Source organism: Candoia aspera, chromosome 5 (assembly GCF_035149785.1).
Source record: "Candoia aspera isolate rCanAsp1 chromosome 5, rCanAsp1.hap2, whole genome shotgun sequence".
NCBI lineage: Eukaryota > Metazoa > Chordata > Lepidosauria > Squamata > Boidae > Candoia > Candoia aspera.
This window is the reverse complement of record NC_086157.1, coordinates 55,644,731-56,221,446: the sequence shown is the minus strand read 5'-3', so window position 1 is coordinate 56,221,446 and position 576,716 is coordinate 55,644,731. Positions and strand designations below refer to the sequence as shown.

The 576,716-nt window shown below is 38.6% G+C and overlaps 5 protein-coding genes across 17 annotated transcripts; 2 read left to right on the top strand and 3 right to left on the bottom strand.

Moving 5' to 3' along the window:
• The first annotated feature begins 177,029 nt into the window (after nucleotides 1-177,029).
• On the top strand, nucleotides 177,030-360,075 carry CASK (calcium/calmodulin dependent serine protein kinase). Of its 6 annotated transcripts, XM_063305254.1 has the most exons (27): nucleotides 177,030-177,788; nucleotides 230,145-230,257; nucleotides 246,934-247,039; nucleotides 259,558-259,635; nucleotides 270,572-270,644; nucleotides 279,329-279,431; nucleotides 281,003-281,178; nucleotides 288,057-288,179; nucleotides 290,305-290,388; nucleotides 299,067-299,166; nucleotides 308,888-309,009; nucleotides 310,954-311,031; nucleotides 314,271-314,351; nucleotides 316,119-316,307; nucleotides 317,100-317,178; nucleotides 319,843-319,928; nucleotides 321,204-321,272; nucleotides 323,861-323,884; nucleotides 328,434-328,502; nucleotides 329,756-329,791; nucleotides 332,957-333,153; nucleotides 336,213-336,328; nucleotides 349,937-350,017; nucleotides 350,103-350,183; nucleotides 354,874-355,076; nucleotides 355,324-355,407; nucleotides 358,077-360,075. In XM_063305254.1, the coding sequence occupies exons 1-27, from the start codon at nucleotides 177,730-177,732 to the stop codon at nucleotides 358,251-358,253; spliced, it is 2,787 nt and encodes a 928-aa protein (XP_063161324.1). In that variant the 5' UTR covers nucleotides 177,030-177,729; the 3' UTR covers nucleotides 358,254-360,075. The 6 variants fall into 6 exon arrangements, with proteins under 6 accessions (XP_063161324.1, XP_063161325.1, XP_063161326.1 ...); XM_063305255.1 differs by lacking the exon at nucleotides 323,861-323,884 and having other exon boundaries at nucleotides 177,031-177,788; XM_063305256.1 differs by lacking the exon at nucleotides 329,756-329,791 and having other exon boundaries at nucleotides 177,031-177,788.
• Nucleotides 360,076-377,376: 17,301 nt separating this feature from the next.
• Nucleotides 377,377-384,140, bottom strand: NYX (nyctalopin). The gene is made up of 2 exons (XM_063304692.1): nucleotides 384,119-384,140; nucleotides 377,377-378,770 (listed from the first exon to the last, which is right to left on the bottom strand). Exons 1-2 carry the CDS (start codon nucleotides 384,138-384,140, stop codon nucleotides 377,377-377,379), a joined length of 1,416 nt encoding a protein of 471 aa, XP_063160762.1.
• A 17,587-nt stretch (nucleotides 384,141-401,727) lies between these two features.
• DDX3X (DEAD-box helicase 3 X-linked) lies at nucleotides 401,728-419,696 on the bottom strand. 6 transcript variants are annotated; one of them, XM_063305245.1, is made up of 19 exons: nucleotides 419,519-419,696; nucleotides 417,949-418,006; nucleotides 417,147-417,197; nucleotides 414,670-414,732; nucleotides 412,628-412,759; nucleotides 411,644-411,767; nucleotides 410,468-410,632; nucleotides 410,287-410,386; nucleotides 409,180-409,315; nucleotides 408,669-408,754; nucleotides 408,164-408,262; nucleotides 407,913-408,073; nucleotides 407,642-407,786; nucleotides 407,238-407,382; nucleotides 406,212-406,393; nucleotides 406,006-406,123; nucleotides 405,136-405,292; nucleotides 404,363-404,502; nucleotides 401,728-404,223 (listed from the first exon to the last, which is right to left on the bottom strand). In XM_063305245.1, the coding sequence occupies exons 1-19, from the start codon at nucleotides 419,561-419,563 to the stop codon at nucleotides 404,144-404,146; spliced, it is 2,187 nt and encodes a 728-aa protein (XP_063161315.1). In that variant the 5' UTR covers nucleotides 419,564-419,696; the 3' UTR covers nucleotides 401,728-404,143. The 6 variants fall into 6 exon arrangements, with proteins under 6 accessions (XP_063161315.1, XP_063161316.1, XP_063161319.1 ...); XM_063305246.1 differs by having other exon boundaries at nucleotides 417,147-417,194; XM_063305249.1 differs by lacking the exon at nucleotides 414,670-414,732 and having other exon boundaries at nucleotides 417,147-417,194.
• Nucleotides 419,697-444,830: 25,134 nt separating this feature from the next.
• RPL8 (ribosomal protein L8) lies at nucleotides 444,831-448,875 on the top strand. Its single transcript, XM_063305244.1, has 5 exons — nucleotides 444,831-444,998; nucleotides 445,524-445,665; nucleotides 445,999-446,217; nucleotides 447,391-447,506; nucleotides 448,668-448,875. Exons 1-5 carry the CDS (start codon nucleotides 444,834-444,836, stop codon nucleotides 448,824-448,826), a joined length of 801 nt encoding a protein of 266 aa, XP_063161314.1. The 5' UTR covers nucleotides 444,831-444,833; the 3' UTR covers nucleotides 448,827-448,875.
• A 12,637-nt stretch (nucleotides 448,876-461,512) lies between these two features.
• USP9X (ubiquitin specific peptidase 9 X-linked) lies at nucleotides 461,513-574,102 on the bottom strand. 3 transcript variants are annotated; one of them, XM_063305242.1, is made up of 46 exons: nucleotides 573,332-574,102; nucleotides 570,175-570,233; nucleotides 548,748-549,001; nucleotides 547,058-547,203; nucleotides 546,116-546,195; nucleotides 545,269-545,381; nucleotides 543,848-544,066; nucleotides 542,569-542,684; nucleotides 534,374-534,625; nucleotides 534,142-534,280; nucleotides 531,911-532,063; nucleotides 527,479-527,583; nucleotides 526,217-526,423; nucleotides 525,627-525,763; nucleotides 523,878-524,011; nucleotides 523,339-523,426; nucleotides 521,739-522,081; nucleotides 518,282-518,377; nucleotides 517,515-517,726; nucleotides 516,776-517,016; nucleotides 516,432-516,581; nucleotides 516,221-516,341; nucleotides 515,654-515,784; nucleotides 514,776-515,054; nucleotides 513,142-513,267; nucleotides 512,022-512,147; nucleotides 509,294-509,460; nucleotides 503,642-503,750; nucleotides 500,747-500,893; nucleotides 500,418-500,564; nucleotides 499,451-499,673; nucleotides 498,391-498,608; nucleotides 494,725-494,915; nucleotides 491,934-492,107; nucleotides 491,084-491,225; nucleotides 489,973-490,723; nucleotides 489,215-489,338; nucleotides 485,344-485,569; nucleotides 484,669-484,798; nucleotides 473,726-473,911; nucleotides 472,201-472,421; nucleotides 470,967-471,055; nucleotides 467,178-467,334; nucleotides 466,661-466,873; nucleotides 464,929-465,024; nucleotides 461,513-463,268 (listed from the first exon to the last, which is right to left on the bottom strand). In XM_063305242.1, the coding sequence occupies exons 3-46, from the start codon at nucleotides 548,841-548,843 to the stop codon at nucleotides 463,134-463,136; spliced, it is 7,656 nt and encodes a 2,551-aa protein (XP_063161312.1). In that variant the 5' UTR covers nucleotides 548,844-549,001; nucleotides 570,175-570,233; nucleotides 573,332-574,102; the 3' UTR covers nucleotides 461,513-463,133. The 3 variants fall into 3 exon arrangements, with proteins under 3 accessions (XP_063161312.1, XP_063161313.1, XP_063161311.1); XM_063305243.1 differs by lacking the exon at nucleotides 570,175-570,233; XM_063305241.1 differs by lacking the exon at nucleotides 573,332-574,102 and having other exon boundaries at nucleotides 570,175-570,258.
• Between the last annotated feature and the right edge of the window lie 2,614 nt (nucleotides 574,103-576,716).

Genomic DNA, 576,716 nt, shown 5'->3' with positions numbered 1-576,716 from the left:
AAATCAATGTTAAATGTTAAGAAAGCCAAGATAATATCAACCTGTAAAGCAATGACAGACTTGACATTGTCATGAAATAGAAGGATATTTCAGTGACAACAAAGATAACTTATTTAAAGCAATGGTCTTTGCTAGGATAATGTACAGCTGTGAAAGCTAGATATTGAAGATAAATGCCTTCAAATTATGAATTTGGAGATGATTATTAAGAGTACCATGGAATGCAAGAAGAACCAATCACTCAGTTCTGTACCAAATCAGTTCTGTACCAAACAAGCATATGATACAGGAGAAAAAAATTAGTATGCTTGAATAAGTGGACGGAACTAAACAAAAGAAAAGATAAAAGAGAAGGCAGATAGACAAGATTAAAGAATTACTGGAATATACTTGGAAGAGCTATGAGTTATTAAAGACACATCAACAAATGAATTAAACCAACATTGTATTAGTGTAGCCTTACATATTTGCATTAGTAAAATTTGTGTTTGAAGGAAATTAGTGAATACAGAAAAACACACTTCGTTAGCTGCCTGCAGAATCAGCCACAGGACAGATTCAAGCAGTCTTGAAAGCCCCCTGTCTCCTCACATTAACTATTGCTTTCACACTACAAAGTTAAACAAATAAAAATAGTTGTGTAACTAACTAGAACAAGGCTGGCAGGCATGCAACTATGGACAGCCTTCTTCTTGTGTCTGGTTATGTCCTTAACTGAATCTTTCCTCTCAATCTTCTTCTCCTACATCAACCCATCCAGTCTAAAACAGCAGCAGCAGGGAAATGGCTGGTCCCGATAGTTGACCTGGCACCCCAATCACAAGCCGAAAGTAATACTTCATTGCAATGCTTGGAGGAGTCAGAAAAGTGGGCCTCAGTGGCACCTGCAGCAAGCTGCAATGATATAAAAATGATGGTATGGTATTATGTACTTCCATCCCAATGTGTGATGCAAGAATGTAAATGATAGTATTTGCATCATGATGGATGTTTGTCACTTGTTCCCGTTGCTTCCCCCATGAGGATGCCCATGATATATTTTGCTTTATGTTTGAAACAAATTTTCAAAGTACAGGTTTTTTCACAAACAATGCAGATGTAAATCCCACTGATTCTAGTGGAAGAATTAAACATATACTTAAATATCTCCCATTGTAAAAAAATTGTAACTAAATTGCTGGTCTTAAGCCCACCATGAGCAGTTCAAGCCAGTCTTTGAAGATGCATTAATACAGTTGCTAAAATCCCACAGAATTGTAACTGATCAATGGAACTCCAATGTACGTTTCCTTATGATGAAAACGTACATTGGTGGGAGTGGGTGGAAGAGGTAAGAAAGTAGTTTGCAAAAATTATTGAAGAAGACATTCAAGACATAAGATTTCATGAGTCACAAGGACAGAACAATTATACAAACTGTGGCAGTTCAAATTTGAGATTGCCCAATGAAGCTAAATGACAACAGCAAAATTTAAGAAAAACAGGAAACATTTCTTTGAAAGTTAGCCTCAATGCCACAGGATATTTTGAGTTACAGTAGATCTGGGCAAATTTAATCAGTTTCGATTTCTCTTACTATCCTTTCCCCCTTATCTTAAGTAAGGATCCGATTTCCACATTCTGATCATCCAATTCTCAGAAATAATGAATAATAATATATAATATTCAGGATCTTTGGAGGCCATCACCAATAATGTAATCCATCCTGCTTTGTCACTCTGAACTGAAGTAGCTTCAGTTTAAAAACATACAGTATGCTTACAGAAGCTTTTGAGCCAGTTATGTCAATGGAAAGTTGTTTTTTTTGAGTCAACATTTTACAATATGATTTATTGAAGACAAGCTTGAATACTTGGCTCCATCTCCATGCCCTGAAAAGTCTTCCTTTAATGGGGCTGCTTTGCTGCTCCAAATATCTCCAATGATTAAAAGAGTGATGGCATTCCCATGCACAGAAGTTTGACAACAGTATGGTACATTATATAACCAAGGAGCAGATGACATTCTTCAGAAGAACTGAACTATAGAAAGACCTTTGGTTAAAGATCATTTAGCTGTAATTTCTTTTTCCTTTCCATATTTTGATTATTTTAGTTACTTATTTCCACTGAAGCCTGACTTTTAAGGCTCATGATGCAGTGATGTTCTGTAGAGAACTGTTGATAGCAACAAGGAAAAGCAGCAGTGATTGTTTCTCTACTATTCAGCAAACACTTCAGTTGTGACAGGGAAACCTGGTTCTACTGTTACAACCCATTCTTTCTTTCTTACAGAACAGATATTCTGAATTGATACCTCACTTAAGTGATTTATTTATAATTGGAAGCCATCTTTTATTTGTTGTCTGCTGTGGCCATCAAATGAAAGCATTAAGTGAAAAATGTAATATTGTGAAGCTGCTTTTAGAGCAAATAAGAACAACTTTCTAGAGGAAATGCACACAGAATATAAACAGACTCAGGTGATTCACTGTCCTGGCAGCAGACAATCAACCTGAATATTTCTGGTCAAGAAGGTTTCTCCTCTGCTGCTATCATCTAAATTAAAGTTCAGGGGGGCTTGGCTCATTGTGGAATGGATGTAAAAGAGAAAGAATAAGCAAATTTTGCTTCAAGATTCCTTTGTAGGATCATCAATAACATATTTATTTATCTATTTAAAATATTCATATCCTGATTTTTGAATAATAGATCCTTAAGTTATCTTAGAATATATTATAAAATTATATACACATTTACATAAATTCCAGGCTGCCACAATCCGGCAGCCTGTCTGATGTATAAATGCCAGATTATGTTCACCTCCTGTCTGTGTTCCTGTGCAATAGGAACTGAAGAAAAATGGTCTTTCAAGCAGGGGTGAGAGAGGAGCAAATCCCCTGTAGTTGCATCTTTCATGGACAATAGGGAGAGCCATCTGACCTTATCTATTGACTTGCAGAGGATACAGTCTCCCAGCATGCCTCTGCACAGCCATTGGCCTTGCACCTTGTTTCTTCTTCTCCAGGCGGCTGCTGCTGCAGCAGCAGCAGCAGCATGAATGTTCCCACTGCTTTCATTCCACCCTCCCATGTTGCTGGCCAGCACTCCCTCTACTTGGCCAACCAAAGGCGTAAAAATAAGTCAGCCAGCCTATGTCCCACATTCACCTCAACTCTTTCCTTGCCATATTTGCTTTTCACACGAGGAAGAAAATTATTTAAAAAGTGGCTTCAAAGTAGCTGTGAGGACAGGGCTATGGTGGCAACATGCCACAGTATCTTGGCTGCAGGGAAAAGAAGGAAAAGGCCAGAGCAGGGAAGCAGGAGAAGTAGGCATCTCCAACTGGAGAAGAGCTAGAGCAGAACTGATTATTAACCGATGCAGGTTCCCAAATTGCACACAAGACCCATGAACTGAGCTGAGTTCTCAGTTACAGTTATCTTGTTTTGTTTTGTTTTGTTTTTGAATAGTTTGCATTGCAAGACCAGACCAGCCCCCATCCTGTTGAGTTTTCGGAGAGCCATAAAAGCTTGGCTTTTTAAGAAAACCCTGGGAGGGGATCACGTATAAGTAGGGATTCCCCCATCCTGGATGATGTTTGATGATGATTGTTCCTTGGTGGCCATAGACTTCTTTATCATTTTGTTACAGTTTTTGTTACTATAAGTTGGGTTATTTTATTATATTCATTTACTATTTTAATCTTCTTACTGTAAGAAAGGAATAGCTGCTCAGAGTCCTGCTGGATTAGTCAATAAGTAAGTAAAGGGACCCGCGGGTGGCAAGATTTATCTCTCTGTGTGTGGCAGAGGCTGTTAGCCCCAGCCACAGCCTCCCTACTTTTCTCTCTCATATTTGATATAGATAGTTCACGTCTGTTTGGTACTTTGCTCTGTTAAAATTCAGGTCAACAGTTTATTATGGCCTAAATTCTTTGTAATTCTATAGTATGGATTCCCATTCCCTTCCGCATGATAGAGCGTGCATATTATTCATTTTAATGGGTATTTTCTTTTAAAGATAGAATCATTTAGGTCACTTTGTGGCATAGAAAGTTCTAGTGAGGGCATATGCCCATCATTTTGGCACAAATCTAATTAACTCAAGAGGGGCTTTCTTTTTTTCTGTCTAATTACTGAGACTATGATAGATAGAATAATAGCTGCAAGTACATTAAGCACTGAGGAGGTTAAGTCTGAACAAAATTATGAGGCTCATTATGAACATAGTAGGATTATTAGTGTAACCCTTCTACAGTCCTTTGAAGTTTATTGGAAAGAATCCACAGCAGCACAGATCATGCTTTCCGTAGAGCAAAGGCAGCAGTGCATGCTTCATGCTGCCATGGTGTCAACCCTGGTCCAGAATTAATAGTTTTATAACAGTACAGAATAATATGGATGGGGCGGGGGAATAGTCCATTCATTTTGCTTTCCTTATTTTGTTTTTTTTAATAAAGCCATAGCTACTTGATAGGGATTTCCAACTTGGAATCTGATTGTTAGGATTTGCCTGGAGCACTTCTAAGAGGTAGCAAAATACAATATCCAGGTCAACTTCTATAATGTCAGCTTTTAACATAAGAAAAAAAGGACGGGCAAACAAGCTTTTGGTACTTTCAGAATGAACTAAGCATATTCTTTCCTATTGCTTACTGATTCTAGTTCCATTACCTAGTGTTTGGGACAGATCTGGGGTCTAATAAAACAGCATTCTTGACTGACGAGACACATATGTTCAAGCAAATGCAAATACAGCTCTCCTTCTGATTTCCCAGCTGAACCTGCAGAAGTTGGAGGGATGGTAGGAGGGACCAGCATGCACACTCACATCTTCTACTCATTCTGCTGAGCACTTGCCTTCTTTTCCCAGCAGATGACAGGTGGGTACATGCTGGTTCCTTCCATTATTGTCTCCAATCCATATATTGCTTATGCGCCATTGTGTATATGTCAGAGGAACTGAGTTCTTTGAGGTTCAAACACCATTTTGCTTTTTTAGATGGTTTGAGTAAATCACATGGTTCATAGTTTAGCATATTCATTCCCACAGGGCCTAGCCAAATAATTTGGGAAGCTTAAATGGCTGAAAGAAAGTGTAAGGGAATGGGGGGTGGCAGAGCCACAACTGGGGGGGCAAGTGGGGCATGTGCCCAGGGCGCCATGCTGGAGGGGCACCAAAATGACAAAATAGTATTTGTATACTGAATGGAGGGGGCACGGAATCCATGTTTGCCCTGGGTGACACAGACCCTAGTTGCAGACCTGGGGTGTGGGGGTGGTATGACAGGTAGCTGGAATTTGTCACTTTCCCAGATTTTTCTAAAAATGAACCATTCATTGAAAATGGTATAATAATCTATAATAAGATTTTCATATTCAGTCATTTCTACATCAGCTAAGAGCTCAGTGTGTCAGCTCTTTCCAGCCGTTCAGCACCTCAAAGGATTAGGCATACTGAACCCTTAATTTCTTCATTTATTTCACTCATAATCTGTTAAATTTGAATGACATCAATTTTCTAGTGCAATCTATCAGCACATATAACATATAACATTTGCAAAAAAAAAATTTCCTTGAATGTTAATTCATTAAAAATGTTATAATTTGATTTTGTAACTAGCTCCATGAGGTATAATAATGCTAAAGTATTTTAGAAAATGTTTTGTAGGGATTTGAATTTTTTTCAAAGTAGAATACATCATCTAGCAGAAAAACAAAACAGGCAACCAGGATACATGCTCCTAGACACTTTACTAGCCAGATCTGACCAAAGATAACAGATACCCAAAGACAAATGATGAATGGACCAACAACAATAAGGAAAGTTTGTGATACTATAAAGATGAATAAAGATAAATCCCCTGGCCCAGATGGACAATTGGCCTCTTATTTTAAACATTTTGAAGATGAGTTTTTACTACCTTTGCAAAAAATGATGAATTCCGTTTTAGATAATGGAAAGATACCAGATACCAGGGGCAAAGACACCACTAATTCCCAAAGAAGGACAAGATTCAACTTTATCAAAAAATTATAGACCAATATCATTACTGAACAATGATTATAAAATATTCATGACAATTTTAGCTGAAAGGCTGAAAACTGTTCTACAAGATTTTATCCATGAAGACCAATGTGGTTTTTTACCTAAGAGACTTGGAGCAACGTAATGAAAAACAAGCTGCTTTAATATTCCATGATGCAGAGAAAGTTTTTGACAATTTAAATTGGACTTTTCTGTGTAAAAAATTTGGAAGATATGGATTTTGGAGATAACTTCATTACATGGGTGAAATTGATATATACTTCACAACTGGCACAAATAATTGTGAATGGGGAACTAACCAAGCCCTGTGAAATACTGAAATGGACTTTTTGCTAAAAATGGATAAAAATGAATTAGTGATTTCAGGATTTATTGTTTAAAAAGGTTTGTTTATGGGAAGAAGAGAACCATGATTTGTAATTTGGGAGGGTGGAGATGATAATTACTGTGTTTATAACTTCTGCAAAGAAGACCAGAAGTCACTTCTTTAGATACTTTTTTTTCTCTTTTATTATCTTTCAATTTTTAAAAATTCTTTTGTTTCCTTCTCTTTTCTCTTTTTCTTTTTATGTTTCTGTAGTTTTTTAAGCTTATGTAAAATCACATAATGGAAGTTTTGACAAATTGTTAAATATACCAACACAAATCCAGATCTACAAGATATTAACTGCTGGTAAAAGTGATGAAAAATGTTGCCTACAATTTATTGAAAGAACATTTTTATTCCTAAACCAGGCTTGCTGGTTTCTAAATGTCTCCTTCAATAAATCTTTTTGAAAAACACATACACAGACTAGCCCTTGGTAGAGGTAGAAGAAATCCATTGCCATGGGAACTGCAAAGCATCTCTTTAACCCCCTCATTGGGTAATGGGGAGTGCAGAAAGGATGCATGCAACCTTGTTAATGAGTCCTGTAGGTACAAGGTCACATGGAAACCTCTTAATGAAATCTAAAGGACTTCAAGCCCACCTACAGTAGAACACAGAGGTCTGTAATATATATTATAAGCATATTACTCTGACTTCCTGCTTCTGAACCACAGCCTTCCGTCAAAGAAATCAATGGGTGATATATATTTTAATTAACTGAGCCCCACAGCCACCCTTTGGAGAAGATGCTATTTATTACTGAGAAAACCGGGACCCAAAAAAGTTCTCTGACTAACTCAAAGTCACACAGCAGGCTTACAGAAAGCCCATGGTAGAAAACTAATATTTCTTAGCATGACAACTTACGTCCAAAATTCATTCACCAGTGACAATGAGAGAACCCATTTTGTCACAAACTATTGCAAGCACTTCACTCAACTTACAAGTTTGCCAGCAATTTGTGTGCTTGCAGCAAAACAAAAGAATGTAAGAGATTACAATATCAGATCAAAACTTTTATCTCATCCAGATTTCAGCTTCCATAATCACCAATCAGATGCCTACAAGAGTACAGTAAGAAGGAAATTAACATATTAGCCCCCTCTTGTTTGTGATCCCAGCAACTAATATTGCAAGGCCCATCCTGGGGGCAATGGCAATGGATTCCAGTCATGATTACATATTATTGATCGGGACTAAGTGCACGAGTCACTTAGTGACAGTCTTTGTTTATTTGCATTTAAATTAATAATTTCTAAATTTACACCTTCATATAAACTAGCAGATGAAAATTATTTGCAAATTGGCATCTTATTATGTAAGCCCCCCCACTTTTTTTCCCCCAAAAGTTAGTGACCACAACAAATCAAACCTTTAACCTCTCTCATAGACAGCAGTTCTCCAAGATCTCAAATACTGGCCCTGCTCATTTGCAAGAAGATAGGTCTTATCCCTACAATCTAAACTTTTTTAAAAAATGAGGGCTATATTTTTGTAATGTTATAATGAAAGAGACTATATGGCTTGGCAAATAATGTGCAATATTAAATGAAAACAAGCAGAGTTTGGAAGAAATTATGAGGTTTGGTCTTCGATAAATATTTGGTGATGCTGAAGCCTCCATATAAACTTATCAATAAAACAGATGTAAATGTGAAATTGGAAAGGCATAAAATCATGGTTAAACTACACATTAAGTACAGTATATATGCAGCATGTGGTGACCTTCAGGTTTTTTTACTTATTAATTTAGAGCAGGAATGGGGAACACACCCAGCCTATAAGGCTTTGGGGTGACTGGAGAATCCATTTCTCATATCCCATTGGAATTCACTGGTGTATTTTCCACTGACATGTGGAGACAATATATCAATTTTTGTGATAAACAAAAAAGTAATGTTAAAATTAATAGTAGAGTTCACTTTGGGGCAGGTTTTTATCACTAGTCTTATATTCCATGCAAAGCTAATTTTGGGGGTAAAACATTATGTTGTCAATAGGGTAAAGGTAGGATTAAGGTTAAGCTTCTTTGCAATCCATAGTTAAATTTAAGGGTAAGGTTAGCTTTCACTGAGTTTTTATCAACTGTAGTAGTTTTAATTGTGCTTTAGTAAAATAAAGTTTGCTGAATTTTAAATGCAGAGAAAATGTGCAAAAATAGTATGGTAAAGTTCTGTGGTAGGAAAATTCTAGTGACAGTAGGATGAATGTAGGGTTAGTGTTAGGCTTCCTTAAGTTCTAATTTTAAATTTAAGGACAGGGTTAACTTTGGGGCGAGTTTTTATGTGTAGTAGTAGTTATATGTAGATATTATGGTAGGGATTGCCTGCCAAGTAACTTTTAGGATAAAAAAATTATATTGATAGTAGAATCAGGGTCAGCTCTCTTGATTTCTAAGGTTACATTTTTGGGTAGATTTAGAATTTGGGCCAGTTTTTATGCTTAGACTTACATTGGTATTAGAATAAGGATTGCCTGCCATGGTAACTTCTATGCTAGGTGTCCTGTTCAGAGTATGAGACAGCCAGGCAGAATTACAAAAGGAAGTTCTTTATTGACATCCAATTATTTACAACAGAAAAGAGTCCTTATTAATAGGCAATATAATTCAATCAAGTCCACCCAGGCAGCGGAGGAACACAGGGCAAGGCTGCCAGATCAAGAGTAGCAGGAGATTATGGCAACACCGCAAGACAGAACTCAGCTAACTCTCTCAGTGAATCAGCAAGACCGGGTGTGACTAGAGTGAGTGGCAAGGCGGTAGCTTGAGGTTTGATTGCAGGACGCGGCACGGAGGTGAGGCTAGGCTCAGCGACAGAGGCTAGGCAAGACTCTGCTGGAGCGACAAGACAAGGCTTGGAACTGGAGGCAAGGCTGGACTTGGTTGGATCGGCAAGACAAGGCTTGGAATGAGAGGCAAGACTGGGCTTGACTGGAATGATGAGACAAGACTCGGAACTGAATGCAAGACTGGACTCAGCTGGATCAGGATGCAAAGGAGGTAGGTCCGCGTCAGTAGAGAGAGCTGGCACTGATTCCGTGTCGGCTACAGGCAAGGCTCCATTTCCTGGAGAGGATTCTCTTGTCGAAGCTGTTAGCACAGTAGAACGGTTGTCTCCAGCAGTTTGCTCTTGGCACTGGTGCCTTTTTATGAGATCCTTTTCACGCCATTTCTCTTCTGTAGCCAATTGGCCCCCCTTTTGCTTCACACACTTCTCTGCTCTCCTTTCTTGTGCACTAATTGGAGGCTTCAAACTTCCCTCTGGATTCTGCCCAATCAGCATCTCTGAATTCTCCCACTCTGCTGAGTCACTACTAGTTTCTATTGCCCCAGCTCTTTCCCGATAAGTTTTGTCTTCCCCTTCTGGCTCAAGAAAAGTTTCGTTTCCAGAGTCAAGGTCAGACTCAAACCTCACAGTAGGAAATATCTATTACCAGTAGGGTGATTAGAATTAAAACTCCTGAGGCTATGATTAAATTTCTAGTTGGGTTAGCTTTGGGGCAAGTTTTTGTGCTAAGATGTAGTTTTACATTTGATTTATGGTAGGATCTCCTACCTGGGTAACTTCTTATTGTCAAGTTAGGGTGAGGGTCTGCTTCCTTAATGTCTTTTATTAAATTTTATCAGTAGGAATAGCTTTTGGAAAACTTTTTCTGGTAAGTCATAGTATAATATTTGCATTGCGGTAGGAATTGCCAACCAAGGTAACTTCTAAGGCAGAAAATGTCGATTTCCACTTTTAAGGAAACCTTTTACATTTAAGGATGGTACCAGCTCTTGGGTTTTTATAAATAGCGGTATCCTTACTTTCAGGTTACGATAAATATTGGTTCCCAGGGCAACCTTTTAGTGTAAAAAACTTTCTAGATGATATTCTTAAGGTAGGGCTGGGTTAGGCTTCCTTAACATCTATGGTTAAACGTCACAGTAAAATAAGCTTTTGGTTAAACTTTTATGATTAGTGGTAGTCTTACATTAGTATTATGATAGGGATTGCCTTGTAGGATCACTTCTGGTTTAGGGTTAAGATTAGGGTTTCTATTTTCCATTTTCGCTAGGATTAAGATAGGGTTACTGCTTGCCAAGATAACTCTAGGACAGGAGTTTCTATTCTTTCTATTACCAATCAGGTGAATGCAGGGTTAGGGTTAAGCCTATGGTTAAATTTAAGGGGTAGAGTTAGCTTTTGGGTGAATTTTGATAGGCAGTGATAGGCTTATATTTGTATAATGATACTAATTGCCTGCCAGGGTACTTCTAGGGTAGAAAGTTTCCATTTCCAGCCACATGAAAGTAGGGTTAGGGTTAGGCTTCCTTAAGTTCTAAGATTATATTTAAGGTTAGGCTTAGCTTTTGCACAAATTTTTAAATATAGTAGTCATCTCAGGTACATATCAGGGTAGATATTTCTTGACAGGGTAACTGTTAGTATAAAAAAATTCTCTGGGCAGTATGGACAACTTAGGGTTTGAATTAGGCTTCCTTGAAGCCTGTCATTCAATTTGGTACGAGGGTTAACTTTATAGATAGTTTCTATGGTTAGTGTTAGTCTTACCTTTATGTTGTGTAGGTATTGCTTACCAGGGTAACCTTTATGGTAAAATATTTTGATTGGCATTAGAATGAAAGTCACATAAGGTTAGCCTTCCTCAAGGGCCTTGGTTTAGTTCAGTGTGACAGTTAGCTTTAGGACAGTATCAAAACTTTAGTTAACTAGCTTTATGGCAGTACTAAACCTCAAGTAAGTTTTTTAAGTTTTTAATTTTTACAAATCTTTAATAAGTTTTTCAATTTTAAAGCTCTTTGGCAACTTTTTTAGCCCAGATATATCAATTAGGATTTGGGCAAACATACTTAGCATCACTTGAAAAAAACAGGAGAGTAGCTGCCTTCCCTCAGTGTTATCTGCAGAGAACTCTGATACTAAATCCAAGTTTTATTCACTGGAAACAAAACAGACTTTCCAAATGGGAATGGGAACAGACAGTCACTGGCCCTTTGCTGGCACTGAGATATTTTGGGCATCGGACATTTATCAATGCTTAAATCTGGAAATGGGATGGGATGCTGGTGGCCTGACATTTTAGCCAGATGAATATATGAGAGAGAGAGAGAAGCAAGAAAGGAAGCAGTGTTCCTGTAGGATAGAAAAAGGCACCTTCGTTTATATTATAATGTAATAATTGAATGTACTATATTGTTGTATCCCTTTTTTTAATCCTATGTCTCTACTGCTAGTGTCCACAGTTATCCTCTGAGTGGAATACTTATTCTAAAAAATAATGGGCAGAATCAAAACTAATATTTTAATATGATTAATATGATTACTCTTTGTGTATTTAACAATTTTCTCTTTGAAAGGACAATGGGTGACAACTTTTGCAGGAGTTCCAAGGGCCAATTTCAGGGTCCTGGTGAGCTACATTCGGCCCTTGGGCTACAAACTTCACTGCTGATCTAGAGTTCAAGAAATATCATTATCCAGAAAGGAAATCATGGGAGAAAGTTGTGATGTAATTTTTCTTTATACATTTTTAATTGTGTATTCAGTTTAATGTTTGTTGGTTTGGTCCTGGACAATAAAACAATAAATAATAATACATGCTAGAGATTTTATGTTCATAGCAGTTTCTCAGAAACTCAGTAATATTCACACAAAAGATAAAGTCTTTAACAAGTTCAGCTCAGTTCTGGGTAACTACTCAGATATTTCCATGGCAGCAAAAGGAAGGGGTTTGCCTTTTCTTCTGGGGTCTTTGTTTGACTTCCCTTATAGCTTTAGGATTTCCTGAGGATCTCCCAGCCCAGTACTAGCAATTAAGTAGTAAAAGTTCGCATTCATCTGGGCTATTTCCTCTTGTTCTGAATCAGGAATGGAGAAGACTTAGGTGATGAGAGACCATTCCTTTTCAGGGAAGCTGCAGGCAGTAGTAAGCCAGGCAAAGTGAGCAGATCAGAATTTTTTATTTAGTTGTGTTAGGGGATGGAAATTATTTCTTTAAATTGTGTTAAGCTTGGAAATAGATGCTGCTGTGGGCTGGCACTGTTCTGTGAAGCCTGCTAGTATCCTATTTAATTTTAAATTGAAAGAAGCTTTAAGAAATAGGTTCAGTGAGGAGCTTGACAGGCACCAAGGGAAGCATCTGTGGGTATGTTGGTGCCCATGGACCCTGGGCTGGCTATGTCTGCAAAACATGTTTGCTTCCTCTTTATATTATCTTTCTGATTTTTTCTACCCCATAGTTCAAAAAGCTAATTAAATTCAAATCCCAGATGTTTTTGTTGTCCTGCAAATTTTCCTTGCTTAGTCTTTTCTTGTTACATGGTTAGCTGAAGGAAGGCAAAAGAAAAACAAATTGAACTTGCATCACTGATGATTCGGAGGATAATTTAAAGAACCATTCTATCCTGGCTTGCATTGCAGGGCTGATATGCACATTCTTGCAGCCTCTTTTGCTATTTCAGTTTATACTGGTAGGGGCAGCAGCACCATGCCTGGGAGTTATATAGACACAGATTCAGTTGTCCAACCTTCAGATTTCTGCCTGCCTACACTTTAGAATCAATCAATTGTTCCCCCTTATGCCAGCTTAGCTATGATACTGAGTGTCTAACATGTCACTGTAACTTTATTACAATGTCTTCATTCTATTTTAGCTTGAAGTTACTGCAGCATAAAAGTGTTCAATAATGATGCTATCCTAAGCCAGCTGATATAAGTGAATAGAATTATGATATACTATCTATATCATTCATCAAACAAATGTATTTTATTGGGGTTACAACTCTAGCATTCATAAACCAAAGTACTGGATAAAACATATTTAATCTTACAAAAGGGACATGGCATTTCGCACAATTGTTATGCTAAACAGTAGATCAATGTGTAGTTGAGAAATAAATCACCAAAGAGCATGTAAACTGTGATTCTATATATATAACAGAAAACCAGAAAAAAACCAGTATTCCATCATTTTGTATAACTCAGGCACTGAACTTTTAATTGTGCTTTCCTAAAAAAAGTTTGCTGAACTTTTAAATGCAGACCACAAATAACAACTTTTCTTTTAACAGGTATATTGATGTGTTGTAGTCAGTTACTAGTTGCATTTCAGCCCACTATACATAATACTATAAACACACATTTGTCTTTTCAATCCACTTTCCCAAATCCATTTGATTAGGCAAGGGAAGCATATTTGTTGGGAAAATGTGCAAAAGGTTATTATCGGCATTCCAGTCTCCAATAATAGAAACATATCCTGCAAAGCATCCTAGAAATTATCCCTAAAATCAAGCCTAGATGGTTGAAATCTTGGCAAAGATATGCAACACAATGCTAAATGTTTAAAAAGTTAGGTAATAGATACTAAATAAATAATGAACAGGAAGACTCTCAGAACCATCCTCATAATGTATCTGGAAGGTAATCAATTTTCTTAAGGGGCTTAATGCATTACATGCCCTGCACAAGGTGGAACCTGGTCGTGCATTTCAAATTAAGATGTATCTAAGGTCAAGCCTCAGATATAGTATTTTTTTCATTCATCCTGCATTGCTGCACCATTTGGCAGTCTGCCATCATCAGCCAGTCACTCTGAAGCAACATAGAGAATGCAGTACTTGTTCTTGAGTGACCTTTATCTCTTGGTATTAATAAGGCATAGAGTTTTTAGGCTTTTTAAAAACTATTCCTCCCGTCCCCTACATTAGTCTTCATCAAAAGTTCATCACAGACCTGTTCATCAGCCATACATCAGAAGTGTCACTGCAAGATAGATCTAAGGTTTGTGAAAAACTAAATATTCTGAGTGTCACTCAAAATAGTCATACAGGATCTAAGCACAGTATGAGATGTTGCCAGAGAATTTTCTGTTGTTTAAGGAGAGGTAGTTAGTGGCAGAACCAATGCTTCCTGCTACAAGCTAAGAAGCAGCTAGCCAACCAAAGAAAGTGATCTCATGGGTACTAACCAACCATTCTGGGCCATCAATGCAAAGGCTCAAAGTGTATGGTGATTGCTCAGCAGCCATCAAACAAATGCACATAAAACAGACTTTTTTGGTGGCCACCCTGATGCTGTGGAACACTCTATGCCCTTGATGTAGCCTTCCTGACATAACTTCAAAAACATCCAAAAAGGATCTGCTTCCAATGTCTTTTGGAGCAGACGTGACTGGCTAGGATATTGCTTTATCTTGTGTAGTATTGATTTTATGTTGCCATTATGTTTACTGATACTTTGATATTATTTATGATTTCTGTGCTTGTTTTATTTTGATTGCTGTGAACTGTCCAGAATCCTTGATGTGGGTGACATAGAAATTATATGTCTGTCTGTCTGTCTGCCTGTCTCTCTCTATCTGAAATGCTAGTAATTTATTTTATTCCCATTATGTGAAATGCATATTTTCCAGTTAGAAATGCATATTTTGATATGATTGCACAATAAGGAAAGCCCTGGCCACATACTGTATCTGGAAGGGGGACCTACTGAATTCCATGCAACTAGTTTGCATGGATTGTAACCAAAGTGTAAATAATTCTCACTAGTCCTACCAGTTCGGGAAAGGTTACAGTTGGCACACTAGTCAAAATTGAGCAAAACTTCACTCCGTACCGCAGCCACCACCTTCAAACCCAGTGACAGCTGGGAGTGAAACAGCTGCCTTTACTGGTGGAATGAGAGGCAGTTTGGTGTAGTGAAATAGGCTCTGGACTAGAAACCAGGAGACTGTGAGTTCCAGTCTTCTCTGAGGCATGACACCCAGCTGAGCCAGTCACTCTCTTTCAGCCCAACCTACCTCACAGTCTTGCTGAGGAGAAAATAGGAAGTGGGAGCATTATATATGCTGTTTTGAGTTATACAAATAGAAGATAGGATATACATCTAATAACACAGAAATAAAAAATGCAACCACATCCAAAACAAACTTCATCTCAATTTCAGAGTCTAGTTTTTTCCATACCAACAGAACCTCCATCTTATTGGGATGTAATTTCAGCATGTTTTCTTTCCAGCTCTGAGTGAATCCCTTCAGTGTCTGTTTCTTGACCTGGCCTACCTCAAAGGGCTGATACCTCCCTCTCACCAGTACCCATTCTGAAGTACAAATCAAGAGGAATCCAATCAATTCTAAGAATGATGACAACTGCTCACCGATTTGTTTTGCAAATGGGTCTGAAAGTGGACCCTACTCCATGTTCAGTCCAATTCATTTCAAGAATTCCTCCATTTGCATTCTAACCCTTTGCCAATCAAATCATCACTCTTAACTCCCTAGTATACACTTAAAGCAATCAAGTTCCTACATACTTGACATAGAGACATAGAGATTCTACTAAAAGAGACATTTATAACTGGTGCTCAGTTTTACAGCCAGCCAGTGCAACCAAGCAAATAATGAAGGCAGTGTGAGGATATCAAGAAGAATACATAATAATGGGAGCTTTGCTTTATATGGAAAGTTAATATTGGACAGTAGAAAATGGAGGATAAGTGAAAAGATTATGGCAATCATAGTAAAATTATGGCAGTCATCAGCAATAGGAAAAGCCCCACAAACATTTGCTAAATTTTCTGAAATGATGGAATAAGACAGCTAAATAAACATCAATATCCACAATGTGGCTATAAGAAAGCTTATATACTGGCTGTTAAAATACATTGCATGATTATACTGCTATCACTTTAGAAGCAAAAAATTGCCATACATATAACAGTACCAAGTGCTGTTGCTCAAACTATGGACTTCAAAAATACAACTCACTGAAGTCACAAACCCTGGAGAGTTAGCTTCTCTTGGAGCTTCTAAGCTTTATTGTTCATCCCCTAGTGGGTTTTCTCTTCATCTCAAGCTTGACTAGGTCCATTATGATAGCAATATACAGAAAGCCTTAAAGACTAACATGCAAAATTGCACAGCTTAAGCTCTCCAGAAATTCAAAGTTTTCCATGTGTGGGAGCCAAAATAGACTGCTGAGTTGTAAGGAAATATTGAGCCACTGATCCCTGAATTATAATCTCATGGACATTCTGATTGGAAAAGGACTGGATATGATCTAGTGAAAACCAGGCAAGTGGCTTATTGATAAGAGGTGAGATATAGGAAGGAGAGGGCTGGTTGGTTTGTTTTTAAATACTAGAGAAGGTGTTAAATTACTGAAGTTGTTTATACTTATCTGGAGGAAGGATGGACTCCTTTCTTTACATTTTTTTTCTTTTTTATTATTTTATCTTTTCCTTTTTTCTTTATTTTTCACATTTTTCTTAGTTTGAATTAGTCTTTTATTTTTGTGTTTGTAAACTTTAATACAATTATTAAAAAAACAGGCAAGTGGCGATGACTGCCTAATGTTATCACATAGTAAAATTAAGCTGCCTCCTGTTGCCTTAACATTTGGGAACAGATGGTCAGAGACCACTATCAGCTTTTACACTGCTATCATTCCTGTAAAAGAGAGAGACCCATCTACAATTCAGGGCTTTTCTTTGCAGTTCACTAACCATGGGATGAAGTTATCTCACTAACCATTGTTAAAGGATATATCTGTATAAGGTTGCCTTCATCTCATTCCCAGCCCTCCATATTTAGTTATTCCACTGCTAAAGTGCTATTTTTCCTCATCTCCCAATACAACCGACTAGGATGCCTCCTCCATGATACTGATAATAATGCAGCCAAGAGGTGGGATCTGCCAGCTCCACTGGCCACTTTAGGCTGTTACAGGCATGCCCCCCTTCTCTCAGCATTCTTTCCACCATTTTAGCTCAGATCAGTGGTATCCACAGGACAGACAAGGCGGAAGAATGACGACAGCACCACTGCACCATCATGATTCAGTTCCACCACTTTTATACCTGCATTTGTGACACTGCATGCACGCCTGCACAACAGTGGCAGCTGAAGGAGGCACAGCTTGTGGTGTAGCACAATCATTTAGAAGAAAGCAACAAGCTTCTGCAAACGTCCATGGCTTGGACTGCAAGAGGGAATGGACACATATCTTCCACAGACAAGCTTCCAGGCTGCTACCCTTGTCATCCAGTTTTCATTAGAAGTGAGGAATAATATTTTTCAACATAGATCTTACAAATCAGCATTTCCCAGTTATAGGGGAATATGACAGATTAACCACACAGACACACACTGCTTCTCTTAAAGCCTTTTTAATACACATCCAACTGTCTTTTCAAAGCCCATTGGACATATGTCACAAAGGCTGGCAAGAGAAAGTTGGGGGAGCTCATCTTAGCCAGCAGAGTTCCAGTTGCGTGGCTTACTCCAGGAATTTGGAGGACTTGCAATCAAGTAGCAACATTCACCCTCCTTCTCTGGCTAACTCTCCAAGCAAGAAGTAGGGAAAATAGAAGCAGAGAGAAATGGGCTTACTTCTTCCTGAAAAAGCTACCAAACCCTCAATATAATTGGGTGCTGCACATAATCTGCAGGGGATTGGTGCTGCCTGCTAGAGCATCCTTGATATAGCAGGAAGAACTATCACTGCCACCAATGCTCTCTGCAGATTGAACACTGTAGCACCTGAACCACACGGGTGTGAGTTCTGCCTGGCAAAGCAGTGTTTGATCAACAGAAAGGTCTTTGTGCTAGGCAACCCCCTACAGCTATTGATCAATTAGCTTAAGACCAGATTTTGACAGTTGGTCTAAACTCTCAGTCAAACCTACCTCCTCCCTTGGGGAAATCAATTCATGTTTTTCCCCCCACCAGTAGGTGATTGCAGAGGGATCCACTAATTGCTTTCATGAAGTTGTTCTGCATTAAATCTGTGAAGATAGCACCAGTCTGGAACAACCCCAAGCTCCCTCTGAAACTCTTGTTGCTGAGGCAAAATATGCTGGCTTACTACGAGGGACTGGAAGAAAAAACATGCTAACATGGCCATGAGGAAGAACAGTGAGACACTAATAATGTTTTTGATCATCTGTTCCAAAATAGTTCCTCTGTGGTAGGTAGACAAAGGAAAGGAGTCTTCTAAAGCAACCTTCAATAAAGAGCTTTCACAGAAAAGTAGAGACAACATCAATTGTCTCCTGCCTGTTTTTACAATTTTCAGAAACAACCTAAACTTATTTTCAATGTTATACATAAATTACTGCACTATGTACATATCTCCCAACAATTCTTCATATAACATTTGCTGCCACTGATTTTGGCAATCTAAATGGGAGATATAAAAAGACTTACAGATTTGTTTCAAAGAACTTGCTACTGGTTGCATAGGAGAAGTACTCTCTTCTAGGATCTCCTACCATCATGAAAGGCTGATATAACTTGCTGCTTTTCACTCTTATTTGCATATTTAAAGCCATATGAAAATATATTTGATCTACAGCAGAAAAACCTCCGTAACTGATCTTTACATAAAAGATGAACCAGGGAAATACTACTCAGTCAATTCTTATAGAATTTTCCATGAGCAATCGCCAGCATTCCTACACTATTATAGTGTTTCCTTTATTTGTAATCCTCCTGCCTTTCTCCACCATTTCTTCTATTTTTCATTTAAAAATAAATAAATAAATAAATAAATAAAAGGAGGAAAAGACAGAATAGCTGCACAATAATCTTTGATCAATACCACTAAAAGCCCTCTATCTGGAAGCAACTTTATCTTATGACAAAGTGGATAGTAGTATTATGTTGGGCTGTTTACAGAACTTGACACAGAGCATTTCTGCACTACCATTTTATAGTCTCATCCAGCCATTACTGTGGCAATATATCAGTAATGAAGGCAGGCTTGATACCATTGTAGCAATGGCTGGGCGACACTATGAATCCCTAGTGGGTGCATAGAACTTCAGAAAGTTCAAGAGCATGCTCTGGCTATTCTCAACAAATAATTGCCATGGAGGGTGTGGCCCATTACAAAACACCAACTTCTCAGAAGGAAAACTGCTGAGATTGCTTACCACCACTCCTCTGACTTTGCAGGATGCTCTCTGCCAGCTTAGCTGACAGATGCCCTTTCTGTAGAAAGGTGAATGCATTTCCAGTCATGGCTCTAAGCTGCAGACACCTATCCTTTGCATTTTCTAAGAACATTTGAGGGGTCTTACAGGGCTCAGAGGCATTACTGGAAACACAGAGGCTGGTGTTTTGCTTTATAGTGTTATTAGCTTTCTGTTTTTTAATTAAAAGAATCTTTTTTAAAAAGTCACATGGAGCATGAAGTCTGGGAGGTGCCAAGAAAAATACCGCTGGGCATGTTGAAACCCAAGGGGTCCCATGTTTGGGCCCAGGATACAGTTAATAATCAGAAACACTTCAGTATAAAATAAGAATATAAGACTTTCCCATTTCTATTTCTGCTTCAGACTGCAGGAGGAAACTATAGATTCCTTACGTTTCTTGCTGTGCAAACTGGGAAAACTGGTAAACTTCCACAACATAATAAGCTAATGTGTGGTTGACTAGTTGGTTTACTGACACTTCTCCATTAGAAGGAATATTCCTGTTCTTTATTGGCTTTATTCTTACAGTATATGAGTGTTTTTTCCATTTTAATTTGTAGAAGCACAACCCTAGGGGGTGTCCAAGAGCTTAAACAGCTGTTCCACCTATCAAAGATAAATCTATACTTTTCTGGGCCATAAAAATTGCCAACCTAAGACACATGTTGCCAGTTTTTCAACCGCTATATCTCTGCCAAATCTCATCCAGTCTGCATCACATTTGGACTATACACTGCTGTTTCTGTCTGCTTGAAGTGTACTACCTTGCCATATGTTGCAATAGCACAGGATTTTAGGAGAACAGAATTGTCAACAAGTAATGGTCAAACATCAAACATCTGTCTTATCTTATATAAGAGTACATACCGGCACCCTCATAATAAGCACAAGCCCTTCTTCCATCACCTAACTGGCTTTCAGAAGGTTCTTTATCATAGTAGGTCTCTTTCTTTTTCTGCTGATTTTTGTTTTTAATCTTGTTTTTTTTTTAATTCCTCTCTTTTTCCAAGTAGCTTGGAGTCCAGTGTACTTTATATTTCTTTTCTCATTGTGTCCTCATAACAACCTTGTAGATTAAATTGAAGAAATAATGTCTGATGCAGTGAAGAATTGTTGTTTATTCATTTAGTCACTTCCGACTCTTCGTGACTTCATGGACCAGCCCACGCCAGAGCTTCCTGTCAGTCGTCAACACCCCCAGCTCCCCCAGGCATGAGTCCGTCACCTCTAGAATATCATCCATCCACCTTGCCCTTGGTCGGCCCCTCTTCCTTTTGCCCTCCACTCTCCCTAGCATCAGCATCTTCTCCAGGGTGTCCTGTCTTCTCATTATGTGGCCAAAGTATTTCAGTCTTGCCTTTAATATCATTCCCTCAAGTGAGCAGTCTGGCTTTATTTCCTGGAGGATGGACTGGTTTGATCTTCTGGCAGTCCAAGGCACTCTCCGAATTTTCCTCCAACACCACAGTTCAAAAGCATCTATCTTCCTTCTATCAGCCTTCTTTATGGTCCAGCTCTCGCAGCCATATGTTACTATGGGGAACACCATTGCTTTAACTATGTGGACCTTTGTCGTCAGTGTGCATGGAGAAGAATGGAGAAATCTTTTTTTTCCTCCCTAGTTTTAATCTAACCACTCCACTCCCTTGGCTATTTTACTTCTATTTCTTCTATAATAACTTTAGAATCTTCTCTATATTGTGAATTTTCTTGTACCCTGCTTTGCAAAACCCAAACTGAAAAGCAGATTAAAACAACTAAATATTTCTATGAGTCCAAGGCATTTTAATGCCAATCCTATTAAATGAGTGGGGTGGGAAGCTCAGACATTTATTTCTGAAGAATTACTTTTCAGATTGATTCAGTGGAATAACAAATATCTCCATCTTGCTCCTCTGTTCTTTTGCCATCTCAGGCTAGCTATGTATAATGCTGTGATGGTGCCTTTGAATCAGTCCTGACTCCTGGAAGCTGCCTGGACAAGTCCCTGCAGTTTTCTTGGCAACATTTTTGGAAGTGGTTTGCCATTGCCTCCTTCCTAGGGCTGAGAAAGGGAGTGACTGGCCCAAGGTCACCCAGAAGGCTTTGAGTCTAAGTTAGGACTAGAACCCATGATCTCCTGGTTTCTACTCCAGGGCCTTTAACCACTGCCCCAAACTGGCTCTCATGTATAACATACTAGGCTAAAATGTCATTAGCTAGTACTCTGCCTCAGGCTGTTACACAATATCAAGTCATTTGTCTAGATTATAGTTCATTTAGTGCAAACCCAGAAAATTGGACTAATTCAGTAAGAATAGGTAACCATGTTACTGAACACATCATATTATCCTATATTAAATTGCAATTAAATTAATTTTCCCCCAAGATATGATTCCACATGCTATGCAAACTTGCAGTTATTTGATTTTGTTGATGCTTATAAAGCTGGGCAAGATATGTTTCTTTCAGATTATTTTTAATATTCCTACCACACCCCAAATTCAATTTAATGTTTTAAGAGTATTCCTAGACATCTGAGTAAATCCTCTGTCTTCTATTCATGTATGTCCTTTCAGTGTCTAGTGATTTCAAGCTGATCTGTACTGAACTTTATTTGTGTTGAAAATATACTGCCCAATTAAGAAAACCAGCATAAAATGTTTTAGTCTATAACTGAAAGAAATGTGAATCTCTTTCAGGCATTTTAAATCATTTAAATGGATACAGCAATACAATCTAAACACAACTAAAACTAGTGTCATTTTTCCTTCTCTCTGACTCTTGCCATTCCTTTTTCCATTTCCTTTTGTATTTTCCTTTAAGTTGCCCCATGAGACTTTTCACTCAAGAGCTAGATAGAAATGTTGCATTATTTTTAACATGAGTATAATCCAGCCAAATTTAGGCATTTTCAAAGCCCACATTTTATAATGGGAGAATTAACTCCACTTAATCTTGTCCATAATGACCAACTGTATGTGATGAAGTCCTAATTCTTTGTTTTAAAGGAGTGAATTAAGTGGAAAGAGAAAGAAAATTTAACCATCTCCTCTTTAGTTTTATATCACACCATACCTGCTTTATCTCACTGGGTTCATAATTACCTTCTGCAGTTCTGTATAGATGAAAATGACCTGAGAGAACACTGTAGTTTTCAATTCCCACTCTCGTTTATTTCCTTTTGGGAGTTACAAATGTCTTTTTATCCTTGTAAACATCAGCATGTAATCCCACAGGGGACACAGCACTATGTTGGGAACAAATTAAAGCAGAAAATGGGAAGTATCTTCCTCTATTCCTTCATGCAGAACCTGCTGCTTTTTTTTAAACAAAAAGAAAAATATTGAGAGTTCTTTGCATCCATAGCTAATGCTTGATTCTGGCCTGAGGTTCATGGACATTTAAATATGGGTGTAATTCTAAGACGATCAATGTTAAAAAGTAGTCCTTGAAATGGATGCTCTACAGTAGAAGCAACAAAGCTAACTGTGAGAATAGTCTGCCAGAAAGATTGTTGCTGTTTTCTTGCCAAAAAAAAAACAACCCTGATATCCTGACCTCATGCATTTACATTTGTTTGAAACAAGTAAATTTCCTCCCAACATGTGCTAGCTGCAAACTTAAAATCACATACTATCCAAAGAAGATGAGGAAAAACACTAATGGATTTTAGTGAAATTGCTGTTTAATGAAGAGCAATTTCACATCTGGGTAACCAGAAACAATTAGAAGTTCATCTCACACTGACTAAAACAAATGTTGTTGTTTTTAAATCAAATCCACAAAGCTAGTTTCAGGGGTTTGCCAGCATTCCAGAAAAGCTTTCCTATCCAATGTTGTGTAAAACTGTGTACAATTGCTGCTCAGCATAGTTTCTAATGGCATTTAAAAAGACTCAGTGGTGGACCAGGTGTCAGAGGTTTGTTGGTTAGTTTATCCAAAGTATCTTAAGGATATACCAGGGAAGGACCTGAGGTCAATACAACACTCCAGATCTAAATATCAACATTTAAAGGGCTTTTTCTGCTTGCTACTAGCTTGTTATATTTTAATGGATTTTTGTAATATGATGTATTGGGCGGTGTCCCTTGATACGATTCCCTAGAGCGATATTTCTACCATTTTCAGAAATTGGGCTTCCTTTCTTTATTGCAAACTTGGATTCTGCTAATGCATTGCAAGTCATTGCACAAGCTGCTTTGAATGTTTCTGTATGGGTCTTTCCAAAAATCACAGCATTCATTCCATAATTCATTAACATTTATAGTACTGAGATATTTCTTCTGATGGCTGTTCTGTTAGCATTTGCCCAACCACAAGTGGAATGGTGCCAAGTTTTGTATATTTTCTACTAGAATTAATTTGTGTACAACCCGCTGTTTTATTTTGTACTGCATTACTTGCCACCTTGAATTTTCTTCCCCCACTCTTTAGGAAGGCAAATTATAGATGTTGAAAATTAAGGGGGGAAATGTAGTAAGCCTAATATGGCTGCCATTTGGTTAAATAATCTTTGTAACATATCATTAAAATAATCTAGTAATTTTAATAACATAACATTAATTTTATTTATATTGTATTTATTTGAATTTCCAACTCTTATTTTAGCTAAGTCTTCTTTCAGAAAATAGCATATCTCCCTCCAAGCAACTGCAACAAACATAATGAAGGGGCAGGACTGAAGAGGGAGGCTAATAGAAAAATGGCTGGGAATTAATTTAAATTTCCAGGGTCAGATGAATCGCATCTCAAGTTATTGAAGAAATTTGCTGAACTCCAGGATATCTGAAGTAAAAGCACCAGCCAGCTGGAAGAGGGAAAATGATCCTATCTTCAAAAAGGGGGAAATGGAGGATCCAGACCAGTCAGTTGAGGCAAATCATAAAGTGATTAATCAGGAAACTAGAAATTTGGTCCTATGAAGAGAGTTTGAGAAGAATGGGGGAGGAGAAGGCTTGAATAGCATTTCTCAACTAACTGAAAAGATGACACACAGAGGAAATTCTCTATCACCCTAGAATACAGGATGTAGCCTAATGAATTTAAGCTATAGGATTCCACTGAATAGTAGAACAGATGTTTGAAAATTAAAATCAGTTCAACAGTGAAATCAATTGCTAGGAAATTGGAGGCTGGACAGTTGTCAGCTGGGAATACTTTCATATGAGTTCCTGTTTGGCAGAAGGTTGAACTCAGTAGTTTAAATGGCCCTTTCTAATTCTGTTGTGATTCTATATTTCTACAAGTTAATATTGTACAATTTATGCCAGAATAGTGATATGAAACCCAAAAAGAAAACTATACACACACACACACACACACACACACACACACAGAAAGAAAGGCAGTTCAACAGCCAAGTTTATCAACAACATTTAAACTTATTGTTTAAGTGCTTAATCAATGCATTGTTTTTTAATGTCAAAATCAAGAGATCTTTATACATTTTAGCATAACTTCCTGTTATAAAAAAGGCTATATTGTATAGCCTGTTAACTTTCTTCTTTTGTTTTAATCTATGCATTATTCCTTTAAAGATGAAATATGCACTGTTTGATTCTGTTTATTGGAGTATGTTAGTGTATTTTCATGTTTAAATTATTAGAATTATTTCTTTTTATATAAATTTTATTAAAAGTTTTAAAGAGGAGATAAAAACTAACAAACACTAATACAGAATAAAAAACAAAGAGAAAGAGAGAGAAATTGACAAAAGTGCAGGGAAAAAAAGAGATAAAAAGAAATAGAAAGAAAAAGTTTCCAATTTCTTCTGCACCTTTGTGGCTCTCATCTATAAAAGAAGCATTTTATAGATGAGAAATGATACAATCAGTAAACATAGTTAACTTATTGTGATATACTAGAATTTTCTCAAGGCGATTGTAAAATAAAACCAAGGGAAGATTTGATAACAGAAGGATATACTTGTCAAAGGTTTTCCTTTGTTCAATTATCAGAAAGGTTTAAAGTGGATAAAAGATTTTATGGTTTTGAACCATGTAAGACTGAATTTGAAACAGAATTATGTACAAATGATGACCATGTTAGAATTATTTCTAGTTGAACAAATTTTTAACTGTTAAATCAACTAATATTAATATTTAAGGTCAGTTCAACATTACAAATTTGGCAGCATAAGTTGTAAGTTATTAAGCTGCTCATTTCTCGCTCTGTTATACACAAGCACAATGCAATTACATATACAGTAAGCACCCTTTTAGCTCTTTTACAGTGGTTTCTTTAACACAGTATCCTTTTATATCAGAATAAGGAAATGTGCTTTAATACTGGCTAAAAAGCCAGGATGAGAAATGTCTAATTATTGGCTGTTGCTTGGCTGTTCTTTCTGGGTATATTTGGTAGAATTCTTCTAACAGAATAAAAGCCCAATAGATATTTATGGTGCTATTCCAAGAATCTATTTAGTTCCTGGAGACTCAGCCATGCTGTTGCAGCAGATTCCGAAAGCTTAAACCTGAGCTAGCCAAAGCAAAACAAAACTCTGCCACACAGGCAGTTCAGAGCCTATATATCAGAGGACTGGTGTGGCGGGGAAAGGCTAACCTATAGTACATCTCCATAGCATAGCCTCAATCTGTGGTCCCATGGATTTTTTTTTTTTTGGTAGAAAAAAGAAAATCAGGGGTTACACTCATCGAATCCCTATGTTATCACAGGTAACATTCACAAACTACACTTGATGTAACTATCATGCCTTGTGACATCCCATGCAGAGCTGAGCAAATAGAATATATAATTTTTCTGGTTTTCCTCAAGCAAAGAAATAATTTCTTATTGGTAGGTCTTTCTCTTAGCAAGGGCAGAAATATCACTACAACCAAAAACCAAAAGGAGAATTTCCCTCGGGATATATTTGAAGTGAAGAAACCCAAGCAGGCTGCATATTGTACTGCTGGAAATTAGAACTGTATGATAGATGCAGTTTACATTTATACATCCTCATGGCTACCACATAACTAAGTGCAAGAACATCACCCCTGAGAATTTCTGCAATTTTCTTCTCTTTTGAAATGATTCTAAAGCAAATTCTCTTTCATCAAACTGAGTAAGAAACAGTAGGGGAAAAAATCATGTTAACTTCACTGTCTACAACTAATACTATACACAGCAAGCAATAAGCAATTTCTTGTAACATGGCCCTCCAGATGCATGGACACAAAACCCCGGAATTCTCAATAATGACCATTCTGGCTCAGGAATCCTGAATTATAATCCATGTATCTTGGTGATGCCCATTATTGGAGGAGTGTGTTATAATACAGGGCATCGATCTGAGAAGTATGTAATTTGGCCCTGGGAAAGGGAAGTTCCTGCAGCATGAGAAACTGGGACTGTTATACTGAAAATCACATACTCTTTCTGCACTATTTAAAGAGCATCCCATGCTGCATGTCAACATCATCTCCTCTAGGAAAGCAGAAACCCAGTGGTAGAACACAGGCTTTGCTTGCAGAAGGTCCCAAGTTCAGTCCCTGGCATCTTCAGGTAGGTTTGGAAAAAGTCTTGAATTCTTGCCTAAAACTCTATAGATTTGTGTCTAATCACTATCAACAGTGCTGGGCTAGATAAACCAATGTCCAACTCAATATGAGGCAGCTTTTTAGAATGTTAGTGCGTTTATTTTAGCTCACTTATGCAGAACTACAAGAACCCTATTTAGATTGGTGCTTGTTGAAAGTTATTAGAAGTTGTCACCTAAAAACAAATTTTATTCTTGAATTCAGGTCAGGTATCTGTGCAAAGCAGTTCCATCTGATTCCTCAAATGACCTACTGCATTTCCAAGATCCTATTATGGGACGCAGAACTCTGCAGTTATTTTTATAATTTCTTCCAGTCTACTCTACTGTATTCTGTTAATTTTCTGTGGGTCTTTACTTTTGTGAGCCACTCAGAGTTGGCTAGAGTGGGATGGCATCAAAATTGGATAAATAAATAAATAAATAAATGGCTCTATTCATATAGATTATAATCTGAGTGGTATATTTAGGCTAGCTATTATTACCACCAGAGTTACCAGTTTGTATGACTTCTGCAAATATATTTATTGAGACCTAAATAGTAATATTAAAACCATCAACTATAAATGTCAATACCTGATGGCCCTATGAAATTTATGTGTTATGAACATTTAAACTCAGACATAGTATTCTGAAAGTCCACATACAATGCTGAACCTCACCAAAAATACAAACTCTAGGAGCAAAAGGCTGCCAGCTGCACAATTAAATGCTCATGTATAGAAACACTTGTTTTCACGGGGAAAAAAATCAGATAGGCTATCACAAGAGCAGTCACCTGAATATTAGACTGTGCTTTGTTAGAAAATTTCCCCACCCTTATCAAAAAGAAGCAATTATATCCTTGAGTTTATGATTAAGAACCGAGAGCTTGGGACAAGAGCAGATTAAGAAATGTTAAACTCCAAACCATTTCCTCACTTTCGTTTTCCTACTGTGCAATCTTCTATAGATAAACTACAATATTACCACTGATGGGATTGGGGAAAAAGAGGAATAATAATTTCTTCACAATCTTATGTCCTAGGTGGCTTGGGGCCCAGATAATAAGAGTAAGGATACTGAAAAAAGGTTGGAGAGAAACAAATCATCCTGGACTCAGGAAGGTAGGGGGAGTTACTAAATAAATTCTTCATGCCTATCTGCCACATTTGTACAAAAGGGTAGTGATCATGTATCCCCTTTTGTTTTTATCACATGGTTTCTTGAGCATTAACAGATGCTGCTTATGAACCAAAGAGAAATATTTTCAGAACGTTGGCCCAAACAATGTTACAGTATTCTCCTTTTATTTCCCTTCCCCTGACTTCATTTACTTTCTCTGCCCTAACACAGTCTCAAAGCAGCTTTATTTCCAGTCTTAGGAGTTTACTATGATAAAATCTGAGAACCTCAAAATGAGAATAGTTTAATCAGGAATTACAGAAAGCTTAAACTACAGTTCTGAGGAGACTGGCTGAATTCAAAGAGTCCAACTGTATTCAAAGCAACTAGCTTCCAGTTAAATACGCAGAGATGGTATGGTAATTAAGACTGTGGGATATTCTGAAATACTCCTGAGAACTAATGATCAAAGACACTAGCTAGAACTAGAGATGTCACTAAGTTTCAGATTTCCTAGCTGAGAAATACAAAGTTCAGCAACTTATGACATTCAAGTCAAGCATGAGGCAATCCCAAAATTAATTTCCACCTGGAATCATGACTGGCTCCAGTTCTGGGTGGGTTGTCAGCAAAGTGCTCTCTCGTTAGATTTTCTTTGTTTGACTTAGCAATGGTAATGCTGAATAACATCAGCCATGCTCCAAAGAAGATGCCATTTAGGAAAGATTATGAGAAATGAAATGGTATTTCTCCAAATGTAGACAGTCAGTACTCAAACTGGGGTACCATTTAAGAAGGAGGAAACAGATCGATCAGCTCTGTTGTTCTCTTACTGCAATCTGACAACAGGCATTCTTGGAAAAAAAAATTGTACATGAACAAAGTGATTCTAATGTTTAACTATTCTATTCTTAGTGCAGTTAACACTTGGACAAGAGCTATAAAAGTTACATCAAACGATAATTTTAATATTTCAGAACAATGAGAAAATATAGAAGTTCCTGAGTCTTGGAGGAAAAGAAACTTCTGATTCTGAAAGCCTTCAAAAGTTAGAGATCTTCAACTTCTGCTTCCATGAATTCTTTCAAATTTATAATAAGAGAACAAGAGATTAAAAGATCTTTGGGATATGAGCATTCCAGAGACATCAGCATCACCTATGGAGATATTAAAGAGACCCTCTGTTTGCACTTGTGAAGGACCTACACAGAGATAATTTAGCAACTTATTGACTATGTGGGACGCGGTGGCGCTGCGGGTTAAACCGCTGAGCTGTCGATCGGAAGGTCGGCGGTTCGAAACCGCGCGGCGGGGTGAGCTCCCGTTGCTCGTCCCAGCTCCTGCTCACCTAGCAGTTCGAAAACATGCAAATGTGAGTAGATCAATAGGTACCGCTTCGGCGGGAAGGTAACGGCGTTCCGTGAGTCATGCCGGCCACATGACCACGGACGGGTCCTTAGGGACAACGCCGGCTCCAAGGCTTAGAAACGGAGATGAGCACCGCCCCCTAGAGTCGGACACGACTGGACTTTACGTCAAGGGAAACCTTTACCTTTACTATTGACTATGTTGATCTCCTTCCTTGCATTCTAGGTATCCCCTGGAAGAGCCTTCAGCTGCTATGGCAAAAATACAGAGATAGTTGTAAAAGGGGAAAGAAGTGACAGATGTTAAACTCTAAAAATCAGAAATTCATCTGGGTCAGCTCTTTCCTTCTGATTGCAAAGCTGTTCAATTTGCCTAGAACAGCAACAAACCTGATTTAGCCATTACCGATCTTGCTCCTCCTCATAATCCCCTACTGTGCTGAGCAATTGAATAAGTGAGCTGAGCAGAACTCTGCAACTGACCTGGAATATTACACATATACAATACAATTCATCTCTTTCAACTCTCTGTGATTTGCATTGTTACAAAACGTACACTGGAGTACAGCCAATATAATTAAAACCAAAGTAAATGTATCTGCAGTGAGACTTTTCAATTGCTAACAACTTCATCTCTTCAGTGATGCCTGGTGTATTTTGAAGAATCCTCAAATGTGAAAATGGCTCCCTACTGCAGTGAAACAATTTGAGGTTCTGTGCTATATATATTCAGAGTTACAGAAAGGACAAGCTAAATCTTATCATGCATAACACATACAGATCATGTGTGTATCCAGATCATATTCAGGTAGTCCTTGGTTAATGACCACTCGTTCAGCTACCATTTGAAGTTATGACAGCACTGAACCAGTGGTATTTATGACTAGTCCTCAAAGTTCTGGCCGTCCCAGCACCCCCGCAGTCACAGGATTGCGATCTGGGCACTTGGCAACCAGCTCACATTTACAATGGTTGCAGCATCCCACAGTCACATGATCGCCATTTGTGACCTTCCCTGCCAGCTTCTCACAAGCAGAGTCAATAGGGAAGCCGGCAGGGAAGGTCACAAGTCACTTGGTTAAGTCTCCTGCACCCAGCAGCAGCCACCCCATGCCTCGCTGCTCTCACACTGCACTGGACTCTCACACACCCTTGCACTCCCTCCCCCACCCTGCAGCAGCCACTTACCTGTCTGCTGGCCTGCTTGCAAGCCACCTGGGACTTGCAACTTCTTGCCAGCTTCCCCACTGATTTTGGTTGTGGGAAGCTGGCAGGAAGTTTGTTTGTTTGATTTCTATAGCCGTCCATCTCTACAAGTTGCAAGGAGGTCCTTGCTTAGCGACCAGCAAACCTCATTTAATGACAGCAACAGGGACTGCCAGGATTGCCATCGCTAAGCGATGCAGTCACGTGATGTCACCTTTTACGTCCACATCACTTAAAGATGGAAATTCTGATCCCAATTACCATTGTTAACCAAGGACTACCTGTACAGTTATTCTCTTTTAACCTAAATTCCAAGGATACGTCCCCCATTGCTGATAGCAAGAACACAGTTTTGCCATTATTACTAACAACGGGGAAACTGTGGTCTCCTCTGCATGGAGAGCACTGGCAATCTAACAAAGAATTAGTATCTATTGTCCTGACAAGCAGGAACCACGCCAAGATGAGGAATAAGTCTCTAGTGTTTTACTACTGCTACAGTAGACAGAAAATCCTACCAAACTGAAGAAGCGTGGGAAAACCCAGACAGATAAACCCCAAAAGTCAAGGCAAGTCTGTTCTGTGTCTCTTTGAATGGCTGCTCAAATTCTCTCTACTACGCATGCATTTTCCCCCCTGGATAGGGGCCCCCCTCCTGCTCACCATCAGTGCTCATGACATCTATATGTGGAAGTATGTATAGATGGATAAGATAGGAAAGTATTGTATCATGGATAAACATTATTCCTACCCACTGAGCTCAGAGGTTTCCAGAGCAGTGCTATAGGTACTTGAGTCAAAAAGACATTACTTGATACAAAGATAATTCTTTGATTCAAAAAGAGTGATCAGTCCTGGCCTAGACATAGATCTTATAAGTGAGATGTATACTTCTAAATAAATAAAATTATATGCAGGTAGAAAACAAAATGCTAGGCAGAAGTGATATAGCATAACCTTTATGGTTTACCAATTTTCTATGCATAGGGTTGTTATACTGATATTTTTCAAAATATTGTTATGAAGTTGGAGTTTGAACTGTATAACTTCATCCAATTTTCTTCCAACTATGATCCTATAGTTCTAAGATTGAGATCTGAAGAGAAATGGGTCAGACAGGTTGCATAGATGAAATATTTCTTGATTATTAGCTTAATTATGGGCAATTAATAGTTAACTGATTGCTCTCAATAATCAGCAAATCTGTGATTAGATAATACCTTTCTCCCCATTCTCCCCTCCAGCTGAGGAGGGGAGTCCCTCCAGTCTAACCTCTTAAAAAAGAGATTGCAATTTTAGGCAGATTGAGAGAAGGGACATGAAGTTGAGTTGAGGACTCTAAAAACTGTATTTGGATTGATAGAACAAAAATATAGGGTATAAATTTAAAAATAAAAAAAACATACATTTAAAAAACGTAAGATGAGCTGATAGCTATTCCTGTAGAACTTAATTGGAATAGTGAATTTTGTACTGCCTATTAGAATGCTTAAACTACATCCCTGCTTAATTGCTATATTTGTAAAAAAACAAACAAATGAAGCCCAATAAATGCACACCCTTACACCTCTCTTCTAAAAGGTTTGGTGTGTGCAATGCAAAGAGCTGCTATGTTTGCAAATGAAGAGCTGTTTGTTTAGACTAAGTCTACATCTCTTTTTGTGTTTTACATAGATTTTATAGTTGTAGTATTGCCTGTATAATATTGGTATCTTAACCATAGCCCTACCTCCTAATTTGTGTTAAATGTGCAGCATGCCCACTAATCAATGATTAGTAGAATCAACTATCAAAAGTGTCCTTTGAGAGATTGTGTCATCCTAGAAGTTTACAAAAGCTTACAATGTAAGAAGCTCACAAAACTTTATCATTCATGAATGTGGAGTTTGCATTTATCCAGATGGCAATTTCCTGCCCACCTGGTCCCACCTTTCACCCCAGCTGACAATGTACAGTATGTTTGTGAAAGCACATGAAAAAAATATGCCAACAAATTATGCCAGAATTTAGTTTTGCATTGTATCAAGAAAATGAAGATCCTGGCATTTTATCAACTTAGAGTAGTTTAATATCCAAGAAGCAAACAAGGATAGAAAATATTTCAGAACAATGAATACTGCTTTCAAGTCCTGTCAACATAGTAAAATGTCAGTTGCTTTGCAAAATATAATGTTTTAAATAAATATACTTTAGTTGCTGTAGAACATCCTAATTAAGGCAAAGCTGCTGATCAATTACTTCTGTTCACAGCTGAAAACCCTGAGGGACGCATGGGCTTTACATGGCCAGTTATACAGATGAATGGACATTGTTTGAAATCTTTGCTAATAAGGCTATTGCCATCACCCTAAGGCAACTGTGGTTAAGATACTGTACACAGTGCCTTTGTAAATCCAGTCTTGGAAGTATCATTTGAGTTATTACAGTAATCAAGATCAATATGCATAACCTTGGAGATTGGAACTAACTTTGTTGTTGTTCATTCGTTCAGTCGCTTCTGACTCTTCGTGACTTCATGGACCAGCCCACGCCAGAGCTTCCTGTCGGTGATCAACACCCCCAGCTCCCCCAGGGACGAATCCATCACCTCTAGAATATCATCCATCCACCTTGCCCTTGGTCGGCCCCTCTTCCTTTTGCCCTCCACTCTCCAGGGTGTCCTGTCTTCTCATTATGTGGCCAAAGTATTTCAGTTTTGCCTTTACTATCATTCCCTCAAGTGAGCAGTCTGGCTTTATTTCCTGGAGGATGGACTGGTTTGATTTTCTTGCAGTCCAAGGCACTCGCAGAATTTTCCTCCAACACCACATTCAAAAGCATCGATCTTCCTTCGCTCAGCCTTCCTTATGGTCCAGCCATATGTTACTACGGGGAACACCATTGCTTTAACTATGCGGACCTTTGTTGTCAGTGTGATGTCTCTGCTCTTCACTATTTTATTGAGATTTGTCATTGCTCTTCTCCCAAGGATTAAGCGTCTTCTGATTTTCTGACTGCAGTCAGCATCTGCAGTAATCTTTGCACCTAGAAATACAAAGTCTTTCACTGCTTCTACATTTTCTCCCTCTATCTCCCAGTTATCAATCAAGCTGGTTGCCATAATCCTGGTTTTTTTTGAGGTTTAGCTGCAAGCCAGCTTTTGCACTTTCTTCTTTCACCTTCATCATAAGGCTCCTCAGTTCCTCTTCGCTTTCAGCCATCAAAGTGGTATCATCTGCATATCTGAGATTGTTAATGTTTCTTCCAGCGATTTTAACTCCAGCCTTGGATTCCTCAAGCCCAGCATGTCGCATGATGTGTTCTGCGTACAAGTTGAATAGGTAGGGTGAGAGTATACAGCCCTGCCGTACTCCTTTCCCAATATTAAACCAGTCCGTTGTTCCGTGGTCTGTTCTTACCGTTGCTACTTGGTCATTATACAGATTCTTCAGGAGGCATACAAGATGACTTGGTATCCTCGTACCACTAAGAACTTGCCACAATTTGTTATGGTCCACACAGTCAAAGACTTTAGAATAGTCAATAAAACAGAAATAGATGTTTTTCTGAAACTCCCTGGCTTTTTCCATTATCCAGCGGATATTGGCAATTTGGTCCCTAGTTCCTCTGCCTTTTCTAAACCCAGCTTGTACCTCTGGCAATTCTCGCTCCATGAATTGCTGAAGTCTGCCTTGCAGGATCTTGAGCATTACCTTACTGGCATGTGAAATGAGTGCCACTGTTCGATATTTTGAACATTCTTTAGTGTTTCCCTTTTTTGGTATGGGGATATAAGTTGATTTTTTTCTAGTCTGATGGCCATTCTTGTGTTTTCCAGATTTGCTGGCATATAGCATGCATTACCTTGACAGCATCATCTTGCAAGATTTTGAACAGTTCAGCTGGGATGCCATCGTCTCCTGCTGCCTTGTTATTAGCAATGCTTCTTAAGGCCCATTCAACCTCACTCTTCAGGATGTCTGGCTCTAGCTCACTGACCACACCGTCAAAGCTAACCCCAATATTGTTATCCTTCCTATACAGGTATTCTGTATATTCTTACCACCTTTTCTTGATCTCTTCTTCTTCTGTTAGGTCCTTGCCATCTTTGTTTTTGATCATACCCATTTTTGCCTGGAATTTACCTCCGATGTTTCTAATTTTCTGGAAGAGGTCTCTTGTCTTTCCTATTCTATTGTCTTCTTCCACTTCCGCGCATTGCTTGTTTAAAAATAATTCCTTATCTCTTCTGGCTAATCTCTGGAATTTTGCATTTAATTGGGCATATCTCTCCCTATCACTGTTGCCTTTTGCTTTCCTTCTTTCTTGGGCTACTTCTAGTGTCTCAGCAGACAGCCATTTTGCCTTCTTGGTTTTCTCTTTCTCTGGGATGTATTTTGTTGCCGCCTCCTGAACAATGTTGTGAACTTCTGTCCATAGTTCTTCCGGGACCCTATCTACTAAGTCCAGTCCCTTAAATTGATTCTTCACCTCCACTTCATATTCCTTAGGAATATTAATGAGCTCATATCTAGCTGATCTGTGGGTCTTCCCTAATCTCTTGAGTCTGATCCTAAATTGTGCAATAAGAAGTTCGTGATCGGAACTACAGTCAGCTCCAGGTCTTGTTTTACTGACTGTATAGATGTCCACCACCTTTGGCTGCAAAGGATGTAGTCAATCTGATTTCGGTGTTGTCCATCTGGTGAAGTCCATGTATAAAGCCATCTCTTAGGTTGTTGGAAGAGAGTGTTTGTTATGCAGAGTGAGTTGTCTTGGCAAAATTCTATCAGCCTATGTCCTGCTTTGTTTTGTTGTCCCAGGTCATGCTTACCTGTAATTCGAGGTGTCATTTGACTGCCCACCTTAGCATTCCAGTCTCCTGTGATGAAAATAACATCTCTTTTAGGCGTGTTGCCCAGTAGGTGCTGCAGATCCTCATGGAACTGCTCTACTTCAGCTTCTTCAGCATCTGTGGTTGGATCTGTGATATATTTGGATCACTGTGATGTTAGATGGCTTGCCCTGAATTCTAATTGAGATCATTCTATCGTTTTTGGGATTGTATCCAAGCACTGCTTTAGCTACTTTACTATTAATTATGAAGGCTACTCCATTTCTTCTGTGGTCCTCTTGTCCACAGTAGTAGATCTGGTGGTCATTTGATGTGAAGTGGCCCATTCCAGTCCATTTCAGTTCACTGACGCCCAGAATCTATCTTTAATCTTGACATCTCACCAATAACCACATCCAATTTGCCCTGGCTCATAGATCTTACATTCCAGGTTCCAATGGTGTGTTGATCCTTAGAACATCGGATTCGCCGTTCACCACCAGCACCGTCGGCCGCTAGCCATCCTTTCGGCTTTGAGCTAGCTGCGTCATCACATCTGGGGCTAGTTGAACTCATCCTCTGTTCCTCCCCAGTAGCATTTTGACCATCTTCCGACCTGGGGGTCTCATCTTCCGATAGTATACTGACATATCTCTGGTTGTACTGATCCATTTAGTTTTCACAGCAAGAATACTGGGGTGGGTTGCCATTACCTTCCCCAGGGATCGCATTTAGGCTGACCTCTCTGTCATGACCTTCCCGTCTTGGGTGGCCCTTCACAGTTTAGCTCATGGCATCATTGAGGTGCTCAAGATCCAGCACCATGACAAGGTAACGATCCTTTGCTGAAGGGAACTAACTTACACAATCCAATTTGTAGCCCAAGTTACTTTGGAAGTTTTTCCCTTCATTGTTCAAAATACATGTTTTGACCTTTACAATGTAATCTTCATTCAGTTGGCAACATTCATGCCTTTATTGAAATAATTCCGTTTTTTAAAAAATGCTTACCACTTTCTCTAGTTCACTAGCAAAAGCTAGAAGAGAGGGATAGAATGATCCATCCTCTATGGATGGAATTATGCCAATGCTTTCAAGGCATCTGCTTGTCAGGAAAAGATGTGGAGGGAGTGGCAAAACAGCCCCAGGAAAGCCATTCCAATCACAGCATCCCCAAGCTGTCTTTTGATTTCAGTTCCTACTGAAGTGGTGATTATGGCAAGAGCGTTCACCACTGAGTATCTATTATATAAACATGTTTACAGAAACAGGCTCAAAACGTAAAAGTAGTACATAATAGTCCCCCTTCTAAAATAAAAAATCAAAAGCACTGAACCACATTTATATATTTTCCTTAGAATCCCATTGGGTGGCAATCATCTGTCAGTTTTTGAGTTAATATTTCACACATGATTATTTTTCTTCCAAAAAAGGAAGAACAGGTGCCACACTGTGGGCCCAGTCACAGTGGAAGCTACCTATGCCATCAAAGAGACAACCTTAAGCCATTACTCCTAGTTGTTATTTAGTGTCATTCAGGCAAAGCTGTTCAAAGTTGGGTGGTCTCCACTATCTTTCCCATCCCTCCTTATTAGTTTAGCCCAGTCCTTGACACTCTGTTTTATATGTATGTAAGCAAGTATGTACAGTATATATGTATACACACATGCACATACAAATGTACCACTAAAAATATTTCTGAACTTATTAAGCAGAAAGAACCAAGAGGGAAAGAGAGGCTTCTAAGTCTAGTTCCATTCCAAGTAGACTCTTGGCTTTTAAAATCTTAACTGGTCTAGATCTGGGTCAGAGAAGGTGCCTCCTTCTCTGACCCAACACAAATTTAATTTCCAATTAAGAACTTTGGAAGCCTCTCTAGGGAGTCTTTTTCCCATCAAAAATGAGTCACAAGATCTTTTGTTTTCCCCAAATTATTGAACAATTTTCCATAGCAGGCAAAGTCTATCTTGTTCTCTTATACTTTAACAGCATCTGATGGCCTTCATAGATTCTAGTTCTTCCCCTTATCTCGTAATGGACTCCTTTCTGCTTTATGTGTTTGAGGCACTGGCTCACTTTTTAAACTGAAGCTTTATTTTATTTTTGTGCTTTATATTTACGTTGAGTATTCTTTCTTTTGTTTACTGTGTTTTGTTTACCCTAAAGCAAATGCATATACACACACTAGAAGATAGATATGACATATACAAAGAAGAAGCAACCAAACAATAGTTTAGTTCTTGTTATTCCTATTAAATTATGCTCTTTATTCCAGATTTCTCAATATAGAAAAGAGGAGTCAGATAAACATATTTCCTTAGATCAGTAGCCTCTTCTTATCCAGGTGTTTGCTCATGCTGGTGCCCTTTTTAAAATTCTCCTCTCCTGTTCTATCAGAGGCAAAGCACAGGTGCAGAGTTTTCTTATATCAGTCCTTAAACAATTAGGTTATGTGAGAACTTTGCTCTTTGGTGATCTACAGCAAAGAGATTAAAAGATGAAGGATCTTACTAAGAGAGTCCAATAATTTATATAGTCTTGAGAACAGTAACATTTTTTTTGGAATTACACTCTAACAGTCTGAGTGGAAAAGCACTGTGTCGCAGTTCTGTATAGCCCACAAAGTATTAATTTGTTTGGGGGAAAAAATTCAATACTAGCTGCTAGCCAGGTTGCTATGGAAACAGGGCTTATTTCCAGGGTTAACAGCTTTCAAAGCACTGTTACATCATATCAACTCTCTAACTGGCTGAGATATCTGTCCTAAACTTCTTTTTAACAATGAACGTATTGCTTCATGCAGAGGATGCAAAGACTAATGCCCTCCATTTCATGTAAGCACAGTGTACAATAAAACCATTGATGGACTTGAGTTTAATCATTTAATCCTTACTTCATCTCCTGTTAAAACTTTCTTGGTTTCCTGCTTCAGAAAAAGTTTTGAAATTGGACTTGTTGGATAAGTAATCTTTCCAACCATTTGCTGTAAGTTTGGATGCTCTAAACATCCCCAGACCTTCCTTCTTAAAGAAAGCTACCTCACTCATTTAATGGGAAATGGGTGAGTCACTTCCATTTAACTGCTACTTTCTATTTACAGAACCATTGCTTCCATTTAGGTGAATGGTTGGATCTTACAGGATGGGGACTTACAGTCTGCATTAGGACAACAGTTTCAAATCAATAACTCAGAACCAATTTATTTGTATTTTACTGGCGTGAGCAAATAATCTAGTCTTCTGAATGATGAAAACATGTTTCATACTGAAACTAATTCAAAACAATGTTGATTGGAGAAACATATTTTGGACATTGATTTGTAAAGTTACTTAGCTTCAGGAATTTTGCTTTAAAAGCTCAGCCAAGATGTCCCATAATTTATTCAAGTCTCCTTCACTGCTTTAGCTGTAATCTCTTTCATGTGGTCTGAAATTATTATGTTAAGACTGGTTATTGTCATTATGGAACTTGTGCTTTAACTGAATATGTGTTTTAAAACAGAACAACAATCAAGTCAGTGTAGTTAGTAAATTAAGACTATGATTTGCATTTATAGTCGTTGACAGGGAAATTAATTACATCAGATCTGTTTCTCCACTTTTCAGATCTCAGGATCAGGATAAAAAAAAGTTAAAGCTAGCAGCCTTAAAATAAGGGAGGAAGGGAAGGGCATACTGCTTGTTAATCTTCAAAAGATATGTAGTACATCTTGTCTCTATGAGTATGGTTCTTATTTGACAAGGGTGTAAAATCTATGGCCATCCAAGTCCACATGTGCTCTGCATGGCATCACATGTAGCTCGAGGCTCTTCCAAAAATGTGCTACTGAACTGTAAAGTTTAATGTGATTGGAAGGGGTGGGGTGTTACTGAATCTATATTACTTTACTAATCATTTTAATAAAGAATATTAAAACCAGCATTTGTCTTGGATTCATGCATTACTTTGCCATAGCACCATCCCCAGCATGCCATTCCAAGGCCATGTGTGGCCTTGAGCCCCATGAAAGTGATGCTGCTGTAATATAAGATACAAAAATGTTAGAGACCTTATTGACCTGCTTTGAAATATGCCTTATTTAACAGAAGGCCAGGCCAGAACACCCACTGTTCTCCATTGTACTCATCCTTACAGTGTCATGTTTTCAGAGAAGAAAGACAATTATCTATAACTAAGCATTTTGAGTAACGTACTCACCTTGGTGTTATAGCTAAAAGAAAGCAATGCAAACATCTCAAATCCAAGAAGAGCTGCAGCATGAACAGATCATTCTGTTTATTTTAATTTTATATTCTTTGTAAGACTGTTATAGAGAGAGAAGTTTTAAAATAATCACTCCAATTAAGGAACACTGGAACTGAAAGCTGGGGTTAAGTACCGGCGAGTTTTGCAGCTTTGATGTAACACATTTATTATGGTCAATGCTAGTATAATGGACTGAAATAAAGGTAGTGCATTATAATAAAGACACTTTTCTTGTTTCAAAATGTTACTTATACATACATATACATAAACAAAGGCTTTCCAGGAAGCTAACAAAACAATAGAATAATATATGAAATTAAACTAATGAACTCTAAAACCAGCAAATATGGGTAAGGATGAGGGATGCAGGAAATTACCAATTCAAAAACATCTGAAGGACCACTGACTGACTTTCCTACATGGATTATCCTAAAACAGTAGAGAGCCAAGAAAAGGGCCTCTAAAAAAGATCTGAATATCTGGAGAGGTACATGTATCAAAAGCAGATTCCTTATATAATCTGGCCCCAATTTGTTTAGGGATTTAAAGATTACAACCAGTACTTTGAAATGGCTGGCAAACAGATCAGAAATAAGAGCAGCTGACAAAGCATAAGCTGTTATGATCATATGATCTATCTGCTGTTAGACAACTTGCTGCCCTAGTTTGGACCAATTTAAGCATCCAGGAAAATTTCAAAGGCAACCACAGGTAGTCAATTTAGTGCTGATCAAAATATAGCTAATTGTGAGAAAGCTACTTCTATGCAGATAATATGACTACAAAAGTGGTAAGATTATTTTTTTTGGACCACCTTATCAAAAGCCATTTCACTTTCTAATGATAATGTTGGATCCCTGGATCTTAAATCAGTTGAAATACCACTCAGTTAGAAACACAAAGTGCCTTACATTAATACCTCTCTTTTATCTGGACTGAGGAACAATCATATTTTCTTGTACAGAGAAAGAAATGAGCTATAATGATCTTGAATGCAGATCCATTTATATGTTATAATTGGTTCAGAGTGGTTCTAAGGGGATGAGAACCAGATTTGGAAATTAAGAACAGTCCTCCTGAAATGCTCACCATGCTTTCTCTTTTGGAGACAGAAGACACTTCATACTGTCGCCTTTTTAACCGATCCCAGGGTTTTTCTAATCACCACTGACTCTGATCCATTAAGACCACTGTATGATTTAATCAGAACTCCTTCCAGCTGACCAGTAGGAGACAACAGAAATTAACATCCAGCCAGCACCATGCTCCCATCCAGGTCACTACTTCACGTTATGCCTATTTATTCAGATGGTGAATTCTACTTTACCAGAGTGATTGTGAGAGGCTTCTCCTCCCTTTGATTCAAAAGGCAAACAATAAGATAGTGTGGCATATCACTGGGAACAGGGAGAGCCCAGGAGCTGAGAGGTGGGATGTGGCAAGAGCTCCTGCCAACAGCAACTGTCCACTCCAAAGCTGTAATCGGCACAGTAATTTGATTGTGGTACAGCAGAGCCAGCAGTTAAATGTTTCTGCTGATCAACAAAGACGTCTCTGAGTGATTGTGCTGGTGAAAAACTGATTTGTGAATAGCACAAATGCTATTCATAGAAGGGCTCAGGTTACAGCATCTAGTTAATTAGTCAACCTAGCAGCTAGAACAAAATGAAGCCTAAAACAAAGAGAAGACCAGGTTGTTCTTTGACTGGAGGTATATTGGGATGAGAGTCACTGCTCCACCAGACTAAAGCAAACCCGTGCCCTTCTAGGTATAGAAGCACTGTAAAACATATTCCCCAACATCCAGCTAAAGCACCTATCCAAAAAGGTAACATGATTGGCGGTATCAGAGATTAGAGAGACAGATTTAGCAACCAAGTCACACTGCCTTTGTCATCTCTCAGTGGAAATTACACCTGCTTAGAAACACCAGATCTCAGGGCTGGCCAAAGACACTTTGCCATCTGAGTGAAAGGAGCAAATACATTCTCCACCATCACCACCAAGCTAAAGTTGGCCAGGTTGTTTTATCTCCTGGGACAGAAAATTTCACAAGTTCCTGTCACCCGTTCTGCCTCTCAAAATATTATAAATTAAGCACCCAAGGAGTTCATCACATCCCAGATCAGCAGTCTGTAAAAGATATTATTTTTATTAATATTTATTAGCAATGTGTAATTCTTTTATAGTGTGATATATATATATATATATATATATATATAGTTAGTTAGTTAGTTAGTTAGTTAGTTAGTTAGTTTAGTTAGTTAGGAACAACAATTCCACTGTGGTTTGTTAGTTTTTGATAGGATGCCCCCACTGGCTCTTTATTTTTCTTCCCAGACAAACAAAAGGGGTGGCAGGGGGAGATCCATGAAGCCAGGGAAATAAAAAATATATGGCTTTTCATTGCTAGGGATAGAAATAATATCATCACAGTCAAGGGAGATTCAACTAATTCAAGGGTTTAGAATATAATTAATATTAAAATAAAGAAACTAGAGTAATGTGCTTGCCTCTTTATGAAAAGAAATGATATTAGCAATTACAAATGGAACTGCAACAAAATGGGACTATGTGGAAAACTGTTTCAAGGTACTTGGATCCTCCATCCAACAGTTGGCATTCTTGACCATTATATACACTCAACCTTCATCGGGATGTGAGTGAGCTTCCCTTTCCCCTAAAGATTTGTTGAGCTAGTGACAGTGATTCTGGAAAAAGCTTGCCAATAGTGCTCCCTCATTAGTATCGTTATGGCTAAATAAACATTGACACTCAACTCTGAACTTCTGAAATAGAAAAATGATAAGAGTAAATGTTTCCTGGGAATCTGGTTTTATTGGCCCTATGTGTACCAGGCCCACGACATTTACCTCTCAACATCTGACCATCTGGAAACATTACAAACTCAAAAGTAATATATCACATAAAAACACTGCTCTGGTTACTAGAAGCTATTGTAGCCTGAAGCATTGACAGTAAGAAAATAACCATTCTTCATTGCCTTTCTGTTACAACAAATCACATTTAAACAGATTCTCTTAGTCTGATTTACTATTACTACTCTTAGTGCTGATCCATGCTATTTTAATTACCAACAAATAGATCAAAAAGTTCCCCCATCCATAATAGGACTATCTGGTCCCTTGCCCCATAGGATTGCTTGAAGCAGGTTATCTCACCTTCCTGTGTGGTAGAGCGAAGCCAACTCTGGATTTATAGATGGGAAATCAAAGTGTCCAAAATGCTACGTGTAAGAATCTATCATCAACTGAAATATAAACTGAGACTATTTTCTCTTGTTGGTGATAATACTGTTTATAGTCAAAGCATAAGCATTCTAAATCTGGATGTACTGTACTTCTCTCCCGGGGAGAGGGAAAAAGAGAGAGAAAAGAAAATACGATCAAGCAATGATCAGCAAAACAGCTGAATCCAAAACCAATGTTTGATAGAAAAATATATTGATTCACAAATGACTGCAAACCTAGGCCTGGAGAATAATGAAAATACTATCATGAAAGCACACTGAAACTGAAAAAAGAGATGCTAAAGTTATAATTGCATTCCTCAATTGTCCTTTTATAACATTAAATGGAATTCAGTTTTTTGGAATGCACAAAAATACTCACCTTTTTCATTTGTTCTATTAGTACATCTCTGGTGTGCACACAAAACATTAAGCAAACAGCAATGCAACTCTATACTGTTCCTAAAACATATATATTATCAGCTTCCCAAGGCAAAAAACACAGCAGATGGCAGCACCTACATGACCTTGGCTATTCTCATTAAAAAAAAAAAGCTAAGCAAAGTTGGATCCAATTAATACTTGTATGGAGAAAACAGAGCTGTAGAACAAACTGGGAAGTTAAAAAAATGGCAGAAGGCAAACAAGGTAAACCTTTCCATATTGCTGCCCAGAAAACAACAGAGATGGGTCCATGGAGTGATCAGAAACTTATCTCGGTTTGGAGGAGACTTCAGTTTTACTCAAAAGCAACCCTCCCCCTCAAACAAACAAGGAATATCTTCACACTAATCAGGTATATTGGGGGGAGAGCAAAACCACTATTATTTCAACACGTTGCATAATCTTCACAGTCCTGCAACTTGGTTTAAGTGTATAGGAAATTATATGCAAATGTGGCAAACACAGGAAAATATTAATCCACTGACCTGGATTGTAGGATAGCAACCTGGGACTGCAAACTTTAATATTTTCTGCAAAAGATCTTTGTTTGGGTAAGCAGATTGGAATTCAGGAAAATTGAACCCTTTTATAATAATAAAGATACATGTAGTAATGTAGATAGTGTTCTGTCTAATTGAGCCATTAATACAGAACCATATACAAATGAAGCTTGTGTTTTATTTTGTTATTTTTGGAAAAGTGCTTTCTGCTCTCAAGTACAGAAAAATTGAGGGAATTAAAGTATTAAACTTGCAAGAGTTTCAGCACTACTGAGGGAACTTCTAATAATACTGAAAGCCTGTATGTGGAATGTGAATTCCATAGTTCTAGTTTACCTTTTCTTCCAAAAAAACCTCAGACCCAAACAGATAGCAAAATATGAGTTGCTGCTATCTTGTTGCATATATGAAAAGTTGTCATGCGTCTGACACAGTCAATAAAATTCCTGGCTCTGTTATCCTTAAGAATATACAGTAGGTAGTCCTCATTTAGCAACTGCCTCATTTAGTGACTGTTTGCAGTTATGACAGTGATGAAAAAATAACTTTGCGACCAATCCTCACATTTACAACCTTCGCAGGTCTGTAAAGCAAAGGAAAGCTGAAGTACGTTCATAAGCACAGTCACAGTTTCACTTAGCAACCACTTCACTTAATGACCTAGTTGCCTCCCAATTATGGTCATTAAACAAGAACTACCTGTACTTGGGCCAATCAGCCTTTGCCTCCCAGCAAACTAGACATTATGTAAGATGGGAGGAAGCAGACAGAGGAGGCATGGTATGGAAAATCTAGAACTACCTTTCTGCTTTTGCCACCTAAAACTGCAGATCAGGAAGCTAGCATACAATAATTCAGGGTCTTGTTTTCCAGTTCTGTCCCATTGTCCAAACCAGAAAAATGCATCTAAGCCTAAAAATTAGTTCTTTTACTCCCCAGACACAATCCAAAAACTCTCACCTGATGTTGCAATAATCCAAGACACTGATGTGGACCTCATTAGCCTCTTGGATAAGAGGCTTTTTTTAAGGTTTTGCATAAATAAAATATAAAGAGGTTGAAAGAGAGAAATTCCCTATAATTAAAGGAAGTGGTTTCCATGAAGGTATAAATTGGGCTGCGCTTCAGTGTTCTGGCTTTTTGCATGCAGCATGTGAATTATGTAGCAATCAGCATCTGATGCATACTTGCTAACAGGAGGTGAAATAAATGAGTGGGCAGTTTAACCACACAACAAGCCACTTTCCTTTGGAAAATAGTAGATAAATAGGTCAGGCTGGCTTTTTGTCATTAAGTAGGTCATGCTCGTTATCTCTAGCCAATAATATTTTGAAAACATTCAGCAGGCTGATCTGTATCAATTTGAAATATACTATATGTTCAAATGTTGTCATATGATTACATGTCTTTTATATACAGTAACTGCAGCATCAGGTTTTATATATCCTTGTTTATAAATTGGGCATAAGCCTATGGACTCATGATTGAGATGGATATCCTGGTATGGTTTTGTTACATATCTAATAGTGATAGAGAATGTCAAGGGGCAGAAGGAGGTCCTAGGATCAAACACACACAATTCAGCATGCAAAACCCTTGTGAAGCAGTTCATTTTTATATATATATATATATGTAACATTTGAAGATAGAAAAGGCTGGTTTTCCTTCAGCCATGCAAGGCTAAAAATGCAAGTCGAATTCAGCTAAAGCAAATAGATCCCCCTCCTCCTGCTTCTGACTTCAGAAAAGAGGGGAATGCACTAAATTAATTTATGGCCTAATTTGCTCTACCCTACTGAGATTAACTGTTTCACTGCTGGCAACAGAGTCATGCCTATTGCTATGTATATAACTATAACTACATTTGCCCATAAAGTTAATCAAGAGTGTTCATTAGGCTTAGCTGGCAATCTCCCACGCTAGGAGGACACTGATCTTCTTATCTTCAGATTCTCTTCTCCCTTGGAAAATACTGTATGTGAGAAGTAGATTGGTCTCTCAGTGTGTTAACTTCTCCTCCTGCATAGTGACTCCGATACATACTACATAATGATGATACAGTATAGTGATGATACTGAATCCCAAACCTACAGATGACCTCACCCAGTGGCTTCATGAGGGGAGAGACCTGCAGCATCCCACATAAGAGGGACATGGAAGACAACCCTACTTCCTCCCTGCCAACATTGATTGGGACCAACGATGAAGGAAGGACAAGAACCACTGTAAAACAATGCCTTTAAATCCCAACCCCTGCAGCCGGTCCAAAAGGATACCATGATTGATATCAAAGGCCACTGGGAGATCAAGGAGCACTAGAATGGATACACCACCCCCATCCCGCTCCACCACAGGTCATCAACAAATGTGACTGAGGCTGTCTCAGTACTGAATCCCAGCTTCAAACCCAACTGAAAGGGGGCCTAGAGAATCTATTTCCTCTAGAGTTGTATGCAGCTGCAGCTGACCACCTTCTCAAAAACTTTCCCCCAAAAGGAAAGGTTAGAGACAGAATGGCAGTTATCTAAAATCATGAGCCAAGGACACCTCTTGAGGAGGAGGTGTACCACCACCTCTTTTGAGGCCAAAGGCATAACTTTTCTCTCAACATAGCCAGCACCATAGCATGGACCCAACCACAGGTCACCTCCCTGGCTGTTAACAACAATCTGTAACTGATGGTGAAAAATCAATTGAAATTGAAGTAATCCACTACTCTCAGACCAGCCAGTTAACAACAATAAACTAGGGACTGAACTAACAGAGCAGAGAACCCTATCCACTTCTTTAGCTGTCACTGACACAAACTCATCCCAGATGTGATGGCTGGAACATTCATGCATTCATTCAATTACGACTCATAAGCTTCTGCTTACAAATCTATTTTAATGAAGCATAGCGTTCAGTACAGAGAAAAAGTCGCAAATGAAATTTCCTGCGTGTTTCTACATTTTAAAATCACAGTAACTTCAATTTCCCTCCCACTGTCCCCTTAGGCATGTGCCTACTCCTTCTCATACCAGCAGATGGCTGTAACGGTTCTTCGCAGATGACCTTATGCGAAGAGCAGCTAGACCAAACAAGATGATTCACACTCCAACCATGCTCCCCCTCCCTGCTGGTCGACTCGCAGGTTGACATGGGTTGCTGCAAGATGGATGCAAGTCCGATACGATGTTCTGGGAACATTTGATCGGGGAGCATGACATACCACCCACCTGGAAAAAATGATAGACTGGAGATTAATTTATACAAAAGAATACTAAAACAGTTAGGGTAAGTGGATGGGGACATTAGTTAAGGTGCAGGTTTATCAGGGTATTTGTTATGAAATTTTTTAGTTAAAGCAACCATGAACTCCTGAGCTGCCCCAGACTCATTGCCACTAGGTGGCATTTTGAAATCCCCAAGCACTAATAGCCTTGGGGTCTCTATTGCCAGCCCAATGATAGAATCCAGCAGATCAGGCAAGGAAATCACTGGATATCAGGTGGGAGGAGAACACCAGCAGCAATTTCATGTGTTTTCATAAGCTCAACTTCAACCAGAGCACCTCACATCCAGTTATTTATGGATAACTGAAAAGCCTGTATTGACTCACAGATGACAACAGCCACCTCTCCTCCTCTTTCCTGAAGTCTCAGCTGGTGCAGAACCTGAAATCCAGGTGGGGACAACTCCAAGTAGTTTTAGCCTTCCTTAGGAATTAATTTCATAGCCTGGTCTACCCAGTGGGGCTGACATCAATCTTGCAAGTCTGATTGTGCGGCACCTTCTAGAATAAGGCAATGGCAAGGCACTTCTGTAATACAGCCAAGAAAATTACATACATGCAGTCACCAGGAGTCAAAGTTGACCAGAGGGCATCTTTACCTTTGTAATTGAGAGAAATGGCTCAAAAACATCCCTGAGCAAATTAAATCTTTGTTGAATTTAAACAGAGGTTTTGATCAGCAGGTGGAGGATTTTGAGAAATACATCTTGTAAACTACCTTTTCATTGCTATCACCATCCTAAGGACAGTGCTACAAATCTTGTCCATTAAAGGCTAATTTTTTAAAAAGAAAAAGCATTCCACGTCAATCTTCCTGAGAGTCATGTAGGTTGAAGGTAATAGGGGTTGTATGCATCTGAATGGCAGCAGATGGTGAACAATGATCACATCCCCAACAGGCCATCAAGACAGTTCCAAAACTGGATGGAAAGAGGAAAATATAGATAGGAAAACTTTTGGCATGGTTTCACACTTACTACCAAAGCAGAAACATGGTTGCAGACTAAGTTACCTTTAGTTCCAGGCTTAGGTTTTAATTGTTTGGTTAATGAACCAGATTGTTTTCAATGGCTTTGTTCAGTTCTTACTGCAGCAGAAATTCAAGTTTTCCAGCAACTACATGAACTTTGGAATATTAATTCAAGTTCTAAATACAAAAATTTTTGCAAAGTTCATTTTTAGTTGAAGATATATAGCTGATCTTTGAGTCAACATTCCTGTAAATTAGTTGACACACTTCAATGAAATCTATTTTTTAATATTCTTTTCTAAAGTATGCCTTTGTTATTCAAAAATTCACTGTTTTTGTTTATGGCAGTTATGTCTTCTCTGTGGCATTATAACTCAAACATTTTTATATTTTACATAACATTTTCAGGAAAGAAAACCTTTAAATTTTTTGTTGGCAGCCTAACTTAGATATTTCAAGGCTCCAGTACTTCCTTATCTCTTAATACTCTAGCTTGAACAATGCAGGCATTTTCTTCCTGGCTGATTTTTTGTCCATTTCATTTCTATTGAGGTTTGAATATTATCCCATTAGAGGAAGAATTTTTAGACTGTGCAACATGATGAAAACAGTGAAAATTTAGAGAAAATTGGAGAAAAGAACCAATAAAATGTGTCATTAATGTTCCCTTTATGAAATGTTAGAAATACCTTTGGAAAGGGCTGGTATTGTTGACTTCATTAAAGTACCTTTTAAAAATGCAACTATGTATTTAATATCAAGTGAGTGTGTAATCACATTTATTTAAATATGATTTCATCTATGCAGCTTTTCTGAATTAAATTAGTTAGGAGTTATTGACATAGCATCTGCAGCATCTTGCTGCTGTCATCAGAATGTCAAAAGCTGTGTCACACTACAAGCTTCACTCCTTTGTGATATGCATACAACACTACGATGCACTTACCAAAAGGGCAGGGCTTCCATTCTATTCCTTTCCATACACAATGCTGCTTTTGTCGGTCTGACACATCACACACTTCCACCTTGCCCTTGCCATCCCAGCAGATGTCACTTGTCTTTAAGTCAGACTGAATTCCTGGTAAATTTTTGGACAAATATCTGCCATCCTGACCTGTTTCCAGCAAAAATCTGTAAATCTGCCAAGGACATTCCAGGGACTGCCTTGATCTTACCTGTGTATCTTAATCATTTTCTTTCTTTCCTACCCCTCTCAACTTTGCCAAGCTTAGTTGTTTTTTCTAGTCCATCATCCACTCACATTTCATGTTTAAAGTACGGGAGTTTCTGCTAGCTGATCAACACCACAAGGGAGCAATCAGCCTTTATTTAGTTCTTCTTGCAGTCCATGGGACTGTTACTGCCAGCTATTTGCACTATTTGAAGGCAACTGTTTTTTTTCTGTTGCTGTTCTTCAATGTCCAGCTTTTATAGCAATATGTTACCACTGAAAAAAGTTGCTTTAACTAAGCTCATCTTTGTTGTCATTGAAATGTCCTTCTTCAAGATCTAAGTATGGCATTGTTTCTCTCTAGGATTAATCTTCTTTATTCATCTGGCACACTATTCATCTTTGTTTTTCTTGAGCCAAATAAAATAAATCAACCACCTTCTCTTTTATACTGTCAACTATCACTGTGTGTTGTGGTTGACATTTTCTTAGCCTTTTTAATATTTATCAATAATCCAGATTTTTCATTTCCCATTTTTATTTTCATAATGACCTCTTCTAAGTTGGCTTTATTTTGGGTTAATAAAGTGGTATCATCTGCCTTTCTCTAATCATTGATGATTGTTGATGATGGGGGGGGGGGCAGGGAGGCAAATGATATGTGTGATGATGTCATCATGCAGATTCTGTGATTTGTGGATTTCCATCAGTCATTGTGATATAGTTATATAATTGCAGCATTAGCATAATGCATTTGTATAATGATCTCATTGCCCATGTATTATCATTTTGGTTTTGCAGTTTGTTATGGATGCCATGGTTGGCTATATTCTTCTTTGTAGGATTTTAAGCAAAACTTTCCTTGTTTGCAATGGCTAAGTAATGTGTACTTTCTCTTGTATCTCTCTTTTTCAGTAGGGATATGCTGATCTTTTCCAGTTTCTGAGCCTCACAGTCTTGTGTTGGCATACAGCCAATAACACTTTAGTTGTCTCTTCCCTTGCATCTTTAAACATTTCAAAAGATATTTCACCTGTGCCTGCTTTCTTATTTGATAGTTGGACACTTGCCTGTCATATTTCACTTTCCAGTGTAGTTGACTCCTGCATATATGTACATAATTTCTTTCTACAAATGCTATTATTATTTTATAGTCCCATTTCTAAGAATTGCCTGGTACTTCCATCTTCCATCTTTCCCGGGCTACCATGACCACCTGATTTAAAGCCAACTTTTTCTTTTTTGAACTTTTGGATATTTTTTTACCCCTTTGATTTTTGACAGTGTCTTTTATCTCTTCCCATAGTTTCTCAGGGTTTTTTTTTCACATAAGAAATGTAATGCATGTTGTACACATCAAATCTTGCTAGCACACCTACTCTCTTTAATTCTCTAAATTTAATCATAATGTTAACTCTAATAATTCATGGTTGGTTACACCTCCTGCATCCTGAAGTGTCCTGGTTAACACTTTTCCATTGTGTGTTTCCTTCACTTGTATGCAAAAGTTTAGACATCCCTGGTTGTATTGCGTGTTTCAATGAATCTCTAAAGAAACAGAAACTGGCAAACTCTACTTGGACAAAATTAAATACAACATCGTGTTGCAAATGTGAATGCATACTTACTATTTATGTGCAGCTGCTTATGGATTCAAAATAAGAAAACAGTGAGTATGAATGATGCAGAAGTTTGGACATACTTTCACTTAGTAACATCTACTTTGGCAAAAAGAACAGCTTATAAATGTTTCCTGTATTCAAATGAGAATCCTTCCATTTTTGCTTTTGGATTTTTTCCCCCAACTCTTCTTTGCAGAACTCTTTTAGTTTAGAAATGTTCTCAGGTCTCCTTGTACTCACTGCATATTTCAGATCTCCCCATAGATTTTCAGTAATATTCATATTTGGAAACTATTCCAAAAACTTTATCTTTCTTTTCTGTAAGTACTTCATGGTGGATTTGGAGGTATGTTTTAGATGGTTATCTTGCTGAAATATTCAATTTCTTCACTGATTATGGGACTTAAACTTCTAGAATATGTTGATATTTAGCTGGATCCATTCTTCTTTCTACCCTCACAGTATTTCCTATACCACTGACTGCCACACAATCCCAAAACATAATAGAGGCATCCCTGTAATTAACAATGCTTTCCGGGAGGCCATCAGGGTTGGGGCCATCTGTACCTCTGCAAGGAGCCTGTTCCATAAGGCAGGTGCCACGATAGAAAAGTCACCAACATCTGCTCCATGCTGATTGGGGATCACAGGAGATATATTGCAATACCTCTGGTATCAAGCATTTGCTTATATATACCTTGCAAACACAAAAATATTTAATCAAACAACATCAGTATTTGTATAAATGTTTCTGCATAGTTTCACTTTGTAAGGTTGAACTGTAAGAGTGATAGCTGTATTAGTCCTTGTTTAACCCAAGAAGCTCTCAATGCATCTTAATTTTCTAGTGTTGTGAGACACCTAATGAAATCTGGCTGCTGCAGCTGAGTCACCTTAATGATCACTTAAAGATTAACACTATGGAACAGAATAATTACAACCTACCTGATGAGAATTTTAAAACTGGGTCAATGAAGCCTGATCTATCATCTACCTATCTACCTATCTAGTGTCATGTTCACTGTTTCAATGTGCACTGTACATCGTAACGTTTCACATGCCATGGTGCTGACGCACGTTTCTGTTGGGAGGGAGCTGCTGTGAAACCTTGTGCCAAGCTCTGTATCTATGTTCATTTCAATGGCATGTGTTTGGGTTATGTGCTCTGCTCAAGGACTTTTCCCGCGGACCATCAGAAGCCGTCAGGAGCACCTGGGATTGTGAGCCTGGGAAGATTCTACAGGGGGAGGGATCTCGTTTGTACCGAGGGGTTTTTAGTTTGCATTTGGCATGCTTTTTCCATTCTCAGCTTTCTTTGTGAACCTGTATACTATTCTTTAATAAATCAGATATCTTTGTGATCCTGCTTATGAGTCTGATGGTGTTTAGAATAGGCAATCATTACATAAAGCTGAGAATCACCAAAGTTGTACCGTTAGCTCCTACCAAGATTAGTTTCTTGTGAGGGAAAACAGTTAACGATGGCCAAATCAAAATCCACGACCGGGAGACTGGAGGAGCCGACTGGCTTGAATTCTGAGTCAATTGTCAGGAGCGGAGAACTGAGCCTCACCCCAGAACCTTCAGGTTTATGGCCAGATTCGAGTTCCAGCCCTGAGGGAGAGGAATCCAAAGATGGGAAAGCACCAGAGCAACCAGCACCCAATGAATCGCCCTCAGAGTTGATCACCTGGGATGAAATGGGAGAACCCCAGCCAGGGATGTCCCGGGCATCCTGGAAGTATCGGGTCCCGCTGACCCCAAACGTCATGATATTAGAAGGGAGACAGCCTAACGCGTGAGGGAGGGAGGAATCTCAAACCCCTGAAAGCCTAAGAGTGGTAGAGGCCAAATTAGAATCAATGGAGTACATGCTAAAAGTCCTGTCTCTGTCATGGGTGGGGCAGCCGAGGCGTGAAGGAGAGTCCAGCTCCACGCAATCATCCTCCATCCCCTCACCCGAACCACCGGTGGAGCGGGGCCAGAGACAGCGCTGGGATGAATCTCCACCCTGCAGAGCTAGTCCATCAGTGTCCTCACCCCGAGACGGGAGAACTACTGTAACCTGGGGCCCAACCACTCAAGCAGCTGCTAATTCAGCTCCAACAGGAGTGGGGGTGAAAGACTTTTCTGTCAAGTTTGACGGGGATCCAACTAAGTTGTCTTTCTTTCTCACTAATGCTAAAAGTTATATGAAACAGTTTGGACCATGCTTCCCTTCCGAAGAGGCTAAAATAACTGCCATTGCCACCAAGCTGAAGGGACGAGTGGCTGACTGGTATGTTCAATTAAGTGAGGCTAGCTCCCCTGAGCTTGAGGATTTCGAGCAATTCATTTGGGCGTTAAAGCTGCATTTTGAGGATCCTCTAGCCAAGGCAAGGGCTAAAAAGGCACTGAAGGATCTTACCCAGGGCCAACTGTCTGTAGCTGATTATGCCCTGAAGTTTAAGGCTTTAGCTGGGAAAATCCCCGACTGGTCTCAGTCAACCTTAATACAACGATTTAAAGAGGGACTCAACAGGGACGTCCTGCGGTGGGCGTTGTGTAGAGACGACCCAGAGACATTGTATGAATGGATCTGTCTGGCCAGCAAGGCTGAGCATGCCCAGCATACCTACATGCAAACCAAACAACCTGAAAAGCAACCAGCCACCATGAGGGGACCCCGAAGTGCCGCAACTGCTACCCGGCCAGGCTATAGAGCCTGGGAAGAGGAGACAGATCAGCACTATGCAAAGGGTCAGTGTCTCCGATGTGGAAAGGAAGGGCACCAAGCAGTTGATTGCCCAAAAGCCAAGTCTGGAGACTGAGCGGGCAAACTGCTGGCCAAATCACCACCCTCATCGCAGCGGATGACGGCAGCCAAGGGGGCAGCCGACGCTGAAGAAGTACCCTACTTCTCAGGAGAGACTGAAGACGTCTCTAAGGAGCTGGTGGGAAACGCCAGCCACCTGCCATGAAAAGCACCTGCGGGCAGGTGGAGGAGGATGGGCGCGAAGATGCTATGGTGAGTGCTGACTGTCCCACTCTAGCAGTGAAAGTGAAATTGGGCTCCCGCACAAAGACTACAGAGGTCTGGGCTTTAGTTGACTCTGGGTGTTCCAGGTGTCTGATCCACCCTGATCTGGTTGCTGCTTTGGACCTGCCTAGCTTTCCCCTCCAGCAGCCTTTCATCTTCACACAGTTGGATGGCTCAACGGCGGGGGGGGGGGGCGGTGACCCATTTCACTGGAACTGTCACAATGCAAATGGGCAGCCACCGTGAGACTAAAATTTATAGTAGCACCCATTGGCAACCCCTTAGTAATTCTGGGAATTCCCTGGTTGACTTATTGAAGCCCCCATATAAATTGGGAACACAGAACTCTGACTTTTAAGGGTGGGTTTTACCAAGCCCCTACCGCGGAGAGGGCTTCAAGCACGGAGGTTGGAAGGGCTGCAATTGCCATGCCGCACCCTAGTTTGGCACGTTTAGAGGGCTTGCCCGATCAATACCAAGATTTTGCAGATGTTTTTGGAGAAATGGAAGCAGATCAGCTACCCCCTCATCAGAAAACTGATTGTGCCATAGAGTTGGTTCCTAACGCTCAATTGCCCAAGCCAAAAATTTATCCAATGACTCAGAAGGAGCTTGGGGCATTACGGGACTTTATCAACAAAAATCTGTCAAGAGGGTTTATTGAACCTACAAATTCCCCAGTTGGGGCCCCTGTGCTATTCCAGGAAAAGAAGGATGGCACGCTTAGACTCTGTACGGACTATCAGGGGTTAAATTCCATCTCGATCTGCAACAAATATCCTCTACCACTAATGAAAGACATGTTAGCCCATTTGTCAAAGGGCAAGATTTTCTCCAAGCTCGACCTTCGTGAAGCCTATTTTCACATCTGCATATGAGCTGGGGACGAGTGGAAAACTGCTTTTAATTGCCCATTGGGGTCATTTCAGTACAAAGTCCTCCCTTTTGGGTTAGCAGGGGCACCCAGAGTCTTCATGCAATTGATTAATGAAGTATTACATGATCATTTGTTTAAAGGGGTCCTGGTTTATTTGGACAATGCTCATTTACACTGAATCTGAGGAGGAACACGAACGCCTTCTCAAACAGGTGTTAAGTAAGCTTAGAAATGCCAAGCTTTATGCCAAGCTTTCCAAATGTGAATTTCACAAAACCCAACTTGACTATCTAGGCTATAGGGTATCTGACAAAGGCATTGAGATGGGCCTTGAAAAAATTCAGGCGATTTTAAATTGGGAACGTCCCCACACCCAGAGGCAACTACAAAGTTTCCTAGGTTTCAGTAATTATTATCGGCAGTTTATCCAGGGATTTGCTGAGATTGCTTTGCCCCTTACTGACTTGCTACGTACCAAGGGTTTGGGAGAGACACGCGAGGTGAAAAACCCTGGGGCAGTGCTGAATTGGACGCCTGAATGCCAGGCGGCATTTGAGAAGTTAAAAACCCTCTTCACTGCTGAGTCTATTTTACAGCACCCCGATCCTGAACGTCCCTTTGTGGTCCAAGTTGATGCTTCTGACTCCTCAATTGGGGCTATATTGTTACAGAGGGATTCTGAAAATCACTTTAAACCCTGTGCTTATTTGTCTAGAAAATTTTCTGAAACTGAACACCAGTGACATGTTTGGGAAAAAGAGGCTTTTGCTGTAAAAGCCACTTTGGAAGCCTGGCGTCACCTTCTGGAAGGCGCTAAATGCCCTTTCGAGGTTTGGACTGATCACAGGAATTTGGAAGCCCTCCGCACCCCCTGGCGTCTCAGTCCTAAACAAATTCGCTGGGCTCAATTTTTCAATCGCTTTAACTTCCAGTTAAAATTTATTCTGGGAAAGAAAAACTTTCTGGCCGATGCTTTGTCATGTTTACCTCAGGACTCTGACCACATGGCAGATATAGTGGGGACTGTTCTTACTGAACCACAACTGGGCTTGGTTGCCGTCACCTGGAGCCAGACCCATACACAGGCAACCCTGCCCCCAGCCCCGTCTGGGAGGTGAAAAATGCAAGTCCCTTGTCAGTTACAGAAGGACTTTCTCCAGGCACTGAAATCTGACACCTGGTTGCTAGCTAATAGAGACAATGTTTCTTTTGAAGATGGTCTGGCGTGCGTGGAACACCACCTTTATGTGCCTGAAACTTTGAGGACTGATGTTTTGCAGCATTCCCATGATGACAAGCTTGCTGGACACTTTGGTTTTGTCAAAACCTTGCATTTGGTTCACTGTCAATTTTGGTGGCCAACCTTAAGGCGTGATGTAAAGGACTATGTTGCTTCCTGTCCTGTTTGTGCCATGTCAAAGCAAAAAGGGGGTAAATCGCAGGGGCTTCTGCAGCCAATGGCCAGCCCATCCCGTCCCTGGGACGAGATTTCTATGGATTTTATTGTGGACTTACCCCCCAGTCAGAAGAAAACTGTAATTTGGGTTGTAAAAGATTTTTTCTCCAAACAAGCCCATTTCATTCCATGTGCGTCCATCCCGTCAGCCCCGCAATTGGCCCACCTATTTCTCATCCACATCTACCATCTCCACGATAGCCCCTCCCATTTGGTCAGCGACCGCGGGACACAGTTCACTTCCCAGTTTTGGAAATCATTTTTAAAATTGATTGGCACCAAACAGGCGTTGTCCATATCGTCACATCCTGAGACTGACGGATCTACGGAGGTTTTGAACTCTGCCCTCGAACAATTCCTTAGAGCATACATAAATTACCATCAGGACAATTGGGTGGACTTGTTGCCCTTTGCTGAGGTGGCTTACAACAATGCTGTCCATCAGAGCACTGGGCAAACCCCTTTTCGTGTGGTTTCTGGTCACGACTTTGTTCCCATCCCTGAGCTGCCACAAGCCCCTCCCCAGTCCTGTTCTGCCTCTGACTGGGCTGTTAAGCTGGCTGATTCCTGGCCAGTGATTCAACAGGCTTTGGCTGATGCCCAGGCTGCTTACAAGTTTCAAGCTGATAAACGTCGTTCTTTGCAACACAATTTCAAAATTGGGGATCAGGTTTATCTTTCTACCAAATTCATCAAGTCCCCACAGCCCTGGAAGAAGCTTGCTCCCAAGTTCATTGGTCCTTTCCCTATTGTTGGTCTTATCAATCCAGTTACTGTTAAGTTGGACCTGCCTCACAATTTGAAACACTTGCACCCTGTTTTCCATTGCAGCCTGCTCAAGCCTGTCCACCGCTCTTCCCGCTGGCATCCCCAACCTCCTCCTCCTCCTCCGATCATGATTGACGGGCAACAGCACTTTGAAGTCAAGAAGGTCGTTGATTCTCGCAAGCTTCGAGGTGCCCTCCAGTACCTGATCCACTGGAAACACTTTCCTCATCCTGAATGGGTTCCTGCTCGCCACGTTAATGCTCCTGATTTAGTTAACCGTTTCCATTTGGCTTACCCATTGAAACCTTCCACTTAATGCTTTCTTTCTTTTGGGGGGCAGTATGTCATGTTCACTGTTTCAATGTGCACTGTACATCGTAACGTTTCACATGCCATGGTGCTGATGCACGTTTCTGTTGGGAGGGAGCTGCTGTGAAACCTTGTGCCAAGCTCTGTATCTATGTTCATTTCAATGGAATGTGTTTGGGTTATGTGCTCTGCTCAAGGACTTTTCCCGCAGACCATCAGAAGCCGTTAGGAGCACCTGGGATTGTGAGCCTGGGAAGATTCTACGGGGGGAGGGATCTCGTTTGTACCGAGGGTTTTTTAGTTTGCATTTGGTGCATTTTTTCCATTCTCAGCTTTCTTTGTGAACCTGCATACTATTCTTTAATAAATCAGATATCTTTGTGATCCTGCTTATGAGTCTGATGGTGTTTAGAATAGGCAATCATTACATCTAGTCTCCTGATCATAATATTGTGTGAATGCATCAAGGCATATTTTGCACATTATAATTATTTTTATAAGTGGTCCAGATACCTTTCAAAATAAAGGAAGAATTTGGTTATGGGCTCATTGGCCCAGGTGGGTAGGTCTGATAGGTATTGAACCCCAACAATCTCTAAAAATCACAGTTCTCCAGATCTGCTATAGTCTTGAGAACTGCCACCATACCATTTGTGTGCAAATGTACCCAACAGGAAAAGAATTACGTCCCACATTTCCAGGTAGCTGTGTCAGATAATCTCACAATGGTTTCAGCATTTTTGTTTGTTTTTTCTTTGTATTCTGAATAGGACAGTATGTCCTGACTAGGTGAGTTTCAGAGTGTTCAGCCTTGGGGTATAGAAATAAACTTCGTTTAGAAACTAAAAGTTCATTACTGATTTTCAGAATGAAGCTTCCCTATCCTGTAGTGAATAAGGATTGCATATTTATGAGAGGAAATAGGACTGGTTAACAAGGTCTGCAATCTTGGAATGATCAATAAACATGCTAAGGGAGTGATCAAACTTGACTCTGTTAAAGACACGAACTTTGGTGATTTCTTCCTGCCTGTGTGAGATCATCTTTCTGAATAACTATAGCCCCATAAAATGGTTGAACATAGCTGACATTTTTGCTAACCAGCTACATGTGTCCTGCAAGATAAAGTATACAATTAAAGAAGGAGCTGAGACACACCAGTGTGTGGTTAAGCTAGCAACCTACTGTCAGGCTTCCTTCCCTTTGCTCGCCTGCCATTAAGCACTGCTACATGTTTCCGTCTGCTACACACATCAGCAGAGAGTTGACTTTTACCCAACTTGAGGGGTCCAACATGCAGGGGGATCACATGCAATTTTACACTGAAACAGTGGAGAGGAGGATTGGAACTCATAAAGAGACTTTGAGATTCCTATTGGCCCTGATAGCACATCAATCCATAATATTGGGGCTAGTGTGGCTCAAGCAAAGAAATCCTAAGGTGGACTGGGCTATGGGGCAATTGCTATTTACAGATGGAGCATACAGTGGTTGGCTGGAACCTGAGCCACCTCCAGACTTAGAAACAATGGCTGGTGCGCCAGAACTGCCGAAGTCTGACCTAGTCCCAGGGGAACCCTAGATCCCACTGCAATATAAAGATCTAGAGGCAGTATTTGGAGAAGCCGAGTCCGATCAGCTTCTGCCCCATTGCAGATCGGATTGTGCTATTGAATTGGACCCAAGGGCTTCCCTCCCTAAACCAAAGATTTATTCCATGACTCTTAAAGAGAAGGCAGCTGTCATGCGCTGCCTACCTCCGAGTAACACACAGACACTGATTCCGTTGAAGCAGGCTCTGGTTTATTCGTAGTGTAGATAGAGTAGTAGAAAAAAGCTGAGAGTGACAGGAGCGCGCCGGTGCGGGGTTTAAATACCCCGCGCCGGTCCGCGCCCCCTCACTCGCGGTTACGTCACCCCCCCCCTTTGTCCAACATGCTGTCTTGCCGGTAGGTGAGGGGTTGCGAGGCCCCGCTGGCGCTCCGGGATCGCCCATCATCGGTTTCCCTATTCCTCTGGTGATTGCTGTCAGCTGGGCGATCTCCGTTGCGCTAGCGCTAACAGCTTGGGTGTGCCTCGCGATCCGCTTAGCCATTGTATCTTGTTCTTTAGTCTTTGTAAGTTGATGGCTACTTATCTTGAGCCCCTTCCCCTGTTTCCTTGTTATTGTCATGTGTGCCATTGCGCTGATGTCTTCAGCTCAACGGCACTCATGACATACTGCCCCCTGTCCGAATAGTGCCCCCCCCCCGGCTTTCCGGTTTTTTACCAGGAGAGCTGTCAAAATGTTTTTTGTTTTTTTTTTTTAATTTCCCGCCGGAGTGTTTTCGCCCCTCCCTTTGTTCCGCCCTCTCCCACGTGTCCCTCTAGGGTGTGTTCTTAGTGCGCATGCCCCGGTCACACCCTGGGCGTGCGCATGCTCCGGCCACACCCTGTTTGTTTGGCTCAGTTCGACGAGGAGAGAGGCGTGGCTGGTCGGGTGCTTATCAGCTCCAGGTAGGGCCCTTATTTTTATTCTAAGTGCGTCGCCTTTGTTATGTGTGCTCCTGGGCGTTGCCCCCAGGATGCACTGTTGACTTGATTGCCACTCCCCCGTGGGCCCGGGGCGGGGGGAGGGTGCTGGCGACCGCTTGTCACTGCCTCGTGGGCCCGGGGTGGGGGGGGTGAGTCCCGGGGGGGGGAGGTTCACCCAAGTCGCAGGCTTGGGGGGGCCCTTTCCCTTGGGGCACGGTAGGCGGGGGGGCCCGCGGGGGAGTGGTTATGCAGGTGTCGGTTTGCTAGTCTTGCTTTAGGCTTGTCGGGGTATGCCCGGTGAAAAGCCCGGGTCAGGTCAGGCGCGTTAACGTTGTGCGCCGCCACCCATTCTGGGTGGGGGAAGTGTTTCCACCTGACCAAATAGTGTAAAGTTCCCCGTTGCCTGCGGGAGTCGAGTATGTCCCTTACGTCAAAGTGATGTTGGCCGTCGATCATCACCGGTGAGGGCAGTGGCATGCTTGGGTGCCATCGGGAGGTGGTTGCCGGTTTCAGGAGGCTGGTGTGGAATACCGGGTGGAGTCTCCGTAGGTTGTGTGGCAGGTCCAAGCGTATTGCCACCGGGTTCACTATCTGCGTGACTCGGAACGGCCCGATGTACTTAGGCCCCAGTTTTTTCGAGGGTTGGGGCGACTTTAGGAATTTGGTGGATAGGTAGACCATATCCCCCGCCTGGAACGTCGGTTGTTGGCGCCGGTGCTTGTCGGCCTGCTCTTTGTAGGCCGCCTGTGCTTCCTTCAGCGCTGCCGTGATTATTGGCCACGATTCCGCAATCTTCCGTCCCCAGTCGCTAGCGTCCACCTGGGGTTCCGGGGGTTGTGGTAGCTCCGGTATGGGGACAAAGTCGCGCCCCGAGACTACCTCGAACGGAGTTTTCCCCGTGCTCGTGTGAACGGCGTTGTTGTATGCGACTTCGGCGAACGGGAGCAGTTCGGCCCAGTCGTCTTGATGGTAGTTGGTGTATGAGCGTATGAATTGTTCTAGGGTGGCATTGAGGACCTCTGTGGCTCCGTCCGTCTGGGGGTGCCAGGCAGTGGATAGGGCCTGTTGGGTCCCTGTCAGCTTTAGGAAGGCCCGCCAGAATTTAGAAGTGAATTGTGTGCCCCTGTCGGTCACCACACATGCAGGACATCCGGATGAGGAAGAGTTTGGCTAGGTGTTGTGCGGACGGGACCGATGTGCAGGGGATGAAGTGGGCCTGTTTCGAAAAATAGTCTTTCACCACCCAAATGGCCGTTTTCTTCTGGCTGGGTGGGAGGTCCACTATAAAATCCATGGAGATTTCCTCCCATGGGCGGGAGGGTTCTGCCACCTGTTGTAAAAGCCCCGCGGGTTTGCCTGGTGCCCGTTTGGCTCTGGCGCACGTTGGGCAGGACGCTACGTAAGCTTTCACGTCCCGTCTTAGCGCGGGCCACCAGAATTGACGCCTTGTTAGGTGCAGGGTCTTGAGGAACCCAAAGTGTCCCGCTTGCTTGGTGTCGTGGGATCTATGCAAGATCGCTTGGTGTTGCGAGTCCGGGACATAGATTCTGCCTTCCCCCCATGCCAGGTCCTGTGCCATCGTTACCTTGTCGGGGTTTGCCAGGAACCAGGGGTCGGTTTTGAGGGCGGCGGCGAGGTCCGTGCGTATCCCCCCTGGTAGTTGCGGTTGGCGTCGTCTGGTCACAGGTTGTCCCGCCGTCGGCTGCGCCGTAGAGTCGAGCTGCCTCCGAGCGCCGCTCCGGGTGGTTACGGCCATCCCCAGTTGAGAAGCGGATAGGACCGTCCCAATGGTGTCTGGGGCGGGCTCTTCGTCTTGGGGCAGTCGGGAAAGGGCATCAGCCAGGAAGTTCTTTTTACCCGGCATGAACTTCAGCTGGAAGTTGAAGCGGCTGAAGAATTGGGCCCATTGGACCTGTTTTGGGCTGAGGCGTCTGGGCGTTCAGAGGGCCTCGAGGTTCCGGTGGTCGGTCCAGACCTCGAATGGTTGGGTGGCTCCTTCGAGTAGGTGTCTCCATGTTTCCAGCGCCGATTTTACCGCGAAGGCTTCCTTCTCCCAGACGTGCCATCGCCTTTCTGTCTCGGAGAATTTCCTCGACAGGTAGGCGCATGGTTTAAGGAGTCCTGTGGGGTCCTTTTGGAGTAGGATGGCCCCCAGGGAGAAGTCTGAGGCATTGGCTTGGACCACGAACGGCCGTTCTGGGTCCGGGTGCGCGAGGATTGGCTCTGTGGTGAACAGCGCTTTCAACTTATTGAATGCGGTCTGGCACGCGGGAGTCCAATTCAATACTGTGCCCGGGTTCTTGGCGCATCGGGTGTCCCCCACCCCTTTGGTTTTGAGGAGGTCCGTTAGGGGGAGGGCTATCTCTGCGAACCCCCGGGCGAATGATCTGTAAAAATTCGCGAAGCCGAGGAAGCTCTGGAGTTGGCGTCTGTTGCGGGGGCGTTCCCAGTTCAGCACCGCCTCGACTTTTGCAGGGTCCATTTCTATGCCGTCTCCGGAGATCCGGTACCCCAGGTAGTCTAGGCGCGCTTTATGGAATTCGCACTTTGCGGGTTTGGCATAGAGCTGCGCCCTTCTGAGCTTATCGAGGACTTGTCTGACTAGGGTCACATGTTCCTCGTGCGTTTTAGTGTAGATCAGGACGTCGTCTATGTAGACGAGGACCCCTTTGAACAGGTGTTCATGCAGGACCTCATTGATGAGCTGCATAAACACCCCCGGGGCCCCCGCGAGTCCGAACGGCAGCACTTTGTACTGGAAGGCGCCTAGGGGGCAGTTGAACGCAGTCTTCCATTTGTCCCCCTCCCTGATTCGGATGCGGTAGTACGCCTCGCGAAGGTCCAGCTTGGAGAAGACCTTGCCCGTGGACAGGTGGGCGAGCATATCTTTCACCAGGGGTAAGGGGTATTTGTTGGACAGGGAAGCCGCGTTTAGGCCCCGGTAGTCGGTGCAGAGCCATAGGGTGCCGTCTTTCTTCTCCCGGAATAAGACGGGGGCTCCGACCGGTGAGCATGCTGGCTCTATGAATCCCCTCTCTAGGTTTTTATCAATGAACTCCCGGAGGGTTGCCATCTCCTTCGGGGTCATCGAGTAGATCTTCGGTCTAGGTAAGGGGACGTCGGGCAGCAGGTCAATCCGACAGTCCGTCTTGCGGTGGGGGGGTAGTTGGTCAGCTTCCGCCTCTCCGAAGACCTCGGAGAAGTCGGCGTATTGTTCCGGTAGGTCTGCTATGGTAGCTGCGTTGTCCTATGTAGTCGCCTCTGCTCGTCCCACAGTGGGGTTGGTTCTGCCCGCCGGAACTGGCGCCCGGTACTCGCCGTCGCCAAATGTGAAGGTGCGGGTCTCCCAGTCGATGCGCGGGTTGTTTGTCGTGAGCCATGGCATTCCCAAGACTGCAATGGGACGTCCGATGTGGGTGACAACGAATGATGTGCGTTCAGTGTGAGTGCCCATTTGCAGGGTGACCGGCTCGGTCTGCATCGTGGCTGGTTTCCCTCTCGCTGTTGAGCCGTCCAGCTGGTGGAATGCCAGCGGCGTGGGGAGGGGGGAGCAGCGGAGATCGAGTTTGGCGACTAAGTCGGGGTGGATGAGGTTTTTCGAGCACCCCGAGTCCACTAGTGCCGCGGCCGTGGTGGCTCCGTTGCCGGCAGAGAGTTTGATTGCCGCCATTATAACGGAGCTTTCGCCATTCCGTCGAGGTGGTCCGCACTGCTGTCCCACCGCCTGCCTCGCAACGTGTTTCAGGGCAGGCGGGGAGCGTTTCCCGCCGGCTGGTCTGGGTCTACGGCGTCCTCTTCCCCCCAGTAGGCGTCCCAGCCTTCCTCTGGTGTCGCTGTGGCTCCGGTCATTCGGCGGTGAGGGGGTGGCGGCGGGTTATGTGGTTTTAGGCTAGTTTTCGGGGCGGGTTTAGGCACACTGGCCGGCGGTCGGTTGGCGAAGCAATCTGCCGTCTTGTGCCCCAGTTTTCCACACCTCCCGCAGGGCCCGCGATTAAATTTCTTCCTTGGGTATGTGGGACCGGCCGTCCCCACGTGTGGTGCGGGTACCTTTTGGCAGGTGTTGGTCATGTCTTCCATAGTTGTCATGAGGAAGGTGCGGTGCGCATGTTCTGCTTTCCCCGCGAGGTGGATCCACCCGTGTAGAGTCTCTGGGTCGTCGCGGTAGAGGGCCCATTGAAGTACGTCGCGGTTGAGCCCCCTTTTGAACATTTCCAGCAGGGTGGTCTCGGACCAGTCGTTGACCTTCCCCGCGAGGGCTTTGAACTCGAGGGCGTAGTCCGGGACAGTGCGTGCGCCCTGTTTAAGTCTTTGGAGTGCGCTTTTCGCCCTCACTTTGGCTGGTGGGTCCTCAAAGTAGCTCTTCATCTCGTTGATGAAGGCGGGGAAGTTGGCGAGGGCGGGGGAGCTGGACTCGTACAGTTGGACGTACCAGTCCGCCGCCCGGTCTTGTAGTTTGATCGCCACGGCTGCGATCTTGTCCGCTTCGGAGTCATAGAAGTGTCCGTGCCTCCCCATGAACTCCCTGGCGTTCGTGATGAAGAACGACAGTTTCGCGGGGTTCCCATCAAAGAAGATGGGGAAGTCCTTTGGGGCCCGGGCGTTTTGTGAGCCCCTTCCTCTCGCTTCCCGGCCTGTGGCGTCGTCCGCCTGGGCCGTTTGTTGTCCGTCATCTGGCCCGTGTGAGTTCGGTGCCTCACTCGGGGTGTGGACCTGTGCGGGGACATCGTTGGGCGGCGCGGGGGACATCAACGACTGAAGCATGGTCTGGAGTTCCTTCAGTTGGGTCTCCATGGCCGCGAGTCTAGCTTGTGCGTCCCCGTCCGCGATCCGCGCCGCCGCTGGGGCCGGTTCCATCGGTGTGTCGGCGGGGGTGGGTCGCCGGTGGGGTTCAGGCCCTCCCGACCGTTGGTCCGCTTCCTCTGCCGTCGGCTGAGTTGCTTCTTCGTCCTCCCCCGTGCTTACCGCCGTTGGGCTGCCGCTCCACGCCCGTGGCTGGGGTGCGATGTGGGGCGCGGGGTTCTCCGCTGGTCTCAGGAGGTATGTTGCTCCCTCCCATGGCCGGGTTGCCTCCATCGCCATCTCCCCTTGGGGTTGGAGCTGAGGCTCGGGTTGGGCCGGGTGGGCGTCCATGGCTCCGGGAGTCCGCGGTGCCTCTGGCCTCGATCGGTCCTCCTCTGCTTCTTGCCGTGCGGCTCGCCCCCCTTGTCCGCGTCGCGCCGGCCTCATGGTTCCTGGTCTTCTCGCCGTCTACTCCTCCCGTGGCTCGTTGTTGTCCGGTGGGGCTCGGCGAGGCTGAGTTTATGACTCTCAGCTTTATGTCATGCGCTGCCTACCTCCGAGTAACACACAGACACTGATTCCGTTGAAGCAGGCTCTGGTTTATTCGTAGTGTAGATACAGTAGTAGAAAAAAGCTGAGAGTGACAGAAGCGCGCCGGTGCGGGGTTTAAATACCCCGCGCCGGTCCGCGCCCCCTCACTCACGGTTACGTCACCCCCCCCTTTGTCCAACATGCTGTCTTGCCGGTAGGTGAGGGGTTGCGAGGCCCCGCTGGCGCTCCGGGATCGCCCATCATCGGTTTCCCTATTCCTCCGGTGATTGCTGTCAGCTGGGCGATCTCCGTTGTGCTAGCGCTAACAGCTTGGGTGTGCCTCGCGATCCGCTTAGCCATTGTATCTTGTTCTTTAGTCTTTGTAAGTTGATGGCTACTTATCTTGAGCCCCTTCCCCTGTTTCCTTGTTATTGTCATGTGTGCCATTGCGCTGATGTCTTCAGCTCAACGGCACTCATGACAGCAGCCTTACGAGAGTTCATTGACAAAAATTTGAAGCGAGGTTTCATCAGACCTGCCAATTCTCCTCTTGGCACCCCTGAGTTGTTCCACACTAAGAAATATGGATCTTTACAACTCTGTACGGACTATAGAGGTCTCAATGCTAATAGTACATGTAATAAATACCCCCTCACTGTCACACCTACACAGGCACACTCGGACATATGCTTTATGGGACAAGCATAGGAGATGGTGTAATATGGCAAGGGACAAGGAAGCACAAGAAAGGACAGACCTGCTTACTTGGAGGATGGTCCATTGTATGTGCCAATTTTCTGATTCAGTCAGAAGGAAACATATTTTATCTTCTCACTTACCAGCTCACAGATAAGCTCTCCATTGCCATAAGAGAAGTCCAGGACTTCATTGAGGGTAGGCACAAATGCAACAAGAGAAAAAGAATTTTAAAAGGTCTATGCAGTGATTACAGTCTCATAATGCATCTACCCCTGAATAACTTAACCACAGTTTATTTAATTAACCCATATTTTGGGATTCACAGTATGCACTGAACTATGACCTAGATGGATTTGCACAGTATGCTAGCTTAAAATCTGGTTGTCTAATTTGTGGTACTGGGTCTTAGGTGAACACAGCAGGATCTCAAAGGCATAGCCTGTTGTGCTGACAAATAATTCTTCCAGTTTTAGTCACACACTACTGCTGCTCTGCCAAGTCATAATGAAGTAGGGTAATTAATCACTTGTATTCTTTGCATGTACATGTGTGTTTGTTACAGATGGTTAACTTAATGGCAGGGGTGGGAGCTTTTTAGGAAAAAAGGTCATCAGAAAGAAAGAACATTTTGTGCTAAATTTTGTGGGGCAAATAGCTCAAGGAGACTATGCTGCTTAGCTGTGAACATTATGTTACAAACTATTCATAAAATTAAACCAACAATGCTATTTCTTTTATAGATATAAAAACAAGCTAAGAAGTGAGACAGATTTTTCAAGATGTGGCCATTACATTGGCTTAGTGCAGTGAAAGTGGGTATTATAACTTGGCTATGCTCAATTTAATATATTAAGTATATGTGCTTTGCTTTCCAACTCAAGTTGAAAAGTCAAAATGTGGGACTTATATCAAAGTTAAAACAAAATAAAACCAATAGGACATGAACTGGAGTAGCTGAGTACGTAGTGCTATTGTTATTCAGTGTACCTTGCTTCTAAGGGATGAGAAGTTCAAGGGTTCATTTATTTATCCATGTTCAATTTCTTTCAGAGAAAGTCATGAGAGACTGATGGCATTTCCATGACATTAAGTTTATTTAAACCTAGATGTAGCCTAATCATGCCACGATTATTCACAGCATTAGCACTCTAGCAGAATCCTGTTCTTCACCAGATTTCTAGGGTACTAGTATTGTAGAATGCAAACCATATACAGCAGACTAATGAAGAGGACTAATCAGAATAGAACTAGCACCATTCCAAACCACCAACCAATACTTCCCAAGAACCTCCAATCAGCAATCAACCACATAGAAATCCAAATTTCACACACAAATATTGCAAGGTAATACCCACTTCTGAGCCCTTGCACTGAGGAAGCCTTGCTGGAAAGCAAGGTGAAACATCTTTTTAAAAGATGATTTATAAATCAATCTCCCTAAGCCTGGTGAACTCCAAATAAAGTAAGTGCAAATCCAAGGGTTTACCAAGTTGCACAAATTATTGCCCATGCTGCTGCAGTCTGGACCAGCTGCAACTTCCAACTAGTTGTCAAGGGCATCCCCACATACAGCACATTGCAGTAATTCACACACAAGGTAAATAAGGCAGGAATGACAATGAGAAGGGATTCCTTTTCCAGGAAAGATTGCAATTGGCACACTAGATGCATCTGGACAAATGCTCTCCCATTCACAGCTGCCATCTAATCTTTGAAAAGGAGCTATGATCCCAGGAAGATCCTCAAATTGTGCACCAGTCATGTCTGGGGAAATGTAACCCCATTCAGAACTAATGAAGGATAATCCATGGGATCAGGAGAGTCAGAAACGCACAGCCATTCAGACTGGTCAGGGTTAAGTTTAAGCCTCTTCCTCCCCATCCAGACACCAACAGCCTTCAGGCACTGGGACAAGACCTCAGCAGCATCACTTGGCAGGTCCTGATTCAGTATACAACTGGATATCATCAGCACATATGATACTTTACTCTTTGGTGATAGATGATCTCACCCAGCAGCTTCATGTAGATGTTAAACAGAAGGGGCAAGAGTGTCAAGCCCTGTGGCACCCCACAAGTCAAGGGTCTCAGGCTTACCTCCCCCCCATCAACATTCTTATCACCACAATGTAATCCCTAATACATGTATTCAGTTGGATTTACTCTTTATCCTCCAATAATGCTGTAGGTATCTCTTCTGTCTTTCGGTCCTTTTCTGTTCTTGGAAAAATAGGAAGCCACTCAGGATCAACAAACAGAGAGAGCCCATATAGGAGCAATCTGATCTAAGACCCTTGACATTCACCCAATACAGGCAGCCATTATAGCCCACCAGATTTCCAGGAACACACCCAAGCTCCCTAGAACCCATCAGGGTCCATTAGTCACCCAGCTTTCCATGGGGAGGGCCAGCACTGGCCATCTGAAAAGCAGTCAGGCAGTGACATGACCATGACAGGGGACTAACTGTAACATCCTTTATCTTCAGATTACATTGCAACAGCCCCAAGACAAGCAACAACAACAACAACAACAACAACAACAGATCTAATGTGTAATCGCCAGTATGAGTCAGGACCCCAATAATCTGGAATAGATCCATGGTTGCCATGGTGTCCATGAACTCCTGAGCTGATCAAACTCCATGTCACATAAGAGCAGGTTAAAGTCTCCAAAAACTAACTTCCTTGGAGATTCCACCATACCACCATCCAACAACAAAATGAAGCAGCTCAGGCATGTCACTGAGCAGCAGGACCCCAACTGATCCTTAGAACCTAACTTCAGCCATAGGGCCTCACATCCAGTTATCTGCAGCACAGTGCAGGTAACTTTCAGATGCCTTTGCAGGTCAGGTCTTGAGAAGAATAGCCTCAGCACAGTCATACTGAAAGCATTTCCAGATAAGGATTTTGTATCTGTTGGAAAGCAGCTCTGGACTTCTGTGTTCTCATAACATCAGCAGTGTTGTGATGCTGAGCTGATCTATTGCCAGCTCTGTAGCAGTGAAGTATGAGAAAGGAAAATGCTAATCTGTCCTGAGCATGTTTTTGGACATTAGAGCAAGCAGTAGAGATTCAGTGTTATTGGTGAAGACTAATTTGAATTGTTACTTAATTCAAACAAGAGACAAAATACATAATAACCTTTTTTTTCTCCACAGTTTTGTATCTATGTTCCCCCTTCCCCTCAACCTGGGGCAGAACAAAAGAAACTGAATTAGTATTTGGTAATTAGCTCAGTCCTAGGAAACTAAAATTTCTAGGATTCTTGGGTGGGAAGGAGCCTTGATTTATAAAGCTGTTATGAAAACCATTGTAAGCTTACAGCATTTAGTTGGCTGGGAAATGAGGCCAAATGTAACTCCCTGTTTCATCAGTACATGGTTTATATATTACCTATTATGTACTTACAATATAACCATGAACCTATAAATATTACTTTGCACTGAATTTGGAGAATCAAAGCGTAGTAGTTAGAGTACTGAACTGGTCTGAGTTAGCTCTTCCATTAATACAAGTGACATAGCTGACTCAGGCAGTTGATCTTGGATGAAATGACAATATAGATTCAATAGTTATTTAATATAGCATTAATAACTTACCTGGCCTTAGTTATTATGCCCTTGTTTATGGGAATGAGGCTGCTACTTGATGCTCCATCTTAGGCATTAACATACCTTGAGCCAACTCAGAGCATGGTTTAAATCCTGAAGGTAATATTATTATATCTCACCTACACTAAAACAATCAGTTCTATGGTTCTTTCCTGTATGGTGGATTACAGCACCATCACAATGCTCCTTGATTTCAAAATGTATGGCTCTTCCAAGTGACGCCATTAACCTCCAAGAAATACCAGCATATTGATATGTTCTTCCTCCTGTTAAACCCCTGTCATGGTCACGTGCTCCATTTGGTGGCTTCATTCCAGAATCTAGACACTCCACAATGATTTTCCTTTCTTGGAAGCAGCCGCTCCATCCTGTCAGGTCTAACAATTCATTCAGGCTCTGAGGCAACATCCTCCCAACCAACCACTAAGGTGAGCTGTGATCATCTAGCTAGGCTTTTAAGGCAACTGTTTGTTCATCTAGTCATTTGAACATTCTTTCTCCCTCCCACTCAGCAGACCCTGTTAGATTGTACTCTTCTCTCCCTCTCTTTCAGTTACCCAGTTAGCATCTTGATGGTTTGTTTTTGTGTTTACAGCAGATGGGGGAGAAGCAAACTGCTAGCAAGTTTTTACATTTCTTTCTCTCTACTGAAAAAGGGTGTAATAGAACAGGAAAAGGGTTCAGAAGAGGCAACCAAAATGATTAGGGGGTTCAAACACCTTCGTTTTGAGAATAGACACTGATATCCAAAAATTGGAAACAACTTCTTGACTTTAGGTTAGCAGGGCAAAAAAGAGGACGCAGACAAATTCCTGTTTATCTTATTCCAGGGAGGGTAGCCAAATTGATTATTCACTGTTGGGGACAGAATGAAATGTACAAGAATAAGTTTAAAATAACAAATTGAGTCTGGAGATTACAGCTAGAAAGGAGAATAAATATGTTATCGGTCTGATGAGTTAGATTCTGAATGGGAGGAGCAGGGCTTGACAGATTCTGATGTTTTATATCAGGAGCCAGTGGGATCTCATACATCTGCAGATGAGGCTCAGAAAGATCAGGACCTGTTGGAGGATAATCCTGCAAGTCTGGGGCAGTTAGGATATCATCCTGTGGCAGAAGCATAGCAGCGTCACCTGACTTAGAGGAAAAAGATTCTCAGCCCTCAAAGATTCAAAAAGATCAAAGGAGTAAATAAAGATGTTCAATGAGGTTCCTCAAAAGAAAAAAGCATTACTCAGGAAAATGAGTTAGTGATAAGAATGGTATAGAGTAAAGCATTATTCTTGGTTTGCAAACATGATAGTTATGAAAAGCTGTTATGATAGTTGTAGAAGAAGTGAACTAATGAACCAAAGAAATAGAAACTAAATTAGAGGGTAGAAGGCTGGAGATCTTAAACATTCCCTCCCAGTAGGAATCTGAATTATGGCTATGGTCTTCACACCTTGACACTGCTTTGAGGTAGCAGCTTAATAGGTACTAGAAGTAGGAACCATCTTACAAGGGCATCTCATCCCTATATTTGAGAGATATAGGGTTCTCACAACCTGTACTTATTTTATGGAGATTAAAAGATCAAATAAAAAAGTATTTCTAGAAAGCCATTTCCCAGCCATATAGCATAGAGTGTCTGACCAGAGGATTCGGCCCTTCCTTCTCTTGAGAGATAACAAATCTCACAAGAGATTAACAAAATCAAACTTTATTTATTAAAAAAAGTAATAACATAGTTTAGCTTTCAATATTAAAGTGTAAAAGCAGTATCAGACAAAATAACTTTCAGAATTGTTTAACTTATCGGGGGGAAACAGCTAGTAACTTAAGTAAACAAAAGAAAAATCCCAAAAGAAAATATAGATGGGAAATAGTACTTTTTAGATATTCCTTCAGTATGCATAAATCCTGGAATTACTTTACTTGTTCAAAGACAAAAGAAACACTTAGGTTTTAACATAACACAGAAACACAAATTAAGAAGTTACTACAGATTCCTGGCTAAAACATATAAAAATAGAATCCACTTGAAGCAAAGATCCAGCTTATTCTGTCTGGACTTCTTTTTGACTTCAGGTTCCCAAACCTACTCTTTCCCAACTCTTTCTCAGCCCTGTGACTTCTGCCCTCTAACCTCTTGTTTAAAATGACCAACATTATTCTGTATCCAGCTGAGGAAGGGACTGCAATAATATGGCCCTGTTACTTGACTGGAAGCATGCATATCTCCCTTGGGGGATGTGCAGCGACAGTCTGGCATGAGGGGCTGCTCTCAATTGTGAAAATGTTTATTGTGAATGTCTGGTAATGAGGCTACATTCACAACAGTTCCAAATGCATCTTCATCCTTGCAGTCACATACTGAAATCCAGGAGGAAGAAAGTGAGCAGAAGAAAAAAAGTTGTAGCAGGAAAGCAGTGAATGGGGAAAGGATTAAACAATTCACACACTGCCTGCTGGCTTACTAAAAACTGTTCTTTCCTGTACCAGTTTTTCTGCAGTAAAAGCAGCTGCTGAATTTAAAGACACACTTTTGCAAAATGTAATTTGATTCATAGGCTGAGCTGAATAGATAATTGCCCATGATGACAAGCAAAGATATTCTGAATTGGAAATAAAAGGGGGGCTCTTTCTATAAAGGCTTGTCTAAAAGCATATGATTGCCTAAGTTCTGCACTCTAAGAAGAGGAATGCAAATTGATTCTAGTTGGCAGAAAAGTAATTCTCCCTATCTTACAGTTACATAAAAAAGAGCAGGTTCAATCTGAGTCTGAGGTGCTCCTTCCAAATATGCCCTCTTATAGACTCAAACACCACTGTTTCCTCCTGTTCCTTTCTCTTCCTTGCTGCTGGCACCACATCCTCTTCCTCTTCAAGCACTGTTCTTTCCTTGTCCTCTTCCTCCAATTGCCAACACCTCCTTGGTGGCCAGCATCCACAGGAAGTACCATAGCAGTCAGTCACCTGCCATGGCAGAAGCCATGTTAAGAAGAAAATGAAGTATTTGAAATGTAAGTGACAAACTGCTGAAATAATCAAATACTGCCTGTTCCATGGCCCTCATCGATAACCATCCACACAGCATATAATGGATTCAAATGTATGTTGCAGATATGTGTAGGAATTATTTCCTTCCTGCTGGGTGCTGCTGGTCCTGCAGCAGCAATTTTTACTGGCTGGCCAGTACAGCAGCATGTTATCACAGGGGCTAATTTGGCATCCCTTTTGGATTGATGGAGCCCCAGCTCAATGTCCCATTGCAGCCAAGCATAAAAGGTTAAGGTCCTCATCCTAACTGGTTATTAGTACATTTCTGTAAAGCGCTAGACAATTAAAAATAGATACCATTTTAGGTGTGCACAGGCTAATTGTTTCAAATTCCTTATGTCTAAAGAAAAGGATGATGTAATGACTGCCTATTCAATTCACTCACATCATCTGTCTCTCTGCCTGGTACAAAGTAATAGTAGCCCCGTCCTGTTCAGCAACACATGTAAGGACCAACATGGCATGGAGACTTGTTACAATGTTTCAGGATCATTGGAAAAGGAACCATGATAGTCATCATCCAGTTTTGTTGAGAAGGTGGTCAGACAGCAGTTGCAGAGGATCTTAGAGGAAACAGATTATCTGGAATCTTTCCAGTTGGGTTTCAGGCCAGGATACAGCACAGAGACAGAATTGGTCATGTTTGTCAATGACCTTTGGCAGAGCTGGAATGGAAATGGTGCATCCATCCTTGTGCTCCTTGATCTTTCAGTGGCTTTTGGTACTCTTAACCCCAGTATCCTCCTGGATTAGCTGTGGGGGCTGGGAGTGGGAGGCACTGTACTGCAGTGATTGGCCTCCTTCCTCAGTGGTTGGTCCCAGTTGGTATTGACAGGAGTGAATAAATCGCATCCACAGACCTCATTTGTGGGGTACCTTATCATTCACTGCTTTCATCCCTCCTGTTTAATGCCTACATGAATCTGCTGGGTGAGATAATCCATCAGTTTGGGGTTTGGTATCATCAGCATGTAGATGATAACCAATTGTACATCTTAAACTCAGGCTGTGGAGGTGAAGCTGTTAATACGTTGACGCAGTGTTTGAAGACTGTTCAGGTCTGGATGACACAGCTATCCAAAATGCAACAGTGCAGGTAGTAACTGGCCCTTCTCATTATGTCCATATGTCAGTGCTGCTACATGACTTGCATTGGTTGCCAGTTGGCTTCTGGGTATAATTCAAAGTGCTGGTCATCACCTATAAAGCCCTTCATAGCATAGGGCCTGGCTGTTTGAGTGACACCTGTATTATATTAATTTTTAAATTATCTATTTGAATATTGTAAGCTGCCCAGAGTCTTTTCAGTGTCGGGCAGCCTTAAAAAGCCAGTAAATAAATAAACATCAACATAGCTTGCATATAGGTTTATTTATTTGATAATATTTATCAATCAGTCAGTCAAATGTCAATACCACTTTGATCATAAAACTCTCAAAGGTGTTACCACAGCTTTAGAGAGACAACTAATTAATTAAGGAAAAATATTAAAATGGAGATACAATGTAGTACTGATCTACAGTTACAACTTCCTGGAGGCCTATGACCTTTTTCTGTCTTTAATCTCAATATTTGCTGCCTGAGACAGATTATGAATTCCTAAGGTTAGGGAAAGGCCTCTCTCACATCTCTACTGAGTTGATCCACTGATACAACATAACGAAGTTCTTGTCTGCATGTGTACAAGAATAATCCTATGACAACAAGGCATCACCGTTTCTTTTTGTAAAAGAGAAATTCTTTTAAAAATGGACTCAACCAATGGAATGTTGATTGAATAAATAAATGTTCTGCATATTGCAAGGAATGTTTGGACTTTCTAAAGAATGATCTTTTGATATGTAACAAGTTTGAACAAATAGCCAAATAAAGAGCAAATAATGTTCACAATATTATAAAGGCTCAGAAGATGGCATTTCTTTTTCCTGTTCAATTTTGTCATGACATGGTCTTACATGACTTAGGTGACTAATTTCCTGATAATAGATCTGAAAAGTTAGTTTATAAACAAAAGAATGGCCTGAGTGGAGTTGGGAAGAGAGAAGGGGGGGAAATATTATGGACCAAGACATCCAGGATAACAGTAAGCTGCTTTAAGTTAATGGTTTCCCTTCCCTGCAGCCATTAGCAATAAATCTAAAGTATCAAGATAGGGATGATCCATAGCATAATGTCAGCAACTGAGCAATATGAGCCATATCCAGTGCTGTAAAAAGATAAAGCAGTAACCTTTTTAAGCATATCTTTAAAAACGATGCATTCAAACTTATCTAACCTAATATAACTCAGATGTGTTAGGTGCACAACTGCCCTCTAGACAGTAGGGCTTTTGGGTAAACTTGCTGGGAATTCTAGTAGTAATAGTTGAAACCTATCTGGAGGGTAAATGTTCAGAAAGATTTATTAAAAAGAAAAAAAACTTCTGGATATTTATTGTAATATATCTATTACAATGTCTAAGAATACTTAGTTCTCATAATACAACTCATTCTGTACATTGTGTAGACAATCATAATAAATAAACAGTAATAATTACACTTTCGTTTTTATTTTTATAGAAGGTGAAATTTTCTATACAAAATTTCACACACCAGACATTAGTTAACTGTGATTATACAGAGATGCTTTTCTTTATTCTGTGTGCAGAATATAATATTTATGTATCATATAATTTATTTTATGAATATTCCTTAATTGTATTTTTAATGTTTTGAGAAGGTGACAGTGATTAATACTCTTTAGATAAGGCTGAAAATTGTTTTGGGGAATTTGCTTCTATTTTTTTTCTTACAAATACGACATAATTGGTATACACATATGGGAACCCGCATTCTTTAGGGTAATAAATGAAGCATTAAAAGAAATTCATTTTTGCATGTAAAAATCTACCAGCTTTATTTGTGTTTTATTGACTGACAATGCAACTTTATACAAACTTATGAAAAAGTAAGTATCATTGTGCTTAATTCCAGGTAAATACATGTAGGATCATAGCCTACAAATTTTTAAACTTTTTTCAGTTAAAAAAAGAACTCCCCATTGGGATATATTATAGTAAGTAACGCTTTTTCTGTGTGACAGGGAACAAAATTAATTTTGAAAAGGTCAGATGTTAAAAGTAGGAGATTGCATTTAATGCCAGTCATTTTACCACTACCAAACGCTTTCCTGAGGCACATAACCCTGTTATATGTTTATTCCTGCACCGATGCAATAAATGTGATTTAGAAAGGAACAACACCTACATGCAGAAAAATCCTAGAAAGACAGGGAGAAAAACAAGAACCTACAACTTTTCCTTCTTTCTATTCTCTTAAGGAGAAACTAATCTTCCCTTTCTAATTGAAACCTTCAGTTAATAAACAGCCTAATTACTTGTCTGAATGCTGTTAGGAGAAAAGGTCAGGACTCTCAGGGACACCAAGGCTGCTGAGAAATAAGAACAAAATAACCGGGCCTACAGCTTCACTGCAGAGGATGACATGAGATGCTGGTTTGGCTTCTCCATCTCTCCCCTCAACAGCACAGGTTTTGTGCCTGTAATACCTTTATTATCAGGCAGAAAATCGTTCCAATTTCTCTTTGTTCTTCCTCCTTCCATTGGGTAGCATTACAAACATTCCAGTAAATGAAACAGTGGCCATGCTTTCTGTATCAGCCAGCAGGTTGAAGTTTTGTTCTTATAATAATAAGCCCTACACATTTGTGCAGATCAGTAGTCAGCAATAGCTAGTGCTACTCTTCACGTGCAACAACAAATGCATTTATTATGGCTCTGATTTACATTTTAATGCATTTTTGTGCCTTTTGAGAGGATCAGAGGATATAGTCTTAATCCAAAAACTGCCTCACATTTTCCTATTATAGTTATTCATATCTGGAAAAATGAAGTCAACTGAAGATAATCTTTGCACAAAATGTGCAAGCTATATGAACAATATATTATTAGACTTTGATTCTTCCCTTTATTCACTGACTTCAAGGAGCTGTACTTGATTATTTCCTTCCCTGCTCAGTTTCTACCAGCAAATGTTCAGGTGGGAAGTTAGGCTCAGAGGAAGTGACCAGTTAGGGCTCATCGACACATCCCCCTAACTGCAGCTTTTACAACCCAATTTTTTTTAAATTCCATGACCTCCAGATGTTGCCTTAATTTCCTACATAGTATACAGTGGATCCTGTTTAGCTGTTCCTGTTTTAAAGTATTGCTTTCTTTCTTTTTCTGACATAATGTTTGCCATGGATACAATCTAGCATGCTTCACTGACCATGTAGTTGCTGACACAGCCTGAGTCTAATCTGCCCAAATCCTCTTAGCCAGCTTAGCCTGCTTTGGGTATGGCCCCTTCCCTCCAATTCCTGGGACCTGCCCCCCATGGCAGTTTTAGCTTGGTTGCAGGAAGGACTAGACACCTGGCTTCCTTGGAGACATCTGCCCACGTAATTTTTGCCCAGCTCCTATTAGCACTATGAATTATTTTATAGAATTGGCATGAAAAAGACACAAAGAGAGCTGAGTTGCTCACTTTGAGAAAGGAAGCTTTCACATAAAATTCATGTTTCAGCAACTGCTTTTTCATTCATTAAAAGCATGCTATTTCTTGACTTAAACAACTATACGAATCACTAAAACCCTAAGAAAGTAGGATAGCTGATTATTGTTTCTATAATGGTATGTGGGAATGATCTTGGGAGACAGGGGGAAGAGCCACAGCCAGGGGAATGGTCATATAAAGGGTAGCTGAGCCCCCAGAAGGAATGTGGGTGTAGCAAACATCTCAGAAGGTATGTAATGATTGCCTATCCTAATATACTCAGACTCACAAGCAGGAGCTTAATAAATCTGGTTTATTAAAGAATAGCATGCAAATACAAAGAAAGCTGAGAATGAGCAAAAGCACACCAAATACAAACTAAAAACCCTCGGTGCAAACGTAATCCCTCCCCTCACCCAACTGTTTCAAATTCCCCACCCCAGGTGCTGGTAACGAGTTCTGATGTTCTCCTGGGAAGAAAACCTTGAACACACTAGATAACCCAAACACATTCCATTCCACTGAAGACAGATAACAAACCCAGTAGAAGGAGTCCTCACACCCCTCCCAAACAGAACACGCGTCAGCAACTTGATATGCGAAACGTTACGATGTACAATGCACATTGAAACGGTGATCATGACACTTGGGCTGTAAAGGTGATGGGGGACAAATGTACTTTCAGACTTGCAAGACTGATGTCAGCCTTCCCAGGTAGACCAGACAGGAAGCACACCCAGATGAACTAATTCTACTTTATTGTAAGGTTACATTAACAGAATCTTGCAAGTCTGAAAGTACATTTCTCCCCTCTCTCAAAGAGGCCGTCTCTTAGTGTAGCCATACTAGACAAGTTCTGTCTAGTCTCCAACTTACCCTTTGGGAGAAAATTGTTGAGAGGATGCTGGGGAATCAGCTACAGAAGATCCTAGTATAAACTGATTATCTGGATCCCTTTCAATGAGGGTTCATGTATGGTATGGAAATGGCATTAATTGCTCTGGTGGATGTCCTGTAATGGGACCTGAATCAGGAATGGGTATCCTCCCTGGTCCTATTAAACCCCTCAGCAGCATTTGAATCCATTGATATGGTGCTCTTCTGAACCTTCTGCAAGAGTCTGCAGTTGGGGCATCACTTTTTTATAGAGGTTCTGCTCCCACCTGACTGGGTGATTCCCATGGGTAGTCATGGGGGAAGAAGGATCAGAATATTACCAGGCTTGGTTCTATCCTGTATGTTCTTTGATATCTATGTAAAACCACTGGGAGAGATCATCCATCAATGTGTAATGAGGTATTATCAGTATGCTGATGATACCCAACTGTGTATCTCTATTCCAGGATGGCCATTATGTGGAGCTATCACAGACTGGATGAGAAGGAACAATCTCAGACTAATCCTGAGAACACAGAGCTGCTGTTTGTTCGTATATTTCTCAATTTCCCTGAAATACCTGCTTCAGGTACCATTTTCAACAGGTTCAAGTAACTTGGTAATCCTTTTAGATTCACAGATCTTGCTAGAACAGAAGATGGAAGCCATGCATGGGAACCCTCTGCCGAGTTTTGGCTGGTGAATCAGTTATGACCCTACCTGGACCAGGATGCATTGACAACAATAATTCATGCCAATATCACCATATGAAGACAACTTTGAATGTATAGCTACTATAGAATGCAAGGACCAGCCTTCTGGTGGGTAGGCACTGCTATTGCAAGATAACACCAATTCTTCAGTCACCACTCAGATTGCCAGTTAGCAATTGGCTTCTGTGTCGAAAACCTAAGCCCCACCAAGAGAGAAGCAGTAAGTCCATCTTGTCCCAAGAACATTGGTATGCTTTCATGGACTCAGGCATGATATTTATCAGTTATGGTAAGTTTTAAGTAAATTTAAAAATGCAATGATACTGAGATGACTTTTACTGCTGTAGCTATAAAACACAAATAAAAATTTCCCCTAAAGAAATATATGGTAATGATTTTGACGTAGTAGTAAAAAGCGAACAGCCTGCACTTGCATTTCACTGACTAGTATCTGAATCAGCATACCTCTCCTTATAGTGGGTATTACAATAGTGGGATATTACTATCTCTCAGTCAAAAGAAAATAAACCTTATCCTGAAGAAATATCATGCAGTGAAATGATTGTTTGTCTAAATCAAAAGAAAATAAATGTAATATAATGAATATAATTCAGTGAGGTGTGTGTTACATTTGAGCTCACAGCTACCAGCACATCACAAGTCTTCTTCAATACTTTACACCACCCATCAAAAGGAAGTACCAGAAATAAGGGGTCTTTCCCAGCACCCCTCTTGTTCTTTTGCATTGTTACAACCATAGTCAACAAACCAATCTGCTTAAATGCTTTCAAGTGGAAACTGGTTTTCTGCCCTTCTTTCCCACTCCCCATTCTCTTGGGAAGGTGAGTCATCACCCACACAGAGTATTTCTACACACCACAAATGGTTCATAAATACTTTCTCAGTGGTTGAGAAATTCTGAGATAAGCCACAAATGGCAGTGTTCATACATTATAGTGAGCTACAAACAATGGTTTATAAACCTCTCCCTCCCAGGGGATTACTACCTTAATGTGGTGGGAGATCCCTGTAGTTTGAATGATCTTGAAAGTGATGGCAACAAGAGTGGAAATACCTAGTCTTTGCCAGTAATGTTTAAAGGGGAGGACAGAAGCTTAGCATAATCTACAGTGGGATGAAGACATGTGGATGAAGGCATGTATGAAGGAAGCCAACCCATCTTTAAGAAGGAAGTCCAGAATCAAACCTGTCACTATAATGATCAGATCTTAAAAGTGCAGGTTGGATATTTCTGGATCTTATATTGCCTTTGCTCAAGCCAGATGCACATGTGCATCTAAATAAAATACTGCTCACATGGAGTTTATAGGTGCAAGCCAAATGCTTCCTGTAACAAATAGAAAAGATAAATGAAATGAAGCACTGATTCAGTCCAGAAAATAACTAACAGTCTCTTAGTATGTTAATGTCCTCTCATTATAGTATAATCCTGTAGTGAGGAGAAAGTTAGAACTATAACCTTCTTTCCAGCTACATCAGAGGAAATCAACATAATTTGGTTAACAAGCCACACTTATGTGTGAACAAATTGCAGCTTAGTGCAAAGCTGGCAGTTCAATTATAAAATACGTCAAGGCCTTGTAGAAGTGATTGCAGCCCCACATTGAACAAAGTTACCACAAGCAAGAATGACTAAGCAGGCAATTTTAGCTCTATTTTTAAGTGCTAAATAGCATTGTATTCAGACTGTGTGGCATATTTATTTACCTGCACTGCAAACGCTGCACAAAACACTATAGCTGCACTTAGCCACCACATCACTAACTTTCCCATCTATATACGATTAGTCAGTGGCAAAAGGCCATAGCCATCTATGGCAAGGGAGCAAGTCATGAAACATGTGTTGCGATGTCACGACACAAATTCTGTCCCATACATACTTGCATGTGACATCACGAACAAGTACAATGGGCGGAGTTTACATCACAGTGCAAATCCTGTCAATTTGTTGTGGTAATTAGGAGCATATGCCTACGGCCACAACTTATTTATGTCTCCTCTACACTTAGAAACTTTGATTATCTGAAGGGCTCTTGACGTTGCTGCAGCCACTAAAGGAAATGTTATAATGAGTTATTTTCAGTGCCCAGCATATAATATGCATATAATAATCATACTAACTAAAATCCACAGACACTTAGGGCTGATCCTCACAGTCTGATAAACACAGCATGAAGACACTCTACTAACCATTGTTAGAGGACATTCCTCTGGATACAGCCTTTCTCTCATTTCTGCCTCACCACAGAGGCCTATCAGTGACAATCAGTGAGAGTTGGGAATTGCCCAGCTCCCCTTGGCCATTACAGACACACATACCCCTCCCTCCCATTGCTGGGCACTGTCCTCCATGGCCATTGGGCTATGAGAAATTGGGCACTAGGCTTGTGCAGAGGCATCTGCCAGAATAATGCCTGCCCAACGCTTCACAAAGGGCTTTTCAAGCTTAATGGGGGCTCATTGTATACAGACGTTCTTAGAGACATATGTTTAGTAGTCTTTTGACAGAGCAGTAGATCTGTTTAAAAAACAAGACCAGCATTTTCTTCAAAGAAGATCCATTTTACAAGAAAGAGAGCTGGGCTCTGCCAGCTGTTTGTTGGTCCCAAATGAGTGCAATACAGATTTTTGGTTGCTTTTGCTGACAAGAGTGTTTTGCTCTTGTTTTGCAGCTGTGCTTTTATACTTTTGTCACCTTGCAGTGCCAACATTCTGCCTATTCCAATGCCATTTTGTATACTTCATGGCCAATGCTATCAGAACTGCCGTTCCTTGGCAGCTCTTACCAATCTGGGATATTTAAGAGCCAGGTGAAATGGCTAAGAATTCTGCCAGTGTCCCATTCCAGCCTGAGTTTCAGTTCACAGGCTCAGCAGAGGAGCACAAGGTAAGGCAAAGGGAGTGCCCCCACTGTTCCTAGCAACCCCTCCACCATGCCTGTGACCTGCACTTGGGCTAGTTCTAAGCCCAGGTCTATTGGTTTTCTGGAAAAGCAGTAAACCATGTCCAAATATAGTTTGGCTGACATGCTGGAAAGGCAGATGACAGGCCCAGGAAGGAGAGAGCTCCTCAATACTGCATACTAGCTCTCCCCACGTCCACCCACCACCCTGTCAGCCAAGTTATTTTTAGACACTGTAGACCAGTGTTTCTCAACCTCACCATCTTTAAGAACTTTAGCAACTTTCTTCAGCTCCCAGAATTCCCCAGCCAGCATTGGGGAACCAAAGTTGCTGAGGTTGAGAAACACTGCTGTAGACCCAAGTTCAGAAACAGCTTCAGTTGCAGGTTACCATCATGAAGCACCAGTGACCTATCACTTGGGCAGTTGGAAAAATAGCTAAAGTCTCCATCTCAGGGACCCAGACACATTAAGTAGAGTGATTGGTGGTGGTTTTTCCCATCAGATAACAGTGCTGGGTGGGGGAGGCAAATGGACCCAGATAAATCCACCAGTCACTGCAATTGACCTGCAATAAAGCTGTAAGCGCAGGACCATTTGCAAGCCTCATTACAGAGGCAGACTAAAACTCATCCATTGGATGATGCAAATTAGGCCAGCTTTCTTTTCTGCTGACTCAAGGACTACAGGAATGCACATTAATGTAGCCAGGAAGAAAAGCCCTTATCCTCTAATTTAATGGATTTAAAGATATGGTGCATATGAATTAAAATTACTCTGCTGTTACTGTAACACTGGTTTAGAACTGGCATGACTGACTAATCTAAAACTCTAAAATATAATTTAAATTGCTGAAGTAAATCTTGCTGATATATGATTGAAAACTGCAGGATATTGTTAAAGATAATGCAAACTGCTTCCTGACTCCATTTAGCCTCAGTGAGGCCTTTTTCCAGCATAAATTTATGTAACTCTGGGTATGGTGGGTATGTGTGTGAAAAAAATTAGTTTAAGTTTTCATTTCTGTTAGTCTGCTTAACAAGTGCATGATTTAAATAATTAATTGCCTCATTCTGGAATCGTAAATGTATTGCCTATATCATGAGATTTGAATTGAACTATTGGACAAATTAGCAGAGAAGGTACTGTAAACACCTTGCGTTCCAACTTAGCATATGTGTAGTCAAGTAAGATTCACCTCATCAAAAGAGGCTTCCTTCAAAATGTCCTAGATTAAATCTTTAATTTGTAATGTTGAAACCTGTAAATGATGATGATGTGATATATCTGAACAGTTTGATGATATACTCTGGCTTTTTAACATTCCAATATAATAAAATAGTTTAATAAAAGAACAAAGTGCTAAATTAAATCCCAGACACCAACAGTAATAGCTTGAAGTGTAACCTGGAAGGAACTCATATTATAGAACAGGGATCAAGAAAAAGACTCAAGATGATCACAGTTAATACATTTACACCATCTGCTCTTTTTTGGGAAGATGTAAACAGAAGAACTATTCTGCTGCCAGCAATGTTGTCAACTGAGGTATTGTGTTGGAATCCCTAAAAGATCTGAGAGGGGCTTTTAATGTATTTCCTCTTGTGTGCTCACATTCATGGTGCCAATTTTTAGCAAAACACTTAGAAAAGCCTTTCGCATTCCCACAGATTAAGACAGCTGAAGATGAAGTTCAGCACAACCAGAAGACAAGAAGAATGAAAAAGCTTGCTTAGTATCACCAAATGCAGTTGTGTAAGACCAGTAACATCATTGTAGGTATCTTGGAAACTATTATTTTACAATAGTATAGAGCTCAACAGAGAGTCTTTGACCAAAAGTTTCCACATAAGGATCCCAAAGGAAATGTTCCAGAACTGGGAAGGTGGCCATGACTTAAATAACTAACAATTCTAAAATTTGCTTTATGGTTGTAGATCAGGCATTCAGAATGTTTCCAAGATGCAACTCCCTCAATCCCTTCCAACTAATGAGAAGAAAACAAATGGCATCATTGCATAAATATAGGTTACCATTTTACCATGTTTAGCACATCTGCACCTAACATGTAATAAAGAAACATTTATTATAAATGGCGGGTGAGTTAAAGTCAGAGTGTTTCCTCAGAGATTATCATAGATGTCAGATTATAAATAGTATAAAGAGACAGGAGGAGAGAAGGGAGGGAAATTTAAGCACCTTAAAGACTAATTCATTTATCATGGTGTAAGCTAACTGATGAAATGGGTTGTAGCATTAGAAACTTATGACATAGACTAAAATTGTTAGGCTTTAAGCAGCTATGAGACTTGCTTTGTGCAACACACAGATTATTCATTCTGGCAGCAATGATGTAATTGTAATTGTAATCTGATACATCTGAAGAGTAACAGGTTGGGGATGCTACTGTGATTTGCAAGAAATAACCCTTGCTTTTGGAACAGTAGAACTGAAAACAATTCCAGTAAGCCAATTAAAATAACAGTAGTAACTTGTCAATACAGAACCATATTCCTCTGCAGTGCATAAATATAGTAAAGGTAAAGTAGGCTGTTGCCTTGGGGCCCACAGGGACAGGACACCTGCCAGGCTCCCCACCCCCGCGCAGCTCACTTCTTGCCCTGCACCTTCAATAAACCTGATTGAGTGAGTAGGGCTATCATAACTGGTTTGCAAAAATCCAGATGACCATTAGATGAGTTCACAGAATAGAGAGATGAACCTCTACTGATTGATTGGCAAGATCAGCTTGGGGCCCAGAGTGTTTTACTCAAGCCCCTGTTTGTCTGTTTATTATCATTCTAGGGATGCATGATAGATCATTGCAAATAGAACAATGGGAGTTCCTATAAATATCTTATCAATAAATATATAACTTCAGTAGAAACAACAACAGTGCAATGTATGGATGCAAACTCTAAATAGCCAGACATATTTGGCAAGTGTTGGGTACAGACTATTACTAATACTATTAAGGTAATGAGAAATCATCTAATTGTTTTTAAGGCTTTCAAGCTTTAGTGGGCCATATGGTCTTCATCCCTTAACTGTTCCTGTGCCAGAAAGCACAGGATACTTTGAAATATAAATAGTTTTGAACACAGTAGAAGTAGGGGATGAGGAGTTTACAGTAAATGCTGCTAAGGAAAATCTGTCAAAAGATTGACATACAAACGTTTACAGGTCTGACAGGATGACATAATTTGCCCTACATATCATTCTTTAAAACTAACCTCAACTAGCCCAGTTCCTATGGTACATTTCATGTATCAGTTCAAGAAAACAAATACAATTGGTTTGTTCAATAAAGAGATTAACATTAGAATAGCTGATTCTGAGTTCTAATCCTTTTTTAGATTCACACATACTATATATTCTTTAGTCGCCTTACTTATTTTCAGTTCATGGAGGCTGGCATTTCTTGATTTGATATATCACCTTTTGTCGCAGTAATTACAGATCTATCAATAACTTGCGTAAGAGCAAAATGGATGTATGAATGGATCCAACAGTGACTAGGAGCTATATGCTGAAGGACATCTTATGTTGGGTTTCACACAACAGGATTGTTACCAATACTGAGGCTTTGAGATGAAATATATTACTAAACTGAAATATATAAATAAATATATAAATAAAAACACAGATTCATTCCAAACATTTCCTTCAAGAAAGGGAGAAATGTCCACATCGGTGATCAGTTCATGCAGATGTTACTGACATTCAATGTTTGTGGTAATACAAAGGATGGCTACTGGTATCTGTCTGTCTTTAAACACAAACATTTACACCCAGCTTCTGACACACTGGCTCTTGATAGTACTAACACTTTCCTTTCTCCCAGCACAATGACATATACCCAAGGTTCTGTTTGTACAGGAGTATCTCTTTAGCAGCAGGGAGATGAAAGATGAAGACAATAAATAGATGGGATGTTTTATTAAAGAACCACAATGCCCCTCCTCCACCTCCATCTTCCTCAAAGCTTGCTCAGAAGTTCCATATGTTTCAGTACCTGAGCTGAATGCTGGGATCTTTGAGCTATGCTGGCCTTCCGCTTCATAATTCCCAGTCAGCGTAGAACTCACTCAATAAACATTTGTGCAGAAAATGTCACACTGTATTCATAAATCCAAATTGGTATACACAGAATGGTGCTGTAAAAGCAACCTCCTGATCGATAGCCCACTCCCAAATGTATTTCCTTGAAAATACGGTTCTCTATTTTGTTAGGACTTTGTTTTTATCTGACTGCTGGCAATTAACTGAGGCATTCTGATCCCTGAACATTCAGCAGATTTCAACACCCATGGTACAAAGGGCATAAGGAAGAAGAGTACTGCCTATGCAAGCTGCCAGAACTTTAAACTCTTTCCTACCCATTCTGAATTCAATACTTGTAATTAATTTTACTGTTTCCAAGTATTACAAAATGCAAGTGCACAGTGTAGCTATATAAATCCTGGAACGAAGAAAAATATTTTTATTTTTTTTTAAAAAATGAAATTTATATTTTAAACAAATGAGAAGACCTTGGACTGTATAATTGGATTACACAACAAAATTGTAATGGGGGAGATGGGCGGTGTGGGGGAGATGGGCAGTGATAAAAATATGATAAATAAATAAAAATAAATAAATAAAATTCTAAATCATGCTTTAGTACAGGAGTATACAACCCTGCCAACAGTGCAACCCCACAAAACCTTCTAAAATTTGCCCCTGAGTTATAATTTGAAATTTTACTGTAAGACCAACTGTAGCTGTCACTCCCTCTGCCCCAACTATAAATCCCTGATTTAGCATTATTTAAATGAGCATGGATAGATTATTTATATAAATAAATTTGGACTCACTTAAAATGATCGCATTTTATTACTACAATTCACAAGAATGTTGTTTTTAAGCGATTACTTATTACAACAAGCCAAAATCAAACTATTGCTTTCAATTCTGTCTTGTTCCCTAAAGCATATTTTTAAATACACCAGTTGCCAAACCAGATAGAACAATAAACTTTACTTCCTACCAACTTCTTCTCCATGCCTGAGGAGGTGTGCTTGCACTGAAAATTCAAATGGGTTTGTTCACACAGCAACAATTTTATTCATTCATTCATTCATTCATTTGTTTATTTTTAGCCATCTCTTGAATACTGTGTGCTGCTTAGAAAATAATTCTATTGAGAGAGAGAAGCAAGAGAACTATTTCCCATTGATATGTCTTTGTGCATTCACCAGCAGGTGACTGCCTCTGTGCTATAATCTGACTTTTTCTGCATTTGCCTCAGAGAGCAGGTGATCTCCTAAACAAAATTACAAGAGACATGTTCTTCAAGAGAGAGGACCCTTTATTTCATGATAGTAAGAAGCTGTTACTTGACTTATCAACTAGTACGCATTTAGTTTCTCCCTTGAGTTATTCATAAAGCAACGTCTTTTGAGTCTCTTCTTTCGTTAATTTGTTTACTTACTTATTCATTTGTATGCCATCCAAAGGCTCTGAGCAGCTAACAATCCTGAGATAAAATAACACCCACAAAGGAAGGGAAAAGGAAAAAAGAATCCCACAATATAAAAACCAGATAATACAACAGTCATGTGCTCGTGAACCAATCTTCAATCATAGTATATCCTCAACCTGTGCCAGATGAAACAAACATGTCTTGGCAACTTAAAGTACTTAAAGTACAAGAGTGACAGAGCTGACTGATCACTGCAGAGATGGAGTTCCAAAGTGTGAAAAAGCCCACTTTTTCCTATTGAAAAAGCCCTCTTCCAATTGGTCTCACAAAGACAGGAGCTGGAAGGTGTTGCCTCACAATCCAAGAATTAGTACAATTGGTACACAAGATGCAATTGTGCAAAAGCCTTCCTAGATGCAGCTGCCATCTGCTTATCAAGCAGGATCTGTGAATCTAGGAGGACATCTAAATTGTGAACCTCCTCTGAACAGCAGCATACAATTCCGTTCAGAGTCAGAGATGGTACCTCTCTGGAGTTAATAGGCCGACAAACCCAAAGCCACTCCATCTTGGAGAGACTCGGTCTGTGTCTATTCCTTCTCATTCAGACACAGATGTCCTCCAGGCACTGGATGAGCACTTCTATCCCATTATCTCTTTGGCCCAGGGCAAACATTCATAAATAAATATCACCAGCATATTAATGATAGAGAACCCCGTGCTGAGTTTTCAAAGCTGACATGTCTAACATATGACTGGAAGTCTCAAGAAGAAACATTCATTATTCTTTCATGTCATATTTTTATTTCAAGGTCATATAACAATGGAAGTATTATATCATTTCAGCACTTCAGCTAATCTGTTCTGTTTTGGTACCAGAGGTGCAGAAATCAAGAAGCATATGCATTTTTACCTTCTCCCTCCAAAAAAACACTTTAAAGGAATTATTAATCCTTCAGGTTAAGCAGAAAGTCCTGGAGCAAGTTGTTTTATTTAAATAAACAGAAACTGCTCCACTGGATGAGCTGAGTCTTCCCCGTTTCATTCCTTTTTTGCAAGCATCAGAATCTCTTGATTTCACATTGTTGATTGCGCTGCAGTAGTGGTGTGTTTTAAGAGTACATTATTTAATGATTATTAGCATTGTGTCTTTTCAATTTTTTTTTACTTGCAATAGCGAAACACAGAAAACTACAACGGTAACATTTTTTAAAAAAAAATACATAGTAGTTATCTGAGGGGGAAAAAAATCTTGTTATTTTAAAGTGATTAAAGTAAACATGACCAAAAAGGGAGAAAAAAGGCTAATTAACCAAAGTGTGGGGGGGAGAGATTAATGTAATAACCATTGGTACTAATGTAAAACTAATTCAGTCCGTAAGCTTATCATTAAATCTAAACCATGTAGAAATCTTCTGCTTCCCCTTTTCATTTCTAGAACACAAAAGACTTCAAAAACAGGCAAGCAACATATCTTAAATTCCTTACCATCGGGAAGATAAGTTTCTTACCATTTACATTTACATTACATAAAATTGCCATGCCCCAGGCACAAATTCCATTTTTGGAATATAATTCAACATCACATTAAGGGTTTTTGTTCTTGGGAAATCTCTTCCATTTCAGTATCTCCCAAGAAATTACAAAAGTCCCCAATTTATATGACCAAGTATAAAAATCATAAAATTGATAATTAATAGATATGCCTCAGTAATTAACTGTCTATCATTGACCTGAATTCCAGATATAAAATGTAATTATTTTTGTTGTTTCAAATGATAAGCCAATAACTTTCCAGCTTTCTCTCCTGATTCCTAGTAGTTGTCAGGGTCAGGCTCGCTTCGCAATAAGACACGGACTCACTTAATGGGTATTAAGGATTTCCGGTTTATTGGAATTGTAGCTGACAGAACGAAAAACAGGAACGGGGGGTGTGGTGTGGAGGTGCCCATTTTATACCCTCTTGTATGGCCCCGGGCTCCTCCACCCTCTATTGTCCCAATCCCTCTTGATGGGACCCTTGATTGCTGCATGGGTGTTTTCCCGGTGTCTTCTCTTGTCCTCTCGATTCTGGTGTGTCCTCCAGGGCACCAGGTGCGGCTTATCTCTGCTCATCCGATGTCCTTCTTTTCAGCTGTATATGGGTCCATGGGTGTGGGTGCTTTGGGTGCTTGTTTTAATCCCTGGTTTAATTATCTTCTTCCTCTATTTCTTGATGATCATGATCTACGTTGTGAGGCTCTTTGTGCCTTGCAACGAGGTCATGACAGTAGTGCTGATTAATACATTTCAGGGAATATTCCATTTGTTCTGAGCATGGTAGCCCAATTTACATTTTGCTACTATAAATGCTCAGTATGATTACTCTGTAGGGTTTCTGGCATACAACAAAAGTGAATCCTTAACTGTCTTTTCCAACTGTATAATTATAGTCTCTAACTCTTTTTTGCTCAGGCAAACGCAATAATAGATCCCCAGATGGATGCCTTAAATACAGCCCAAAGGATGTGTGTGTTCATTTTTTCCACAAAAGAATATTGTGGAAGAGAAACATTCAGTTATCATCCAGAATTGGTTGATTTGTAATTTTTGATCTTCAGAATTAGAGTCTTTGGAGCATGGTCTCAGATTGCAGTGGGTCCTATTGAGGAGTCCATGACTCACTCCACAAAAATAGAAAATAAAATGAACAATAATCTACTCTAAAACAATTTTGATGTCCATATGAAAGACGTATATTCTCTAAACTTTGTACCTAAAATGCCAAATATCTATTTAATTAAATTCTAGTGTAACTGAATTTACGTTTCCATCCATGGCACTGGAGTGTGGTAAATAAAGGCAACCACCTCAGCAGTCATGAAAACTGGAAGTAATCTCAAAAATCTGTTGGTGCAGATTCTCAAGTCTAATAAATCTCTCTAACTATTGTGAGTTAAGCATAGGCCCAACTCCCTTGTGATTCTTGGGCAGGGGTCCATATTCCATCAGCCATAGTTCTACACAGTAATCAGAGAAGATGGTGGGTAGACAAATGCTGGTCCCTTCTTATAACTCTATGTTGTATTTATATTTTGCATGATATATAGATATAGATACACAGAGAGAGGGGAAGAGAGAGAGAATGAGAGAGAGACACACACAGAGAGAGAGAGAGAGAGAGAGAGAGAGCATTTAAGTCATTGTTGACTCCTGGCAACTGCCTGGATTAGTCCCTTTAGTTTTCTTGGCAAGATTTTCAAAAGTCGTTTGCCCCTGCCTGCTTCCTAGGGCTGAGAGAGAGTGCTGGCCCATGTTCACCCAGCTGGCTTCGTGCCCAAGACAGGACTAGAACTCATGGTTTCCTGGTTTCTAGCCTGGTGCCTTAACCACTACAGCAAACTGTAGTCATTGAAGTATATGCATATGCATATGCATATGCATACAGTACGTACAGTATATGTATTTGTGCAACAAGACTTATATGGCATGTTGTCTGCCAAAAAGAGGCAAGCAGAACTTTTATTGTGATATAAAGGGACAAGAATCTTACCCTCAAATATGCGTATTATTTATGCATTTTCTCATGCTGATCATATATTTAAAAAGCTATCAGTTAATTTATTAGTTTATTTGATTTACTCACACCACATTCAAAAGACTCTCAGCAGGTTACAATCTCATCAAATTACACCAAAGTGTCCACAGTAAAAGATCGTAATCAAATAAGAAATAAAAAATAGCAATAACAATTAAAACTATCATATAATACAAAAGCTTGAAAATCAGAATGGACTGAAAATTACAACTAGTAAGTGGATGATGATAAACATAGTTCAAAAGTTCTCCTGCATAATCTCTGTGGATTTTCAGTTCTGGGAGGAGAAATTGCCCCATTTGTTCTTTACAAGCAGGAATATATGCATCATCCAACAAGATAAAGCGGTGTTCCTCAACCTTGGCAACTTTAAGACATGTGGACTGAAGATGGCTGGCTGGGGAATTCTCAGAGTTGAAGTCCACATGTCTTAAAGTTGCCAAGGTTGAGGAACACAGAGATGAAGTAACTACTTTCTTCAACATTGTATTCTTGGCCTTACAGAATTCAAAATCACTACACACTTTAAATGATTGCCCTTTAAAGATGCAATCTGTATTTTGTTTTGGTTTTTTAATTATACAACCAAACAAGCCAGGTTCCTTATCCTCTTAGCTTCCTGCCAATAGAAATCACTGTTCCAGGATTTGCTGTTTCCTCAAGGGCATTCAGTCATTAGTAGCACTCATAATCTATCTGCTTTTCATTCCTATTTTCCTCCCCTTTCTTTGTGAAAGAAGAGAAATCCCATTACACAGGATTTCACTTTGATTTTTGCCATTAGCTGAGAGAATCAGATTACAGTTTACAGGGAGAGGAAGGAAGCACATCTTGTTCAGATTCTACCTCCGCCCCCTTCTGATCCAGTGCAGGAAAGGAATTGGCAATCTAATTTACATGTGTATTTAGATGGCAATACCCCACATGCATATTATTATAGGCTGAAAATCAGTGTGGTTATTGGCTTCTAATTCTAAATTCAGGTTTCTTTCCTAGTAGGATTATGCCAGCTATGAGGGCATGTTATTTTTTTCTGCAGCTGCTGCCCAAGAAATAGCTGCCAAGCCCAGCACTTTTTCTGGGACAGTAAAGATGCCACAGACATACCAGTATTTCTTTCTAGTCACCTGAGGCATTCTCATCTTGATTATCAGACCTATCCTAACCACATGATTGAAAAAGGACAGCTATTGCACCATCCCAAAAGTCTTTTGTTCAATGTGTAGTGTTGTGTATTTCCAGGTGTGTGCGGATGGGATCCAAGTTCTCAAGTTTGTTTTTGTTGATTTCTTTTTTCTGGCCTGTATTGCAGTGCTACTAGATTATCAGCAGGTTGTCAAATGCAGCCATCTGCTCCAGCTTAGCCACCCTGAGCGTATATATGAAGAATGCCAAAAATGTGATATTTCTTTTTGATCACTAACTTTATTCAAAAGCTAGCTATGAGCATTGGCTGAACTGGCCATATGCTGAGCATGCCAATCTAGTACTGTAGGTTGCTGATTGCGCATAAAACGGGGTCACGCGTCTTTCTGGAAAGCAACCATATTTATGTACATATACCCCAATCCATAACTGTCACAATTCCACCACTGCAGTTGATGCTTGAGTGTCCATGCAGTTAGCAAATACAAAACAGATTTGTAACTTCTTTTCATTCATTCATTCATTTTCCATCTATTCATTTTCATTGACCAAGTTATATTCCTTCATCTCGATGAAACAGAAGCAACAAACAAGTTCATGTCATCTTCAGAGGCTCATTTGAGAGAGACTAAATGGGGGCCTTTGAAGATTTAGCACTGTGCCATAACTACCACAAAGAATGCTGCATCTCCTCTCTAATGATAGCTTGATTTGGCAATACTGTTAGAAGAACAAGCAGTCCTCTTTTCAGAATGTTCTTTATCCAAAGCACTATACTAGAGGGGAAAGATCAGGTATTATGTAGCATTCATAAAGTTTAACAACCTATTACAGGGTGTCGCTTTTAAGTAGCTCATAAACATTTATTGAGAAATAGCAATCTTGTTCAGGGAACAAACAGAATGAGACTGAAGCTTTGTGAAAGTGCACTTCCTGTAGGCCATTCCTTCTTCCTCTCTGCCTTTCACATGTGCACTCAAAATATGCTTGGGGGATTTAGGAGACCCTCCAGAGCAAATTTTGAGATACTAACTACAGAGAAGAGGAAAGGAAGGGAAGAAATCCAATAATGCAAAATTGGATGTTTACATCAGATATTTATATTCCCAAAGCAGATTTGCCATTTCTCAGTAGATATCCCCTTCCAGATAAAACTGCTTCCGCCACTGGGCTTCACTGTTACATTTTGTCATTGTTCATTATAATCATGGATCTATTTCATTTGAAATTTGTTTTCTTTTTTAATATAGTTTTTTTCCAATTGCTTCTATATCGCAAAAGCAATGTTTTTACTCAGTAAAACTAAACTGTATAACCAACAAAAACTGCTCCATCAACTCTTTGACCCTACATGTATATTATACTTCACATATCGCCTTTCATTTTTTCCTCTACTTTCTATATTCAACATGGAAATAATGTTGCAGAGGGTATAAAAAGAGAATTATGTGCCCTTATATGTAGCGTATTGATTCCATTAATTACACACTGCTCTGTACATGGTTCAACTCAATTTATTTGCTTATTTGTTACAGAAATACAAGCTGCTATAAATTTATTTCAAATTAGTCAGATTTTATTTTTTTTTAAATCAAAGAATTACAACATACCAATTATTTATTTATATTTTAATCTGGTATAATTGTTTTTCTTTTCTCAGAATTTTTTTTTAATTCGGTTGCTGTAAATTTTCAATGTCTGCAAAATAATTACTGGTATCTTCTCTGAAGCATATATTATAATTTAAAACAAAAGAAAAGAGTGGGTCAAGCATGAAATTTCTTTTTTTTAATTAACCTGTACCTCTTCTATTTAAATATTTAACAAGACTTTTATATACAAAGGACATAATAAATATGCAGTAATAGGGCATAGTGGAAGCTCTGAAGTGTGTTTAAGCAACCACATCTCTCAGCCCACTCTATCTCACAATGTTATTTATATGGGGATAGCACTGGAAAGGGGTTATAATTTATTTTACCTTGAGCTCTTAAAGCAAAAAGCAGGACATAAGTCTAACAAGCAATAAGAAAAGTACCAAACCACTTTCTCCTTATCCCCATTGGCTCTTCTCTTCTTACTTACTCCAAACCAAATTCATTGATACAGAGAACATTTATGGTTTTTTTCTTTCATCCAGATTAAAATAAATAAACGTAACTAAACCAAATAGAAGTATGTATGTATGTATGTATGTATGTATTTGTTTGTTTGTTTGTTTGTTTGTTTATGGATTCAACTCCTGAGTTCTAACAATGTTAGTATGCCCCATACATTTGGGTATACTGTAGCTGCTTCCAAATCAGAAACCAACATCCTCTGTCTCATGAATGACACTTTTCTTGGAAGACTCTCCAAAACTGAGATGTCGTTTAGCCAGATTGCTGTGAATAAAAAAACTTTCCCACAATAAGTAAATGAAAGGCTGCTCATTTCATTGACTCAGATTCACACAGAATGACTTAGCACGTGAAGAAGTTCCATTGAAGTTTTCTTTGCATGGCTAAGATTTTTCTAACACCCCCTTTTACCTTTTGTCTGTATGTATACATAAATGGATTTTCTGTGTCCTTACTATGGCCAAAAGACTGATACTTCAGCATTGGAAAGATAAATGTATGGCCCCATTTATTCAATGGATTGAAGACGGGACTGCATTTGCAACTTATGAGCGGATTGGCTATAGACGTAGATTTTGTATGGGTGAGTGTAATGAAATATGGGACTTATTTATACAAAATACAGTAGGTTTACACACACATACACACACACACATATATATACACACAGTATATATAAATGTATTAGAAATATATATGCATTTGAATAATATTTACATTATATAAATATAGAGAGAGATTTATAACTATAACAATATATTATGACAAGTTTTTTTCCTTTGTTATATTTCTTCACTTTTTTGTAAGAGCAGTTTTTTATGTTCTTTTCCTTGATAGTGTATGTATCTTAATACTATTATTTTTGTGTTTTTTGTTTTTTTGTTTTTTTCTGTTATTAATTTAAAAGCAATAAAAAAACCCTTTTGTCTGTGTGTATTACAATTATCTATACTTGACAGATGTGGGGGAAGGGGGGTGGAGAAGCAGCAAACAGTTATTAATAAAAAAGGTTAAAAGCTCCTTTACATCCAACACAAGTTTGTTTTTTATAGGACCTGGTTTTTTGCAAGATTCAAAATAGTATTCTGCTTTCCTAGTAAAAGTGGAAAAAACAACATCTCATGCAGGTCTGTTATCCTACCATACTTACAGTACTTTCATCCCAATAACAAGTTCATGATTCAGCTGTCATACATTTGCATATTCATATGATCCTGTCACCCCACTATTTAAAGATTATAATATTACAAAAAAACCTGGACATCTCTAGGACAGCATTACATACATACATACATACAAAATTACAAGACATCCTTCCTTATACACTTACACTGATTGTCTCCAAGCTGAAAATCACACCAGCTAGTAATTCAAATAATATGGAAAACACCTATCTATAGAAGAATTATCTGAGTGTGAGGGAAATGACAGTGCAATTAATTCATCCAGTCTTTTAGTATATGTTTTTGGAAGGAGAAATACTGAAACCAGTTAAAATACCCACCCAGTTCATATACATACATTGCACTGTGTTCCTGTAGCATACAAGTTTAATTATTATCATTATTTCAAACCATAGTATGTTTAATCATGGTTTATTAATAACAATATTCTATACAAACCATGTACAAACAAACAAATCACATTATGACTTAGAGAATGCCATAAAATTATACATTCGATTCAGGGCATTTTTCTCCTGGTTCCTGCTTTCCACTGGCTCTACTCAATAGCCTTGAGCAACTATCAGGATGCTAGTTTAGAAGAGGAGATACCAAATAAATCTTGAAGTTCATGCTGTGAAGACCACCCAAACCAAATAATATATGCAGACCATTGAAGCTCCCTTAGCCTGACTGTCTGAGAATTGGTACATTCTGCACCAAATATTTCATGCTTATTTATGACCTCATGCCAGAGGCACCTATGAATCCATCTGGAAATAAGGGAACACCAATGAAATACAAATCTCCAGATAAAAAGGTGTCTTATACAAAGAGCTCCACTTCACAGGGGCAGGATAGAAGTTAAGATCACTATTAGGATAATAAAATTCAGACTGCCTTTGAAACTTGGAGCAAGCACTCTGCTTGCTGGGAACTGTCCTAGATGCTGCAGGTAGAGATCTTCAATTGTTCTGTGCTTGGCCATGAGATGAATGCTGCCCTTCCTGGGAAATGAATAGATTGTTCTTGAGCAATTGTTGAGTAAACAAATTTCATCCACCCAGACATTCTTCACTGTGGACCCACAAGGATAGGACACTACTTTTTTTCTTTTTACTGACAGATTTTTATTGATAGATTTCTAGAATCACTTCCAAACTCCTGGAACGTGGGCGTGTTGGGGGGTACCTTTTCTCTGCCTCTAAGTCACTGAGGTTGCAATTCTACGCACACTTATTCTGAATAAGTCTTGGGAGTCAGTGGAACCTACTTCTGATCACTTGCATAGGACTGAGTTCAAGGGTTAATAAAAAGTCTTGTTTCTCTAGCCATTGAGGGACAGATTTTGACAGAGTGTGTTTAGCCCCTTCCTATTCTAAGCAGAAACCACTTTTCTTCAGGTCCACCCCTTGATGCATGCCACTGTATCAGGGACAACTTCAGCAAACTGCAGTGTTTCCCAAATGACAGCACATAATAACATTATCATGCAATTTATTCATTTACTCATTTACTCATTTATTTTCTATCCCGCCTTTATTATTTTTATAAATAATTCAAGATGGCAAACATACCTAATATTCCTTCCTCCTCCTATTTTTCCCACAACAACCATCCTGTGAGGTGACTTGGGCTGAGAGAGAGTGACTGGCTCAAGGTCACCCAGCTTTCATTCCTAAGGCAGGACTAGAACTCACAGTCTCCTGGTTTCTAGCCCATTGCATCCCATTGTCTGATCTAAGTTTGTAAGTTCTGGCATTTGCACGAATGCTTCATCATACATGTTTTCTCATTTCCCCCCTTGCCCCCACTGGTGCCAAAGCATTACAACACACTTGAACATTTTTGTCCGGAACAGCCACAAGGATTAGCATCACAATCCATGACATTCTGGATTATAGGAGCTAAAATCTAATATGTGTAGTTTGGGGGAAGATTGATCTAATTCATCTTTCTCGGTTGATTCATAGTTATATGCCCTATATACTATTAGGAATCCATGTTGTATTGATGACAATTTAGGGGAAAATTAGGGGTCTAATTTTTACTTCTCACTCTTTTTCAATCAAGAGGGTGATAGATTCTTAACTGCAGTGCTTGGATGATGATGGTGATGATGATGATTCATGACTTGATTAGTTCCAGAAACAGCATGTAAATTTCTAGATGTTTGTTATAATGGAAAATCTTTTCTAATTTTTAGCTAAGAAGGAGTTAAGGAAAAGATATTTTTTAAAAAAATCTATTAATGTCTTATTATTAGAATTATGGACTCTCCATATATAAAGTATATTTATTTTTTTAGGGAATCCCTGGTCTAAGATTCAGCTACATATGTCAAATGGAAACAATAGAATATGTTGGAGGAGGCATCTAGTCTGACAGGAGGAAAAAAAATCCACATCAGTACTTCAGCCCCACAGAATCTAGTTCGTCGATGCAAGTCTACTATTACTGTAAACAAAGATTTTGTCAAAGCAGTGGAAAATCTAGGGCAACCTTTGTAAGACCTATTTTCTCTTGTAGAAGAGAGAGCACTGGAGACTTATGATGATTTTACAAAAATTAATTAAGCTGCAAATGTGCGTTTTAGGCAGGTATTATAGGGTGGACAGGGAAAACATGAAATTTTAATCTCACAGCCAGATCTGATGATACTCTGACATAATTGGTCTCAAACAAACTCATCTTTGAATGTTTTTTTGTTTTGTTTTGTTTTGTTTTTTGGTGTTCAAAATGCTGCTGTTTATACCATTCTGGGCTTTCCTTACTTTATCTCATTTCTTTTTATTGTCAGTCATAACTTTGGTTGGACATTCATGAGAGCTATCTCTATAAATTTCTGGTATTGACCACGCTCTGCATAGGTACATATCTGGTTATATGAATGACCTGTTGGTGGTTCATGGGTTTGTGTGGTTGTTCTATTTATTGGGCCATGGTTGGTTGGTTGTTCCACAAGATACAGTAGGTTAGTTGTCCTAGAATAGCCAAACACAGTGTTTTTTTCTCACCTGGCCTTGGTTCTTTTGAAGTGACTCTGCCCAGAATTATGATTAAACTCAGATCTTTAAAGTTTTAAAAAGCACAAAATACTGTTTCTTAGGCTCCCATGAGGCTGTTTAAAAAATTATTTGAAGGTATAGATATTGATGGTGTTATTATTTCAAGGTCAATGGTATTCAAAAGAGTTGAAAGGCTCCAAGAAAAATACCTTATATGGAGGATAACAATTTATGGATTAAAATCATTTGGGGATTAGGGTTAGGGTTGATATAATCAAATTGTATAATCAGACTATATAATCCATCTGAAAACAAATTAGAGAAACGAAGCCAATGTTCTATTTTCATTTCTCAGTCTAGTTCTCACAGATGATTCATATATAGGAAATGTTTGTATTAAAATAATAAAACTAATATATTGTATATATCAGCTTATATTATATATATATATTCCCAGATGTGTTGGACTACAGTACATCTTTATGTTGACAGGGATGATGTGATATGAGTTGTAATTCAACACATCTAGAAGACATCAGGTTGAGAAAAGTTAGAATATCTTGCTTTTTCCAATTATTACAGTATCAAATCTTCTCTAATGTATATGATTAAAATATCTTTTTGGAGGTCATTTAATCTTGCTTTGAAGATATGAAGATATTTCCCCCAGTTGTCTCTTCCAAAGGTTAATTACTTTCATTGTTACATATGTGCCTTCCTTTTAATTTTAATATGTCTGTATTACATTCAATTAAAGCTGAACTGAATATTCTTTGACAGACATTTCTGCTGCAGTTTTCTAAAACATTTCTTAAAAGACACCCTCAAACATACCTTTTCACATAATTTTGTGGATGTTACTTTGTGCTTGCATATTTAGACATTTGCTAGGTATCTACTCTATATATACAAAGTCATCTTTGTATTCCTTTTTTGGAATGTTAAACAATATATTGAATTTTGGGAATAACATTAATGGCTGAACAATTATTAAAATTTAGAAAATATTGTGCAGCCTTTATTTCATTTTCAGTAATACATTATCCATCTGGAAGGAAGCCAAACAGAATTCAATGGGACTTGAATGTTCCAGCTGCATTAGGTCACATGACCAGGGAGAGTATCTCTACTGCATCAGAGCACCTGAATTTTCTTTTTTTTACTATGTACTTATTTTTATTTTTATTTCTATTTTTTCTCTTTTCTTTCTTTTCTGCACCTTCTATTCTTTCTTTTTATTCTTCTCTTTTTTCAGTTTGTATTAGTTTTTACTGTTGTAGTTATAATCTAATAAAATTACTATAAAAAACAGAAAGAAAGAATAGTAGAACTAAGTAGTTGTGAAATATTCATTGGCTTACATAAATATAGATAACATCAACAATAGGCTATCCAGTGATTGGGAAATTTAGAGTGCAGTAAAGCTAAGGATCCTGGTTGTGTCAGATTGTAAGAGTAGATAGAATTAGTTTGATATTCATTTTGTGAGGGTTAGTTTGATATTCATTTTGTGAGCATGGAAAACTCAGCGATGGATCCAGGTAAGAGGGTTTGTTGTTTGTATATCCCTTTTAATTATTAAGACATCGGCTGGTTTCTTTTGTATGTCCAGCGTAACATCTTTTTCCATGTCAATCTCAATCTTTTCAGGTAGAACTTGTTCCTGTTTCATAACATATTTTAGACAAAGTCTAGAGGCAAACACCATTAAAATTAACTTCTGGGTCCATTGTTCAAAAATATCTGTCAATATATCCAATGTTAAAATATTTTGCTTCATTCTGTAATTGTAAATTGAGTTTAAGTATTCTCTTTTAATCTTTAGTTTCCTGTAATGTAGTGTCCAATTTTTAAAAACTTATTTAAAAAAAAATCAGAATAAAAGCATTTCCATGGGAAGGATTCCTTATAATTAATTCCAAAATCTTATTTTAAATTTATCTGGATGCTTAGTCTATCTGTAGCTTTCTAAAATCAAAGGTTTAATCCCCCTTTTGCTGTTTATTCAAAAAAAATTTTTTTTAAGTTTTTAAACTTGTAGTTAAAACTTCCACTAAGGATTGAAGGAAACTCACCTGGTGCTGTACAACTTGTCAATCCAAAGGTTCCTAGTAGCTGAAAAGCAGTTAACAAGCAATTTCCAAAATGAGTAGAAAAGGAAGTATGCAAATGTAATGTCCTTTCAAAAGCAGTAACAGTGTTTTGAGCAAGGTGGTTATTCCCTCATCTCCCAGAGTCCTAAACCCACTGGAGATCGCTATCTTGTGGTCTCCTCATGAGAAGCAGCTGTCTGGAGCACTTGTGGGCAATCCCAAGTCCTCTCCCTTTCCGGAGAGGAACTGTCGAACAGCCAGTCCACTCGCTGTCTCTTCATTCCACTGCAGTTGTCAGCTCTGCTTTTCACGGAGCTGTCTTAAGTCTGCCATTTCTTCCCCAGAATTCCTACTATTCTTTCTTTCTGGCATGCCATACATTCTGTTCATGTCTTCTGGAATTCCATCTGTTGTTGTATTCTTCCTTATCCATAGGATCTCAGTTCCCTTTTAATGTTTCATATATCTGGGAACATGAAAATAATAGTGACCTGCAACAGCAAAAATGCTGTGCTAGAGTATTCAAGTAGAAGGCTAAGAGGGCAGGATACTGTTATTGGTTAGAGGACTGATTGGCCAAGAGATCACTAACCAGTCCCCTGCAACTCTGTAATTCTTAAGCTCAATTTTAACTGTGCCCACCCTGAGACAACGCCTGTTAAAATCTGGTGAAAGGGCAACTATGTACAACGGTTGTGTTGTCAAGGTTAGCAGAGGGTCAAAATATGCAAATTTAACAACCTGATAAATTGTACTTGATTTAGAAGTAATACAGATTCCAAAGAACTGAAACATTTTTTTAAAAAAACCGTTTTCACAGATTCCTCAGCAGAGTAGATTAGAACCAGGATTTTGAGCATCCACAGATACCCAACTAACCACACCAGAACCACAACAAACTACTGGAAGCATAACAAACTTCCTTACTCTATACCACTGCTAGGTAACATGAATGCAGTGCTGATAAAGTAGAACTGCATCCTGAGTGACCATGTTATAATATATTCTAAGGTACGAAGGAATAATAAATTCTTAATTTTTCCATTCTTGTCTCTCCTATTCTACCAGTCAGAGACCGAGAGAGTCTAGACCAGAAATCTATGACCACCTTCCCCACTCCTCTTCTATGGTTGCTTCTCGTTAATCGGTATTTAAGGCATGCAGGCTATGATTCAGGAGGTTGTAAACAACTATCAATATTCATAGACACTGATAGTTTGATTACCCATGAACCTGTTGGTCCCCTTTTAAAACTATTGAAATTGGTTGCCATTACTACAACTGCTGGCAGTAAATCCCACAGTTTAACTATGTGTTCAATAAACAAATATTTCCTTTTCTCAGTCCTGCTTCTCCCCATGCTTAATTCTAACAGATGACTTTCAGTTCCAGTATTGTGGAAGCAGCAGCTCTATTTCCCATTCCCAATATTGCAAGTATGGAATGCCCCCTTTTTTTTTTTTTTACAGCAGCTGCACGGGGAGAGGGCATTTTCATCAAGCTGTCCACTACAGCTCAAACCTCTCTGTCCTGATCAGTCACTGACAGTTCAGATCTCATTAATATGTAGGTGAAGTTTGGATGTATTTATACTGTGCCAGCATACATCACTTTATGCTTATTTATATTAAATTGCATTTTGAATCCCATTAACTCAGTTTGGAGAGGTCTTTTTGAAACTCTGCAAAATTCTTCTTTTTTTTTTTTAGTTTATTACCCTTAACAGGTAGGTATCATCAGCAAACTGGCTACTTCACTTCTCAGCCCTATGTCCAGGCTATTTATTTGCAAGTTTAAAAGTAGTACTATTCCCTGAGGAACCTCCTAATGCATATCTTACCAGTGTGAGAATTGCTCATTTATTTCTAGTCTGTTTCCTGTTTTTTAACCATCTGCCAGTCCATGAGAGCACTAGCTCTTTTATCCCAAGATAGCTGAGATTGCTTAGGAGCTTGGGGGGGGGGGGGGGCGGATCGATATTCTCAAACACTTTTTGAAAGTTCAAGCATACAACATCTATGATATCTATTGGATCACCCTAGTCAACATATACCAACAAAAGAGCAGCATGTAAGCCTACCAGGCAATGGGAAAAAGCAAGGAAAAATCTGTACATTGCTATAATAATTTCTGCATTCTTGATACCAAAAGCAGGCTGTTGAGATTCCCCTTACATAGTGTAAAAAGGTCAATTTGGTACAAAAATCTATTTGTGACAAATTCAGGTTTGTCTTTCATGAGGTATGCTGCATGTATGGTTTACTCCCAAGCCAGCTAAGGTCAGAAGAATTGTGCTTACTTACTCAACTTTTCAAAGACATGAGTTTTGTCTCCAGATAGATGTAACATGCTGAGTCCTCATGGATGAGATTATAGGTTTGAACTATCAAAAATGTCCTTCACTGAAGTAGATTTACTTCCTCAGACACCACATAAAAGTCCATTACGTCTGCATCTGTGTGTCTGTACTTTCTCTAGGCGTGTTTTCACTGACTATTCTGCCCAGGAATTTTTCTTGTAACATTCATCAATATTCTGAAGCACATCTAAAGTGCACCTTAGTTCTCTTTCTATAAAATTTGAAAAGAGAGTCTGCAGTTTCCCCCACAAACACCACAAGAGAAAAGGCCATGTGAGAGACCATGCATCCTCTGGAAACAGAAAAAAAGAATCATCTTAGAAATCCAGCTTTAGCATGTTTGCATACTTTAAAGCACTCTGAAATATGTAGGGAACATTAGAACTGAATGCAAGACTGTATACATGGCAGTCTTTGCATATCAAATTGCTCTAAAGAAACCTGAAAATCCTGTGTTTTAGAGGTAGACCAAGAGCTGTATAACTCCAAATAATCAGGTCTATGCAAATTCTATTTCTTTTTTTATCTCTGTTATTTCAATTTAACCTAAAAGGCTAGACCCAAATCAGAAGGTTCCTGTTCATTATCTAAAAAAAAAGACTGTTCAGACTACAGAAGCCATTAACAGAGGTGCATTGGCAAATTTTCAGGGGAGATGCTAGCATAGCCTTTTCCACCCCAGTGCCCTCCCATATAGTATGACTCCTAGGATTCCCATTCAGCACAAAAGTCCGCCTGCAGACACCCAAAATCTTGGAGGCACCAGATCAGACCATAGTAGTGCCTAGAACAATGTTGCTCAAATATGTATATATGTTTGTGTTTTGGAATGGGTGCTGAACTAGAGGAATCTTGGTCACATCCAGCTGGCCATTTCTATTCACAAACAAGGATCATTTAATCCCAATTAGTTATCTATTAACATGTTAAAATTCCTTAGTTGGCACCCTTGCCTTGAAAAATATAAAAACCACATGGATGGAGCTTGGAAATGTATTAAGAAGAGCTGAAGAATCTGAAGGAAAAGCAAGTCACAGCAAACTGTTCTTTTTGTTGGGGCAAAGGGAAGTACTGGTTATACCCAAATCCTTCTCTGGAATGAGAACGGCTTTGCAGAGCACTTTAGAGAGTCTGGTATTATATTTCTGAATGATCACACTTAACAATAGATTCATTTATTCATTTTATTTTGCCATGATATCTATTAGCAAAAGATAGCCATAAAGAAATGCTTTAATTTTATCTTGCAATAAAATTAGTGTTAAAAAGTATGAAAATCAATTATTAACAGCTTAGTTTAGAAAGGAAAAATCTCTCATTAAAATGTATTTTTGTACCAAGGTGTCCTTATATACTTATCAAGCTTAGCTACTAGAGAAATTCTGAAATTCCCAGGCTCAGTGAAGCCAAACAAGCTTCTTAAGATATTGAACTTTCAAACTCATTTCTTTCACTTTCTCCTTCCCTTCCTTGTCTGTTGTTCCCAAGTTGCAATCACGTCACTACCAAAAACTAACCTTTCTGCATTGAAAACCTCTCACCACCCTAGTACCCTGCACTAATTCTCTCAATATCTATCAGAATCAAACCAAGCTTTTAGATTTATTTCTTCCTTTGTATGCTTGAATAGACTAATGCTTGAACCACATGTCTGAAACAATCCTCCTTCTAAGCAGATACTCACCAAACCATCACTACTGTCATAAATGTTTGGGTCTCTGAGTCCAGTCTCTTTTTCTGTACTGTCTTGCCCTATCCTCACCACCCATTCATGTCACTTATCAGAAATTTCCCCCAAATCTCATTCATTCAGAATTATTTTCCCCCAAAGTTATCCTTGGTTCTTCTATTATCACCATTCACTTATATCTATCAACAACTTATAAATTCCTACTTTTATAGTGTATGCATCCACAACAATGTAGATATACCAGTTCATGCTTTCTTACATATATTTTAGCCCATTCACTTATTATTAAATCTACACTGCCATTTCCTTGCATATATTCATCAGCTCCATTCCACAAAATCCAACCACCTTCACTTAGATCTAATACTGTACATCCTTCTCTTAGCTTCGCAGCTATGTATGTATGTATTTTTTTTCATTCATTTCAATTATTAGTTATCTTTACCATTTACTCCTGTTATGCTTCAAATCATAATTTTTCATATGCCATTGTTGTTACCTGATGGGCCCATAAATATTGACTTTGGGTGCTCTTCATGGTTTTGGTCATATGGATTTCATATGAAACTTTTTTGGTAAGTGTTATTGGCTGGAAATGTCACCTCTTTTAAAAATCTGACAAGTTTACATGATTTGTCAGGAGAAGGGTCCCCTGTTTTAGAAAAGAACACAAGATGATACTTCATGCCATACTTAAGACCATTGATTCATTAGCTCAGTATTGGCTACACTGGCTGGTAGCTACTGTCCAAGATTCCAAATTAGAGTTTTTCCTCATCCCATTGGAAAGGCCAGGGATTATACTTGGGGCTCCAGCATACAAAGTAGAGTCTCTTCCCATGAGTTCCTTTCCTTTCCTTCTTGTTGAAAACATTGATGAGTATTCTGTGTAGAATAGCAATGGAGACTGTGGGGACTGTCTGTTGCAGTGAGGACAGGAAAAGAGACACACGGTTTGTTTTTTCTATGCATAGTATAGGTTTTATTTAAAGGGAACTAAGCCCTAAAACCATTATGCAACTTTCCTTGAAAATAGAGATCTTTACCTACCTTTTCCAAATATATTCTAGGCTCTACACATTTTTTGGTGAAGAATGATGGGTGCCTGCTGAATTTATTGCTATCATTTGAGCCATAGTAGAATCTGCTTTGACAGATGTGTCATTTTGATCAGAAAGAAATCTATGATGAATCATTTACATCTGTACTTCTAGGCAGCAGTCAAGGAGACATGTAATTTAATGCAAACCTGGTTCAGCAGTTGGCGCGAAGTTATAGAACTTCTGCATCAGTGAAACTGCATGGGCATTAGCGTAAGAAAAATACGACAGAATAGAGAAATGTGAAAAAAGGAAACAAAAAGTTAATCCAATTAAGAATTACTATTTACATTTCTTATTACAATGTTCAGAAATATATTTATTGTGACTTATCCTAAAGACATGACCATTATTTGACAAATATGGCAGGCCCTAAGCAAAACTTGACTACAGCAAGTATATTTTCTGGAAAATAAGCTGATAGGAGATAATACTGTACATTTAGCATTATTTGGTTTTACCGAGCACATTAACTGGAGAAAGGCAGTAAGTTCTCAGAAGGGATTTGTGTAGTAAAAGCATCATAATAATATATGAAAAATTGTTTCCCCTTTCCTGCACTAAACAAGTACAATTGCTCTGAGTATGGGATTTGATGGAATATGCTTTCAGGCAAGCTAATGGAAAGGGATTCCTGGACCCCATAGCAAAAGCCTTCCTCTGATTAAAAAAGTGAGGTTAGACAGGGAATTTGGTGGACCATGCTTAATTATGGTACCTCCAAATGGGATTACACAGATTACTGGCCTAAACACATTTCTTGCTTAAGCTCTGGCGAGCCCTCTTACAACCACAAACTCTTGGCTAAAGCCAGAGGCTCAAAGCCTATATTTCAAGACCTTCTTTCTGTCAGATTGAAAGTTGAGAGTATCATCCCCACTGAAAAGAATAATAATTTTAATCAGAATTTTAAAATGTACAGCCAAGCTTGTGCATCCAGTGATCCACATGTCACACTGCATTTGAGAGTCGCTAATAGACTGCTTGAGAGCCACTTTGGTGTAGTGGTTAAAACACCAGGCTATAAACTAGGAGACCATGAGCTAGTCCCACCTTGGGCATGAAGCCAGCTGGGTAACCTTGGGCCAGTCATTTTTTCTCAGCCCTAGGAAGGAGGCAATGGCAAACCACTTCCAAAAAACCTTGCCAAGAAAACTGCAGGGACTTGTCCAGGCAGTCTCTGAGAATCAGACATGACTGAATGAATTAAAAAAAATTTAAAAAACAGACTGCTTATAACTTTTTTGGAAAAGTAGTCTGGGCCTTCTCCAATATTTTACTCTAAGGTAATTCTATAAAAGGAAGCTCAGAGGGAAACTAACAGACCTGTAGCTGACCTAAAAAATATACTGTAGGTGGGTGTAGACAAATAATAAGAAGGGAAATTGGTCTTTTAAAGATAATTTAAAATGTGAGCAGAGAAAGTTTAGAGAAGTGAGCCCCTATTTCCCTATCTAAAGGCCTGGAAATTAGATGAATAAGCAATAAGAAAGGAACATTTCCTCACTAGATCTCCCATTATTATGCAGACCTATTAATTGGGCACCCAAATGTATTGAATTCTGGAGGGGGTATTTTTAAAAAATCAGAGCTTCCATTACTAATGATTACATACATAATAAGTACATCAGAAATCACAACAGTTCCTGCTAACAGCTTAACTTCTGCGTATGTATAAGGACAGATCCATGGACATCTGCACATTATTTTAGTGTGTTATTTTGAACTGGATTGGATTTCCCTTCAGGCTGTTTTGAAGTATCACTGAACTGCATATTACTTTAGGATGGTTAATCTGTGTCAAAAAGATAGAAGATAAACTGAGGTTAATGGAGATTCATAAGGGAAACCTTTACCTTTACCTATAAAGGAGTTAGCCCTATACTGAATATAATGTAAATCACATCTGTGTAAAAATGTATATGGATGGAGCATACAGGATGATCTTTTAGGGGAAAATGGTGGTATAGCAGGAGTAGGCAATCTACTACCTTCATGGCAGTTGGAACTGGGGCCCCAAATACATATCCCAGTCAACCTGCTAATTACCTGATCAGCAGGATGTAGTGACTGGTTTCACGGGAGGAAAGGAAAATGGCTAATTTTCCCATTTCTCCCCCAAACCATACTTAAATGCCCACAATAGGAAACCAGTGATTGCAAGCAAGTCACCAGCAATGACAGAAGTCATACATGTTCGGGAGAGATTGAGAGGAGAGATAGTGTGGTCTGTAGTCAGTACCTATGCATATGTATAACATCTGACTCCTGGACCAGCACCCAGTCAGTTCTCAGATATATATAATCTAGCAACAATTATTTATGTAGTATATGACTAATGTTTGTAGATCCAATAGTGCCTCAGTGTTCCTTATTGTGGTTTACAATTGTTCTTCTCATATAGAATTCGCATGGCCTTACCTCATGCTATACCTTCATTAATGTGGCATTTTCCCATGGAATCAGCTCTTTATTCATCCAGAGCTCCATCTCTCACCTCTGTTCTCCAGAGAAACCAGCTTGGTTGTCTTTAACACACTTCCAAAGAATGTAGCTCTCCATAACTCTGGAGAACAGCTTTCCATTTTTCCAACATTTGCTTTTCTCTGTTCCCCTGGCCCCCACCCCAGAGATCAGTTCTTTGTGGGGCTCCTATCAGCCTCCACATTTAGCTTACTCTTATCATTTTCTACATTACATCTTTCCTGACCTCTCTTAGACAAAACTTTTGAAACACAAAGATGAGGAAAATTCCTGTTGGGCTTTTCCTTCCTGCCTTCCTGAGACTAGGATTCCAAAATGCCTTAGCTTTTGTTCTCTCTAGCCAAAAGGGAAGTCATCTCCCTTGACTCCTACCCAATGCTAAGGCATGCTTTTACTCAGATAGAAAAGGGTTGATTTTCTGTCTGATAAATTTGTATTTTAGCAGCAGGTAGGAGGAGTTCCTGCCTGCATGGACTACATGCAGCAGTTTCCCGAATGAATGGCAGATATCCCCTCTCTATATCACATAAAATAATAATTTAAAACACACAGTAAGAAGTATAATGATACTGATAGAGAATCACTTAAGGGAGAAACAAGATGGTTATGCTGTGGATACTAAGTTTCAAATGCAAGAGTAAAAAGCCAAACCTTCACTGTTCCTGAAAGACAAAAAATGTCGATGCCAACCTGCTCTGAAGGAAAGGCATTCCAAAGCATCACAGAGGGGCTTGTCCCACATCCCCACATATCTTCCAGTTATGGGAAAGCTGGGAGGGAGGCTTTCTCCCTCAAGTTATTTTGACTCTAAACTGCTAAATCTTAAACTCCAGCCAATAGCCCTGTAATTTTTTAGGACCAGTGTTACATGTTCTCTGAAGAGTGTTCTGGAGCATAGCCTTACTGCTGCTTTCTGCAATAGTTGCAGTTTCCAAATCACCTTCAAGAGCAGGTTCACAAAGATTTACATGTTGCAGAACTCCAAATAGGTTAGCAGAGCACAGACTGCTGTGGCATGCCATTTCTGTCCTGAAAAGCTTGCAGCCACTCAGTTGGGCATAGTTGGCTGAATGATATCCAGGCCATCAGTTCCACTTGGCCCCTGAGCAACACAGATGAATTCAGTAGCACACTACAGAGTATGATGCCATCTAGAGTCAGAGACCTACCCAATTCACAAACTGTGAATGACCAAGCCACAGGGCTTCTTTCTTGTAGAAATTCAGTTAAATGTATTAGTCCTTATCTAACCATCTGGAGCCAAATCTGGAGGTGGAAGCAGAATCACTGAAGAACAGACCCAGACCCAGATAGACAGTACATAATACCAAGACTGATAGTACCAAAAGCCACAGAGACCTCCAGCTTGGTCTGTCAGTTTCTGATGTACACCTTCTTTTCTTTCAATGGAAAAATCCTTGTCTTTCTCATCAGCTAACTGTGGCCATTCACTGCTTTGAACTTGCATTTGTGGCAAATATGTATTAGAGTGTCTTCAAGCAGGATGACAAACAAAAAAATTGTTTTCACAGTTCGGAGCTCATGTACGTTCATCTTCTTTTCTTATTTCACTTTTTGTTATGGAATGTTTAACAGATCCTGGAAACATGGAGGTTGGGGTGACATCATTACAGGAGGAAGCAAAGTGTTATGGAAAAGATCCCTTCTCCAAGGGTGGGGGGAAATGTAAGAAAGAGATTTAGATTAACCTCTTCTTAATTATTTCAAGATTTGGCTATATTACCCTACTAGCAATAAAGACCATTGCAGAAATCCAAGTGGTTCTTGTTTCCTGAGTTTGCTAGCCTCAAAGGACTTGACACATTTTTCTTTCTTAGGGCACCCCCGGTAGGGCTTCCTCATACTTTTGACACAATATATGGCATAACTTTGTTTCTGGCTTCCTCTTACTCTAATATTTCAAACTGTTTAAATATTTTATGCCTCTATGTTTATTCTTGCTGCTATTTGTCTATAATATTGTATAACAAAATGTTGCCAATCATCTCATTCAAAATAGCATTTTGAGTAACAAACAAGCTTCAAACAAGAATTGGCCAGTCTGCTCTGTTCAAATTTCTCCTCACCCCCATTCCACCCCACATGAAAGGACAAAGCACCTGGAAGTTCTCTTGGGCAAGCTTCCTGAAATGAATGTGGACTACAAAATCATTGCAGCAATGTTTTTCAGAGCTCTAATATTTTTCAAAAAGTTTAGCTTTTCCATTTGCCAGAATCAATTCTGGATCTCTGAGATTGCACTCATAGAGAATGTTGGTGAAGCGTCAACATGGCAATAATATTATGAACCCCATAATCCCCTCAATATAGTATATTATTCAGAAAAATACTGACTGCTGAGCTATTCTCCCTCTTGTATAACATCAGTCATTATTCAGTCTCTGCCTTTTAGTATACTGTTCTTGCCAATTTTGAAAAGGAATATCAAACATGTGCCAATTTAGAATGTAGCTTTGTGTATTAATGTATTACTGCAATGATAAGTTCTTGATCACCAATGATGAGAAATGACATTGGAGGGCCTTAGTATCTCCCACCTGAACTCTGTCAATTTCTGCTGATGTTATAAAGTAGAAAATTGGCACATCAGCAGACCTCCTTTTATAATCCCTTGAAACATTGTTCTGGAATCCAGCTAAAGTTGCTATTTACTTCCCTGTAAAAGATTGCTGATCTATTATCAAGGGTGGTATTATCCAGCAAAGGGATTTGCTAACTGGCTTACTTCACCAACAGACAAAAATGGGAAGCTCTTCTTTGCAATTAGCCCCCCTCCCCTTTACCTTTTAGCTCTATTTTGCTGCAATGTAACTTTTGTAAGATTAAATTAGGACATACTACATTTGTAATAGAACAATCCTTATTGATTATATGCAGGGAACCAAATATACAAGTAATATAGAATTAAATTCTTTAGAAGAATTTTGGCTGACTAGCACATATCTTTCACTACCCTTCAATAGCGGGTGGAAGATGGGCTTTTCCAGCTATTTTGCCTTTTTTTTTTCATTCCACTTCTGAAAAAGTGCCCACAATAACCAACATCAGCAAAAAATGAAAGGAACTACAGCATATTCTTATCCAACTCTGACATGGGGTGCTAATGATCCCTCATCTAAGGGACCAATCAGGCCCATAGCTCATTAAATGACCAACAATCTTGCATTAATTGTTCCTGGCCCATCAGTTTCTTTTGTCCTGGGGCAGCTTGAGTGGCTGCTTGAGAGAGGCTCATGGCAAAAAAAAAATCTGCTGTCCTATGCTTAAATCTGTTGTGCTGCTTTTTGTGTAAGAAATAGAAGTGGAAGAAATCTGTGTTCTAGTGAATATTACCTCTTTCCTGATCTCTGCTTCCTCCTCAAGACTAAATCTGTATGGTAGAATAGAGACACCATATTCTACCAACTTCTATCCTCAGATCCCAAAGCTAAATATCAGAAAAAACTAGGTAACCTGATGAAATAATTTCCTAACGACATGCAAGACCATATCTACATGAAGACCCCTAGGAGCCCAAACAGGCATCTTCTGCCTACTTCTCAAAATACACAAACCAGGCAATCCAGACTGCCCCATTATATCAAGCACTGAAACCATCACAACAGGAATCTGTCCAGGTTTCATGGACTGTGTATTCAGACATTATGCCACCAGCACTCCCAGCTATGTAAGATAACTACAAACTTCCAAAAGAAACTGGAATCTGTGAAGAATCTCCCTAACGATGTTATTTATTTATTATTTATGTTAATGGATGTTGAAGCACTATACACCATCATCATATAACATATGCCTGCAATTCAGTGAAACAGCCATGGGCACATGCTTGGCTGAACATTATGCCAACATCTTCATGGCTGAACTAGACAATACTTTTTCAGCTCTTCCCCTCTTATATCCCTCCTTTACTTATGATTCTCAAGGTTCATTCATTTTCATCATCTGGATCCAAAGAAAAGACTTTTTCATCAAATTCCATCATGACTTTAACAACTTCAACTATCCCCTGATCAACTTCAGCCTTGACCTATCTACTGAAAACGTCCACTACAACAACTATATAATGGACCCATGAATACCACATTATACAGGAAACCTAAAGATTGCCATGCATACATACTGTATATGCTTTCAGCTTCAATCTAGAACATGCCACAAAATTATCATCTATAGGCACATTTTATACTACAACTGCATTTGTTCTGATCCACTTGACAGTGGCCATTCAGATTCAGCAGTATTTGCTTCCACTATTGTTTTGTCCCCAGTTTGATACCCTACAACAGAAATGAACAATTGGAGGCCACAGGATCACATATGCTCCCACATACTGATTTTCAGTGTACTAGAAAGCTTCATTGAGTTAAATTTTTTAAAATGACAAAAGATTAAACAGATTATATTCAGTTAAATTTAAATATAAATCAAATCAACTTTACTTTTTGTTCTGGCCTCACTGACTAGTTTTTGGAATGAATTCCCCAACTCAGAAAAAGTTTCATACACTGCCCTAGAGTTCACATTCCCAACTGGCATGATCAGTGGCTGTGTTGGAGCCAGCTTGAGGAACATTTCTATAAGGGTTTCATAGGAGGAAAGAACAGTACCTGCATTACAAGCAGACTATACAGATTTTAGAAAGTGTGTTTTGCTATGATGAATGCTAAAAAAAAAGCACCCTTTTGAAGTTGCTTTGCAGAGCGACGTGGTCCCTCACTTCCAGGAGCAAAGTGAAGAAGCCACATTGGTTCACCTGCCATGACCTTGCAATCACTGGACAAGCTGCACTGCACATCTGATCTGCCATAGGCCTATTCACAAGAGCCGTTCTTCCCCAGCTATTCTAGTAAATCAAAGCTACATCCATGTGATTTTTAAAAGAATACAGAATGTTAATTAAACAAGAGACTGTAACATTGTTAGAGTCAAATTGTAGTCTTGATTAAATGAAACCAACGAGGTTTTTCACAGCATTTCATATAAACTGACAAATTATCTGTCAGGAGTAAAAATCAATGAATTCACAAGCAATTTTAAAGGGACAGTTTGCAAACTGTTGCTATGGAAGAAAGATCAACATGGATTGGTCACTGGGGTCACAATAGTATTGCTAAACTTTCTGGAATTTTAGTTGGCATTCCCTACATAACTTGTATAGGGAGGTAAGCATAACAATTTTCAAAGATGTTTTGCTTGGAACAAAGCATAATTCAAAACATCCAAAAGCAAACAGCATCACAGGGCTGCATGTCAGCATTTTAAAATGGAGATGAATCAGTACATTTAATAAACAAACTTCTGCATATTCATGTTGACATAACACATATCCACATGCAGAAGACTTAAGCCCACATTTGTCCTATCCATCCACATGATGGAGAACAATGAGGTAAGAACAATATAAGCCAAATATGCCATTCCTTATAGCACTAAACTGAACTGATGAGAGCAGATTTATTCGAAGTATAACAAATCATGATTGGGCACTATTTGTCTGGCCACTGCTCAGAATTTTTAATTCAGAGGTGAATGTCCCATTCACAAGCTCCCTTGCTGCTAATTGGTTCCTACTGATCATAGTAACCTATAAGGACATCCAAGTCAGCTTCAGGCTCAATAGCAACTTTCTGTTGCTATTACTCCATTTCCACAAATAGTATTCTTCAAATGCTACATTCCAGTCATGGCACTCATCTAACCAATCTCCATTATACCTATTAAATCATATGGGCTTTCCCATACTAAGAGTTCATGATTCTTTCCCCCTTATTCTGAGATTTAGTGTAGGCTACAACAGCCATGAACTTCATAAGCCACTATTCTTCTTGATTTTTATTGAGTGATCTAATGTGCTGTTTAAACCAATACTGTCAGCACCTTCTACAGTTTACAAGCCCAACACCCAGAAGATCAAGCTGTTTGTAGCAATCCTTGTAAGGTACAACCTATCTTCTGACAGTTATATTAATTACAGTAATCCCATTCAAACCCTAACACTATTGTTAAGACCACACAAAAGTAGTCCCATGTTCATGTCCAGAGTCCAACCCCATATTCACTTTCTACTATTCTTTGCAGATTAATATCCCTAAATTACACTAATCATAACAAGTATATATTGCAGTCTTTGAAAAATAAAACTTGGGCATGAGAAGAATGTCTTGCTATTGGTGTTTCTCAGGTATCCAATAAAGAGTCTCAAGAATCCTATTTTGCAAGGACATTTCTGTTTGGCAGACAGAAATATAGTTTTACCTCAATATTTTTCTTATATCAGTCTATTTTTTGTGCCAAATTAAAAGTCTCAAGAAGTTAACAATTAGTCCATTTTCTAATTGATTTTTAAAAGGGGAACATTTTTTGCATCAATATCCAAAAGGGTAACCATATTAATCTCTTGCTGCAACATTGTTATTTTTAAATTATTAATATGTACTTTTTATTCTTTTTTGCAAATGAAGTGACTAGAGTTTTCTTGGTACCCAGTATAATGTGAAGTTAGTTTTGGGATGCTTCATATTATTTGTGCACCATTTTATCTGCCTTAATATTCCTATTTCTATACTTTCATGCTAAACCATATGACTCTACTTAGAAGCTGAACCCCAGTAACACACTAATAACTTGCAACACTAGGATATTCAGATAAAAGTGCATGTCAGAGGTCTAGAGAAGCCAAGCCTCTCTTTGCATAATTAACCTAATCTTTTATGCAACAATGCTGCATTCTGCTATGCCATACGAAATAAAATAAAACCTAATCTGCTTATACTGTATATAGTGCACCATGTTACTGTTATTATTTTGGCAAAGCAATGTCCAAACAATTAAATTTGCATGCCACATTGCTGTTTGTCACATTATATCTGTTGCCATTTTATTTTGTTTGCCTCACATTACCTCTTATATGTCGCTGTGCTGCTCTTTGTAAGTTTATCACATTCATGCACAAAGCAAAATGCAGAAACAGTTAAGGAACAAGTGCAGACTGGGACACTTACAAGAAGATTTGCTTCTAAGTTGACAATTAGAAGTTTCAGCCTGCTTCTTGGAACGCACTGATAGATTTGACAGAGTAGTATACTGTACATATCTATAGTCTTCCTGATCAGATTACTTCCAGCTAAACATTTGTCCATCTCATCTATGCTTCCAGACTTTTTAGATCCATTTATGGTTATGGAAACCCATTTATGTAATTTTTGAAGATAGCTGTCTGAAATAACTTCTTTGCTGATTCATATACTGACCACTATATAAGCCATTCTGGGCAAACTTGATAGGAAAAATACTACAATGTGGAAATAAATGTTACAGTGTGGGAAAATTAAAATTTTTACTACTATATAAGAACCAGATGTTCCACTCCAAAATATCTGTGGTCAGAGATTTCTGGAAGAAGACAGCTGACAGAATAAAAAAAATCACCATATTATAGCTTATTCAAAAATGAGAATTCATGATGTGTTTATATCAGGATAATTCACTAGCTATTTTAACATGCATTTTGCAAAATATATTATCTTTCTTTTCACTGAACTCTCTTACCATCAGTCTAAAGTGGCTTTCAGTGGGGTAGGGTTGGGCAACCAACAAATCATAAGCATAGTATCATTTCCCTGATTTACTCAGCTGGCCACTGTTATTAAGTAGCTTTCAATCCCAAGTTTCAAACAAAGGAAATAAAAATGCACACTTCATTTCTGCAGTGCTAAGAGATATTGGAACTGTGGAATGTGCCCAGAAAAATGGGAATCCCTCATGAGAAACATATATACAGGTCAGGAAGCCACAGTACAGACAGAACATGATGAAACAGACTGGCTCAAGGTAAGCAAAGGACTGCGACAAAGCTGTAAACTCTCCCCTTATTTATTCAACCTATATGCTGAACTTAAGGGAAGTTGGATTGGAAGAAAATGAGCGTGGTTTTAAAATTGGAGGATGAAACATCAATTACTTACACCATGCTGATAACGCTACCCTAGAGCCAAACATGCAAAGGATATGCAACCTCTAGTAATAAAAATCAAGGGGCGAATTTAAAAAATTGGACTAAAATTAAATATAAAGACCAAACTAATGCCAACAGGTAGAACAACTAGCCTTAGAATTGATAATGAAGATATTAAAGTGGTGGATAGCTTCTGCCTTTTATGATCAACCATCAACAGTTAAAGAATAAACAATAGCTGCAAACTAGCACTTAGTAGAGCAGCCATGAAGGCCTTGGAAAGAGTTTCTCTTTGAATGAGATAGGTGGTGATGAAATTTGAAATATAAATAAATATAATAAATAACAAATGTTATTCAAATGCCATAATGTGGCAAAGATCAGAATCATGCAAGCTGTGACACTCTATGGAAGTGAAAGTTGAACTTTGAAGAAGCAGGATAGTATTGATGCTTTTGACTTTAGTGTTGGAGAAGATTCTTGAAAATACCATGGACCATCAAGAAAACAAACAAATAGATTGTCAAACAAATCAATCCAGAGCTTCACTTGAGGCACAAATGACCAGGATCAAACTATCCTATGTTGGATACATTATGCAATGTGTACCTAGCATTCTGGAGAAGGTTCTAATACTGGGAAAGGTGGAAGGAAAGAGAAGAGAATGGCTAGCAGCAAAGTGGATGGACTCAGTTACAGGGGCAATGACTACACCATTAGAAGAACTGAAGGTTAGGGGCAGATCATCATGGAGAAAATCTCTGTGGTCACTAAGAGTTGACAACAACTTGACAGCACATAATCAACAGATATTGGTGAGTTGCAATGCTTCTATTGAGTGCCCACAATATAACCTCCAAATGTGGCCCAAAAACATTAGAGATCCCTGCATTCCAAAATCAAGAATATTACAACTTGAGTCATCTATTTGAAACCTCTGCTTCTGTTGGCTTGTTTATTATTTTTAATGAGGTTGTAAAGCCTATTAATTCAAAGTGATTTACCTTTATTTTATTTTGTAGCAAATTCACAGAAATATAATAATACAAAATATATTAATATAAGACAGCCTGTTTGATGTAATGGTTAAGCACCAGGCTAGAAACCAGGAGACTCTGAGTTCTAGTCATGCATTGGGCACAATGCCAGCTTGGTGACACTGCACCAGTCACTCTCTCTTAGTCCTAGGAAGCAGGCAAGGGCAAACCACTTCCAAAAATGCTGCCAAGAAAACTGCAGGGACTAACTAGTCTAGGCAATCACCAGAAGTCAAGACTAAATCAAAGGCACCAAAATAATATTAAAAGACCTAATATTCTAAAAGGTCAGAATGAGAACTGTTTTGAGCCTCCTTCTAAACTAAATTCTTTACCTGCAAAAGAAATTTGTTCCACAATATAAACCTTGCCATGTGTTGCTTGACTAAACATGTACAGGATTGTCCTGGAAATCTGTTTTTGACTCAGCTTGTGTTTTGTTTTGTCTGCAGTGATTCATGGAATCTTTTTTTCATTATGCCACTTATTTTTACTTAAATAAAATACTTTATGTCTAGGATCCATTTCTAATCTTAGAAGTCTATGTACAAAAAAGCAATAATACACTACAATGGAGGTCAGTGAAGTGTGTAGTGAGTTGTATGACTGATATTAAGCAGTATACTATTTTCTCTGTTGCTTTTCTTCCACTTAAAATGGAATTGCTGCCTTTGGGGCTGATGACAGCCCATACTTGGGCTTTTTTTTAGTTATTCTTATCTTCTAAAATATAGGTATGAAATGCTTTGCATAGAAACTAAAAAAGCTGCAGCAAGGAACACTCTTGTTTCTTAAACGTCATCCCCCTCCTTCATTGGAACTTCCTCCTCGATTTAGTGGAATTCATATTAAACAAAATACTGTTCTTTCTGGTCAGGGAGCAGCAGAAAGGAAAGGAAACAGAGCAAAGAAAGGGAACTGTAAAATGGAAAATGACTTCAACTCTTACTTAAATCAGATAAGATTAATTTAGAGTACTGATAATAATAAGACCTGTCTATGATGGCATCTTAAGCCTCCTGCTGTTCTGATTTACATGCTGGGCATACACTGTATATACCAGCTAACTGGCAGAGGGGACTAATGTAGCAACAACCGACACAAATCAGTAAACACAGGTCATGCAGACATAGTGTTTTAAGGTCTTTAACAGTCTTCTGCATCACATTGGTGTATATTACGAAAATAAATTGTTTCATCTCCAATGAACTGGGGCTTCCTTCAGTGTCAGTTCTGTTGGGACCAAACATTGTGGATTATTAAACAGGCTTATGCATTCAGGAAGTCCAAAACTGAAACTGTAATTAAAAATATTTGAGGGAAATAGAAGATAAGGCAATCACATACTGTAATCACTTAATATTCAGTAATCACTAACAGGGAGACCTTAAATTAATGTGTAAAGGCTAACCCAGGGATTCAGCTAACATATCTTTAAAATACTAAGTAGTGATCATACAATATAATACAACAATTGATCCATTAAATAAACTCCTAGGAGAAAAGGCAAGCAAAGAGAAAGATCAGAGAAAAGAAAGGCTGGCAGAAGAATCAAGGGACATTTAGTATCAGCTGGGAATTCAGTGCATTCAATTCTGTGAGGAAAAGACAGAAATCAAGTTCAAAGGAAGTCAAGGAAACAGTGATTTGAATAAGCCTTTCAGAGCATACACACATTTCATCTAGAGACAAAGGAAGCAGAGACATTTTTAAAAGTTAAAGGCTAAATATATTGTAAGGCTTCTCAATAGGCAACAGGGTGAGAGGACCAGAATATGGTTTCCTCCTGGCATGAACAAAGGTTTGCAAAAAAAGTCAAAGGAGGATTGTTTCAGCTTCTTCAAAAGCACCTGCCCAAGAAGAATTCATGGTTCAGAGACATTCCTACCAGATGCCCTCCTGATAGGATTTTCATAGTTTTATCAGGATCCAATCATCTTTGCACATTCTTATAGTCAGCTAGTTCTTGGGGACAGTAGGCCAGCCATGTGGTCAGGCTTCACCCAACAAGCAGGACTGAAACCAATTAGATAAGCTCACAAGAATCCAAGAATTTCTGATGAGCAATCTTTATTGATGAAATACTAGAAAGATATAACAAAACAATTCTAGTGCCTGCTATATTTCAAGAGCAAGCTCTATATATTGAAATAATATTTCAATTTGAGTATTTCAGAATCTTACAGCCTCTCTTTCTCATCCCTGCCCTAGATTCAGCGGTCTCTTTTGCATAGGAGGGCTGGTTTACATCTGACCTTTGTTTTTGCAATGATCAGATTTGCTATTATGTTGTTTTTAACTGACTGTATGAGAACTGCCTCTCACATACAGTTCACATTAATATTATTTAAGGGAGCCAGTTTGGTGTAGTGGTTAAGGCATCAGGCTAGAGACTGGGAGACTGTGAGTTCTAGTCCCACCTTAGGCTGGGTGACTTTGGGCCTGTCGCTCTTTCTCAGCTCTAGGAAGAAGGCAATGGCAAACCACTTCTGATAAACCTTGCCAAAAAAACTGCAGAGAGTTGTCCAGGCAGTCTCCAAGAATCAGACACAATTGAATGGATTAAAGAAAATTATTTAATTCCCTAATAATAGCTGCTGAGCAGGAAATCATGGACAGGGTTCTGAAGGCACTGTATTTCTATGCCAAGATATGATTCCTTTGCAATCCAACCAGATATGACTGCCAGATTCCTAATGTATGAAGCTGCCAGCTTTCTTATATAGGAGAGCTGCTTGCTACAGACCACATTTTGGCATCATTTCTTGACCAAAGTATTGAAGCTGTGCAAACTTTGAACCAAATTGTGGTGCTAATTTGGGGGAGGGGATAGCAGTGCAATAGGCCATTAGTTCTTCTTTCAAGCAACCTTTTTAGTAAATGTACAACTGTTAGTCTTTACTAACCTACTTGAGCTAGCAGATGAGAGATAGATGTAGTGTTATGCTAGACATGCAGAAAGAGCTTCTTTCCTCTAGTGGCCTGCTTGACTCTAAGCTAAGTACAATGAAGAAACAGTGTCCCATTCTTCCTTTACCATACTATTTCCTTACATGAGGCAATTCCTGATTGCCTCTGTTAACGAGGTGGGTTCTTCAATACCAAACTGCTTTCAAGCCAGCCTTCATTATAGACTGCATTATTACAAGAGTATAAATGGTGTATCTATCCTTCCCCATCACCGAATCTTCTTATCACCTTACACTTTCTTGAGAGAAAATCTACAAAAAAGGAAGTATCAATTTCAGAATAAATGTATTCATTATTAAAGATGGATTTGTTTATTGCCAAAGAATTACAATTTCTTCAGCACAGAGTTTGGACTTGGCAGAGAAATAAAAGCTATGTCCCTACACATACTTTCCTGGGAATAAGCTCCACTGAACTCAATAGGGCTTACTTCTGAGCTGACATGTTCAGGACTGTACAGTTAAATTATGTTCAGTCCTAGCACAAGGTACAAATAAATAAATAAATAAAACAAAACTCTGCATCCTTTCCCAAATTCATTTTCTCCTGATCAGCTGAATTTCAACTTTCCCATATTTCCCAGATAGAATTGTTTTAATTTTGTAGAGTTGTAATTCAACTTATCTGAAGGATACCAGGTTTATGTCTTTTCCAATTTTATAAGGAAGAAATAAAATGGTCTATACTGTTCAGAGTTCTGGAAAGCGTTTGGCCCAAGAGATCAGAAAAAAAAAACCACACCAGGCATTTCTATAAAAATAAGTGTATTTATAAAAAGCATAAAACATAAATAGTTCTCATAATCAGAGCTGGATAGGCACAAAAGCTTTACAAGCTCATACATTCACACGCGCAGAGCTTGCCTGGAAGGGAGGCTGCAAAAAACAAAACTGAAATTTCTTGTGGCAAGTCCAGGCAAATTCTTCTAGGCAATCAGCAGCTTTGTCTTATATGGTCATCCTTTTCACACACCCCAACCTGAGGACAATTAAGTTTGACCTGTTCACCCTGCTGATGCTTAAGAAAGTATTCAATTACCATGGTTACTTCTTCGCAGCTAAAATTTCTTGCAGAAAACACCACATACCAACATATACAATTTTCCCTCTTTTATTAACAAGTTTAAGACTTCATTCAAATTTATTGAATGAAGGTTTTGTATTGTCCTTTGTTCAGAAGAAATATTTGGCTCAAATAAAGAGGTTGTTGTTGTTATTGTTGTTGTTTGTCTGATATAGTGACATAAAGTCCCTACTAAGCTAACATGCTACATAGGGGATATATCTAAGAGACAGGAGCTCTCTATGTATGTGCGTATTCATGCCAAGAGACAGGAGTTTAATTTCAAAGTACAAAAGTTTGATCTTTACTGGTTTGGAGCCAATATACAGTATGTGTAACTTTGAGCACTGACTCTTGCAAACCTTTTACCAACCCAGTATTATGTAAGTTTCTTAGATGTTTTTACTACCAGAACCTGGTTGGGGGGGGGGGGTACCAGTATTGGATTTTGAAAAGCATCTGTCTGAATGTACATTAATGCAAATTAGTAATCCAGTTCTTTAATAAATGATGACATCAACAGTCAAGCTTTGCATAAGCCTTCACGTCATCAACATACAAGCATATGTTTTCTGATAGTCTGATGCCAATTTCTGAGTTCTGTTTAAAACTTATGCACACAGACATGGAAATGTATTTCCTGGGTGATACCACAGAGAACAAAGGACAATACAAAACCTGTCTGATCAGTGGGTAATCCCAGGCTTACACTGGATCCTGTTTTGTTAAGCAATAGAAATACAAGATATTTGAAAAGAAGCAAGAGTTTGCAAGAGAAGACAGACCCCAAAATGGGTTTGCTGCTATAATCCATCTCTCCACAGTTTTCCATGCTGGTTGTTGGAAATGGTTGGGTGGGAAGAACTAGAAATCAGATGTATATATCTATCCTTAACAACATATATGACTGCCAAAGCTCAGAAGACTTTTGCCAGTTAATTTGGAGAGTTCAAATCAATATTAGAGTTCAGTCCTGATTTAGTTATATTAGACCCCGGTTCTACTGAAGCAAGATCCAGAGAAGAAAACGGCTGAATCCAGTCTGGGTACAATATGCTGAGAGTGACGCACAGGCAAAGGAAGGTGGGAAGGTAATATTAACTGCACTGGTGAGAAATTCTTGGAGTTGTAAACCCAATAGAGCTAGACAGCATGAGACAGAAGAAGGCTGATTTACAACATAAATGGTGCTGCTGTTTGAGAAATATTACTATACAGTATATTTTGCCTACATTAATGATGATGTTGAGTATCTCAGGTTCCACATTGAAGGTCTGTTGTGGCTTTATGTGAAAACATCCCTAAATCTAGACCATCGATTTGCTTCTTGCCCCCTCAAAAGGCTCATCCAACATTCCCATCTGAAATCCAACAGATGTTCTACTGTGGACTCCAAAATCCAAATTGTGAGTTCCTACATATCTGTTAATGTTGCAGTAGCATGCCTCTACAGTGTCTGTTGTTATTACATTGATTTTTTTTTATTTAGTCTCCTAAGTCAGTTTGTAATAGGCAATAAATGGTATGCTAAGCTGATATAAAAGCTGGTAAAATGGCATAGAAAATAATAATAGCAGATCATAAAGCAATAAAACAGATAAAATATGACATATAAATAGTAAACCAAATATTAAGAAGTCATAAAGGTATATAGATAATAATAGCATTGCACATATTAGTAAAACAGATGAAATAATCCATTAAAATAAAAATGACATTAACATAGCAGTGGCAGCTAGAACAATTTATGGACTCAAATCAGTCAGAAATAAAGTAGAGTAGAAAGGCATTTGTGTTCACATGAGTATTAAAAAGGAAGAGGCCAACATATTTCCCTGGATAGACTATTCCAGAGATGTTGTACCACCACAAAGAAGGCCCAAATGATTGTGATCTTGTTTTGTTCAACAAGAAATACAAACTGAAGTACTGGACATTAACTGATCATTCTGATGGGACAAAGAAGCCATTCTATGAGACATTTAGCTATTTTAAAAATTTAGTCAATGTTTATAGTGCGTAGGTTACACTATTATTTCAATCGGCCAGCTGTAACCGTATTTTTCAAAATATATTTTGCTGATTGATGACCAAAACAAAAAGAGTTGACTCTATGAGATGATACTCACTAAAAATCTTTAGTGATATTGATCAATTCACTTCAGATATTGTAAAATAATATTCAGATATATAACAGGAGTTCAGCGTTTGGAATAATTAAGGTAATGTAATTGCTGAAGCCATCATTACTGTACCATTTCGGCAATAGTTCTTTTTTAATAGATGCATAAAAATATTAGTTTGCAAAATTTCTTTTTGTAATATTTTAATGATCTGAAGAATAACAAGAGTTATTCTTAGAAAATTAATGCACTGATAAATATTTTTAAAACCTTGGAACATCTGGCATATTTGTTTCTATTTGGCTAGCTATGTTTTACAGCAAAGAACTCTAATTCCATCCACATTTTTTCACAGAGAACAGGCTGGAAATCACAGGGGGGAGGGGGGAGAATGAATATGGAAAGAGAAATGTAAATACTAAGAATACAGAAAGAATTATTCCATTGAATCAGCTCACAGCTCCTTGATCCTTTATGTCATTGGTGCTGGGTAAAACAGCTTCCAGACCAATAAGTAGGACTGATTCAGAACTGGTCAATTTAGTTTGGACAGAAGAGAAAGCAAATGAGTAAATAGTTAAGTCAACTACTGTTGTCTACATCTTTTGATCAACTATTCACATTAATACATGTTGTCTAATGAACTTTCCTGGGGAAAATCTACTTATGTTGTCACTAACAGTCAACACTAACTTGATGCCACATAATCAATCCATTAATTAATCAGTCTAATGTATTTAGGTTTTATCTAACAAGAGTAATTTTTATTGGCTTTAAGTTTTCAAATTCTCTACAATGATCTGCTGGCTCATACCCTGCCTGGTGTTTTACATTTAAGCAATTCTTTTAATTGAAAAAAATGGGAATAGACATTCAACAAAGCAAAACCCCAGCCTCCAACATCATCTTTATTTCCAAGAAGGCATCTGGGACCCACAAATCAATATCATAGGTTTCCTTAGAAAATAAAAAGCAGCCCAGTGCTTTGTTTGAATGTGTGCCCACATGCAGGGCTGCAACAATCCACTGTACAAGCTATATGCTGCACAAGGGTGCTGTATGAGGTAGGGTGCCAGTAGCAAGGTAAAAAAAGGAAGAAAATAATGATATGCAAGTGTGCATGTGTGTGGCTAGAATACTTTAAAACTTTGTTTTTACACACAAGGGCATCTTGTATGTCAACAGCCCCCTTGCCCACACACCTAGAAAAAGGACAAAGGTGCAAAGCAGAAGGAGAGATCATCCTGTGGAAAGAAAGACTAAAGAGCATGGCAGGTACCATTATGAGAAACTGATGCTTGTACTCAATTAGGTGTCCCCATGGCAGCCATTTTGTCACATAAATGGTGGTCACAAAATCTCCTTCCAGCAATCATTTTACAAAAGTATTCTCCATGTGTGTTCAAAATTCCAAAAGTATCTACCATCCCTCCAGGTTGGGAACCCCTGACCTAGGCTGAGTTTTGATTAAATCAGATTTTAATCTTGTGAATGTTATTTCATATTAATTTCTCTCAACTTTTAATTAATGAGCCTGAATCTTAAGCTTATCCCTTAGCATGTGAGGGAAGGGGGAGGGAAGGCATGTGAAAAGTTTTGATCTACTGTAATTTAAATAAATAAGTACACAAAGCAGTCTCAACATAAGGATCTAAAAATAATTGTCCTTGATAACTGAGTTTAATGTACAGATATAAGAATTGAGAGTTTTTTATACACATAATTTCTTTGATTGCTTTTGGCTATAACTTGAGGCTATTTTATTTTAGATTTTTACAGAATTATTTTGAAGGAGAATTGCCCATTTTTTAAAAGAAAATATTGTTATATTATGTTGCAATGCATTTAGTGGGGTTGGGTGGGGCATTGTTTATGTATTTCAGGTCCTGTCCACCTCCTGCAAGAAACAAAATCAACTCTATGTCTATGAATTGTGGACAGACATTGCTTTGGTTATTGATCCATTTTCTACACTATTTCTGATGTTTATATATTGAGTAAGGCTGTGCAGATCTTCAAAAGGAGCACTTTAATGAGGTGCTTTGCATGGCCAAAACTTCTTCTGATATTTCCAGGAAGCTTCTGCACCCAGAGAGAAGCCTTATTGGGCTTTTGGAATCACCGGTCAAGTCTCAAGTCAAGAAAAAGTGCCTTGTTAAAGGAAATTGTGTCTCCTCTTTGCCTTGGTGGAGAGATTTGGGTTGTCTCTGCAGTACAAAATGCTTCACCAAGGCAATCTAGTGCATGTTGCCCTGTCTTTTACACTGACATTATAGGCTGGTTAAGATGGCTGAACTAGGCTCAAAAGTCTTAGAGCCAAAAGACTGATTAGTTTTAATACGCTTTATGAAGGGTTACCTTGTAGACAAAAAACTGCAGCCAGTGCAAAATACTACCTCTAAGATGTTAAAAGAGACAACCTACCAAGATTATCCTCTGCTTTAAAGAATCTGCTCTGGCTGTTAATACGCTACCAAGCTAAATTAAGGTTTACATATGAAACCTTATATGGCACAGGAGCTGGATTTCTGACTGCCCCCTTGTTAGTGCTGCACTTGCCTGGGATTCATTATCTAGTGAATCTAAAGGATGTATTCTTCACAGAGCAGCCATACTAATTGTGACGTTTTTCTCATTTCTCTGTAACAGTTGGTGGCAAGCCTTATAAACTTTCAGCAACAGCTAACAACCTTCACATAAGGCTTTTGAGTGCATTTGTGCTGACTCCTGCATTCCACTCTTTTCTTCTGAATAGTTGTAAGTTGATGTAACTTTTTAGGGTTTTATTATTTTGTAACCCTCGGGGGATGGGGGGGTCATTTTATAATGGGAAATGAGATAACAAATTATTCACAAGCATACATACATGTTCTTAGTCTGACCTCTCCTCAGAGCATTGCGCATATCCTTCCTTAACTTATCTTTGAATGGAAAACTAGTTCCTCCACAAGTTGTTACCTAATATCTATATTCAGTAGAAGAATTATTATGTGGTCTATGCTAGTCTGTGACCAAAATAAAGTGGTGGTGGTGGTGGTGGTGTTGCTGCTGCCGCTGCTGCTGTTATGAGGTCAGGGTTCAAATGAGTGGAAGTTTAGCACCTTCTGACACCCCCATACCATTACAGCTCTCTTGGTTGTTTAAATACAGCACTTCCACCCTTACACAATTCTCATTTTTCAGAACTGACTGCCATACTGGAAAATACTATGCAGAGGAGGCTAATGCTATGAGTGTTGGCCATAAAACCACTGGTTAACTAGGATTCACACCCAAATAATCCTGTTCAAAGGCTGGAGCCATCATTTTTTCCTTTCCCAAGGGCCTCCTATTCTGAGACTGTGCAGCTTCATTCCACCTGCTCTGATATTTGCTTTTAATTCTTTGTGCCTTCCAGCACAAAGTGTGTTCTTTGCTTTCTCTGCATCCTCACCTCCCACATTTCCCCTACAAACCTGAGTAATAGAATTTCTATGCTAATTTATATAATGGCAGAGTCTTGAATGCTGCCAGCAGAAGCAGCAGGCTAAATCAGATGTACATTTCATTTCTAAAAAAACCCAAAGGCCATTGGAAATACCAAGTATGTAATCTCTTGTCAAGAACCAGAATTGGGCAAAAAGGGATTATACCATTAATGGATTTTGCTATGAGATATGAGGAAAATACTGCTATGGTCATACCACTTCTCTGAGCAGAGTGAAGCTCTAGAGATTCTAACCGAGGTCTGATTTCCTTTGGAAGGCAGTTATTAGAAGCTTCTTCAAATATTTATTGGTTCAGAAATATCTGTACAGAAGCGGAGCATAAACAGAAGCACCCTAACTCAAAGTCTAAACAAAGGCCACACTTCGTGACTTACATAAGCTTTAGCAAGCTGCAACTTGTTCCTTTGATTTTTTTCCTACGAACACCTTGCTTAGTAAGAAGAAAATGAATGGCTATTGACATGAAATGAGTAATTACATATAAAGCCTATGAGATATATAAGATACGTTCTCAATTAATAAAATATGATGATGTATGCCCTTCAGGCTACTTGTCCAGAATTATTTTTAGCTGTGCAACCTGAGAAGATGGATAGGATTCATAGAGTTCCATGATATTATACATCAGCTTGACTATTGACCACACTTGTGTACAAAGACAGGATGTAGACTCAAGGGTGAGATGCTGGAATTTGTGAACTTATCTTTATGTGAGGGGTTTATTTCATTCTGCCTAAAATGAATTTTATCCTCTGTTAAAAGGTCATCCTTGGATCCTGCTGTTCTGAATTATAATTAACCAGTATTGAGTATTCCTTTTTGGGGATATTATTACATAATTTCAAGAATTCCTAGACCAAGGGTACACAGTCTTTTATACACTTACACAAGAGTCCGATGCCAGAGGATGCTAATAGATGGGGAAAGGGAGAATGTGGGGAGTATTCAATGCAGAAAATAGGCAAGTCCAAAATCCAATCCATTTTTTCCCCATAATCTAGTTTACCATTTCTCCATTTATCTCTTCTCATTACTAAAGTTAATTTAAGTCAGTGAAAATCTGCCAGTTAAATAGGGGCTGTTCAATTCTTTAAAAAGAAAATGACAAAATAATATTGAATGCAGAGGTTGGAATCTTACATCCAATTATCTAGCAATCTGTTCCATCTTCTTTCTTCTTAGCAGCCATGTATGAATAGGAAAGTACTGTTAATTACATTTACCCAGGATTGAATATATTCAGGGTTGGGATGTAAGAGAATCTCATTCAGAAGTATAGATAAAAAAGAAGATGTAATTTATAAGACACTGTAAATTTGAAAATACATATATAATTCAAGGAAGAAGAGTGGGAGATGAAAACTTTTACCTGGTAAAAAATAAATACAGTGAATTCACATCCTGCACCAGTCTGGTATAATATCATCATACACAGAATTTCATTGGCATGTTATTCTGAATTAACATACTGTACAAAGAAACAAGCTAAACAGATACATGAGAATTGCAGCTCACAAACTCATGGGGCTGGTCCATGAAGTCACGAAGAGTCGGAAGCGACTAAACGAATAAAAATAGTTAACCATACTTTCCATTACCAGTCCCAGGATGGTCTGATTTCTTTTTGACAAAAACAATTAAGAATTCAAAAACATTGAACCATCTTGCCTAAACTCAAACCTTGTGGAAGATTCTGATCCACATAAATATAGGAGTTTGCTGGGGGGGGTGTTGAAATTTGTATTTGTTTCTTCATCTTATTTTATATATATATTATATTATATTATATTATATACAAAAGAGAAAGAAAAATAATACAAAAGTGTACTTATCTTATGCTGCAAACAAACAAGTCTTTTCTTATATATGAATTTGATTAGATTTAAAGCAAAGATAAAAACTACAAAAAAGGAAAAAAACTACAAAAAGAAAAAACTAAAAAGGTGTGAAAACACAAGAAAAAAAAATAAAGATTACATAAAGAGGTGACTTCTGACTTTTAACAAGAATATACAGCAATTTCCATAATCAGTCTCTTACTCTATATCAGACCAAAATCACATTATTTCTATGAATCATTCCATTAGCACATTATAAAAATCACTAAATACAATTGCTCCTTCCCCTTATATTAATAGAAAAAGAAATATATAAACCTCCTAATCAACTGCCCCCCCCCACAAAAAAGCATTTGTTTAATTATTTCCTTCCTACCACTATTCTATACATTTCTGTCCACTATAATAAAAATCAAACTAAAAAACATATAAATTGTCTGCTCTTATAATTAATAAGACTGAAATTATAACAATCTTAATTCTATTAAACCTAAAACCAGCATTTATTGTTTATACCTTATCAATCTTAACTCAAATCATTAAAAAAGAGTATGAAGTCAAACAAGCCTTAAAAGCAATCCAGATAAACATTCTCAAATCCTTACCCCACTTCAAAATAAACCAAAGCATTCACATATCTCTACAATAAACAGGAGGCATTTTTCACAGAAATCAAAGAGCCTAACTGCCCCCCTAAAAACTCCAACTTCTCAGCAAAAAAAACTCCCATAAAAAAACCCTCTTCTTTCCCATAACTTTCCATCAGAAAAACAATTCCATTTATGATTTGCAATTAGAACTGTCCATTTAACTCCTTCAGTTCCACAATCTGGTCATCGTCAGCAAAAGACTCGACCTCACTATCAGTAGAAACATTTCTATTGTTGTTAGGTTCCTCAACTTCTTCCACGACATCCCAGCCAGATGACACATTTTAAAGTTGATATTTTCTACAATGTCCTGAATATCTTGCAAAATAGCTTGACAGGAATCGAAAAAGATCTTTTAAAAGACTGTTTAAGCTCACAATGGAACTCTGAGAAAGTCTGCTTAAATCCTCCATGTTACAGGCAGTAGATTATGGTGCCCCCTAGTTACTTGACTAGTGAAAGTAGGAGTTAATGAGTTAATGGAAAATTTCTGAAAGATGTTGACACAAGTGAAAGTATGCTAACAGGCAGCTCCCAGAGAAAGTGGCAACAGAAAGCTGAAGATTCAAAACAGCAGATTCAATGTGGAGGATAATATTAAATTCGTCAAATTCAATACAAAAATAATAACAGGGAGACAATTATTTATTCTCAATCCTCAATCCTTAGTATTTGAATGGGAAATAAGCCAAAACTTAAAAAGATTTTTTAAAGATTAATCCCAAAAATAATAAGCATCAAGAGAGATCACTTCTCCTTGCTGTAAAAAGCCTCTCTTAGGGTACATAAACTTAAGAAATATATAAATTGGGTGATTTAGAAATGGGGTGGCTCAACTTAGTGTCTCTTTAAGGCTACCGCGTGGTTTGGAAATGGTTACATCCCAGCCTCCAGGCAGCTCTTACCAGACTGGCACAAACACTGTTTGTGATTCTCTGGCTGCAAGTCGCTGTTCTGGAGGACAGATGGGATGATTCTTTATTCATGAAGACGCCTGCCTGAGCCCAAAAACCCACCGTGTTGTCAGTTCTGTCCGTGGAACCCATGGATACAGCTGTTCAGTCAGCCATGTCCCCACCAGAAGTCGCAAACAAAACAAGTTTTATATATAGATTCATCACATGGCATAATAGACAATTAAATGATCCACATTTAAATCAGTTCATTTAACAAGGGAAAAAAAACAAAAATCAGGCAGTGAAACTAGTATATGCAAATGAGATTTTTAGTAACAAAATGTGTATCCAGATTAGAAAGAGAGGTGAGTTTTTGAGATCATTGTATCATTTTGCAAAAATGACTGTTCTTTCAGCCATTCCTCCCCTCCCACAAGGATATCCATTTTCATTGTCCTATTAATTTTCAAAACCTTGACATATAATTCAAAGGAACATGAGTCTTCCAGAACAAAGGTAACATGGGAATTAATTTCTGTCCACAAATGAGCTACTATAACATGTTCCATCTTTTAAGCCCTATGCAGCACAGCACTAGGAAATATCAGGCAACACCTTGTCATAATAGAATCTGCCTGTCCGATCTGGATGTCTAAAGAGGGCCCATGCTCCTCATGAGGTTGTGGGGTGTAACAGGCTTTCTCAGTAGTAGATTCCACACTCTGATGCACTTTCTCACAAGGCGTACGAATGCCCCTTACCTTGCTTGCATTTTGCTGATAGGTTAAATCATCTTGCTCGACTGTGCCTTTGGCCTTCAGTTGTTTCTTAGTGCCTTGTATGTGTTACACTTTTTTCTTTGCTTTTTGTGTTATATGTTTCATCTTGTGATTACCCACCCAGAGTCTTAAGGCTGAGGCAGGATATGTATACTGGAAATAATTAATTAATAATCCAAGTTGCATTTTGAGCACCTCAACAATTAGCTGAACCTCTCAATCTCTTACTAAAAGGACTCATAAGTGTCAGGTTAAATTTTGTGTTTATTTAATCAAAATTACAATATAAATCTGTAGAAATATGACATACAGTTGCCAAAAGATTTTCCACTGATGTCCACTTATTCCATGTTGCCCTATATTTTTGAACATCCAATTTAGTATATTCTAACAACCATTTAAAAATTATAACTTTGTTATTTTGAAAGTAATTGTCCTAACAGCCAGGAACCACGCTGAGACAAGGAGCAGGTCTCTAGTGTTTTATTGCTGCTACATAACAGAGAATCCTAACAAACTGAAGAAGCGTGGGAAAAACCCAGACATATAAACCCCAAAGACTAAGGCGGGCCCGATCTGTGTCTCTTTGAATGGCTACCTAATTCCTCAGTACTACGCATGCGCTTTACAGCCTGGATGGGAGCCCCCTGCTCGCCATCCTCACTCATGACAGTAATGGATTAAATCCCCTAGTGCTGAAGGAGTTTATGTAGCAACTGAGGTCTGACTGTGTATAGCAGTCATCAAAATACATGACTGATAACATTGCCACTCTTTTTTGGCAAATTACATTTTCAGCTCCTCAAATATACTATATACTATAGAACAGTGTTTCCCCTTGGCAACTTTCAAATGTGTGGACTTCAACTCCCAGAATTCTGGGAGCTGAAGTCCACACATCTGAAAGTTGCCAAGGTTGAGAAATGCTGCTACAGAACAACACTGCTATAGATTACATGGAGGAACTATCTTCACCCATGTCCACCTAATCTTACTCATGTGCCTATCTATCACAGCTACTAGGCTGTGGTCCTGAGGGATACAGCCTCCTTGGTGGTGCAACCCCTCCCCTGTGTAAAACTTGCTTCAGGGTTCCCGTCAATCCGATTTTTATAGGCCCTCAATTCTTATTTATTTACCTTAGCCTATAATTGAATTAAGATCCTACTGAAGCTACTGGATATACAGTACTGTTCGATTGTGACTGGTTTGATTTTATCAGTGTTCATTATTTGTCATGAGTAAGGATGGCAAGCAGGGGGCTCCCATCCAGACTGTTAAGCGCATGCGTAGCACTGAGGAATTAGGTAGCCATTCAAAGAGACACAGATCGGGACCGCCTTAACCTTTGGGGTTTATATGGCTGGGTTTTTCCCACGCTTCTTCAGTTTGTTAGGATCCTGTTATGTACAAGCAATAAAACATTAGAGACCAGTTCCTTGTCTCAGCGTGTTTCCTGGCAGTTAGGACATTATTATTCCCATTATTCTTTTTTGCTAGTCAGTTTATGTTTTGCCCTGACTATGGAAAGTTTATCCTGAAGAGTAGCTGATATATCTTTTAAATAAATAATACAAAAATATTGTCCATATTTTTAAGATACCGGATACCTCTTGAAAATCTCTTATACTGCCTTGACACACAATGATATTTGAACAGCTCACAAGAAGATTAAAAGATTAAACAAAAGACTACAGCAATAAAAACCTAATACCAGCAGATAATAGATATTTCTAAGAGCAGTAGTAATTCAAATCCCAACTATGCCTGCAATCTACAAATTGTAACAAAAGCATAATAATTACAGATGATTACGTTTAGAATTATAATTTATACAACATTGAACCATCAGCCAGAAACCTGGATAGACAAGATGACCTGTGATTACCAGGTGTTAAATGTGCCCTTTTCTTGAAAATAAAAATATTAGAAGTATGTTTTCATTTGTACAATGCTATACAATAACTTTACTTAATTGTAATATTTTCATTCTGAATTCTTAATCTTAAAAATTAAGGATCAAACACAGAAGAATTCATGAAATCATGACATTTCAAAATATACACACACACACACACATGAGACTGCAGTTGCAGAGTGAGGGGAGGAGTCCTAGATTGCTTTGGAAGCATTTTCCAAAATATCTGAGCAATCATGAGAAGCAAGAAAAATTAGATTAAAAGGCCATGGCATTTCAACCCCAGTTTCTCAATCTTAATACAGTATATCACATTTTATTTGTATATATGATTGCAAGAAATAATACCCCAAATAACAAGCATGTTTATTTGGCAGAAAATCCTACTATGTTCAATAAAAGTTTCTAATAGATGTATTTAAGTGCATTTAGATTTACCGAGCTTTTGAAATTCATCTTATGGTTCCAGCTAATTTCCATGTCCAGGGGTAGGAGATGAATACAGGGGAAAAGCGAGAGAGCAGGGAAACAGAAATTTTGTTTCAATACTGCACTTTGTGCCAGATCAATCCATGTTTATTTGGAAATACTTCCATTGATTAAAAGGAGATGCTCACACATAATGCTGCAGAGGATTGCAGTCTTAGAATACTGGAGTACTATATGTGCATGCCCAGAGATACATATACTTTCCATACGTCCCTGTTATATCAGGCAGATCAAAATATTAATTAAGTTGAGTTCTTTACTAAGTACACATCTGATGATGAATAGCAACAAACTATAATATCCACATTTCAAAAATCACTTTTGTGGACTGTTGATGTCATGAGTAAGGATGGCGAGCAGGGGGCTCCCATCCAGGCTGTAAAGCGCATGCGTAGTACTGAGGAATTAGGTAGCCATTCAAAGAGACACAGATCGGGCCCGCCTTAGCCTTTGGGGTTTATATGTCTGGGTTTTTCCCACGCTTCTTCAGTTTGTTAGGATTTTCTGTTATGTAGCAGTAATAAAACACTAGAGACCTATTCCTTGTCTCAGCGTGGTTCCTGGCTGTTAGGACAGTTGAGTCTTTTTGCTGTTTGAACTACTGAAAAGCATCATAGTGACTGGAAGGGTTGATTGTTAATGGGGGTTCGGTGTGACTGTGTATTTTTTGTCTGAGCTGCTGGATTCTGTGACTGGGCTGATGATATAGTCCCCAAAGCTTTAGTGTTCAGGGATTTCAATTTTCTTCCTAGTGGCATTGAGTCTGGAGTGGCTCAGGAGTTTGTGTCCTCTGTGGCAACAATGGACCTGTCTCAAGTCATTGATGGCTGCACATTAGATCTGGTTTTTGTCTTGGGGCAGTTCTAATATGACCTGGTTGTGGAGGACATTAACATCAGTCTGTTGCCATGGACAGTTCACCCTCTGATTGCCTCCTGACTCACTGGTGACACTGCAGAGATATAGGGCCTGCCAGATCAGTCCATCCAAGGTGATTGATGGGCCTACTGGGGTTCCAGAGAAAGTGGGGTTTTTCCTGAGGACTTGGGGGTGGGCTCAAATGAGGCCTTAGTTGCTGCCTAGTGTAGGCAGCTGGACTGTATCTCTCCTATTTGGCCTCTCCTGTGCACTGATCCTGGGGTGTACCTTGGTTTACTGAAGAGCCCCAGGCAATGAAGCACCAGAAGAGCACTGTTGGAGGAAGACTTGGAACACTCTGACTGAACATGGGTAAGAGCTCATATTAGAGATTACATCATGGCAATAAGGGTGGAAAAATGTCAATATTTCTCCACTCTTATTGTATCTAGGATAGCAATCTAGTAGCCCTGTTTAGAGTGACCCAGTCCCTGCTGGGCAGGGAGGGGACCCAGAATCATCTACAAGGCCACTGAGGGAATATTCTGGCTATCTTGTGGATAGTCGCTCAGATCCACTCCAACTTATACTTATTTTTATCTTCTATTTGTATTTGGCAATTTGTATTTGTATTTTTGTATGTTCACCGTTTTAATGTTAGTTTTATTGTAAACCACCCAGGGTCCCCCTTTTGGGGGGAGATGGGCAGTGATAAAATTCGAAAAATAAAAAATAAAATAAAATAAAATAAAAACTTGGACTCTGACTAGGTAGGTCCAGCTGAGGTCCCTGGAGCCCAGACTTGTGGTGTGATCTGGGATGAGTTTGAGCTGGTGACTCCTGAGAAAAAGGGCAAGGTTCTTTGCTTGCAGTTCAGTGACCTGTTTACAAGACCCAAGACCCTCCTGGGTTGTGAAAGCAGACAGAAAGGTGACCTATGATTTGATCCATCTGTGGTGTCATTGTCTTTAAGGGAGGGGATGGTACCTCCTGTTTTGAAGAGACCATCCTTGGAACCAACAATTTTACATAACTATCATCCCATCTCCAACCTTCCCTTTTTAGTGGTTAGTCTGCAGCTGCAGAGAACCCTAGAGGAAGATTATCTAGCCCATTTCAGTTGGGTTTCAGGCTAGGATTTAGTACAGAGACAGTCTTGGTATGCATGTAGATGACCTGTAGTGAAACTGGGATGGAGATGTTACATCCATCCTTGTGCTCCTTGATGTCTCAGCAGTTTTCAATACTGTTGACCACGGTACCTTTCTGGACCACCTCCGGGGGCTGGAAATTTTACAGTGGTTCTCGCCCTTCCTCTGGGGATGGTTTCAGTTAGCATTTGTTGGAGGAAGTGGTCATTCCCTAGGCCCCTATTTTGTAGGGTGCTGCAGGACTCGATTCTTACTCCTACTGTTTAACATCTTCAACCCCAAGCAGGCCAAATGGGGCTGTTAAGATCCTGTCCCAGTTGCTAGAAGCTGTGTGGTTTCAAATGGGGAAGAACTATCTCCAACTGAATTCTACCAAGACTAAGTGATTGTGGATGTTAGGGCCATTTAGATCTGAGGATATTCCATCCTTAACCTTGCATAGGGTAGCACATCCCCATTCAAGAGTTATGTACATCTTGGGGGTCTTTCTGGACTCCCAGCTCCTGCTCAATAAGCAGGTGGCAGCTGTACCCAGAAAAGCCTTTGCACAGCTTCACCTGGTGCACCAATTGTGCCCTTTCCTAGATTGGGAGATCCTTCAGACAATCACTCAAGCCTCTAGTCACCTCATGACTCAATTACTGCAACATGCTGTACATGGGGCTACCCTTGAAGACTATCCAAAAGCTTCAAATGCTCCAGAATGCAAGGTCTTAAAGATCTGGGACTTCTCCCAGCCATTGGGCTAGGGTGGTTGAAGCCCCTTTGTGGGTAGATGACATGTTTATGTTGTTGACTGGTTCTGCCAGCATTATTGTTATATGCTTCTTGTGTATTTGCTGTTTGTTTTTATTCTGTAAGCTGAGTCTATTGGATTTGGGCAGTACCTAAGCTAAATAAAATAAATAAACAATGCCTCCTAACTGGTGAGAAGTGAGCAATAGTATGTTATCTTGCAATGTTGTCTTGAGTTTAGAGATTGCAGCTTGCATAGAAAATATGAGCATACTCACCCTCTACGGAAGGACAGGTATAGGAAAAGGAGACCACCTGCCCCTTTTCCCTCCCCTGTGCTTTGCTAGGGCTTCTCCCAACTAGAAATTGAAGCTGGCCCTTTAAAAGAAAGCTCAGCTGCCTCTGAAGGAAATACTGTTGATGTAGTAGGAGCCAATTGCAAGAAGAGAGAAGTTGTTGATGTAGTAGGAGCCAATTGCAAGAAGTACCGTTACCAACTGAGGCCCAGCTACAGTGAAAGCATTGTCATCCAGATAGAAGAAACAGAAGTGTTTATTATCTTAGGGGATGCAGAAGAATCCCAGAATTCGATAGCAGGTTTAGGACAAGTGGTGGTGATGGGAAACAGTGTGATAGCTACAGGCAGTAGGAGGTATGAATGGAGACACAATAGAGAGTAAGCCTGAGTGACTATTTGACTAGGGAAAGTTATTTTACATGAAAATTTGGGGCAATAATGGCCCCAGGACACAGCACAGCTGGGACAAAGGGGACTTACTGCAGCTAAGGTGAATTGAGCCAGAAGACAGGAATTACGTTGGCATCCCAGAGACTGACTGAGCTTCAGTCAGGGACTCATAGTAAATGCAAAAATTACAGGAAAAAATTGGTTAAATGTATCTGGGAATGAGTTTGGCAGAATTCTGATAAAAAGGATACAGTGAGCAAAATGTGTGAAGTATGTACAGTGTAACTTTGTACTGGGTAAGAGGTGTGCAAACCATTTTTTGTACTCTTCAGGTTACTGAGATATATAGATATAGATATGCGTAGATATATACAGTATATATATATGTGTTTGTGTATGTGTGAGAAAAAAGTTTATTGCATGTGTTGGTTTAGCAAAAGTGTATGATAATATGAATATGTGTATAATAAGTATATGATAATATGAGTCCATATGAATTATGGAATATTTTGGAACATTTTGCATGAATATGGAACTGAAGGTTGGTTGCTGAATGCAATAAAAGCAGTTTATGATGACAGTAAGCATATTTAAAGTAAATAGAGAGCAGTCAAAGATGTGTGATATCCACATATTTGTTTAATATATTTATGGATACATATATAAAGAATGTTTGTGGTAACATCAGAAGTGTGTTGGTCAGGGATGTGAATGTGTGTGTCCTTTTGTAAACAAATGATACTATAAGGTTCTCTTGGAAACCTTGGAAACCTTACAGATAAATAGGCATTCGAGGATACAAGAACTGCTGGCAAGTAGGTTTATTCTAGAAAAATTAATGAAGCCATTACAACATAATTCCAATTGCTATCTATAAAACATAATCCCAGGTTATAAAGATTCTAATTCTTGCATATATTTCTCCTATCCACACAATGCAACGGGCTAGAAGCCATCTCTTGGGTGACAGGAACTGTTTCCATATGCTTCTTTTTTAATACAACAGACCAGGCCTGAGATCGTATGAGAACTTGCTCTCAGAGATACCGTGTTTGCTGGCTGAGAATCCAAATAACTTTCAGTAAATGGTGGACTGTATGGTGTAAAGTACAGTATGGAACTGAACAGTCATATATCAAACACCAAATTAGCTATATTTGACAGGGGAAATAGAGTGAATTATTTCAAGTTATACACAAATAGTGAAAGATTAAAGTAAGTAGATGAATTTCTGTACCTTGATAGAACGTTTACTAAAGATGGGAAAATGGATGGAGAAATGTTAAGACATGCAAATGCAAGTAAAAAAATAGTGGGTAGCATGTGGCCATGGCAAGGAATGAAAATTTATTAAAAGAAGCAAAAATTACTGTAAAAGTGCCTGCTTCTAGTATTTTGTTATAGGGAGATGAGCATTGGGTATTTCACAATAAAGACAAATGTAGGTTGAATACGGTAGGAATGGTTTACTTGTGCAACAAAGTAAGAAGAGATTGGGTCAAAAATGGATGCTGCTGAAATGGGGACTGAATACAAAAGTGAGCGACCAGTACAAAAAAAAAAGTTCATTGAAGTGGTTTAGAAGAATGAATGAGAAATATATGAATGAATATTTGAATGAATGACAACTATATGAAAGAAGACTGGTGGGCTGAGAAGAAGGGGAAGATTGAGAAAGCTGTGATTTGATAGATTTGATTAGATCCTCAAAAAGAGAGGTGGGAAGGCTGAAGAATGAAAATTTCTTTCATTATTGTTTTTGCTAATAATAGTCATAGCTATAAGGTATGATACCATAATTCTATCATTTTGCCTTTATTCATGTTTCTAGCTGTGCAGCTTCTACAAAAAATTAAGCATCTTTGAGACCCTGTAAACTTTTGTTTTGCCTGAGTATGAAAACTAAATTTGTTCACCTTTTCTACCATTTAGTTACTAGTTGGCCTTCTGTTTATATAATGAAATATAACTGCACAGCAATAAAAAATGGCAGCAAAGAAATGTGAGAAAAGGAGGCTAACAATAATTTATTCTTAGAAGATGAACCATTTTGTGTAGCGAGTTTTCTAAATGTCATATCATTACCTGGCATTATAAACTAGGCTGAGGTTTCAAATAAACAGGGAACTGAGAGACTCTCCTTTCATTCATGGTTTTCTATCATGGTATTCTGTCCCAGAAGAGAGTAGCACATTCTGGGCAGGAAATCCATGGTCATTCTCAGCAGAATGAGCTGGGGGTGGGTGTCCCAAAGCAGTACAGTTTGGGTTTATATTAGAATTCTAAATAGTTAAATGGCTATCGTGACTGCCATTTTGTGACAGTGCCCATGCTATGCTCTCAAAATTTCAAATATGCCCAGTTTTGAGGCTGAAGACCCCTGCATTATAGGCAGCACAATTCATAGGGTAATTTTTCTTTTAGCTGTACTTCTTAAATTCTAGAAGTGAATTCTCCTAGGAAAAAATCATCTGTTAAGAGGATAAAGAGAGTGCACAAGTTCAGCATCCTTCACCTTGTTACACTTTTAGTTCAGGTCTCTTTATCCTACTTATCATAACACACACTTTGTAAGGGATTGGGACACATCATATCTTAAGGAAAAAAGAGTGCTGCAATTTACATAATTGTTGGCATTTCACACATTTAAATGAGTTCTTGAAGCTTAACTCACTCACTTAGAAGCAAGTTCTATTGTTTTCCACAGAAAATACTTGAAATAAAGGTAACAAGGAGTATGGATTTCCAAGCTCAGAAAATGACTATTACTTCAAAGGAAACATATAACAAACATTGTAATAGAATATCTATCTTTTCTTAAAATCCACACCACACCCTGCCCCCATATGCTTCTGTAAGGAGTCTTCTAACTGAAATGTCACTAAAGAACAAAGCAAGATATCTGTAAATGGTTATGTTTGCACCTGATTGTGTTTTATGCGTGCTGTATAATAGAAGCTTTAATGTGTCTAGGAAACTGAAATCTTTGAGATCATTGTAAAGCTGTCTGCTTAGATTAATGCCCAAGTACAAACAACAAAATTAGAAACCAGACATCTGCTACAACTAGACTACAGTTACATAATACTCCTTTCCAGTCTCAGTGGCTAGAAATATGATCATGGAAAAAATAATTCATACTGGTAGTAAAAAAACATGCATGGGGTGAGAATTTATTCTTTCAAATCATCGTATCTTACAGATCCCTATTTATGGCATCCCTGCAAGCTGGGGCTTTTCATAACCTATAAGCTTATGTGAAAATGAGATATCTGCAAGACAACTAGATTAAAAACAATTTAAAAGAGAGCTAAGTTTGTTCATGTTTACAGAGGCCCTGTAACAGGAGTTCTACTAGGCCTAACCAAAGATCAGTAATGTTTCTATTTAATGTTCATTTGTTCCATTGATTAGAGATGCAAGCAGAGGTATTGGAAGTCACACAAAAAACTTCTGTGAGATGTGCCAACAAGCCAGATGCCAGTCCTAAAAGAAGCTCCAAAGTTTGGCAGCGGGCCTGCCTGAAAGAATGAGATACATTGGTGACAATTTAAGGAAATGAAGCCTGGCATTACCAAAATGTTGTCTATATCTATATGTATAGGTACACAGAAAGAGAGAGAGAATGTGTGTGTCAGTCTCTTATTTCAGTATTTGAAGTGTGTCACTGTTTTCCCACTCAGTCATCTTTGTTCAAGATGAAGCAAACCAGCTCCTTTACTATCTCTTCACTGGCCTGCTTTCTTGACTATCCCTATTGCCCTTGTCTGAGCCTATTTAATTTTTTCTGATTGGCAAGCCAGTTGTGTGCCCTAGATAAAAGACAATTAAATGGCTCACAGAATATTCATCAATAGTTCTACCTTCTTGCAATTCTGCATCAGTGAATGAAGTGGTACACCGTTCAGCCCTTGGTAGGATTAACAGGTATCTGTACAGGCAGAAGAGGACATGGACAATTGGAAAGGAGGACAAATGGGGGAAAAGGAGGACATACTAACTGTTTAACTTTCTTGGCATCTGCAACAAAAATTACAGTGAAAAACTGCCAAAACCAAAACATACTTAGGTCTACATGAATATGGAATTGCTTTTTCCAGCATCAGAAAGACTGGTTTTTCAATCACAGGAACTGGCTAGAGCCAATTAGGAAGCAAAAGCATGTAACTGATTAAGGACTTGTCAGTTTCAGGAAGTATGCAAACCATGAGGCTACTAATCAACTAATTAAGGTCAGAGTGGAGCTTGTTAACTTGCAGTTAGCACTTATTAGGGAAGTGCTGTGCCATGAAGAAAAGCAGCTCAGGAAGAGAAAGAAAAAGCCAGAAAATGTTGATTTTAAGGCTATGCTGGCCTGATGGAGAACATGAGGACAAAAAGGAGGACATGCCCTCCTTTTCCCAGTAACCCTAGCCCTTGGCCCTGTATCCTTCAACAAGTTTATTAAATACTTGAATGAAGCGATAGGTGAAATGCCTATCAAATTTGCAAATGATACAAAATTGGGTTGGATGCTTGTTCCTTCCTAGATCTTGGATAGAGTTAAATTATTCTTTCCAGTATTATTTGTCCTCACACAAATCACCTGGAAGGGACAACTACCCTTAATAAACATTTGATTCTTGTTCCTGGCTAACAGTATATTTCTGGACTGCCCATAGTTCAGCCCAATCCAATCTGCTGGCTTTTTCTTCAGAACTGCATTTGTTGCAAAATACATCCCAGGATGTTTTCAGCCACAAACATAAATATATCATGAGCATTACAGGTCATGAATGCAGAGTTCTGTCCATTCATCCTCAGTGTTGTTCCTTAAGATATCATAGGGTCCCTGCTCAGGCTCCCAGGTTAACACTCACTTAGAACAGTGTTTTTCAACCTTAGCAACTCTAAGATATGTAGACTTCAACTCCCAGAATTCCCCAGCCAGCAAATCCCTGTTTGCTATTCACATACCAGTGAGCTTGTCAGGCCCCATCTGAATACATTATCTTCCTTCGAAAATGAACAAGCTGATGAACCTATGAACTCACAAAACAAGAAAACAAGCCCCAGTACCAGTAGAGAAAGAACAGCAAGCCCCACTGCTGTCAGTCCTGACATAAAGGAGTCTAACCTAGAATTGGAAGGAAGGGACCTCGGGCTTTAGGAACACTGGTGGCAGCATGTGGAAAGCCAGAAGATAGCAAAGCAAAGGAACAGTCACATGCATGGATAGCAGTTCCTGATAGGAACAGATTCCAATAAATCAAGTATTCCTGGATGTGAAGTAAAGGGACTTTGGATAATTAAGGCCTCCAAATCTGAGATAACCCTCCTTGAAGCCATGTGTCCATCTTTTTTAGCCCCTCACAGCTGCAGCCTTTAATTTCTCAGAACACACAATACAAACGACTAAAATGTAATTAGCCCATTCTCTTTGCACATGTCTTCCTATATTAGATATCTCAGTAGTTTTTGACCCTGCTACTACAGAAGAGTGTGTTGGAGAGACAAGCTATCCTTATCAGTCTGGATTTTCAGGAGAAGCGCTACAGCTTCAGATCTTGAAATACCACTAGAAACCTTGGAACACTTTGCAAAATCCTAATAAGAAACATGTACTTGGTTTCATCTCAAAGAACAAATTGTTGTGCAAGGATACACAGTAGGAAGCCTGCATTTATGAAAGGCACAATATTTTGACAGCAAAATATAGCAACATGTCTAACAGACTTATGAGAGACAAAACCAGAACAACCAACTCTGTCCCATGTGATGGGTCAGAATGACTTAACCTAAAGACAAGATGTCTTTTATATAATTGTTGCTTTTTAAATATTTTTGCCATCTCAGAGTCTTTTACAACATGTCTCCCTTTTTTACTCATACTAACATTTACTAACAATTAATTCTGAGCAGAGCAAGTATTCCTTCAAAATTGAGATGACTGTGGTTCCTTAATATATTTAGTCTATTTTCATTTCCATTATAATTTTTTTAAAGTAGGTTATTTCTGTAACATTTGAAAATGTTCCTGTGATGCCTTTGGGGTTAATTCCTGGAGTTTGAATAGGCTGCAATTTTACTGCAATTTTTAAACATTAAGTCATATGGATTTTATTTGTATTTTTATTGTTGGTTACTCTGAGAATTATTATTTTTACCATCCATCATACTAAAGAAGGCAGAGCATTTCTTAAAAGCAATCTATTAAATATAAAATGGAGATATTCCCACCCACATCCCCAAAATCATGACACCTCAAGGTAAGCTGTCAAGGTATACCATGATATCTCAAAAATCAGTAAAAACACACCTGAAAACAATATTTGATTTCTGAGAACTATAATTAGGGAAATGCTACATTTAAACTATCTGAATCATTTATTATACATGTGTGTGTGTGTGTGTATCAGTATCTCTAAATATATATTTGTAAGAAGTACTTTTGATTTTGATTTTATTTTCCAAAAATTCAGGATACTTCTGTTCAGTACTTCTCAGAGGTGTCTTTTTGTGATAAACTGTCCTTCATGAAATGTAGGTGATAGACAAATAGATGTAGAATACACATAACGATAATACTTAGAACAGTGGATAGATGAAAAAATGGATGCATGGACAGTCAAATAGATACTGCATACTAATACCCATACAAGTGCAGGAAATCAGGAACAGATAGCTATACATATTATTACCATCTTCCAAGCAATCTATAGAGAGAAAAATGGCATGGTTAGCATTCAGATAAGATTGGAAACACACCCAACATAAAACATCATGCCAACATTTGGAAAAATACTCTTAATTAAATGATTATCAAATCTCAATTCAAGAGGGTTTTAAAAATCTACATCTATTAATAAAGGTCTATAGGAGAGTGTAGATGTTTTGGATGCTTGAAAATGAACATTTAAGACACTCATTTTTAATGGATTTTCACTAAAACTCAAAATTGGGAATGTATTTCAGACCAGTAAATATAACTCTAAGAAAAGCTTTTGGATTTTCCAAGCACAAAGGATTTGTGGAAATGGTTACTTTTTAATGGGTCATTGCTAGAATTCAACAGGGGAGAATGCCAAATACCGCTAATGCAAAATTGCAAGAAGGTAGATGATTTTTAAACCCTTTGAGTATTTGATTAACAAAAAATATCTGTCTCCAAATGAATCAGACATTTAGTCAGGAAACTATCTCCTGAGGGAGCTAAAGCTAATTTACTAGTAAAATGAAGAAATCAAAGACAAGCTAGTATATTTCCAAGTACATGCAGTTTCTGCTTTGGTAGACCTGTTGCAAGTTGTGTCATTTGAAAACCCAAATCTGTGCAGCAGTATAAGACATTGAGTGGAATTCTGATGCATTTCTTGTTGACTGATTATTGCAGAATTTGCAACTATTATAATTAGTAACAGCTGGACTCACTGGAGCTTAATAAACTCCAATTAACAAAAAGTAGCTGCAACTTTTTTTATTCCCTCTGGATCAAGAAGGAAAAGTGAACACTTTTTTTGCCATTCTTTCCTTGGGTAGTCATGTATACTTAACCATGAAGCAATCTACATAAGATCCTGAGTTATACCTTCTGCAAATAATATGGAGCGCTCTTTCAGCCAACATGATAGAGACATAGGATTTCTTTAACAACCCAGTGTGAACAATTTACCCCAAAATGGAGTAAAAAGTCTGACAAACATAGGGTAGAAATCCTTATATTAGTGAAGCCCAGATAGAGGCTACAGCTCATCATCGACAAATTTTTTAGAAGAAATCTGATATCAAAATCTAAGCTGCTCATTTCTGAATGAAATTGAACAGCCTTCCCAACCCTCATATTCCTTAAATGTTCTGGGACAGCAATTCCCAAAATTTCCTGCCAATTTTGTTATGACTGAGCAGCTTAATTTTGACTAACATTTGGTCAGATAAAATCAGATAAAATCATTATTACATTTATTTGTTAAATTGGCATCCTATCTTTCTATCCTTTTGACACTCCAGTCAGTTTACAACAATGTACAATTATAAAATATGAAAATAATATCAATGCAATTAGAATCAGTGGTAAAATTAAAATCAGTATCATTACAATTAATATATGCAATAATTAAAGGCTTGATGGAAGAGAAGTTTCTGGAGAATGGATGCCACTGAAGGTCTTCCTATTGAAGATCATTGCCTTCCTGTTTTTTCATTGAATGTTGTTTTTAACTTATACACTGCCCAGAGCCATTGTGAGTTAGATGACCTACAGTATAAGTATGATTTGTAAATAAATAAATAACAAGGCAAGTTCATAGCAAGAGATGCAGCCTCACAGCTAGACTGATGCCATTTAGGGTTTAAAAGTCAATAGTAGCACCTTAAACTGAATCCAGTAAATAACTGGCAACCAACATAAATCTTTCAGTATGGGCATCCTGTGATCCCCGTACCTTGTACCATTAGCAACCTAGCTGCTGCATTTTATACTAACTGTAATTTCCAGAAACTGTTCGAGGGCAAAGCCAAGTAAAGCACATTGTGGTAATCAAGATGGGATGCAACCCAGGTTGATAACTGTTGCTAAGTCTGATTGACTTAGAATGGATCTCAGTTAGCACACTAGTTATAGTTGAGATAACTGTCAACAACAAATTCAGTGACAATGAGGGATCAAGGAGCAGCTTTGAGTCACATATTTGACCATGACCCCACTGCTCCAGGGTAGCATACATTTTACACCAAGGGAGTAAATAATGCAACCCAGAGGGGCTCCCAGCTGGGTAAGTCTTCAACAGTCCTGCTCCTGCAAAGAGAGCTGCAGGGCAGTGGTCACATTCTCAGGTTCCTCTCAATACTTAATAATACACACACACACTTAGGGCAATTCCACACTGCAGCCTATGCTGCTTGTCTCCCATGCTGCTCCCAGCTGTTTTTTAAGCCAATTTAATTTCAGTCTGGATTGTAGTGGGTTTGTCATAGGGCTGTGCCATGCTTGGCCTGGACTACGGCCACAAGATCTGATTGGTTGTTGCCCTGCTCATTGCTCTTCGCATCTATGCATTGACTGGCTCCTGGGTGGACCAGCCTGCCTTTTCCTTTTAGGAACTGTTCCTACCTTTTTTCTTAAATTTGGTCAACTCAAGGTGGCAAACATACCTCCTGCCTATTTTCCCCCACAACAACCACCCTAATCCCCATGACTTGATTTTGCTTTCCCAAATGTTTTTACCCATGTATGCTTTCACCCCATGTCCCACATTATCTCCTTTGACACTAACACGGACCCTTTCTCTTTTTTTACTCTTACACTTCCATGGTTGCTCAGAGGCTACAAAAATCAAAACAATAGAGAACAGGTTGTACTTTCACTCCTACAGTTCCTTGTTGCTCCATGGAAACTTCGTAGCAAAGAAGAACAATAGATTCAGCTTCACAGAAACAAAGTAACAACTTTCCTACATTGCAAGTGTATGTGTGTTTTAAAGGAAAGTTTTTCAGCACTTTGGGGAGGGGTGAGAAAGCAAGGGGTGCATGCTTCACTCTGCCTGGACAGAAACTGAACATGGTAGATGCTCTCTGGGAGATGAAAGGGTTGAATGGAGCATGGGCTTCTGCGGCTGAGGTTCCTTCATTGTCTTAACAGGCCATTAACCACAAGATTATTTTAAAACAGCAACTGCCAGCCAACAGAGAACATAGAAACCTATGGCAGCAACCACTACTGGAATGGGGAGGGGACATCAGGCAGCGCAGCTGTATGAGCTAGGGCTGCCACTAGACGAGAATGAACTGCTGGAGACCATCTACTCTGAAGGGTTTGAACAGATGTGGTCCAAAAACGGCAGTCTCAAAACAAAGCTAGAGAACACAGGTGTAGAATACATCTGCAAAGTGCTGGAAGTGGTAGAAGGACGACATCATCCATTCCTGCACTAAGGAAGCAGTGGTTGGCCCATACTGGTGATAAGCAGAAAGTGCAGATTTATTCTTAGAGAAAATTCTCAGCAAATTATAAAATAATCAAGAACCTCAGAAACTAAATATAATAACAAGGTATCATTGGATTCTTAATCAATTAAGTAAGAGTTCCCATACTAATTTGTTTTGCATATGAAACCATCCCTTTTCCTTTGTTTGTGGTGGTGAAGTGCTGTATACAATTGCTCTGTATCAAAGAATTGGTGCCCTCTCATTTAGAAGAGTTTATAACAGCAGCAGCCAAAAATAAAATGGTGATTTGAATGTTGTAGCATCATTACTGTACTGTGACTTGTTACGTTTTGGAAACAAATGTGGAATCTACTTGCTGAGCTAATAGAGGTCAGGCTGTGTCAGATATGTACATATGAATGCTAAAGGTGAAAACACACGGTTAGCCTGCTTAAACGAGTCACATTCATAATACTCCCATCATGTTCAGGATCATTCACCTTATTTTCAGCAATGAAAAAAGAATCTAAATTTCCTTCCAGCAAGATTTGTAACGGTTGCCTATTCTAAAACACTATCAGACTCATGAGCAGGAATTCAAAGATATCTGATTTATTAAAGAATAGTATGCAGGATCACAGAGAAAGCTGAGAATGATAAAAGCGCGCCAAATGCAAACTAAAAAACCCTCGGTACAAATGAGATCCCTCCCCCCGTAGAATCTTCCCAGGCTCACAATCCCAGGTGCTCCTAATGGCTTCTGATGGTCTGCGGGAAAAGTCCTTGAACAGAGCACATAACCCAAACACATTCCATTGAAATGAACATAGATACAGAGCTTGGCACAAGGTTTCACAGCAGCTCCCTCCCAACAGAAACGCGCGTCAGCGCCATGGCATGTGAAACGTTACGATGTACAGTGCACATTGAAACAGTGAACATGACAAGATTTCACTGATGGAACACTTCCTTATACAGTGTGTATTCTCCCTGTGTGCCTGAATAGTGGTTTATTTGTATTTGTTATCGTCATATTTCTTAGTTTAACATACAAAGAGAGTGTGTTGAGTTTTATCCTCAGTGAATTCACTGCTGATCTAACAAAGTATATATGAAGAAATGTCATTTTAAGATGACATATATGGGAGGAAATGCCACTATAATTTTCTTTGTGGACAATACTTCTAAGTGGTCTTTCATTTGCTGGTTGTCTGTATATACTGATTTCTTTTATACTTATTTTAAGTTTTATACACTACTTTCAATTTACTGATAACAGAATTTATTTTGATAACCAAATTTCTTAGAACAGTATACATGTTTTAATAACATAACCAAAGTTTTGAAAATGTTACATTAGAAATTCCAGATGGATTATGTGGGATTTTGTTTAAATATCATACAAATTAAAGACACAAAAAGTTGCATGTTAGAGTTTTTGTTTTGTTTTGTTCTGTTCTGATGATTCAGTGGCAGGAATTAGTTTCTAACTGATATTTAATTATTTTTACATTTCTATTCAAGTATGAAAGGACTATTTAGTTATAAAAATGAAAGCATTAGCATGCGTTATTTATATTTCATTGGGATGACTGCAACATACTCCTTTCACCATTGGCACTAGATAGGCACAACCATACCCATTAAACCGCCATCTCTCAACATGTGCATATGTGGAGACGATGATATAAGGAGCTGTATGCAAGGTTCAATGAACTGGATCCAGAAAGCCTGAAATGGAAGCTGTAGTAAAAGTCCACATTACATTTAATAGAAACAAGATGGCAAGTGTCAGATTAGATAAAGTTTTGCAGCAGGAGCAGAGGATTGCTGCTACTTCATTAAAAAATATATGAGCAAATCGAAGCCTGTAGAATGATGCAGCTTTTAAAAATTTTATTAAATTAAGAAATTTCTGTACATGTCTGCAAGACATCAAAATTGAACATTACATAATCTGCAAGGTTTACTTGTGGCATGACATGCAAATATCAACTTGACAAATATTTAGAGATGCAACAGTATGTGGGGACAATACAGTAGAAGGATGTGAAGGAACAAATTATATGCTGTGGCCCTGATTTTGCTGACTGTTTTCCAGCAGCAGATTAAGATATATTCTCATGCCAGATATCATAAGGCTTTATGTATTTCAGCAGCGTTCCATAAATTATATATTCATGACATCAGTTTATAACCTGAAGTACTTAGCTGTTGTGGATTTGTTATTTATATATATGTGTAGATGCTTTTAAATAATATTCTAATAAATGTAACTATTTAAATCTCCCAGTGCAGTTGTTTCTTCATGATTCCCACCATCACTATACAAACACACAGACACAGAAAACAGCAGCATTTCTTTTTCTTACCTTTTATTCAGACCACTGATAAAGCATAGTAAAAGCAGTTTCATTTCTTCCATCTTAAGTTTTGCAAGTACAATTTACAGCTTCCCATTGCTCTGCTTACTACCCCCGTTTTCCTCTTCATAAAAAAATACTGCTTCAAAAGTACAGGTGAGAACATTTTTATTTTGAATACCAACATTCGGTTCTGGTCAACTCTAAGCAGGTGTGTGTGTGCATGTTATCCTATCAGTTTAACGTATGTGTGCTCTATTGTAATTCTATCCCTACCTATTCTTCCTAATTTTAGAGTTTAAAAAGGACTTACAAGTATTAATGGCATGGTTTCGTCTTTCTCAGTCAGATGAACTGGTAGCTAGGCTTAACCTAGCTGGTGGTACTGAAGTAGAACCTTTTATCTTCTTTCTTCTGTCATCTTCAATGCCATCAAGGGTCCTCCTCAAGGAGTAGATAAAGTGCCATGCTGATCCTTTTTCTCTTCAGTACTCTTCTCCAGACTGCACTTTCAAATGCTTCGTGGACCACTCACAAATGAGCTTTCAGCAATGCCAACTCTGCCTAATCCATGTTAGGATCACTAGCCACCCTTTCTTTGGATTAAAAACAATAATCTGTCTTCAATAGCCACTAAAGCTAAGTCCATATTAGCCATTTCAACTCCAGCTCTCACCTCCATTTGAAGTTTCTTCTTCCCGGAGTTCTCCCTCAAAGTCTGGGTGTGTTTGTTTTTAAGTTTCCCCTTTGCTACTCCATATCTGTTATTCCTTCTCCTAGGAGAATAATTTCCTATCAGAATCTAAACAAATGCCTACTATCAGTTCCTTATGAGCAAAGCAAGTAAACTCTATTTCTTTGAATATCTGCATGTGTGCTTGGATATGTGACAGGCTCATCACAGTGGTGGATGCCTTACATTGATTTGATGGATGAAAGTCATTCTCCTTTATTTCAACCAGCAGAAGTAAAAATCTATGCTTGTAAAGGACATTCATTTAAATTATGAATTCTGGAATTCTATTTTACAATGTAACCTGATATGACAATGATCAAAGGTTACCAAAAGCAGAGAGAATGCAAGGGTTTTTTTTTTTAAGTCATATTTATTGTTGAGTCATATTATTTTTAAGGACTTTCAGAAAACTCTTGCTATTTCTGATGGACAGTCTTGACCTTCATAAGAATATCCAGTGGTAAATAAAAAATGGCAAATGAATTACACAGATAAATTTAGATATACATATCCCTGTTTCACAAATGTAGATCTACAATCATTACAAAGAATAGGCATAACTGTTACTATCTGTCTGTCTGTCTGTCTGTCTGTCTAACAAATTTGTATGGCTGCCCATCTCACAAAAAAGGTGACTCTGGGTGGTGCACAACACAATTAAAAAACCAATAAATATATAACAATATTCAGTATAAAAACTATAAAAAGCACAAGAAAAACAGAGAATGATGTTAGTCACAGTAAGGGAGCCATCACAAGATCTCCCTGGTCTGTGACCCCCCAGGCCTGATGGCATAGTCAGGTCTTGAGGAACTTGCGGAATATTAAGAGGGATGGCACTAACTTCACTTCTGGGGGGAGAAGATTTCATAAGGCGGGTACCACAGCAGAGAAGGCCCACCTCCTGGGACTCACCAAATGTAGTTCCCTGACAGACGGGACCTGCAGCATGCCTTCTCTGCCAGATCTGATGGAATGGGCAGATATAATCAGGGAGAGGCAGTCCCTCAGATAGCCCAGCCCCATGCCATGAAGGGCTTTAAAGGTTAAAACCAGCACCTTGATTGGACCCAGAAGCAAACTGGCAACCAATGCAGCTTCGGAACAGAAGTACATATAATATGTGCCATTCTAGGGCACAGATAACTGCCTGTGCTGCTGCATTTTTCACCAGCTGAAGCTTCTGGATATTCTTCAAGGGCAGCCCCAAATACAGTGCATTACAGAAGTCCAATCGCAAGGTGACTAGGGCATGAGTGACTGTCAGCAGATCCAGGAATGGGCTCAACTGGTACACAATACGAAGCTGTGCTAAGGCCTTCCTAGACACGACTGCCACCTGCTCTTTGAGCAGGAGTGGTGAGTCCAGGAGGATCCCCAGATTGCCCACCGGGTCTCTCTGGGGCAGTGCCACCCCATCCAGCACCAGGTATGACATAGTCCTAGAACCAGAAGGCCCCAAAACCCAAATCCATTCAGTCTTGCCAGGGTTCAGCTGAAAGACATCCATAGCCTCCAGGCACTGAGATAAGACATTCACAGCATCGCTTAATTCGCCAGGAGCAGAAATGTATAATTGGGTATCATCAGGTACCATACTGATGATACCTCACCCCATGGTGATGAATGAACTCACCCAGCAGCCTCATATAGATGTTAAATAGGAGAGGGGAGAGCACCGAACCCTGCAGCACCCCACATAATAGGAGCTGAGGGCAGGATCTCTCCTCACCAACCACCACCAACTGGAATCAACCCCAGTCCCAATGCTCTGAGCTGATCCAGAAGAACACCATGATCAGTATCAAAAGCCACAGAGAGGTCAAGCAGGGCAAGGTTGGATGCACAACACCCATCCCGCCCTCACCAGAGATCATCCAAAAGCATGACCAATGCTGTTTCCATCCCATACCCGGGTCTGAATCCCAACTGAAAGAGATCCTAATAATCTGCTTCTTCCAAGGTCCTCTGAAGCTGCTGTGCAACCACCTTCTCAATCACCTTCCCTAAAACGGGGAGGTTAGATACTGGACAAAAATTGTCCAGTATAGTGGGTTCCAGCAATGGCTTCTTGGGGAGGGGGCAAACCAAAGCCTCTTCAAGAGGCAAAGGAACCCCCCCCCCCCACTCAAGGAAGAATTAACCATCACTAGAACTGACTCACATGACATCCACCAGGCTGCTTTAACTGGCCAGGAGGAGCATGGATCTAAAAAGCAGGTGGCTGAACTCACAGCCCTAAGGATCTTGCCCACTTCCTCAGGACCAACAGGATCAAACCATTTCCAGATAACAGGGTAAGACTCCTCCCTAGGCATCTCCTTTGGATCTCCAGCAAGGCCAGCATCCAACTGAGAATGAATCCAAGTGACTTTGTCTAACAGATGCTGCGCAAATTCCACACCCCTGCAAGAGTTTCTCTGAGCTCCCCTTACCCAGGACACAATAAGAGCAGAGAAGGAATGACACTTTGCTGCCCTTACTGCTACTAGGTAGACCTTAATAGCAGCTCTAACCTGTGTTTGATTGAGTTCATCCCTCATTGAGCACCAGCCACACTCTAGAGGTTTCTTCTCCTGCTTCATCTCCATCAGCTCCTCCGTACACCACGGGGAGTGCCGGGATCCCTGAGGTGGGAGAGGTTGCATGGGTGCGATCCAACCCACAGCCTCAGCACCCCCTTATTCCAAGTAGTGACCAAGGCTTTGGACAGACCATGCAGCAGACCAGAAGGAACCCCCAGTTTCCTCTGGAACCCATTCTAGATCCATTAGTTGCCAGGGATGGACCAATCTAATGGGTCCAGCCTCCCTGCAGTGGACAGTGGCACTACAGAATCCCATGGTAATCAGGGCATGATCTGACCATAACCAGGGGGACACCAAAAGCTCCCCAATTCAGATCACATAGCCACTGCTCTGACAGGAACACCAGATCTGGTGTATGCCACTGCCCATATCAGACTCTGGATGATCTGGGATAGGACCATGGCTGCCATGGTGGCCATGAACTCCCGAGCCACCTCAGACTCCACTGCTAGAGAAGGCCAATTGAAGTCCCCTAAAACCTCAAGTTTGGGGAGCTCCACTGCCAACCCAGAAATAGACTTAAGGAGCTCAGGTAGGGAGGTTGCTGTGCAGCAGGGAGGTTGGTACAACAGCAGCAATCCCAACTGACCCCTAGAGCCCAACTTAATGAACAGGGTCTCAATCCGGTGACTTGTGGTGTAGCACCCCTAAAGGATGTTAAGAGATTCCAGACGACAATCACCACACCTCCACCCCTTCCCCAGGCTCTTGGCTGATGCCACAGCCAGCTGAGGATATCTCTAAAAAGGCTATCCCCCCTTCCAGACCCAGCCAGGCTGAGATACATGCCAGATCAGCCTTCTCATCAATGATTAGATCACTAATGAGGGAGGCCTTATTACAGACTGACCTGGCATTCAAAAGCAGCAGCCAAAAGCCAGGGCCTCTGAAGATCTGCTGATAGGGTACCAGGACTAAGACCGAGGAGCTGGAACATGAATCCAGTACAAAACAATGGTCCTGCATTCTCTAAGAATGGCCTGTTCCCCATCTCCCACCATATCTCTCCATGCCTGTCACCACCATAATGCTTTGGCCTGCCCCTATCCCCTCAATGGCAGCCCCATACCCATACCCAGGCCCCTCAATTCCCAAGATTGGGAACCTTCCACTGTCCTCACCAACCATCCCTGGGAGGGGGAGCCTGGCACCCTGAGGCACTTTACCTTCACCAGCTCCCAGCACCATCAGGGTACTCAGCAACCACCTCCCCACTCCACTACAACACACCCACACACACTAACATTCACAGGGACCCCTCCCCTGCTGCTCCCACCAGTAGGTAGAGGGTTCCCTTCCCACTTATCCCCCCCCCAATTCCTCCTCTCACCCAAAGGAATCAAAACACACACACACACCCACACATACACACAAACACCCTGGCATTCACAGGACCCCTCCCTTGCTACTCCCCCTAGCTAGAAGACGGTTCCCTTCTCATTCACCCCAACCAATTCCTCCTCTGGCTCTCACCAAGAGGAAGAAGGTAGTGCTCAGTTCAAAGTGGGAAACCCACAGTCCAGCACTCAGGCACTCAATCGTCAGATGGAAGCCCAGTTTTTCTTCTTCCTCAAGGGCACCAGAAGGGAGGGCAAAAGGCCTACACAGGTGTGGGGGGGTCCATAGCAGCCTGCCACTCCATTGCAACCCCCCACCCCCCACCCAGCCACTGCTCACATCTCCTTTTGGAGGAAGAAAGATAGAGAAACCTTATTTTGTTAGTATTTTATATATTTAAATATAGCAATAAATGCAAGAAAGGATTACAATACAGATCCATATTAATGACAGATTTTATTCCTCAGGTTTTGTAAAGCTACCCTAATTTTAGAAAACTATAAAAACTAAAAAGAAAAAAAATGATTACAGGACCTTTCATATCAGCATTCTGAAACACTTTGAGATCGTCATCAGACCTGACTGATCTCACAGTGTTATCAATTTTCAGGAGCTCAGCTAATTTATTTCTGATTGCTCCGGTTTACTTGAAACAGTGATAAAGGTGGTGTTTGGCTCTGCAGACCTTGTGGCTGGTGTATTTTTCCCATTGCTAGGAAATGTATCATTCCACCAACAAAGTCCTGGGCTTAAGCCAACCATTATTCTCCCCACATGGATGTTCTTTCCCCATAGATATTTAAAGTTCTTTCCTGGAGCCTTTTTGTTAAAAGTTTACCCTTCTCCTCCAATCCAGTTACTGTAACAACATCCAACTCTTGTAACAGTTATTAGGAAAAATGCCTCCCATAAAAATTGCCCACCTGCTATCATTTTACCTTCACAACTTAAAAGACCAAGGTGGGTAGATGGTCTTTGGGAAATTTATTTTTCTGTTTGCATTTTTTACCAGCAACCTTTCCATGTATAACCTCTGCTTGTAGCAACCTCTTCAACATTTTTGCAAAATTACCAGACAAAAATCCATTACATCACAGTGTGCTAAAACATTCAGAGTTTGGCTAAAACATACACATTTCTATCGAGGAAAGACATGCTTCCTCCTTCAGAAGACCTCAGAAATACAGAAAGAGAAGTTATGAACCTATATTTTTCACAGATCTCCGTATTACACAGCAAGCATACTATTAAGAATCATACTCGTCAGACTCAAAAGCATGTGTAATTGTAAGGATGGAATACTCAGTTGCAATGGCTAGTTGCAACTGGATGCTCCAGCCTTACACAGAGCTGAAGAAGAAGACTGATGGGGAACAAGCGAATGCATTTGGAGCCGGAGGCATGAGCAGCCATTAACTGTCAGAACGAACAGAACAAGCTGTCACCACAGAGGAGAGCCATCAACGAAGAAGAGAGGAAGGGGCAGGACAGAAGCAGAAGGTGGGAGGCTTAAAAGAGAAGGCAGTAGGCCCCATTCGTGGCTTTAACAGAGTTTGATACTTTCCCAATAAAGAACTACGCTTATTTATGTATTTATTTATTTATTTATTTATTTATTTTTCAGATTTCTATCACTGCCCATCTCTCCTGAAAAGGGGACTCTAGTGGCTTATCTCTAGTGGCTTGTGCTGTGAGTTGCTGGATTTGGGGCATAAAGATCAAGAACCTCACAGTAATTCAGCATTCCCTCCCTGCAATAGCTAATGTCTATGGGACATTCAAAAGCAATATATAAGCACAAAACATATTGCCACTCATGTTCCTAGCAAGTGGTATCAAAAGTAACAAAGAATCTTCTTTGTTACTAGATATACTTTATAATATCATGACTAATAGCCATTGGTGCCATCATCATCCATGAATTGGTCTTTAAATTCCTTTAAAGATGTTCAAATTGATGGTCATGATTAATTTTTGTGGAAGTGAATTCCACAGCTTAAGCCTACATCACTAGATGACTCCAGGGTTCTAATATTTTGAAAATGGGATAAAAACATTTACCTTCTTGTCAGACTTCTCTCACCATATTGTACCAGAACCAGTTAAAAAGGCACACAAGAATCCAGAAATTTCTGGTTGGTAATTTTATTGTAGAAAAGCTAAACAGCCACTATAAAATAATTCCAGCAACTGATGCATACCAAATGCAAGTCCTAGTATTAAAATGCTTGTGCCTCCTACCCAAGGTATGCAACAGGTAGGACAGCCCTCTTTTGGTCAGGAAGCCCTGTTTCTCTCTCTTGTTTTGGTAATAGATGCTCACTTTCAGCCAAGCCAATTTCAAATTCTTTGGTGAAAAAGGTGTGATATAAGAATTAGATAATGTTGCAAAGGATGCTGTTGATGGTCCAGGTTTATATAGTAATTCTATGTAACTATACAGGGCTTAGAGCAGAGTTTTAAGTCATCTCTATTTAATATCTATTCTGAGTAAAAATTTACACTTACCTTTAAAAGATCATGGTGCTTTATGATACCTTTAAAAGATCATGATGGTCACAGCCTGGCTTATAAAGGTAATTTTGTGATATAATGTGTAATTGTTATCTACGAAAACAATAAAGATCTCAACAAAATATGTAAAAATTCACTGAATCTGTTCCTGTTGGCTTGGTTGATATTTTTTAGGAACAGTCAGCTGAATGCAATTGATTCATATAGCCACTAAAGTGAATGATTACAGCGGCAATAAAATGTCCACAGACAGCATGTAAATCATTACATCTGGGAGACAGATGCTTTTGATTGTGGAAAAAAGATAATTGAAAATTCAACATTCTCCCCTTGCCCCAATACCTCTTCTAAATTTTATTATGGAAATGTATCTGAGGTAGCACTTCACTGGAAAGTATTCTAGCTATTTCAGTATACCTTCTCCTGCCCAGTTCATGTTAAATTTTCTCCATTTGTCATATAACTGTAATACAAAGAAACTAGGTTTTTGTGTGTGGAATGGGGTTTTGTAGCAGAATTGCCTTATGGGTATAAAGGTAAAGATACATCCCCAGTAATGGGTTATTGAAAAGGAGGACACAAAGTGCACCCTAGCTTGCTACTGAGTTGCTTTCTCCCTCTCTCCAAGTCATACATTTAAACTTGAAGGTTGGCTTTTCACACTACATTAAGGCAAAATTTGCTTTCTTTGTGACTTAGTGTTTTATGTGAACTCAGTCAACACATCAAAGGAAAGCAATGAAGTTTAGTGTGGCATTTGAACAGAGATCTGCAATGTAGACAGAGTTGCCTTGTTCCTGAAGAGTAAGGAGAAAAAAAAAAATTCTGAGCACAATTAGGAACCAATTTAATAAAGGAAAGCTGGAAGTGCCCCACTTCTTGTCTTCCTGAGCACCATTTATTCTCGCTTCTAAATGTAAATAATTATTTATGCAAGCAGCTCAGGGCTTCTAAAATGGAGTAGTCTATCAAATAAACTAACAAGTAAATTTATCACTTCACCATTAAGAGCAGAAAACCATTTATTTGAATGAACATCTCAGTGACAAATTATTGTAAGTCACTGGCATCTAAAGGTGTTTGCTTGAGAATTTATAGATAATTTAAATGTGAAACTATATACACAATCACTGAAATACTCCTATTATTAAAATGAGCTGCTGTATATTGGATTATTGGATTATCACTATTTTAACACTGATAACTTATAGCCTGGAAAGAGTTATGGACATGACAGATTAAAAGAAAACAGAGATGGTGGATATCCACAGGAAAATATTCCAGAACTTATATAATGAGTTTATATATGACAAAATATTGGAATCCAAGGGAAGATGGTAAAGCCATTAGGTACCTCTTTTGACAGAATAAGACCTCTTCCTAAATGTCAAGTCTGAAATTCTAATATACAGTACATGTGAGACTGATGGAAGGACTTTCTTGTCAAAGAAAATGCAGTCTAACAGCACCTGACTCTTATAGCAAGGTACCACCATTGGTAATGCTTTATTAATACTCTTATTTGCAAAGAATTGAATCAATAGAGATGCACAATGAAAATAATTCTGATATTCAATCCAATATTGCTATTGTCAAGGTGAAGACATTTTTAGTAGGCAATCCTGACAACAGAAAATTCTGAATAACCAGTTGAAAGCAGAATCTGTCATCTCTTTCTAACACTCCAGGCAACTTTTGCAGAAGATCTTTGAAATAAATTAGTAAATATTCTAAACAATATGAAATTAGTTATTAATTTACTTTCTTGTCACAAGTCTTTGTATTAAACTTCATAATCCACTGTATTCTAACATAATGCAATTTTGAGATAGTATTAATGTGTATTAGAAGTTTCAAAATTTAGTCTGTTTCATTTTAATTGACTACTGGGCAGCAGGTTAATCAAGATGTTGTGCAGTAAATAGAAAGGAATAGAAGAAATAAAGAATGAGACTGATATCCATTCAAATTTATTTTACTAGAATGTATTACTTTTCAGAATGTATGAGTGTAGAGATTGTATAAAATACACCATATATAATATACTAAACTAAAAATTGTTGAGTTTGAAATACGGGATGTTGAGTGCCTAGGTACCACTGTATTATTATTGTGTTATTGTTATTTTTTGTTACTATTTTGTTGTTTTTTTCTCCTATGTTAATCTCCCAGAGTTCTGAATGCAAGTTGGGCAGCCATATAAATTGATATCATCATCTAGTTGGAAATACAGGTAGTCCTCACTTAGTGACCACAATTGGGACTGACAACTCCATAGCTAAGCACCACAGTTGCTAAACGGAAAATCATGTGACCATGACAGACTTACACCACTTCCTATTCAGTCATTAAGTGAATTACCATGGTTGTTAAATGAAACATCACTGCGACTACGATTTTACTTCCATGTTCTCCATTAACTCCACTTGTCACAAGCTGGTTGAGAAGCACACAAATGATGTCATGTGACTGCAGGATGCTGTGACAGTCGTAAATGCATGCTGATTGTGAAGTGCCTGAATGATGGTGTGACCACAGGACACTGCAATGATCATAAATGTGAGGATTGGTAACAAAGCTGTTTTTTTTTTAACCCAGTTGTAACTTTGAACAGTTGCTAAACTAGGCAATCAGTAAGTGAGGATGACCTGTAACGGTTCTGACCTTAACAGAAGTGTTCCAAGCTCAAATTTGAAACAGCAGCACTTTTGCTCAAAAAACTTTCAGGATGGCTAATATTACTGGAACACTTCTGAGAACTTGAATCAACATTTGGAGCCCAGAATATTTGGAATTCAAACATTTGGCACAGTTCTAGTGAAGATGGTTGCTATTCAGATCTGTGAAAAACTAGATAGCATTTTATGAGAGTTTTTGTAGGAGAGTTTAGGAAAGAACAGTCTTTCTTGGACTATTTGCCTCAATGAGGCTTATGAACTCATTTGACAGAGAAAGCCCCCAGAAGAGTAACCTGCAAAGAAGTCCATATAATCTGTTCAGCTGCAAATCAGAGGGAAATCGTTATTTTCATGACAACATGTCATTACTGCACTTTGACTGGATTCAGACAAGATGCTTAATCACATAGCTAGGTTAATAAAATGTAATCTGCTAGGCTTTACTTAACAGTATTATGTATTAATATGACAGTATAGTTCATACAACATGCTAAGACAATGACAGATTCTCCACCATGCACTAAACTGCAAACAAGACTTGTTTTAGTCTAACCTAGTACAGGATGTGAACTCAGCCATAACATTTCACAATGTATAACTGCTTTTGAAAATTTCCATTACAAAACTGAAAGAGATCTGTTGGACCAACTAGTAAATTATTCTATTTGATGCAGGAAATCCACAGCTAGAGCCCATCCAGCAGATGCCAGTCCAGACTGTAAAAGACTTCCAGGAGAGATACCTCACCTCTCCAACCACATTTAAGTAATTGACTTCATTGTCAATTTACCATTACATTCTGTCAACCCTGTGAGGTGGGCCAGGTCAGGAAGCAGACTCCACAAAGGCTATTGGAATTCTACCTTATTGATGCAGGTTATAATTACAGAATTTTGAAAGTCTGACAGAGATTCTGTCTCACCCTCTTACACCAAAGAAAATCAAGGTGGTGTCCTGACTACCAGGAAACACACTGAGACAATGACTTGGTCTCTAATATTTATTACTAGTACTTAACAAGAATCCTAACAAACTGAGGAAGCGTGGGAAAAACCCCGCCATATAAACCCCAAAGGTTAAGGCGGTCCCGATCTGTGTCTCTTTGAATAGCTGAACAGTTCCTCAGTGCTACGCATGCGCTTGACAGTCTGGGTGGGAGCCCCCTGCTCGCCATCCTTACTCATGACATCACCCTCCCCTCCAGATTGATATTCCATTTCAGCCCCCTCCCCTCCAGAGTCTTGATAAGATATGTTGTCTGCTTGTAAAGTCCCATGGGAACTGGGCAAAGAAGGCAATTCTTCAAAGGACAACTCCTCCACGGACGAAGCAGTGCTGCCCTCCCAATCCGATAACGCCTCCGAGCCAGGTGGCTGCTGCTGAAAAACATCTAGAGAGTTAGCAGGGTCAGCCCCCCTCCCCCCTGGGAAATGCAAGCCCAAGGTTGAGGGCTGTGGTTCACCCGGCTCCTCTGTAACTGGAGTCGAGGCTTCAGGCGGGGGCGGGGGGAAATACACACTCACAAACTCCTCAGCTTGGCCTTCTTCGGCCTGCTCAGGCGAAAGAGGAATCTCGGGTAAAATGCGAGGCTTGGGTTTGTGAGGGAAAAGCTGATGGAATCGATGAACCAGTGCTGGAGCATGTACATCTCTGGCATTCTCCCACGTGCGCTCCTCCTCAGGGTACCCTTTCCAGTGTATGAAATATTGGATGCCCCTTCCCCTCCTCCTAGAATCCAGAATCTCCTCCACTTCATACTCTTCCTCTCCCTCCACAATTACTGGAGGTGGGGGGGGGGGGTAGTTGCGATCGCAAGTTACTTGGGGGAGGGTCTTTGGCTAGCAAGGCTCTGTGAAACACTGGATGGATCTTCATGGATGGTGGGAGCTGTAAACGATAAGCTACTGGATTTATCTGCTGCACCACAGTGAAAGGGCCGACAAACTTAGAGTCCAATTTCTTGGAGGGTCTGGTAGAGATCAAAAACTTGGTAGAGAGCCACACTTTGTCTCCTACTGCAATCGCTGGCCCCTCCTGCCTGTGAGCGTCTGCCGCCCTTTTGTAAGCACTCTTTGCCCTGTTCAGCTGCTCCTTTAACAACTCCTGTGCGGCTTGTTGCTCTTTAAGAAAATCAGCTGCGGCTGGAACAGTTCCCTGCTGGGAGGAGGTGGGCAACACCTGAGGGTTAACCCCGTAGAGCGCTTGGAACGGAGACATCTGGGTAGATGACTGCACAGAGTTGTTATAAGTGAATTCTGCCATGGGCAACAGGGCTGGCCAATTGTCTTGCCGATACGTGGTGTAACACCTGAGATACTGCTGTAACCACTGGTTAATTTTTTCGGCCTGCCCATTACTGGCAGGGTGATGCGCTGATGACAGGTGGATCTGGACCCCTAATGACTGGAAAAGGGCCCTCCAGAACCTGGAAGTGAACTGTGGGCCTCTGTCACTCACCAAGTGATTCACCATGCCTCTATACCTAAAAACGTGGTCTATGAACAACTGCGCTGTGGCTGGTGCAGATGGGAGGCCCTTGCAAGGAATAAAATGTGCCATCTTTATGAAAAGGTCCACCACCACCAGTATGGAAGTCAGGCCCTGGACCGGGGGTAAATCAGTGATGAAATCCATGGAGATCGTATCCCAAGGCCTACTGGGGGTGGGTAGGGGCTGCAAGAGTCCTGTGGGCTTCCCTGGGAGAGGCTTGGCTCGTCTGCAGGTGTGACAAGAAGCAACGTAGCCCTTAATGTCTGCAACCATCTTAGGCCACCAGTAGTCTCTCAGAGCTCTATGGAGAGTTTTGAAAACGCCTCCGTGGCCTGCCGTTTGGTGGTCATGACACAGTCTCAGTACTTCTTCCCTCAATGAAGGGGGAATATACAATCGCCCACTATGCCAGAGGATTCCTGCCTCCACATTGAATGGGGAGGCAGTGTCTTGCGGGGCCCTCTGGAGGTCATCCATCCTGGCCCTGGCATACGCGTCCTGTTGCTGCTGAGCTCTGGCTCTTGAAAATAGGTCCTCTGCTTGGCTGCCTGCTGCTAAACTCTCTGTTTGGCTCCCCCTCATCGGCTGATCAAAGTTGTGAGGTTGTAATATAGCAGCCTGTACTTCCTGGTGAGTGGGGGGTTTTGCCTGAAAGAATCGAGACAGGGCGTCTGCCAAGCAGTTTTGCGCCCCGGGCACATAAGAAATAACAAAATTGAAACAGGAGAAAAACTGGCTCCATCTGATCTGGCGTGGGGTGAGGGATCTGGTGTTCTGTAGAAGCTGTAAATTCTTGTGATCGGTGCAAACTTTCACAGGAAAGGTCGCCCCTTCTAGCCAGTGCCTCCACTCTTGGAATGCTGCTTTAATTGCCAGCAACTCTCTGTTAAAAACATCATAGTTTCTCTCTGCTGGTGAGAGTAGGCGTGAAAAAAAAGCACAAGGAAGCAATGTATTCTCTGCCTTGTTTGTATATTGCAATAACACTGCCCCAATGGCAACATCTGAAGCATCTGAGTACATTATGAATGGCTTCGTGGGGTCAGGGTGCCTTAAGAGCGGTTGGGAAGCAAAAAGCTGCTTCAACTCCTGGAACGCTGCTTGCTCCCTCTCCTCCCATACGAATTTTGAGCCTTTCTTCAAGAGCTGTGTGAATGGTCTGGTCCGATCACTATAGGCCCGGACAAAACAACGATAAAAATTACAGAATCCTAACCATTTTTGTATATCTTTAACATTTCGGGGAGGTGGCCAAGAGAGAATTGCCTGGACCTTAGCAGGATCCATGGATATGCCTTCTGTGGATACTATATAGCCCAGGAAATGTACTTCAGTTAAATCAAAGGCACACTTCTCTAGCTTGGCGAACAGCCTGTTCTCTCTCAGTCTTTGCAAAACATTACGTACATGGGTTACGTGAGTTGTGGCATCCTCAGAGAAAATTAATATGTCATCTAGATAAACGACCATGTACTTGTCTAGTAAATCAGCAAAAACGTGATTCATAAATCTGGAAAATATGGCTCCTGCATTAGACAAGCCAAAGGGCATAACAAGGTACTCAAATTTGCCAAACCTGGTGTCGAAGGCAGTCAGGTATTCGTGCCCCTCTTTCACCCGGATCAGATTGTACGCACTCCTGAGATCCAACCTGGTAAACATGCGTGCCTTCTGTAAGCGATCTAGCAGCTCCGAGATTAAGGGCAGAGGATAGGATTCTCTCTTTGTTGGTTTATTTAAAAAACTGAAGTCGTGGACCACTCTCATGGGTGTCTCCTGGGTTGCAGGTGCCAACGGGTCGGGCTTCTTTGGTACGAAGAAGGTAGGAGCAGACGCTGGGGACGTAGATGGTCAGATGAACCCCTTTTGGAGATTGGAGTCCAAGTAATCCTTTAAGGTGGCTAACTCCTTGGGGGACATGGGATATTGTTTCCTTGCTGGAATCTTGGCTCCTGGTAACAACTCAATGGTGCAGTCACAGTCCCTATGGGGGGTAGTGCTGTGGCCTCTTGTTCGCTGAAAACGTCTGCAAAATCTGCATACTTGGCTGGCAAGTGGACCCCCCCTGCTACTGTGACTGCGTTGGTTGCTGGAGAGTGTGGAGCGGCTTGACTCTTGTGGTGCTGGCATTCCTTAGCTGGGAAGGAGATTGCTCCTGTAGTCCAGTTCATCAACAGGTTGTGGATCCTCAGCCAAGGCGTGCCTAGGATTACCGGCACATTTAGCGCTGCAGTAACATAAAGCTGGATCTACTCAGTGTGGTCTCCCACTGTCAGCTGCACCGGTTCTGTGAGCCTTCTAATTGGCCCTGCCTTGAGGGGCTGGCCGTCAATGGTCTCCACTTCTATGGGGCATGGTAATTCTCTGGTCGGTATGTTGCAGTCTTGTACGGTCTGCGCATCAATAAAATTTGTTGAAGCTCCAGAATCCACGAGGGCCTCTAGCTTGACCTGGTGCTCTGGGTTGACTTGGACTTTTACGGGTAAGTAGTAAAAGTCTTGCCTGGAATCTTCGGAATGAGCCCTCCTTAATTGATTTACGGTCTCCCTGCTGAGCTCTTGGGAGGGAGACCAACGGAGTTTCCCTGATTGGAAACAGAGGCGGGGATGGGTCCTGTTTCAGCTGCTTGCCCTGGGGGTCTTACTGGAGCTGCTTGGCCTCTCACTGGGCAAGCTCTCACCATGTGCCCCTGGGCTCCGCAGTAGAAACACAGGGCTCTCTCTCTCCTTCTCTGCCTCTCAGTCTCGGAAATCAGTCTCCTGCTTGCCCCAATCTGCATTGGCTCCTCTCGTGCTGAGTGAGAGGCTGCTACAGAGGGAGCTGGAAATCCTGAAAACGCTCGGAGGGTCTTGCTTCTCCCCAGCTGCATCTGCCTAAGCTCCTCTAGCCTGGCATCTATGACCACCGATAGCTGATATAGGGCTTCTAACGTAGCTGGTGTTCCCTGGCGCACCAATTCATTCTTAATCTCATCATCCAGCCCCTGTTTGAATTGGTCTTTTAATGCACTCTCATTCCAGTCCAGATCTCCTGCTAACAACTTGAAATCAGCAATGTAGAGTCCCACCCTCTTGTTACCTTGCTTGAGCCTCCGAATCTCCCGGCTGGCCATGGCCTCTCTGATGGGGTCGTCAAAGTGTGCTCGGAAGCCTGCCAAAAAGTTCTGGTAGTCGTTGAGAATCGGGTCGTTGTTCTCCACCATGGGAATAGCCCATTTGGCAGCTGGTCCCTTCAGCAGGCCTAGGATGAAGGTGACTCTGGTTCTGTCTGTGGGAAACTCTGCGGGTCTGCTGTCGAAGAACATAGTACACTGTGTGAGAAAGATTCTCAGCTGTTCTGCTTCTCCTCCAAATTTCTCTGGTAGACTGCCCTGGGATCTCAACATTACTGGTGGGGCTGCTGCTGCTGCTGCTGCTGGTTGTGGGTTAATCGGAGCTGGTTGTTGTAACTGCTGTAGCATGGCAGCTTGTAATGTGTTGATCTGGAGATCTACTTGTTGCTGGTGTTGTTGTAAGGCTGCTGCCAATTGCTGGATGGTGAGGCGCATTTCTTGGTTTTCTGAAGACATTTCTAAACGTATCTGCTTAATTGCTTGTTCCTCCCTCTTTCGATGGGAGTAGGAGCTTGTTAGGATTGATGTCCTGACTACCAGGAAACACACTGAGACAATGACTTGGTCTCTAATATTTATTACTAGTACTTAACAAGAATCCTAACAAACTGAGGAAGCATGGGAAAACCCCCGCCATATAAACCCCAAAGGTTAAGGCGGTCCCGATCTGTGTCTCTTTGAATGGCTGAACAATTCCTCAGTGCTACGCATGCGCTTGACAGTCTGGGTGGGAGCCCCCTGCTCGCCATCCTTACTCATGACAGGTGGGATGGTTTTGAGTTTCTTTCTCACTCACTCCTACTTTCCAGGCCTAAGCTGGTATTTACCTAACAGCTATTGAATTCTTTCTTCAAGACCTTCTCCACACTCTTCTGTACTTTCAAGACATAATCAACATATTTTTCAAAATGCATCTTCCTGTAGCTCCACAAGACCTAGTTTAGCACAGCAAAGAGTTAGTATTGTTCTTCTTCTTGAGGCCTTCCACAAGAGGCTTTGATGCCATTGCTGAATCAGTATTGTATCCTAGTGTTCCCATGACAGTGTTCTCTTTGTGCAACTAAGCTGATATTCTTCTAGCTCAACTGTAAGAAAGCTCAAATCACAATAATGCTGGATCTCTGTGGGGCTTGGGGCAGCCATTTTCCCATTTTATCTCTTCCAGCTGCCAACCACATGAACCTGGAGCATTCAAATAGATTTTACAGATGGCCTTATAAATAAACCTGATGTTAATACTTTCAGTTAGTTTCAGATTCTGTATTTTAAAAAATGCTTTTCCCTGTGTAGTAAGTTTATTGTTGTAACCACAAGTCATAACAATGGGACACAGCATAAAATACAGTAAAACAATGAAGCAAAAAATACAGTAAAACAACAAAGCAATAAAATAAAATAGAATAATAAACAGAGTCTTAGATAACAAGAGGTCAAAACAAGATAAGGCCAGAACTACAATTAAGAACTTTCTGAGTTTAAATGATGACAAAACAAAAGTAGCAATCTGATTACTAACAGCTGGAAACACATCTACAAAAAGATAATTCAGCCTCATTGTAAATGGGGCAGTGGAGGGCTTAGAGAATAATGTCTTCTACTTGACCAGCACCACAGGGACAAAGATCCTGTTCAACAGGCCACTTACAAAATCTCCCTTCAAAATAGGCATTGTCTGCAAGCAAAGGGATGTAAAAGCCTTTCTCGGCGGGGGTGCTGCTAATATTAACCAGATACTGGGAGAGGCTTCTATGTTTTTCAAAGTGATGAAACCAAGATGAAAATGTGGATGTCTATACTGTAATAGCATTGTTATTGGCATCCCTTTCAAAAAGCCTATCCCTAATATTTTCTCTGTTCCAAGAGCTGAGTTCTCCTAAGAAAATAGGGAATACATTTGTAGAATAGGTGACAAAAGTTTGCCCCACTGATTCCCAGCTGTGTAATGCAGAAAAGGAACTTTGGCGAAGTGGGGTTCTTGAAAGCTTTCTTAGATTCTTATAATGATCCAGCAGTGCAAGATGTATTCTGATGGTGATGGACGATAACCCTATCTCCATCCTCAGGTAAGCAGCAGAGGTGCTCTGAGGGAGTCCCAAAATCTTCCTTATAAACGTTGTTTTGGATTGCTTCCAGTTGGCAATAACCATCTCATCCCACGTCCGGATCTCAGCCCCATACAGCATCTGGGCTACCACCTTATTTGGAATATTTTAAATGCAAGGCTACCAGCTGCTCTCCTTTGGAGTAGGAACCTTCAGAATAGCCCCCACTGTGCATTGGGCAGTTGCTAGAATGGTGGTTAAATAAGTTTTTTCCATACAAGGGATTTATGAAAGGTGATGCCTAGATATTTAAAAGAGGTGCATTGCTCTATTTGGTGGGCACTGACTGTCCATCTATGTTTAACATTGCTTCTATCAAAAAGCACTACCTTTGTTCTATCATAATTTATTTTCAGTTTTTCCTTTCACAATAATCAACTAATCTGGCCAATAATCTTCTAAAGCCAATCTTGGTACAGGAAATAAGAGCCATGTTATCGGTATACATTAAAACTGAAATTTCCCATCCACTAAGGGAGGGGAAGGAGAAGCTTTGTGACTCATGGCCATTACAATATCGTTAACATAAAAGTTAAATAAGAAGGGAGCAAGTAAACAGCCCTGTTTGCCTTCTCTCTCCAGAGAGATAGGATCTGAGAGAGACCTTTGTAGGCCCATTCTTACTCTGGCCTTGATATCAGTACATAAGTCAATTGTTAGTGAAGGAGCGAAGACTGAACTGAGAGGGGAATTCATAAAAACCCTCAGATTATCAGTCTATCCCACAAGAGGTACATTATATAGACAAGCAAAACAAATCTTTTAGGTAAGGAAAGGGGGTAAGAGTGCTAAGTGTATCTATTGCCCCTAGTGGTCAATAGTTTATAGCTGCAAAAAGCCTGTGCAGGCAAAACTAAGTTCTAGCATTGTTGTTGTAATATCCTAGATCGTGTCCTCAGCAAAAATTGCACGAAGACGAGGAAAAACCTTACTTTAAAACTGGAATAGCTAAATATGATTTTAAGCTGTGTTCACTATGAACTGGAGAAGAGACAAAAGTAACAACATGAGGATGTAATTTCAGCACGTTCATCCCAGGTAGAGAAACAGAAGGATGAATTCATAAATAACTATTAAACAAGGAACACTTTTGATTGTAAAATACATTACACTGTAAACAATATCAAAGCATAGCTTCTATTGATTTTAAAAGTCTTGGACTGTACTTTTAATCTATCAAATATTCTAAAACAGCCTGGTAATTTTAAGGAAAAAATAAAATGTTACAGAATTCCTCTTACAGCTCATTTTGTTTGTTGATCCTCAAACAGCTTCATGCAAAGTGTTTGGACTATTTTTGTTTCAACTGTAGTGTGATCTCTTGGTTTTCACTTTAAAGGCTTAGGAATATGCCTGTATTCAAAACAGATGTTATCAACAAATGGTGGATTTTGTATGCTGTACTGGGAATAAACCTTTTACATCATAGAATTTTGCAAGTATCTTTGGGGGGGAAACCTTTTATGCTAAAGAATCTAGCAGTCTTAAGGTATGGCATCTAAATCTGACTTAAATTTTTTGTTTAACACCTAAAGTACTGCAGGGCAAAATTTCCATTCAGTAGGATCTGGTTTTACAATCCTACTTTGTATAAATCAAGATTAATGAATATGTACAGTATGTGCATAAAGTTATTCCAAAGGCCACACTCATATGTATTATGGATCTGGCAGAGCACTTGTATATACAGAGAACTGATGATAATTTGGGGAACAGAGTATGTGTTAATTGCTGAATCTGCTCAGGTAACCATTGCAGTGGTAATAGACAATGTCCTGCGGGCGGTGGGTGTAGAGTTGTGACAAGTAGCATTTTGATAAATCACGGATTTTTATTTACTTAATCAAAGTTATGGGCTACCTCAATCAGAGTCACAAGTTTAGGAGGCTATGTCCTGGTTGGTAGCTATTTGTGAATGGGCAAGCCTCTCCCTAGCAGCCAGTTTGTGAGAGTATTCACATGTTCTCAATGTTCAAATATGCTTAACAAATCATAAAGGTGGAGGCTACTATGCTAATGAACGCACAGCTCAGAATTCAGTTTGGCACATTTGACTTTATTTTGTAATTCTAAAGTAAAACAATAGCACTATAAAAAGGGACTTTCTTGAAGAGGTCCCAGTCTTCCATTTTTTCTCAGTGCTTGAATAACATTTGTTCTTATTACATATGAAGAGTCACAGTGGCAGCTTAAGGTTTTAAAGACTGCATTCTTAAGGTTGTGGGATATTCTTACAGTAGCTATTTCAAAATTCCAATTAAGTGTTTCATTATAAAATCAGAGGCTTCAACAGAACAGGTGGAACCTGGGAGGAGTGACTGTCCTAAAAGTGTAGGTGGATAGAGTCAGGTTCCTCCCTTACTGTGAAGCTGTGAGAAAACTTGAGTTCCTTGCCAAACCTGATTTTGTTAGGAAAATTGGCTTCCTTTGTACCAAATCATAAGCTACTAGAGAAGCATCCAGACTTCACAGAGAACATTAAGTGGACAGTCTCATCAGGAATAAAGGACATGGGAGAAGACTACATGGCTCAGAAGAAGTATTTTAAGAAGTGAGTTCTTAAAATACCCTTTCCTCAAACACTTTGTTGTTGTTTTTGTTGTCTTTGCATTTTTGAAAAAGGTTTGCATGTTTTACTTTTAGCATTTAATAAGGCTGTGCTTCACAAAGTGAGCTAGTAAAGTAACATACACCCTTCTCAAAGCACTAAGATGGTTGCATTTGGCTCAGCATTATTCTGAGACCTTCCCTAGGTTGTCTGCACATGCATGCACAGATACACTTCTGCAAGGACTCCCAGAAAAGCAGAGTGATTATGCACACACACACATGAAGATACAACTTGAGAAACCCTGCAGCAGTTCAGCCTTCTGGTTATTTCACTACCTTAAGGAGGGGTGCTTTGTGTGCATGTGCCAATGCTTTGTGAAGCACCTTTTTGGAAGATTTGTTCAGTCCATAGTATTTAAATTGTTTTTGTGTGCATTAGTACTAGCAAAAAATCCATGAATTTCAAGGCAGTGAATATCACACAAACTATCCTTTGATTAAATACATGCCATCTATTGTGATACATATATGAGTCCAGGGCATTAACACGCTGACAATGTTATTTTGTTTTCAAAAGTTATTAATAAAAATTTACAAGGAAGAATTATAGAATGGTCCAGATTTAGTCTAGTCCAACATTCCTAGGTATATTCAATACTTAGTGAACTTCCATTGTTCTATTGGGGAATGATTCCAGTAGCTTATTTATATAGGAATAAAGAATAAGAATACTGTTGGAGATAAAGGATCTGACAGTGTTATTCCAGAATAACACCGTCAGATCCTTTATCTCCAACAGTAGCTAATCAGATTGGTTAATAATTAACAGCTAGTATTGGTATAGCCACAGATAACTAAAATATTGATAGTGATGGTAAATATGAGAAGAATGACTTACCTTACTGAAGAATAAAGTGTTGGTTCAAAGCAGTGTAACTGGAATAATTCTTAAAGAGAAACTGACAGGGCAAGTGAAGCAGAATCAGTGGCTATTCTGTTTTTAAAGATCTCTTAGAACTCCATGTCAAATAGTTCTTGGATAACTGAATACTATATGCATGCCAATTTTCATCCCAATACCAGCTGGATACATCCCAATATTATCCCATTTTTGGACCAGTGGTGATTTATTATTCTGAACATTACAAACATCAACCCAACAAGCACCATACTATGTACCTTCTATAACAAGATGTAAATTATCTCAGGTTGTGGAATAAAGCATAATTTCCTGGCTAGAAAATATCTATCTATCTATCTATCTATCTATCTATCTATCTATCTATCTATCTATCTATCTATCTATCTATCTATCTATCTAGAAATGGACAATCCAGTTACTTTAAATACTATAAAAAGAACATTCATTGCTTGGGTTTGGACAGAGCACTGAACCAAAAAGTAGCCAACCATATTTCAGGCCACAGTTATATGACCCCAGCTCATAAATTTAGTTCACAGTTAAGTGTGTTGTGCAAATCAAAAATTGTGATTGGACAAAACATGGTTAAGCCTGGATGAGGATGCCATATTAATAATATTGTAGAGCACCAACAGTTGCCAGCATTGAACCTATCAATTTTTACATGCATGTCAAGAACTATAAACTGCATGCCAGCTCAAATGACACTCTCCACATACCACTTAGAATATTAGTCCTTTCTACTAGAATCCTGTTTCCACTCAGATCATATATTTCAGAGGCAACACAAGTGTTTTTATTTGCATGTACTTTCACTGGCTATGGATGAAAGGCAACTAGTTCAGATGCTTCTATTTTGTTTGCTTTATTTCATTTTTTATTTTTGAAAAATGGTATTTCACCGATTCATTTCTCATTTAGATTCTACCTTTCCATGTGAACAGTTTTGTTTGTGAGTGTGTGTGCAGCATTCAAATACGCTATATTACTACTTGTATTCTGATGTGGTACAGTCAAATAAAAGGAATGCCATGAGCTTTATTTTCTCAATATTCAAATCAATACTGCAACAGACGAGATAACACAGAAATTATGAGAAAAGTTAAAGCTATTTATTTAATAACATAATCTGCAAAGAACAAAAATCCCATCAAAGATTATTATGCCTCTAGTAGAAATTTTATGAGAACTCCTACAGAGCAGTTCAAAGTTGTTCAAAGTTCAGGCATTCCTAGCCAATACTAGAAGCTTAGGGTAGCATGTTTCCTGGAAATATTTTCTGTTCTATAACAATGTTAAGCTGAGTTGGTAATACGAAAAACACACTTTAAGGAAGTGGTTTGCACATTACATTAAACCATGGTTCAACTGGCCAGATTCAGCTCTGCTAAGCCATAAGAAATCCCACAGATGTTTGGAGCAGCTTTAAGGGCTCCAACTCTAATAACAAAAGACTCTGACACCAAACTGTAGCATTCCTGTTATCTGCTTTGCATGTCATCTTCCATACAGGGATGGGGAGGGGGTGAATGAATGTTATGGCTAATAGCAATTTGGGTGCAATTTAGAGTAAGAAATTGTCATAATAGATGCAATGTCCTTCTAAGTACACGTTAGAACAACTCTTTTAAGTTTTAAAAAAGTACTAGACAACCCATGACCTGTTGGGTCATCCTTCTTTTCACATATAATATAGGCTGGTGCCATTTCCCCTCCCCTCATGACCCTCAGAAGAGCCCTGGTGAAGCCTCCTCCTCCTCAGCTGACCTGCAGAACTGCCTGCCACTTTGCTGGGGGGAAGGGGAACAAAGGGAGCCGTGGACTGCGAGGAAAACTGCACCCGCACTCTCCATCCTGGTGTGTCTGCAAGGGCCCCCTTCCTCCAGGAAGGAAGAGAGCTCACCTGTCAACTGTCAGAGCCCCCCAGCCAGTCCTGTCTCACCAGCAGGCATCCGAGTCGCTCCCTCATCCTTCTCTTGATGCCTATTGCTGGTTCCAAAGTAACCAATTGCCACTTGTTCGTTGAGACTTGCCACCAGCTGATTGGGTGCAGGGCCAGAGAGAGTTGGGAAAGAGGGCAAGGATACACCCATCCCATCTTCCCTTGTGCAACACAACCTATGGGTTTCTAGGAAGCATAGTCTGAAATCACAATCACATGACTGTGGTTAACTGTGGCTAACTGCGGCAATGCTGTGGTGGCCACAACTTTCTGAATAGAACTGATGTGAAGATCCTTGAAATTTCAATTCCATTGGAGTCATGGGTCCTGGATTTTGGACACATTCTTTAAGTTAGCTCACTTGAGGTACCTTGCTTCAAAAATTGTTGCTCTATGATGCACCATTTTGGCCAACTGAAGGTTACAGACAGACAAACAGACAGAGAATTTTAGTAGTATATAGATAGATACTCTCACCAGTCTCTTATGTAACCTGGATTTGTTCTGTGCCTTTTTACTAGAGAAATTGTGCAGCTATTCTGCCCATCTACTGCCTCCATATAAAATCTCCAAAAACACAAGCATCTATAATGTGTCTGGTATAAATGCACCACAAACATAATATGACTTATTAGATTTGATCCTATTTTTACAGATTCAAAATGAATTATAATAAACATAAAATCCAAGTTAAATATTACAAGATTAAAACTAAAGATCTTATCCAAAAAAAAGTGAGGATGAGGAATAGAAAAGGAGAAAGACACAGGGATGTATATATGTGTGTGTGTGTGTGTGTGCGTGTGTGTGTGTACATCACACATACATGCCCATTATGCTAAGTATTCTTTTTTGGGGGGAAGCAATATTATGCAGTATACTGAAAAGGAGTAAGAAATAGTAAGTCAATGAAATTAAGGACATGATATAATAAAAAGGAAACAGAGCTAAATCTTGATTACACCAATACCATTCACTGTATCTCTCCATACCTTTCTATCCTTCCAAAGTATCGTTCCTTTCACCATGTCCACATATCACTTCACACATTGCCTTTCGGACTTTAAACTTCTCACCTTTCTTTTTTAGGGTATCTTCATCCAACAATGACTTTCTTGGGTTCTCTGCAAATCATTCAGGTTCTTAGCCTTAGAACTGACATGATCTGAATATAAAATAGCACATACATTCACATCCCAAACATACCTCTAACATTACTACATGCATTCTTTAATAATTATCCATAAATACATTAAACAATCAAGAGGACATTACATATCCTTGTCTTACTCCCGGCTCAACGTAGAATAATTCACTGGGTGTTTCATTATGTTCTACTTCCATCATATATGGCTCTTACCACATTCAGCAGCAAAACTTCAACACCATATTCACACAAAACATTCCACAATTCAAACCTATTCATCTTATATTTGGTCTGTAAATCAATACATACTTTCTCATTCATATATTTTTCAATGACCTGCTAAAGGGGAAAAATTATACACCCTGCCTTGCATAAAGCTGCACTGCACTAACCAAGTTTTGTCTGTTGTCATCCCTTGCACACTTTCAATCAGAATTCAGCCAAAGATCTCTCCAAATTCACTTACACTGATACCTCTGAAGTTAGGCATTCTCTTTAGCTACTTTTCCTTTGTATAGTGGTACAATGACAGCATTTTTTCTCAATTGTCACAAATGCACAGGTGTTTGATAAGTCACACAGCCATTTCCATAAGTAAACCACATCCTAGGTGCTCTTGGATTGCGGCAGATTATAAGCACTGAAAAACAAACAAATAAATAAATAAATGCTTCAATGTTTTTCCAGTTACATCATTTATACTGTACCTGCAGCCTTATCATTTTTCAATATTCGCTCAACATTTATAACTTCCTTTTCATCAATTTTTTTGTGTACTAAGATTTATAATATTTGTTTCAATTCTACTCTTCAACATATCACTAACATTTCCATGTTGTTGTTATTAGTCGTTGTCATTTCCATACAAATGTCTAAAATACTCTTTCCAGCATTCCTCCAGTTCAGTTTCAGTCTAAATAATTTTATTACCTTTATTTTTAAACTGTGTTCACTCTGTTGGAGACACTTTGCTTAGCCCACTTCAATCACCTACAAAACAACTTGATCTATCATCAAAAATTGTCTGCATTTTCTCTACATCATTTAATCATAACTGTTCCTTGCTCTTTGTAACTATTATACAATATATTTATCTCATCCTGATTTTTGCAGCCATCATTCATTTCTGTTCTCAGCCACAACCTCTTTCACTTCATCATTTCGCTAAGCATCCTTTTTTCATAATCCCCATTAGTGTAACTGCACATGCTTCTGTGACTCTCTGTAATTCAATTCTTTTCATTCTGTTCCAAGAAGATTCTATATCCTCTTTATGTCCACTTCTCCTTTTTTATGTTGGAAGATTACTCTGGTAATATTTTTACATACAGGACTAGTACTTGCTTTTCCTTCCATCATTTTCCACAGGATCTGACCAGTTTCCAATCTGCTATATCCTTTTCTCATACTTTCATTGACATACACCATGATCTATTTTTCTTTTCTTTCATTTGTTAATTTATGCACTTTACCATTTACTCCTCTTACATTCTAAGTCATCTCCCATACACTATGGTCATCACTAGATAGACCATAGATATTGGACCTCAGCTGCCCATAAAGCTTCACATAACACTTCTTAAGCAGTAGTAAGTACAGAATAGGTTACAAGGTTTTATGGTTCCCAGGCCACCTGCAACATTTCCTGCTAAATAATGACAGTATCAGTTTGTTTTGCCAGATTTCAGCCAGTATGCCACAAATACAACTAGAGATCAGTTTTACCATCAGAATGTTGATGCTCTTCTTTGAAAGCTAGGAGGTCTAAACTAGAAATTATTTTCCAAGACAAAATAAAATTGCCCAGATCTAGGATTTGGATTTGAAGACAAAAAGGTGCTACAGAATGGGCATGGGCATACACATTGCATTTGCTGGTTCATCCTGTATCCCCACCAACTAGGAGATATATGCAGTGAACTGATACATGCTTAGAATCCAAAAAGGGAACCTATGATGTCGAAATTAAAGAAACAGAAATATTGCTGTTACAGGAGTGGACCTAATTGAAGACCACTTGGGTAATGGTGGCCTTGTATACTCCCCTTCCTTGGATAAAACAAATGATTCATTGTTGTTTGGGTTGGCAAAATACAAATATACCACTTTTAATACATGTAACTTGTATATCACAGGGTTTCCTAAACTTTATGGAACAACAGCTGCCCATTGTGGGCATAATTGATTTTTTTATGTGACTTTCTCTGTTGCTTGCAACTCCCAGAATGTCCTGACCCACATCTGTGAGAACCCAGGCTTAAAATACAGCATAGATCCAGTCTTTATGGAGCATAGCTGTTTATTTGGCAAACAATGACATAATAAACTAATTAAATATGTGGAACATTCCCAGTGTCTCTGAATTATCTTCTCCCTCACTATTCTTTCTTATATCTTTTGTAGGAAGCTCTGATTAGATTTCTATATTGCCAAAAGCCATTTTGTGGCTTGTTTGCTATTGTGGACTGCAAATAATGACATATGGGTTTAGAGTGCTTTGTGAATCTAGCCAATTCAATCAATCGTAACTAAATCATGGCTTAATGCATGAATCTAGACTAAGCATGCAACACATATTTTTTTCTTTTATTTAGCTTTAGTTCTGTTATGATAATAGAAGTTGTCTTACTAGATTAGTCCATCCAGACCAGCATTATCAAAGTAATCTGAATAACATTTTTCTCTGATCCTTGAATTCTAACTATAAATTTTGGTGGTCATAGGGTCTTTTCAACACATACTATGTGATCAGCCATTAGGTATACGCTTTCTTGAATCAAGCTTGATTTCTGGTGGATACAGTGTGGACGTGTTCATGTTGCTTTTGTGCAACAATACAGAATAAGTTTGTCTGCCTCCCCACCCTTCTTCCCTATAGCCATTAGAATTGATAATGAAGATATAGAAGTGGTAGATAGCTTCTGCCTTATAGGGTCAACCATCAACAGTACAAGAACTTGCAGTCAAGAAATACACCACAGACTAGCACTTGGTAGAGAAGCCATGAAGACCTTGGAAAAGATGCTCAGATGCCATGATGTGTCTATTGCTGCAAAGATCAGAATACTGCAAGCCATGGTATTCCCTGTGACACTCTATGGAAGTGAAAGTTCCATAAAAGACTTCAAAAGAAAGACTTCAAAGAAGCAGGATAGGAAGAGTACTAATGCTTTTGAGCATTAGTGTTGGAGAAGACTCCTGAGAATACTTTGGAGAGCTAAGAAAACAAACCAATGGATCCTTGAACAAATCAACCCAGAGTTTTCACTCAAGGCACAATTGAACAGGCTCAAATTATCCTACTTTGGACACATTATGTGAAGACCTAGCTCTCTGGTGCAGGCTCTAATGCTGGGAAAGGTGGAAGGAAAGAGAAGAGGATGATCAGCAGCACAGTGGATGGACTCAGTTACAGTGGTGATGGGTACACCATTGGAAGACTAGGTTAGGGACAGACTGTCATGGAGAAAATCTATCTATCTGGTCACTTAAGAGTCAACAACTTGATGGCAGATAATCAATCAATCAATCAATCAATCACCTATAGCAAAGGGATTTCCAGTCCAGAAGTAGGTGCTCCAAACTGGAATAGGACAGTGAATGGATAAACCAGAATTTCTACTTGTATTAATAGCAGATTTTCCACTTTCCTAACTGCACATTCCTGTCGGTTCAGCAATGCAATTTCACTATTTTTAAAATATTAGATTCTTACTCAAATTGAGTAACACTAAAATTCAGTGGGAAAACGTACGACAATAGAAAAGAATTAAACAGAACAACTTGCAATAATCAGGAATTTTGGTGATAAAGGAACAGCTTACTATGTTAATTTTCCTTTCGTAACTTCCTTTAGATTCTCGCGTAAGCAAACGGACTTGTTGCTTACACAAAAGCTACAGCCAACTATCCTTTTAAAAAACACACCCAAAAGCACTGTGACGGACCTCTGCTCTTTCTTCCTAAGCATTACCACCCGATGTTCAATACACACGAAGAAACCGCACTCGCTTTTTCCTTATTTTGAGGACACCACTTCAGTCTCGAAGGCTTGCCTCGAAAAGTACTACGAGAAAAAGTCACCCATTTCAAAACAGCCAGCAGAATTCTCCGCTCCTTTTCCCCCTACTGCTCTATGACGTCAAAGTATCTGAGTCTGCGCAGAACAATCGCTTTTCGCCTCCTTACCCCGAAAGCGTATTTTCTGAGCTACTTGTGGGAGTGGCTTTGTGCAGAAGGAAAAGAGGGAGGAGGAAAAGTGGGTGAGAGAACCCCCCTCGCCCTCTGTACCGAAGGGTGCGCGTGCTTGCTCTGGGCGGTTGCGTGACTGATTAGAAAGGTGGCGACGGGGACAGGGACAGCGCGCGCGCGCCCTTCGTTAAACGACTTACCGCTGTCGTTGTTGGCGCGTGGTCGGAGCCGCGCCTGCCTCTCCCTTCCCTTCCCCTCCCGCGCGCTCTTGTTCTGTACCCTTCGTGTGTGAGTGTGCACCAGTGGGGGAGGGGAGCGAATGAGGCGTCTCAGCTCTCCGCCGGTTCATTTTTGTATCCATCCCTTCCATGGTCCCTGCTCCACCCCTCTGGCTGGATAGCCTTTGCCTGCTTCATTTAATCTCCGGGGCCCTAGGGAAGAAAAAAGGGTCGCGACGGAGGGGGTGGGAAAAAGGTGACGACCTGGCGGCGGTAGCAGGCGGCGGCAGCGGAGAGAGAGGGAGGCACGCGGGGAGGCTGAGGCCCAGAGGAGAAAGGAACAGGGAGCGGCGGCAGCTGCTGAAATTTTCGGCGTAGCCATTGGAACCTCCGGGACGGATTTGGGCTGTTCGGTGTAAAAGGACGGGATTTAACGCGGTGTGCTAACTGACGGCGGCGGCGTGCTGTGCGGGGAGCGCGGAGGGGATCCTGCCCGCACCCCCTCCCGCCTCGGCCGCCTGCGAGGATAATTCTCCCCCATCTGGACCATGGCCGACGACGACGTGCTGTTCGAGGACGTGTATGAGCTGTGCGAGGTGATCGGCAAGTAAGTGGCGGGGGGAAGGCAAATGGGCCGGGAAGGGGGAGAGACGGAGGCGACCAAAGCAGCAATCGGCTGCAAAGCCTCCTCCCTGACGGGAGGGAGGGAAGAGGTGGGGAAGAGATGCTCGACTCTTTTCCCACCTGAGTTGCGCTGCCGCCGTGTCTCATCCGAGGAAGGGAAGAGAAGGGCCAGTTCCACGGCGCTGGAATGGAATGATATGACGAGGGAATCATCGTGGCGCCCACGCGATTTCACACGATAGGAGAGGTGACCTGATAGTTTTTTTTCTCTCCTTGCCTATTCTTTCATTCGCCGCAGTTAAATGTTCCTTAGGGTGGTCTGGTTTTGCAGAAAATCTGGTTTTGCTCTACCTTAACGTTTGTGCAAATTTACATGACAACTTGCCTACCCAGAGGGTAGACAAGGAAAGATGGGACAGGGTCCTTTGCCCTGCATTTTTTTGTAGTGTCTCTGTAATGCCAGATACTTTCCTATGCCTTGCTACATAATATCCATCTCATTGGCGAGGAATTGACACACAGGTAATGGTCAGGTTCTTCCTAGTTCTCTCTCAGAATAATGACTGCAGGAGATGTTGGCCTTCTAAGGCTCATTATGCAACTTTTAAAATTAATGTTCAGAGTTTGCCCAAAAGTGAAGTTGCAACAGTTGCTAAAATGCCTCTGCTGCCTATTTTGAATGTCCAGTTTGATAGGTTGTTTGAAAATGGCAGCTTAAGTTTTCTCTGTTTATTATCTGTTATTCTAGTACTGGGAAAATGAAATTAATTATGCAAGTGCAAGAATATAGAAGCTCAGGGGGTTTTCCCCACATACCTGCTTGTTGATTTGGTGAGCTTGTTCTTGTGTTATATTTTTGAGAAATCATGTCAGTAAAAATAAAAGTTAAATGGAGATGCACAAGAATAACTTCCCTTATTGGAGATCGCTGAATATGTTTTACAACTTAGATGGTTTTGTTCCTGTTATGATTTGGTAAAGTAAGTTCTAGTTTACTTTATGTTCTGTTTTTACTATAATTGTTTAGATTCAAAGATTTAGTGTGAAAAAATAATACCTTTTTTAGCATGAATTTTGTATAGGCTTATTTTCATAAAAGTCTTGTGCCTTTGCTTCATATAGTTGGGTGTATTTAATGTTGTAACACCTTTTGCCAAACACTTAGTCTTTGCCTTATACAATATAGGGATAGTGTCTCAACTTTAATTTTTAACAACTTTCTCTGTGAGAAGAAAAACTCATGGCAATTTAGCAGAAGCCTAGAATTTTCAGTAAGACATTCATGCATTTTTTTCATAATTCTGACATTCTTTTTTTCTTTGCAAAATAAACTATATAAATAATATATAGAATGTGTGGCAAATAATATATTTTTTCCAAAATGTCCTTTTTGCCTGGGTATAATGTTCAGATCATGATAGTACATACCTGGGAACATACAACACTTGACCTTACAGACTCAAAGATTAATTTGTGAAAATTTCCTATCCTGCCTGCCATTACTTAAGGAGGAATCAAATTAAATTGACCTGGAACAGGGTATTTCAGTGGTAGCCCCTCAATTTTGGAAGAAACAAGTTATTTCTTTAGGCTTTTTTTATTCTGCCAAGCTTTTTTCATATTTGTTATTTCTGGTTCTCTATATGCTGAATTAATTAATGCATCACTGTGAAACATTATGTAGTGAGGTACAAATGGGATGAATGAAGAAATCTTAGATTCAATATTGAGTAAACCATGAACTCCTTAGGAGACCTTAAAATAATCAGAGATTATATTCATACAACACATTCAAGAATATATTTGGCTGTGTCATCTATACCCAAACTGTGAGTAAGAATGTGGTTTAAAAATTCCTCCTCAGTAGCATTTTGTAATTGTGGCTTGTTTTAGACTACTCATGGTCTCACATGTCATGTCAACCTGGATTAAGAGCTAGTTTATGGTAACTATCCATGAATTCTCCAGGAAAATAATATGGGATGCAGCCACAAAATAGAGTGCTTTGAAAAGAAAGCTCAGTTGTTCCATTTTTTTTTACTCTATTCCATACATGGGACGTGGGGATTACTTTAGACGGAGTGGGGGAGGATTCTGATCAAGATCCAGCTATCATCAACTATCATCAACATTTGTTTCTAGACTGGGATTTGTGTCATGAGTAAGGATGGCGAGCAGGGGGCTCCCATCCAGACTGTTAAGCGCATGCGTAGCACTGAGGAATTGGGCAGCCATTCAAAGAGACACAGATCGGGACCGCCTTAACCTTTGGGGTTTATATGGCTGGGTTTTTCCCACGCTTCTTCAGTTTGTTAGGATTCCTGTTATGTACAAGCAATAAAACATTAGAGACCAGTTCCTTGTCTCAGCGTGGTTCCTGGCTGTTAGGACAATTTGGATGCATGAAATGATGATAGTTGTTTCAGTAGAAAAGGTAAAAAAGTGCTTTTGGAGAATTTCTGTGCAACCTCATGGTAGGTGAGTTTTGAGATGTCTCAAGGCTCTGTCTTGGTTCCCTTGACCCTCTTTTAAATAAGTGGAATTTATTATCATTTATTAAGCATAGGTAAATAAATCTATAGGTTTGGGCTAAAATAACATTGTGACTCATGGGTTTTTTTGTTTCTATCTTCTAATTCCAGGGTTACAATGGAAATCCTGAATAGGAGTCTGAGCAGTTTTGGGGTGGGAGAGAGCAAACAAGTTGTTTCATCAATGAAAGAGACAAATTCTATAAATGAAATGGTAAATCTGATCAGAAGTATACTACTGATTCCAATTAAGGTTGCACATCTTGTAAACAGCCAGAACATAATTTGGGAGTAACTAGTCTTGTTGCTTACCATGGAATCACAAATAATGTCAATGGCCTGAAGTTCTAGATAATGCTGTTCTGTAGGAGACAGAAACCATTGGGTAAAAAAAAATCACTGATTTTTAAGCCCCCACCCCTACGTGGGAATGGTATAGCAGTTTCCCTAGTCACTTTTCAACATCTTTAATGCACTTTATGTTATGGTACTATTTATCACTGTTACTGATAAGTCTTATAGTAATAACATACAAAGTCTAAAATAACATTTCAACACTTGTTAAAACAACTATGTCCTTAAACAAGTTAAATGGAAATTACTTTTATGTAAATTATTAGGGTTACCAACCTTCATATTCTGACCCTAAGTGACATTTTTAAAAAGTATTGTTAATTCTAGTAGAACTCCTATGTATTTTTAACATGCAATTATCATAGATAATAAACATTATTAGATTCAGATGACTATCTGAATATCTGCTTTGGAAGTATAAAGAGAAATATAGTTCCCTGTGGAAAACTTCAAGGTTTTACATTGCTGGATATTAGGAGTCTGTGCAAAATGTTTTTAAACTGAACTTATTTGAATTTGAAACATTTTATTTTGAGTGCAAAATGAGCTGTTTTGATCACTTTGGAACTGATTTGAGCTCAAAACAGAGGGAGACATATTTATTCATGTAATAGTGGTCATAAAATATTTGTAATACACTGTGAATATCTGCCTAATTGGTACTTCATAATTTGCTTGTAGTAGTAATTTTTTAAAAAAATATATTTTATTTTTGATACCTTTGAGTCAATGTTGACTCCTGGTGACTGCCTGGCAGTTTTCTTGGCAAGATTTTCAGAAGTGGTTGGCTCTCAATAACCAATTAGGAATTAAAAATATAAACAGTTTAACTTTTTTTCTGATTTGGATTTATCACCTGCCATAATTTATTTTGCATACTTATTTATATATCTTCCTGGAAAATATTTCAGTGCAATACTTTCAGATGTAGAATTTGGCTTGATATATTGTTTTACCTTGTAAATAACTTTCTAGTACTAGAATAATACTTTCATTTAAGTGATGAGCCATGCTTTTAACCATTTAGTGTAGCTTAAGATGGTAGAATTTTCCCTCTGATATATCATTTTAGTGGTAATTAATAGAATAATCTGGGAGTTTATAGTTATGCTCATACTCTGTTTAATGTTAGTAAATGCTCATTCAGTACTAGAACTAGAGGAATTTTTATTTCATGTAGTTAGCCACTTCATATTAAAGAACATTGACTAATTATGTGCCACCAAGTTAGTGTTGACTATTAGCATTCATATAGATAGATCTTCATCATGATGATCTGCCCCAACATGCCCCTTCAAATCTTCCAACAGTGTATCCATTGCTGCTGTAATTGAATCCATCCACCTTGCTTTTTCCTCCCATATATCCCAGCAATATAGACCAGAGAGCTAGTTTTTAAATAATGTGTCCAAAATATGATAATTTGAGCCTGGTCATTTGTGCCTCAAGTGAGAACTCTGTATTGATTTGTTCTATAATCCATTTGTTTATTTATATTTATCCATGGTGTCAGGAGACTTCTGAAACGCTAAAGCTCAAAAGCATCAGTACTCCTTCTGTGTAGCTTCTTCAAAGTTCATCTTTCACTTCTATAAAATATCACAAGAAAAAACATGATTTTTGCAAGTTTTTGCGTAATTTTGATCTTTGCAGGTATAGACATGTCATAGTATCTGACTATATTTTCCAAGGCCTTTGTTGCTTCCCTACCAAGTGCTAGTCTGAGGTATATTTGATGGCTAGTTCTGTTACTGTTATAGTCGATCCTAAAAGGGAGAAGCTATCCACCACTTCAGTATCTTCATTGTTAGTTCTAAGGGTAGTTGTTGTATCTATTGTCATTAGTTTGGTCTTTAGATTTAATCATAATCCCATTTTTTCACTATGCTCCTTGACTTTTATTACTAAAGCTTCTAGATCATTTGCATTTTCGGCAGAGTAGTGTTATCAGCATAGTGCAGGTTATTAATGTTTCTTCTTCCAAGTTTAAAAACTCACTCATCTTTTTCCAAGCTAGCCTCCTAAGTATATATTCAACATACATTGAATTAATGAGAGTAAACAGGGTAGCCTCACTCCTTTGCCAACTTCATTGGAAGAGTTTTTAAATGTATTACAGTTTCTGTGGTTAAGCCTTTTTTCCTTCAAAGGAAAAAGTATGGCTCTTGCATTTTACACCCATGTTCATACTTAAGCTTTATCAAGCTTGTATCCCACCATAGTCACAGGACTCTTAGCTTTAGAGCTAGGAGTCTTGTTGGCTAAACAATTCTTTTACCTTAAAAGAATCAATTAATGTAATCTTACAGCATCACAGTCTGGGATTTTTGTGTTTGATCTATATTCTGAAACTGGAAACTAAAGCCGTTTGCTGTATACTTTATCTCCAACCATTTGTTAATAATCTGCCCAGAAAGATTGCAAAGCTGCTGGTGTATAGGTCTTGCATAGCTGGACTTTCAGGTTAATTCAGAAATGTAGCCAGAGGATCTTATTTGAGTACAGTTTGCAAAGTGTGAAAGATGAAGATTTAAATTTTAACATTTAAAAGATGGAGATTAAATTTTAGCATTGTTAGTATTAAATAGGTTTGTGTTAGAATTTTTCAGGTTATGACTTTTGTTAAGCCAGAATGATAAATGTAGTACAGGTAGTCTTCATTTAACGACCGCAGTTGGGACTGAAAACTTGGTCATTGAGTGAAGCAGTCGCTAAGTGAAACCCCAACTGTGTTTATGATCTTATGTCAGCTTTCCTTTGCTGTGCAGACCTGAGAAGGTCATAAATGCGAGGATTGGTCACAAAATTACTTTTTTATCACCATAACTGCAAACACTCGCTATATGAGGCAGTCACATACAAGGGCAACCTGTATTCTGACTTACCTATTTTTATACATAACACAATACACTTAGCTTTCAATATGGTGAGGGTAGTATTCAAGATGAGGCTCCTGAGAAACAGGTAAGGGGTGTCAGGTATTTTGGTGAAACTCTAAGCTTTGAAGAAGTATAAAAATATTATTTAAAAGGATTTTTCCAAAGTTTGAAGAGGTATTAAAATATAATTAAAAGGACTTTTGAAATAAAACATAAAACCATATATTGTCCCTAACTAATACACATTTCTGGGTTTCATGTGGATCCATGGGGACTGCATGTGTATGCATATGAAGGAATTTGTTGATGTGCCTTTTCTTTTAGTTTAAAATGCAACCAGTTATTGTAGTTTTGTATATAATCTCATGGCACATTGACTGATCTGGTGAGTGTTATCACAATTATGCCTTAGAGAACTATAAATCCATCTATTCATAGAAAGTAGTTTTATATCTAATAGTGGATACCTGCCATTGATAGCATTAGTCCTACAATTACAACTGTACCTAAAGCATTTTCTGATACTGGTGTTAAAGTAGGTAATCTAGTCTTCCATGTTAGAAGTGTGCATTAAATTGAAATGTGTTGTTTTGAACAAGCCACCATGGTCTGGATATTATGCCAAACTGTTAAGAATTAGCTCTGGTTTGGCAGAAAGCTTTGCTTGTTGCTTTATTTCAGCCAACACAAAATCGAGAGGGATCCTAGAATGACTTTGCAGAATGAGTAAGACAAATTGAGGATTGGGTACTAGAAAAGGCTTTATTTCCTTTACATTCTGGTTTTATGACTGGTAGTTGTACCTTTGATAATTGTTTTACTTTATGTCATCTTATTGGAAAATATGCAGTAAAAAGGAGCCAATTGTTCACAACCTTTATAAGTCTTGGCACAGGTTTTGATTCAATTAATAGAGATCCAGTTTGGAGGAAACTTGTGGTATTGGATATGGAGCCCAGACTTCTCTATTTAACCAAGGCTATATATACAAACACTTGTTTAAGAGTACAGACAGGAATGAATGGTGTTTTGACTGAGAAAATTAACACCTTTCATGGGGTTAGACAGGGTTGTATTTTGGCTCCTATCCTGTTTAATTTGCATATAAATGATATCCCAAGATATCTCTAGTCAACCAATTTATATATGCTCAAAGTCAGACATAACTGTAAGCATCTTATTTTATGTTAATGACAGTTTGTTATCTTACTCCCATGTAGGGATGAAAAGATAGCTGCACCAAGTTAGTTCTTATTGTGAACTTATCTCCCTGAATATTAATAAGACCAAATCTAAGATGATTGTCTTTGAGAAGAGCTAGATATAAATGGAGATTGGATGGGGAACCAATAGATCAGATTAAATCATACCTGTACTTAGGTGTGGTCTTTTCAGAATCAGGTTCCTAGATTCCAAATATTAATCAGCTAATTCTAATTGTCTAATGTACCTTAGTTGATTAGCCATCCTAGAACTTTAACCCCCACTCTTAAGGTCTATAGTGCAAAAATTGTTCTGATCTTAGCACATAGAACAGAATTATGGGGTTTTATGCATGTTCCTATACTGAAACAAATTCGGTGTTTAGTGGTTAAGGCAATGGGCTAGAAACCAGGAGACTGAGAGTTCTAGTCCCACCTTAGGCACGAAAGCCGGCTGGGTGACCTTGGGCCAGTCCCCCTCTCTCAGCCCAATTCACCTCACAGGGTTGTTGTTGTGGGGAAAATAGGAGGAGGAAGGAGTATTAGGTATGTTCACTGCCTTGAGTTATTTATAAAAAATAATAAAGGCAGGATAAAAAATAAATCATCATCATCATCATCATCTTGAGTGTGGATAAATCCACACCGGTCTCTGCAGCTAGGGCCAAGCTGGGAATATTTTCCATACAAGCTATCTTATAATTAAGATATGTAACTGTTGGTTGAAGACCCAATCAGCAGAAGCAGACTCCCTAAATTGTGCTTGAAAGAACAGCCTGGTTATGCCTCTGAACATACTTGAGCTTCCCAAATCACCAAAACCACCTTACAGTATGGAATTTCAATGCAGTTCCTAGTACAGGCAGGCCCTAATACTAAGAAAATTGTCAAGCAAAGGATTTATGATGTTGCTGCCCAAGAGAATATTACATCGCTTAAATGTGCTAAATCTTTGAAATGGATGACTAAACACAAATTTCTGTTTCATATGGAAAAAGTATTTAACAATCCGTTATGTCCCAACACCATAGATGAGGTTTTACCAGAGCACATTTGAACAACTCAAATCTATGGTTAAGCTTGGGAGATTTTATAGAGTTCTTTATCAGGAAAGATTGTGCATATGAGGTGCAAATGCCATTGAAGATATTACTCATATTAATATTACTTGAATGTCAATTTTATGCTGTAATAATAACACTTTATTGATTAGCCATGAGGCCATATCAGAATAGAGAATACAGAACAATAAAAACACCATTTGTAACAAAATAGAGAAAAAGGCAAAATTAAAGGAAATACAAATCATATTTCTGAATCACCCCTACAATTTACCCCAATCATATCCACATATGCAGTTCTCAGTTCTACTGTTTTCCACATGTAAAGAGCCATGTTATATGTAATTTTCTATTTTCTATTTTATTACAGTCCTAAGACCAGATACGTGTTATATGTAATATTTTGGTTCTGAGCACACATGAAATATGTTTTTTTTAATGTATGGATCCCAATAGGCTGTTTGTGTAATGTGTGATCCAAGATAATTTTCTTTCTTTCTTATACAATTGGCATTCAAATACTACATGGGCTATGTCCTCTGGAGCTCCACTAATACATATATGTTCTTTGTAAGGAACTTGGTTAAACCTTCCATATTTAACCATTGTGTCCAGCTGCTCAAATCTCGCTTGAGTAAATACCTCCCTAAGATGCTTGGGCATTTCTGTATTTAAATATTTGCAGTATGGAAAGTGTATTTATAGCAGTTCATCCATTTCAATGTGCCAACCTTACTGAAGGTAGCTATATCTCTCTGGCCTTCTATATACAAAATTCTTTCTGGAACAGTCTTTTTAACTTGTTTTCCAGAGACAGCTGGACAAGAAACAGAGAGACCAGAACTCCTAATATAGTTTACAAGTTGTACAATCCAAGAGGTCTCTGAGATTTAGTCTGTTGTATCAGACACAATTTTGGTTCCATAGCATTGATTTTGCACCAGGAATTGTATGTCTGATTTTAGACAAAGAACAATGTATATGAATTCCCAGTTCAGCTCTAACTGCAGCATCTGAGGTCCTTTTATCCACACCCCAAATCCTCCTCAGATGCTGAGATTGTGTTTGTTCTAGTAATGTTACATCTTTTAAACTTCAGCTGCACTTAAGAGTTTGTGAGCCCTTTTGAATTTTCAATATTTCTGCATAAATATGACCTAACACGTGATCTGTTCTCCACACAAGTTCTAAAACTAGGTAAAGAGAACCCAATTAAACAAATGAGTCAAAAACATTATACTTGTTCATTGAATTTATTGAGGAAAATGATCCAAAGCTACACATTATGTGAAAGTTCACAAGTATGTGAACCTCTAACCACCCAGAGTCCCTCCTTGTGGGGGGAGATGGGAGGTGATAAAAATTTGATAGATAAATAAATAAATAATCGGTTCATTTGAAGCGGAAGTTAGAGTCAGATGTTTCAGTGGGATGATAATCAGGTGGGAGGTATTGCCTTATTTAAAGAATAGAATTTTGGGTATTCACTATCAAGGTCTGATCTTCACAATACAGGTATGTGGAAGCGTGTCATGGTTTGAAGAAAGGAGATTTCCAAGGACCTCCGAAAAACAGTTGTTGAGGCTCAACAGGCTGGAAGAGGTTACAAAACTATTTCCAAAGAATTTGGCCTCCACCAGTCCACTGTCAGGCAGATTGTGTAAAATGCAGGCAATTTAACATCGTTGTTACCCTCCCCAGGAGCGGTTGACCAACCAAGATCACACCAAGAGTAAGGCGTGTAATATTCGGGGGGGTCTCAAAGATCCCCAGGGTAACATCTAATGAACTAAATGCCTGTCTTGCATTTGGCGAATGTCAGTGTTCATGAGAACACCATCAGGAGAACAATGAACAACAATGGTGTGCATGTCCAGGTTGCAAAGGGAGAGCTACTGCTCTCTGAAAAGAACATTATTACCCATCTACAGTTTGCAAAAGACCACATGGATAAGCCAGAAAGCTATTGGAAGAATGTTCTGTGGATGGATGAAACCAAAATAGAACTTTTTGGCTTGAATGAAAAGCATTATGTTTGGCGAAAGGCAAACATTTCATTCCAGCTTAAGACCCTTATCCCATCTGTAAAACGTGGTGGCAATATCATGGTTTGGGCCTACTTTGCTCCTCTGGACCGGGATGGCTTGCCATCATTGATGGAACTATGAATTATGAATTGTACCAGCCAATTCTACAGGAAAATGCTAGGGGATCTGTCCATGAACTGAAGCTGAAAAGAACGTGGGTCATTCAGCAAGACAGTGACCCAAAACACACAAGTTGTACAACCAAAGAATGGTTAAAGCAGAAGAAAGTTAATGTTTTGGAATGGCCCAGTCAAAGACCTGACCATAATCCTACAGAAATGTTGTGGAAGGACCTGAAGCAGGCAGTTCATGTGAGGAAGCCCACCAACATCCCTGAGTTGAAGCTGTTCTGTAAGGAGGAATGGGCTAAAATTCCTCCAAGCCGATGTGCAGGGCTGATCCACAGTTACCGGAAATGTTTAGTTGCAGTTATTGCTGCCTGCGGGGTGGGGTGGGGGCATACCAGTTACTGAAAGCAAAGGTTCAGATACATTTGCCTAAACAAGGGCTATCTGTATATACACATTTATCATTCAGGCTTGACAAAAATCATAACTTGGGAAATTCTAACACATACCTATTTAATATTAATAGTGTTTAAATTTAAATCTCCATCTTTTAAATGTTAAAATTTAAGTCTTCATACTTTTGCCACACAAAAATATGTAGCTTTAGATCATTTTCCTCAGTAAATCAATGAACAAGTATAATGTTTTTGACTCATTTGTTTAACTGGGTTCTCTTTATCTAATTTTAGGACTTGTAAAGTCCTAGGTCATAATTACGCAGAAATATTGAAAATTCAACAGCGTTCACAAACTTTTAAGCACCACTGTAGGAGCTTGGGGGGGGTAACTTTGGCTTTGTATAAATGCTGTAGAAAGGACTGATCAATTGGAATCCCACTTAAAATTTAAGAACTTTTGGAAGACTAAGGTTAAATTGTCCCATTTACTGCAGGGAACCAGCTTGTTGGTAATTAGAAGGACCACTTCTTTTATATATAAAATAATGTAGAAAAGGAAAGATTACTTAGCTCAAATTGGAGTTGACTGTACAGGCAATGAAAAGATTTTACCTTTATTGATACTGATTACAGTTTTAATTGTATTTCCTTTCTTCATTGGTATTTTATTGTTGGATGATATGGTCAAAAGACTAATCAATGAAGTGTTTATGTATGTATTCTTAATGTCTTTAAATTACAGTTAGAAAATGACAATTGGAATTTCAGCAGTAAGTTTTTTATAGCTGCTTTTTTTCTATTTGAGTCACCAGTTGTACTATAGAGTGATCTACCATTTTGTCTTTGGCAATATGTTGCTAATGAAGCAAAACATCTGATTCAGAAGGCTTACTTTAATGTTCCTGTATGCTCTTGATTTTAGACTGATGAGAATTCACTCGCATGGAATATATTCAGAGTTCTACATATAATTAAACGTGTTACAATACTGTGTTTCCTTGAAACAATATGAGGTCTTTTCTGTTCATGTCTAGTTTCTCCTGTAAGTCATACTAATTAGTTCTGTACAGTATGAAAATGAAGCCTATTTTGCAGCCTAACAAGAAGCAAGAAGTTGCTCTTATTGTAGTTATTGTTCAGTAACCTTCCCTTTTGTAAGTTTGTTCAAGTAGAAGAGTCAGATGAATGTAGTGCTTTTCAAGCAGTCAGAACATGTAACATTATCTTGGAGCTCCTAATATAATTTGTGAGATCAACCAATATTATCCCCACATTATATATGAAAATGGTTTGCACAAGTTTATGGTGAACCTGTTTGCATGAGGAGATTTGAATTCGAGACTTCTTAGCTCTTTCTGGGCCACTATTTCATACCACACTAACATGTACAAATCATAATGCTTTATAGTGAAATTTTGTCTTCAGATGCCAGGTAAGATTAACTCAAGATAACACAAGTTAAAATACTGAAAATTTATATTTCCATCCATATTGGCAGGCAGTATAAGTGGGAGTAAAGAGGAAGGTATTGAACTATATTAGTCCAGTGTATATTTTGATATTTTGTGCAGATGGAATTTAGAATTATTCATACAATTTGGATGAATGAAAAAAATATACAGTATCTTTTCTAGAAAGAGAAATATTGTCTGTTGAGCTTTCCTCAGCATGCTTGTATTATGTGGTCCCATAGGATTGTCATGTTAGGTAACTTTAGAAGGTGGACTGACCAGTTGAATAAGGTAGCTTCTTGTAGGCTTAAGTATGTGTATGTGTGGAAAATGGAACAATATTGTACCACAAATATCTAAAGTAGAGTTGAGCTCTGCTCTTAGTAATTGTCAGAGTTCATGCCAGGAAAAGCTATAAATCTCCCTTCTCCAAAAGCTTAACACCACATTCTGGACTCAATAGCAGCAGAAACTTTACAGACTTGACACAGATAGAAAAGTTTCTCTAGTGCAAATACAGAAAAAGTCAGCAAACCTACTGTGGAACACAGTCTGTTTATATGTGTGAATGTATCATCCCCAGGATTTAAATCCTAGGTTTTTTTCCTTCTCCTTTTGAGTCAATGGATTTTTGGCCATTCTTTTTCTAGTCTTGAAGGTTGGGGGTAGGTGTTCTGTATTTACCTAACAATTCTGCTTGAGTTCTGACTTACTGCTTCCTACCTCACCAGTTTTGGTCCTTATGCTGCCTCCCTTTCTGTTTTCTTCTTCTCTTCCCTCTTTGTACTTGGAAGTGCCAGATGGTACTCTCCCTCACTTTCTCAATTTGAGGGAGAGAGAAGGGCTTGTGCTCCTCCTTCTGTTTTCATTTCTTCTTTGGCTGGAACTGGCAGTTCTGGTCCTTCAAACCTCCTACCTATATCTCCTCCTGCTTGAGACTCTCCGGCAGGAAAGATGTTTCAATTTCTTCTTCATCTGCAGTTGAAAAGGTTTAACTTCCACTTTCAGGCCTTTTTACCACCCTGCTTCCTCCAGCCAGTAACTTTACTGGGAACTCTCACCTTTCTACAACTTTCCCTTTCAGTTTCAGGTGGGACAATTTATCTCTGTCTCAGTAGTACAGATACCTCTCCTCTGATTTCTTCAATATCTGCACCAAAGCCAGAACACATGGCCAGTTATGTGGTTTGGAGTTATGAGGATATTGTAAATCGAACTGTCATAGGAGGTGAGGGATATCTTCTGCTGCCTTCCATGGACGTACTGTTCCTAGGTAGTCCTTCAGTGAATCAGCTATTGCAATCTGTTCAGGAGTCCAAAATACGTTCAGCTACAATTGTTTCCCTCCTGAAATCCCAATTTTAGGACAGATGTGCCTCCTAGGAGCAGGAGAAAATTATGGAAAACTAGAAGTATCTTCACAAGGGACGCGGTGGCGCTGCGGGTTAAACCGCTGAGCTGTTGATCGGAAGGTCGGCGGTTCGAAACCGCGTGGCAGGGTGAGCTCCCGTTGCTCGTCCCAGCTCCTGCACACCAAGCAGTTCGAAAACATGCAAATGTGAGTAGATTAATTGGTACCGCTTCGGCGGGAAGGTAACGGCGTTCCGTGAGTCATGCTGGCCACATGACCCGGAAGTGTCTATGACAACGCCGGCTCCAAGGCTTAGAAATGGAGATGAGCACCGCCCCCTAGAGTCGGACACGACTGGACTTTACGTCAAGGGAAACCTTTACCTTTTTAGAAGTATCTTCATTGTGGGTGGAAACTGTAGACAAAGCAATGGGATTGTTCTGTACAACTGTAGGAAATGATCCAATAAACTTCCAGATTTTTAGAAAGTCATGTGGAAGAGTAAATGTGGTAGAAACCCAGATGTGGTTTCCTACATCAGCGATTGGTCCTCCCAGCAGATTATCATTTTGATTGTATGGAGTGCTGACCGGCTTGCACTTCCTGGAGAAATGAGAGGCTCCTGGATGGCAGGGGGGGCAGAAAGCATTTGATGATAAGCACAGGTGGTAACCCTTGGTGGCCTAAAAAGGTGACATCTAAGTAGAAGCAAGAACTAAGTTGTTATACTCAAAGTTAGCCATAGATTTAAAAAATCAGGCCAATTGCTTTACTAGTCATTCACATAGCAACGAAGGTATTATTCTAAGGTGACATTCCTCCCCCCCCCCCGCCATTTCTTTATCTGACTATAAGTGATGGCATCAGGTAGAGCTTAACTTTCACTAACTGTAATAAAGCTTTCCAAAAATGTGCTATGAATTGTGTGCCTTTGTCAGAAATGAGAAGATTGGGCAAGCTGTGGTTTTGGAAAACCTGTTGAATAAATAAACAAGCTGTCTGGAGTGCATCTGTATACATTTTCTTGTGCAAATAGTGGAACACTATAACTTCCAGATGCATAGGTTCAATTTTCAGTCTTTGATGAGTGGGCAGGAGAAAGGAGAGAACAATAAAATAGTTGTTTCTTCATTTTCTGTCTGCTATCTCAAATCTTCTATCAATATCCAAGCAGACCTGGATTAAAGAAGACAAAATATCTGGGTAAAGAATGAGTTTGTCCTGTATTTCAGCATATAGTCCCTCTTTATGCTGGCCACTTAAGCATATTTTATTTCGTCCCACATCCTGAACTAGCAACTGAAAGTTAGCAGTTGTGATGGAATGTAGATCTATTCTAGGAATAGGGAAGGGATGAACAAACCATTAAGGGAGATGTATTTTTTAAAAATGACTCAATCCTGGGAAAGAAGAAAGCATGAAACTTAAAATAACCTTACCTTGATTTTATTTGGTATAAGATGTAGTAGAGGGAAATTCTGACAGGCCTTCAAGATTTGGCTATTATACCCTACAACAGTATAGAGGACTTCTGAAATCCATGCTATTCCTTCCTTACTTCAAAGGGCTGACAGCAGTATACTCCCATCCAAAGTATATACCTTGCTAGAGGCAGTGGATCTCACAGTGATGGTCATTTGTTTTTCTGATGACCTAAGTTAGCTTTTAGAAGTATTACAAAAATAGGTGTAATCATTCAGGTCTGGGCTGATCTGCAAGAGAAGTGGGGACTCCCCATTTTGCAGCTTTCTATGTCATTAGGCTGATTATATATTAGGGCTGCTGACTGTAACAGATTCTGCTACACTTTCTGGACCAGGTGAGTTAACTGGCCACTTAAAGCACAACTTTAGTTTTGATATTGGAGCAAATCATTGGTGACTAGATCCACAGCCATTGTTTAATCTTGGGGTCAGAGCCTGTGTTACTGTCCTGTAGTGTTTGGAGTATAAGTAAGCAGGACTTGCTGACAGACTCCAGGTCAGAAACTGCTTAAATCTGGCCTTTCCAGAATCTTAACCCCTCATTCAGGATGAAGCTTCACAGACTCAATACAGCTAGGCAAGTTGCTTTATTTTGACAAGAAAAAAGTCATGAATATACACAATAGATTTTATGGCTGAAATGAAGGGGATGGATGGATGAAACACACACACACACAGCCCACCATTTAAATCGTAGGGTTTTTTCCTCCTGCTTTTTCAGGTCATCAGATATTTAGCTGTTCTTTTTCTGGCTTTAAGCATTGGGGATGTCTGTTCCATGTTTACATATTGATTCTGTGTGGGCTGAGAATCACTGTTTCACCATCTTGCCAGTTTCAGCTCTTTGAGTGACCCTATGGAAACATTCATGTTGTTTTCTTGGCAGTAATATGGAAGTGGTTTTCTATTGCCTTCTTGCAGGTTGTAGCCTAGTCTACATTCCTTGGATTTCTTGGTGGTCTCTTTTCCAAGTACTTACCTCTTCTTTTTTTTAACATCAAAGTTAATAGGTGATGTCACCTGTGAAACTGTTCAGAAACTGAAACTTCATACTGTTTTAATTAAATATGAGAAGCTGTAATGCTACAAAACAAAGCACTATCCCCTATTATCAGCTATATTTCTAGGTCCAAAGAAAATGTAATAAATGTGCAACTTCAACCAATGCTTTGTCTGGAAATGTACCTATCTACTGAGAGAAATGAAGAGAGTAAAGTAGAGAGTAACTTGCAGGTGATGGGCTAGAGATCACAGCTAGCATTCTGGTAAACTGGAGCTTTATAACTAATTGTGTCCTTGATGGCAACCATTACTAAATGAGCAATACCCCTTCCCATTGCCAGTTTGTAAGAGCACCCACAATTCTCAAAATTTGAAATGGGCCCACCAGTTCAAAAAGGTTGAGAACCTCCAGGCTAGTCACTGCCCTTGTTGAATCCAGATCTAATAGGCAAATCGGCTTGAGAACTCCGGTTTTACAGTGAGAGTCTTTCTTTGAAATTTGAAATTCTTTTGTCAAATGTATTACAAATACTTCTCTTGCCCACTTAAAATATCTAATTTGAGTCTAATTAGACTTTTGATATTGCTCTGATTGGTTTGAAGGTATAAGCTAAAGAAGATCTGTAAGACAACTTGGTTGTTTACTACTTTAAGAAAATATGTTTAAATAGCCAAACAAACAAACAACCACAAAAGTGAAACACTGTAAAGATTTATTTTATATCTGTGTGATACAGATTTACTATCTCTTGTAATGGTGGACCTCCTACTACTGCTTTAGCGATGGATTTTCATTCCTTTTATATAATATGTAGGACTGAGCACTTCACATTTGAACCAGAAAAGATGCTTTGGAGTCCAGGGGGATGCTCATATAGCTCCTGTTATCAGCTCCTTAAAGTAACTATGTCTCTCCCAAAATCATATGGCTGTCCTCCACTGCTACAGCACAATTCCAGGAAAAACGTGTGTTTAGTTTAAAACGCTGCCAACAGGTGCTGCCTGCACATTCATGGATGTTCCAGAGCCCTATTTTCTCTTTGAATCTGAAGTGCTGCACAGCCCTAATAATATGTCAACTAAGCAGAAATGTTATGTTTTTTATGAAATACCAAGAAAAACTAATGTAATTACTATTCTATAAACGATGCCCCATTTTTTCACTTCATGTAATTTAAGATGGGAAAGACTGCAGAAGTACTTTAGAGCAGTTTTACAATAATATGGCAAGTGAAAAGTTTGAAGAGGTTTCTCAACCACCAAAAAATTACTTCAGTGTAACAGATGAGAGCCTGAAGATAGAATCAAGTATAATCCATTTTTGTAAGAGAGGTGTCCAATACATTAGAGACTGTTGTATTCATAAAAGGACTCCTGTGAATGAAAAACATTAACATTTTTGGATTTTCCTTGGGGAAGATTGTGATACAACTAAAATACTAAAGCTAAAATAATCTGTGCTCTAGTTGTGAGCTTTTTAGACATAACTGGCTTGGCATTGCACACTTGTCTGATCTGATGTTGCTAGGGTTAAATTCTTCGTCAGTGTACTGCTTAAATTGATGCACAACTCATACAAAAAAGATTAATGGATCAGGGAATGGGCAAAGGATGACAGTTGCAGTCCTATCCACAACTGTTGCATGGGACCAGGTTATTTGCAGGACCACCTTTCCTAAGGACATCTGCCTGTCCTATCAGATCAGATAAGGAGGACACACTCCTAGTCCCCTTCCCTTAAATGTTGCCATCTCACGGGACCTAGGAAGCATGCCTTTTCCATGGTAATCCCTGTCCTGTGTAATAATACCCTTCTCCCTGAAATTTGGCAGGCCCTTTTAACCTTCTGAAAAACATTCAAGACCTGGCTCTTCCGCCAAGCACTAAGGTAGAGTGAGCTCGGTTTAGCTATGGTGTCAGGTTTTTTCTTTCGGTTTTAATCTCTTTGGTTTTAATATCTTGGTTTCAGAAAAATGAATAATTCTGAGATTGGCAGGAGGAAAAGAAACCTCTTCGAAGTCTGTGGGAAGCAGGAATGCTAAAATAGTTAATTAAAGACTGACAGTTCAGTGGACATGATGACTTGTTTGGCAATAGAATGAAGAAAATTCAGAAGGGAGAAGGAATTATGTGGAATGAAGTGGCTAGAAATCTGTACAGAACAATTCATATTATAGCTATTGGAGATATGTCATATATGCATTAAGAAGACTCACAATTGGCAATGCCGCATAAGAGCTATCAGTTACTCCTTAAAAATAATAATTAGAAAAAATTGTAAAGGGAAAAGTCTTTCTAAATAGATGCCCTCTGTATGTCTACTTTGGCACTGCTATTACAGGACTTAATAATTTCTTGCAGCATCAGCAGTTTATGCATCTTGTCTTTGAAAGTAATATATGCCATTATTTGTCATACATTGTCTTCAGCCAATTCAGCCCCCTCCCCCAAAATGGGCCATCAGCAGTGATACTTAAGTGAGAGCCACTTTGATATAGTGGTCATTCAGGCATCAGGCTAGAAACCAAGAGAACTTGAGTTCTTGTCCTGCTTTAGGCATGAAGCCAGTTGGTTGACCTTGGAGCAGTCACTTTTTCTCAGCCCTAGGAAGAAGCAGTGGTGAACCACTTCTGAAAATCTTGCTAAGGAAACTGAAGGGAGTAGTCCAGACAGTCACCAGAAGTCAACTGGGGTTTTTTGGTACTCAAAGGTACCAAAAAACCCCAAATGATACTCAAATACCAGACAGGAAAGCAGGGTGTTCCATCACTGGAAGTTTCCACAAAAATATTGGACAACCATTTGTTTAGGATGGTATAAGGATTCTTGCACTGGGCAGGGGGTAGAACTAGAAGACCTCCAGGGGTAGAACTAGAAGACCTCCAAGGTCCCTTCCTACCTTATGATTCTATTGTACAAGTTTGGTCTGCACTCAGAACAAAATTGCCCCATTTTACAGAATAACACATCTGAAACACTCATTTTTAATTTAGACATGGATAACTGTGATGCAAGAAACATATGGCATATCTTGCTTCTTAAGTTGTATAGGAAAGGACTGGGATTTCTGAAACAATTTATACTGGTAAAGAAGGGGATGGGGCAACTGGATATCAAGTCTCTGGGACAGTTAATAACAATATACACTGTACACTTGAACCCTTTAATGAAATTTGTAAGCCAGGTGAATTACGCAAAGTTTCAGGAAGTGACCTTCATGTAATCAGAGGTACCTATTCCAAGAGTTTGCTTTGGAATTGAAAACAGATAACTGGGATTATACCTTGTAAGGCATAGTGCAGATGGAATTGTGAATGGGATTTGCATGAGTGTCTCAGACAGAAGGAGATGATATTTTGATAAACATGTGAGTCCATTATTTTTTAAAAAAAATAATTAAAGGAAGATGGCTTGAACCAAAGAGAGAGGTAGTGAATATGAATTTTTTAAAAACTTGATATTCCCCAAGGTGTCAGTATGCAAATTCTACCTATATATACAGAGGTAGTCCTTGACTTATGACCATTCATTCAGTGACAGTTCAAAGTTACAATGGCACTGAATGAGCGGTACGACCAGTCCTTGGAGTTCCAGCCATTGCAGCATCCCTGCTGTCACGTAATGGCAATTTCCAACATTCCCTGCCGGCTTCCCACAAGCAAAGACAGTGGGGAGGAAGCAAATCAGAAATCACAGTCCTGTGAAGTACTCACTTAACGACAGCAACCTGGACTGCCAGAATTACTGCAGCTAAGAGGCACAGGCATGTGATGTCACACTTTATGACTACTTCGCTTAGCAACAGCAATTCTGCTCCCAATTGCCGTCGTAAGCCGAGGACTACCGGTAGTCCTCGGCCTACAGTGACAGTTGGGACTGGAATTGCCATTGCTAAACAATGTGTTGGTTAAGTGCAATGTCACGTGACTGCATTGCTTAGCAATGGCAATTCTTGCAGTCCCGGTTGCCATTGTTAAGCAAGGACCATGTGGGTCATTAAGCAAGGACCTCATTACCACGAGTTCCAACTCCCTGCCAGCTTCCCCATTGACTTTGCTTGTGGGAAGCTGGCATGGAATCTTGGAAATTGCAATCACTTGACTTCAAGGATGCTGTGACAGCCGCAACTACAAGGACCATTGTAAGTACCATTTGTTCAGCATCATCGTAACTTTGAACAGTTGCTGAACTAATGGTTGTAACCCAATTTTTTCAGCCACTTTCCCCTTTGCTTGCTTTAAATCACTCTGTTTTACAATGTTCAGTGCATCACTTAAGTTTCATTCCTACACTTTCAAGGCAGGTGATTGCTCTTGATAATCCGCTGAAGTGAGATCCTGTATAGGCTAAGTTTCCAGCCAAGGTTTCAGAAAAGGAATCTTGCACAATCTTGGTGGAGGAAGAGTCACAACAGTCACATTTTTTGATTATCTGCTGCAAGGAAGCATAATTTGTGAAATAATACATAGCCGCATCCAGCCAGGTTCCACAACAGGTCGGGGAGGGAGAGCCAAAGTAGGAGCAATTTCTTTGAACTTTTGTACTTGAAGTGGAGCTTTAATGAACATTTTTTTCCCATTCGAAATTATCTTATCTACATCAGGATAGCTGCTTCGAATCTCTTCGGCCACTCTGTGTAAACCATGTGCAAGGCATGTGATATGGATGATTTTTGGATAAAGAAGTTTAAGTCCCTTTGCTGCTTTAGTCATGTATGGAGTGGCATCTGTTACAAAGAGAATATTTCCCCTTTTTACACCAGCCAGCCAGAGTAGTTTCATAGAATTGTCAAAGAGCATAGCAATAGTGGAATTGTTTACTTTTTGTAGAGTTTCACATGTTAGAAGAAATACTTTACCAGGCTGGTCGCATTTCATAGTGCCAATAATAACATTGGCTACATATCTTCTGTTTACATCACTTGTTTCATCTATTGAAACCCATATCTTATTGTTGTCAACAGCAGATCTTATCTTTGCTAACACATCTTCATAGCAGGCAGAGATGTAATTTTTCCTTGCAGTTGATTCATTTGGAATCGGGTGACTGGTGTACTTCTTAAAAAAATGCCTGAGGCTACCACCACCTAATTTCCTTAAGGGAATATTTGAAGTAACCATCATTGTACAGAGATCCTTACAAAATTCTGACTGGGTATTTGATGAACCTGCAGTTGAAGAAGAAGCTCTCTTAAAAAGGAGACGTTGCCTGTTCTCAGTGAAGGTAAATCTTGCTAAACAACTCTTGTATTTTGCATTGTCACAATGTTGAATATTAAAACACTTTTGGGCTGATACCTTAACTTCACACAATTTACAAAACAAAATATCACCATCGCTATTGAAAATCTGCTCCCCAAATTCTTGAACAAGACACCGTAATTTCACACTTGCTGAACATCTACTTTTAGGCATGTTGAAATCAGATTGCAGCTCTCACCAACTCAAACACACACACCTGAGTTGGGAAGCAAATGAGAAAAAGAAAAAAAATTGGCAAATTCTCACTCTTTTTTTCAGGCCTGGTCAGGGGAGAAGCCTCTGCCTGCTGAAGTCATTTTAAAAAAGGTTGCTCTCCCTCTCTTACGCGTACACACACAGAGAGAGAGAGAGAGAGAGAGAGAGACCTCAGTTGGAGGGCAAATCAGAAAAAGAAAAAACAGGCAAATTCTCACCTTTTTTTCAGGCCTGATCAGGGGAAAAGCCTTTGTTCCCATCTCCCTCCCTCCATCTCTCTCTCTGTCTCTCAGTCTCATACACACACACACACACCCCTCTCCCTGAGTTGGGGAGCGAATAAGAAAAAGAAAAAAACAGGCAAATTCTCACTTTCTTTGCTGGCTTGAACTTGCTGGCTTATCAGGAGGGTTGCCAATGACCAAAATATGGCCAGAATATGACATTTTTTACAAAATTAAGCAGAAATATGACATAACACCTTTAAAAAGTCAAAATACGACTTTTCAGGCAAAATAAAAAGCATCTAATTCTCACCAGATTACTCTAAAACATGTTTTAACTTACTTATAAATTCAAATAAAGGTTCCAGAAAAAATATGACATGTCATAGAAATCCTCGCCCTACTGATGACTATATAAGTATTCTGTACTACTTCCAAGGAGAGGTAGTATGGAGGAATTCAGGGAGAGAAACTTAGAGGTGTCTTTGTACTGAGTAGCATTGGTTGGAAGTCTTCTGAGAAGCTAGGACCTTAGGAAAGATACTGTCTGACTGAAGCCCAGGTCCCAAAAACCCTGGGAGAACTGGACCCACTATGGTAAAGTTAACAGGATTTCTAAAACTTTATACTTCTCAGTGCTGCTTGAAGATTTCCTTTCAACCTCCCTCCCAAGTTCTATAGTATTATTTTTGTTCCTCAGATCTCTCCCTCAATCTCTTTGTCTATTTGCTCAGGTTAATGATTGAGAGCTTTGGTGTGCACAGTTCAGCATCATGCAACTTGGTGCATCGAAACTATTCTCTCAAATCCTTACTTTGTTGACTTTTATTAAAATAAAATATCTGTTATATTTTAATCCAGTATGGCATGTTTTCTTGAGTATCATGTACTTGAAATTTTTTGGGGCCTAGTAATTTTGTTTAAAGGGGAAATTTAAGCCATTGATTTAAAATCCTATTCTGGAGAAGGGGGATTTCCTGTTACGCTCCACTCAGAGTTCATGTGAGGGGAAGCATCCCCCCCTTTTGTTTTTACATTTTTACATGCAGCAATCACCAGACTATCAGGAGTTTACCATGGTAAGTGCAAACAAAATTAAATACCAAAAGTTAAAACATCATAGTAGGATTAAAAAAAACAAATAATAAAATCAGAGGTACAGATTATTCAACCTAGAGATCGTCATTCATTATAGACCCTCTGGAATGACTACATTTTCAACATTGTAGAAGCCAGTATTGCAGGGGCCAGCCTAATTTCTAAAGGAAGGCTGTTCCATAGTGCAGGAGTTACCACAGAAAAGCAGTACCTATAAGCATCCATGCTATATATCTCATGGAAATAGAGGATTGCTGCAGTTTCTCCCAGGATGCCTGGGTTGGGTAGGTCAATTTTAGCTGAAGAAAGTGATCCTGTAGGTACCTCAGTGCCAAGCAGTATAGGGCTTTATAGGTAACAACCAACATTTTGAGTTGTACTCAGAAGCTGATAAGGAGCCATTATCAATGGTTGTAATGTGCTCATTGCTTTGAGAGCCAGGCAAGAAACAAGTCACTGTATTGTGGACTACTTGAAGATTCCAGTTGGTCTTCAAAGGCAGTCCCATTCAAGAACAGATGGTGTGGCAGAATTGCTACTGCCTAAGTGGGACTAGATCTGGAGGAAAAGCCAGATCTAGATGCCATGAAACTCAGAGGGTGTGTTGGGATGGAGTTGTATTGTTCTGTAGTGTCCCCAGTATTTCTGGATATAGGAAAATTCATAAGATGGCTTCCTTTGTTGGAATGGATTCATTCCTATCATTTCTATGCTACTTTATTCCCAAAATAGCTTCTTGTCAGTTACTAGCATAAAACTAGCAGTTCTAAGGCACTGATTAATTTCTAAAAGTTTAAATAATTTGGGGCTGCTTACACTGCATTTTTTCTTATATTTTCTCTAGTTTTAGTTCTTGAAGAACTTACAAAGGTTAAGTATTTCGTAAAAATAAAACAAGAGCTCATTATTTTGATCTTTGAAAAGCAGAGATTCTTTTAGTATTTCTTGGGACTAGCAGATTAAAATGTTTTTCACTTCAAATGTCTTGCTTTTAAATAAGCTTACAGTCAAGTATATTTATTTGCTTCCATTTCTACTGTCATTGCTGTTACAATCCTCTAATAATGGGAAAAACAATTTTGTATGACAAAATAATATATATAGTTGTGATACAATTGGTACTGAATACTTTTTAAATCTGGGGCTGTTTTAGCTTTTAAATATCTATGAAACAGTTGGCTTCTGCATAGCATCTGGACCATAAAACATCCTCTTAAAACTGAGGCTATTGAACTTTGTTACCTAATCCTGTTTTGTTTACAGTGAACTTTCAAATCAGAACACACTGGTTTTGTTTAATTTGTGGCAATCTGGAATATCTTTATTCAGTTAAAAACATTCTGTCTGCTCAGGGATTAGATTCAGTCCCCAGATATCTGCAGTAGGTATTACTGAGTGAAGGACAGAGTACCTTACTTTCTCCCTATTCCCAATAGACCAAATTCAAATCCCCCTTTGGATATCCTAAATGTGTTATTTTAAGCTGAATGTATTGCTACAAGTATTGCATGTGTGTGATATATTTACTACAAATATTAATGAGAAAAATATACAAAGAGGGCATTTTCTCCTTTTAGTTTCATTTTGGCACCAAAAATTATTTCCTTTTTTCACGCAGACTCTTAGGTCTTGGTACTCATAGCATGGACTTAAATCACCATTTATATAAACTATGATTTTAGTATTACAGCCACTTAGTATGCCTGTTTTATAAGACTGACGGGATGTTTTATGCATCAGACTTATTTATTTAGGCCACCCATCTCATATACATGACTCTGGGCAGCTCGCAATTAAAACAGAGTTAAAAACAACAAAAATAACATAAAAATAGCAGCTGAGAAGACTTACTGTATTAAAGTTTCAAAATACAGTTAAAATACAAAGTATAGAAAAGCTTGAGGAAAGAACTAAAAGAAACTAAAAAGTGCAAGAATAGCTTAAGAAAAGATACAAAGAAAGTGACTTCTGACCTTCTTCAACACAGATATATATGCATATTATGATACCTTAATCTCTTTACTCTAAACAAACAACAATTTAATAATCAAAACCCAAAATCAAAACTTCATTTTTTTTCAGTTACAAGCAAATAGTCCAGAAGTGGATTCCATGTAGAAACAGATCCAGTCACAGTATTTCTCTTATCAATGCTGTCAATTTTGCCATCTGCGCCAGCTCCAGTAATTTCACCATCCATTCTTCCATTGTGGGAATTTGTGCATCTTTCCATCTTAGCGCATATAAAAATCTTGCTGCTGTTATCATATACAGGAACAAAGTTCCAAATTTTCTTTCAAGTTGTTGGTCCATCAAGCCCAGAAGAAAAAGTTCTGGTTTCAATTGTATATTCACTTTAAGGATCTTTTGAATAATGATACATATTTGCTCCCAATATTTCTTGACCTTCCTACAAGTCCACCAAAGGTGATAAAAAGTTCTTTCACCTTGGGAGCATTTCCAACACACATTTGATAACCCTTTGTACATCTTTGACAACTTATCAGGTGTTAAATACCAGTGATACATCATTTTATAAAAATTCTCTTTCAAATTATAGTTCAGTGTGAATTTCAAACCTTTGTTCCACACATTCTCCCATTGGTCACGCATAATATTATATCCAAACGTTTTGTCCATTTAATCATACAGTCTTTAACATATTCATCTTCCAAATTCATTTGCAATAATATCTTATACATCTTAGTAATAACATGTTCACCATTACACTGCATGCACAATTATTAGGCAAGTTGTATTTTTGAGGATGAATTTCATTATTGAACAACTACAGTGCTCTCGGTCAATCCAAAATGTTAATAAACCTCAAACCTGAATATTTAAGAAAGTAAAAGTGAGGTTTTGGCTTTCTTAGGAGCATATCTGTGTGTGCACAATTATTGGGCAACTATTAGTGTGCAGAATTATTATGCAACTAAATGAAAAACAAAAATTCCCCCATCTCACTCGTTTATTTTCATCTGTTAAAGTGAGAATAATAAACAACTCAAAATTTACAAATAAACATTTCTGACATTTCAAACAACAAATCAGTGACCAATATAGCCACCCTTCTTTGCAATAACAGTCATAAGCCTTCCATTCATGGAGTCTGTCAGTTTCTTGATCTGTTGACGATCAACTTTTTGTGCAGCAGCAACCACAGCCTCCCAGATACTGTTCAGAGAGGTGTACTGTTTTCCTTCACCATAAATCTCCCATTTGAGAAGGGCCCACAAGTTCTCAATAGGGTTTAGGTCAGGTGAGGAAGGGGGCCATGTCATCATTCTTTCATCTTTGAGGCATTTCCTGGCTAGCCACGCAGTGGAGTACTTGGATGCATGCAGGAGCATTGTCCTGCATAAACATCATGGTCTTCTTGAAAGATGCAGACTTCTTCCTGTACCACTGCTTGAAGAAATTGTCTTCTAAAAACTGGCAGTAGGTTTGGGAGTTGATTTTGAGTCCATCTTCAACCTGAAAAGGTCCAACTAGCTCATCTTTAATCATACCAGCCCATACCAGTACCCCACCTCCACCTTGCAGGCATCTGAGTCGAAGTGGAGCTCTGTGCCTGTTCCTGATCCAGCCACGGGCCCATCCATCTGGTCCGTCAAGAGTCACTCTCATCTCATCAGTCCATAAAACCTTTGAGAAATCTGTCTTCAGATATTCCTTGGCCCAGTCTTGCCGTTTCAACTTGTGTGTCTTGTTCAGTGGTGATCGAGTTTCAGCCTTCCTTACCTTAGCCATGTCTCTGAGCACTGAACACCTTGTACCTCTGGGCACTCCAGGTAGGTTGAAGTTCTGGAATATGACAGCACTGGAGGATAATGGGTTCCTGGTAGCTTCACGTTTGATTCTTCTCAAATCTTTGGCAGTTAATTTGCGTCTTTTTTTCTCAACACATTTCTTGTGACCCTGTTGACTATTTGCAACAAAATGTTTGATGGTTCTGTGGTCACGCCCCAATATCTTAGCAATTTCAAGAGTGCTGCATCCCTCTGAAAGACTTTTTACAATTTTTGACTTTTCAGAGTCGGTTAAATCTCTTTTTTGGCCCATTTTGCCTGAGGAAAAGAAGCTGCCTAATAATTATGCACACCTTGATATAGGGTGTTGATCTCCTTAGGCCACAGCCTCCCTCATTACACAAATACACATCATCTGATATGCTTATATCCAATAAGCATTCAGGTTTATACAGCTTGGAGGTGAAAATATGCATAAAAATGATATGGTCAAAATACTCACTTGCCTAATAATTGTGCACACAGTGTAGTACATAAATCCACTTCAAGTTGAGTTTTTTCATTTACAAAATTATAAGTCTTTTTACCCACTTTAAATTGTTCTGTCAATTGTGCAGAAGTGGATCAATGTCAAATATGACCTTCCAATTCTAATTGTTCCCTTGTTTTCAAGTTGGGTTCCCCTTCCACAAGAACTTGGATTCTCAAAATGAGTACTGTATACATAAATTAGGTTTAGGTAAAAGAAGTATTCATGCACAGAATATAAAGTTGCAAAAAGAGGTGCATTATCTCTGTCACGCTAAGTTAATGTTTGCATTTGGGTTTGTATGTTTGAGTATTCCTGTTTTTCTCATAAGTTGTAGGATTGCTAGCCTGATATTCTGGTATCATGTTGTGTAGTATAGCAGACTGAGCAGCTGCTGTTATATAATGGGAATAAAGAAATACCCAGCGTGCTATCTTTAGATAAAAATTCATGTATATTTACATTTATTAGTTTTTATTACTTTAATTTAAGGGAGGGGAGAACTAAAACTTTACAAAAACAAGAGAAAAAAGGGATATAAATTACATATAAAGTATACTGTGGAGCCCAGTTTTTAGGCACAATATTAAACCTTCACCTTATGGAATAATGAGTCTTTCCATTACATTGGCAGAGACTGAGTTCATAAACATTCAGTGAATACATATCAATCCAAGATAGTAAATTTTAAACATATTATGGATACATATATACTCATTATATTCCCTTTCAGTGTAAGTTATGCAATTATGCAAAGTTCAGGCAAAGAATAAGAAGACATGGTAAAGAAATTAAAGGCAGGAAATAAGAAAAAAGAAAACAAACTCTTAACAAAATATAGCTTGTGCTAACACCATTCACCATTTATCTCTATATAATTTTCCTATTCTGGTAAATCATTCTTGCTTCAACAATACTCATACATGATGTGTTGCCTTTCTTTAAACACAAAATAAAGTGAGCAGAAGCATACACTTATACACAATCATATTTTATCTTTCCACAAACATTTCTTCATTTCAAGAGACTAAATATTATTCCCTACCTTTCTGCTAGCATTTTCATGTCTTAAAATTTCTCCACCCATTTCCCCATGTTTATTAAACATTCTACCAAAGTACCCATTTGTCTAATTTGTTGTTTATGTGTGAGTTGCATTTCTGTGTAAGTTCTCTCCCTTTTCCTTGTAAAACACAACTACCCTATTCTTTTGTCCATGGATTTGTCCATACTTCTCATTGTATCATAAGGGCTATCTGGCATTTGCTATAAATCATCTAGATAACCAACCATAGAGCAATCTCTACATGCAAAATTACAGTGCATTCACATTTCTTACCATCACATTCTTAATGATATCACAGACATTTATCTGTACATGCATTAAATAATTAAGGAGACATCATACATCATTATCTTATTGCCTGCTTAATGTTTAACCATTCCTTCATCATTCCATTTACTCTCCCACATACTTTGTTTCCATCATATACCAATTTTACTACATTCAGCAACCAAATTCAGCTCCATATTAGTGCAAAATACCGTAATTCAAGCATATGTACTTCATCATAGGCTTTTTCTAAAAGTTTCATCCAAAAGAAAATTGGGCAAACTGCCTTACAATATTTCAGCTTATATGTCATTACTGTCTTCTGAATGTGTAGAGATGTAAACATCCTGCAGAGACAAATTATACCTACCACTCTTCAGTTCATAAAACTTACTCAAGGATAGACATGTGTTGGGTTTCTAATTCATTCTCAGCTAGCATCATAGACATGGAGGTAGCAGCTCCGAATTATAGAGATCATGTAAGACTAAATAGATGAACTTCCAGGTCACAATGAACTATTATTATTACAACAGGATATTAAACTGAAGTATTACCAGAAACTGAAGAGATTCTTCCAAATCAATTTAACCCTGATGTTTCCTTATTTGCAGTCTGAGAGTCTAGTAAAGCTTGCATGAGTTTTGTTTATCTCTCTGACATCCAGTATAAAAAAAGCCATACAAAAAACAGTGGGGTATATTACTGAATGGTTTGAAACAATTAGAATCAAGGCATAAACATAATTCAATCTTCAATTTAGAACTAAAATAAAAGCAATATAGAATCAAATAGTTTTATTGGAAGTAAAGAGACTTATAAGGAGGCAAATTTTATAAAGCAAGAATAATTTGAAAAAGCAATAAGTGAAATAAATTGTAAGCCTGCCAATTGTGTAAGGGACAGGCTAAAAGAACTTATTTGGAGTGGAGTCAAACATGTTTTTACAACAGAAGAGATGATAAAACCATTTGTGAAATATTATTTCAGATTATATAGTAAAGACAGCTGACATGGAAAAGATTGAAGAATATTTTAATAATATATTACTTTAAAAAATTATAGATCAACAAAAAAAAGTTCTTAATCAACCTTGAAATAAAGATGAGAGCAAAGATGCTATTAAAAAGCTGAAATTGAATAAAGCTGCAGGACCTGAGAGTATCTCTGCAATATACTGTAAGACACTCCAAGAAATTTTAGTAAAACCTCTAATTCAAATAATGAATGAAATTCAAGAACATGAAGGACTTTCTTCACCATAGAAAAAAAACCTTTCTCTCTTTGATTTAAGTATGTGAGAGGATGAAATACTAATGGCAGCTTCTTCCTTCTCCTACAAATTCAGTTGTGTGGAAAGGAGTGTAGAGGAATGCAGCAGCAAAGTTGGGGAGAGAGGAAGTTGTGCAGGTTATGTCGGGAAACTCTTAGAAGACAGATTTAAGCATGTTGTTTTGTTCTTTATTTGTATTAAGTGTGAACTAAGAAGTGTTTTTAAACTGCTTAGTCCAATGATCTTCAGCCCAAATTGAAGAAATAAATTTATGCAGTATGTTATCTGTAGGAAGCTAGTGTTGCAAATTAGCATCTTAAATTAATTTTCAGAAGAAATACAGGAACAAAGTTTAGTATTACAGTATTCTTAGGCAAATGGAAAAGTCTGACAATTGGATGTTGAATTAGTTATGGTGAGAAAGGATAAACAGGGAGATGCAAAGATGTTTTGAAAGCTGTAAGAGGAAAAAACTTACTTTGGGTTGCAACAAGATGTTTATGGTTTGTAAATAAGCTGTTTGTAGTTAATATAAAAAATATTACTGCCATGCATATTTGTCAGTCTTACTAGGTAGACCAGACAGGAAACACGGCCAGATGAGCTAATTCTACTTTATTGTAAAGCTACATTAACAGAATCTTACAAGTCTGAAAATACTTTTCTCCTCCCATTCCCTTTACAGGCTCAAAACTAGGGAGGGTCTCTGCTGAGCCTCTTGCCCTGCCCACATTCCTGCTGTGGGCTCAGCTGCCTTTTATCTGACCATTCCTTTGGCTGCATCTCTTTGCCCTGACTACCAAGGTCATTCCCTCATACCATTACATCACCCCCCCTCAGACTCAGCCTCCCCGCCCAAGTTCACAGGGGAAACTGATCTGGGGCTATGAGAATGAAATGCAGCTGTGTTGCTCCCCTCTTCTGCTAGTAACTCCCCAAGATCACACAGGTCTTGCAACTCAGCTACACCTGTAGACGTGGCTGTCACTCCCCAATCAGGAAGCTGCCCCCCCCCCCATGTCCTGTATGCCTGTGGTAGATTTCGGCAGTGCCGCTGGTTCACAGGAAGGAGGGAGCACGTTCCAAGAAGGGGAAGGAGATAAGCGGAAGCATAGGCCAGAGGGCAGTTTTGGGAAAACCAAGAGATTCAGAATAGCCCCACCCTAGAGCTTTCCTAAGTTATTTCCCCTTAGGTTAGGTAGGTAGGTAGGTAAAGTTGCTTTAGCCTGGCAAGATTCTGTCTATACGGTGTTAGCAAATGAAGAACTGAAGTTTGGATGGACTGGTTCTTGGTTGTTCTTGGGCTGAGCCTGACAATGTCTGATGTGGAAGGCTTTGGGTCACTTTTCCTGCCCTCTACTTGGTCTTCTGTTATCCCCAAGGCACCCTCCACCCCATAGAAAAACACCTCCATTTTGGTCAGCACCAAACTCCTGCAAGGCCAGTAATTGCTGAGGATAGGGCTTCTTAGGGTATTGATCATGAAAGTGGTGCACCAATAGTGGCACCACTTAGATGTGCACATCTGTTGCTGCCTTTCATGACCTCTTCAACTCTGTGTAGCCTTTCCAGTGGAACATGTATTCAATCCACTTCCCTCTGTGTCTAGAGTCTAGCACTGCCTGCACCTCATACTCTTCCTTCCTGTTTACCAGTATGGTAACCGTCACTGATGCTGGCAATTGCAACTGAAATGTTACTGGGTTTATTTGTTTAATTACTGGGAAGGGACCAATAAATTTTGAGTCAAATTTCTTAGAAGGCCTCAAGGAAGTAAAAAAAATTGTAGAAAGATATACCAAATTCCCTTCTGCAATTTTAGCTCCCTCTTCTCTGCATGCGTCTGCAGCATTTTTGTATGTGGCCTTTGCTAGTTCTAGCTTCTCCTTTAAAAGGCTTCGGGCTGCTTACCTCTCATGCAGGAAATATGTGGCATGAGGAATGGTGCTTTCTTGTGTGGTTCTTGGCAAGACTCATAGGTGGAATCCGTATGTTGCCTGAAATGGGGACATACTAATAGAGGAGTGTGCTGCATTGTTGTAAGCAAATTCAGCAAGAAGTATGAGATCAGTCCATTTGTCTTGCTGATATGAAATATAGCATCTTTTTGCTGCAACAGTTGATTAATCTTCTCAGATCCTCCTTTGGACTGCAGATGATATGCGGAAGACAAATTAATTTTAATATTTAATAAGCGTAAGAGGGCCTTCCAAAATTTGGAAGTGAACTGACTTCTTCGGTCTGAAATCACATGATTTGCCAATCCTCTATATCTAAAGATGTCCAAAAAGAGTTGAGCTGTTTCCTGGGCTTCTGGGAGGCCCTTGCAAGGAATAAAATGTGCCAGTTTGGTAAATAAATCCATTACCACCAGATACTACTACTATCCCTGCATTGAGTGAAGATTGGTGATAAAATCTAGAAAAACAGTGTCCCAGGACTGTGACAGGGTCTCTAATGGCTGCAATAACCCAGCTATCTTACCAGGAATTGGTTTTGCTCTACAACAGACATGACAAGAGGAAACATAACCTGTAATGTTTGTTCAGACGTTTATGCAGCCACCAGAACTCTGAGAACTCTATGTTGGGTTTTAAACATCCCCTCGTGTCCTGCTGTTTTGTTGTGGTGGCACAGCTGTAGTGCTTCTTCCCTTGGGGAAGAAAAATATATAAACGTCCATTGTGCACCAGCTGCCCTCCTATTTCTGTGAAAAGTGCAAAATTACCTTGGTGGTCTCCCTGGAGGTCATCCCATTCGGGCCCTGGTGAATGTATTTTGCTGTTGCTGTGCCCTAATCTGATCTTCTAGATCAACAGCTTGTCTTCCTGCTCCCAGCTTTTCAGGTTGGTCTGATTTAAAGTTGCATGGCTGGAGCGTTGTTGTGGTGGAAGGTGACTGAGGCACATCGTGCTGTGGCTTACATGAGACTGGAAGTTTGTTTTGGGAGCCTGGAATGTAGAAGATGTAAAAATCAAAGTGGGAGAAAAATTGTGCCTGCCTAATTTGCTGAGAGGTGAGAGATTTTGCATCTGCAGAACCTCTAAATTCTTACAGTCTGTACGGATTTGTATAGGGTGGGCTTCTCCTTCCAGCAGGTGTCTCCATTGCTGGAAGGCAGTTTTACCGCCAGCAGCTCCTTATTGAAAATACCTTTTCTGCATCATTGAGCACTCTGGAGTAAAAGGCACATAGTAGTAGATCTCCCCCCCCCCTTCCTTCTCTGCTTAGAGCAGGACTTCTATTTCTCCTACTGCCACATCTGAAGCATCCATCTGTCTGCACAACAAAAGGGTGGGAGGGGGCAGGGTGGTAGAGGAGAGGCTGAGAAGCAAAGAGTTCTTTTAACTCTTGAAACACTGCTTGCTCTTGAGTTGACCAGGAGAATTGCTGACTCTTTCTGAGGAGCTGGGTCAGCGGTTTTACACGGTCAGCAAGATTAGGGGTGAATTCCTAATTGGGGGAGGGGTGTGTGCCATGATAGAATAGACTGTGCCTTTGCTGGATCCACCTGTATGCCTTCTACTGAGATTCTGTAGCCCAAATAATCTAATTGAGGCAGGTCAAATGTACATTTTTCTAGCTTGGCAAAGAGCTTGTTGTCCCATAGTTTTTGCAATACATTTCTAACATAGGTGACATGCAAGGAGGGATCTTTGGACTAAACCAAGATGTCATCTAAGCGTACCACCATGTACTTGTCTAAAATGTCTGAAAATATTTTGTTGATGAATTTAGAAAAAACAGCCCCACAGTTTACCAGGCTGAAAGGCATCACTGTGTATTTGAACTTGCCGTATCTTGTATCAAAGGTTGTCAAATATCCATGTCCTTCTTTCATTCTGATTAGGTTGTAAGCATTATTCAAGTCTAGTTTTGTAAAGCCTTTTGTAGTCAGTCTACAATAAGGCTTTACAAAACTAGATCCGAAATAAGTGGAAGTGGATAATGGTTATTAATTGTCACTCTGTTCAGGTCTTTGTAGTCATGAACAGTACACATGGGTGCTCCCTCCTTTCCTTTCACAATGGCTGCTATATCTCCTTGTTTTGGGGGCACAAAAAGTTGGTGCCGATGCTAGTGAGTTGGAAGGGTGAATGAACCCTTTTTTGACATTGGCATCCAAATATTCCTTGAGAATGGCTAACTTGCGAGTAGACGTGGAATATTGTTTCTTTGCTGGGATTTGGGCTCCTGGCTTCAAATTGATGCTGCAATCACATGCTCAATGGAGGGGGGAGTGGTAATGCAGCTGCCTCTTCTTCCCCAAACACATCTGCAAAGTCTGAGTATTTTTCTGGTAGTGCCAATCCTCTCTCATTCTGCACTGGAGTGGTGGTGGTGGGACTTGTCCTGCTCTTAGTGGCTGTCCCATCAATCATCTCAACTATCATTGGGCTTTCTAGAGTTTGAGTAGGCAACTTTAGTTTCTGTATTATATCTACATCTATGAAATTAGTGGTTGCCCCCAAGTCTGCAAGAGCAGGGAGTTCCACATTCTGCCTGGAATCTAGAGTAACAGTAACAGGAGTAATTAGGCATGCTTGTCTATTGTCGGCATTCTGAGCTGTCCTTAAATGCTTGAGGGCCCCCCTTCAGAGCTCCTGGAAGGGGGGCTGGAGAAGTCTCCCTAGTGTGCTGTTTTGAAGCAAGCTGGGCACTTGTTCTCTATGTGCTCTGTTGATTTACAAGTTCTGCATTTCGTTGCTGTGTCAGACACTTGAGCTTTCACCAGACATGATCTGGCTATGTGCCCAGGAGGGCACAGTAAAAGCACAGTCTCTGATCACTTCTTCACTTCTCTCCTAATGATAGGGATCTCATGGTTCCTCCAATTTTCATGGATTCTTCTGCACTGTATTCCAAGGAGGCTATGGGGAAAGACATATGCTGTAGGTTCTTTTCCCTTTACCGTTCCTTCCCTGCCTTAACTCCTCCAGTCAAGTGTCCATTATTACACAACATTGATACAGCTCTTCCAGGTTATTTGAGGTTCCTTGCCTCACCAGCTTATCTCTCAGATCTTCGGTCAGCCCTTCTCTGAACTGGTCAATCAGCACTAAGTCATTCCACCCTATATCTTCAGCAAGTAACTTAAAGTCTGAAATATATGATCTTACTCTCCACTGTCCCTGCTTGAGCTTTCGGATCTCTCGACTAGCAGTGATGCATTTTATGGGATTCCCAATGTGTCCTCTGAGTTTATGCATGAAGTCCTGATAGTTGTCCAGCACCAGATTGTTGCCCTCAGTATTGCCCACTTGGCTGCTGCTTCCTTCAGCAAACTTAGCACAAAGGTCACTTTGGTGTGATCAGTGGGAAACTCCACTCATAAACATTGAGCTATGAATGTCCAGAATTGATCCTGGTCCCCTCCGAACTTCCCTGGCAAGCTCCCATTGGAACGCAAGCACATTGGCTGAGCCGCATGTTATTGTGCTGCCACGGGTTGAGGCAAATTCTGTCCCAGCAGTTGCATAAGTTGTATCATTGGCGTTCTGTAAGTTGGTCATCTCTGCATCTACCTGCTGCTGGTGTTGCAACAATGCTGCTGCTAGATGCTCACCAGATAACAGAGTCCCCTGGGGATTGGAGGCTATTCTCAAAATTCCTCTCTTTGGAAGAGAGTATGAGACTTGCAAGATTGATGTCAGCCTTACTAGGTAGACCAGATAGGAAATGCGGCCAGATGAGCTAATTTTACTTCATTGTAAAGCTACTGTACATTAACAAAATCTTGCAAGTCTGAAAGTACTTCTTTCTTCCTGTCCCCTTTACAACCCAAAAACTAAGGAGGGTCTCTTCTGAGCCTCTTGCCCCACCCACATTACTGCTGCAGGCTCTGCTGCCTTTTATCTGACTGTTCCCTTGGTTGTGTTTCTTTGCCCTGTCTCCCAAGGTCATTCCCACATATCATTACAATATTGTATGTTGTACGCTCTTCATTTATTTGATTTATCTTTCAAAGTTTAAACTTTTTTTTAAAGTTGTGGTGTCTGCTTAATAACCAAAAGTCAACAACCGCCCAGAGTCCCCCATGAGGTAGAGTTGGGCAGTGAATAAATTTATAAATAAATAAATAAAAATAAATAGATACTGATGCATCCAGCAAATTTTTCCATAGTATCACTTTATGTATAGAGATCCTAGCATTTGAAGATTTTATCAGTAGGGGCACTCCTTATCTTTCTGAATTAAAATACCTGCTGGATCCATATGGATTCCAAGGACCCTTGGGGAATTTCCTAGCAATCTGGTGTGTGGTCTAGTCAAGCACCTGCTTGATCTGATTCTGAAATATGTAAGAAACCAGAGTGCTTGACAAGATTGCCCCTTAGCAGGTCCTCCCTGTGCAATGATCCTGGGGAGCCCTTGGATTAACTGAAGAGCTCCAGGAGATGAAATGGTAGAAGGACACGAGATATCTTGATGGGAGTGCTAGTGCCACCCCTCTCAAAAGGGCCCTCCCTGAATCCAGTTATTGACTACTATTGTCCAGTCTGTAGTCTTCTATTTTTAGGGAAGGTTCTTGAGAGAAACGTGGTGTGCCAAATACAGTTCACATTACAGGAAGTTTATCTAGACCCATTTCAATCATGGCCCAGATAGAAACCACCCTGGTCATCCTAATGGGTTACCTGCATTAGAACATGGTTGGGGAGTGTACCTACCGGCTTCCCTGATTCTTTTAGACCCCTTTGTGGCCTTCCACACCATTGCTCATAGTATCCTTCCATACTACCTGCAAGACTTGAAAATCATCATTTTGCAGTGGTACCACTCAGAAACAAACACTTTATTAGTAGTGATGGTTTGTCCAGGTGGTTAACTACTTATGGTTTTGGCAGGGTTTCTCTTTCTCTTGTATTATTTAACACCTACAGGAGAGGTCATCTGTTTGTTCAAGTTGCAGTATCACCAGTATACTGATGTTATCCAATTGTACATGTCCACCTCACTGTGATAATGAGATGGTGAAAGTCCTGTCCTGATGTCTGTAATCTGTTAGAGTCTTCATGAGGTTGAATCTCTGTAAGATGGAGGTTCTGTTTGTTCAGAAACCACCTAACACTTTGCAGGCTCCAGTGATAACTCTGGATATAGAGGTAGTTCTCCTAAGGGGGCAGATCTGTGACTTGATGGTCCTCCCAAACTGATAGCTACTGCTAGATAGGCAGGTAGAGGTCATGGCTAAAGTAGTTTTTGCCCAGCTTTGGCTGGGGTGCCAGTTGCACATGATGCCCCTATTATCTTATGAATCAACTATTGCAGTATGCTTTACACCAAGTTGCTTTTGAAACTATGCAGAAGCTGCAGTTGCCACAGAATGCAGCCATCCAGTTTTAGTAGGTGAGAGCTACCAGACTCCTACAACATGTGTACTGTGGGTGCATCTTTCTCCTTTGTCATGGTCACATCACACCCTGGTGTCCTTGAGATTCTCTTAGGCTGCCCCCCTCTGCAGGGAGGCAGGTCCCATTCGATTGGTCTGCCCCCGGCGACTGATGGACCTGGCAGGGTTTCAGAGGGAGCTGGGGGTTATCCCCAAGGATCTGCTGCATGGTCTACTGGAGGCCCTGGCTGCCACCTGGAATAGGGAGGCAGCCGAGGCCTTGGACTGGATCATGCCTGTGTGGCCTCTCTTGCCCATTCGAACCTGACACTCCCCGTGGTTTACAGAGGAGCTGAGGGTTCTGAAGGGGGTTAAGAGATGCCTAGAGTGCCACTGGAGGAAGACAAAGACTGAATCCGACCAAACAAAAGCTAGAGCCGTGGTTAAGGCCTAACTTGTGGCGGTAAGAGCAGCGAAACATCAGTATTTCTCCGCTCTTATTACATCCGTGGAATGCCGCCTGGCGGTCCTGTTTAAGATTACCCAATCCCTGTTGGGGAGAGGGGATTCGGAACTCCATCTCCAGGGCTGTGCTGAGGAATTTTCTGTGCATCTGCAGGATAAAATTGCTCGGATACATTCCAAGTTGGACTCTGAGCATGAGGCAGAGTCTGAGGAGATACCCAGGGAACATACTTACTGGGAACAGTTTGATCCTGTTGAAGCCAAGGAAGTGGACAGGATCCTTCAGTCTGTAAATGCCACCATGTAATGGTTGCCTATCCTAAAATACTCTCAGACTCACAAACAAGAGCTTAACAAAATCTGGTTTATTTAAGAATAGTATGCAAGTACAAAGAAAGCTGAGAATGAGAAAAGCATGCCAAATGCAAACTAAAAAACCCTCGGTACAAACGAGATCCCTCCCCCAGGCTCACAATCCCAGGTGCTCCTAACGGCTCCTGATGGTGTGGTGGAAAAGTCCTTGAGCTGAGCACATAACCCAAACACATTCCATTAAAATGAACACAGATACAGAGCTTGGCACCAGGTCAGCAACATGGCATGTGAAACGTTACAATGTACAGTGCACATTGGAACAGTGAACATGACATACCGCCCCACCCAAAAAAATTCTAAGCAGAAGGCTTCAAAGAGTAAGCTAAGTGGAAACGGTTTACTAAATCAGGAGCATTGACGTGGTGAGCAGGCACCCAGTCAGGGTGGGGAAAGTGTTTCCAGCGGATAAGATATTGGAGAGTGCCTCGAAGCTTGCGAGAATCAACAACCTCCTTGACTTCAAAGTGTTGTTGCCCGTCAATCATGATAGGAGCAGGAGGAGGAGGCTGGGGATGCCAGTGTGAAGACTGATGGACAGGCTTGAGTAAGCTGCAATGAAAAACAGGGTGCAAGCATTTCAAATTGTGAGGCAAATCCAACTTGACAGTAACCAGGTTAACAAGACCAACAATGGGGAAAGGACCAATTAATTTGGGAGCCAGTTTTTTGGAGGGTTGTGGGGACTTTATGAACTTGGTAGAAAGGTAAACCTGATCCCCAATTTTGAAATCGTGTTGCACAGACCGGTGTTTATCGGCTTGGAACTTGTAAGCAGCCTGGGCATCAGCCAAAGCCTGTTTAATTACCGGCCAGGAATCGGCAAGCTGAACAGCCCAGTCAGAGGCAGAACAAGACGGGGGAGGGACTTGTGGTAGCTCAGGGATGGGAACAAAGTCGTGCCCAGAAACTATACGAAAAGGGGTCTGTCCAGTGCTCTGATGGACAGCATTGTTGTAAGCCACCTCAGCGAAGGGCAACAAATCAACCCAATTGTCTTGATGGTAATTTATGTAGGCTCTAAGGAATTGTTCAAGTGTAGAGTTCAAAACCTCTGTAGATCCATCAGTCTGGGGATGCGAAGATGTGGACAACGCCTGTTTGATGCCAATCAATTTTAAAAATGACTTCCAGAACTGGGAAGTGAACTGTGTCCCGCGGTCAGTCACCAAACGGGAGGGGCAACCATGGAGACGGCAGATGTGGGGCTGATGGGATGGAAGCACACAGAATGAAATGGGCTTGCTTGGAGAAAAAATCCTTTACAACCCAGATGACAGTTTTTTTCTGACTGGGTGGTAGGTCTACGATAAAATCCATAGAGATCTCCTCCCAGGGACGGGATGGGCTGGCCACTGGCTGCAGAAGTACCTGTGGTTTTCCCCCTTTATGTTTTGACATGGCACAAACAGGACAGGAAGCAACATAGTCTTTCACGTCACGCCTTAAGGTTGGCCACCAAAATTGACGCCTAACCAAATGCAAGGTTTTGACGAAACCAAAGTGTCCAGCAAGTTTGTCATCATGGGAACGCTGCAAAACATCAGCCCTCAAAGCTTCAGGCACATAAAGGCAGTGTTCCCACCCACGCCAGACCATTTTCAAAAGAAACATTGTCTCTATTAGCTAGCAACCAAGTGTCAGATTTCAGTGCCTGGAGAAAGTCTTTTTTGTAATAGACAAGGAACCTGCATTTTCTGCTTCCCAGCCGGGGCTGGGGGCAGGGTTGCTTGAGCATGGGTCTGGCTCCGGGTGACGGCAACCAAGCCCAGTTGTGGTTCAGTGAGAACAGTCCCCACTATATCTGACAGGTGTTCAGAGTCCTGAGGGAGACGTGACAAAGCATCGGCCAGAAAGTTTTTCTTCCCCAGAATAAACTTTAATTGGAACTTAAAGCAACTGAAAAATTGAGCCCAGCGAATTTGTTTAGGACTGAGACGCTGGGGGGTGCGGAGGGCTTCTAAATTCCTGTGATCAGTCCAAACTTCGAAAGGGCATTTAGCACCTTCCAGGAGGTGATGCCAGGCTTCCAAAGCAGCTTTTACAGCAAAAGCCTCTTTTTCCCAAACATGCCACCGGCGTTCAGTTTCAGAAAATTTTCTGGACAGATACACGCAGGGTTTTAGGTGATTGTCGGAATCCCTTTGTAATAATATAGCCCCAGTTGAAAAGTCAGAAACATCAACTTGGACTACAAAGGGGCGTTCAGGATCTGGGTGCTGTAAAATAGGCTCAGCAGTGAAGAGGGTTTTTAACCTCTCAAATGCTGTCTGGCATTCCAGTGTCCAATTCAGCACTGCCCCAGGATTTTTTACCTTGCGTGTCTCCCCCAAACCTTTGGTGTGTAGCAAGTCAGTGAGCGGTAGAGCAATTTCAGCAAACTCCTGGATAAAGTGGCGATAATAGTTACTAAACCCCAAAAAACTTTGTAGTTGCCCCTGGGTGCGGGGGCGTTCCCAATTTAAAATCGCCTGATTTTTTTCAGGATCCATCTCAATGCCCTTGTCAGATACCCTATAGCCTATATAGTCAAGACGTGCTTTGTGAAATTCACATTTAGAAAGCTTTGCATAGAGTTTAGCATCTCTAAGCTTGCTTAACACCTGTTTGAGGAGGCGTTCATGCTCCTTGGTTTCAGTGTAAATGAGAACATTGTCTAAGTAAATCAGGACCCCTTTAAACAAATGATCATGTAATACTTCATTAATCAATTGCATGAAGACTCCGGGTGCCCCTGCTAACCCAAAAGGGAGGACTTTGTACTGAAATGACCCCAATGGGCAATTAAAAGCAGTTTTCCACTCGTCCCCTGCTCATATGAGGATGCGAAAATAAGCTTCACGAAGGTCGAGTTTGGAGAAAATTTTACCCGTTGACAAATGGGCTAACATGTCTTTCATTAGATGCAGGGGATATTTGTTGCAGACCGAGATGGAATTTAACCCCCGATAGTCCGTACAGAGTCTAAGTGTGCCATCCTTTTCCTGGAAAAGGACAGGGGCCCCAACTGGGGAATTTGCAGGTTCAATAAACCCTCTTGACAGATTTTTGTCGATAAAGTCCCGCAATGCTGCTAGCTCCTTCTGGGTCATTGGATAGATTTTCGGCTTGGGCAATTGAGCGCTGGGGACCAACTCTATTGCACAGTCAGTCTTTCGATGAGGGGGCAGCTGGTCCGCTTCCACTTCCCCAAAGACGTCTGCAAAATCTCGGTATAGGTCGGGCAAGCCTTCTAAGTGTGGTAAGCTGGGGCATGGCGTGGCGATCGCAGCTCTCCCCACTCCCACACGTAAAGGTCTCTCCGCTGTAGGAGCTTGGTAAAGCTCATCCTTAAAAGTGACAGTCCGGTGCTCCCAATTTATATATGGGCTGCGCCAAGTTAACCAGGGAATTCCCAGAACTACCATGGGATTGCCCACAGGCGCCATGATAAAGCCTCCTTGTGGCTGCCCATTTGCATCGCTACATTTCCAGTGAAATGAGTTGCCGGACCCCCACCCGCTGTTGACCCGTCTAGCTGGTTGAAGATCAAAGGCTGCTTTAGAGGAAAGCTAGGCAAGTCCAATGCAGCAACCAGATCAGGGTGGATGAGACACCTTGAACACCCAGAGTCAACGAGAGCCCAGACTTCCGTAGTCCTAGTGCGGGAGCCCAACTTCACTTTCACTGCTAGAGTGGGACAGTCAGCACTCACCATAGCGTCTTCACGCCCATCCTCCTCCCCTGCCCGCAGGCGCTTTTCAGGGCAGGTGGCTGGCGTTTCCTGCCGGCTCTGTAGAGGCAACCTCAGCCTCTCCTGAGAAATCTCTTCTTCAACGTCAGTAACCCCCTTGGCCGCTGTCATCCATCGCGATGGGGGGGGCGATTTGTTCAGCGCTTTAGTCGCTCGATCTCCAGCCCTGGTTTTTGGGCAGTCTGCAGCTCGATGTCCGACCTTTCCACATCAGATACACTGGCCTCGCGTGTAGTGTCGCTGCCACTCCTCGTCCTACATTCGGTAGCCTGATGGGGTAGCTGTTGCCCCAGTTCGGGGTCCTCACATCGCGGTTGGTGGTCTCTCGTGCCTTCTGGCTTGCACGTAGGTGCGTTGAGCATGCTCTGCCTTCCCGGCCAGACAGATCCAGTCGTGCGATGACTCTGGGTCATCTCTGCAGAGCGCCCATTTTAAAACGTCCTGATTGAGTCCGTCTTTGAACCTTTCTACTAAGGTTGACTGAGACCAATCGGGGACCTTGCCTGCCAAGGCTTTAAATTCCATGGCATAGTTGGCTACCGACCTGGGGCCCTGGATGAGATCCTTTAGTGCCTCTTTGGCTCTTGTCTTGGCCAGAGGATCCTCAAAATGCAGCTTTAATGCCAACAAGAAGTCTTCGAAGGACTCGAGCTCAGGGGCGTCAGCCTCCGTTAATTGGACATACCAGTCCGCCACTCTGCCTTTTAGCTTAGTGGCCACTGCCATTATCTTAGTCTTTTCGGAAGGGAAGCATGGCCTGAATTGTTCCATGTAGGTCTTTGCATTAGTTAGGAAAAAGGTTAGTTTGGTGGGATCCCCATCAAATTTGACAGAAAAGTCCTTCACCGCCCCTCCTGCTGGAGCGGAGCCGGCGGCAGGTCAAGTGGTGGGACCCCAGATCACAGTAGTGGTTCCTGTTCGGGGCAGAGATCCATCCCGGAGTCGTCTGTGGCCCCGCTCAGCCGGCGGTTCAGGGGGGAGGATGGGTGATGGTTGCGTGAAGCTAGGGCTTCCATTGGATCTCGCCTGGCCGCCCATCGCCAAAGACAGGTTTTTTAGCAGATACTCCACCGATTCCATTTTCGCCTCCAGTACTCTCAGCCTCTCAGGGGTTTGAGATTCCTCCCTCTGTCGCACGCTAGGTTGCCTCCCCGTTGCTACCGTGGTAGATTCCACCTCTGGGGTCAGTGAGAATGGGATGGAGGCAGTGCTACAACTGGTCCAGAATGCAGCCTTGTGGGTAATTCTAGGTGCCCCAAGGGTGGCATGTGTAACACCTTTACTGCGCGAGCTGCACTGAGTGCCAGTTTGCTTCCAGGTCCAGTTCAAGGTGTTGGTTATGACCTTTAAAGCCCTACATGGCATGGGACCAGGCTACCTGAGGGACCATCTCATCCCCATCACATCGACCCATCCCATCCAGGCATGCAGAGAGAGCATGCTAACGATCCCATCTGTTAAAGAGTTCCATCTGGCGGGGTTACAGAAGCGTGCCTTCTCTGCTGTAGTGCCTACCCTCTGGAACATTCTCCCCCAGAGCTGAGGCAGATCTCCTTGCTCCTGGATTTCTGCAAAAAATTAAAAACCTGGCTTTGCCATCATGCTTGGGGCGGGAAAGAGAATAGTTCCTCTTGGGGATGGCTAGCCCCTTAGAACTGCCCTGTTTCGCTCACGGACAGAGAGAGAATTTTAGCCATCTGGCCTCTATTCCATTTTAATATATTTATATTTTATTGCTTATTGACATTATTATGTAGTATTTCTATAATATAGTGGTTGAATGTTTTTATTGTGAACCGCCCAGAGTCCCTCTTTGTGTGGGAGATGGACAATAATAAATTTGATAAATAAATAAATAATTGGCTAGAACCATTATATAAGCAAAGAGGGGTGAAACATTCCTTAAATCCCAGGAAATAATATAGTATTATAGTATCAGAGGCTTCTCCCTGACTCATTGGGCTGTAAGAGAGAGGGGAGGTAAAACAAATCAGGGTTGACAGATTCTGTTATTATAGCCTATCTCAATAAAGTATAGTTCAATTCTTCCAGTAGACTCTACTGATCTCGTCTGCCCCAAAGCTGACAGCTGCCCTTGAACAACATTCAGAAACTGCAGTCGGTACAGAATTTGGCAGGCAGTGATTGTGTTCCGATATACTCAGGTGACCTCTCCCCCCCTCCCTGCTTTGGGAACTGCATTTGTTACCACTTGACTTCTGGGTACAATTCAAGGTACTGATTCTTACCTTTAAAGCCTTATATGGGTCTGGGCCTGATTACTGGAAGAAGTGTCTTCTTCCCTATTCATCTGCTCCTCCAACTTGATCAGAGCAAATACCCTCCAGGTCCCATCCCTTTGGAATTGTCACCTGTTAGGGCCTCAGAAGTGAGCATTTTTGGGACTTTCGGGGACAACCACAGGGAACAAGGAACCGGCATATGGATTAGCGCCTCAAAATTCCTCCCAAGAGAAAGGGGAGGACCTGGAATTGCATAAGTGCTCCACACAGATGCTCCCTGCAAGGAGACCATAAAACAGTGGTCTCCAGCAGGTTTTAGAGGTCTTGGGAGCCAAGGGAAAGGCAGCTTCACCCAAGCCACGGTTCAGAGCCTTCAACAGATGCTGGGTTTGCCCACTTCTCTTTTTAATCACTTGAAGAAAGTGGTTGTTAACTACTTTTTGGAAATTAAGAACCTTCAGAATGACAAGTTTCATCACACTGGTGATTCTCCTTCAATCCTTAGCAAAAAAAAGTTATATGTAAGTTAACCTGAAAACAATTTTTTTTAAAAAATTCTAAAATAAACAGCAAAAGGGTGATTAGAACATTAATTTTGGAAAGTTTTAGAGACTAAGGGGTCAGATGGATTGGAAATAAGATTTTGAAACTAATTATAAGAATCCTTCCTGTGGGTTGTTTAAAATCCTATTTAAAATATATGAAAATTTTGAATCTAAGTGTAAGAAATCCTCCCATGGGTGAATGTTGTGGATTAGAGAAAAACATGATAAGAGGAGACTTTGAAGGCTGGACACTAGAGGCAACCAGAAAAAGCTAAAGATTATAATTAAAGGGGAAGAGACCCTAATACAGAATGGAGAAAAATATTTTAACTTTGGAAGAATTCAAGGATATTTGGCAACAATGCACTCAGAAATTTCTCTTAAATTTGTCTGCTACCATAAAAATGTGTTTAAAAGAGGAGAGAGGAGGATACAACTGAGAACCAGGCTGTTTTGGATATGGATTTAAGAATGACAAGATACAAGACCGATATGGAAAAAGATGTTACACAGGACTTACAGATGAAACCGGCTGATTTCTCAATAACTAAAAGGTATACACAAATAATAAATCAGAAGACTGACTTGGACAACTTTCTTATCTTGGACTTAGAAAAGAGATGTGTTATAGTGATAAAGGAGTTCTCAAGAAAAGACAAAATGAAAAGAAATCAGCTTTTGGGACACTATTTAAAGGGAATAAACATCAAGATTTTAAAAGCAAAAAGAAGGAATATAAAGTTGGCTTTTTCAATCAAGGTTAAAAATATACAGTAGACTCACAGTTAACCAGAACTCAAGCAACTGTCACACAAGCAAGCAGCAGAAAAATCGAACTGAGATTCTCAAGCAACCAGCAAAAAAATCTGTATCTCTCTGCTACCATCTAGTGGGTATTAGGGTTTAATAGTAACTCTCAAGCAACCAGAAACTACATTTATCCCGCATCTACCAATTCCCATGGGTGCTGGTCAACTGAGAGTCTACTGTATATGATGTTCCTTACAGTAGCTCTTAATGGGTGTTTCTTGACCAGGACTGAATGACAAGGCTTTAAAAATTTGTTTATAGATGAGGAAATAAGATTTTTTTGTTAAAATATAGATGTTATTTCTGGAACACGTTAACTTGAGAAGGAGTTTCTGAGAGGAGATGAAGAGAAAATGATAAGAAATTGTCTTGTGGGATACTATATTATTTGAAGGGATTAAAGATTAAGATTTTTAATATGTTGCTGTTTCTGGTAGCTCTTAATGGATTGTTTTTACTAAGTTGGAATGATGAGGTTTTAAGATTTGTTTGGAGATAAGAAATAAGATATGGGCAGATGATTTTTTGTGGTTATATTTTGAGAGAAAATGAAAACTTGCTGTGTTAAAAGTAAAGAAATATGAAACTGATTTATTTGACTAAGGATATATATATATATATATATATATATATATATATACACACACATACATACACATACATACATACACATACACACACACATACATACATACATACACACACACATACACATACATATATATATATATATATATAAAATTATTATTTCTGGTAACTCTTAATGGCTTTTGTTGATTAAATTGAATGACAAGGCTTTATGATTTGTATAGGTAAGAGATGAGATATGGGAAGAAGAGATTTTTGGTTGAAATGTTAGAGAAGGTGATAAGTTGCTGAAATTGTTTGTACTTGTCTTGATAAAGGGGGAAGTCATTTCTTTATATATCTTTTTTCTCTTTTTTTCTTTTCCTTTTTTTCTCTGCACTTTTCAATGTTTTTTACTTTCTATATTTTTCTTTGTAGTTTTTTATCTTTGTATTTGTAAACTGTAATAAAAATTATTATTAAAAAAAAAGAAGTGGGCATTTTCAGTAGCTGTCTCCACACTTTGGAAATCACTCCCTACAGCAATTTAGACAGCTCTGTCCCTCCTGGGCTTTAGGAGTTTTGAAGACTTACCTGTTCTGTCTGGCACAGAAAGTGGGTATGTTGTAATTTGAAGATGGGGTCACAGGAGCATGGTATTTTTAGTTTTTGGTGGTTATTTTCCCTATTTTTCTTAATGTTTATGTTTATTGGGGATTTTCTGGGGCTGTTATTTTATATGTTGACATTGTTAGCTACCTAGACCCTTCAAAAATGAACAGCATGCAAGCAAAATAAATAAATAAATAAATCCTGATATCTATAATTAAACCATGTGTCTTTTCCCCCCAGAAATGTAGGAAAAAACAAATGTTGAAACTAGAAAAAACAAATATAGACACAAACTAATTAAATGCATACTTTATTTCTTATGTTTAGATCCTGCCTTTCATCCATTATAAAATTAATAGTGTACATGTGGTATTCTAGCAGTTTTATATCCAAACACTACCCAGAAATATGACCTGAACCAGCCAGTTCAGTCAGGCAAATACAAGTTTTAAGGGTTTATTGTCTTACTGACTTAGAAAGTTCAAAGAGCCCAAAGCTTGCCTTGTAATATGAGGTGTCGCAATCTGCTATCAGGAAAAAGGTAGAGCCATATGAGATGTCCATAACAGCCCGTGATCTGAGCATCAGAGAATTCCACAGGCTAGTCTAGTGCAATACAAGACAATGAACAAGAGCAATAGGACACAGGTCTAGAGTTGTTTCCAACAGGGGACAAAGACTTGGAAGCTGCTCTTTCATTGCCCCCAGTGCTGGCATGACTTGATTAGGGGCATTGCCCTCTCCTTTCAAGGAGACTGCGAATTGCTTTTGCTCAGTTCTTTCTAGCTGTCAGTGTGTTTGAGGCCTAGATACATGCCAGAACCTGGCCGCTCATTACCTGAACTGGGTCTCACCTGCTCAGCTCGTTACTCTTGAAGCTGCCACAGTTGCCTTGTTGTCTGCTGACTCTGGAAGCTGATAGACAGTCTTGTCTGCCTTCAGTGTCTGACTCGGAGGATTCAGATCAGAGTGTAACAAAATAATTTCATACAGACTCCATATTAAGGGCTAGCAGCATCTCTGAATGTATAGCCAAACTTTACACCAATATGAAATTTATATTCTTCAATAGTGTACGATCATTCTAATATTGGAGGGTTTTTTACATGCAGTGATAGAATTTTTTTATTTTCTATCCTGCCTTTATTTTTATAAATAACTCAAGGTGGCAAACATACCTAATACTCCTTCCTCCTCCTATTTTCCCCACAACAGCAACCCTGTGAGGTGAGTTGGGCTGAGAGATAGTGACTGGTCCAAGGTCACCCAGCTGGCTTTCATGCCTAAGGCAGGACTAGAACTCACAGTCTCCTGGTTTCTAGCCCGTTGTCTTAACCACTAGACCAAATTTGAAGAAATCATTTAGGGTTAGGTGGGTAAATGGCCCACTATCAAACTATTACTCATATTACAGATTTTGAATTAAAAAATGGCTCTAAAATCATTTTATTCATTTTAGAAGAGAAACTATTTCCTAGATTTTTTTTTCTTAGTGCCCTTACCAATTTCCCTAGCATCCTCAAGGAAAGGAATCAGGGCAAGTGGCAGGCTCCAGAAAGGCATTTTGCATATGATTTAACAATTCCAGATGTTGTGAGTAAATCACAGTTGGTTATTCATGTCATAATTCTATTACATCCAAAATATCTTTTTCTTGAGTCACACTGTTAAGTTTTTATCAGTTTTAGGTACATTTGAATAATAGAATCATGGAGTTGGAAGAGATGACAAATCTTGCAAGATTTGCTAAAGCTTTTTGGACAGATAGCTATCTAGGTTTTGTTTGAAGACTGCCAGTACAGGGGAACATGCTTCATGTGTAAACCTGTTCCATTTGCTGACAGCTCATACAATCAGGAAGTTACTCCTGATGCATAGCCTGAATCTACTTCCTTATAGTTAACTATTGATTCTAGTCCTGCTTTCTGGGATAATGGAAACTGTCCCTCCTGCTATATATGACAAACTTTTAGATGTCCAGATACTACTATCACTATATCATACCTCCCTTCAATTTTCCTTCCACAGGCTAAACATACCCAGTTTATTCAGTCATTCCACATGCCATCTTGGTTGCCCTCTTCTGAATTCACCCAGTTTGGCAGACCTCCTTTTTAGACTTTAGTGCCCACAAATGGACACAGTATTCCAAGAGACTCCCTCACAAAGGCAGAAGAAAGTGGGACAATTACTTCCTGTGATCTGGACTCTATGCCCCTGTTAATACATCCCAAAGTAGCATTTGCTTTTTAGTAGCTACATCATGCTGTTGGTTCATGTTCAACTTTGTAATCTCCTAGAATACAAGATTCTTTTCACATTTGCTAGTTTTAAGTCAGGTTTCCTTATCCCACATATGTCCCTTACATTCTTTCTCCCCAAAGCCACAATTTACATCTTTCCCTGTTAAATTTCATCCTGTTCATTTTAGCCTAGTGTTCAAGCCCTTCTAGACCTTTTTTTAACCTTCTGTTTCTTTTCTAAGGTATTAGCTAATCATTCTAGTTTTGTATCATAATCATCCTTTCAGTCCCTTCATCCAGATCATTAATAAAATCATTGAACAGAACAGGCCTTAGACAGAGCCTTATGACACTCCACTCAATACTATTCTCAGGGTTGATGTACAGTCAGTTATTCAGCCAATTTTGAATTAACAATTGTATCATCTAGCCCATATTTTATTATTTCTTAATCAAATAGTAATTGGCACCGAAAAAGAAAAGAACTAAACAAAGCATACAAGATTGTAAGGAAAAAAAGGAGAAAGGGCACCACTGACCCCCCAAAAATCAAAAGTTGTTCATAATTGCCATATATCATGAGAATTAACAAGATTAGGTCTATTGTGATTAATATAATAATCAGCCCAGGTTTGATAAAACTGTATTCTTGCCTCTGAAGATTCATTATTCTAAATTTAGTAATTTTTTCTAATAGGACAATTGAAAAAGTGTATTAATCCACAAATTGTTAAATTTTCAAGAAATTTCCAATGCTACACAATTAACTTCATTGCTAAAAACAAGTATAGTCAGCTCCTTATTTGTAAGTGTAGCATTGGAGCATATAAATAAGTGTTAACAGCTCTAGCTCAGGGGAGCATTTGACCCTTTCATTTTTAGTAATAACAATTTCACTAAAAATGTCTACCAAAAGGGTATTACTTTATCACATGACTACCACTTATGGTAACATACAGTCCCTTTTGTGTATATTCCCTCCAGCATATTTTATTTATTTATTTATCATATTTATATAGCCGCCCATTACACAAAAGTGACTCATTTTAAAGAACGATTGTGTAAAATATATGTGCTGATCTAGCTTAAGTGCCACAGATGTAGCACCTTCCACTGCAACCCTTGGATAGAGGCAGAAAGGAGATCTCCTGATTTCCATTGTGGTTTCCATTTTGATTCAACTATTGTGTTGGCTAAATCAGTTTCCCAAGCATCCTTTAGACCAATAGGGGGATCAAATTTGCAATAGTAGTGTATAAATCCTTAATATTATTCCTTTCAATTGTGCCAAATATTTTAGTGTTATCAAAGATAGTATATGGGTAAGATATGTGGTTCCTGATTCTTCTTTATCCAGTGTAATGTTAAGTGATGGCAGAAGAACCAAGATAGCCAGCAGCTAGTACATTGTTCACTTTCATTCTTATTATTTTGCCTGGTATTACTATAAAAACCATTTATCCTGCAGAAGTTAAAATTTCTCAATAATTTTAATTCAGTTAATCATATTGATTTCCATCCCCCAAAAAGGTAATTAGAGCTCCTAGAGGGGAGATGCCATTTATTAATACTGGATACTTCTTTTTCCAGATCTGAAACATTGTCTCAGTAAAGACAAGATTAGTTTTGCTTTTATTGATAAAGACATTAATTTTTGAAAAACTATTTGGCTGAAAAAATATATAATTTTTAAAATTATAGGATTCTAACATAACCTCTGAATAAGTCCACTGCTTAGTCCAATCTTCTAGTATAAATTGAATTAAATGGTCAATTATGCTACTTGATAATACATTTTTAAATTTGGGACTCCCCAACCTCCCTATTTCTGCAGCCAATAAAAAATTCTTCTATTGATTTATTATTTCTTAGCATAATTTCATTCTGCTTCTGCCATACTATTAATATTCTATCTGGAATTTCCAATGGGTGGGATTGAAATAAGAAATTAAGTTTTGAATGACCTTCATTTTAATGGCTGCTATCATGCCTCAAATATTCAAATGTTATTTAGTCCAGCTTTTTATTTCTTTATTTTTTTCTTATACTGGGCTAAGCATGTTACTTTTAAAACATTTTTTATTATTCTTGGTGGTGTTAATCCATAAGTATTTCAAGAATTTGTAAGCACTGGGAAATCCTTGAACATCAGGTGTTTGTCGGAAGCTGTCTGTGAAGGTCACAAATAGCGATCATGTGACTGCAGGACGCTGTGACCATCATAAATGCATGCCGATTGCCAAGCACCCAAATCCCAATCACATGACCATTGGGATGCTGCAACAGCTGCTAGTTTGAGGACAGGTCGCAAATCTCCTTTTCCAGAACCCTCGTAACTTCAAGCGGTCACTGAACAAGCAGTAAGGGAGGACTACCTAATGAATCTTTTTTCTTTATCTTTGTTTAGGTTATTTGCCAACAATCTTGAGTTGTTTTTAGCAAATTCATAGTACTTTTGCTGTAAAAATAACAGTTGAGTAGAAATTATATCTCTAAAGCATTATTCTCTGTAAATATGAGATGATCCAATTCTATTGTATTTTTAGTAAATTCTTAATGAGAGTCAGTTTGGTGTAGTAGTTAAAGGCACCAGCCTAGAAACCAGGAGACTTTGAGATCTAGTCCCGCCTTAGGCACAAAGCCAGCTGGGTGACCTTTGGGCAGTCATTCTCTCTCAGCCTTAGGAAGATGTCAGTGGCAAACCATTTCTGAAAATCTTGCCAAGAGAACTGCAGGGACTAGTCCAAGCAGTCACAAAGGGTAAACACTGATTTGAAGGCACAAAAACAATAAATATTCCTTCTTATCAGAATGTTATACATTTATAATTTGCAACCATCTCTTTTTTTTTTTTATCCTATTCATCCAACTTATACATTCCCTTGTTACAACTGTTTTCATGATATCCCACTTCGTTGTTAAAGAGGTTTGTGTTACGTCATTTTCTTGAAAAAAAAATCTTAAAGTTTAAATTATTTGTTGTTTGCTGATACATTACAAAGCAGTGTAGGATTAAATGCCAATTATATGGGTTTCTCATCTGTTTTAAAAGCAAAGACCAGAGGTTCGCGATAAGTATAAGTGCAATTTCCCCATGTAAAACATCTTTAAAAGTTTTAGGTGTCCAAATATAATCTATTATTGAATGAGTTTAATGTCCACCTAAGTAAAAAGTAAAACCATTTATTAAAGAGTTTATAATTTCCCACACATCTACAAGATTGCACCTATGTATTAAATTTTGGAATTTCTTCAGAATTCCAGCTTGTTTTTTTAGTTTTTAAAGGGGCTAGGTTAGTTCCTGTAGATAATTTCACTGATCGCTGAACCACTGCTTTATTTATATGGCAATCCCAGCAGAAATGTCTTCTGACTGCATATGCATGCTCAGAAGATGCAGTGAGCCTTTGAGACGACATAGCATCTTGATAGTTTGAGCAACATGTTCCAGAAGATATTTCATTCCCTTCCTGGAGTGCCCTCTGAGTGATTCACACAGCCTGATTATACTGTGCAAAGCCTTCCTATGAAAATTTTTTAAAGAGAGATACTTTGCAGCTTGGAAAAATAAAAATGTAATTCCAAATGTAGAGAACTGTGATTTTAAACTTGGTAGCAATACTGATAGTAAAGTTTCATATGTATAGTCTAAAAGCTAGTAAGATAACATTGGTAACAGAACATTTTACCTTCTTATAATCCGTTCCAGTAGTTCCCAAAATAAAAGTTTAACAAAACATAACAAAATGATTTTGTAACACTTTATACCTCTTAAAATGCCAGTTCAATGAAAATTAAATTGAAAATGAAAAATAATAAAGTTGTATGTGAAAAAAGGGGGGGTCTGAACTTTTAAATTAATAAGTGGTGTTTTTCTTTCTAGGGGTCCATTCAGTGTTGTGCGGCGATGTATCAACAGAGAAACTGGGCAACAGTTTGCTGTAAAGATTGTCGATGTAGCAAAATTCACTTCAAGTCCAGGCTTAAGTACTGAAGGTAAAAATCAGTTGTTACTATGAAGTATTTTATTTTCCCTTACTATCTTTCTGATAAATATGTCCCAAATTTTTACTGGAATTTTTTTACCCCAAGAAAATGCTCTGTTTGAGAAGTATCTCAGTTATGGGTATTTTCTGTTAGTGTTGACGAACAAAAAGAAAATGAAAATGATCAATACTGTTAGCTATAGCCCATTATATATATTATTTCACTCAGATTATTTAACAAGGAAATCAAAGGAGTAAACTGTTTTGGACAAATTGGAGAATATTTTACTAAAGAATTATATTTAATACCTTTTCACAGCTGTAGCAATCTTATATTAGTTTAAAGCTGCAGCTAAGCTCTGCCTTTTTTGTTGCAATAAAATACTGAGCATCTAGTTTTTCAAAGAAATATCATTAGAGACATTACCTTGTTTGTTGCTGACCCATACTCTGCATTAAAGGTACCTGGTACTGCATGCATCTGCATTTTGAACCAGCTGTAGCTTCCAGGTGGTCTTCAAGGGCAGCCCTACGGAGAGCATATTGCAATAATCCAGTGATGAGGTTACCACAGCATGAGTAACTTTATGAAAGGTGTCTGAATTGAGGAAGAGGTGCAACTAGTGCACCAGATGAACCTGTGCCAAGGCCCTCCTGGTTAGAGTGGCCATCTGCACTTCAAGCATTAGCTGCACACCCCCAGGTTGCATGCCCATCAAATGGGGAAGTGCAGCCCCATCCAAGACCAATGATGGTAATGTCCCCAACTCCAGGGGGCCAAACAGCCACGCAATCTTGTCAGGATTGAGCCAAAGTCTTATCTGCCCCATCCAGACCTGAACAGCCTCCAGACCCTCAACAGCTTCATCTGCACAGCTTGGGGTTGTGATTTAAGCTGGATATCATCAGCATACTGATGATACCAAACCCCTAACTGATGGATGAACTCACCCAGTGGTTTCATGTAGATGTTAAACAGGAGAGAGGAGACAGTCAAGCCCTGAGGCACACTGAGACACGCTGAAAGCTGTGGATGCAATTTCTCACCCTCATCAATACTGACTGAAACCACCTGCTGAGGAATGAGGTAAACCACTGCAGCACAGTGCCTCCCACTCCTAATCCCCACAGAAGAAGAATACTGTGGTCAACACCAGTGAAAGTCCCTGAGAGGTCAAGGATCACTAGGATGGATACACCACCCCCATCCCAGTTCAGCCAAAGATCATCGACAGCTGACTGCTGTATCTGAACTGTACTCCAGTCTGAAACTAAAGTAAAATGTGATCAGAGAATCCCTTTCTTCCAAGATCCTCTGTAACTGCCATCCGACCAACTTCTCCACAACCGTCCTCCAAAAGGGAAGATTGGAGATTGGCTGATAATTGTCCAACATGGAGGTGTCCAGCAATGACCTCTAGAGGAAGAAGCATACCACCGCCTCTTCCAAGGCCATCATAACCAGTTCTTCTCTCGGAGAGGGTGATACCACACCATAGATCCATTTCCTGGGCTGTTTTAATAACCCAGAAGGGGCCAGTATCTAACAAACAGGTGGCCATACTAACAGACAGGAGGACCTTGTCCATTTCCTCAAGCATAACAGAATCAAATTCAGTCCAGATAACATCATAAGACTGTGCCCCAGGCAACTCACTTGAACTTGCCCACAGTCTAACTTCAAGTGAATTTGAACAACTTTTTCCACCAGATAGCACAAATATTCCTTTCTATGACCCCACAGATGATCCTGGGGCCCAGCTCCCCCCAACAAGGAGTGGGTCACCCTAAACTGGGCCACTGGGCGGCTATTGGCAGATGCAATAAGGGTGGAGAGATAACGTTTGGCTCGAATATGGGGTCTCTCTCATGTTCGGTTGGATTCACTCTTTGTCTTTCTCCAATGGCACTCCAGATGTTGCTTCTCATGCTTCATCTCCCAGAGCACCCTGGGATTGGCACATAGAGAGAGGCTGCATAGGAACAATCCGATCCAAAGCCTCAGTCACACACCTATTCCAGGTTGTAGCCAAAGCCTTGGCAAAACTGCCTGACAGGTCCTCAGGGAAAACTCCAATCTCCCTCTGGAACCTGATAGGATCTATCAGTTCCTTGGAACAGACCAACCTAAAAGACCTTTCTGTTCCTTCTGTCTAAATCACTTCTGCCCAAAACAACTATGTTCCTTTCTGACCTGTTTCATTTTGTATATGGATCGAAATATCCAAAATGCCTATGTTCGGGTACAGACCATGCAAAACCAGCTGTTCCATGCATGGAATAGTTTGTCCACAGAATGTCTTGCACTTGCTGAAATAAAATAACATTAACATTAAATAAAAGCTTTACTAATTTTTGTGATGGCTTAACTGTGAAGAAAGGCAGACACAGAAGTAAAAGAGAGAGGGAGGAATTCCAATTGCCCACACATCTTAAAAATGTATTCCTTTTTTAAGGATGGGTACTCTTGAAAAAGGAATATATTTTTGAAATGCATCAAGATTTTGTATGAAGATTATTAGCAATTAACAGTATCTCAAATAATAAAAAGAACTGGCTTGCTAGCAAATTAGGTAAAATACTGAGCTTCATTATGAATATACTGAATCAGCCAATGTATTTTTCAGATAAGGGATTATATTCACCTTTCCAATTCATGTTTGGAAGTGCTGTCCAAAATATGGGTGGGTCTTGATTGAAAAGTAGGTGGGTTCTAAAGTAGGGTGCTTGATAATATACTGCTGCGTGCTATTATTTTTAAAAAATCACTCTGGATTTTTAGCATTATTTCTCATTATCATTAACAGTGTGAAATTAGTTAAAATAGAATTCTTAGTAAGTAATGATCATGCTTAATTACTGATCAATTCCCCACATTGTTGTAATTAATATACAATTATCCTTGTATTACCAAGTAAACCAGTTTTCTGTTTAACCCAGTAATCTCAGTTCTTGAATAATGCTCTGTGTATCTCTTCCTGTAACAACAGCTGTGTTTGTGAACTGCAACTGACTAAGAGGACAATTAAACGGTTTGTTGATTGTTGCTGTGCTCCTTTGATTATTGAATGCTCCAAGTAAGGATCATAGTTGGAAGGGATTACAGGTAGTCCTCAACTTACAACTGCTCATTTAACAACAGTTTAAAGTTACGGCGGCCTTGGGAAAAGTGCTTTATGACCTGTACTCTCACTTACGGCCATCATACCACCCCCATAGTCACGTGATTGCAATTCGGACGCTTGGCAACCAGCTTTCATTTATGACTGGTTGCAGCATCCTGCAGTCATGTGATTGCAATTTGCAAGCTCTTTTGCCGGTTTCTGGCAGAAAACATCCATTGGGGAAGCTGGATTCATTTAATGAGCACAGTGATTCATTTAACAACCTTAAGTCGTTCGCTTAATGACTGTTGTAAAAATGGTCATAAAATTGGGTCCGATCACATGGTGACTCGACTTATGACCACAATGACTTAAAATGGAAATTCCAGTTCCAAATGTGATCTTAAGTCAAGGACTACCTGTATTGAGATTGAGATAATTTAGTTCAAACCCGGCCCCATATAGAATCCACTAGAGTCTCTCTGATTGATGATTATTCAGCCTCTGCCTGAAGACTTCTAGTGAAGATCTCAGCTACTCCATTGGCTGATAACTCATACAGAAATTCTAACCTGAACCTACTTCCTTGTAGTTATAACCCAATGATGCTCATCCTGCTCCCTGGGGTAACAGGGAATTAGTCTGTTCCCTCTTCTGTGTGACAGCCCTTCAGATATATGAAGTCTGAAATAATATCTTCACTCAGTGATCTCCTCTGTAAGTTAAACATATCCTGATCCTTTAACTTTTCATAAAACTTGGTTTCAAACCCCTCCCCATTAGGTCCCATTGAACTAACTCCATTTGTCACTGTCTGTTTGATACCCAAAATTTGACACCGTTTTCTAACTAGGGTCTGACTAGGGCAGAGTAGAATAGAAGAATTACCTCCCATGATCTGGATTCTGTGAGCCTGTTAATGCGCCCCAAGATAGCATTTGCCTTTTTAGTAGTTGCCTCACACTACCGACCCTCATTTAACTCATGGTCGGCAAGGTCACCCAGACCCCTTTCACATATGAGAATCCATCATCTTATATTTGTGCCTTACATTTTTCCTACCCAGATGCAGAACCTTTTACAGTAACTTTGTAAAACTCAACCTTTTTTTTCAGCCCATTCTCAAGCCAGTCTAGATTTTTCTGAATCTTCTGTCTCGCTTCTAAAGTATTAGCCATTCCTCCCAGCTTTGTGTCATCTGCAAACTTGAAAAGCCTCCACTCCCTCATCCAGGTCATTGATGAAATTGTTGAACATCACAGAGCTGTGTGGCATTCCATTCAGTGCTTGCCTTCATGATGAAATGGAGCCATTATTGAGCATTCTTTGGATGCAGTTATTCAACCAGTTTAAATCAGTCTGCTTGTTTCAGATGTTAAAGTTTTATTAAGGGGAATATCATGAGGCACTGTGTTGAAGTCTTTGCTGAGATCCAGATGTCTTGTATCTACAACATCCCCTGATCTACTAAACTAGTAACTCTATCAAAGAAATTTAGGTTTAATCTGGTATGATTTGTTTGTTACAAACTTATGCTAGGTCCTGTTAATTTTAGCATGCCTATCCATGTATTCACAAACATGCTGTTTAATAATCTCTTTGATCATCTTGTGCAATATATAGTAAACTGAAAAGTAAGTCCACCCCATTGAATTTTTTTACTTTTTCAGCATATTTCAACATACAGATATTTGATCTTCATTTCCACAATACTGACAGATAAAGGGGATATAATATAACAATTATGCATGATTTAAATTTTGTAGTTCTCTGGCATTCAGATGCCCTCTGGCACTCTTCAGACCATTTTAGCTTTGCCCCCATTTTTTTCACTTGCTTCGGCTTGTCTCTCCTTTTAGTTTTTAATAAGTCAGTAATAGGCAAAGCCACTTCAGCAAAATTGGGATAAATTGGCGATAGAAGATCACAAACCCCAGGAAACTTTGCACCTGTCTCCTAGTCTTTGGGACCTGCCAAGCCTGGACATCCTTCACCTTGGTGGGGTCCATTTCAATCCCTCTTCCTGACACTCAGTAGCCCAAATACTCCAGTTCTTTTTTGTGAAATTCACACTTTGACAATTTAGCACAGAGCTGGTTGTTAGCAATCTCTGAAGTACTTCTCTAACCAGTTTAACGTGCTCTTCCATAGTCTCTGAACAGATTAGGATATCATCAAGATACACAAGCGTGCCATGGTATAAAAATTAATGTAATATCTCACTAATTAAGTGCATAAAAACTCCAGCCCCCTCCCCCGACAATCCGAAGGGCATCACAAGATATTCAAAAGCCCCCAAGGGGGTAATTAAAGGCCATTTTCCATTCATCCCCTTCCCTGATGCACACTTGAAAGTAAGCCTTCCGTAAATCCAGTTTGGTAAAAATTTTGCCTTTTGATAGATGGGCCAGCATGCCCTTCATCAATGGTAATGGGTACTTATTCGAGGTGCAGCTAGCATTTAAACCTCAATAGTCGGTGCATAGCCTTAGAAACCCATCTTTCTTGGTTCTAAACAATATTAGTGCAGCCATTGGGGATTGAGCTGGCCATATAAACCCACATTTTAAGTTTTTAATTGATAAATTCCTGCAAGGTCCCAATCTCCTTCTCTGTCATGGGATACAATTTTGGCTTGGGTAGTGTGGCCCCCGGTTCCAGTTCAGTAGCACAGTCCGAAGCCCAATGGGGGAAGCTTATCTGATTCAGTCTCTAAAACACTTCCCACAAATCCCAGTATTGGGGAGGAATGGTTTCCTCCATCTCCACCCCAGGATCTTCAAGGGTTTCTTCTGCTGCTGCCAGTCTTTCTGCTGTAAGAGAGGAACCCTCCCAAAGGCCACCCTTGTAAGCCCTGTCTGTGAATTTGAATTGTCCAGTAGTCCAGTCTGTTTTGGGGTTCCTCTCCCGCAACCAGGAAAGACCCAAGATTACAGACTGACTCCCAATGGGTGTCACAACAAACTGCAAAGTCTCTTCATGAGTCCCCAATTTCATCCACACTGGCTCTGTGTAATCCTCCATGGGGCCACTCCGCATCTCAGACCCATCAGGTTGTATCAAAACAATGGGGTTCTTTAATTTCTCTAGTCTCAGACCCAATCCAGTTACAATGGCTGGATGGATCAAACAGTGAATGCACCTGGAATCTACCATAGCCATTAGGTCAGCCTTTCCTTCACCTCCCAAAGTCTCTAACTGAACTCTCACTGTCATGGTTGGGTACCCCCCCCACTCACCATTGGATCCTGGCACTCATCATTAGTCACCTGACCCTCTGTGCCTCTTAGGACAGGCTCCTGTGGTTTTCTGCTGGCGAGGGCTCTTCATCTGTGGAGCTTTGAGCGCCCTCTGAGTCACAACTTGGGGAATCCTCGGTGATTGCTGCCACCAATCCCTTGACTTTTGGAGTCTGGGTCTTTGTGCCTCTGCTGCTTGGTTTCCCTCGTCCACCTGTAGATGACTGGGGACAGTGGGCAATCCGATGACCTTCTTTTCCACGTTTTATACATAGCCCCTTTTTCATCCATCTTTCTTTCTGCTCATCTCACGAACGCCTGGCTCCCTCCTTTTTGCTGGGAGTTGACCCTTGGCTGGTCATCTTAGGGGGAAGCTGCATTTGTTAATGAGTCTTGAGGTGAAACTGCATGTCTCCCACTTCCTCCACCAGGCAGATCCAGCCCCTTAGGGTTTTGGGGTCTCCTCTGAGCTTGCACCACTCTAAGATGTCATGTTGCAGCCCCGCTTGAAAATGTTGAATTTTCAGCAACTCTGGCTAATCTAGCATCTGTCCTGCCAACTACTGGAACTCTACCGCATACTCGGTCACTGTTCTAGCCCCTTGCTTGATGTGTTGTAGACTGGTAGGTGCCCATGTCTTTGAAAGCGGGTCCTCAAATCTCTCTTAGGGCATACATAAAATCATTAAAGTCCATAAATATTTCCAACTTTGCATCATATAGCTGCACTAGCCATTCACTGGCATCCCCTTCCAGATGTGTGGAGATATAACATACCATGGCTGCCTCTGACTTGAATGAGTCTCCAAATTTCTCCATAAATGCCCTGACATGGGTTAGAAAACAGACGAGAAACTTGGAGTCCCCACTGAACTTTACTTTCAGGGCTCTTACCCCTTTGGGACCCAACGCCTTTTCAGCTCTGTCTTGGTGTCGCCTGCTCCGGCGCTGACCGGCTGAACCCCTGCTGACCATTCGCTTCCTTCACTGGCAGAGGCACTGCTCTCATCAGAAGTCATCTGCTCCTTTTTCTCCAGCTGCTGCTGCTTGTCCTGTTCCCTGAACTGGTGCAGTAACATCTCCGTGGCTCCCTGCAAGGAGGATACTCCATCTCTGATCGTACTCACTTTGCGCTCTAAGGATTGTAGTCCTCCCTCGACTTTGTCAAGCCTCGCCTCAGCTGCTAGTATTCGTCACCTGGAGTCTCTGTCATGTTTGTCGACATTCTGGTCCCACTCTGATGGCAGTTCAGCTCCTTCCCCCACTCCTTCTGACCATCAGGGTTTATACTTCAGCACAGGCCAAGGGCTCTCGACAATGATCGTTGGGCTTAAGGGCCATAGCTCTTGCTGCTTAGGAGGCGATGGCCAGGAAAGCCTCACCTTTATCAGGGAGGCACCTCTAGCCTCTGCTTGCATGTCTGACTGGCCCTCAACGCCTCCACCTTCAGTCAGCTCCTTAACTGGCCTCTCAGAATATGCCTCTTCGATTGTTCCTTGTAATATCAGACTTTCCTCAGTGAATTGAGATAAAGTCATCATTGGGAATCGTGACTTTCTGTGATGAACCCAATTCTCTATTCCCCTAAATCCAACTTAGCCACAAGTCATAGAAGTATGAATATGGTTTAAGTTTATTCAAAGAGAATCAGCATCTAGTTCAGAGACGAAGTCACGATTGGATTTTCACGTGCAATTTAGCAGTTTAAAACAATCTCCCGTCCCACAGCATGCAAGCAGCAAAGTCTGTAAAATTCCACTGGGCCTCCTCCATCTGCCTCCCTCTGTTCCCTCTTTCTCCAGGTGGTACAAACATTCCGGCCTTGAACAGGCCATCTCTCTCATCACCCGATGGTTGGCATTCCTCACCACGCGTGCTTTCCTTCAGCACCTTCAACTGCACCCCCCATCCCCCTCGCCCCCCTCTACTGCCTTGCCGCAGTCAAACTGCATGGCAGGGAGGAAGCACCGAATTTGAACGGGGTGCATGGCTTCCAACCTGACAACCATATCAGGTCCAAATGATTAGAATGTTGTTAGGATCTGGGGGAAGCTTGTCTAATTTAAAGCTTGGACATCTAGTTTGACTTGCTCTTCATTGTTGAAGTGTGTGGTATCATGGTGCCTAGATCAAAAGAGCTCTCTGGGGCCTTCAAAAAGACAGAGATGCCTATGAATCTGGAAAGGGATTTTAAAAGATTGCCAAACAGTTGGGCATCAATCTTTCCACTGACTGGAAGATTATCTGCAAGTTGGAGAAGATTTCAAACAACTGCCGACTTGCCCAGGCCAGGCTGTCCCAACAAGTTCAGCCTGAGAGCAAAACACAACATCCTGAAAGAATCCTCTAAGACCTACAGGTAGCTCTTGCCACTATCGGTATCAGAGTGCATGAATCTACTATTAGAAAGAAGCTGCACAAATTAGATTTATATGGGAGGTGTGTGAGGAAGAAGTCTTTGCTGTCCAGAAAGAATATCAGGGCAAGACTAAAGGTTGCTCATGAACACCTAGGCAAAGGTCAGGACTTTTAGAACGTGCTGTGGACAGATGGGCAAAGGTAGTTATTTGGCCACAGTACCAGAAGACGCGTCTGGTGAAAACCAAAGACCTGATACCAATTGAAAAACATGGTGGTAGAAATGTTATGGTTTGGGGCTGCTTTGCTGCATCAGGGACTTGGGAAGCTCACCATCACATAATCCACTACGAATTCTTCATTGTACCAGAGGGTGCTTAAGGATAATGTGAGACTATCTGTCAAAAGATTGAATCTCAACCAAAAGTGGACTTTGCTACAGTGGTTTTGTTATCTCCACTAGTTCCTTCAGTATCATAGGTCTTTAGCCATTTATTAAAAGATAGGGGGAAATTGGAATTAACTTGATTTCAGCTGGGAATTTAACTGAAAAGTTAGTTATGGGACTGCCACAGAAACATGGCAGTTAAACATAAACAGGCATTAAATAGGTTTATACCACCAAATACAACCATGGGTATCTACAGGAGATGAGCAGAGTGATGGTATGTGTATTATGATGCAGACTCTGCCCTTTAATATATTTGCTCGCATGACACAAGTACAAAAGGGCAGAGCTTGCGCTGTGACATCTCCATACATGTTTAGCATTTTTAGTGGTATTGTTATGAAATGACACCTATGAGTATGGCTTTTATGCTTGTCACTGAAACCATAGTTTTTAAAATAGGACAAAATTCCAATCCTCAGAATATTATTGCGGAAATCATCAGTGAATTAGGAAACCTCTGTTATAGATGTAAAGTAAAAAACATAATAAAAAATCAATAGATAATGTCAATTGATTGGCATTGCCACCAGAAATTGAAAACCATTTAGGAGAAGGATTTAGTGCTGCAGAAAGCTCACTTCTCCTCCCACTGCCCCCATACATACAAACCAGTGATTATATATCAGGACAATGTGATGATGAATAGGAATTGGAGACAATCCGTAAATAATGGATATGTATATACTGTAGTGAAAGAAAGTAAAAATGTTTCAAATCTTAATGAAATGTCTTCACAAGAAAACAGTTTGCTTAGGTAGTTACTTCCAGTTTAAACATTATTCCCTGTTTATTCAAGAAACTGCTTATTTTTTGTAACAAAACTGAGATGTTAAATGGTATATGGAACTAGGAGATAAAATTGATTGGTACAGTTGAATTTTTCTAGCAGTTTTGCATAAAGTATTCTTTTAACAACGTCTGTTAACTGCAAAAAAAAGTAAATGATTCGGTCTCAAATCCAAATTGTGTTTTCTGTATAAAAAAATAGTGACACGTGTCACAGATACAAGATAAAACTAAAAATCTATGTTTAGCATAGCAAAAATTGTAACTTGCTGTAGGGTTTTTTGTCTTGAACAGTAGGCTTCTGTGTTATGTCTTTGAAATTCACATAAATTACAAAATGATAATTTATTGATATATACATTGAATATTCCACTCATAAATAACTGGAAAGTTTGAATTATAGTATAGCATTGTCATTAGGAAATCCCTGTTATTTTATCTTTGACTGTAAGATTGTACAGTTTAAAGAATCATTTGGGCCATCTTATCTGAGTATACAAGAGTCTAATTTAAAAAATCCTCAGTAGATGGTTGATCCAATTTCTGCTTTAAGACATCTAATGTAGGGGAATTCAGTAACTGCTCTGCTAATTTGTGTTGTCAGACTGCTTTTATTGTTAGGAAGACTTTTTTTCTGACATTCAGTCAGAATTTGCCTCACTGTGATCTAAGACCATTAATCTCTATCCTGCATTTGGAGAGAAAACAGGCTTTGAAAGATGCTTCATATCCTCACTAAGTTATCTTTTTGAAAGGCTAAACAGTTCTAATTCTCTCAGTCTTCCCTTGTAAATATTTCCAGTTGCTGGATAATCTGTTGTCCTTTTCTGAACAAGGTAGTCCTCACTTAACAACCATTCATTCAGCATCCATTCAAAGTTATAACGGGACTGAAAAAATGGACTTACAACTGGACCCCGAAGTTACAGCCATTGCAACGCCCCCACAGTCATATCAAAATTCAGGCGCTTGGCAGCCTGCCCGCACTTATGACCACAGGGGTGCTTCAGCTTCCCCCACCTGCCTATCTTCCCCCCATCTCTGCCCTTTTGGGTGCCCTGCACTCCACCACATACCCATGCTGCCCTCCACCGGCATTGCCTCCTGCTGCCCATATCTGACCTTCACAAAAAGCCCCTGAGCAGCAGTGCAAAGCCCAGCCCAGTCCCAGCCGCAGTTGCCCTTACCACTCTGCACTCCAAGGCCCCTGCTACCCTGTGCTCCGCTGCCTCAGCTCACCTTTGCCATCTTCCTCCTCCTTCTGCTGGCCTGGGATCCAGGCATTGGGTGAGCTTGGACTCTGCAAAGCTTCACAAACAGCCAGCAACTTTCAATGTGAGTGGCAGGGTGAGGCTTTGCAAGAGGCACTTCCAGAGGTGACGCTTTCCAGGAGCACACATCCCAGGGCTGCCATGACTTGATCCTGGGCCAGCAGGAGGAGAAAGAAGATGGTGAAGGTGAGCTGGGCCAGTGGAGGGCAGGGCAGCAGGGTCATCAGGGTGCAGGGTGGTGATGGGGACCGGGCTGGGATGGACTTCGCGCTGTGGCACAGGTTTTTTGCAGCCCAGAGCCACAGCATGCCAGGAAGGCCCTGAGCCACAGCGCATTCTTTACCTGGCCTTCCTGAGTTCATGTGGCACCACAGCATCCCCCTCCCCCAACTCATGCATGGCCTGTGTTGGCCCTCCCAGGCCTTCCCAACCACCCCCACAGCACCCCAGTGCTCGTTACCTGGGACTCCTGCCTTTTCCCATTTAATAACCCGCACGTCTTGGGGTTACAGCAGCAACAGGGAGTGGCGGGATTGCCATTGCTAAGCAATGCAGCCACGTGACATCTCACTTTATAGCCACATCGCTTAGCGATGGAAGTTCTTGTCCCGATTTGGTTGTAAGTCAAAGACTAGCTGTACACACACAGAATTTTTAAGTGCTTACTGAGAAATTTTCCTTCTATTTCATAAATGCTCCTTAGTTTTAAAAGCTACTAGGAAAATAGTTGGCAATCCTGTTTTCATTTATAATAGCATATATAGGCAGTCATTGAAGGTACCTGATTTGAAAAAATTGATTGAGAAAATAGTTAGGATTAAAGTATCAGCTTTATGTGTTCTCTGTTCGTGGACCTCAGCACCTCTCATTGCTCTTCTTGATTGAACACTTTTTTTGTTTTAAGCCATATTGTTAAACTGGATTTTATTGGCAAACATACAGTTGATAATCATTTTCTTCTGCTTCTCTAGAAATAGATTTGTCTTCTGAATTTCTTCATAACATTGAGAATATTTGAGAAATATTAACACTTTGCTATTAAAATCCATAGAACAAGCTGTATGGTTAAATAATTTTAAACTTCATTCAGTTGCAATAGGAAAGACCTTGTATCAAGTTTGGTCCATTGTTCCTTTAGTTCAATGGTTTTGCAAAGCTGTTGATCAGCTCTACAAACAGGCTAGAGAAATGGGCTGAAAACAACAGAACAAAATTAAATTAATAGGAACAACTACAAAGTTCTTAATTTGGGGAAAAATAGCTGTTTCTACTGTCTCTTGAAATAATCTGTTTTCAGATTGAAATTTCTAGCTATTTTATTTCCCATCTTTATTTCTGAAAGGCTTTGATTAGTTCTGACCAAAAAAAATACCCTACTCAGTAATTTGGCCCTTTGTTACTAGTGGGGTGTAGTGAGTCAAAAGTTATATTTGTAGAACTGCTTTGGGAAAGAGAGTCTAATTGTGTAAAGATCTGCCACTGCTGTTCTTTCACATATACCTCACTACTTAGATTCCAGTAATTTCCCAAAGTAAATTATGTTTCAAGTCCATCAAGGTCTGCATATTCATTGTCCAAAAATACTTTTTTGTTTGTTTTTCCAGGCTGTGGCACACAGGTCTTAAAATATTTTGAGCAGCTTGTGTGCCAACCTACACTTGGAAAATAATAATGTAAATAGTTTGACAATGGGCATCAGATCTGAATGAAATATCTTTCAACAGGGGACATTAAAAACAAGTTTAGTGTAATGAGTTTCTATCATCCATCTTAAAGTCTGATAAAATGTACTTGTATTTATTTAAATTTCTTTATTTTAAATTATACATGCACACTACAATATATATATTTCCAGTCAGATTCCAGAAGAAAATCACATTAGTAACACAGGTATGTGCTGTTTTTTAAAAAGCCTCTTTTTATTGTGTCAAAATAATTTGAATATTAAAAGAAAATTATATAAAAATTAGCAAAATATTAAATACTAACATTATTTTTAGAAAGAAAATTAAAAAGGGCCCCTAAAATTTTTCTTTCACATATAAAACAACTCCAAAACTCTCATGCAATTGCTCAAAATTTCTTTCTTTCCCCTTTGTCAAACAAAATATCAGTAATTCAGACATTGACAGATTGCACATATCAGTCTATTGCTGCCAGTCTCATGGAAATTCGTCCTTCAAATATTGTTTAATACTTTCGGCTGATCATCCTCAATACACAAAAGTTCCCAATTTTTTTTAATGTTTTGATAGATTGCAAATGCTGGATATAAGCCAAGCAGAACATATTCATTAGGCTGTACAAAGCATTCAGAAATGCCACTCTGCAAACCGTATTAGTGTGAATGACACACACTTCCTCACAGTTTTAAAGCAATCTCATCCTCGGGAAGATTCATGCAGCATTTTGAAGGCTGTCTGCACATACATGCATAGAAAACACTTCTGCCAAAACTGCAGTGAAACAATGGTCATATTAGAAGTCCTGTAGATATCAGTCCCAACAATAATATAAGTCCAGACTATATGATTTAAAGTTTGAGTTTATAATAGTATTTGTAGCAGCAAGACCATTGCATCGTTTTTATTAATTTATTATTTATACTTCAGAAGAATAAAATTGGTTATCACCCAGGTGCCTACTTTTTCCCTCAGTAACTTAACAGTGATAGACTGTTACATTCTTTTGTCTGTAAACTACTAAAAGATTTCAATTGTCAGTGGCATCTGTAAAATACAGTTGTTGGCTATCTCAAAATTTTGGGGAAAACCTAATTACTTGAACATCGTTTTAAGAAGGAAGGAAGGAAAACTAGACATGGATTATCACATTTGGCAGTTACAATCTTATTCATGGAAGGAGTAAAGGTAATGTTACACATCTTCCAGTTGTAGATTCATGCCTAGCCATGTTATTACCTTGGTTATGGTGCTATCCTATTTTGCATTGACTCTTGGATTTGAAACAGGAATCCTGGATACAGTCAGGACCAGAAATATTGGAACAAGGATAACTGTTTTGACATTTGGCCTCTGTATACCACCGCATTGAATTCGAAAGGAAACATACCCAGATGGGAGCGAAGTCAGGACTTTCAGCTGTAATTCAAGGGGTTTGACAAAAGTGGGGCACTAACCATTCGGGAAGTACAGCCAGTGGCATACAACCTCCACCCCCCATTGTTGGTGGCTCATAAGTAATGGAACAAACCAACATTATTACAAATATAAGGATCACCTTTAATACCTGGATGAAAATCCTTTGCTGTCAATGACTGCCTGAAGTCTGGAACCCATGGACATGACCAAATGCTGAGTTTCCTCCCTCGAGATGCTTTGCCAGACCTTTACTGCAGCTGCCTTCAGCTGCTGCTTGTTTGGGGGTCTTTCTGCCTTCAGTCTTATCTTCAGTGAGTGAAAAGCATTGGCCATTGAAGAACATCCCACTTCTTTGCCTTGAGAAACTCTTGGGTAGCTTTTGCTATATGTTTTAGGTCATTATCCATCCGCAATATGAAGTGGCGTCCTATCAGTTTGGCAGCATGTGGCTGAATCTGAGCAGAAAGTATAGCTCTATATGCTTCAGAATTCATCCTGCTGCTTTTATCAGCAGCCAGGTCATCAATAAACCCCAGTGACCCGGTTCCATTGGCAGCCATACATGCCCATGCCATAACACTTCCTCCACCATGTTTGACAGATGAAGTGGTATGCTTTGGATCATGAGCTGTTCCTTTCCTTCTCCATACTTTTCTCTTCCCATCATTCTGGTGCAAGTTAATCTTGGTTTCATCAGTCCAAAGAATCTTACTCAGAACTGGGCAGGCTTTTTAGGTGTTTGCTGGCAAAGTCTAATCTGGCCTTTCTGTTCTTGAGCGTTACCAGTGGTTTGCACCTTGTTGTGAAGTCTCTGTATTTACATTCATAAAGCTGTCTCTTGACTGTAGATGTTGACAATGACATGCCTACCTCCTCAAGAGTGTTCTTTACCTGGCTAGATGTTGTGAAAGGGTTGCTCTTCACCATGAGCAGAATACTGCGGTCATCCACTTTAGTTGTCTTCCATGGTTTTCCAGGCCTTTTGCTGTTGCTGAGCTTGCCAGTTAATTCCTTCTTTTTCAGGATGTTCCAAACTGTTGTATTGGCCACTCCCAATGTTTTTGCTATCTCTCTGATGGGTTTATTTTGTTTTCTCAGCCTAATGATGGCCTCCTTCACTCACATGGACACCTCTTTGGACCTCATGTTGAGCATTCCAGTGAACAGCTACCAAATGCAAATGTAACACTCAGAACCACCTCCAGGCCTTTTATCTGCTTGATTGGTCATGGGGTACCCAGGAAACAGGCCACACCTGGACATGCAGCTGCTTGTCAGCCATTAGTTCCATTACTTATGAGCCACCAACAAAGGGGGTATGTGTAAAAATCAAACTAAAAAGCATATAGATTGCCTGCCATTATAATTAATAATACAACAATTATAATCTTAATCATATTAAGCCTAAACCAAGCATATATTATTATACCTTTTAATCTTAATCCAAATAGTTAAAGATGAATGAATTCAAACCAGCCCTAGAAGCAATCCAAATAAATATTCTTAAGCCCTTTGTTGCTGTGTATTCATCTAGTCGCTCCCAACTCTCCGTGACTTCATGGACCAGCCCACTCCAGAACTTCCTGTCATTAGTCACCACCCCCAGCTCCCCCAAGGTCGAGTCCATCCTCTCTGGAATATCATTCATCCATCTTGCCCTTGGTTGGCCCCTCTTCCTTTTGCCTTCCACTCTCCCTAGCATCAGCATCTTCTCCAGGGTATCCTGTGTTCTCATTATGTGTCCAAAGTACTTCAGTTTTGCCTTTAATATCATTCCCTCAAGTGAGCAGTCTGGCTTTATTTCCTGGAGTATGGACTGGTTTGATCTTCTTGCAGTCCAAGGCACTCTCAGAATTTTCCTCCAACACCACAGTTCCAAAACATCTATCTTTCTTCGCTCAGTCTTCCCTGTGGTCCAGCTCTCGCAGCCATATGTTACTACGGGGAACACCATTGCTTTAACTATGTGGACCTTTGTTGTCGGTGTGATGCCTCTGCTCTTAATTATTTTATTGAGATTTGTCATTGCTCTCCTCCCAAGGATTAAGTGTCTTCTGATTTCCTGACTGCAGTCAGCGTCTGCAGTAATCTTTGTGCCTAGAAATATGTGTGCTATACAGTAATCTCATTTAGCTTCATAATGTCTTATACATTTTCTAGTTAATTTTTATATTTATGCCATTGTGTATTAAATATTGCATTGCTATAAATAATAGCTATACAGTTCAGATAATACTGAATTTGTCTAAACTTTTGTAAGCATTTAAAAGCAATTTTAAAGGGAATGTTTAATTATAAGAATTTAATTAGGAATATATCATTCTTGTTACTTTTGTTATGATGTTTAATGATATAGCAATTACTATCTCCAAACAGATCTGAAGAGGGAAGCTAGTATCTGTCACATGCTGAAACATCCTCATATTGTTGAACTTTTGGAGACCTACAGTTCTGATGGAATGCTGTATATGGTTTTTGAATTGTAAGTTTTAAATTCCTCATATTCTTATTTTTTGAGACTTTTAGTTCTAGAATGCCAAGTATGGTTTTTACATTGTAATTTTTATATTTGTATATTTGCATATGTATGTGTGTGCGTAAATAAGTATGTGTCTCAATGTGTAAACATTATTTGCATATTCTATTCAAAATGTAACTACCATAGGTATATCTAGCCAAAGTAGAATAATGTGATCAGTTGGGGCAGTAATTAATTTTCTTTAAATTTGTGTTGAATATATTAGTGTTGAAAATACATACTTTCGTATCATGTTTGCTTGCTTACATTCCATTCCATTCTGTCCAGGCCACCCAACTCCAGATGACTCTGGGCAGCTTACATTTTAAAAGTAAGGAAGAGTAAAATACAAGAGTGGGGGAATGAACATCCTGAAAAAAACAAACCCACAGAGCAGAAAAACAACAGAGGCTCGATAATCATTTCAACTCTAGGCTGAGGAGCAAAGCTAGGTTTTCAAAGATTTTCAGAACAAGTGCAGGGTATGGTAATCGTAGTGTGCGCAAAATGGAGAAAAGCAAGATTCCATTAGAGAAAATAGTAACATGCAAGTGAGGGAGTTTATTCTCAAGGAATTTGAAGAAATATTTCAAGCTGTAGAAGTTGTGAAGCAAAACATTATGAATGCTGACCCTAACTTCGATCAAAGCGTGCAGATTCGCAGAGACATGGATAAAACACTCTGCATCTACCAGCATATGCATGAAGATTTAAAGAAAGAGAAAACAGTTCAGTCTACACTGCTAAAATATTTTGAGAGACAATAAAGATGTTTTTGTCAGTGTAAGCTTACCTTTAGGAATGATATTTAGACTTACGGTGAGGACATGGCAGACTGAACAGCTCTGCTTCCGGGCTCAGCGGGCAGAACTGACAATGCGGCAGTTTTTTCAGGCTCAGGCAGGTTTTTCCTGAAGCCCAGGAGTGTTTCTCCAGAAAAAGGAAAACACCTGGAATCACCCCATCTGTCCTCCAGACAGCTGCTTGCAGCCAGAAGATCACAAACAGCGTTCGTGCTTGACTGGTAAGAGCAGCCGGGAGGCTGAAACGTCACCATTTCCAAGCCTCACTGTAGCCTTAAAGGGACACTAAGACTGGCCACCCCATTTCTAAATCACCCAATTTATATTTCTTTTAAGTATGTGTACCCCAAGGGAGGCTTTCTACAGCAAGGAGAAGTGGGTTCTCTTGGTGCTTATCGTTATTTTGGGGATCAATTTTTTAAAAAATTCTTTTAAAGTTTTGGACTTTGTTTTCCATCCAAGTATTAAGGAGGATTGAGAGTAAATAATTGTCTCCCTGTTACTATTTTTGTACTAAATTTGAAGATACTAGTATTTTCCTACACATTGAATCAGCTGTTTGAACTTTCAGTTTTCTACTTCTACTTTCCCTGGGGAACTGTCTGCATATCTCACTTTCACTTGTGTAAACACACTCCGGAATTCTTTAATATCTTTGATTCTTGCTGTTTAAGCTCCTAGAGGGCGCGATAATCTATTGCTTGAGACATGGAGGATATGAAACAGACTCTCTCTGACTTCCACCGAGATTTTAAACAGATTCTTTCTGATTCCTACCAAGTTTTTATGCCAGGCATTCAGGACAAAATATGAGGTCTAAAATGTGTCATCTGGTTGGGGATCTCATGGATGAAACTGAGGAATTTAACAGCAACAGAAATCTCTCTTCTAAGATCAGGACTTCTGTTGAAATGCTGGATGAAGATTGGATAGTCAAGTTGAAGAAATTAAAGGGAGAGATCGAGTTGCAAGCTATAAGTGAAATTGATCTTCTGATGGAACGCCATGGAAAAGAAGGGGTTATTATGTATGGGAGGTCTCCTGAAGAGAAGTCGGAGTTTTTGAGGGGGGCAGTTGGGCTGTTCGGGTTTTTTTAAGAAAAAAGCTCTGTGCGCATTGTGGGGATATGTAAATGCTCTGGTTTATTTTGAAGTGGGATACGGGTTGAAGAATATTTATCTGGATTGCTTTTAGGGTTTGGCTGATTTCACTTACCTTTAACGATTTGGATTAAGATTATTAAGATATAATAAAAATAATAAATGTCTGGTTTAGGGTTTAATATGATTATTAAAATTGTTTTATTATCAAGTACAATGGCAATTTATATGTTTTTTTAGTTTGATCTTTATTATAATAGACAGGAATGTATAGAATAGTAGTAGGAAGGAAATAAATAAATGTTATCTTTGGGGGGGAGTTGATTAGGAGGTTTATATATACTGTATTTATATATATTTTTTCTTTTAATATAAGGGGAGGGAGCAACTGTATTTAGTGATTTTTATAAAGTGCCAATGGAATGATTTATAGAAATAATGTGATTTTGGTTTAATATAGAATAAGGAATTGATTATGGAAAATGGTTGTATATCCTTGCTGTTAAAAGTCGGAAGTCACATCTTTTTGTAATTTTGAACATTTTTATCTTGTGTTTCTACACTTTTTTAGTTTTTTCTCTTTTTTCTTTGTAGTTTTTTTGTTTTTCTGTAGCTTTTTTGCTTGAAAGTTAATAAAATTCTTATAAAAAATTAAAAAGGAATGGTATTTAGATTTTTTTCTGTTTTTATTTTGCATTCTATAACTACTCTGTGACTTTGTTAACCATAAATTTAAATTACAAGAATATTCTGTTTTCCCTTTACTGTAATATTTCATTAATATACATATAAAAATTTATGTTTAAAATGTTTCTGTCAAGCTGGAACCAATTACCACATTTTCCATAGAAAGATCACTTTGAAAAGTGTGAATAATGCAACCATTCTGTGGGATTCATTAACTGCACTAATCAAAACCTATCCATAGTTAAAAATAGGTTATACTAACACCATTCACTATACATCACCATATCTTTCTCTCCTTGCAAACCATAATTGTTTCTATCACATCCATATACCACTTCATAGATTGCCTTTTGGTTTTTAATCTTCTCACCTTTTTTTTTTTTTTTGAGGATATCATCTACGCCATCCAACCACAAGTGTTTCAATCTTCCCCTCTCTCTTGATCCATTCAGTCTTTTTTTGTATATTTGTTTTTCTTCTCTCTACATGATAAAACGTCAACCTATTATTTTCATATTGATCTCTCACTTTTGCATTTAATCCATATTCATTCAGTACAATAAACTTTCTCACATTCATATACTGTCTGTCTGGCAAAAAGCTGCACTGTGCCTCCCAAATTTTGCTCTTTTACTCTTTCAGTCAGAATACTATCAAATCCCTTCCCAAGTACACTTAACATATTAATCCTCTGTTAGTTTTTGTATTTGTTCTTCTTTTGTTTGTACAGGGCAACAGTAATGGCTTTCTTCAATTGGCAAGCGGGAAATGCAGTCTTCACACACACATTAAACCAATCACATAGCCTCTCCTTAAGCAAATCACATCCATAATTTAAGGTTTCTCCCATAGACTGCATATCTACCATATGCAATCTTGCCATTTTTAACATCCTCCCAGTATTTATAACTTCCTTTTCATCCTTTTTTTTGGACTCTTGAGATTTATAGCATTTATTTCATTCCACTCCACTCCACGTCACTATCATTTTCATACAAACATATAATGTACTCCTTCCAGCATTCTCAAAGATGAGTTTCATGTTGGTGTTATTTTTTTTTTTTTCCTGCTTGGACTAAGCTGCAGAGAAGGTATCCATATGGTAACAAATCGTTTTCTTAAGTGTTTCGCAGAGTCAAAAGGTCAGGCCTCAATTGGTTAACAAGGTTTAAGTGTTCAATTACCTTATATGGGAAACTGAAACCATCCTCTGTTTCCTTGCTTAATTTGGATTTAAATAAGCTAGCTCTGCCAGCACCTTGTTCTTCTTTGCTTGCTTGCTTCTCCTGTGTTTGCAGCCTCTCTTTCTGCTCAGCACACTTGGGTGTGTGCGTGTACTTGTAAATATGCCTTTTTGTATTTAAGGATTTTGCCCATCCAGAGCTCTGGATGAGGAAACTGTTTATGTTCTATGCTTTGTTTGAATACAATTATTTTTGTTGAAATGCCTGGCATTTTCTTTCTGATCTCTTGGGCCAAACGCTTTCCAGCACTCTGCACAAACTGGAACTTTTTGGCCCAATGGATCAGCGGTATGTCTAGAGGAAGAGGAATGAAGCATAGGCTGAAGAGAACACTCTGCCTACAGTTAAGCATTGTGGCTTGGTGATGCTCTGGGGCTGCTTTGCATCCTCTGGCACTGGAAATCTGCAGTGTGAGGACGGCAAGATGGATTCATTGAAGTATCAGGAAATCCTAGGAGAAAACGTCATGCCATCTGTAAGGAAGCTGAAGCTTGGGGTCACTGGACCTTCCAACAGGACAATGATCCCAAGCATACCTCAAATTCCACAAAGTTTGGATGCAGAAGAAGTCCTGGAAGATTCTATAGTGGCCATCACGGTCACCTGACTTGAACCCCATAGAAAATCTCTGGTGGGATTTGAAGAAGGCGGTTGCAGCACGCAAACCCAAGAATATTACTGAACTGGAGGCCATTGCTGATGAGGAATGGGCTAAGATTCCTCAGGAACGCTGCCAGAAGTCTGGCTATGCATCTCTTTTGCAGCAGGTCATAACAGCAAAAGGGTGCTCTACTAAGTACTGAAGATGCTTGCCGTGAAGGGGTTGAATATTTTGAGACTGGAGAAGTCATGATAAGTTGCATTTTCAGTTGAATTTGGGGACACCACTTGAAGCATTCGTTGTGTTGAGCTATTTCAATTGCTTTTGTTTGATATGTTGATTGCAAACAGCTGAAAGTGTACATTTTGACAATCAACCTGATTTGCAATGGGGGTTGAATACTTTTGATTACAACTGTAGCTTTATATGTGGTTTTCCTCATTCATTGCATTTTTCGTTTCATTACACGAAGCATCCTTTTTTATACTTCCTATTATTGCAGTTCAATACACTTCTGTGACATTCTGTAACATTATATTTTTCACTCTCTTCCAAACAGCTTCCATATCATCTTTCCTTATAGCCACTTTCCACTCATTCTTTTGGAAGATTAATCCATTTTCTAATACTTTATCATATAAGATTTATACTCCCTCTTCCTGCACTTGTTCTACTTTCATTTCTTAAACTTTTTTCCCTTTTGTAGGTGTCCATTTTTTTCTAAGATCCACTCCTATTACTATCAAAAACTGGTCTGTTCACATTCAGAGCCTCTCATCACCTTTATAATTCTTTACTGATTCAGTCTTTCATCATGCAGTCAAATCCATCATGCATTTAAATTTCTGTTTGTTCATTTGCCATGTGTACATATGAAAGACATTTAAATCACTTATATGAAACAGACCTTTTTTAAAAAACAAGCATCATTTGGACACTATTCTCATTCATTCTTGGCCTCTGTGCATACATTTTTCTGTACTCTTTCTTCTCATTCTAACCTATCTATTTCTGGCACTTAGCAGGATAATTTTCTCCCAGATCACATTCATTCAGAATGTTGCACATCTCTTAATACTCATCTGTTTCTTCCACTATTTGTTGGAGCATAATTCATAACATATAGATTCCTAGTTTCATACACACCATATCACTCTAGATGACACCAGTTCATACTTTCTGACATACATTTTACAGCTTTCATTCATAAAATACAATTCAACTTGTGTGCATGAATTGACTGAGTAAGAAAACTGGGAGAGCAAACAGGAATTTAGCACGGAAAGTCAAGTAGAAGGCACTTTTTTCATGTTTTGGTTTATCAGAGGAATATGAAGATAGAGGAACTGCTCTTATGACCTGCAGGGGTTGTGCCTATCTCTTTCTCCTCTTTGAAGATGCAAGAACTATACATGACACATGTACAGGTTAATTGTTCTCCTGGAAGGAAAGATGAGAGGACTAGAGACAGAACTTTTACCCACCCACCCCGGTTCATATTAGGGAAGATGGGAAATTCAGACAGAAGAACCACTTTTGAAGAGACAACAGTACCAAGAAGCCCCTCATAGAGCTGAAGAAAGCCAAATGGAGTGGACAGACAAATGGAAGAATGTGACAATGGGCCTGAAAACTGTCAAAAAGAGTCTTTATGCTCTTGACCCTCAGAATAGATTACAGGGTCTCTCTGTTAATTATGTTTCTGGACTTCTGGATGAGGAGCAGCTTCCACAAGCACCAGGGACTAAGGAAGAGGATTCTAGAGGTTCTGCAAAGCAAAAGATCTCTACTTCTGCCCTGAGGAAGAGGATGCAATGAGTAGTAGTAGTCATACTACCCACTGAGACTATCTGAAGCAGCAATCTAAATTGGACAGCCTTCAAGAGAAGTTTGGCTTCTTTGAAAAAGAGATGCATTTCCAAAATGAGGGACTCCTGACAAGAGATAGGCTGTACTTCATGAAAATTGGAAAGAAGGTGCTTAGAAGGTGCCTCACAAACCTGATCCAGGAGTTTAAACTGACTACTGTAGGAGAGAAACTAGGAGGGACCTGGATCTAAAAACCAGGCGGCCTAACTCTCAGATTGGATGACCTTGCCCATATCATCAGGAATCACAGATCCAAACCCTTCACAAATAATCCTACAAAGCTGTGCCCCTGGGACCTCAATTGGACCTGCCCAGTTTGAGTCCAACTCTGAGTGGATCTGAGCCCAACATCAACCAGAGAGTTTCACAGCTGGTTATCTGTGGAACAGAACCTCTGAGAACCCTCAGTGCCTTGCACGTAACAATGGCCATCCCACGTCCCTCCCACAGGGAAGCACATTTCCAAGAAGGAGATTACCCCTGGGCCCACTCAGGTCTCAGTTATACATACCAGGCCAGTGTCTTCATCCAGTATGAATGAGAGCAGATTTGTGGTATTCAAAGGTGAATACTGAAGGCTGGACGTGAGGACCATTCAAACAGTAACACTGACATACCCAAATTCCTGTCATGTCTATCCCTGCCCATCACAGTCTCAATGTTCCTGCTTGCCCTCTAATCAAATGCTTGCTAATACTATGCCATTATTAGAGAGTTGGTCTCAAGGCCTAAATGGATGTTTCCAACTTCGTAATTCCAGTTCTGAATATAAATATATAGGGTTGTTCTAGTGTGTGTGATCATTGTTCCTGTGGGCCCAGTTTTCTTCCATGTACAGAATTTTCAATTTAGGTAAAGCATACTAAGATCATCCTGTTAATAGCAAGAGACTGAGTGAGTTCCCAAATATATTTTGAGTAGCAAAAATATAGTGATGGTTTGTCACATTTGTAAAATATTTCGTTTGTTTGTTTGTTTGTTTGTTTGTTTGCCAAATTTATCACCGCCCATCTCCTCCCACCAGAGGGACTGATGAATGATTGTAGGATTTTAAAGTACCTCATGTGTACATATAAATTTTTCAAACAGAATAATTGTGTTTACCACTTTTGATTTATAGGAATGTAGATAGGTTATTTACATTTTTCATGTTTTTAAATATCAGGGAAAAGATAAAAGTTATTACCATAAAATTCTTAAGCTTTTTCCATATTAATACTTAGCCTGCTTGTGAAAGGCCGCAAAAAACAGGAATTTCTTAAATAAACTAATTATCTGGATTTATTTCAGGCCTCAGTTTAGTTCTGAAACAGTTTTATTTGTTCTGGTTGGTAAACTATGCTGGAAACTAGACAGGAGAAGTCCATCTCTGTTAGTTTGGCTACTTTTGATTCCATTGATCACAGTATTTGTCTAGAAGGGATGGGTTTGGGGAAACAATCTTACAGTGGTTCATATCCTACTTAATAATGTTTCTCCCAGAAAATGATTTTACAAGATGCCTGTTTGATGACATAGGTGGCAACTCTCAGGAATCCATTTTCTTTCCTGGAATTGCTGGGGTAGTTCCTTAGGGGCTTGTGGTGGGGTGTTATCAGTATGTGGATGACATTCAGTTGTATACGTTCTTTAGCCCAAGTGATATGTCTGTAGATGCCATAAACAAATGTCTGGAGGTAATTATGGTATGAATGAGTTTCAGTAAAAACTTAAATTAAATACAGAAGAAGACACTCTTGGTGATAGATAAGTGTGTGAACCCAATTTAATTATTTATCCAATGCTATTTGGAGTTGCACTCCTTCTGAAGCATATTCAATTTGGGATGACTGAGCTTTATTACTTAATGCTCAGATGATCTTAGTGGCGTTGAGTACATTACTTCAGCTTCTCATGCTTCATCAGCTGAAACCATTTCTGAAGCATGTGCCAAGCTCTGTTCTTGACATCTCTTGGTTAGGTTACTTAATATTCATAATATAGGCCAGTCCATAAAGATACTTTAGAGATTATAGCAAGTCCAAAATATGCACATATAGCTCCATAAGTTCTCAGAGACCAAAGTGTAACAATGCCATTGTTACTGTAGATGCAGATTGGTTACCAAGTCACAGTCAAGGACATCAAAGTGCTAATTATGATCTTTGAAGCCCTGAGCAGCTTAAGACTAGAATAGCCACAGGACTGCCTGTTCTTGAATGAACCTAGAAAGTCTTTTGAGTTCCCACACCCTGTGAAGCCAGATTACTGACCACATGGAAGCATATCCTTTCAGTAGCTATTCCCATTTTGTGGAATCCCTAAGTTTTTGAGCTGAAAACTTCTTTTCAGATATGAGGTGAAAATTCTTTCTGTGGTCTTTGACAGCGTTGTTTAGTCAATCTTCCAAGTAATTCTTATCTTGCTGATCAATTAATGTTTTAAAGGTATATGTTATATTTTTAACTGTGGATTTAAACAATTACTATATTTTTAATTCTGTTCTTAATTCTCGTGTCACTTAGCTCTGAATGCATTTTAAGTAGCAAATGAGATGGAAGTATTTTAAAGAAATAAGATGCAAACCTGCACGAAGTTTATTTTTTTTTAAAAAATATTGATTATGCCTATCCTTATAACCATATTATTACTATGCTTCAGCAAAGAGATACGTTCAGTTGGAAAATACATGGTTTTTAAAATTATATTGTTTTTAACCTATAAAGTGGAAGGGAAAAACACACACACACACACACACACACACATATATATATCATATTTTTATTGTATGTTTGTTGTTTTAATCAATTATTATATTGTAAACCGCCCAGAGTCCCCCGATGGGAGGAGATGGGCAGGGACCAATTAAATAAATAAATAAATTAACCAAATACAAAAATAAAGAATTAGAAAACACATAGAAACTGAAAAAAGAGGGAAAGGAAAAAATGTTTAAATAATTGTATATAAAATAGAAACTGGAATCCTAAACCACAAGCTAAATTTTTACTATATAGAGCAGGGTTTCTCAACCAGGGTTCCGTGGAACCCAAGGGTTCCACGAGAGCTCATTAGAGGTTCCCTGGGATATCACAATTTATTTAAAAATTTATTTCAAATTCAGGCAACTTCACATTAAAGAGGTAAGTTTCATTCTTTATTTTTAGTTTAAGAACACTGTTAATGCATATACAGGCCTACACATGAAACGAATAAAATAATTTTGTAACTTCTGGCCTATATTTGAGCCTGAATGTGCAGGGGTTCCCCAAGGCCTGAAAAATATTTCAAGGGCTCCTCCAGGGTCAAAAAGTTAAGAAAGGCTGATATAGATATTTCTACCACATTGATTTCTACCACATTGATAAAAAGTCAGCTTATATGTAGGATAGAAACATGTCTTCCAGCCAGCGGTTTTAGAGCAGATGTACTAGAGTCTTTCCACTGGAGTAACATGCCAGGATATTAAGAGAATCAAGTAATAACTTCCTAAAAGTGCCAGTAATGATTTTTGAGATGGATTATTTAAATTCCACAAAGAATTGTGATCAGAATATAGGCCAGTAATACAAGAGTAAATGGGGGAAGTTAAAATCTCTGTCTTCATATAAAATATGTAATTGGAAAAATCCAAGGAACCACCCCATAAGAATTTTCTTGATATCTTACCAGTCTGTTTAAAATACGTAGCAAGTATTGTCCTGTCTGTCTGTTTTGGAGCAGCATTCATTTTAAAATATTCTCCAAAAATACATGGGGATTTTTTTATTTATTTATATCTGCATAATAAGAGATAGACAGTTAGAAATATTTGTTTATTTCTTTAATTTTTAAATATGTATCCTGACTTTCATTCAGGAATTCAAGGTAGCATACATAGCACTCCTCTTTTCCCCCACAACAGCCTTGTGACGTAGGTTGGGCTAAGAGAGTGTGACTGACCCAGAGTCATTCAAATACATTCTGTGAATAAGGATGAACTAGTTTTCCTATTAGCCTCACACTTTAATCACTACCAACAAAGAAGTATTTTTGGTAATATTTATTGTAAGATATTTAAATTAGTTTTTAAAAATGTAAGAAAACTTAGAACCAGTACGATCTAAGTTAGACTTTCTCCAATTAATGGAATAACCTGAAAAATACCGATGTATTATACAATAGAGAACACTAGCAATTATCAACAAAACACAGAACGTTATCATCGTATACAGTAATAATAATTTATGCTCCGCTCTAGCCAGCTTAATAGCCAAAATGTATTTTTTAATAAGATTTGCCAGTGGTTCCAAAATCAGAATAAATATAGGAGGAGAAAGTGCACATCCTTGACAAGTTGCACATAACATCCTGATGGGTGAAGAAATAATTCCTCTGTAAACTAGTCAGCCTTTTGAGGTAGGCTAGTACAAGAAACAGACACAGGGATAGCTTACTATGTTATTGTAGTAAAGTAGAATAATGAAATGTTGAAAGTTCGTCTAAATTTCTCTCTGATCCATCTTAAAATCTATGCATGGTTATTTTGAGATTCTTTTTTGTGCTTGCTTATATTTCAGGACTGTAATTTCTTCTCCAAGTCCCCCATTAATGGTTCAGTCCTTCCTTTCTCCATCAATGACTCTCTCATACCTTTCCCAAGATCAGTTCTAAATTCCTTTACACAGAAACAATGGATTAGAATGCTGTATTTTAATGTATTCAACAATGCATTCAATAATATTGAAACTCAAGTTGCTGTCAAAATGCTGGCACCCACATTTAACAAAGAAATTGGCCAATAATTTGCACATTCTACAGGATCTTTACCCACTTTCAAAATTACTTATATAAAAACATTATTGAAGGAAGAAGGAAAGCTTTACTCAAAAAGGCATCTTTGTATACTTGCAGTAATGTAGGAACAAGAATACACACACACACTTTCAGTCTATAGAAAAACAATTGATATCATAGCTGGAATTGTTTTGTTTTGTTTTTACATAAATTTAAATATTGAGCTCCCATTGTCATACAGGAAAAAATATTAATCCACAAATTGTCTGAGCAGGTAGAGTATGGAATTTTTGGCTGAAGCATATAGTTTGTTTTTTCCTTTCCCAGACTTGAGTGCATGTCACTGAAATCATGGGTGGAAAATTAAGTTGGTCATGGGTGGGTACCCGTATTTATTGTGGTTTCAGTGTTAATTGTCTCTGGTTGACATTGCTTTGCACAGGAGAGAAACTTTGGCAAACATAAATTGAGACTATAATGTTCTACAGCATTTTGAATCATGTAAAGAATATTAGGGATATACTTTGATTCTTGTCTTATATACTTGTAATTACTAAGATAATCTTGTAGGCAATATTACATATTACTGTGGATCTTTTATTTTGCACCATATTGTACCAGTACTACAGTTCATTGGGAAGTATATAAGTTCAACCAGCTTTGCTATTGACTAAGTGAGGCAATTAGGTGGCAGACAGTGAGATCAACAATGGCAGCTTTCCAGATGATTCTGAAAACCATGTATGACAGAACACTAACATGCTCTTCTTGATGGTATCCAACTACAAGTTCATTCTGTTTCTGTACATGAATTGGGATGAGAGGGCTATCATGATCGTTGTGTCAGGTTGTCTCTATTTCTTCTAAATCCATCATTATTCCAAGAACTCAAGGCATTTTAATCTCACTACAACCCTGTGAAGTAGTGCCAAAATAGTGCAAAATCACACAGTGAACTCCATGGCTCATTTGGGATTTGAACCTATTATCTTCGTAGTCCAAACACTACTTTATACTTAGTCTGCCTTGAATATATGGGAATAGATACAGAAGTTACTCATGGATTCCCAATATCCATTCATTTGTTTGGGATTGGAGAAGAGAAAAGGCTGTGGCCAAACTTGTTCAGAAATTTTGCATCTAAGAATTTAGAAATGCCAGTAGCTGTTCTTATTTGAGACTTTCTCCAAAATTGTATTGAGTTTTGAGATGAAATTATTGATTTCTGATTGCATTGTAAAACCTGTATGTTTTTCCAGTCTTCTGATAGATGACAAGGGCTGCTAGCAAGCTAAGTTTCAATTAGTATAATTTATGAGTTACTTAGTAAATAATTTGAAAGTGTACATTTTTTACTATTAACATTACTTTGAGACTCAGTTTCATGTTTCACAAATGCTTTTTAAATATTTTTTATGTGCAGTATGGATGGTGCAGATCTCTGCTTTGAAATTGTAAAGAGAGCAGACGCTGGTTTTGTCTACAGTGAAGCCGTAGCCAGGTATGTGTTCTTACTTTAATTTTGTGCCGGGACGGATGAATAATAATTAATGCTTATCTGATAGCTAATACTATAAGCAATACCAATTATTTTAAAGTCCAGAAAAGCTATATAGGTAGTCCCCATTTCACAACCACAATTGGGACTGGCAACTTGGTCTTTAAGTGAAGAAGTTGTTAAGTAAAACTGCATCTATGCTTATGATCTTACTTCAGCTCTCCTTTGCTTTTCAGACCTGCAAAGGTTATAAATGTGAGGATTGGTCACAGAGTTACTTTTTCATCACCATCGTAATTGCAAACAGTCACTAAATGAGGACTACATGTATTCAATATATTCTTTTTAAGAAGCTTAATACATGTTGAGGAAAGAAACTGAATTAAAAGTAGTAATGTTTAAAAGACAATAAATGGATGGTATTATTTTAATTTCAATTCTCAATTATTTTAAATATTTGTGATAAAATAATGTCTCAAAAGTTTATAATTAAATTGTACTATTATTAGCATCATCATTATCAGTTACACTTCTAAAGCTCCAGTTAACAAAAGGGTTTAATCAAGGCAAAGTGAAGCACATTTAAATTAAGAGCATAAGAGGCTAGGATGTGACCTAGATTTGATTAGCCCCAGCTTTCTGTTTCTAGTTGTGGCTTGCAGGAAATTATAAGAGATGAAGCCAATAACACTGCCATGTTTGCCTCCTAGCAAGTTGCATTCAGAGGCACATTATTTTTTAACCAGGAGTTTGATTAAATAATCATGAGTTCTTGCACTGTTAGACAAATTCATGTGAGGCTGTTTTCTTTTAAAACCATCTAAGTAGGTAGATAAAGTACAATATATAGTAACAAATTGTGTAAGTTGATTTGTATTGTATTAGTTCAGTGGAAGATGTTACCGGCTTAAATTTAGCTAAACAGGAGAGGAGTTGAATCCTATTGATTTCATAACTAAATGTTATGCTATATTAACATAAGGGGTGTTATTTTTCTGTTCTACAAAATAACGCCAAAAATATTGGGACTTTATGCCCTCTTAATTCTATTGTTTTTTGTCAAGTAAATGTACATAGAATGTATTTATTCATAAATTCTAGATGGGGCCTTTAACAAGGTACGTTTTCAGTGTTCTAGAGTAGTGGTTCTCAGTGTGGACCATATTTTTAGGGGGCCTTATGCTGCTGCTAGTCATTTTATGTCTTTAAGAATGTTCGCTATTACACAATTGTGCCTGCAAAGAATTAATTGTTTTTGTTAGCTACTACAAATACTTCGTCTTTACAATATAAAGACATATGATACAATTTTGACTAAGAAACAGTGCAGATGGTAAAATAGCTTTTTTCCAGGTAACAATGACTATGATTGATTGATTGATTGATTGATTGATCATATTTGTATAGCCACCTGTTTCACAAGAAAGTGACTCTGGCAGCATACAACACTCAATTGAAAGAACCAATAGATACAGATAAAGCAATAATTAAAACTATAAAAAATACACAAAACAGGAGATGTTAACCATAGTAAGGAAGCCATTGCAAAATCTCCCCAGTCCCCTGGGACCCCCAGGCCTGATCCCATAGCCAGGTCTTGAGGGACTTGCAGAATGTTAGAAGGGATGGGCTAACCTCACTTCCTGGGGGAGAGGATTCCACAAGGCAGGCATCATGGCCCACCTCCTGGGACCTGCCAGATGTAACTCACTGACAGGCAGAACCCACAGCATGCCCTCTCTGCCAGACCTGATGGGATGGGCAGATGTAATTGGGAAGAGACGGTCTCTCAAATAACCTGGTCCCTTGATGGGGATTACAGAGGTAAATGAGACTCGTGAGGCCATGAGCAAAAATAGATTGAAATCCCATGTTCTAGTGTAATGATAATCAGTATTTTTTATAATTGGGCATATCTGGAATTTTGGAAGTATGTTAGGGCATTGACATAAAGTGTTTATCATGGGAAAGGATGCTAAAAATGGCTGCTGTGATAAATCTATCAAATCACAAAAACTCCTTTATGAGAAGGCACACTGAGGAAATTGTTCCCTTCAACCCTCTCTGGCTCCCAAGACACTTACCCTTCAGTTTCTCTTTCTCTGAGCAAGTCAGCCCAGTTGCTAATAAAGCTTTTGATTGCAAGCCTTCACCATGTTTATTTTCTAAGAATACTTGTAGGGCATTTGTTGGGCAGATGTTGGATGCAGAGGCATTATTGTAAAAGAAGATGACATTAGAAGCTAATGCTTTGCTTTGCTGCATGCCAGCTTCCTATTTAATTAGAAAAAAAAACCTTTATAATTCAAAGAAACATTTATTTAAAAACAAAAAACAAAGCTATAGGACAGGGAGCCGGAGGCATCAGGAAAGGAGCTTATAGGCTTTGTGTGGCTTATTATTGAGGAATAGAATACATTTTTCTTTATTTCTATACACACACACCCCTTTTGAGTACCATAGTAGTAGCAAACTTCAAGCGAAGTTTAACAAAAAACCCTCAACATTGTAGGGCATAAGCCTACATAAGTGGGAGGTTTTTTTCAAGTAAATGTACATAGAACTGTACCAATCAAAGAGAATATCTGTTGCTCAGGGTTGAACTGTGGAGTCCTTGGTGCTCTCTGAGCTTGGTTGTTTTCTTGCAGATGTTTCATTTTGTTTCCTTTTTAGCTTTTTTATTGTCTCTTTTGAATGGCTGATATCACCACATAGACCCAACCACAGGTCACCTCCCAAGTGACTTTAACTATCCAGGACAGATTTGAATCTAACAGACAGGTGGCTGAGCTAACAGACAGGACAGCCCTGGCCACTTCATAAATTTAAATAAGCTTTTTTAGATAATGGTAGCATCACGAAGTTCCACAAGGGCAGGAGGTAAATATCATGGGTATGGTGGCATCATCATGAAAATACCATGACTTACATACATGTATCAGATGTCATGATGCAGGTACATAGTTCTGGTATGTGCATGATGACATCATCATGCATGTGCATTTTGACACTTCTGGATAGGATAGAAATTTAAATACTTCAAAACTGCTGTTACACATGTTCTTTAAATAAATTTTGAATATTAGGATCAAGTGTATTATAAGTATTTTAGCAAGAAGCACTTTATAATCATCAAAACTTCCAGGAAATTTGATTTTATGCAACATACTACTTGAAGTAACACTTTTCCTGGTGTTAGTTTAGAAGAGATTGCTATTTTTAGACCCTAGAAAAGTCATTGGTCTTCAATATATATATACTGCTACAGACTACAATGTGTGGTTTTTTAAAAAAAAAAATTGAAAATCATGCATTGTCGGTGCAGCTATATATAATAAAGCTATACAGTGCTTCAGATTTAAAGATACAAAAGTTCACTTATAGCACTTGTTGGCAACTTAAACCAAACACATTCTTTTCTGGTATTGTGTTCCAGCTTGGAAGACAGCCAGATGATCCTAGGAGAAAAACCCAGTTGTTTTAAGGCATTGCCATTGAGTGCTGTGTGAGCACCTCCTGTATATTCTGAAACATTTTTTTCCCATTGAACTTGGAGCTCTGTACACTCTTTAGTGGACCCTGCTTGGGCCTGAAAGGTAAAAGGCTGTAGATCTCAGATCTTCCCTCTCACAAATCCTTTGGGGCCTCATACTGTGGCCCAGCCTCCTGCTTTGGGGTAGTAGCTTGGTAGTTCCTACTGTGTCAAGCATTATAGAGATGACTTTGGGGAAGGAACAACAGAACCAAAGCCTGTCAGAGTTTCTTTCTGCCCCATCTTATGCTAAACAGAATCAAGGCAGGATTCTCTTGAGTTTCTTTCTCACACTTTCCAGTTTCCCACCACAGAATTGCTGTTTTTCTCCCTTGATGGTTCATTTATTAATTCCCCCAAAGCATATCTACATTTCTTTACATAGTGCCACCCCACTGTCTTCTAGGGCACGTCTTACCTGGCATCCCCACAACCATCGTGATGTGTGAGAAAGAGCATTTTCACAAACAACTTGTGCTGTCTTCCTGATGATAAATGCAAAAGTTGATGTAATTTGTATATTCCAGCCTTCTGGCTATATAGCTTAGAGAAATGTGACTATAGAGCTCTCCAGCTCTCCTTAGCTCTCCAACCCCAGGAGATAGATGAGTCACACAGATTTAAAAATTTTAAAGGTTGAAATCCTTTTTAACTTTAAATATCCAACATGAAAACATTCAGTACTGAAGGAGATCAATTACAGCTCCTTCAAATTATTAGAAAACACCAGTTAATCAGAAAAGAAAAATTATAGAAGGTACAGTGCTCTTAGCAGACCACAAGAGTTTCCCAGTCTGCTACAAATTAGCATTCTGCAGGAATTATAGAAAGATACTGAAGGAAGTTTCAGAATAATTATTACAAATTAGAAAAGATTGTAAAGAGAACTTATTTCTTCATGTACAACCTGAGGCTGTGCATAAAAGACTGAAATATGCATACACACAATTACTGAGCTTATACAGAGGTATAAAAAGATAGCTCAGAAAAACAAAGATTACACTTAAAGCAGCATTCCTAGTCAAACATTTACTTTTCAGAGTAGCAATTACCACAAACAGATATTTTCTCTTAATTATTTCTGGACCTCCTGCTTCCTGAGGATTCCAATAAGTTAATTCAAAAGCTTCTGAAGAAATAAACACAGCCCCAATTGTTTTTTTCCAGCATCCATTTACAGTTTATTTCCATGTTCCGAAGGAACCCAAATTTTCCTGTCCCCAGCAAAAAGGAAGTAGTTCAGCTAACCATCATCTGTACATGGCAGAAAGCCATAACTCAGTGTGAATTGACTGTCTGGCATGAGGCCAGCCTGCAGTATTATGAATGGAACACACACCCTCTTTTAAAAGATTAGGGCTTTAGAATTGGCTTGAGATAGCCCTACGTCTTCTAGAAATATCTATAAGAAAGGTAGTAATGCTAAGATGATACATAACTGGTTTAGAACAGTTTGGCATTTCTTCCCATGATATCAAGTTCAGCTTACCTGTTGAGAAAATCACTTCCAGATTTTCCAGGTTCTGGTGGAAAAGCTAGCTACATCAGTTAAATATGCAATGGCAAAATGATTTAAACCCATGAACAGCTTATTTCCAGTCTTTGGAATGTCCAGTCTTTGGAATTTAAATTCAAACAAACCCATTATCTCTTTATGCCAAGGGCACCTGCTAATCAGGTCCGAAGTAGAAGTGCACCTAGTTGTCCCTGACTGTACTAGCAGGCCTTTGATGTGAGGTGTAGGGAACTTGTCTAACTCTCTTTTCTTATTTAACTACCTGTAGTCCTTGGTTTCTTCTCTACACTTGGATAGTAGGATAACTTGGGAAGCCCAGTCACTTTTAGAGGGTAAAATTAACCCTATTGCCTGCATCTCATCTTCTTTTCAGTGGCCTAATTTTGTCATGGGGTTCCTGAATAATGCCTTTAATATACTCTCCCTTGTGCCTGTGGTGCAGGTGGCCAAGTTAGTAAGTCCTGACTGCTCTGTGAACAGTTTGATATATTTCTTGGATAATCACCCAGTAATCTCCTTTTGTTGAGGTATCAGGATAGGTGCTCATGGGATTTCTTATTCTGTCTCCATGGCAAACTCCCAAACAGATATCATCTGAAACTCCCATGCCCTCTATCAGATCAATGGTGATGTTAAACACTGTTGACTCACCGACAGGTAGGGCATGAAGGTATTCATATGATAAAATCTGTTTCTGGAAATTCTGTGACATAGTTAAGCTGTCCCACCTTATTTTTACTGTAATGGGGACCTCCTAGGCTGTTTTGGTCTTGGTGTGCACTGTTCTGAGAGCCAATACCTGATTTTCTGGCTCAGAAGTGCATTCCCTGTCATGCAACTGATATGAGAACATACGCTATATCCTGTTGAATTGGACCCCTGGTGCATCTAGTCCAGCAGTCTGTTCTCACAGAGGCCAACCAACTGTACAAGGAAGCCTACTTCTCTCATAGGAAATGGCCTTCAGAGTCAGTCACACTGCCATCAAGGCTAATAGCCATTGATCCCCATTACTTCCATTAATTGGTCCAACCCCTTTTGGAAGCCAGTCAAGCTGGTAGCCAGCACCACATCTCATGGTAGCAAATTCCAAAGTTGAATTGCACATTGTGTAAAAAAATTCCTTTTTTCTTTTCTGATTCTTCCAGTGTTCAATGACATTGGGTAATGTCTGCTTCAGTATTTTGGGAAAGGGAAAATAGCTTCTCCTTGTCCACTTTATCCACACCATGCATACTGTTGTACAACTAAATCATGTCCAATCTTGTCTGCCTCCTTTCCAGACTAAAAAATCCCAAGTGTCACAACCTTTCTTCATAGGGAAGCTGCTCCAGCCCCTTTATCATCTTGGTTACCCTCCTCTGAACCTTCTCTAGCTCCACTATATCTTTTTTGAGGTGCACCAATAAAAACTGCACACAATATTCCAGATGTGGTCACACCATTGATTTATATAAAGGCATTATGATATTGGCATTTCTATTTTTAATACATATGTCCATGCCATTTTCATTTGTTTTATTATTTGCAAAAATATGTGAAGTCATACATTAAAACCAAAGTGTCTGCTCTATGGACTATGGAATAAAGAATGGTTAATGCCATTTACTTGTGTCATTTTCAACTTATTTCATGGCAAATTGGGATTCTTTGAGGAAAAGTGGAGGATTACCGGTATTTTTGGCTGCATCTATAGTTTTCTCTGCTTCAAATTAGCTGGACTTTCCCCAGATTCCTAGAGTGTCTAGCCATTTATAAGAGACTATATGGGGAGATGATAAATTCTACTGTTTAAACCATCTCTCCCTTTGTTTTCAAAAGAGTAAAATTTACTCTTTTTTCAGCCAATGGAGAGACTCAGCTAATCCCTTTTGTGTATGTAACCGAGATTATCTCTTCCTCATGAAGCTTATTGAACACCTGAGCCTGTCCAGCAAGCAAGGCTGCTACAGTCACAACAATCTGTTGCAGTGCAACAGATAAGCTTGTTTAAAAAACAGCTAGAGGTATTAGTCAAAATAATTGTTTTGTAACATAATGTAAGGGTTCCTTGCCTTTAAGAAACAGATTGTGTTGGAAATATTTTTTGTATGGTAAAGCAAAATATCAAATTCATGGTTTCAGTAAAGGTTTGAAAAGAATGATTCCATCATTCTCAACCTGTAAAAATGCCAGTTGGAGCTGGTGGGAGTTATACAGTCAGCCAGCTCAACTGGCATACCAAAAAGAAGTCAGTTTGTGCTTAATCAGTTATAGAAAAGTCTTTGATTATGTTGATCACATTAAGCTGTGGAAAGTGTTCAGAAAAATGGGAATCCCAGAACATCTCATTGTCCTCATGAGAAATTTGTATACAGGTCAGGAAGCCACAGTACAGACAGAACATGGTGAAACAGACTGGCCCAGGTTGGTAAAGAAGTATGACAAGACTGCATACTCTCCCCTTATTTATTTAACCTGTATGCTGAAGATATATATATTAAAGGAAGCTGGATTGGAAGAGGATGCATGTGATTTTAAAATGGGAGGAAGAAATATCAATAACCTGTGCTATGCTGAAGACACTACCCTGATAGCCAAAAATGAAAAGGATCTGCAAGCTCTAGTACTGAAAGTCAAAGAGCACAGTGAAAAAAATTGAACTAAAATTAAATATAAAGAAGGCCAGACTAATGACAACAAGTACTACAACCAACCTTAGAACTCACAATGAAGGTATCAGAGTGATAGATACCTTCCGCCTTTTAGAATCAACCATCAACAGTAAAGAAACAAGCAGTCAAGAAATATGCCACAGACTAGTACTAAGTAGAGCGGCCATGGAGGCCTTGGAAAAGATACTCAGGTGCTGTGATGTGTCTGTATCTACAAAGATCAGAATTGTGCAAGCCATGGTTTTCCCTATGACACTCTGTGGAAGCAAAAGTTGGACTTTAAAGAAGCAAGATAGGGAAAGTATTGATGCCTTTGAACTTTGGTATTGGAGAAGACTCCTGAGAGTACCATGGACAGCTAAGAAGACAAACTGATGGATCATCAAACAAATCAATCCAGAGTTCTCACTTGAGGCACAAATGATCAGGCTCAAGTTATCTACTTCGGACATATCATGCGAAGACCCAGCTCTCTAGAAAAGGCTCTAATGCTAGGAAAGGTGGAAGGAAAGAGAAAAAAGATGACAACCAGCAGCAAGGTGGGTGGACTTAGTTACAGTGGTAATGAGTGCACCATTGGGAGACTTGATATAACAGGTTAGGGATAGATCATCATGGAGAAAATCTATCAATGTGGTTGCTAGTAGTCAAAAATAACTTGATGGCACATAATCAGTCAACTGGCATGAATTCCTGCCTCTATTCAAAGCTCTGAAGACCTTTGTACTGGTCATTCAGGCTGAAATGATCCAGAAAGCTACAGGTAGCCCTTGCTTAACTACTACAATTGGGACTGGCAACTACATTGCTAAGCAACATGGTCATTAAGCAAAACATCACATGACAGTGTCAGACTTACCACCTCACTTCTGCAGTCGTTAAGCAAATCACCCACAGTAGTTAGGACATCATGTGGCCATGACTTGCGATTTTACCACTGGCTTCTCCATTGACTCTGCTTGTCAGAAGCTGGCTGTGAAGTGCGCAAATGGCAATCACATGACCACAGGATGCTCCAACGGTCATAAACATCCACTGGTTGCAAAGTGCCCAAATGTTGATCCCGTGACTGCAGGGATACTGTGACAGTCATCAATGCAAGGACCAATCGTAAAGCTACTTTTTCAGCGCCAGCGTAACTTCAAACAGTCGCTATACAGGGCAGTCATTAAGCAAAGTCTACTTCTACTGACAACACTATAATACTGGTTTGTTTCAGCAAACAGTTGATAATTTTCAGTGCAATGATGTATGTCTCGGTTGACTCATAAAGCTCAACAGTGGTCCATGTTCCAGGTACGGATAACAATTTGGCATTTCTCAGGAGAATTACAGAGGTGCCATATGAGTGGAGTCTCCATCCAATTGTTGTCTGTTACCTCTTCAGCAGTTGGCATTCGCCAATGTTTGTGACTTGGGAAAATGCCAATTGTCTCTGATTTTGTAACAGAGGGGACATGATCCAAAGTCCCAAAGAATTACATTCCTCCATTTTGAGATAATATCTCCCTTACACTTTTCCACTTATTGCAGCATACAACAAAGACTATGGACGGTTCACAAATCATGTATCTTAGTAATCTTATAGAGGCCCAAAGAGCTCTTTTTCATCTGCTGTACCTTGAAATTTCTTGATGCAAGATCTATTCTACGTTGGAACCAAGTTTATAATCTGGACCTCAAATTGTTCTGATTGTGTGGCTCGTATGGTTCTATTTTTCTCAGCTGAGATAATAGATTCATGAGAGCTGTGAATAAGGTACTCTCTTGCCTGTCTTAATGATAAGAATTGGCTTGCCTTTTTGCATCTTTTTGAACAATGAACGTGACTTGATCCTTTCCTCTACAAGCAGTTTTTCAGTTTCTCCTGTCATTAAAGTAATAGATTTGTCTTTCATCTCCATACATATTTACTTAGAGGACATTTTGGTGTACCACCTACCATGGATGATGACCCAATATTCTATCATCTGAGCATGGAATGCTTCTTGAAAAGCCTTTACAATCTTTACCTTATGTCAATCACTAGTTCTCTTAAAGAGTTGTCAGTAGTTCTCTATTTATGAAACAACCTTCAATCTCTGTTGTTAGTTTTGTCACATTCAACATGGCAATTTGGTGGCATTCACATGAGCATGCTGAGTTAGTAATCTGTGCCTTGCCCATTGATTCACCATACCTTGATTTCACAGTTATGAGTTGGTGCTGCATATTTTCTTCCAGTTTTAGACTTTGACCATTTTCAATCTCTTCTGCCATCTTTTTACCCAAAACTCTCCAAAGATTTGGAGCACTCCTTCTACACGTTACATATGCAAAGGTCATTATTTTATTATGTGGATTACACTAAGTCAGGGCAGATGCAATCTTTATCCAGGCATTTTTATCTGTATTTCTCTCTTGATCGGGTACCTTCTCTACCTCCATAAAATAAGCTTGCCAGTTATCTATTTTTATTAATGCACAGATGACCATTCAAATAATTACGTTTACACATGAGCAAACTTTCTTTCTATCCTACAATTGAATAGTATCAAGTTCCCCACAGTTTGAAATACAGAGGCTGGCTCTGGGAGAGAAGGTCTTCATAGCAGTGTTTTTATCTCAAGGAGTGTCCTCTCTAAAGATTTTCAAATAATAATAATAGTAATAATAATAATAATAAATTTATATGCCTCCTGGCTCCCAGTGACTCTGGGTGGTTATGCCAATCACTATCCTTTCAAACTAGGAAAAGACCTTTTTGTTTTTATTGAGGTCTTTTAAAGTAATGTTAAATGAAATCCAATACCCAATGGCATTTGGTTGTCTTTTTAGCTGGTTTTTGTCTTGTTTTAAGCTATATGACTGTGCTTGAAATGTATGTTAATTTCAACTCTAATATTTTGTCAAAAGGATGTTTATATTTTATTAAATTTTCTACTGGATTTTGATTTTAAATTGTTTGGATTATTTGTTGCTCAGAGAACACTCAGTATAGTCTGACCATAAAGAACATCATAATATTATGGATACTTATATAGAAGCAACTTTTACTTTGTCTTACAGGGCTTATTCTTGGAGGGAAATGTTTGTAAGCTACAGCCTTAGGCTTCAAAATGCATGTAATGTAAATAGGCTATGATGGTAGACTATTCTGTTTTGAATTTCTAAAACATAGTACCCAAACAACCTGAATCTTATACCTACTTTTTCTTTACGGTGCTTATAACTTTATTTGCATGTTTGGTTTTGCAGTCATTACATGAGACAGATATTGGAGGCACTGCGCTACTGTCATGATAATAATATAATTCACAGGGATGTGAAGGTAAGTCATATTATTACAGGAAAAAATATTATCCATGTTGACATTTGTATTATCTATTGTTGCTTGGTTTCCTCTGTCTCTCAAAGTCAAGAACACCTATTAATTTGGAGTTTTGGACAGTCAGAACCCCAGACATTATCAATAAAATCGTTGAAACATTTCACATGGTAAGATTCACAAGTGCTCATACAAAAGCATAATATTTTTAGCATAAGTTTTCTTTTTGTTTGTTTGTTTTGACCTTGAAATTCCTGCATCCCCTAAAAGGTTATTTCTAGAGATATACAAAGCATTTAGAATGTGAACTGTTTTGAATTTGAAACAGCCAATTTTGAGCTCTGTTTCTAGTATAAGATACTTTGTTTCAAGCTTGAAAACTTCTGAAATGATCAGAACAGCTTGCTTCAAATTGCTTGAATTCAAAACATTTTGCATAGCCCTAGTCTGAGAGCTAGAAATGTGTTTGTTGACAGGTGGTCAGATTGTTTCTTTGTGTGTTCTTCGTGTTTAGTGCAGATCTGATGCACACATAATTCTAATTTTTTATCTATCTGTTTACAGTATCTATCATTTTATAAATAATATTTGGGGTATAATCCAGTTGAGTAACCTATATGAAACTACATACTTTGTAAGTACGTAGTTATAACTACAAAACAAGTACAGTATAGAAATTGAGGCAGATAATTTACAACTTAAATGTAAAAGTATGCAGGGTATAGATAAAATACTTCATAATATACTTATAGGAAGAATTGGGATTATCATAAAAATAAATAATAAAATCAGGGGCATCAGTCACTGACTTCAAAATGATGACACATATTAAAAAGGGGTAGGGCTTTGATGACCCAGTCATGCTCACCATTTTGAAGCCAGTGACTGTCAATGTAAATGACCCTGTATAAAATGTTAGAAGAAATTATAGCATATGTTATTGTATACAAAAGACAAGAGAGGGCAATTTGTGTTCTGAATGTGTTCAGTCCAGTTTTCAATAGTCTTTCCAATTTTCTGTATTCATACCAAAACAAGGTATTCTTGAGTAATGAATAATGCCAACTTCCTTCAGTCTAATGGAACCAATTCCCTGCTTATGTGGGAGTAAGCTCCACTAAACTTAATGGAACCTGCTTTGATTATTATCAAATAACCAGCCAAGCTTGTATTAATTCTTAGTGGCCACATAGATAGACCTTTTTCAAGGTTTATCAGTCCCCAACCTGCCCTTCAGATCTTCCAACACTGTATCCTTCCCACTGTAATTTAGTCCATCCACCTTGCTACTGGTCATCTTCTTCTTATCTTTTCTTCCATCTTTCTCAGCATTATAGACTTCTCAAGAGAGCTAGGTCTTCACATAATGTATCCAAAATATGATAATCTGAGCCTTGTCATTTATGCTTCAAGTGAGAACTTCGCATTTGTTCTATGATCTGTTTGTTTGTTTCCTTGGCTATCCATAGTATTCCCAAAAGTCTTCTTGAACCGAAAGTTCAAAAGTGTCAATTCTGTTTCTATCCTGCTTCTTCAAAGTCCACCATTTGCTTCTGCAGAGTGTCACAGGAAAAACAGTTGCCTGCACGATTCTGATTTTTGTAGATATAGACACATACAGCATCTGAATATCTTTTCCAAGGCCTTCATTGCTACTTTACCATAGTCTGAACTCTATTTTTTTTACTTTTGTTGGTAGTTGATCCTGAAATCAGAAGACCGTTTCAGTATTTTCATTGCCAGTTCTAAGGCTTGCTGCTATACCTGTTGTTTTTGTCTTATCTTACTCCTTTGCTGATCTGGAGCCAATCTGTTTCTCCATGTTCCATCCAGACTATGGTTTCCAATCCTGTATATAGGTTTCTCCTGAAGACATTGAGATGATCTGGGACTCCCATTATCCTAAGGACATTCCACAGCTTGACATGGTCAACATAATCAAAGGCCCTTTTATAACCAATGAAGTACATATTGATTTCTTTTTCTCATCCTTCGGCTTTTTCAGTTATCCAGTGTGCATCAACAATAACATCACTTGTTTCTTGGCCTTTTCTAAAACCAACCTGAACATCTGTATCTCCTTTTCCATGTAATGCTTTTATCTGCATTGGATGTTCCTAAGCATTATTTTGATAGCTGTGAAATTAGTGATAAAGTACAATAGTTTGTACCCTCTGTTAAATCTCCTTTCTTCAGTATTAGTATGTCAACTGACTTCTTCCAATCTGTTGGCTGCTGTGTCTTTCTCCATATTTGCTGGCAACCCAACTACATTTTCCTCAATAGTTCCTACTTCTGCATGCCACTCTTCAACTACAAGCAACACATCTTGCTTGCATGTTCTGTTGATTTCAAATTGAACTTGAGCATAACCTCCTCTTCTTCTTCGTCAATGGTTGGAGCATAAACTTGGATGATTGTCATATTTTGTTTTTCATGTCCTGAGTAATAAACAGTGCTATCTTCTGACTGAAAGTGTCCAATACTAGTCCATCTCAATTCACTGATGCCTAAGACATCAGTTTGTAGTCATTTCATCTTTCACTGCATTAAGCTTTCCTGTGTTCATGTTTCTCATGTTCCATGTTCCCACTGTAATTCTGTCTTCTTTGCAGCTTTGGATTTTCTTTTCCTGCATGGCAACATCAGCAACTAGTCATCCCAAAGGTTTTAATCTAGCCACATTCCAAACACCATTGGTATTCCAAAAGATCCTCAGCTCTTCCTCAGTAGCACATTGAGTACCATCTGACCTGAGGGGCCCATAATTCAGCACTATATCAATCATTTTATATTTTCTAACCATGTGATTTTCTTGGTAAAAATACTGAAGTGGTTTACTGCTGCCTTCTTCCACACAGTATGAATTGATCCCTTTGCCATTGTCACTAAACTGATCATCCACCTCCAGCATCTTCCTATATTATTGCTACCTAATATAGGTTCCTGGTTGCTTTAGCTGGGCTGCTGGGATGACTTCACGCCTTGGGTGATCCTGCTGAGAATACATACATTTGGCATACACTCCTGACATTCTTCACTCATTCCTCCCAGGAACACACACACACATGTCCTGATGAGGCAGCATAACAGGTTGTGGGGGTTTCAGATTTCAGAATTACCATGTTTTCTGGATTTTTATGAAGAAAGTGGCCTTGTTTTAATTCTCAAGTACTCTCATTCATATTGGAAGCCACATTAAATCATATAGAAATCAGTTGAAGATACAGTTTTGCTTCTGGACATTGGAAGTATATAACTGAAAGATAAGCTGTTGAAAGATAAGATGACCAGCATAATTTCAATTGCAGTTGGGAATTACCTGTTTCAAGAGCAGGCAGTTATTGGTAATTGTAAAGTTCTGTAAATCAATTCAGAACAATTATGAGGAAGAAAACAATGTGAAAAAATGAGTGCTATAATAGAATAGTAATTTTCTTGAAAGACAGCTTGAGACAGACAGGTGGAAAGTGCAGCTGAAGTGTGGTGGAAAGCCAAGCAAAAGAGAGAACTGGCTAGTAATGAAGTCTGTGGACTTTGGAGAAAGAAGACAGACTTGTCTGTGGACTAGCCAATGTAGCAACACCACAAAAGCAGGAGGCACAAAGAATAGCTGCTGTGACAATGTGTCATCTCTTGTGGAAAGCAAGGGGGCCAGATGCTGCTGGGAGCCTTCTCTACCCAGGCAGTGCTGGGAGTGCCAGTGTGAGTTCTATCCTGTAGCCAGGCCAGGTTGTCTAGCAGCTGCGTATGGACTTAAGACTCAGCGGAAACTATTCTACTGCTGCCTCGGGCTTTGCCTTGTCCATGTATCCTGGTGACTGCAGCGGGCTGTGGCTTGCAGTATCAGATTGTTCATTCTAACAATGAACACTTACTTGGGTGATATTACCTGGAAACTCACAGAGAATTATATTGCCCATTTGAAAAACAAATTGGAGTGGTGGGTCCCCCTCCCAAAGTGAGAGTATAGAGTATCTATATTTGTGCTGGGGTCTGGGCCTGGGCCTTAATGGAAAGGGACTAAGGTTCAGGAAGTGTTTCAGCAAAGGTTGGAAACAGAAGAATGTAGTAGAGAGTGAAGGGTGAGGGTTGGATGACATTGGTGAGCTAGTTGGAATGGCTGTGCTAGGTTGCTGGCTCACAAAGGTTGGTTAAAAGTGAGGTTGATGTTGGAGGCACAGTTAAGGACCTTGAGGAGGAGGAGAGACCATTTCATGTCCTAATGGCTCAGGGCAGATGTAGTGGGAAGTGTCAGTAAACCATTGGAGAAGAAGGAAGACCAACAGTTTGGTGCTGGCCTATTATTTTGGCCTGAATACCTCAGTCCTGGGTTTTGGAGGCCAGGTTGCTGGTGATCTTGGCCTTAACTGCTTATGGTATTTGCCACATCCCTTGGAATAACACTGTGTTCCTCCACAATTTAGTAATGCCTAAGCCTACTATCCCTCCTACATGGCACAAAAGAACACTAATTTTAAGATTTTAAGATTTCATTATATGCGGGGAAGAATTTCATTTCTCCCACCATTATTTGTTGCAAAACTAGCAGCCCGATTATTATATGGACTGTAGGAAGGGTTATATTTTACTTTTGTATCTCTTCAGAATTCCAGTTGGCTTGCTAAAATCTGTTCCTATGATTTCTAGATACCATATGTTCTAAATGTGGCCTTGAGACTAGAAGCTAGGTTAATCAGAATTAAACCCCAAATTTAGCAGGTTGTTTTATTATATCTGTCTATTTATTTATTTATTGGATTTATATGCCACCAACTCCATGCAGGATCCTTCCAGCTTGAATTGGACTCCTTCTTGGCCAAAGGTAATTAAGCAGTGAATTCAGGACATAGAATGGCAGAATGATTTAAGGCAAATTACAGGGTCAGTCAGCCTCTTAGAGAAATCCAGAAAATTTCCCCTGCAGTTTATCTGTCTTCACTTCTCATCTAAAGTACCAGTGGGCACTTTCCAGAGACCACTTTCATGTCCTTGGTTTGGCTTTCTTAGAGGGTAGATAACTGTACATTTTCAACTGAGACAATCAAGCATGGCCATTTACACTGTAAGTTCAGTGCAGATTGTTGACTGAGACTAATTCAACCAATGTCAACTAATTTGCCAGGTCACAGAGAAAGATTTTATTTTATTTAGTTCCTCTTAGGGACCAGAGTCTAAATTTTGCTTTTATTGCACCAGAACTCAGCATACTACTGTATCCTCTATAGGAGTTGTTAGTTCGTGATATAATCTAGGAGTTCACAGTTACTTATTTTATTAAATTAAAATATAACATAAGTACTTTCATTATTTGTAACACTATTTCAGTTCTGGTCTAAGACCATAACAAAGTAGTTGTTGATAGTGGATAGTAGTTAGTATTGGCTGAAAAAGGAGACCTGGCATGTATTACTGAAATCTAGTTAGGTGAGGGTGATCCTTTTAAATAGATTGGCCCACCTAGGTTTCAGGACTAGGTTTCAGCAGCTTTGACTCCAGGGGTGAGGGATAGATAGAGGTGGCAATAATCTTAACACACTCCTTTCCTGTTAGTAGGGTTTCTGCTTTTGTGGTGATAGGGTGTGAGTTATGTAAATTGAGCAAAAAGGAGAAGTTGGGGATCCTGCTGGTATACCAGCAAACTTACTGCCTAGCAGGATCCCTTCCTAAGTTCCTGAATTTGTCTTTTTATTGACATTAACACCATTAGCAATGAAAATATGTCAAGAAGACAAAATTTCAGGAGTTATATTAGGAACTCAAGAACTTAAATTGATATTATATGCTACTGTTGTTGTACTTACATTTACCCAACCAAAAGTCTCCCTAGTACCATTAATGGAATGTATATAGCAATATGGTCTTGTGTTATCAGATTAATGAAGAAAAAAATGTTAACATGGAATTTTGCAGAGGAAGAAAAGCAATATCTGTACTTAGAATCAGGGTTTAACATTGCTGTGAAAAAAAAGTTAAATACTTAGGAATTCTCATCACAAAATAATATTCACTTATTTTAAAATGACTATTTAATGTTGTATAATCTAAAACAGGGATTGTCACTGCAACCAAAATTTGGGTTTATCTATGCATAGAAATTATATTTCAATTTTATGAGATAACTAAATCAAAATAGATTTTTTAGTAATATGGACTGACTATAGTGTACAATTCCATTTGATTATTTTTTATATTGTCTTGAGCATGGTCTTTGATACTTATTTGTACCTTAAATTCAAGAGTGACTCTTAGTTCCTTAATGTGACTTATATAATGTATCTAATTATAACTTATCAATGATATTTTAGAAAGCCATAACCTCCATGGCTTTTTAAAATCCCTGGTTTATTAATATTTATTGTACTCTATTACTCTTCATTTATGTTCTTTTTTGTGCTTGTTTATATATTTTCTTCAAAGCATTCAGTTAAAATAAATAAAGTCTCTGCAACACTTCAGGACAGCAACAGTGGTACTTGGCTGATAATATTAAAACACTAGCCAACAGCAAAACCCAAGGTAGCTAAGAGTTGGCTATAATTCCAACAGAGGAATTCCTACCCACCCCAATCAACAGCTGAGAAATCAGCCAAGGAGAGGGATAACTATGCCTGTTGCTTTCTACAGGTATAGGCAATTCGAGTCTGCCTATAAAAGAGAAGGGAGATAAAGAGAAAGGAGTTTATGAAAACTCATAGTAATTACAGATAAGAAACCTTAGAATTTAGACATATCGCACATATGGAAATAGGCACATAGATAGTTATAACTATAGTGATAATAGTAAGAAATAAATAGCTATCATAAATCTTGTTTAAGTAGGATGTGTTAATTTTGTATAATAAAACCTCCCTTCTAACAAAAGGAAGAAAAAAAAACATGCTCCTTGTCTGCGGTCTGTACCATTTCCCAAAAAGAATATGTCACAACAGTATAAATGAATAATCCTTGAGAATATTACTGCTAATCGTTACAATAGTTAAATGTGCTCATTAGAGAGGTATAATTAATATTGACAGAGATGATAAGGGATCATATGGGTCCTGGAATCCATTGTTATCACAAATTGTAGAATAGTAAGAGGACTCACTAAAATAAGTTTTTGAAAGGAAGAAATTGCAAAAGTGTAATTTAAGCAATAAAAATTAGTCATATTTTATTTGCTTTAAAAATAAAGACTGCATGTAGAGAATTTTTTGCTGAAGTTCTTCTAAACATTCCCTTTTTAAGCAAATAGACTTCCTTTTTTTTTTTAATCTGCTCAATCATGTCCGATTCTTGGAGACTGCCTAGACAAGTCCCTGCAGTTTTCTTGGCAAGGTTTTTCAGAAGTGGTTTACCATTGCCTTCTTCCTGGGGCTGAGAGAAAGTGACTGGCACAAAGTCACCCAGCTGGCTTCGTGCCTAAGGCGGGACTAGAATTCAGCGTCATTCTAGCCCAATGCCATAACCACTACACCAAATTAGAGAGCCAGTTTAGTCTAGTGGTTAAGGTGCTGGGCTAGAAACCAGGAGCCTGAGAGTTCTAGTCCCGCCTTAGGCATGAAAGGCAGCTGGGTGACCTTGAGTCAGTCCCTCTCTTTCAGCCCAACTTACCTCACAGGGTTGCTGTTGTGGGGAAAATAGGAGGAGGAAGGAGTATTAGGTATGTTTGCCGCCTTGAGTTACTTATAAAAATAATAAAGGCAGGATATTAAATAAATAAATAAATAAATAAATGGGCTTTCTTAATTCATGCTATTTTAGCAACAGATGTTTTTTTTTCTCTTTCACAGTCGTTGTAAAGCATTTTACATAATGGACCTACAGTACAACAGTTACTTTACACTAGCACAACTGTAAACAGTGTCTATATATTTCAGTCACTTAGCATATATTTTTTCCATTCTAAGATATAAAATATATGTAGTCAGTAGCATAAAATCACTTGTGACAGAATATATCCCAGAAAAATATTCAATTGTTTTCTGAGCCCAGCTAATATATTGGGATAAAATATTTCTTCTGATCCATGGAAACATATTTAACTGCCCTTGCATAGATTTATTTTTAAAAGAAAGAGCTTCACCAAATAATTATCTCAAGAAAATTACTGCCATTAGGTTTCTATGTCTCAGTCAGCATGAACTGTTGTGGTAGTGAAGGTCCTAAGATGTTTTTCAAATAAAAATTCCTTCAGGAAAGGAGATATCTTATGGCACCACACATGAATTTGTTTGAGCGCCATGTACCATTATATTTTCAGGATTCCAAATTCTGTGGAGACTTCTAGATTGTACAGAAGAGTTTATTTAATTCCTGCAATATTGTGAATAGAGCTAAGTGGCCTCCTGTTACAGGTTTCTATGAAAATTAAAAAATAGTTATTTGTTGAAGACCTGTGTCGTCATCAGGTATGGGGTATCTACAGCCAGGATCGCACATCATACAATGCCATGCCTGTTCTACCCATTTTTGTTGAATGAGCCACAGTGGCTGGATTCCATATTGCATTGTGTCATAAACTATGGTTTACAAGCAGAAGTAGTTAAGCTCATACAAAACCAAACAAAATCAAAACCAAGCAAGCTGCATTTTAACTATACATGACATACCCTGCCCCCTTTCAGTGACTATTGTACATATATATTCTGGTGCCATAATGAAATTGTTTTTAATTAAAAATCAGGGTGATTCTTTCATTTCAGCCACACTGTGTGCTACTTGCTTCAAAGGAAAATTCAGCGCCTGTAAAACTTGGTGGTTTTGGTGTTGCTATTCAATTAGGAGAATCAGGACTTGTTGCTGGAGGTAAATAATGACTATTTCATATCATGTTCAGTAAACATTTTTTCTTAGTTTGGGTGAAATTTACCAAGGATGAATTTAGGATGATATAAGAAAATAACTTGTTTGTAAAAAAGAAAAGAAAGAACAATCATGTAACCTGAATATTCTGCAAGTGATAATTAAGAAACATTCATCAAATATTTTCAATGTAAGCCATGCTTAAGCATGAAAAATAGGAAATAAAACAATGTCTTAATTTATTATTATATGTTTCAAATTGTATTTAAAGGTATGTTTCCTTAATTGAAGTCTTGGCCACAACCTAGCACTGTCTAACCTGATTAAGCAAAACGTATCAGTTTTTAGAACTGGCTTCTTGAGAATGAACGAAACCAGTGCTTCACAGACAAATTAACTCCTCTTAATTCAGAAATTATGTTTTTGAAGAATTTAGTGTGTGTATGTGTAGCTATTAAATGTGTGCAGAATGTTTCAAAATAGAAATAACCATTTTGAACTCGAAACGGTGATTCAAGTTTGAAATGGGCTCTTTCAACTCCAGAACTTTTCTGAAACACTTCTAAGCTTGAAACAGGACTGTTCTGGCTTGGACAATTCTGTTAAGTTCAGGCAATTGTATCAAGCTTGAAATGGGGTGTTCAAGTTCAGAATGTTTTTAATTAAAAATATTTTGCACACCTGTGATAGCTGTGATCTAGTGATAACTTTCCTTGGTGTAGTAATTCTCCATTTGCATTGCTGCAAATTATGTGAATAGAGCTACCTTTGAAAATGGTCCTAAAGCTTCAATGGGTAATGAACGTTAGTGCCTGGTGTTTTGGTCTCTACACTTAATTGATTCCAGGCAAGCATGCCAGGACTACATAGCTTAGTCACATCCTACAAACTAGCATGGGCATATGGTCACAATATGCTTTCTTCTTCACACATATGTGCAGTCTGTCTCATTTTCTTTTTGTTTTACATATGTACACACACATACAAATTTGTGAGGTTTTAAAATTGTTTCAGTACCAGTGCAGAAGATTTTTTGAGAGGAAATTACATCAACTGGGAGGAAAGGTTAGGACCTTTCCACCTCAAAATTGCATTTGTAGCCCAGATGTGAGACTCTGAAATGACAGGTGGATACAGTCTTCAGTCACTACTATCACTATATGAGATGAAGTAAGAAAAATGTTTGGGGCACTGATGTCTCAATGCATTCTACATTCTACAATGCATTCTACACATCACATTTTCTGTGGGAGCTCCCCTCCTTTGAAATAGTTTGCCTCCCAAAATGAAGATGGTTCCATTCTCATAGACTTCCAGAAGCTGGCTGTTCTGGCTTTGGTGATTGATTGATTAGTGTGCAGCCATGAGCACATTGCTATTGGATCTTGTGGTGGTGTTGCTATATAATTGTTAGTATCTGCATGCCATCTAGAGGCCTGCTAGGACAGGGGTGGCAGATAAATCACATAACTAAATCAATAAAATATAAAAATATTTTAAAAATATTAAAAAAAATTGCTTTTGTATTCCTCTGCCACATTTTTTAAAATGATACATTTTTAATTTTCTTTTAGGACGTGTAGGAACTCCTCATTTTATGGCTCCAGAAGTAGTAAAAAGAGAGCCTTATGGAAAGCCGGTAGATGTGTGGGGCTGTGGAGTGATCCTTTTTATTCTGCTTAGTGGTTGTTTACCTTTTTACGGTACAAAGGAAAGATTGTTTGAAGGCATTATTAAAGGAAAATACAAGGTAAGCAATTATCTCAAGAAAAATGTTTTGGTTTGGACAGTTTCACTTGAAAAACACATTTGCAAATATTAATCCAATTTCATGCATTGTACTTGCCATACGCTTACCAACATTTAAAATACAAATGCAAGTTTGGCTCTTACTATTAAGACTTATGTTGGCCCATAAATGACCAAGCAACAACAATAAAATTCCCTGTAGTTAAAACAAAGCAAGGCAATAGACTGCCAATGCCAAAACTGGTTTTGTTATCAAGTCTCTGGTAACATGGGAACAAAGCCAATCACATTTCCTGACATGTATTTGTATTTGCTATCTGTTCTTATACAAAGCATTCTACTTCAAATGTGGTAAGCTAGATGTCTCTGAAAGATAAAGTAGGATCATAAAGGTAATAGTTCCCTTTTGTACCACACATGCCCTGCCCCCCCCCCAAGTCTTGTAGTCAAACTGTGGTGAACTGAGACTTGGTAGCACAGTTTACATATTTTCCATTTTAGTTCCGTTTTTAAGAATCTCAAACTCCATTTTGGTGAGCAACAAATCTAGTCTGCTGTTAATATTTGTCAGAAGCTAAACTGAAGTTTTTCTCTAATTACATACTAATCTATTTCATTGCTATTCAAATATGCAATAACCTTGCTGGTTTCATTCATGTTTGTACATTTCTAATTGGATTTTGGATACCCCTTGCCTCTTGTTTTCTTTAATAGTATGTCTGCCTTATAAGGTAGACCAGATCAGGAAACAGAGTTCATAAGAAATACTGGAACTCTACTTCATTGATATAGGCTATAGTAACAGAATCTTGAAAACTTCACAGCATTTTCTATTCCTTTCCTCTTATACCAAAAAGAGTCAAGGTGGAGTTACTTTAGGTTTCTTTCTAATGCTTTCTTCCTTTCTCAGGCTTAATTCATATTTTGCTAATTGCCACATTCCTTCTCCAAGGTCATCAGTATCTTGAAGATTGTGTTCTAGATCTAATACAGTAGAAATTTTGGAAGCATGGGAGGAGAGTTTATTGCAGTTGGACAAAAGTTTTGTTTTGTTTTAATCTGAGCTAATTCCTGCACGGTCTTTAGTATTGTTACAGATATCCCAGAACTCTGGTTTGAAAAATAAAAAATTTTTAGGAATTGGGTGTCTAGGAGAAAAAAGAACCTTGCTTTTATCTAAATTTATAATATAGCTCCGTTTATGTTTGAATTGCTTTAAACTCTTAAAAGGAAAAATCACTTCATTATGACTTCAAAGACATATCTGTGTAGTCTTCTTTGCAACAATGTGGAATTGGTTTGCCATTACCTTCTTCTAGGGTGTTTTTTCAGCTTCCCACTCTAGCCTACAGCTTTGGGATATTCTAGTGGTCTCCCTTCTGAGGATTAGTTAGGCCTGAACCTTACTTAGCTTTTCAAGATTGGCTAGATTCTACAACTTGCTGTAGACTTTAAACCTTAACATACACATGTGTTAAAAATGTTTAACGATTTTAACTGTAAAAACCAGTTTTTTATAGCTATTATACCAATTTATGCTTAAATGTATTATGCTGGGTTTTTTGGTTCATATGTGAAACTGAAGTTTCTCCAAATGCCTAATGGCAAAAGGCAAACCTGTTTGAGGTATTTTTATGTACACTGATCAGCAGGAGGCAGTATATGATCCGTTTCATCCTATATTGGGATTTATTAGACATATGTAACTAGATCTTTGTATGGGGTTCAGATCTGTAAGGGTGGTGCCATCATTGCTTTGGGGAGCATTATGAATTCAATTGTCAGTAGAAGATTTGCTCCCTGGCGGTCAGTATAAATAAAAGCAGCACCCAGGATATGCACAGTATAAAAATTGAGAAATCATTCCCCACTCTGAGGGGCAGGGGCTGAAATTCATGTAAACTACATACAGGGATATATCATAATGTAACATTAATACCTTTCTGCTCTGAGAGCTTAAGGAAAGGTGGACCATATATACCATTTGATAGATTCTAATTGAGGTAGACGAAAACTACTAACTATAGTTTTTAATGAGATAAAAAGGGAGCTGCCTAATATACAATCCTTGAAAAATAAGAATGTTGGTAAAAAAAATTCTCACCAACAAAACAAAATTCCCCAGAGCATCTCTATGGCTTAAGGTATGCAATTGGGTGATAATTATGGTAGTTTTCTTGAATTTTGAAGGAAATCGGACATCTTTGATACATATCCCTATACAGTTGTATAGATAATAGCCCTCCTTGCCCAGCTCCGTACTCATATAGGCAGCTGCGGTTTGCCACAAAAATAATTGTTATTGCCACAAAAATAATTGTGAGTGAATGTTCTGCTCCCTTACCTATTGTACTGCTTAGTAATAACTTTGTTTTGCTTTCAGTTATGTACTTTATATTTTTAATTTACACTTTAAACACCTAAAAGGTATTCTACTCCCTATGGACAAATTTTGAAGCTTTCAATAAGCTTTCCAGACTGTACTTGGCACTGAAAAACATTTTTTTTCAATTTATACTATTTTTTTAGGCATAGCATAGGACAAGGGTGGGTCACCAGTGGCTCACAACTGATGTACAACTCCCAGCACCCCCAAGATCATGCTGCTAAATTTCATTGGTGCTACTTTTTTTTAAATCAGAAGTGCAAATGGGGTTTCCATTGTTACATCCTAGAGTCATAATTTGGGGGCCAACTTCAGCCCCTCAGGGGGAGATTTTTGAGGAGTTAAGAATGAGAGTGGGAGGCTGCTCCTGTGCCCACCGTCTTAATTCCCAAACGATATCAAATCAGCCAAAGTATTCTGACTTTTCACTTCCATGTTCATTTTGCTTTTGTTTAGCATTAAACCTGGTTTCAGATTTATTAGTTTCTTCATAGAGCCTACATAAAACTTGTTGTATTTATTCTCAGATAGAAACTGTTAACTATCTTGCTTCACACAGTGACCTCCAGAAACATTCGGCTTCAATTCCTGTAATTCCCAGAGACAATTACTTCAGGAGATACGTATATTTCATTCCATTTAGGACCAAGATCTTTTTATAGTATTTCTCACCATCTTGTGATATGTCATCCACTTGGGCATGTGTAATTGTAGGATCACCACATTTGAGAGAGATCTTTATTTCCATTGCCCACTATATATCTTTCATTTTCCATAAATGGATTCTAAACCATGTTTGCAAAGCTGGTGAATTTTGTCAATCAATTACTTGCTAACCCTTTGTGTTAGTTTAATTTCACCTAAAATGTTTTAACTAATTAATTATACTGATTCAGTAATAGTGAAATTACTGAATCAGTATTTTGTATTTCTTTGGTGGAAATCAGCAAAATAGAGTCAATTACTCAATATATCAGGTTTGTGAGCTCACAAACCTGATATACTGAGTTGTTTATTCGTTCAGTCGCTTCCGACTCTTCGTGACTCCATGGACCAGCCCACGCCAGAGCTTCCTGTCAGTCATCAACACCCCCAGCTCCCCCAGGGACGGGTCCGTCACCTCTAGTATATCATCCATCCACCTTGCCCTTGGTCGGCCCCTCTTCCTTTTGCCCTCCACTCTCCCTAGCATCAGCATCTTCTCCAGGGTGTCGTGTCTTCTCATTATGTGGCCAGAGTATTTCAGTTTTGCCTTTAATATCATTCCCTCAAGTGAGCAGTCTGGCTTTATTTCCTGGAGGATGGACTGGTTTGATCTTCTTGCAGTCCAAGGCACTCTCAGAATTTTCCTCCAACACCACAGTTCAAAAGTATCTATCTTCCTTCTCTCAGCCTTCCTTATGGTCCAGCTCTTGCAGCCATATGTTACTACGGGGAACACCATTGCTTTAACTATGCGGACCTTTGTTGTCAGTGTGATGTCTCTGTTCTTAACTATTTTATCGAGATTTGTCATTGCTCTTCTCCCAAGGATTAAGTGTCTTCTGATTTCCTGACTGCAGTCAGCATCTGCAGTAATCTTCGCACCTAGAAATACAAAGTCTTTCACTGCTTCTACATTTTCACCCTCTATTTGCCAGTTATCGATCAAGCTGGTTGCCATAATCTTGGTTTTTTTGAGGTTTAGCTGCAAGCCAGCTTTTGCACTTTCTTCTTTCACCTTCATCATAAGGCTCCTCAGTTCCTCTTCGCTTTCAGCCATCAAAGTGGTATCATCTGCATATCCGAGATTGTTAATGTTTCCTCCAGTGATTTTAACTCCAGCCTTGGATTCCTCAGGCCCAGCATGTCGCATGATGTGTTCTGCGTACAAGTTGAATAGGTAGGGTGAGAGTATACAGCCCTGCCGTACTCCTTTCCCAATCTTAAACCAGTCTGTTGTTCCGTGGTCTGTTCTTACTGTTGCTACTTGGTCATTATACAGATTCTTCAGGAGGCAGACAAGATGACTTGGTATCCCCGTACCACTAAGAACTTGCCACAATTTGTTATGGTCCACACAGTCAAAGGCTTTAGAATAGTCAATAAAACAGAAATAGATATTTTTCTGAAACTCCCTGGCTTTGTCCATTATCCAGCGGATATTGGCAATTTGGTCCCTAGTTCCTCTGCCTTTTCTAAACCCAGCTTGTACATCTGGCAATTCTTGCTCCATGAATTGCTGAAGTCTACCTTGCAGGATCTTGAGCATTACCTTACTGGCATGTGAAATGAGTGCCACTGTTCGATAGTTTGAACATTCTTTAGTGTTTCCCTTTTTTGGTATGGGGATATAAGTTGATTTTTTTCCAGTCTGATGGCCATTCTTGTGCTTTCCAGATTTGCTGGCATATAGCATGCATTACCTTGACAGCATCATCTTGCAAGATCTTGAACAGTTCAGCTGGGATGCCGTCGTCTCCTGCTGCCTTGCTATTAGCAATGCTTCTTAAGGCCCATTCAACCTCACTCTTCAGGATGTCTGGCTCTAGCTCACTGACCACACCATCAAAGCTATCCCTGATATTGTTATCCTTCCTATACAGGTCTTCTGTATATTCTTGCCACCTTTTCTTGATCTCTTCTTCTTCTGTTAGGTCCTTGCCATCTTTGTTTTTGATCATACCCATTTTGGCCTGGAATTTACCTCCGATGTTCCTAATTTTCTGGAAGAGGTCTCTTGTCCTTCCTATTCTATTGTCTTCTTCCACTTCTGTGCATTGCTTGTTTAAAAATAATTCCTTATCTCTTCTGGCTAACCTCTGGAGCTTTGCATTTAATTGGGCATATCTCCCCCTATCACTGTTGCCTTTTGCTTTCCTTCTTTCTTGGGCAACTTCTAGTGTCTCAGCAGGCAGCCATTTTGCCTTCTTGGTTTTCTCTTTCTTTGGGATGTATTTTGTTGCCGCCTCCTGAACAATGTTGCAAACTTCTGTCCATAGTTCTTCCAGGAACCTATCTACTAAGTCCAGTCCCTTAAATCGATTCTTCACCTCCACAGCATATTCCTTAGGAATATTAGTGAGCTCATATCTAGCTGATCTGTGCGTCTTCCCTAATCTCTTGAGTCTGATCCTAAATTGTGCAATAAGAAGTTCATGATCGGAACTACAGTCAGCTCCAGGTCTTGTTTTTACCGACTGTATAGATGTCCGCCACCTTTGGCTGCAAAGGATGTAGTCAACCTGATTTCGGTGTTGTCCATCTGGTGAAGTCCATGTATAAAGCCGTCTCTTAGGTTGTTGGAAGAGAGTGTTTGTTATGCAGAGTGAGTTGTCTTGGCAAAATTCTATCAGCCTATGTCCTGCTTCGTTTTGTTCTCCCAGGCCATGCTTACCTGTAATTCCAGGTGTCATTTGACTGCCCACCTTAGCATTCCAGTCTCCCGTGATGAAAATAACATCTCTTTTAGGGGTGTTGTCCAGTAGGTGCTGCAGATCCTCGTAGAACTGCTCTACTTCAGCTTCTTCAGCATCTGTGGTTGGGGCATATATTTGGATCACTGTGATGCTAGATGGCTTGCCCTGAATTCGAATTGAGATCATTCTATCATTTTTTGGATTGTATCCAAGCACTGCTTTAGCCACTTTACTATTAATTATGAAGGCTACTCCATTTCTTCTGTGGTCCTCTTGTCCACAGTAGTAGATCTGGTGGTCCTTTGATGTGAAGTGGCCCATTCCAGTCCATTTCAGTTCACTGACGCCCAAAATGCCTATCTTTAATCTTGACATCTCACCAATAACCACTGGCTCATAGATCTTACATTCCAGGTTCCAATGGTGTGTTGATCCTTAGAACATCGGATTCGCCGTCGGCCGCTAGCCATCCTTTCGGCTTTGAGCTAGCTGCGTCATCACGTCTGGGGCTAGTTGAACTCATCCTCTGTTCCTCCCCAGTAGCATTTTGACCATCTTCCAACCTGGGGGTCTCATCTTCCAATGGTATACCGACATATCTCTGGTTGTACTGATCCATTTAGTTTTCACGGCAAGAATACTGGGGTGGGTTGCCATTACCTTCCCCAGGGATCGCATTTAGTCTGACCTTTCTGTCATGACCTTCCCGTCTTGGGTGGCCCTTCATGGTTTAGCTCATGGCATCATTGCAGTGCTCAAGCTCTAGCACCACAACAAGGTAACGATCCTTTGCTGAAGAATATACTGAATAATTGACACTATTTTATTACATTTTGATCTTGACTTCAACTCTAAAGGACATTACAGTGATTTCCTGTTCTGTTTAAAATATATATGTGATAATGTATTCAATGGACAAGCAAATTATTATTTTAAATGATATCGTATTTAAGCTGGGGTTTTAACTTAAACAGATTCATGCTAGTTTTTCTTTGTTTATTAAACATTGTGAAAATTGTCTACAATGAAAGCTCCAGAAACAGAGTGCAAAAATCTCACTATGTGCCTAGTTTTAATTTACTTTTCTTTACTTAGATGAATCCCAGACAGTGGAGCCATATCTCTGAAAGTGCCAAAGATCTGGTTCGGCGCATGCTTATGCTTGACCCAGCTGAAAGAATAACTGTTTATGAGGCACTTAATCATCCTTGGCTTAAGGTAGGGAGAACAAAAATCATAAAAGATCAAAATACCCTTTCACATATCGATTTACTAACATATATTACATTCTCATAGATCCATTGATAATTTATGTAATAATTTGTTGCATTTATTTTATAAGTATCCATTGCTCTGGGTAACTTACAAGAATACATATATACAATTCTAAAATCATTTAAAATTTTAAAACAGCATTAAAACTAAAATCTAAAATCTTTAAAATGTTAAAATCTGTAAAGACCTGACTAAAAAGGTACATTTTAAGCCCCTCCTAAACTGTACTAAGAGGCCAGATGAAGTATGCCACTGAAAAAAAAATCAGCATTTGCTGTTGTTAAACATATTTGTGGCAAAGCTTACAAAAGATGCCCCAGAGAGGATCTAAGCCTGTGGGGCAGATTGTATAGGAATAGGTAGTCGTACTGGTAATTTTGCCCTGAACCCTGCTCTTTTTTACTTAAACTTACATGGAGTTCTCTACTCTTGTTTATTTCCTTTAAAAAACATTTTAGAGATTAAAGTATTCTTTCACCTTTATTGGTAAAAAAAAATGAGATAACTGCTTTTGCCAGAATATTAATAGGGCATTTTGTATCTGAAATCTGGTATTTACTTTAATTCATTTTGGTTCCTTATTTTGGTTCAAATCTGGTATTTGCTTTAATTCATTTTTATTCATTATTTGGTTCATTATTATCTATCCATTTAAATATACAGGTACAACTTTTCTAACATACATGAAAAGCTCAATTCAAAAACAGAATAATGAAAATCAGTAAAATTAAATATTAGAGAAGTATTCAGCCCAGATATCACTAATATAATACATGTTAGAACCCAGCAAAGTAAAATTCAAAGGCAGAGTAATCAGATAAAGGTGCATAAACTTAAAGGTCTGCAAAGATTTGTGTTACTGTAGTTTGTTTTGTATATCATTACTAACTAGATAAGCAAAGCAGACAGCCCTTTATAAATAAAGTTTCAGTTGGCATAAATGTCTAAACAGTAGTAAACAGTACTTCTACATTTCCATGATCAGAGTTACTCCAGTTAGTACTAACAGCAGAAGTACTCTTTGTTTTGCAAGTTTCAGCTATTAGAAACTCTCCAACACTTTTAACATGCCAGATCAATATCCTTATGAATTTACCCTATTTGTAATATTCTGTTTAGCTACTAGATCAGTGATATTTTTTTAAATTACAGGGTGCGATTGGGGGCAACATAGTCAATTTGTACCAAAGGTCTGGAAACAGGCTAAGATTCTTCCCATCAAAACCACTTGAACATTTTCCCACCAAAACTCCTTTCGTGCAGTTACCCTTGTTTTCTGTAGTCATTTCAGTTGCGTATCTTGTCTCCCACTTTCTTCTGTACCTCCAATAACTACTACTGTTAACTGTGGAGTCAAAACAGCCATCAACATCTTGCCCAACCCTGTTATTCAAAATGAAAAGGGAAGGAATTTAACACTAGAAACGAAGTTGGACATATAACGTTGCAACAAAGCTGGTGAAGGATCCTCAGCCCTTAGGATGAGCTTTTAACCTGGGCAAATGTGCAGCGCGCAACATAATGAACAATACTAATAAAATTCATAGGGCCATGATGCATTCCACCTTTTGTCTTCCATGGTAACCATGTGCATTAGAAATCCAGCTGTAGAAAAGTTGGAAAAAACACTTTGACCCCATACCCCACAGTCTTCTTTTTTTCCACTAATTCAACATCTTGTTTATATGAATTCACTTTATGCAACATTTTGGGAGAACATAACCATAGCATAAAGCTAGGGAAGCCTGTACTGATAACTCCATTGGGCAAAATCTGTAACCACAAGATGGTAGCTGGCTGTTACTAATTTTTGATACCCATAAATATGTGACGTATTCTCATGTCCTATTCTCTGAGCAGTATCTCATCAGAAGGACAAGTGCTCTATCTCATACCATCCTCTCTGCAAATAGCTTTTCATATACTCTGAAACCAAGACTAGTTGGGTAATTTATAACTAATTTAGACTGACTTTTTAGTTTTATTTGGAATTTTATATAAAAAAGTGCTTTAGTCTTTTGTCTGCTAAATTCTACTGAATGTAATAAAATTACATTACTATCTCTAGGAGCGTGATCGCTATGCATACAAGATTCACCTTCCAGAAACTGTGGAACAGCTGAGAAAATTCAATGCAAGAAGAAAATTGAAGGTAAAAGAAAAATAGTCCATCTATATTAAATTTATAATACTAACATGTTTGTAACAATAATACATATTAGGAAGTTGTCTGACTGTGTTAGGATTCAGTTTGGAAAAGATACTTCAAGATGTGCAAGAATGTGAACACAGCACCTGTCTGCTGTTTATGAAAGCAGCTGCATCTGTTTCCAGGATCACAGTAGAATAACGTCGTCAGATTCCCTGATCAAAGGTTTCACAGAAACCCTTATCAGGGCATCTCCCATCGTGTCATTCTCAAAGGTTGCAGGATGGGAGGGGGTATGTGAAGTTGAAGTGTAAGGGGTTGTTTTGGCTATGGAGCACATCAAGGACGCGAGGCTGAGATATGACAGGAATACCATCTGGATGGGAGGGGGAGTGACATGCTTCGTGGGAAAGGGGGCTAGCTAAGGGAATGTAGTTTAAATTAGGTTTTGGTGGGAATTCTTTATTCGCAGCTTAATGTCAGCACCTGCTCATTCAAGCATTCACACAGACACAGTCAAGAAACTGGATTTCTTTTAACTGTTTTAATGAAGCGTAATGAACGGTACAGAAGGCAAGCTGCAAAAGCCGTCTCTTAGGTTGTTAGAAGAGAGTGTTTGTTATGCAGAGTGAGTTGTCTTGGCAAAATTCTATCAGCCTATGTCCTGCTTCGTTTTGTTCTCCCAGGCCATGCTTACCTGTAATTCCAGGTGTCATTTGACTGCCCACCTTAGCATTCCAGTCTCCCGTGATGAAAATAACATCTCTTTTAGGGGTGTTGTCCAGTAGGTGCTGCAGATCCTCATAGAACTGCTCTACTTCAGCTTCTTCAGCATCTGTGGTTGGGGCGTATATTTGGATCACTGTGATGCTAGATGGCTTGCCTTGAATTCGAATTGAGATCATTCTGTCGTTTTTTGGATTGTATCCAAGCACTGCTTTAGCCACTTTACTATTAATTATGAAGGCTACTCCATTTCTTCTGTGGTCCTCTTGTCCACAGTAGTAGATCTGGTGGTCCTTTGATGTGAAGTGGCCCATTCCAGTCCATTTCAGTTCACTGACGCCCAAAATGTCTATCTTTAATCTTGACATCTCACCAATAACCACATCCAATTTGCCCTGGCTCATAGATCTTACATTCCAGGTTCCAATGGTGTGTTGATCCTTAGAACATTGGATTTGCCATTCAGTACCAGCACCGTCGGCCGCTAGCCGTCCTTTCGGCTTTGAGCTAGCTATGTCATCACGTCTGGGGCTAGTTGAACTCATCCTCTGTTCCTCCCCAGTAGCATTTTGACCATCTTCCAACCTGGGGGTCTCATCTTCCGATGGTATACCAACATATCTCTGGTAGTACTGATCCATTTAGTTTTCACGGCAAGAATACTGGGGTGGGTTGCCATTACCTTCCCCAGGGATCGCATTTAGTCTGACCTCTCTGTCATGACCTTCCCATCCTGGGTGGCCCTTCACAGTTTAGCATCATTGAGGTGCTCAAGCTCCAGCACCACGACAAGGTAACGATCCTTTGCTGAAGCCACCCTTCTATACATCCTTCATAAAATATATAAATAACATGTAGAAACAGCTTTGATAACAATGTCTGAGTCCGCTGGGAGTTAAAAATATAAAACTAAAGCATGTGACACTGAGAAAAACATGGGTTGTTCAAGAATTTTCGAATAACTCAGTAAAAATTCATTCATACAATACCTTCTCCTCATAAACATTATAGAAGATACTTTCCTTTTTTTTGGTACTATCCATGGAAACAGAATCAGAAAGCTTCTGAAGCACATGTGATCAGCTCCTCCAGTATGCGTTTGGGCAGAGGTAAAGCAAAGGTTTATTTATTTCATGGTTACTACTTTTACATACAGGCAACATTATTTGAGCTCCCCTAGACTTCCTTCAGTGAAGAGGATAATGTCTGTGCTTAGGATTCAGACATCACTATGGAGCAGTTTCTTCTTTAGCTCAACGAACTAAAAGAGACTCGTCGTGCTCATGGGAATCCAATTCCCTTAATAGACATCTGTATAGTAGTAAGGTTTCTTTTTACATCTTCATGTGTTTTTGTAATAAAGGCACACTTTTTTATTTGTGCCAAACAAAAACTTAATTATGCCTTCTTATTTATATACAGTTGTCAGAAAATTTATTGATGTTAACTGTTGTAAAAGAAAATTGGAAGTCATTTCTTTATCTTTCTTCTTCTTTTTCTGCACTTTTGGCTTTGTTCTTTCTTTCCTTTTTCTCTCTTCATTATTTTAAATATTAGTTTCTGTTAGTTTCTATCTTTCTTGCTTAAAATTTTAATAAAGTTATTACAAAAAAGTACTAGCTGATGGGTGGGGCATATTTTCTAAAATAAATAATGCCTGTATAGTCTTCATTCTTTGCCTGTATTTTTGCCTGTTGCAGGAACATTCTATAGCTGTTAGAAAACTAATAGTTGTTCCTTTCATTTCAAGACTTGCTTTGCACACCTCAATGAACAGTTTAAGTAGCTATCTTCTTGGTTCTTTTCCGACTACTATGTTAGAAGTTTGGTGAACAGTCTTTGTGGTTCCATTTCAGTATTATATTTCACATTCTTTATTTACGGCTTTTTATAGAGATTTCCTCCTTTAGTTCTCAGCATAGTTATACATGGTTCCAAGTATGCATATAGTTCAGCAGATAGATATTTGAGTATGAAGGCTGAACTATCTTATTGATAGCCATGATTACTGCTTGATGCTTATTATTTAGTTAGTTGTCTGCTTCTCTTTAAAGCAGAAAATTCAGTTCTAAAACCTCTACTCTTAAATATTGTTATAACTGACTTGGATGAAGAAATAAAGAACATTTTTTATTGAATTAGCAGATGACACAAGATTGTCATCTGCAGATATTCTAATAGACTCTTAATAGAATGTTGAAAATGGAAATAAAATTCAAAACAAATGATTAGGCTAGAGAAATGGGCTGAAAATAATGGAATTAACAAATGAATAGGATGTATTCATACTTGGTATACTTGGCAATAGAACTTGTGAAAAAGATATTGGAAAAATAGTGAACTGCAGCCTGAATATGAATCTGTAGTGTAAAAAAAGGCATAAAATTTTAGACTGCATCAACATAAACAAAATTTCCAAATCATGGGAAATAATAGTCCCACTATTTTAGTTTGGCCATGCCACAAGTTATGTACTGGGCATGATATGTTCTGGGCATGATATTTTAAGAATGATTCAGATGAACAGGTTCAAAAAAAGCTGCAAGAATGATTAACAAGCTAGGGGCAGTCTTGTGAAGAGTGCTCATATACTGGAAAGGTTGTCACACAGAAAAAGGTCAGGACCTGTTATTCATCATTCCAGAATGCACAATACAAAATAATGGATTTAAGTTGCAGGAGGCAGATTCCAATTGGCTGTTAGAAAAAATTCCTAGTGGAACTAATTGCCCAGAGAGATGGTGAACTCACTTTCCACAGATCTGTTCAGGCAGAGGCTAGATAATTAGGAATGATTTATTTGTATCCATGCAATGAGCAGGGGGTTGGACTCAATGCCTTAAATGCCCCCCCAACTTCATACTTCTCATAATTTGTATGTTTATTCATTTGTTTGGGCTTATATGGTAAATACTCCCACAGTGAAAAACAGCGCTTCAGTTCTAGTTAGTTGTTACTCATTATTTTATAACTAAAGAAGTAGCAATTATTGTAAGCAATATTACTGCATTTTTTCATTTCTTTAAGATGTGCCAGAATTGATAAATGTAATAACGGAATTAAAATATAGAAGATTGAGTAGTCACAAGTAAAACCTTATCTAAAATGCTTTACAGTGACCTGAAATACTAGTACCATTTCTATTTCACTGTGTGAAAGTTAGAAGGGACCAGTTCAAAAGTTTCCAGGAACCTTGAGGAAGAAATATATACATACATACATACATACATACATACATACATACATAATATAATACACACAGTGTGTGTGTGTGTGTGTGTGTGTGTGTGTGTGTAAAGAGAGAGAAATGAGTTAAGAATTAGGGTAAAAAATAAGAATTAGGGTATCAAATCAAATCTTTATTATGGTCATAGATCAGCAAAAAATGGGGTAATGTCATTAAAAAGAAGAATAAGGGCTCTAAATACACACAAACACACATACATACATACATACACATACAGTATATATATAGGGAGAGGTACAGAGAGTGACAGTGAAAATCTTCAAAGAATTATGAAACACTAGAAAATATGAAAGATGTATAAGTTAAAAACTAAAATTATATGTGTATATACACACAGACACACAAACACAGCTAGCAAGTATCTAAAGGAAGAAGTAGGAGCATTATATAAGTGTAGGGGAACATAACACAGTGTGTGGAAGATTATACCTATCACGTTATAAAGCACCCTAATGTGGTAAACTAGGTGTTCATTCAAGTAGAGAATCTTCCTGTATCGGCCTTCAAGGACACGGGGAAGGGATGAAAGGGAGGGCATGACATCATGCCAGAGTAAAAGTCCTTCTGTATTTAGGTGCTTTGAGTTTTGTTAGGTATGCCATGGGGGAGGCAGAGTACCTGTTGGATTCACTGGCAATGAAGTTTTGAGCCCTGGTTAAATCTGATTAGTGCTCTGTGTGCGTTGCATGCTATTTCATAAGTAATTTGGCCTGTTCACACCACATGTTGAGAAGACCTGGAGAGTAGTCTAAGGATTAGATTTTAGTTGCCATTGCCTGTTTCCATGCAGACTAGAAGTCATTGCTCATAATTACGGGGCAAGGCCAAGGGGAGAGAAAGGTAGTCTGAGGCAGTAGTTAATTAAGTATGGCCATCAACACTCTAGCCTCCACTTTCATGAAGGCTGTCTCCAAGTGCAAGGTGGCATTAGGAACACAATTAAGGGCTTGAAGGGCTGCTCTTAGAAATTTGGATTGTACAAGCTCTAGAGTAAATGCTTCCAGATGCTTCCACTGTTGCAATCCAACACTGAGTTAATATAGAAACTGAAAAGAATAGAGCCAATGTGCAGCCTTATCTGATGCCTTTCTCAGTTTCAATAGCACTGGTGAGATGGCCCTGGGGATTACATCTTACTTTGAGTGATGTGCCTTCCTGTAGCATACATATTAAAAGAATTAGATACTGATCAGTGGAGGAGGCCTCCACTTCTCTCACAGTTTAGCTCAGGATATGGAGTCAAACACTGCTTTGAAGTCTATGAAATCAATGTAGAAGGAGGTTATGTTGGGTTATGTGGGAAGAATATTTTTCAGTGGGATGCTAGAGTACAAGGCACTGATTGATGGTGGATTGGCCTTTCTTAAAGCAACCTGCTCCTGTGTGAATATGTTTTCTTGTTTCAGCCACTCCTGGAATTTCTGTTGTAGACGTCTTGGATAAAATTAGGGTAAAATGTTGAGAATTAGGCTAAGAATTAAAAGTTAGGAATTAAAGTAATTAAACAAAACCATATCAAAAAAGAAATAAAATAACTTTTTAGGACCCTAAAAGAGGAATGCTCCCATCCTGGCCTTCTCAGACCTTTTTGAAGTCTTGAGCATCATATATCATTGTATCCTTCTGGACTGAGGTCAATCATTAGTTCAGGGTGAGGTATCACCAGTCACACCCCAGCCTTTTTCATGAGATGGTTGTTGTGGGAAAAAATAGGAAGAAACATTATGAGCTCTTAAACAAAAAGGCAGGATACAAGTCTGATAAGTAAATAAATAAACATTTCTACCCCCAGCCAATATGGTAGATTTTAAGTCTAGAGTGACCATTTCTTTCTAATCAAGCAAAGTTATCTTTTCTGCTACACTCCAAGATTGTTGAGTCCAGAATTTTTCATTAAGTTTTCAGTATATAATTCAACATCACCTGAACATCTTTAAATGGGAGGTTCTCCTAGACTCTCATCTATTGCTAGATAATTGAGTGGTGGTGGCTATCTTCAGCTAATACACCATTTTCAGCTGTTCCTGGAGAACACTGATGACAGTTAATTCACACCTTTGGTGCTTCTAGAATAAACTCTTACAATGCTCTGTCCATGGGCTTCTTTTAAAGACTACCCAGAAGCTGCAAGTGGCACAGAATGCAGCTACTGCCATTTGGTAGGTTAGAGCCACTATAATAATGAAACTCCAATGTTGGGGCTCTTCAGTGACTACCAGTAGGCTTCCAAGTACAATTCAAAGTGCTGATTTTAACCTACTGTATAAAGCCATATATAGCTGGGCACTCAGTTACCTCAAAGACTTATCCACTTGGTATGTGTGTCCTGAGTAGGGAAGTTGAGGATTGTTCCTACCACCACATGAGATTTGTGAGGAGAGGAGAAGAGGAGATAACATTTTTCAGTTATGGTACCATTGCTCTAGAATAGCCTAAGGCTGGAAACCTGTATGGTGCCCTTTGCTGTAATGTTGAAAAAGGTGGTTAATACAGAGCTTTCTTGTAGAGCTTTCCATTTTTAAGATTGTTGCCAGATGATGAATGCCAAGGAGTTACAGTTATATCAGTTGTATCTTTTATGTATCTCAGTTTTTAAATATATTGTAACTGGGATATTTGAAACTGTCAGGAGTCATATTGGAATGCAGCTGTCTGCATTAGAAAATAAAGAAATAGAAAAGAAAGTAATGAAAAGAAACATGAAAGACTGCTATCGGTAGTGGGGTGCAGCTGCTTTCTCATAAGCTGATAACCCTAGTTTCCACTTTTGATTGGCTTTTTTTCCTTCTTCCACTAGTCATATTGCAAATTTGGTTTTGGATTGGTTAATGGTATATCAGGGCAGGAGCAATATTCCATTGTTTGGAGGGCTGACATATTTTATTTCTCAAAAATCAGTTTGATCCTACAAATGGTGCCCAGATAACACAAGATCCATGATGAAGTTCACTACTCCTTTACTTACCAGGATTCTTCAGCTAATGGAAAAGTACTGGAAACTTATCTACTCCCCTATTGCAGTGGGAAAGTATCCTGATATTGTATTCAAACATGGAAACAGACATAGGATATGTGTAAAAGTATAGAATCTGATGGCACCCTGAACTCTTACTTAAAAAAGAAATAAATTTCCATCATAGCTGATCACTGTATTTGACACCATTTAGGGGACAAAAACTGCCTGCTCCTTTTGGTGTAAAGGACCCAGTAGCTTGAGTTCTCAATAGTCAACATTCATAGTAGCAGGATTTTATCTCAATTTGGGCATTGTCATGCCATACTGGACATCTTGAGAAATTATTATTCCTTTTGTTTAATGAAACTCAGGCCTTTCTTGCAGTTTGGTTAACTTTTTATTAAGGGTATATACTTTTTTTTGCTTAATCCTCCTTTTCCATCCAGAGGTCTTTCTTGATAGCTAGTATGCCTGACATATTAGCCTTAAATTATGATCTTCCTTGTATGTGTGCAATCAGATTCCACCTCTGTGCTGATTTTCTTAACTACTTTTTTTTTCTTAAAGATTCACTAGCTTATATGTTGTAAAATGGGTGGTTAGACAAGAAATGGGTTCAAAAGAATGGTTTCATGTTTTGAACTCAGACCCAACTTGCCTGTGCTGATGATTTAAAACCATAGGGCATTTTAGAATCTTCAGTCTTCCTTCTCATGGCTTAGAATATTCACAATTATTCTTCAGGTTTCAGAATCTACTGTTGCTTTTAAAGTCTTTTTTCTTCAGATTTTCTAGATAGGTTATCCAACTCAAATTTTTCTGCTGAAGTATGTCAGAGTTTTCATCGACATTTCTGTCATGAATTGCATAGCGACATGATTCTGCCTTTGGTTCTCCACTTTTGTGAAGGGGTGGGGTGAGACTCACATATGCGACTTCTCATTAGGGGTAATTGCACTATGGAACAGCCCCAAATCAGATTGCCCACCACCCCACCCCTGGGTTATTGGTTTTCTGTAAGCTTTTAAAAAAAGAATGATTTCAGAGAGCCTACAGAGGATGGAATGACATTGTTGGCTTATTTTTTTTTTTTTTTACTGTTGCTTGAATTTAATCTTTATATTATGGATATTGTGTTTTTATTGTTGTTGATTACTATATGTTGTTGTTAACCAGAGTCTATGGATTTTTAATAGCAGGTATAAATCAAATACATAAATACAATTTTATAGCAAGGAATTTAGTTGCTAATGTCGTCATCCACCTTTTCTGTTATTCCGAATTAAGTCCAGGACAGTGAATTCTGTGTTTTCCATCTTCCGTCTTCAGAAAAACGATTTACTACCCAGACAAGGAAAACAATTATGAATATTTCATTCTTAGCCAAATAAGATTTCCAGTAGATAACAGGAGTATTGAAAACTTCCACTGCTAAGAGTACCTATCTCTGTCATCAGTGTAAATAAAGTGACCAAAAAGAAGCATTTGTTCTGTCCTGGAGGCAAGCTTGGCATTCAAGTCTCTTTACAGATGACCATTAGCTGTCTTGTAGAGTTCTAAAATATTTTCAGAATTGTCTGCCCAGTTGAGAACTTCTATACTGGTTGCAAATAAACAGCCAGTTTTACTGTGCAAGTACTTAAAATTCTTCTAATTAATATTCAAACAGTGGATATTAATCTAAAGTGATTCATAAAATTTGTTGAAACAACACTGATATGCATTTAGTAACCTGAGTTTTTATTTATTTAGGGTGCAGTACTGGCAGCAGTATCAAGCCACAAATTCAATTCCTTCTATGGTGATCCCCCTGAAGAACTGCCCGATTTCTCAGAAGACCCTACCTCTTCAGGTACTTTTATCAAAAGTATATTAAACTGTCACATAGTTTTAGTATGATACTTTAGGTACAGACATACAGATGCTTCCCAAACTAGGTAACACCTAATTAACATAAATTTGGCTTTATGGAATTTTTCCCATAAACTATGCAAAAATGGTAGATAGACACAATATGCAAATAATAGTCCAATTTACACAGAACTTGACTCATGTAAAAGTTCCTGGAAAAGAACAGTTACATAAATTAGGGACTGCCTTTATTTTGACAGCTAAATTATTAGAGTTCAGTTTAATTCATGCTTTCAGTTATTTGACTGTTTTAAATAGTGCTGTCAGAATGCTATAGTTCTAATTTGATAAAAGTTTTTACTGCTGTATAATTAAATGTCCAAATAAATCAGTTTGGTTGAACATTTCCCCAATTCATTTAAATAGAGACATTTTGTTCCTGCACAGCATTACCAAAGAATTAGTTAACATCTATGGAAATCTGAAGAAAAATCTGATTAATTATGTAAGCATAGTAAAGACTTGTATACACAAAAACAAACATACTTCTAGAGTTTCTGCTTATTAAAAGTTGCATTATACTCCTGGAATTAACAGATCCACTACCAAAAAGTGAATCTGTCAACTTGCTCAGTTGTTGTAGTACATGAAAAATAAAGCCACTTCCCTTGCTGTTTTAATATTCTTCATAAGGTAAAGGTAAAGGTTTCCCTTGACGTAAAGTCCAGTCGTGTCCGACTCTAGGGGGCGGTGCTCATCTCCGTTTCAAAGCCTTAGAGCCGGCGTTGTCCATAGGACACTTCCGGGTCATGTGGCCAGCATGACTCACGGAACGCCGTTACCTTCCCGCCGAAGCGGTACCAATTAATCTACTCACATTTGCATGTTTTCGAACTGCTTGGTGTGCAGAAGCTGGGACGAGCAACGGGAGCTCACCCCGCCGCGCGGTTTCGAACCGCCGACCTTCCGATCGACAGCTCAGCGGTTTAACCCGCAGCGCCACCGCGTCCCATATTCTTCATACTATTGCAAAAAAGGAGAGGAATTTCTGACCATCCTTTGTGTCTTCTGTATCTTTAGTTATAGACATCCTTGCACTGGTGTTTGGAGAATACTAGAAACAGCAGAAAAGTTTTCTTCTGTCAAAATCTCAATGCAAATGTTGTAGGAAGGCATACAATAAGCAGACTTTTGAGGGCTTGGGAAATATGTACTGTCATTTTTAGCCTCTTGCATTTTTTCTCCTCCATACCCCAATTGAAACAAATTCCTTTTTTTTCTCTCCCATGGCTTTTGATTTATTAGAGGGCTAAGAAGGAGGTACTCTGATGAGTGTATTTCCCAAACTAAATTGGGGACAAGGTCATCTCATATTTGCTAGGAATAATACAGTAATAGAAGGTTTTAAAATACAGGGAATGGATGGAAAGTGTAAATGATGAAAGCATTTGAAATTAAAACAGGAGAAGCTGCTGCACATCAAACTTGCCCTTTTCCAGTCACCCTCTGCTTGTAGAGAGTCTGTTTGCAGTTGACAGTTTCTTCTTTCTTTGGAGGCACGCTACATGAATGAGGATTTTAGAAAATCAAAATCCTCAGATGATGGAGATGTCTCATTGTATAGATTGGTTCTACAGTGCAAACACTAACTGCTGCCTATGTGTAGAAGGGAGCAAAAGGAGACAAGACTAGAGTGCTGACTGAACAGTACTAAAAGTCCTAAGCATATTAACTTGGGAATAAGAGCCAGTAAAATCAATAGGCATAACTTCAGAATAAGCACAAGTTTCCTTGGGCTTTTAGCCCAACATACAGACCTCTTTTGACCTCTTACCTTTCTTTTTGTAAACAGAAAGAAAAGCAGCTCAGTATCACAGAATATCTTCCCCAGTTTCCATTCTGACTTACATGGAGTAAGCTGAGCTAACTATAACTAATCCCAGTACAATAACAGCGATGTGTGATTACTTGGGAATAATAAAGCTAGTGAAGCTAATATGATTTGCTAATGTGACTATGCTTGCTGAAACTGAGCTGTTCCAGTCTTTCTCTCTGTGCATTTATGTACCCCTGTGTATGTTTTATTTGAAGAGAGTAGTTTGTATGAGAGAATGGTTTAAGTGTGTGTGTGTGTGTATACACACACATATACAGAGAGACAGATATAAATTATTTTACAAATAAGGTTCCATTCCTACAGGTAATTTTTATCAATAGTCATAAATGCAATTAATATTAATTTAATTTTTTATCCTGGCTTTTTTGCTATATTTTCAGACTAATGTATTACATACATGTATGTACACACTCATACAAGTGTGCAGATGAATACATTTCATGTAAAGTATAGGTTTAATCACTTTGATAAAGCAGTATAGAAGCAAGTTAAATCAAGATGAGTAGACTTTGGATTCATGTATATCAGAAACATTACCAAAAACGAAGTGAAAATGCCTCTTTAACTATAAACCACCATAAAAATTAGCCCTAGCAAGAAGAATGAAATATCTAAATTGCTCAGAATAGTATTGGAATTTGGAACATGGACATAATTCATTAACTTAACCAAGTTTGCTTTATGCCATAATTTGGAAAACCATTATGCCATTAAAAGGGAATAGATAGATTTTTCCTGTTTGATGGCTATTAATACTTTTGCTATACTCATTTTCCTGGAGGAAAAAATGCCACTGAATTTTATCAAACTTATGTATGTATAGAAGTGTAGAATTAATATATCCAATTAATTAATATATCCAATTAACATAAGTGTTTTCATTCTTTTAGGTTTAATATTATAATTTTTCAGCTGATTAACCTTTAAAATTTTATTAAGATCTAGTAGTTCTCTACTTGTTCATAAATCCTGTGGAAGAAAATGCCCACTTGTTTTACTAGCATGATTTTGCTTCCTTATTTTAAAATATCAACATGCATTAGTGGGACCTGTGAACTCCTGGATTGTGCTTTAGACTTTTTGTTTAACTAAAGCAATTCTGTAGAATTCTGACTTGTAGAATGCAGTGGTAACAGCTAAGAATGATTGACCTGGAAATCTGTAAATAAAAATCTCATCTCTTATCATGAACTCACTAGAAAACTTTCAGTAAGCCCCCAAACATAGCCTGCATGCTTCCAGCAATTATGAGGGCAATATATCTTTGGACATTCAGAAAAACTATACAAATACTATTATTAATATTGATGATTCTTAGTAATTATGTATACAATATTTTTTAATCCTTTTTGTCCTTCTGAGCCCATAGAATTTGGTACATTTTCAGAATGCAGATTTTAGCCATCTTGCTCTTGGTAGCTGAACAACTGAACAACTGAAAAAGCAGTAGACACACCATTTCAATACATGATGGTTCTCTTTTTCCATATACAGCTCTTCTCTTGATGCATATTCAAATTACAAAAGACATAAGGTCTTCATATATTAAGGGGAATCCACTGTAGTACATAAAATTTTATAGATATTTGGGGGGGGAGCCTTTAGAGCAGTTTTATATCAATAGTAATTGACCTATTTCCAAGCCATAGTTTTAGTTGATCATGGTTTGCTACTTAACCATTAATAGTCACAAATGACCATGGTTTGTTTTCCCATTTCTGGCTTGTTCCACCACTCTGCCCTCTGCCTGCTCAATCTCATATAGTTTTGTAGCACTGTAGAAGGTTAGGTCTTCAGTAAAGTATGGTAGAGGACTACTTTCTAAGTGTCACTTAAGCAATATGTATATGCACATCTATATATGTGTGTCTTATTTAAAACTCAAATTCATATTATTGCCAGAGGGAGAAGTAAAGAACTTTGTACCTATCAGCCTATAAATACTGTGATCACTTTTCCTGACTCTCCTGCCTTTCAATCACTAGGGCTTTTAGGTTTTTCAGGACATGTCTACCCTTGCATCATTTTAATAATCCACTATCCAGTATGAAAATTCACACTGTCTCCGAGACATCACCTTCATAGAAATGCAAACCACCTGTAAGATTAACTGCCACAATCACCTTTGCTTTTTCCACATCAGTGCAACGTGGGGAATGAAAAGCCTGGGTCAGTGGACAATAAAAAGTTAATGTTCTTTCCTTATAAATGTTCCTACAGAATCAAAGTTGGAAACACAGCATTAAGGATTAAAGAATATAGTTCAAGTCTACAAACTCATTACATCTCCACACAGTCACTGTTGAAGATTGTCACTTTGCTTTCTAGTTTTTTTTTTTCCCCTCTGGTGTGAATAATGATTTTTCTTTTCAAATCTGAGTGGACCGAATAGATTGGGCTTATTCTGCTAAAGTAATTGGATTAGCCTGTAACATGCTTACAGGTTTCTACAAGTGTTCTGTTGCCCATCTTGGATATATACACATACAGGCTGGAATTAAGGCTGTTAAATAAAGTGAGATTCCTGATTAAGTCATAGCTACTAGATCTAAGCAACAGTCTGCATCTCTTTACTGCCATCTAGAAATCATCCTAATTTTTGCAACCCAGATGTAATAGCTCCAGAATAAGCACACACAGAATAGATCAATGCTAGAATAGATCTTTCTTTTACTTTCTAATCTAATGTTCAGAAATATCGTTCATTTGATTATGTACTAGTGAATGGAGAGTGAATATGTTTTAATCTCCTGATTTCTGAATTATCTATCATGTATGGGATAGATGTGAAAAGGTCTTTTAGGGGGCTTTCACTTTATAAAAACTTGGAGAAAATGCTAAAGAAAGGTCCATTTGAAACTTTTCCTGTTTTGTAATGAGTGAAATGTTTAATTGTTATGTAAATAATGTACAGTATTAGAATTGTTAACTACTATTTTTATATACTGTAAAAATGTGTAGCACTAAAATCCATGAAGAATTTCTGTAAATGGAGTGTTATAATTTTAACAAAAGAAGCATATAGGTCCTTTTTTGCTTGTGAATTTCTGCTTCCTGTCTTCTGTTAACTTTTAACCTTTTCTGAAGAAACTAGAAGTGGGTATAAGTGCAACTGAAAATCTTAATGTATTTGATATTTATATAGCTATTTTTGTGGTTTTATATGTTGCATATGTATGTATGTATTTTTGCATGCTATATTACTTTGCTTCTGAAATTAGAGAAGAACAACTAAAAACGAGTGCTTGTTTGTAATAGAATTTAGTTATGTTAATGTAGCTTTAACTGAAAGTAAAAATCTGAAAAATAAGTTAGTCTTGAAGTCCAAGGTAGTAATATCATATTTAATCTATTTTATAGATTTTCTTATAATTACAATAAAATATGTCATTTACATCACATTGTAGTTCTAACATTTTACCTGATGTTGAATACATACATTCACAGTAATGCAATTTTAAAATTACTTTTTATAAACCATGACATTCTACCGTAATTTTACTGGGGTTATTACTACTTGATTTTTTAAAAGTAAAATATATCTTCAGATTTAATAAAAATCAGTTCTGTTAATTGAGAATGTTAAATTTATGATTAAACCAATTTTAATTTCACAGCCTTATTCATATATAGTTATTGATTTTCATGGATTGATTCTCAGTAAGGGTGTTAATAGTTGCAATCTATATTTATTAAAAATATGTAAATCTATGATATATTTCTGTTAACAGTTTATATAACAAATCAGTGAGCTTCCTCACTTAAACATAATATAGCAGGCAGCTAGAATATTGTACTTGTTTAAATTTCAAAACTAATAATTACTAGAAAGTTGGATGCGGAGCACTGTGAAAATACAGTGTAAATCCTTGTAAAACACTGCATTTTATCAACATATTAAAGTGTGGTAGCTTTTTATTTTGTTTTGGTTTTTGTGGCTATGCTAATGCTCCTAGTTGCAGCTTTTACAATTGTTTTGAAATCCTCATGCTATTTGTTGTTTGTCCAAATGCTGCCTTCCTGCTAGGACTTCTAGCTGCAGAAAGTAGGTATCCCTTTGTTTTCCTTTAAAGCTATGCACTTAGCTGTTGTGTTTGGCTTTGCATGATTAAATCTGCTTTTTCCTTGCTTAACATATCCTAGTTTTAATACTATGTAAACAATTAAAGAACAAAGATATACTATATTTTTATTTCAAACAATTGGAATTGTTTCAGAAGTTTGATTTGAGGGAAGAATCCTTTCCCAAATAAGGCTTCAGCATCTGCTCATGATAGAAACTCTTAGAGATTCTCTTATAGGGCACAAGAAAGAAAAGCACAAGTCATTATGGAAAATGGTCTTGTTTTTATAGCAATATACATATCCATAATCCATATCTTGAGAGCAGACTTAAAGCGAATATGGAGTTCTTTGTTACTTTGATGTTTCTTTTCATATGGTGAAGGTATTCAGTGGATCTAGTTAAGAGACATTGGAATGGTCTTTGAATTTTAATTGTTAATATTACATAAATGTTTAATTATTTCATATTATTGATTACAGAACAACTTCCATAGAAATGACCAATTTTTCTATTTTTATTAAATTTATTTATTTATTTATATTACATTTATATACTACCCAACCCCCAATGACTCTGAGTGGTTCACAAGTAAAAAACATTAAAAGCAAGGGGGAAAATGCCATAATAGACAAAAATAAAGGAGTAAAAGATGACAAAGATGACAAAAGCCAAACAAGAACAAAAGAAAAAATCTGTATATATGGTGTTTATAATTTCATGATTTAATGCATGTATTAGTTAGCTTGTTCATTTTCTTATCAAAATCTAATAAAAAGGTTTGTTAAAAGTATTAGTAAATTATTATTGAATCTCTTCAATGTTTATTACGGACCAGGAATGCTAGAAATTGTGTAATACTTATGTAAAATATTCTTCATCTGGCTTTGATCTTTGATGGAACAAGAGAAACTGAAAAACATTTATACATATATTCACATATACTGACCATAAAATAAAAATAGTTACAGCCAGAAAAGCCATACCTCCATGTCTGTGAAAAACTATCAATAGACTTTAATGAATAACATTTATTTGAGTGGTATTAATGTTAATGGATCTTCAACTTTTATTCCTCAACCTATTTTTTATATCAGAAGTACTATTCATCATCTCTACTTAAATGGACTATAATTCTTTCATTTTTGATTTGGGAACAGTTCTGTTTCTTTACTGTCTACATGCAGCATTTCATAATATATTCTGTTTGAAATATCTGTTCAGAGCTATTAATAAGCACTACTGTAATTGAATACAATTGCCCAATTAATCTGATTCATCTAAGGAAAAATATTAGAAAATCTTGTTAAACACTTGCTGAAATCAAGATATACTATGTCAACAGTATTGCTATAATCCAGTGAGGCTTACGGGGAAAAAAAAGGAAATAAGGTTGATTTGATATTTACTCCTTATCAATCTGTTTTGGTTTCTAGCAGTTACTCTCTAAAAGCTCATATGTTCATAGTTAACCTGTTTGGTTCAGTATAATGTCACATCCAGTTCTGTGGATTTTCTTTTTCTTGGTACAAGGACATCATTTGTCCATTTCCATTAGCTATCTTCTTTATCCTAGGCTTCGGGCCTCACTTTTATCAATCAGTCAATCAAAGTTTATTGATTAGCCCTTAGACCTTATCAAAATACAAAATTTAAACACTGAATATTAATAAAACTCTGTATAAAATTAATATTAAAAGTCAAATTAAGTAAAGAGTAGATAAAAATACAGTGGATAAATATACATATAAGTGAAAATAAAAGTCATATTTCCGTGTCACCGCTGCTATTTACCCTGATCAGCCCCACGTATGCAGAACTCAAGCGTATTGATTTACTTAAGTACTTTACGTATTTTAAGTATGTTATTTTGGGGTCTTGGCCACACATGAAATAGGTTGTTCTAATATGAGGTTCCCAATGGGTCATTCATTTAATGTATGGAGCAAGCTGCAGATCTCTCACCTTCTTGTACAAATTACAATCAAATAATACATGTTCTATAAGCCTCACTTTTATCATTAGTTCTACTTATCCTAGTTGAAATCCCTTTGTGGTATAGGCAAAACACAAGCAGAGAACTTTCACTTATGATGCTTCTCCCTACATGATTGAAAGACCTCCTGTTGTATTGCCAGTCTCTGCCATAACTTGATTTTTTTTTTTGGTTAACCAGGATTATAATACATCAAAGGTTTAATCACAATCAAAATTTATTTCATCTAAGCCATTTGGGATATGTAACAATATGTTTTTTTCTTTTACAATAATTACAATCATTGCCAATTTTTTTAATCGATTCTGTCATGTCCCAATTCTCGGAGACTGCCTGGACAAGTCCCTGCAGTTTTCTTGGCAAGGTTTTTCAGAAGTGGTTTGCCATTGCCTCCTTCCTAGGTCTGAGAGAAAGTGACTGGCTCAAGGTCACCCATCTGGCTTTGTGCTGAAGGTCGGTCTGGAACTCCCAGTCTCCTGGTTTCTAGCCTGATATCCCAAACTGACTCTCATTGCCAAATTACCTTCCCATTTTAACAACTACTTTTTGAATCCCCATTTTTCTACCCACTTCAGAAGAGAAGCTGAATCACAGTGAAACTGTGATAATTATAATAAGAAAAAAAAAGATTTGTTTTTCTTTTAAATAATCAGTATATCACTCTATCCACACACATATAAATATAAACTAGCTATATGTGCCTTGTGCCTCTCTGTCTGTCTTCTCCGTGTAACATGGCCCTACCTCTGCTTTGATAATCTTCTGGCTCCTAATACAGCAAAGATAATTTTGTTTTGAGCTTTAGGATTAAGTCATACTGCATGAGAAACTTCCTGGTATAGTCATGCTGTTTTCTGTAGATTCCCTAAATTTCCTTTAAATAAGAAAAGTTTGTGATTTCTTTCCTTTGTTCTCTGGCTCATCTATCCTTCTGAACTTTTATTTTCCTTCAGCATTTTTACAGTCCAATTTTTCTCGGGGTTTTTTGAAATTAATTTCTCTCAGATAAGTGTCCCTTCCAAACTTATATAGTCAAAGTCAGTAGGTTTATCATACAATCATGCAATATGAAATTGTTTGCAGAGTCACATTAGTCTTATAACTCAATTTCTAGCTCCTGGTGCTAGAACTGGGATTTACGAATTAAGAACTCTCTTCTGAAATACTTTCAAGGGGATTCTTCTGTTTTGCTTTGCAATTAGCATATATAGATATAGATATAGATATTCATTCATTCATGATGCTGATAATTTTCTGTGACATAGCATCATTTTTTCCCCAAAAAGATAAAATCAATAGGTTCAAAATACGATGTCAGCCCTTTGAGATCAGGAAACAGACACTGCATGAACTATCAGAACTCTGCTTTATTGTTATAGGATGTAATAACAGAATCTTGAAAGTCTGACAAAAATTCTCCCTCTCTTACACTAAAGAGAATCAAGGTAGGGCAATCTGAACTTCTTCCTCAGCCCCTCCTGTCTGTCTGGGCTAAGCTGATGTGTACATAATGGTCGCTGAATTCCTTCTTCAAGGTCATCTACATATTCTACAGATGGCAAGCACTATACTTTGCCCTTTGAACATGATTAAATGCTAGATTCAAATTCACTTCACACACTGCTTTTGAAATGCATCCCTCATTGAAAAGAAGGTTGCATTTATTCATGTTCATCTTTTACTCAGTGAATACAGCGAAATATGATTGTTCATCTTATTTTCTTTCTCCTAAATATTTTTCTCCCCCCCCCTGTGCTTGACAATAGGAGCAGTTTCACAGGTGTTAGACAGCCTAGAAGAAATCCATGCACTTACAGATTGCAGTGAAAAAGACTTAGACTTTCTGCATAGTGTTTTTCAGGATCAGCATCTTCATACATTACTAGATGTAAGTATTTTTTTTCTCTGCCAAAAAAAAGGATTATTTAATTTTATCTAATAAAAAAGTAAAGCAAATAATTAAAATTTAATAAAGTTGTTATAAAAAAAGTAAAGCAAATATCAAACCACTTCAAACTCATAGCAGCATTTGTGGTACTGTATCTGAGGCAGAAAATGCTCCCCTTCAGTATAATCTCTTCAGTAATTCCCTGAAACCAGTACAGAACAAGCTTTACAAACATTTTTTCACAAGAGTAGCATAAATGCAAGGAAGGGAGCAGTTTTTTTAAGATACTTGTAGATGTACTTTGACAGTAGTTTCTTCAAAGGAGGCAATCCTTTAAGTATCCTGATTCAAATAAATGTAAGATCTTAAAAGTAAAAACAGATTGTTTAGAATATTTTAGGTGTTTCTATAAATCACAGCAGTGAAAATCACCATTTTAAATTGGATATATGCATTAACTGGGGGCCAGAATAACTCAGGGGCTAGTTATAGACATGCCTATGTTCACCTATGTAACATCACTATTACAGGAGCTGTGTTGATTGTCTTTGCAATTCAAGATTCCAGTTGTCATCTTTAAAGCCTTAAATGGGTTAGGATATATTTGAGACCACCTGCTCCTAGTGGAATCTACATATCCAGTGACAGAAAGTTTGTTGGCAATCCTACAGCCAAGGGAGTAGGGTCATTTTCAATACCTCCCTCCTCTAAAACAACTTCCTCTGGGTATTCAGATTGCCCCCTTGCTGTTAAGATTATAAAGACCTTGAAAATCTTTTGCAGGTCATTTGGGGATTGTTTGTTTGTTTTCTATCCCACCTTTACTATTTTTTATAAATAACTCAGGGCAGCGAACATACCTAATACTCCTTCCTCCTCCTATTTTCCCCACAACAATAACCCTCTGAGGTGAGTTGGGTTGAGAGAGAGTGACTGGCCCAAGGTCACCCAGCCAGCTTTCATGCCTACGGCTGGACTAGAACTCTCAGTCTCCTGGTTTCTAGCCTGTTGCCTTCACCAGTAGACCAAACTGCTATATTTTTGTTCTTTGTTTTTTTACTTTTTTAAGTCTAGTTTGTATGTGGTATTTATAAACCATTAAATCTTTGGATTGGAGTGGTATATAAACCAGAGTAAATAAAATAAAATCATAAATAAATGCTTTGCAATACACAGGCCTTCATAGTAGCTGCACATACATTGGTTTTTATGATTCAGAACCTGATATGTGGGAGCCAGTCATGAACATGCAAAGACCTCCACAGTGCTGACAGGCACACTGTACACTGACATCTACCATTTAAGTGACATCCTAGCACAACTATTATAGGTGAGGGTTAGGCTCATCATTGCTGACATGGTGAGTTTACTTCTTTAAGTTATATCTGAAGAAATTGGGTATATTGAATGAATCCCTGGCCATTGAACTTAAAAAGAAAATCTACTACTTTCAAAATACACAAGTTCCAGAATTAAAAAATCAAGATGGAACTTTTCCTCTCAAGCAAAAACGCAGGTGGTGACAGGTCAGTCAATAAAACATTTGAAATGACAGCTCAAGTATCTGTCCTTAAGTTCTTCCATTTTAGTTTGCCACTTTGCTAAAGAAAATATTCCAAGAGTGAAGTATATAGAAATAATAAGAATCACATTTGTACTACAGTAAATCTCTTAAATGTGGATACTATAAATTGCCACTGGAGAAAATTTAAGATTAGGTGGCATTGCTTGTTTCTGATGTGTCTTTACATGAGCAGGCAAGAAGTGGTTAAGTGCCTGAAAAGAATTAAATGGTTATATTTTCTATGGTTAGCTACAGAAAATTAGGTTTATAGCATAGCAGATGTTGATTTTTAAAGTGAAATTTTCAGAGATCTTTTGTAAAATAAGCTGATAAAATTATTTTTGAATATAGCCATACTATGTTGTACATTTTTGTTACAGCTCTATGACAAAATTAATACAAAATCTTCACCACAAATCAGGAATCCACCAAGTGATGCTGTACAGAGAGCCAAAGAGGTAATTTTAAAAATTGTTTAAATCTGTTAAGTATAGTAAATGAAACATATGCATGTATATGTGTGTGTGTGTAATTGCACAGTCTCTCAGTAGTTGTAATAAGACTCTATTTTTTTTTTCTTTTAGAAGAAGAGTCAACGGACTTTTCTTTAGCCAGGGCTTTTAAGATTGAATCGTTTAACAGTTTAACTGTTTTTAGCAGATATAAAATTTTTATATTTCATTGTTTTTTAAATTATCTGTCTTGAGTATCCCCCAAATAAAAGACAAAATACAAATTGAAGAGACAAACAAATAATCAGAACCTAATGTTTCAAGATTCTTTGCATAAATTTCTAACCATCCCTTTTTTCTTGAAGGCACCACTGTACCTACAGGCTCCTTTTGCTGTGTCTCTGAAGGATTTCTCTACAACCCTACATGTAGCTCTTTTCACCCTGTACTCACTATCAAGTTCAAGTAGTTGTTCAGGCTTAGTGAGATGGACTTGCAGCAAAGCTGGCTTCAATTGTAGAAGTTTTGTCCTGCAGAGATTGAGATTTCGCACATCAGTCTCCACAAAGTAAAAAAAAATTTTTTTGATCCAATCTAGTACATAAGAGTACAAAGTGGTCTATCGCTGACATTATTTGCAGAATTTAGAGTAACTTTCTGTGTGTGCTGATTTCCTTCTGGACACTGCTGGCATTCATTCAGCAAAAACTTTTAGCATGGGTTTTGCTCCCAAAGAGCCTGCCCTTGCAGCCTAGAAGCCTTGTATTGTTCAGCTGGTTGTTTGTCCACCTAGTAACATCAATGCTCCTTAGGAGTCAAAAGCTGAAGTGCCAATTCAGGAGCATGAGCCATAATCCCTAGAGGTGGAAAGGATGAGATCTATTTCTATTCAATCCTGTGTCCCAAGACTGGGGAGATAATGTGGCTCAACTTACCTGCTTTTCACCACATCCCTTTCCTCCTTGAAGTCCAGGCTAGTCATAGCTTCCAAATCCTCAGTGAACTCATTCATTTGAACATTTTCAGGAACAAGCTTTCTCAGCACAGCCTAGAACAACAAGCTTACAGAGAGAGATACCATTTCATGGCCTCCACTGGATTCAGTGGTGGGGGATTTATTTATCAGGATCCATTCCTCAAACTCCTTTCCTGACCCTCTTTCTTTCAGCTTCACATTTGTTTGTCTGAGTGAATCTTCTTCTTGCCTTACCTTGTGAGACCTTTGCTGTTTTTTGCAGGAACCAAGAAAAATAGTTTTTCTGCAGGGTTTCTCCTACTATTGCTATTTGCCTTGCTTTTCACAACTCTTCTGGCAAGTAAACAAAGATCTCACAAAGTAGATGAGAAGGAAAAAGCGCAGCGAGTCATTTGGGCAAGTTGCTGAGAAAAACCAACCTTTTTCTCTGTCTGGAAAAGGTTCGTGCTTTTCCATTCAAGCTTCTCAACCTTGATGCTTGTAAGCTGCTGCAAGAAGCAAGGAAACAAGGAAAGCTCCATCCACTACTGCATTTGATTGCTTTCCTTACTGCTTAACACTTTTTGCAAAGTAGCAAAGAGAAAAGGGATCAAGAGGTGACCAGAACAAGCAGCACTTTTCCTCCTGCCATCTGAAGATTGCTGTCCACAGTCCTTTTATCAGTCCTCAGCTAACACTGAACTTTCATTACTCTATTTTACTCTTTTGCTATTTTGCAAGTAGGTGCTAGAGAGCCAGTTTGGTGTTGTGATTAAGGCATCAAGCTAGAAACCGGGAGGCCGTGAGTTCTAACCCTGACTTAGGCACAAAGCCAGCTGGGTGACTTTGGGCCAGTCACTCCCTCTCAGCCCTAGGAAGGAGGCAATGGCCTTGCCAAGAAAACTGCAGGGACTAATCCAGGCAGTTGCCAGGAATTGATACTGACTCAGAGAAATAATTAAAAAATAAAAAGTGGGTGCTTGGAACCAAAGATTCATTCCCTCCTCAGTTTCTCACATTGGTTTCCTTGCTTCTTGCCACTTTTTGCAAAACAGCAATAGTCTCACAAGAGAAAAGACAATGGATTACCCAAACAAGCAACATCTTCCCTCCTCTGTGTTTCTATCATTTCCTGGTTTTTTTTCCCTTGGAGTTAGTTTGCCCTTCCAAACCTCTTTCCCTTTTTGCCTCAGCTGCCCTCCCATAGATTACTTTTTTCCCTTTGCCCCATTGGTGAGTGAAAGTGCAACTACCTCAGCTTGCATGCCCTATTTTTGGTTTATATTTGTTCCTATGGATGTAGCTTTCTGTTTACTGGTTTATTAAATGGGAAGCTTTGCTGCCTAGAGTCTTTCTTGCAGTATAAACCTATCTGGGAAGTGGAAATGTTTGGCAGCTTACATACTTGCCATGGCCCCTTGTTGTGAGGGCATAATTCATTTTGTTTGTTTGTTTTGTATTACATGCTTGTACATCACCCATTTTCACAGGCTCTGGGCAGATTTTTTACATTTGAGAAGGGAAATATGCTATTACTATTATTGCTGTCATAAAAAAGACTTAAATGTTTATGGATGGGGAAGAATGAATGTATTTAATAATCAGTAATATACTTACATCTCCCCATGTCGTTAATTACTAAACTCCCCATACATAGTAACCATTTCAAGATTGTATCCAGACTCTTCCTTGAGATTTCAAATATGGCTTGATTCTAAAAATAATTGCCTCTACCTGAATTAATGGAAGGCTGCTTTCTCCCAATTGTGTGTGTATGTATGTGCATATATACGCAGACAACACTTCTGTTGGGACTGCTGTGTATGTACTGTACAGACATGAGAAGAAGTGAAAAAAGACTTTGAAGCAGTTGTGCCAAGCTTTCAAAAGGTGCAGTTGCATTAATATTTCAAGAAGGGATTCTTAACACTTACTAATACACTCTGCAAAACACCTCTCTTAGATGCTTTGCACAACCCTAGAATGTGTATCTCATGTACACCATCCAGCTATACATGCTATCTCCTTGGAAGGGACAGGTGGAACATAATTGCAGCAAATGTATGAATGTTGCTCATATGGGACATTTTGATTTAAAATTCATTAATTAGAATGTGCAATGAGTAAAATTCAAATTAATAATCATTACTTCATCTGTTCAGATAATAATATAATACTATAATCAAATAAATCCCTTCTTCCAGACTTTTTTCTTCAGGATTCATGACTCAAAAATATGAGTTTATTTGTTATTGAACTCTATACATATATCTACTGTTTTGCTTTACAGGTATTGGAAGAAATTTCATGTTACCCAGAAAATAGTGATGCAAAAGAACTTAAACGTATTTTAACTCAACCTCATTTCATGGTAACTAGTTGTTACAATATCATTTTTTAATATTTCCCAGAGATACATGGAAGAAAGTACTTTCTGAAGGTGATAAGAATTGAGAAAAGGGTAGCTAATTACCCAGAAATATATTCAACCATTCACTGAATTTCAGTGAATGAATTTGAAAGTTAATATATTTAAATTATTTCTATCCTAATGTTCAACACTGAACTGAACTGAAGGAAGCTAATACCTTTGGCTTGGATATCTTCCACTAATTTCAGTGGGTGATGGATAGAGATAGAGATATATTAATTATGGGCAAAGTAGAAAAATGCATTGTAAATATTATGGATTTTTAAGTTATTTAATACACACACACACACACACACACACACACCATCTTTTAATTCCTTATAAAAATATAAATGTGTAAATCAAATATGACAATATGTTAAAACAAAAGTAATTTTATAAACTTTGAAAACTAAGAAAAAATAATGTTTAGATCCAAAAAGATAACAGTATTGACATTAGCCAGGCCCCCCTTTTACTGTAATTCCATAGATACTTTGGATGGTTCATTCTGTCATCCAGTTCTGAATTCTAAATTCTATTAGAAATAAAATCTAGGTTAAGAATATCATAAGGATAGATTATCCTTTAATGATCTCAGTTTAATGATACAGTCTTTGGACTATATGGGTTTTAGTATTCCATTATATGGCAATGCCAATTCTTACTTACTTTGCCCCATAGAGGTTAGTCGATCCTTTCAAAATAGGCTACTCTTACTCATAGTCATACCTGTTCGTTTTTAGTTCTTCAATAAACTCACCTTCCCATACTTGATTCTAATAAATAGAACATCACGATTATTGATTCTGGTCTGAGAGTTTTATTCTATTTTATCACTATGCTAAACTTTTAATTTTATAAAAATAAAGCTTGCCTAGTCTTCCTTCAGAGGGATGAAAATATTTGAAGATTTGCTTTTTCTATTGAATCTGTATCAATACAAATAGATTAAAATGCCATTTTATTGCTAATTTTACCAAATGAATGCTAAGTCCACAAATTTAACTGTAAATACGTCTGAAGAATCATAAATGAAGACAGAACTTAGTTCGTGTGGGTGCACATGACATGGAAACCTTTTGCAATTAATAGTACAAAAATAGAAATTACATTAACTGTTGAAACCTTGATATGAAAAATAAAATGAATACTGTAAGGATTGAAAATACTTAAATTTTAATTGTAATTGAACTGAATACTGAAAATAGGATTGACAGAATTTTATCAAACCTGAACATGCTGGCTTCTGCGTAGTATACATTGTGATTTCAGACATTGTGAAGAACATACTTTACTTTTGAACTGTTACCTGTCAGAAGCAAAGGATACTGTGAGGACAGGAGAGGAATCCATTTGGAAGAAAGGTTATCTTGCATATTTCTTGAGACCTTTTTAACACAAGATCAAACTCAGTAAGATAAAGGACTTTCACCTTCAGAGTCAGCAAATTTTTATTCAAGGACACTGTTCCTTTTTGTATCTTTTTTAAAGTGGGCTGGAATTACATGAGAAGTAGTATCTGGATATGCCTGTCATATATATAGATGAGATATTAGTATGTTGCCATCGCCATTAGGAAAACACGAGCTGTGTGAGTTGAAGGAAGGTCAAATAGCTTAAGGTTCCGTGTGTGTGCGTGTGTGTGTGTGCATGTGTAATTTAAACTTCTTTGCATAAAATAAAGCACAAGAGATAATGGAATATAAAAATTATATATTTTTGTAGGCCTTACTCCAAACTCATGATGTAGTGGCACATGAAGTTTACAGTGATGAAGCATTAAGAGTTACTCCACCTCCCACATCTCCATATTTAAATGGAGATTCTCCAGAAAGCATCAATGGAGATATGGACATGGAGAATGTAACAAGAGTACGATTGGTTCAGTTCCAAAAAAACACAGATGAACCAATGGTAAATAGATAACTTTTGTTATATGATTTTATGAGTATCAATAAGACACATCCAGTCATATGTCAAATTTACCATTTATCTTTTGTAATACAATTTATCTTGGGCATTTGTCTTTGGCATTTATCTTGGGCAAATGAAAGGAACATTAAGTTAAAAAATGCTGGAAGTAAAATCTTAATTCCCAGAGAAAAGCTTGTACCAGAAAGGCTTTTAATATAAATAAATATAGGTTATCTCAGAAAAGGTTGATTCAATTAGGTTGAAATAATATACACACTATGTGAATAAATAATCTTAATCTTGAAATTTGCAGGCTTTCTTCTCAGTATCCTGTGGATTCTATCCAGATAGCTCCCTCTCCTACATGGTGCTGCTTCCATCAACAGAATGGAAATTTTTGTCTCCTGCACATTCTCAAAAGAAGATCTATGCTCTAATTCATAGACCACTTACTGTTTGAATAACTCCTCTGGAGGCACCTGCAGCTTTTTAAAAATTTCAGTACCATAATTCACAATGTTATTAGTCAAAAAGCAAAGAGTTAATAAAGTATTTCTTTGGGGGTATGATAAAAAGAAGTATGTATATGATTTCTGGGCAGTACTTTTGGGAATTGAAAGTGCTAGGGCAAAATATTAATAGGAACAGTGGTGGTAACTTAAGACAGGCTAGAACTGACTCTGCTTCCATACCAAGGCTGCAGTCCATGGTCGCATGTTAAAATGCCTAAACTGGATCAATACCTGAAAAATCTTATTGTTACTGTCTAACTTACTTTATCTCTTTTATTAGGGAATCACTTTAAAAATGAATGAACTGAACCATTGCATTGTAGCAAGAATTATGCATGGAGGGATGATTCACAGGCAAGGTAACGTAAACATAAAAGTCAATGAGAGACACAATTTTAATATGATACTATCCAAATTTCCAGGCAGAATCTAAATGACATCAGATTATTTAGTGCCAAGAATCATGCAGTGCCTATAATACAACATTTTGCTTCACTGAGTCTTGTTACTACACAAGCCACATATAAATGAAGTATATACTGTAGATTGCTGGTTACCAGGCTTAAAGGGTGCAAGCAGTTAATTTTCTTAGAAAGGTTAGGTTTATTATGATGGTAGACTGTTGGGAACCTTGCATCCTCAAAGCCAGTGTTTTCTTAACTCCAGAGTAGTGACCAAGACTGAATGAAGATACGAACATTGAGTAGTCCTTTTGAAATAAATAAACAAAATATTAGGTGACAATATTTTGCCTTAATCTGTGTTTGGTGTACAAAAATGTTGGGATCATTTCTGGTATGTATCGTTAATTGAGATCTTTTCCATTGTTGAACAACTTTTCTGCTAAGCATTGTTTTCAAATGTTCAACTAAAATCTACTTCCTTGTAATTTAAATTCATTTGATTTTTGACTTATCTTCTGGAACAACTTGGAGCAATTCTGCTCCAGTATTTGATGGGGCAACTTTAAAAGGACAGAGAGGAAATAATCCTATCCACTATGGGAGTGGATTTGTTAAGTCCCACTTTTCAGTTAGTGATTTGATGACTACCACTTTTGCAGGGAAAAAAAACCCAGGAAATATTTGAGAATCAGCTTTTATACCTTTGGAATAGCCTCAATTAAATTCAGATATGCTTTTTGAGGAATATTTAAATATATTACTAGAGGTCATCAAGAGATTACTGGTGCATCAATTTCTACAGCGATTGAAAAGAGGCCAATGGCCATCAGAATTAATAATTATTTGCAGCATTAACATTGACAAATAGAATTTTTTATTTTTATTATTATTATTATATGTTTATTTACAGATTAAATATGATCCTACTGGGAGAACATGCTTTTTGTTTTGCAATATTTCCACTCTGCAGTAGTTAGGGAGACATTGGCTGAGCTCATATGTAACCAACCTCATGGAAAAACTTTTGTATAAAGAATTGGAAGATTTTATGAATTAATATAAAAGCAAGTTATATTATTGCATATACCTGTGTAACAGCAGAGACCTGTTGTTACACAGTAATAGCAAAATATAAAGGTCTTCAAAGTCATAATTATAAATAAGAACAAATTTGTTCACTTTATACCACTGTTTTCATAAGGATAATATATGTTCCTTTTTCCACTATCCCACATAGTTAACATTCTGATCAAGAACTATAAATATAATAACAGCGAGAATATTTTGTTATCAAGAGATATCCAGTGACTTACTGAGTCAGTAACAGCATTATCTCCAATACAAAAATTGTCAAAAGCTTTGCAATTCCACAATCAAAGCAGATTTTCATGTAGTTGGTAACATGTATCATTGTAGTAATATGTATCATTTCAGTCTCCAAAAAGCTCCATTGCCAAATATTTTTAATATATTCCTTCATATATAAACCATGTACTCTTTACTTACAAGTTCCAGAAAAATCTCAAAACCACAAGGCTTATCAGATTGACCCATCTCCCAACTACAGCATAACCTAAACCGATAAAATAATCATTTTTCTGAAATTTCTGGTAGTCTTTCTCATGTACATATAATCTGTTTTAATTTTTGCACTAATAAATTATCACTTTGTTCCCTAAGACTCTGAAGGCTTCTTTAAAATAAGAGAAATACTCTTATTTTCCAATTGCTACAATTTGATTTCATATAGTCTATTTTTTACTTTGCTAATTATCTGTTCAATTTTTTACTTTTTTCTAACCATACATTTTCACCCTTACTCTTAAAAAGAGGAAATTGGTGTCTTAAAGCACTGTCATACTATGAATATGTATCCCTGAGTTAATATTCCTTTGGAAAAAAACTATTCATCTTTCCTCCTATCTCTTCATTTATTAATAATGTCTTATGCAATCTCCCTATTCTCTTTCCCTGTTTCATTCTCATCCTTCTATATAGCTTGTTCATGGTTCACCAGTTCTTCACATCTTATTGACCAGATAAGAACTTGTTTGCCATGTTCCTGATACCCACTTAATATCAGCTGTCACCAACAAAAGCTGTTGGTCAAACTTTACTAGAAATAAAAACCTGTTACATGTCACCACTTTTTTTCTGACATTATCAAGATGTCCTTTGCCCTTCACTCCACCTTTTCTTTATATATTTTGAATCCAATGGCAGAAACTGTCTTTGTTATGGTTATTGATGTGAGCCACTTTGGAAAATAGGATTGTCTATAAAAGGGGATAAAAGTACAAATAAATAACACATCTCTGTCCTCATCACTATTTGCTGTAATTGCTTTTCCACATTAAAATAGTGGATTCCTTTATCAGGGCTGCAGTTTTACTCAAAATTAGGTGGGAATATTCCTGTTGAATGTAGCAGAACGTGTTCATGATTATGCAGCTAGACCTGTAGTAATTTTTTTACGTGGGCAAGAATGAGTATCCATTGTAGTTTGAGTAAATTCTAATTGCTAACAGTATCTGATTATGCACATGATGAAATTATATGTGGGATAATAATAGAACAGAGTTTGTAATTCAGTGCCATTTTGTGTTGCTGCTTCTATAGGTACGCTTCATGTAGGGGATGAAATTCGAGAAATAAATGGAATTAGTGTGGCAAATCAAACAGTGGAACAGTTGCAGAAAATGCTTGTAAGCATGCAAAAGATTTTTATCTGATTCATTTCACTTTTACTATAACAGTTAAAGTCTGTTAACATTAAGCCAGGATTTTCCGCAAGATGGAGCTAAAGGCTAACACATTCTTGTTCTATCTGCAGCCAGAAAATCACAAAAACAATGCCAAGAGAATATTAGCCCAAATTAAACTGTTTAAATTTAACCCTATGGAAAGAAAATTTTGGAGAATTGATGTTCCTTCTCTTTTTTTTCTAACTCTCCTTCCTTTGTATGTCTTTTTTTTTTAATAAACCTGAGAGCAGGACCTGTCTCTTGGCATGAACTTCAAATAATATTTTGAAAAGGGGAATAAAAATAGTAAATAAATACATTTTGTGTGACTACGGCCAATCTGTGTTCATTAACTAAGGAGTAAAATTTGACAAATATTTAGTAATAACACTTTATTATTTGATTAAATTACAATTTCAACGATTGTAGAGTATGGGTTGATATTTGTTCAGTTCATTTTTTACATAGGTTAGCCTTCACATTTTGTTGAGAACAGGAGTTCTATCTTCATTTATAACACTCCAAAACCTACTCCACATTGTGATAACAAGGAGAACAAAAAGAGTATTTTCAGAACATTCTGTTAAGCAGCTTTCATTTTTGTCAGATTTAATTATCCGTGTTATCTTTTTCCTGCATGCATGTATTTGTTCATAAAATAATTCCATTCTTGGAATCCAGGTTGATTTGATTTTTTTTTTCACAAAAGGAATAAAGGATTGCTTAATGCATGTTTTGTTGAATTGCTATGTGAATTAAAAATAGTCTTCAATAGTTTATGTTTTAAAAAAGGTAATTTGTTGGAAATTTTAGTTTTCTATTTATGCCATTTCATTAGCAAGCTTGTACTTTAGCTTAGCAAATGGCTTATTTATAGTATATTTAATTAATGTCATGTGGTTAACAACTACATCTAAAAATGAGTAAATATCTTTGTTGCTAAAGTATCTAAACAAATTAGAAGAAACATAGTAAAACTGCAAAGACAAAAAAAAAGCTTGCCACTACCAAATTTAATATGCTCTAAATTAGTAACCTTATAATACAAGTTTTTCAGTTTGGTATATGCTTTTTTTGTGTGTCTTTGCGTCACTTTTGATTCTTGGTGACTGAATTTCTGAAATAACTTTTGAAACCCATAGGCTTTACGAGTTTGTTAAAATATTAGGTGGTTTTATGTGCTCTGTGTTAATTGTTTTGATTTTTGCAAAACAACAAACACTTTACTTTCTCCAGAGAGAAATGCGAGGTAGTATCACCTTCAAGATTGTGCCAAGTTATCGCACTCAATCTTCTTCATGTGAGGTAATGGATTATTTGCTTTCTTCTCAGTCTTACAATTAACTGCCTGCTCATGGCTGAATGTTATTGCTTTCTGGGAAGTTGTTTCTGCCTGTGCTGTTAGATCACACACACCAATTTTACAACAAAGATAACGGAAAAGAGGAATAGTTCTATCCACCTACTGTATTGTTGCTATTTCATATTCATTACATCAACTCATTAAATATTCCATAATGGCCAAAAAGTGTAAAATAGGTATATATAATGTCAAAGCAAAAATAATAATAATAATAATTAGGTCAAGGAATAATAACAAACAAGCTTGAATAATATTTCAGGAGCTAATAAACACGTATTGGGCAAGATAATTGAAAAGATTTTTTTTAAAAAAAATCTGGACTGCGGATTTTGATTATTTCATAAAGAGATTTGCTGAAAAGAGGCAATGATATGACAGGATTTTTTTAAATATTAAAAATAAATTCAGACTGATAAAAGAGCAGTGCTAACATTGACGAATAAGACAATCAGATCAAAATAGTGAATGCATCTGTGAAAAAGCTGAGTATTTAATGTTATCATACACTGCAAGATGCTAACAATTACTATTTAAATGATTTTGACCAACAAATCAGATTCTCAGTGAAAAAGCAAAAGATAAATAGAAAAAATGCAAGTAATTTTCTTGGATATGTGATATGTTGGTTTTATTACACTCTAGTCATAACCCATTTAAATTATCAAATTTGTTTAAAAGCATACATATAAATTCATTTTAATTAAAGAATTTACATATTTTCTTCTCCAGAAAGGAATGTTTCAGAATTATTTACAAAAATATGAAAAGAATAATAATGATTAACATTGCAGACTTGCCCTCAAAAAGAAGTCCACTCCAGTGGGGCTTATTCTTAGGATATAGATTCCATCGTGAAAAGCACACAAATATACAGGATATACCAAAAGTCAGACCCCATAATTTATATAAATTACATTAAATGTTTGAATTGGTTGCCATTTTCTTCTAAACACTTCATACTCATTTGATGTATGATGTTTGAACATTCCTAAAGACAACAACATTTTTTCTGGAAAGAATATTAATTAATAAAACATTGTGATTGACCTATGGAGCCTGACTTGGTACACCCTGTGTATATGTCTGTGTCTGTGTGTACACACACAAGTACACATATACATATACAAACACAGTGATATTGGAAAAAGGACTAGCAAGAGGTCTACCCAGTGCAAGTTTCAATCTCTACTACCAAGTGATTTGGAAAATCATAAGTCTTTGCATGTATAATGACAGTAAAAGTGCCATATGGATGTAAAGTGTTCTATTATGTCTGCAGGCTAAAGCAAATATTATACCCCATCAGAGATGACTTGTTAAGTCTTCCCTGTATGAACAAATCCTAGCTTTATAAATATTTTCTGTGTAGCTTTCCCCCACCTAAAATATTGGAGTACAGCTCCCATCATCTCATCTGACCACCAAATTTGCATGGTATATGGGACTGATGGGAAATGTGCCCAGGACACCTGGAAGGAACCAGTTTTGGAAAAAATTGGATTAGAGGAATCCATTTGGCAACAATTTTCTTAGGTTGCAGGAAGAACCTAACAGGAGAAGCAAGAAGGTGGGGAAGACAATTATGAGAAATACAGTAAAGATTGGTCTTGGCTGACAAAGTGGTCATTACTTCTTGTCTCCTACCAGTTTTGCCTAATAATAATATTACATCCAAAGAAACATCAGCTAAAAAATGCATTGATTTAAATCTGTAAGGCAGCATTCCTTAATTGTGTGACCAACAGATGTTTTAGGACTACAACTGCCATTCCTAATCAGGAAAAGATTATGGAAGATGTAGCCCAACACATCTGAAAGTAGATTAGGAGAGTTGGCCTGAGCTATTGGTGTTATTTTCTGTGACACTTAAAATCTTGAGAATATTTATGATCTATATTAATTGATATTCAGTAAATATGCTGCTGTGTATTTTGTTGTAAGAAGTAGGAATTCACTGTATATTAACTTATTTAATTCTAATTTAACAAGGCTCTGATGGAGCGAATTTTTGTGGTACAGAAATAGGGCATTACAAAATCAAATAGGCAGAGATTACTGTTAAGGATAATGTCATAATATGAAAATATTAGAAATAGCTTTATAATCTAGTTATTTATAACTCCAAAAGCTGCCATAATAAATATAAGACTGAAAATTAAATTATTAAGAATATTCTAATGTTATAGTAATCACCAAATTATAAACTGAATAGAAATTAATGACATCTCTGTAGAGCAGATTTAGACAAATTTAAATGCAATTTAAATATACTTGAATGACTTCTTAAAGTTCTCTATAATTTCATAACCTCTAAATGTGTAATGCCTCTCTGTGAAACTATTCAAAATACCTTTTCCAAGAGGGCAATTAAATTAAACCAAAGGTTTCTGTTACCTCATCACTAATATAAATGTTTTCAATTGTTTATTTTTGACTGGTTTATGGTTAAGAGCCTATAGATGTATAAAATATGTTTGTTAGATTTGTTATGCTTAAATTCATTTTAAGAAAGGATGTTTTTCCTACTTAGCAAACACACTGGGAGAAATACTATGTAAGTGATGCCGTACTTTAAAATATTGCATGCTCAAATGTATCAACTGTTCCTCTGTATGGATTCTGGTAAAATACAGTATAGATTCCTAATGTATAAATCCACAAGATTATGTACTTTCCTTTTTTTAAATTGGAATTCTATCATTCTGAAACAAAGTTGATTTGCCAGAAGCACATCTAAGTTACTATGCAGTATACCTACAAATGCAAATATGCCTTCAACCTCTAAAGTCATTTAAGTGAATAGAGACAGGTCAATCTTCTGAAGAAGCCTAATCATGGCTTTTTTTTAAAAAAATTATTTTAAAATGGAAGGCAGGGGAAGATGAACACCTCAATATGTGTTTAACAAGGTAGTAAAGGTAAATAGTCACAAATAATTATGTAACTAAAAGGTTATGTTGATATCCCTACTCATAGTGCAGACTGTGCTAAATAGGTACCTGTGTAACTTTCCCAACCACAGGCCTCACAATAATGACAAAAGCAATGCACGTCCCATTTATATTTCAGGCTTCCATATAGTCCCCATTAAAGGAACTCAGTGGGTGACTGACTGAATCATAATTCGCTAGAGTATAATGCTGAAAGCTACTGAGTGATTTAGAATTCTTTTAAGACTGAAAATAAGATACCTTTGTTTCCTAAACACACCATTTCTCTTTTATTAACTAAATATAAAAAATGAAGAAAAAGAAGAAAAATACCCAAAATTATAAAAGAAGGAAAAACAAAAACATACAAATTGTACATTTGCAGACATACATATATCAATAAATTGAAGCCATGATTGATCTGTATTGATTAATTCTGCAAACCACTAAATAGTTACAGTCATATACTTGTATTCCCAATGCCGAACAATAAGTCTTCTGATTATGAGTTCGTTTTCTCTGTCCAAAAATCAGCTCCCATGTGATTGAAATAAATCTCAAGTTTAGTTAATACATGTAATTGCTTCTCACCAAAATTGAACAATATATTTAAGTAAAGCATTAGTTTCACTGCATCTCCAACAACATAAATGCAATATGGTCATTCATGAAATATTATTTCTTGTTGAAAAGAATGTGATCTAAAAATCTATTGAATTTGGGGGCGGGGGTTAACCTCTCTTTTATTGCGTAAATTAAATGTGCAAGGGAAGAAAAGGCAAAAAGAAAAAGATACATATATATATTAAGGATTTTGAGAAAAAAAATCAGACTGGATGGATGGGTAGGTGGATGGCAGGCAGGCAGGCAACCTGAATGTACTTCGTTTTTAGCATGACTAACTTGAAAGAATTTATCTTGTTTTCTCCTGCTGAAGAATGTGCCTAGAAGGAAATATACAGCATTTAGTCAGATTCTCTCACAAGTTTACTGAAAACATCTGAGAAAATGGAAATACTATTGATAAATAGACAATTGACTTAATTATTTATTGCAAAGTGTTTGAAATAAATTGCATGAAATTGTTTTGTATTACATTCTGTGGATTGTTTTGCAAGATGTACAGAATTCTGCCTTGTAAACTAGGTATTCAGTATATTTCAGTTTCAGGCATCTGGGTTTAATGTCAGTTAGTTTAGATTAAAAAGCTAAGAGCAAGTACAAATGCTTGAAAAGTCAATAATGAGTTACATTAAAAAGGAACAGTACAGGGGAATCTTCAATACAGTAGCAAGAACATGCTCACTTACAGGTAGGAGAGGTTTAATTTAAAAATGTAACAAAAGGAGATTTCTAACTATTTAAAAGAGCAATTATCAGTGGCATTAATAATGCACACAGCTTTAAATCTTCAGGCAAAAATAATGCTTCTAACTGCAGTCCTCCTCCTAATTTGAAATTGGTGGACATATAATGAAGATAACTTGTTTTTTGCTGAAGAACTGCATACTGCTAGTTGTATTTTGTTAATTTCATTTTGATTAGTTATTAGTTATTTTCTTTTCAATTTTGCCTCTTGTGAAAATATAAAAAAATAAAAATAATTTTAAACAAGGCCTAATATACCAAACTTTATGTAGCTTTTGGATTAAGGCTGTGTATCACTTTGGTTTAGTAGCTGTTGTGTACAGATTAAAAACAGTGTTTCTGAAACCACATGCACACTCCTTGGCTATTTAGGTAGTAGAAGGGAGGAAAGATTATACAGGCCTAGAAGCGTTAGGCTAGGGTGTATAAACTATCCAGAGACAATGGCCACACTTGGCCTTTTAATTATAAACCATAGTTAAATTACTACATGGACATCACTACTCTATGCCATATCTAATTATTTTGTGTAAGAGTCCCTGTGTGATTCTGAAGAACACATTTAACAAAATATTCCATATTGAAATACATAAATTTAAATATGTGAGGGTATTCAACTCCTGTAAGGATTTTATGTAGTTATTAAAAGTGTACTTCAGACTTAACTTTAATTTGATAACAAAGCAAAATGAAGCAATTCAAAATACAATTATTATTTGCCTTCTCCTTTTCACAATATTGGAGTTATACAACCACGAAGTAAGAATGGATGCTATATTCCATAGCCATCAGTTCCATAGCCTTTCAGTTTAATTATTGGGTATATATTTTTATTTCATTTTCCTTCTCCAATCCAAGGTTCAAGTCAGAAAATCATTATGATCATGGTTACCATGCAATGCCTTTGATGGCTTGGCTCTATTTTTAGCCATAGCATTATTGCATTTTCTTGCACTGAAGGCTGCAAGGCATATTTGAAGATTCCAGGATGGAAATGTAATTTCAATTCTTATTCACATTATAAATTTACCCTCTGGCGTAGACCTAACTTTTGGGGTGGGGGGGTGGGGGTAAAGTCATGAGAAATTAGAGATAATAATACTGTGGATTAGCTTATTGCCAATCAAATTGTTAAACCATTTGAGTTATCACAAGAAGAATTTGGAATGCCTACCATTGTGAAATAGCAGTATATTTGGTTAAAAGTTTCTTGATTTCACAGTTTGGCCCAGATGTAGTGACTAAAACTCCTGAGTAAATATCAATATTGGAATTATTTTGAAGAATTCTAAATCTACTTTATTTTTATAAACATTTGAAGAATATCACTAAGCTGGATGTTAGTTATTTGCAAGAACTCTGGAATAAAAAGTTGGAATATCCCAGATTAACAAAAAAATTGCTAAGGGTCAATAATAATCATAATTTTATAATTAATTAATAATTAATAATTAATTGTGCCTTAACAATAAAAGAGCATTGATGTGTTTCTTACAATCTTAAGACTGAACAGAGAGGATTCAGCAAAAGGTTCTTCTTTATGGACACCTTTTTAATCTTTGAAAGGGATTGGCTAATAACCACATGTTGCAAAGCATAAAATAGATGAGGAGACACTACTCCTATTACTTGGGATTGTGCTACTACTGCTCCATTTTTCTTTAATATTTTTAGGTTTGTTAATATGGTGTTAAAAAGAGCAATATAGTTTAAAGATGTGAATATACATTTTAATTCTATAACCAAGAATCTGGTACCTAGCATTATAAGAAGAATTACAGATTTATCAGGTTTGGTCAGCAACAAAATAGATTATACTTCAATATTAGAAAGACAGTACAACCCCAGATTTACAATCATGGATCACCAGTAGGTGTTTACTTTCTATTTATGAGCTGGCTATCATACTTACTAAGAAAGACTGACAAATATTATTATGGTTTACTAATGTGTTTAAAAATTAAATTGGATTATTTTTTATCTGTAATACAAAATGTTCTTGTTTTCTTTTTCACTTTTTCCTCTTTTCTTCTTTGTCTTTTTTCCCTCTTGGTATATTAAAGGAATAAAAATAAACTTTAAAAATAGTACTGATTTCAAGTATTGCAGTGCAAAATTATCCGTCCTATATTCTTTATTACTTTTTTTCTGTAGTGTAAATTATTTACTGCAAAAGTATTCAAATGAAGCTAATAGTTTCTTACAAAGCTTTTGTAATATATTATATGTATATCAAAAAGCAAAGCCGTATGAAGTATTTTAAAAAATATATTATTGGTACTATTGTAAAAGAAAGGAATATATACTACTTTTTTTAATGGTTCCTTCTACCAAATCTTAAAATGCTAACTTAGTTCACATACTATTTTTGGAGGGGATGTATCCTAGGAATACATCACAAAGACAATAGCCAAGTTGTCTTTAACTGAGTAATCTATAGCCTATAATGTTTGAATGTGGTTTTAAAAAAAAACCCTGATTTTGCATTATATGATAATTAGGCCAGTGTGATCTTTGTACTTTTCATGGTACTTTCATATATTTTTCAGCAATCATTTCAGAAAAGATGATCATCAAAATAAAATGTTCCTGCTACTAAGAAAAAACAGACCTAATAAATAAGAAATTTCACTTACACTGCAAATTATGGAAAAATAGACCTCTTAGGAGTATTGTGCAGGTTAAAATATGATTATTTTTTAAAAAGAAAAAGGCAAAATAATTGGTTTTAAACCTATCAATATTTGTTTATTAAAATATATCTGTGTAGTATTGTGTGATAATGAACCTTGTGTCTTATTTCAGAGAGATTCCCCCTCTACATCCAGACAGTCCCCAGCTAATGGCCATAGCAGCATTAACAATTCTGTTTCGGTAAGACCTCCAGTTCCAGACAGAGAGTATTACAATCTTGTTGGTGCTCATCTACCATTCTTTTTATATGTTCAGTGGAAAATTGTGTTCTATTAATAAAATGAAGAATACTTAGAATTCCCCATTTTCTCTCATTCAAGGGTTTATTCAGTAATATGATCTTCTCATCAAAATCCCTTTAATGAGTTGCATTCAACCATAATGTAAACATTCAAATCATCTTGAAATATGCTTCTCATTATTCTCATCCTGATTAGCTCACAGCTAAGCAAAAAAAATAATTTCCATTTTGAACTTAGAAGTTGTGTTTTTAAGCAAAACATTTGTAAAGCAGATATTTGAGGCTTTCAGGACCTAGGAATCATCATCATTATTACTATTGTTGTTATTATTATTAAAGTTCTCTAGATTACAACATTGGTTTCCGCTATCTGAGTTAACGAATTGGTGTGTCCCCTGCTATTGTGGTACGTGCACATATCTTGTGAAATATGAGCCTTGCCTGGATATGAAAAGCAAAAGAAACTGTCTTTAAACTGCATTTATAAGCCAAGCTATTAACATCACATCTTTAACACAAAGTGCTACTCTTTTTACCATATGTTCAGGCAAAAAGATATTAGTAAGCATTGTTGATATTGCTGCTGTTTGCTTTTTCTCTTTCTGTGAGTACACATGGTAAAATGTTAGAAAGTACCTGTAAAAAAATGTTGCTTCAAAAATATTCTTTGTATTTCTGCTGTCAACTAAAAATTAACAAAAGATATCCACTTCTAGAAATTATAAACTGTTTAAAATATTACAATTACATTTTGATAAAGAAACTAATTCATTAAATACTAAAATAGATATATAGTAGAAATACATTTTAGTCATATTCTTTGTAAACTTACAAAGAACCATTAAAACAAGATTTTAAATAAATATATTAGCTTCAATTTGTAATTACAGTGTTGATTGATATGAATGCCCCATCAGGAATACAGTTTGAATGTTTAAATTATCATCCTTTGTTTAAGGAATGTTTGTGTTGAAGATGATGATTTCTTTATTAAAAGCACACTTTCTGTCTGCTTAAATTTTATCTGCTTCAGCTTGCTGCTAAACAAACTGGGTTTGACATTTTTCTCTATTAAACATTTCTGAAGATTATGATTGTTAATAACCTGTAAAGTAGTTTTAACTTTAAAACTGTTACATATTTTCAAATTAAAATGAAAAATTACTATTCCTGGGTTGGCTTTATTCTGCAGGACTTGCCATCAACAACACAACCAAAAGGACGACAGGTGAATAGCTATTCTCCATGAAGGCTTTCATAACTAGCTGCTTCATACCATTTTTTCTTACCATCTCAGATCTGTTATTCCATCATGTGCTGATTCAGATTTTACAGCCTTTTATCATTTTGTGTTTTACTCACATGGCTGATTCACACATACAATTTATCCTTTGGTAGTCCTCTAATTCTAATTTCCTTACTAACAACTACTCCATTTTCATGTTGTCTGTCAGCACCAACACTCTCATCAGATTTCATTTCATTTTATTTCATGATTTTGATTTGCTGTTTTGTCATGTAATTCCTATACGTAAGATCTTATCCAAGAATCATGTATTGTGGGTATTTTTGTCTTAATGAATACTATAATATATGTTATATAATTGTCCGTTCCTAATAGCTTAATTGTCCTTAATTGTTTTATTTGAAGAGGGTGGCTCTTCAAATAAGATCATAAACAATGGATTCTGGCATTGTAACCTTTGTTCAGGCTGAAAACACATATGACGTATAATTAAATCTATTAAATGTAATTAATACATTCACAAAATTAAAAAGGGGAGGAAAGCAGCCTCTTTTAAGTGGGAGAGTTGCAGGGGAATGGCTGTCTCTTTCTCTTTTGGCACTTTTGCTGCTGAACATTACTTTCTCATAAACACATAGCAGTTGGGAAAAGACACTTTTGGTTCTTACCTCTTTCTTGCAGAATTAAAAGCAAATGGGGAGGCACATCCTGCTGCTACCCTTTATTCAACATTGCAACCTCCATAGGAGTTTTTTTAAATTAGTTTTTTATTTTAATGAAATAGAAGAAATTATCAGCTATTGTCATATATTTTTAACTCAGATATACACGTTAATCATTGGTACAATAATGCAAAATTGCAATTTTAAAAAATAAGGAGTGGAAGCCAAAACCCTTTATGTCAAGTGGTTTCTATGTACAGAATGGATTTTCTGGCTATCCCACCCTACTCCAACTGAGGATTCCCATACCTACCTAGAGCTTTCCTCAAATTTTCCAAAGGATCTGGAACCAAAAGATCTGGAACTTAACTACAAACAGAGGGGCTGTTTGTAGTTAAAAGAACCAGCAGCCACAATATCTTCTTTATATTTATACAACCAAAGGGCCTCTATAGATTTCAGATTTTCCTGGATATGTGAAAGAGAAATTAAATATGTTTTATGTATTTATTTAGTTATTAAAAATCTCTTATAATGAAGGAAGCATGAGACAGTGACCAAAAAGAGGGATAGTATGAAAAGGTCAATCACAGCACAATATTTTCTACATCAAAATTAAATGATAACACTAAATGGATGATAGGTAAGAATTTATGAAAAACTGTTAATTTGGTTGTATCTTAACACAAAACCACATATTTTTATCTGTAACTACCTTAATATAACTCTAGAACTTAGAGCAAATTAAGTTACAGAGATAAAATTGCTTTTTACCATGAAGAATATTATAGACTGTAATAATATCAGAGTGTGTCATTTAAAACAAGCGAGTTTTCTCTCTCGTTTTAAATCATGACCTTGGATTTTATATGTAAGACCAATTCAGGTTACTTTGAAAGTGCAATAAAACACCAATCCAGCCATCCAGAAAAAGAATGTGAATCTGTATCTCCTCAGGTTTGTTCATTTAGAACAATAATCATTGTTCTAAAACATAATTTAGCATTATGTGCAAACCAACTGTAACATTCCTTCATGGAATTAATTTGGTTCATACAATAGTAACAAAAATATACAATGTTTGATATAGTATTACTAAGCAAAGTAAACGTACCTCAAAAATATACAAATGTACATGATTCCTTAGTGCATAAAAATTCATGTGGCATTTCAGATTCTTAGAGCAAATCAGAGTACTGTAGTTTTGCCTCTGCCTTCTTCCTGGATGTTTTTTTTCAATTTCCAAGACATTATAGCCATGGTAATTCCTAGACATCTCCAAATATTAATCAGAGCTGATTCTGCTTAGCATTTTGAGATCACGCAAGGTCAGCTCAGTGATACATAAAAAATAATAATAATTTATTCTGAGAGATTACATGGTTGCTAAGTAGTACTGTGTATCGGTTGTGAGTTGGATTTTTAAAGATGTTACTAGTAACTTAATATATCTATTTTAAAATGAAGCAAATGTTAATCATCCCAAGGATGATGTTTCATTAAACTGAACCCAAGCATTTCATTATAATGCTCAATTGTAGATATACCCATAGTTTCTCTTATCAGTCTCTTTCTCTTCCTTTTGAGATTAAACAACAGTTGAGGGCCACTTCTTGCTAGCCAGGTGTCCTACATTGCAAACCCTGTTTTTCCAGATTCTTATCATTCAACATTTGCTGTCCCAGCATCAGATGACAATGGTGAAATAGGGAGCTGGCTATATTTGGCCAAAGGGCCTGTCTTGCTTGGAGTCATATTCCTGCAACTCTGCACTTGCTATTGGCAAAAAAAAAATCACCCCTAATTGTTGATATGAATATAATTCTTATAGTATCAATGCACAAATTATTTTATAATCCTTTAACTGCTTTTTTCTATAATTCCTGTAATTTAGATTAATATTTTCCCATTTGTATAAATGAACTGAGCTTAAACAGTAATGTGTCCAATATAATCATGGTTAATGTGTGGTTTTAAATATCTCTATTCATATTTAGCAGAAGACTGCATTTAAATCTTTAAGCATTTTTTAGATCTTGGTTTAATGGTATGTGTGAAATTGTCCATTTTGCTGAATTCAGTGTGAAAGTATGTGAGATTCATTAGTGCATGAATGTAAGTTAGCTCAGGCAACAGATCTCTCCCTCCATTTCTTTCTCCCCCCATCTCTCCCCGAAAGGTTCACCCAGATGATTGGGGAAACCTATCAAATACTGCAGGTTCTGCTTTATAGATCCATTACTGGGGAAGGTAGAGGGGGGATTTTCCTGAAATGTGACAGAATGTTGGCTTTATATATGATTTCAGTTACACCCACACATCACTCTAAGACAGTGCCCCCAATCTTCTGCAATTCTATTTGTAAAGGCTGCTTGTAAAAGAAAACCAAAGGAAAACTTAGTGTATAAGCTATTACAGATCAATTTACATCTAATACTGTAATACATTAACATTACAATTTCTGTCACTAACTCCTGTTTTTTAGATATATGTAAGAGCACAATTTGAATATGATCCAGCAAAGGATGATCTTATTCCCTGCAAGGAAGCTGGCATCAGATTTAGAGTTGGTGATATTATCCAGATTATTAGCAAAGATGATCACAATTGGTGGCAGGGTAAACTTGAGAATTCAAAAAATGGAACTGCAGGCCTCATTCCTTCCCCTGAGCTTCAGGAATGGTATGTTGTTTGGCAATTTACAAACATGAAAGTAGCTTTAATTTTTAAAAATTGAATTAGTTTGTCAATATGTATTTTTAGCATTTGTGTTGTTAGTTGATAAAAAGAATGCTTGAATTAGTTAACTTGATTGGCTAGACTATCACTGAAAATGCATACAAGTAGTCCTTGCTTAATGATGATTCATTTAACGACAGTTCAGAGATGCGACAGGGCTAAAAAGGTTACCATCTGTCCTCATAGTTAGGACCATTGCAACACCACCCCCACAGTTACGTGATAGCCATTTGAGCACCTGGCAACCGGCTCGCATTTATTTATGGTTGCAGTGTCCTGCGGTCACATGATCACAATTTGCAACCATCCCATCTGGCTTCCCAAAGGGAACCATTGATTTGCTTAACAACCACCACAATTTGCTTAACAACTGCGGTAAAAATGGTAGCAAAATCAGGTCTGGTCACATGATGCCTTGCTTAATGACTGCATCACTTAGTGACCAAAATTCCAGTCCCAGTTGCAGTTATTAAGTGAGGACTACCTGGGCACATATTTGCCATGTAAGGTAGTGTGAAGTATTGATTAGGTCAGTTGCTATAGAAATTTAACTGACAGGTTTCATAAGTACAACATCACATTTCACTAGCCTCTGTCAGCAGCCCAGAAAAAAGGAGTTATGGATGGATACTTGAAAACATCTCTGTAAGTACAGAAAAAAATCATTACCTTATCAAAAGTCACCTAGAACAATAAGAAAGCAAGGAAAGTTATCCTGCTATTGTTGTCCCTTAGCTCACTTGACAAGTTGTTTTAATCTAATCTCTGCACAAAATCCAATACAGACACGAGATTGATTCTGGATAGAAACGTATACAGGTAGTCCTCACTTAAAAATGGTAATTGGGACCGGTAACTCTATCACTAAGCAATACAGTCATAAAATGCGACATCACTTGAGCAGTTGCAGCAGTTCCAGTTGCCATCATTAGGTGAATCCCACGCAGCCATAGGCATGACATCATGTGATTGCCACTTGCAACCTCCTGTTGGCTTCCCCATTGACTTTGCTTGTCAGAAGCCAGCAGTGAAGGTCACAAATGGCGATCACATTTCCTTGGGACACTGCAACTGTTATAATTGTGAGCCAGTTGCCAAGCACTTGAATCGCAATCATGTGTCTGCAGGGACGGCCACAACTACGAGGACTGGCTGTAAGTCTCCCCATTCAGTGCTGTTGCAACTTCGGTTGCTGAACAAGTGGTCGCTAAACAAGGACTACCTGTATATGACTTGGCAACTGCCATCTGCAGGTGCACTAACTTTAACTATTGCTTCCTCCTTGAACAGCTTCAGTCCCTCATTTATGAATACCCTGACAATATCTCTCTGAATCCAATATCTCTCTGAATCCTCTTATGTTGGTGAAACTCTTATTTGCACTTTTTCCACTCATGTCTTAACATACAGCAGAAAACAAGATAAAAATGATACAAATAAATGTGACAAAGAGAATATTTCTCATAATTCTGCCTGGATGCTATTGCAGTAAAGGCTGCCAGCTCAGAATGGTTGAAAAATGCGCCCCCACCCCCTACCCCCTGAACTTTACACTTCTTGTATTTTAGTTTCCTTCTCTATTCCTTACTACTTCAGAGTTCTTAGCAATACACTACACTGAAGAACAGTATCTTATAGAGAGTACTGAAGAGGGTGTTTAGCTGCCACAATATTAATAGCTAAAGTCATTTTTTAAATTTTTTCCTCTGGAGAAAGAAAAACCTAAATGATTACTTAGGTTTGCATTAAATTAACAGTCTGCAACAAAATGTAATTAATAATGCCCTTACTATCTTAGTAATCTGAAATGAAGCCACTAAATCAAAAAGGCAATATATTGCATTTTCTGTTTATTTCTGTGTTTTGTTTATACATTGTTTCTTTGAGAAGCTAAATGTATATATCCTGCCCTTTTCTGAGGATTCAGTGTCTCCCCTCATTTTATCCCCACAACAATAATTTCATGAGATAGGCTAGGCTGCCTCAATGAATTAGATAGTCAAATGGGTTTCTTTGGTTAATACTATACTACACTGATCTTAGACAACTTCTAAGATCATACTTACTTGATTTCAAAAGAACTGCATCATATAACTAATCACTCTGGATCTCGATTCCATTTCAGTAGCCTGTTGTCCTCATAAAGGCTGGGAATTCCTGACCTGAGCCTATTAAAGATGGTCTCATGGTAGCACAGTTGGTCATTTGTATACATTCACTCCTTCCATTACAACACCAGTGGAAGTAATGATTGTATACAAATTCAGTTATTTCCCTGGTCCCCAATGTAGGAAAATATGCACTGGTTCTTTGTAAGAGGCAAACCTACCTGCCTTATAGATAGCTTTTCTGAATTCATATTGTACCTGATGATAATTCAGCTGAAGAGTTCTTACAATTGAAACTTAACTGATACTTTATTGACACAGGAATCTTCTCTTTGCATCTCTCAGATTTTGGCCACGACAGCAGAAGTTTTGAGAACTAGAGAATATTCCATTATGGTCTGTCCTCTTAAAGGAGTAATAAGCAGGAACTATTATCCTCAACCGATGCAGCAAACTTTATAGTCTCCAGAGTGGCTGCTGTACAAGTAAAGAAGGGCTTTCTACTTTTAGAATACCCATTTAAGATTTCCATTTGAAACCTTGAAAATGTTTTAATCTGTCTACCAGAAGAAAAAAAAAAGTGCCAGTTTGGTGTAGTGGATAAGGCATAAGAGACTGGGAGACAGTGAGTTCTAGTCCCGCCTTGGGCACAAAGCCAGCTGGGTGACCTTGGGCCAGTCACTTTCTCTCAGCCCTAGGAAAAAAGCAATGGCAAACCACTTCCAAAAATCCTTGCCAAGAAAACTGCAGAGACTTGTCCAGGCAGTTACTGAGAATCGGACAAGATTGAATGTATTAAAAAAAAAAAAAAACAGTAAAAGAGGGAAGGGATATTATTTTCTGAATTAATAATACTAAAATATAGCTGATAGTTGTTTCCTGTTCATTTGCAAGGCGAGTAGCTTGTATTGCTATGGAGAAGACTAAACAAGAGCAGCAGGCAAGCTGTACTTGGTTTGGAAAGAAAAAGAAGCAGTACAAAGACAAATATTTAGCAAAGCACAATGCAGGTGAGAAAAATACAAATCTGTTTACAGATTCACTTAAAATTGCTTCACTGTTAGCTTTTTAAACATTAATGTTAATTTCCCAGTGACACATCTAGTTAGAAAAAAATCCATGTGTTCAAATACAGCAGTTAGCAGTAAAGTGAAATGTAACTATTAGCCAGATTTAGTTAGTTACATACATGTGCCTCTGGGGCAAAATCTGGATTTTGGGAGAAAAGAGATACTAGGCAACCTAACATTTTGTGCGATTATGTTTGCAACTTGAATACGTGTTTCTGGTAACTATTAATCATTGTGCAATTGAATTAAAGAAACATATTATTAATTGTACCATTTCATTTTTTTAAATTCCTTAAGAGTTTGAGCATACTCTGGATTCCATTAAAATGCGGATGAAACTATACATACTTTAAACCTATTCTGTTATTTGGATTTTGATTATTTTAAATTAATAAAGCAAGAAATGGCAACCATGTTCAATAACACTTCTTTTGAAGTTTACTTCTGTAAATAAACTGAACTGTGATAATCTGCTACTAAAGGAAATGTGTAACTAGACATTTAATAATGCTACTTGTATGTCCTTAATTTTAGTTCCATCTTTAACATTCCAGTTAGTTAAATGTTCAACCCTAGATATGTATTTTTTTTTCATTCCTTTGTAATATTTGCAGATTTTTTTTTTCTAGTATATGGGTAGTTTCTTCTTTTTAAGAAGATGAGATAACAAATATAGAAGGCAAGTTGGGTTCATTTGTTTCTGGGAGGGAAAGAATATTCAGAAGTGTTTACTTTCTGGAATGTTCTAAATTTGCAACAAGAAACATAAACTTTTGAGATTTCTAATTTTCTTTATCAGACAAAAAGTCATAAGCCCTGCATTGTAAGAATCTAGATAAAATATGGAAGGGATCAGCAGTCTTGCAAATATATTTAATCTAAATTCTATCCATGAAGACTTTATCACTTTAAAATCAAATCAGGGGTTTTTTCACCCTTCCTTTTCGTCTGATGAAGAGAACTGGACATCTCAAAAGTTTGCAGATTTTGTGACCTTTTCTGGTGAAGGACTTGAAAATTTGGAAAACAGAAACTCAAGTATTTGTTGCACAAGACTTGCATTTATTTATATTAGAAAGGCTGTAATTTTTGTCAGAGTTCTATTGAAAGATATATTCTAAAATGTAAACATGGTAAGCAGTGTAAATCCTTTTCCTCACTTACCCATCTTTGCTTATTGAGTAACATTGATTACTTTTTCGTTATTTTTTTATGTTGTTTGCACAGTTGAGAATGTTGTACTATTAACATTAATACTGCTGGCAGAATATTGGTTCCATAAGAATATATCACATATAAATAGAATGCATTGAATGGTTTAGCAAATTATTATGGAAGAGATGTGCCTTTGTTTTTGAGATTTTAATTCTTCTTCATTCCTACTTAACTCTCAGCTTCCATTTGTATCCAACTAGTATAGAACCTGTAATAATTTTGTTCAGTAACCCATTTGGATTTATTATACAAATTTAAAATGCATCAGTGAAAAACCATGTCTGGGCTTTCATAGGCAGGGTCATCCACAAAAGCGTACCAACCCTTCTGACGTTCTTTATTGTTGTCACCTGTTTGTTCAGTGTCTCATCCAGATCAGAAATAATTAGCTAAAATATTGTAACTTCAGCAGAGATGAAGACCAGCAGCTATCTAGTTACTCACCAGTTAAAAGATAATTAATAGCAGTGGGAGAGTGGGAACATCTTCCCTAGGTCTCCCTACCAAAAAAAAACTTTTTAAAGCAACATGTTGAATCAATATAATATTCCTCGCCTCTGCCATTCTTCCTCATACGTATGTCACCATGCTATAGCCTTTCCCACTCTTTAATCTGTTTTTATTCTAAATCACTCCTAATTCCAAGTTACATTTCTCAGGAACAGTCCAACAACTCATCTGCATTGTTCCCAGGGCTATGTTTATTCCTTTCTCAAGATTTTTCTTTCATGTATTTTTCTGTAAGGATCTTCTTGTAGGATTAAAGCAACTCAGATAATCAAAAAATCTTTCTTTTCCCAACCTTTTAACATTGGGGTAGCTTAACCAACCTATGCTAAAAGCCTCACCAGCACTATGGATTAACAATACATTTTCAGTACAGATCAATCTCATTTATTTAACATTTTTTATAATCTGACCCTATCACAAAGGACTCTGGGATACATACAAATATAAAAACAGAATCAGCAAATAAAAATATAAATTTCCAAATGAGTTTCTATCAGAAGTACCATCATTCAGTCAGCTAGGGCCAAAAACATGCTGAAATAATCTGGCTTTAAATTGTTTCTGGTCAGCTGAAGAAGATAGGGCTGCACATTCGTCCTGGGGGGAGAGTCTTCCAAAGGGCGGGAGCTACTGCAGAGAAGGCCTACTGTCAAATTCACTCCCATGTTCTTTTCTCAGGAGGTATTCTCAGCAGGTCCTCTCTAGAAGACAGGACCAGGTGGGCAGATTCATTACTGGCAAGGCATTATGTGATATATCCTAGTGACATATTGTAAAAAGCTTTAAAAGGAGTAACTCTGAATTGGTCCCCAAAGCTTGCTGGTAATCAATTTTAATAGTTCGTATTCAGTCCTTGTTAGTCCCTAATCTCTATATTGTATCCCTTATAACCAATTTTAGGCTATATATATTCTGTGATACCAAACAATTTCTTCAAGTGAAATTATCATTGAAATCAGTCCTGATGTCATGAGTACTGATGGTGAGCAGGAGGGGGCCCCTATCCAGGGGGGAAAACGCATGCGTAGTACTGAGGAGTGAAGCAGCCATTCAAAGAGACACAGATCAGACCCGCCTTAACTTTTGGGGTTTATCTGTCTGGGTTTTTCCCACGCTTCTTCAGTTTGTTAGGATTTTCTGTCTAATGTAGCAGTAATAAAACACTAGAGACCTATTCCTTGTCTCAGCGTGGTTCCTGACTGTTAGGACATCAATCCTAACAAACTCTACTACTCCCATTGAAAGAGGGAGGAACAAGAAGAAAAAAAAAGGAAGAGACTTTTGGGAAAATGTCTTCAGAAAACCAGGAAATTCGGCAAGCCATCCAACAACTGGCAGCAGCATTGCAACAACATCAACAACAAGTAGATCTCCAGATCAACACATTACAAGCAGCCATGCTACAGCAGTTACAACAACCAGCTCCAATTAACCCACAACCAGTGCCAGCAGCAGCAGCAGCAGCTCCACCAGTAGTCTTGAGATCCCAGGGCAGTCTACCAGAGAAGTTTGGAGGAGAAGCTGGACAGTTGAGAACCTTTCTCACACAGTGCACAATGTTTTTCGACAGCAGACCGGCAGAGTTTCCCACAGACAGAACCAGAGTCACCTTCATTTTAAGTCTGCTAAAGGGCCCAGCAGCCAAATGGGCTATTCCCATGGTGGAGAACAACAACCCAATTCTCAACGACTACCACAATTTTCTGGCAGGGTTCTGAGCACACTTTGGCGACCTGATCAGAGAGGTCACTGCCAGCCAGGAAATTCAGAAGCTCAAGCAAGGCAACAAGAGGGTGGGAATTTACATTGCTGATTTCAAGCTGTTAGCAGGAGATCTGGACTGGAATGAGAGTGCCTTGAAATACCAATTCAAACGGGCTGGATGAAGAAATTAAAAATGAATTAGTGCGCCAGGGAACACCAGCTACCCTAGAAGGTTTATATCAACTGTCTGTGGTCGTAGACGCCAGGCTAGAAGAGCTCAGACAGATGCAGCCAGGGAGAAACGGAGGTCTCAGCGCGCTTCCAGGATTTCCAGATCTCTCCGCAGCATCTCTTTACTCAGGACCAGAGGAGCCGATGCAGATCGGGGTGATCAGGAGGCTTATTTCCGAGGCTGAGAGACAGAGGAGAGAGAGAGCCCTCTGTTTCTACTGCGGAGTCCAGGGGCACATGGTGAGAGCTTGCCCAGCAAGAAGCCAAGCAAATTCCATAAGAGCCCCAGGGCAAGCAGCAGAACCAAGAGCCACCTCCACCTCAACTTCCAACCAGGGAAACTCCGTCGGTCTCCCTCCACAGAGCTCAGCAGGGAGACCATCAATCAATTAAGAAGGGCTCATTCTGAGGATTCCAGGCAATCCTTTTACTACTTACCAGTCATAATGCACGTAAACCCAGAGCACCAGGTCAAGCTAGAGGCCCTTGTGGATTCCAGAGCTTCCACCAATTTTATTGATGTACAGACTGTACGAGACCTCAACATCCCGACCATAGAATTGCCACGTCCCATAGAAGTTGAGACCATTGATGGCCAGCCCCTCAAGGCAGGGCCGATTAGAAGTTTCACAGAACCTTTGCAACTAACAATGGGAGACCACACTGAGTGGATCCAACTTTATGTTACTGCATCACTTAATGTGCCGATAGTCCTGGTCACACCTTGGCTGAAGATCCACAACCCATTGTTGAACTGGACTACGGGAGCAATCTCCTTCCCAGCTAAGGAATGCCAGCACCACAAGATTCAAGCCGCTCTTCTCTCTCCAGCAACCAACGCAGTCACGGAAGCAGGGGGGGTCCAGTTGCCAGCCAAGTATGCAGAGTTCACAGACGTTTTCAGCGAACAAGAGGCCACAGCACTACCCCCCCCATAGGGACTGTGATTGCACCATTGAGTTGATACCAGGAGCCAAGATTCCAGCAAGGAAACAATATCCCATGTCCCCTAAGGAACTAGCCACCTTAAAGGATTACTTGGATTCTAATCTCCAAAAGGGTTTCATCCGACCATCTACTTCCCCAGCATCTGCTCCTACCTTCTTGGTACCAAAGAAGCCTGACCCGTTGGCACCGGCAAACCAGGAGGCACCCATGAGAGTGGTGCATGATTTCAGTTCCCTCAATAAAGTCACGGACAAGGAAAATTACCCACTCCCCCTAATATCTGATCTGCTGGATCACTTACAGAAAGCACGCATTTTTACTAGGTTGGACCTCAGGAATGCGTATAATCTGATCCGGATGAAAGAGGGGCATGAATATCTGACTGCCTTCGATACCAGGTTTGGTAAAGTTGAGTACCTTGTTTTGCCCTTTGGCTTGTCTAATGCAGGAGCCATATTTTCCCGATTTATGAATCAAATTTTCTCTGATTTACTAGATAAGTATCTGGTCATTTATCTAGATGACATATTAATATTCTCTGAGGATGCTACAACTCATGTAACCCATGTACGTAATGTCTTACAAAGACTGAGAGAGAACAAGCTGTTCGCCAAGCTAGAGAAGTGTGCCTTCGATTTAACTGAATTACATTTCCTGGGCTATAAAATATCAACAGAAGGCATATCCATGGATCCTTCTAAGGTCCAGGCAATTCTCTCTTGGCAACCCCCCCGAAATGTGAAAGAGGTACAAAGATTTTAGGATTCTGCCATTTTTACAGGAGATTCATAAATAAATTTAGTGACAGAGCTAAACCCCTCACACAGCTTTTGAAGAAAGGATCAAAATTCATTTGGGGGGAGAGGGAGCAAGCAGCCTTCCAAGAATTTAAGCAGCTCTTTGCATCCCAGCCGCTTTTAAAGCACCCTGATCCCACAAAGCAATTCATAATGCATTCAGATGCTTCAGATTTTGCTATCGCGGCTGTTTTATTGCAATATACTAACAAAACAGAGAATACATTGCTCCCTTGTGCATTTTTCTCCCGCACGCTCTCACCAGCAGAGAGAAACTATGATGTTATTAATAAGGAGTTGCTAGCAATTAAAGCAGCATTTCAAGAGTGGAGGCACTGGCTAGAAGGTGCAACCTTTCCTGTGAAGGTTTGCACCGATCACAAGAATTTACAGCTTCTACAAAACACCAGATCCCTCACCCCACGCCAAATCAGATGGAGCCAGTTTTTCTCCCCTTTCAATTTTGTTATTTCTTATGTTCCCGGGGCGCAGAACTGTTTGGCAGATGCCCTGTCTCGATCCATTCAGGCAACCCCCGCTACTCACCAGGAGGTACAGGCTACTATATTACAACGTCACAACTTTGATCAGTCTATGAGGGGGAACCAGACAGAGATTTTAGCAGCAGGCAGACAAGCAGAGGACCTATTTACAAGAGTCAGAGCTCAGCAGCAACAGGACCCGTATGCCAGGGCCAGGATGGATGACCTCCAGAGGGCCCGCAAGACACTGCCTCCCTGTTTAATGTGGAGGCAGGAATCCTCTGGCATAGCGGGCGATTATACATTCCCCCCTCATTGAGGGAAGAAGTACTGAGACTTTGCCATGACCATCAAACAGCAGGCCACGGAGGTGTTTTCAAAACTCTCCATATGTAATGAATGCCTACTCTAAAACACCATCAGACTCATAAGCAGATTCACAAAGATATCTGATTTATTAAAGAATAGTATACAGGTTCACAAAGAAAGCTGAGAATGGGAAAAGTGTGCCAAAAGCAAACTAAAAACCCCTCGGTACAAACGAGATCCCTCCCCCCGTAGAATCTTCCCAGGCTCACAATCCCAGGTGCTCCTAATGGCTTCTGATGGTCCGCAGGAAAAGTCCTTGAGCAGAGCACATAACCCAAGCACATTCCATTGAAATGAACATAGTTACAGAGCTTGGCACAAGGTTTCACAGCAGCTCCCTCCCAACAGAAACACGCGTCAGCACCATGTCATGTGAAACGTTATGATGTACAATGCACATTGAAACAGTGAACATGACACCATAGAGCTCTGAGAGACTACTGGTGGCCTAAGATGACTGCAGACATAAAGGGTTACGTTGCTTCTTGTCATACCTGTAGACAAGCCAAGCCTCTCCCAGGGAAGCCCACAGGACTCTTGCAACCCCTACCCACCCCCAGTAGGCCTTGGGATACAATCTCCATGGATTTCATCACTGATTTACCCCCGGTCCAGGGGCTGACTTCCATACTAGTGGTGGTGGACCTTTTCACTAAAATGGCGCATTTTATTCCTTGCATGGGCCTCCCATCTGCGCAAGCCACAGCACAGTTGTTTATGGACCATGTTTTTAGGTATAGAGGCATGATAAATCACTTGGTGAGTGACAGAGGCCCTCAGTTCACTTCCAGGTTCTGGAGGGCGCTTTTCCAGTCATTAGGGGTCCAGATCCACCTATCATCATTGCATCATCCGGCTAGTAACAGGCAAGCTGAGAAAATTAACCAATGGTTACAGCAGTATCTCAGGTGTTACACCACTTATCAGCAAGACAATTGGCCAGCCCTGCTCCCCATGGCAGAATTTACTTATAACAACTCTGTGCAATCCTCTACCAAGATGTCTCCTTTCCAAGCACTCTATGGGATTAACCCTCGGGTGTTGCCCACCTCCTCCCAGCAGGGAGCTGTTCCAGCCACGGCTGATTTTCTTAAAGAGCAACGAGCCGCACAGGAGTTGTTAAAGGAGCAGCTGAACAGGGCAAAGAGTGCTTACAAGAGAGCTGCAGATGCTCACAGACAAGAGGGGCCAGCGATTTTGGTAGGAGACAAAGTGTGGCTCTCTACCAAGTTTTTGACCTCTATCAGGCCCTCCAAGAAGTTGGACTCTTAAGTTTGTGGGCCCTTTCACTGTGGTACAGCAGATAAATCCAGTGGCTTATTGTTTAAAGCTGCCAGCATCCATGAAAGTCCATCCAGTCTTTCACAGAGCCTTGCTAGCCAAGGACCCTCCCCCAAGTACCTTACGATCACAAATGCCCCCCCACCTCCAGTAATTGTGAAGGGGGAGGAGGAATACGAAGTCGAGGAAATTCTGGACTCTAGGAGGAGGGGAAGGGGCATCCAATATTTAATATACTGGAAAGGGTATCCTGAGGAAGAGCACACATGGGAGAATGCCAGAGATGTGCATGCACCAACGCTGGTTCATCGATTCCATCAGCTTTTCCCTCACAAACCCAAGCCTCGCACTCTACCAGAGATTCCTCACTTGACTGGGCAAGCAGAGGAATCCCAAGCAGAGGAGTTCGTAAGTTGGCAACCTCCACCCCCGCCTGAGGCTCTGAGGCCAGAGCAAGAGGAGGAGGGGGAGCCGCAGCCCTCCACCTCTGGCTTGCATTTCCCAAGGGGGAGGGGGGAAGAATCTTCTAATTATCTAGCTATTTTCCAGCAGCAGCCACCTGGGCCAGAAGCGTTATCAGACCTGGAGAGCAGCACTGATTCGTCCTTGGAGGAGTTTTCCTTTGAAGAATTTCCATCGTTGCCCAGTTCCCATGGGAGCTTGGAGGGGGAGATGGACTCTCATGAGACCTCTGGAAGGGAGGGGGCTGAAATGGAATGTGAATCTGGAGGGGAGGGTGATGTCATGAGTACTGATGGTGAGCAGGAGGGGGCCCCTATCCAGGGGGGAAAACGCATGCGTAGTACTGAGGAGTTAAGCAGCCATTCAAAGAGACACCGATCAGACCCACCTTAACTTTTGGGGTTTATTTGTCTGGGTTTTTCCCACGCTGCTTCAGTTTGTTAGGATTTTCTGTCTAATGTAGCAGTAATAAAACACTAGAGACCTATTCCTTGTCTCAGTGTGGTTCCTGACTGTTAGGACACCTGAACACATTTTAAATTGTTCAAACTGTATATCTAACATCTTTCTGAAAACTGATGGTGATGATTTTATCCTGCTCTTTTCATTCCACAAGGAGGACCCCAGGATAACACATATCAAAACAATAAACAGAATAAACAACATTTCTGTTAGGCTCTTTAAGGAGTTTATGGCATTATTTCTATATGTTACAAATAATATCTTCCTACACAGAGGGACACGGTGGCACTGCGGGTTAAACCGCTGAGCTGCTGAACTTGCCAATCGGAAGGTCAGAGGTTTGAATCCGTGTGACGGGGTGAGCTCCCGTTGCTAGTCCCATCTCCTGCCAACCTAGCAGTTTGAAAACATGCCAATGTGAGTAGATTAATAGGTAGCACTTCGGCGGGCAGGTAACGGCGTTCTGTGTAGTCATGCCGGCCACATGACCATGGAAGTGTCTACGGACAAACGCCAGCTCTTCAGCTTTGAAACGGAGATGAGCACCACCCCCTAGAGTCGGACACGACTGGACTTCACGTCAAGGGAAACCTTTACCTTTACACAGAGTAGAAAGGATTGACAAATTTATGGATAGTCTTGTCCCAAACTTTCTAAAAGTCACAAGGTGTGTGTGGAATATAAGACAATGCAGTACGGCAAATAGATGGTAATTTGGATGGGGATTGTCTCTGTCTGTGTCTGTATGTGTGAAAAATCAAAGACAGAATATATTACCACAATACTGGCCATCTTGTGTAACAGCCATGGTAGTTTTTTATAATGATTTGTTGAACAAACTACAAACAACCTAGGGTCAGTTTTACAACGGAGTAAAGTATTCATGGGTTGTTTAACCAAATCATAATTGGTTTTGTTTTTTTTAAAAAAAACTTATTGTTGCTTCCGCTGTTGCTCTTGCCTTCTACCTCTGTGGCACAAACTCAAGGAATATGTCTCCATTTGCACATGATACCATATTACAGTTGCAGCTAATAAGCCAATAAGAAGCCATAGCGTCAAACTTGTTTACTGCCCACTAAGCAAACCTTGGTTTGTTTATTGACCATTTGCATTGTGGCTTAATGGATCCAGCCTCTGGTTACAATGATACAATTTATAGAATACAATATCCTATTGTTATAATTAAACTTTCTTAATTTCTGCTAGGAAATTGACATGAACATTAATATGTAAAATAATGTTTGCTTCTCTTTTACCACTAGTATAAAGCATAATAAACAGTGTCTAAAGGAGCTGTGAAAATCCACTTGAATGTAGTTCTAAGCATGTTTACTCTCATCGTAGTTAATGGGACTTTCTAGTAATTTGCTTAGAATTATAATTGTTATTTATTTTAATGAAAAAAAGCACCCTAATCCATTCCAGAAGGGGCTAAAAAGTTCATTAACTGTGATATGTAAGACCGGGTAGTGTGCAGTAATCTTAAATATTAAAAATATTCAAATAACTATCTTGCTTTAAAAAATGCCTCTTCTTCCATAGAATACTATTTGTTAATAAGGCCTATTGATTTTTGCATCATGATGAATTAAGTGATGAATGAAGTATAATTTTATTTTCTCAGGGAAATCATACAGATTTAATAGTGCTTCATCCACACAATATCATGCCTAAAGCTGTCATAGTATTTTAATCTGGGAAGAGGGATTGATATTATGTGGATTTATAATAATTTATAAAATACAAACACATTTTGTTTAATTCTACATATGCAATCTAAAACAATAGTGAATAAATTCATAAAAATAAGACCATTTATAATCTGGTTCTCATATTATGCTCTCTTCTCCCTCTTAAACTGTGACAAGGCAAGTGAATAGTCCTGTCTCTTAACATGGTCCATCCTCAGCCTGGATAGAGAGAAATTGACCTCAATTCAACCCTAGCAAGATGAAATGGTTGTGGGGTTTTGGTCCCCCGGGTTAGGAGATTTGACATCTCTGACTCTGTACAGGGTAACACTGTATCGGACAGAATTGGTACACAATTTGAGGTCCTCCTGGACTCATAGCTCTTGCTGAAAAAGCAGGTGGCAGCCATCACCAGGGGGTGGGTTGCATAAGGTCATCTTGTGCACCAATTGTGCCCATTCCTGGAGAGGAGGCCTTGCTCACAGTGACTTAGTCACCTCACAACTGGATTACTGCAATGCGCTCTTCATGATGCCATGCCTTGAAAACCATCCAGAAACTGCAGCTAGTCCAGAATGCAACAGCACACACAGTTCTGGGTGCCTCACAGTTCACCAGAGTTACACCACTATTGTGTGAATTGCACTGGCTCCCTGTTGCTTTCTGGGTACAATTCAAGGTGCTTTATCACATTTAAAGCTCTACATGGCACCGGGCCAGTCTTCTATTGTGATGCCAAGCAGCATCATGGCATCTCAGTAGAAACTCCACTTCTTTTATACATGCATCATGACTTTGCATACATGTACGAACAGGCCACAGTTTTTGTCATTCTGATGAAAATAGCAAACTTGTGCTGCAGACACCCATGCTTGTTGCTCTGTGATTTGGTTAACTATCATAGATTTAAACAGCGCATTCATTTGAACACTCGGGTTTTTTTATTTAAATGATTGAATTTTAAAAAGTAATTTATCTCCTGTTTTTCTTCCCTTTCAGTATTTAGTTTTAATTTTGTGATTCAGCTCCCCCAAAAAATTGAGGGGGAAAAATAGAAGAGAGGCTTGCTACTTTTTTAATAATAACCAGTTTCTTAAAAATCTTCCATACAGATGAATGCCTGTATTAAAAGGTTTTTAAAATGTGTATATCATATCCTAATACAATGAAGTTTTATTTCTTCCACATATTTAGACAATAAAAAATAAAATACAATATTTCCTACTTCCTCTCAAATATTTCAGATTTCATTTTTTTCTTAATTATTTTAGAAATCTTGCAAACGTCTGCTTTTTAAACCATTGCTAAATTATACTATGTGTTACCTCAGCAGCATTTTTTGAACTATGAAGTAAATTTACTTATTGTCGTATGTAGTAATACATTTTGGATCATTTTTCTGAGGTTGCAATCTTAGCACAAGCATAACATGTTTCCTTTAATGTCATTAAAAGCAATTTACAGAAGAGAACCAAATTTTTTAGAAACATGCTTATCATTTAAAGTGATTTATTTGCACTGTATTTAGAATATTGCATGGTGAAGTTTATTTTGTGCATATGCTTTTTATTTTACTAATATATTATGAGCCATATTCAATGACCCCTGTCCATTTTTCATGCTGTCTTAATCCCAATGGCCTCTGTGCATGTAAGTAACCTGTCAAGTGACAATGCCTTTTTATTTGCTTCTTACTGTTTCCCTTCAATAACTCCTTTTCTTTATTACCTAGAAGTGTAGAAATGTTTAAAAGTTTAGTTGGTAAATGTGTCCTTGTATTCCTCTAATATGTGTACATTTTTTTAATTTTGTCTAGAAACCTCAATATTTATCTTGACTGTTTAGTTATTAGAATGTTTTTTCTGCTTGTTTGTGTTGAGGCACTCTCACTATGCGTTATGTTTTTAAATATTTAGAGGTGGCCTTGAAAAATACCACAAAATTAAAATTCCAACCAGTTTTTATCTAGTATAATACATTCTACAAATTTGGTGAGCTTGGGAATACAACCTAGATTTTACCTTAAGGAAATTATTAGGGTTTTATGTCATTAGTAACTGTATTAAGTACAGCATTTTTTTTAAGTAGAAAATGAAAATGTAGTTAAATCTCCTTATTTTACTTCTGAGAAAAATAATAGCTCAGAAAAATACAAGTTTATAGATGTTAATATTATTTTTTTCTAGAATATCCAGATCCTTCTTAGCATTTGTAGCTGTTAATATTTATTTATTAACATATGTATGTTCCATATTTACTGTCAAGAGAGACTTACACCATAATGGTTATATGAATCATGTTATAAATAGGAAGATTTCCAATAACTTAGATGTCAAAGTTTTATACCAGGAGATAGTAAAATATTCCACCAGTACACCAAATATGTATCTTGGCAGAATTTCAGGGAGATAAGCCCAATCAAATGTTTAGATGTCTGACTTTTAAATGTAAAACTGTATTGTAATAAATTGAAATAAGCCATGGTTGTGTTGTTGGTACACTAACTCCTTCCCTCTTTCTCTTACTGTCTTTTTGAAAGCACACATATTTTTTGTAGAATGTTTAATAAAATAGTTTATTTACCCTTACTTTGACTTAAGATATTCAGATATGTTTTTATAATAATTCTTCAGTTAATAATTATATTCTATTTAAATTATTATAATACAAAGAATATTTCGTTACATGGCATAAGAAAGGGAAGGGTTTTTTTAATATGATTTACTAAACAACGTAGTTGGCAATGCATTGAGATTCTCAAATAATTGGCAATAGCATAAAGACAGTTGAGAAAATCTTTTCCAGGGTTACATTGGTTCTATTATGGTGGTGGCTTTATGGTTTGCAGTAAAGCCATTTTCTTTGTCCATCACTATCCAAATTTGCAAGAGCTTGCTAATATAAAAGGTTAACTTCTTTGTGAAGGCAACTCTATTTATAATTACTCTGATAATTATATTTGGGAGAGTTTTTATAAAAGCGTGCGCATACACGCGCACACACACACCAATAAAACAATGTTATAAGGCAGACTTTAATTCATTTTATAAGGTTAATAAAATATATTTAAATCTTTACTGTTCATTAAGTAGATGTTCTCACACATCTATTAGTTTATCATTCCCTACAATAATTACTACTTACTTTTGGGAGTCTTAGAAATTTTCATGCCAATACTTGCCGTGTGCCTATTTGCATGATCTCACCCACAAAGTCTTAAGCATGTAATTCATAATATATTCTTGTAAAGTAAAATATTTAGTGACATGGTAAGAAAAACACTTTATTAAAATAGCTATAATTTTTGTTACAAACACAATTTTTTAAAACCATTTTGAAAAATATGATTCAGACATTTTTCCTCTATTTCTGTTTTTTTTCCTCCTGTTACAGTGTTTGATCAATTAGATCTTGTCACCTATGAAGAAGTGGTAAAATTGCCTGCATTCAAAAGGAAAACACTTGTTTTATTAGGTAACTTTAATTTTGATCCTGTAGTAATGAATTATATATTATATTGTTAGATCTTTGTAGTAATATTAATAATTTCTTCATGTAGGAGCACATGGTGTTGGGAGAAGACATATTAAAAATACACTAATCACAAAACATCCAGACCGATTTGCATATCCTATTCCACGTAAGTAACAATTTTATAAGACAGATAGTTGCTGTACCTACTTCAAAAATAATTCAGAAGATGTGCTTTGAAACACAACTCTAGCACAGCACTCCTCTACTACTCAATGAAGTTGCCATTCCTTTTTACCAGCCTGAAAAAAATGTGCTATTTTAAGAGTTGTAGTAGTTCACTATTAAAGCAGTTGAATCTTATTTTCAAGTAGAAGCAGGATAGTAGAGGGAAGCTACAGTTATGTGCATTCCAAAGCACTCCTTCAGAACTGTGTTCTGAATCATTTCTGATGCGTGCATACCCTATTATTAAATAACTATCAATACACACCTAATTAATTACAGCATAGCATTTATAAGATTAACCTATAAGCAAGTGTAGTACAGTGGTTATGGTATTGGATTAGAAACAAGGAGACCCTCAGCCATGGAAGTTCACTAGGTGGCTTTGGGCCAGTCACTTTCTCTTAGCCTGACCTACCTCACAAGGTTATTGTTGTGGGGAAAAATAGGAAGAGGGAGCACTGTGTATGTCGCTTTGGGCTCCACTACAAAAAGTGGGATATAGATGTGATAAAAAAAGTAACCTATATGAAATACTGAATCTTGCCATTAGCAATGGCGGCTAATCCACTCTTCCCCCAGTTATGTGTTCCATTGCCAATCCACCTGCTCATACCATTCCATTGGATCTGTGTTGCAAGCACAGTGCTTCTATATTCTAAAAGGCACATTTAGAATACTGCCTATATACTTCCTATGCACAGAAGCAATCCCTAGACCATTACAGTGCTGCAGTTAGAAGTTGACCCTTACTGAATATTACACATCACTGTGCAACAAATGAGCAATACTGGAAGAGAGTACAGTACTACAGAACAGCGTGTTATATGAGCCATGCAAGTTACCATCCATGATAAATGAAAAGGCAAATTCCCTAGCTCTCAACCCACACTAGAGAGTATTAATCAAGTCAGTGGGAGACTCAGTCTCACAGTGGGGTGTACTGGGTAAAGTTTTGGACTGGACATGGGAAATCCATGTATATATTTAATCAAACGTAGAGGCTGTCTAACTCCAGACAATTCTGGGAGGCTTACAGTTAAAATTAGGAAAATACCGGAAAACCAAACATAAAGAACAATATACAGTTGTAATCGAAATTATTCAACCCCCATTACAAATCAGGTTGACTGTCAAAATGTACAGACTTTCAGGTGTTTGCAATCAACAAATCAAACAAAAGCAATTGAAATAGCTCAACCCAACGAATGCTTCAAGTGGTGTCCCCAAAGTCAACTGAAAATGCAACTTATCATGACTTCTCCAGTCTCAAAATTATTCAACCCCCTGAACAGAATCTGTCACAACAGCCCACATACAGTATGCAAAATAGGTGCTGTTTCAAGCATACCTGATGCAACTAATCAAGGGCTTCATTAGTTGCACCAGCTGTGCTTGAGATGGAACACATGAAATACCTGAAGTGGCTAGGGGTTTGTTGAGTGTCACGTTTGACTGCATGTTAGAAGTACAGCGCACAACCTCATGTGGCGCAGAGTATTGCAACCGAAACTCTGCCCACAACCCAAGTTCAATCCCAGTGGAAGCTGGATTCTTGGGTAGCCAGCTCAGGTCTACTCAGCCTTCCATCCTTCTGAGGTCAGTAAAATGAGTACTCAGCTCGCTGGGGAAGGTGACAACTGGGGAAGGCAATGGCAAACCACCCCACCAAGAAAAGGTCACAAAAGCGGTGTCCCCCCAAAAGGTCAGACATGACTCCATGCTTGCACAGGTGACCTTTCACCTTTCACCTTAGAAGTGCAGTATGGCTAAGTCAAAAGAATGGTCCAAAGAGGTAAGAGAAGAGATCATCGCCCTTCACAAACGAGCAGGATACAAAAAGATAGTGAAGGCACTAAATGTTCCTAGAGACACCATTGGAAGCATAGTTCGCAAGTTCAAAGTTAAAGGAACAGTGCTTACACTACCTGGACGGGGCAGAAAAAGGAAGCTGTCAATGGCTGCAACCAGATTTCTGAGAAGGCAGGTGGAGAGAAACCCTCGAGTGACTGCAAAAGACCTGCAGCAAGACTTGGTGGCAACAGGCACTGAGGTTTCAGTGAGCACAGTAAGGCACACACTAAACACAGAAGGTTCCCATGCCAGAACTCCAAGACGTACACCACTACTGACCCAAAAGCACAAGAAAAATTGGCTCCAATATGCTCAAAATCATATAAATAAGCCACAGAAGTTTGGGGATTCTGTTCTGTGGAGCGATGAAACAAAACTGTAACTTTTCGGCCCGTGGATCAGCGGTATGTCTGGAGGAAGAAGAATGAAGCATACACTGAAAAGAACACTCTGCCTACAGTTAAGCATGGTGGTGGCTCAGTGATGCTCTGGGGCTGCTTTGCATCCTCTGGCACTGGAAACCTGCAGTGTGTGGATGGCAAGATGGATTCATTGAAGGATCAGGAAATCCTAGGAGAAAACGTCATGCCATCTGTAAGGAAGCTGAAGCTTGGGCGTCATTGGACCTTCCAACAGGACAATGATCCCAAGCATACCTCAAATTCCACTAAGGCTTTGATGCAGAAGAAGTCCTGGAAGATTCTACAGTGGCCATTACAGTCACCTGACTTGAACCCCATAGAAAATCTCGTGGGATTTGAAGAAGGCGGTTGCAGCACGCACACCCAAGAATATTACTAAACTGGAGGCCATTGCTGATGAGGAATGGGCTAAGATTCCTCAGGAATGCTGCCAGAAGCTGGTGTCTGGCTATGCATCTCTTTTGCAGCAGGTCATAACAGGAAAAGGGTGCTCTACTAAGTCCTGAAGATGCTTGCCATGAAGGGTTTGAATAAGTGTTTGAGGCTGGAGAAGTCATAAGTTGCATTTTCAGTTGAATTTGGGGACACTACCTGAAGCATTCATTGTGTTGAGCTATTTCAATTGCTTTTGTTTGATATGTTGATTGCAAACAGCTGAAAGTCTGTACATTTTGACAATCAACCTGATTTGCAAAGGGGGTTGAATAATTTCGTTTACAACTGTATGTCTGGGAAAAAGCAGACAATATAACAGAAAAAACTGACAGACTCCAAGCCTGGGAGAACAGCCAAGTCTTTGTGTTCTAGTCCACCCTTAGCTCATACTAGGTGACTTTGGGCCAGTCACTCACTCTCATCTCAACCTACCTCATAAGGTTGTTGTGAGGAAAAAATAGGTCTTGTACAGTGCTTAGATATAAGTGCATAGCAAATGAGACTACTGCTACTACTAAGCCCATTTTGGTGAGTATTGCCACTTGATGTAAGCATAAATGTAGGTTGGATTATTCGTTCATCAAGCCCATTATTTTCAAGTTAACCTGGCAAAGCCTGTACTTAAAACCAGGATGTGCAATGTAACAAGCTCTGACTGTACCAATAATACCAATATTGGTTTTTCTGTGAGGGTGGTCTTCACAGTTTATAACTAGAAATACAAGTTTACATTGTGCCATGTGAAAATGAAGTAATAAAATCACTTTGATCTGCTTATCAAATAACTCTGTACCCTGAAGGACCATAATGTGGATTTTTTTCTATTATACACAGTGTTGTATTCTGTGGTAACAAATATAACCCAGTCCTTTTCTCCCCTTCCCTTTTGACTATTTCAGGGAAGCTAGCTGCCTGATTTTAATTATATAAAGCTAACGCTGGGATGTTCACCCAGTCGCATCTATTTAATTAATTAAAAAATAAAACTATGAACACCTGCAGAAGTAATTCTCATTGTATTCAGCAGAACTTGTGCCCAGATAGGAATGCATAGGATTGCACCTAAAATTTATCTGTCCATCATATGAGAATATCATATACAAGTAGTCCTCATTGATAAACAGTAATTGGGACTGGCATCTCCATCACCAAGTGACGTAGTCGTAAAGTGAAATGTCACGTGACCATGCTGACTTACGACATCAGTTCCAGCTGTGGTTGTTAAGTGCAGTGTCATGTGACCACAACTAACAACTTCTTGCCGGCTTCCCCATTGACTTTGCTTGTCAGAAGCTGGTTGTGAAGGTTGCAAATGATGATCACGTGACTGTGGGGATGCTGCCGCGGTGCAACTTTGAGGACGGATTGTAAATCTCCTTTTTCAGCATCATCGTAACTTTGAAAGGTCGCTGAACAAGTGGTCAGTAAGCAAGGACCACCTGTATATGAGCTATTGTAGCAAATATATGGTTGTATTGGTGCAGGTTTATGGTTCAGCCCGTTGGATGGGCTTTTTGTATATGTGCCTGCCTTAGGGCCAATTATGAATTCTTTTATTATATTCTTACAACTGTTAATTGTAAGCTGCCCAGAGTTGTCAGGAATTCATTAGGGTGGCCAAAATAAATAAATAAATCATGATTATGCTCATAGGAAAGAAGCCAATTTTTAAAAAATTTCAATCTTTTTCAGAAAGGCTTTCTTCAAGAATAAAACATCATAGCAATTTTAAGACTATTACCTGTTTTCATCAGTTTGGACAAAAATTAAAATACAGAAGTTAATAGTTGATAGTTTTGGCAACAATGAATATCCGAGCTGTTGTCTATAATTCAGATACACACACACAAAATGTATTTCTGTAGTGTACAGATGAATGTGAAACAAGTCTGGGTTTGTTGTACCTAACTCTTATAATTATAGATACAACCAGGCCACCAAAGAAAGATGAAGAGAATGGAAAGAATTACTACTTTGTATCACATGACCAGATGATGCAGGACATTTCCAACAATGAATATTTGGAATATGGTAGCCATGAAGATGCAATGTATGGGACAAAACTGGAAACAATACGGAAGATCCACGAACAGGGATTAATTGCAATACTTGATGTAGAGCCTCAGGTAGATATAAAATTCATGTGCATATTTTGTCAGACACATCGTATCGGGTATGATGACAAAGCCTTAGCCTGCTATAAAGTGCTCTATTTCCAAGTGTCTTTGATGTGAAGAAAGACATCCTTTCTTTACTTTGCCCACATAAGAGCAGTCAGAAGATGGATGGGTCAATATGAACTAGAAGTAAGGACAAGAGTATCTATGTTACTTTATATTAAAGTTTATACCATTCTATATTATACTCACTTAGGCCTTGAAGGTCCTGAGAACTGCAGAGTTTGCTCCTTTTGTTGTTTTTATTGCTGCACCTACAATTACCCCAGGCATTAATGAGGTAAGCCTTGTTACAGTGAAATATAAGTGTAATCGAATGTAATATAACAGAAATTGGGGAAATTTGAGGAAGTCTTAAATACAACATTTTTCCTCTGTACATGTTTAGCGTATGTCTGTTCGCTTTTCTTTTTACAACATAATTTGCATAAATATTTCTTTCTCTTTACCTGTCATACTTTATTTTACTTTGTTTTTCTAAGGTCATGTCTGTACCAGCTAATTTTTGAATAGTTTAACCAAGCACACATATGAGGCTGGGAAACGGAATCTCAGCCACAGATTTTCCCTAGTCAGAAACCCACTTCCTGGTTTCCTTAGAAGAAAATATATCTTGAAAGGGATAGTAATTCTTGCCTGACTGAACATATACAAAGCAAGTGTTATCCAGCTCTGGTCATTATCTTGCTCCAGAATCAGAACATTTTTCTTTAATTTGAAAAGATAATGTGGAACTGTCTCAAAATTCCTGTCTTTTTATTTTGCACCAAAGCTAATAGTATTTACATAAATATGTTAATTCTACATATTTTAGTTTTATGTTTTCACAATGAGTACCAACTGCCAAACCCCACAGTTACAAAGGAGAGAGAAAGCACCTATTCACGGAAAATGTGTCAATATGGAAGCAAGGATGTAGAAATAAATTAAAATGACTGACTGTAAGGGGGATTGCTGTTGCAGACATATCCTACATGACTACATCATTGTTTTTTCACTTATTGCTTCTTATTTTTCTTACACTTGTACTGATTTTATTTAGCTGCCAAAATGGTGCAGAAAATTGCCCGTAAGTACCCACTAGGAACCAGTACTGTGTAGATTTTATTATTTGAATGTAATTTGAATAAAGATAGGCATTTTCAGTTAAATGTAACCTGTATGCCATAGTTATTTTTTACATTTTTCTTACATGTGTTTAATTTAAAACTGGAATTGGGAGTGTATAGGCCTTCAGATGTGGTTGAACTACAACTCAAAGCAAGCAATTCCAGCAATCGTGAGAGTTGTACTTCACCAATATCAGAGAAAATGATGTATAAATCAGTAGGAATAGCAAATAATTTCCCACGGCAAAAATGACCTCACATTTGGCACCATGCAAGTTTCCTCTGTGGTGAGATGCCACAGTCAGGGTGATCTCCCCAGTCACTTCATCAAGAAATGTTGACTCTCATTTGGTGGGGAGTATTTGCTGGAGTTCGGTAAGTGCTTCCTTGCATTTTTCTGCACGATGGAAAAACCGCAAAACTGAATTCTGCAGATTTCATTACGGTATCCTAGTTCTCATAGAATTAACTGGGGCTAGGTTTATGATAGGGATTTTCAAATTTTAATAATTCTTTACAGCATAATACAGGTAGGCCTTGGGTTATATCGGCAGTTGGGACTGGAATTTCCATCAGTAAGCAATGCAGCCATAAAGCACGACATTATGTGACCACATCACTTATCAGTGGCAATCCCGACCGTCCCAGTTACTGTCATCACCCCAAGACTATGTGGGTCATTAAGCAGGAAGAGGCGGGACTCCCAGCCAAGCAGACCAGTGGGTGAGAGCTGCGGGTGAGAGCTACAGGCAGACAGGGTGCTGCGGGCAGGCACTATGGAGTGTGGACAGGTGCTGTGGGGGTGGGGTGCAATGAGCAGGCACTACAGAGTGTGGGTGGGTGCTCAGGTACCACAGGGGAGTGCCATGGGCAGGCGCTATAGAGCACAGGCAGGTGAAAAAGAGGCAGGAGCAACTTCTGACTTCCTGCCAGCTTTCCCATTGACTTGTGGGAAGCCAGCAGGGAATGTCAGAAGCCATAATCACGTGACCACAGCTTGCTGCAACTTCATAATCGCGAGCCAGAGACCACGGGGATGCTGCAACGGCCGCAACTTCGTGGACCGGTCATAAGTCCCCCTCGTTCAGCACTTTCATAACTTTGAATGATCACTGAATGAGTAGTTGTAACCCAAGGGCTTCCTGTAAACCTGACTTTGCATAAAGTAACATAATAAGTAGTTCTGACACGGCTCAGTAGGTAATAAGACCCTTTCACGGTCTCATGACATACATGAGAATAACAACATAATAAGTAGTTCATTTGTTTTATTATTTACAAGAATACGTTAAATCATACATCAAAAGCAAAGCATCTCTTAGGGACTATGGAATAAAGAATGGTGGATGCAATTTATTTGGGTCACTTTCAACTTATTTCACAGCAAATTGGGATTTGGGGGGAAAAAGTGGAGGGGATATCAGTACTTTCAACCACGTCTCTGTATGAATCAGATTGTTATTAAGTACTTTATTTTGGTCACAAGCCAAGCTTTTACATACCTTTTGTGATTCATTAATAAGGTACCATTCCTCTCTTGTTCCTTGCTTATGCCAATTATCTTTTCTCATATTTATCTCACCCATTTAAACAAATGTTCAGTTATGTGAAGAAAATAAATGTATTTATATGATTGAACCAAGCACAGGAGCAACATTCATTTAGCTCATTCAGTGCACTTTATTAAAGTTAAGCAAGCTTCCAAATGTATGTCTTACAAAAGGATTAAAAATGAATGAATCCTTATATAAGAAATGCATTTGGAAATGTGCTTCCTTGTAAGCAGTAAATACAAGATAACAGAGTTGTTCCATTTTCCTTTTTCCTAATCACTGTGCAGGATGAATCTCTTCAACGTTTGCAAAAGGAATCAGAAATCTTACAGAGAACATATGCACACTACTTTGACCTTACAATTATCAACAATGAAATTGATGAAACAATCAGGCATCTGGAGGAAGCCATTGAGCTTGTTTGTAAAGCATCACAATGGGTACCTGTTTCCTGGATATATTAACCCTGTTACCAGAAGAATGTGATCATTATTGGAAACCACCTCATACTTGGAAGAACCTCTTTGTTATTGACCTTGAGTCAGCAGGTCTTGGCCCCTAGAGACTACCTAGATGTAGTGTGACCTAAATTTATAATTATTGTCATGTCCTTATAGCTAGGCAAAAAAAAAATGATAATTTAAAGAGACAGTATCTTTTTTAATCAGTTCCCCTAAACTTTATTAAAATGTATCTTTAAATATATGTATTATTCAATCCTTTGGAATGTTATATTTTTGGAATTCATAGCTTTTAATTTCAAAGGCCCCTAAAACTGCACAAAATAGATGCTGCTTTCTATAATCTATTTTAATAATAATATGATCTTTACTTTATTTGGGGGTGGAACACTACATCTTTTAGAGTCTGATTTTGTGAATTGGATTCAGTTGCTTTCCTTTATTTATTTGAAATTATTAGCCCAATCATGACCAGATCAATACTTATATTCTAATGGCCTTCTTTCGCTTTTTTAAATCATTTTTAGGGTAGCATTTTGAAGTATTTTCATGTAATATGCAGATAATGTGATACTGTCTCTTTGAAGAACTCTGTAAAACTAAATAGAGATTTGAAGTTGGGTCTTGACTCTTAATGCATGTGGACAGTTGCAAGCGTTCATGCCGTTGGTGTATCTGTGTTGAAAAAACTGTAATCTACAACAAAGTACATTCCGTTCATGGGGGGAAGATACCCAAGGGAATAAAATAAAATACTATGACTAAGTTGTAAAACCTATGCACATCCCTTGCATTTTGGGCAACTTTATAAACAAAAATCCTAATTTTTATTAATAATCATGTAGTGAAATGTGTTTGTAATTTTGTCTCAAATTAATTTGTTGTAAAGATGGGAGGGGAAAAAAATTACTGGTTTCGCCATTTCAGATCTGTGTTGTCTGAGAGTATTACCGTTTTAATTATGTTTAAGCAAAAATGCTGATTTTTAATATGTATGTAATTGTTTTGAAAATGCACACATTTTAAGAGAAAATACTGTGCAATGAAAGAAATCCAGTTTAGGCTTTGCGATAAATTAACAGTTCCAAAAAACTCAGCTGCTGCAGCCCTGTAAATTCTTTTCAAACTCTGACCATTTTTTAAAATTTTATTTTAAATATACTTCATTTTATGTGTTCAACAATTAAATGCCTTGGGTCATTCATTTCATCACAGGATTCTACAACTCCTTCAGAAAAACAGCCAATTTTTTGTAGATATTTAGAAAAAAGTTCTCTCATCTTTGTGATAGCTGGCATTCATGCTTTAATTGCAAACCTACCTGGCTCACTCTGCAAATAAGGGTCGCTTCATACATTCATATATTCACATTTTTAGTACATGCTTGTATTATACATGCTGAAAAATATATATCCCAAAACACATTGTAATAAAATAAACATACAGTTCAAATCAAAGGGGTTTCCCAATTGGCCATGGCTCCCTGAGCTGTATGCTCTGGTCGGGAAAAATATGTTCTTGACAATGTGTGAAGCAGTCCTAAATCTTCGATTTGGAGCCTTAATAAGCAAATTTTACCATGAATTCATCTCAGGGTTATTGCTATATTCTGATTTCTCTAACCGATGTCTTAGCAAGGATAACGTCTGTTCCCCATCATAAAAGAGGGAGGTTATGCATTATCCATCCCAGTTTGTGATATCTTTGTGAATCAAATCTCCATGTATCACTGGTATTACTGTATCTTGGACTGATTGTTTTACATTTTTATTATTTAATATGGATTCTTTGCTTTTGTTATTAAATTCCAGTATGTTTTTGAAAAGTGTTATCCTCAACATTGCAATACAGAAGTATTATTTACTTAATGTAAACTCTTTGAGAACCATTTAAGGTTCTCTGGTACTTCATTGTACCAGAGTTTTTATGATTGCAGCTGGTTGCCACAAATTATTCCCAAGTTTGATTGTAGGAGTTCTCTGAGCTCGATTATTTGTTTGCACACATTTCATTACCTACCAAAGTTTCATCTTCAGTGCTGTGGTCTTGAAGAAGTGAGGGTTGTTGGTTGTGGAATATATCAGCCTTGTATGTGATTTAGTGGGCAGCCACCAGTAACTAACCTCACTTCCTCAAGATCATAGCTCTGAAGAAACATCTGCAAACAAAAAAACAAGCTCAGAGAACTCTTACAACCTTCTTATAACACTCCAACTGTGAACTATACATATTCTTTAACATTGCATTGCATTTCCAAGTTAGCTGCAATTAGGTTATTATAAGAAATTCTGATTAGGAACAAAACTAGTTAGAGAACAGCAAGTTGGTCATTTTGCACTCAGAAGTGTATATTTATTGGCAGAAAGGTTATCTGCCTCCATTCCAGTGCACTGTGCAAGCTAGTTATGAATTTCTGGATCTTCCATGTATTTTCTAAGAAAGAGGGGTATTGTTATTTGCCCTTGACTAAATTTGTTGATCAGGTTCCTAACAGTTTGATCAGCTTGTGTCTTTAGGATATATAGCATCCCATACAACCATGATATGATAAACTGCTCTGTAGCGCTACGTTGAAAAAGCTATTAGAGAAAGCTAATAGCTTGTGTTTTTTGTTTTCACTACTTTTAAGAACTGAGCCCAGGACTCTAAATTAGTGCTGTGGAAGTGGATTCACTGAGTTGATTCAAGTTAATCTCCCTTTGTATCCTGACATCTCCATGGAGGTCTTTCCTGTTTTGTTTTGGTTTTTACAATTTATATAGTATACTAAACTATCAGTTCTCTTATTCATTTGCTAAATATTCAGGCACAAGATAGAGATTTGGCAATTGGTGCTAAATGTTTGTATCAATAATAATATAACAACACCAGCATAAAGTTGCAATAAAAGTTCACTTCCCATGATGATGACAAAATATAAATTGATTTTAATAAAATAGGATTATATCCATGATTTGTCATAGTTTGCTCTTGCTATTATTACTGTATTAATACATTGGAAAATATGGAACAAAATATATAAAATTGAAATATAAACTATAAACTATTTGGGAATTGTGAACTTTTTAGGTGTTTGTTCCTTTAAATTTTTAGAAGCAATGTAGGGTCCGTATAGCATATAAACACTAACATATCATCATGTGTCCTCTTGCTCTTATTCTTGTGCAGAGACAAGCACTATTAAAAAGTCATATTTGTTATCTCACCAGAATTCATTGTTAAGAAAGTCCTGAGTATTGAGAATCGGATGTGAGTTACATAGTGGATATTTTCTTTTTTATATATACATATACATATATAATTTTATTAAAAGTTTTTAAATAGAAGATAAAAACTAATACAAACTAATATAAAGTAAAAAAAATAAAGAGAAAGCTAAAAGTGCAAGAAAGGAAAAAATTAAAAGAAAAATAGAAAAGAAAAAAGATATAAAGAAGTGGCTTCCGATCCTTACAGCAGTTATAAGTACAATTATAAATTTACCTCTTTCTCTAAAATTACATGTCTCTCTTCTTTCTGTAATCTATCCTGTCTAATCATGAAAACCATAAATCATAAGTTCATTTTTTTCTGTTTTCTGCAAAAAAGTCTGTAAGGGGTTTCCAGTTAGCAATAAACATAGATACTGTCTTCTCTCTAATCAAAGAAGTCAATCTGGCCATCTCAGCGAGTTCCATCATCGTCACCAAGCATTCCTCTATTGTAGGTATTGCCGAATCTTTCCATCTTTGTGCATACAATAATCTTGCTGCAGTTATCATATACAAAAACAAAGTTCCATGACTCTTTTCCAACTGTCCATCAACCCTAAAAGAAAGACTTCTGGTCTCAATTGTATATTAATCTTTAAAATCCTCTGAATCAGTGTATGTATTTGAATCCAAAATTTTCTAGCTTTTTTACATGTCCACCAAGCATGATAAAATGTCCCTCTTATTGTTCATATTTCCAACATGTATTTGAAGTGCCCTTATACATTCTAGACAATTTATCTTGTGACATACACCAATGGTACATTATTTTATAAAAATTCTCTTAAGATTATAATATAATGTAAATTTCAGTCCTTTCAACTGCATATATTCCCATTGTTCCATCTATATAAGAAAAAAAATTAGCCCACTTTATCATACATTCTTTCACTTGTTCTGTTTCAAATTTCAGTAGAAGTTTATACATTTTAGCAATTACATGTTCATCATTTGTACATAATTCCATTTCAAACTCAGTCTTACAATGTTCAAAACCATAAACTTTCTAATAATCTTTATTAGAAGTTTAGATACATAATCCTCTGTCACCAGTTCTTCTCTTGATTTTATTTTGTATTCCCCTTGACAAAATTCTAGTATCTTGTGATAAGTTAGCCATTTGCGTTTGCCTATTATTTCTCGTCTATAAAATGCTTCTTGTGCTGAGAGCCACAAAGGCGTTTTCTGGCACAATGTGGATTTGTATCTATTCCATACTCTCAATATGGCACAACTAACATAATGATTTTTAAAATCCACATTAACCTTGACTTTGTCATACCACAAATAGCCATGCCACACAAATCTCAGGTCATGTCCTTCTAACTCCAAAAGCCTTCTATTTCTTAGCAGCACCCACTCTTTCACCCAAACCAAACAGCAAGCTGCAAAATACAATTTCAAATCAGATAAACCCAATCCTCCTCTTTCCTTTGCATCCTGTAACACCTTATATTTAACTCATTTTTTCCCTGCCACACAAATTTAGATATATCCTTTTGCCACTGTTTAAATGGTGCATCAGTTGTCAAAACAGGTATTGTCTGAAACAAAAACATTCAAGGCAGAACATTCATTTTTATGACAGAAATTCTCCCCAGCAATGACAATTGTAGTTTGTCCCATCTTAACATATCTTTTCTAACTTCAGTCCATGTCTTAACATAGTTATTGTGACATAACAGACAATTCATATTTGTCATACTGATACAAATATTTTACTTTCTTCTCAATCTTAAAACCAGTTTTATTCATCAATTCTGTTTGATCTATTTTCATGTTTTTTGTTCTTCAACATGTAGTGGATATTTTCAATATCCAAACAGCTTTGATTTTTCAGGAATTCTGAGAGTAAAGTTCCATGTAATAGGCTGATACTGTCTTATTCTATATTCCAATAGCATGGCTAGCCCTGCAAGCTATTGCATCATCATCATCATATGTGTTTTCAGTATATTAACTACTGGAGGTACCAACATTTTGAAGTACACCATCAAATGTCTCTTGGGTCCTACACATACAATCAGGACCAGAAATACTGGAACAAGGATAACTTTTGGCATTTGGCACAATCAGGACCAGAAATACTGGAACAAGGATAACTGTTTTGGCATTTGGCCTCTGTACACCACTACATTGAAGTTGAAAGGAAATGTACCCAGATGGGAGTGAAGTCAGGACTTTCAGCTGTAATTCAAGGGGTTTGACAAAAGTGGGGCACTGACTATTCAGGAAGTACAGCCAGTGGCATACACACACACCCATCATTGGTGGCTCATAAGTAATGGAATGAATGGCTGACCAGCAGCTGCATGTCCAGGTGTGGCCTGTTTCCTGGGTACCCCATGACCAATCAAGCAGATAAAAGGCCTGGCAGTGGTTCTGAGTGCTACATTTGCATTTGGTAGCTGTTCACTGGAATGCTCAACATGAGGTCCAAAGACGTGTCCATGCAAGTGAAGGAGGCCATCATTAGGCTGAGAAAATAAACCCATCAGAGAGAGAGCAAAAACATTGGGAGTGGCCAATACAACAGTTTGGAACATCCTGAAAAAGAAGGAATTAACTGGCAAGCTCAGCAACAGCAAAAGGCCTGGAAAACCAGGGAAGACAACTAAAGTGGATGACCGCAGCATTCTGCTCATGGTGAAGAGCAACCCTTTCACAACATCTAGCCAGGTAAAGAACACTCTTGAGGAGGTTGGCAAGTCATTGTCAACATCTACAGTCAAGAGACGGCTTTATGAATGTAAATACAGAGACTTCACAACAAGGTGCAAACCACTGGTAACGCTCAAGAACAGAAAGGCCAGATTAGACTTTGCCAGCAAACACCTAAAAAAGCCTGCCCAGTTCTGAGTAAGATTCTTTGGACTGATGAAACCAAGATCAACTTGCACCAGAATGATGGGAAGAGAAAAGTATGGAGAAGGAAAGGAACAGCTCATGATCCAAAGCATACCACTTCATCTGTCAAACATGGTGGAGGCAGTGTTATGGCATGGGCATGTATGGCTGCCAATGGAACCGGGTCACTGGGGTTTATTGATGACCTGACTGCTGATAAAAGCAGCAGGATGAATTCTGAAGCATATAGAGCTATACTTTCTGCTCAGATTCAGCCACATGCTGCCAAACTGATAGGATGCCGCTTCATATTGCGGATGGATAATGACCCAAAACACAGCAAAAGCTACCCAAGAGTTTCTCAAGGCAAAGAAGTGGGATGTTTTTCAATGGCCAAGTCAGTCACCTGATCTCAATCCAATAGAGCATGCTTTTCACTTACTGAAGACAAGACTGAAGGCAGAAAGACCCCCAAACAAGCAGCAGCTGAAGGCAGCTGCAGTAAAGGCCTGGCAAAGCATCTCGAGGGAGGAAACTCAGCATTTGCTCATGTCCATGGGTTCCAGGCTTCAGGCAGTCATTGACTGCAAAGGATTTTCATCCAGGTGTTAAAGGCGATCCTTATGTTTGCAATGATGTTGGTTTGTTCCATTACTTATGAGCCACCAACAATGGGAGGTGGGGGTTGTATGCCACTGGCTGTACTTCCCGAATGGTTAGTGCCCCACTTTTGTCAAACCCCTTGAATTACAGCTGAAAGTCCTGACTTCGCTCCCATCTAGGTGTGTTTCCTTTCAACTTCAATGTGGTGGTGTACAGAGGCCAAATGCCAAAGCAGTTATCCTTGTTCCAATATTTCTGGTCCTGACTGTACATACATAACAAACTTATACTGTGTTACGTGTAACATAGAGTAAGTATAAGCAAAAAATTAAAGATGGGATATACAAGATAAGAAAAGGAATTCTAGATCTAACTTACATCAACCATATCTCTGCATACTGTTCTGTCCTTACAAAACATCCTTACCTCCATTACATCCATACACTTATTCATATCCTGCCTTTCGTTGTTTAAGATTCTCACCAATCTTTTTCATTATCCCATAAACTCCATCCAACTGTGACTTTCTCAGTCTTCCTTCTTGTCTCAGCCTATTTACTTCTTCATATTTTTGTTTTACAATTTTGTCTTAATTCACTGTCTCTATAGGGACAAAGTACTTCAATGTTTTACCTTACTCCCTGCTCAACTTTGAACCATGTATAAAGTATTCCATTTATTATTGTATGCTTTCTTTAACAAATATACAGTAAACTTTCTTATTTTCATAGATATCTAAGTGTCCTGCTGAAGAACAAAATATGGTCTTGAGTGCTGCCTTACCTGGCCAAAAGCTGTGCTTCACTTTCCAAATTTTGCTCATTGTCATCTTTCCTACCATTTCAGCCAGGGTTCTGCCAAACACCTTTGCAGGCATACTTAACAAACTTAAATGGTGGGGTTCTTTTCACATTCACTGCTGGTGCTGTAGAAGTCCAAAAGTATTCGTGCCCAAAGTATTTCATGCACAGAACACACATTTTTGGTCCATATACAAAATGAAATGGGGCTGTTTTGTTCCAGATATGGATTGAAACATAGTTGTTTCTAGCAGAAATATTTTGGGCTGTTAAGAGCAGGAAAAAGTCAAAAACGTTAATTGTGATAATTGAGGAGAGGTATAAAACAAAACATTTTCAATTTCACTATACCCCTACTTGCTATTTTTCCCTTGTACAATGGAATGGTAATGCTTCATTCTTCCAATCACTGGGCACATTTGTGGTCTTCACACACAACCCTTTCAACTGCAAATCAAATACACATTCTACACCATATACATCTATATTCTTACCACATTTCAATATTCTCAAAGCATTTTAACTTCCTTTTCATCAATTTTTTTTAAACTAATAAAACATTCATTTCAATTCCATTGAATGTATTCAATACATTCCATTGAATGTATCACATGTATCACTGTTACTCCAATACAAATCTCAAAAATGTTCCTTCCAGCATCCCCTCATTTCACTTTCATCCCAAACTATTCCATATTTTTATTTTAAATTCCATTTACTCTGTGGGAGGCTTGTTTAGGTCCTTTTCACCCACTTTCAAAACATTTCTAATACATTTCTTGGTCATGGTAATTTAAATCAGTAGCATAGTGTCTTCCTCTCTTTTTCTAAAACAGAAATCTGTTACAGGTTAAAAACATAGTGTCTCTGTAAATATTTAGAATTCCAGGCAAATAATGCAATGAAAGTTTATTTTTAAAAAGTGGTTTTTCCTAAGTGTTTAAAATACAATATTTTAATAGTCACATTATTTTTATAGTTCCTAGAAAGCATGTTGTTTGGGTTAGATAGCCAAAACTAATTTCATTTCCGTAGAGTACTGTACAAGGTTCAGTTACGCATCATGAGGTGAAAAATCTAATTTAGGGAAGTCCACAAAACACTCCTAGATGTTGTATGTTAGGATACAACTTCACATAGATTGACATATCTTTTCTGGAAAGTACAGTATCCAGAGTCCAAATATTTGGGGGTAGGGGTAGGGATGGGACTTCGGAAGATGTCAGGAAATCAGAGTCAGGTTTGCTCATATTCAAATGGCGATAGATGTTTATATTTTTATGTGTCTGACATTGTTCCACAGGTATTAGCAATGTACATATTGATAAAGCAGTATTGTTTGTGCTATGCCTTACACAATATATAAAATGCAGGTGTATAGAAGCCTACATTTGGAAACTGAAAAATGTTACCAAAGAGAAGAAATTACCAGGCTTGGGACCAAAGGCCAGAATAATTTTGAATGATTTCCTGAGTAAGATTGTTAAAAGTAGGTCAATACTTTTTCTTCATCCTAGTCATCTGCAAAAAAAGCACCGATGTTTCTAATATTTAAAGTTCATAAGAAAATCTTTTAAAAATAATTATAACGAAGAACTAAGCTCTTGCCTTTCTGCAGGCCTAGTTTCTGTTTCTTTGTCTAACTGTTGTTAGGTGCTCCTCAGGGACAAGTTTCTGTCTTGACTGAAAATGGGATCAGCCACAAAAAAACCCTCTGCCAATCGCATACCTGTTCTGGGAAGCTGCAAGTTTACAACAAATGAAGCAAAGGGAGCAAAAGGAGTTGGCTGAGGGCATTAGGGGGAGGCTTGAAGATGTGCAATACACTCATGTGAAGCCCAGAATAGAAACATGAAGGGGCGGGTGGGGCCAAACAAAATAAACAGTAAGAAAGGGCCAGGGAAATATTGGGAACTTCTTTGGTTCCTATTAGACTCCTTGCCCCACTTTGCTTTGTTTTAGTTTATTTTGGTTTTTTAAAAAATGACAAGTTAGCAAGCTGCAAAGGAAAACAGCCTCAGGCATAATCTATCACCAGTAATGCCTCTGGATCTTACACATAGGCAGACATATAATTAATTAAAATGGTGCATGATTGCAGCCATTTAGTAATATTTTTTTAAAGTGCCAGTTTCCCCAGAAGAAAAAGCAAGGTAAGGTGAAGTTGTAGAGAGCCAGGGAGGTGTGAAGAGATAGTGGGTAGCAACTTCACCAATTTGTCTTTTGTAAATACCTGTTCTGTAATTGGCTACACTCACCATTGTGCAGCCATTTTGTGAGAGTGCCCGCAACATAATTTCCAAAGTTCAAATGTGTCCACTTGAACCAAAAGGTCTGGGGTCCCCCATTTAAGCAGATGAGCTTAGTATCCACAAAACCAGTCATGATGGTTGAACCTTCCTTGTCCCCATACACTTCAGACAGCAACTTCACTTTCCAAGTAAAATCCTGTGGAGTAGTGGAACTGTCTGGTGTATAATCATGCCCCTGTGAAACAGAAGTTATGTATTGTGCTCAGTGCAATAAGCTCCTGGCTGTCAAGGTACGACTTTATTTCTGTGAGGATGAGATAATTGCCTTGAAGAGAGTCTGGAAAAGCAGTGAGGTTCATGCACTGAAACCACTTGGTGCTTGATACTGGTGCTGCCCTATTTTCAAACTGACAGCTCTTTTCCGGTCATGCTGAGTGAGAGCTGTTAAAGAACTGGACTGTGACATCATTGATTTTCTGTAACATATACAGACCATGTGCACATTTCTAAGTTCAACCCATGGATAAGACGACTAGCAGTAAGTTGATTCCACACCAGCTTTTTAAAAGGAAGCCAGGGAAGAGAGAGGAAATTGGTAGGTTGGTTTAATATCAGGTAAGTCCTGTTTCACTAATCTCTCTAAGTTCATTGAGACTGTTGACAAGGCTTTTGACTTGAACCAAAACAGAGCAAAGTTTGTGACTGGTAATGTACCATAAAGCTGAGGTTTTCAGTGTGAATAAGAAATATTAAAATTTACTGCTACTTCTAATAAAATCTTAATATGCCTCATGAACAAAAAAAACAGAGAAGTCATTCCTGAGAGAAGAAATAGGAAGACTTGGTTACTGAGTTATTGCATTTTTCGTTGTTCTGATTCAGTCATTAGTTTTTATAATTGTTTGTAAATAAGCTTTTGTGTATTTCTTTGGAAAACCCAAAGAGACTAACATATCCCTGATGCAAAAAGGAATGTTGGATATTTTTGAATGCATATCTTGTTTATTGTAACACAAGCAGTGAATCGCTTTTGACCAAAAAAATGTACCAAAATGCTTTTAATGAAAGGAATAGAATAATTGCATTACTTTTGTCACGTGCTACTAGTTCAAAACACTAAGATGAAGCATTCTTATCTTCGCAGAGTACAACTAGCTATGATAGCAGAGTACCTCTGATTGGCTATTTTTGGTGGGTTTTTTAGTGGGGGAAGGGGAACGGAACAGCCATGACTGCATTGGGATAATCTTTATCCTAGTGCCAGTTTCTGAGTGAAAATCTATTTGTCAACTTCTATTTGCCTTTCTGGTGAGGGATTATGGGACTTGTAGATTCATACATCAACAGGATGCCAGATGGGAGAAGGCTGTTTCACTTCATGGAGCAAACAACAACAGACAAAACTGGCACGTTTGTACAGGTATTCATCTTTTATTCTGACAGGCAAATCACCACTGTAGCAAGAACTTCATTAGGAGAATGGTGCTGTGCACTATCCAGCTCCAAAATGATCTAAGTTGCTCATCTTCCTGTAGCTAGTTTTGTTATGTTTTGCTTGTTTTGTTCTTTTTGAATGTTGAAGCAATGGAGGGAAGGAAGAGGGATTTTTAGGAAAAGGAATGAAAATAGAAGTTATATAAATGCCTTTACATAAATCTCTTATGTAACTGTATTTGGAATACTATGTGCAATTCCTTATCTCAAAATGAATGTAGCATTTTAAAAAAAGGGTGGAGCAAAGATCTTACAGAGCACCCATACTATGAGGAAAATCTTTGGGGACTTTTTATAAGATGGGATTTAACTATAGTGATGTTCATAGATCCACTGAAACCATGGGGTTTAAGATGCTCATTATGATCACCTTTATTTCAGTGGGCCTATTGTAAACCTGAGTAAGCCTGGCTGCGATCTATAGGAAAGATGAGGAATCTTACGAAATTCATCAATGAATATTTTTTCCACCTCTTACAGTTTGTAATCATCTGATGAAATTTCTATAGAATGTGTTAAAAACATGGATTTTAGCACTGTTTTGCACTTGTTGTTTTAGGTAATAAAAAAAAGAAAATGACTGTTGGTGACAACTGAATAGTAAGGTTTTGTTTATTAAATTATTTGTTGCCTTATAAAGTCTCAATAAGGTGCCTATAGCTAGCAAGGTTATAGTAAGAGTTGATTTTTTTTTCTTGCTTAAGTGGTTAATTTAATCACTTGAAAATAGCCTGCCAGCCTTTGTTTTAATGAAAAATCTTGCCATCTTTCATTATATGTTTAGTACCAAAAATGAAATATTAAGCTTCTTCAATATTTGCTTGTGTTACCCTATAAATATAGACATTAACTGGTGCTATGTAAATAGTCAAATGTACATTTTTATAGTATAACAGGTAGAAATCCATGTGATGAGTAAATATTAACTAAGGCAAACACTTCACTTGAGTTGCTAATGCAAAAAAAAAACAATGTATAAGGGAGGCTGCATGTTGTCTGTAAAATAAATTCTTTACATATTCAGTTTTGATTCACAGTATAATACATGTTTATTTTTATTAAGAGACTTTTAAACTGCCCAAATCAATGGCTCTCACAACTTCCAAATTAAAACTTCGTCATATAGAAACTATGATACAGGAAAAGTAGAACAAATGTAAAACTAAAGGTTGGGGAAGAATAGAATTACCTTTTTTAGAAAGCCTGGGAAAATAAAAAGGTACCCAGTACCAAAAGGATAGCATGTGGGGGAGAGAGAAGAGCCTTCTCAAAAGGGTCGTGGCTGTCTTCTCACACCACACTGCATTGGATGGGATCACCTGCACAAGACACCAGTGGCAGAGCACAGCAATGCTGTTGTAGATTTAAGGAACCTGTTTGATACCTTGATCCAAGCTGTCTTTGACTTTAAAGATAAGCACCAGCACTTCAAATTTGCCAGGGGAGTCAGATAAAAGATCTATTCTTTTCCTTATGCCTTCCTTCAGCCTCCTGCCCAAAGTATCTCTCAAGATATATGGAAATTGGAATGTATACAGTCACTCTTCCTCCTATAAGCCAGGATAGCCATTACAAACAGCATAATATTCCAATATTATGCTCTAAATGCCTCTTTAATATGCCAACATTTAATTTTCAAAAATCAGGGAAGCATAGATAGATGTCAGCTTCCTGTGTGCGCTTATCACAATATGGATAAAATTTATTTTTCTTCTTCAGTTGCTCTACCAACATATCCTCTGCTGCTGCAGCAAAAATAGCTAGGGCAACAGATAAAATGTTGAGATTTAGTTGCCTTGAAATATGTGTATTGTCTATCTTTCATCCCATAGAACATGCAACATCTCTTAATTCCATTATAATCATACTAAATGTATCCCCATATGTGATACAGGAATTGTAACAAACAGCAAAATCCCATTCCATTATATTGATTATAACCAAGTGTGGAATTCATTATCATTGTAGTGTTGCAGTCAGTGGTTATTAACTAGGCAACAAAGGATACCATCCATTCTTTAAAAAAAAAAGATACACATAACAGACCCACTCTCGCTTAATGTTTCCATACTTTTTCAATCCAAAGTAAGATCTTCTAAGAGACATACAGTATGTATCCTGCCCAAAATTACAATCCCATCACTCACCTTCAGTATCTGGAGAGGTACAATATTCTTAAATGTTATTAGACCGAATCCTTCCATTTACAAAACAGAGATCATCTACCCTCACTGAATTAGGTCATATGTTGGATTGAAATCCCAAGGTAATTCCATTTCTAGTGGACAGTCATCCTTTAAAAAGAGAGAGCACAAAGACTCTTCTCCATGAAGACCACAGAGGCTGCTCATCTTCAGCTCAGTAAAGAACATTTAATTATGAGTCTCTTCCTAAAATAAATGTCCTTGAATATGGTTGAGCTTACTTAAATAACCAACTCCTTGGTGCACACTTTTTCTGCCTTCACCAAAGTTTATTCTATTTCATGAGTCTAGCATCATTTTCTTTAACTCTGGCACTTTATTTTGCACCATCTTTTGGTCAAGTGTCCCCACTAGCTAGACACTTTAGAGGCTTTCTGCTTATAGATTTTACAATATAGCAAAGATTTTCAAAATTAGAAAATTCTCATGCTCACTATCTGCAGGAATCTTAGTTAAAATAGCAGTTTGTAAATCATTGGAATCAACATCCGTCAAAATAGCTTTTAATGGAGCTGATTTCTCAGGATCATGCCTTTAAGGAGGCGCTGGTACATCCCCTCCTCAAGAAGCCATCCCTGGACCCTACTATATTGGGCAATTTTCACCCTGTTTCCCACCTTCCCTTTTTGGGAAAGGTGGTTGAGAAAGTGGTTGCATTGCAGCGCCAGGGGATTCTGGAGGAAATGGATTATTTGGACCCCTTTCAGGCAGGTTTCAGGCTGGGATATGGGATGGAGACCACATTGGTCGCACTTATGGATGACCTCTGGTGGGAGCAGGATGGAGGGAGTGCATCCATCCTGGCTCTCTTGGACCTCTCAGTGGCTTTCGATACCATCGACCATGGTATCCTTTTGGGGTGGCTCAGGGGTTGGGGGTGGGCAGTGTAGTTTTGTGCTGGTTCACCTCCTGCCTCCAGGGCCGTTCCCAATTGGTGGTGATAGGAGAGGAGAGATCCAACCCTCAATCCCTCCATGGTGGGGTGCCGCAGGGTTCGATTCTCCCTCCTCTCCTATTCAACATCTACATGAAACTGCTGGGTGAGATCATCTGTTGCTACAGGATGAGTTATCATCAATATGCTGATGATACCCAGTTATATATCTCCATCCCGGGTGAAGCAAGTGATGCGATCTCCACCCTCTCCAAGTGCCTGTGGGCTGTGGGGGTCTGGATGGGGAACAATAGGCTTCAACTGAACCCTGGTAAGATGGAGTGGCTGTGGATTGATGGCCCCTTGGTTTCCAGGAAGTTGTCACCTTCGGTTCTGGATGGGGTAGCACTGCCCCATTCAGAACCAGTGCAGAACCTGGGTGTCCTCCTGGACTCGTGACTCCTGCTCAAAGAGCGAGTGGAAGTCACGGCCAGGAGGGCCTTTGCACATCTTCGGGTGATACACCAGCTCCGCCCATTCCTGGATCTAGATGCCCTCTGAACAGTCACTCATGCCCTTGTCATCTCCCACATAGACTATTGCAAGGCGCTCTACATGGGGCTACCCTTGAAGAGTAACTGGAAGCTTCAGCTGGTCCAGAATGCAGTTGTGCGGACAGTTATTGGTGCTGTAAAATCGGCACATGTGCCACCACTGTTACGCGAGCTGCATTGGGTACCAGTTTGCTTTTAGGTCCAGTTCAAGGTGTTGGTTATCACCTTGAACATGGCATGGGACCAGGCTACCTGAGTGACCATCTCATCCCCATAACATTGACCCACCCCACCCAGTCAGGCAGAGAGGGCATGCTACGGACCCCATCAGCAAAGGAATTTCATCTAGCGGGGTCCAGGAGGCAGGCCTTCTTGGCAGTGGTACCTGCCCTTTGGAATATCTTGCCCCTGGAATTGAGACGGGTTTCCTCACTCCCGGTCTTCCAGAAGAAATTGAAGACCTAGTTCTGCTGCCTTGCTTGGGATGGGGAGGGTAACAGCTCCACCTGGGGGTGGTTGGTGCCATAGTACCCCCTATTGATTGTGATTTCATCTCCTCTTGGATTTTATATTTATTATCTTATTTATGTTTTTAGATCATAACTTAGGTTTATATGTTTTTATTATTACTTTTATTGTAAACCACCCAGAGTCCCCTGCTGGGGAAGATGGACAATGATATAAATTTAAATAATAAATAAGTAAATAAGTAAAAGGAAAACATTTGAAACATCTATAGAACATTGGTTTTAGGTCTGTAAAGAAAAAGGCAAGTTGAAATTTAATTTAGTTTTAATTTTGGCCCCAGTAATTTTCAGTCCCCTAACAGGTAGCTGTCCCTGACTCCCCTGGATGTCAGCAAAGCTAAGCAGGGTTAGTACTTGGATGGAAGATCACAAGGAATTCCCAGGGCTATAGATTAAGCTGGGAAGTAGAAAGAGCTCCCCCAAAATTGTAGAAGTCTCAATGGGCACTTCTATATTATTGCCAAGAAAACATTGACGTGTTCATGTTAATCAAAAAATAGTCATCTGGAGTCAAGCTTAACTTGGGGAAGTCTTTCCTTTTTTAATTCTGTGAACCAGCAAGCAACATAATTTTAACCCTCAGTATCTGTTTTATTTATTTATACCTGCACATACACATTCTCTCTCTCTCATACCAAGAGCGGGAGAAAGTATTCCCCCAGGATCTATGTAAGCACTAAGAGTTGATGCCAGCCTGATGATATATAATCAATCTCTCATAGCTGAATTGGAGATTTGGGCTGGAGATTCTAGTGTACAGATGACCCCAAGTGTTCTCTCTCATTTCCACCTGCTGAATCCATGAAGGCCCAAAGTTTGAAAGGTAACTATCAACAATTTTAGACTGGTTTAAGTTGAGCAAGTTTAAATACGTTGTTAGATGGATGTGTTCTTATTTGGTACTTCTGATTATTTGCCTTTAATTTTAGCCTATTTCGTGTGACTTGCACTAACCAGCATGCAAGTTGCTTACAATTTAGATCTACATCTGGATAAAATACTGTTTCATATCTCTTTTGCCAAAAAATGTCAGGCTTGATCTTGGTTATGAATATTCTTGTCATCTTCAGGTTAGAGCACTTTAATGTTCTTTAGATATGTTCAGGTAGGATCCTTTTGAACATATCTTAAGCCTAATGTTGTTCATTTTCATAATTCATTTTTAACCCTAACCTTGAAGTCCTAAATGCCATAAAGGCAAAGTATCTCAAGAACCACTTCTCTCTGTAAGTCTTTGTTCCCTCTGAGTAACTTTCACTTGAGGACTACCATCTTCTGAAATGAGGTCCAGCAGGTACCTGGGAGAGGCCCTTCTCAATCATGCTGCTCAGGACTGACTGGCATCAGAAGAGAAGTGCGGCTGGCTGGCTTGCATGGCACAGTGATTCTGAAAAGGAACTCTTCAACTAAACTTTTTTGGGTTTTTCCTGCCAAAGAGAGAATTTTTAATAATGGAAGACCTTTGCACATTTTAGACAGTCCAATATAATAAAGTACAACGGAAAAGAATATAGTAAATAAAAGCACATTGGCATGCTATAGCTTGCATAGCTTAATGCTGTTACATATTCTGGGGGATGTGGTAGAAGGCAAAACAAATGTCAACATGCCTATTCTCTCACTGTTGTATATCCCTAATCCTAGTACCCAAATGCTGTCTGTTTTATATGAAATACTGTATATACTGAATATCCTCAAATCTATGAAGTCCCTCTTCTGCTCCTTGTCCCCAAAAGTTGGATTTGCAGCGTATTAACTTCCCTGGAGAGGCCCTAGAAAAGCAAAAGACATGATTGTGAAGGTGCCTGTTCATTCCAGCTGGGCACTGGTGGGCAAGGTGCTAGGATTAGGGATTGTGTATATATCTTTCAATCCCAGGCCAGCCGAGTGAGGCTGTCAAAGTTCTGCTCCAGTAACTGGAAGCTGTATGGATGATTGATGAAATATGGGGTCTCACTCTCCCTTGCCAAACAGCAGAGAGGAGGCCATCCAGATCTTGGGGCAGGGGGCACCTTGTTCCAGAGGGCAGGTGTTGCTACAAAGTAGGTGCACTTCTAAGGTCCTGAGAGATAACATTGTTTAATCAAAGGAACCCAGAGCGTGCCAACCCTGCAGGATCGAGTCAGCCAGGCAGATGCTGTGGGAAGCAGGTGGTCCCTCAAGCAACCAAGCTCTATGCTATGAAACACCTAGCAACTTGAATCACACCCAGAAGCAAACTGGCAACCAGTGCAACTTGCAAAGCAGAGGTATTACATGAGGATACCGAGGCATGCCCATTACTGCTTGTGCTGCTGTATTCTGGACCATGTAAAGCAGCCCCATGTAAAGAGTGTTACAGTAATTAAGCTGTGAGGTTACTAGCTCATGAGTGACTATCTGAAGGGCCCCCTGATCTAGGAAAAGGTACAACTAGTTCACCAGATGGAGTTGTGCAAAGGCCTTCCTGCCCACAGCTTCCACCTGCTCTTCAAGCAGGAGCTACGAGTCTAGGAAGATTCCCACATTGTGCACCAACCTTGAAGAGAGAAGTGCTACAACAGTACTATATTTTACCACCAGAGAACATAACTCACATAACTGAACAAACATCACATTGCAAGGAACAACCTTACAACATCTCCACCCCCAAGGCTTGCTGGAACAACCATGTTTTCAGCCTTTCCTAAATTCCAATAGGGTTAGGGCCATTGGAAACTCCAGGGGAATGATAGAAAATAGTGGTGCTTAAAAAGATAAGCCCTTTATATACTGTATGTACTGATCTCCTTTCTTTATCACTGCCAGATTAAGATTTATAAAATATGGAACCATGTGCAACATTTATAAAAAAAATTTAAAGGTTTTAAAAAACAGCATTCATACTTGCTTTATGCTGCTGTTCTATACATCTCTTTATTCAGTACTTCATACTAAACCACCTGCAGGCAAAGAAAAATCAAATGGACATCAGTGAGCTGATATTTTGTTTATTGTGCCTTTTAGATGGTTTCTGAGATCTAAATCAAGAGTGTAACACAGACAGTGCAAGTGCATAATATTTGAAGGAATATTTGCTCCTTATTTTAAAACACTACAGACACTTTTGGCATTTTTCATAGAAAAAATATAAGGACCTGCTCAAGTCGGTCACAAACTGAACAACACCTATCAATCCCTATGTATATCAGTTTATTGTTAGGAAGTAAACTGCCCTCCAGCCCTACCTGCAGTGTTCAAACCTCCCTCTTAAACAGAGGTAAAATGACTGAGATGAGACAACAGATGAAACTGAGAATTTAACCTTGTTTCATCTAAACTAATATTTCATTTCCCACAATAGCTAGCCAAATGTCTCTGAGAACTTTGTAGGGGCAGCATGCCTCCTTTTTATTCCCACTATCTGATATTCAGAACTTCTAAATACTACTGTTTCCATATCTGAATAATATTGCTAAAACCTGTGGTGTTTTTGCAGAACTTCCTTAGTGAAAAAACACAACTGGGTTTATTACCTCCCAACATTACCCCATTGTAATTTCTTAACTGATGTGAAATAACTGGCATTGCTGTGTATCTGAATCTATTTTGAAATATGGGTCTAGAGGGGATTGTTAGATTTAGTTCTAAATACAGTATTAAACTATCACAACAGTCTTGTATTTGTTCCATGCTTGAGTATTGTGGATAGTTTACTTCCACAATAGAAAAATGACATAATTAATTTTAAACTACTTTGGGCTATATTGTCCATAATGCTTGAGATATAATGGATACCCAAATATTAAAATATACTTGTTTTATATTACTTTCTCCTAGTCCTAAAGATGCTTCATTAATCAATTCATCTAACAGAGTAGTATTGCTGAAACCTTCTGTGGTGTTTCCCACCTCCTCTGAAAGTCCCTTCTGGAGTAGAAATTTTGAGATAAGACTGTTGAATTTATTCTGTGTAGTAGATTGTAGATCTTGCATGGGAAGAGGTGTGTAAGATGAGGTATTTAATTCTTCTGGGTCAAGACAGAAGCCTTCAACTGTCTTCTCAAAAATAACATCAATTAAGTCAAGACCAACTACTGAAGATGGGGAAGTACAAGGAATATCTCTCACAAGTCTGTAATTCTCCATCCACTCTTTCAGCCACTCAATCTTGCAGTCACACTCCCAGGGGTTCCGGAAAAGGTATAGTCTTCCTAGGAAGTAGACTGGCTGAAAGACTAAGAAAGGCAAAGTGGTTAGATTGTTACTGTTCAAGTGCAAAGATACCAAGCTTGTGAGGTTTTCAAAAGCACCTTCCTCAATATAGCTGATCCAGTTTCTGTCCAAATACAAAACTTCCAGTTCAGACTGATCCTGGAACCAAGTATTAGAGATGTTCCTGAGAAAGTTGCCACCAAGATTAAGCATCTTTAGATGCTGGAGACCATCAAAGGAATTCTCAGGGAGGTCACTGATTAAGTTGTCATTTAAATAAAGGTACTCCAATTTCTGACAATCCTGAAAAGCTCTATTATGAATTACATTTATTCTATTGACTTGCAGATTGAGATATTTCAACTGGATCAGACCCAGAAGTGAATTGTATGCTACTGCTTCTATCTTGTTTTTCTCCAGATAAACATGGGTCAAATTCTCCATCCCTCTTATAGCTCCTGGGATCCTTCGGAAGTTATTCTGAAAGCAAAAGAGTTCTTGAAGAGCTGGAAGCTCTATAAAAATCCTGTCTGGAATGTTGAAAAGATTGCAGTCTGCTAAGTCCAATTTCACTAGTCTCTGGAGAGAAATAAAAGTCCTGGTATGCAGATAACGAATGTATTCATTATGGGCCATTTTTAATTCAGTCAAGCTAGCAAGCCCTTTGAAAGCACCAGGAGTAATAAAGGATATGTTGTTATGACTTATTGAGAGAGATTTGAGGGATGGGAGAGTACCAAATGCCCTCTCAGCAAGGAATTTTATGTTATTCTTATCCAGGTTAATAGAATATGCTTCACAAGGAAACTCATTAGGGATCTGTGTAAGGCCAGCTCGGTCACAAAGAATGGCACAACTCTTCTCTTCAGTGCAGACACAGCTGGTGGGACAGGAGCGGACACAAGCCCACACGGAATGAACAGGGGAGATGCAAAGCAAGACTGGCAAGAAAGGGCCTCATCATTATCCCCAAGGAAAGAAAGAGAAAAGAGAGATTAGTAAACTCTAATGATTTTGCAATAAACACAAATAATTCTGATTGAGTTATGCAGACTGTTCTCACACCTCACACAAAGCCATGGCTTGCCTAAGCATTATTTTTAAACAAACCACAGTTGAGGATTCACAGAAAATGTAGAGTTATAAACCATGCCTACAAATTGCAACATGGGTTCACATAATACACTAAATAAAAATTAACCTCCACTTTGACTTAGAATCCAGGCACAATCACAGATTTTTTTATCAAGGATCATAGTTGTTCTCTGATTCTTTGATATATTTCCAGTGGAGCAATTGGATTTAGTATATAGAAGTAGGAATTTTCTCCATCCTCTTGTTGTAATTTTTCTCTTTTTCCACTTTTATTTATACGTTTGGGACTCTTTGATATTGGGAACAGGGAAGCTTCTCATGAACACATGGCAAGCAAACTCACCAGCTGTGATAAGAAAATGAGTAGAATGCAGAAATATTAAGTTCCAAAGGCAATATATGGGCCACACTTACACAACATGCTATAAACCATGGGGTACAAGTGCTACACTCACACAGCGCCAAGCAAGTCTCATTATGGCTTAGTATATAAGGTGATTCCAGCACCTTATTTTGCTTCAGGAACTTTAGGTTTCCATAGATTTTCTCGTAAGTTATTGATGAACAATATGTTAAGTGGTTTTCAGTAGTAAAATACTTGACAGCAGGATATATGCAGTAGTACTTATGGAATGACTCCCCAACATAAAAATAATAATAATTTGTCTTGCCCAAATGAAATAAACAGAAATGTATATTGTTTACCTTGATTTTATACATATTTCTATATCTAATATAGCTACACTGGCTACAAGGCTGAAAGGATCTCAGTTCTCAGACAATTTTATAATGCTCTAAAGGATCTACCTGTCTTTCAATATTTAAACAATATTTTGCCACAGGAGTCTCATCTGGAAGACTGTTTAGACATTTGTACTGCATATACTACTTTCTTAAAGAAAATGGGAAATCATACATAAAATATATGAAGTGTATTCAGTTTTATAAAAGCAATACCAGTGAAGTATTACTAAAAATAGGTCATTTTGCCCATTAACAGAGTTGAAGTTAGGAGTCGTTTACAAAACTTATTCACAAATCCATTGATGTACTTTACACAGTGAGAGCCTGGTGATACCAATTCCATGCATCCGGTAAGTTTTGCAATAGCTAAACATTAGCAAGATGGTAGCAACTTCACCTGGAATCTGGGCACTGCAGGCCTATCTTCCCCAACACTATTGTAAGAAAAACTTGTCTACTAAAATAAGAAGCTTATTATACATTATTTAGTCTGGGAAGACATATTCTTAACACAAGATTTCTCTAAAGAAAGCATAATTGACCTATGGGATAGCTTCCCTCTTAGGTGTTACAGTTATTAGGAAGTAATTCTGGGATTCACCTACAGGGTCACTGTGAAGAATATGCTGTGCATCTAGAGGATAAAGTCACTTGGATTCGCTCTGCATTGGACTCCAGCCTTGGGGCAGGGCCAGTGGAGGTTACAGGGGCTGAGTCTTGCACGGTTATCTGGGAGAAGTTTGATTCCATTGAACCTGAGGAAGTGGACAGGGATCTTGTAGCTGTTAGTTCGGCCACTTATGTGTTAGATCCGTGCCCCTCCTGGCTGGTCAAGGCTGCTCGGGAGAGGATGCATGATTGGGTCTGGGCAGTGGTTAATTCTTCTTTGAGGGAAGGGTAGTTCTGCTGGCTCATAAGGAGGCTGTGGTGTACCCCTCCTCAAGGGGTCATCACTTGACCCAACTAATCTGGACAGTTTTCATCCAGCCTCCAGTCCCTTTCCCACTGATCATGCTCTTGGATGACCTCTAGCAGGAGTGGGATGCGGGTAGTGCATCCAGCCTTGTTCTTCTTGACCTCTCAGCCTTCAATAGCATCAACCCTGGTATCCTTCTGGACTGGCTTCAGGAGCTGGGGGTGGGTGGCACTGTACTGATTCTCCTCCTTCCTCCAGGGTCAGTTACAGTCGGTGCTGATGGGGACAGGTCCAGCCCACAGCCCCTACTTTGTGGGGTGCCACAAGGCTTGGTCCGCTCTCCCCTCTTAACATCTACATGAGGCCGCTGGGTGAGGTGATCTAATGGTTTGGGGTAAGGTATCATCTGTATGCTGATGATACCCAGCTTTCTATCTTTACCCCAGGCTGCCTGAGCAATGCTGTGGATGCCCTCATGACCTCCCATCTGGATTACTGCAATGCGCTCTACGTGGGGCTGCCCTTGAAGATCATTTGGAAGCTTCAGCTGGTGCAGAATGCAGCTGCATGGGTAGTAAATGGAGTCAGATATTCGACACACATAACACCACTGCTTCATGAGCTGCATTGGCTGCCATGTGTTTCCATGTGCAATTCAAAGTGCTGGTTGTAACCTTTAAAGTCCTTCATGGCTTGGGACCAGGTTACCTGAGGGACCATCTTCTCCCAGTTGTTTCTACCTGTCCAATCCAGGCCGGCAGGATGGGCATGCTCCGGGTCCTGTCAGCCAAGAAATGTCAGCTGGCAGAGACTAGGAGGCATGCCTTTTCTGCCATAGCACCTGCCCTCTAGAACATTCTCCCTCCAAAGATTAGAATGGCCCTGATCCTGTTGGCCTTTTGTAAGGCTGTGAACACCTGGTTATGTGCACAGGTCTGGAGTCCAGAGTGTGAAGGGCCCCATTTCCTGGTTATGCTAATATCTATGGATTATAATTTTTTCAGATGCTATATATATTTAATTTTCTTTTGTATTGTATATGTAATTTGGTTTTAATTGATTTTATGATAGTTCGCCACCCAGAGTCACTTGTTTGAGATGGGCAGCCATATAAATTGAATAATAAATAAATTGAATAATAAATAAATAAATAAAATGACAACTAGTAGCACTTAGTCAGCCATGGCTGATCTTCAAGAATGTAAATAAGCTCAGACCTGGTTAGTATAATGGGAAACCACCAAGCTATCCCAAGCTATAGGTGGGGGGTGGGGGCACAAAAAACCACTTCATTGTTATTGCCGCTGCAAAAAGAATGGACATGTCAATGCAGATAACAGGAGTTGAGATAATTCTCAAATAAGACCTTTTTTAATATGCAGACATACTGTAGTTTACAAAAACAGGAAACCCCAAATATTCCATATTACATCCTTCCCTTCTGTTTTTTACTTCCACCCAAACAAGGCAGCAACAGGGTGTCTAAAGATGCTTGCTTTTATGGAGCTTCTGTTGGACTTTGTCTCAAATATATTGGAAGGAATAGTTAACCCCAAAGTAAAGTTTAGATAAAACAGGAGCAGTTTGTTTAGGCATAAACTAAGCCTACTGTGTTGTGTAGCTTATATAACTGGGTTTTCCTGTTTGCATGATGTATTCCCTCCGTGATCCAGTAAGCAAGTCATACAACAGGAAGGCCTATATAAATGCAGGCCAGGCTAGGATCCTTAAGTTATAATTCTGATTCCAATTGAACAAAGCAAAAAACTAATATTTCTGGAGGCCTTCTTATGCAAGGCACATTTTTTGTATCAGGTTGCCTTCCATAGCAGAAACAGTTTTTACAAGCGGCTTTGGGACCAGACTAATTATATTCCAAAAATGAGGAATTTTGGGTGTTCTAGGCCTCCAGCTACCTTTAATCATGTTGGCTGGAGCTGATGAGAACTTGGGTAAAGCAACATTTAAAGGTTTATGATTCCCCATCTATGCCATAGAACAAAAGTTGGCGAGGGTATATTTGGTACTGTATTAAAATGGCTGGGATAATGTATCATAGAAAGCCATAGTTAGCTTGAATAAGGCACAATGACTGGGTTCATATAACATCCTACACCAAATAAAAACAATCCAATTTAATGCTTGATGCAATGTGTGCACTTAGTTGCTGAGCCTGGAATTCTTTGCATGCAAAGCAGGTGCTCTACCACTGAGCAAATCCAATTGTGTGTGTATGTGTCTAAACCTTGCAGTGACTGAGCAGGAAATGGGTTTTAGAATCCCAGTCAATAGCTCAAATTCTATGCTTGGAACCATTAGGAAGCAAATTAAAAATAGCCAATATGGTAATGGTTTCAGTGAGAATGTACTCGAAACATTGTGCCCAGTTCAGTGACTGCACTTCAAAAAGGAAAGCTGGGAAAAGAGTACACACACCATCCCAATCAACATGATTAGGCAATTAAAACAGAAAAGACAACATAGCATTTTTAGTTTGGAGAGAAGGCAGGTCATGAGAGACGTGATAGAAAATCAGGCAAGATATGGAAGATGAAAACAAAGAGAGGTTTTTGGCCCTTTCTCACAACAACAAATTTTGAAGTCATCTGTTACAAATAAATATAGAGTGTTTCAGGACCAATGAAAGGAAATATTTTATACCATACTGTAGAATCTGCAACCATCAGATGTGATGGCCACGTATTTTGAAGGACAAATTCATGGGGGCTTGGGCTACCATTGACTACAGTTATAACTTTTACTATCTCTGGAATCACAAGGAACATATCTGAAATGATTCTAGGAAGCACCAGTGGAAGATGTCAATAATCCTCCTTGTTTTGAGTATCATGAACACCTCCATTTGACTATTGGAGATTACATAATATTGAGGAGATGGGACCCTGGTCTGATCCACGAGGGCTCTTGTTGCAGTGGACAGGAATACATTTGATTCATTGTCTGAACAGCTCAGTTTGAACTACCATCAAATGCTATGTTACGTAATCCACACTCAGAACGGTCTGCCTGCACAGATTTACAGCATATTTTATACTCAGAAATAATTACCAAGTAATTCCTTTCTCTTGTATGGAATGTCTAAGTCAGAAAAAGCCTTTTCTTCCCCTTTTACTTCAATATATCAAGTACGTGACAGTACAGCAGTATGTTGGTCAGCTCCTGAGTGCCTTTTTGGATCCAGTATCCATTTTGCTAATCAGAGAAAGTTAAATACATTGAGACAGAACTGCCTGGAAGTTGTACAGTGAAAGATGAAGTGGACATGTTTCGGACCAAAGTTTAACATATAATAGATGGGTACGATTTGTCAGGAATGTCCAAATATCACCATAGCTTTTTTGCCTTTTTTTTAAGATAAAAAAACATTGGTAGTTGGATATTCTTGGTTGCAGCAGCACAAACAAAAGTGAAGGGCAAACAAATGTGTGATAAATGCTTTCAAAATAAAAGAACTAGATGTTGCCAATGTTTAAAAAAATCTGTGGAGTCTCTTGGAATTAAAAGAATACTTACCATTTAAAATGATGAGAAACATTACCCTGATTATTCACTATGGAATCTCAGACCTGACAAATGTTCTTGCAAATCTAAAAGCAAACAAAAGCACGGACATATTCCATTCATGCTTATTTGTAACAGTTACTTCTACTTCTGGATTTTTAATGTAATCTTTAAAATGCATTTTGTCCATTTCCCATTTAAACAACAGATCTTTTTCTCCAGGGGTTTTGTTTGTTTTCTGACCTTGTAAACCTTCTAAAACCTCAACACTTTGCACACTTATTCAGAGGTTAATTAAGGACTGGTTTCAATGGCGCTACTCCCAAATGATGGTTCCCTGGATTGCTGCCTGAAAATGGCTTTTCAGGAAACAATGATCCCTGCAGCCTTCCTTATTTCTACTCAACTAAATATGCCTATGGGATGCGTAGTAACACACCCAATGGCTGCTTGTTGCTGTCCTCCTCGGAACTTCGGCTCCCATCTGTCTTTGATGCTTGCTGAGAAATGGGAGCTGGAGCTGAAGAAGTCTGGAAAAAAAACAGTTTGGGGAAAACAGTACAATACGTTCCACTGAAATAAATGCACAAGTGGTGTGGAAATGAATGTACCTGATCCCCACCATCTTTCCTCCACATCTTTGACTGCGGAACCTCTGCAAGAAAGAAAAAATATGCTCACCTGCCAGGCAGAGAGCTGTGCCTTCCTTTGTCCAGCCTTTCTCAGTAGATGTGTTGGGTCTCTGACTCTCTGGGCTTTTCCCCTCATTCTCAAAAACTATCATTTAATGGTAGGGAAATCCTCTATATCAGGAGAGGATTAGTGGAGATGGAAGAATTTGTCTGTTCCATAAATCTCCTGGATTGCTGATAAATCCATCTGTTTTTATTCCTCCCCTTCTCCCCACCCCCTCAGTAGCAGGCAAGTGTTGGTCCTCTGCATTACCAGTTTTTTTTTAAGCCCTCAGTCCTGATGCCTCTTACACAATGTGCAAAGGAGAAAGCTTAATGTTAATGTGTGGGTGCTGAGGCTTATTATTTTGACCATCACAGCACTAGGAACTGCAGCTGAAGAAGTCTCAGGGGGGGAAAAAAGCTCCTTTTGCCCCATCCAGACAAATTCTCATGGTGGAAGTTTCATCCATAATCTGCACTGGGCAACATTTTTTTTTAACTGATCAATTTTAAAAGCCCTAAATTTAAAAGAAGCGTCTATATTGTTTCCCTTCCACCTGCTGTAGAGCTAAGCTTGAGAGTAGCTGTGGTTACCTGGGAAGATGATGAGTTGAACAGGAGCTGGGTAGGCTTGGCAAGCTGGAGTGACAGACGCTCAAGTTCTCAGGGCGCATTAGCATTTGAATTACACCCAGCTTTTCTGGTGGTTCCCCCAAGAGACCACATGCTCAGTGTAGACAACATCGCCCATTCTGAGGCATTCATTTGACTAGTCTTTAGGAGGCATTTGCACCCATTATTTCTTATATGATGTACAAGCAATATTCACCACAGATTTCTTCCTGGTCAAGTAGAAATAATTGATAAGGACTTGACTATTAGATACCACTGAGCAGAAATTGAAATATTCCTATATCCAGGTTAAGAATGATTTCAGAAGTCTGGGTGTATTAATGTGATATTTCAGAGATTTATCATAAAAACCAGATTCTCATCATAGGAAAAAATAATGAGAAGTGTCTATGTAAGGACAGCTGTACACTCATGATTTTGAGTTCTAAAGCTTGACCAAAATGCCAGAAACTTCTGAAAGTACAAGAGAATTTTGCTGGGAGCTGTCATGAGTAAGGATGGCGAGCAGGGGGCTCCCATCCAGACTGTCAAGCGCATGCGTAGCACTGAGGAATTGGTCAGCCATTCAGAGAGACACAGATCGGGACTGCCTTAACCTTTGGGGTTTATATGTCTGGGTTTTTCCCACGCTTCTTCAGTTTGTTAGGATTCCTGTTATGTACTAGCAATAAACATTAGAGACCAGTTCCTTGTCTCAGCGTGTTTCCTGGCGGTTAGGACAGGAGCCTTTCCCTCAGCTTCCAGTTAGACATTTAGGGTGCATGATTTCAAAAGTCTAGCTGCATGAGTTGGCACCCATGCTTGTAATTTCAGAAAGGAAGTTTTAGAAGATAACAGATAGATGATATAGATAGATGATGATACACAGATAGATGATGGAGCACAAACATGCTTCAAAGCTTTTTCCCTACAAATTTAAATGTAGGATTGATTAGATTTAATTGTAGTTTAGTTTCCAGTTTTTGTCCTGGCCTTACTTACTTCATATTTACCTTGCATCTAATCCTTAGGAGTAAACCCCAGCACATCTCTCAAATGCCAAATATGGCTGTCTGCTCCAAAAAAGTTGACTGCCCTGCTGTAAATGCCTAATTGCTGTGATGGGACCACCCCTCATCAGCAATGGCATTAGCAGCTTGCCAGCTGATAGCACAATACACAGCTGGGAGTTGCTCATCTCTCTTGGAACTCTTAAATGGGAAGTCAGCTCCATTGTGGCATAATTGCCTCACTCTTCTATCAGATATTACCCCAGGTGGAAAGACAAAGGTTCCAGAAGAAAAGTAGGGAGAAGATGCAAAACAAGCTGAAGCAAGTCTTTATTAGCTATGCTAAAATAAGGAAAGAGAATCCAGCAAGGAAGGAGGTAGTAAAATAGGAGAAATTAGACAGTCCCTTTATTTAGAGGGAGACCACGGGTAACAAAAAGCATTTAGTTTAACCAGAGCTACGAGTAAACTCTGACTGGTTAAACTGAAAAAAAAAAACTGGTATTTAATGGATTACAGGAATCTCAAAGCTATAGATATTGTGCAGGTGTCTGCAATAATTCTATTCTGCAGCGTTCTTTACCATTCTTCCTGTTTTACTGGGCTGAACATCCTGCTGAAAGGCTTGAGGAACAGCTGAAGTACTTCTTAGACTGCACTTTTAGACTGACTAGTAACCCGAGATCTTGTACACAGATTACAATTTAATATTATTAAAAAGGTAACATAGAAACGTACATACTGTAGCTCAATACACGTAATTGCAACAATAAATATTGCATCTAAATCTCAGTAATACTGCTGTGTAGAATTCTATTGTTCCCTCCTCCTTGCTGTTCCATCACAGTAATTTATGTAACAAAGGGAGTCTGATCTAGGCTTAAGTTTGGGTTCATCAAGTGGGTCTTCAAATGATTATAGATAAAATAACTATCACCAATGCCAAATTTTACCACCTTTGCAGCGTCCCTCGGTCACATGATTGCCCTTACACGCTGTCTTGTGCCTGACCTGTTGCTTTTCTTCTTTTTTCCCACCTTGCAGAGCTGAGAGATTAGAGAAGTGCTTACAAGAGAGAAAGCAGGCACATGGTGGGGAATACACATCAAAAGGGATGCTGTGGCACTGGCAGCCCGAGCACGCTATATAAGCAGCCTGGTGTATTCCCCATTGTGTGCCTGCTTACTCCCTTGTAATCCCTTCCTCACCAATCTCTCCACACTGAGGAAGGAGAGGGGGAACAGGTCAGGCACAGGAGAGATTGCCTACAGGAATTGTTTTTTTCTTTTTTCCCCCCTCACAGCGTGGAGAGATTTCTTAAACAAGTGGGGGAGAGCAGTGATTTCTGCAGGGAATCTCTCCTGTGCCTGACCAGTTTCCCTCCCCACACCACTCTTGCAGAGTGGAGAGACTGGAGAGGAAGGGGTTACAAGAGAGTAAGCAGGCACAATGGGGAATACACCAGCTGTTTACGTAGTATGCTCGCGGCTCCCAGCCCTGGGCACGCTTGGGGTTGCCAGCACCACTGCATTCCTTTCTATGTGTATTCCCCATTGTGTGTCTGCTTTTGTTGTTGTTTATTCATTTAGTCGCTTCCGACTCTTCGTGACTTCATGGACCAGCCCACGCCAGACCTTCCTGTCAGTCGTCAACACCCCCAGCTCCCCAGGGACGGGTCCGTCACCTCTAGAATATCATCCATCCACCTTGCCCTTGGTTGGCCCCTCTTCCTTTTGCCTTCCACTCTCCCTAGCATCAGCACCTTCTCCAGGCTGTCCTGTCTTCTCATTATGTGGCCAAAGTATTTCAGTTTTGCCTTTAATATCATTCCCTCAAGTGAGCAGTCTGGCTTTATTTCCTGGAGGATGGACTGGTTGGATCTTCTTGCAGTCCAAGGCACTCTCAGAATTTTCCTCCAACACCACAGTTCAAAAGCATCGATCTTCCTTCGCTCAGCCTTCCTTATGGTCCAGCTCTCACAGCCATATGTTACTACAGGGAACACCATTGTTTTAACTATGTGGGCCTTTGTTGTCAGTGTGATGTCTCTGCTCTTAACTATTTTATCGAGATTTGTCATTGCTCTTCTCCCAAAGATTAAGCATCTTTGGATTTCCTGACTGCAGTCAGCATCTGCAGTAATCTTTGCACCTAGAAATACAAAGTCTTTCACTGCTTCTACATTTTCTCCCTCTATTTGCCAGTTATCAATCAAGCTGGTTGCCATAATCTTGGTTTTTTTGAGGTTTAGCGGCAAACCAGCTTTTGCACTTTCTTTCACCTTCATCATAAGGCTCCTCAGTTCCTCTTCACTTTCAGCCATCAAAGTGGTATCATCTGCATATCTGAGATTGTTAATGTTTCTTCCAGAGATTTTAACTCCAGCCTTGGATTCCTCAAGCCCAGCATGTCGCATGATGTGTTCTGCGTACAAGTTGAATAGGTAGGGTGAGAGTATACAGCCCTGCCGTACTCCTTTCCCAATCTTAGACCAGTCTGTTGTTCCGTGGTCTGTTCTTACTGTTGCTACTTGGTCATTATACAGATTCTTCAGGAGGCATACAAGATGACTTGGTATCCCCATACCACTAAGAACTTGCCACAATTTGTTATGGTCCACACAGTCAAAGGCTTTAGAATAGTCAATAAAACAGAAATAGATGTTTTTCTGAAACTCCCTGGCTTTTTCCATTATCCAGCGGATATTGGCAATTTGGTCTCTAGTTCCTCTGCCTTTTCTAAACCCAGCTTGTACATCTGGCAATTCTCGCTCCATGAACTGCTGAAGTCTACCTTGCAGGATCTTGAGCATCACCTTACTGGCATGTGAAATGAGTGCCACTGTTCAATAGTTTGAACATTCTTTAGTGTTTCCCTTTTTTGGTATGGGGATATAAGTTGATTTTTTCCAATCTGATGGCCATTCTTGTGTTTTCCAAATTTGCTGGCATATAGCATGCATGTCATGTTACCCATTTCAGTGTTCTGTTAACATTGTAACGTTTCACACGTCATCTTCTGTTCCGTGTTACTTCGCCCATGCAGGCTTTTTCCATTCCTCCTCCCTCCGTTGTTTTGATGGTTTGGAATGTATGTTTGGGTTTGCGCTCCTGCTCAAGGTTACTTTCCCAGGCGCGTCTAACGGTTCCTAGCACCTGGGAGGGGGTATGCACTGACAAGGGATGGGGGCGGAACTTGCTCACAGGCAATGCTTTTAAGTTTGTATTTGGCGCGCTTTTGCTCATTCTCAGCTTTCTCTGTATTTGCATACTATTCCTTTAATAAATCAGTTATCTTTAAGCCCGAGCTTGTGAGACTGAGTATTTGGGATTAGGCAACCATTACATAAAGCTGAGAATCATTTCAACCACCTTCCGCTAGCCCCGTCCAATCGTTGGATAAGAGGGAACGCTAGCGATGACCGAACATCAGCTTCGCGCAAGTGAAGGGAGCGAGGAAGAGCAGGAGTCGGCAAGGATCCGGCCAGCTCTAACCTCGAGAGCGCAAAGAGCGGCACGTCGGGAGATGCGGGATGTCCAATTAGATGAGTTGCTGATATCCATGCAGGAGAGCCTCAGGAGTGAACACAAAACTGTAATGGAAAGAGCACCTGGGAGGGGGTCTCCACAACTATCCTGGGAGCCCGAAGTCCCCTTGTCACCGAGGGTGGTGGTAACCAACCAACCCCTGGAAGAGCCGGTCACTCCTGCTCGTATGAGAGCATTAGAGGACAAAATGGATCTAATAGTGACAATCCTTAAGGATCTCCCCAGGGGTGCAGAGCCCACCCCAGAAGATTGGGAGGAAGAGCCGTCACAGTACCCAAGGCATAGCACCCTGCCACCCAGGGGAAGAAGCAAGACTCGATCATCCCGTCAGGTGGGGGGGCGAGAGGCAAGACCTCCTAGGGATGGGCCACCCATGGGGGCTCGGCGTACGCTGACATTCACGGAACCGCCACAGCCAGCTGAGCCGGTAAGAAACTTCCCACCGTTTGGAGTGAAGTTCGATGGGGATCCCACTACACTCTCCTTCTTTATCACTAATGCTAAGCATTATATGGAGGATTGGGGCCGGAACTTTCGGTCAGAACACGGCAAAATCAATTTTATTGCCAACAAACTGAGAGGGAGGGCAGCTGATTGGTATGTGCAACTGTGCCAGACCGAGGCAACAGAGTTAGAGGACTTCGATGACTTTTTGTGGGCACTTAAACAGCATTTCGAAGACCCTCTAGCCCAAGAGACAGCTAAAAACGCCCTGAGGAAGCTCTACCAAGGGTCCCTCTCAGTTGCCAATTATGCACTGGAATTTAAAGCTTTATCAGGGAAGGTAGAAGACTGGTCTGAGCCAACTTTAATTGAAATGTTTAAGCAGGGGCTAGAACCAGAAATCCTTCGTTGGGCACTAGGAAGAGACGATCCTAAGACGCTATACGGGTGGATTCAGTTGGTGGGCAGCACAGAAAATGCCCTGCAAACCTATGCCCATACCAAAGAGCTTAGACAATCCCGACTTGCCAGAGGAGCGCGCACAACTGGACTTGCCAGCCGCCCCAAACCAAAAGCCTGGGAAGAGGAAAGGGAACGACGGTTCTCCAAAGGTCAATGCCTGAGATGTGGAAAAGAAGGACATCGAGCCACGTCGTGCCCCAGACGCCGTCCAGAAGAACGACAGACGAAACCTGCAGTGAAGTCACCTGCTCTGCTGCGGAAACTGAAAGCTGCCGTCGCAGAACTGGACCCACCAGGACTACCCTTCGGAGAAGCGGAAGAAGAATTGCAATTTGAACAGCCAGCGGGAAAAGCCTACCACCTGCCCTGAAGGGCGCCCTAGGGCAGGTGGAAGAAACCGGGTGTAACCACGATTTGGTGAGTGGAAACTTCCCTACACTGACTGTAAAAGTTAAACTGGGATCAAAAACCAAAACTGTGGAAGTTTGGGCCATGCTCGACTCAGGCTGCTCCCGTTCCCTTATGCACCCTGATGTCGTAGCGGCTCTGGAACTACCCACGTTTCCTTTGCCAAGACCTATGATCTTCACCCAATTGGATGGAACTACGGCGGGAGGGAAAGCAGTCACTCATTCCACGGGGCTAGTCGCCTTGCAGATGGGATCCCATCAGGAAAAACTGCCCTTCGTTGTAGCTCCAGTGGGGGGTCCTCTGGTTATATTAGGTATGCCCTGGTTTGTACAACAAAATCCTTTTATCAACTGGCTACATAGAACTGTGACTTTTGCGGATGGATTTTACAAGGTACCCGAAAAAGATCTACTGGAAGACATGGAGGGTGGAGGGGTAGCGTATACTACTGTACAAACGCTTCAACCGCTTGAGGGACTGCCCAGTCAGTATCAGGATCTTGCTGAGGTATTTGGGGAAAAGGAAGCAGACTGCTTGCCACCCCACCGAAAAACGGACTGTGCCATTGAATTCTTACCAAATGTAAAGTTACCTCACCCAAAAATATACCCCATGTCTCCCAAAGAGCTCACTACGCTAAGGGAGTTCATTGACAAAAACCTGGCTAGAGGTTTCATTGAGCCTGCTAACTCCCCGGTAGGAGCCCCTGTTCTATTCAGGCCAAAAAAGGATGGGTCATTAAGGCTGTGTACCGATTTCCGCGGGCTCAATGCGGTCTCAATATTAAATAAATATCCTTTGCCCCTGATCAAAGATATGTTATCACATCTGGCCAGAGGCAAAATCTTCTCAAAACTGGATTTGAGAGAAGCCTATTTTCGTATTCGTATAAGGGAAGGGGATGAGTGGAAAACAGCGTTTAACTGTCCTCTCGGGGCTTTCCAATACAAAGTCTTACCCTTTGGTTTATCGGGAGCACCTGGGGTTTTTATGCAACTAATCAATGAGGTCTTGCATGACCACCTATTTAAGGGGGTACTGGTATATTTGGATGATGTATTGATTTATACTGAAACCATGTCAGAACATATCCACTTGGTGCGTCAGGTGCTGGCTAAATTGAAAAAAGCAGAGTTGTATGCTAAACTATCAAAATGTGCCTTCCATCAGTCACAAATTGATTATCTAGGGTATCGAATTTCCGCTAAGGGCATTGAAATGGACCCTGCAAAAGTGGAAGCTATTGTGGCATGGGAGCCTCCCCGTACCAGGAGACAATTACAAAGTTTCCTCGGATTCGCCAATTTTTATCGGGCATTTGCCCAAAATTTTGCTGAAATCGCCCTCCCCCTTACTGAACTGTTAAAAACCAAAGGACAGGGGGATACGCGACGTTCAAAGAACCCCGGAGCGCTCCTTAAATGGACTCCGACCTGTCAACAGGCGTTCGAAGCGCTCAAACAAATCTTCACCACAGAGCCAATTTTACAGCATCCAGACCCCTCTAAACCATTCGTTGTACAAGTGGATGCTTCTGATTTTTCCATTGGAGCACTCTTGCTACAATCTGACCACTCTGGCGCCTTAAAACCCTGTGCTTACCTCTCCCACAAATTCACCGAAACAGAGAGGAGATGGCATGTTTGGGAAAAAGAGGCTTTTGCTGTAAAAACTGCTTTAGAAACGTGGCGACACTTACTGGAACGGACTTCCAACCCTTTTGAAGTCTGGACTGACCACAAAAACCTGGAAGCTCTAAGCACCAGTCGCAAACTTAGCCCCAAACAGCTTCGCTGGGCTGAGTTTTTCAGCCGCTTTGACTTCACCCTTAAATTCATACCAGGCAAGAAAAACTTTTTAGCTGATGCGCTCTCCCGCCGACCCCAAGATGCTGGCCCAGGGCCAACGGTCCAAGGAACCGTCTGGACCGAAAAACAATTAAGTTTAGCAGCGGTGACGCGCAGTCAGACGCAAGCGCAGCAAACACAACCTCCAGCCGCTCCACCTCCCAGCCGCTCGCCAGGCTTGTCAATTCCCTCAGATTTGCAACGACAGTTGCTTCTCCACCTTAAAACAGATACTTGGTTACAAACTAATCGAAACACTCTAACTTTCACCGACGATCTTGCCTGGCACAACGATCGTCTCTATGTACCCGATGCTTTGCGAAAAACGATACTCCAGCGCTGCCACGATGACAAGCTGGCTGGACATTTTGGCTATTTAAAAACGCTTCACCTTGTTCGCTGGCAATTCTGGTGGCCAACATTGCTTAAAGACATTAAAACTTATGTCACATCGTGCCCTGTTTGTGCAGCAACAAAGCGCAAAACGGGCAAACCTCAGGGTCTCCTTCAACCTGTCGCCACCCCATCTGTCCCCTGGCAGGACATATCCATGGACTTTATCGTTGATCTACCCCCTAGTCAACGTAAAACAGTCATTTGGGTGGTCAAAGATTTTTTCTCGAAGCAAGCCCATTTCATCCCATGCGCTTCTATCCCCACCGCACAACAGCTGGCACGCCTCTTCCTCGTCCACGTGTACCGCCTCCACGGTATCCCTGCCCATTTGGTGAGTGACAGGAGCACACAATTTACGTCACAGTTCTGGCGGGCATTTTTGAAACTTCTAGGCACCAAGCAAGCCCTATCCACCGCGTGGCATCCGGAGACGGACGGCTCTACAGAGGCGGTTAACTCTACACTGGAACAATATCTCCGAGCTTTTGTTAATTACCAGCAAGACAATTGGGTCGACTTACTCCCTTTTGCAGAAGTCGCCTATAACAATGCTGTTCATCAAAGCACTGGTCAAGTTCCTTTTAAAACAGTTTTCGGCCGCGATTTCGTTCCTATTCCTGACCTTCCTCATCCACAACCTCTGCCAGCTTCCCTCACTGACTGGGCCGACTCTCTCAAACACTCATGGCTTAACATTCAACAAGCTCTTCTCCATGCCCAGACTACTTACAAACGCCATGCCGATGCCAAGCGCTCACCTGAACCATCGTTTACTGTCGGGGATAAAGTCTACTTATCAACCAAATTTATCAAGTCCCCACAACCTTCTAAAAAACTTGGCCCTACGTTCGTGGGTCCTTTTCCAATTGTGGCACAAATTAACCCTGTTACTTTTAAACTTGCTTTGCCTCACAACCTCAAACGTTTACATTCTGTTTTCCATTGTAGTTTACTCAAGCCCTACCTGCCGTCGGACCGCTGGCATCCTCAACCCGTTCCACCACCTCCTCTCATGATTGATAACCAGCAACACTTCGAGGTGACATCTATCCTAGACTCTTGCCGCCAGCGCTCCACTTTGCAGTACCTCGTTCGTTGGAAACATTTCCCTCATCCTGAATGAGTCGCTGCTCCTGACATACTCTCACCTCGCCTAGTAGCCCAATTTCACTCTGCCTATCCTGAAAAACCTGCTCCATAGCATTCTTTTGGAGAGGGGGTGATATGTCATGTTACCCATTTCAGTGTTCTGTTAACATTGTAACGTTTCACATGTCATCTTCTGTTCCGTGTTACTTCGCCCATGTAGGCTTTTTCCATTCCTCCGCCCTCCGTTGTTTTGAGGGTTTGGAATGTATGTTTGGGTTTGCGCTCCTGCTCAAGGTTACTTTCCCAGGCGCGTCTAACGGTTCCTAGCACCTGGGAGGGGGTATGCACTGACAAGGGATGGGGGCGGAACTTGCTCACAGGCAATGCTTTTAAGTTTGTATTTGGTGCGCTTTTGCTCATTCTCAGCTTTCTCTGTATTTGCATACTATTCCTTTAATAAATCAGTTATCTTTAAGCCCGAGCTTGTGAGACTGAGTATTTGGGATTAGGCAACCATTACAATGCATTACCTTGACTGCATCATCTCGCAAGATTTTGAACAGTTCAGCTGGGATGCCATCATCTCCTGCTGCCTTGTTATTAGCAATGCTTCTTAAGGCCCACTCACCTCACTCTTCAGGATGTCTGGCTCTAGCTCACTGACCACACTGTGAAAGCTATCCCTGATATTGTTATCCTTCCTATACAGGTCTTCTGTATATTCTTGCCACCTTTTCTTGATCTCTTCTTCTTCTGTTAGGTCCTTGCCATCTTTGTTTTTGATCATGCCCATTTTGGCCTGGAATTTACCTCCAATGTTTCTAATTTTCTGGAAGAGGTCTCTTGTCCTTCCTATTCTATTGTCTTCTTCCACTTCTGCGCATTGCTTGTTTAAAAATAATTCCTTATCTCTTCTGGCTAACCTCTGGAATTTTGCATTCAATTGGGCATATCTCCCCCTATCACTGTTGCCTTTTGCTTTCCTTCTTTCTTGGGCTACTTCTAGTGTCTCAGCAGACAGCCATTTTGCCTTCTTGGTTTTCTCTTTCTTTGGGATGTATTTTGTTGCCGCCTCCTGAACAATGCTGCCAACTTCTGTCCATAGTTCTTCCAGGACCCTATCTACTAAGTCCAGTCCCTTAAATCTATTCTTCACCTCCACTGCATATTCCTTAGGAATATTAGTGAGCTCATATCTAGCTGATCTGTGCGTCTTCCCTAATCTCTTTAGTCTGATCCTAAATTGTGCAAGAAGAAGTTCGTGATCTGAACTACAGTCAGCTCCAGGCCTTGTTTTTACCGACTGTACAGATGTCCGCCACCTTTGGCTGCAAAGGATGTAATCAATCTGATTTTGGTGTTGTCCATCTGGTGAAGTCCATGTATAAAGCCGTCTCTTAGGTTGTTGGAAGAGAGTGTTTGTTATGCAGAGTGAATTGTCTTGGCAAAATTCTATCAGCCTATGTCCTGCTTCGTTTTGTTCTCCCAGGCCATACTTACCTGTAATTCGAGGTGTCATTTGACTGCCCACCTTAGCATTCCAGTCTCCCGTGATAAAAATAACATCTCTTTTAGGCGTGTTGTCCAGTAGGTGCTGCAGATCCTCATAGAACTGCTCTACTTCAGCTTCTTCAGCATTTGTGGTTGGGGTGTATATTTGGATCACTGTGATGTTAGATGGCTTGCCCTGAATTCAAATTGAGATCATTCTGTCGTTTTTTGGGTTGTATCCAAGCACTGCTTCAGCCACTTTACTATTAATTATGAAGGCTACTCCATTTCGTCTGTGGTCCTCTTGTCCACAGTAGTAGATCTGGTGGTCATCTGATGTGAAGTGGCCCATTCCAGTCCATTTCAGTTCACTGACGCCCAGAATGTCTATCTTTAATCTTGACATCTCACCAATAACCACATCCAATTTGCCCTGGCTCATAGATCTTACATTCCGGGTTCCAATGGTGTGTTGATCCTTAGAACATCGGATTCGCCGTTCACCACCAGCACCGTCGGCCGCTAGCCATCCTTTTGGCTTTGAGCTAGCTGCGTCATCACGTCTGGAGCTAGTTGAGCTCATCCTCTGTTCCTCCCCAGTAGCATTTTGACCATCTTCCAACCTGGGGGTCTCATCTTCCGATGGTATACCGACATATCTCTGGTTGTACTGATCCATTTAGTTTTCACAGCAAGAATACTGGGGTGGGTTGCCATTACCTTCCCCAGGGATCGCATTTAGTCTGACCTCTCTGTCATGACCTTCCCATCTTGGGTGGCCCTTCACAGTTTAGCTCATGGCATCATTGAGGTGCTCAAGCTCCAGCACCACGACAAGGTAACGATCCTTTGCTGAAGGTGTGTCTGCTTACCCTCTTGTAATCCCATCCTCTCCAATGAGCATAAATACGAACATTAATTCCCTTCTTGCTAATTATGCCAGCACTGGGGTGAGCATTCCAAAGAGTGGGGGAGTGGGGAAAAGGAAAGCAAAGTCACAATCACATGATTTCTAACTTAGCGACTGCTTTGATTAACAAGAGCTGGCAGTCCCAATTGTCACTAAGTGAGGACTATCTGCACAGGAGATAGCAGACATGTTTTGTATATGGGTTTATCCTCCAGCTTGTTCTTTGTTTACTTGATTTATTTATTTTAAATATTTATGAGATCTATCTAGAACATCTCATGGCAGGTTATAATCCATTACAAAGCAATAAAAAAATACTAAAACCATGTAAAAAATAACTGAAAGCTGGTTTAGGTAACAGTCTTGCTACCACTTCCTGCATTACAATTTATATTTAAAAATTTATGTTTAAAAATTTTCATTGCCTATTTCCATCAAGTTGGAACCAATTACCCTATTTTCCATAGAAATATTAGTTTGAAAAGTGCAAATTCAAATAATGTGACCCTTTCCTGGAATTCAGTATCAGCACTAATCGAGACCTACCTGTATTAAGTATTTTATTTATTTATTTTCTATCCTGCCTTTATTTTTATAAATAAGGCAGTGAACTTACCTAATACTCCTTCCTCCTCCTATTTTTCCCACAACAACAACCCTGTGAGGTGAGTTGAGCTGAGAGAGAGGGACTGGCCCAAGGTCACCCAGCTGGCTCTCATGCCCAAGGCGGGACTAGAACTCTCAGTCTCCTGGCTTCTAGCCCAGAGCCTTAACCACTAGACCAAACTGGCTCTCGATGCATCTCTAAGTATGCAAGACAGCAGTGTTTTGTCCATATCTGCTTAGTTACAGAATGGCAATGTTACATTATAATTCTGTAGTGAATCTGGTGGTGAAATACCTAAGGTATCTTGATACCAGGCAGCACTGCAGTTCTAACACATTTATACAAAACTTTTTCTTGACATTAGCGGACATTAATATGAAGGCCTTTGCAGTGTATGCTTCAGCTCTCCAAGCTGCACTTACTGAGGGATTGACTTTTCCCTACTAAACCCATCCTAAGTAACTACCACCTCTGTAACCAGGAGATAAGGATCCACAAAGCAACCCTAGGATGTGAGTCACATTCAGGCTGTAACACAGCATGGACAATAATGAACATCTTTTCATTGATTTATTATTGAAAAGGTTGCCCACTTGACACAATTCTGATAGGTCAACAATAAAAAATAAAGAAAAATAAAGAAAAATTAAAAAAATTAAAACAAAACTAACAATTGCACCCAGATCTATTCAACACCATACAACCAGGAAATTACTACCCAATTCAGAACCAAAGATAGTAAGTCCTCAGATCAGTCTCCAAAATCCACAGCTATTCACTTGTGCCAGAATTGAGGCAAGCCTGTTCTTCTTCTCTGGGTAGCCACAGCCTTAGGACACTGCAAGAATATCTCCATGGCATCACTTGGTCATCCCAGCACAGAGATGTGTAATTGGTTATCATCATCATACTGACGTACCTAACCCCATGCCATCAGATGACTTCACCCGGAGGCCTCATGTGGATGTTAAATAAAAAAGGGGAGAGAATAGAGCCTTGAGGACCCCACAAGGCAAAGGTTTAGGTTAGACCTCTCCTCCCCATCAACACAAATTGAAATCTCCTCCAAAGGAAGGAAAACCACTCCAATACCATGCCTCCAACTTCTAACCCCAAATCAGTCCATAAGTATCATGATCAATGGCATCAAAAGCCACTGAGAGATCAAGAACAGCCAGAAAGGCTGTACCACCATCATCCCAGTCCCCCCAGGTCAACAACATGTAACCAGTACCAACTCAGTATTGTAACCAAGTCTGAACCCTGACTGAAAGGGGCCTAGTTAATCCACTTCTTCCAAAGACCTCTGAAATTGAAGCCAAAATCACCTTTTCAACAACCTTCCCCAAAAGTGAAGGTTGAAAACCAGACAAAAATTCCTCATTGAAGTCTCATGTGCCGGTAGAACACCATCTCCTTCAGCACAGGTAGGATCATCCTCTCATGCAAGGATGAATTCTTTATTGCTTAGATACAACGTATCATCTTCCAGGAGACCTTAGTCCAGCCAGGAGGGACAACACAGGTGGCCAAACTAACAGCCTTGAGGATTCTGTACACTTTTTCAGGACCAAACTCCTCTCAGATAACCAAGTAAAACAATGCTTTGTTAACTTGACTGGACTTGCACAGCTGGAGTCCAACCTAGAGTGGAGCTGAGTGATGTTACCTACCAGACGCCTAGAATACCCCTCATAGCTGCCCTGCAGGTGTTCCTCCAGCTACCTTTCCCCAAGAGGAACTGGGTGTAAAGAGCATAGGGAATGGCCTCGAAGGATAGTGGGAAGGTCTGTTACCAAGGCAATGATCAGACAAGGGTGGCTTAAGTCCATTCCAAGAAACTAATTTGAGAAAATACCTCAAACAGGCCCCTCCCTGATTCACATGAAGTGAGGGAGAAAGGAAGGACATTCAAGTTTCTGTCAGTGTAACTATTAACAGAAGTAGTTTTAGACCTATCTGGCAGTGGCTTCTTAGTCTGACCTACTCTATAGGACTGACCCTGGGTTACTTTAAACAGGGCCATCAACTGGCAATGGGCAGATACAATGTACAGATGTTTCTTTGCTCTTATTGTGACAAGGTTCTTATCCTGTTTAGTCAGATTTGCTTTTTGTCTTCCAACAAGTCTCTAGGCATCTCTTCTGCCACTTCATCTCCCAAAGTTCCTCTAAAAACCAGGAGGTTCTGTAGGATCCATGGATAGAGAGGCCACAAAGGGGCAATCCGATCCAAGGCCATTGTCACCCTTTTGTTCCAAGTGAATGAATTATCAGAGCCTCAGGAATAACCCCAAGCTTCTGAAATCCATAGATCTTAACTCCCTGTAATGGGAGGGCAGCCATGGACAATTCCAATGCAATCAGAGTAATCTTATCATGACTGATACTAATATCCTGTATAGCCAGATCTTATCAGCACTGACTTAAGACAAAAATCAGACCCAGCGTATGATCACCAATGTGGGTCAGGCCCCCAATAGTTGTCATGAAATCCTGAGCTGACTCCAACTCCACTCCGGAGAAGGCAGGCTGAAGTCTCCCAGCACCCCAAATCTAGGAAACCCAACCAACAGCCTGGCTATGGAGCCAAGCAGTTTCTGGTACGAAGTTGCTATGTAGCAGAAAGGCTGGTACAGCAGCAGCAATCTCAACTGATTGCTTGGTCCTAATTTCACAACCAGGGTTCCTATCTGGCCATTATAGTGCCCCTGAAGTCAGAATCTTTTGAATGGCAATAACCATATCCCTACCCATATCCTGGAGCCACAGCTGCCAGTTGAAACCAGGAGTGCACACCTTCCAAGAACCCTCACCAGGTCAGCCCTCACATCAATTAAATCATGAAATCATAGGCTGACCTAACATTTCAACAGAAGAGAATATAGAATAGCTCAGGATTGGACTGTGGAGTCCTAGGTACTAGGTAACATCAGTTGAGTTTGTGGGGCTTGCTCCATTTATATACAGTAGCTTGCCCTGCCAGTTTTGGTGGGGGCATCGTTTTTTCCTTGGTAGGTGTTACCTAGTTGGGTAATGCAATGCCTACAAGCAAACAACCAAGCTCAGAGAGCACGAAGGACTCAATTGACCTAACATTTAGTAGCAGCAGCCAGAGACCAGGGCCTATTGACTGTCTGATAGGCATCAAATTGACTCAAGGCAGCAAAGCCTTCAAGTGGCTTGCCCCCAGGCCCCCACTATCCATCACCAACACTGCCTGTTCCCCACGAAGGACCAAATGGTTTCTCTAGAGATCCTAAGTCCCCCCACCCTGGTGTTTTGAAGGGCCTTCAAGATCTGGCTCTTCCCCCAGGCCTTTGGTGAGGGTGACTGAAGCCTCCTTTTCCAATGGGGTTATTTTCCTTTGTTCCCATGTGGTTTTCTAATCCTACCATCTTCACCCTTCCTGTCTCACTTTTGCTTTTAATGTTTTGAACGATTTGTGAACTGCCTAGAGTTGCTGGAGTCAGGCATATATATTTTTACTACATTCTGAACATTGCCACCCCTCCCCAAAGGCTCCCTTCCAAACCTGGTACCTAACTATTCCTCTCAGTTGGATAACAGGTTCCTACACATCACTTCTGTTGACCTGAATTTGGTTCCAGCATACCAGCTGTCATCACATATACACACATTACACCCCCAAATCCCCACTCATGCTACAAAACAATTCTTCAACGGCCTGGTGCACATTAAAAATAGGGGTTAATGTAAATGCAGTCCCCCATAAAGTAAATTCCAAAGGTGGTTTACAGGATCAGGTTTTTTTAAGTAACTGCCAAGCTTTGGATACTCATTGTTTCTACTATATATAATTATACAAATAAGCAACCTCACGTGCAGACCTTGCTAGCAATACTACCATTACTAATTATTTGGTCAATGCTAACATCTGTATTGGATTATACAAAAAAGCTCCAAATGGCTTTTATCTGGTAACCCAAAAAGGTCCCATTGAAAGTTCCATTCGTGGTGCCATGATTTAGTCAGAGATTAGGAAAAGGAGAATCAATTTTCCCAACTGTCTTATTTTTTCTATGGTAAACCATTCCATTCACACACACAAAAAAGGGGTGGGTGGGTGGGTGGGTGGGAAGAATCAGAACTGCACAGGATGCATTTCAACTTTTTATTTTATTAAAATTGAGAGTAATGCACAGCACATGCAGTGCATCTAAACTAATACAATAAGCAATTACTAAACCTACAGTGACCTGACGTTCATATTGTTTACACTCAGCAAGTTTAAATCCATTCTTTGCATATGATTGAATCCTTATCTCAACTGAATATTGCTGGCTGTAAAACTCACTAAAATGCTATTGCTGAATGTACAAGTCACTGATTATGCCAATACAACAAAGATAACCACATGTTTGAGGATTGCAATGTGCCAGACATTCACTGAAAAAAAAAAAACACACAACTAAACAAAAACTCACGCAACGAACATCTGAGAATCTGGACACTTCACATCAGTGTTTTGAAGTGTTTCATTAATATCTTAAGACAAGTGTATCAAAACCTTGGCATGTTTAATTTTAAAGTTGCCAATTTTTGTTTTACTATCAGAAAGTTATGGCTACACTGCTAATGCCGGGTCTGCTTAATTTGACTTAAGAGTTTAATATGACTTAAACATTAAAAGCTCACACTACCCCGAAATATATAATTTCACGCATACGGTGACATTCAACATTCAAGTGCCAGTGTTTTTGTACTGTCTTTTGGTCAAGTTTCTTTAAACTTTCAAAGAATCACTTTTAGGCTTACAAAAATAAATATTTGTCAAAAATGTTCAATAAATATTACACAAAACTAGCAGCAAAAAGTATCTAGAAATCTGTCGTGTGCAAATAGTTTTCTTCCCAACCATTATTCCCATGGTCCCAGTTTTAGAATCTAGTTCCTTCTCCTTAGACAAGCTGCGTTCAGTCTCCCAAGAGACAAAATAAGATTGGAAGTTAAGGACACGCACACAAGACATATAAAATTCTCTGAATGTGCAATAAAAGAAGTATTTTGTAAAAAGTTATGGGCAAAAATGTACAAGGGCCTAAATCTAGACTAATTGAAATAGCACCATAACAAATGACTTCAAATACTGTCAAGTGCACCTACTTAAAGTTTAGTACAAGGCACAATACACTTGAAAAGATCTATTGCACTTTAGGAGATTTTGCTGTTGTCCTATGCCACTTAGAGGAGGAGTTGGTAATAGCTCTGGCAACAGACGTCATCCCAGACACACTAAGTGGCAGAGGCCTTTTACTGTTGGAAATACTCATCTTTGGCCAGATCAGCATAACAGACTAAATACAATGGAAACCTATGCAACTAAAACTGACTAAAACTGCACTTGATAGCAGAATTGAACCTTGTGCAGTTATGTACATTCCAACCTCTGTGATCTCAGAATTTGTTACTCTTCTGGAGCCATTTTACAAGTCTACAGTAAGCCAGTTAACACTTCAACGCAGCTTGAACAGAGTAATGTGAATCTGCATTAAAATAAAGCCTGCTGCATAATTCTTCCTGTTCATTCCCCCTTGACCAAAAAACATCAACACTAGCATGCGTTAAGACCAAAAAAATCAGTCAGGCCCTTTAAAAAATGGACCTTCACTGTTGTGGTCAGCCATTCTACCATTTCAATTTAATATGGCAGGCAATTTTGAAAAGTCTAAGTAGATGAATTCTCCTAAAAACTATTTCAAGTTCAGACCTTTAAACATTCCCTGTAATGTTCCACCTTCCATTTGGCTAGCTCACATTAATAATCTGCCTAAACACTGGAATTGCTGTGTTTACTTGCATTTACTTTTAAAACAGTGCTTGTATGCATGCAACCCATACATCACCTCATCAGGACTGGAATGGCTTTTTAAAGACAATCAGGTTCGAAGTACCTATCCAGGATAGAGTGAGCAAATCAACTTTAACTTTGTACAGTTTTGCCACATTAGAAACTAATTCCATTGATATGCTTCAAGATGTTTTATTTTTCAAATCTCCAAGTATCAAAGCCCTAATGTAGGCCACCGCACAAGTTTTCTTTTTTCTTTTGTTTTTGCAGATAAAGTGGATGAATCAATGATTCCTGTAAGTTGTATCACACCTGTGTGCCAAGGTTTGATTTTTATAAAGCCCAAGTTGAATAATTTTGTAACGACAATTGATAATCTTGGGCATTACTGAGCCAACAGGACATCAAAATAAAAAGTTGTCTAAAGTTAAAGGCACAGTACATTAACAAATGATCCTCAGTCACAAAATTATAAATACAGTTTGGGAGTGGGAGTGGGGTTGGGTAGGAGTTAATCCTGACTACAATGGAGTCTTTAAACCTTCTTCAAAGTAGGGCTTCTGTTCCTTTCCTTCTTGTGACCTTGAGCTCCCTTAAAAAAAATTCAGTGGAGAATCACAGCTGGTAATGTACTGCGAGTTCTTGAAGCTACACAAGGTATAGTCTGGCTAAGTTACATGTGGTTTCCATATTAGCTTGTTTGGTAAGAATCTGCAGCAAGCAGATCAGTTGCCCCACCAATCTACCCCCTGAGAGTTATAGTTTCCTCCATATCCATCACTGTTATAGAAGCCGCCATAGCCACCTATTAAGACAAAAAGAATGAGAAATTTAAAGCAAAATGAAAATCTTTGCAAGACATTTCAACACAGCCCCATGTAGCACTATAATTTTCCCATCACCTTTCTCTCATCCCAGCAACATAAACAAGACAAAAGATTTACCTCCAAATCCTCTGCTACCTCCATGGCCACCACCACTACCACCACTGCGACTGCTACTTGTGCGGCTGCTGCCAAAACTGCTGCTCCCAGCACTGCTGCTTGTCCGATAATCTCTGGCACCAAAACCTCCACTGAAACGGCTAAAGGAAAATAGAAAGGCAGGTGGAACTCTTTCAGTAAACAGTTAAGGTCACCCTGTGTACCCAGAAACAGAAGTTATTCTTTAAAAATTAATATTTAAAATATCCATGGATTTCCATTAAACCAGTTCTCCACTGTAATTCTCTTGTTTTGTTTTTATTTTGCTACTGCATGCTTGTTATCAAGCAACAGCTCTTGTCCCAAATCGCTCAGTGCTTTTTCTCTGCAGAACTTTGTTTCAGAGCTTCAACTAATTGGCATCTAATTCCCTCAAACCAAAAAGTCAAATCCACACAATTAAAGAGGAAACACCACATATACTGCCTTGAGCTCCTGCAGGGCAGGTGGGGTATAAATCTAACAAATAAGTACCCTGCTTACTACCAATTCCTCTGGTCTACCAAAAGTGAAACACCGCTTCATACCCTGCTTTTCTGCAGAACGCAAAGGAATACTGGGAGAGCAAACAGCCCTCATCCTGAAAACACAGGGAGTACAACTGCTTGCAGCCTAATGCTAACAGCAAAACAGAGTGAAGCACTATCCTGCTACACAGAAGGCAGGCTACTCATTTTAAAATATTAGATCTCTCTCTCCAGAGTCTGTTTACAAACTTAGTTTATTCATATTACCCTTTGGAACGCCCACGACTGCTTCCGCCCTTGTGATGTTGCTCATATGCCATGTTTTCTAACCAAGATGGTACTTCCTGTTTAGCTTCAACAAGTAAATCTAACAAGTCTTTTGTGATATTTATGTTCCTCTCATTGAAAAATGATGTGGCAAGACCTAAGAAGAAAAATTAAGGAAACACAAGGTCTTTAGGTAATGAAGCTATCTGTGCTTATATTCAAAATGACATAAATAAAAGCAGATAGACCATTCTGACTACACATAAATAATTCTTAACAGTACAGAATTATAGTTACAGCATGAGCATTTATGATAACACTTGTACGCCTTTCGTGTGGATGATAAGCAATTGATAGGTTTTCCCTTCTACAGTACATGTTTTACAACGCCCAAAGTAAAAATTGTATGTCAAAACCAAAGGCATTTAATAGGGAAATAAGCCAACTGCTTAAGTCTGAATATGGAAAGCTTGAGATACTATCTTTACATGATATATTCTTCCATATGAAAGTTCCTCAGAAGTACAATAAAGTTAACGGATGCCAATTTCCAGTAACGGTGTAGACAATTTTCCGAGACTAGTAACAAGGTTTATTTGGGAATTCATTTACTGCCTTACAAAGAACTTACGAATTCTCTCAGTGATACGCACTGTACACAAAGCGTTCTCCCAACAGGCCTTTATTGCTAGAGGTCTCCTTAAACTATTTTCATCCTAATCAATCTCCACTATTACTTTGAAAAAGCATTTTTCAAATAGAGGTTGGGAAAATTCTGGGCAGTTACATTCCCATGGCCCCTAGTGCATCTGCTACACATACAGATCTTAACTACTACAAAAGCCCCACCGAAGATTAATGCCCTCTTACCAAGATTTCCTACACGGCCTGTACGGCCAATGCGATGCACATATTCTTCTATGTCGCTTGGCAAGTCAAAATTTATGACGTGTTTAACATTGGAAATATCCAGTCCTCGTGCTGCTACCTATTGAAGACAAGAGGGAAATCCTGAATTCCCAAAGATCAAACTAAAAAGAGAGACATGTAGCTGTCCAACCAAATGTTGTCCTTACTGCAGTGGCAACCAAGATGGGACTTCTGCCGGAGCGGAACTGATGTAATGCTTCTTCTCTATCTCGCTGAGACCGATCGCCATGGATACTGGTGCAAGCATATCCTTCATGGTACAGGAAATCCTCCAGAGAATCAGCTCCCTTTTTAGTCTCTACAAACACCAAAGTCAAGGAATCCTTGCCTACAAGAAAGAATCTCATTAACTAATGTCATATCTGCTAATATAGCACCACCGAGTGGTACAAACTAGTACGACTGCAGTAATAAAAAACTGTTACTAGTCAAGCTAGTTGCATGCAGATTTAATAAAAACAGTCAATGATAAGAATAAATATTTAAATTCTACATAGTATATAAATATATAAATTATGGGAGAAAATATAGCTCTAGGACTATGCCATCTCTGGAGCTGGATGGGGTTGCACTGCCCCAGACAGACCCGGTGCGCTATCTGGGGGCCTGTGAAGCACAGGTGGCAGTGGCAGCTAGGAGGGCCTTTGCACAGCTTTGTGTTGTGCACCAGTTGTGCCCATTCATAGACGGGGGGGCTCTGCTCACAGTGACTCATGTCCCTGTCACCTCCCAATTGGATTACTGTAATGCGCTCTACATGGGCTGCTCCTGAAGAGTATCCAGAAGCTCCAGCTGTTGCAAAATGCAGTAGCGCAGGCGGTTACGTGCCTCTAGAACAGCACACGAACTGCACTGGTGGCCAGTCTGTTTCCGGGCCAATTCAAGGTGCTGGTTTTGACCTTTAAAGCCCTTCGTGGCATGTGGCTGGGTTATCTGAGGTATCTGCCTGTCCCATCAGATCCGACAGGAGAGGCATGTGATTTTTAAACTTTTTAATAATAGTTTTTCATATGTTTGCTGCTGTTATTTTGTTGTACGCTGCCCAGTCACTTTTCGTGAGATGGACAGCCATATAAATTTGATATAGATAGCTGGAGGAAAAAAACTTTTCCTCCCTAACACAGACTTTAATATAAGTTAGATTTATGCTGGAATTCTCCCTCAGTCTTTACCTGTGGCATTTAAGAGGTCAAGCAGAAATGACCGCTTGTCTGACTCTTCCACCCACACTACTTTCTGTGTGATGTTCTCAGATGTAGAGCCAACTCGGCCAACAGCCAGAAAAATATATTCCTCCAAGAAGTCACGAGCAAGCATCTAAAAAATAGCACTTGATTAGTATAAATAACATGTACCTAACTGTAGTTTATCCATCACCACAAACTTCCATGGGTGTACAGAAGTGCCTCAATGATTTTTAACTATAGGTAAGTTCTTCAAAAGAAAACTATTCAAGAACTCTGCTTCTTACTTTTTAAATAAGTTTACCACACGAAACTACTTTTTGTTTATCAGTTTCTCTTTAATATGCTGAGTCTTACTGAAAGTTGAACATCATGCACCTTGGCATAACTACCTGGATTTCCTTTGGAAAAGTAGCACTAAACATCATCGTCTGGCGGACACCCTTCGGTGGCATAGTATCTTGTTCAACAATACGACGAATCTGAGGCTCAAAACCCATGTCAAGCATACGATCAGCTTCATCCAAAACCAAGTATCTAGAAAATACGAAACAGCACACCGAGAGGTTCAGGGTCTATACTGACAAGAAGGTCCAGACTATCTAAGGCTATCAATATTACAAAATTTATCATCGTATAAATGTATGAAACTATACCACTTACTTGCAGAAGTCCAGTCCTATCTTTCCTCTCTCCATCATATCTACAAGGCGGCCTGGAGTTGCCACAAGCAAATGGCAGCCACGTTCCAAGTCACGAATCTGCTGACCAATGTCAGCGCCACCATATACAACACAAGGACGGACTTTGGAACGATACGCAAACTAGAGGGAAGAAAATTAAGTGTTTAGAACTTCAGATGCAAGATTACCTTGTGATCTGCTAATAAGCTCCCAGGAGCATGTAACGTTTACCTTTCTAGCTTCCTCATATATCTGCACTGCTAATTCTCTTGTGGGAGCCAAAACTAATGAAATTGGGTATTGCTTACGGCGTCCATACCTTCCATTTTCCTGTAACGTTAAAGAGCAAGTTGTTACCAAAGATACTGTCCAATGTAAGTCTGCCATGCACTTGACATTTCGCTCTACTCTGCCCTTCTCTTAAGACTTCAAATAGGCCCACGTATGATCTCAACTAGTTTCTGAACCTGCAGTGCCCAATTACTTCCTTGAAACTAAACAGTAATACTCTGCATAGCTATTTTTGTACTAAAACTGAAGGTTAGTGCATGCCTTTCCTCTCCACAGGCAAATGAGCCTGAGTTACATTCTCAAACAGAAATAGTTCATTCTGAGAATTTTGTATTACACAAATGCCAACATTACTATAGAACTAGTAACTACAAAAAGTACAGTGAAATGCACACTGCTGGGAGAACGTATAGATGTTGCTTATATGCTGCAAACATGTACTTGCCTTCATGGCTCTCAAAGCATCACCTGGGCCATCTGTATATATCTGACTCAATATGGGCAGAAGAAATGCAGCAGTTTTCCCAGAACCTAAAGAAAAAATGCATTAAAATTTGATAGCAATGCAAAATCCTTTTATTTCTCAAAATGAATTCAACCAGTATGTGATTATTGAGCTGCTTCCAAGTTAGATATCCAGAAACAAATGTTAGCCACAATTTTTATTCCAAATATATGTCACGCTCTGTCAAATGAGAGGCAGTCAACCAATGTCACAATTACTGCCAGTAGCAAAACAGCATGTCTTTTGTAACTTACCCAAACCCCTCCACCTGGAGAACAGCCTTTGCCCATTTTCAATATTTATGCAACACAACCTTACTTCAAAATAAAATGCTTAACAAGGTTTCTGAAGGAAAGATATCAAAATCTATTCAGCGTGGCTTTCATGGTTCCTAAATGTTACTTCTACTTCAATTAGAAAATGCAGATATAACATAAGCATACAGACTTACCGGTCTGGGCACAAGCCATCAAATCTCTTTTGTCTTTGATGATAGGAATAGCATATTTCTGCACAGGAGTAGGTCGAGTGTAGCGGGTGAGTTCGATGTTCCCCATGATAATTTCCCCCATGTCAACATCGCTAAACTGCAAAGGTATTTCAGTTATTAAGCAACAGTACTCCACATCAGCCCAATTAACTTACTAGCTAATGTTGCGCTCATAAGGGCTGAGAGTGGATGGATGGATAGACCACTCCACCCCACCCATTACCCCTGCTCATGGAATAAAGAAGCCTATCTGATTTAAGCCTTGGTAGGAATTTGACAAAAGTGGCTGAAAGTGCTTGACTTCTACCAGCCAATTTAAATCTATCCACAGAAAGACATTTCTATGCTTTACATAGGTGGGAAACTGCTCTTCTCTACATACAGCACACGATCAATATAAGCTAATTATAATTCCTGGGTGCTGGATGCGTTTTTTTGGTTACCTGTTCCATCCAGAAAAATATATCAAAACCAAAAATAGTTGGACCATGCCACACATTCAAAATGTAATTTATTCAACTCCAGTCTCACATTTTTCCATCTTTAGCTCTGTACAAGTTGCCTATTTCTCCCTCCAGTTCTGTGAATATTTAAACATATTTCATCCTCAACTCAAGTAGCAAAAACCTCAATGTAGCAAACTGCTGAATTTTGTATATCAAAGCCCAACACGAGGCATATGCTGTTTTCTAAGATTAAGCCATCCTAGTGCCTGCAGGACTAGGGCATTTATTAATATTACTTTTCTTTGTGTTAACACAATTTATACGTATACTGCTTACAAATATTAACTGGATGTAAAGACCTGCATCTACACTTCATCAACAGCTAACATAAGGTGTTAATAAGATGACCAATTTAAAAAGGAACACACAGAAAAAAGGAACCAGACACCAAACAATTAGCATACTTATTTCTTTCAGAACAGAATTACTAGCATAAAAATGGAACTAATGTCCTTTCTGGGAGATTAATCAATTAAACAGTACTAGCTTATTACAATACAGAAGTTTTAAAATTTTAGCTCAAGTTACCAAGTAAATGCATTAAGAAACAGGTAATACTTACACTTTCAATGTGTGGAGGACAGTTGTTGCCTGTTGCCTCAACTGGAATGTCATCATATTTTTCGAAGTTAATGCCTGTATTCCCCCCAGAGAACAGCTCCCTAGAATGGAAATAGTCAACTCGTATCACATAGCACTGAATATTTCATTAACAAGCTGCCAGGTACACCTTTAATACTCACTGTTCCATACGTTCACTTGGTGGAAGTGGTTTTGACCAGTCATCTTCGTCACTTTTATCAGACCAACGACTGTTTCCACCACGATCAAATCGACCAAAGCAACTCCTATCACCACGACTGCCAATGCCATCAAAGTCACTGCATCTTCCACCACGATCCTCAAATCTAAACATCATACAATACTGCATTAAAGCCACATGTATGTGCTCCTCTAAAGCAGCCTAGCAAGCTGGCAGCTTTAAAGTATTTGCTCCTGTTTTAAAGCAGATAGCACAATTTGGGGACTTAAGTCCACCCTTTGCTTTTCAGAAACATGCTGAGGATATAATCCAAAGAGCAGGCTTAATTAATTAACACGAATACAGGAATTAATAATTTCAGTGTTCTGTCATGTTAAGGAACCAACATCTGGACGTTCTGGGAATCATGCGTATTTGAGGGCTGCAGCTTGCCTCTTTGCTACCTAGCTACCACAGCCTCTCCACTTTAACTGCTTCTTTGTTACCGATCTCTGTGGTGGAGATCCAACTAAGGAGGAGGATTTTAATGATTCAGACTGCATTTACTCCATCTTAGAAAATGACGTAGTTCTTCTACTGCTCTCAGGTTAGTGGTTAATGAAGAACTCTTGTGTAGCAAGCCACGTTCAGCTCCCTATTCAGTCATGACATTCATGACCCTAAACTACTCCTCCTCTCAATACAATCTACCTCACAGACTCTTCTGAGGATAAGGGGGAAGAAACGTGCAAGCTGCCTTGAGCACCTTGATGGAAAGTGGGGATGGAAAAACATTAAGGAAAGCATAAAGATACTCTGTAGTCAATCCAAGCTGATTAGTAACAGAACAGGCTTTGAATATAAAGGAAAAAAGAAAATTACCCATGCATGATTTTAGATATGGCAAACCAAAAATAATTTCTCATAAATTCTAAGCTAGGCACCCTCTTATTAGCTAAAAACAATTTTACAGAAAATGTTGAGTCTTTTTCCCAAATTAACACACAGACTTCTGATGTTCTAACACCTAGCAATTAGTACCAAAAAATTCAGACCAGTTACACATCAGGATTAATGTAAGAATTCTATTAAAACTAATTTAAGACACAACTAACTTTCTGTGGACAGTACATTAGTAAGAATGTGCAGGGTTGTTTTTTTTTTAAACAGTCATTACCTTCCTCTTGAGCCATTGCCACGGTCAGTAAAGAAACTTGATTTTCCTGATCCACGTTCACTTCTTGCACCAAAGCTACTGTATGCATCCCTGTCTCTGGTAGCACTCCATCCACCATCAAATCCTACAAGTAACACAATCCACTATTAAACATTTCCAAAGATACTTACAGGTAAGAGAAAAGAAATATATCCAGAAGAACCATTAATATCAACAAGCAGCAGCCAGTCTTCCAAAGGGAATTTCGGTATTTTGTTCAGAGCGAAAGTCATACTGCCAACAATGTAAGATGGCACTGACAGCAAAAAAAATGAGACTTGATTTTGTAGGCAATGATATTCAACATGCAGCAGCTGTTGATCCTTTCAAGCTGAATGAACCCCACCCACCCTGAATAGTTTTATTTCTGTTCAGTGAAGAATTTGCACACTGTTATGCCTATGGCATATCTCTAGAGTACAGCCATCAGGCAACCCATACTAAATATGTAATGTGACCATTTAAAACTTGACAACATGGATTGAAAACTGGATTATCTCAGTTTCAGGAACTTGCCCACATACTACACTGACACTAGTTAAGAAGACACAGGCAACTGATTTAAGATTTTGAGAATGTATGCCTTCCTTGACATGTAAAATCTGGAGAAGACAGTAACTGGCACAATTACTGGGCAATGAGCTATATTATTGCTAAGTCATTCAGAGAAACCTCCAACATGAAGTGTTTTGACTCCAGGATTCAAATTGATTATCTTCTATCTGTAGTGAGGAATCAAAAGACCCATTAAAATTCCAGAACTATGATAGCTGTTGCGTTTCAGTTTAGGAAGTCAGCTCCATTAAAGCTGCTTGGTAAGAAAATTCCAAGAATTTTCCATAAGAAGTTCCATGAGCTTCATACTATACCCTAGCTTAAGCTCTCTATTTTTTAATCACTATTTAATCACTAAGTTGGATGGAAGTGACAGGCCCCCACGCCCACCTCTGTCATCACGTCCAGATCCTCCTCTGGATCCAAACACACCGCGATCACGATCGTAGCCATTCATCCGGCTGTCACGATCATATCCATTCATATAGCCATTACCTCCACGAGAGTCCCAGCTGGGGGAATCTTTAGCAGAGAATAAAAAGTTAAACAATTAAAGTGTTAAATGTCACTTGTGCTAGCAAATAATGTTTGCAAGCTCCACTGCAACAGTGTGACTTTTGCTGCCAGAAATTTACATTTGAGGGCACCTTTCTTTTAAAAAAGAATGGCAGCTTGGCCTCAAATTCTTAGTTAAAAATGCAGCTTTTTCTGCATCTATGTTCACAAAAGCAGCAAACAAAGTTTATGGATAATTATGTAGCTGAACTTTCTAAAGAAAGTTATTATAATATAGTTATGTGCCTTATACACCAATATTGCTGCCATGCAGTAAGCTGAAGCACATCCTAAACAAAAACTGGTCAATTTGAAGCAAGTCCTGTACTAAGCTCCAGATCCTGCACTAAACTCAAAGATATGATTTATTAAGCATGTAGCTATTAAATGGCACAACTCTGACTAGCTAATTAATTGCTAGTATGTGTACGTTTTTCAGCTCCCCGTTTTCTAGCAAAAGCTGCTTATATGTCAGAAGTCAGCAGCTACCATTAGAAAGTTTATGAAAGACTGCTTATTATTCCAGTAAAAGGTTAGTTGTTTGGTTTATCCTTTCAAACGTTTTGACAAGTTTCAGAGCCATGTGCAGGTTAATCTCCTATAGAAAATGTGAAGTGCTCCAACTGTAAAGAACAGCTACGATTGTGGCAAAAGCTCCCATGGGGGTAAAATATGTGCTGTAACTACAACTAAAGGAACGTCTCCCCCACAAACCAGGAAAGATTGAAGAAAACCATTCTTTCCTATTTCTCCACAGGCCTCCAGTCCCAAATCCATTTCTTAAAGAAAGGAAGTTTGGGGAAAACTGAATGAAGATTATGAACTACTTTCTTCTTCAAAAGATCACATTAGTCATTTGAAAAGCAGAGCTGTAGAACAGGCTCTATTCTTGCACAAAATCTTAACTGTGGAAAATAATTTACGTTATTAATAATAATCCCTGTAAACATGCACAATTCAAATCTAAATGAGTGTGGCTAAAGACAATCAGTGTTAATAAAGAACTGTTAAAAACAAATTATGAAAATCCCTAGAAACTTTATTTGGTGAAATGTAGATGTGCTTAGTGGAAGCGTATTATATCTGAAAGTATTTATTATACTGAAGAATTCTACTTTTAAAACCTGTCACAAATTTTATTATAGTACTTTGAATAAGCTATTCAAATTTCTGATCTTTCTAAATCTTTCAGATACTTATCCAGTTCATAAATAACTGAAATACTTACAGTTAATAATAGTGGGAAAAGTACTAAGCCATCTGCTGAATAATTACCTTGAAAGATTCAGCACATTATGTTAGCGTATAACATTAAACGAACATGTCCACTAAACAGAAAATCTGTGTTTTTATTATAAAAATTGTAATAGATGAATACTACTGAAAATTGTAAGTTTAGGAAACATTTCAACATCATTACTTCAAAAGAAAGTGTTTTAGTACATGTAGCCATAAAAAGAACTGTGGCCCATAATAAACTTGGACTTAGAATACAGGTGAAATTTCAAGTTGTTTGCCAACTACTCTGATGTTCTGTTTAAAAACTAAAAAGATTCTCACCTTGATTCTACAAAAGTGGATTCTGGTACTTGCTAAATACCAGGTATTTAATATAAATTAGTATTAGAGTACTAAAACAATACTAAACTTGAAAGAAACAAAAGAATTTAACATTTCTTCAGTGCCTATTTTCCTTAACCATGTTACCCCAATCCAGAAAAGTGTTAAATTGTAGGCAAAGAACGCATGCCTGACAATGTGCTTGAAGGAAAAGCTCAAACTGTTAGTTAACTGCAAGTCACCGCTATACAGTAACGCTTAGAGGCATGCTCCCAAATAACAAACTTTAAAATCACCCCAGCCTGACACCAACTTACAGCTTCTTGGTGGTGGCATCGAATTGGAATAGTAGTTTGCTGAATAATTATGGACATTGTATGCTGCAAAAGAGCCATGAAAACTCCCAGCATTATGGTTCAGTTCAAAAGCTTAAAATCTCATCATATTCATATTACAGAATGTCTCCAACCAGTATAACAACTTTTAAACTTTTAATTTGGCAGCTCTAACATTCCTAGATGCAAGGTTTCTACAAATATATTAGCTTACCTTTGGTGACAGGATAGCTCAAATTTGTAGAAGAGCAAGAGTATCTTAATTTTAAGTGACCAATATGAGGACACCCCCTCCCCTAAATAATCTAGCACAGACAGAGCACTTAGAAAAAGGAAGGAGCTGGCCAATCAACAGCTTAGGACAGCCAGAAATATCAAATATTTCTCACTACTTTCAAGCACGTTCCGGTCCAGCATAAAGCTGATCCAATCTCTTCAAGGAAGATCACTTTTATTTACTCACCTGAAAGAGTAGCAAGAGTCTTCCCTTTGGGTGCTTCCAAGTACCCTCACCCATGGTAATATCACTCTGGGGAAGATTAACCCAAGCAGCTTCCCACCTTCCCTTAAGAGATCAGTCCAGCTTTCTGCTTGTCACAAGAAAGTTTTTTTTTCTCTACTTCTCCCTAAACCAGTAGAAGGCCCCAAAGTTACCTTATAAATTTGAATGTCACTCTGAAGTAACAAGAATCACTGCCTGTTTCAAGTCTTTCAGTCAAGCCTCCCAAAACATGGCACAAGATGTTTTAGACCACAATCATTCCCAATCAGTAGAATCAACATTTACAGATATAATCCAAAACATGTGAAGAACCCTATTTCTAGAAAATTGCTCTAAGAATATTCTGTTGAGACATTTTCCTTGTGTAATAGAAAAGGTGGGGGTGCACTAACTTGTGAATCTTTGCTACATGTTCATAACTCACACGATTTTAAAAGTTTCCGAATTCTAGTAACTGTTACACATATGAACCTAAGGACTAAGATTAGCTATGTATGGTAATGTAATTCCTAGAAGTCAAACAATTTTTCAAATTCTTAAAAGAAATAGGATGAGAGGGGATTAGTAGCTGCAGACTAAGTTGTCAAATTTCTACCACTCCTAGTGTTTTACCATTAATGTACAATTGTATAAAAGGTGAGCAATACTACTGAATAATCCTGTCAAGTTCTAGCTTACAGTAAATTCAAGAGTAAAGACATGACACAGCCAAAATGTAGCCTGACATCTGCTCTAATTTCAACAATGGCAGAAACACATTAAACAAGCTAAGAGCTGTACATTTCATCTCTTCTAAAACTTTCAAAAACAGTTCAACAAAGTAAGGGTCTACAGCTCAGTGTAGCACATGCAGTATCCCTGTAATTTTAAATTTAAAAATTGAAGACAGGCCTAAATCAAATGTTAAAAACTGATGATAAATGGTATTTTGGCTTTTAACCAGAAACTTAAGTGTAACTACCACAAGACTACAATTGTCATAGAAATAAACTTGATATACTTTGCCCACTATGTCAGTTTAAAGCAAACAACCACCCCGCAAAAAATTGGAGGCGAGCAACTTTCTTGAAAATCACAAAAAAGGGAAGAAGGGAAACATCTAAACCTGACAAAGCTTCCCTTAAATGTTTACCCTTTATTTATTTAGTTGCTAAGAATGAATGCCAGAAATATGGATTCTCTGAGACAATTTAGAAGTGTGTTTAACATCCCTACATTTTTGGATTATTAGAGTTAATGTACTATGCTATAATTTTATATATCTAAGATTAAAGATTTTTAATAATCAATATAACTGCCAATTAATAACTTCAAAAACTTCCTTGTATGAAGTTTTAAATTTAGCTTTCCAACTCTGTAGGAGGTTGACAAGTTACAGCAGTGTGCAGGCTTTTTTAAAGAACAGCATCCACACTAAACTGGAAAAGACCTAGATCTCTGCTGAGCTCCATTTCTTTTAATAGTGTTTTCAAAATGTTTCATTTCATCACTTCATAGTCACAATTTCAATTATCTAGCATATCATTCCACATTAGAATCAGTACTTGACCAGGAACTTGACCAAGACTTCCAGAAAAAACAACCAGTATTTTCTGCTGGCCCACTATCACTATTGTTTCCTTTGTAGTAAATTGCATTATTACTTAAATAGCTTTGCTACTCAAGTGAAAATAAAACTCTCCAATCACCAGTTTACTAGCTAAATTACACTCAAGCTGAATTTTCTCTTGCAACCTTCATACTGAAGAATTATCACTGTTAGTATGCAACTTAATCCAAATTTGTATGTGCTTCCTTGCTACTCAGGTCCACAAATATCACTTCTAAGCTGCAGTACAGGACTTTATTGACTCATAATATTTTATGTTTTGGGATGTCCTAATGCCTAACCACCCATGAATCAAGTTTAAATAAAGCACTGTTACTTCACTATTGAAATCTGCACCAACAAACATACCCTGCTTTGAAGCTTCTCTATTCCGCAAATGAGGAGGAATGTACCGGCCTTCTGAAAATTTTAAAAAAAACTTGTTAGTTTAAAAAGCCTCTACTATCTAAGACATTCACAGTACATCACAGTATTTTTCTTATACATTTCATGATTGGAAAATGTCAAGTTTATAGCTTTTACTTGGCCATAAGTATATGGACAAACTTCTAAAACAGTAGCATAATTTATAAAGTGTAATTATGTAATAACCTACTTTGCCATTAACAGATTAAGTTATTACCTCAGAATCGGGAAGTAAAAGGTTCCAGTAAAACAAACAGTAACCTCACTAACACTTATATTGTAGCATTTTCTTTGAAACCTATTTATCCACTGAGCAACAAGACAGTATTCAAGAACTTAAGAAATACAGTATTAGAACTCAGTCAACAGTGGTCCTTTGGCAGTGGAAGAGGAACAGGATAGCACTGGTAGGCCACATCCCATTCCAACAACCTCCCCTATTCTTCAAGTATACTCTAGAAAAGTTACAGGATTCAGAAGAGAAATTGAAGGAGTGGAGGTCTGATCAAACAACACTAGATTTAGGAAGCATGCAGCCCTTAACATTTCTTTTGAAGCTCAACTATCCAGCAAGATTAAGGAAACATTATTTAACATTAAAGATGTGTAACAATTGCAAATACTGTGTTATTAGAATAGTAGCTTAATTTTGAAGCATCAGTAGATGTGACTTTTTTTACTGAAATGACAAGCCATCCATAGTATCTATTAATTCTAACAAGGTATTCTTGAATTGTGTACTTACTGCTTGCTGTTCCTCCTCCACTCTGAGAGTCTGAGGAATTCAAGTCTAGACCAGCAAACTTAAAAACATATGAAAGTTGTCATTAGTCACATTTTCAAGTTTTAGTCTCAATTCAAAATAATATCAAGCAATTCCACTCAGTAATTGTCAGATTCCCTGATCAAAGCAAGAGAAAAACTTGTTAGCTAAAGCTTACTTATTTGCTTTAATTATCAGCAGTTCTTTATAGGGTACAGCTATTAAACTAGTTTGCCATCAGAGGATTTTATATTCAAAATTAAACATTCCCATTTTTTCCAATAAGACCTATCATCCAATTTTTAAAAGCTCTTATCTGATCTGGATAGAAGCAAACCTTCTGCACTACTTCTTTTGATATATAGGTGTTATAGCAGTTGGCAAAATCACTTTACTCCAAATTGTTATATACTATAGTAGCCTTATGTAACAAATCACAGCTTTGTATTGTCTTAGATGCACCATTTTTTTATTAAAAACTGCTTAAGTATAAATGTACATTTTGATCTTAGCCTAAATGCCCTCATTCAAACCGAAAAAACTATGAGCCCGCCTCCCGGGACCCCCGAACAAGATGGGTCTAACTGGGGAGTCGCTTCCTGTCTCCTCTCGGTGTTTTAAGGCCGCAACCGCGGCATTCAAGCTCTGCCGCAGCGAACGGCGACTGCGCTTTCACAGCCGGCCGCTAATCCGGTGGCAGCGTCACACGCCTGCTCTTATTTTCCTGGCCGGCTCCTTGACCCATTTCGGGAGCTGGTTCTAGTCCAGCTCCGCTCACAAGGCTTCACTCTGCCACCGCTCTCCAACACCTCGACCACGGGGAAAAATGGAAGTGTGGAGCGAAGCAATGTAATCGGCGTTAAGGGAGAAGGGGGAGAATCTAGCTTTCGAGGCGCGGTACCACCCTTCTCCCCCCCGCTTTCCGACGGGGCCTCGAGGACAAAGGAGATGCGGGCACGCGTTGTGTGTGCGCGCGCGCGCCAAACATGGGGAGGAAGAGCGGCAGCAGCACTTGTGTGGCTCCCGCTCCCCCGACTGGGGAAACGCGCACGCGCCTCCCCCATCCTCCCATTTCGTCATCGCTCGATGGCCGCCGTGGTCCCCCGCCCGCTGCAGTTCCACGCCAACGCCGCCAGGGGGCCCGGCAGATGTAACACTCGCCAGAGCCGCACAAAGCCCCGGAACAGGCCCGGCCTGTCTCTCACGGCCCAGGGGCGCTTCACCCTACCCTTCACGCCTCGCCCCGATTCTTCCTCGCCCTTCAACTCCCCCAGCTCCATCTTTCGGCCGACAACGATTTCGAGCCCAAGCCGCCAAAAATGCGGCCTCCAAAAAAGGAACTGCGTCACAGTCAAATGCGCCACCAGAAGGCCGGCACAAAAGCCGTGTCGGGCGGATGGAGCGCGGGAAGATAGTAGGGTATCACAAGGGCAAGGAACGGGTCGAAAACCACAAAGGGGCCCCGAAGGCAGATCAGCCACCAATGGGGGAGGGGAGAGAAGCCCTCGCTATCCCAGGCCCACCCGTCTGTCCTTCCTATGAGTTCCCTCACCTGCTGATCTAGACCGAGGGCATTTTCCACTGCCACATGACTCATAACGAGAGATCGTTCCGGGAGGTCCCGCTCCGCGTAGAGAAACTCGGATTCACCAGAAATAATAAACGCCTCGCCTACTACAGTTCTCTCTCCTCCGCCTTAGAATCGCTTCTCTAACTGAAACCCCCCCCGTTCGGCCCGGGCCTTTATATATTCCTCCGCCCCCTCGCAGCCGCCGTGCTGACTTCAGCGCGCAAGCCACGCCCCTCCTTCCTCCTCTCGATCCCCTCCCCCCACCTCTGCTTGCTGCAAAAGGTATCGCGGGGAGAACTCTCCGCTCCGCATTAAGAGGTGGGGGGAGGGTGAAGAAATCCCAAGGCTACCGCGAGAACTAAGCAGGCTTCGGACTCCTTCCGATTCAGGAGGCGTTGGATGGTACCGCGAGGCTTCCCTACACAAAGTTTATGGCGCTATTCACGCGAGATTCCCCCTCCTTTAGCCACCCCCTCCCTTCTGTTTTCGTTTCATAAAGACTCTGGCGGTTCAACCGGTTCCTGCAAGATCTCGCGAGATTTCTGTCAAAAGAAGTCTGATCTTGGCAACAGTCTCCCTAGGTCACGTGAACAGCCCTGCTTGGTCTAGCCGCCATCTTAGGTTATGAGCGGCTTGCGCTGCTGCAGTGGCGCAGCTCTGGGTCGCGAAAAGAGAGATGGGAGGGATTCTGTGAGGGGCCTGAGGCTTACGTCTGGAGGATTGCAAAAAACAGCACGAGAGTATGTGAGTGTGTCATGGTATGACTCGCTTCTGCCCTGTGTGTGACCTAAATAGCGGTACCCTGGCAACAACGAGGATGGGTAATAACTCCTCCCGCCTCTTTCTGACAGACCCGCAGAATCGCCGAACAATAAAGAGATAATGAGCTTTGTGCCTGCTCCCGCGTTCCTCATCAAGGGTAAAATACGATTTGATAACACGCCCCCGTTACCCCACAGATATTTTAAGGCCATCCTGTACCCCGTTTTTCAAGTACTATTTTTGCCAGGTCTACCATATCTGGGCTGCAAAAATCCTGATGACCGTTACATAGGAGCAAAAAGTTAGATCTTCTTTTCTGCCACCTAGATATGGCATCTGATTTTTTCTCAACTTCAATAGAGTTTCCTTTCTAGGGGAGAAGTTAAATCTCAGAACAACGAGTAAAGTGAAAGATTATTGGCTGTAGAGCAGCCTTTCTCAACCTTTTGACCCTGAAGAAACCCTTGAAATATTTTTCAGGTCTCGGGGAACCCCTGCACATTCAGGCTCAACTATAGGCCAGAAGTTATGAAGTTACTATATTCTTTTCATATGTAGGCCTGTATATATGCATTAACAGTGTTCTTAAACTAAAAATAAAGAATGAAACTTACCTCTTTAATATGAAATTGCCCAAATTTGAAATAATTTTTAAAATAAATTGTGATCCCCCAGGGAACCCATAGTGACCTCTCGAGGAACCCTAGGGTTCCATGGAACCCTGGTTGAGAAACCTTGCTGTAAAGGCACAACGCTTTCACTTCTAGATCCACACTGTGCTGTATCAGTACTGGTTGCCGTATCTAGTAAATATGGGGTAATCAAAGAGGACAAGCAAATACTAACATAGTATCAGGACAACTATATCTCCTAAACTAAGCCCACATGCATCTTATCAGTTGTACAGTCATGTGCAAAAAAGCCACTCTGGACAAAAATTCCGGATTCATGTACTGCCATAATCACATAATGTCACTGCACTTGAACAGAGAGCCAGTTTGGTCCAGTAGTTAAGGTGCTGGGCTAGAAACCAGAAGGCTGTGAGTTCAAGTCTGCCTTAGGCATGAAAGCCAGTTGGGTAACCTTGGGCCAGTCACTCTCAGCCCAACTCACCTCACAGGGTTGTTGTGGGGAAAATAGGAGGAGGAAGGAGTATTAGGTATGTTCGCCACCTTGAGTTATTTATAAAAATAAAGGCAGGATGAAGGGAAGAAAGAAAAACTAGCTAAGCAGGGTTGGACCAGATTGGGTAGAAGACCATCAGGCAATACAATGGCTGTTGGCTAGTCTGAGAGAAAAAAGCTCAGAAAGCAGTGATAAACCACTTCCATGTTGTTGCTAAGGTTGTGTTCATCAAATTATCAGTACTCAATATTCTAGAGACTTTTACTGCCATTGTCTAGAACAGGGTTTTTCAACCAGGGTTCTTTGGAACCCTAGGGTTCTGTGAGAGAGGTCACTAGGGGTTCCCTGGGAGATCACAATCTATTTAAAAAATTATTTCAAATTCAGGCAACTTCACATTAAAAGGTAGGTTTCATTCTTCATTTTTAGTATAAGAACACTGTTAATGCATATATACAGGCATACACATGAAACAAATACAATAATTTTGTAACTTCTGGCCTATATTTGAGCCTGAATATGCAGGGGTTCCCTGTGGCCTGAAAAATATTTCAAGGGTTCCTCCGGGGACAAAAGGTTGAGAAAGGATGGTCTAGGTTGCTGATGAGAATTGAGATTAATCTCTACTATCAGGAAGTTAATTTCTGATAACTGCAAATCATACACAAGAATAACAAATATTTTTATTCTAAATGACAGCCGTCTTTCCTGGTTCTGTACTGAACAGTATTTTCCCATTTGAGCTTGAGCCTACTTTTTGAACAACTTGTTTCTGAATCTGGCCACAGCCATCCATCTATGTAGATGGTTATGTAAAAAAGATTGATATTTGTAAAATGAGATGCCAGTTGATAAAAAGAAATTAGAAGGTGTCACTGATCAAGGCAATATAAAATACAACAAACTCACAAACACAGAAAAAAGCAGTTATAATCTAGGTCAGCCTTTCTCAACTTTTTAACCCTGGAGGAATCCTTGAAATATTTTTCAGGCCTCAGGGAATCTCTGCACATTCAGGCTCAAATATAGGCCAGAAGTTACAAAATTATTACATTCATTTCATGGGCAGGCCTGTATATATGCATTAACAGTGTTCTTAAACTAAAAATGAAGAATGAAATTTACCTCTTTAATGTGAAATTGCCCAAATTTGAAATAATTTTTTTAATAGATTGTGATCTCCCAGGGAACCCCTAGTGACCTCTCATTGAACCCTAGGGTTCCACCGAACCCTTGCTGAGAAACCCTTATCTAGGTGGAGACCAATGTAGCAATTTGGAAAATGATCATTTCCATAAATCTAGTGGGAATCAACAGCAATTCCTAACAATAAGTGTTCAGTTGTGGTGAGGAAAAGAATATCTGCCCAGGATCCTATTTTTCACTGGAAGAATTATGTACAGTATCTATGTATATAAGTCAACAAAAGTCTCTGGACTACGGGGTAGAAATGTGGAAAATAAATAAATTTCACAAGAACCACAGAGATACAGTCAGCTTATCTCATAGCTTTTTTTCTTTGAACATAAATAATTTCAAACCATTTAAAGTTTGTCATGTTATCTTAAAATTTGTCTTGAATTTTAACTCACTCATGCTCTGAATTTCATGCACTTACTTGTAAGTAGAAACTATAGTTTCCTAGAAACCATAGCAACAGTTAGGAGTCTTAGCTGCATTCTTCATATCCATCAATAACAGCTGCATACAGACATAGAAAATAGAGTATTGAAAAAATTACGTTTACCATAAGCTCAGTGGTTCAGTTTTCTTCTGCTACAACTTATCTTTCAGAAGCATTCCCTATGCTATTTTAGACTCCAGCCAATTTTCTACTATCTTAGGAATCAAAGGACCATATTGGTAAGAGAATTATCAGATTTTTTTTTTACAATCAGAAGTTGCTAGCATTATCTTGTTCTTTAGTTCTGTTCTGAAAGGAGACAGAAATTGTATGAATTATAAAGGTCTTCTGCATTATCACAAATTACATAAATGCCTAGGTTTCAAGGAGCTGTTTTGGTTGTTGATTATTTTCTATTTAGGCTTCTGATGTGAGATGGCAGTTCAAGGAGTAAGACACAAAATTTTGGTCTCTGATTGCCACTAGGCAGTTTTAGATTCTGGATTTAATAGGCTTGGAGGTGCTTTAGGTGGCTATATGCACCATTTCTTCATTCTATAACCCTTTCATTGGACATTTGTGATACATTGAGGGGAAGTATATGGAGAGACCTGTTTGCTAAGTACTGTATAATTAATAAATATTCTTCATCATCTGCATTCTGTATTTTAAATTCCTTACATCTATGTTGTTAATACAGGAACAAAACACATTTTATGCCTGCTGACCTAATTCAAAACACTATTATGGTCCAAGACCATAAGGCAAAGTACAACAAACATAGTAAATAAAATAAAAGTATAAAACTACATAAAATAAGACCCTGAATCAATTAATAATGTGAATGAGGCACCAGGAGACTTCTAAAAGCCATGGTTATTGATATGGATTTTGCAGCCTTCTTAGAGATATCTGAAAATTGATCACATAAAAGGACAGTAATCTCATAACTACAGCAGCAATTATAATTATTTGCAATTGGGGCTATGAGTTTCAATTGCCATTGGGTATATAACAGGCATTTTAATAATGTGATGCAGAGCTCAAGGAAGCGTGACTTTCATTCAGAAGGTTAATATGTTTGCTGATTGTCATCCTAATGTGTAGCATCGCATTCATGCCAGAGTAAAGAGTTTCCTGTGGAGAACATATAACTTATTTTTAAAAATATCTAGGGACAGTCCCCCCCGACTGTTTTCTATAGTGTGATTATCTATAGCCTAATTACACTATAGACAAGATAGGAAACTCTGGCTATCAATTTGAATAAGTCCCAAATTCTCTGCTTCAATTCAGCCAGAATTCTATCCCGGCCAAGGCCAGAAAGTACTGGCAAGGAAAGGCCATAATATACAATGTCATTGTTAATTTGTCTCCTTAGAGTAGAGCCAAACTTGTTGAGCAAGGTGAGATGGATCAGGAGTTCTTGCTACAGCTAGAATTATGAGTTGGTAGAGTCTTCAAGACCCAAAGGAGATGCAGACTAATTCTAACCATATTAAAACATTAGAAGTTGAGCAAGGAATGCACGTTATAATTTTTAAGAATTTTGATGATGTCTGAGCTGGGGGTCTCCTTACAGATACACAGCTGATACCCAGAACTTTATATTCAAATAATTCAGTTGTGGCTGGGCCATAGTTATTTTCAAATTGACTTGTGAACTTAACAATGAATTTAGCATATGCAAGAGGTGCTTTTTGGGCTCTTAAAAGCAGCACTCTTGCCTGAATTGACCAACTGATAAGTCTTAAAAGATTTCTTAGAACATATCAGGACCTTCCTTTTGGAATAATGGATTTCAAGATGTTCTATAGTACAATAAAGCAATAAGGTTTTAAGACATCTCTGGAGACCTACTTGGGTAACAGAGAGCATAAAGAAGAATAGAAATAGGGCAGTTGGATGGAGGATGGAATTCTGGCTTGGCAAAAACCTCAATGATGCCATTAATATAAAAATGAAACAATAGTAGGACAAGAATACAACCTTGTTGACACCTTTGCAAATAGAAATAAGTTCAGCTAGATTACCTAGGTGGTTACCCTTGACTTGGATATAGCACCAGGATATAGTAATACAGTTTATTTAAGGAGATGTCAGTCAATTGAAGTGGGAGCTAATTTCCTCCAGTCTTTCATTAAGTATTGTATCAAAGTCCAATCTTAAATCTATAAAGTCAACATACTGGGTGCCTTTAGGCAAGTTATTTCTCAGCAAGATGTGGTAATATAATACATTGGTTCATAATAGAGTGACCAGAACTTAAAGGAAAAACAAAACAAAACTCTGCTTTAGAGACTGGACTAGGATTCAAAAGGCTGTGACCAACAAAAATTATTGCCTGTTTTGGTGCCTTGTTTCTTGAGTCCTTACCAAAATTACCTTCTATAATGATAACTTAATCTCTCTTGAGTCTTGAGCTCAATATTATCTCAGTCTATTTCCTGTATCTCAAGGCAGTGAACTACATGTCCAATTTTAACAGAATTCTTAAAACTAAATTCTGCTGTGCTAGCGCCTCTTTTTACAGCTATGAATAACTCTTTGTGTATCCCTAGTGATTGACTTAATTTCATCATTTTTCCAATATACAAAAAAGGTAACAAGTGACCTGCAAATTAGTGCCCAATTAGGCTTCTGCTCATAATCAGCAAATTATATGCCAGGTTTTATATTATAATCTCTTGGACTGGATGTCCTTCAAGAACATCTTGGCCCCTGAGCACTCTGGCTTTGGAACACATTCATTTTACTTTGAGCATTGTTTGATGGGAAAAAAAAAACCTTTAAAATGAAAACCTCTAATGTATTGTATATATGCCTGGCTACCTGCTTCCTAATTTTTTTTAAATTTTAAAAACGACAAAACATTTTTAAAAGGCAATACAAACGAGAAGAGATACTATGATGAACAGTTGTAACTCCAAGAGGCCACAGCATATCCATGCCAGCCCAGGAGCTGATGCCAGCTCTATTTTCCACTATTTTCCACTGTCATTTGGGCAGAGGTTAGATTTACGCCCTGGCTGCACCACTACCTTGCATTCTTAGGATGTTCCTTAATAAAGTCTAAATAATGCATTGTAAGACCTCAACTGAATGTGTGTTATCAAGTTAGTGCACACACAGACAGACCTACTACCTGGCCATTCAGATCTTCCAGTGGTGGACCCATAGCCACTGTAATAAAATGGTGGACCCATCTACCTTGCTGCTGGTCATCCTCTTCTCTTTCCTTCTGACTTGCCCAGTATTATAGACTTCTCAAGGGAGCTGGGTCTTCACATGAAGTGTCCAAAATATGATAATTTGAGCCTGGTCATTTGTGCCTTGAGTGAGCCTCTGGATTGATTTCTTCTATGATCTGTTTGTTTTCTTGGCTATTCAGGATATTCTCAGGAATCTTCTTCAACACCAAAGTTCAAAAGCATCAATACTGTTTCCACCCTGTTTCTTCAAAATCCAACTTTTGCTTCCATATAGTGTCATTCTGATTTTTGTAGGTACTGTATAGACACTTCACAGTATCCAAATATCTTTTCTAAGGACTTCACTGTTACCCTCCTACTTTGCAGCATATTTCTTAACTGCTGGTTCCTTTCCTATTGATAGTTAATTTTAAAGGGCAAAAGTTATCTGCCACTTCAATATCTTCATTGTCAGTTGTAAGGCTAGTTACTGTATCTCTTGCCATTAGTTTGGTCTTCTTTATATTTATCAAGTCCCATTTTTTCATCGTGTTCCATGACGTTCATTACTAGAGCATATACATCATTTGCATTTTCAGCTATCAGAGTAGTAACTTCTGCATAAGACAGGTTATTAATGTTTCTTCCTCCAATTTTAAAACCACGCATCTTCCAATTCAACATCCATATATACGTTTGTGTGTGTGTGTGTGTATGTGTGTGTATGAATGATAGCGTAGTGGTTAGAGCGCTGTCTTTGGAGCAGGAGACCAGGGTTCAAATCTCAGCTGGTACCTACCTTACCAGTAGGGGTCCTTGGGCAAAGACCCCCTAACACTTTACCTGCCTACCTCAAATATGACAGTGACACAAACTAAGAGAGTCATGCTGGCTCAGCTGTCACCCAGATTAACAAGGTCCGCATCAGATGTTGGGGAACCAGAACAATCTGACAATATGTGAGCTATTGGAACAAACCATACATGAATGAGACAAGAGAACCTGGAATTGATGGAATGCTACTACAACAGTAGACCTAATGAGAGGAATATATGAAACATATGAGCGAGCTATGGATGGACAGAAGACCTGCATCCACACTAACTGAGAAACAGCTAGTTACCCAATGCTTCAACATAGTGAAGAGGAAGCTACTCTCACAGCTTGAGATACACCAACTACACATTATATCCCAGACTCAAAAAGACCTGGAAGAACAATTGGAGGTGCAGCCAATACCTGAAGCTGGAACGTCACTGCCACCATCTCTATTACAAAGCACAGCAGCTGATATGAGGCAAAAGATCATGGATAAACTAGCTACAGTCAACTCTCGAGACCAATTATCAAGGCTCAGTGGAGAAGTACCATCAGATAGTATGCTAGAAGATGCCAACAGAGCCCTCACAACAATCCCTACTACCATCATAAATCAAACCAATGAACTGGTATATATGTCCTGATCAGACTTAGAGGCTGCCAGGCAGATTAAATATCAAAAATACTTTTTATTAAATAACTATTTACAATAAATAAGACCTTAGAATCAAGACTTCAGCAAAGGATCGTTACCTTGTCGTGGTGCTGGAGCTTGAGCACCTCAATGATGCCATGAGCTAAACCGTGAAGGGCCACCCAAGACGGGAAGGTCATGACAGAGAGGTCAGACTAAATGCGATCCCTGGGGAAGGTAATGGCAACCCACCCCAGTATTCTTGCCGTGAAAACTAAATGGATCAGTACAACCAGAGATATGTCGATATACCATCGGAAGGTGAGACCCCCAGGTCGGAAGATGGTCAAAATGCTACTGGGGAGGAACAGAGGATGAGCTCAACTAGCCCCAGACGTGATGACGCAGCTAGCTCAAAGCCGAAAGGACGGCTAGCGGCCGACGGTGCTGGTGGTGAACGGCGAATCCGATGTTCTAAGGATCAACACACCATTGGAACCTGGAATGTAAGATCTATGAGCCAGGGCAAATTGGATGTGGTTATTGGTGAGATGTCAAGATTAAAGATAGACATTCTGGGCATCAGTGAACTGAAATGGACTGGAATGGGCCACTTCACATCAAATGACCACCAGATCTACTACTGTGGACAAGAGGACCACAGACGAAATGGAGTAGCCTTCATAATTAATAGTAAAGTGGCTAAAGCAGTGCTTGGATACAACCCAAAAAACGACAGAATGATCTCAATTCGAATTCAGGGCAAGCCATCTAACATCACAGTGATCCAAATATACGCCCCAACCACAAATGCTGAAGAAGCTGAAGTAGAGCAGTTCTATGAAGATCTGCAGCACCTACTGGACAACACGCCTAAAAGAGATGTTATTTTCATCACAGGAGACTGGAATGCTAAGGTGGGCAGTCAAATGACACCTCGAATTACAGGTAAGTATGGCCTGGGAGAACAAAATGAAGCAGGACATAGGCTGATAGAATTTTGCCAAGACAATTCACTCTGCATAACAAACACTCTCTTCCAACAACCTAAGAGACGGCTTTATACATGGACTTCACCAGATGGACAACACCGAAATCAGATTGATTACATCCTTTGCAGCCAAAGGTGGCGGACATCTGTACAGTCGGTAAAAACAAGGCCTGGAGCTGACTGTAGTTCAGATCACGAACTTCTTCTTGCACAATTTAGGATCAGACTAAAGAGATTAGGGAAGACCCACAGATCAGCTAGATATGAGCTCACTAATATTCCTAAGGAATATGCAGTGGAGGTGAAGAATAGATTTAAGGGACTGGACTTAGTAGATAGGGTCCCGGAAGAACTCTGGACAGAAGTTGGCAGCATTGTTCAGGAGGCGGCAACAAAATACATCCCAAAGAAAGAGAAAACCAAGAAGGCAAAATGGCTGTCTGCTGAGACACTAGAAGTAGCCCAAGAAAGAAGGAAAGCAAAAGGCAACAGTGATAGGGGGAGATATGCCCAATTAAATGCAAAATTCCAGAGGTTAGCCAGAAGAGATAAGGAATTATTTTTAAACAAGCAATGCGCGGAAGTGGAAGAAGACAATAGAATAGGAAGGACAAGAGACCTCTTCCAGAAAATTAGAAACATTGGAGGTAAATTCCAGGCAAAAATGGGTATGATCAAAAACAAAGATGGCAAGGACCTAACAGAAGAAGAAGAGATCAAGAAAAGGTGGCAAGAATATACAGAAGACCTGTATAGGAAGGATAACAATATCGGGGATAGCTTTGACGGGGTGGTCAGTGAGCTAGAGCCAGACATCCTGAAGAGTGAGGTTGAGTGGGCCTTAAGAAGCATTGCTAATAACAAGGCAACAGGAGACGACGGCATCCCAGCTGAACTATTCAAAATCTTGCAAGATGATGCTGTCAAGGTAATGCATGCTATATGCCAGCAAATTTGGAAAACACAAGAATGGCCATCAGACTGGAAAAAATCAACTTATATCCCCATACCAAAAAAGGGAAACACTAAAGAATGTTCAAACTATCGAACAGTGGCACTCATTTCACATGCCAGTAAGGTGATGCTCAAGATCCTGCAAGGTAGACTTCAGCAGTTCATGGAGCGAGAATTGCCAGACGTACAAGCTGGGTTTAGAAAAGGCAGAGGAACTAGAGACCAAATTGCCAATATCCGCTGGATAATGGAAAAAGCCAGGGAGTTTCAGAAAAACATCTATTTCTGTTTTATTGACTATTCTAAAGCCTTTGACTGTGTGGACCATAACAAATTGTGGCAAGTTCTTAGTGGTATGGGGATACCAAGTCATCTTGTATGCCTCCTGAAGAATCTGTATAACCACCAAGTAGCAACAGTAAGAACAGACCACGGAACAACAGACTGGTTTAAGATTGGGAAAGGAGTACGGCAGGGCTGTATACTCTCACCCTACCTATTCAACTTGTACGCAGAACACATCATGCGACAAGCTGGCCTTGAGGAATCCAAGGCTGGAGTTAAAATCTCTGGAAGAAACATTAACAATCTCAGATATACAGATGATACCACTTTGATGGCTGAAAGCGAAGAGGAACTGAGGAGCCTTATGATGAAGGTGAAAGAAGAAAGTGCAAAAGCTGGTTTGCAGCTTGTTGTTTATTCGTTTAGTCGCTTCCGACTCTTCGTGACTTCATGGACCAGCCCACGCCAGAGCTTCCTGTCGGTCGTCAACACCCCCAGCTCCCCCAGGGACGAGTCCGTCACCTCGAGAATATCATCCATCCACCTTGCCCTTGGTCGGCCCCTCTTCCTTTTGCCTTCCACTCTCCCTAGCATCAGCATCTTCTCCAGGCTGTCCTGTCTTCTCATTATGTGGCCAAAGTATTTCAGTTTTGCCTTTAATATCATTCCCTCAAGTGAGTAGTCTGGCTTTATTTCCTGGAGGATGGACTGGTTGGATCTTCTTGCAGTCCAAGGCACTCTCAGAATTTTCCTCCAACACCACAGTTCAAAAGCATCGATCTTCCTTCGCTCAGCCTTCCTTATGGTCCAGCTCTCGCAGCCATATGTTACTACAGGGAACACCATTGCTTTAACTATGCGGGCCTTTGTTGTCAGTGTGATGTCTCTGCTCTTAACTATTTTATCGAGATTTGTCATTGCTCTTCTTCCAAGGATTAAGCGTCTTCTGATTTCCTGACTGCAGTCAGCATCTGCAGTAATCTTTGCACCTAGGAATACAAAGTCTTTCACTGCTTCTACATTTTCTCCCTCTATTTGCCAGTTATCAATCAAGCTGGTTGCCATAATCTTGGTTTTTTTGAGGTTTAGCTGCAAGCCAGCTTTTGCACTTTCTTCTTTCACCTTCATCATAAGGCTCCTCAGTTCCTCTTCATTTTCAGCCATCAAAGTGGTATCATCTGCATATCTGAGATTGTTAATGTTTCTTCCAGAGATTTTAACTCCAGCCTTGGATTCCTCAAGGCCAGCTTGTCGCATGATGTGTTCTGCATACAAGTTGAATAGAGTATGAGAGTATACAGCCCTGCCGTACTCCTTTCCCAATCTTAAACCAGTCTGTTGTTCCGTGGTCTGTTCTTACTGTTGCTACTTGGTCGTTATACAGATTCCTCAGGAGGCATACAAGATGACTTGGTATCCCCATACCACTAAGAACTTGCCACAATTTGTTATGGTCCACACAGTCAAAGGCTTTAGAATAGTCAATAAAACAGAAATAGATGTTTTTCTGAAACTCCCTGGCTTTTTCCATTATCCAGCGGATATTGGCAATTTGGTCTCTAGTTCCTCTGCCTTTTCTAAACCCAGCTTGTACATCTGGCAATTCTCGCTCCATGAATTGCTGAAGTCTACCTTGCAGGATCTTGAGCATTACCTTACTGGCATGTGAAATGAGTGCCACTGTTCGATAGTTTGAACATTCTTTAGTGTTTCCCTTTTTTGGTATGGGGATATAAGTTGATTTTTTCCAGTCTGATGGCCATTCTTGTGTTTTCCAAATTTGCTGGCATATAGCATGCATTACCTTGACAGCATCATCTTGCAAGATTTTGAACAGTTCAGCTGGGATGCCGTCATCTCCTGTTGCCTTGTTATTAGCAATGCTTCTTAAGGCCCACTCAACTTCACTCTTCAGGATGTCTGGCTCTAGCTCACCGACCACACCGTCAAAGCTATCCCCGATATTGTTATCCTTCCTATACAGGTCTTCTGTATATTCCTGCCACCTTTTCTTGATCTCTTCTTCTTCTGTTAGGTCCTTGCCATCTTTGTTTTTGATCATGCCCATTTTTGCCTGGAATTTACCTCCAATGTTTCTAATTTTCTGGAAGAGGTCTCTTGTCCTTCCTATTCTATTGTCTTCTTCCACTTCCGCGCATTGCTTGTTTAAAAATAATTCCTTATCTCTTCTGGCTAACCTCTGGAATTTTGCATTTAATTGGGCATATCTCCCCCTATCACTGTTGCCTTTTGCTTTCCTTCTTTCTTGGGCTACTTCTAGTGTCTCAGCAGACAGCCATTTTGCCTTCTTGGTTTTCTCTTTCTTTGGGATGTATTTTGTTGCCGCCTCCTGAACAATGCTGCCAACTTCTGTCCAGAGTTCTTCCGGGACCCTATCTACTAAGTCCAGTCCCTTAAATCTATTCTTCACCTCCACTGCATATTCCTTAGGAATATTAGTGAGCTCATATCTAGTTGATCTGTGGGTCTTCCCTAATCTCTTTAGTCTGATCCTAAATTGTGCAAGAAGAAGTTCGTGATCTGAACTACAGTCAGCTCCAGGCCTTGTTTTTACCGACTGTACAGATGTCCGCCACCTTTGGCTGCAAAGGATGTAATCAATCTGATTTCGGTGTTGTCCATCTGGTGAAGTCCATGTATAAAGCCGTCTCTTAGGTTGTTGGAAGAGAGTGTTTGTTATGCAGAGTGAATTGTCTTGGCAAAATTCTATCAGCCTGTGTCCTGCTTCGTTTTGTTCTCCCAGGCCATACTTACCTGTAATTCGAGGTGTCATTTGACTGCCCACCTTAGCATTCCAGTCTCCTGTGATGAAAATAACATCTCTTTTAGGCGTGTTGTCCAGTAGGTGCTGCAGATCCTCATAGAACTGCTCTACTTCAGCTTCTTCAGCATTTGTGGTTGGGGCGTATATTTGGATCACTGTGATGTTAGATGGCTTGCCCTGAATTCAAATTGAGATCATTCTGTCATTTTTTGGGTTGTATCCAAGCACTGCTTTAGCCACTTTACTATTAATTATGAAGGCTACTCCATTTCTTCTGTGGTCCTCTTGTCCGCAGTAGTAGATCTGGTGGTCATTTGATGTGAAGTGGCCCATTCCAGTCCATTTCAGTTCACTGACGCCCAGAATGTCTATGTTTAATCTTGACATCTCACCAATAACCACATCCAATTTGCCCTGGCTCATAGATCTTACATTCCAGGTTCCAATGGTGTGTTGATCCTTAGAACATCGGATTCGCCGTTCACCACCAGCACCGTCGGCCGCTAGCCGTCCTTTCGGCTTTGAGCTAGCTGCGTCATCACGTCTGGGGCTAGTTGAGCTCATCCTCTGTTCCTCCCCAGTAGCATTTTGACCATCTTCCGACCTGGGGGTCTCATCTTCCGATGGTATACCGACATATCTCTGGTTGTACTGATCCATTTAGTTTTCACGGCAAGAATACTGAGGTGGGTTGCCATTACCTTCCCCAGGGATCGCATTTAGTCTGAGGTTTGCAGCTAAACCTCAAAAAAACCAAGATTATGGCAACCAGCTTGATTGATAACTGGCAAATAGAGGGAGAAAATGTAGAAGCAGTGAAAGACTTTGTATTCCTAGGTGCAAAGATTACTGCAGATGCTGACTGCAGTCAGGAAATCAGAAGACGCTTAATCCTTGGAAGAAGAGCAATGACAAATCTCGATTAAATAGTTAAGAGCAGAGACATCACACTGACAACAAAGGTCCGCATAGTTAAAGCAATGGTGTTCCCCGTAGTAACATATGGTTGTGAGAGCTGGACCATAAGGAAGGCTGAGAGAAGGAAGATCGATGCTTTTGAACTGTGGTGTTGGAGGAAAATTCTGAGAGTGCCTTGGACTGCAAGAAGATCAAACCAGTCCATCCTCCAGGAAATAAAGCCAGACTGCTCACTTGAGGGAATGATATTAAAGGCCAAACTGAAATACTTTGGCCACATAATGAGAAGACAGGACACCCTGGAGAAGATGCTGATGCTAGGGAGAGTGGAAGGCAAAAGGAAGAGGGGCCGACCAAGGGCAAGGTGGATGGATGATATTCTAGAGGTGACGGACTCGTCCCTGAGGAAGCTGGGGGTGTTGACGACCGACAGGAAGCTCTGGCGTGGGCTGGTCCATGAAGTCACGAAGAGTCGGAAGCGACTAAACGAATAAACAACAAAACAAATAGAATCAAGAAGGAACTGGTTTCAATCAAGACCAACTGGGCAGCAACAAGGAACCTGGCAAGATTGCAGTGTCATATTCACTGTTTCAGTGTAGTTTATACATCGTAACGTTTCACATGCCATGGTGCTGACATGCGTTTCTGTTTGGGAAGGAGCTGCTGTGAAACCTTGTACCAAGCTCTGTATGTGAAATCAGTACAATGGAATGTGTTTGGGTTATGTTATCTGTTCAAGGCCTTTTCCTTGAACAGGAAAAGTTGAGCAGACCATCAGAAACCGTTAGGAGCACCTGGGATTGTGAACTTGAGAAGATTCTACGGGGGGAGGGATTTCATTTGCACCGAGGGTTTTTAGTTTGAATTCGGCGCGCTTTCATCATTCTCAGCTTTCTCTGTGATCCTGCATACTATTCTTTAATAAATCAGATATCTTTGAATTCCTGCTCATGAGTCTGATAGTCTTTTAGAATAGGCAACCATTACATAAAGCTCAGAATCCCAAATTTGTACCATCAGTTCCTACCAAGATTCATTTCTTGTGAGGGAATTTAGTTAACGATGGCTGAACCAAAATCCACCGCCAGCAGACTCAAGGAGCTGGCTAGCTTGATGCCCGAGTCGGCAGTCAAGAGTGGAGAACTGAACCTCACCCCAGAACCTTCAGACTCCCGGGATGAATCGAGTTCCAATCCTGATGTGGAGGAATCTGACGAAGGGGAAGAGCCAGAGCAACCGGCACCCAGTGAATTGCTCGCAGAGTTGATCAACTGGGATGAAGTAGGGGAACCCCAGCCAGGGATGTCCCAGGCGTCCTGGAAGTATCGGTTCCTGCTAACCTCAGACAAAGAATCTACTACGATGTCAACAGAGAGAAAGCCGAACACGCGAGGGAGAGAGGACTCTCATACCCCTGAGAGACTAAGAGTGATGGAAGCCAAAATAGAATCGATAGAGTACATACTCAGAAACCTGTCACTGGAGGGGCAGGGGAGGCACGGAGGTGATCCCAACTTCCCGCAACCATCCCCCATCCTCCCATCCAGACTGCCGGCGGAGCGGGGCCGGGGCTGGCTCCAGGATGAATCTCCACCCCACAGGGCTCGATCACCAGTGTCCCCACCCTGAAGAGGGAAAGCTACCTGGGGCCCAACCACTCAAGTGGCTGCCGATTCCACTCCAACCGGAGTGGGGGTGAGAGACTTTTCTGTCAAATTTGATGGGGATCCAACAAAGTTATCTTTCTTTTTAACTAATGCTAAAAGTTATATGAGGCAGTTTGGAGCATGCTTCCCTTCCGAAGAGGCTAAGATAACTGCCATTGCCACCAAGCAATGGGCCAAGCGGCTGACTGGTATGTTCAATTAAGTGATGCTGATTCCCCTGCACTTGATTATTTCAATGATTTTATGTGGGCGTTAAAGCTGCATTTTGAAGATCCTCTGGCCAAGGCAAGAGCTAAGAAGGCGCTGAAGGATCTTACCCAGGGCCAAATGTCCGTAGCTGATTACGCCGTAGAGTTTAAGGCTCTAGCTGGGAAAATCCCTGACTGGTCTCAGTCAACCCTAATAGAACGGTTTAAAGAGGGACTCAACCGGGACGTCCTACGGTGGGCATTGTGTAGAGACGACCCAGAGCCATTGTATGACTGGATCTGCCTGGCTGGAAAGGCTGAGCACGCTCAACATACCTTTATGCAAACCAGAAAATCTGAAAAACCTCCTGCCACCTTAAGGGGACCCCGAAGTGCTGTGACTGCTGCCTGGCCAAGCTATAGAGCCTGGGATGAGGAGAGGGAGCGGCGCTATGCAAGGGGTCAGTGTCTTCAATGTGGAAAAGAGGGCCATCGGGCAGCTGATTGCCCAAAAGCCAAGGCTGGAGATCAAGCTGGGAAGCCGCCGGCCAAATCACCCCCCCCCCTTTGCGGCAGATGACAGTGGCCAAAGGGACAGCCGATGCTGAAGAAGTACTATATTTCTCGGGGGAGGCTGAAGACGATTACAAGGAGCCGGCAGGAAACGCCAGCCACCTGCCATGAAGGGCGCCACCGGGCAGGTGGACGAGGACGGGCATGAAGATGCTAGGGTGAGTGCTGACTGTCCCACTCTAGCAGTAAAGGTGAAATTGGGTTCCCGCACAAAAACTACAGAGGTATGGGCTTTAGTTGACTCTGGGTGTTCCAGGTGTTTAATTCACTCTGACCTGGTTGCTGCTTTGGAACTGCCTAGTTTCTCCCTCCAGCAGCCTTTGATCTTCACACAGTTGGATGGTTCAGCGGCGGGGGAGGGGCCCGGCAACCCATTTCACTGGAACTGTGGCAATGCAAATGGGCAGCCACCGTGAGACTTTGAAATTCGTTGTAGCACCTGTTGGCAATCCCTCGGTAATCCTGGGGATCCCATGGTTGACCTAGCGAAGCCCATATATAAACTGGGAGCACAGAACTGTGACTTTTACAGATGGATTTTACCAAGCTCCTACAGCAGAGATGATTGCACATGCAGGGGTTGGAAGGGCAGCAATCGCCACACCTGCCCTGACTTACCCCATTAGAAGGCTTGCCTGCTCAATACCAAGAATTTGCTGACGTGTTTGGGGAGATAGAAGCAGATCAGTTACCCCACCCCCACCGGAAAACTGACTGTGCAATAGAGTTAGTCCCTAATACTCAATTGCCCAAGCCAAAAATTTATCCGATGACTCAGAAGGAGCTTGAGGCATTACGGGACTTCATTGACAAAAATCTGTCAAGGGGATTTATTGAACCTGCTAATTCCCCAGTTGGGGCCCCTGTGTTATTCCGGGAAAAGAAAGATGGCACGCTTCGACTCTGTACGGACTATCGAGGGTTAAATTCTGTCTCTGTTGTCAACAAGTACCCTGTCCCTCTCATGAAAGACATGTTAGCTCATTTGTCAAAGGGCAAGATTTTCTCCAAGCTTGATCTTCGCGAAGCCTATTTCCGCATTTGCATAAGAGCTGGGGATGAGTGGAAAACTGCTTTTAATTGCCCACTAGGATTGTTTCAGTACAAAGTCCTCCCTTTTGGGTTAGCAGGGGCACCCGGAGTCTTCATGCAGTTGATTAATGAAGTTTTACATGATCATTTGTTTAAAGGGGTTCTGGTTTACTTAGATGATGTTCTCATTTACACTGAAACCGAGGAGGAACACCAACACCTCCTCAAACAGGTGTTACCCAAACTTAGAGATGCCAAACTCTATGCCAAACTTTCCAAATGTGAATTTCACAAAACCCAGCTTGATTATCTGGGCTATCGAGTGTCTGACAAGGGTATAGAAATGGACCCTGCAAAAATTCAGGTGATTCAAAGTTGGGAACATCCCCGCACCCGGAGGCAACTACAAAGTTTCCTAGGGTTCAGTAACTATTATCACCAGTTTATCCAGGGGTTCGCTGAGATTGCCTTGCCCCTCACTGATTTACTCCGTACCAAGGGCTTGGGGGAGACATGCAAAGTAAAACACCCTGGGGCCATGCTGAATTAGACGCCTGAATGCCAGGCAGCATTTGAAAAGTTGAAAACCCTTTTCACTGCTGAGCCTATTCTACAGCACCCTGATCCTGAACGCCCCTTTGTGGTCCAAGTTGATGCTTCTGACTCCGCAGTTGGGGCAATTTTGTTACAGAGGGATTCTGAAAATCACTTAAAACCCTGTGCTTATCTGTCCAGGAAATTTTCTGAAACCGAATGCCGTTGGCATGTTTGGGAAAAGGAGGCGTTTGCTGTAAAAGCCGCTTTGGAAACCTGGCATCACCTCCTTGAAAGAGCTAAATGCCCTTTCGAGGTTTGGACCGATCACAGGAATTTGGAAGCCCTCCGCACCCCCTGGTGTCTCAGCCCTAAACAAATTCACTGGGCTCAGTTTTTCAGTCGCTTTAATTTCCAGTTGAAATTTATCCTGGGAAAGAAAAACTTTTCTGGCCGATGCTTTGTCACGTTTACCTCAGGACCTTGACCGGGTGGCAGATGTGGTTGGGACTGTTCTCACTGAACCACAACTGGGCTTGGTTTCTGTCACTTGGAGCCAGACCCGTGCACAGGCAACCCTGCCCCCAGCACAGCCTGGGAAGCGGAAAGCACAGGTTCCTTGTCAATTACAGAAGGACTTTCTCCAGGCACTGAAATCTGACACTTGGTTGCTGGCTAATAGAGACAACGTTTCTTTTGAAAACAGTCTGGTGGGGGTGGAACATTGCCTTTATGTGCCTGAAACATTGAGGGCTGCTGTTTTGCAGCGTTCCCATGATGATAAACTTGCTGGACACTTTGGTTTTGTCAAAACCTTGCATTTGGTTCGCCGCCAATTTTGGTGGCCAACCTTGAGACGTGACGTAAAAGACTCTGTTGCTTCCTGTCCTGTTTGTGCCATGTCAAAACGTAAAGGAGGGAAACCACAGGGGCTTTTACAGCCAGTGGCCAGTCCTACCTGTCCCTCGGACGAGATTTCTATGGATTTTATTGTGGATCTTCCTCCCAGTCAAAAGAAAACTGTAATTTGGGTTGTTAAAGATTTTTTCTCCAAGCAAGCGCATTTCATTCCATGTGCATCCATCCCGTCAGCCCCACAATTGGTGCGCCTATTTCTCCTCCACATCTACCGCCTCCACGGTAGCCCCTCCCGTTTGGTCTCTGACCGCGGGACACAGTTTACCTCCCAGTTTTGGAAATCATTTTTAAAATTGATTGGCACCAAACAAGCACTATCCACATCGTCCCATCCTCAGACTGATGGTTCTACTGAGATTTTAAACTCCATTCTTGAACAGTTTCTAAGAGCATACATTAACTACCATCAGGACGATTGGGTGGACTTATTACCATTTGCTGAAGTTGCTTACAACAATGCTGTGCATCAAAGTACCGGACAAACCCCTTTTCGCATGGTTTCTGGTCACGACTTTGTTCCCATCCCTGAACTGCCACAGCCCCCTTCCCAAACATGTTCTGCATCTGACTGGGCTGTTAAACTGTCTGATTTCTGGCCAGTCATTCAACAAGCTTTGGGTGACGCCCAGGCTGCTTACAAGTCGCAAGCTGATAAGCATCGCTCTTTACAACACAACTACAAAATTGGGGATCAGGTGTATCTATCTACTAAATTTATCAAATCACCTCAACCCTCTAAAAAACTTGCTCCCAAATTCATTGGTCCTTTCCCTATTGTTGGTCTTGTCAATCCAGTTACCGTTAAATTGGAACTGCCTCGCAATTTGAAATGCTTGCACCCTGTTTTCCATCGCAGCTTGCTTAAGCCTGTGCACCACTCACTGCGTTGGCACCCTCAACCTCCTCCTCCTGCTCCAATTATGATTGACGGCCAACAACACTTTGAAGTCAAGGACATCGTTGATTCTCGCAAGCTTCGAGGCACCCTTCGGTATCTTGTCCGATGGAAACACTTTCCTCATCCTGAATGGGTGTCCGCCCACCATGTTAACGCTTCTTATTTAGTTCACCGTTTTCACCTTGCTTACCCTTTGAAGCCTGCTGCTTGATGTAATCTTTATTTTGGAGGGGCAGCCTTCTCCTTCGCACGCTTTTCTGCCCATTGTTGGCATGCACTGATTGGAGGATTCAAATCCTCCTCTGAAGACTGGCCAATCAGCGCCTGTGACTCTTCCTGCACTGCTGACTCATCACTAGGTTTCGCTTTCCCAGTTTCAGCCCGGTAAGTTTCTATTTCCTCCTCTGACTCAGAAAGAATTTTTATGCATTATGCAGTTTTATGCATTGTTATGGGAAAAGTTTCATTACATTCAGCAGTGCTTACTTTTGAGTGCATTGGTACAAATTGTACAAGTAGTGTATTTTAAGAAATGCCTTCAGGTAGCTGAAATGAACCTTTTGGCTTCTACAGATAAACTCGCAAAAAGTATTACTCTTAAAAACGTTAATTTAAAACATTTAGAAAGCTCAGAAAAATGAACATCTCTAGTTTTGGCTTAATTAGGACTCTCTTTATTGATTTCCTGTTGTAATGTATCATTTTAAAAATCAGAAGCATCATTAGGAATTAATTCACTTGCCTGTGCAAGAAGGCCCCATAGTATTTTGACAGCTACCTTCTTTACTGTTTTTAACCTTTTGAGTTGGATTTTGGAACTTTATTTTATCAACTTAAAATTGCCTCAATCACAATTGCAACTCTAGGAAGCTTTAAGTAAGTGTCAGAATCATCACAAAATCACTGCAATGGCTGAATAGATGTTGCAGCAGGTGGGGCAAATCCTCACATAAATCTAATGAATAAATGATAAATAAACATTCTAGCAATCTGAATACATGCCGTAGTTTTCTTGGCAAAAAAATATAGAAGGGCTTTGCCATTTTCTTCTGGAATGTTTTTCCATTTTCCCAATCTAGCCTATTGTATTGCTGATATTTCCTGATGGTCTCCCATCCACGTACTAGCCAGGTCCAACTCTTAAGTTTTTTAAGATCACGAAAATCAGCTAGTGCTGCCTCCCAGCTATGCAAGAGAGGGCTTATCATCAGCTACGTTAGTGGTTGCCTTACCAGAATTGAATCCACCCATCTAGTCTGCAATATAAATCTCAACAAGGCCTGCTAAGAATCCTCCCTCTCCACTGGAAGGACATGGATTGCAGGTTAGGCACCAGGCCTTTTCTGTTGTGGCCTGCACACTTTAAAACATACTACTCCTGGATCATTTAGCATCCTCTCTCCTTGCATTTTGTAGGGTAGTAAAAAATTTTATTCCACTGTTCTTTTGGCCCAAACTGATTGTGGGTGTTCCTCTTTGATATGCATGATTAGTTCTTATTAGTCTGCTTATTTTTCTTACTGATTGAGGATATTTACCAACATTGTAAATAAACACACACACACACACTTGGAGACCAGGGTATTTATATATAAGATTATGTAGAGCTGTGTAGCAAATTCAGATAAATTATCCATCAGATATAACATTGTTTGTTCTCACTGACAGTAGTATTTTAGAATGTTATAAAGCAATTATATCTGAGTGGCATAAGGTCACTTCATAATTTCAGTGTAGGCTGCATATGGATTAATGCCATGAGGAAAATTCCAAATTACATTGGAATAGCAATATATTTACACTATAATAGGAAAGCAACTATAATGGTTACGGGACCCTTCTCAGCAATGGTGGGAAACTGGGCAAATTTTATGGATGGTGGTAAAAGAACAGGATTCCAAATTAGTTCAAGAACTGAGCATGGTCATATATCAAGCACACCACCCACAGAGAGCATGCATTCTTGGATAGGGGTCTATAGGCATTGCTTTGAAAAGGAGGATTTTGATGATGGGACAATTGCCCAGTATTTATTTTTATGTTGCCTTTCAGAACAAAATCTTCCCAAAGTACAGTAATTCAGAACTAAAAGCCTAAAAACAGATTAAGGAGCAAGTCATCTGACATAATGTGTAGATAAAATGACGATAGTTCCAAACATAGATCAACAACTTTATTCAGTTTGAAACTGCCAAGGCTTTATTACCTAATACCATTTGTGCCTCAGTTTGTTACCTCCCAACTCCCACCCCATCCTTGTTTTAAGCTAATGGATACCTACAGAAGATGTTGCTTTTGAAAAGATCAGGCTTTGAAAGACCCTTTAGAGCTAATAAAAATGTGCTGCCTGCCTCCCAAAGGCATTATTTAAAAAAAATATGGAATCTTGTCTACCTTTAATGAACCACCAATTTTTCATCAAATGTTTCATCAAATCAAAAAAGAATGTTGTAATCCTAAGGAATGCAGTGCGGATGCCAGCAGAGCTAAGGTTTTGCTTTTTGTTTCAAAAGGGAAAGCATTATCTAATTGCAGGATGCAGAGTTATGTTAGTCTTCTTTTTCTGTGAGCCTGCATGCTGTGTGCCTTCGGATATTCTGGTGTGTAACCAGTTGTCAACTTTTCAACAACCACAGTTCAGGGAGAAGTTGGCTTCCATAACATAGTATCTGCATGCTACCCTACAATTTTATTGCTTATGTGTTGTTTGTAATATAAATGTTACCAGCATTGTGGGGGTGACAAAAAGCTGGCAACTTTTGCTAAAAGGAAGGCGTACATTGTAAATTCCGTCTTATGGAGTCAAGAAATATTTTGTATTGCTGGAACATTTTCTGCTGCAGAATGGTATGGCACCAGTTCTATGCAGAGCAAAAGAAACAGGGCTGCTGCCCTATCAGCCTCTCTTATGGAAATAGTTGAACTGAAGTGAGTGAACTTCTCTCTGACAAAACGCATAGAAAGCTATTACACTTCATACTCTGGTGATCTGCAGCTCTGGCACTGGCAAGCATCAAGTCTCCATTGTGCTCTAGAAAAGAATCATAAACACACCTCCTGCTACCATAGTCCTGTCTACCATCTCAGCCACGAGTTCCTAATGGGCAATAATGGCACAGGCACTGATGGGTGTGTCATGGTATGTGCACATGTCCCCGCTTCTTCAGCTGCACTGGTTGCCAGTTAGCTTCCTTGTGCAATTCAAGGTGCTGGTTATCACCTAGAAAGTCTTGCGTGGCATACCGTCTGGTTAGTTGAGGGACCTCTGTATGTTTCCTCACTCCAGTCAGGTCACTTGGAGTGGGCACGGCCCAGGTCCCATCAGCTGCGCAGTGTCATTTTGAGGGACCTAGGAAGTGTGCCTTCTCCATGATGGCCCTTGACTGTGGAATGATATCCCCCCGGAGATTCGTACTGCTCCCACCCTTCTGAATTCTGCAAACTGCTTAAGACCTGGGCTAGGGTGAGGATCGAGCCCCTTTGCTTTTAGAGTTTCGGTCTCCTGTCAATTGTCTTCTTTTTTCTTGGTATATTTTGTTTTCTTTTAATTTTTATCTGTAAGCCTCCCAGAGTCCCTGTGGAGTCAGGCAGCCTCGAAACTGAATAAACAAACACGATAAATACGTAAGTAAGGGAAGTAATGTCCTTTAGCTCCTGCAACGGGAAATAATGGAAAACAGACAGAACAAGCGCCCTACGCGAAACCCAAGCGGAATGCGCCCAGCACGTCGCGGAAGACTTAAACGACCAGGCACGAGCGAATTCAGATTCCCGGGTACCAGAACTACATTACCCAACAGGCTTTCGAGACGTCTTGGGTCACCGTTTTCCGCCTTGGCCGGAAGGACTTTGTAATGCCGTCATCACCGTAGCTTTCCTTTTCCTGGGGCAGGCTCCGGCAGAGGTAAGAGGTGTTTCGGGTTTGGGGAAGCCGTTCAAGAGTATCCCTCTCCATCGGATCTCCGTGGCCCCCCCCTTGGCCCCCTCTGAGCGTTATTGATCTGCTTACCTCCTTGTCGAACTTTTAAGAGCGGAGGGGGCGCTTTCGAGCTCTCTGTAGCTAATAGTTTTCTTTCCGCGGCAAGTGAGCCCCAGTCCTCTTGGGCCACGAGCAAAATTGGAGGACTGTGGCCAGGAGCTTTTCTGTTTCTGATGTCTTTAGAAGTTGATAATATACTGTAGGAAGTTGCTCCTCACCCTTTTTTTTTTTTTTTGCTCTCGTTCCGATCAATAAGCTGTTTTTTGGAACACTTAATGTACAGCATGCCATCTTTTCAGCTGTCAGTTATTTGATGATAATTCATAACTGATCCTCTGCTCATCATCTTTTTACCTTTTTTATCATAATTTACATTCCATTTTCAGATATCTTCGTATTGCTACTGCATATGAAGAGCTCCTTTAAGCTAAAATAGAAAAGAAACCCAGAGTTTCTGCTAAGTTCACTTGCTCAGAGTGCCTTCTGCCAACGGAAGGAGGGGTGCCTGATTTTCCCCACTTCTCTCTCCATCTGCTCTCAAAATCACCCGTTCTGCTCTCAGCAAGGTTGAGGATTACAAAGAGCAACTTATTGGGGAGGTGGGGTTACGTGTTCAGGAAGAAGAGAAAAATCCAAATGGACATCCACTAATAGAATGTTACATTTTCACTTGTTTCTTACCCAGAATGAATTGGAACTCTGAAAAAATTAGTCTTATGTTTTAAAAAAAACCCAATGATAGATTAACTCCCTGAATGTTTTTAAATAGAGGTTTAAGGGATGCATACATGATAAATGGATCGGACTAGAAAGGACCACAATTCTTTCAGGTTTGGTTTAATCACTGAGAGTGAAGGTGCAGAAAGAGAAAACTTTGCATATTGTACTAATTGAAATTTTTTTTTTATAAAAATTGAATGCTAGGTAGAGGGAACATTTAAACTGAGTTATGGATAGCATTGCAGCTGATATTGGTATATGGTCACTGCATGATCAGCACTTGGCTGATCTCGAGAAAACTAAGCAGGGTTAGAACGAACTACCACTTAGGAAGAAAAACAACAGGAAAGCCCAGACAGTAGACAAGATTGGAAGGCCAAAATATCCTTGAAGAAAGAATTGGTAAACTACTTCCATATTGATCTGTTTACTCAATGTATACTCTGCTTTTCTCCAAGAGTTCAAGGTGGTTACATAGAAATCTTTAATTTTATCCCCACAACAGCAACCCTATGAGGTAAATAGGATTGAAAGAGAGTGACTGGCTTAAAGTCACACAGTGAATTTCCAGAGCTACATGTGGACTTATTTATGTTGTCATCAGGAGCTTAACTCAATACAGGTTTTATTTTAATGATGTTACAGTATGTATTAAATACTGGGTTTGTCCTTAAAGAAAAAAAAATCCTAAATAAATATGATACCAATTATTTTTCAGTGCACAATGGGCCGTGTAATACGAGGTCAAAGAAAAGGTGCAGGTTCTGTATTCAGGGCCCATGTGAAGCACAGAAAGGGTGCAGCAAAGCTGAGGGCTGTTGACTTTGCTGAAAGACATGGCTACATCAAGGGCATTGTAAAGGCAAGTATCAAGTTGTGGAGTTGCTATGAAACCACATGCATTTTATTAAAATTTAAAAACAGTTTTTACTAATCAAAAGGTAACTAAATACCAAGAGAACAGATTTACAGATTGATAGTTTGTTTAAAATCAAAGAAAATACAGGCTTCAGGTTTTTTTTAGGTGATGGTTGGATTGAAAAGTCTTGAGTGTTGTACAAGAACTAAAAATATTAAAGTTCTTAGTAAAATATAACAATAAACAATGTCTGGAGCAAGGAATGTAAAAATGTATCTAAATCTTACACACACACACCTTGTCTAATGCAATCATTGCAGTATGGGTGTTAAATACATGGCACCTGAAGTATTTCTTAGGTTCTATGGCCTTGTAATATTACTTTGTAGGTATACAAGTTGTCTTCTTGAACACTTAATGTTTTGAGCTGCAAATGCACAAGTAAATATTTCTGTAAGTAAAATTACAATATTGTTAATTGCACATTTGAAGCCATACACTTCTCAAGTTTTAATTACATTTCTCTAGGACATCATTCATGATCCTGGTCGAGGAGCTCCTCTTGCCAAGGTTGTTTTTCGTGATCCATATAGGTTTAAGAAGCGAACAGAATTGTTCATTGCAGCTGAGGGCATCCACACTGGACAATTTGTTTACTGTGGCAAGAAAGGTGGGTAGAGACAATTGGTGACCATTTATATTTTGTTGTAACATCTGCACCCTTTGAAAAGTTGGTATTTGAGAGAAATACCCCGAAATAGAAAATAGACAAAGTCTGGCAGCAATTTCCAGGCCAGTCATCTTTGTTAGGGCATAAGCTGTCATGAGCATCCAGTGAAGTGAACTGCTGCTCTCCAAAGGTTACGCCCTTAATCTGGAAGATGCTACCAGACTTGCTAACTATTTTGTTGCTGTAGATTCACATGACCCTTCCCCCCTGGGTAACCAGAAGGTGGTTGTATTTCAAAAAGCATCTTCATACATGCAAATACTTCCCTTTCAGCTCAGCTCAACATTGGCAACGTCCTGCCCGTTGGAACAATGCCGGAAGGCACCATCGTCTGCTGTCTTGAAGAGAAGCCTGGAGATCGTGGAAAACTAGCTCGTGCCTCTGGAAACTACGCCACCGTTATCTCCCACAATCCTGAAACCAAGAAAACCAGGGTGAAGCTGCCTTCTGGATCCAAGAAGGTGATCTCCTCTGCAAACAGAGCAGTTGTTGGTAAATATTATCCCTAAGCCTCCTGAACCGAAATGTTTGGCTAAAATCTGTAATATCTAAAGTTTGGACTATGACAACACGGCCTGGTGCCTGCACTATAAAGATTATGGAAATGTTATGGTCATTTCCTATCTTAGGAAATAGTTGTTTTAGTATGATGAAGTACTGATCATAAAAGAAAAAAGTGCAAGCAGAAACTTACAACAGACAGTTGTAAAACTGCTGTAGAAATCTAAGATCTCTTCAGTTAATATGAGAGGGCTTGATATTTGAGGCATAGTGGTAACTTTGGGTCAGCAGTAAAGGGTATTGAAATAATTATAGTATTGGCATCTAAATGTCCATTGGATCTAAGTAGTCTTTGTATAAATTTTAATACAGGCAAAACAAGTGTTGCTGGTAGCAGACAGCGTGTTGCATTGCAAGATTATTAGGTGTGTGAGTTAGGTTTTCCTCTGTAACTGCAGGTGTATAATCTGCCTGAGGATAGCACTTCATGCATGAGCTACAGTGAGGTGTTTATAAACGCTTGAAGTAGGCCTTGTATGCTGGTTGCTGGGAAGAGCCACTAGAGGGAAGCTATTGCTTTGCAGTCCAGCTCTTGTGAGTGTCCTGAATATGTCCAGTTGGCCACTGTGACCCAGAATGCTCAGCTGCAGGGCTGTTCTGATGAGATGCTATAACCATTTTGAGTTTTTACTCCTATTTAATGCACTACTAAATTACTTGCCACTTGATAAAATACAATTCATCACTTGAAAATGCCGTTTCCATGAATTCTGTAAAATATACTTGTTTAGTACATTGTTCCTATGATGTACATTTAAGAAGGCTTTTTGTGGGGGGGGGGAATGTATTGTGCTAACTAAGGAGTTGCTCCATGCAACTAGAAACAACTATTATAATCAGTTGCTTTTGGTGGGACTCTAATACTTTGACATCACATCTAAAAGGTTTGATAAATTAGTGATTTTTAAAAGATTCTTATTAAATCAGACAAATCTACAACTGACAGACCAATAGCACTGACCTCTGGCAAACATCCAAAGCAAGAATGTAACCTTAGCTATTTAATATGACAAATTAAGCAGGTTTTGAATTTAGTAAGTATTTGCAAAAAAGATTATCATTAGAGGTGATCTTTTCTGGTAATTGTACTGCATTTTTGTCTAGGTATTGTTGCTGGTGGTGGTCGTATTGATAAACCCATCCTGAAGGCTGGACGGGCCTACCACAAATACAAAGCAAAGAGAAATTGCTGGCCACGAGTCCGTGGTGTGGCTATGAACGTAAGTAGTTCTTGTATTTATCATGCTAATATAGTTTCCTTTTTGTTTATTTACTAGATTGATTACTAAAAAATAAAGGAGGGGACATGGGCATGTACATGGAACCTGTCAACATCTCCTTTAAAAAGCTGCATTTTTTCTTGGGTTTGCATGTTAGCAAGCCCAGGAATACATGCAAATACTACGAAGTTATTCAGTCTTTTTATACATAATCTTGTGTTGGTCTTGAAGGGAGAAATGTTTTTTCCAGTTAAAGTTGGTGATAGGGAGCTTTTTGCCCTTCTCTGTGGAGATGATCTGGGCTTAGTCTTCAGCACAAAAATTGACTTAGACCTGCTGCTATCCTCTTTAGACCAATCCTGCTCAAAAAGCTCTTTTGCCATCAATTACCAGGAAAAAAGGTCATAAACTTTGGGCAGAACTCCCCTAGGCATCTGTCTGCATACTATTGGCACCTTATCTCAAATGCATGTTTTCTTGGGATTCCTCTACTACTATGTGAGGCAAGAAATGATAGAGCTTTTTTAAGAAGGTGCCACCTCTGAAGCACTGCACATCCCTTATTTTAAATTAGGTGATTTGGTGATGAAGATAAAAAGAAAATTGAATGGGCAGGGAGGAGGAAAATAGAGGAGAAGACTTTTCACAATAGTTCTAGGAAAGGTTGGTTATGGCTTAGCTAAGTGTCTCCTCCCTCAAATCTAAAGGTGACATTGCTGATACAACTTGAATGTTCATACTTTATTTTAAACCTTTACTCATAGCTAGTATTTTATATGGAACGCCATACCTACACTATAAATACCTGATAGATTATCTGCAACACTTTAAAGTCCCAAATGGTAATATAATACAATATAAATTATAATATAAAATGGCAGTACAACATTCAGATCAAAGCTAATACATGGCTATTAATTTAACATTTTAAAAGCAGAAAGCAAGAGATGATACTACATTATCTTCTTGAAAGACCATTTCTTGAAAGTTGATACGCCAGTTCTTGCTCAGAATGGGCAAGATGTTCTCAGAATCTTTTGTTTTCAATTTGGTAACATTAGCAGTAACGTCATTTGCCTAACGAGAGTTTTAATTAAGTTCCTTTGGTATTTGAAATAACTTCCTGTTCTGCTCTTGACTTTGATTGCTTTTCTTTCCCAGCCTGTCGAACATCCCTTTGGTGGTGGTAACCATCAGCACATTGGTAAGCCTTCGACTATCAGGAGGGATGCTCCTGCTGGTCGCAAGGTTGGTCTTATTGCAGCTCGACGTACCGGTAGACTCCGTGGGACAAAGACAGTGCAAGAGAAGGAGAATTAAATTCTTCACTTTACTATATTCATAAATAAATGCCATCTGGTTAAAAAAATGGAGCATGAGAATTCATTTTAGAAATAATAGCTTCCACCAAGCAATTTTATACTTGAATTGTTCTAGAAACTAGACTATATTTATATACGATCAAAGACCAGAGAAGCATCCAAAACAGGAAAAGGAGACAAATATGTCACAATCCACCCAGGAAAGTGCACAGTACTAAAATATCAGCTAAAAGATCAGGTAATATGAATCCAATGAAGACATCAGTTGCTGCCTTTTCACTGCAGCCAGACTGTATTTGGTTATGTTTCTTGTTTTACCTTGATTGGTATCAGATAAAAGAAGTTTAGTGTAAAACTTTTCTGTTCTTTCTGGAAATTGCTGGAAGATGGATGCTTGCTAAAATTTGTAACATCTCTATTAAAATTGTAGGGATACAGTGACTTTATTATATCTACCTCTTAAAAGGGCTTTGGGTGAGATGTTATGCCTTGCTTGAAAAAGTTACTTTCTTAAGCTGAGAGAAGTTTGTGTGCTCTGATAGTACGTAGGTTTCCATGTTTTTGTAGTAATTGGTATTCTGAAACTCCGTATTAAGGAGCCAAATTTGGTTTGAAGTTCTGTGTCCTCCAGTCTTTGATAAATGTAATCTTTTTGGCTTGATTTTAGCCGGCAGAAAGAAGGTAATCTTTGGTTAATCCAACGGAATTTATTTTCCTCTGTTACAAGAAAAACATAGCTTCAGCCAGTAGGACACTAGTAACCTCTCAAATCCTATATTCAATCTGAGGCATCCCTGCCTGAGAGCTACATTAGGGATGCTTTTAGAAGCAGAAGATGGACCTGAAAAATGTAGCTTGTATGACCTCTAAGGGGTGAAGCCCAACCTGTAATGCATGTAAAATCTGGCCAGGGCTTTGGCCTCAAAAAGATTTAAGATCTGAGGTACAAACTCTGGTACAAAAATCTGAAAGCCATTTAGCTACTGTTTCCTTGATGTATTGTAGTGAGCTTTCCAGGACCTCATGGCATGCAGTTACATGTCTAATAACAAGGCCTGGGCCAGAATGCAGTTCTGCTGCACTCTTTTTGTAGTTGGTACACTCTGTAAGTACTCCTTTGGGACTTCACTTGGAGGGATATATTTATATACAAATTCCAAATTAAAAATACTGAATGTCTTATTAGTATTTTGCAGTTTTTCCCCAAATGTCAGTCCTTAAGGGTAGGCCAGGTCTGGAAACAGGCTCCACAAGTAATAAATGGAGCACTACTTGATTGATAGGGACACGCGGTGGTGCTGCGGGTTAAGCTGCTGAGCTTGCCGATCGGAAGGTCGGCGGTTCGAATCCGCGTAACGGGGTGAGCTCCCGTTGCTAGTCCCAGCTCCTGCCAGTAACGGCGTTCCATTTAGTCATCCCGGCCACATGACCAGGGAAGTGTCTACAGACAAACGCCGACTCTTTGGCTTTGAAACGGAGATGAGCACCGCCCCCTAGAGTTGGACACGACTGGACTTAATGTCAAGGGAAACCTTTACCTTTACTTACTTGATTGATAAGCGCTTTAGTAATAATCTTTAAAGCTTGACAGCATTTTCTTTCCCCGCCTCCCTTTTATATTCGTGAGAGTTAAGGCGGAGCTGGTTTGTTTTCTTCTTGTCCTGAACTTAAACCATATTTTGGTAACTGTTGTCCCATAGGTCATCTATGATTCTGTACACATAAGAGGGTTCGAGGTTTCAAAGCAAACACTAAATTAAAGTCAAGACAGGCCACATATAAAGCAGATCTAATTTTATAGATGTATTTATCAGGTGGTACAACACAAAAGTGTAGCCCACCATTGAAATCCTGTTCTATTGGGGCTGGCCTATTTGAAATACTGCTTGTTGCAGTCTAAAGCAGCCTTTCTCAACCTTTTGACCCTGGAGGATCCCTTGAAATATTTTTCAGGCCTCGGGGAATCTGCACATTCAGGCTCAAATATAGGCCAGAAGTTACAAAATTATTACATTCATTTCATGGGCAGGCCTGTATATATGCATTAACAGTGTCCTTAAACTAAAAATAAAGAATGAAACTTCCCTCTTTAATGTGAAGTTGCCTGAATTTGAAATATTTTTTTAAATAAATTGTGATCTCCCAGGGAACCCCTAGTGACTTCTCATGGATCTCTAGGGTTCCACAGAACCCTGGTTAAGAAACCCTGGTCTGAAGATTTCTTCAGAATTCAGCCAGCCCTGTAATTTTTGATTCAGGTGTCTTAGCATAAAGTGGCTATTACATTCAAAGGGCTAATAGATCTCTAAATAGATGCATCCCTTTATTGCATATCTTGTTAATAGGCACAACTATCTCCCTCTTCCAGTCCTTGTAGATATTTCCTGTTTGGTCAATGTATATACAGTAAATAAAGATGTACCCACCAGTCAGAATGCATCTTGATGAACTCAGGTGAGATGCAATCACAGCCTGGGGCCTTTCCTAGCCAAAGAAATTTTGTAACTAACCACTTCTAAAAGGGAGACCAGTAGCCAAGAGTCTAATACAGAGAAGGAGGTGGTGTGGAGTTGCTCATATCACTCTATGGGAGCTTGTCAAATCTCAGTATTGTGCTGTTGGATTTCTAATGCAGATCTAGAATTAAGCCATGTGGTTAAATATCCTGTTGTTCTTTCATTTCATTTAATGCATGTCATAATATCTGCAGTCTCTAAGGCTGGGACAAATTTTGTTTTCGCTCTTTCAGTCTGGTTGGATCTTCAGGGTGACCGTGGTTCTACTGATGGAGTTTTTAAAGGTTAATAAAAGAACTCCAAGAAGCTAACAACAATCTTGCAAAGTAGAAGCGTGAACCAAAAAAACCCTTGCACATTAAGCTTAATTACATTCAGAAAATAAATTCAGGCTTCACACAGTAGTTAGATGAAGAGAAAAAAAAGGTAGCTTACATTTATTCAGTAGATCTGGATACAAGTAGATTCATAGTAGAAAGCACTTATTCATCACTGGTTCTTTGTAGACACTTTCTATGCAAATAGAAAGTCTGTGTGCAAGCAAGAGGATGAGAGCTGCATTCTGCAATACCTCCTGCTTGCAGGTGTGCCCAAGGGATAATGGAGATTATTAAACCCCAGACCTGAGGAGGAGGAGGAAGTGGAAATCAGGTGACCCACATGACATCCCACAAGCACAACAGAGATGTGTTTACTTAGAAAGACCCCTTTATGCTTATGAGACAATGCTGAGTTGACCCCTGATAATCCCAACATCTACCACTAGGTTAGCTAGAAAAACTGGCATTATGAGATACCAACCAAAATTCCACAGTAAACTCCCCACCTCTTCCCCAGAAGATATATTCAGCTAGCCCGATTGGTTGGCCATTTGCTTCACACCCAGACCTGTGACATTACAGGTTGTATCTTTTGTCTCCCTACCTTGGAAGACAGGGTTCTGCTGATTCACCAGATAAGTGTTCCATTTCTATCGATGAAAAAGAACGGATTCATTTGTACCTAAACTTGCATTCAAATCTCTTCCGATCATGATTATCACAGAAGAATAATGGGAGGAGCAATTCCCTATGTAGGTTGTATACAGCCCAATTGTGCTTTGATTTGGATCCAAGTGCACAGTGGGAATAATATATATTAAAAAGCAGTTTCAATTCCTTTAATTTTTAATAACACAGGTAAAACAAAACAGTCTAAGGGAGGGAGCAAAGCAATGCTGAACTGAAGTTCTCTGCTAAGAAGGGTAGTGATACCCACTTTGGCCTTCTTCCTTTCTTACTTGGGTTTGCATTACAAGTGCCTTAAGACATAAAACTCAACCGAGCCTCATTTCTTAATCACTTTTTTAAAAATTTTTTAAACTGTACTGGAAAGATTAAGACCCTTCAGATTGACAATGTTTCACTGTAATTGGGTGAGTTGCCTTGTCTTTGGAGAAAGATGGTTTACGTATGATTTTAAAAGGTTTGGAAAAATATTATTTTTGGATTACACAGCAAAAGGGTGCTTAGAATATGGATTTTTGAAAATTAACAACGGATTAAGGGCCCAGATGGATTTGGTATTATAGTTTTGAATTAATTAGAAGAATTCCTCCCTCAGGAAATGGCAATTGTTGGGTTCTTTTAAGAAGAAACATGACAATGGGACCTTGAAGGCTTGACGCTAGAGGGAGCTAGAGGGTAATACATTCATTTTGTTAACAAAGAATTAAAGAATGGAGCAACAAACCATATGGGATGTTTTTGAATATTGGTCCTCAAAATTACTTGACATGATAGACAGATCACATGTCAATGAAGTTACAGAAGAAGAATAAGCTACAATGAATAACTCTGCAATCAATCAGAATGTGGACTTAAATGTGTCAAGCAATGAGAAGGATATGGAGAAAGATGTACTGGTTACACAAATGAAACTGATGGATGTTCACTACAATTATTAAACCAGAAAAGTGATTTGGATAACTTTCTTACTGGATTTACAGAAGACTTACAGACTCTGTTAAAGTCTTGAAATACTTTATGAGAAGCCATTAAAAAAAGACAAACTTTACTTATTGTATGTACAAAAAAGGTCTGTTAAAGCTTTGAAAGCTTCTTGGGTTAAAAAAAGGATGAACAGAAAACAAACTCTGGGACTATATTTGAAGGGGTTAAAAATTAAGAGTGCTAACAATTCAGGAAAGGAATACAGGGTTGGCATTTTTGATCAAGGTTAAAATAGAAAATTAGTTATATCTGGTTTCCCTTACCAGACTTCAGCTGACAAGGAAAGAAGGACAAGGCGTTTGGATTCTGTTTTTTAGTTAAGTGATGAGTGAAGAGATGGGTGAAGAGAGTATATGTTGTATTTAGAGATGGTGATATGATATTAAAATTGTTTTTACTTGCTGGGATGAAGGGGGAAGTTACTTTTTTCTTTTTTCTCTTATTCCGATTTTTTTCCTTTTTTGTATTTTTCTTTTTGTATTTTTTTGTAGTTTTTATAAGCTTTCATTCTTTCTATTTGTAATTCTTAACAATTTTTTTAAAAAGGAGTAGAGCTATTATTTGAAGTACTTCGAGTCCAAAACAGTTGCTATTAGTATTTCAGCTCAGTCCATTTTTGATTTCAGAATATTTGTAGTAAGGTTGCAACTACCCATTTTGAGATCAACATTTCAAATTTTAAATCTTTTGTAAAGCTCAATTTAAAGTTAGCAAAATGGTGCATTTTTTACACAGATGTGGAAAAAGTACTACACGTTTCACAAAAGGAAGCTACAGAACAAGAATTATGTATAGCTTAAAAAAAAAGATTATTTTGCATGAACCTGACCCCTTGCACTACATCATTTTCTTGGCAAAAATGCAGATGTGCTTCACCATTGCCTTCTCCAGAACATTTTTTTTTTTTTAGATTTCCAAGTCCAAGCTATAGGTCTGAGATTTCCAAAACTTGTCTATGTCCAACACTGCTTCTCTTCTTGGGAACAGTCAGGATTGATTAGCTGGGTGCTACTGCTTAGCTGGGCAGAAATACAAATAGATTTTTAATTTGAAAGCAGAAGCAGCATGGGGATACCATAACTGTAGACATCAACCTTAAAAACAATACTTTAAAGGTGGAGTTAGTGGATGCCATGATGTCTGCAGTCCTTGCATTGCATAGTAAATGACTGACATAATAGATATCACTGAATGAGGTCTTGAATCTATGGACAAAAGCTCACCAGACTGACCTCTACTCTTCCAAAGACATTCCAGTACTGTAACTTTTTTTAATCTCCCCATCCACTGTCTTCCCCTTCTACACTATAACATCTAGGTTGTGCTGGAGTTGGGAAATGCATTTTGGACCTTAAACAAACACAAGGTGGGTCAGAAATAGAGCTGAAAAAAAATCTAGGGTGGTCTTACAGGGCAAGTAGGAGAAGGCTGATGCACCTCACCCCTCTCTTCTTCTGCATGGCTTATATTCCCAGTAATCTCAGTGCCTTTTCCATACTTCCTTTCTAACCACCATCCTAGAATTCAAGCCCGCCATATTCGAATATCCAAAATGCTTTTTATCTACATGCAACAGTTTGCAATCCCTAGTAACATCCATGAAACATTTTTCATGGATTTTACAGCTTTGTAGAACTCTTGCACCTCCAACTCATTGACCTGCCTTCAACCTGAAGATGAAGAGTTCATTCTTTGCTGTCTGTTCCATTCCCCTGCTGGCTAAGGAAACATAACAGCTTATATTCAGCTCTTTAACTTGCCAAGTCCAGTTCAAAGATTCAAGACAGTCTTATCCAATTCTGATGTATTTCAGATGTATTGGCCTTCAACTCCCAGAGTTCCCAGCCAGCATGATCAGCTCGTCTCAATTTGTCAGGACATTCTGGGAATAGTAGTCACATCTGGAAAGGACCAGTTTGAAAAAGGCTGCTGTAGAATTACAAGAGAGCAAATGTCATCTAGATTAGTTTTATGATCCTCTTCAGAGTTTAGAAGATGAATCCTTCAGAGAATAATGGTGATGAATATACTAGTCTATTTCAGTTTTAGACTTGGGAGATATCACTTAACTGAGTCAAGTTATGTGTTCTTCCAGCTAGCAAAATTTTAACAACTTTGTGCTTATAAATTTACACTGATTTATATACTGTAATTATGACTTAACATGTGTGTTTGTATTAGTGTGTGTGTGAGGGAGATAGGGCGGTATCCTGCAATAACATACTAGCAAATACACTACAATGCTGTAGCCCTTTTATTGGAAATTTAAAATTATAGGTAGTATAGTGAAGCAGAAGACATTCTAGGGCAGCAAATTGTATGAACGGCAAATGGAAATTCAAATGCTGTTACACTGAATTTGCTGCAAAGAGAACATACAACTTAATATGAGGTATCTTTTGATTACAATGAGATGTATAGCCCCAATGTCTTGTGCAAAGTATTTCTATTAGTCTGCTAATGAAAAGGATGAGAATTAAAAAACATAACTTTCTTGTGGGGAAAGAGATGTAACACTTAAGCCCCCTTCCTTAACCAAACAGCATCTTTCAGGACTGAGATGATGTGTTCAGCTCCCTGCTCCCAGGCTCTCAAAAACCAGTGGAATCCGGAAGTATCTGGACAGGCAGGCAGGAAGGGCTGGGGAAGGGAAATCCCAAGGTGTGAGTGACACAGGTCTATTTTGCCCATCTCACTAGGCCCAAAGGAGGACACCAGATACGCTGCAGACCCTCTGGCCCTCCAGATGTTTCTCTTAGCATCCTTCACTGAGCTGGCCCTGTTCTGAATCACCAGTGAACAAAATCTGGAGGACTAAATGCTCCACACCTCTATGCCTCAGCCTTACTACTTGCAAATCAGAAGTTACAATGTTCAAAGCAGCAAAGTTTCCATCTTTTCAGAACAGTCCTTCAACAAAATTGACAGCATTATTTGAGCAAACTACTTTAGTTGCAAGAACCTATGCATGTTAGGAAAACAGGAGATTTATTAAAACACTAATAAATCTAGCCCATTCATTTTTTTAAAATTAGTATTTCAATACAAAAACATCAGAGGCTTAAATCATTTGTCAGGTAAAAATGGTTTAAAAAAAAGAGAATGTACTTAAGAACTACTGTTTGAGAAAGCATTTAGTTTTCCATCATTTGGTTCCCAAGGTAAAAGAAAACCATAACCACGTTTCAATATTTAAAAATAAAAAGGATATTGCAATATATTTGGAATAATTAATCGCAACAAAAGGAGAAATATTTCTGTAACTGTAGTCACTATCATCTTCATTGGTTTTCAATTTCAGTTCCTTACTTAAATTTCTCTAGATCCTGTGGAATTAACCATGGAAATTCTTGTAGTAGGAGAATCCACGTTTACAGCACTGGACTATTAAGTCTTTGCTGTATCAGAGCACTACATAGGATGACAAAGCCAGCAGTTATCACAGCTCTCTGTGACAAGCATTCCAGTATGTAGAAAGAGATGCTAATTGTTAAGGATTTGGAATTAATCTTTTCTAAAAGGTAACTGTTTCTACAATAAACTGTCCTGCCACTTCCTTTTCACATGGATAATTGATCCATAAGGGTAGAACCTTTGCCTGACCCTTTTGTAAGATATGAGTCTGAAGCCCATGACCTTTCACCTCTTTTTCAAGTGAGCCTACCCTACCAGGAAAGCACTTTACTGAGCTACAGTATAGACAGTTACTACTCAAAAAAAGTTACTCTTTTAAGAAGCCAGCCAAACAACCATATTACTGTACAGAAAGCTGTAAGCTATTTTGTAAGATTCAAATACAGACTTAAACTGGAAAAAAATGGTAAATTAGCCAATATTGCATTATTGTTCAGAGGTAAGCCAGTGTAGAAAAAATAGGCATACAGGAAGCGCATGTGCAGGAACCGTGAGAATCCTTTAGCAGTCAAAGTAATTAAAAAAACAAGGTACAGCAAACATTTAGTAGCAATGAACATTTAGATGTTTACACTAAGAGCAACTGATGCACTTTTAAAAAGAAGAAAAAGGCTGAGCCACCAAAAAGATAGCATTTTTAGGAAAGCAAAACAACAGTATAAATGCCATCCAATTTGACCCCCAAAATAATATGGTAAAATCCTGAAAATACATCTTTTCCTTTTTAAAGGGAACGTCAGAAAATTAAGCAGTACCAAACAGAACTAAACAAATACTTTTGGTATGATTGTGACAGGCAGGTGTGTGCGTGCGTGTGTGTCTCAAAAGCTGTTTAATCCATTTTAGAATTACTGTTAGATTTTTAAAATACAAAATGAATTAAAGATCTTTAGAAAATCCACACATATAATTTGCTTGACATACAATTTGGCATTTGGGCTCGGGCCACAAAGGATACAGTCAACAAATATCCCCATGACCGAGAGACTCATTTTCAGCCACAGCAAATGGAATTGCTACCACCATCAGTCAATGACTTGGCCCATGCTAGTGTATTTCCAGGGAATGTTGATGGATAGAACATACATTGATGCAAATTGCTCCCAGCAAAGCACTTGACAGAAAGATTAAAAATCAGAAAGCAAAAACAGAGAAACCCCAAACTGTATGCAGGTGGCAGAGTTACTACATTGACAAGGATCAAGACAGTTGTAAGCAAGTTTAGGCCCCCGTGGTCACATTGTAGGTTGGATGAATCCCTAAATGAACAGAAGCTGACACCACCTCAGTTCAACACATCTTTCTGTAGTTTGAATCCCTACTTACTCTTTATGTGGTTGCTTACAGATTCAGAATAAGAAAACGATGAACATGGCAGCTGTAAAAATTCTGACTTCCTTTCAGTCAGTGCTTTTTAGCATTTCCTTTGGCAGAAGTTAACAGCTTTCAATTTTTCTTGTCAGTTGAGTCTCATTTTTACTTTTGGATTTCTCCCCCCCTTCCTTGCAGAACATCTCTAACTCATATTGCATGTCCTTGCATGTACTGCATGTTTGAAATCTCCCCACAGATTTTTATAATATTCATGCCTGGGGACCTTGAAGACCATTCCAATTTTTTAAGCTTTCTTTCTAAATATGTCATATTTGATTCAGAGGTGTGTTTTGGATCATTGTCTTGCTGAAAATATTTAATCTTTTTTCAGCTTTACGATGGATTTGACCAAAGATGCCTGAACTTTTGCATACAACTGTAGTAAATTAACAACAGAGTCTGATGCTGAAAAAAATGACAACTTCCTGAGGTCCTCTAATGAGATCTCAGCATATGAGAGATTCAAACAGGAAACTTCTTGATTTGTAGTTAGGCCTGTACCTAAGTACATGCTTTCTGGCAGAGCAAGTCACCAACTTTGTATTTGTTTTTTAGGCACCTAGGAAGCCATTATGATCCAAACTTACTTCAATGCACAATTTCTGGAATGTTTTGATTTGGAAAAAAAAAAAGTGATATTCAGTGTAAAAATCCTCAAGAAATAGGAAATTCCAGAATTAGTTTACGATAATACTTACTAATGCTACAGCAAGGTTTTAATAAGTTGACAAATGAAGCCTAATTAAAAAAAAAAAGCAAGTTGAGAAACTAAGGCAGAGCACACACAGATTTTATCCCATTTTGTTTCGAAGTTTAAAATAAGGAAAATCTTTTCTGCTCTTTTAATGGTTTCAACCAGCCAAAGAAAGTCGAGCCTATGGCCAAATGTCTAGATAAATCTACATCACAGGATCAACATGTAGCAACTTGCTTCTGATTATTGGGACAGATTCCCTTGAAAAACATGGGTTGGTATGTTTTGGTAAACTGATCGTGAAAGAAAACTGGGAAAAAAAGGACGTTTCAGCTACATGTTCCCCATCCTCCCCAACTCTCTCCTTAGAGGGAGAATTTTGAGATGAGCACTCACACACAAAGGAGAAAACAGTTCCGATTCAGACAGAGGATTCTTGTGTGAGTTCAGGAAAGGCCATTAGAAGAAACAGGAAGAGATAGAAATCCTCTTCTGCCAACTTCTTTCATTCTTAGGAAAGAAATCATTGCAAAACTGCAAATGTTTTAGCCAAGACATTTATGACTCAGTCACACACAAATCACCACCTGACAAGGCTATCATGAAATGGTACACATAGAAGTGTGAACCAGCCCTATATTATTTTTCTTCAATTTGCCATAATCTCCATTGAGAGAAAAATGTTTGCATTTTTCTGAAGTATTTATTTCTTGCAGGAATTTCTTGTAGGGTCTTTTTTTTTGGGGGGGGGTAAAATAGTTTTTAAGACTGTGAATCCTAGCACAACCTGTGTTAACAATGTCCGTAATAGTCTATTTTATATAGCACAAACATTTAGCCATATAACATTTGGTCATATTACCATCTTCTTTATAAACAGTACATGGAGTTATTTTGAACAAACCAGTGAACATGAACAGGACTGTCCAAAAAGCAAAACAGTATTTTAATCAAGTTCCAGTGGAACACACAGAAGTGATATTGGGACAATTAATCAGATTATTCCACCTAGGGAATATGCTTTCCATAAAACATGAAACCTAACACAAACATTTTGCAGCTTGTTTTTAAAGTGCAATTTCATTTAAGATGCCTCTATGCCAGTGGCAAGATCATGTATGCTTCTATATAAAAGTGTGCCAAAAGGGGGAAGAAAAACTATTTTATTCCTAACCCTACACCAGCTGAACTATTTCAAATACTTTTTTAAATTCACTAATGAACAAAGGACATCCAGAATGTTCTCTATATATACACATTGCCTATAATTTTTTCTGGTTAATTCAAAGCAAACCAATACATGCATTTCTAAAGCTAGCTTGCAAAACTCAAAAGATACATTATGCAACTTAAGGATTATGAAGTTAAAAATTCTATTTTGGATGTTTTTTTACTTCTTGTTTATCAGAGAACACTGCAATCATGCTTGCCATTATTTCCCACAACCACTGAAGACTAGAATCTAGTGTTTTTTTTTTTAATAAATGAGTTTCCTGTGACTTTTGGCATTCAAAAGGTCTTTCAAAGTAAAAATACATTAAAAAAAACATAGTAAGCTGGCAGCCATGCATACTTATTTAATTGGGTTAGTTTAGCAGTGAGAATACTAAAACAAAACATTCAGAATGTATTCACTGAGCTCAGTGATAAAGAGTTATATGCATACAGAACTGCTCCTATAAAAATGAAAGCTATTTTTATAAACACATTCTGGGAAGAAAATTGCTAATTTTTCCTGTAGCTGTTCAACTTTTGTTTGAATCTTAAATTATTAAAAAAAGGTAAGATTACCACTAGGTGAATCACTTTTATGGAAGACAGCAGTTTCTCCTTAGGTGTTACAAACAAAAAACAGAATTCAATAATTAGGGGGAAAGTAAAATTAAACGTTTAGGCACTTTGAGGACTTGTTTTAATGTGTGCCATCAATACTGAGGTAATAAATTAGTTTTGAAGCTACTACTGCCGTAACTGACAGAAGCATAAATTACTCTGTAGAACATTTTAAAATGAATAAATCTAACATTTTGCCAAAAGCAAAAGGAATTCTTGTTTCTGCTACCCACTGATTTCCAAGAAGCTATACTCTCAGAGAGTTTTCTTTTTGGGGTAAAAGATTAGTGGTAATATCCCCAAGCTGATCATTTGAAAACGTGTTCCCCCATGGAGGGTAAAAAACATACAGCACTGTGAACGTAAGCTCCACAATTGTATCACACTTGCTTCCCCCCCCCCAAGGCTGAAGTAATAACTGCCTTGTTTTGGTAGGTGAAGAGAGTCTTTGAAACATGTTTAACAATAATCACTGGACCAAGGGAATATGAATGCTCAAGGTTCTAATATAAAATCAGGATATTTTTTTGTTTAAGCTAGTACTGAAGTTACCCAATAGGTGGGTAAAGTTTCACTCAAATGATGTTAATCCAATCCAAGAAAATGCTATTAAAACATAACAAGTATATCAAAGCAAACCTGGAAGGGTAACGTGAACACTGCTACATAGAATAAAAATGTGTTGAGACTCTAGTTACACTAAATGCAAAAGAAATTTGTGATTTCCTCATTTTACTCATTTCAACTATAAACCCTAAGTTTGATAAGCAGCGTTGTTTGGATTAACTTAGTAAAAATACCAGAAAGCTTGTGCTCATTAAATATATATGTATATATAAAACATACAAAAAGTACAAGGTAGTCACATTAAGAAACTATGACAGTTTTCTTTTTTTATTCTTTGTCAATGGTCAAATTCCTGTCCACCAAATCTCACTGTGACTTTTGTTCCAGAATTCAATCTAGTGCACAGAATTTAATGACCTGTGCAGTCTGTTTTAAAAAAAACCACACACACATACCACAGGACAAAAATGGTCTTCTTAAATCAAATTCTATTTGTGAATTCAGCAAAATAATTTCTATAAAATAAAACAGCAAATATTTAAATAGTATAGGGTGGGCTGTATCTGTTTGCAGGGGGTATTTGGTTTTTTGACAGGTTCCAAAATAATTACACACATTCAAGTTACCAATTTTTAATTTAAATACAGTATTTACTGATGAGTTCCTTGAAGTCTTTAAACAAATGTTTACTCTGGAATAGAGATACCTCAGGTTTATATTTGACTAACCAGTAGTTTATTTACTTTAATAATCAAACTCTGCTCCTAAGGTTAAGATTTCTCTTATAATGGATATAGAGCTAAGACAATTCTTGCTTTCAAGTAGAATTGTGCATGAGCAGAAAATCAGCAAGTTAACTTGGTGCAGTGGCACTCACAAGTATTGTGTGATTTTGTTGACTTCCACTTCACTGCAATGCAGTATAAAGGAAAGTATTAGAAGTTTTATCAAATAAGCTTTACTGAAGAAACAAAACAAGCACACCAAATACAGTCTGTTATGCTCCAGGCATCCTGGCATAGCAAAATTTGCATATTTGTTTTAAATCTTTTAATTTCCTATTACTGAAAACTAAGTGTTCTTTTACCCCATCCAGAGACAGAACTGTCAAACATCAGATGTGAGGAACATATGTGCAACTGAAAACCATCGGCCACTTCGCCCAACCCTCCCTTCCTGTTTTATAACCCAGGTGTCTGAAGAAAAGGGTTTAAACAGCAGTTGTCATTTCGGACAACTGCATTTTCTGTCCTCACTGGCTACTCTAACTTGGTGTGAAGCCATGCTAAATGTTACAGCTTAACTATAGCTTCAAATTGATTAACTTAATACCAGAATGGAAAAGGCAATGGAAAAAGACCTAGAAACAAGGTGTATCACCAATTTTCCACATCAACCAAAGAATTAAAAGGTTACCAGTCATTATGATGCTCATAGTAAAATTGACTCCAGTGGCAAAGAATTACATGGAAGTATTTTTCTGGTTGACATGGAGAGGCTTACTTTTTGGGTGGGGCATGGGTAAGGAGTTGATCTAACTGCCATTAGGCAGGCAACACTGGTTGTAGAGCGCAGCAGATATATCAAGAAATTAATTGTTGTAGATCTGTGAGTCTCATTCAAGACAAAAAAAAGTTTCTTGTTTAAGAATTAACAGTCAAACATTAATATACTATATACACCTTTGCCATTTACACATTAGCATCAGGCCATTTATTACAAAACACTATACACTTTCCACTGCAGGCAGGTTATATATTGACAGCAATTTTCTGCAGATAAGACAGTGAATAGACTCTTCACTCCATGTTGATTAGGAATAGTTTTTCTAAATATCAGCCAGACACAGAGAAAAGTTGGACTGTAAGGCCTGGGTGCACAGTCTTGATGGAGCAAGTTAATTATGTGCATTTTCACTATTCTTTTGTCTGAGGTGGTGAAACTTCTTCGCTGCCTTCATAATTTTCTTGTGCTCGTTGGCCAGTTCGCTGAGGGTTGTTCATATGGTGTGCTGCAGGGCCTGTATATGGTTGTCCATGCACGTGGTTATTCTGTAAAAAAGAAAATACATTTTAAGAACAATTACTTTAATTGATTTACTTAAATAGTAGCTTGGTGGACTGGTTTGTAACACTCTAGAGAAACACCTATTAAGTAAAATAAGACACAAAATAATTTATACTGAAATCAAAATGTTGATTCATTGTTTTAAGTTCATGCAAGAGCTGAAGATAAAGGAAAATAAAGATGCTATCCAACCAATATAAACAGCCTGAATTGTATATTTGAAAATGATGAAAAAGTAATAGCATTATTTATTAAAGAAAAATATGTCTTTACCAATTGCATTAATTTTTTGCCCCAGGATACAGTACAGTCTTTGAGTCAAATATAATAGGATAATTTACATCATATGCATTAACTAAACTAATTTAACGAATTTGTATATCATAATGTACTATATCCTAAACTTGAAATAAAAATTATTCAGTGTGAAAGTTTGGAAGGGGGAAAAGAAATCTCCTGGGAATAAACTAACAGATAAGGGAGGTGATGGATAAAATATGGTCAACTTTGTGGCAACTGGGTTTGTATCTTTACCACTTCTTTGCTAGAGACATCAGTAAAGAAAGCAAAATAAATGCAAATAAACAAGAAATAATATTAACTAATTTGACAAATGGGTTAAAAAAGATAAAACAAATAATGCAATTATTTATTTATAACAAATGTAATTCATATCAAATAAACATGATTTTAATATTTCAGAGACAGCGCTATTTTTAGCAGCATGTAACATTTATATGCTTGCATTTAATCTAATTTCTTTCCTACATGCCTGTTAGCTTAAGAAAATTATGGACTTTGAAAATACAAAATCCGACACAGAAACTATTCTTGAAGCTGACTTTACCTACTAGGATTAGGAGGCAACTTCAGATAGCTTTGCAAGTGAATTGCAGAATCAGATTGGTGCTGACTGAAGCGTTTCCGTTTGCCAGGGCCAGCTCTAGGCTAAGGCAGAGAAGGCACTGGCCTAGGGGCACCAAATTTCAGGGGGTGCCAAAATTGAAAACACAGTAAAAAAGTGAAAAGCAGTAACAGTGCACTCTGTAAGCCAGCATGCCTACCTGAGGGTTTAATATAATTTTGCAGTATAAATAGGGTGAAAATGTCCAAGAAAAGAAAAAAATGGCCTGGGGCTGAAAATCATAACTGTAAAGCTCAAAAACTTTACAAGGGTGCCTTTTTGAAATTCCTAACAGAACTGGAAGATGAGCCAAACCATAGGGGGCGCCAGAATATGACTTTGCCTAAGGTGCCAAAACGCCTAGAACTGGCCCTGCCATTAGCACTAGGTTTGGCAATCAGGGGCTACACATGTTTACTAGCCATTTCTGTAAGCTACAGCTCATATAGCCAAATTGCTCTGAGAATTCTAGACTAAAACATTTGGCAGGCACTGTCTACTATCATTAGCAGTCACTTTATGCAAACTGTATATATAGTTTTAGACGTTTTGTAGCATTTGGGTTTGCTTTCTGAAGTTGCCCTGCAAACACCAACAAACATTTGTGCAGTACCCAGGAATCTGTTATGTGCAAACTCATTTTCTTTGGTGGCTGTGATTTGAAAGAAAAAAGATGGAGTTGCCTTTCACTGGTACTACAGTGAAGTAACTGATTCTCTTTAAGATACATCTCTGCTCACCTGTTGATACTGGGAGCCAGGTGAATGGGGATACAATGGAGCATCTTCTGGTGGAGAAGATTCATGCTCATCAGGAGCATCCGGATCATCTGGTTCCTAAAAATGAAATCCACTCCCATTAAAACACGGGGAGAAACTTTATCTGTTTCTCTTTTATTTTTAAAAATGATTATTTTCCTACATATTTGTAAAGTTTACACGGTATGGACATTTTTACTCAGAGATCTAGTAAGTTTTAAATTAGTCCTAAATATAGGACTAAGACATACCATTTTTGTGTATCACTCTCAAGGAGAATTTTATATACATGTACTTAACATCCTGGTGTATGGTGCTATCTGCAACCCCCTTGCCACTAAGCTGTGGCCAATAGTGACATCATTCTATTAGTGTTAAGCTTTTGCCATCTGCAGGCTACATTTTCATCACAGTGAGGTACTGTACTGTACAATAGTCCACTGCTAGTAAAGGACAAAATAGAAAATGTTGCATATTCTGCCTCTCACTACACTTGCAGGCCTCTGTTCCACTGGAGTTAGACACCTGTTTGGCCATGCTGACTCCTGACCTATTGCCTTGGCTACAAAGGTAATTTTGGGCCTTCCAATGACTCATTCATTTGAGCTACATTTTCACAATACTATTAATAACATCCTCCACAAGGTTTCTTAAGATGTGTCCACCATAACTCCTCCCCAGAAGAAGTCAGTCTGGTATTTAATGTTTTCATTGTCTTTTGTATGACCTCTAGTGTCTTCACTGTGCCATATGGCTATATGAAAAATCCGTAGCACCCTCCAATTATCATTTTCTGAGTAATCACAGTTCTCCACAAATATGGATTGTTCTAGCATGAATATGCAACTTGTTTGTTTTAGTTGGCTTCAAAAAACTAGATATAATTCAATATTTGTTGTTTACTAACAAGTTAATTTTTTTTGCTTGAATGGACTACTCACATACTGACTATACATATGCAGCACTTGAGTAACAAATGGTCAAGCTGGAGCTTCTAATGGCTGCTTAGTTAGTCTTCCAATGGAATATAAGTCTAATGCACTGATTTCAACTCTCACTTTATGTTTTAAATAAAAGTGTATGATTTAGGACCACTCCATGGTATATTGGGTTTTTATTGTGAAAAGAAAATAATAATGAACTTAAAAACTGGGCCTGATGATAACTGATGTTTAAAAAGTGACCAGTTTATGCAAAAGCCACAAGTTCTGTTATACCTTTTCTTTTTGTATTGCATGTTCAACCAATGTTTTATATTATGATTTACTGAAGTCCAAAACAATGAACTCCACTATGACTTAATTTATAGTATGGAGGAATCTTGAAGAAATCTGTTATCTGCCAGTTTAGAGAACAATTGATGCTTAAAATTAAAAGAATTTGGGAAATACTGGAAAAATAAGATTCAGTGTCTTCTTTTTATGTAGGATTTTTTTCTCAATATGTTTTATCAAGGGAACATAACACCTTGATATAATGTAGTATTTAATATTTATGTTCTTTATTCAGTGTTGACATGCAGGTCATAAGCTATTTTTCAGGATTTAACCAAGTCAGAACAACTTCATTAACTTACTGTATGAAGAAACTATAAACTTGTGGTTTTAAAAGCTCATATTAAAGTGTAGTATCAACCCATATGTAATTCTACTAGGAATTTTGTGACAGATTATCTGTGTACCAATGAATGCCAAAGTAACATTAGATTTCTCACCTCTTCTGGGCACAGTTCACAAGCCTTGGCAAGAGTCATTCTTGCACTGTGAGATCTCTCCAGAAAGTAACCATTTGATGTTTCATTACTCTGCACTGGTGGAGACCAGTTGTTATATGTATATTGTGGGTTGCCAGTGTAAGGCCTACGTTCCAGCTCATCTCCAAGCCACTCTACTGCCCAAGTCCATTTTCTCTTCAAATCTCCATTACTCTGTAGAGATAAAAAGGAAGTCACTCCATATTTGAATAATTATTAACTCTTCTAAGGTGTTTCTTGCTCATGACAGAATTAAAGAAATATCAAGAGAATGGTCTTTCTATGGGAAGTAGGATTGATATTGTATTTCACTAAAATAACAACCTGATTTAGCTAATTTATTCTGCTGAGAATTCTGTTTTGACAAAAAAAATCTCCATCAATCCATGTTTTTTTCCCACAAGATTAAAAAAAAAAAGACCCCCCCAACTGTGGAATGTAATTAACATCAGACAAACACTAAGATCAAAGTGATTACCTGTAAAATTTGATATGCCACAGGACAGTTGCTGAAGAGAGCCACCATACACTTTATACACTGGTAAGCCCTTTTTTGATAATGGTTCTTAGATCGTTGAATGGTATCGAACAGCCCATCACGGTCATCTGGAATTCCTTTAAGTGCATTGTGAATCCTTAGGGAACCCAAACAAATCAAAAGATCAGAATTTCACAAAGGCTGAAAATCTATTAAACTGTCACTGTTATAAAAAGGTCGTTTTATTCCTTTCCAACCTATGCTCTGGGTTGGGTTCCAGTGTTGCTATTCCTCAAAGAAAGTACTGATATTCAGCAAAGGCAAATTTTTGCCAATCCCTCTTCAGAACAAATTTTCATTAATACTCTGAGCTACAAAAGGAGGAAGGATTGGTTAAAATCACCTCTCCTCATTTTACTGGGATTTTTTTTTTAAATAGCAAAAAGCTTTGTACTGAAACATAATGGATAAGTATCACTTTCTTTTATTAACAGAAACTTATTTTATATAATGAGTAAGGAGAGTATCTTGGAAGATAATTGCAGTGGGCCAACTTAAGAAGCAACAATAATTATAATGCTTGTAACTTTAATATCTGAAACTGTAATTAATATTGATAGAATATCCACATCTATATTCATTACTTGAAGGCATCTAAATAACAGAATATTAAAAATCTTTAATATTTTATTAAATATTTAGATTTAATATGTTAAAGGAATGAGCTAGTTCTATATTAATACTTTATTGATGTATCTTTAGTTTCTTCATATATCACTCATTTATTCATTTCTATATTCTTTTTTTACAGTATATTAGCAATGTTACATTTTTTTGTTGTACTTCATATCTTCTAGTTGTTGTACTTTACCAATAAATTATTTAAATGTCGAGGAGGAGGAGGAGGAGGAGAAACAGATTTTATCTTAGAAATATAATTACACATTACACCCCCACTCCCACAGTACAAATGCATATACAAATTTCAAATTTGTCATTCAATTGTAAAGAACAAGATTGGTCTAACTTTGAATAAAGCCCATCCAATTATTAACTATGCATTTACAGAAGCAGAATTTGCATTTGTTAGGCAAGTTAATAATTAGTTTTAGACTACTAGTTAAAATCTTCCAGGATTGCTTCAGGCCAAGGTGTCAAACAACCTGCAGCTCATTACATGTTTGATCACAAATACATTAAGCTGATAATGGAACTTCTAACTGAAGTGCCCCCATGTGCTAAAGTACAGTTATCACATATACACAGTCACATATATATATTTCCAATTATATATTGTATTACTTTTTTATCAAATTTAGCAGCCACCGATCTCCCCCCAAAAGGTTTACAATAGAGCTAAAAACATTAAAATACAATAAAACTACAATACATACATAAAATATAAAAACAAAATATAAATATAAAATAAAATAAAATCCAGGTGGCAGTAAAAGTTCTAATTCAATTCATGTGCATATGAGGACCACTTTAAGGCGCCAGCCATCCCCAAGAATAACTACTCCCCTTCCCACCCCAAGCGAGATGGCAGAGCCAAGTTTTCAACTTATTCATAGAAAAGTATGTTTTTGAGCAAGAGACATTCAGGTAATGACAGGGTATGCTATTGTGTGACATCAGAAAAAGGCTTGGCTTCTTTTAAGGTGCAGCTGGTAGACAGATAATTTCTCTTTACCCTGGAGGCAGGCGGTAGAATATAAGCCGGCTTCATGTGGGCTCTCTCCACTATTCTTAATATCATTATGTTATGATTAAGCTAAGCAAGTAATCATTCAAAGAATAAGGGACATGGAGTTCCAGACTGAAGTTAACAGGCTGCCCCAACACGATAGAATTTGGATCAACAGGGGCTTATGGGAACCAGCAAGTTATTTCCTAAACCTAACTTTCCCTAAGCTGAGAACTGCATTCTTTAAAGCTAGATTCAATATTCTTCCACCTGCACTTCCTCAAGGCAGGTATAGTAAAATTCCTATAGCTGAGAGTATCTGCTCATGTGGTGAAGAGGAAGTTGAAACCATCTCACACGTATTTACTACACTGTAAGTTTTATGGCGACATCAGGTCAATTTACATTTTGCCCCTAATAGATAAATTCCCTGGGAATTCAGATAATTTTTATGTGAACATCATCTTCAGGATCTAAAACCATACATTATGTGTGCAGTAGTCAAGTTTTGTGTTGCTGCAATAAAAATAAGACAAAACTGGCTAAAAAAGTAATTACCCTTGTTTTAAATATTACTTTTAAATTGAAATACCTTAATTAAGAAATTGCTAGGGGATATATATTTTTATTTTATACTTATTAATGTTTTAGACTCACACTACCTGGGAACAAACATATTAATATAGTAATAGAGGAGTGAATGCTATATTATTATGTGATCTATTTTATTAGTTGGTAGTATATTATTTTATTTGTTTTACTTTGTTTTTGTCCTTTTAAATTCTGCTGGTTGTTGACTGAACAAATATTATTGATTGCTGGTAAATATACCCAGTATACTCACAACTGATCTGAATCGTGTTTCCTGCTCTGGATTTTAATATTGAACACTTTTACATCCAAAATAGGTTTGGTGCTAAATTTGGGATTTAAGCCACAATTGAAATGAACAGGATAATCAGTGGCAGTTCAAAGCAGCAGACTCCACCTTAGAAAGGCATCCTTTTTCAGTCCCATTTCTAACAGTTGTTTCTTTTTACATGGTGTCATCATATATCAACTGATGAAAACCCCATATTAGAGACTTTGCCCTTTCTTCCTTCAAAGAAGGAAATGCTATTCCAAGATGGAACTTGCTAACCACTTGTAACTGCATAAAGATGCAAGATCTGGTGCTGGCAACATAGTTATTGCATGACCAGAACCAAAGACTTCTCAGGCTCCATTGAAGAGACAGGTAACATCCTGAATTCCCGACTCCACTTTTCTTAATTTCCTCACCCCACTGCCATTTTTTATCATGACTTCTTCCCATTTCCACAAGATCATTGTAATTAATTATTTTAATTCAATAATTTTCTAATATCTGCAGCAGTCAAGCGATTTAGTAATACTAGCATTTATGTAACAGTTCAAGTGTTCAAAACATTTAATTAACAACTCTGAGAATCTATAATTTGCCATCTATAATGACTGGTTTAAGAACAAGGTACATTTGCTTCAACAAATGTAGTTTTACATTTGCTAATGTAAAACTAAAGCTGTAATATATGTTAATAAATAATACAAATGCAGTTAGACAGCATTTTGTTTAAATGCCTATGTAAATAAAAAGTCTAAACCCCCAACAAAATGGATGCACCATCAGTTCTAATCACAGTTATTTGTGTGAGGTCATTCCGGAGTCAAGATGCCATCTGTACGTTAGAATTAATGCACCTCTCCTACGGATAGAACTCGGAATGGTCTCATGTGCTCAACTTAATGCATTATATGGAGGTGGGTCCCTGCAGTATTTTGAGTCTCGAACTACTCCATAATTTTTTCTTCTCCTCCTGGTTAAAGTACAGAATAATGGGTTGTCAACAGCCACAAAGGGAATTTGCAACAGACAAATATTTGAATTGTGGCAAACAAACATCTTTCTCAAATTGCTACATCCTATTCATATCATGCATGTTTGATCTGCATTTCCCCTATGCTGCTACAATAGCATCTTTGAGCATGGCTCAAAATACGCTACTGAAGCACGATATTTCGGTCAAAATATACAAGAAAAGGCTTTCAAATGGAAGAAAAGACGAAGAATCTCAGTTGCTAACCTGTGAGTCTGCCAAGAATCCTCAATTAGCAAAATTTGGAGAAGTAGATCCAAATAAGGTCGAAGTTCATACGTGTAAGAATATGCAACCTTGAAAGGAAAATATTAACATACAAATTCTGGTAATTCAAACATGTATCACAAATGATATGTATCATGAATATTTGAATATTAGTATTATGAACCTTTCTTATATCATAACATAAACTATTGGGAAGGTGATGTTAAATAAGGTTTTATAATTAAATGATTACTTATTCTTCATGTATATGTGCTTATATGTGAGCCTGGGTGCATAAGTGTATGTGTCCATGTATAATCATTTGTATGTATTGTTCATGTGTGTGTATAACCATTAATTAAATTCAAGGAACGTTCTTTATTAGAACAAAAATTCCAAAAAACACACAAGTTTTACTCTCTGCCACTGGATCAGTTCATGTTAATATCAAATCATTAACAAAAGTTTGGAGAATTCTGTGTTTCCTTTTCCCATTCATATTCTAGTTCTATTTATATGTGACTGTTTTCTGATTTTAGAAAGCAATTAAAATAAAATATAGAAGAACCAACGAGAGCCCACTGCAATGCCAAACTGAGAACTGCAGCTATATTGCAGTTCACCGTGGTTTGTTTTTTTTGATAGTACAGTGAAACCTTGATTTAAGGACTGACTGGGAGGAGAGGGTCTCCCTTATTTACAAATGTGCATTAAATATAAAGGTTCATTACTGCAGCAATTTAGTTCATGTGCATGAAGCCTCCATAATGAAAGTTACATCATTTTTATGCATATCGTTTGTGTAATGACTTCATTATACAAATGATGTAAACCACCGTGGCAATGTGGTCTAACCCATGTGAAATCCATTGTATCAGGGTCTGTTAATTGAGGTTTTGCAATATAGTGTGAATTAAACTGCCTGAAAATTATTTATGAATTGTTTCCCACGTACTGCAGTTGCTTCAAGTGTAAAAACTGCTTCTTCTCAGTTCAGTGCAACAAAAGAAACAAGGCAGGCCAATCCCTGTGAGCTGCTTCAGAAACTTTAACTCTGCTATTAGTTACTTGCTTTAATATGTTGGAGCCACCTTGCTTGGAAACATATTTGACCCATGGAATATAAATATTTTAAATGAATATGAACCAAATCTTACATACATCAGTAACAATGATACAACAACTAAAGGCATTTCCACAGGATACACGCTTTCTTGCTTTTTTCCCTTTTTACCTGCCAAAGTAGTTCACTGAGAACTGTGGAAGAAAACTGAGGATTCTCCCAACAGCAGAAGCGAAGTAGTTTGATAGTCTCTTCTGAGTTACTGCAATCTTCTATAATTTTTTTCACATAACTAGTCCGCACAAACAAAATGTCTGCCACATTTTGCTGAAGTGCCATTATTGGTTGTGATAAATTAGGGTCACTGTATGGATTGCTAAGCGGAGGATTACCTAAAAAATAAATACGTGGTACTTTATTTTTGCTCTTAACAATATAAATCCCCAAAGTATCATACTATTAATAATATTAGAATAGAATACTTTACTGGCCAAGTATGATTAGACATACAAGGAATTTAACTTTGGTGGAAGAGCTCTCAATATATTTACATAACATCAAAATTAAACAATAATAAAGTAATAATGTTATTTACTAAAACTATACAATCAAGAAAGAAAAAAAATTGAAGGAAAATAATACTACAGCTATTAACTAACACACACTCATATTTAAAGGGAGAATTAAGGGACAATATACTGCATCTGTTGTCTAACGTATGTTCACATTTAACAGAGCATTACCGGTCACATCTTAGCAGTCATGTCTTACCATACATTATCAATCATTATATCATGCTACATTAATTAGGAGTTCAACAGAGCAATGACACGAGGAAAAAAAGTGTTTCGTTATCTAGATGTTTTGACATACGGTACTCTGTAGCGATTTAATAATATTCAATTCTACAATCCATACCAACACACAAATCTATCTCCTGATTACAGGAAACTCTTGTGTAGGCGCTCACCTAGATGTAACATTGTACCAAAGATACATATATAACTGATGCTGTAGCAATTATTTGCAGGAACAACAGTTCATTACGTGCAACCTCATTCCAAAATGTGGTGCTTTCACAACTTGCTTGGTGGTGCAGTGTTCTAATATTGAGACTAGCTATTCGGTCATGCTACTTGCATTAAAACAACAGTGAAAGGAAGTTTATCTATCGCTGGCATTGGCTTCTGTTCCAGTAGCGAATCTAGTAATAGAATTTTCCTGAAAAGTATAATTTAAGCATACACAAGGACAGAATGCACTCTACACTTCTAAGTGGGAGCCTACACCAAAAGTACTGTTGTATGAGGCAAGGCTGGGTGACCCTGGGCCAGTCCCTCTCTCTCGGCCCAACTCACCTCACAGGGTTGCTGTGGTGGGGAAAATAGGAGGAGGAAGGAGTGTTAGGTATGTTCACTGCCTTGAGTTATTTATAAAAATAATAAAGGCAGGGTCAAACATAAATAAAATAAAATAAAATAAATCAGTCCAGGAACTAAAAGCCCCATTTCCTACTTCAATTTGATTCATGCTGACTCTGAAGAAAGAGCATCCCAGAGCCTGATCCCTCTCACCTCTCTCTCAGTACAGAATATACATCAGTCTAGAACAATAGTGATAAAATACTTTAAAAAATAAAATTCCACAACGCACATTTCATAATAAATACATTCCATTCATAAATGCAAAATAGTACCATTGATAGAAGACTGCATACGTGATGCCACATTGCAACAGCGGATTAGTTGGGACACCACAGTGTATAGTTTGCCCAATTCAGCATACTGGTATTTGATTGGAGGACCTGGGCCTTCATCCAGTGCCACAAGCATAAATGTGGCAGGGACATTTAGTTTTAAAAGTTGTGTTTTTTCTGCTACACCTAAGTGGAAAGGTGATACAAGGGAAAAAATAATTAGAAATCTAAGTTATTGAAATGTTATCTACAAAAATTCATACTTAACGTAATTTGATCATCGGATCATGTCTGGAAAAAATGGAAGTGTGAATACAACCAGGCAGCAGCACCTAGTTGACCCTGATAGATTCCAAAAAAGCTAAGCATGATTAGTATTTGAATGAGGACCACATAGAAATCTGAGAACTATCAGTTAGAGTGGCATGTCAGGAAAACATCCCAGAGGAAAGCAGTAGCAAATTATTTCCATACAGATATCAAGAAAATTATATGCACATGTCCTATTAGTCCAAGAGTCAACCTATCCAGAGTGTCTCTACTTATGCATCACAACCAGTAAGAGTCACTCAAATCAGCATGCAGATCTTTCTCATTCAATAAGATGTAATAGAGTTATGAAATTTGTTATCCAGCAATATCTGGTTTAAATTTCTCATTATTATGTCTATTAGAAACAAATAGCAAAGTCTATCCAAATTTTCAATTATGTAATTTTCCTAACAAACTATGTATGTTTGATGAAAGAAGTCAAATGCACAGCATAGCAATCATAAACATTTTTAACACAATAAGGTGTAGAAAAGACTTTCAAAGATACTTCTGCAGGTAACAGCAGTATAATCCCATAAGTAGCTTATAGTCATAATTAAGTGATATCTGTATGAACTCTTAAATTTATCTAAGTTAACAAAAGGATCAGGAAATCCCATTTCTGCAAATCTCCCATGGAACTGTAGGAAAACCGTTAGATGGGGCAATAATTCAGCACATGGATTAGGGAGCTTCTGCTAAGCTTCACTTGGCTCAAGGAATTCCTGACTTCATCAGGAAAGCTTAATAACTATACAGCAATTCTCAGACTTAAGGGTTGGGAGCTCCAATTGTGTAACTGGCTGTACTAATTATGACCTTTCCTGGAATGGGAGGCCCCACACATGATCACTCATGTCCTAATCACCTCTTGTTTGGACTACCTCTATGTGCATTAGATGGTATTGCCTTTAAGATTACTCAGAAACTACAGCTGGTCCAGAATCCAGCGGCATAAGTATTTATGGGCACATATTGATTTGCCATTAACATCTCTGCTTCAAGACTTACACTGGTTACCAGTCTTTTACATGCAATTTTTTTTTTTAATAAGAAAACAAGTTTGGAAAAAAAATAAAAACTACAAAAAAAAAACTAAAAAAGAAAAAAAAACTAAAAAAGTGTGAAACACAAGAAAAACGTTTTTTGAAAAATTACATAAGAAGTGACTTCTGACTTTCAACAAGAAAATACTATTTCCATAATTAAACCCTTACTCTATATCAAACCAAGATCACATTTCTGTAAATCATACCACTAGCACATTGTAAAAATCACTAAATACAATTGCTCCTTCCCACACACACACACACCTCTAAATCAACTTCCCTCCCCCCAAAACAGCATTTATTTCCTTCCCATCACTAGTCTATATATTTCTGTCCACAATAAAAATCAGATTATAAAAACATATAAATTGTCTACTTTTATACTTAATAATACTACAACAATCTTAACCCAATTAAACTTAAAATCAAGCAATTATTATAGCTTATAAATCTTAAGAATCAAACCTTAAAAATAATCTGACAAATCTTAATCCAAATTATTAAAGAAAAATGAAATCATACAAGCCTCATATCAGTCCCATTAAACATTCTTAAATCTCTACCCCACTTCAAAATATACCAGAACATTTACATATCTCCATATGACACACAAGGCATTATTCATACAGAAATCAAACAGCCCAACCGCCCCCCTTAGAAACTCAGACTTCTCAACAAATAACGTCCCACAGAACAGTGCCTCTTCTTTCCCATAACATTCCCTTGGGAAAAAAACAACTCCCTTTGTAATTTGCAGCTCAAACTGTCCCTTTAACCCCTGCAGCACCAGAATGTAATCTTTGCCTGGCATTTCAACAAAAACTTCAATCTCGCTCTCAGTAGAAACATCTCTTATCTTTGCTAAAATCTTCATCTTCTTCCATAATGTCCTCAGCCGGATGACACATTTTAGAAATAATATTTTCACCAATGTCCCAAATATCCTGCAGAATTGCTTGACAGGATTCTGAAAAGATCTCTTTGAAGATCTGCTTAAGCTCACAACAGAAGTCTGAAGAAGACTCCTTGAAATCCTCCATGTTTCAGGCAGTAGTTTATGGAGCCCCCTGATACTTGATTCACAAAGTTAGGAGTTAATAGGTTAATAGAAAATTTCCAAATGAAATTGACACAAGAGAAAGTATGCTAACAAGATAGCAGACAACTCCTGAGGAAAAGTGAAAATAGAAAGCTGAAGATTCAAAACAGCAGCTTCAACGTGTAGGAAAATATTAAATCCATCAAATTCAACACAAAAATAATGGTAAGGTGGCAATTATTTATTCTCAGTTCTCCTTAATATTTAAATGGAAAAAGAAGCCAAAACTTAAAAAGATTTCTAAAGATTTAATCCAGAAATAATGATAAGCACCAAGAGTTCGCTTCTTCTTGCAGCAGAAAGCTTCTCTTAGGGTGCGTAAACTTGAAATGAGGTGGCTCAACCTAGTGTCCCTTTAAGGGTACAGCGTGTCCTGTTCAGACCACACACCAGATCAATTCTCAATAAAACTCTTTATTAAGAACTATTTACAAGCAGTAAGTCCTTAAGTAAGGAGACTGGAGTAATCAAGGCTACACAATGTAACAAGGCAGCACTGGGTATTATCTAGAAGGAAGACTGGATCCCATTGGAACACGAGGACTGGAGGCAGCAGATCTCAAACTGGAATAATTCTAGAACAACACGACACGGAATGGCCAACTCGATGAATCAGGATTCATGCTACGATCAGCAAACTGAAGAACACGGAATCTCGGGCACAGGACTCAAACTCAGGGCAAGGCTGGACTCAGCTGGAATTACTGGACTGGACTGGATCTCTGGAGAAGACGGGTAGGAGCTGGACTTGGAACTTAGAACTTGCCTAGACTCGGCTGGGAGCCCCGGACTGGACTGGAATTGCTAGACAGGAGACCTGGAACAAGGCTTGGAATTTGGGATTAGGCTGGACTCGGCTGGAAGCTCCAGACTAGGCTGGATTTGCTGGGCAGGAGACTTGGAGCAAGGCTTGGAACTCGGACCTAAGCTGGGTTCTGCCGGAAGCACCGTGTGTGCCATGAACTCAGATCCTGAGCACGGTGAGCAACACTCCCCAAAATCCGCAGGGGTTTACGAAGAGTGGCTGCAGTAAACTGACAGGCAGTGGCGTGAAAAACCCTCGACTCAGTTGCTCTGCTGAAGGCAACACGAGCTCTCAAGGCTGGAGGCGAGGAGCTGGCTGCTGGGATCAGGCAATGCTGGTTCCTCAAATGCAGTGGGAGCAAAGATCCCTTCTTCAGAATCCAAGGCTTGTGCTGCTTCTTTGTCGATCACAGACGCTGCTTCTGATGATGGTAGGGAATCGTCTTCCGAAGCTACAGGTCTAGAGGATCGGTTGTCTCCAGCAGCACGCTGTCTGCGCTGCTGCCTTTTATCCCATTCCTTGGCGAGCTTAGACTCTCCTGCAGCCAATCGGGCTGCTTTTTCTTTCGCACGCTTTTCAGCACGTCTCTGGTGCGCACTGATTGGCGAATTCAACCCCCCCTCCGGATATCGCCCAATCAACATTGTGGATTCTGCCGAGTCATGCTGGAGTTTTGTTTCTCCAACTCCCACACGACAGGTTTCAAATTCCTCCTCTGACTCAGAAAGTGAAACTGAATCTGAGTCAGAGGCAGGCCTGGTCCTGACACAGCGCGGCTTGGAAATGGTGACCTCCCGGCAGCTCTTACTGGATTGCCATGAACACTGTTGTGATTCTCTGGCTACAAGACACCATTTTTGAGGACAAATGGGATGATTCCAAGCTTCTCCTTCTTTCATGAAAAAGCTCTGAGCTTCAGATAAAAGCCTGCCAGAGCCCCAAAAAGCACCGTGTTGTCAGTTCTGTCCGCGGAGCTTGCAGACCCAGCTAGTCAGTCCGCCATATCCCCCCACCGGAAGTCCTTTTAGATGCAATTCAAGGAGTTTGTTGTCACCTTTAAAGACCTTCATGGCTCAGGATCTCGATTGCTTTGGGATCGCCTTCTTCAACTGGTTCTTTCCGTTTATCCAGTAAGATCAAGTAGAAGGAGTTCCCAGTGGGTCCCTTCTCTCAGAGAATGTCAGTTGCAGGGATCTTGGAGGTGGACCTTTTCATTTATCAGCCCCTTCCATGGGGCAGCATCTCTCCTGAGATTCACATGGCCCCAACTCTTCTGGGTTTTAGGAAGGCTTTTAAAACCTGACTTTAAGGATAGTCATATAATGAATATTGTTCTGGAGTTTATCTGAATATTTATTTATCTTATTTTTATCACTACCCATCTCGCCCACGCGGGGGACCTTGGGCGGGTCACAATACGGTCTCTTATTGTTCCTTAGCAGGAAAGTGCAATTTGATGTTTGTGGTGTACAAACTTTTAACGTTATTGGAATAGGATATGTAAGCTGCTCAGAGTATGGAATCATTGGAATAGCATATAAACCCAGTATATAATTTAAAATAAATCCATGACAGGCTTCTTATGAGTTAGGAACTGATTATATAGAACTTTGGACATCATTATGGAAGTATTTGCACAGTCCCTTCTAATCTATAGGATCTGAACATGAACAAAAAATCCCTACGTTTTAAGGGGAAAAGGCATTCTAAAAAGAGAGCTAGTTTTTTATCAAACAAAAGAGGAAGACTTTATTATTATTATTTTTATCAGAACAAGATTCCAGCAGCATCATTAGCTCAGTCCATTATCATGCATCACAGAAACTGACATCAAGATACTTTGAAAGGTGAATGGTCCCCTATGCAAGCACTGAGTCATGTCTGACCCTTTGGGGGGATGCCGCTTTCCTGATGCTTTCTCAAGATACTTTATGGAAAGATAAATCAAAGCCTTAGGGATTAAGAGAAATCTAAAGCTGAAAAGTAATTTAAACTGCATGTACCTAGCAGCAAAAGCAAGGAAGTTTGTTGTGAAATGTCTAGAATCTGTGCAATCTGTGTTAAGATGACTAGTTTATAGAAAACATGCTATGTGGTAGACAGACTGTAGTTTGGGATGGTACTGCTATCCATCTTTCAAAGATTGCCTGTTTTCCCAATTTGAAAATTGCAAGTAAGCCTCTCCCACCACCCCAACATATATAGAATCTTGCCCTATGGTGAAGAAATACATCTCAGCAATACTTGGTAACACATGTCTTCTGCTACAAACTCTACTATGCTTAGTACAGGACCCCAAACATATCTGGGGAAAGTTATACTATATAACTTCTGAAATAAATAAACATCTTTTAAATCTGTGGAAGTGAACCAGTCCACTCAGTGAAGGAGAAACTGGATGTTCTGAAGACAAATGTACCTGAGTACCCAGAATGGGATACATGTCTTCACCCTTTTTGGAACAGGAAAAATATTGATAGTCAAAAACAAAAACAAAAACCCTCAGTACTCTATTCTTTGGATAAAAATGTCCAAACCTCATCCACAGGATATGACCAGTAGATGGTGTCACAAGAAACTTGGTATACCCCAAACTTACAATTGAGCATCTATAAAACTGTTGTAATAATCTCTCAGGTTTCCAGATAAGCAACATAAGAACCAAAGCAGTCTTCCTGGTGAGTGGTATTCAAGTCAAAGATATCTAAGCAGTTGTTCCCATTTATAGAAAGAGTAAGACCTGGATGAAGTCATCAACAATCTAGTGGTATGAGCAGAATACTGCCTATCATAGGAAGATGGAGATGAATGAAACCACTTAAGTCAAATTGCACCCATGAGATCAAGGATGGTATTGAAGATAAGCCTGCTGAGCAACTGGATTCCTACTAATTTAAGACGCTATAGTCTCCATGTCTCCTTCCTTCCTTCCGTCTTCTGCCCATAATACCAACCGTCTTAAGACAGAAGAGGTCCACCACTTCAAGAAGTAGCACTTCTGCATTTCTTGGGAGAACTCTGCAGCATAAAAGCCCAGGATATTTTTAAAGCTCAACTCTCTAATGAAGTTTCATTTTGCTCCTTTGATTAGAGAAAAGACACTATCTACATTTATTGATGACTGGAAGCCTCTTACGGATTTTTTGCATAAAAATGAAAAAAAAAAAGAACTTGTGATTTATGGTTTTGATAATTAGACAGATTATAGAAAGAAGAGTAATATGATGTACTGTTAGAGGAGTGGTTAAAATATATTGTATTAATAACTGCTGTGAAAAATATCAGAAGCCAGTTCCTTATACATTTTTTCCCTATTTTTCTATTAACATTTTTTTCTTGTACTTTCTGCTTTTTGTTTTCTTTCTTTCCCCTTTTTCCTTCTTACTTTATATTAGTTTGTACTAGTGTTTATCTTCTGGTTTAAAAGCTTTAATAACAATTATATAAAAAAAGAAGCTTCATTTTGCTGATCTGTTAATTTTAACAGCCTACTGTCCTACTTAGCAGCCAACACCTGCTATTTCCTTCTTGTCATGTGGGGGCTGTGGAGAAAAAAATGGAAGAGTTGAAGCAACACTAGGCAGCTTGATGCTTAGCTATCTTGAACTGAATGGCAGTGCTATAATAAACTCCCCTTTGTCCAACGTAAGTTTTTGCTCCTTTACTCTTTGGTGTTATGTGGGCTCAGAATTTTCTGTAGCCTTCATTCAGTTAATCTGCAAGTTAAGTGGCAGTGAAGTGTTAAAACAAAAACTTGCAATCTTGCTGTTGAAGCTTTTATAAATTTTCCACAGGATTAGTACTAAATGGCACAGAGGACAATAAGCAAAATGGGTTTAAGCATCAAAGTCTACTAGCTGGAAAATAGGATCCTTGACAGGTGTTAGCATCTGCTGCACTTGTCAAACTCATCTGTAGCAAATGCTTAAGACAAGAACAACAGCTTTCCAATAGAGACCCTACCAATTAATCTTAGACAATTGTTTCTGGAGAGCAGGCCAGGTTGGTAGCCGTGCTTGTTAAAATAAACATCAGTGAGACTGGTCTCTACATTATCAAAGTTGGAATCATTATCAATACTTGCAGTAGGAAGACTGTGGTAAGCATAAAGGTGAGACAGCTACTGTGACTGACAGAGGCAATCCACTATCGGAAATGGCTTCAATTCTGAGGTGAAAGTACATTATTTATTTTTAGCTGTGCTACATCAAAAGCCTGAGAAACTTCAGCCAAGTTTGATCCTGCCAAAGGGAGTATGACTCTTGTTCACAATTGTAGTAATAACCTATGGGTATCTGGAAACTGCATATTGTTTCAATTCAAATGGAAGAAAAAAAGATACTTAACAAGGATGTATTAAACTAAAATGACAAACATGGGGAACAACAGCTGAATATATCTTCTGAAGGGAAAATTCCTTTGACTAACTTTCTTCAATTGGAAAGCAAACAATTCCAACCCCTGAACATCAGTGGAAAAAACAGTATTGATTGTTGTCATATTGAGACTGATACCAGTTGATATATGAATAATGAGATATGGGGGAGGCAAAGCATACTAGGGATTGATGAAGTTGCTGTCCGTCCCATGGGGACTGCCTGCGAGAGTATCAAGAGGAAAGATGTAGAATATTATGCCATGAGGCAGAGAAGAATCCCTCATCTTATCTTTTTAGTTAAGTCCATAAGCCTTCGGTTATTGTGAGGGAAAACTACTGACCATACAGAATATTTATTTTGTATCTTGGAGTAAGTTGTTGACTCCTGGCAACTCCCTGGACTAGTCCCTGCAGTTTTCTTGGCAAGATTTTCCAGAAGTGGTTTGCCATTGCCTCCTTCCTAGGGCCGAGAGACTAGTTAACTAACTTCAAGCTTTGGTACCTCAGATCCTAATCTGAAAAAAATTTGTCTCTTCCCATTCTATTTATCTCTGGGCAGAGAAATGTCCATACAGTGACTTGGCACTGATTGGTAAGTATTGCTACAAGACTGAGAATCACAAGTCATTAGTGCTGCTGAAGCTGATGGTTCAGAAGCAGCACCAAACCTGATAATCAGATTGTAATTGGAGGCAATTGGGAGCAAACACCAAACCAAATGCACTTGATGCAGAAGCTGTGGGTCCCACAGGCAGCAACATTTTCCCCAGAGGTATGCATGAGGCCAGAACAACCAGTTTCAGTGAGTCTGTTTAGTACATTTTTGGCAATAGATATAGCAACCCGTAGTATGGAAATCTCCCCCCGAAAAGAGATAAAGCAAATGCCTGTCTTAGGAAAATAGTTTACTACTGGGAAGGTCCAAGATAAACTCCATGCTCCTCTGCTCTATACTATTCGTCTCAGATCCTTTCTTCCCTTTTGTTTTTAAATGTGTGATTAAACAAAAATATAAAATTAAAAGTCAGTACTAGAATGACAGAGAAAAAAAGAAGATCTGGAATCTTCACCACTGCCCTCATTTAGTTCCTACCAGTGGGACTACTGTGGTGTTTGAAACTGAGGGGAAAGCAGGAGTTGTACATCTAGGAATATACATCATCATCATCACGTTTATTACAGCCCTAAGGCCAGACACAATAAAACTACACAATAGTAACAATCTTACATTAAAATATATATATATAAATAAATATATATATATATATATATATATATATATATATATATATATATAAACAAAAGCAATTAATATACTACAATCCAAAATTAATTAAGAATGAAAATACTAAAATGAATTGAAATAAAATACTATGTTAAGAAATTCAAAATCTAAGTGATGGTGCAGCGTATTGTGCAGATGGTAGCACAAAACTGGGCAACCTGGTAAGATATTTTTGGGTCCTTGTCCGAAAGAAGTAACATTAGATAGAAGTCACTTTCCCTGCCTGGAAATTTCTTCAATAATGGATATATAAGGATCTGTCTAGAATCTTTATATAGGAAACAATATAACAACATATGGCTTAGGGTTTCTGCTGAACTGTCACCACATGGACATAGTCGAAGGTGCACAGGAGTACCCTTAAAACGTCCAAAAAGGACTGCTGAGGACAGTGTGTCCAGCCTGGCTAAAGTGAAAGCTTTATGAAATTTCAAAATTGTGATAGATGATAGATAACAAGCTGGAATGAACCCTTCTGGAAAAAAATGACAGATATTGGGGTGCAGCACCTTACTTAAATTTGTTTGGAGATCTATATTCCAGATTCGTTGTTTCAGGGCAGTTCTAGCATTATCTGGGAATATACAGTATGGTAGATTTCCCACAAAAAGTCTCTGAAGTTACAGAAGGTTCCCAATATGACTTCTGCTTATGCATGAAACCCCCAAAATGTGATGCAGAGATCAAAATGAAGAACCAAATGACATACCAGTTGTGGTAACATATACCAATTTAAATACAAGCAGTTAATGCACAGAACTGTACTCTTAGAATTTTGTGTATCCTCTGGCAAAACCAGGTTTATTTGATCAGAAGTGGCATAGTATCTTCAAAATTTATTCTGAGCATTAATATAAAATCTCACTACCACTTTAAGATTTTTAATTTAATTAAAGAGTTCTTATACTTCTCCCTTGTATTTTTCTGTAGCTTAGTATCTTGTGTGATTATATTATATGCTTTTCTCTTTTACTGAATCAATTGTTTAGCAATTAAAACTTTATTAATAACATGGTATGAACATAGTGTGTTATACAAGTTATTTCTGTTTAGAGATACAGAACTCTGTGCCTACTTACAAAAGGAGTTTACTTTTTCACATCTGTGTGTCTCTTTTCTATAAACTAATTCTTTCCTTATCCTATTTCTCTTTCTATTCTGGTGATTGTTTTTCTCTTCACTCCTTTCTCTCCAAGTTTGCTAAGTTTTCTGCCCTGCCTTCATTATAAGGAAGTACCCAGTTAACACTTTTTTTGCATTTCACATATGCTTGCATAATTTTTTAAATAATAATAATAATAATAATAATAAATTAAAGGTATATGCTATCTGACTCCCAGTGACTCTGGGCAGATTACAATTGTTAAAACATTTAAAAAACAAAGAACAATATAGAAAACATAAAAACAGCACAAGACAAATGGACAACACCACCAGAGAGGAACAGAAAGGGGCATCAATCATCTTCTCCAAAGGCCTGGGCAAAGAACCAGTCTTTAAGGCCCTTCAAAATCCTAGGAGGGTGGGAGCCATTTGAATTGGGGGGGGGGGACTTAATACCAGATGGGAGGTGCTGCTACAGAGAAGGTGTGCTTCTGGGGTCCCAATAAGTGGCATTATTTAATCGATGGAACCTGGAGCGCACCAACCCTGCCAGATCTTTTTATCCCACCTTTAACATATGGAAGACATTTAATACATGTTTCCCTCTAGCCATGGATTCAAGGGTATATTGGTTACACATCTTCCAGAGAAGCCTCCCCATTATTGTTGATTTTTTTCATTGAAGAATTGAAGGGAATTTCCAGAACATAATTTAAAAACTACTGCCTTGACTGTAAACAAACAAACAAAAAAGTTTCGGCAACACCCAATGGGCCATATAAATATTTGGCATGAACTTTTAGATGAAATTAGGTTATTTCAAAGAGAAAGAAAACAGGGAATAAGACATAAGCATATGAAGTTATCTGAACATTTACCTTAATTGATTTTAGAAAGAAACAGAAAATTACCTAAGTTGGCATACATCACAAACAAGTTGAAATATTGCTGCAAATGACGCCCATGCTCAGACACTTCCCTTCTAAGAAGATTCAGTACTGCTCTTAACAAATGGTCACTCAAACTTAAATTGTCATATGCCTATAAAAAATGAAGCATGTTAATTTTTTATTTACAGGCTAAATATACTAGAACATAAATTACAGTTTCATTAAGCCTTTTTAAGGGACTAACTGGACTTGAAACAAACCTCAAATCAGAATGTAATGAAACTGAATGGTTAACTATATTATGCTGCTGTGAAGATCTAGTCTAGTCTATGCATACGCATATAACATAGAGAAACAACAATAATAATAGTAATAGTAATAATAATAATAATAATATCCCACCTTTAAAATATATATATATATATCGTCAATTCAAGGCAGCGAATCTAATACTCCTGCCTGTTTTCCCCATAACAACAACTTACTGCTTATCTCTTCCTCTCCAGGTTAAATCAGCTAAATATGAAGCTGGTATCACCCAAGCCAGTAATATTCAGGAAGTTAATATAAGCCACTGCATATAGACCAACATGAATTCGTAAGTAGTTAACTGTCTTTATATCAAAACAGATTATTATACCATTGTATATAAACTAGCTCTTTCATAACTGTATTTTGGTTGCAGGATGAGCATACCTGACTAGAAGGTCCAGGTGAAGCAAAGGGTGAAGGACATGGTCCATCTTGTAATGAAAAATGTGCAATAAATACTATCAATTTTGCAAATGCTCCTCTTACTTCAGCACTAGGGCATTCCAAAAGATATTCAGAGAAGCGATTTGAAACATTGAAAAGGACATTGTGTGCAAACCAAAAACGTACATTCTTGCTGTGACGAAGGAGAATGCACAAAGCATCATACCTGAAAAAATATTTATTACAAGCATCACATTTCCAGAATACTGAACTATATATATGAAATATAGTTAGCATGCTAGTAATAAAAGTATACTAAATATAAGCAAGGATATAGCATTATCATTATAGCAAGGTTTCAAATTCATAGTCTTGCTTGACTGTAAGACAGCTGGGAGATTTCCTGTTTCTTGTCCTCAAATCCTCCAAATTTCCTCTGCTTCTTTTCTGTTTCCTTAAGTGCTACATCCACATTGCTAACTATGCTTAGCAATAACCAGGATTCCTACTTAAACAGTTTTGTTAACCGTCTTCAAACTCTTGCTTGCATTAATTATGGTTATTGTTCTATCTGTTTTAAGATAAGAAATCAAAGCCAGAAGCTCTAATGGCACAGGTAGAACCAAATTCAAAACAGCCACATGTTTCAAACTATATAATTAAAAAGGCTGGCTATCACCAGATATAGCTGTTCAAATGAGAGGCAGTTTATGTCTATTTTGAAGCAGGTAATATTCAAGATGATCATGTCCATTAATGATGGCAAATTCTTCTTACTATCATGTCAGATTATTGCATCATCTCTTTGCTGTATTAGTAAAGTTATATGCTAGGTACGTTCATCACTACTGTATGTAGTATCATTTTCACTATGACTTTACATATATTATGATATATATTGATTTTATTCTTTTTGTGTAATTTTAATTACTGAGTTCTTTGTTAATTGTTACAAAGGTTTGACTGCACCCTGTTGGAGGCATGTAGTAATTAAAATGTTTGTTCTGTTGTTTACATCTATGAGCCACTAGAGCAAATGGCAAGAGACAGATAAGGGAAAGATTCTTTATACACTGTCATCCAGTCTGTCTCTCATCTGGCATGTTAATAAAATGAGTCTCTGGGTCTAGGAGATAAGGGAAATTCTATGCATGCACACACTCACTCTTTCTCTCAATGTTGTTTAGACAGAAATACAGCTTCCATATTCTATATATTTCTTAATAAACATACCTTTTACTTCAAATGTAATAAATATCAGCATTCACTGATAGTTGGGCTAAGCCTATACTTTGCACCCAAGTTTATTATGACCCAGATTAAAAAGCATAAAATGTAATATTTTTAATGAATCATCTCATTTTTACTGTTTACATCTGAGAAATAACAAGAATAACAAGTTCAGCAGATTCAGACAATTTGTGGTTTATGTAGAAAAGAAATTTGGAAGAAAGCACAGATTTTATATTTTGATAATGAGAATTTATGAACACAGATGTCTGATTATTTAAAGGTAAATGGGACTATTCATAAGAAACCTGGTCCTTTACACAGAATAAAATGGACTAACAAAAAGAATTTTCTCTAGTGGATGTGTATATGCTGGTTGACACAGGCTAGATCAAAAATATGTAGGAAAAGCTATTTCAACAGCCAAATCTGAATCAATCCTTTATTATGGCTATCAGCCCAGCAGTCAAATAGAGATAAAACAGATACAAATAAAAAATGAGGCTAAAAATTAAAAGAAACTAATACAATTTTTCAGATGCAGGGAGAAGTGGATAGAGGCACAGAACTGGACAAACTGGAAAGATATAATCAAACAATAGTCAGACAGGAGAAGCAACAAATAGAAAGCATGCTCTTTTCCAGTTAATTTATTCAGAATAAGGTGGGTAAAAATAATCTGGCATTCCCCATGGAGGGAGCCATAGTTAAGGCACCCACAGAGAAGGAACAACCCTGTAGTATAGCTCTCATTTATGGCCAAGAGGAAAGGTGTGAAGGAGCAAGAGACTGGGGGAGATACCAAAAAGCTGCCAATTCATGAAGCCAAGAAATGGAAAGCAGCAGCAGCAAAGGAAGAGAGAGAGAGAGACTCTTAACACCTAACAGCTTGTGAAACTCCCCTGCCACAGGAAAAGCAATAAAGAGTTGACAAAGCTGTGCAAGTCCTATGCAGAAAGTAAATGTGCCATCCCAAGTGACTAGACTCCAGTTGAGAGTCTGGGCCCATACCTCAAGGGTACTACTGTCTTAAAGCTGAAGCTGCCAGCAAGCAGCAACCCTGAACCCTGGATACATGCATGAAGACTGGGCTGACGATAAAGCTGACCACAAAATACTTGTTCTTCTAGGCTGATGAAGCAATCAGGTGGGCCAGCAAGGAGTAAGCCGCTGTGTCACTGTCCTCCACTGAGGCTGTGTAAAACTAGTTGTCGAGCCATACAGATTTACAAATTGCTAGAGGATTTTGCAGTTACTGAACCCAAGCCTTTAGAAATGCTTGAAGAAAATAGACTGTATAGTTATCACAAAAAGAAAAGATTAATTCAAGAGTAAAGCATATTGACACCAAATGGCACTATGCAGAAATGTACAAAGGCAAGGACTTGTCAGTGTCCAGAATTGTCCCACGAACAAATGAGAGACAATGTGCTGATAAAGCCATCACTCTGAGATCGGTTCCAGATGCTTTGAGGGGTATTGAAGACTGCTTCATCTCTCTCTGTACCTATGAGCGCTTTGCTCACTAAGGCAAATGGTGAAAGACAGATAAAGTGAAAGTTCTTTACACACTGTCCAAGTATCTGTTTCTCACTTGGCCTATTGTTAGTATAATGAATTTGTGTGTGTCAGAGACTAGGAAAATTCCTCTCTCTCTTCTCAAGATGTAATTTATAGAATAGCAAAGCCTCATTTCTTTCTATTCTATTTCTTAATTAATCTACCTTTTATTTCAAGTATAATTAAAGTCTGTTAGCGTTCAACGATAGCTGGGCTGCAATTATACTATGCATCCAAGGCAACTATATTATGAGTATTTTTCTGTTTGAATGGCACCCGTTGCTATTCAGTCGCTATTTTTTTTTAGCTCTCTGCGAATGCTCAGGAACATACTCTCTAACAAGGGCTCCTGAATTAGTAAGTGCAATTGTGAAAAGAAAGACTAGCCATGCCAAACAAACTTCAAAGCAAGAGAATATTCTCAATATTACTACTAGCCATCAGCCCAAATAATAAAGAGCATTTATCCCACCACCAGAAATACGTAAATAGCATGTGTTCTAGCTACTCAAGAAGAGGCATATGTCAGCCATGCTCTCTAAAACTCCAGAAATTGTTGCTATATGATGCAGAACACATATCTGATAGGTGCTTCTGTGTAATGGACAGAAATATTCATGTTCCTATCACAATTAGCCATAAAGGCCACTAGGTAACTCAAAGTCTACTGTATTAGTGTATCTCAGAGTGACAGGGCTGCCGTAAAAACAAAGTTGGATAAAATATGGAAAATACCAAGAGGTCCTGGAAAGAAGGATGGAAAAAAACCTTGATATTTAATATTATGCATGATTTGAAAAAATATGTTAACCCTAACTTTAGAAATGTTTTGGTTTTACTGTCAATACTAATATGCTAATCTCAATTATGTTTAAATATGTACCTTGTGTTACTGTCTCAAAAGTAGGGCATATTTTGTATTTCTAAAAAAAAACAAAAACAAATTGCAAGCAAATGCAACACACCTTTCCATTTCACCATAATGGTATTTGTTTCTGACTAATTAAAATACTACCATATGAGCAGTACACTAAAAATACTGAAGGTATGACTAATGAATACTCTTAAAGTCAAAATTTACCAATCACTGGCAGGTCCACGAACTATTTTCTTTGTGTGAAATCCTGTGGTAAACAGAAACCTAGCAGCAAGCTGAACACTTATCATTGTAATTTCTTCTGCTTCAGGTAGTAGATGATCTTGTCCTAAAAAGAAAATGTAGAATGTTGTAATTGAGTTTATAAGTATTGAAATCTGAAAAGTCACCTGACTAAAAATTGTTCTAAATCAATCTACTTCAAGAATTTAACACTTTTTTTCAGCAATACAGCCTGACATCTTAAGTACACTTTGTGTTTGCATTCAAGTCAGTTTTGACTTCTGGCAACTGCTTGGAACTCCCTGCAGTTTTCTTGGCAAGGTTTTTCAGACGTGATTTGCCATTGCCTCCTTCCTAGGACTGAGAGTGACTGGCCCAATGTCACCAAGTTGGTTTCATGTCTAAGGCAGGACTAGAACTCATGGTCTTCCAGTTTCTAGCCTGATGCCTTAATAACTACACCAAACTGGCTCTCTAAGTACACTTATGCACCTTATTTTTGTATATATTGAAGGCTTTTTGTCTTCACGATGGACACAGAAGGTAACAATAATAAGAAAAATATCCATACAGTATTGAAAAGTAATTTAGTAAACATTTTAAGATTAATCTCAGGGGAAAATTTGTCTGGTATACTGAAAACGTTAAAAATGAAATCCAGAAGTCTGAAAAATGTTAAATACCTTCTACTTTTACATAAGTGTGTGATTCATTTTCATTAGGAATATTCAAAAACTTACCTGGAGGAGGATTTAGGTAGACACTGTTACATGTCAGTAATTTTTTTACAAACTGAAAATATTCCAGGCTGTACTGCATTCGGTTATGCATGAACTGTACATTTTGTTTTCGTACACTCCGTTCAATGGCAGATGGCATTTTAATCTGATGGGGTTTAGTGGTCATTGCAAGTTCTGAAATATATTTTATAAGTTCATTGTCTTTCTCTACTGTGTCCATACGTTCATAAAAAAGAATGTAAGCATTCCACCACCTCTTCTGACGTCTGTAGGACATCCGTTTCATCATATGATCAAATACTTCTCCCATGTACTCTCCACCAAAACACTGATTTTTCATTTCTTCATCATCATCCATTTTGCATTCAGTTACATCGCCATCATCAAATTTATACCATCTGTTTTTCTCACCATCTCCTCCATTTCTTTGAATGATGTACGAGTAGTAATGTCCGCCACTGGCCTGACCACTGTGCACCAATACGCCCACTAGTCTGTATTTTGTACTTCCAGCATGTTCATTTTCTGATTGTTCATTCTGTATTAGCTGGTTTTCAGGGTTTACATCATCCCCTTCCAACTTAGCTACTCCTGCCACAGTATAAGGTTCCATATCCAACTCACGTGGAAACTCAAAGTAATCATTGAACTTGATTGCACATTCCCTTTCCCAGTCATAGTCAAATCGTTTTAGCTGGATGGCAAGAACTGGAGGCAGTTTTTTAATCAGCAAGCGTTTCACTGTATCAACCTGAGATATAAACACATACTTATTTCTTTGAATTATTAAAAGTAGCAAATTCTAAGTAAAACTATAGCCATTCTTCCCGACCAAAATGCTATAATCAATTCTCTGGTCTCATAAGGAAGTGATGGCCATACAGCTCTAAAATCATGATATGTACCACCCTTTGTAATTTAAAAAAAAAATGGAGATCTTGGCCACCATCATTCTAAGAAATATTCTTGAATTCTGACTAAAATATGATGAATAGGAGCTCTCAATTCTCTTACAAAATAAAACATCTCAACTGTTGTCTTACTGACCTATGTCAGCTGCTGCTGAACTCAAACAGGTTTAGAGTGTTTTCTTAAGGCATGCCAAAATTACCTTCTTGTTGCATTTTTCACAGTGATATGCATTTGCACCTTCCAGTAAGTCTCCTTTGACATATTGTTCTAAGGAGTCAAGTAGATTTTGGTGATTTCTTATATCTACATTCAGTGTTGTAAAGGATTCTTCACATTCGTACCTATAACAATAGCAAAATAGTTTAAGTTTGCTGAATGAATTATTGTATAAGTATCTTTTACCATCAAGCAACATTAATAGCTTTATGAATTGTATAAAAATGTCTACTGAGAACTTAAAATATGTACTTAGGTAGAACAATTTAGACTGACAATTGCAATTATAAATCAGAAGTTGCCCACTGGATAAATGGCAACCTTGCTGTGTTATCCTCTTTATGTAGAAATGTTAATGAAAGTTGAAAAAAATGTTACATTTATTAACAAATGAAAACGGAAGAGCAAATAAACACAACTTATTCTATCTGATACAAACAAGACAGCAACAAGCTTCATTTTGTTTCTTAATTAGAAACAAGGAAGCTCAAGGAAAAACTATTACCGTACATATAGCTTTTCAATATCAGTGCCAGAGAAGGGTAGCTGTAAAGGCTTCTTGCCTGTATTGCCATTTAAGATGCATGAGTAAGGTATCAACAAAGTCAACCACTGGATCTGGACTAACCCTCAAATGGTAAGTAGTATAGAACACACATAAAAAAGCAAATTCAAGGAATTAAAACATTCTAAAATTTTGATAAAGTTACAGAGTGAAATATTTATATATCATCACTTTTCAAATCATCATTAAGAATGCTAATACTGGAAGTATATATACTGTATATTTATACAATAATATTCAATGTCATGTTAGATAACTAAACACATACCTATGTGGGCAACCTTGACAGATCTTCTGATCAGCAAAGGATCCTCCCAAAACTTTACTTAACATTGCTGGGTGACCTAAGGCTTTTAAAGCTTCATCTAGACTATCCACCAAAGAATTAAAAAATTCTAAGGCATCATGCTGTTCCCGCAGATTTACAGGTTCACCCCAGAGTCTAGAAAAAAAAAGATTTTTGGTAATAAAACCAGATTTGGGGCAAATTAAATGGCATGGAAATAAAGATAATTGTTTATCTCAACTTCATATACATTTCTGTTAAAAGATGCATGTTAGAGGTACGTAACAATCTTCAAATTATATACTGATTTATTTACAAGGAGGACTAAATCACTGTCACCACCCAATCAACCTCTTCATTTATGGGATAATGCGGTCCCTAAAATAATTTAGGAGATGGACGTAGAGTGGTGCTCATGACTTCATCCTTTTTTTCCCCCTTCCTAGGATACCTCGATAAAAATGCTAGTGTGTCCATGCTAGATGTCAAAGGCTAATGTTTCTAGACACATTCTAGGAAGAAAAGATGGATATGGTGAAAGCTCCATTCCTGCTATAGCTACCAATTTTTAAATGTTTCAAAAGAGAAAAATTAAAAGATTTTTCCATTAAAAACAAAATAAGCCTTTCCTCATCTGGCATTCTAAGCTTCTTCCTCTACAGTGAACCTGAAATGAAAATCAATGATGTATGTAAGTTAAATCATATGTACAAAGGTATAACCTTAAGATCCTGCCCCTTTTCCCATAACATACAGAACCATCACTGTTTGCCTGGACATGAGAATCTGAGATTGCATGGGAATGAATAGAAGTAGTTATGGATCAACATATCCTCTTTGCTAAGCTTCAGAATGATCTAACAGATAAGGAATGGTGGATCCTTATTAACTACAATGTCTGACATGAATTTGCTCATTTATTACCCTTAAAGGGGGATATCTGGCTGAAGTAACTCTGTCCAAACAGGTAAATTAACCTTTCGTCTGGGTTACTGCAATGTGCTCTACATGGGGCTGCCCTTGAAGAGTATTTGGAAGCTGCAACTGGTGCAGAATGTAGCAGCACGGGTACTAAATTGCTCAGAGTCCTTCTTTGGGGGTAGATGGGCGGTAGTAAAAATTTGAGAAATAAAATAAAATAAAATAAAAATAAAATAAATGGCGCTGTTTACACAGTACATGTACCACCACTACTCTGTGAGCTGCACTTGTTGCCAGTGTGCTTCCAGGTGCCATTTAAGCTGCTGGTTGTCACCTTTAAAGCCCTTCATGGTTATGACCGGGTTACTTGAGGGACCATCCCTCTCCAATTGTTTCTACCCATCCAATCCAGTCAGGCAGATAGGCATGTTTTGGGTCTCGTTGGCCAAAGAATGACAGTTCGCAGGGCCTAGAAGATGTGCTTTTTGTGATATAGCACCCTCCTTATGGAACATTCTTCCTCTGGAGATCAGGATGGCCCCAACCCTGTTGGCCTTTTGTACAGCCCTGAAGACCTGATTCTGTGCCCTGGCCTGGGGCTCTGAGTGTGTGCAGGGACCCATTTCTTGGTTGTGTTAGTGATTTGGGTTGTTGTTTCTTGACTGCCTGTTTTTATAATTTTTATAATGCTTGTTCTTGTTTTTATTCTATTTTAATTCTGTTTGTCACCCAGAGTCACTCGCTGAGATGGGCAGCCATATAAATTGGATAAATAAATAAATAAATAAAAATAAAGTTGAGGTATCTTCTAACCTTGAACATAAGATTGAATCTTCTCAAGAGAATTAGAAGAGAGCATATTTTACTCAGTGATATTTCAAATAGAATTTTTAAGTAAATCTATTATTACTGGTTTGATTTATATTGCTCTCATATTTAGGTAAAGATAAAGGTTTCCCTTGACATTAAGTCCAGTCGTGTCCGACTCTAGGGGGTGGTGCTCATCTCCGTTTCAAAGCCGAAGAGCTGGCGTTTGTCCATAGACCCTTCCATGGTCATGTGGCCAGCATGACTAAACGGAACGCCATTACCTGCCTGCCGAAGTGGTACCTATTAATCTACTCACATGTGCATGTTTTCGAACTGCTAGGTTGGCAGGAGCTGGGACTAGCAACGGGAGCTCACCCCGTCACGCGGATTCGAACCGCCGACCTTCCGATCAGCAAGCTCAGCGGTTTAACCTGCAGCGCCACCGCGTCCCCTTATCTCATATTTATGTTACCTTTATTTCCACATATTTGCTTTATTATATGTTAGACAAAACTGATTAAATATAAAATAAAAGCCTGGATTAAATGGAAATGGTGTATTCCCTGTATTCTGCAATCAATTTGAAAAACTGCTAGCAGCAAGTAACTGTCAGAATTAATTAGCTCACAGTAATGTCTATCAGCCTCTATAAACTCAACACTTGGATATTTTCTTTCCCCATGAATAGGTGAAAAAGACAGGAATTCAGCCATAGTTAGGATGTTCAAAGGACAAAGTCTCTGTTAAACTTATAGGCAGAAACTTCATTTCACAGTCAAGGATATTCCTACCATGATGGAGCCCACATGAATTCAAAGCTTTTATTTGCATTTGGTATACAACAATCTACACTAAGATCTTCTCTGAACTGCCCAATAACGTTTTTCTTTGAGCAATTTTAGCTTGCTTTCTATATAGGTTAAAAGGTTCATGTAAAGTTTTTTAAATTTAGAAATATAATTAAATTTAATGTTTTATTAAGTGCATGCTGCTTGTAATATACCACAGAAGACATTTCAACAAAAGTTAATTTCCCATTTACCTGAACTGTTTCCAAAATCCTCTTGGCACATAGTACTGTAATCTAGAAGCTGCTAAGTGACCAAATATGACCTGGAGATGTCTTAATACACCTATGTTGTATTCTTTTCTGTCTTCTGTTTTACTTAAAGTTGGTTTATCTTCATACGGATGGGGATAGCCAAATACTTCATCTCGTGGGTCAACATTGCTCTTAAAAAGAATCATATATGTACACATGAAGACTATTGCAAAATAGAGTTGGGTAGCTGGACTTATAATGAATTACCCTTTTGTCACAGGATGATGGACCTGATACTCTAGGGACAACTGTCTCTTCTGATGAGAAGGCAAAGCCAAAACCATTTTTGTGTTCTGTATAGAGGGGTTTGCTCGTCAATCTCATGAATAGACTTCAGATATTATTTTTTACTATTACTATTTCCCACTTTTTAAATACATATTTGATCAACTTAAGATGGGAAACATACCTAATACTCCTGCCTCCTATTTTCCCCACAATAACCCTGTGAGGTGGGTTGGGCTGAGAGAGAGTGACTGGTCCTAAGTCTTCCAGCTGGCTTTCATGCCTAAGGAAGGCCTAGAACTCACTGTTTCCTGGTTTCTAGGCCAGCACCTTAACCACTACACTAAACTTTTGATCTTTGCTTACCAATTATATATTAGCTATAACAATTACAGAACCTATATTATCACAATGTTTAAAGCATAGGCCAAACTTTTCTTCTTTCCTTGTTAGGGAATTTTCTTCCTTTTCTTTGGGAGGACCTGTTAACACCATCATCCCGTGATCAGGATTCATCAATAGTCCAACCACACATGTCCATCCACTGTTTTGGGTAACTGGATCAATGTAGCTGACATTATACAAATATATAACTGCAGTATTCCTAAAAGCAGATTAGAAATTTGTGACAGCACTCTTTGAAACACTGTGCAATCTAATGGTGCAACTGGTGAGTCCATTTGTTTATCTTGAAGAGGCTGATGAATTTAGAAGGGCTGAAGGAGGTAGACAGGATGCAAGTGCTAATCAGTGAAATCCCTGCTCTTGGTGCTGTTCTCATGACAGATTTCCTTACCAAGTGAATACTGCTTCTTTTAGCAAGATTTTCCATTAGCCCAGTGTGCCAAAATGTATTATTTTTATCCAATGGCTAATAAAGAATGTGCTACCTACTCGACATAGTTTCTGGCTTGTACCATGGTAATGGGTTGCCCACCAGAGGCATTAACCCAATAGTGTTGGCTTCATCAATCAAATAACTGAGATTAATACATTCTGTGCTTCATATATATAACCAAGTACATTTTTTGTGCAAACAGTTAAAAAAAATACTAATAGTTCAGAGTGAATACAAGAATGTATAAAATAATTTGCCCCATTAAAATTCTCATCTATCTAGGACAACAAACGCATTCCAGCTTCAAGTGGGCAACTGAGATTCCCATAAGAAAGTGTAATAATCATACTGTTTTATGGCTTTTTAGTATCTTGGCTTTTGTGCTGTAAGTACAGCTTATATGACTGATGCAAACATATCTAGAATACTGAGAATAGCCTGATCCCATGATTCCTATTTCTTATTTTTCATGTACTGGGTAAGATGAATAAAACGTTTGTTGTTGTTTATTTGTTCAGTTGCCTCCGACTCTTTGTGACTTCATGGACCAGCTCGCTCCAGAGCTTCCTGTCGGTTGTCGCCACCCCCAGCTCCCCCAAGGTCGAGTCTGTCACCTCTAGAATATCATCCATCCATCTTGCCCTTGGAATAAAATGTTATTCTTCTTAAAAATGCTCAGGGGTGGTGGGTGAATAGACATTGTGGACATAAAGGCAGTGCAATCCCTTTCTTGTAAGTCTGTACAGATACATTCAGAAAGGAAATACTGCAATTTATGTTGTATTATTTTTAACATGTGTATATTATGGACATCTTGGGATTCTATACTCAAGTATGTGCCATATTGGAAGTGGTCTCTGGAAGTAATCAGACATACACTCAGGACCAGAAATATTGGAACAAGGATAACTGTTTTGGCATTTGGCCTCTGTACACCACCACATTGAAGTTGAAAGGAAACACACCCAGATGGAAGAGAAGTCAGGACTTTCAGCTGTAATTCAAGGGGTTTGACAAAAGTGGGGCATCAACCATTCAGGAAGTACAGCCAGTGGCATACACACACCCCCATCGTTGGTGGCTCATAAGTAATGGAACAAACCGACATCATTGCAAACATAAGGATCGCCTTAATAACTGGATGAAAATCCTTTGCAGTCAATGACTGCCTGAAGTCTGGAACCCATGGACATGACCAAATGCTGAGTTTTCTCCCTTTGCCAGGTCTTTACTGCAGCTGCCTTCAGCTGCTGCTTGTTTGGGGGTCTTTCTGCCTTCAGTCTTATCTTCAGTGAGTGAAAAGCATTGGCCATTGAAGAACATCCCACTTCTTTGCCTTGAGAAACTCTTGGGTAGCTTTTGCTGTATGTTTTAGGTCATTATCCATCCGCAATATGAAGTGGCGTCCTATCAGTTTGGCAGCATGTGGCTGAATGTGAGCAGAAAGTATAGCTCTATATGCTTCAGAATTCATCCTGCTGCTTCTATCAGCAGTCAGGTCATCAATAAACCCCAGTGACCCGGTTCCATTGGCAGCCATACATGCCCATGCCATAACACTTCCTTCACCATGTTTGACAGATGAAGTGGTATGCTTTGGATCATGAGCTGTTCCTTTCCTTCTCCATACTTTTCTCTTCCCATCATTCTGGTGCAAGTTAATCTTGGTTTCATCAGTCCAAAGAATCTTACTCAGAACTGGGCAGGCTTTTTTAGGTGTTTGCTGGCAAAGTCTAATCTGGCCTTTCTGTTCTTGAGCGTTACCAGTGGTTTGCACCTTGTTGTGAAGTCTCTGTATTTACATTCATAAAGCCGTCTCTTGACTGTAGATGTTGACAATGACTTGCCAACCTCCTCAAGAGCGTTCTTTACCTGGCTAGATGTTGTGAAAGGGTTGCTCTTCACCATGAGCAGAATGCTGCGGTCATCCACTTTAGTTGTCTTCCCTGGTCTTCCAGGCTTTTTGCTGTTGCTGAGCTTGCCAGTTAATTCCTTCTTTTTCAGGATGTTCCACATTGTTGTATTGGCCACTCCCAATGTGTTCGCTATCTGATGGGTTTATTTTGTTTTCTCAGCCTAATGATGGCCTCCTTCACTTGCATGGACACCTCTTTGGACTTCATGTTGAGCTTTCCAGTGAGCAGCTACCAAATGCAAATGTAACACTCAGAACCACCTCCAGACCTTTTATCTGCTTGATTGGTCACGGGGTACCCAGGCAACAGGCCACACCTGGACATGCAGCTGCTTGTCAGCCATTTGTTCCATTACTTACAAGCCACCAATGATGGGGGTATGTGTATGCCACTGGCTATACTTCCTGAATGGTTGGTGCCCCACTTTTGTCAAACCTCTTGAATTACAGCTGAAAGTCCTGACTTCACTCCCATCTGGGTACATTTCCTTTCAACTTCAATGTGGTGGTGTACAGAGGCCAAAGCCAAAACAGTTATCCTTGTTCCAATATTTCTGGTCCTGACTGTACAGGGCAAAGAAAGCACAATTGGATGTATTATCATATACTAAGCAAAATGCCGTATTACCTCATCTTGTTTTTCATCTCCAGACATGTCATCATCTACATCACTGCCTGTTCCATCAATTGCAAGAATTCCATTCCTGATGGCGGGAATCATATATAGTTGCTGAATGACAGAATTCATGTAACAAGTGGCTCCAGCATTCTTAAGCCCTACAAATCCCTTTGGTGGTCGTGGTCCAACAGGTGGCAGATATTCCCATTCTGTTAGGGCTTCACAAGCTAGGATAAATTAAATATATTAGACCATTAATAGTTTATGACTCAAAATATACTAGTAGGCTAATTGTTACTGCTTAAAACTGCATTCCTAGAATAAGTTTATTTCAAACTCAATTCCAGTAATAAATGGATTTTACATGAAAATGTGTAGTTTAGGAATTACATCCCTCAACATCTTATTTCCTAAATGCATATAGACAAAATAAAATCTACAATCAAAAGATGCACAACTGCTAACATCGCCTTTAAATAATTTATCAATGGGAGTTATTTGAAGATGACTTGCACATTTGCTAGATTTGTAAAACAATGTATTAATTTGCCAAAATTGAATAAAGACTTGGGACAGGACCCAACAGTTAATGGTTCTAGGTTCCTCAAGGCCTAGAAGGGAAGCTAATAATGCTTTGATGTTTCTCTTTCCAACAGCGATTACTCAAAAGTCACTTCAACCAGTCACTGAGAGTCTTTGAAGCAGCTCTGATATAAAATAACAAATTAGAACTGAAGCCCCTAAGAATACAGTACCGGTACACTTCTAACCAGATTTAATCTTTATGCTCTCCTCTTAGGAATTATGATTATACTACCTAGCAGTCATCTCAAAGCAAAGGGTTAATTCTTGATTTAAGCTAGAAGCAGAATTTTCCCCCCCTCATACCACACCAGCAATCTTCTGTATAAATTTTAAGATGTTCAAAGGCTACGGTGCAGATAAAGGGGCTTAATATTCCACCAACCCAGCATTTTTCCACAAATAAACTATGAAATTACATCAAAATATATACACTTGCCCACATTAAAATTCATAGAAAAATTAAAAAATGTGAAAGAATACGTACTAGTTATTGCAGTGCCTATATAATACATCTCAGTCAAAGTATCTACTATTTGTTTGAGGTTTCGGACACAGCCCACTGCTAAGGCTACTAACAGCTCGAATCCAGCATTAATTGTAGCTGGGGAACTACAGACTGGTATTGCCTGCTCAGCGGGTAATTCTCCATTTCTCATGTATTGCAAGTAAACATTTGATGCCGGAAAGATGAAATCATCTATTAATTCCTGAAAAATAGAAAATAAAATATATGTTATTATTTTAGGAACTATCCAGATCAGAAGAAACATCACCTAACATTTCACAATGTCTTAGATCTTTAGAAGAGAGGATGACTCAACTGCAAGAAAGCAAGAAAACCTCGGTTCCACACCTCCAATATGTAACCATAATGAATAATTCAGAGGACTGTAGATTATTTTTAAAAATTATATCAAAAATGTTGGGTGTCAATAAACTTTATCAAGTCTATTTACCTACAGCTGACAGGCCAGATAATAATAATAGTTACTTGAATATAGGATTTCCAGACAGGGAGATTTGTCCTAATCGTCACAGGGCAAGGACTCGCTTGCCCTTAATTTGATACAGATTTCTTGTCCCATCCGTATTTCAGTTAGGATTCTAGCATGCTCAAGATAAAATGATTTTTTTTTAAATGTATGTTGCATCATGTTACATTTACCTGAATTACAAACAGGACTCTTTACCCAATGGCTTGCATTATTTAAAACTTCATAAAAATTGAGAAAGGGTTAAACATTTTCACTTCGTTCTCTCAACAGAAATTTTGCAATGGTCTAAATACGTATCTTCTACATATTTTGAGGATTCTGTCAAAAATTCATCAATTTAAGTTGTTTTATGTTTTTGTAAGTATATTGACATTAATTATTAATTATAATCTGCAAATTTTTCACCTTGCTTCCACCTTTATAGTTTTAGAACTTTTTTGTACAGCAATAACTTACTTTGATGAGATTAGCACCACCTTTTTCACAACCAATGTGGTATTTTTTTTCAGGAGTTTGGAATGCCAATAATTCTTTGGTAACTCCAAGATGACCTTCTAGAATAGTCTCCTCTACGCCTGTTTCTCCTGTCCTTTTCACTTCATCCTAAGGAAGGAGAACACTCAGACACATGAATTCTTTGTACTATTTTTCAAATCACATTTTTAGTGGAAGCATGTATCAACTAACTTCCTATAATTATTGTCCCAATATTTTGTTCTTACATAATTGGATCCAAGGTAATTAACACTTAAATTTAAAACAAAGTAACAGGAACAAAAACTTACCCTAATCCTTTTAAGCCAGTCAATTTCATTATTAAGCAGAACTTCAGCATTGGGCACATTAATATTACTATTATAAGCATAATTTAGAAGATGTCGTAACAGAGTAAAGTAATCTCCTGAATGTTTAGCACGTTCTCGTGCAGTACTCTGAAAGAAAAATATTATCAACATAGTTGAGAAGATGTTCTCATTAATAGTCACAACATAGAATACTTCTTAAAGGCTATGTTCAGTTCAGACATCATGGTAAGCAAGAATCCCATGAATCAGCATAAGCATTTATGGTTACTTCGGAAGCATGTTCTTAATAGGAATTTTATTCCTCTCCTAATAAGCAAGAATCATGGCAATGCTTGCACTTGATTTATATTTAGCTTATTAAATTAACAAGCCAGAGTTCCTAGTTCATTTGTAAGGCTAGAGAAACACTGGGTGGCTCCTGCCAGCAAGAGAAACCAAGCAGCAGTGATAAAGCAGCATGCATTAGCATACTCTTTGTACATGAGCAGCCAGATCAAACTTATATCCAAATGCAGATATTAAGTTTAAAAAGCTTTCATATAACGTAAGAAAGATTTAAAGAGATGAATAACTGAACAAACATCTGCATTCTAAAGTACTGTTAAGCAGCTTGCACTATGTTAGATTTTTGGAATTTTCCTCTACCACCACCACATACTTTCCATCATATTCTAGATAATTCCCAAATGTGTCCTAACCCCTAGGAAATATTCCTTGGCACAAGATGCAGGAATATCTTGATGCATGAGCAAGTTTCAGTTGTATAATTTCTAGATGTGACCTAAAGGTTCCAATTCAAAGCACATTTCATGCTCTTACAAATATTTTGATTTGCTGCATGACTTTTAATAATGGGAGTGGCTCCATATGACTGCAATCAACCAGAGTTCAGTAAAATTGTTATTTGCAAAACAGGCCATATGCATTCAATGACTTTCTTTACCAGTAGTTACTGGTAAAGTAACCACTGATAAAAGTACCACTGTTACTAAACCATATTTCTAAGTCACTGTTCCCCTCTATTCTGCTTGGGTCAGATGGCCTCTACAATATTAGGCCACATACCACATTTTAGGAAGGCCATTGATCAACTAAAGCATGTCCAGAGAAGAGCAACCAAGATGAAAAGAGGCCTGGAAGGAAAAATGTACAGGTTGTCCTTGTTTAGCAACTGTCTTGTTTAGCAACCTTTTGCAGTTACGATGGTGATGAAAAAGTAACTTTACAAGTAATCCTCGTATTTATGACCTTCACAGGTCTGTAAAGCAAAGGAAAACTGAAGTAAGATCATAAGCGCAGTTGCGGTTTCACTTAGTGGCTACTTCACTTAATGACCAAGTTGCCAGTCTCAATTGTAGTTGCTAAATGAGGACTACCTGTATGAGGAACAGTTTGAGGTGCTTGGGTACCTTTAGCCTGGAGAAAAGAAGGCTGTGGGGAGCCGTGATACTCCTTTTGTTACTTGAAGTCAACAATCACGTCTAAGCGCAGAATTGTTCAGAGTTGTTCCAGGGAACAGGGCAAGAAGCAATGGATTTTAATTACATGAAGATTTTAGTTGGATATGAGGGAAAATGTCCTAATGGTAAGAGCTGTTCAGCAATGGAATAAACTAACTCAGGAGGTGGTGGACTAACTCAGGAGGTAGAATGGTCAACTGATGGGGATGCTGTAGTAAATTCCTGCACTGGACAGGGAGTTGGAGTACTGTAGCTCCAAGGTCTCCCCAACCCTTATATCTTATGATTCTGGAGTGCACCAAGTTCTCTGTTCTTCTGTATGCTCTAGACCAGGGGTCCCCAACCCCCAGAGCCATGGACCAGTACCAGTCTGTGGCCTGTTAGGAACTGGGCCACACAGCAGGAGGTGAGCGGTGGGTGACCGAGCGAATTTACAGCCTGTTTACAGCCACTCCCCATCGCTCGCATTACCGCTTGAGCTCTACCTCCTGTCAGAGAAAGCAAGCCCATTGGCTGCTATCTCCAAATGGCGCGAAGAAAAAGGAATAAAAGGTCGGGAAAAAGAGGAAGCCCTTGAATCATCCCGAAACCATTCCCCACCCCTGTCCATGGAAAAATTGTCTTCCATGAAACCTGTCCCTGGTGCCAAAAAGGTTGGGAACCGCTGCTCTAGACAAAGCTTGCTCAGTGTTAGGAAAACAGAATTAAATACATAGGAGCAAAAGATGATGGTAAAGTCTGTAATTACTTGGCAAACTGTTCATTTTAGAATTGCTATTTCTACAATTTATGTGAATCAGTTCTCAAAATCACAACCCCCTTTTTTAATACAAATATATATTAAAAAGTAGCCAAAAAGGCTCAGAAACAATAATTAATTTTAGGATTTCATTTTCAGCTGTCACATTTTGCATTCTGCCTATTTTATACTAATATTTCATCTTTAAACAATAGATGGATTAAAAGATTGAAAGCAGATTTCAACAAACATTTGTTTAGATTAACATACTGAAGCTAGTGAAACAAACTCCTAACATACTGAAAAACTTGATTCATACTCAAACAAAAGTTTAATATTAAAGAAAAAAATGACTGAAGGATTGTCTTATGTAACACTATCAGCATCACCGCAAATGACAATATATATCTAACGTATTAGAGATAATACAACTTGCATGGAAGAACTGTCCATTTAGGGATTTATCATACTGTGTACATCTTTCAGAAGATAAAGCAATTTACAAGATAGAATGCCAGTAAATCTCCTATTTTTGGATTCTGGCTTTTCATATACCAATTTGTTAATGAAGACATTGAAAAGAACATCTTTAAGTATGGTAACTAAAATTATGCATTAAGTATTTTTATAGATATTGGAATATATACCCAAACGTGAAAATTTAAAACGTCTTACCCCTAACACAGTAAATAACAAAGTTATGAAAAAAAGAAGAGGTCTTTGTCCCATACAGCATCGGGTAGCCATTAAGAAGAACTGCTCCTGTGCCATTTGCCGAACAGTTCTGAAAATTTCAACCAGGAAAAGAAAGAGATTAATACAGGTATTTTAAATAAAACTAATCTTAAAGTTACATAAAGGGTAGAATCCAGTGTTAATCTAGGAAGCACCCTTTTTTTGTCCTTGATGCAAACCATTATATACTCAGCAAAACTGATCTAGATCATCAGGGGAACCTCTGGAGCAGATTATGAGAGCGTGGGAGGCTGCAATCAGCCTCTCCCTTTTGGCAAATGAAAACTGCTTCTACCGATGGAAACATTCAACACAAGTCTATCCCAACTGTTATGCCACTCTATCCATACTGCTCTCAGAGCCCCATATAAATAATAATAGTAATAATTATAATTATAATTTATTAAACTTGTATGCCACTTGCCTCACATTTGTCATGCACATGTGAAAAGGGTTTCCCATAAATTATGGGAGGCTCTCTTTTAGAAATGAAAATAATCTTCACTTATTTATAGAAAGGCAGAATGAAAAATAATATATAATAATAAAAATGTAAGATAAATCAAATGTGTATTTTACATTAGCATTGTTTTCAAACTTGGAGATCAATTTATTTCTTCAATTTAGCAATCCTAAGCCTGAAAGTCATAGGAAAGTCCCAACTTCTGACTACAGTAGTTTACAATATATCCAATACATAACCCTAACAATCAAGGAGTGACAGCAACAGCTAGCAACACTCATGAATGAGTGCTGGGCTAGAAACCAGGAGACTGTGAGTTCTAATGTCTTAGGCATGAAAGCCAGCTGGGTGACTCTGGGCCAGTCAATGAGACTAGGCTGAAAGCTGCATAACAAAAAGATGATGCACATGCTTAAAGCAGAAAGGATTCTTGCCTAAAGATCCCTGCAGGGAGGTAGACAGGAAGGAGGCAGAGGAAAAAGAATGTCACCTGGACCAGACAAAGACATCAAAGGGCCTGAGCAAATAGATCCCATCAAAGGAGATCAAAGAGCCTGAACAAATGGAAACCCCCACCCCAATCCCATCAACAAAGCAAGGACTTTAGGGGATAAAAGGGGTCTCAAAGCCCACCCTCGAGTCGTTTTTGGATCCAGACTTGGTGGCTTCCATCCCTCTAGCTAGTGCCTGGCAGCCTAGTTGAGATGGATGTAAGTGTGGATGAGCACGTGTGTGTGCTTGTGAGAAACCTTGTACCTTGTAACCAGTAAAGTTTTGCTGTTACTTTAAATTCACTGGGTCTCCATGTATTTCAAAGAACCTGTTGTGCCTCAGTGTTTGGAGGGAAGTTAATTTGTGTGCGTCCCTAATTCTTTCCCAGTTGTTGATCAGGGCGGTGTGTCTTGTCTGCTTAAGGTGCACCTATCTGGAAAACCAGGTAGAAAGCAAGGGGGGCTGACAAGATCTGGTGCCTCAACAAGCTGTGTGTGAGTGATTGACCATAAGCCGAACCTTGGGAGCAGCTTGCTTGTGTGTGTAACATCACTCTCAGCCCAACTCATCTCACAGTGTTGCTGTTGTGGGGAAAATAGGAGGAGGAAGGAGTATGAGGTATGTTTGCCACCTTGAGTTATTTATAAAAATAATAAAGGCAGGATAAAAATAAAGTCAATAAAATAATGATCCATTTCACCAGACTTCCTGTGGGGACATGGCGGACTGAGCAGCTGTGCCAGAGGGTTCTGTGGGTGGAACTGACAACACGGCATTAAGTATGCGTACCCAAGAGAGGCTTTCTAGAGCAAGGAGAAGCTGGCTCTCTTGGTGCTTATTGTTATTTTTGGGATTACTTCATTAAAAAATTCTTTTTTTAAGTTCTGGAATTCATTTTCCTTCCAAATATAAAGGAGGATTGAGAGTAAACAATTGTCTTCCTGTTATTATTTTGGTATTAAATCTGAAGATATTAGCATATTCCTACACGTTGAATCAGCTGATTGAAACCTTCTTTTGGTTTCTACTTTCCCTTGGGAACTGTCTGTTTATCTCACTTTCATTTTGTGTAAACATACTTCGGAACTTTTTTATATCTTTGATATTTGCTGATTAAGCTCCTAGGAGACGCTATAATCTACTGTGTGAGACATGGAGGATTTTAAACAGATTTTTTCTGACTTCCATCAAGATTTTAAACAGATCTTTTCTGATTCCTATCAAGTTTTTCTATAAGACATTCAGGACATTGTGGAAAATATGAGTTTTAAAATGTGTCATCTGGTTGGGGATGTAGTGGATGAAACTGAGGAATTTAACAATGATAGAAATGTTTCTTCTAAGAATGAGATTGAGATTTCTGTTGAGATGCTGGATGAAGGTTGGATAGTGGAGTCGGAGAAATTAAATGGAGAGAGGGATCTGCAAGCAATAAGCAAAATTGACTTTTTGGTGAAATGTCATGAAAAAGAGGTATGGGAGGTTTTCTGAAGAGAAGTTGGTATTTTTGAGGAGGGCAGTTGGGCTGTTTGATTTTTTCAAGAGAAAAGCTCTGTGCACATTGTGGGGATATGTAAATGCTCTGGTTTATTTTGAAGTGAGATAAGGGTTAAAGAATGTTTATCTGGATTGCTTTTAGGGTTTGACTGATGTTATTTGTTTTTAAGGATATGGATTAAGATTATTAGGGTATAAAAATATTTATTTGGATGGTTTTAAGAATTGATTTAAGGTCATTGTTTCAAATTGCTTTTCTTTTTTGGGTTTATTAAGATTATTAAAACTGTTGGATTATTAAAACTGTTGTATTATTTAGTATAACAGCAGACAATTTATGTGCTTTTTAGTTTGATTTTTATTATAGTAAACAAAAATGTATAGAATAGTAGTAGGAATGGAATAATTAAATAAGTGTTATTTGGGGGGGGAGTTGTTTAGGTGGTTTATGTGAATTTTTTTCCTTTATATTAAAATAAGGGGAGGGAGTAACTGTACTTAAGTTATTTTTATAATGTGCTAAAGGGGAATGATTTATAGAAATAATGTAATTTTGGTTTAATATAGAGTAAGAGATTATGGAAAATTTTTGTATATCCTTGCTGTTAAGTCAGAAGTCACATCTTTCTATAATGTAAAAATTTTTTATTTTGTGTTTTCACACTTTTAGTTTTTCTTTTTTTGTTGTTGTTTTCATAGCCTTTATCTCTCTCTTCAAACTTAATTTTTTTTTTAAAAGATCCATTTCACATCCCTATATTCAAAAGCCAGTGCAGCTGTGTTGATTTTCCCAAGACTTCTGGTGGTGTTTAATATTCTGCCTATCCAGATTAGTTAGGATAGAAAATGAAGGCAAGAAATTGCAGTTATTTTGCTTCTCTCTTAATGGAGAGAAAACAATGTTCTTAGAGGACAACTATACTATGGTGTTTCACAATATTCAGGTTTGTTTTCTATGATGTCTTAATGGAACCGCACAGTGACCACCTTACAATCTGGAATTAAGTGCAATCAGCACAGAAGTAACACCCTGTTCCCTTCCTCTTCAAAATCAAATCAAGATGAACCTGTATAAAGGGCTACATTACTGTTCACAACTGAAAATTAAGTACATGAAGAGTAATAATCTTAGTTCAGGCAAGAAGGAGATATTATCAATTGTTCTACTGTTTGAGACTAATTTCCTCAGGCTTTTGAGATTATGTATATTTAGTGTGCTATAATTTTCTGTCTACTTTTGATCTATTTGTTTGCTATTTACTGAAACAGCATTTCACTGTATCATTCTTGCAGGCTGCTCTAACAAGTACACAAATGCAAATTACAGCCCAATAGCTATATGTCATTTACACTGCGTGCACAATTATTAGGCAAGTTATATTTTTGAGGATGAAGTTCATTATTGAACAACTACAGTGCTCTTGGTCAATCCAAAATGTTAATAAACCTCAAACCTGAATATTTAAGAAAGTAAAAGAGAGGTTTTGGCTTTCTTCGGAGCATATCTATGTGTGCACAATTATTGGGCGACCATTAGTGTGCAGAATTATTATGCAACTAAATGAAAAACAAAAATTCCCCCATCTCACTAGTTTATTTTCATCTGTTAAAGTGAGAATAATAAACAACTCAAAATTTACAAATAAACATTTCTGATATTTCAAACGAAAAATCAGTGACCAATATACCCACCCTTCTTTGCAATAACAGTCATAAGCCTTCCATTCATGGAGTCTGTCAGTTTCTTGATCTGTTGACGATCAACTTTTTGTGCAGCGGCAGCCACAGCCTCCCAGACACTGTTCAGAGGGGTGCACTGTTTTCCTTCACCATAAATCTCCTGTTTGAGAAGGGCCCACAAGTTCTCAATAGGGTTTAGGTCAGGTGAGGGGCCATGTCATTATTCTTTCATCTTTGAGGCATTTCCTGGCTAGCCACGCAGTGGAGTACTTCGATGCATGCGATGGAGCATTGTCCTGCATAAACATCATGGTCTTCTTGAAAGATGCAGACTTTTTCCTGTACCACTGCTTGAAGAAAGTGTCTTCTAAAAACTGGCAGTATGTTTGGGAGTTGATTTTGAGTCCATCTTCAACCTGAAAAGGTCCAACTAGCTCATCTTTAATCATACCAGCCCATACCAGTACCCCACCTCCACCTTGCGGGCGTCTGAGTTGAAGTGGAGCTCTGTGCCCGTTACTGATCCAGCCATGGGCCCATCCATCTGGTCTGTCAAGAGTCACTCTCATCTCATCAGTCCATAAAACCTTTGAGAAATCTGTCTTCAGATATTTCTTGGCCCAGTCTTGCCGTTTCAACTTGTGTGTCTTGTTCAGTGGTGGTCGAGTTTCAGCCTTCCTTACCTTGGCCACGTCTCTGAGCACTGAACACCTTGTACTTCTGGGCACTCCGGGTAGGTTGCGGTTCTGGAATATGATAGCACTGGAGGATAATGGGTTCCTGGTAGCTTCATGTTTGATTCTTCTCAAATCTTTGGCAGTTAATTTGTGTCTTTTTTTCTCAACATGACCCTGTTGACTATTTGCAACAAAATGTTTGATGGTTCTGTGGTCACGCCCCAATATCTTAGCAATTTCAGGAGTGCTGCATCCCTCTGACTTTTTATAATTTTTGACTTTTCAGAGTCAGTTAAATCTCTTTTTTGGCCCATCTTGCCTGAGGAAAAGCAGCTGCCTAATAATTATGCACACTTTGATATAGGGTGTTGATCTCCTTAGGCCACAGCCTCCCTCATTACACAAACACACATCACCTGATATGCTTATGTCCAATAAGCATTCAGGTTTATATAGCTTGGAGGTGGAAAATATGCATAAAAATGATGATTTGGTCAAAATACTCACTTGCCTAATAATTGTGCACACAGTGTACTATATATACTGAGCTTCTATGATCACCTGCAATTGCTTTTGGAGACATGGCTGTCCCAAGGAGCTTGCTGCTTTCATTAGCATCATGCCACAGCACTCTTTTGTATGTGTGTGCAATGTCACAACATGTATACTAAAGGGGCAGGAATTGAGTTGGCACTGTATGTTTCTTGTCATTCTGCCTGCCCTCATGGATACCACTGGCTGGGGAGTAGTTGGTAAAACAGGTGAAAAATTAAAATCGCTTACTTGCTGTGACAGTGCAACAACAAATCAATGATAAATGTCTGCCATGCTTTTTCTTTACTTAGTGCATCCAATGCTGTTGGAATTAAAGCAAAACAAAGTGTCATCGCTTCAAGTGCTTCACAGCAAACTTGTTCATCTTCTGCATCTGGTTCATTGCCTGCATTTGTCTATAAAATAAATCAGAAATAAGCAGCATAACGTATATGTGAAAGTGGGATCAATTATTTTCTTAACTGTTCCCTTCAAACTGAAGGAAAATACACATACTATTTACTACATGCTCAAAGTCACAAACACTAATGATAGAATAAAACCAAAAACTGAAATTAAGGATTTGAAGAGTTGATAAAGTGTACTGTGGGACAATAATCTAACTACACTGAATTTAAATAGATTTCACAGGAATTCAAATTACACACAAGGGATTGGTGGTGATGAAAACTGCACATGGCAAGGAAGTAAATATAATACTTGCTCATAATTGTCTGCTTGTGATTGTCTGAATCTAATTTTAGCTCTTTGTCAAGAGCTAAACATTTTAAGAGAATTTCGAGGTTTTAATTAATAAACTGGGGTTTGTGTTTATTGGATAAATCAGTTTCTCAAAGGGACATCTTCTTTCACAATATTTCACATTTGGATGAGGAAGAATTAACAATAATGACTGCCCCATTCTTAAACTAGTACACAGATTCAGGCAAGAATTTAGCTAGATCCACCACAAGCACCAGCCAACCCATATTTCTTTTCTGCAGAGTTACACAATTATATGATCAAATTATTATTTTTAGTTTTACTGAAAATAACAAATATTACTTAAGGCATCTATCGGGGGAGATTATATTCATTTATTTTCAGATATAGCATAGGACACAGATGATACATACAATAGTTAAATATTTGTTTTTAATTAAAATTATTCTACATATAAAAATTTACAGAGAAAGCAAGGTAAAATAGAAAGGTAAAATATTTCTTGCAAATACTTCACAGACCTAAACAAATCCCACTGACATACATGAATATCATGTGAGATACCCATGTAAATACAGATTTTATGCACATCTACCAACAGATTTACAGTGAATATAAAAAGTCTACACACCCATTAGAATGCCAGGTTTTTGAGATGTAAAAAAATCAGACCACGGTAATTTATTTCAGAATTTTTTCCACCTTTAATATAACGTACAAGCTGTACAATTCAATTGAAAAACAAACTGAAAAATTTTAGGGTGAAAAAATAAAAATAAACAAACAAGAATAACGTGGTTGCATAAGTGTGCACACCCTTAAACCAATACTTCGTTGAAGCACCTTTTGATTTTATGACAGCATTCAGTCTTTTGTGGTAGGAGTCTATCAGCATGGCACATCTTGCCTTGGGAATCTTTGCCCACTCTTCCTTGAAGAAGCAGTCTATATCTGTCAGATTGTGAGGGCATCTCCTGTGCACAGCCCTCTTCAGGTCACCCCACAGATTTTCAACTGGATTCAGGTCTGGGCTCTGGCTGGGCCATTCCAAAACTTTGATCTTCTTCTGGTGAAGCCATTCTTTTGTTGATTTGGAGGTATGCTTTGGACCGTTGTTGTGTTGAAAGGTGAAATTCCTCTTCATCTTCAGCATTTTATCAGAGGCCTGAAGATTTTGTGCCAAAATTGAACTGTTTGGAATTCCTTGCCTTGACTAAAGCCCCAGTTCTAGCTGAAGAAAAGCATAATACTGCCACCACCATGCTTCTCTGTGGGTATGGTGTATTTTTGGTGATGTACAGTGTTGTTTTTGCACCAAACATACTTTTTGGAATTATGGCCAGAGTTCAAAGAAGAACATCCAAGCCTGGCTACATTTTGCAAAAACCTACATCAAGTCTGACAAAAGCATGTGGGAAAATGTGTTATGGTCTAATGAGACCAAGGTTGATCTATGCCTCCAAATCAATAAAAGAATGGCTTCACCAGAAGATCAAAGTTTTGGAATGGCCCAGCCAGAGCCCAGACCTGAATCCAGTTGAAAATCTGTGGGGTGACCTGAAGAGGGCTGTGCACAGGAGATGCCCTCACAATCTGACAGATATAGACTGCTTCTTTAAGGAAGAGTGGGCAAAGATTCCCAAGGCAAGATGTGCCATGCTGATAGATTCCTACCACAAAAGACTGAATGCTGTCACAAAATCAAAAGGTGCTTCAACGAAGTATTAGTTTAAGGATGTGCACACTTATGCAACCATGTTATTCTTGTTTATTTTTTATTTTTTCGCCCTAAAAGATTTCAGTTTGTTTTTCAATTGAACTGTACAGCTTGTATGTTATATTAAAGATGGAAAAAATTCTGAAGTGATTTATCTTGGTCTGTTTTTTTTACATCTCAAAAACCTGGCATTTTAACAGGTATGTGTAGACTTTTTATATCTACTTTAGATAAATACAAAGAAATAAAGAATCAAACAATTTTGTGGCCAAAATAGTAGCCGTACCATTATATAGAGGTATCAAATTGCAAAATTACTTAAATTACGTATTTTCTTAATCGTTTTTAAAACATTATTTCTACAAAGATAATATAAGTCTAATGGTATGCTAATAAAACTAGAAGTGCTACAAAACCAAGACTTATCTAAAAAACCATAGTAATGTTTACTATTTGTAAATAAGCCACTTACAGTACAGTTTCTTAGTATGGTCCTTCCTATTATAAACCAGTTAGATGCTGGTTCAGTTTTCTTACCTTTTCATAAATTTTACTAATATCTTCATTTGAGCTGAATACCAGTTGTACTGATCCACATCCTGAAGCCCATACTATTTTTTGCACTGCTCTAATAACACAAATATCAGGAATAAACTTCGAAGCCTGAAAACAAATATAATCATTAATCTACCATTTCACATATTGTAATGTAAGTATGTATTTAAAAGTGAATCCGTGCCATAGCAGTTCATAGTCTTACACTAGACTTACAGGAACACAATTTATTCACCTAGCTCAAACTATCTACTGCAGCCACTCCCATAGTATTCAAGTAGAGTTCTTTCTCATCATCTGCTCTTTCTTTATAATTACACAAGCTAGAAATTTAAAGTCCTATCTGCAGCTGCATCTTCCCACAAGCAGCCCTGAATGTAAAAGAACCTCTGAGGTTTCCAAAATGCTTAGTACAATTCAAACTCAGGAGGACAATACTATGGGCTTACTGCAAAACACACTGTGTAGTCGAGATTTGCAGTAAATTAATTCACAGCGACGCTAATTAACTGAAAATAGACATTCCTCAGTGTCTTCAACAATGGCAGGGCTTCTAATGTACTGCCTTCACTGGAACATTCAGGGAGATATTCAGAGAAGTATTTGCCTTGAAAATAGCCCATGTCATTCATATTGAACTCTATAGCACAGTCAAACATCAGGAGTTGACCACAGGAAATGTTTTATGACATTTTGTATTTTGTCATGAAATGTTTTAGGGTAATTTTTATGTCATAAAATCTTTTCTAAAATTTGCCAAATTTCAATTCCACAGGAGTCATGGGTCCCAGATTTTGGACACATTCTGTAAGTTAGGTCTTTTGAGGTACCTTGGTTCAAAAATTATTGGCCTATGATGCACTGTTTTGCCCAGTTAAAGGTTACAAACAGACATAAGAGTTTTAGTAGTATAGATTGTGCACACTATAGAGCTCCTTGAGAGAATCCAGTGGCTGCAAATGGGATTTGAACAGCCTCCTTTCAACCACAGTCTCATGTATGTGCCCTTCAATGTTTATTTCAGAACCAAAAATAGTCCAGAAATAGGCTATAAATTTAAGCCAAAGAGGTTTGGAAGTGCTTAATACCTAACCATACTAACCTCATCAGATATTTGCTGGGCAAGGCGTATTGCTACATTTCTTAACATGCATTCTGAAGTTGGATTGGGAATGTTCTGTAGAGCAGTTTGCAACACCACTGCCTGATCATGAGTCGCTTGGTTGATCTGCAACAATTTATTTTCAGTAATTTTAAATAGAGAACATATTCTGTCCAACAGTAAAAGTTAGTATGTTGAGAAAATTATTTCCACTGTATTTATGTGAATAGAACCAAAAATGTTAATATGAATGTACAATTATCCTTATGGATAATGAAGTTCATTGAATTAGAACTGTACTGATAACTTCTCCATAAAAGAGATTTCGTCCCAAATTACAAAGTTTTATGCATAATTTATAATTTATCTATTATTATAAATATATTCAATATTGTTTTTGCAATCATCACTCTTTTTCTTCATGACTTGAAAACTAAACTGAAGTGGTAGACTTCCAGAAGAGAAATTCTAAATTCTAATTCCGTCTATTTACAATTTCTATGATGCTCAATCCAAACAAGACTCTAAGCAGCTTTCAAAATAGTGTAAATATTGGAGTAAAACAGAAATGTAAAATTTGTAGCATAAACCAAATAATAATATTTAGAAAAACCTTCCTATTCATCATTACCTTGAGGAATAACTGTACCAGTAAACAGCCAAACACTGGATGCAAAAGTGGGAACTGGCATCTTACTAACTGCAAGCATTAAATGGCTATTGTTGGACATTAAGTTGAAAGCTTGTTTTGTATTCAAGCTAGTTCGTCTACTGAAGTGGGTTTACTTTATGGTATTTTCAATTATACAAGCTGTTTTTGTTAAACTGTAATTTTATTGCATGACAGAAAGATAGAATATAAATTAGTGATTTTCTACCCATTCAAAATTGCTCGAGAAAAATATTGCTTGCTAACTTTAGAGAAATGGACTCTTTGTGATCAAAGGATCCAAGTGAGGACTTCAAATCCAAGTAACAGTAGGAAGCATGCATATAGAAAATAACAAATGCCAACAAAATGACTGAGGAGAGGAACCGAAGACCACAGTTACCAGAAGACTGACTGAGATAAATTTATTTGGTTCAAATGCACAAGTGAGCAGTAAATGAAAACAGGACTTGCATAGATTAAAAAAAAAACTGCTGTGTGAGAAAATATACAATGTAAAATCAGATTATAAATATCTGACAGTTTACAACTGATGATTTACATATACAAATTTTGTTCTAGAAACTAAAATATGGTTACCGGAAGGAGCGGACTATGAAGATGGCAGAATTTGCAGAAATGGCAAAACTGACTAGTTTGATTAGGGACAAAATAATAAGTATTTTTGCAAAAGATTGGAAACCTTTTATGGACTTTTTGCCGAAAATGGATAAAAATGAACTGTTGATTTCTGGATTTGCTGATAAAAAAGGGTTGAATATGGGAAGAAGAGAATTATATAATTCAATTCTAGAGGGGGAGATATGGTAAAAGTTTGTATCTGCTATAGAGAATATCGGAAGCCACATCTTTAACTTTCTTTTTCTTTATCTGTATTGTTTCTAGCACTTTTTCTTTTCTATTTTTTTATATACTTGATCTTTTAATTATGTAAAAACAATTATACAAAAATAATTATGGTTACCGGTGACATTGGGCTTGTACCCTCTACAACTGGTTGACAAGCTTCTGCCACAGCTCTCACGTGGCCATAACCAATTGCAGTTAGCAATAGCTTTGCTATTTTTAAAGCATTTAGGTAAGCACCCCTTCTTGTTTCCATATCTGCATTTGGCAGGAAATTATTTCTAGTCAGCATACTCAACACGAGAGGTAAACCACCACTTTTTAAGAAATTGTACTGAAAGTCAGTAGCATCTTCTCCCAGAGGCAAATTGGCGGGCATTAACAAGGCATAAACTACCTGGAAAAAATAGAGAAGATACATAAATGTCATTTTAGTAAAAATGAGTTCAAAACTCAGTGCATTAGACTGCAGGATGGGGATGATATACTGTATATACATTCATATTCATCAGAATGATCTGATAATTCATTAATATGATGATGATGATGATAATACTGACAATAATTTTATTAAATGTATATGCCTCCTAACTCCCAGTGACTCTGGGAGGTTGTTCAATGTTCCATGTCTAAATATCTCAAAATTAATGTTATAAAGAATATACCATATCTTTTTTCCTCCTCAAGTGATATACTACAGTTCCCCAAACCAGAATCCAATGGCATTTCTTTGATTCAAGTGACACAGGAAGAAAAACTTTTATTTAGGAAAGCTGTAGTGTAAAAAGAACAAATTTCTGGAAAATATATCTAAAAATAGTTACAATTTTTAGTTAGTCAAGCCTCTTTATTTCAGTCACTGACCAACAATTTTTTGTAATTAATTTGAAGGAAAAAAATCAGAGTGGATTGATATATGAATGCACGCCGTATTGAAATGAAGAAAAATTAGACTGATCCATAAACACTTAGCCAAAACATTAACGCTACACAAACCTCTGTAAGATATAGCACTTGTGAAGCAGAAGGTCCAAAGAACAGAGAATCAAGGGATGGACTAAGGCTGCTGTCACCAAGTTTTGCATGGTCTAAACAGATAGCTCTTAATTTCTCTATAGTAGTGTTATCTGAAATACATAAAACAAAATTTAAAAATGTTTCTTCCCTAAAAAAATACTAAGAGAAACATATTGCTTACTCAAAAACACCTTTAAAACTGAAATAATTGAAGCTACATCAGAAATCAGAACATCAAAAACATTTCTGAAACATATGTTTTGACTTTATTTATAACACATATTTTTCAGGCACCACATGACTACAGTGTTGGCCCAAGAAAAGAAGCTTTTTAAGTAGCTGCCGACAGGTATAAGAAATATGCTCATGCCAGAAAGAACTTTTCCCACTTTGGATCTGCATACTGCACACTTCTATTATATATTTGAACTTCAGTGGGAATTAAGCAAGCAATGTTGATTGTTCTGTAGTGGAACATTTGGCTGCATATGTTCTTCTCATTAGCAAATATATATTTCAATTAACTACAGAATGAAAAAAAATTACCTGGTGGCATTAATTTCATAAGGATACGTGCGCCATCTCTCAGGGGTGGCATATTTAGACTACTGCCTAGGTCTGCTACTTGCCAAAGAAATGAGATGTATCTAGGATGCAGTGACATAATCTAAAATAAAAATAAAAATTTGTCATAAGATGCAAATTTTAAATGTTTGCCTAGCATTATAAATTTAGATGCACATGTTCTTTTACTTACAACTCCAGGCAAGCAACTTTCAACTTCTGGATTTGGACCATCGCTATAATGATTGCCATGGTTACCAGGAGAACCCGTAGAAGAATCAGAGGAACTATCAGGGCTTGAAGGCATATTTGAACTTATCTGTGTAAGCTTTGCTGTAATTAGCTGCAGGCAAAGTAAAAAGCAGGTGTAAATTGATAAACTATCAAGAAGTGAAGCTTAACTATTTTTTAAAGCTTCTGAATGCATTAAACTACGAGTTCCACAAGTTTACTAATGCAAAATTCTACCATTATAGATTACATTCATATTGTTATTGGCATACATTTTATTGGTATATAATTTTTCTTAGTACTTACTGTTTTATCTTTTAGATTCAATTGTCCAATTAATTTCCTATCATCTACGGGATCTACTAGTTCGCCTCCAATAAATAATTCTACTTTGGTATGTGCACTGTTGGCTTTAATACGGTTGAGAATGCAACGTCTGACTGAACCAATGGTATCATTTGTATGAGACCAAACGTCCAAATCTTCCACTTGCCGACCTTGATTTGGAAAACGAACTACCAGAGAGATGTGCTTACCACGAAAAGCTCTAAAAATACAGGAAAATGAAATACTAGATAAAACTATCCTGGATAAATATGGTATTTTTATATAACAAAGAATGTTAATATGGTAAAAGTAAACAAGGATAATAAATATTTTTACTCTTTTTTAAAAGGTTGACAATTCACTAATAAGAAAATGTGTTTACTTCGGAATCCTCTGAAGGGGATGAAATTTATAAAAGCTATTTATATTGTAAGTCTGATTGTCTTGGATAAAAAAAATAATTAATGTTTTCCTTACATCTATGAGGCCTAACAAACATGAGATTTGTAGTTCTGTTGTACTGCACATACAAGCTATCATATAAGATAGACTTCAGACAATCAGGAAGATAAGTTGAGTAGCATAATCCTAAGCATGTGCACTCAGACATAAGTATTCTATACTAATAACTATATAATAATTAGTAATTCAAATAATATCTATTTAATATTTCAGTCATTGCACTCTAAGTAACTGTAGTTCTGACTTTTCCACAAACCTTGACATTGGTAGAATTGTTCGTTCTTCATGGTAATCACTGTCACATTCATTTATATACTCCCTTAAAACAGTCAACACTCGCACCATTCTTATTGCTTCTTGTCTTGCACAATTAATACTGTCTTTATCTCCATCCAAAACACATAAAGTATCATAGGATGCCTTCAAACGATCAAAACAGGACTGAATGAAGTCCTCATGGATGACTACCTGTACAAATACCGAGAGAACCATATTTTATCAATTATTCAAGAAGAATATAACATGAAACACAAACCAAACCCGTCAAAAATTACACATTGAAGTCCAGGTTTTTCCAGTTTTTTTAATTCCAGAAACTGTTTTAAAAATTCATTAACAAGCCAAACAAAATTACTCTAAGAGTAAATCTAAGATAAGCACTGGACCAAATCCAAGTAATCTTAATCAGAATTGTCATGTACTCTGACAGAACATCAATACTTTAGCACCTATAACCAAGATTAGTGTCAAAATAGCCTTGACTATTCCAACCCTTCCTGCCACAGAACAATAAATTATTCTAAAATAATTAAAATTAAGGACAACCAAAATTAGTAAATATATCTTATATCAGGGCACAAATTTCTTGGGTAAGTATATTGTTAACCATGTCTATATTGTGTAAGCAATATTAAATATGTATTTTGAAATGGTTATTTCTGCATTGTGCTGTTTGGATGGTTATTTACAGAAAAAGGTTTTACTCAAAACTTCATATTGGAAGAAGCTACTCTAATATTTTACCTGATTAACTTGTAATCTTGGACCAAGATTGGTATAAATCTCCTTCAGTAGATCTATTGCTCGACTGGCAATATCATCATTTCCTTGAATTACAACCTAAAGCAGCAACATAAAGCATACATTAGGTCAAAATTGCACCACAAAGGTATGTATACCAATTCTATTTAAAATGATCTAAAATAGTATATGCCAGACTTACCTTTTTGGGAATGGAATGTTCTTAAGAACTCTGAAATATCCTCCAGACCATACCATTTTGCCCATTCTTGAAGTGGTCTGCCATTTTCAGAGTCAATCCTCCGAACAGTAGTAGTTTCTGGTATTCTAGTGGTACTCTGACCCCATTACAGGCTTTTTCACCCAAAATGTGACAAACTGCTTGTTTTTTTTAACTTCTAGAAAATGGCAGACCATACCCAAAATGGCTGAAGCAGCATGATCTACAGGAGTAAGAGAGTACTGTGGAATATTCCAGAATATGCTACTCTGTTCCCAGAGCAGGCATTCCAGACTGCATCCAGTGTTTTCATGCTACAAATAAACTTTTAGAAAGATAACACATTATTTAAAAAAGCTGATACCAAGTAAGTAAACGTGTTTAAATCTTGTCTCCTGGATTTTTGGGGTAAGTATTTAAACCATTAAAATTGAAGCCATTAACATCAATGGATGGCTTTATATACTCTCTCTGCGATCAGGGTCTTCCAGGGCAGGTCTACTTCCAAGCTGTTATAAAGCACACAGGCTTGCAATTCCAAAAAGAATTTCTTTGGAATCCCTTGTTGGGTTCCTAGCATAGCCTGTGATTTGGAGACAGGATCTACTTCAGTAGAAGCACAGATCTGGTAGATACTATCACATATTGGCTTAAACTAACATCCTTACTGAGCATTTAGACCCCTTGATCTTACTAGGCATCTTTTACTCAAGCTGGAAGATGTCTTCTGTAAATGAAACTACAAATCTGTAGTTTATCCACACTTTTGCAATCCTTGAATCTCTCCAAGCTTCAGCCTTACTTGAAGGAAGATACTGATATACTCCTTTGGCAGAAAAGTTTTACCCATCGTTAGGGGGCAGCTAAACTATGGGTCATTGCTATTATATTTTCAATTTTATAATGATATTCTTCACTTTCATATAGCTTCAGTTGCAAGGGAGTTCCATGATAGATCAGCCAACTTTTATATCTCAACCCTCCTCACAGATTCTAATGCTGATGCTACTTTTAAGAATTGCCAAATTCTGTTTTAGTGCTTGGGTTAGAAAGAGACAAATGCCAAAACCTGGCAGCTTTTATTTCATTTAATTTGTCCATGAGACTACTGAAAGTTGCCATAAAATAGTATGTATGGTTCAAATGCTTAACTGTTAAACGTGATTGGGGGAGGGATGATCCATTTTTTGGTTAACTTTACAGAAATTAGCTACTGAATGACATGAGAAATACTTTACTAGATATTTAGAAGAGTTCTACCAACATCTATAGTCAGAGGAGAAATCCCAATTCGTGATAGAATATATAGTATCCAAGTATGTGCATTATATAGCAACAAAGTATCTGTGTTTCCAGATTTGACAAAAATGTATGCTAATGTCATATGGCCAGCTCCATAAGGATCTAGTAGTAGATACACTCAGAATGGGGAACCTCCATATGTCACTGACCTACAACCCCCAGCAGCTCCAAATAATTGCTCGGTGAGGGGTATACTGGCAACAGTATTTCAGCAACAACGTAAGACCACAGGTTCCTAATCCATAGTGAATCCAGAATAATCAAAATAAATGAACTTATTTTTATTCTGCAGTAAACAGATTTTAGTTAGCAATCACTGTAGGGCAATAGCTGATTAATTTTGTTTTGTTTCCTTGTTTTTCAAATGGAGGGTAGGGGAGGCTCCATATTCCTGACATGGGCTAAGTCTGTGTAGAACTCAAAACAACAGAACACAGTCCCTGCCCATCTCCCTATATGTACTAAAGCAAGCAACTACTATCAAAAATCCAATGTTCAATCTCATCCAAAAACAGTGTTTATGGAACACTGTTCTTACAGGTAGTCTTCACTTAACAACCATTCATTCAGCAACCATTCGAAATTACAACGGTGCTGAAAAAATGGATTTACGACCTGTGCCTGAAATTACAACTGTTGCAGCGCCTCCGCAGTCACGTGATCATTCATGTAGAAGAATAGTTAAGAACTGGTACACTTCACTTTTTCTAACATAAAGATTTATTCACTGCATCTTCTCCCCATAATTTGGAAATGAAATTATTGTTTCATTATATCTTGTTTTAACGGACTACATTGAAGAAGGGGCTGATCATTATTTTCAAATGTCTTTAAAGAATTTATGCCATTGTGACAAATTATTTCATTTGTGTGATGACATCACACAAATTACAGTGTTTATATCAATTACATAATTATATCATGATATAAATTATGTAAATTACTGAAGAAAGTTACATGCAAAGTCCATTATATTACAGTCTGCTAAATCAATGTTTCACTATATAGTATATGTTGGAAAAAGCAGCTATACACAATATTACTATTTTTTTAATCTTACCTCTCCCCAATTACATCAGCCTGTCCCATCTGATCTGACAGAGAAGGCATGTTGTGGGTACCATCTGCTAAGACTTACTCTTGGTGGGTTCCAGGAGGTGGGCCTTCTCTGCCATGGCGCCCACCTTATGGAACATTCTCCCCACCCCAAAGTCAGGTTAGCTCCATCCTTATTCATGTTCTGAAAGTTCCTCAAGACTTGGTTATGTCACCAGGCCTGGGGTCCCAGGGAACCAGAGACAGCTCCACTGTGGTTGATATATTTGCTCTCTCTGCGCCTTGTGGTTTGTATATTTTAAATTTTTAACAATATTTTAATTTTAATATGTTTATAATAATTGCTTTTTATACATTGTTTTATTCCATTGTTGTACGCCGTCCAGAGTTGCTTTTTGTAAGATGGGCGGCCATATAAATTTGATAAACAAATCATTCTACACTGATAGCAATTCAAGAACACATTTTCAACTAAAATTGGATAATTAATCAAATATAAAAGAAGCATCTTATAAATATGCTGTTTAGGGGCCTTTTAGATCCAAAGTTAGGATGTTGACCTAAATTGCATATAATTATCCAGAGCAGTTACTAGGGTATTGCGAAATAATTTCAACTAGAAGGAATAACACTGCCACATTAAATACCAACTATGACTTTTTAAAAGTCTTTAGAAGAGCTCCATACTATTACAGAAACATTAAGGTTTATATCTGAACATATCAAATGTATCAAAATAATGAAAGCACATTTAAGATACACAATGATTCTTCATTCTGCATACATATACTTGATTTGCCTGCTTTAAGAAAAAGTTTTCCAATTAGTTTTTGTCAATTCCGTAAGTCTCAATTTGAATAGATATACATTTTTTACACTTACTCTCCAAAGATAATCTAGTCCTATTAACTCCAAGTCATCCATCATATAGGCTCGTCTCTTTGCTACTAGCTTCCCTTCCCGACAGTTCACAGCTTTGAAGAAACGTTCAAAACATTTCATTCCATTTTCTGTTAAGAGTGAAGGGTCCAATTGAAGAACATTGTTTTCAAAAAAGTCTTTATTAATGTCAGGGTCTAAATCCGGTTCATCTCCCATTAGTTTAGAATACCATTTAAAACAGGCTTCACGATCACACAGGTAGACTGCATTTTCAGCTAAACATTTCCAAATTTGTTTTGCCTGAGGAGCACAGAGCCATAACTGACCATCCTTCAGTAAAAATCTTGCAGAAAACAAAGAAACAAATCATTAGAAATATGTATTAATTTGATGAGTACTTTAAAATAAAATCTACAATGCATGCTTAAATCCCAAAATTTTGAAATTCCCAAAGAGAGAAATAAGATAATTTACCAGTATTACATAATGTGCACATTATATACTTTCACATTACTATTATTAACGTAAGTTCATAAAATGAAGTTATTCTACTTAATATTCTTTGACTACTGTAAAAGATTAAGGAAATAAATAAAAGAAAACCTGGACATGCACATAAATTCTATCTCTGTGGCCTTCATATAACGTATTTCCTTCCAAGTCGAGACTAAGCTTCCCTTTAATATTATCACAGTATTCTCTTATCCTTAAAACTAGCCATTCAACTAAAAAATTAAAACTAGAATTTGTTTAATTGAATTCAACTGTAACTATAGTTTAATCTCACAACACATGGACAGACTCAATTCAGACAAGTCAGCCATCAACAGGCACATAGAGATAAACAACATTTATATACCATTCAAACTCCTTAATCTCACCACATTTGGACAGACTCAACCACTGTTTCAACTGGGAAACTGTGAGCATCCTAGACTAAGCTAAATACAAAAATGTGAGGGAATTCCTGGAAGCTTGGTATTTAGATAAGTCAGCCATCAACAGGCACATAGAGATAAACAGCATTTACAGGCCATTCAAATGAGACAATTAAAAAGCTAAAAAGGAAACAAAAAGACCAGAACACCTCTTTGCCAGCAATCCAACATCCTATTAACACCAGGATTAATAGGGATTAACACCAGTATTAACCCCAGACAAACAATAAAGCAGTAAACAACAATAATAATCAAGGAACTACCAGTAATCAAGGAACTACCAGGGGAAAACAACACCCCCACCAACACAGACAGGGCAAGCTACTGCACATAAATAGAGTAAACCCCACTCCCTTCTAGTACTGAAGATGTTACCTAGTCAGGTAACAAAACGTCTGTAGGAAAACAAAGAAGCTCAAAGAACACCAAGGACTCCACAAATGGGAATTAGGCTGATAAGATCAAAATTAAGATGAAAGGACTGATCTCTTGCTAACGATCTTTCTGTAATACTCTCTACAAATCAGAATCAGCTTACGTTAAAAATATCATTTAGTATGTAAATTCTTCACATAATGAATACATTTTTTTCTGCTCCTTAAGGAACATTTATTTTTACTCCCCCGCACCCCCCCCCAAAAACAAGCTGTGCTTAAACCAACCGTAGAAAGTTCAACCGCTCTTGGACTTCTTGAACATGACTGTATCTACTTCCTGGTCTTACAGTTTGTGGATCATATTCTCCATGCTCTGCAAATTTTTAAAAAACAGATGCTATGATTTTTATATATGTTTAATTAGAAGTGAGTCACCATGTACCCAAGAAACTCCATTTAGAATTGCCAACATTTTAGTATGGCCGAACCATTTTACATTTAGACACACAACAATTGAGAGAGCTGTACCAATGTCCTTTATGATCCTTTTATACCTCACTCAATAATTCTTTGCTAAAATTTATTAATATAAAATTTAAAAAATATTTCACAAACTGCATGGAAATAGACTGAGAAAAGTATTTTATTTTTGCAAAACAAACCAAAGACCTGAACACTTTCTGTTCAAAAATCAATTTCACGTACTCCTCTGTAAAGTATCTCATACTTCTCAGATTAAGATGCTAGCCTCCAGTATCTAACAACGCTTAGGAGAGAAAAAGGTTATATTTTAATGAGTTAAACAACATTAAAATTTAACTCACCTTTAGCATACTGTCGCATGCTTTCCATATATGCTGAAAGATTTTCTGCAACTAAAGTTACTAGAGCATGATTGTGCTGAAGTTGATTGATTAAGTCATGACGATAAAATACATGGGGGCTTCGCTGAGTTTGACTGCAATTAAAAGCATAAAAATTATAGGTGAATAGTTCATATGAATATTTCCACCCTAATTCTATTAACAGGAAGTAATGAGACTTCAAAGTGGTATTACATTTTAAACTAAAATCCCACTCAAAACTGAACATTCATAAAACAACTCAATTAAAAATGTAAAATATAACAATGAACACCAGGAGCTATAGCTTTATGTGGAAGGCACTCTCTTCATAAAAATCTGTTACAGAACAATTTTCATAGTTTGATGAATTATTCAACAGCCAGTTACTCTATATACCATAATACAAGCTTTTTTGAAAAAGTTCTGAACATCCAACAAAAATTATTAACAAAATAATTTAAATAGTAACAAACTAAACTTAAATTAACAAAATAAATTTAAAATCCAATATGAAGATGAATGCTGTTTTCTGGCACAAGAAAGTTGCAAAACCAATATACAGACCACTGAGCACCCTGGAATCACATCATAAAAATTCAGGGCCATTTTTAGCAGTTCAGGACAATTTTAAGGGTCAAACATCTTAGCCATTCCTCTCTTCTGATGAGTACAGGTGGTCCTTGCTTAATGACCACATGTTAGGGACCATTCGAACTTTGATGGTGCTGAACAAGTGGCACTTATGACTGGTCCTCCTACTTCTTTGCCGGCTTCTGACAAGCAAAGTCAATGGGGAAGCCAGCAGGAGGTTGCAAATGGCAATCATGTGACATCGCACTTAATGATGGCAACTGGAAATGCTGGAATTTCCATCACTAAGTGGTGTGGTAAAGTGATGTCGCACGTTGCTTAACAACAGAAATTCCTCTCCCAATTACCATCATTAAGTGAGAACTATCTGTATGTTCTTTGCTCCCTGAAGGTCAAGGGACTGAACTGTTGACACTAACCCCTGTAACACTGCCAAACCATTGCATATATGAAGGGAAATCAGGCATTTCTTTCCTTAACTGCTTTTCCTGAACTGCTGTTTTAAAACCATTTGTCATCAAAATAACTGACATGAATACTACTGGCATCAGTTTCAGTATTTCTCTTCTCCCCCACCACACACAATTTATACTCTAACAATTCATATCTTAATAACTCTTAACCATAGGTTTAACTGACCAATACACAGAGTCTTATTTTGGATTCCTACAGACGCTCCAAAGTGGTCAATATTGACCCCAAGGGTCAATGGGACTATCCATTATTGTTATTGTTATTATAATTTATTATTTGTATTACTATTAGTTAAAGTAGTATTTATTAAATTATTTTCATATAATAAATATTTGGGGCAAATGAACTATCTGAAACTTCATGAAGGGGTTACTGAGTTGAAGAGTTTGGGGGCCCTGCTGTAGACTTTATCCTGCCCCTATCAATTCTCAAAGGTCACATTCTTGTTACACCATTTGGAGGAGGCTAATAATTAGGTGATTCTGTGATACTTCTAAGCTAATTAGTCTCAGCTACTTGAGTTTGTCTCATGAAGGAATTATATGCATTCTATAGGAATACTTCCAATTACCACATAACTAAAGAAATACAAGTACATCATCTATTTAATGTGTTGTACTAGATTTGATTACAATTTAATAGAAAATCACCTTAACTTCTCACCTTAAGTTTTGTGGTGCTTCTCCAAACAAACTACAAATTTCCCTAATTTGTTTCAAGGCTGGAATGACCCATTTGTCATTTGTGCGAAGTTCTTCTATAAAACGATCTATCCACTGTATTTTTTGTGTATCTCGATCCTTCAGAGAAAAAAAAGCATAAACATGCCAGGAATGAAAATAAAGAAGGCCAAAAAGGAACTAGAAACAGGGCAAAAGCAGAGGGAGCCCACTCCTGAATAGTAGTTAGTGTGCCAGCTATCAGTATAACATCAAGTGGGTTCCTTATCCCCTTTGTACATGCAAAGCTGGAGAGTACATTCACCTGCCAGTGTTCCCTGGCTATCCAGTTTGTGAGCACAAAGCCAGAGCCCTGTGAGAACTCAGTTTTGCCACATCCAGACAGATTGGGACCAAGTTCTCACAGCGTTCCAGCTGTGCGTGTGGAAGCACCCCCAAAACTGCAACCCTCCCTTGAATTTGCCCACCTACAATTTGAGAATTCCTGCTTTAGAGGACTGTGAAAAAAACCATGATTTGTTATAAAATATTAACAAGTTGATTGTCAACGATTAATTAACAACATATTCCTACCTGTGAACAACTGTAATCTAAGATTTTAATGTGGGCACTGAGAGCCTGATCCATGATATCAACTGGAACATCATCACTATGTGCTAAATTCCATAAAAGGTTTAGTACTTTGTGCGCCATCACACCATCTTTATCATCTTCTGCAAGACGTCGAATTAGCTCAAGCAGCTTTTCACGTTGTTTTTTACTTGCATTTGTCCAACTTGCCTAGAAACCAAGGGAAACCACTGGAATGTTAAAAATACAGTCCTAAAATAGTAAGAAAACTAAAAAAGTTGTAATATTAAAATTCAAATTAACAAAATTTAGAATTTACATATAACTATTTTAAATAACGTACAGATAAAAATGCACGGTTCTCTCCAGCCACACTGAGCAATTATAGTAAGAATTAAGCAATTCTAAAATCATTTTCAAAGACCTCATTTGAATGAAAGTGTCATGAGTAAGGATGGCGAGCAGGGGGCTCCCATCCAGGCTGTAAAGCGCATGTGTAGTACTGAGGAATTAGGTAGCCATTCAAAGAGACACAGATCGGGACCGCCTTAACCTTTGGGGTTTATATGTCTGGGTTTTTCCCACGCTTCTTCAGTTTGTTAGGATTTTCTGTTATGTAGCAGTAATAAAACACTAGAGACCTATTCCTTGTCTCAGTGTGGTTCCTGGCTGTTAGGACGGAAAGCCTCTTTTCCAGCTCTTCTAATTCAAAACAAATTCATGGTCTTATTTCAGGAGAATACAAATAGCATACCAATTTTTAATAGCATTTTAATGTATTTTCCAATACCAATTACATTTAATGTTATTTATAGTCAAACATATCTGGCTGCACAATCATTTTTACAAAAACACTTCATGAAAATGGAAGAAACTCATTGGATTTTACTCATAAAACAATTAAACACATTTAAACTATACTTAAGTAACAGGATTATAAAGTACTTATTAAATGACTATTGGATTCCAGCTTGAGTTCTTCATAAGTCAACTGTAAATTATTTATTTGATTCTACTGTATTATTTGAAAAGAAATGCCAATGTGTTTCTTATAGCTGTAGTAAAATATCAATTAAATATGACTGCTACATTTTCAAATACTATAAACAACAAAGGGGATTTGATTTAAGGTACAAGAAATTTTCAGTAAGGAAACTGAATCTGAAGTTTACCTACCATATTAATTTTAACATCAATATAACTTGAAATTTTATTATATCCAACTTACAGGAGCCTAATGAATAGCAAATTAATTGAGTAATTACCTTAAAGCAATCAAACAAATGGTCAAGCTGTTCGGGAGAGAAATCCCAGGCCAATTTTGCAAGTAGATCATGTACATTTTTCACAATGGCTTCATGTTTTCCTGCCTTGAAAAGCAATGTTATTAATGTTGTTTCCTGTTATTTGTCGAAAAAGACACCACTTTTATAGGAGTTTCCGTTACAACATTTCTATCACAAAGTACCATTTTAAGGTAAACTGATTAGATCTTGAAACAAATTCAAGGAATGGTAAGGGCTGTTTGTTTTTTTATGAAAAATGTGTTATGTGTAATGTGGAGATATGTAAATATGTATATTTTGAAGTGGGGTAAGGATTTAAGAATGTTCATTTGGATTGCTTTTAAGGCTTGTTTGACTTCATACTCCTTTTTAATGACTTGGATTAAGATTAATAAGGTGTAAACAATAAATGCTTGTTTTTAGGTTTAATAGGATTAAAATTATTATAATTGAAGTCTTATTAATTATAAGAGCAGACAATTTATACGTTTTTTAGTTTGCTCTTTATTATAGTAAAGGTAAAGGTAAAGGTTTCCCTTGACGTAAAGTCCAGTCGTGTCCGACTCTAGGGGGCGGTGCTCATCTCCGTTTCAAAGCCTTGGAGCCGGCGTTGTCCATAGGACACTTCCGGGTCATGTGGCCAGCATGACTCATGGAACGCCGTTACCTTCCCGCCGAAGCGGTACCAATTAATCTACTCACATTTGCATATTTTCGAACTGCTTGGTGTGCAGGAGCTGGGACGAGCAACGGGAGCTCACCCCGCCGCGCGGTTTCGAACCGCCGACCTTCCGATCGACAGCTCAGCGGTTTAACCCGCAGCGCCACCGCGTCCCACCGCTCTTTATTATAGTGGACAGAAATTAATAGGATAGTGGTAGGAAGGAAATAAATAAATATTTTTTGGGAGGAAGTTGATTAGGAGGTTATATATTTCTCTTTTTTTAATGTAAGGGGAAGGAGCAATTGTATTTAGTAATTTTTATAATGTGCTAATGGAATGATTTATAGAAATTATGTGATTTTGGTTTGATATAGAGTAAGGGATTGATTATGGAAATTGCTGTATATTCTTGCTGTTAAAAGTTGGAAGCCATCTTTTTATGTAATCTTTAAAACTCTTTTTTTTGTGTTTTCATACCTTTTTAGTTTTTTTCTTTTTGTAGTTTTTATCTTTGCTTTAAATCTAATAAAATTCTTATAAAAATTCAGGGAATAGTATGGTAATTTATAATGTACTTGATGCTTTACAAAGCTAACCTCAAGAGGCAACAATCTAAAATAATCAGATGAAGAAGAAACAAAAACCTGAGGATGCTTGATAATGCATGATTCCTTCTATTATATGTACTTCAGCTTGCACAAAATAGTGCCAAGCAGCCTCTAAATGCCTGCAAGCTACACCTAACTTCTGGGAGAAAGCTGTAGTGTGAATGTGATGATAGAAAAGTAATGTGGTTTTATCACATAATATTAGGGAGATGCCTTGAATGCTCCCTGGGAAGTGTTTTGGAAAGCAGTTCAGGGCATAATGTGAGGCAAAGGAAGTGAGAGTAGTTTCTGGGTTCATGAGACCTTTGGTTGAGAATGATGAAGCTGAATAGGCAAAGGTCATTGGAACAGATTATTAGAATAAATGCAAAGAAAGGAGAATAAGATCAATAAAGATAAGGAAAAGTTTAAACAGAATCTGTAAGCACACTTAGAAGTTCATGAAGGAGCTAAGAGGTATAGTTGGAGTCAGTACAGTGAGAAAGATTAATATGTGGAGAATGAACTGCTGGATGGACATAAATGAAAGTGAAACAACAGGTTTTAGTGAAAAGACTGCAGTGCTAATGATCAGAGTAGGAATGTGCATGACACAAAATACTGTGTACATTTTACTTCAAATTCTTATGAACAGCTTCAAAGCAGTTCCATTTCAGTAGAAACAAAAGGTTTTGGCTAAAGCAAAATCTGGAGGGATTCCAGGGTGATTTCTATGGGCTGAATGGGGAAAGGCTGTTGCCTGCATTCCCTCAGCAGCACCTAGAACAGCATATCCAACTGGCCTCCTCAATCCCCAATCTTCCCAGTACCTCCCTTCCCTTCTTCCTCTCAACCATTGTGGATTTACTGGCCTATGCACCTGTTCCCCACTGTAATTGTTCCAGCAGTAAGGAACGTAATCCAAGCACAGCATCTTCCACTAGCTCTTCTGTCCCTGATCTTCCCAGAGCCTGCTCTCATCTTCCTCTCCAAGCCACTACCAATGTTTATTGCTTTTTTCTGCTCTTACTACCCCTTAAATGAACTGCTTCTGCCTAGAACAACAGTATTTTGGTCCACATCTGGAACAAAACATGCCTGAAACGAAAGGGCACACCACTGCCTCCTTCAAAACAACTGGAACTATCCCTTCTTTTAAAGAAATATTAATCATCTCTGAATCCAACCATACACTCCACAAAGGACATCTTTTGTTCCTGTCTTTGCCTTCTAGAGCTTGTTTAGACGCATGGTGAAGCTGCGTATAAAATCCCTGGAAAGAAACCCTAAACTACCTGCTGAAAATCAGATTCATAAAGCATCTAAGATATAGTAGTGAACCCTTTTGAATTTGAATTTTTGGATCATTTCCTTAAAAAAAAAAGGAATGTTTTTGACTCATTTGTTTAGTTGGGTTCTCTTTATCTAGTTCTAGGACTTCTGGATAACAGATCATGTTTTAGTTCATATTTCTGCAGAAATGTTGAAAATTTAAATGGGTTCACAGACTTTTAAGACTACTGTACAGCATCCTAATCAGCCCCCATTATTCAGAGGTTACAGGTACCAATGAGTAGCATATTAATTAGGAAGTGATCTTATCATGGAAAAAGAATGAGCATGTCCTCAACCATCAGATTACAAACTATCTGGTTGAGGTAACAACTAGATCCAAATTGTGGCCACATGCATGATGTTTTTACTAGGTTAGATCCAGGCTTGATCATGGTTACAGATCCAATAATCAATAAGATTAAAATATACAGGACTCTGGCCCTGTTTCAGTAGAATGCTAAGGCCAAAAGACAGAATCCATGAATGTAAACACAGAGGAAAAGAATAATTCCCAGGATAGAACACATAATGCCAAGGAAGATTACCTCCAGGAGGAGAAAATATCAATAGGCATGGGAAAGAGTTAAATGAAAAAAATAAGTGATTAACCACTAAAATATAATAAGGAGAAGGAATGGAAAAAACACTACAGAGGAGGAAGCAGAAGAAGAGAGACGGATGGACCCAAATGTTGATTCTGATGGAATAAACTTTCTTGAACAGAGAATAAGGAGAGAGAAAAGTAAAGAGAGTATTGGACTGTAAGAAAAGGCATTGGGATTCCTAAAATTGGTCTGGATTGGGGATTTAAAACATATTTCAAATTCAAAATACCTGACTGCACATCTGAAACAGTTGTTTCAAATTTCAAACAGCCATTTCCTGTTCCAACATGCCTGATACAATCCATTTCAAACAACTGTTTTCAACTCAAACTGGGGCATATCATATTCATATCTGAAAGGATTTGCACATCCCTGGGTCATATAATGCATTTGATCACAATTTTTATCATATATCTTTGATTGTTAAATTGGACTTTTCTCTCAATATCTAAAATTTTGATACCTAACATTTTAATTTTTGTAATTTTTTTTAAAACAGAATTCTATATCCAAAGAATGATCACGTATGTATTATCTGCCTTTGTCAAGGAATGCCACAATCAATAATGGACTTTCTTCCTTAGTTCTAATACAGTGAAGCTTTGCTTGTATAGACTAATTGTAAGGATGGGGTGCCTGCTACTCCCAAATGCTCAAAACATGTTATCTGTACATCAATTGCATAATGATGCCATAACGTTCAGATAAAATTAAGAAAATTTTCACTCATCGGGACTATTTTTGGAGGCAATGGAAATTTTGTTTGCTGCATCAAAAGTCTATAAAATGGGGGTCTGTTAAACTGTGGTTTTCCTGTATACACTGAACAATGAACCAGTTTTTGTAATTTACACTTCAGTGTTGCAGCCCCAAACTTCACAAATTCTATAACTTAATGTTTCAGAATTTTGGAATGTTTCATTCCTAAAGCGAAATTCTACAGGAATACACCTGGCAAGGTTTAATAGATTAGAATACCATTTTAATCTAATACTGAACAATTTAAACTAGAGCTACTACTAAAAACACTTGAAGCGTATTTGAGACTTGAAAAGAGTTAAACTTTTTGCACTATTTGTTAAATATAGGGTAATGATTCAGAGAAGAAAGTATTAAATGTTTAGTTTAATATTGTAGTACAACATATAGACAACTCAAATTGTACCTGACTATGCAAAATAAGAATAGTCTCACTCAAGATGATAGTGTTTAACTCTTACCTGTGCAGCCCAAATGTTGTCAAGATCTTGCAAGGTAAGGGCCTTTTCTTTGATGACAAAACGAAGAATTTTCTCTAACTTTTCAACATACTGAGGTTGATGTAGACTATCTCTCAACACAATTGATAAAATATTATTCTGCTGGATCCATTCCTAAACAGAACATGAACATATTGGATAAAATCAAAATATATAAGGCATTCTCTGTTTTCATTTTAGATGACTGCGAGCAATGCATTATAAAACTCGTATGGGAGGAGGAACATAAACATAACAATCTGGAAAAAGAAATACAGGTAGTCCTCAACTTACGACCATTTCTTCAGCGACCATTCGAAGTTACAGCAGCGCTCAACGAAGGGACTTACGACTGGCCCCCAAAGTTACAGCCATTGCAGTGCCCCTGTGGTCATGTGATCAAAATTTGGGTCTTTGGCAGCCCGTCCACACTTATTACTGCAGGGCACTTCAACTTCCCCCACCTATCTCCCCCCATCTATGCCCTTTTGGCCCCTGACCTCCATGGCCCCTGCCACCCTAGTCATTTTCTTGTTCTCATTGCTGACCCAGCATGCCTGGCCCTTTGCGAGGCAGCTGCTGGCCTCATGAGGCTCCTTCCCCAGGTCATGCACGGCAGTTTCCTCGCGAGACCTGGGGAAGATAGCCTCACGTGGCCAGCAGCTGCCTCACGAAGGGCCAGGCCAGGTACACCTCGCTAGCAGCAGGAGCAAGAAGACAGAGCAGGTCAGCTGGGGCAGTGGAGCACAGAGCGGCAAGGGCCTCGGAGCGCAGAGTGAAGAGGGCAACTGTGGCTGAGACTGAGCTGGGGTGGCTGCAAATTCCCAGGGCGGCTGTGGCTTTGCACTGTGCTGCTGGGCTAGGCTGGGGCTGGACTTGGCACTTTGAAGGGCTTCATGCTGCAGCTCAGGGGCTTCTTGCAGCCCCAGAGCTGCAGCATGCCAAGAAGCCCAAGCTGCAGCATGGCAAGCAGCCCCAGAACCGTGTGGTTCTGGGGCTGCTTGCTGCCCTGCAAGACAGGGTGCAGGGCAGCCAAAAGGGCAGAGATGGGGGGGGGGAATAGGCAATTGGGGGAAGTTGAAGGGGAGGCAGTTCCTTACCGTGGAAAAACCAAGGTTCAGAGCTGAGAGAGACCAAGCCTCGAATGGCTTGGATTGGGGTGGGTCCTCGGCTGACTGGTGGAATTTAACAACAGTAACGGGGAGTGCTGGGATTGCTGTTGCTAAGTGATGAGGTCACATTACATCATGCTTTATGATCGCATCACTTAGTGACAGAAATTCCGGTCCCAACTGTGGTCGTAAGTCGAGGACTACGTGTAGTAATATTATTCACCAGCTTTGTTTTCCTAGAACAAGCATGCTCAACTGGCTACTCCAGATTTCACAATGATTAGGCAGAGTGTAAATTTGCTATGTGAGCATGTAGCAAGGTACGACGTGAATGTGTTATTAGGCAAAATAGTCAAAGCTAAGAACCAGAAATCTATGACAGCCTAGATTCCAGCATCTATTATACTAAGATCATGTGCAGTTGAGACAGATGCTTAATTTACATAGCTTGTAAAAACAGACAAACAGAACAGAACTTAAAAGTGGTAGCATAAATTTCCAATGCTAAAATAAATTAAGCCATATTTGAGTTTAGAATACATGATGCAATCTAGCTTCCACTCCAGTGAGCTACTATGAATAGAATACTATGGATAAACAACAGAACAGGCTTATGGTACCAAGAAGGTGAAATTCCCTCTTTAGAAATCCAATATAATTTTTAGGGAAAAATATTTAGACAATTAGTGCTACGTTCTGCTTTTCAGCAAACCTTTTGTTCCCAAGTTTTTGACACTTGATGTGCATAACTTTTAAACTGATATTTACATTTCGTTTTACCTGCGGCTTAAAATATTTCTGTAATTGTTCTTTATGTTTTAATGCCAAAGCTATCTGCTGAAAGCCAGTTTGGGGTAAAGCCACTGTGTTAGAAACAAGAAATCATAATTTCTAGGCTGCCTTTGGCACAAAGCCAGCTGGGTGATCTTGGGTCAGTCACTCTCTTTCAGCCCTAGAAGGGAAGCATTAGCAAACTACTTCTGAAAACTGTTGCCAAGAAAACTCAAAGCCCCCCACCCCAACTTATCTCCTATGGGCAGAAAAACATTATTGATGCATATTCTTTACAGTTTCCCGCTAAATTAAAGCAAATAAGCTTACTGCCATTCTTTCTGCTGTAAGCCATTCCTCCTCTTCAGGATTGCCATGTCGATGAGTATAATATGACACACTAGATATCACCTTGTTAACTTCATTTAGTGCATTCATTTTTCCATTGAAAGACGAAATTTGTAATAACCTATGAAGAAATATTAAAATGAAATTTTAAGAGAAGCAGAGTAAGACAACCCAACTCCTAATAAAGCATTAGCATGACTGAAGAGATCCTTACCTAAGTATCATTTTTAATCTAAATATTTCTAAGTTTTTTACTGTTTCCTCTTGTCCTGGAACTCTTGAGGCTAAGTTCTTCAGAGATTTTATTATCATTGACAAAGCATCATTTTTGGCTTCATTCTTAGCTTCTTTTTTCAGTTCATCATCAGTTAAGTTCTCTAAAAACTGTGGAACCATTTCTATAATTGGAAGGAAGTATTTCTTCACTGTATGCAGTGTTAAAAACTCATAGCATTGTCCAAATGGTCTGAAAAGAAAGAAGATCAATGTAAATGTAAAACTGGTTTGAATTATGAAAATTAATAAAAGCAAAATTTACCATGACTCTGATTGAAAAGTAAGCTATTTAGTGTAGGCCCCCCCTCCAGTCTTTTTCATCATGCTATTCTTCGATAACAAGCAAAGAAAAAAAAATCTGCTATTTTCAGGGAATATTCAAAGTCTGACAACCCAAAATTCATGATCACTAGAATTCTTCCTGATGATCTTTACCAGCTCCTGCAGTAATAATTCATGGTCACAAAAACTACATCTGAAAGTTGCGGAAAGTGGGATCACTCTCACTATAAAACTCAGATGGTTCTGTCCACAGCTCAGCATTATGTGCAAATCAGGAATGGCAGACTACTTATTTGTACATTGATTTGGTCCAATGTCATCCAGACTGCGAAAAATCCCTTTGTTCTGCTCTGCAACTTTGTCCTATGCTAACTGACACATTTTAAACAAGCAATGCGCAGAAGTGGAAGAAGACAATAGAATAGGAAGGACAAGAGACCTCTTCCAGAAAATTAGAACCATCGGAGGTAAATTCCAGGCCAAAATGGGTATGATCAAAAACAAAGATGACAAGGACCTAACAGAAGAAGAAGAGATCAAGAAAAGGTGGCAAGAATATACAGAAGACCTGTATAGGAAGGATAACAATATCGGGGATAGCTTTGACGGTGTGGTCAGTGAGCTAGAGCCAGACATCCTGAAGAGCGAGGTTGAATGGGCCTTAAGAAGCATTGCTAATAACAAGGCAGCAGGAGACGACGGCATCCCAGCTGAACTGTTCAAAATCTTGCAAGATGATGCTGTCAAGGTAATGCATGCTATATGCCAGCAAATTTGGAAAACACAAGAATGGCCATCAGATTGGAAAAAATCAACTTATATCCCCATACCAAAAAAGGGAAACACTAAAGAATGTTCAAACTATCGAACAGTGGCACCCATTTCACATGCCAGTAAGGTAATGCTCAAGATCCTGCAAGGTAGACTTCAGCGATTCATGGAGCGAGAATTGCCAGATGTACAAGCTGGGTTTAGAAAAGGCAGAGGAACTAGGGACCAAATTGCCAATATCCGCTGGATAATGGACAAAGCCAGGGAGTTTCAGAAAAACATCTATTTCTGTTTTATTGACTATTCTAAAGCCTTTGACTGTGTGGACCATAACAAATTGTGGCAAGTTCTTAGTGGTATGGGGATACCAAGTCATCTTGTATGCCTCCTGAAGAATCTGTATAACGACCAAGTAGCAACAGTAAGAACAGACCACGGAACAACGGACTGGTTTAAGATTGGGAAAGGAGTACGGCAGGGCTGTATACTCTCACCCTACCTATTCAACTTGTACACAGAACACATCATGCGACATGCTAGGCTTGAGGAATCCAAGGCTGGAGTTAAAATCACTGGAAGAAACATTAACAATCTCAGATATGCAGATGATACCACTTTGATGGCTGAAAGCGAAGAGGAACTGAGGAGCCTTATGATGAAGGTGAAAGAAGGAAGTGCAAAAGCTGGCTTGCAGCTAAACCTCAAAAAAACCAGGATTATGGCAACCAGCTTGATTGATAACTGGCAAATAGAGGGAGAAAATGTAGAAGCAGTGAAAGACTTTGTATTTCTAGGTGCGAAGATTACTGCAGATGCTGACTGCAGTCAGGAAATCAGAAGACGCTTAATCCTTGGGAGAAGAGCAATGACAAATCTCGATAAAATAGTTAAGAGCAGAGACATCACACTGACAACAAAGGTCCGCATAGTTAAAGCAATGGTGTTCCCCGTAGTAACATATGGCTGCGAGAGCTGGACCATAAGGAAGGCTGAGAGAAGGAAGATAGATGCTTTGGAACTGTGGTGTTGGAGGAAAATTCTGAGAGTGCCCTGGACTGCAAGAAGGTCAAACCAGTCCGTCCTCCAGGAAATAAAGCCAGACTGCTCACTTGAGGGAATGATATTCAAGGCAAAACTGAAATACTTTGGCCACATAATGAGAAGACAGGACATTCTGGAGAAGATGCTGATGCTAGGGAGAGTGGAGGGCAAAAGGAAGAGGGGCTGACCAAGGGCAAGGTGGATGGATGATATTCTAGAGGTGACGGACCCGTCCCTGGGGGAGCTGGGGGTGTTGACGACCGACAGGAAGCTCTGGCGTGGGCTGGTCCATGAAGTCACGAAGAGTCGGAAGCGACTAAACGAATAAACAACAACAAAACTGACACAAGCACTGTGGCAAGTGACAGCAGCTAGTTGATCCTGGCTAATCTCAAAAACTTAGCAGGGTCAGCTTCAACTAATAACCTGGGGATAACCTGGGAATTTTAGGACTCTTGGGTAGACTGGGAAGTTGAAAAACCACACCAGAAAAAGACAACAGCAAACTATTTCCATAATGTTAGCAAGAAAACTGCACGAATACCCAGGAACTGGCTCAATTCAAGAGCATCTTTACAATTCTTAAACTGACACCTGAAGAGAAAATGAAGGATCATTTGAATATATAAATAATCATTGGAATAACAAGAATTACATGGAAGCTACCAATGGCTATTCTTTGTGATCTCTTTGTATCACACTTAAGAATGGTAGACAGGTCCTGTGAGATGAACAACATTGTACTAAAGCATAGAGCTGCCCCATCATCAGTCTGCGGTGTTTCGAAAAATATGATAGGGTAGACTATTCTTTACCTCTGCAGATGACCTGAAATGGAACACCTCTAATGAAAGCAATAGGAACGGTAGCAGTACTACTGTAATGGTCTTTGTGTGGAACCAATAAACCAGTGAGTTAATAGACTAGATCAGTAATTTTTATAATCTAAATGCACTGTTAAGGCTTTGGGAAGACTTTTATCATTTGCAGTTATTAACAGGCCTGCAATTACTTGAGTCATCGAACAAATGAGTGAAAATCAGGACAAAAACTAAGAGATATTAACCTGTGTGCATGCATGCATATGCATAGCCATTCTCCACTAGATAAGATGTATGCAAACCACAGCTATAAAGACCATCAAGTAGTCACTACAATTCAATTAGTGGCACATGCATGAATTCTGGTGGTCCAAGGAAAAGGAGCAATGTTCTAAAACCATATTCTCTATGAATCTTTCAACCACTATGAAGGCATGGTGCTTTATTTTGTGAAAACCATGGAAAGTGATATGACTCAAATGATATAACTTGTACTGAGCTTTCACATTCCCCAATCAGTTCTACCAATCGAGTCTCCCATTAGTGAAAGATATTATGAAGAACATCAGCGTTTAGCATGCAGTCAAGGTGAATAATCAAGGAGTCACCGAAGAACACCTGTATGTTGCTTAATACTGTAAGACTAAGCAAATCTAGTTTTGCATGCCTCAATGCTAGAGGATCAGAATCAGATGAAGCATGGTAACAGAATAAATCTGCTTGTTTGTTGATATGGAAACCACTGCAAAACTTTGGTAATCGATCACCTATACTACTCTGTGAGGCAGGAGGGCTTGAAACATCTTGCAGGCCTTGTAGAGTAATAGATGTTCCAGTGCACTGATACTGAAATGCTACTCCTCACCTGTCCAAAGACAAGATAATTGCTGGAGCCTGCAGCGGGCACTCTATTCCAATAAGGACGCATCTACTGTAACCACTTGTGATTATAGGGTGGCTTCTGTCTCAGACAAATTATCTTCTAGGTCCAGTCCTGGCTATGCTTCTGAATGTGCTCTCTGAGGAGCTTTGACCAGTGAGAGAATGCTAGAAGAGGAGTGGGAAATGCACAACTAGTAGATTGTGGAAGCAAGTCAAGTAAAGACTCCAATGATGGGACAAAACCTAGTAACAACTTTAGTGAAACTGCAGTCTGAACCAGAGAAGTTAGAAGATTTGTGGTGACAAATCTAGTGACAAACATAGTCAATACTTTAGGCAAAATTGGTGGTAACAACAACTTATTAAATTTGTATGCCACCTACTCTCAATGATTCTGGGTGGCTCACAGCAATAAAAGAAATTACAATAAAATCAATCAAACATAGAAGATAAAAGATAATGTAGGCAGCTAGAGTGGATAGCATTGTAATTGCTACCAAGTACTTGATATAGATGTTGCCAAATAGTTTGGGTCTTTTAGAGACCACGCATGTTTTCAGAATCATTCAAAGCTGGAAAGCAAAGTGACCATGAAAGCCAAGGAGGTGGTCTTGGGTAAAATGAATCCTTCTGAGGATGGTAATAGCCATAATAATGCAATAGGTATGAAAGAGAATAGAATCTGCAGTGGTTCCAAATCCAGAGATCATTAAAGATAGTCCTGAAAGGAATCTCAGTTTCTTGCTGGTCCAAAACTACCCTGGCCTGGTCTCAAAAACTCTTCAGATGAGGAAGACCAGGAGGTGGCATCCTAAGAAGCAGATTCTGTGCTGCCAGGCCCCAACAGTAATATCAAGTCAGAAACTGGCCTCACTGTCCCTGTCCCGATCTCAGCATTTGTCTTGCAGAAAAGAACTCTTCCATGTATCCCTCAACAACATCAGCACCTGAAGTGAGACCACTGAAAAACAGAAACACAGCAGTGCTCAGTTACACTGAGGGACTGCTGGACTTGGTTAGTTTACTCAGGACTAACCTACTGAAGGATATCAGACCACATCAGGGACAGCTGGCAGTGTCAGTGGTTGCTGGGATTTAGGGAGGAACTTGATGTCAGTTATACAAGGTAGACCAGATAATAAAACAAATGCCATTTGGGTGTAACTTTTATTAGAACAGTTATAGTAACAGAATCTTGAAGTCTGAATGTGCTTCCTTCCTCTCTCTCTTTTATCTTCATGTGAATAGGGAGGGGGGCTGTCTGAGGCGTTTTCTTACATTTGTTTCTTGGAAAGGGCTTTAGCTGCACTTATCTGATCATTGCACTGGTAGTAGATCTTCCCACTGTACTTCAAGCCCATTCTCTATGCCTTTCACATTTGGCTCATTAAAGCTACTGAAATAACTCTAGTCTGTAGCCCTTCATGACTTCCTGTTCATAAGTCCCAGCTGAAAAACCTCTGACTATCCTTCTTGCAAAACAGTCTTTGACTAATACTCTATCTGCTCTTTTTAATGCTGTCTTCTCAATGGATTGGCTTGTCTGGGTATGAAACCTGGACTGAATTTACAACTTCAGGATAAACCTGATTGATTACAATCTTAATCCAGGTTAATACCTACTGTTTGTGAGTCCAAAACAGTTTTAAAAAGTAGAACAGCAGGAAGTTCTGGATCCTGTGACAACTTCAGGATTGAAGTTGAAGTCTGAAGGAAATAGCTGGGAAGCCATTTCTGCTCTCTCCTGCAGAGGTAATCTACAATGTTTCTGCTAGATAATGGTTAAGTATGGAAAGAAAAAAGATAGAGGCTAGACTGAGGTATTATGAGTATAATGTATAATCCCTGGGGGGGGGCAGGTTCCATGGAGTGAAGTGGGGTAAAACTCTGTGCTGTAGTCATCTACTGAATCTATGGAGCAGAGGGCTTTTTGGAATGCTAGTTCTTAAACCGTTTAAACCAACTTTGTCCCCAGCTTGCTACTACAACTTTGGTGCTGATGTAAGTCACCTGCTTGGAGTTACTGGCAGCAGAACCTCTGCAGTAACCCAGACAATTACTGAAGAAGTAACTTTGGAGAGTTTGAAACTAGGTACTTTATTTTAGGACATGTCAGGGCATTCAAGACTAAATGAAAGCTGGAATCAGTTGGTTACAGCACATTACACAAGCTCAAATCCACGGCTATATCTACAGCCTGTTCCCAGGGAAGCATGGAAAAAAACTAAGCAATTCTGGAAAGTCTATAGCATGAAATTCTGGCAATGAGTCCATAAGTCAACACGGGGACTCCAGGGCAAAAGTCACTTAAGAGACTTGGGGTAGCAGAATCTTCCTCACAATCAGAACACTTTGGGGAAAAAAAGGTTCAAGGCTTTATGACTATGGAGCCTAAAAATGGAATGAAAAAGAAAATGTCAATGTATTAAATTTTTAAGAATGCAAAACAAAGAACAAAGGAGTGGACAAATCACAAAGGACAAATCACAAATTCACCAATGTGATAGAAAAGAAGCGAGGGTATTTTTGGCAAGACAGTACTATACACTATAGGCAGGAGGGTGGAGCTCTCACCTTTTCAGCTCAACTAAAGTAAGTTCCAGGATGCTGGACTGTATAGCTGTAAATTCATCACTGTGATGGGATGTATGCCATGGAAGAATGAAGCTGGAGTTATTCTTCCATGGTATCCATCCCATCATAGTGATGAATTTAATAAGCCAATTTCTGTAACAGGCCAGAATCATGTAGCAAACCATGATTTTAGTTTATTAGTAGAGGACTGATTTAGAGTTCTCAGATTTCTCATAAACTGAATAAGCTATGATAAATCTGTTTATGAATAAATCAGAATTCATTAGTCTTCCAGTCTACTGTCACTATGGTGTTCATTTTTGGGGAGAGGAAGAAATAGAACTTTCAGCAATGATTTGGATAATAGTTGATTAAGAAAATGGCAGGGGCAAGAATCCAAGATAATAGAACATTCTTGGAAGAAAACATTTAAGTTTAAATGAGTATTTAGTTTATTCTTTGTCTAATAAAACTAATTTTTAAATATCTTTTGAGAATTCACATAAAAATTAAACTGAGCACTATAAAAAGCTGTAGCCACAAATATTTATTTCTGCAGCAATATCAATACATCACTATTGGCAAGATTTTGCAATGTAAAAGATCCTCAGTTTTTGAAGCTCAGAACTGTTAGGACAATGTTTTTGACTGATCTTACATCTTTCATTCAAGACAAAATATATAAAGTTCTTTATGCCCTCACATGTACAGCACTGCACCAAAACAGGAAATGCAAACTGTCATATAAATGCAACAAACTCTCCTAAACCAGCTCAGAAGGTACAATCCAAATATTTTGATAAAAATCAACACCAGTGGATATACAAAACCCCCCAAAATTATTTTTCAGTGGGCTAATTAACATGACAACCTTAGAAGCATTTTTTTAACCAAGGAAACTCTGAAATTAAACTTGTTCTCAGTCTTACTGCAGTTGTTTCCTAAGCAAAGTTAACTGCACAATTGAATTTGCTTGATTAAAATGAAAATAAATACTAAGATCTTCTACAAACTAATGCTAGTTTGTACATTAATTAAGGAAGAGTTAAACCACTAAAGCTTCTAGATACCAAGAGTTAGAATAAAGAGGTAAAAAATAAGGAATTTGTTATTTTGGTAAACAAACTGAACAGGACGCCTTTAGATCAGAATTACAATGTAAGGTTGTTTTCATTTTGCAGTGCAATACATGTAAGTTTTTTTTAAGTAGTAGCAATTGCAACACAAACATTTTCATATACTATTGAGGACCTAAAGAATTTTGAAATTTTGAATTTAGCATTAAGGCTCACAAATATGGTTCAGGGTTTTTTTGGGGGGGAGTAACAACAGTTTAGTAGTCTGGATTGTAGCCAACAGTGACTATGTATTTCAAAAACAACAACAACAACAACTTTAATTTGAACAAATTGATATGATCTGTCTCTAAACATGTTTCCTGGCCAAAAGTTATTCCTTCAAGCAAATAGGAGTAGTTGGCAAAAACCAAGTATTCTGATTTTTTGAGAGAAGAAATGTTTTCTATAGGGTTAAATCCACTATTGGATACAAACCACCCTCTGAGTTCAGTTATTAATTCTATGTATTCTCATTTTCTTGTATTTCAGAACTGCGCAATCTCCTTCATATTTTGAGAAGTGTGGAAATATATGCATATAATAGTAATTTTTCATAATCCAGTATAGAGAAAGATATTTGAATTAAAATGACAGTTACTGTGGTTCAGTTGACAAATTCCAAATACATCCTTAGAAGAACTTACTTGATGAGAGCTGCAATAATCTGAACATTCAGTGCTGATCCACTCATAAAACGATCATGTAGGATTTGAAACCCATTTAATGTGCCAAACTTGTTGATGAGATCTACTAGCCAACCCTGCAAAACAATTTTTCCTCCTTTACAAGTAATTTCTACCACCAAAATACATATTTATGTTGCAAAGAAGTTGTTCTACATATATTTGATTGGAATTAGAAGCCAGTAAGTCTTTAAATTATTGTTCTTTTACATATCTTTTTAACTACATCGATACTATAAAATATGAAAAATTACAACATCACCTGAAATTCAATCTTTAATTATGACATTTTAAGGGCAGAATAAATATTATATTTTCTTTTGTCAGAAACAAAGACAGGAGGGTATCTAAAAAAACAGTGTTTTAGCAGATAGAAAACATACCAGGCCTCAGAAGCTATATTAATATCAATTCAGTTTCCAGTTCAGCAACCTGACAGCCATCCCCACATTGATGGTCCACAGGATTGTCTTTATTATATCAGCAGTTTTTTTATAAACTTTAATTCCAATTTGGTATAGGGATAGAAGCTATAAACATCTATAACTAATAATGCTACTTAGCATTAAAGTAGCATTTTTAACCCTCTTGGGATTCTGGCTTAAAGAGAAATATGATTAGTAATGCCAGTGTAATTTCTGTGTCCTCCTGATAAACAAATATGAAATAAAACTTGTAGAGAAAAGGGTGAACAATCCCCTACTCCACTCCTTTAATTACAGTTTAAGAGTTTACCACTGTTACATATATCCCAATTTGTGGATCAATGGCTCCTCAAAGATTGACTTGACTCAGAAAACAAGTGTGTTTATACAGATTAAATATGCCAGGTTCCATAATCTAATTTAGCTAAAAATGAATCTACTGAATTGCACTGGGAGTAACAAAAACAAATCTGGGGGCATGCATTCAAGCACTTTGTCCACAACCACTATTATTCAATTTAATACTCTGAAAAAGAACTATTTACAGTACGTAGTGAATATGAATTATCAAAATTGTTCAATGATACCATTGTTTAAATATCAGAGACTGAAATCATATTATGAAACTAATCATCACATGCTTCTGCTGAAGTAAACGCACAAGTTCTGTTTTTCTGATTCAATTAAATATGCACTAGCAAACCAAACCAAAAGAAATTCAGTTTCTGTACTACTCTCTTATCTCAGGAAGTTACTATCCAGAGTTGTTTGTATGAACTAAGATTCACTAATAGTTCCAATTTCAATTAGCATACCTTTGGTGACCGTGGGTCTGGAGGACGAGCATAAAGTTCATCTTCAGCTAGCTGAGCTCCAGCAGGAACAGTTTCTGAGGGACGTGTACCATTGTAAAGATGGAATTTGCAATGAGGATTTAAGGCCATGGCAAGAAGTTCAAGAAGAGGAAACCAATCTTGGGCCAACTTTGCCACACAGAGTTCAACAAGGCGATGGGTGTTGTTAATGATACATCTCTGTTTAAAAGAAAAGGATTATAGAAATGTTGCCTTGTATTCAAATTCTGCCACAAATCTTATTACAGCAATGGACACACATGACACCAAACTACATTGTGGTGTTTTTTAGGTTTAGACCAACAGTTCCCAAGCTGCAGACCATGGATCCCTGAGGGGCTGCAGAGTTATTACAAGGGATCCATGACATGCACCAAACATGGAAAATGAAACAAAACACAGTCACGTTGCTGTTCTAATGACATAGACACTGACCAAAAGATACTCCACTGCCTAGGCAGCACTGATCAGGGTCATTACTCTTTCCTTCCTCCTGGCTAGCAATGGCCAGGAGCAATCACCACCCAGCAATCACCAGGAGCAGCTGCACCCGCTGTCAGAGGACGAAGAACCAGACTTGGAAAGACCATCCAAACCCAGAGTGTGCCATGTGCAATGGACAGAACTTGACTTCTCTTGTTGGGAACAACTGCACTGCTACTTGGAACTCTGTTTGTGATTGACCTCTTGCCTGTGGAAAATGTGCTCCTTTGGACCTGAACCAGCTGACAACATACTCATGATGTTGAGACCCTTCAACCGTGCCCCAATGATGCTTCTGCCTGCTGCTTTGGACTCTGGTTACTGAAAACTCTTTACAGACAAGTTTCTAAAGGTTTTGGGGACTGCTCAAAACTGACCGTGTGATTGCACACACAGCCTGCCTGCCACTGCCTGTATTTGAACCATTTAAAGTAAAGGCTGCAACCGAATTCCTTTGTGTGTGCGCACGCGCATCTGTTCTGGGCAGAATCCTGCACTGTGCTACCTGCTATCCTGTAAGCTTCCTATGAATGCCCTCACTCCAGCACAGCTGCTCTACACAAGCTCCTACTCTGTTCTCCCTGCCTTTCAAGAGCTACCCAGCTACCCTACCACAACTTCCTGTGAAAGCTGCATCCCATCTTATATTTCCCTTCTCCTGTACCTTTTGACACCCCTCAGCTTCAATCCCTGGGGACATGCCCAATAATAAAAGTACAACTACTGTCATGTGGAAGACTGCAAAAAGTTTGAACATTAAAAAGTGATTTATTCATTCAAAAAGTCTGGGAATCATTGGTTCAGAAAGCCAAGGGGATTGGGCGATTAAATCACTTTTTGTAGCACACTGAATTTGCTTATTATCATACATTTATATGAATGGGTAGCTATCAACTTACGTGAATTTCAAATTTCCAGCCACTCACTGCTTCATCTGTAAGGATTTTTGTGAAAGAAATTGTTAACCCATCTCGAAAAAATCGCTGACATGCCTCACTTTTAACATCAAGACCTATGTAAAAAAAAAAAAAGTTTAATAAAATTATTTCTATGGAAATCCGTGGTCAAAACAGACGAACAGCAGCAAATCATTCACAGTTTGCTTCAAAAGAAGCACTTTAAACCCTTTATAAGCCTTATATAGCTACTGTATTTTATCAAAACTGCATAAAAGTACAAGACAATTTCTTCAGTAAATCTAAAATGATAATTTAATACCAAAGAATATTAACAGTGAAAAATCTGACAACTTGTAAGAAAAAATAATCAGAACACAAGTAGCTGATGATGGAAGGAAGTCTTATGAAAAGGTAAATGTTTCTGAGTGGTTACACAAGAGAAAGGAATGAAAAGGCACTGATAAGACAGTGTCTGTTTAAGACAATTCTCAATTCACACAGATAAGCCATTTTAAAATGTAGCCAGGGATAGAAATGAGAACAGCAAAGGAGTCACTGGAGAAATTAATATAGCTAGGTTTGAGTTCAACTGTGTTTACATACACATTCTAGAAAAATGAGTTCAATGCGTAAGAGGATTCAAGCCAGAGAATTTCTGATTAATTGCTCATCTCTCTTTTACAAAAATTGCTAAATTACTGATATTTTCTTTAATTATCCTAAGGTGTTCCCTACCCAAATAGGAGAAAACATTGTCTATTTTTACAAAAAACATTTTATACAAAAACAGGTTTTTCAGTGAGTCAACCAGGAACCAGTCCATTTAATGTTTTATTTTTCAGCTTACCCTTTTTACTAAGCTCAATAGCAGCTTCTAGAAGAACTTCTAACTCTCCCTTAGGCAATACAGGAACAACCCATCGAGGTCTAAGAAGACATAAGAATATAATCCATTTTACATTACATCTGAACTTTCCCCATTCGTGTATTTTATCCCAATACCTGGCCACAAATTAAGAAACACTTAAGAAAAATCTGCCATAATTTGATACTGTCCTTTGTAAACAATTCAACTTTTTACACCCACTCCTCATTTAGGGACTGAGTTCCATTCCAACAACCAGGTTAAGTGAAATGGTCGCTAAGTGAACACAAGAGAGAGAGAGAGAGAGAGAGAGAGATGGATGGATGCTGCAAAGATCACTGGGTTGCTGCCATCTCATTCAGATCATCATCATCACGTTTATTACAGCCCTAAGGCCAGACACAATAAAACTATACAACAGCAACAATCTTACAATACATACATACATACATACATATAAACAAAAGCAATTAATATACTACAATCCAAAATTAATTAAGAATGAAAATACTAAAATGAATTGAAATAAAATACTATGTTAAGAAATTCAAAATCTAAGTGACGGTGCAGCGTATTGTGCAGATGGTAGCACAAAGCTGGGCAACCTGGGAGGATATTTTTGGGTCCTTGTCCGAAAGAAGTAGCATTAGACAGAAGTCTCATTCAGATCAAGTTCTCAATCAGCAGCATTACTCTTACTCCAGCATGTGTTGTTGTCAGGCATACAAAATTTGGTCATAAATGCACACATTGGTCAGAAATGAATTTTTTATTTGTCATATTTGCGAATGGACGCTGAGATAATTGCTAAACGAGGAGTTGGTATATTTCCTTAAACACTACTGGAATGCATCCAAAATGCCAACAGAAGTTTACTGCACAACTCTTATAACTTAATAATTACAAAAATGTTAAAGAAATAACCTGTTGATCATGTCATCCAATTTTGCCAAATCAGTGTGTGGAAATGCAGGCTCTTCATCTTCAAGTTGTGGTGGGGCATCACCTTGACCCTGTTCATCAGGGGGGGTAGCTGGGGAATTCTCATTTGAAGAATCAGGTGAAGAAGTCTGAAATGGAAACTATGTATTTCAATGAACTATTCAAATACCATCATTTTTGCTTATAGCTTCACTATGAGCATTTAAACAAGACTCAAAATTGAGATCCTGGAAAGGTTAAGAAGGTTGATTATTGTTTTCAGATTATTTAGGTTTTTAAATTCAAGACTGCACTAAAACTTAACCATGTGCTAATATTTCCAATTATGGTCAATGACAGACCTCCTTTTTCTTCCTACAACCACACTAATATACTTGCCACTCTCATTCCACTGCTATATGTACAGCATTCATTTTCACTTTATCACAAGCTTGTGTGTTTAACTTTTGACTACAGTAATGTTATCTGGAGATATCAGATTTCTCTTTTTGACAGGATACTAAATTTAATTTTGTTTAATATTATCTCTTCCCAAAATCAATGAAATTTTAATATGGTACCTGTTTCTAACATTGATTGCTAAAAAGTGTGATCATTTTAGGGTCTCTATATTATCTAACACATGAAATAGCACTGGTGCCACCTACATAAAAGAAATCTTTGATAAAGCTTAGGTTCAGAGTGCCATGAACCTAAACACTTTGCATGCCAAAGCATGCTTCCAGGTGAGAGGAAAATACACTATCCACCACTGTGCTTCTCTCTTAACTCCTGCTGATTGCCTTAGTGTTCCCAGTATGACTTATACTGTGTATCAACTGTTGCTCTGTTATTATAGAAAGCATAGATTTTGTCAGGAATATTGACAACCCTTCCAGTTCACTAAATGCTTTACTTTTCCTGTAGGATCATCAAAACACTAATAGTTACCCTCCTTATAGAACACGACTGATTAGATTATACTAAAATGCACTCCTATTCTCATCCTGGCACTGAACAAGGCACACTCATAGCAAACATAAACCCATCAAACCCACTCAAAATTTCTGGAGCCTTGCTTATAAAGCATCTTACTTTATGAGCATTTTAAGAACATAAATCTCATTATAGGAAGAACTCACTTACCAACAGTAATTGGCACCAGGAACTCCATTGCTAAGTGACGTGGTCATAAGGTGCAATGTCATGTGACTCTGATTTACGACAGCAGTTCCAGTTGCTGTTGTTAGGCGAATCCTGTGAGGTTGTAGTGTCCCGCGGTCACATGATAGCCTTTTGTAACCTCCTGCTGGCTTCCGCATTGACTTTGCTTGTTGGAGGCCAGCAATGAAGGTTGCGAACAGAGATTACGTGACTGTGCGACAGTGCAACATTGTAAATGCGAGCCAGTTGCCAAGCACCCAAATCATGATCATGTGACTACAGGGATGGCTGCAACTATGAGGACCTGTTGTAAGTCCCCCTCATTCAACACTGTCTTAACTTCAAACAGTCACTGAACAAGTGGACATTAAGCAAGGACTACCTGTATTTGCAGCCAACAGTGGCTCCCCACTATCAATTCTGGAATTTCATATAACAGCAAGAATTGTGAAAGAAGAACTAATTAGAACTAGCTACTGTTACATTCAGTCAAAAGTATCTGTACTTTGCAAAGATATATTCAACATACCTGATTCTGCTGGAGAGGAGGCTGGGACTGTCCATCAGGCGCCTGCCCCTGACTGTCATTCCCTCCTACTGGAGAGCCACGTGTCGTGGCTGTCATACTCGAAACAGGGCAGATTTTTGCAATTTTGTCTGCTTATGTAGTTGTTGAAAGAGAAAAACTTATAGTCCGCTTAATAAAGTTGAAGTACCAGCGTAGATCTGTTTTAAAAAGCTCCAACTCAAGAACAAGCCATTTTGCAGAGACCATTGCATAACCTGAAAGATAATTTAATAGATCAAGTTATTTTAAATATTATCTTGAACATACAAAAATAATGCCATTCAAGAAACAAAAATATTCTATAATTATATCTGTTGCCCTTACTGGACTTTTGCTGACAAAGAATGATTGACAAAGCATTTGGATTTTGTTGTTTTTATCTAAGAGATGAGTTATGGGGAGAAGAGAGATTAGATTTTTTTTTTAGAGACAGTGATAAGCTACTAAAATTGTTTTTACCTGCTTGGATGAAGGGGGAAGTTACTTTTTTCTTCTCTACACTCCCTCCCCCCTTTTCTTTGTTTGTATTGACTTTTATTCTTCTCATTTATAATTCTTAATAAAATTTTAAAAAGAAATAAAAACATAATTTTTCTTATAAATGTAGCCAAGAATCACAGGTAATCTAAGAACTATTATATTCCTTCAAAACTAAACAAAGAGAATAAATGAATTTACTCCATGAAGTTCAATTCCATGACCCAACCATCTTTCCTTTCTCTTACAATGCTTCTGTTCTGTATTTTAGGAAAAATTATCATTTGGCATTGTAAAAACAACATTGTGCCACCACAGAGCACTTAGAAATGTTAACCCATGGCCAATACTGAACCAGTTTTAGTAGTGGTTCCTTATTAATTCTCCTGATAAGGCTCTATTTCAAGTAATATATGTGTCCAGCCAAACTCTGATGATCTAAAAATGCTAATGAGGACCAAACCAGGATGCAAGGCCATCAGAAAACATTAGGACTAGATTGGGAAGTCAAAGCAAAACAAAAAAATCAGAAGCAAACAATAGCAAATCCCTTCCATACTGTTGCCAAGACAATTCCACAGATGTGTCCAGTAATCACCAGGAAACTACCTTAACTTGAAGGGGACTTTCACATTTACAATACATAGAAGTCAGTTGCCAAAATTTGAGCAACAAATTAACAGCAATTTATATTCAACTATTAAACTGAATAGCTTAAATTTATCAGAAGCATTTAAAATAGACACTAGACTGTGCTAAAGTATATTCAAAGGCTCTTCAGTGACACAAGTCTTTTCCTATATATGCTACAAGATATCATCATAAGATAGAGTGTGGCAGATTATTATTAGTAAGTATTTTATTTAAGCTGCTACCCCAATTCCACAGGATAGTGAAAACTAAACATTCTGATGTTTACAACTTTTTTGAGTCCTATTCACTTGTCCTAGCATGTCAGAGTAATTTAGTGAAGGCTATAGAACAAATGTAGGTGGAATACAGACTAGATGGTATCAGTATTTACTAAGATGAACATCTAAATCAGTCTAAAGACAAACTGTAACTAGCATTTAAAAAAGAAACACAAAACTGAAAGTAAATTGGTTGCTTATATTATATTTTCTAAAATAAACTTCCACCCCAAAATTATAGCAGCAGACTATTCTATTAGTCACTTTGGAGATTTGAGTTTAGACTCAAAAAATATTTGTTTCATTTATATATGCATTATGATTACTTCACTGGCTTCAGCAGCCAGAAATATAAAGAAAGGTACTGCACAGGCACTTTATATGAGTTACTTTTACAACAGTGGTAGATCAACATTCAGAACCTGCAATATAATCTAATCATAGCAACTTGCCTGAATTTGAAATAATTTTTTAAATAAATTGTGCTTTCCCAGGGAACCTCCTGCAGAAGCCCAGGGTTCCAGGGAACACTGGTTGGGAAACTCAGCTCTGGGAGGTCTCAAAGAACCCCAGGCCTCTCTTGCATTGGTAAATGTCAGTATTCATGGGACCACCATCAGGAGAACATGAACAACAATGGTGTTCATGGCAGGGTTGCAAGGAGAGAGCCGCTACTCTCCAAAAAGAACATTGCTGTCAGTATTCATGGGACCACCATCAGGAGAACATGAACAACAATGGTGTTCATGGCAGGGTTGCAAGGAGAGAGCCGCTACTCTCCAAAAAGAACATTGCTGTCCATCTACAGTTTGCAAAAGACCACATGGATAAGCCAGAAGGTTACTGGAAGTATGTTCTGTGGACGGATGAGACCAAAAGTAAAGTTTTGGGCTCGAATGAAAATTGTTATGTTTGGCAAAAGGCAAATACTGCATTCCAACATAAAAACCATATCCCATCTGTGAAACATGGTGGTGGCAGTATCATGGTTTGTGCCTGCTTTGCTGCCTATGGACCAGGATGGCTTGCCATCATTGATGGAACTACACATTCTGAATTGTACCAGCAAATTCTACAGGAAAATGCCAGGGTATCTGTCTGTGAACTGAAGCTCAAGGAGAGTGGGTCATGCAGTGAGACAATGACCCAAAACACTCAGGTTGTACGACCAAAGAACAGTTAAAGCAGAAGAAAATTAATGTTTTGGAATGGTCAAGTCAAAGTCCTGACTTTAATCCTACAGCAATATAGTAGAAGGACCTGAAGCAGGCAGTTCACCAACATCCCTGAATTGAAGTTGTTCAGTAAGGAGCAATAGGTTAAAATTCCTCCATACTGTGTGCAGGACTGATGCACAGTTATCAGAAATGTTTAGTTGCAGTTATTGCTGCTGAAGGAGGGGCATACCAGTTACTGAAAGCAAAGGTTCACATACTTTTGCCACACACAAATATGTAGCTTTAGATCATTTTCCTCAATAAATCAATGAACAAGTATAATGCTTTTGACTCACTTGTTTAATTGGCTTCTCTTTATCTAGTTTTGGGACTTGTGTGAGGAACAAATCAAGTTTTAGGTTATATTTATGCAAAAACATTGAAAAATCAAAAGGGTTCACAAATGTTTAAGCACCACTGTATGTCACAGGATGGTTTTTGTGGGGAAATATGTAAGGAGGAACTATTATGTACACTACCTTGAGTACCTTAATGAAAGGTGGGATGTAACTCAAACAATAAAATGAGTGGTTTCATGTTCTGTTGCATGTCTTTTTAAATAAATGACAAACTTTAAATACAAACCACTATACTTTTGTTGGAATAATGACAAAAAATGCCAACATGGCTCAGTAAATTTAAGTATATGTTTAAGTAGGCAAAGGGATATGACAAAATGTTCATTCTTTCATCTACTCAATACAATTGGCCTGATATGGGACTAGAGATTAAAGGTAAAAGCTTGCATCAGTCTGTTGCGGCCGAAGCAATCATTTTGCACAAAATGGTAAGCTATAAGGTTTCTGTTAGTGAAACTGACTCCTCTTCCTACATAGAATAGTTAATGTAATTCCTATTTGTGGTTTATCTAAATGCAATAAGCATGCTATTTCTGGGTGGCTTTGTTGGAAGAAATACTGTAGTAACAGAAGGTCTGTGAATCCTTTAGAACTATCCATAATCCTGAGATATAGTGACCTACAATGTAATCAAGAGTTTAATTAACTATTATTAATTGATAAAGAATTGTTAAAAAACAACACCCAAAACAGTGTATCTTTGCATGTCTTTATGTATTGAGCCGATACTCACTTTCTTTGTTGAGTAAAATATATGAAGCCATAGTTTTAGAAATCAGTGACACTTCATTTAGCAGCAATGACTTTGGCCAACGTTTCCTGTATCTGTCAATCAAACCTGTACACTGGCACAGAGATACTTTGGCCCATTTCTCTTTGAAGAACTGCTTCAACTTGTTAATAGCTTGAAGCTGTCCTACATGAACTATGTGCTTTAGATCACAACACAACACTTCAATTTGGTTAAGGTCAGAGCTATGACTTGGATATTCCAAAGTACAAAATTTCTTTGCTTTAGTTATTCTGCTGTAAATATATTTGTGTATTTAGGACTGCTGTGCTATTTGACCAACATAAGGTTCGCTGAGCCTCATTTCTTAATCACTTCTGGAAATTGCTTCTTAACTGCTTTTCAGCTATTAGAAACCTTTGGATTGAAGCTTTTATAGCACTGGGTGAGCTTCCTTCAATCCTTGGTGAAAGAAGTTTTAAAGGACGTAAAAAAATTTTTTTTTTTGAATAAACAGCAAAAGGATGATTAGAATGTTGATTTTGGAAAGTTACAAACAGACTAAGGGTCCAGATGGATTTGAAATAAGATTTCAAAATTAATTATAAGAATCCTTCCTGTGGAAAATGCTGTTGTTTTGAATTCTTAAAACAAAAGAGACATGATAGGATGGGACTTGAAGGTTGGACACTAGAGGGAACTAAAGATTACAATTAAAGGAGAAGAACACTTAAATTTGACAGAATGAATGGAACAAAATACTTTTAACGTTAGACGTACTGAAGGATATTTGTGAACAATGGACACAGAAGTTAACTTTAAGAGTGTCTACCATTATAGATAGACTGCTTAAAAGATGCTATGAAAGAGGAACAAATTTTACCAGACAAGACCGAGACTGATTTGAAAGTAGATTTAAAAATGACAGGCTACAAGAATGATATGGAAAAAGATGCTACATTGGATATACTGTACAAATGAAACCAGTTGATGCCTTAATAATTAAAAGTTGATATACAAATAACAAACCAAAGGAGTGACCTGGATAACTCTCCTATATTGAATTTAAGAGGCTCGTTAAAGCTTTGAAGAATTTTGTGAGAAGGGACAAAGAAAAAATGGAAAGAAATCAAGTTCTAGGACATTATTTGATCAAGGTTAAAATAGGTATGTTATCTCTGATAACCTTTAATGGACTTTTGCTGACCAGGACTGATGACGATGCTTTAAGGATTTGTTTATAGATAAGAGATGAGTTATGGGAAGAAGAGATCATTTGTTGTATTTTAAGAGAGGGTGATAAGGTACTAAAATTGTTTATACTTGTGATGGAGAAGTCATTTCTTTATGTATCTTTTTCTTTACTATATTATTTTTTCTTTTTTTTCTGATTTTCTTTCTTCCTTTTTGCACTTTCTATTTTCTTTTTCTTTAGTTTGTATTATTTATCTTTGTAATTGTAATGCTTAATAAAATTATTATTAAAAAAAATCTTTTTAAGCATAGCACTCAGCCCAATTTCTTCAAACCATAGTTGAACTGAAAGCTAGTCCAAATATTTTTAGTGTTGAGCAGTGATTTGTTGAGCTGCTAATATAAAAATGTAATCTATTTCTTGTTTTGCAATTATCTTATTCTATTAAATACATGTGACAGATCTAAACCTGGGGGACATTAAATTTTTCTTTTAGTAGTAAGTCTCCTGCCAACCTAGCAGTTCGAAAACATGCAAATGTGAGTAGATTAATAGGTACCGCTTCAGCGGGCAGGTAACGGCGTTCCGTTTAGTCATGCTGGCCACATGACCACGGAAGTGTCTACGGACAAACGCTGGCTCTTCAGCTTTGAAACGGAGATGAGTACCACCCCCTAGAGTCGGACACGACTGGACTTAATGTCAAGGGAAACCTTTACCTTTACTTCTCTTATCAAAAATATCTTTCCAAAATTTTGAACTTTATCACAGATCACCAGAGACCCTTTCTTTTTTATACAAGTCAATGGTATTTATGCAACATGTATAATACTTTAACCAGAGTTAAATGCCAAATATGTAATATCTTAGATACAACTCTTATAATGGAACTAAAATTATTATCCTTGGTAACTATAAGAATAATCATATATTATTATCCAGGTGCTTACCTAAATTTGTTTCTCATCCTTCTTTTAAACCACAATTATAGTTACCTGTTTCTAACAAGGCCTTAGAGACTCTAGGAATCATGCTTTAAGGTTCTGAATAGCAAGTAACAATTAACTTTTCAAAATTTGGAAGGGGGCAGTTAGTTAAATCTAATACTCTCCTGATTTGTAAAAGCAAATTGAATTAATACCATTGCAAGGATTATATTTTATAAATTAACTGTATCTCTGCAATATAAGGTAAACAATTCTTAAAACAAATCTCTTATTCCGTACAATCCCTTTTGTGCTTAAAACCGTACTTTCATTTTGATTTTTGTTAAACCAAGTATGTTCCATTACAAAATTTAAGAGGAAAACATCCAGAGTTAATCCTTAAATCCTTTTGCTCCAAATTTACATAATAGTTTTAGTAAATGTATTAGTAGTTCCATACATTTTACAGAATCCATACACATACATACATAAATATTGGACATTTTCACTGTTCGGTTGAATATTCCAAAATGAAAGGAACAGTATGAACTAAAACAGTGGCTTGAAAACGCAAATACAAATATTGTACTTCTAGTCTCCCTTCTGAGATGTATATACAGTATTTCTACAATTCAATCTTTTGAGATGCTCTTACCTAAAGTATTTTTACTAAGAAAGTTTAAAATAAGTAAATCAACCTTGGAAAGTTCATTATTTTGAATGCAGCTATTTAGCCTAGAAGTTTAAAAACTTTTTAATCAAGATGTTTGCTTATCTTTATCCATACTGGACCACAAGGATAACTGAACATTTAATAAAAATCACACACAGATGTACCCCAAAATGGTCTGATTTTGTCCAGTTGAAGAAAACATGTAAGGAAGTGAAAGTCTGGCTTTAATTATGAAATATTAATACATAAAATATATATCATAAACACTGCTGTTATCTAGGTTCTTCTGGGTGGTGAAAGTCTTGAATTTATATGTTGGTGTCAGCCTCCCAGTAGGCCTGACAGGAAACACGACCAGATGAGCTAATTCTACTTTATTGTTAGGCTACATTAACAGAATCTTGCAAGTCTGAAAGTACAATCTCCAGCCGTCCCTTTTTACCGCCTGATCAGTTAGGGCGGATCCTTTCTAAGTTTCTTTCTCTGCCCATTACTCAGCTGCGGGCTCCTCCCCCTTTTATCTGATTGTTCCCTAGGCAGCATCTCTTCCCCCCATCTTCCAAGGTCATTCTCACATTCCATTACAGTTGGTGATAGTTCCATGCCATACTCTCATGCGTGATTATAATTAAAGGATGAATTTTGGGGAAAAGAGTACAACACTCCAGAGAACAGTGATTCTATCAAATCTGCTTAAAGGTGTATTTGAAATACATAGTGTAAGCGTACTTCTATGAATACATATACACAGCAAAGCAAGGAATGTAACTCTAAAAGCATGATTAATGTGATTATGTCAAAAGACAGAGAATTAGCGAAGGATACCGGGATAATGAGAGATAGTGAATATGGGAATCATCATTTTTTGATAGTATCAAGATATTGTGGACTGTGGTGGAAAAAAGGACATGGAAAGAAAGGAATAAAAATGAAAGAATCTAGAATGTAAGTACAATGACTACAGCAAGACTACAAGTCCTATATGAAATGTATTAGAAGACGAATTCATCTCCCAACACAATAAAAAAGCAGACATATGGAAAGAGGATGTGAAAGCTGCTTGGAACAGAATTATGGAATAGATGTTAGAAAAATATGAGGAGAATGGATCTGAAAATTGTTTTTTCTGACATATCCAACTCTTACTTCCATATAACAAAGTGGGCAGAAGCTCATTCCTATATATAGCCGTTTTTCTTCTTTTCAAAAACATTCACTTCTTGCAACAGATCACATACTACCGAACCTTTCTACCAGCATTTGCACATTTTAAAATTTCTCTATTTTTTTCCATCTTTAGTTTACATTCTACAAAGGTACACAAATCCAACTACTTGCTTTAGTTTTTCACCACTCATGTTTAACTTGCAACTGTTTGTTTTCCCTGTCAAATACATTAGTTTTCAGTTCCATATTCCTCACTGCATCATAAAATCTTTCATTGCAAATCATTACGGTTCTTAGGTAACAAGCCAACATGTGATAACAAAACTATATAGATTTACATTCCCAGTGAAAACTTATAATATCTTATACTAGCTACTGAACAGTAGGACATACTATACCACTAGTTTCATTCTTATTGGGACTCTTCAGGTGTAGATATCCTTCATACTAGATGCTCCACGTTCAACCCATTAATGGGATTTGAATCCACAGGCCTTAAACCATTAAAGGGCTAAACATAGAACATTTATTATAAAGGATATCTACACCTGAAGAGTCCCAGTAAGGACAACACTGGTTGTGAAGTGCCTTCTATTAATCAGTAACTAACAACATCTACAACTATATAACCCCCCCCCCCTTTTTAGGAGAGATCTTGAGACTTCTAGCACAAGGCCAGACCAATAAAAATTACAAAGCTCTCTACTATGGGAACGTATAGAAAAATGCATATTTTCTACTTATCATCACATTAATACTTTATACATTTATTCATAAGCCACATTAAACAACCAAGGGGACAGCACATATTCTCGTTTTACTCACTACTCAATAGCAGATCCTACACCAAACAGAGACTTGGGCTAGATGGCCTCTGAAGTCGTTTTCCAATTCTATGCTTCTTTGATTCAATACAGAACTATTTACTAAGCATTTCGTTCATTCTCACATGTGCACCATTCATTGTTGCAATGTGCTTTACTCACATTACATACCTCTCTTTAGCAATCAACCAATCTGACACATTATGTAGTTTGACTATGGTATTACATATGACAGGCTTGTAAGATATAAACATCTAAACATTTGTTCAACTGAAATGGCATGGAAGTACCAGTAAGCTCCATATTTGTGCAAAATATTCCAAGCCTATTCACTTTATCATATGCTCTGTACCAGTGGTTCTTAAATTATTTGACCCAATTACACCTTTTCTTGGTCTCAAATAATGTCATTACTCTGATCAAAAAACCCGGACTCTGTTGTTTTACACAAGCGTTTCAACAGTAGCGGTGCCAAACTAGATCCTTAACTCACAAACAAGGAATTACAAATTCCTCCCGCAATATGCCCAAATTACCCCCTTGGTGATAGTTACCCCCTTAACAACTACTATTCTGTATCAACAAACACATTGCAAGTTTTGTTTCTCACACTGACTTTCTCAGTGATCAGCTGAAGGGCAAAAATTTGGATTGCACTCCTTCTGGTCAGCATAATGCATTTCCAAATTTTTGATCACTGTCATCTCTTGTACCCTGTCAATCAAAATTCTACCGAAAACCTTAACATATTCTACAAACTAATCTGCCTATAATTTTGCATTCAATCTTGCTATCTGTTGTTTCCTATAGGGGAACAATAATGGCATTCTTCCAATTAGCAGGCAGTTTTCACAAAGACAGTAAACAAATCATGCAGACATTTCATAAGCAAATCACACCCATATTTTAACACATGAATTGTCATATGGGGCAACACTGTCCCCAAGAGAATGAAATTTGGTTCTTGGGAGGGCCAAAAAAAAATCTTAGATATTACAATGGTTTGTGGCCCTCAAAGCTCAACACTACCCACAAAATCTTATTCCTTAGTATTTAGTTTATCTTGTCGGGTTTTCTTGGGTATCACACAAGCAGCATTAAGTTCATGGAAGATACACAAAATGTATGTAAGATCAGTTCTACAAAACTATGGCAAATAGATGGCTGGGATTGGAGGACTTTTGATCGACTGGTCAATCTCAAAGTCATATCATGAGAAGTAGCCTTCCTGTGTCTATTGGCTACCACTGGCTGCCTTGTGGTTGATATTTACTGTAGTCTGAAATGGCAAAAGTACATTTTGTTTTCCAACATTTTATATTGTCGAAAGTGGTTTTAATTCAGTAAATAATATATTAACGAAAGAGAACTGATAAATGTTCAAGAGGAAACGTTAGAATTAAACATCACACCAAACACTGAACTTTTAGTTTAAAAACATCAGGCTCATGGATCCCATTCAATTGTTCTTGGGTATGTTACTTTCTTTTTTAAAGTAGTTACGTAAACATTATTTTCTCATATCAGGCAACAGTTAAAAGTTAAGTTCACTAAAAATAATTTTTATGAAATTAATTTAATTTTTCCCATTGTTTTACATTTGCTGGAAAAATAAGTTTTTAATGATTTTTTAAAGATTTGATTACAAGTAAAAGCAATACATTGCTACCATGTTTTTATATAAATTACTAATCTGCATATATATGATAAATAGCAATTTATATAAGTAAATAAACTCTGTTAAAAGTTACTCAACAAATACTGTTATAAAGTTAAATGTTAATAGCTTTTTAATTTTTAATTTAACTTTTAACTTAAAAAAATTATTTAATCATTCTTAACCCTGCACTGAATAAACACCCGAACAAAACTTACTCTTTACATGTATAAAGCACAGATACACACAGAGTACAATAATGAAAAAAAGGTTGAGAAACACCATTTTAACATTTCTCCAATTACTTCATCTACACCTATACTCTTAAAATTATAGCCTTCTCACAGCATTACTTCCTTTCCAACATTTTTTTCTTGGAGATTATTATTTATAGCACTCACTTTAATTCCACTCTTCAACTTGGCATTATTATTCTACAAACCTATAAAATCTGCATTTTCTTGAACTCCTTTAATTATTCCTTGCTCTCTTTGACTACATTCTTTGCAACTTTCTCTTTCTCTCTATACTCATGGTATCCACCTACATTTTTTGCAGCAATCATTCTTATTGTAACATTAACTTTTTCACTCTATTCCCTGTTTCCACACACACATATCCTTACATTCACTTTCCATTCACTCTCTTAGGAAACCAATCTTTATTCAAAAACTTTTTCACACAAGACTCAAACTTTCCCTTTCTACAGCCATCCTACTGTCACTTTAGTTTTTAATAATTTTTTTCTTCAGCGAGCACTTTTCCCCAAATATTAACTCCTGACACTATTTTAAAAAAACGGTTTGTCTCATATTTAGAACCTCTTACCACTCCTATATCATTCACTAATTCTCTCAATATTTGACCATAAAAATTAAATAAATAAAAATAAATAATCACATTTATAGTTTTAGATCTAGATTTATTCCTTTGCCATTTGTTCACAGACTTTTGTTAAACCATGTATTTGAAACAAACTTCCCCTTTTCTATGCAGCTACTCACCAGTCACCACTCTCAATTTAATTTTTTTTGTTCTGACTCACTGATTTGTGTCATTTAGCAAAGTAATTTCCCCCTGGATTGCATTAATTCAGAATGCTGCACAATTATTCCTCAAACTCATATCTAGTTCTTTTATTATCATGTTCACCAGATCTAACATGCAGCAATCACCAACCTAGGATTTCCTATTTTTATAGGCACCTACAGCCTTGATGACCACAATTCTAACACACATTTTAGTGCTTTCATTCATAATTAAAACAGTATGGAAGCCAGTCAGGTCTAGTGGTTAAGGTGCTGCGCTAGAAACCAGGAGACTGAGAGTTCTAGTCCTGCCTTAGGCATGAAAGTCGGCTGGGTGACCTTGGGCCAGTCTCTCTCAGCCCTACTCACCTCACAGGGTTGCTGTTGTGGGGAAAATAGGAGGAGGAAGGAGTATTAGGTGTGTTCATTGCCTTGAGTTATTTATAAAAATAATAAAGGTGGGATAAAAATAAATAAAACTAATAAAAATAAGTATTTTCACTTTCCTGTACATATTCATTGACTCTGCTCAAAATCAGATCACCTTCAGATTACATCCTTTCTTTCAGCCTTGGAAAGGGGGCTTTACGGCCCGTAAAGCACTTCCGGCTGTCGTGAAATGTTGTGCCAATCCCCCGCGGTCACATGACCGCATTTCAGTCACTCAGCAACCGGCTCACACGTACAACTGGTTGCCAAGTACCCTGTAATCATGTGATCACCATTTGCAATCTTCTCTGCTAGCTTCCCCAGAAAGTCAACGGGTAAGCTGGCAGGGAAGGTTGCAAGCAGAGGGGACAGAAGGGAGGGGAAACCCTTTGTGGAGCCACAGTAAAGAAGCTCAAATCCTGAACATTTCTGCTTTATTCCTCCAGCCCCAACAAGGATTTCCCCTTAATGCACAGAGGGGAGGGGAAACCCTTCAGCAGGCAGCTTTTTTGTTCTGTCTGCTTAACAACCCGGGAGATCACTTAACGACCACAACTGGGAGCGCTGGGATTGCAGTCATTGAGCCAAGTAGTCACATGGGCGTCTTGCTCAACAACCAATTTGCACAACAACCGAGATTCCAGTCCCAACTGTGGTCGTTAATCAAGGACTACCTGTATACAGAATTCCAATACTGTAACACTAATTTCTCAACTTTAACATTCATGCTATTGTTATGCTTAAACCACATTAAGTATGCTTTGTGTTTGGGAAAAAGAAAAATAGATAAAGCGTTTTCTAGAAACGGTTCTCACTGCTCATCATATACTAATGCATAGCACAACAAATTTCAAAAGATATCACTGCCCCAACTTTTAATTAAAATCAGAAGCAATGCCAGAAATATGAAGGAAAATAAGCAAGAATTGTGAGGGAAGCAGGAAGAAAATGAGCTGTCATCTACAATGGCCACTAATGTGTTACTTGAACAAGTGCAAAGAGAATACTGGAAATCACACAGAAACTTTACTAATCAATGTATTTTAATCTGATATATAATTGTTTTTCTGCACTTTTACTGATGAAATTCAAGTTACAATTTGACATATATTTTCACAGATTTATTGCTGTGCCAGCCTTCATAAATAAATAAAATAAGGATGTTTAGGTAACTTTGAAACAAAACTTTTAGTTTAAGTTACTATATTAGAAACAGATACAACTTTAGCAACAGTCCCACAATTATAAAATATCTGATAAAGACCAAAAAAATGCTATCTGAATCTCTTTTACTAATCAAAAAAGCAAAGGCTTTTAATGTGCTGCTTGCTCCCTCTAGTGGCAGTCTCTAATAAACTGAATTTAATTCTTCCAAAGCTAAACTTAAAACTGGGTTTAACAAAAATGCAACTAAAAAGAAATCAATATTGTTCTTCACGAAATAATTGTAGTAATTTGCTGTACAGAAATGACCATTCTGTTTTATAATCATTTGTTATTCTTTTAACAGAATAGCCTTATTGATAACTGTTAGTTTCATTGCAATAATGTTTACAACATTATTGAATTACAGTGTGGTATTTTTACGTTATTGTAACACTAAACCATATATCTTTACAATAGTCTGCAATTATAACTTACTATAAAATTTCAGTTTCAGTAACTCTAAATTAGCAAACCCAACAGACATATCCACCTTATCCCTGAATCACTCTAAACTAATTTTCACATTCACAAATTTAACATTTTTCTCATCCAAATTTATCTTACTTTATACACCATGCATTCTGAACCTTCTTAAAAACTCAAGAGTTAAAAATGTGTAAAAATGGGCAGCTAAAATAGTGAGACTAGACCAACTACCCTGTACGAAAAAATGTTAATATTTGCAGCTTTCTATTTTATGGGAGGGGGGACATTGTATAAGACTATCCATAGTGTAAAAAAGATAGGATGAACTTTGTCTCTTAATTTTATAATATCAGAAGCTTCTGTATGATGGGAGTTACAGGACACAAAAGCTAGGTTCAGCCATAATAGAGTCTGTCTGACTTTGGCTAACGTGCTTGTGTATTTTCTTTTATATCACCAAACTCACATGCTGTAAATTTAGCCAATTGTAGTTTGTTCAACATATCTGGATTAAGCAAAGCATATTAAAAATAGTGCATGTACTCAATCAGGATATCCTTTAGTAAGCTCAGTTAAAATTATTCAATTTGTTGAACAGTACAGTGATGGCTACCAAATTGGATGGCTTTAAAAATGAGTGAGACAAAATCAAAATATGATTGAATGACTATTAGTCATGATGACTGTTACTTTCAGGATCAAAAGCTGTATGTCTTTCAGTGCCAGTTGCTGGGGACATGAGTGGAGAATGAGCGCTGACATGCTGAGGTGCGCCTGGCCTTTCATGAGGCAGCTGCTGACCGCACAAGGCCTTCTTCCTGAGGCCGTGTGTGATGTGGACAAGGTACAATCACGTGCAGCCTTCTCATGAGACTCTGAAGCCTTCCGAAGTCTCGTGAAAAGGCCACACACAATTCAGACAAGGCTGCACGCAGCCTCAGGAAGAAGATCTGGTGCAGACAGTAGCTGCCTCATGAAGGGCCAGGCTGGGCACACCTCGTCAGCAGCAGGAGGAAGATGGTAAGGGTCAGCTGGGGACAGCAGGGCAAGGTGGTGGAGTGCAGGGTGACCAAAAGGGCAGAGGTGGGGGGAGTTGAAGAGGAGGCAGGCCCTTATCTTACTAAGGCTTGGGGCTAGGAGGGACCAAGCCAGGAATGGCTTGGATCGGGGTGGGTCCACGCATAAGGACCTGGTGGGATTCGGTTAATGACAGCAATCAGGAGTGGCAGGATTGCTGCCGCTAAGCAATGCGATCACATGACATCGCGCTTTACGACTGCATTAACAATGGAAATTCCAGTCCCAATTACTGTGGTTAACTGAGAACTGGATACACATATTTTACAAGTAAGAATACAGAAACTGGGAAAGAATTACCTACTTTTTATTTGCAAGTTCTTGCCATTGTGAAACTACTGCGAGTCACAAATATTTACCAATCTAAAAAAAAAGAATAAGCCAGGATGAAACACTTGTTTTGGAATTTTGCTTTCCATGAACTATAATTTAGCCACAGCTATACTATGCTATACATTACAGTACCAGAAACTGATGACTTTGTGATTAAAAATGGTAGCATTTCTCAGTTGAGCCTAAAGGTGGTGAGAAGAGGCTAATGAGTTCCATGTTTGCTGCAGACTGTTCTCACAGCAGTAAATATTTTCCCACTGAGCCTGAACTAGGGTCGGCCTTTTTTTTAACCCTCACATCCTTATGGACATGAGTCATCAATGTGAATCATAAGCTTCAGCCATCGAAACAGCACACTGTATATTTAATTTGGTTTTGGATCAAAACTTATTATTACCAACATTACCCCAAGCATGCTCACACATATTACAAGCTTTCTAGATCTAAAAATACAAGCTACCATTTGTATGGTTTTAGCAGATATAAACAAAACAAGCCTCTAACAATATTAATGGCAAAACTAATTTTTTTGCATATGTTGTATTAATCCTTGGCAATAAATAAAATGTTCAAGAAAAGTTCATTCCTACAGAAATACTTGACTCAGTATTTCAAGATGTATCAGGAACCAATGAAGTATGCAACAAGATGAAATACTTTTTACGTATTTATTGTCAATTGCCAAAAGATGAGTTTCACCGTATTTGTTAAATGCATTTATCGTGGTAGCCATACGGAAATACAAATCTAACATTCTAAGCGTAAGACTTGTTTTTCTTGCAGGAATACAATACTAAAGTTGATCCAAGAAAACCAACTGAGGTCCCCATATTTGGATCCTGTTTTCAGACATGTCATCTGGGCATTTGTTGTAGTTGTTAGAAATATTGCATTAAATAGTAATGGAACGGTATTCCAGTTCATGATTAAATATATCACTTTCAACAGTAAACTAGTAAACATGCATCACCTTGATATTACTACCTATACTTAGTGCTTTTGAACATTTTATTGAGATATGTAATTTTATTAAAAATTCTCCAGTTTTTGATAAATAAATGTAATATAAAACAGTAACTTTAATGAATGAAGTGTTTTAAAATATTACAATACATGTGACAGACAACAGCTCTTGTTTGTAAATAATCAGATATTTACTGTCCTGACTCCCAGGAAACACTCTGAGACAGGGAACTGGTCTCTAATGTTTTATTGCGAATACATAACAGTACTCCTAACAAACTGAACAAACGTGGGAAAACCCAGCCATATAAACCCCGCAGGTTAGGGCGGTCCCAATCTGTGCCTCTTGGAATGGCTCACCAATTCCTCAGTGCTACGCATGCGCTTAACAGTCTGGAAGGGAGCCCCCTGCTCGCCATCCTTACTCATGACATTTACCAAATACTGAAAAATGTTGATTTATAGTATCTAGGATCAACTCACAATTCAGAATACTTTACATTATGCTTTTAGAACACTTTTGGAAATGCCAGTGTATTTTTGCTTTTATCTGAGAATGTAGGAGACACATATCAATAGGCACTGGGCATTTCCTGAACTAAAGTAGCAGAAATATTAACCATTCAAGTAAGCCTTAATTTACGTTGACACCCTAAGAAAACATACTGTCATTCAGACTAGATACATGATTCTCTATGTTGCTTATTAACTCTTTCAATTATTATTTTTTACTTATTTTAAACATTCAATTCCTTTGGATTTTTTAACATTCAACATTTTTCCAATTTTTTATGCACAAAAAGTAGGAAATTTTGTATAACCAAATAGCATTATTCACAGAGAATTACATGCAACCTCCAAAGGATCCTGGAGACTGTAGAAGTACAAAACAGTATTTATGGAAGAAAAACTCTTTGAGGAAATAAAATTAAAAACATCTCTATGGGGGAACTCAGAAGGTGCAGAATATTAAACAAATGCACATTTATGTATATGTGAATATGTGTGCTAGGAGGCAAACAATTAGATGGAAGAATAACTCAAATGTTCTAGACATTTTTGGTTGGCTAGCTAGCCTGAACAGAAGCATGTGACAGTATGCTGAAGTGACATTTGTTCTGTTTTATTTTTGTACCTGCTTGAGATCCACTCATTAAATTTCCCTTCAATTACTATACTATTTTTTTTCATGATTTGTGCGCATAAGCTTTGAGCAGTGTGACTCGTCTCATTTCATGTCAGAAATGCAGGAAACAGAAAGGGGGAAAGTATTAATTAAAATTTTAAAAAGTTAAAAACATTTAATAAAAACATAAAATTTCTATAACTCTAGCCCAATGCCAGGCCACACTGATGGCAGAGGTGTTTCTGACCAATAAGTCACTCTGTGTGCATGTTGGTCCCAAAGGGCACTTTAAAAGATGGGTAGTTGTTTGAATATTGCCACATTCGCAGCAAATATAACAAGCAGTGTGACTTGTTATATAAAATTAAACGGCTTAGGAAATGCAACTACATCAACCTCAAGGTTAAAAACATACCAAAGGTATAGAAGGCTTATTAAAAAATTCTGAGATTGGCAATGGACATATAAACAAAAGTTGTCATATGAGTTAAAGCAAACATATTTAAATATATGCTGAGTGTCAGAAATCTTACTTAGCTATTGTTCTGTTCATAAGCAACGTTTTTTTTACCATGATACCAAACAATTTCAAGTAACACAATCTAAATATAAGATTCAAAAGTTTTACAAATTCTACATGTCTTAGTATAGAATTCAAATCATGAATAAAACTGAAGTCTCAGTCTATATGTAAAATATATACTTATTTCTGCTCTTTAGTTTTTAGTGAATGTTATGTCTGAACCAAAGAACTGCTTGAACACTGTGCTTTCTAAATACATCAGCTAGCCAGAAAAACAAATAGTGTACTATATCTGGGTTTATTTAATGTAGGATTATAGTCATCTGCACATGTAAAACAATTCGCTAATTATTTCCTTAAGTAACACAGTATTCAACAAACCAATTTAAATACAGTATTAATAGAAAACATTTATTCTCCAACTTTTACATTAGGCAAAATCAAAACTACTGAATGTAAGCACAAAAACAAAGATGGAAGATCACAGAAAACTTGATTAGCAATGATTCAACAACAAACCTTTCTAGTTATGAATAACTGATTAGTGGTTTACTCTAGGAAGAGAAGAGCAAAAACAATGAAAATATTTTATTTACTGATTTTAACTATTCCTCATTTTAATAGGGACAACACACTGGACACATTAAGGTAACTGGAGTGTAGTAGAGTAGTTAACGTTTTAATTTTAAATTTGAGAAACCACATACTTAATTAACCATTGTGGCACTCTAACATATCTCACAAAATTATTCATAAGATTAACACACTGCTGAGCTTCTTGGAATGGGATACTAATAAGAGGTTTCCATGTTGGGAAATAAAAGATTGGTTTCAAGACAACAATTCTGCTTACTCTCTGTCTGTTCTTCAGTATTCAACAGCTGTGCCAAGCCTGCACTTTTCTTATGTATCTGAAAATGTTTCTACAGTGGTGTTCTGGGGGTGAAAGGTGGGGGAGGTGGTCCACCACAGGTACAGGCAATAAGGGGGATGCTGCTGAAGACACAAGGAGGCTAGTGGCAGGTATGGAGTCAGGTTGCTGCTGCCTGTGTACTGATCAGCTATTTGGCATCAGCGCATCAGCAACAGAGGAAAAAATGTGTGCCTTCAAGTCAGTTTTGACTCCTGGTGACTCCCCACTGCAGTTTTCTTGCAGCATTTTTTCAGAAGTGGTTTGCCAGTTCCTTCTTCCTAGGACTGAGAGAAGTGACTGGCTCAAGATCACCCAGCTGGCTTTGTGGTTAAGGCAGGACTAGAACTCACAGTCTAGAAGACTGTGTTTCTAGTCTTGATGTCTTAACTACTACACCAAGCTGGCTCTCAACACTGAAGGAGGGGGATGTTAAAAAATCTGCTCTGGGTGTCAAATATGCTAGGTACTCCACTGTGTCTCTGACTGTATTATTCCTCCCACAAGACAGATTTGCTGCCTGAGATTTCCTCATTGTACTCTTTTTGAGCTTTACATAACATAGAACCTTGGTCTTTTCTTCCCAAAACTAAGGCCCTAAGCACTATATATACCCCCCCTCCAATATTTCTGTATGCCAATAAGGGGTAATAAGCAAATTCTTCCTCATACTTCTCAGCAATCACTACTACTTTCCCTCTCATGTGGAAGGAGTATCTTTTCTTCTGATTGTTTTAAAATTTTAGTTTTCAGCTCACCAGGATGCCAAACAGTAAACACATCTCCCCTTCTTTCTCTATCACTAGAGAAAAGCTAGAATAATTTCCAATGCAGTCAGAACATTTTTTTTCAAAAGTTTCAAGAATATACCAGAAAACAGTCCATTTGTTGTCAGTGTTGGCCTCTAACGAAAAAGAAATTAACTTTCTCATAACATGTACATAGGATTAAAAAGAAAACAACAGCTGTGGAGTTGGTCCTGATTACCAGTTTGGAAGCTAATGTAGCATTGTATTAGTAGAAAATTATAAAGGATTTTTCAGCCCATTTTGCTTAAAAGTTTAAAATACTTTTTATTTTAAAAATGTTTTTTAAATTATTTTAAAAACCTCTACCAGGACTGAAATGTAGAGCAGTGGTACAGCATGCATTGGTATCTAGAATATATTAGCACAAAACAGAACAAAAGCATGTGCATATGAACCAAAAATGCCTGTAAATCTTTATATTTGAATTGTCACTTGAGAAGCAGGAATACATAGCCCAAAATAATGTTTAGGTTTGGTTGTTTTTTTAAACCAACTGGCAAACCACTTTTTTTTTAACCATTTGGCATCTCTTCCAGCATAAAAACAAAATCTAGCACCATCTAAATCAATAGTGCAGAAATTGTGGCTTAGACTAGTACCCAGCCATAATGTGTTCATCACCAATCTTTCCAATTGACAATTGGAGCAGACAATTTGTTTAACAGAGTGAGAGTCAGAACATATACCACAGGCTCAGCCCGTAAGATATCTAGACTGTGTTTATGAACACTACATATAATAATGTATAGGCTTGGACTTCTGCATACCTCTAACAATCAAGTTAACAAGGCATGCAAATATCTGAAAAAAAGATCTGAACACAAACCAATGCCTGCATTATTAAAGATGGATAAAATTAATAATTAAATTTTTCATGAAACTTGACCAAATCATCTAGAGTACAGACCAAAGCAAGATTTGGATCCACAGGGAAAAAAACCAACAGTAGATTTGAAAGATAAATATAACATCAATGCTAACACAGGATATTCTCACTAACTGGCTGTACTGTAACATCACAACCATCCAAATGCAGTTTGTTCAGTTCTGACTTAGCGTATTCTGTGATCCCTGTGATCATGGTGTATAATATGTACAAAAATAGCCAAAATGCGCCTTAGAAACAACTTTTAAGGCAAACTATAACTTAGTACAATGTGTGAACCTCTCCCAAAAGTAGTGCTGCTAATACAAAAAATAAGTATCACTCAAGCAGACAAGGCTTGGACTGCCAAGATGGGATATAAATCTAATAACAACAACTTCTCAAGTGGCCACAGCATGAATAAAATAAGATCTCTTAATTTTTCCACTATCACAGGAGATATTTATCTTAACTTTTTAAACATAGGTCATTCCCAATATTGTTAGAGAATGGGTAGAAGTTAAAGCGAAAACCCAAGTCTGCTGAACTGCAAGTAAAATATTGGATTAAAAAAAACTATTATACCAAAAATTAATCTGGTTCTTGTGACATACAATTGTTTTTCTTGACTTAAAGATATTAATATATTTGAGATTCAGTTTAAATATTTCAGAAGAAAATCTGTAGTTTTTTATCAATCAAATATATCCCTATAGATATCATACAAACAAATCATGTAAACTGAAGCAAAGGAAAATTCATACCTCTTGTTCCTAAATTATTGCAAGTTATAACATTAGTAATGAGCATAAGAGACTACATCTCTAGACATATATGATTCTATAGCAGTTAAGAAAGGTGTTATAGATGTCAAATGCAGGCAAAGAAAGCCCATGGTAAAGGAAGAGAGAGTAATAATATTTTGTTCTAACCTATGCACATCAATAGCACCACTGTTCCCCTTGCACTGATAAAACAGTGCAACCAAAATGCAGACATTTATTTCAAAATCTAGGTGCAAGCTCCTGTAGAACATAGACTAGACAGTATGAAGCCATCTACTATTATTCATACAACTATGGATCACAATGTAAAGTATTTGCACAAAAGTGCAAACAGAACACCAGATCATAAAGCATAGTTCAGGAGCTTTTATCTGCTGCCATTTGCTGTAAAAGAAATAATATAAAAAGCAGCATACTTAGCATGAGTTGAAATGTTATAGTAGAACAAACTGTATAGAATATGTAACGATGTGATTAATATTGTTAAAGAACTTACAAATACAACTTTTGTTTATCATTTCAGATCTGCATGAAGTGGTAGGTAACTGCTTAATAAACAGTTACCTATTATTTCATGTAAATTCTGAAATTATGAAGAATTCTTTCCCCCAAACAATGCAATTTATTCAAGTGCAGAGAGTGGAAAAAGGAAAAGTATTTCTGGGCTCAGTGGTGTTCCCCTTACTAAAAGAACCATTTATTTCAAACAGTGATATTATTGCTGTAATCCATAGTTAATATAGTTAATATATGACGTCATTAAGGAACTTACTTCCAGCTAGTGGTGTTTTGGATCCACGTCTCAATTAGGCTGAGTCCCACTGGTCTCAACTAGAGAAACGGTAATTGTAAAAACTGAATACACATACACAACTGCAATAATAGAACAAAACAGATACATATGAAAAATCAAATTGATGTACAGTAAATATCTGAGACATGCTATTTTTATAAAGACACAAAAATTTTTAAAAATACTAAAGCTACATGGATTCCAGAGTTTCACATCTCAACATATGTCATATGAACTAATCATATGAATTTGACAAGCACTCCAAAGAAATAAAAACAAATGAGAACAAAACATTCTTTACTATGAAGTTGTATGCTTGAAAATCACATATAAAAAGAAATAATGTTTATGGAGGTGCTTCAAACAGTTAATTATTTCAAGAACAGATTTTAAAATATCACCATCCAACATCTTTCCCATTACCAGTGAAGTGCTTTAAAATTCTGAAATAATTTTAGCTCAATTTAGTGAGTAGAACCCTATTACTTTTTCGAAACAATTCTGAAATCTGCTACATTTTAAAACTTTAAGTGCTAACTCCCAGCTCTCACAAAAAAGAATTGCTATATTCTTGACTATAAATACCATGATAACCACCTGAAACAATTTATTTCCCCAATTATGTTTGGAATAATGGCCTTGTTATATCTCTGGTGTTTTAAAATGAGCATGTAAGGTAATTTACACATTTACCTAAAAGAAACATGACCCTGAATTTAAGATATCCCTTCTCCCCAAATATTAGAACCTCCCCATTTTTGTGTGTGTTCATAAGGTGAATGTAAGAAGATTTTAGCTATTTTAAAGCTAAACTAGTTTTGGAAAAAGTTTTCTTTCAGTTAAATACAGTGTAAGATCCTCATTCCCCCCCCTAGGATCTGTATCTCATCCTTCCTTTTCACACTAGTCAAGTATTACTGTAAAATAACTGTTTTTGTAAAAATGCCTTAAGAAACTTAACTTTATTGGTTCTTTAAAAAATAGCATTATAGCTTCTTCATTAGGCAATATTCAAATACATTGAATTTGAGCAGGATGAAAGTGAACTAATGGCAAAGAGTCATTTGGAGAAGTTTTGTGTGTTTGCTTTCTGACCTATATTTATGAAAGGCATGGGGGAGAAAATCAAGTAAGTCAAAAAAACACTACAGACTTGCTTTCACAGCCCATCCTATACAATACTTATAAGCAACTGCCATTGATTTCAATGGGATATACTTCTAAGCAAGTATACATAGCATTTTAACTTGGAAAAAACACTAATTTTAGATCAATGTGGTTTCCATATTTAAATAGAATACTAGTAATTTCTTTTTATAAATACTTGAATAAATAGGATGGCAACTTATTCCAATTTTTATTAATGTTAATAAATGTATTAAAAGCAATTCATAAATTTCAGTGGTATGCCATTCTTAGCTCCAGATATGACTGAAATATTTTAATATAAGGATGACTGTTTGCACCTGTCCAATTTTCAAATTAATATCCTTTCCATTACATAAAAAAATCAACACCAACACAGTATACCTCAAAAACTTAATAAATTATTAAAGCTGTCATAACCCATTTCCGAATTGTTCATTTTCTGAAAAGGAACAGGCTTTAATATCCCTACAACTCTTACAGTACTGATGAAGTCAATTAAAGGCCTTTCCAGTAACAAAACTCAGCATAATACAAATGGGAAAACAGAAAATCAATTAATACATATATGCTAGCATATACTGCAGTAGGACTAGTTATATCAAAAAAACAAACAAACTGAACAGACATAAAATGTAACTAGGCCATCGCTGACTATGTACTAAATAATGGAAACCACACCCCCTGATTTCACTTTTATATCAACACATACTCCATCCAAACAATCCGTACCAGAATCATAACTTAAAATATGTTGTGCAAAATTAGGATACTGACAGAGCAGCCCAGCACTAGGAAGCTTTTAAAGTTGCTTGAAAAACGTAATTCAAAAATAATTTACCAGTATTATAATCTACCTGTGTACATATTTATTAGAAGTTCACTGAGTTGCATTAGGCTTGAGTTAGCTGTCCTCACATAATTACAGCTATGTCTTTTTCTATTCACATTATCTATTCTGGACTGTGTAGCAAACTTAATATTGGTTTGTTACAGCTACAAACAGGCTGTATAAAAATCAATGGGGGCTTTTCCACCAATTCTTTAAAAGATTAAAATTTCCCCTTAAAAATGTTCAAGTATCTTACAAAAGAACCCTCTGTGCTCAGGAAAGACTGCCAATTAGTCTTAGATACCTATGAGACTGTGAACTTCTCAGTTTAGTCTCTTACAGCATCTTATATGTAGATTTATCAGCCTCATAATATATATTTATCCAGGCAAAATGATTTATTATGAAGATTCTGCCCAATATAAAGTTATAAAACGCTAAATATATTCAAATTAGTAAACTACGCTTTAATTTAAACCTAACGGAGAACAGATACTGATATCTGAAGATAATATAATATAATATCACAGCTTTACTGGAAACAGAGAGTGCAGCCATGACACAGCCCACCTGCACCCATGACAATAATGTTTACAACGAAGACGAAACCGCTGGGCCACAACATCTGAGACCGGATTTAGAAAGAAAAGAGCTTGTGCAGAGCCTTATTTCCTGGCGTGGACTAGGCCCACACGATTCCAATCACTCCACCTCAATAATGGCGTTTGCTATGAAGTGGAACGAGAATCAAAAGGAACTAAACGCCGGGAAGGTCTACCGGGTACTCCTTTTACTCTCTTCTTCGCCAGTTTTCCTGGCTATTTAAGGGGAGGTCAGGCCAGCAGCCGGCCAGCTCTGCAGGTTGTCTCCCCTCCCTCCCCGGGACTGCGGATATGGGGTGTGCGCGCCCCATTCTCCTGCAAGGCCCAGTTCAGGCCGGGCAGAAAGAATGAGGACTGAGTCGTCAGCCATTTTCCCTTCATACTCCACGACACTGACACACGCACGAACAGACATTACTCACTCCAAGATACGCTAACTCACCCACAAACAGATACACAGCGAAGGGCTCCCCCTCCATACTTTATCCCCTTGCTTTCCCACAGAATGATCCTTCCTTCCCCCGACGGAGACCAGTCCCCTTCCCGGTTCGCTTACCCCCACACACGGTCGCCCTTTCCTGCTGCTACTCTTGGTTCTAATGCCGAGGCCCGCTCTGCTCCCGGGCGTCGCTGCCGCTGGCGATGCAGGGAGGAGGAGGCTGCGGCGGGTGTGGCCGAAGAGTTTCTCATCCCAGGCGGCACAAGCCGCCGCTGCAGCAACCAACGGGGCTGCGTCTCATCCCAAGGAAAAGCCGAGTGGCGGTGGCTGCTAAAGAAGCCGGCTTTCCTACGCCAGGTTTTGCAGGAAGCTGTCCCGTGTCGCTTTCCTGACTGAACCTCCTTTCCGGGGGACCTTTTCTTATTTCCTTTCTTTTCTTCTTTTTACTTCTGCGTCACTAGTTTTTCGGCGACCGACACACTGCTGGTGTTGTGTTGCAGGGACCGGGCGGGCTGACGCTCTTTCTCGTCCTGTAGCTCCCGTTAAGCTGAGCTAGGCCTGCGGGCTGTTCCACCTCATCCGGGGAAATCGAATACCTTCAATCCCTGGAGAAGAGGATGGGAATAGGAGATAGGAAGGGGGCATGGACTGGCAAGGCCAGAAACCAGCGAGAAACCAACAAGGCTATCTCTACAAGAGGAAAAAGAAACCGCGCTGCGCCTAAAAGCAAAGTCGCGGCGGCGGCGGTAGCAGACACGGAGCGTCTGAGTCCCGGGCAATATGGCGGCTCTAGGAGGGCTCGGCTCACAGCATATGCAGCGCAGACTCCGATTCAACGCAGCGGCGCCGGCGCCGGCCCCGCCACCCAAACAGCGTTCGCGGCGGCCAGCGTGACCCCCTCCCTTTCCTGAGAATCAGTCAGTCACTCCCACAGCCCCCTTCCGTATCCCGAGGCAGAGCAGAGAGCAGCAGCCGCTCACGCCTTGCTTTATGTGGGGCTAGTGTCGCCGCCGTACTGTGGCAGTGTCTGCTTGGTGTGCCGTGCGTAGCGGGCGGGGGAGGGGCCAAGGCCTGACAGCGTTGGTGGCTGGACTGGACGGCGACGGCGGCCGAGCGGGGACTGAGTTAACAAGGCCGGGCCGCGATCACTGAGGCGGGTGCCTGCCCGGCCGTTTCGTTTCGGTTGAGCTCCGTTTCGGCTCCATTGTGACCCGCGGTGAGAAGAGCCCGGATAATGACGTCACCTTTCGTGTTCTGGAGGGGAGGAGAAGAGAGGGTCGGAATTGATCCTCCCCTTCCTCTCCCCTCCATCCCAGGGGCCAGCCAAAGGCTGACGCGTGGGTGGGGCGGGAACGAGGGCTCGGCTGCCAAGCTGCTGAGGAGAAGAGCAGATGGCATTTGCTTCCAGGGCTTCGCATTGAGAAAACTGGACAGAAAGGCCTTAGCCTATTTTCCCTTGAAGCTTCAGCTCATTGTGTCAGTTTGAGAAGCAGACGTTGTGCATTGTTACTACCATCAGAGGCAATGAGTCTGTACTTACCTCTGCTCTGGATAAAAATCCCGGCAACAGTATTGAAGACAACTAAACAAATGCTACAGAAGAGTTGGTGCCTTTCTTTAGTACTTTGGAAGATTGAGAAGACATCTCGCTGTTTATTTGCTATTGTAGTGGGAAAACTAGACATTTGGTTCAACCTGGCAGAAGTATTACCGTTTTGCTACTGTGTACCCTATCTGTCTGTCTGTCTGTCTGTCTATCTAATATATTTCTATGTGGTTGCTAGGAGCCAATCAATCACTTTGTACCCAGCATGATTTTTTGCATAGATTCTGAAATTTCAAAACAAAATCTGCTATCCATTGGCTGTGATCAGGCAAAACCCTTTAGCTGTCAACCATGGTTTGCAAACCATTATGGCCAACCCAAAACCAGACAATCATGTTAGCTTATACTGTGGTGGGTTTGTTTTGATTGGCATATTTCAGGAACACAACTATTAATGTATGATTCAAAAGGCTCTATGAACAGCCATATTGATTCTCTTCAGTACTAGCATTAGAATGACTAGTACCTATTACATTCCATCATTTTTCTCATTTATTTCATATGGCTATAGTTTCACTTGTTGGCTTCCCGAAATAAAAGACTATGAACTAGCAGAAGCATGGTAACTTAGCAGGCATGCACACACCGAAGGGTTTATAGTCAGTAACTTCACCCCAGTTCCAATTCAAACTATGAGAAAAATAATCATAATTAAAAATCACAAGAACATGCTCTTTTTCAATTGTTTATTTGTTCAGTCGCTTCCGACTCTTCGTGACTTCATGGACCAGCCCACGCCAGAGCTTCCTGTCGGTCGTCAACACCCCCAGCTCCCCCAGGGACGAGTCCGTCACCTCTAGAATATCATCCATCCACCTTGCCCTTGGTTGGCCCCTCTTCCTTTTGCCCTCCACTCTCCCTAGCATCAGCATCTTCTCCAGGATGTCCTGTCTTCTCATTATGTGGCCAAAGTATTTCGGTTTGGCCTTTAATATCATTCCCTCAAGCGAGCAGTCTGGCTTTATTTCCTGGAGGACGGACTGGTTTGATCTTCTTGCAGTCCAAGGCACTCTCAGGATTTTCAACACCACAGTTCCAAAGCATCTATCTTCCTTCTCTCAGCCTTCCTTATGGTCCAGCTCTCGCAGCCATATGTTACTACGGGGAACACCATTGCTTTAACTATGCGGACCTTTGTTGTCAGTGTGATGTCTCTGCTCTTAACTATTTTATCGAGATTTGTCATTGCTCTTCTCCCAAGGATTAAGCGTCTTCTGATTTCCTGACTGCAGTCAGCATCTGCAGTAATCTTCGCACCTAGAAATACAAAGTCTTTCACTGCTTCTACATTTTCTCCCTCTATTTGCCAGTTATCAATCAAGCTGGTTGCCATAATCTTGGTTTTTTTGAGGTTTAGCTGCAAGCCAGCTTTTGCACTTTCTTCTTTCACCTTCATCATAAGGCTCCTCAGTTCCTCTTCGCTTTCAGCCATCAAAGTGGTATCATCTGCATATCTGAGATTGTTAATGTTTCTTCCAGCGATTTTAACTCCAGCCTTGGATTCCTCAAACCCAGCATGTCGCATGATGTGTTCTGCATACAAGTTGAATAGGTAGGGTGAGAGTATACAGCCCTGCCGTACTCCTTTCCCAATCTTAAACCAGTCCGTTGTTCCGTGGTCTGTTCTTACTGTTGCTACTTGGTCGTTATACAGATTCTTCAGGAGGCATACAAGATGACTTGGTATCCCCATACCACTAAGAACTTGCCACAATTTGTTATGGTCCATACAGTCAAAGGCTTTAGAATAGTCAATAAAACAGAAATAGATGTTTTTCTGAAACTCCCTGGCCTTTTCCATTATCCATCGGATATTGGCAATTTGGTCCCTAGTTCCTCTGCCTTTTCTAAACCTAGCTTGTACATCTGGCAATTCTCGCTCCATGAATTACTGAA

Bases quoted from the DNA above. Each gene is read 5' to 3' on its own strand.
- NYX (XM_063304692.1), bottom strand. From the start codon at position 384,140: ATGTTTCTCATCATTTTAAATG. The intron at 378,771-384,118 runs GTAAGTATTCTT...CTTTCTTGCCAG, and splicing joins GTTTCTCATCATTTTAAATG to TCTTGCTTTGCATCTCCCCT.
- DDX3X (XM_063305245.1), bottom strand. From the start codon at position 419,563: ATGAGTCATGTGGCAGTGGAAAATGCCCTCGGTCTAGATCAGCAG. The intron at 412,760-414,669 runs GTAAGTTGGTGT...TCTCTGCTAAAG, and splicing joins GATGCCACCACCAAGAAGCT to ATTCCCCCAGCTGGGACTCT. The intron at 404,503-405,135 runs GTAATATGAATA...ATTTTCCTTTAG, and splicing joins AGTCGTGGGCGTTCCAAAGG to CCGTTTCAGTGGAGGTTTTG.
- RPL8 (XM_063305244.1), top strand. From the start codon at position 444,834: ATGATACCAATTATTTTTCAGTGCACAATGGGCCGTGTAATACGAGGT. The intron at 444,999-445,523 runs GCAAGTATCAAG...ACATTTCTCTAG, and splicing joins ACATCAAGGGCATTGTAAAG to GACATCATTCATGATCCTGG. The intron at 447,507-448,667 runs GTAAGTAGTTCT...TTTCTTTCCCAG, and splicing joins TCCGTGGTGTGGCTATGAAC to CCTGTCGAACATCCCTTTGG.
- CASK (XM_063305254.1), top strand. From the start codon at position 177,730: ATGGCCGACGACGACGTGCTGTTCGAGGACGTGTATGAGCTGTGCGAG. The intron at 311,032-314,270 runs GTAATTTTAAAA...TTTGCTTTACAG, and splicing joins CTGTACAGAGAGCCAAAGAG to GTATTGGAAGAAATTTCATG. The intron at 314,352-316,118 runs GTAACTAGTTGT...ATATTTTTGTAG, and splicing joins TAACTCAACCTCATTTCATG to GCCTTACTCCAAACTCATGA.
- USP9X (XM_063305242.1), bottom strand. From the start codon at position 548,843: ATGACAGCCACGACACGTGGCTCTCCAGTAGGAGGGAATGACAGTCAG. The intron at 524,012-525,626 runs GTGAGAAGTTAA...TTTTAATTGCAG, and splicing joins GAAGCACCACAAAACTTAAG to TCAAACTCAGCGAAGCCCCC. The intron at 472,422-473,725 runs GTACTATTTTGC...TTTATTTTTTAG, and splicing joins TATGCAGTCTTCTATCAATG to GTAATCCTCCGCTTAGCAAT.